The 576,716-nt window shown below is 38.7% G+C and overlaps 4 protein-coding genes and 1 pseudogene across 5 annotated transcripts; 2 read left to right on the top strand and 3 right to left on the bottom strand.

The window, feature by feature from the left end:
- Nucleotides 1-198,100: 198,100 nt before the first annotated feature.
- On the top strand, nt 198,101-222,817 carry ZSWIM2 (zinc finger SWIM-type containing 2). Its single transcript, XM_055398101.2, has 9 exons — nt 198,101-198,306; nt 199,525-199,601; nt 202,671-202,711; nt 208,893-209,103; nt 211,045-211,296; nt 214,179-214,263; nt 214,907-215,019; nt 220,810-220,963; nt 222,008-222,817. Exons 1-9 carry the CDS (start codon nt 198,142-198,144, stop codon nt 222,815-222,817), a joined length of 1,908 nt encoding a protein of 635 aa, XP_055254076.2. The 5' UTR covers nt 198,101-198,141.
- Nucleotides 222,818-251,461: 28,644 nt separating this feature from the next.
- Nucleotides 251,462-332,151, bottom strand: FAM171B (family with sequence similarity 171 member B). The gene is made up of 8 exons (XM_055398310.2): nt 331,832-332,151; nt 277,093-277,326; nt 272,040-272,132; nt 268,631-268,789; nt 265,750-265,920; nt 261,776-261,892; nt 256,248-256,371; nt 251,462-256,009 (listed from the first exon to the last, which is right to left on the bottom strand). Exons 1-8 carry the CDS (start codon nt 332,052-332,054, stop codon nt 254,662-254,664), a joined length of 2,469 nt encoding a protein of 822 aa, XP_055254285.2. The 5' UTR covers nt 332,055-332,151; the 3' UTR covers nt 251,462-254,661.
- Nucleotides 332,152-342,629: 10,478 nt separating this feature from the next.
- On the bottom strand, nt 342,630-451,455 carry ITGAV (integrin subunit alpha V). Of its 2 annotated transcripts, none has more exons than XM_055398928.2 (30): nt 450,977-451,455; nt 438,409-438,539; nt 401,893-401,984; nt 398,154-398,268; nt 393,379-393,440; nt 391,283-391,328; nt 388,187-388,312; nt 387,359-387,403; nt 386,601-386,644; nt 386,455-386,511; nt 383,724-383,776; nt 383,121-383,323; nt 379,449-379,640; nt 376,848-376,893; nt 375,348-375,455; nt 373,657-373,715; nt 371,450-371,604; nt 366,256-366,393; nt 362,215-362,282; nt 361,474-361,621; nt 360,852-360,944; nt 357,319-357,398; nt 356,872-356,952; nt 355,974-356,079; nt 355,306-355,464; nt 354,370-354,483; nt 347,863-347,976; nt 347,654-347,761; nt 346,944-347,066; nt 342,630-346,690 (listed from the first exon to the last, which is right to left on the bottom strand). In XM_055398928.2, exons 1-30 carry the CDS (start codon nt 451,156-451,158, stop codon nt 346,595-346,597), a joined length of 3,144 nt encoding a protein of 1,047 aa, XP_055254903.2. In that variant the 5' UTR covers nt 451,159-451,455; the 3' UTR covers nt 342,630-346,594. The 2 variants fall into 2 exon arrangements, with proteins under 2 accessions (XP_055254903.2, XP_055254904.2); XM_055398929.2 differs by having other exon boundaries at nt 438,409-438,536.
- Nucleotides 431,917-432,120, top strand: LOC148778622 (small integral membrane protein 20 pseudogene; annotated as a pseudogene).
- A 101,182-nt stretch (nt 451,456-552,637) lies between the features above and the next one.
- Nucleotides 552,638-574,258, bottom strand: ZC3H15 (zinc finger CCCH-type containing 15). Its single transcript, XM_055397835.2, has 10 exons — nt 574,059-574,258; nt 565,385-565,486; nt 560,202-560,313; nt 559,187-559,339; nt 558,649-558,740; nt 557,309-557,491; nt 556,000-556,146; nt 555,584-555,685; nt 554,671-554,794; nt 552,638-552,951 (listed from the first exon to the last, which is right to left on the bottom strand). Exons 1-10 carry the CDS (start codon nt 574,131-574,133, stop codon nt 552,761-552,763), a joined length of 1,281 nt encoding a protein of 426 aa, XP_055253810.1. The 5' UTR covers nt 574,134-574,258; the 3' UTR covers nt 552,638-552,760.
- Between the last annotated feature and the right edge of the window lie 2,458 nt (nt 574,259-576,716).

The raw sequence follows: 576,716 nt of genomic DNA, 5'->3' as shown, positions 1-576,716 counted from the left end.
TTGTTTCTCTGTTTAGTGGAATAAGTTTGGTAAATGTCCTTGCTGCTGCTGCTGCTGCTAAGTCACTTCAGTCGTGTCCGACTCTGTGTGACCCCATAGACGGCAGTCCACCAGGCTCCCCCATCCCTGGGATTCTCCAGGCAAGAACACTGGAGTGGGTTGCCATTTCCTTCTCCAATGTGTGAAAGTGAAAAGTGAAAGTGAAGTCGCTCAGTCGTGTCTGACTCGTAGCGACCCCATGGACTGCAGCCTACCAGGCTCCTCTGTCCATGGGATTTTCTAGGCAAGAGTACTGGAGTGGCTTGCCATTGCCTTCTCCGGGTAAATGTCCTTAGAATGTCAGATAATACTTCCGCATGTTAGACCCTATAACTTCCTTTTATTAATCAGCATGAATACCATTTGTCTGGATAAACACTCTGAGTTTTTTTAACCTTCATGAATGACAAGTATAATTGTATTTATTCAAATACACTGGATAAAGTAAAAACAACCTCTATTTATTCTAACACTAATCCCTACAAATGAAATCAGTATGCTTCAACAAGGAAATCAAGTTTGTTCATTCCCTAGTTCCTTCTCCTTTGTCTGATTTTCATGGGCAATCTGTATTTGACAGTAGAACTGAACTCAACATATTTGCTACAGGTTGGTGCTTGGACTAATGGAGTTTTCAGTGGAAATTTCAAAAGGTGGTTGGAACAAGCCTAGGTTCACTAGTAAATTAGGGTGAAAGACAAGTCAGGTGTTGCAATTTAGGGTTAATGGTATCATAAGAAACTCTCAGGGTTGATTAGCAAGGTTGAGTTGTTGCTTTCTTTTTCTACTTTTTCTTTCTTTTTTTTTTTTTCTTCCTTTAAGTAGAGGAATTTCTAGCTAGAGCAGTGGTAAAGAATCTGCCTGTCAATGCAGGAGATGTGGATCCGATCCCTTGTTGGTAAGATCCCCTGAAGGAGGAAATGGCAAACTGCTCCAGTATTTTTGCCTGGAAAATCCATGGACAGAAGAGTCTGGGTGGCTACATCCATGGGATTTAAGAGTAGACACGATTGAGCACCCATGCACACATCTTAAGTAGAATTCCCTAGAAGCAGGGCCTGAGACAGGACTTCAAGTACAAATGAGATATGTTGAAAGTTCTCTTTAGGAAAAGCCTATTATGAGACAGAGGGAGGGCTAGAAAATGAGAAAAAGTCAGCAAGCACATGACCTCAGCTAGAGGCTAGTCTGGACTGTATATTGCACGGATGGAGTTGTCTTACCTTGAAGCAAGATGACTGAGGTTTTGTACCTTGTACGAGTCAGTCATTAGCTGCCCCAGGGATGAGGAGACATGTAACATCAAGTAGTAGCAGGTCAGTGAAGAACAATTCTCCATAGACACTTGCACAGCTGGAGGACGGCTTCCTGATAAAGTAAAAAGGATCTGGGAGGAAGAACAAGAATATCACCTGTATCATTCCTTCCTTTTCCCTTCAATCTCTCTTTACTTTCTTCCTTCCTTCCTCTGTTCCCTTTAAATCTTGCTCTCCTCCACATTGCTGTATTTTCAAAACTTCAGGTCATGCTGGAAATTGTTGTTCTTGTTGTTCAGTCACTAAGTCGTATGTGATTCTTTGTGACACCATGAACTGCAGCACGCCAGGCCTCCCTGTCCCTCAGCATCTCCTGGAGTTTGCCTAAGTTCATGTTCATTGAATTGGTGGTGCTATTCAAACATCTCATCCTCTGTCACCCTCTTGTCTTTCTGCCTTCAGTCTTTCTCAGCATCAGGGTCTTATCAGGGTCTTATTGGAAATATTCACCCATAATTTTTTAAAATTAATTTATTTTAACTGAAAGTGAATTCAGTTCAGTCGCTCAGTCATGTCCAACTCTTTGCGACCCCATGAACCGCAGCACGCCAGGCCTCCCTGTCCATCGCCAACTCCCGGAGTTCACTCAAACTCATGTCCATCGAGTCGGTGATGCCATCCAGCCATCTCATTCTCTGCCGTCCCCTTCTCCTCCTGCCCCCAAGCCCTCCCAGCATTAGAGCAAATTGCTTTACAATATTGTGGTGGTTTTTGCCATACATTGACATGAATCAGCCACAGGTGTACATGTGTCCCCCATCCTGAACCCCTCCCACCACCCTCCCCATCCCATCCCTCTGGGTTGTCCAAGTGTACCAGCTTTGAGTGCCCTGTTTCATGCATCAAACTTGGACTGGTCATCTATTTCGCATATGGTAATATACACGTTTCAATGCTATTCTCTCAAATCATCCTACCCTCACCTTCTCCCACATAGTGCAAGAATCTTCTTTATATCTGCATTTCTTTTGCTGTCTCATGTATAGGGTCATTGTTACCATCTTTCTAAATTCCATATATATGTGTTAGTATACTGTATTGGTGTTTTTCTTTCTGGCTTACTTCACTCTGTATAATAGGTTCCAGTTTCATCCACCTCATTAGAACTGATTCAAATGCATTCTTTTTAATAGCTGAGTGATATTCCACTGTGTATATGTACCATAGATTTCTTATCCTTTTGTCTGCCAATGGGCACCTAGGTTGCTTCCATGTCCTAGCTATTGTAAACAGTGCTGAGATGAACATTAGGGTACATGTGTCTCTTTCAATTCTGGTTTCCTCAGAAAACAGCAATGCGATTGCTGGGTCATATGGCAGGTCTATTCCCAGTTTTTTAAGGAATCTCCACACTGTTCTCCATTGTGGCTGTACTAGTTTGCATTCCCACCAACAGTTTAAGAGTGTTCCCTTTTCTCCACACCCTCTCCAGCATTTATTATTTGTAGACTTTTTGATAGCAGCCATTCTGACAGGTGTGAGATGGTACCTCATTGTGATTTTGATTTGCATTTCTCTGATAATGAGTGATGTTGAGCATCTTTTCATGTGTTTGTTAGCCATCTGTATGTCTTCTTTGGAGAAATGTCTGTTTAGTTCTTTGGCCCATGTTTTGATTGGGTCGTTTATTTTGCTGGTATTGAGCTGCATGAGCTGCTTGTATATTTTTGAGATTAATTTTTTATCAATTGCTTCATTTGCTATTATTTTCTCCCATTCTGAAGGCTGCCTTTTCACCTTGCTTATAGTTTCCTGCATTGTGAAAAAGTTTTTAAATTTAATTAGGTCCCATTTGTTTATTTTTTCTTTTATTTCCATTATTTTGGAAGGTGGGTCATAGAGGATCCTACTGTGATTTATGTCAGAGGGTGTTTTGCCTATGTTTTCCTCTAGGAGTTTTATAGTTTCTGAACTTACATTTAGATCTTTAATCAATTTTGAGTTTATTTTTGTGTATGGTATTAGAAAGTGTTCTAGTGTCATTCTTTTACAGGTGGTTGATCAGTTTTCCCAGCACCACTTGTAAAAGAGATTGTCTTTTCTCCATTGAGTATTCTTGCCTCCTTTGTCAAAGATAAGTTGTCCATATGTGTGTGGATTTATCTCTGGACTTTTTATTTTGTTTCTTTGATTTATATTTCTGTCTTTGTGCCAGTACCATACTGTCTTGATGACTGTAGCTTTGTAGTATACTCTGAAGTCAGGCAGGTTGATTCCTCCAGTTCCATTCCTCTTTCTCAAGATTGCTTTGGCTATTTTAGGTTTTTGTACATCCATACAAATTGTGAAATTATTTGTTCTCGTTCTGTGAAAAATACCTTGATAGGGTTTGCATTGAATCTGTAGATTGCTTTAGGGTGGTATACTCATTTTCACTATATTGATTCTTCCAATCCATGAACATGGTATATTTCTCCATATATTTGTGTCATCTTTGATTACTTTCATCAGTGTTTTATAGTTTTCTATATATAGGTCTTTTGTTTCTTTAGGTAGATTTATTCCTAAATATTTTATTCTTTTCATTGCAATGGTGAATGGAATTGTTTCCTTAATTTTTCTTTCTGTTTTCTCATTGTTAGTGTATAGGAATGCAAGGGATTTCTGTATATTAATTTTATATCCTGCAACTTTCCTATATTCATTGATTAGCTCTAGTAATTTTCTGGTTCACCCATAATTTTTAAGCAATGGAAAATGTAGTGAGTTTCTGTTTAAAGCTGATTAACATGATTTCTGACATCTGAAAAGAACAATAGACTGGTTCCAAATAGGAAAAGGAGTACGTCAAGGTTGTATATTGTCACCCTGCTTATTTAACTTATATGCAGAGTACATCATGAGGAACGCTGGGCTGGAAGAAGCACAAGCTGGAATCAAGATTGCTGGGAGAAATATCAATAACCTCAGATATGCAGATGACACCACCCTTATGGCAGAAAGTGAAGAGGAACTCAAAAGCCTCTTGATGAAAGTGAAAGAGGAGAGTGAAAAGGTTGGCTTGAAGCTCAACATTCAGAAAACAAAGATCATGGCATCTGGTCCCATCACTTCATGGGAAATAGATGGAAAAACAGTGGAAACAGTGTCAGACTTTATTTTTTGGGCTCCAAAATCACTGCAGATGCTGATTGTAGCCATGAAATTAAAAGACGCTTACTCCTTTGAAGGAAAGTTATGACCAACATAGATAGCATATTAAAGAGCAGAGACATTACTTTCCCAACCAAGGTCCATCTGGTCAAGGCTGTGCTTTTTCCAGTGATCATGTATGGATGTGAGAGTTGGACTGTGAAGAAAGCTGAGCACCAAAGAATTGATGCTTTTGAACTGTGGTGTTGGAGACTCTTGAGAGTCCCTTAGACTACGTGGAGATCCAACCAGTCCATCCTAAAGGAGATCAGTCCTGGGTGTTCTTTGGAAGGACTGATATTGAAGCTGAAACTCCAGTACTCTGGCCACCTGATGTGGAGAGCTGATTCATTTGAAAAGACCCTGGTGCTGGGAAAGATTGAGGGCAGGAGGAGAAGGGGACAACAGAAGTGAGATGGTTGGATGGCATCACCGATTCAATGGACATGGGTTTGGGTGGACTCCAGGTATTGGTGATGGACAGGGAGGCCTGGAATGCTTCAGTTCATGGGGTTGCAAAGAGTGGGACAGAACTAAGCTACTGAACTGAATTGAATGGTCCATTGTGTATGTATACCACATCTTCTTTATCTATCTTTCCATTGATAGGTATTTAGGTTATTTCCATGTCTTTACTATTGTGAATAGTGTTGCAATATGAACATAAGTGTGCATATATATTTTCTAATTAGTGTTTTGTTTTTCAGGATAAATACCCAGGAGTAAAATTGCTGGGTCATATTTTTAGCTTTCTGAGGAATAATCATTCTGTTTTCCGTAGTTCTGCACCAATTTACATCCCCACCAACACTGCACAAGGAAACCCTTTTCTCAACATTCATTATGCATTTTTTAAAAATTAGAATCAGATCTAAGTAAGATAAGCATAAACCTCTGAAAAATAGCCTGTTCCATCTGAATTCTGTCCAATCAATTTGCTAGACTCTAGGGATCAATGAAATGCTATCTCAAATCTGTTCCTTTCACTGAAACCACAGTACAAAATTGACAGACCATTGATGATATAATTGCCTGAGAGTAGTGGTGTGTGTTTGTGAAAGTTGCTCAATCATGTCTGACTCTGCAACCCCATGGACTGTAGCCTGCCTGGCTCCTTTGTCCATGGGGGTTTCCCAGGCAAGAATACCAGATTGGGTTGCCATTTCCTTTTCCAGGGGCTCTTCCCAACTCAGGGATTGAACCCAGGTCTCCCACATTGCAGGCAGACTCTTTACAATCTGAGTCATCAGGAAAGCCCAAGAATACTGGAGTGAGTATCCTATCCCTTTTCCAGCGGATCTTGCCAACCCAGGAATTGAACCAGGGTCTTCTGCATTGCAGGTAGATTATTTACCAGCTGAGATACCAGAGAAGCCTCAGAGTTGTTGTAGTGAATTGTAAATATTCTACTAAAAGGCATATATATCTAAGTTGACTATAGGATATCACCAAATTCCAAGCACATTTTTTAGCTATCCAAAAAATTGAGCCTAAGAATCTTTAAATTTGGTGGACAATAAACTCAAAATATAATTAACCTTTCAGTTCAGTTCAGTTCAGTTCAGTCGCTCAGTCGTGTCTGACTCTTTGCGACCCCACGAATCACAGCATGCCAGGCCTCCCTGTCCATCACCAACTCCCGGAGTTCACTTGAACTCATGTCCATCGAGTTGGTGATGCCATCCAGCCATCTCATTCTCTGTCATCCCCTTCTCCTCCCACCCCCAATCCCTCCCAGTTTACAATAAAAAAACAAGTTGTAAATCAAGGACATCTGGAAGATCTATAACAAATCATTAAATCTTCTTTCATCTTTTGTTTACTCATTTGTAAATTGTTTAACAAAATGACCTCAAGATTGCCTTCCAGAATTGAAATTCTGTGATTAAATGGCTAATTCTAATTTGAAATAGTGTACAGAGTAATACTCAAGGTTATGACATCATTCTTTGGCTGCATGATACTTTGGTTGTTTCCATTCTGAAATAAAAGAATAGTGTAAAACAAATGGTTCCTTCTAATGGGGCTGAGAAATCTCATGAAAAAGAAAAATTCTGTAATCACTACATCAAATTTTCACAATACATAATGTATGGGAAAAGTTATTTAGAGATTCTCTTAACTGGTCACTTATTTCCTTTTACTGATGTAAAAAATAATTCATAATTATAATTCTATGTAGCTCACACTTCTTAACCAAAATTGCATATATTTTCTTCACATAAAAATTCTTGGATTTTTTTAGCCACATTTTACATTTGTATTCGGGAATAAAGGACCAAGATCAGCTAGTGTGTTGGTAGTGAAATCAAGACTGGAAACTAGGATTCCGGATTCCTATGCTCTTCACACTGTAGCACACACCCTTTCATCATGAGCCATAGTTTGGCCTCATGTGCTACATAGATTTCACTGGCATCAAGCCATTAATCCAAATATTATTATGTTGAAATTCAATCAGAAAAGTTAAAAGTTTTACAAATATTTTTATTGCTCTTAAGTCTACTATATTGTCACAAGTGAACTCTAAATTCATGCTGCATTATCACCCATGGAGCTGGATGGGAAAATATCGTCAAGTAGTCTCAAGTTCTGAGATACTTTGCATTCATCTTTGCCATCTTGCTTACCTTTGATAATCACTGGACTCCCTTCAATCTTAATCTTCCCATCACCCATTTGATTAAAAGTGAAAATAAGAATCATGAAGATGGTCAATTCTTACTAAAAGGCATAAGCCCAAATGACATTTCTCATTAATGCTAAGATCATCAAATTATACCAGGGCCACTGTACTTTTAACTTTTCCATTTTGCCTTATATACACCAGGATCAAATTCAATACTGTAAAAAATTATTTTCTTGTTAAAAAGATTTATCTTTCACTTAATTATCTGATAAATATTGTTAAATTAAACAAGGAGGTCATTACAAGGAGGCAGTTCTAATTAACTTTAATGGCCAAATAAGCAAAATAAAGTCTTAATCCTGTAAATGCCTCCAGGTTAAGAAATCAAAACCTAAGGACAACCAATCACAAAGAGCCAATTAAGGTTTTCCAACTAAGACAAACACTTAAGCCATAACTTAATTGAAGCTTAAAATAATTTCATTGCTTTGCTTCTATTTTTTTTCTACAGAAGTCCCTCCCCGAGCTACTATGGGTATAACCTTCCTAACCACTTTGAGTTCAATGTTGCCCACTTTGCCCTAAATAAACTCTTAAAATTTTCAATATGCCTCAGTTCACCTTTTAACAGTTTGAACATTCGTGCTACAATCATATACTCAGTAGGTACATAGTAAGTCAGGACAATGAACAGGAGTGGGAGAAAATGGATCTGTGTAACAATTTTTAATATCTACAGTGAATCATCATTCTTATAATTCATCTCTTCATCAACCACATTCTAGTTCCTGGAACATGCTCTGTAGCTTTGTATCTAGGTTCCCCTTCTCGTAAAACATATAAATTAGCAAAAGTTTCATTGCCTCTGGGTGGTTTTGATTGAGTCCCATGTCTATCCTCAACCTATCGCTATAGGAAAATGCAATGCGGTGATTTTGAGGGGTTGGATCTTATGCCTCACTCCTGACCATGCTGGAGTCCCACCAGTCTTAAGGACTGAAGACAGAGATTCCCAGATAAGAATCGGTACTGTTGCCAACAACTACATTGTCTTATTTCCAGTATGTGCCTCCAATACTGGTTCACACATCTTACTAGGCACTTGATAAAATGAAGGCTCCTAAGATGCATCAAGAAATATATCCAGGGAATATTTTTTTTAACTAAGCACATCCTATGTGAGACATGTTGGGAAAAAATCACACATTAAAATGTGAAAGGAAATTTTGGTCAGTATTAATAAATTTTCAAGAATAAGACTCACTGAAATTAGAACACTTAGATACAACAATGTCAAAAGAGGAATGACTACAGTTCAGTTGACTGTCCCAGGGCTTTAGCAGAGTTCTGCCCAACTCCAGCTGATATCACAGTTTCAGAGGTGCTTTGAATGGCAGAGCCTGGATTTATGTGGTACATAACATATATAGATAATGACCTTGCTCAAAGAGATCTCATAAATATGAGTTTAACTTCATTAACAGTAGTTTTCCAACTTATTTTTTCATCTTTCAAGGACCCGCTTGAGAGATAAATTCATTTACACAGCTTGCATGAATTCATGCGTACAGACAGCTCAACACCAACTGCTTTGAACATTGGTTCTCAACCTAGTATATATAGTTACCCCACACTGAATAGAAGGTGGGTGGTGCCTACTGACATCAGAGTAGAGGCAAAGGATGGTGCCAAATATCCTAAAATGCACAAGACAACACCCCACAATAAAGACTTATCCAGCCATAAAGCCAAAAATGTCATTAGTGCACAGGCTGAGAAACTCTGCTTTAGAGATAAAATTTCTTACAGCTTTTGCTTCCACAGATTGCTATTTCTGGAAAACAGTGGATACAAATAAATCTGTATCATGATAATGGATATAGACTCATAGAGTCCTTTGAGCCAACCACCTAATACAAAGATGAGAACAATAAAGGACAGAAAAGGACCTAACAGAACTAGAAGACATGAAAAACAGGTGGCAAGAATACACAGAAGAACTATACAAAAAAGATCTTCACAACCCAGATAATCATGACGGTGTGATCACTCTAGATCACTAGAGCCAGACATCGTGGAATGTGAAGTCAAGTAGGCCTTAGGAAGCATCACTACAAACAAAGGTAGTGGAGGTGATAGAATCCAAGTTGAGCTATTTCAAATCCTGAAAGATGATGCTGTGAAAGCACTGCACTCAATATGCCAGCAAACCTGGAAAGTTCAGCAGTGGCCACAGGACTGGAAAAGATCAGTTTTCATTACAATCCCAAAGGCAATGCCAAAGAAAGGCAATGCCAAAGAATGCTCAAACTACTGCACAATTGCACTCATCTGACAGACTAGTAAAGTAGTGCTCAAAATTCTCCAAGCTAGGCTTCAACAGTATGTGAAACATGAATTTCCAGATGTTCAAGCTGGATTTAGAAAAAGCAGAGGAACCAGAGATCGAATTGCCAACATCTGTTGAATCATAGAAAAAGCAAGAGAGTTCCAGAAAAATATCTACTTTTGCTTTATTTACTATGCCAAAGCCTTTGACTGTGTGGATCACAACATATTGTGGAAAATTTTTAAAGAGATAGGAATACCAGACCACCTGACCGGCCTCCTAAGGAATCTGTATGCAGGTTAAGAAGCAACAGTTGGAACTAGACATGGAGCAAAAGACTGGTTCCAAATAGGGAAAGGAGTACATCAAGGCTATATATTGTCACCCTGCTTATTTAACTTATATGCAGAGTACATCATGTGAAATGCTGGACTGGATGAAGCACAAGCTGGAATCAAGATTGCTGGGAGAAATATCAATAGCCTCAGATATGCAGATGACACCACCCTTATGGCAGAAAGTGAAGAAATAAAGAGTCTGTTGATGAAAGTGCAATAGGAGAGTGAAAAAGTTGGCTTAAAACTCAACATTCAGAAAACTAAGATTATGGCATCTGGTCCCATCACTTCATAGCGAATAAATGGGGAAACAATGGAAACAGTGAGAGACTTTATTTTGGGGGGCTCCAAAATCACTGTGGAAGGTGACTGAAGCCATAAAATTAAAAGACGCTTACTCCTTGGAAGAAAAGCCATGACCAACATACACAGCATATTAAAAAGCAAGGACATTACTTTATCAACAAAGCTCCATTTGGTCAAAGCTATGGTTTTTCCCATAGTCATGTATGGATGTGAGAGTTGGACTATAAGTAAAGCTGAGTGCCACAGAATTGATGTTTTTGAACTGTGGTGTTGGAGAAGACTCTTGAGAGTCCCTTGGACTGCAAGGAGATCCAACCAGTCCATCCCAAAGGAAATCAGTCCTGAATATTCTTTGGAAGGACTGATGCTGAAGCTTAAACTCCAATACTTTGACTACCTGATGCAAAGAACCAACTCATTTGAAAAGATCATGATGCTGGGAAAGATTGAACGTTGGAGGAGAAGAGGACGTCAAAGGATAAGATGGTTGAATGGCATCACTGACTCAATGGATGAGTTTTAATAGGCTTCAGAAGTTGATGATGGACATGGAAGCCCGGTGTGCTGCCATCCATGGGGTCGCAAAAAGTTGAACATGACTGAGCAACTGAACAGAATTGAACTGAATCTAATACATTCTTTAATTGTTACAATATTGAGAACTCTATTTTATATGGAAATGTGTAAAAAAAAAAACTATGTGATGGAATATTATATAGTCATTAAATGTGATACTTTGGGCTTCCCAGGTGATGCAAGAGTAAAGAATCCACCTGCCAATGCAGGAGACACATGAGATAAGGTTTTCATCCCTGGGTTGGGAAGAGTCCCTGAAATAGAAAATGGCAACCCACTCCAATATTCTTGTCTGGAAAATTCCATGGATAGAGGAACCTGGTGGGCTCCAATGCATGAAGTCACAAAGAGTCAGACATGACTGAGCAACTGAGCATGCACACACAAACATAATACTTTAGGAGGACTTTAAGTGGCACGTAAAAATGCCCATCACCTGATAGTTAAAAAGAATCAGTATTTTTTATAGTACATTACAACCTTACTATATATGTTTAGTAATATGGGAATGTTTATGGGTAATGTATGCATATATGTATATGCATAGACATACAGATAAAAATATATGTTGAAAGTCTATTTATGATGTAATTTACAGGTAATTTTAATTTACTTCTTTATGCTTTTCAGATTTTTTTAAATAACTATAATACCAGGATTTTATGAAAGGAAAAATATTACTTAAAATTTTAAAAGAAACAGTTTAATGTATGCTTCTTAAATGTTTTCTGTAGAGGGATGTTTGGCAATTGTTAACACAGAAATGGCATCAGTCATGGTGAAAACAAGTCAAAGTAAAATTTTTAAAATATTTTGAAGTGAATTATTTTACTTGCAAAAAAAGCCAGCATTAGCATTGAAACTGAAGAACACAAAATGCATAAATTTATGAAGAAAAAAATGAGACACTTCTGCTTTCTCCATTCCCCATCATTCTTGGAACAGCTAAATAAGGGAAATAAGATTATGAGACAGTATTTGAGAAAATAAACCAACAAAGAATGTTGAATATATGTAAAGTTTCTGACTTTTAGGGCATCAACATTCAACTTCTCACATAATTAGAAGTTATTTTCATACTATGCTACATATAGCATGACATAGAAAAGAGGGTTATTTAATACACCACACACTCACACACAAAGACTTTATTTGTTCATACAAGTGGAATTATGAAGATGCTTGATGAGACTTTAACTTCCAAGAATCATAGTCTTCAGAAAGGAGTGATTTATCTAATTCAATCGACATATGCTGAGTTCTACTTTGCTTTACTCTTAGACACATATTTCTTCATTAACACTTTCATAAAATGTAGATTTCTAAGCCTCCTCAGAAACTCAGGTTTAGAAGGCCTGGACCTGAGGCTTAGGAACCTGCATGGTCAACAAATGCACGCAGATGGTTCAGAACCCAGGGAACACACCTCCTAGCCCCGGCTCTTCGCAGAGTTGTCTTCTTGATTCTCTTTCCTCCCTCTGCCCTCCCCAATTCTGAGATCCATTAGGCACTTCCCAACAATATTCCTCCTCCTCTAACATAAGAACTTAAGCTAGAGCTGTGTGGACCTTCTCTTTTGCCAGGTACAGTAGCTGGATATGGGACAGGATGAGAAGGGAGGGAAAACCTCCTAACCAATGGTAGAGAAGAGAGGGAGACAAAAGTACTCTGTGTTCTGTCTTGGAGTGTTAAATCTTTATCCAGAGAAAGATCAATCTAATCTATTGCTAGCAAATATTTTCTATCTAAACATGCTGAAAGAATCACTGACTTCTAGGCTGAGATTATTAGGAAACCTTTCTTCTGAAATTTTAAACATTATAGGTATCAGGCTTTGGGAAGTGATGGACATCCCCAAAACATGTCCATCTGAAAATAATTCGTTTTCTTTTTAAAACAAACTATAGGAAATAAAGGTTGACAAAATTCCCATATTTATCTTGATTTTATCGTCTTTCTCTCTCCCTGAACCAAAAAGATTCTCAACTCGTGAAGTTAAGCCCCAGAAGAAGCAGGTGGAATGATATAGAGTGACTTGTAAGATTTACATAGTGAGCAAAAGACAGTATGTGTTATAGACTGGAGATTTATGCACCCTAAAATTCATATGTTGAAATCCTAACCTAATGGTATTAGGTGATGGTATTAGGATTTGAGCCTTGGGAAAATGGTAGGATATAAGCATGAAACCCTCATGAATAGGATTAATTCCTTTATAAAAGAGAACCCAGAGAGCTCCCTTGCCCCTCCTGACATGTGAAAGTGAAAGTGAAGTCGCTCAGTCGTGTCCGACTCTTTGCGACCCCGTGGATTGAAGCCCACCAGGCTCCTCTGTCCATAGGATTCTCCAGGCAAGAATACTGGAGTGGGTTGCCATTTCCTTCTCCAGGGGATCTTTCCGACCTAGGGATCGAACCCAGGTCTCCAGCATTGCAGGCAGATGCTTTAACCTCTAAGCCACCAAGGAAGCAGACAGCTCTCCATGAGCCAGGAAGTGGGCCCTCATCAGAACCCAACCATACTGGCAAACCTGATCTTAGACTTCCAGCCTCCAGAACAATAATAAATAGATTCCTGTTGTTTATAAGCCATCCTTCTATGGTATTCTGTTATAGCATCCAAAACCACCTAAGACATCAAAAGAAGGTATGGTTCAACCAGTTTGAGAAACACTCCTTGAAAGAAAGCAAACTGGACTGAAAAATGGAAGTAATTAGTTAAGTGATTGATCAAAGGCACCAAAACTTTCATTCAGAAGATCCCAAAGTTAAAAAACAGATTCAACTCAAAGTATATTCATTTCCCCACTTCATATCCTCATGTAAATTTGCTTCAGCCTTTTTATTGTTTCGTGTGAACAGAAGTGTAATTGCCTTTGTAACTGGAATAGTTTTGCATTCCTTTTAAGACTAAACAGAATAGTGAATAACTGGAAACTTCTTGAGTACACAACAAGAAAATACAAAATAAACACAAATATTTAAAAAGCAAAACAAACATAAGCAATCCCTGACTCCTATTCACTTCCTAAAATGGATCAGAATATTTATGCCAAGACTTCAAAATTCCCCTCTCCGAAAAAAACACTCAGAGCCCCAAACTGTCTAAAACCAGGAGCTGTCCTTGATGGCAAAACAGATACCTTGAGAATCAGGCCTTGTATGTCCCCCAAAACAGCAAACATCCTGAGTTAGAGACACTGATCTCATACTTTTGACAAGAGAAAAATAGTACACCAATTTTAATTTGTAGTTATACTGGAAAACATTAAGGATAGGGTTTGGGTTGAGAATGAAAATAACATTTAGAGTTGCTTAATTGCCTCTCCCCGCTTCATGTATCACAGCCTTGTCCATGGCAAAGGGACTTGCATAAGCCAATGAAGCTGTGAGCCATGCCATGCAGGCCCACCCAAGATGGATGGGTCATAGTGAAGAGTTCTGAAAAAATGTGGTCCACAGGAGGACGGAATGCAAACCAGTATTCTTGCTTCAAAAACCCCATGGACAATATGAAAAGGCAAAAAGATATGATGTCAGATGATGAGCACCCCAAGTCAAAAAGTGTCCAATACGCTATTGGGAAAGAGTGGAGGGCAATTAATAATAACTCCAGAAAGAATGAAGCAGCTGGGAAAGCAGAAACAATAGTCACTTATGGATCTGTCTGGTGGTGAAATTAAAAGACACTTACTCCTTATAAGGAAAGCTATGACAAACATAGACAGCATATTAAAAAGCAAAGATGTCACTTTGCTGACAAAAGTCCCTATAGTCAAACCTATGTTTTTTTCCTTGGGCTCCAAAATCACTTTGGATGGTGACTGCAGCCAAGAAATTAAAAGACACTTGCTCCTTTGAAAAATTGCAATGACAAACCTAGACAGTGTATTAAAAAGCAGAGACATTGCTTTGCCTGCCAAGGTCTGTATAGTCAAAGTTATGTTTTTTCCAGCAGTCAGCATCACCGACTCAAGGGCTTCCCTGATGATTCACTTGGTAAAGAATCCACCTGCAATGTGGAAGACTTGGGTTCCATCCCTGGGTTGGGAAAATCCCCTGGAGAAGGGAAGTGAACATCACTCAGCCATGTCCAGCTCTTGCAACCCTACAGACCATACAGTCCATGGAATTCTCTAGGCCAGAATACTGGAGTGGGTACCCAGGTCTCCCACATTGCACGTGGGTTCTTTACCAGCTGAGCCACCAGGGAAGCCCAAGAATACTGGAGTGGGTAGTCTATCCCTTCTCCAGGGCATCTTCCCAACCCAGGAATAGAACTGGGGTCTCCTACAAGTGGATTCTTTACTAACAGAGCTATCAGGGAAGCCTGGAGAAGGGAAAGGCTACCCACTCCAGTATTCTGACCTGGAGAATTCTATGGACTGCATAGTCCTTGGGGTCACAAAGAGTCAGCTTTCACTTCCACTTTAAACAACTCAATGGACATGAGTTTGAGCAAACTCTGGGAGATGATGAAGGACAGGAAAGCCTGGCTTGTTGCAGTCCATGGAGTCTGAAAGAGTCGGACACAACTTGGCAACTGAGCTATAATAACAATCGCCTCCCATTTAAATATACTGCATTATTAAGAGTTTTCCAGAGAAACACAACTAGTCTGATATGTACGTAACATAAAGAGAGAGATTTATCTTTAGGCATAGGCTCACATAATTGTAGAGGATGGAGAGTCCAACATCTGCAGCACAGGCTGTCAGACTGGGGACCCAGAAAAAAGCTGATGTTGTGGCTAAGACTGAAGAGTGTGGAGGCAGAATTTCCTCTTCCTCAAGACACCATCTTTCCTCTCTTAAGGCCTTAAGCTAATTGGATGAGGCCCACCCATATAATTGGGGGTAATCTTTTTTACTCGAAGTCTATTAAATAAATGTTAATCTCATCTGAAAAATACCTTCACAGTAGCATCTAAAGTGCTGCATGATCAGGTATCTAGGTACCTTGGCCTAGCCAAGTTTACACACAAAATCAACTATTGTGTATACTTATAATTTATTTAGTCACTAAGTCGTGTCTGACTCTTACAACCCCACAGACTATAGATAACCAAGCTCATCTGTTCATGGGATTTCCCAGGCAAGAATACCGGAGTGAGTTGCCATCTCTTCCTCCAGGTGATCTTCCCAACCCGGGGAGGAGCGTTCATCTGCTGTGCTTCCTGCATTGGTAGGTGGATCTTTACCACTGAGCCACTAGGCACTTTTTGTGATCCTAAGAATTTGACTAAAATCAGAGAAAAATAATATTTTTAATGTTCATTTAAAGTGTTTAATAAAAAAACTATGCAAAGGTGGGCACAATAAAGTACAGAAATGGTATGGACCTGACAAAAGCAGAAAATATTAAGAAGAGGTGGCAAGAATACACAGAAGAACTGTACAAAAAAGATCTTCATGACCCAGATAATCATGATGGTGTGAGCACTCATCTAGAGCCAGACATCCTGGAATGCAAAGTCAAATGGGCCTTAGGAAGCATCACTACAAACAAAGCTAGTGGAGGTGATGGAATTCCAGTTGAGCTATTTCAAATTCTAAAAGATGATGCTGTTAAAGGGCTGCACTCAATATACCAGCAAATTTGGAAAACTCAACAGAGTCCACAGGACTGGAAAAGGTCAGTTTCATTCCAATCCCAAAGAAAGGGAATGCCAAAGAATGCTCAAACTACTGCACAATTGCACTCCTCTCACACATGAGTAAAGTAATACTCAAAATTCTTCAAGCCAGACTTCAACAGTATGTGAACCGTGAACTTCCAGATGTTCAAGCTGGTTTTAGAAAAGGCAGAGGCACCAGAGATCAAATTGCCAACATCTGTTGGATCATATAAAAATCAAGAGAGTGTTTTGCCTATGTTTTCCTCTAGGAGTTTTATAGTTTCTGGTCTTACATTTAGATTTTTAATTGTTTGGACTCTGTGGGAGAAGGTGAGAGTGGAATGATTGGAGAGAATAGCATTGAAACATGTAAATTACCATATGTGAAATAGATCACCAGTCCAGGTTCGATGCATGAGACAGGGTGCTCAGGGCTGGTGCACTGGGATGGCCCTGAGGGATGGGATGGGGAGGGAGGTGGGAGGGGTTCAGGATGGGGGACACATGTACACCCATGGCTGATTTACATCAATATATGGCAAAAACCACCACAATATTGTAAAGTAATTAGCCTCCAATTAAAATAAATAAATAATTTTTTTAAAAGCAATAGAGTTCCTGAAAAATATCTATTTCTGCTTTATTGACTATGCCAAAGCCTTTGACTGTGTGAATCACAACAAACTGTGAAAAATTCTGAAAGAGATGGGAATAGCAGACCACCTGACCTGCCTCCTGAGAAATCTGTATTCAGGTCAAGAAGCAACAGTTAGAATTGGACATGAAACAACAGACTGGTCCCCAATAGGGAAAGGAGTATGCTAAGGATGTATATTTTCACCCTGCTTATTTAACTTATATGCAAAGTACATCATTCAAAATGCCAGGCTGGATGAAGCACAAGCTGGAATCAAGATTGGAGGGAGAAATATCAATACTAACCTCAGATATGCAGATTACACCACCCTTATGGCAGAAAGTGAAGAACTAAAGAGCCTCTTGATGAAAGTGAAAGAGGAGAGTGAAAAAGTTGGCTTAAAGCTCAACATTCAGAAAGCTAAGATCGTGGCATCTGGTTCCATCACTTCATGGCAAATCAATGGGGAAACAATGGAAACAGTGAGAGACTTTATTTTCTTGGGCTCCAAAATCACTGCAGGTGGTGACTGCAGCCATGAAATTAAAAGATGCTTACTTCTTGGAAGAAAAGCTGTAACCAACCTAGACAGCATATTAAAAAGTAGGGACATTACTTTGCCAACAAATGTCTGTATAGTCAAAGTTATGGTTTTTCCAGTAGTCATGTATGCATGTGAGAGTTGGACTCTACAGAAGGCTGAGCACCAAAGAATTGATGCTTAGTTGTGACCTTGGCTTCACAGGCATTTACTGCAGATACTGAGGCCTGGGTCTCACCCCTAGAGCTTCTGATTTAATTGGTCTGGTATGCACACTGGGGATCAGCATTTTTTAAAGTTCCACACATGAAGTTAGTGTGCAGCCAGAATTTAGAACTGCTGCATGCATGATAGTTAATCCAGCCTAGGTATGCATACGGAGAAGGCAATGGCAAGCCACTCCAGTACTATTGCCTAGAAAATCCCATGGATGGAGGAGTCTGGTAGGCTGCAGTCCGTGGGGTCGCTAAGGGTCGGACACAACTAAGCGACTTCACTTTCACTTTTCACTTTCACACATTGGAGAAGGAAATGGCAACCCACTCCAGTGTTCTTGCCTGGAGAATCCCAGGGACGGGGGAGCCTGGTGGGCTTCCATCTATGGGGTCGCACAGAGTCGGACACGACTGAAGTGACTTAGCAGCAGCAGCAGGTATGCATAACCCATTATTAATACAAGTTTATAGCAGTATCTTAGCAAAGAAAAGAGAATAGAAATCTTACTTTGTTTATCAATATAAATGTATCTAGTAACAACAGAGGATGAGCAGGTGTTGTTGGAATGCAACTGACCGAATATCTTGATGAGTACCTAGTGGAGCTGCAGCTGGAATCTAGACAATTCACATTTTCTACAAACTGCCTTGATCCAAGACCCCTTTGAGTTGGATCATAAGCATAGGAGGTCACAATGCAGGAAGTTACTGATTCACTCTGACCCTCTCAACTGCCCAGCCTCATACTATTTCCTGGGAATCTGAGGGAGGTTGAGGAAGGGTTGAGGAATAGTGAGGCAAAGCTTTGTGGAGTCCAGGACAGGACCTGGGTTGGAGGAATCCATGGAAGGAGCCAGGCTCTGCTTGGCAAGGTAAGACTCTAGGGGAGGTGAGGGCATTGGAACTGGTGCCTGAAGAAAGGGTTGTCTTTAGGGAAAGAAAACATTTTGCTCAAAGTTCAAAAATGGGAAAGGTCTTGTGTGTCTTGGCAAGTAATTTCATGGCTGGAACATGAGGGTCACTTGGAGGAAGTGTGCAGGTCCTGAATCACACGCTGAAGAGCTGAAACTCTCCTGAGGGCAATAAGGAGCCACAGAGGGTTGTGAGGAGATGGTACGGCTGGATCTGAGCATCAGAACCAGTGCATAGTGCTACACTATGGAAGGGAGGGAAACAGGGAACAGGGAAGAATTTCCTCTTCCATTTGTGCTTTGGTGTAACTTAAAGAGCATCAGATTTTTATATGCTTGGAAGATTTAATAGAGTTCATGATTTTGTAGTTGTGCGTGTTTTGTGTATTTTGTCACTCAGTCTTGTCTGACTCTTTGCGACCCCATGGACTGTGACCCGCCAGGCTCCTCTCTCCACAGGATTCTCTAGGCAAGAATACTGGGTTGGGTTGCCATTTCCATCTCCAGGGGAGCTTCCCCACCCAGGGATTGAACCCAGGTCTCCTGCATTGCAGGCGGATGCTTTACCATCTGAGCTGTGTTGTGTGTGTGTGTGGTGTGTGTTGTGTCAAACTGTTAGCTGTGTTTTTTTTTGTTTGTTTCTGTGTGTGTGTTTTGTGTCAAACTGTTAGTCTTTAAGCACTTATTCTTAATGGCACTTAATCTTGTTAAGCTTTTATTCCACTTCTGAGGCCCTTTTGCAATTTATACTTTTCAAAAACAATGATGTCTTCCATCTCAACTTTCATATGTATTGACATAAATCTCCTGGTATCCGACAGCTTGAACCCTACTGTTCTATTCTTTGCAACATGAAATAGGGTATGTCAAACCCATTTCCCCTGTGCCAGCCAGCTCCCTTTAAGGCTGTGCCAACAAGGAGAGTTTCCTGGAGGGAAACTAGAAAGCTGGAGGAGACAATGGGAAAATGTCCCTATTTTTCTTTTTCTTCTTGCTCCTATCAGTACCACTATAGCAGTAGGTTTTGTGTGTGTGTGTGTGTGTTTTAAGCCATAGCAATAACAGTTGGTTCCAGTTTGCATTTTCCCAAATCTCCCAAACCAGTCTTGGTGTACCCCTTGAGACGTACCAACACTGGCCTACTAGCACCCCAGCTCAGATTTCTGGATCTTCCATGATGGGCTTTTCTTCTTCAAGCTTCTGCATTTTACCAACATCAGATTTTCCCTTTGTCCCTCCACCCTCAGGGTGGTAATTGTTTCCTGTGTTTAATACCTCTATGATACTTCAATTACCTGTTTTTGATTCCAGGACTCCAATGTCTGATTTACAGTTCTTTATATTAAATGCTCTCTGTTAGAATAACAGTGGTTTTGTCTCCTGACTGGAGGACTTCTCAAATTTATTATAATTCTTTTCATTTCTTCAATATCTATAACTATATAACCATTGTGTTTCAGAGGCATTGTTCCTTTCATTTTTCTTCATTTTGATTGTTATTTATTTTTAATGTGATAGCTTATTTTATTTTTGCTTTCAAATTGTGGTGCTGGAGAAGACTCTTGAGAAACCCTTAGACTGCAAGGAGATCAGACCAGGCAGTCCTAAAGAAAATCAATCCTGAATATTCATTGGAAGGACTATTGCTAAAGCTGAAGCTCTAATACTTTGGCCACCTGATGCAAAGAGCTGACTCATTGGAAAAGACCCTGATACTGAGAAAGATTGAAAGGAAAAGAAGAAGAGGGTGGCAGAGGATGAGAGAGTTAGGCAGCATTACTGACTCAGTGGACATGATCGTGAGCAAACTCTGGGAGATAATGGAGGACAGAGGAGCCTAGAGTGCTGTAGTCCATGCAGTCACAAAGAGGCAGACACTACTTAGCAATTGAACAACAACAAATATTTTTATTTTATGTATATAATTTTACATGAATATCTGAAATAATATACTGCATGTGAAGCTTTGGAGTACCATCTCTTCATTTTCATTTTACTTGCCATTACTCCCTGCCCCTCTTACACTCTTTCACACACGGCAGCCTTTCCCTATCCCCAACTTCACATGGGCTTCACATGGTCCTTCACAAGGGCAAGGACCCAAATTAACAATCTCGTGTGATTCTGTAATGTTTACCATGTCCATATAATTATACATAAATATTTAGCTAGCTGTTTAACTCAATTTTTAAAATCACTATATATGATTAGTTAGTTACAACTTTACTTTTAAAACATTCCTTATTCAATGGAAACTAACTTGTTTCTATTTTTTTTCCACTACCCCTCTTATTCTCCTTGTTGATTTCCTCATACTGAAATGCCCTTACTGGCCTCAATAATTATTCATTATACATTTGCAGGTACAGTTCAAGTTAGGTTCAGTTCAGTCGCTCAGCCATATGCGACCCCATGGACTGCAGCACACCAGGTTTCCCTGTCTATCATCAGCTCCCAGAACGTGCTAAAACTCATGTCCATCGAGTCAGTGATGCCATCCAACCATCTCACCCTCTGTCATTCCCTTCTCCTCCTGCCTTCAATCTTTCCCAATCTTTTCTAATGACTCACCTCTTCACATCAGGTGGCCAAAGTTGGAGCTTCAGCTTCAGTATCAGTCCTTCCAATGAATATTCAGGACTGATTTCCTTTGGGATGGACTGGTTTGATCTCTTTGCAGTCCTAGGAACTCTCAAGAGTGTTCTCCAACACCACAGTTCAAAAACATCAATTCTTCAGTGCTCAGCTTTCTTTATAGTCCAACTCTGACATCCATCCATGACAACTGGAAAAAGCATAGTTTTGACTATATGGACATTTGTTGGCAAAGTAATGTCTCTGCTTTTTAATGTGCTGTCTAGGTTGGTCATGGCTTTTCTTCCAAGGAGTAAGCATCTTTTAATTTCATGGCTTCAGTCACCATCTGCAGTGATTTTGGAGCCCCAAAAAATAAAGTCTCTCACTGTCTCCATTGTTTTCCCATCTATTTGCCAGGAAGTGATGGGACCAGATGCCATGATTTTGGTGTTTGAATGTTGAATTTTAAGCCAGCTTTTTCACTCTCCTCTTTCATCAAGAGGCTCTAGTTCTTCTTCACTTTCTGCCATAAGGATGGTGTCATCTGCATATCTGAGGTGATTGACATTTCTCCCTGCAATCTTGATTCCAGCTTGTGCTTCATCCAGCCCGGCATTTCTCATGATGTACTCTGCATACCAGTTAAATAAGCAGGGTGACAATATACATCCTTGATGTACTCCTTTCCCAATTTGGAACCAGTCCATTGTTCCATGTCCAGTTCTAACTATTGTTTCTTGACCTGAATACAGATTTCTCAGGAGGCAGGTAATGTGGTCTGGTATTCCCATCTATTTAAGAATTTTCCACAGTTTGTTTTGACCCACACAGTCAAAGGCTTTAGCATAGTCAATGAAACAGAAGTAGATGTTTTTCTGGAACTCTCTTGCTTTTTTTATGATCCAGCAGATGTTGGCAATTTGATCTCTGGTTCCTCTGCCTCTTCTAAAAGTTTTCGGTTCACATACTGTTGAAGCCTAGCTTAGAGAATTTTGAGCATTACTTTGCTAGCATAGCATCATTACCAACAAAGCTAGTGGAGGTGATGGAATTCCAGTTGAGCTATTTCAAATCCTTAGCATCACTACCAACAAAGCTAGTGGAGGTGATGGAATTCCAGTTGAGCTATTTCAAATCCTAAAAGATGATGCTGTGAAAGTGTTGCACTCGATATGCCAGCAAATTTGGAAAACTCAGCCGTGGCCACAGAACTGGGAAATGTCCATTTTCATTCCAATCCCAAAGAAAGGAAAGCCAAAAAATGTTCAAACTGCCCCACAATTGTGCTCATCTCACACTGCTGGAGCTATTTATAAATACCGTATTAAAACTTTCTGCCTCTGTACACATAATGGCACTTGATCAACAGTTTTTCTTTCTTTGTGTGTGTACCACAATTCACACATAGTAGTGTTTGAAACTATGTTGACATTATAAATAAAGCTCCAGATTTTTCTCGGGTTATAAATAGTTTAAATACTGTTGAAATTCTTTATTTCTTGAGAGTTAATAGAACCATTTGGTCCTTATTCCATTTCCAGTGGTAAATTAAGCAATCTTTGAATCTTGTTGGCATTAATTGATTTATTCAAGATTTTCACTTTATTCCTTTGTTAGTTTATATCTTGCTAGCAAACAATTAATTTCATGCTTTTCAAATTAGTTCCCATGGATTTACATATTTTACCATCTCAAGATCCCTTTAATAACTGTGGCTATGTACCTCTTCTTTTTCTTTCTTTGCAAAATTCCAAGAGATTTGTCTACTATATTAATATCTTCCAAGTACAAATTTCTGAATTGATTTATTCTTTCTACTTTATTATCCTTGTCTTTTGTTTCATTGAGTTCTACTTTTACCTTCATTGATGGCTTCCTTCTATTGTTCTTTGGATGTGTGTGTGTGTGTGCTTCTAACGGCAGTGAGTTTCTTTGTTCTGCCTCAGTAGGAAGCTTTGTTTTTCTTCCTTGTTTGCTAAATCATTTATAATTTCTCAGTTAATTTACTTTCTTATCAAAGGATTGATTAACAAAGTAGTTATTAATTTTCAGATAGTTAATATTTCAATGATGCTTTATCTATTTCTAACTTTATGTGAATATGATCAGAAAATTGCTTAGTAAAACTTTCCATACTTTCAAATGTAATTTTGTAGACAATATATGATTAATTTTAACCAATTGACAGAAAAATGAAAAAAGTCATAATATCTAGGGATATAGGGATCTTATATAATCACTAAGTCAAATTTTAAAGATTTAATTAATTTCCTTTCTAATTTGTGTTTTATCAGTTCTGTTCAGTTCAGTTCAGTCACTCAGTCATGTCCGACTCTTTGTGACCCCATGAATCACAGGATGCCAGGCCTCCCTGCCCATCACCAACTCCCGGAGTTCACTCAAACTCATGTTCATTGAGTCGGTGATGCCATCCAGCCATCTCATTCTCTGTCGTCCCTTTCTCCTCCCGCCCCCAATCCCTCCCAGCATCAGAGTCTTTTCCAGTGAGTCAACTTGTCGCATGAGGTGGCCAAAGTATTGCAGTTTCAGCTTTAGCATCGATCCTTCCAATGAACACCCAGGATTGATCTCCCCCAGAATGGACTGTTTGGATCTCCTGCAGTCCAAGGGACTCTCAAGAGTCTTCTCCAACACCGCAGTTCAAAAGCATCAATTCTTCGGCCATCAGCTTTCTTCACAGTCCAACTCTCACATCCATACATGACCACGGGAAAAACCATAGCCTTGACTAGACAGACCTTTGTTGGCAAAGTAATGTCTCTGTTTTTTAATATGCTATCCAGGTTGGTCATAACTTTCCTTCCAAGGAGTAAGCGTCTTTTAATTTCATGGCTGCAATCAGCATCTGCAGTGATTTTGGAGCCCAAAAAAATAAAGTCTGACACTGTTTCCACTGTTTCTCCATCTATTTCCCATGAAGTGATGGGACCAGATGCCATGATCTTTGTTTTCTGAATGTTGAGCTTCAAGCCAACCTTTTCACTCTTCTCTTTCACTTTCATCAAGAGGCTTTTTAGTTTCTCTTCACTTTCTGCCATAAGGGTGGTGTCATCTGCATATCTGAGGTGATTGATATTTCTCCCAGCAATCTTGATTCCAGCTTGTGTTTCTTCCAGCCCAGCGTTCCTCATGATGTACTCTGCATATAAGTTAAATAAGCTGGGTGACAATATACAACCTTGACGTACTCCTTTTCCTATTTAGTCAGGTCTAATTATCAAAAAGACTGATATAAAATTCTTCTAATATAATTATGTTTTCTAAACTTATCCTCGTATCCCTAAATATATTTATTTTTATCTTTAGCTACTATTTAGGGGTTTTCTAGCTTTATTATTACATTTATCACAAACTACATCTTTCATTATGATATAATGTCCATCTTTACCCTATTTTTACTGTTATAAATAAATTGTACCCTTTCTTATATCCATCAAGTCGTTCTTAATTTACTTGTCTTATGTATGTCTATCATCTCTTTGCCCTTCCCCTTACCACTTTTTTTCTTTGAAATGTCATATGTCAGTTTTGTTTTTTTGAGCCAGTCTATGTTCCAGTGAGTGAACTCAATTCATTCATATATAGCGTGCTGCTGCTGCTGCTGCTGCTAAGTCGCTTCAGTCGTGTCCAACTCTGTACGACTCCATGGACGGCAGCCCACCAGGCTCCACTGTCCCTGGAATTCTCCAGGCAAGAACACTGGAGTGGGTTGCCATTTCCTTCTCCAGTGCATGAAAGTGAGTAGTGAAAGTAAAGTTGCTCAGCCGTTTCCGACTCTTCGCAACCCCATGGTCTGCAGCCTACCAGGCTCCTCCGTCCTTGGGATTTTCCAGGCAAAAGTAGCAGAGTCGGGTGCCATTGCCTTCTCCCATATATAGCATGCTGCTAAGTCACTTCAGTCATGTCCGACTCTGTGTGACCCCATAGACGGAAGCCCACCAGGCTTCCCCGTCCCTGGGATTCTCCAGGCAAGAACACTGGAGTGGGTTGCCATTTCCTTCTCCAATGTGTGAAAGTGAAAAGTGAAAGTGAAGTCTCTCAGTCGTGTCCGACCCATAGCGACCCCAGGGACTGCAGCCCACCAGGCTCCTCCATCCATGGGATTTTCTAGGCAAGAGTACTGGAGTGGCTTGCCATTGTATTTTTATTCCTTCCATCAAACTTTATTTCCTGTTTTTTACTGTGTTCGTGCTTTCCTTTTCCTTAATTTTTCTGATTTATCTATTTCATTTTGTACTTATCTACTTATTTCATTTTGTTTTGTTCTTTTTAAATGCCATTTAAATAGATTACTATACTTTTATCAGTTCCTCTCATTTCTTTCTTCTAGCAACATAATTAGAAGCATATTTTTGTACTACTGCTTGAAAACGAGAAAAACACCTATTTTCTCCACTAACAAACTCCTTTTTCTCTACAACTTCCAACTTGCTACACCCCAATGATATGAAACTCTTAGAAAACCTTTTTTAAACCTTTTCATTACTATTGTTTCTGTAATAGTATAGTATTCCTTGCAACTGTCCCCTCCATTTTAAGGATCTTTATTTGACTGTATATTGTGTGTGTTATGTCTGACTCTTTGCTGCCCCATGGACTGTAGCTGGCCAGTCTCCTCTGTCCATGGAATTCTCCACGCAAGAATACTGGAGTGGGTTGCCATTCCTTCTCCAAGGGATCTTCCCAACCCAGGGATTTAACCCAGGTCTCCTGCACTGCAGACAGATTCTTTACCATCTGAGCCACCAGGGAAGCCCTGACCTTATATCATTCATTCCCAATACATAACATTCAGTGTAACTTTATGCATATATATACTTTCAAGTTCACTGTCTAATACTTGTTTCCTCTGTTTATCCCCTTCAACCATGATAAGAAGATGTTTTGATACGTTTTTTAATTAAAGCTATTTTCTTGGCAGGTTGCTTCACATGATTTATATGGATGATGCACAGTCTGAATATTTTTATAGTCTCAAATTATTTTTTTCCCAGTTTTATTGAGATATCGATGACATACAATACCATATAAGTTTAAAGCATTAAGTACAATTACTCAACATATATGTATTGCAAAATGATTGCCACAGTAAGTTGACATGCATCACCTCATATAGTTATACCCCAAAAAATTTCTTTGTGATGTGGACTTTTAGAATTTATTCTCTAAGCAACTTTCAAATATAGTATACAGCAGTGTTAACTACTGTCATCCTATTGTACATTGCATCCTCAGTACTTATACCTGTAGGTTTGTATTTTTTGACCACTTTCATGAACTATTTTCCCCACCCCGCACCTCCTGCCTCTGGCAATCACAAATCTGATCACTTTTTCTCTAAGTCTGTTTTTTTAAGATTCTATAATATTGTTATTTATAGTAAGAAATCAAGATTTCTGGGAGAAATATCAATAACCTCAGATATGCAGATGACACCACCCTTATGGCAGAAAGTGAAGAGAAACTAAAAAGCCTCTTGATGAAAGTGAAAGAGGAGAGTGAAAAGGTTGGCTTGAAGCTCAACATTCAGAAAACAAAGATCGTGGCATCTGGTCCCATCACTTCATGGGAAATAGATGGAGAAACAGTGGAAACAGTGTCAGACTTTATTTTTTGGGGGCTCCAAAATCACTACGGATGCTGATTGCAGCCATGAAATTAAAAGACACTTACTCCTTGGAAGGAAAGTTATGACCAACCTAGATAGTATATTAAAAAGCAGAGACATAACTTTGCCAACCAAGGTCTGTCTCGTCAAGGCTATGGTTTTTCCAGTGGTCATGTATGGAGGTGAGATTTGGACTGTGAAGAAAGCTGATCGCCGAAGAATTGATGCTTTTGAACTGTGGTGTTGGAGAAGACTCTTGAGAGTCCCTTGGACTGCAAGGAGATCCACCAGTCCATTCTGGGGGAGATCAATCCTGAGTGTTCATTGGAAGGACTGATGCTAAAGCCGAAACTGCAATACTTTGGCCACCTCATGCGACGAGTTGACTCACTGGAAAAGACTCTGATGCTGGGAGGGATTGGGGACAGGAGGAGAAGAGGATGACAGAGAATGAGATGGCTGGATGGCATCACCGACTTGATGGACATGAGTTTGAGTGAACTCTGGGAGTTGCTGATGGACAGGGAGGCCTGGCGTGCTGTGATTCATGGGGTCACAAAGAGTCGGACATGACTGAACGACTGAACTGAACTGAACTGATAGTAAGAAATAAATATTTGGTATTTGGTCTTAACCTTGTTTCTGGCATCAAGTTCTTAAAATACTTGGCATTTCCTAAGTGATGAGAGCAACAAAGATGTCTTTTGTTATGTGAATGAGGTGGCTGTGGATGGGGAAGGGTGGAGTAGTCTTGAAGAAGTGAGCCCTTAACCTCTGGGAACTAATGCTACCTCCAGAATCCAGTTGAATTCTCAGATACCCTAATGGTATGAAAGAATTCCTTGTTAGTAGTGTGGGAAACCACACACACACACACACACACTTTGGAATTGGGTCTAAGACCCCAACAGAAATTCCATGTACAAGCAATATTATACAGCATTTGTTTTTCTCTGTCCAATTTATTTCACTTGGCCTAAAGCCCTTGACTTCCATCCATGTTGTTAAAAATGGCAAGATTTTCTTTTTTTACGACTGAACAGTATTACGTTGTATGTATATGTATATGTCATTTTACTGAATTCGCTGATTAGATCTAACAAGTTTTGCTCTGGGATCCATGTTGGTCTTTGCCCAAGCCTTAGGCTGGCTCTGCCTTTCAGACCTCTCCCATGGCCCAAAGCTCACATGCAGTCCAGCTGCTAGCCATCTCCAGATGTTCTGAGAAGCAGATATGTTAACCTTCAGGGTAGAAGAAACATGAGAAACACTCATATGGAGTCACTATTTCTACTCACTGAATCTCTTTTTAAATTGCTTTTGTTAGGTTAACTAATGATTCATCTATTTTTTTGTTTTTCAAATAAACAGCTCTTGATTATATTTATTATTTGTCTTTGTTCCTTCTAATTTCTCCATTTATCTTTAATGGTTTTCTCTTTCTGTTCTTGGTTTTTTTTTTTTGTCTTTTAAAATACTCTTCATTTGAATGATTCATTTTCATTTTTTCTTGTTTATGATGCAATTGTGATGCTATGATTTGGAGAGAGAGACAAACTTTAATCTAACTAGCTTAATTTAGTTGATAATAAAACATGATTTTTCTTAATTCTTAAGTTTTAGATATTTTTGTCACTTTAGTAGAATGCTTTTATTATCTATTTTCTGGACTTTCTCTAAGCCTAGTATTAATTTTAATGTTTCTGTAATGAGGTCAACAAATTGTGCTTTACTGTTACTAATTTACCCATTCTGTTAAGATTTGTATCGTGGAGAGAGACGCCCGGCTCCGGCGGCGCAGACACGAGAGAGAGACGCCCGGCTCCAGCGGCGCAGACGCGAGAGACGCCGGGCTCTGGCGCAACCGACCACGTGCAGAATCGTGACTGACAGGAGCTACCCCGCGCCCAAGGTTACGGCGGTGGCGGAGAGGAGCTGTACCACGTCCAGGAGGCGGTGGCTGCTTGGGCACCGGAGGGCCGAGAGGAGCTGCTCCACATTCAAAGCAGGAGGGGCAGCCTTGAGGAGATACCCCTCGTCCAAGGTAAGGTACAGCAGCTGCGCCTTGCTGGAGCAGCTGTGAAGAGATACTCCACAACCAAGTGGAATATAAGAATCCAGTGTTCTGGGGAGGAAGGAACAAGATGGTGGAGGGATGAGACGGCGAGACCACTCTCTCCCCCACAAATTCATCAAAAGAACATTTGAGCGCGGAGTAAAGGTCACAAAACAACTTCTGAATACTGGCAGAGGACATCAGGCTCCCAGAAAAGCAGCCTATTGTCTTCTAAAGGAGAGAGAAGAAATCCAGCTCCACCCACCAGAACACCGAAACATGCTTCCCTAACCAGGGAACCCGGACAAGTCACCCGTCCAACCCCACACACAGCGAAGAAACTACATAATAAAGAGAACTCCACAAACTGCAAGAAGAGGGAAAGGCCACCCCAAGCAAAGCAATATAAGCAAGATGAAGAGGCAGAGAAATACCCAGCAAGTAAAGGAACAAGATAATTGCCCACCAACACAAACAAAAGAAGATATAGGGAATTTACCTGATAAAGAATTTCAAATTTTGATGGTGAAAATGATTCAAAATCTTGAAAGCAAAATGGAGTTACAGATAAATAACCTGGAGAAAGGATTGAGAAGATGGAAGAAAGATTTAATAAGGACTTAGAAGAAATAAAAAAGAGTCAATATACAATGAATAATGCAATAGATGAGATCAGAAACACTCTGGAGGGAACAAACAGTAGAATAACAGAGGCAGAAGACAGGATAAGCGAACTAGAAGATAGAATTGTAGAAATAAATGAAACAGAGAGGAAAAAACAAAAAAGGAATTAAAAGAAATGAGGACAATATTAGAGACCTCTGGGACAATGAAACGCTCCAACATTCGAATCATAGGAGTCCCAGAAGATGAAGACAAAAAGAAAGACCATGAGAGAATACTTGAGGAGATAATAGTTGAAAACTTCCCTAAAATAGGGAAAGAAATAATCACCCAAGTCCAAGAAACCCGGAGAGTCCCCAACAGGATAAACCCAAGGCGAAATACTCCAAGACACATATTAATCAAATTAACAAAGATCAAACACAAAGAACAAATATTAAAAGCAGCAAGGGAAAAGCAGCAAATAACACATAAGGGGATTCCCATAAGGATAACAGCTGATCTTTCAACAGAAACTCTTCAGGCCAGAAGGGAGTGGCAAGACATACTTAAAGTGATGAAAGAAAATACCCTACAGCCCAGATTATTATACCCAGCAAGGATCTCATTCAAATATGAAGGAGAAATCAAAAGCTTTACAGACAAGCAAAAGCTGAGGGAATTCAGCATCACCAAACCAGCTCTCCAACAAATGCTAAAGGATCTTCTATAGACAGGAAACACAGAAAGAGTGTATAAACTTGATCCCAAAGCAACAAAGAAAGTGGCTACGGGATCATACTTATCAATAATTACCTTAAACGTAAATGAGTTGAAATTTTCAAAAAGGCTAGGAAACAATTCTCATAGCCATCAATAGTTCAGTGTTGAGTTCATGAATAGTTTTTAAAGTTTGGGACAAACTGTAGTATTTGCTATTTGAAGTACTATTTGTAATTGGCATATTTCGATGTAACATTGGCCTTCATTTCCAACTTAAAACGCCTAAAAATGCCTAACAGGTTTTTAGATTTGTGAATTTTAGTTGAAATGTATTTTCGATGTTACTAAACCTGCAGAAATATTTAAATATTTCAGAGAACTTATTCACTGTACATTTAATTTATTTTATTTATAAAAGTTATGAACTGTAGAAAGTTTAACTTGTTGGGTCAAATGCTTGTTGCTTCAAATGCTTGTTGCATTTGAAGTGCTAGTTACAAGAAAATCAAATACCTTCTAATGTATAAATGCTATTAAGTTTTTAAAGGACTCTGGAGTATAAGTAAGTTTGTTTAAAGAAATTTAGTCTGTTCAACTTGAATCAGCTCTGTCAAACATTAATTAAAATCCTCATTAAAAAAAATAAAATAAAATAAATCACACAAAAAAATAAATTAAAAAAAAATATGAACGGGAAAAAAAAAAGATGGCAAAGGACTCTTGCAGATGTGATTAAGGTTACTAATAAACTGAGTGTGAATTAATCAAAAGGGAGATTATCCGAGTGCATCTGACCTAATCACAGACTTCTTCAGTTTGGATCTAGAAGTCAGAGACAGAAGTCAGGGGATTTGAAGTAGGAGAAACCTTTGGAGGAGGCCACATGGTTAGGAACTGTGAGTGGCCTCTAGCAACAGCAGTGGATCCTGGCCAACAGCAAATGACAAATGAGGACCTCTACCCTACAACTTCAAGGAACTAATATCTGCCAACATCAGCATGAACTTGAAAGAGACCCTCAAGCTCCAAAAAGTAACATAACCCTACCAGCGCTGTGATTTCAACCCTCCCAGAGCTTGCAGATCCTGAACACAGTGCCCATATTAATGACCTGCAGAGAGCAGCAGTGGAGACACAGACGTTGAGAATAGACTTGTGGACACGGCTGTGGTGGGGAGAAGGAGAGGGTGGGAGGTGTGGAGAAAGTGCATGGAAACATGGATTTCCACATGTAAAATAGATAGCCAGTGGGAATTTGCTGTACGACTCAGAGAACTGAAACTAGAGCTCTGTCACAACCTAGAAGGCTGTGATGGGGAGGCAGGTGAAAGGGATGTTCAAGTGGGAGGGGACATGGGTAAACCTATGGTTAATTCATGTTGATGTTTGGTAGAAACCAGTGCGATACTTCAAAGCAGTTATCTTTCAATTAAAAATAAATAAATCAAACAAGAAAAAATAAATAAATAAAAATAAATAAATACATGAATACACCTAAAAAAAAAAAATAGAAATAATTCAGTAAGTCATGTTGTACAGCAGGCTCTTATTAGTTATCTATTTTATATATAATACTGTTTATAGTTAGTCTCAATCTCCCAGTTTATCCCTCTTACTTTACACCCTGGGACGCGAGAGACGCGGACGCCGGCCCCGGCGGCGCAGACGCAACGCGACAGACGCCGCCCGGAGCAACGAACGACGCAAAGAGGTGCGGCCGTGAGGAGCTACCCGATGCCTGAGGACAGGGCCGGCGGCCGAGAGGAGCTACCCCACGTCCAACAGGCGGTGGCTGCGCGGGCGCAGGAGGGCCGAGAGGAGCTACTCCGCGTTCAAGGTTAGGAGGGGCGGCCTTGAGGAGATACCCTTCACCCAAGGTAAGGTACAGCGGCTGCACTTTGCTGGAGCAGCTGTGAAGAGATTTTCCACGACCAAGGTAAGAGAAACCCAAATAAGGCGGTAGGTATTGCTAGGGGGCACCAGAGGGCAGACAAACTGAAATCATAATCACAGGAAACTAGCCGATCTGATCACATGGACCACAGCCGAATGTGGTCCACTGGAGAAGGGAATGGCAAACCACTTCAGTATACTTGCCTTGAGAACCCCATGAACAGTATCAAAGGGCAATATGATAGGATACTGAATGAGGAATTCCCCAGGTCGGTAGGTGCCCAGTATGCTAAAGTTATGACCAACCTTGATAGTATATTAAAAAGCAGAGACATTACTTTGCCAACCAAGGTCCGTCTAGTCAAGGCAATGGTTTTTTCCGTGGTCATGTATGGATGTGAGAGTTGGACTGTGAAGAAGGCTGATCACCGAAGAATCGATGCTTTTGAACTGTGGTGTTGGAGAAGACTCTTGAGAGTCCCTTATACTGCAAGGAGATCCAACAAGTCCATTCTAAAGGAGATCAATCCTGGATGTACATTGGAGGGACTGATGGTAAAGCTGAAACTGCAATACTTTGGCCACTTCATGCGACAAGTTGACTCACTGGAAAAGACTCTGATGCTGGGAAAGGTTGGGGGCGGGAGGAGAAGGGGACGACGGAGAATGAGATGGCTGGATGGCATCACCGTCTCTGTGGACATGAGTTTGAGTGTACTCCGGGAGTTGGTGATGGACAGGGAGGCCTGGCGTGCTGTGATTCATGGGGTCGCGGAGAGTCGGACACGACTGAGCGACTGAGCTGAGCTGAGCTGAACCATAAGTTTGTTTCCTACATCTGTGATTCTACTTCTGTTTTGTAAATAAGTTCATTTGCATCTTTTTTTTAAGATGCCCCATGTAAGTGATAAATATGTTATATGTCTTTCTCTGTCTGCCTTACTTCACTCAGTATGACAATCTCTAGAACAGGGCACTCTACTCAATAGTCTGTAATGGTCAATACGGGAAAAAGAACCTAAAAAAAAAAAAGAGAGAGGGAATATGTATATATATAACTGATTCACTTTGCTGTACACCTGAAACTGACACAACATTGTAAATCAGACACCAATAAAAAAGATTAAGTAAAAAAAAAAATAAAATTAAATTAAAAAAAAAAAAAAGATTTGTATCGTGGCCCCAATTTGATCAAATATTGGTATATCCTATGGATATTAGAGGAATCCTGCATCAGGCAGAAATGGGTTGTCACTAATACCCTGCCTTGCTCTGTTATTGCCTTGGAGCAGTCTGGGGACAGCTTGGTCTCAGATTCACAAGAGTGGTAGCTCACAAGTGTCAGTCAGTTATGCTACCATGGAAGTTTCTCACATAGGAGATCTTAACGGCACGTCTCCATGACCACCATACACATCCAAAGCTTAACTGAAATATAAATTTTCACACCACACCTTTGGACATTTTGAGATGCAAAATATCTCTGTTGCTGCTGCTAAGTCACTATCGTTGTGCTCAACTCTGTGCGACCCCATAGACGGCAGTCCACCAGGCTCCTCCGTCCACAGGACTCTCTAGGCAAGAATACTGGAGTGGGTTACCATTTCCTTCTCCAAAAATGTCTCTTCATAAGGGTAAAAATATCAGCAATAATAAAGTTTATTTGGTTCATTCCCTGCAAAGATTTTGTACCCACCCTTTACAGATATAGGTGATTTTTTTTATTAAGTTGACATGAACTTGTGAGATTATGCTTCTGCTGAACCTTATAAACTCTTTGTTAAAGCCTTTCTTGAGCATAAGCAAATTTGAGGTAGAACATTACCTGACCTTCAAGTGTACAGGAGCAGTTAAAGAAGATCTGATTGCTAAAGAAGACACACAGGACACCAAATGGCAATGCTTTCAAATCTACAAGAAAGAACACAATATCACAGCAGCATAAAGCAAGGATATGCACCATAGCCAAAGGCTACCTCAGAACAGGGTATCCAGGCAGGGGCTCCAATTGTTCTTCCTCTGAAAGGCCACAGCAGATGTCTTTTTACTCTCACAGCAGGTAACAGCAGTAATACATGCGGAACACTCCCAAACTAGGGGGCCCAGTGGGTGACTCATCCCAGGTTCCGTATATTCTGCTGACCATGTAAGCACATACTTGCTGTACAACCAGCCATAATAGCACACACTTGTAGTGATCTCACTAAGACCAGATACAAACCACCAGTCTCAATGTTATTAATAAATAATGCTGATATACTGGTACAATTCTTCTCAGACCCATGGTTACAAAGCAACATTCAAATAAATATTTTTTTTAATCTACAATCATTTAAGATAGTGTTTTGGAAAAGCATTTAACTATTTGGGGGAAAGGCTCACAATATGAAAATACATAAGAAAATTCCTGTAGCTATAGTTTTTAAATGACATTATTGAGTCAGGAATAGTTGAAAAGTTGAGGAAAGGATTGCTTCCCGTCATATACACCAAAAAAAAAATTAAGAACTAAGATGATCTGGCCCTTGCTTCCACAGATATGCCTTGGCGTGTAGCCTATTCTATTTTTCACTACCTGCTAGTCCACCAATATGGCCTATAGGGGTATGGAAGAAATACACACTGACAAAAGTGAGAATGAACAGTTTCTGTTCTCCTAGGAAAAGACTGACTGTCCTTTGGTCATAGAAACAAGCAAGCATTGATCCAAGTGATTAATAACAACTTCACACCAGTGCACATGCCTCTATGCTTTGTTCAGAGAGACTGTGTTCTACAAGCACAGCTCCCTCGAGATCAGCAAGGAATAAAATCAGCTTTCTGTTTAAGATCCTAAGCAGCAGCCTCTTCCTTCAACAGGTGGCTCCTATTACACATATTAGAACACGGGAGTGGGGTGGCAAGGGGAGAATGAGAGGAAGGAAGAAAATAGGACTTTAAATAAATAAGTACTGTGAAGTCTCAGGAAATTAATTACCTTATGGGAGAAAATGACTTTCTAGAACCAAGATTATGAATTCTGAATTCTAAAAGTAAACAGACTAAATAGGAAATGGGATGAAGACGGTGTAAAACTATAGTACTGACGTATGCAGATTCCATGATGTAAACATGGAACCAGCTCACAAAACCATGCAAGTAAGCAAAGAAACTGAAAAAGAGTGTTGGAAGCTAAATCTTACAATCACTCTTTTCTGGAAGAATTAAAAGAAATGGAGAAAAGGGAAGCAATAATTTTTAAAATGAGAGAAGAACATGTCTACTCCTTCCAAAAATCCCATTAAAGAGACATAAAGGATTTTTTTTTTACATCATCACCTTATAAAGACAAACAGAACAAGGCAAGTAACAGCAAATAAGAAATCCAGCAAGATTTTAAAGGTGAATATCACATGGATAAGGATAAACGACAAGAAAAAAATAAAGCTGAATCTACAGGAGGAAAGCTACCCCAAAGTAACACAATTTGTGTTTGAGTTTTAACACTAAGTATATATTCATAATTTTAAATTTTCAAAAAATTATTTTAAAAGCACATGAATAAGTTTATTTATATACAGAGTAAAATTAGCTAACAATATGCCTATGTCATCAATGGTTTTACTTGCACAGCACAATAGGAACTATTCCATTTTATATATCTTAAATACAGTATTATATGTTCAATAAGCAATGAAAGAAATTGTATCATTCCTCAGCATGAAGAGTTATGATACACAGCTGTAACATGAACCAATCCCAAACAGAAGTTGGTCTCATTTTCTTAGTTTCCCTTCTTAACTCACACACATTAGTGTACTGAAGTGTTTAACTTTTTATTGCATACATTTCCTTATTAAAAATCATAAAGATTAACACCAGCTCATCTTAGCCACTTGTATAGTAGTTAGAAAAAGCGTTCCTTAAGAAATACCTAAAATTTTGTACAAAGATTTATATGCAATTTTCTTTGCAATGTTAAAAATGATAATAAAAAGTGGGGAAAATATTCATTTAGAAAGGCACTGGTCAATTATTATAATTTTTTGGAGAATATTATGTAGCTATTTAAAGTGATATCATGAAAAATGACATGGAAAATGTTCATGATGTATGATTACAAAATAATATTACAATAATTTAGTTTTATTTAATGCACATATTGTATATTTATGTGTGTTACTGAATATACATATATACATGTATTTATATGTATAGGTATTCAATTAGAGAAATAGAAAGAGAAGAAAGTTGAAGAGAGAGACAGAAGAACTAAGAGCATGTGTATAATGTTTAACATTGCAGGTGAAGAAGTGGTAAAAACTACAGCAAAATCAATAAATTAGCACTTTAAGGAAAAAATACTCTGTTGAGAGTATTTAAGAAATTCTTTGACCTATGAAAATACTGATTTCACCTTTCTCTTTATTCTTTAAGTCACTGAAGCTTAAAGAAAACACTAAAGGGAAGAAGCCATTTCTTCCCACAGTTCAGTTCAGTTCAGTCACTCAGTGGTGTCTGACTCTTTGCAACCCCATGGACTGCAGTACGCCAGGCTTCCCTGTCCATCACCAACACCCAGAGCTTATTCAAACTCATGTCCATTGAGTTGGTAATGCCATCCAACCATCTCATCGTCTGTCATCCCCTTCTCTTCCCACCTTCAATCATTCCCAGCATCAGGGTCTTTTCAAATGGGTCAGTTCTTTGCATCGGGTGGCCAAATTCTTTCCTACACAGTTTATATTTCATGAATCCTCATTTCAATTTATCTACTTCAGTTCAGTTTCTAAAATTCTTTGTCCCCTTGCATAATATTCACCTGTCAAAGCTTCATGATGCTTTCACCATGCCTGTAACCAAACTTGATGTCAATAAATGACTAAACCATGTGGTATCAATAAAACTGCCTTATGATCAACACCCCCTTGAGCCCTAAGCCCAGTCTGGTGATCCTGTTATATTTGTTGCATTTGTTTAGCCAGCATGACCCCTGTCTCTACACTATGATCATTTCAACCTTCTCACTCTCCTCAAACTACCAACCTCATCACTTCTTCCTTCTCAGAAATTAGCCTCATCAGATAGCAATCCCCTCACCTTCTGGCCACCAAATCTGTAAGCACACCTGTACCTACATCATCCTTCCCTCCATTCTCGATTCACAAGAGAGGAATTGTCCTATCCAAATTCAATATCTGCCTGATGCTCCGTCTTCCTTCCCCTCCCACCATCCATCAGACTCTGATAAATTAATTTTCCCTCTCATATTATTTAAGAATAAACTACCTCACCTAGCCCGACACTCCTTTCCAGACACCACTTCCTTTTCTTTTCAGGGTCAGAGAGTGTTTTTAACTTGGAGTATCTTAGCAGATCTTAGTAAACTCTCTTAACAACTCATTGCCAGATTGGCAACCTGGAACTTATAAAAAATTATAATTATTTTTCAAAAGTGTTAAAACCATGATTCTCACACCAATATAAAATAAATATGTGTCAATGTTTATTTAACTCATAAACTAAGTGAAAGGATAAGACAGAAATCCAAATCCCCACAAATTTATAGGGAGTGGAGGATTGATGACATGCATCTTGAAATGGGTTGAAAAGTGAGTTTTTTGACAATAGGGGAGAGGAAAAGCTTGGCTCTTTACTAGACCGAATTTACTTGCATGTTTGTAACCAATAAATATTTGCATTACTGTCAGTGTTCTACAAGTAAACTTTTATTGCTAAGAGAGCTGTAAAATAGGCTAGTCAATTACAAAAGTGCATATCCCTATCAGTTCAGTTCAGTTCAGTTCAGTTCGGTCGCTCAGTCGTGTCCGACTCTCCGCGACCCCATGAATCACAGCACGCCAGGCCTCCCTGTCCATCACCAACTCCCGGAGTACACTCAAATCCATGTCCACAGAGTCGGCGATGGCATCCAGCCATCTCATTCTCCGTCGTCCCCTTCTCCTCCCGCCCCCAAGCCTTCCCAGCATCAGAGTCTTTTCCAGTGAGTCAACTCGTCGCATGAGGTAGCCAAAGTATTGCAGTTTCAGCTTTAGCATCAGTCCCTCCAATGAACACCCAGGATTGATCTCCTTTAGAATGGACTTGATGGATCTCCTTGCAGTATAAGGGACTCTCAAGAGTCTTCTCCAACACCACAGTTCAAAAGCATCGATTCTTCGGCGATCAGCTTTCTTCATATAGGATCAGGTAATTTCCAGAGCTCAAGCATTCCTGTGAAAGATATTCAGTAACCTTTTTTGCTAATTGCAAAGTCTTAAATTTTTCCTTATGTAAATATTGGGTAATTAGAAATCATATAAATAATAATTGGAAAATCTAGGATTTAAACCCCAGCCTGAAAATCTTCTGCTATTACCTTCTATCTTTCTTTCTTTCTCCTTTTCAAATTTCTTTAATGGGTTATGCTCAGATGATCTCTCCATGAATTATCCATCTCTGACTGAATCCTCAAACTTAACCTGATTTCTGCCTTCACTATTCTTCTGAAAATACCCTCATTTGGGTCATGAATAAACTCTGTATCCTAAAAGCCAGTCAGCATTCACTTGGTCATTATTGAATATTAAAGACCTGAGATGATATTAAGCATGCCCTATTTATGAAAGACTTTTTAAATTTCCCTTTCATCTTAACACCCTCTCCTAGTTTTAGTCCACCTTACCCCACTTCTCTCCAGGCTCCATTCCCTGATATCTTCTATTCACTGTTTAAATAAATGAAACTCTTCAAGGAGCTGTCCTTCCTTTTAAAAGCTATATTTTCTGTGGAGGCTGTTTCATTTTTCCAATAATCATATATTCCATAATATATCCAAAATTTGCCTCTGGCATTCCAGTTTCATGTATCCAATTTTTAAATAGGTATACCCAGTGGATGTTACGGAGAAGGCAATGGCACCCCACTCCAGCACTCTTGCCTGGAAAATCCCATGGACAGAGGAGCCTGTTAGGCTTCAGTCCATGGGGTTCGCTAGGAGTCGAACACGGCTGAGCGACTTCACTTTCACTTTTCACTTTTCTGCATTGGAGAAGGAAATGGCAACGCACTTCAGTGTTCTTGCCTGGAACGGGCAAGAATCCCGGGGACGGCGGAGCCTGGTGGGCTGCCGTCTATGGGGTCGCACAGTCAGACACGACTGAAGCGACTTAGCAGCAGCAGCAGTGGATGTTAATTCAACAAACATCTATTGAAAATTTGCTATAATATGCCATAGACTTTAATCCATGATTGGGCACTATACAGTCATAGGCTTTCTCACAGGTTTTTCACTTTTAATAACTGAAATTATCTCAAGTCTGTGTTTCCTCCAGCTTCCCCTCACTGTAAATGGAATCTCTCTTATCCAAATAGCTTCTCAAAGCTGAAAACTCAGTCATTTTTGACCTGTCTCTCTCCCTGTACTTCTACATCATAACAAGTCCTATTCATTTATAGGATTTTATTCTACCTCATAATTTTGTCTCTCTTTTTTTCCCTTGAAGCTTGATTTGTTGAACAGCCATACACTTGTACACAAGTTTTCCAGTTGGATTTGGCGCCACTCATAATCAATTTACTTTTATTTAAGATACCAGAAATTATCCTCATTATATTTTCCCCAAATGTTAATATTAAATGAAGATAAACTTCTACTTCAGTCACACATATGACTATGTATGTAAATTTCTATGCATTTCTTGTATATGTAGAAAAGGATCTTCAGGCCTTATTGGCTAGAGAGTAAAAACATAAGACCACATTCCACTAAAATTCAAACTATAACAACTTCTGGTACTCACAATCTAAATGCAAAAATTAATTCTTTATAATAGCTCCTAAATGTTTCTAGAGGTTTTGAATATCCATTCCCCTTGTACTTAAGAATAGAAACCAAAGGATTAATCTTCCAAATATACAAGCAGCTCATGCAGCTTATTATCAGAAAAACACACAACCCAATCAAAAAATGGTTGGAACACCTAAACAGACATTTTCCAAGGAGACATACAGATGGCCAACAATGCAGGAAAAGATGTTCAACATCCCTCAGTATTAGAGAAAAGCAAATCAAAACTACAGTGAGATATCACTTCACACTAGTCAGAATGGCCATCATCAAAAAAACCTACAAACAATAGATGCTAGAGAGGAAGTGGAGAAAGGGGAACCCTCTTGCACTGTTTCAGTTCAGTTCAGTTCAGTCGCTCAGTCGTGTCCGACTCTTTGCGACCCCATAAATCACAGCACACCAGGCCTCTCTGTCCATCATCAACTCCCAGAGTTCACTCAAACTCACATCCATCGAGTCGGTGATGCCATCCAGCCATTTCATTCTCTGTTGTCCCGTCTCCTCCCACCCCCAATCCCTCCCAGCATCAGAGTCTTTTCCAGTGAGTCAACTCTTCACATGAGGTGGCCAAAGTATTGGAGTTTCAGCTTTAGCATCAGTCCTTCCAATGAACACCCAGGACTGATCTTTAAAATGGACTGGCTGGATCTCCTTGCAGTCCAAGGGACTCTCAAGAGTCTTCTCCAACACCACAGTTCAAAAGCATCAATTCTTCAGCGATCAGCTTTCTTCGCAGACCAACTCTCACATCCATACATGACCACGGGAAAAAACATAGCCTTGACTAGACGGACCTTGGTTGGCAAAGTAATGTCTCTGCTTTTTAATACACTATCTAAGTTGGTCATAACTTTCCTTCCAAGGAGTAAGCATCTTTTAATTTCATGGCTGCAATCAGCATCCGTAGTGATTTTGGAACCCCCCAAAAATAAAGTCTGACACTGTTTCCACTGTTTCCCCATCTATTTCCCATGAAGTGATGGGACCAGATGCCATGATCTTTGTTTTCTGAATGTTGAGCTTCAAGCCAACATTTTCACTCTCCTCTTTCACTTTCATCAAGTGGCTTTTTATTTCCTCTTCACTTTCTGACATAAGGGTGGTGTCATCTGCATATCTGAAGTTATTGATATTTCTCCCAGCAATCTTGATTCCAGCTTGTGCTTCTTCCAGCCCAGCATTCTTCATGATGTACTCTGCATAAAGTTAAATAAGCAGGGTGACAATATACAACCTTGACGTACTCCTTTTCTTATCTGGAACCAGTCTGTTGATCCATGTCCAGTTCGAACTGTTGCTTCCTGACCTGCATACAGGTTTCTCAAGAGGCAGGTCAGGTGGTCTGGTATTCCCATCTCTTTCAGAATGTTCCACAGTTTATTGTGATCCACACAGTCAAAGGCTTTGGCATAGTCAATGAAGCAGATGTTTTTCTGGAACTCTCTTGCTTTCTCCATGATCCAGAGGATGTTGGCAATTTTATCTCTGGTGCCTCTGCCTTTTCTAAAACCTGCTTGAACATCTGGGAGTTCACGGTTCACATATTGCTGAAGCCTGGCTTGGAGAATTTTGAGCATGACTTTACTAGCATGTGAGATGAGTGCAATTGTGCGGTAGCTTGAGCATTCTTTGGCATTCCCTTTCTTTGGGATTGGAATGAAGACTGACATTTTCAAGTCCTGTGGCCACTGCTGAGTTTTCCAAATTTGCTGGCATATTGAGTGCAGCACTTTCACAGCATCATCTTTCAGGATTTGAAATAGCTCAACTGGAATTCCATCACCTCCACTAGCTTTGTTCGTAGTGATGCTTCCTAAGGCCCACTTGACTTCTCATTCCAAGATGTCTGGCTCTAGGTGAGTGATCACACCATTGTGATTATCTTGGTCGTGAAGATCTTTTTTGTACAGTTCTTCTGTGTATTCTTGCCACCTGCACTGTTTGCTGCTGCTGCTGCTGCTAAGTCACTTCAGTATGTCCGACTCTGTGTGACCCCAGAGACAGAAGCCCACCAGGCTCCCCCATCCCTGGGATTTTCCAGGCAAGAACACTGGAGTGGGTTGCCATTTCCTTCTCTAATGCATGAAAGTGAAAAGGGAAAGTGAAGTCTCTCAGTCGTGTTCAACCCTTGGGGGAATATTAATTGATACAGCCATTATGGAGAACAGCATGGAGATTTCTTTAAAAGCTAGGAATAAAACTACCATATGAGCCAGCAATCCCACTACTGAGGATGTGAAAACCATAATTCAAAAAGACACGTGTACCCCAAAATTCATAGCAGAACTATTTACAAAAGTCAGGACATGGAAGCAACCTAGATGTCCATCGACAGGTGAAAGCATAAATCAGATGTGGTACATATATATACAATGGAATATGACTCAGCCATAAAAAGGAATGAATTTGAGTCTGTTATAGTGAGGTGGATGAACCTAGAGCCAGTTATACAGAGTGAAGTAAGTCAGAAAGGGAAAAACATATCACACTTATGGATGGAATCTAGAAAAATGGTACAATGAACCTATTTGCAGGGCAGGAATAGAAATGCGGATGTAGAGAATGGACATGTGGCACAGCAGAGGAAGTAGAGGATGGGACAGGTTGAGAGTGTAGCATTGGCATATGGCTTTGAGTGTAAAATAGATAGCTAGTGGGAGACAAATGTGTATTATAGCACAGGGAACTCAGCTCAGTGTTCTATGATGAAGCCCAGAGAGGTCACGGGGGACTGGAGGGAGGCTCAAGAGGGGATATATGTATATTTAAAACTGATTCACATTGTTGTACCAACACAGTATTGTAAAGCAATTAGCCTCCAATTAAAAAGCAAAAAAGAATAGGAGCCATTCTAACACATTTGCTCCAGTCTTTCTTAAGACATGACATGAACCATTGCCTCTTGGTTTCAACAGCTATGAGACTACCGATCCCCCTTAGGATGCTGCTGCTCCCACAGTGCTATTCTCCTGGATATCACTCTGCCATTGCACTGTTGGTTGGTAGGGAGAAGGGAATACTCTCCTTTTATTGCTTAATCCCTTATTATGCAGCAGCAGCTCAGAAACTAAACTGCACCTTTAACAAGATCATACTGAATTTTCTGTTATAAAAGAAGCCAGTCAATGTGAAGAATAACTTACATTGCTACCCTATATGGTTATTCTTAGAGCTTACAGGTTACATTATGTCCTTGGATTTCTTCAGACATTCCTTGTCTACTTTTCAGTCTATTTCTAATAGGGTTGAACCCTACATTATACCATACACAAAATTTATTTGATATGGTACACATCTAATATAAAAGATAAAACTATGAAGATTTTTAAAGAAAATACATAGACTCATTTTTGCAAACTTGTAATACTGAAAAACTTCTTAAAGAGAACATAAGCAAAATTTTTGGGAAAAAAAGATAAATTGGTTCTTATAAAAATAAAAAATTTCCATTCATAAGAAAATAACACTGTTAAGAAAATTTAAAAGCCAGTCACAGACTGGAAGAAAACATGTGTAGTATAGATATCTGGCAAAGGAATTTATTCAAAACATATCTGGAATTCCTATAAATTAATAATAAAAAGTCAAATAATTTTAAGGGGGCTATTTTTAAATGGAAAAATTCTTAAAAGACATTTCATAAAAGAAGATACATGAAAAACCAATAAGCACATAAAAAATTTGTACAATATCATTAGTTATTCAGTTCAGTTCAGTTCAGTCGCTCAGTCGTGTCCGACTCTTTGTGACCCCATGAATCACAGCACGCCAGGTCTCCCTGTCCATCACCAACTCCCGGAGTTCACTCAAATTCATGTCCACTGAGTCGGTGATGCCATCCAGCCATCTCATTCTCTGTCGTCCCCGTTTCCTCCCACCCCCAATCCTTCCTAGCATCAGACTCTTTTCCAGTGAGTCAACTCATCCCATGAGGTGGCCAAAGTATTGGAGTTTCAGCTTTAGCATCAGTCCTTCCAATGAACACCCAGGATTGATCTCCAGAGAATGGACTGGTTGGATCTCCTTGCAGTCCAAGGGACTCTCAAGAGTCTTCTCCAGCACCACAGTTCAAAAGCATCAATTCTTCGGCCATTAGCTTTCTTCACAGTCCAACTCTCACATCCAAACATGACCACGGGAAAAACCATAGTCTTGACTAGACGGACCTTTGTTGGCAATGTCTCTGCTTTCTAATATGCTATCTAGGTTGGTCATAACTTTCCTTCCAAGGAGTAAGTGTCTTTTAATTTCCTGGCTGCAATAGAGAAATGTAAATTAAACTCACAATGAGCTAACAGTTCACATCTTAAAGTATAGCTAAAATGAAAAAGGCTAAAATTCAACTTTTGGCAAGAATGTGGAATAGCTGCAGCTCTCATACATTGCTGAGTGATAGTGTGAAATTATCAATCATTTCAGGAAAACAGAAATATGTTATAAAGTGAAATGTACAACTACTCAAATTATCTAGCAATTTCACTCCTAGATAGTTACCCAAAATAAATGAAACATACTCTAATAATAATACTGGTGCAAAATGTTTATAGTATTTTTATTCATTATAGCCCCAAATCAGAACCATCCAAAATGTTCAACAGATGAATGGATTAAATAAATTCTGGTGGATTCATAATATTGAAGTACTACTCAGAAATAAAAAGGAACACACTATCATTTGACAATAATGTAGATGAATCTCAAAAAATGTTGTGCTGAGTGAAAGAAGGCAATAACAGGAACATATATTGTATTGTTATTATCTCAAAGTGGGAGGAAAACAGAAGAGTGATTGCCTGGGTAGGGGATGGAGGCGGATTGACTGTAAGGAGGCATGAAGATACTTTCTAGAGTGATAAAAATGTTCTCCATCTTGACCAGGATGATGGCTACAGAGATTTAGACATTTGTCAAAACCCATCAAACTATACCCTTAAAATCTATGTATTTCATTATATAAAATATACCCTAAAGTTATTTTCTTTTTGTAGGGTTGGGGAAGGATTATACAGAGAAGTTGCTCTAATGAACAAATGGTAAATAAAACAGATAAAGTCCCTACTTTCAGATAGCAAGCTCAATATCAATTAGAGTAGGCACAGTATAAATCTCCCCATACCACAAGTTCCAGACACAACAACCTAACTCTTAGAGAAAATAAAATAACCCTATAGTTTAAGTTCTCTCTCCCCATTCTTTATAGTCCCAATTCAAAATGAGCCATGTTACAAGATGTTTAAGAGTGGCAAGATCTGCCTTCAGAAAAAAACCGGAAGTCATTATGTACTGCTTCGCTCTCTTGTCCAATAGGAAATGCACATCTGAACGTGAAAATCCAACATCAGTACATGTAGATTATTTGGTTTTAAATAATACTATAAGTCAGGGCATCAGTCGCCCTATACACATTGAGAAATGAGTATGCAAGTGCAATGCAAATTTATTTTTAGAGTCTCTCTTAAAGCATGAATTCAAGTTTGTTAGACATTCCCAGAGACTTCTGTCTCAACTTCTCTTCATTGTTAGCCACAGGTTGCCTTAGTTATTAAGATATTTCAAGTGACAATAGTACTTTTAAGTCTGAGCATATTTAGAAACGGTTGCTAGCCAGCAGTCAGTGTCTGAGTCCAAACTTGAGGACTTACCTAAATCAAACTATTTGTCCCACCTCTAAAGCAAGGATACCTCTAACAGTTAAGTACTAAATGGTCCACCTAGAATATAAAAACTGCTTGGGAATACTGTGGCATTAAATCTCATCTCTGCATGGAGGGACAGCTTGTCACCAGCTGCTCTGAGCAATACCATAATCCTTAGTCTTCTGTATTTGATTTCATGCCCAGTTTTCTGTTTCTGTATTAAAGCATTGACCAGTAGAATGGTTGTCCATCTTCAACACATTAGCAATAGCATGGCTTTAGCAATGCACTGTAAAGACTTTGTCTAAGCAATTTACCTAAGCAGATTAGTGGAGCAGTATAACCTGTTTACTCCTATTGCATAATAGTTGTTTTATAAAGAACCTCACTTATTGTAGCTAGGACCAGTTTTAGCCTATCCCTCAGACTGAACAAAAACAACATTCACATCTCCATACACATACAAAAAAAAAAAAATTAAAGCAGTACAAAGAAAGGAAATATTATTACAAAGAAGTAACAACTCTAATGAATTATGACACTGGCTAAAGTATATACTCAACAAATTCTATTGTCATCAAAAATCTTAGTTTTCCAGAATGAAATATATATGTATTCGTGTTACTTCAAACATTCCCACAAGCAATGGTTGTATATTTCCCATACTTAGTTTAACTGAAGGGGCCAATGAGAGCTGTCAAGAAGTAAACTTTACCTGAAAGGTAAAGTCAAGCTTTCACAGTCTTCATAGTTTGCGGTTTTTGACAAAGCAGTTGTTTGAGGGTTTTCTGTTTGTTTGGTTTTTTGTTTGTTTGTTTTTGCCTTGTTTTTTTTTTTAACTTCACCCCATCAATGTTTGTCAGAAAAAAAATGGGGGAAATGAAGAACACATTTTGAGTTAGTGCACACTCTTAGAGAAAAAATAAATAAATGAGATTCCCTTGAAGAACATTTGGTTCTCTGTTGAGGAGTTTTCTATTTAATAGAAACTTCACTTTTACTTTTAACATCACAACTTTACATCAGCTGACAAAACACAGAAAAAAAAAAAAGAAAAGAAATCTTTGTTTTATTTCTTCTGGCTTTTTGCTACTTATCAAACAATGATCACTCTCAGTTATCAAGAGGTTGAAGAACAATATTTTCTCATTTTAAATATTTCCTTTGGGAGACAGCATGGTGTATCGGAAAGAGTGGGGTTTTGAAATGAGGACTGACTTTTCCCTTAACCAACTCTATGTCTTTGTCCTATTCCATCACTCTTCTGGGCTTCAGACCTCTTGTTTGTTAAATAAAGATAATGCATACCTGACAGTTGCTGTGATAAGGAGATTCAAATGGATATTTGTTCTGTCTCAGATGCTAGTTCAGGTCAGTTCAGGTCATTTCAGTTCAGTCGCTCAGTCGTGTCTGACTCTTTGCGACCCCATGAATCACAGCACGCCAAGCCTCCCTGTCCATCACCAACTCCCGGAGTTCATTTAAACTCATGTCCATTGAGTCGGTGATGCCATCCAGCCATCTCATTCTCTGTCGTCCCCTTCTCCTCCCACCCCCAATCGTTCCCAGCATCAGAGTCTTTTCCAGTTAGTCAACTCTTCGCATGAGGTGGCCAAAGTATTGGAGTTTCAGCTTTAGCATCAGTCCTTCCAATGAACACCCAGGATCGATCTCCTTCAGAATGGACTGGTTGGATCTCCTTGCAGATGGTAGTTAGCTTCCTGATAAGGAAATTTTATTCATGGCTTTCCTGTGATTTCATTTTTTAATCTATAAATTTGTAGAATTTTTAAACCTTCAGCTCTAAAACCTTCAAATTATTATGAAGATGATCAATCTATATTTTCATTAGCATCTTTTCTGGTGGTTCAGAGGTTAAAGCGTCTGCCTCCAATGCGGGAGACCTGGGCTCGATCCCTGGGTCGGGAAGATCCCCTGGAGAAGGAAATGGTAACCCACTCCAGTATTCTTGCCTGGAGAATCCCATGGATGGAGAAGCCTGGTAGGCTACAGTCCACGGGGTCGCAGAGAGTCGGACACGACTGAGCGACTGAACTGAACGGAAGGGAATGAAAGATTACATTGAAGACTCACCCACATAGCTAACTAGTTGACAGAATTATTCATCCTAACTCTGAATTAAACAATATTTTATTTGCAAGTTTCATGCACTTTAGAATGAAATCTTAAGCTATAAAATTCTAGAGATGAGCTTAAAAAAAAAAAAGAATAAAAACTATTCTTGAAAGATTTATTGAGATCAGACAAGACCAAGAAAAGCCAAGCTTATTCCTTAAATGATTTTTTCTTGCCTTGTAATAATTATTTAAATTAAACGCTGGAAAGGTATGAAACTGTTCAGCTCCCCTGAATGACTTCTCTAGGTTAGATTGCAAGGATATAGTTTGCTGAGCAAATACTAATTGCATCTCATGAACACTTTATACAGTAAATTGTATTGAGTAAAGTAATGAAAATAAGGAAGTAGTCTACAAATAAATCAGATTCCACAATATTTGATGAAACACTCTTCTCAAAGAAATTATGTTGTTTATTTACACATAGTATTACGGGCTTCCCTTGTGGTTCAGTGGTAAAGAATCTACCTGCAATGCAAGAGACATACAGGTTCAACCCCTGAGTTGGGAAGGTCCCCTGGAGAAAGAAATGACTACCCACTCCAGTAATCTTGCCTGGGAAATCCCATAGACAGAGGAGTTTGGTGGGCTATAGTCCATGGGATCACAAAGAATCAGACATGACTGAGTGACTAAAAGACGACAAATGATTATTACGGTCCACTTTAACCAAAGTCTTACAGCTACATGCATCTAAATCAGGACACTTTAGCCCACCTCTGCTTGTCTTTTTGGACTTCCTTGATGACATGGTGGTAAAGAATCTGCCTGCCAATCCAGGAGACTCAGGTTTGATCCCTTGGTCAGGAAGATCCTCTGAAGAAGGAAATAGCAACCCACTCCAGTATACTTGCCTGGAAAATTCCACGGACCAAGTAATATGGCAGGTTACAGTCCATGAGGTCACAAAGAGTCAGACACAACTTATCAACTAAACAACAACTGAGTTTCGATCTGGGAAAGAAACAAAGAGAAAGAAAGTGTGACTATGCTTCTTCATTCCGCACATGCGTGTATATACTCAGGAGGAGTATGTAGAAGGTTTAAAGTCAATGTTCAACAGTGATATTTGAAAAAGCATATCTAATATTAAATTTGAAAAGGTTTTTAATATTAAAAATTTTAGTGATAATATTTAATTTTCTTTTGAGATTGCAAATGACATTAAAGGAACAGAGTGTGGGGTTTTAGTGTGAGAATATTGAACTAATTGAATAGTTGAATCATTATTTCTTTTTTCTAATAAATAGCTCAGGAACATAATACATGAAGAGACAAAGGACCACATTTTAGTGTTCTAAAAGAGAAAAGCCCTCTTCACAAATACTCAGCACACATAATTTATGGCATGTGCCTAGTCGCTCAGTCTTGTCCAGCTCTTTGCAACCCCATGGTCTGTAGCCCCCACCAGGCTCCTCTGTCCATGGGGGTTCTCTAGGCAAGAATACTGCAATGGGTTGCCATGTCCTCTTCCAGGGGATCTTCTCAAATCCAGGGATCAAACCTAGGTCTCCTGCATTGCAGGTTGATTCTTTATCATCTGAGCCATCAGGGAAGCCCAAGAATACTGGAGTGGGTAGCCGATTCCTTCTCCAGGGGAACTTCCCAGCCCAAGAATTGAACCAGGGTCTCCTGCATTGCAGGCAGATTCTTCACCAACTGAGCTACCCATGAAGCCCCAATTTATGACATAAGACATTATTATTCAGCATAGAATATACCTAGTCCCTTTAAAAACAAGCATAAATATATTTTCTGTTGATTAGACACAATACACACTTAAAATTATTAGTAGTACAGCATTGACAATAAACCCGGGCATATGGCATTTAATCACATCATTCTGTTTACTTTGGAACATCAGCTTACAAAATGTTTGGCAGAATATGCAAAAATTGCTATGAAAAATTATATAATTTTTTTAAAAAAACTAAATATTTGAGTATCTGGTACACAGGGTAATTGGAATAATTATCATCAGTCCTATAAAATGAACTGTATCTATATTGACTTTGTCAACTCTGTATAGATTATGAGACAATTTACCCCAGGCCTCAGACTGTTTTATGCCATAATAATGGCAAAGACTAATTCCCAAGTTCCAGGCTCCATTATGGAAATGTCACCTCAAGCTAGTTTGGTTAATGATTTCAATTAGGTTTATTACAAAATAAAGATAAATCCACATTGATTTGGATTTATCTAGGGTGAACTAGATACCCCAAGTATGTTTTTATTCTTTAGAAGCAGGTTGAATGCATTTAAAAATCTATTATATTGTATTATGCTTGCCTGGCCTTTGGTTGGTAAAGAGCATCAGTTGAGTAATATCTGGGAGGATTTATGTGTGAAAAACAAAACTTTAAACTGTCTTTGTTTTAGCTTATTAATTAAAATTTAAAATCTTCAACCCAAGTGTCTTCTAATCCTTCATGTCAGTGCAAAATAAAAATATTACATCTATTTAAAATAAGAATGACAAGTTTTACTTGCTCATCTTAAAGTTAAATAAAACTGATCTTCATCAGTTCAAACTCCCAATAAGTCAGACTTAAATGCTATTATGGATTTAACTGTGTCCCCCTCCAAGATTTTTCTGTTGAACTTCAAGTCTCCTGAACCTCAGAATTCAGCTTTATCTGTATATAAGGTCATTGCAGATGTAATTAGTTAAGATGAGGTCATACTTGAGTAGCATGGATCCCTAATCTTACTAGTGTTCTTATTAAAAGGAGAACTGCAGACACAGCTTTGCACACAAAGTGATCACCATGTGAAAATGAAGGCAGAAATTATGGGAACACCAAGGGACACCAGAGATTGTGTCCCTGGCAAACAACCAGAGCTAAAGAGACAGAGGTATGGAACAATTTCCTCCCTCACAACACTTCAAAGGAACTAACTCTGTTGACTTCTTAATCTTGGACTTCAGGCTCCTGATCTGTGAGAAAATAAATTTCTGTTGTTTAAGTCACCAGTCCAAAGTACTTTATTACAATAACCCTAACAGACTAATCCAAATGCTTAACCTGTAAATCACTTTTAAGTATGTAAGCAAATTTGTAAATCCAGTAATCAAACATGAGTGCAAATAGCTTTCTTTTCCTTAGGGCAAATAAAATGCTCTTATACATTTCCAATTAAAATCTTAGCAAAGCTAATATATCTATGTTTCTTATCTGTCATATTCTTTTAAATGTTTTCTATACGTTAATCAATGTATGTTCTCATTATCATAAATAATTTTAAAATTAGATACCAAAATATTAATTTTATGAGATTATTTTACTGCATCAAAAATTTACCTATTTTTTCCTAAGTTTCAGTGTTTAGCTTATCTAGCCAAAGCAAGCATATCTATCATCACAAATGAGTCAAGTTTATCATGACCTTTTTATAAAATTGAACTGTCTGATTTGAATTCATGAGGTCATGTAACCCTCTGACACAGGATTGTGAATAAATGTTTTACTGCTCTTTGCATTCTGAATCTTTATTTATTACTCAGTCACAATTCTATTCTTCAGCCTTTTCCCACTATTCTAGAATCACTTTAATGGCAGAGGAGTCCTATTTGCTAAAGCAGTGTTTGGCAAGGATCAACTTATTATCAGGCAGGTTTGAGAGGATACCTTCACTCAAACTTTGATGAGGATACCTTCACTCTACCTGTCTCAGTCCTGGACAGTTGAACAGCTACTTAGTCTGTCAACTAAATCCTAACCATTGAATGAAGCTGACTCTACCAAGTAATTGTATAAAGTCACAGGAGTGACTAAAGCTCAAATTCTCCCTTCTCAAAGATCCTAAGTCATGCTTGGGTCCCTTTTCAATTCTAAATGTAAAGCAATAATAATTAGAATACAGAGACAATATCTATGACAGAATGACCAAGGGGAAGAGGAAGATGAGCTGATATATAAAAGATACATGAGGAACCAATTCTGCAGGGACTTGTAAGCCAGTGAGAGATGGACAGAGGCATGAAATAGTCTGACTGAAAGTTTTAAAAGATCATCTGCCTTATTGCTCTGGAAAGTCACAGTCAGACAGTGAGTCTTCCTTCACCTTTTCTCAATCCTAGTTTCCAACTAATGAGATTTCTTTCCAGTAAAGAGAGAAGCTGGAAAATGTGGATTTAATTACTCAATTTATTAACCTCATTCTCACGAAAGTCAGAGAGAAAGTAGGGAGTACCCAGAGTTCCCTAGAGCACTTCAGTTTTAACGCTACCTGTTCAGACTCCCACGATGCTTGTGGCTACATTCACTCTTAGATAGAAACCAAATCCTTCTTTCTTCTTACTTTGCAGCTCTGCATCAAATAGGTCTCTTCATCTTCTCAGTATCTAATTTACTTGCACATTGTTGTTGTTTAGTCGCCAAGTCCTGGCCAACACTTTTGCGACCCCATGGACTGTATCCTGCGAGGTTCCTCTGTCCATGGGATTTCCTGGGCAAGAATACTGGAGTGGGTTTCCATTGCCTTCTCCAGAGGATCTTCCCAACAGATGGATTGAACCCCCTGTCTCCTGCATGTGTCTCCTGAATTGCAAGCCATTTTAAGACTGGATTTACTTGCATAGTTTTTTCTAAATGTGCTGATTCTACTACTTTGATTTCATCTGCCTAATTTTAATGCATTCGTTTTCCTACCTATACTGCTGCTGCTGCTGCTAAGTCACTTCAGTCAGTGTCCGACTCTGTGTGACCCCATAGACGGAAGCCCACCAGGCTCCCCCGTCCCTGGGATTCTCCAGGCAAGAACACTGGAGCGGGTTGCCATTTCCTTCTCCAATGTGTCAAAGTGAAAAGTGAAAGTGAGTCGCTCAGTCGTGTCCGACCCTTAGCGACCCCACGGACTGCAGCCTACCAGGCTCCTCCATCCATGGGATTTTCCAGGCACGAGTACTGGAGTGGCTTGCCATTGCCTTCTCCGATATATGACATTCAGTGCAGTGCAGTGCAATTCAGTTCAGTTGCTCAGTCGTGTCCGACTCTTTACGACCCCATGAATCACAGCACGCCAGGCCTCCCTGTCCATCACCAACTCCTGGAGTTCACTCAAACTCATGTCCATCGAGTCAGTGATGCCATCCAGCCATCTCATTCTCTGTCGTCCCCTTCTCCTCACACCCCCAATCCCTCCCAGCATCAGAGTCTTTTCCAATGAGTCAACTCTTCACATGAGGTGGCCAAAGTATTGGAGTTTCAGCTTTAGCATCAGTCCTTCCAATGAACACCCAGGATTGATCTCCTTTAGGATGGACTGGTTGGATCTCCCTGCAGTCCAAGGGACTCTCAACAGTCTTCTCCAGCACCACAGTTCAAAAAGTACCTATCAATACTACTGTGGCAAGCTGATATATCCACACTTTCCAAGAAATCTTGTAACAAATAAATAGCTCCTTTCAACCTTATGCTGTGCTTTGTCGTCAGTCATGTCGGACTCTTTGCAACCCTTTGGACTGTAGACCACAGGGCTCTGTCTGTGGAATTTTCCAGGCAAGAATATTGGAGTGGTTTGCCATTTCCTTTTCCAAGGGATCTTCCCAACCCAGGAATCGAACCCGTGTCTCCTGTGTCTCCTGCACTGCAGGCAGATTCTTTACCTGCTGAACCATCAGGGAAGCTCTTTCAACCTTATACTGGCAAACAAATAGAAATATTTGAATTAAATTATTGCTTCAAAATTAATTAAGATGATCACAGACATAAAGCAACATTTTGTAAAATGGATTTGTTTGTACTGTTTAAAGAAGAGGACTGTTATCCATGACTATTGCCCGAGAAGTTTATTTCTGGTAATGAACATGGGAAAATATACATCATAATATAGATTTTCAAAATTATGAACATAACTGTATGTGCCAGACCCTGCCCCAGCTGTGTATGACCCTGCGACGTAAGGAAGAAAATAGAAGGGCAAAGACAAAATCAAAACGCATAAAACTAGGAGATGTGTGCAGCTAGTTTATTTTGAAGACAGGTAAGGCAGAGGCAAACAGGAAGAGCCAAACTGAGAATGGTGTACTGGGCTGATCACCGCCGCTAGCAGGTAGCGGCCTCAGGACCACGTTTTCCGAGGAGCATTTAGAAGAGCCCAGAGAAACTTCCACACTAAAACAGAAAGGGAAACGCATTCTGCGAGCAATTCCCAGCCGGTATTGGTTGGCGCCTTGCTGTACTGCGCGACCACACATGTGCAGTATTGCACGCACACACGCAAGCGCACACCCGCACCAAACGCAGGCGTCCTTAAAGGTGCCTACCCGTGTGGCAAAAAGGGCACCCGGTTTGGCAGGCCACAACCTGAGAGGCGCCGTGGGACAGAAAGTAAAGGATTTAAAGAACAGAAGGTGAGCGCTTCACTGGTGGCTCAGCGGTAAACAATCACCCTAACAACGCAGGAAACCTTGATTCAGTCCCTGGGTCAGAAAGCTTCTCTGAAGAAGGAAATGGCAACTGGCTCCAGTATTTTTGTCTGGGAAATCCCACGGAAAGAAGAGTTTGGCGGGCTACAGTGAATGGAGTCACAAAAGAGTCAGACACAACTTAACTAAAAAGCAACTGCAGAATGAACTGCGGGATCCTGCAAGGGGCTAACTGTCCAAGTTGAGGCTAGAGTCAGATCGGAGGCTGGAAGGGACACAGGAAGAGCTAGAAGTGTCTGAGGTACTCTTTCATTTAACAATCACGTATTTGAAGTGCTCCCCAATGCCTGTGCTACTGGTTTAACTGACCCCTCACTGACCTCTCACCCTAACAATTATCTGCCTTAAGGTTAACTTGTTTCAATTGACATCTTAGAAACATTTATTCAGTAACAGTTTTCAGCATGGACAAGGAAATTGAAGAGATTAGGGCTTATGCTAAAGTAGTGGAAGAAAAGAGTACAGATCAGAAAGCTTCTTTAGGATAACTTTGATAAACTGGAGAACATAAGAAAGAAACAGCATATCCGTGGACAGTGTTTCTTAATTACTTTTTACTATAACCCACTTGAGGAAATAGATTCCATGCCAGGAAGACCCTTCAACCCTTCCTCCTGCTTTCCCTTACACAAACATATATTTTAGTGATGCAAAATTTTTACAAGATAATAGATATCTTGACTATGTGAAATGCTAATTTTTAATATATTTTATTGTTTCTATTTTTAAATATTGGCAGCAGAATTTGATATTATCACAGTAAATAATTGATTTAGAGTTACTCCTATTTTTCTAGCTTGGCAACAGAGAAAAATTGATGGATAGATCATCAAGGTGAGGAATATAGGAAAAGGAAAGAGGAGAAAGTTGTGAAAAGTTCAGCTTATATTCAGGATATGTTAAGGACTTTCACACATAATACTTCATTTAATCTCTATAACCACCTTTATAAATAGGAAGTCATTGTTTCAACTTTAAAGATGAAGATATTAAGGCTCAAAAATATGGTACTTTTCAAAATTGTACAGGCAGATAATGGAGAAAGATTTTGAAACTTTAAAATTACATATTTTACATTACATTAATTAATATGAACCTTGCTTTACATGGCCTTCACTGGTGCCTCAGATGGTAAAGAATCTGCCTGCAATGGAGGAGACCCAGGTTCTATCCATGGATGGGGAAGATGCCCTGGAGAAAGGAATGGCTACCCACTCCAGTATTCTTGCCTGGAGAATTCCATGGACAGAGGAGCCTGGTGGGCTACATTCCATGGGGTCACCAAGAGTCTGAAGTGAATGAACAACTCACACTTTGACTTTAACCTTGTTTTACATATGAAAAGCTAAAAATGCAGATAAATAGTGCTATTAAATTTCTGGCTGACCCTGTATTCTGGGAATTCCATTTTGTTAATTTATTTTTATGAAACAGATTATTTTCTATTCTTTATTCATGTAACAATCACTCTTCATAAGGGAAAAAAACAAGCCAAATTATAGTTCTGTTTGTTCAGTGGATGAGGGGGGAATAAGAGGTCTGAATTTTTTTTTCCTCTGCATTATTCATTTTTGTAGAATTTTAAACTGAAAGAGACTATAGAAATCATCTACTGGAGACATCCAATTCCTTTCCTTAAGACATGAAAAAACTGATCTCATCTACTTATTGGCAGAACTGGGTGTGTAGGAAACTTGTAAATCATGTGTTCTGCTTTGTAAAATTTGTAAGTATTATTCAACTTCCCTCTCTGCTCCCCTCTGCAAGCATTCTGATTGTTCTTTCCACAAAAATAATTTCCCAAGTGTTCAGATAACAAAATAGAACACAAAGAAAGATTCAGGCACAAGGAGGAGGAAAGGGTGGAGTTGTTAACATCCTCCTTCTTTCTCCAGTAGGTTAAAAGCAGACTGAACATGTGTGGGAGCCACACTATTTTATCTCCAGGTCCTACAGAAATTAAAAAGAATATTTCTGTCTTTTCACATTGGTGGTTGACAGCTGACCTCAAAGATTTTTTCCCTTCACTTTTCTGTTTTTCTTTTTCCTTCCCAATCTATTAAATAGCCTTACACATACCACTACATCTTCATACTTTGCCTCCATTGGAATGGCACTTATGGACAGAGGACCTACCCTTTCTTTACATGTGTCCTAAAAGGATGAAAAGCTCTAAGGAGAGAGTCACATAGAGGGATTCAGCATAGGCCCTACAGAATTGTTTGTGCTTTAAATCCCAAAGATGAGCAACTCTTTTTCAGTTTGTGCTGTAAGTGGAGCTAAATTATTTGGGGCATAAAAATTGTCCTAATAGGCCAATATGCCCTAGGCATTTAGTAAAAGTTTGTATATGTAAGATGTGTTAAAACAATTGGAGAATTCTGATATTGGTGCTCACCTAATTCAGCTGGTTGATAGTGATTAATCATGGTTCTCTAGAGAAATAGCATCAGTAGGATGGAGAGAAAGAGAACGTGATTGAACAAGAGAGAGACTGATTGATTTTAAGGAATTGGCTCACATAATTATGAATTGTGAAAGCTGTCAAGTCCTAAACCTATAAGTCAGGCCAGCAGACTGGAAACTCGGGTAAGAGTTGACGTTGTAATCTTGAATCTGAATTTCACAGTTCAGCAGACTGGAAACTTAAGTAGGGTTTCTATGTCGGTGTCTGGAGAAGAATTCCTTCTTCTTCAAGAAACTTCTGTCTTGGCTCTTAAGATATCAACTAATTGAAAGAGGCCCAACCCACATCTACTTTACTCAAAGACTATTGATTTAAATGTTAATCACATCTGAAAAATACCTTCATAGCAACATCTAGACTGGTGTTTGACCAAGCAAGTAAGTACCATGTCTTAGCTAGGTTAACACATAAGATTATTCATCATACCAGCTAAGCATAACTTTGCTTTTCACAGGAAAACTAATTATTTAAAATTGTAATATAATGGAGTTACATGAGTTTTTAAAAATATCAAACATGGAGTAACATACACAACCGTGTTAACTGTTTTAATTGATCTGAATGGCTAGTTTTGGCAGTATGTACCTAATTTTTAACAATAATCACTTAATTTTATTTAAAACAAAAGAATGATCTGTAGAAGTTTTTGGTTTGGAATTTGGTGCATATGGGTGTGTGTGTGAAAGATAGAGAGAGAATACTATTACCTGACAAAAGCTAAAATTTTATCTGACAAAAAGCTAAAAATTATTCTGCACTAGCAGTCAATTCATCATTTATATATCTTGAAACTCTCTAAGTCAAATGTATATAGAGAAGCCAAAAAATATAAAGATTTAAACCCAGTATCTATATATTCCCTTTGTCATATGCTTTAAGTCACACTAAATAAACTAATTCTGGAAGAGAAAATAAAACTGTACCATAAGACTGTATATTAGCATTTGGTTGTCTAGGAAACAAGCAACAGCATTTTTCACCTAAATATATTTTGCAAAACCTTTTCCCCTTTCCCAGAGGAGAGAAGTAGGTATTTTAAAAAAATAACATTTTGTGACTAATCTCCGTGACATTTTCATAGTTACACTAGTTTGTGTGAGGAATACTGTGACTCGTTTCTTTTTAATATTTAACGATAGCAGTGGTCTCCCTCCCGCTCAACTTTGACCTCTCTAACTTGTACATTCCCTCTGTGAGGCTCAGCCCAGGTTCACATGTAGAGTCAGGAGAAATTTGAGACTTTTTGCAGGTCAGCACTATAACTAATAGAGCTGTTCATCATTCAGCACAGAATATATAGAAAGTGGCTATACTTCTTTTTGTTCATCAACTTTTACTTTTCCCCCCTTTTATATGAAACGTTTCAAACATTTAGAAATAGTTTGGTTTGTACCCAACACCTAGATTTTACAAATGTTAATTTTTTAACAGTTTCAGAAACTTTAGCAAAGAAATGAAAACTGGCAACTACAGAGAAAGCTTCTTTCACCCCTTCCTGAGTTTTTTCACCTGAAGTATTCTTCCCCTTCTACTTGCTTTCCTCCCTTTCCAGAGATAATCAGCATATGAATAGATTGGGCAGCCTTCCTATCATGGTTTTTTTAACTTTTCCCACATATGAATAGAGCCATTAAAATTATAGGTATTATTTCACACTATTATTTTACTGTATTTTCAACTTTGCATAATGTATATTTGCAGCTAGGTTTATAATTTAACCATATGCTTCCAAAATGTATCCAAATTGAGCCATATTTTAACTGTTACGATACTATACTATTAAAAGATACCACTCTTGAAGTCTTTTATAGGAATAGGGCTTCCCTGGTGGCTCAGTTGATAAAGAGTCTACCTGCAACATGAGAAACCTAGGTTTGATCCCTGGATCCAGAAGATCCACTGGAGAAGTGGATGACTACCCACTTCAATATTCCTTCCTGGAGGGTTCCATGGACAGAGGACCCTGGCGAGCTGCAGTCCATGGGGTCACAAAGAGTCGATGATTCCTCCTTGAAAGAAAATATGTGACAAACCTAGACAGCATATTAAAAAGCAGAGACATTTCTTTGCCAACAAAAGTTCATCTAGTCCAAGTTATGATTTTTCCAGTAGTCATGTATGGATGTGAGAGTTCTACTATAAAGAAGGCTGAGGGTCGAAGAATTGATGCTTTTGAACTGTAGTGTTGGAGAAGATTCTTGAGAGTCCCTTGGCCTGTAAGGAGATCAAATCAGTCAATCCTAAAGGAAATCAGTCCTGAATATTCATTGGAAGGACTAACGCTGAAGCTCCAATACTTTGGCCACCTGATGAGAAGAGCTGACTCATTGGAAAAGACCCTGATGCTGGGAAAGATAGGGGGCAGGAGGAGAAGGAAGTGACAGAGACAAGATGGTTGGATGGCATCATTGACTTAATGGACATGAGTTTGAGCAAACTCCAGGAGATGGTGAAGGACAGGGAAACCCAACGTGTTGCAGTCCATGGCGTCACAAGGAGTTGGACACAGCTGAACAACTGAACAACAACAGTATGCATAAGCCTTTTTCAGGGATCTTTATTCCTTTCCATTGATTGTTTTGTCTAGCCCCATGAATAGTGAAATAAAACCAACACAACATTGTAAAGCAATTATCCTCCAATTAAAAATTGTCCTCCAATTAAAAATACTCTGCCATCTTGTCCTGGTCACAATTAAAAATTTAAAAGCATTTAATAGTAAAATAGAGTAATACTTATAATTTTATGATTAGTCTTCATATCTGCAAAGAATTTCCTCTTGTTTCTTTTTCCTTTTTTTTTTTTTATTTTTGCATCTTGTTCTGTGTTCCCTGTCCTACTTTTTAAAATGCACAGTTTGATGTTTCCTTTAGTGGTTCTGAGTAAGAATCTTCTTACTCCTCATTTTTCTGAGTGATTTTATCTTGTTCCTACTCTTCAACATGTTTTTGGTCCTGGGTACTAGAAATTGATTCTAAGCCTCACAGTTAAGGAAAAAACACTTATGCAGCTCGAATCTAAGTGCACAAATTTTCTAGCTATTTATACCCACCCATGAAAGATTGCCAAAAGGCAATTTTCCTGCAAAACCAATACTATCACACCCACTCCTCACTTACTATAAAAGGAAATCTAGGAAAATGGAAGGTGAATTTTTGTGGGATGCCCAATTCATGAAGGATGTTTTTATTTCTCCTTATGTGGAAGAAATGTGTTGTTCTCTCTTTCTGAAACCAAGAATGGGAGAAACAAAGAAGATTACTAAGACAATCTGGGGTTATCCAAACCACTAATTTTCCTCAGTCAGGTAATCATAAGTATCTCTATATAATTTTATCCAAATCAATCATTTGGCAAGAGAGCCTGGAGTTGCTTATATATGGAAACAGGGACAGGAAAAATACTAAGAGATGTCAATCAAGCAGATAACACTTCTACTATTTGGCTTCATAGAGAGTGAGTGAGATTCTCAGAATTTTCTTAAGCCCTTAGCTGCCTTATCGGTATATATGAACTATATGTGAACTTTATGAACTATAAGCAAGAGCTAAACAGTGGGACAAAAGAGAACCAAAGCCAGATTCCCACATCTGACTCTTGGGAGAGCCAATTAATGGTTCATTTATGGTTGCAACTACAGAAACTAGAAGGTCATCAGTCTCAGCCAAGATGTACAAATGAGGACCTCCAGAATCCAATCAGGGCAATTATTAAAAATTAAATCATAATATCCCAGTGAACTGTTGCTTCTCTATAAACCAATAAACCTAAATCATATTTTGGGAAGGTATAGAATTACACATTCTATTTTTGTTTCTACTCGAGTTCCAGTAGAAATATATGTCCCATGTAAGAAGTCAGTGTCAAAGTCTGGCATTGGGTTGGGTTTTCAGTTTCTCTAGGGTAACTCGGTTTTTCTTCTTACCCATAATTCAAAACTTAAAAAAAAAAAAAAAGTGGTATTCCTTACTATTTCCTTAGACTGGTAACAAAGCTTAGAGAGACTCTTTTCACATAAAGTACACCTTAACAGATTCTCTTTGTTGAAGCTCTATCCCCACATTCCCACTTAGACACTAAAATTCTAGTCTTTTAGGCCCACATACTGTTTCAAACTTACTACCATATATATTCCCATGACTTCACCTCCTTCATATGGCACAGATTTTAAATTTCTCCTCATTTCTACAACTTGAGTAATCTCTTTCTGTGAATTAGTTATACATTGATAAAAGTTTGTTTTTTTAGTAGTGTCAGATCAAAATTCTAAATATCCAAGTATGACTTTTATCAGTTAATTCCATGTATTCTCCTTATATAGTATAAAACCAATATACTTAAATGCCTTAATATCCACATATTTAACTTTTATTGATAATCTGAAATGACATTTTAAATGTCAGGTTCTGCTATGGTCTGAATATTTGTGTCCCTCCATTCATATGCTGAAATTCCGATACTCAATGTGATGATAGTAAGAGGTGGGTTTAGGGGAGATACTTAGGTGCTGAGGATAGAGCCCTCGTTAATGGAATTAGTGTTTTTATTAAAGAAACCCCATCTCTTTTAAAGAGATCTCTTGCTCCCTTCCACCATGGGGGACACAATGAGAAGTCTGTGACCCTGAAGAGGCCCTCACCTGACCATACTGGTACCCTGATCTTTGAGTTCAGCCTTCAGAACTGTAAGATATAAATTTCTATTGTTTATAAGCCTTCAGTCTATGGCATTTTGTTATAGCAGCCCAAACTAGCCAAGACAGCCTCTGTAGTCAATCTTATTAAATGTCTACGATGCAAAATCCCATTTTGGTGTTAAATGAATTTGTTAAAATTTTCTTAAATATCACTTGTAATCTTGTAACACACACATGCATGCACACGCATGCACACACACACACATGCTAAATTATAATTGCAGGTACACCTTGGTTTTCTCCATGATTGGATTTCTATTCTCTTGCTTTCACTGACTTTCTGAAAATATCAATAGTAGCTAAAGCCATGATCTGAATAAGCAGGTTTCAACTGTTATTTCATCACTGGACTGGTCCCAAACTGAGTTTGGCAAGGGTCATTCTGAAATCAACACAGAAAGTCACAGAAGAACAAATTGAGGTCATCTGACTCATTCCACTTGTGACTTAAAGTGCATTTGAAACTACATCTCCAGAGGGGAAACTTAGTTATAAAGTACTGCAAATCAACTAATGTCACTTGCTTCAGTTTCTTTTAAGATGTGAATCAGAAAGGAGACAAGGTTGAGAAAGAAGAGAAAGAGAAATGAATACTTTTAAATAGAACATTTCCAAATTGCTGAAAATAATTGTTTTATATCATAAGTTTGGAAATAATTTAATGTGCTGTACAGTAGGTCCTTGTTGGTGATCCATTTTAAATATAGCAGAGTGTACATGTCCATCTCAAACTCCCTAACATGGAACTTTACTCACCGCTATGTGGCAGCCTGAAGGGGAATTTAGGAGGGGATGGACAGATGTATATGTATGGCAGAGTGCCTTTGCTGTTTACCTGAAACTATCACATTTTTAATTGGCTATACTCAATACAAAATAAATTTTCTTTAGAAAAGAAATAGTTTCAAAGGAGAGGATCATATGATCCATCAACCTTACTCAGCCATCTGTTAAAAATATTTTAAATCATACTTCTAAAATAAAAAGCAATATTTTATTTATTAAAATCCTTTTTTGATGTTCCATTTCTGACTTCAAAATGCTTCATGACTCCAGAAGTCTAAAACTAAAGTATTAAAGACTCAAATTTATCTATCCTTCCTTCTCTAGATAAAACCTCACGTTCTTAAGTTTTAGACAATTGTGCTATTGGAAAACAGGTTTCAGATATATCTATATTATCAAAACTATTATTGTGAAAAGTAAAATATTTAATTAATCTCTGATATAACTTGTCTGTTAACATCATATATTTCAAAAAATATGGTTAACAGGTATTATCAAATATTTCTACTTCAGATTCAGGAGACTGTTGATATCCGTTCTTTGCTTCATATGAGTTACTTGGGAGCATAGAAGACAACCCAGAGAGAAACAGAGAATGTTCTCTATGTTTGCTGCACACAAAACCACTAGTATTAAGGAGGAGAGATAAGCTTTAGTTATTGAATTTGCTGCCACTAAAAACATTAGTAGGACAATCCATTCTATTTGTCCATTCTAGTCTTTACTTAAGCTCTTTTCCTCATGCTTCTGCTTCTCATCTTTAACCCTGTTGTCTCTTATATATATGATGAGTATTTCATTTCCTTCCTTTTTATCCTCTATATCTCTTCCTATTCAATCAAGTATTTTGAAGGCTAAAGATCAATGCATCATGGTGTTACACAACAATCTCTTTCCAACAGACTCCTCTTCTTTTAAGAAAAACACTTCCATTGAATGACTGATAGTGGATATGCAAATGCCACTCCAGCTATGATTGGGGTGAAACTGAATAAATTATTGCTTACTTACAATGTTATGTGCATTACTTTTTAATGAAACTAAATTTTATAGGTTCCTAAAAATAAGGTATTTCGAGAGTGATCAAACTATTTAACAATTTTGTAATGTATTCCCCTGAGAAGATCATAGGTGTGTATTAATAGCACGTTCATCTTAGCTTCACTATGATATTCTCTGAAAAGACATTTTACATGTTTTTTACTGATGGACTAATAAGTAACAATATGTAACGTTGAGAGAAGAGATCAACCAGGTATGGGAATTGACATGCTTTCCTAGAGAAGTGCCACCAATGACAATTAGGCCATTTATTAAGTATTCACCGTATTTGATGCTCTCAGATAAACACATCACACACATTACTGCATTTCATCATTCCAACCAGTCTTGTAATTCTGAGTGTTTTTAATAAAATTTAGTAGATGAGGAAACAGAGCCATAGATCAGCTAGGTAATATTTCCATGATCATATTAGCAATAAATGAGGAATCAAACACAGGTCTGTCTGTCTCCAAATAACAGTCATTGTCATGACTACCAGGCAAACGCCTATCAACTATGGGGACCTAAATCCAGTATATAAAAGGAGAAGGAAAAAGAAGATATAGGAATCTACATCATGGAATACTTGAAAAATAAGTCAAAAGTCCCAAGAATTCTGTAAAAATAATATCATTAAATTCCTGGCCAATGGCTAAAATAATTTGTACATAAAAGTAAAACATGAATAAAAATTAGAATTGTTCATGGAAATGTACAGCTTTTATTTATGTTTTTAGGACCAACAAATGATCATATTTCTTTTCTAATTTAAAAGCAACATTTACTCTCATATTAAAGAAGAAAGGTTTACTGAGTGTTCAGGACTTTAAACTCTTGTAAGTAACAGGTTCCTGTTCATTCCTTGCACAAGATTTTAAAATTAGTTAAGAGTTTTATATGTAACTGTTAAATCTTTAATTGTAAAGTACATAGAACTGCTGATCAAAGGTTACAGTTAATTTTATATCGTTCTATATTTTAATGTGCTTTTTAAGAAAAGTAATAAAGCAGAAACTTTACTAAAACATAGTTGCAAAATGGGTGGGTGTTACTAACATATCTAAAGAGGACTGATTTATTATCACGTAAAATACACAAACTAGTGAAAAGGAACATTTCCTATATATATTTATTTAACCAGAACCTAACAGAGTCCTTATTTGTATTTTATTGAGATTGAAAGCATCCAGGGAACCTCAGAGTAACAATAGAAAGAATGGGACTCTTCCTTTAAAGATAATTTTCTCCCACCAGGAAATTAATGTTTCTTCTGGCACCAAGTAAAGTACACAGAGGAATGTAGCCTCACACGTATACCTCTTCAAAGTTAATCAGAAACCAGGGTTACCCAAGGTTCAGACTAAAGGCCCAGCGGGGGGTGAGGGGGGCGGAATTTTTACCCCTAGATATTATTTGAGCATTTAAGCCAATTTAGAAGTATTTGTGAGAACATTTGTTCTAGTAGGGTTTTATGAAAGAATTAAATGCAATAAACTGTAACACCTTTATATGACTAAAGGAAAGGAAAGAACTCGTATCTGCCTTGAAAGGTGATCCAGGTTATATTTTGTATATTCAAAGCTATAGTATATGGAGGGATATGTTTGACCCACAGTCCATCAAAATATATATAATAAAGAATCATCTAAAACTGCTAATCTAGGCAAACATAGTTTTATTCAGAGGAATGATCAATAAACTTAGAATCAGAATCAGTGAGTGAGTACGGGGTCAGTCCACCAGGGCTTCCCTGGTGGCTTAGATGTCTGGTAAAGAATCTGCCGGCAATGCAGGAGACCCAGGTCTGATCCCTAGGTTGGGAAGATCCCCTAAAGAAGGAAATGGCTATCCACTCCAGTATTCTTGCCTGGAGAATGCCATGGACAAAGGAGCCCACTTTAGAGTCCGTGCGGTGCAAGAGTCGGACAATACTGAGACACTAATATATACTTGGGGTCAGTCAGTGGTCAACTTATAAATGTTCTGTAACATTTGTGGTCCTATTTGTTTAGTTGTAAAAGTTGAGATAATCATAATATCTAGCTTTCAAGATTACTGTGAGAACAGAATGAAATTAAAAATTACTTGTGAGAGGTTTCCATGTATTTTCTACCTCAATGCAAATGTAAAATAGCATTATCAGTCATATCTGTAAGTCAGAAAGGGCCACAGCTAAAATTTAGCCACAAGGACACATGGAATCTAAGAAGATATGCATTACAGGAGACAAGAGCCCCTGGCTTCTCATAATAAATGTCTCCTTGCTCTGAAATCCTGCATAAGTAACTCTAGGCTAAACTAGCCCATGTGGGTAGCAAAATGAGACTGGCACTAGAGAGACATCTAGTGTCTGAATTCACAGAAGAGTAGATTTGGAGGTTGAAATAATTTTGTTAAAGAAAAAGATACTCTGTGTCTAAATAAAACCATACAAAAATTAAATCAACATTTTAACAATGTTTCTATATCACTTCAAATCCTCGACGTGTAAAAAAAATTTATTTGAATTTTCAGTTTATACCCAGACATTTTTAAGGAAAACTGGGAATCAGGGAATGTAACTAGGAATTCCCTTTTTAAGACAATTACCACCTCCCAGAGTAGACTTTGGTGCAAAAAGAGGAGCATATAAGTCTTTACAAAAGGATAAATGAAAAGCAGAGGGGGATTTGTTACACAGAAATCCGTGAAGGAAAAACAATTAGGTGCTATTTCTATGGAGAAGGTGGAAGAGGCTGTGGCAGAACACCAGAAAAGAAGATTCTGCATCATTGGTAGGGTGCTCAGCCGCTCAGTCCTGTCTGACTCTGTGACCCCATGGACTGTAGCCTGCCAGGCTCCTCTGTCCCTGGATTTCTCCAGGCTAGAACACTGGAGTGGGTAGCCATTCCCTTCTCCAAGGGATCTTCCCAACCTGCGGAGTGAACCTGGGTCTCCTGCATTGCAGGCAGATTCTTAACTGCTGAGCCACCGGAGAAGCCCTTATTAGTAGTAACGCACCCTGTTAAAAATTCAGTTTGTTGATTAGTATTTGATTACTTCCACGTGTATTGTAATACATCAAGAGTAATTCAGCTTACAGATTTTAATAACTGGACATTAACAAAAGCATTGCTGCACTTCAAATAATTAATAGATACTTATTAAATGATTATGATGAGAGAGAAATCATCTACATAATTGGAATGCATCAATTAACAAAACAGATAAAGATCCTTGGACCAGGGGTTTACATTCTAGATAAGAAAGATAGTAATAAACAGAATAAATAAGCAAAATATATGGCATATTAAAAGGAATTTTTAAAATAACATAAAAATATGGAGGAAAAAAACTAGAAGACATGGGGGGTGTGTGACACAAGAGAAAAGGAATGCAATTTTTACTAAAATAACAATATAGCTAATCTCTCCCACCACAAAGTAAAAAAATGAGGAGAAGGGCATGGCACCCCACTCCAATACTCTTGCCTGGAGAATCCCATGGATGGAAGGACCTGGTGGGCTACAGTCCATGGGGTCGCGAAGAGTTGGACACTACTGAGCGACTTCTCTTTCACTTTTCACTTTCATGCATTGGAGAAGGAAAGGGCAACCCACTCCAGTATTCTTGCCTGGAAAATCCCAGGGACAGCGGTGCCTGATGGGCTGCCATCTATGGGGTCACACAGAGTCGGACACGACTGAAACAGCTTAGCAGCAGAAGCAGTAACCTGGGTCATCTTTAAGGCAAATGTTCTTTCTTGCTCCTCCTGCTGAAAACAAAATTTGTTAGTCACAGTTTCATGTTAGCTAACTCAAATTATTGTTTAGAATAAGTTAAGAAGTCAAAGCAATCATATTTATGTGTAATTTCTTATCGTTTTCCATATCTTAAATGTCTCATGTAACATTCTTCTCACATTCCTCTAATTGCTATTGTTTCAGTTTATATATTAATCAATGTTCCCTGCCGATTCCATAAATGATTTTAGATGGTTATAATAACCTCAGATATACAGATGACACCATGCTTATGGCAGAAACTGAAGAGGAACTAGAAAAACCTCTTGATGAAAGTGAAAGAGGAGACTGAAAAAGTTGGCTTAAAGCTCAACAGTCAGAAAACTAAGATCATGGCATCTGGTCCCATCACTTCTTGGGAAATAGATGGGGAAACAGTGTCAGACTTTATTTTGGGGGGCTCCAAAATCACTGCAGATGCTGATTGCAGCCATGAAATTAAAAGACGCTTACTCCTTGGAAGGAAAGTTATGACCAGCCTAGATAGTATATTAAAAAGCAGAGACATTACTTTGCAAACAAAGGTCCGTCTAGTCAAGGCAATGGTTTTTCCCGTGGTCATGTATGGATGTGAGAGTTGGACTGTGAAGAAAGCTGATCACCAAAGAATTGATGCTTTTGAACTGTAGTGTTGGAGAAGACTCTTGAGATTCCCTTGGACTGCAAGGAGATCCAACCAGTCCATTCTAAAGGAGATCAGTCCTGGGTGTTCATTGGAAGGACTGATGCTAAAGCTGAAACTCCAATACTTTGGCCACCTCATGCAAAGAGTTGACTCACTGGAAAAGAGTCTGATGCTGGGGGGGATTGGGGGTGGGAGGAGAAGGGGACGACGGAGAATGAGATGGCTGGATGGCATCACCGACTCGATGGAGGTGAGTTTGAGTGAACTCCAGGAGTTGGTGATGGACAGGGAGGCCTGGGTGCTGTGATTCATGGGGTCACGGAGAGCCGGACACGACTGAGCGACTGAACTGAACTGACTGAATAACAAAATGCAGAACTTCTTCCTTTTATTTACATATTTAGAATCTATAGATATATATCCCTAAATATATGAATAAAATATAATATTAATTAGCTTTTTCTCCCCTAAATTCTGAGAATCACTAAACTCTAGTAATGTCAAGCAGAAATGTCTCCAACATTGAGGAGAATTTTTTAAGGAAATGCCTTGGTAAAAATGGAATGCAGATCAGTTTTGGTGTTTAGAAACATTAAATGAAAACACATCATTTTTCTTTAAATATGTGAAAGTGTTAGTCATTCAGTGATGTCCAACTCTTTTCGACTCCGTGGACTTGTAGCCCTTTCAGGCTCCTCTGTCCATGGAATTCTCCAGGCAAGAATACTGGAGTAGGTAGCCATTCCCTTCTCCAGGGTATCTTCCCAACACAGGGATCAAATCCGGGTCTCCTGCATTGGAGACACATATTTTTACCATCTGAATCTCCAAGGAAATCCAGGTGTATATTTATTGAGGTATCAGTTCAATTCAGTTGCTCAATTGTGTCCAACTCTTTGCGACCCCATGGACTGTAGCAAGCCAGGCTTCCCTGTCCATCACCAACTCCTGGAGCCTATTTAAACTCATGTCCATTGAGTCGGTGATGCCATCCAACAATCTCGTCCTCTGTCATCCCCTCCTCCTCCCACCTTCAATCTTTCCCAGCACCAGTGTCTTCAGATGAGTCAGTTCTTCTCATCAAGTGACCAAAGTATTGGAGTTTCAGTTTCAGCCTCAGTCCTTCCATTGAATATTCAGGATTGATTTCCTTTAGGATGGACTGGTTGGATCTCTTTGCAGTCCAAGGGACTCTCAAGCGTCTTCTCCAACACCACAGTTCAAAAGCATCAGTTCTTCAGCACTCAGCTTTCTTTATAGTCCAACTTTCACATCCATACACGACTACTGGAAAAACCATAGCTTTGACTAGAGGGACCTTTGTTGGCAAACTAATGTCTCTGCTTTTTAGTATTCTGTCTAGGTTGGTCATCGCTTTTCTTCCAAGAAGTAAGTACCTTTTAATTTCATGTTTGTAGTCACCATCTGCAGTGATTTTGGAACCTAAAAGAATAAAGTCTCTCACTGTTTCCATTGTTTCCCCATCTATTTGCAGGAAGTGATGGGACCTGATGCCATGATCTTAGTTTTCTGAATGTTGAGCTTCAAGCCAAATTTTTCATCTCTTCTTTCACTTTCATCAAGAGGCTCTTTAGTTCTTCTTCACTTTCTGCCATAAGGGTGGTATCATCTGCCTGTCTGAGGTTATTGACGTTTTCTCCCTGTAATCTTGATTCCAGCTTGTGCTTCTTCCAGCCTGGCATTTCTCATGATGTTCTCTGCATGTAAGTTAAATAAGCAGGGTGACAATATACAGCCTTGATGTACTCCTTTTCCTATTTGGAACCAGTCTGTTGTTCCATGTCCAGTTCTAACTGTTGCTTTCTGACCTGCATATAGGTTTCTCAAGAGGCAGGTCATGTGGTCTGGTATTCCCATCTCTTTCAGAATTTTCCACAGTTTATTGTGATCCACCCAGTTAAAGGCTTTGGGTAGTGAATAAAACAGAAGGTGTAGTTGATGTAAAATACATGTTTCAAGAGTACAACACAGTGATTCACATTTTTAAGGTTATGTTCCATTTATAGTTATTATAAAATATTGGCTATTTGCCCTGGGTTGTGTAATACGTCCCTATAGCTTATTTGTTTTATACACAATCATTTATGCATCTTAACCGCTACCGCTATTTTGTGCATTCCACCCTCTCCTTACCCCATTGGTATCCACTCGTTTGTTCTCTAGATCTGTGAGTCTGCTTCTTTTTTGTTATATTTACTAAATTGTTTTATTTTTTAGAGTCCACATAAAAATGCTATCATACAATATTTATCTTTCTCTGCCTGACATTTCACTTAGCTTAATACCCTCCAAGTCTATCCATGTTGTTGCAAATTCCATTCTTTTTTATGGCTATTATTCTACTCTGTGTGTGTTTGTATGTGTATTATATATATACAACATATATGTATTTATGTTCATCTTTTGATAGACGCATGGGTTGCTTCCATACTTTGGCAATTGTAAATAATGGGGTGCACCATTCTTTCCAAATTAGTGTTTTTGGAAAATATGTTACTGTTATTAGCATCCAACTGCAAAGAGTCAGACATGACTGAGCGACTGAATTGAACTTAACTGAACTCAATGGATGAGATTTTTTCTTTAAAGAACATATATACATTATTATTATACATATATATTTTATATATGAATAATATATATATACATATATATATACATGTATAATATATATACATATATATTTTTATATTATACATATTAAAATAGTCAAATATATTTTAGGATTTTTATGCTGGAGATTTCTCCCTGAAATTTTTCTAAATAGTGACATAATCTCTCTTTTTTGTTTACTTTGTTCCCATTATTAAAGAGATTTTCCTTCTTCATATTGATATTTATCCTACATCATCTTTTTGGAAATGTTTATAATACTCTTTAATAGCTCTTATTAACTCTAAAAAGCTAGCAACACATCTAACTACATTTTGTTATGTAATTTGATGTGATTTTTTTTTTAATTTAGCACTAAACTTGTACCATCACAATTCTATGGTAATTTCCAGGTTTAAATTCCAATAGTTAAATTTTCTATACCAAAAATTTTTTATGGCTAAAATCTGTCAAAAATGTGTTTTTTTTATTATGTTAAAGCTTACTAGTATTACTCTTACAGACATTAGAGTGTTTTCTTTCCAAGATATCTATGTGTATAGTCTCTACGTAACCCCCCCAAAAAAACTTTGCTTTGCACAGAAGTTCATATAGCAACATATTTTTATTTTCTATTATTGATGAGGTCATATTTCTTGATGCAAAAATCTTTGCATACAGTTATGTATTGCTTGCTTCCCTCTAGTTTCTGGTCATATAATGATTATATTTAAGATCCAAAATCCCAGTGAGAAGTACCTAACTGTGTGATGAGAGAATCAACTCCTTGCTTACTTTTCATTTTGTCATTAGTGTCATTATCATCAAATATTTCAAAATATTTTCAATCACTAGAGAAACTTTCCTATAATTTCAAATTCTTTAGCAAATACTTCACATACACAGAACAGAAATTGTTGGAACAGAAAGAGTATATGAAAGTCTTTTTTATTCAGATTATTTATTTTCATTACTTATTCTAAAAGATGAGGTTGATCTCAAATGTCACTTTATCTTAATTCCTATTGAGTTGGAATGTCACGATAGAAATTCATATCCTGTTTAAAATGTGAGTATCCCTGAAATATTGATCTTTCTAAGATATTATTATTATGAGACACTTTGTTATGATTTTACTCAGTTTGCTCTATAAGACTCCAAGATGTTATAGAAAATGATTCAGTTCTCGTGTGTCATCCACATAATATCCAACTGTAACATTGCAGTGTGCGATTTTATAAAGGTAATGGTCCTGAAATATAACATTGCAGAACTGAATCCAACAGGGTGTCAGATGCTTTAGAACCAACCCTGTCTTCAAAACAGAGTCTGTCCAAATCCTTATATGAATTTTTCTCTGGCTTGTCCTATCTATTGGGAATCCCACAGAGCGGTACAGAGACTTTCTTAGGGCAAACTAAAGGACAGAAAGCATCTCCCCACAATCATGGAAGCTGGTAATACAAATGTGCCCCTCACTTTGCAGTATAATTCAACCTTACGCCTATGAAAGTCGCTCAGCCATGTCCAGCTCTTTGCAACCCTATGGGTTATACAGTCCATGGAATTCTCCAAGCCAGAATACTGGAGTGAGTAATCTTTCTCCAGGGGATCTTCCTAATCCAGGGATAGAACCCAGGTCTCCCACATTGCAGGCAGATTCTTTACCAGCTGAGCCACCAGGAAGCCCAAGAAAACTGGAGTGAGTAGCTTATCCCTTCTCCAGCAGATCTTCCTGACTCAGGAACTGAACTGGGATCTCCTGCATTGCACGCAGATTCTTTACCAGCTGCACTACAAGGGAAGCCCTATGCAAGGAACCCTTAAATGATCAGAAAGCTATGGATCATCTAGAATTGAAATTTCACCTGAAGACATATATTATTCACATAAAAGACCATTAATAATAGATGTATTATCAATAACTCACTACATAGTTGGAAACTTTCAGATTTGGCCAAGTTGGGAGATTCCAAAAACTGAAAATATTTTATTAATACATTTTCTGCTTTCAAGTCTGTGATAAAATTACATAACAGATTGGGAGTTTGGGATTGACATGTATATCTGATATATTTAAAATAGATAACCAGTGAGATCCTACTGTATAGCACAGGAAACTCTGCTCAATATTCTCAAATATTCTACATGGGAAAAGAATTTGAAAAAGAATAAATACATGTATATGTATAAATGAATCACTTTGCTGTACACCTGAAATTAATACAACATCGTTAATCAACTATATCCTGATATAAAATAAAAGTTTTTAATTACATAATAGATACACAGGGCACACATTCCGTCTAACTACTCATATATCATTTAGGAACAATAATCACAGCCATCAGTGAGTAGCATGAACCAGTCAGGATGTAAAGCCTTTTAAATGAACTCATCTAATTCTCATAATAACCCTTTGAGGTAGATACAATTCCTTCTATAACAGATGAGGAAGTTAAGACTTTGAGCATTTCAACAAGTTTTCAATAAGTAACACTGGCTGGAATTTATTCTAAGTCTATTGTCTCCAAAGCCTACACCATTAAATGTTATGCTTTACCGGAGTCTGGAAATGAACTCAACTTCCCTGGTGGCTCAGAGGTTAAAGCATCTGCCCACAATGTGGAAGACCTGGGTTCAATCCCTGGGTCAGGAAGCTCCCCTGGAGAAGGAAATGGCAACCCACTCCAGTATTCTTGCCTGAAGAATCCCATGGATGGAGGAGCCTGGTGGGCTACAGCCCATGGGGTCACAAAGAGTCGGACTCGACTGAGCGACTTCACTGAGTATTTAAAACTGAATATCGAAAATTGATACATGAAATTTAACCTTGATCCTATGTCTATAAGAAGTAACAAAAATTGGAAAACAAGTTACAGTACAAACTGGAAAGATTGTGGCTAGGTTAAGAATTCATGGGATTCAGGAGCACATATTTATAGTCGATTGAACAAAGTTGTGCAGCAAAAGCAAGTTTACAGCCTCATACTTCAGGGACAAAGTGGCTCAGTGGAAAAAGCGTCACACTGAGAGTCAGACAAGTCTTCTCTCAGCTCCACCACTTAGCAGCTGTAAGATCTTCGTCACTGTTGTAAGCTCTGCTTGCATCCTTTGGGGAATAATAAAACCTATTTCCTATTTTGTGTTGAGGATTAAACGGCACAATGCATATTCAGTTACTGACTTTCAGAAAGTGCTATGAGTGTTCTTTCTAAAAATGACTTTCAAAAATAAATGATGGGAAAATTTTTCTTCTAAAAATTAAACACTGAAAATATTGAACTTTGTAAAACATACATTTTTAGGACATACTTTTTTTAACTTTCTTATATTTATATGGACTAAAATTTGGTTAGTGAAATTTTTCTTATAACATGTAATTTTAATAACATGGCTACAACATTAACAGGCTACCTACATTAGCAAACTGTAAGGACAAGTATAGCTTAATGAGTGTGTTTGGACATGAAAGTGGAAGTGAAGTCATGTCCAACTCTTTGCAACCCCATGGACTGTAGCTCACCAGGCTGCTCTGTCCATGGGATTTTCCAGGCAAGATTACTGAAGTGGGTTGCCCTTTCCTTCTCCAGAGGATATTTTCACTTGTATAGACAGCCATTATAGTAAAAGCTCCTGAAATATTATTCGCTTGAATGGCTATGTTTTTAGAGCAGTTTTGTTTCAAATACCTTACCTTTAGAAAGTTATTTTATGAAAAATTTTGATCAGCTGAAAAATGTTTTCTGGACCACAAGTTTTTCATCAATTCTGCTGTTCAAATTAGAATCTTAATTATAAATTTAAAGCATCCCCACTAATACTTTAATCCACTCACCACAATTTTACAAAGAATGAAACATAGACCTGAGATTATGTGACTTGCTCAAGGCTTATATGTTTCTAATTCTTGATCCAGGGACATTTTCATCAAATAAGTTCCCTCCCAAGAAGATGTCTTTTTCTTAAAGCTTTTCACTTTGAAATAATTACATAGTTATAGAAATTAGAAAAAAATAATGCAGAGTCTTTTATACCCTTCACCCAGGTTTGCCCAATAGTTCATCATATAAAACTATAGAATAATATGAAAATCAGGAAACTGACATTGCTTTAATACTGTTAGCTAGACTATAAATGCTATCTAATTTCACCATTTTTACATGCATTCATTTCCATATGTGTGTGTGTGTGTTTCTATGGAATTTTATCCTACCTTAAAGATGCTTTTATGCTAATGCAGTCAGTGATAAGAAGCATTAATAGCTGAATGACAAACAATGCCAGAATGACCGGGTTGCTTGCTTTTTTGGGTTTTCATGTCTCATAAATCAAGTTCTTTGGATTTGACAAAATATCTTTTCTCTCCTGATTGGAAACACCTGAGCAAATAACAAAACTAAAAATTTTGAATGTCAAGTTTTCATTCCATGAATAAAGAAATTAAACCAAATGATCTGAGGTTAATAGTAGAAAATTAGTCACATTATTTGAGGCTATCATCTATTTTTTGCAGAGGACAGCAATTAGATGATGACATCATCACACATGTTTATGCCTCCAGAAAGAGGCCTGTGCTTCAGGCTTTTGAGGAAAATATACTGCAACAGCATCTTATGACCCAAGATCAGCATCTACTTTGCACAGCATGAGAAAACAGGTGGGTCATAGGTGGACATGCATGTTATATTTACTACACTTGCCAGTTGGCCTTGTGTTTTCTTTATTTCTGCAGATGTGTCATAAGAAGACTGAGTCAGTCAATGTTTGGTTCTTTCCATAAATATCCTAGCTGAATTTATGAAGGCACATGTAGGTACTAAAATGCTCATTGACTCTGACTAACAGACACGCAAACAATTAAAAGCTTACTGGGAGAAATATACTTTTATAAATTTGATCAGATATTTAAGATGCTTTATTATTTGATCATTATTTGCAGAAAGTGTTTCTTAGATTTTCCTTTTCTAGACACATCATCTAGATCCTAGATGAATTAAAAGGTATTTTCTGTGCTGACTGCTATAATGAATTATCATCCAAATTGATGATTTTAAATGTATATTATGCATATAAATATATCCATATTTCATTCATGTATTTTAATGTAAACATAAGTCATCATTATTTTATGTCATTTTCTCAAGATTTAAGAATGACTTAACCACAATGAATAGATTCTAGAAAATTGTGACATTAAACCACAATGTATTAATCTAAAAACACTTTTGAGACTTGATTTCTTTGAAATCTAATTTGAAGGTAGCTAATAAGGGAGATCGATCCTGGGTGTTCATTGGAAGCACTGATGCTAAAGATGAAATTGCAATACTTTGGCCACCTCATGTGAAGAGTTGACTCACTGGAAAAGTCTCTGATGCTGGGAAAGGTTGGGAGCAGGAGAAGAAGGGGACGACCGAGAATGAGATGGCTGAATGGCATCACTAACTCTGTGGACATGAGTTTGAGTGAACTCCGGGAGATGGTGATGGACAGGGAGGCCTGGCGTGCTGTAATTCATGGGGTCGCGGAGAGTCGGACACGACTGAGCGACTGAACTGAACTGAATTGAATAAAACAGTTATACCACTAGCCTCTTAAAATATAACTTTTTACTGTGTTGTTATACTTACAAGGAGTAAGTGTAACGGACACTACTGAATGACTTACACACACTTTAATGAGTAACAAGTTTTATTAATATCTCAGTTCAATTCATTGGATCAGTCGTGTCTGACTCTTTGCGACCCCATGGACTGCAGTATGCCAGGCCTCCCTGTCCATCACCATCTCCCGGAGTTTACACAAGCTCATGGCCATTGAGTCGGTGATGCTATCTAACCATCTCATCCTCTGTCATCCCCTTCTCCTCCCACCCTCAATCTTTCCGAGCATCAGGATCTTTTCAAATGAGTCAGCTCTTCGCATCAGGTGGCCAAAGTATTGGAGTTTCAGCTTCAACATCAGTCCTTCCAATGAACATTCAGGACTGATTTCCTTTAGGACGTATTGGCTGGATCTCCTTTCTGGCCACGGAATGCTCAAAATCACAGTTCAAAAGCATCAGTTCTTCGGCACTCAGCTTTCTTTATAGTCCAAATCTCACATACATACATAACTACTGGAAAAACCATAGCCTTGCCTAGACGGACATTTGTTAGCAAAGTAATATCTCTGCTTTTTAATATGCTATCTAGGTTGGTCATAACTTTTCTTCCAAGGAGTAAGCATCTTTTTATTTCATGGCTACAGTCACCACCTGCAGTGATTTTGGAACCCCATAAAGTCTGTCACTGTTTCCACTGTTTCTCCATCTATTTCCCATGAAGTGATGGGACCGGGTGCCATGATCCTTGTTTTGTGAATGTTGAGCTTTAAGCCAACTTTTTCACTCTCCTCTTTCACTATCATCAAGAGGCTCTTTAGTTCTTCTTCACTTTCTGCCATAAGGGTGGTGTCACCTGTGTATCTGAGGTTATTGACATTTCTTCTAGCAGTCTTGATTCCAGCTTGTGCTTCATCCAGTCTAGAGCTAGTTTCTCATGATGTACTCTGAATATAAGTTAAATAAGCACGGTGATCTAACTGATAATAAATTAAAGAAATACACACAAAAAACTTTAGAGAAATCCATGACCTTCCACGAAGGGAAAATCTAATAAATATCTTTTTTCAGATAATTAATTTTAATTAATCAGCAATAAATTCAAGAAGTAAATCAAGAACATAATATGCTACTCAGTGAGAAAATGGCTATACCAAAAAGGGTGTTTTCATCCACAGTTTACAACTTAGAATAAAAAGCTACTGCTAATTCTTATGTTTTTTCCAGTTCAGTTCAGTCGCTCAGTCGTGTCCGACTCTCCACAACCCCATGAATCACAGCACGCCAGGCCTCCCTGTCCATCACCAACTCCCAGAGTTCACTCCAACTCATGTCCACAGAGTCGGTGATGCCATCCAGCCATCTCATTCTCTGTCGTCCCCTTCTCCTCCAGCCCGCAACCGTTCCCAGCATCAGTCTTCCAGTGAGTCAACTCATCGCATGAGGTGGCCAAAGTATTGCAGCTTCAGCTTTAGCATCAGTCCTTCCAATGAACACCCAGGATTGATCTCCCCCAGAATGGACTGGTTGGATCTCCTTGCAGTCCAAGGGACTCTCAAGAGTCTTCTCCAGCACCACAATTCAAAAGCATCAATTCTTCGGCGATCAGCTTTCTTCATAGTCCAACTCTCACATCCATACATGACCACGGGAAAAACCATAGCCTTGACTAGACGGACCTTTGTTGGCAAAGTAATGACTCTGCTTTTTAATATACTATCAAGATTGGTCATAACTTTCCTTCCAAGGAGTAAGCGTCTTTTAATTTCATGGCTGCAATCAGCATCTGCAGTGATTTTGGAGCCCCAAAAAATAAAGTCTGACACTGTTTCCACTGTTTTTCCATCTATTTCCCATGAAGTGATGGGACCAGATGCCATGATCTTTGTTTTCTGAATGTTGAGCTTCAAGCCAACCTTTTCACTCTCCTCTTTCACTTTCATCAAGAGGCTTTTGAGTTCCTCTTCACTTTCTGCCATAAGGGTAGTGTCATCTGCATATCTGAGGTTATTGATATTTCTCCCAGCAATCTTGATTCCAGCTTGTGTTTCTTCCAGCCCAGCGTTCCTCATGATGTACTCTGCATATAAGTTAAATAAGCAAGGTGACAATATACAGCCTTAACGTACTCCTTTTCCTATTTGGAACCAGTCTGTTGTTCCATGTCCAGTTCTGACTGTTGCATCCTAAGCTGCATACAGGTTTCTCAAGAGGCAGGTCAGGTGGTCTGGGATTCCCATCTCTTTCAGAATGTTCCACAGTTTATTGTGATCCACACAGTCAAAGGCTTTGGCATAGTCAATGAAGCAGAAATAGATGTTTTTCTGGAACTCTCTTGCTTTCTCCATGATCCAGCGGATGTTGGCAATTTGATCTCTGGTGCCTCTGCCTTTTCTAAAACCTGCTTGAACATCTGGGAGTTCGTGGTTCACATATTGCCGAAGCCTGGCTTGGAGAATTTTGAGCATGACTTTACTAGCGTGTGAGATGAGTGCAATTGTGCGGTAGCTTGAGCATTCTTTGGCATTGCCTTTCTTTGGGATTGGAATGAAGACTGACCTTTTCCAGTCCTGTGGCCACTGCTGAGTTTTCCAGATTTGCTGGCATATTGAGTGCAGCAGTTTCAGAGCATCATCTTCCAAGATTTGAAATAGCTCAACTGGAATTCCATCACCTCCACTAGCTTTGTTCGTAGTGATGCTTTCTAAGGCCCACTTGACTTCACATTCCAAGATGTCTGGCTCTAGGTCAGTGATCACGTTATCGTGACTATCCTGGTCTTGAAGATCTTTTTTGTACAGTTCTTCTGTGTATTCTTGCCACCTCTTCTTAATAGCTTCTGCTTCTGTTAGGTCCATACCATCGAGCCCATCTTTGCATGAAATGTTCCCTTGGAATCTCTAGTTTTCTTGAAGAGGTCTCTTGTTTTTCCTATTCTGTTGTTTTCCTCTATTTCTTTGCATTGATCACTGAGGAAGGCTTTCTTATCTCTCCTTGCTATTCTTTGGAACTCTGCATTCAGATGCTTATATCTTTCCTTTTCTCCTTTGCTTTTTGCTTCTCTTCTTTTCACAGCTATTTGTAAGGCCTCCTCAGACATCCATTTTGCTTTTGTTGCATTTCTTTTCCATGGGGATGGTCTTGGTCCCTGTCTCCTGTACAATGTCACGTACCTCCGTCCAGAGTTCATCAGGCACTCTATCAGATCTAGTCCCTTAAACCTATTTCTTAATTTCCATTTATTTTTCCACACTTTCATTAGTTTAACAAATATTTACTGTACACCTACTGTGAACCAGGCTTTGGGCTGATTCAGAGGGTACAATGGTAAACAAGAAGAGTTCGCTCAAGAAACTAATTGAGAGAAAGAAGAAAGCAAGGACTCACAGTATAGAGTTTGACTGTGTTAAAATAAACATTTATTTTCAGTTCATAATATTTTTTCTCAGGTATATGAGACTATTAAAAGCCCCCAATCTTTCAAATTTCTTGTAACTCCTACACTCTTGAGTACAGTGCTTTTAACAAGTTTTTATTTTTCTACAATTTTGCAGTGACTATGAAACTTGCCATCAATTTTTTCTATTTTATATGTGATCATCAAATATAATTAGTTAATATATAAGAATTCAAAATACTTTTACACTTATGTGCCAAAAATGGCACAGAGAAACCTGGCGTGCTGCAGTCCATGGGGTCGAGAAGAGTCAGACACGACTTGGTGACTGAACAACAACAAAAAAAAATAGATTTCAATTTAAGTATATACTTTCTTATTTATGATACTTTGGACTCCATCTTGTTCTTGTGCTATGCTATGCTATGCTATGCTTAGTCACTCATTCCTATCAGACTCTATGCGACCCCATGGACTGTAGCCTGCAAGAATACTGGAGTGGGTTTCCATACCCTCCTCCAGCGGATCTTTCCAACCCAGGGATCAAACCCAGGTCTCTCACATGGCAGGCAGATTCTGCTTAAAGACATATGTTGCTTGACTGGCTTCTTTTTTGTGTCTTCTCTTAACTGCAACCAATGAATGGAATAACTCTTAAGTATAATGTGGGACTGTTATGATGTCCTGTAATTTCACATAACACCAATCAACAGAATTCCATCCTTATATTGCTGCCAAGATGTTATTAAAGATAGGTGGGAGTCATTAAAGAAAATCTACTTTAAAATATAATTTATGATAATATCTAAGTTCATTTGAAAAACATATTCATAACAAGGAGAGGGGCATTATGATAAATATAAATATTTATATTAAATTTGGGGTTAAAAAACAAGATATAATAGCAATATCTGAAGAGAAAAACAATTATTTTAAGGCCATTAAAACTTATCTGGAAAGGTTATGATGTTTTAATATGCTCAGTGTGTTTTTCTCTGATATGGGGACCAAGTCCCTAGAATGGCTTTAGCATAGTATATAAAACCTGTAAATATTTATTGAATGAACAGATAAATCATTAAAACACTACATTTTTATGTTACTCATCCACTAATTAAAATTTTCTTTGGATAGTTTAAGCTTTGCTTCCATCTTTTGAGGTGCTTGTTTATTACTCTCTTTAAATACCATTGCCAAAAAAAGATCTTTTAGAACCAGGTCTTGTAGCTATTAGATTATTTTTGTTTAAAATTACTAGTATCTGAGTTTTCTTAAGGACTATGATGTTAACATTATTCTGTTCTGAAGAATTAGTGTCATTAATTGTGACTTACCAGTAACCTTTCAACTTGAAACTTTGTAAATAAGATATTTTTGGTAATTTTTATCTCTTGTTAGAATGGGCATTTTCCTCATGACTTTTCTTCTACTTCCTCAGGATAATGAGCATGAACATTGATATTTTTCTTAAACTTTTAAAGTTGCTCTTCTTCAAAAGAAAACTTTAAATCCTAACCTAAATTTTCCAAATTAAGAAAATTAGAGTATTTAGTCACAATATTTTAAAAATTCACACATTCAACGTTAGAGTGGTAGGGAATGGGAGAGATAGAGGATCTGGACTCCTCAGTCAAAGTATTAAAGGACTATAAGTTATCTGAACAGTCACACAGTATGAAAAATTAACTTGGAAAATTCAGTGATTGAGGTCATAATGCAAGATTTGATACCTTTTTAATGAAATCAAATGTTTCTTAAACATTTTCTTTCCTTTATATACTTTTTACTCCCAGTACCAAATGCTACTCTTCTATCCGTTTACTCTGTCCCTATGATTAACTTCCCTCTTCTCCATCTTCACAAAACCTAAACTGTCCATTAATAGTAGAAACCGTGTAAAATAATTTACGCCCACTTAACTATCTCATTCAATTGAAGTATTCTGATCCACCCGGTATTCTTTAAATAGATGGGTAAATATTACTACAATTGAACTGAAATTTCCTAACTGGAGATTCCCCAGTTAATCTACCAAGAAGTGAGAGCACTATTTCCATCTATGCCTAGCTGTTTCTGTGATACAAATTAAATTTGTTATGCTGGAGAAGCCATGAAAAAATGGTTTTATTCATGTAAAGAAAATAGAAGAATTAGAGTTCAGTGAAGTCAGGGAAGGTTTTCCTAGGCATGATACCAAGTCAGAAACCATAAAGATAAACTAAAATAGGTGAGATGTTACAAACATTTAAAATTTCAGAACAGAAAATATTAATTAATTAGGTCCAAAAGGAAGTATCCACTGCTTAGTCATATTATATTGATGAGTATAGAAATGCTGTAAATTTTTTGAAGTATTGTTTGGTTATGTTGATGTAGTTATAGATTTAGGTATATATTCAGAAATGTTCACACACACATGCTCAGTAATGTCCAAATTTTTGCCAGGACTCTCTGTCCATGGAATTCTCCAGGCAGGAATCCTGGAATGGGTTATCATTCCCTTCTCCAGGGGATCTTCCTGACCCAGGGATCGAACCTGTGTCTCATGTTGCTGTTGTTTATTCTCTAAGTTGTGTCCAACTCTTTGCAACCCCATGGACTGCAGCTTCCTTGTTCTTCACTATCTCCCAGAATTTGCTCATACTCATGCTCATTGAATTGGTGATGTCATCCAACCATCTCATTCTCTGTCAGCCCCTCTTCTTCTTGCCGTTAATCTTTCCCAGCATCAGTCTTTTCCAATGAATCAGTCATTTGCATCAGGTAGCCAAAATATTGGAGTGTCAACTTTATCATCAGTCTGTCCAATGAATATTCAGGGTTGATTTCATTTAGGATTGACTGGTTTTATCTCCTTGCAGTCCACAGGACTCTCAAGAGTCTTCTCCAACACCACAGTTCAAAGCATCAATTCTTTGGCACACACCCTTCTTTATGGTCCAGCTCTCACATCCATACATGACTACTGGAAAAACCATAGCTTTGACTATACTGACCTTTGTTGGCAAAGTAATGTCTCTGCTTTTCAATATGCTGTCTAGGTTTTTCATAGCTTCTCTTCCAAGGAGCAAGTTTCTTTTAATTTCATGGCTGCAGTCAATGTCTGCAGTGATTTTGGAGATCAAGAATATAAAGTCTGTCATTACTTCCACTGTTTCCCCATCTTTTGGCCATGAAGTGATGGGACTGGATGTTATGATCTTCAGTCTTTCAATGGTGAGTTTTAAGCCAGCTTTTTCACTCTCCTCTTTCATCTTTATCAAGAGGCTCTTTAATTCTTCTTCAGTTTCTGCCATTAGGGTGGTATCTGCATATCTGGGGTTGTGGTATTTCTCTGTGCAGTCTTGATTCCACCTTGTGATTCATGCTGCCCAGCATTTTGCATGATGTACTTTGCATAGAAGTTAAATAAGCAGGGTGACAATACACAGCCTTGACATTTGGAACCAGTCCATTGTTCCATGTCTGGTTCTGTTGCTTCTTGACCTGCATGCAGGTTTCTCAGGGGGCAGGTAAGATTGTCTAGTATTCCCATCATTTTAAGAATTTTCCACAGTTTACTGTGACACATACAGTCAAAGTCTTTAGCATAGTCAATGATGCAGAAGTAGATGTTTCTCTGGAATTTCCTGGCATCTTCCCTTGTCTCCTGAGTCTCCTGCATTGGCAAGTGTGTTCTTTACCACTGCACTACCTGGGAAGCACAGATTCAGAAATAGATATTAATAATAATGATATAGATATAAGCATAGATGTAAAATAGGCTTACTATGTGACCCAAAATTCTATTTCCAGGAATTTATCTTAAGGACATAATAAGAGTAGTCATGGGAAATAGATGGGAAAACAGTGGAAACAGTGTCAGACTTCATTTTTGGGGGCTCCAAAATCACTGCGGTTGCTGATTGCAGCCATGAAATTAAAAGATGCTTACTCCTTGGAAGGAAAGTTATGACCAACCTAGATAGTATATTACAAAGAAGAGACATTACTTTACCAACAAAGGTCTGTCTAGTCAAGGCTATGGTTTTTCCCATGGTCATGTATGGATGTGAGAGTTGGACTGTGAAGAAAGCTGATCGCCGAAGAACTGTGCTGGAGAAGACTCTTGAGAGTCCCTTGGACTGCAAGGAGATCCAACCAGTCCATTCTGGGGGAGATCAATCCTGGGTGTTCATTGGAAGGACTGATGCTAAAGCTGAAACTCCAATACTTTGGCCACCTCATGCGATGAGTTGACTCCCTGGAAAAGATTCTGATGCTGGGAAGGATTGGGGGGCAGGAGGAGAAGGCGACGACAGAGAATGAGATGGCTGGATGGCATCACCGACTCTATGGACATGAGTTGGAGTGAACTCTGGGAGTTGGTGATGGACAGGGAGGCCTGGCATGCTGATTCATGGGGTCGCAAAGAGTTGGAATGACTGAAAGACTGAACTGAACTGAAGCAAAATTTATGGATTTTCCTCTATACCAGGAAAATTAAATTAACCTGAACATCCAAAAAGGGAGGATAAGTTAGATAAACACTTAAAATTTATTCACATTGAAAAATAACATAAGTATTAAAAATGTTGATGTATTACAGCATCTGTATTATGTGATTTCATTTATTTAATTGTAAAATTTACATTGTTGTTGTTCAGTCTCTCAGCCATGTCTGACTCTTTGTGATCCCATGGACTACAATACACCAGGCACCCCTGTCCTTCACCGTCTACAGAGCCTGCCCAAACTCATGTCCATTGAGTTGGTAATGCCATCCAACTACCTTGTTCTCTGTTGTTCCCTTCCCCTCCTGCCTTCAATCTTTCCCAGCATCAGGGTCTTTTCCAATGAGTCATCCCTTCCCATCAGGTGATCAAAGTATTGGAGCTTCAGCATCAGTCCTTCCAGTGAATATTCAGGATTGATTCCATTTATGATTGAATAGTATGATCTCCTTGCAATACATTCAAAAGTCTTCTCCAACACCACAGTTCAAAGCATCAGTTCTTTGGCATACATCCTTCTTTATGGTCCAACTCTCACATCTGTACTTGACTACTGCAAAAACCATAGCTTTGACTATACTGACCTTTGTCGGCAAAATAATGTCTCTGATTTTTAATATGCTCTCTAGTTTGGTCATAGCTTTTCTTCCAAGAAGCAAGCCTCTTTTAATTTCATGGCTGCAGTCACCATCTGCAGTGATTTTAGAGCCCAAGAATATAAAGTCTGTCACTGTTTTCATTGTTTCCCCATCTATTTGCCATGAAGTGATGGGACTGTATGCCATGATCTTCCTTTTTTAATGTTGAGTCTTAAGTCAGCCTTTTCACTTTCCTCTTTTACCTTCATAAGAGGCACTTTAGTTCCTTTTACTTTCTGCCATAAGAGTTGTGTCATCGCATATCTGAGGTTATTGATATTTAACCACACAAGAAACTGAGCCAGAATTGCCTGTGTGTGCCTGTGATCTCTGTTCATTTCTGAGGCAAACCATTCACAGTAATCCAAGTCTATGCCCCAGCCACTAATGCCAAAGAAGCTGAAGTTGAATGGTTATATGGAGACTTACAAGACCTTCTAGAACTAACATCAATTTAAAAAAAAAAAAATGTCCTTTTCATCATAGGAGACTGGAATGTAAAAGTAGAAAGTCAAGAGACAGCTGGAGTAACAGACAAATTTGGCCTTGGAATACAAAATGAAGCAGGGCAAAGGCTAACAGTATTGCCAGGAGAATGCACCGGTTATAGCAAACACCCTTTTCCGACAACACAAGAGAAGACTCTACACATGGACATCACTGATTTCAGTCAACACTGAAATCAGATTGATTATGTTCTTTGCAGCCAAAGATGGAGAAGCTCTATACAGTCAGCAAAAACAAGATCAGGAGCTGACTGTGGCTCAGATCATGAACTCCTTATTGCAAAATTCAGACTTAAACTGAAGAAAGTAGGAAACACCAGTAAACCATTTATGTATGACCTAAATCAAATCCCTTACAATTATACAGTGGAAGTGACAAATAGATTCAAGGGATTCGATCTGATAGAGTTCTTGAAGAACTATGGATAGATATTCATAATATTGTACAAGAGGTGGTGATTAAAACCATCCCCAAGAAAAAGAAATGCAAGAAGACAAAATGGTTGTCTGAGAACGCATTAAAAATAGCTGAGAAATGAAGAGAAGTGAAAAGCAAAGGAGAAGAGCAAAGATATACCCATCTGAATGCAGAGTTCCACAGAATAGCAAGGAGAGATAAGAAATCCTTCCTAAGCAAACAATGCAAAGAAATAGAGGAAAACAACAGAACAGAAAAGACTAGAGATCTCCTCAAGAAAATTACAGACAACAAGGAAACATTTCATGCCAAGATGGGCACAATAAAAGACAGAAATTGTATGGACCTAACAGAAGCAGAAGATATTAAGAAGAGGTGGCAAGAATGCACAGAATAACTATACAAAAAAAGATCTTAATGACATATATAAGCACAAATGGTGTGATCACTCGCCTAGAGCTAGACATCTTGGAGTGCAAAGTCAAGTGGGTCTTAGGAAGCATCACTATGAACAAAGCTATTTGGAAGTGATAGAATTTCCAGCTGAGCTATTTCAAACCCTAAAAGATGATGCCATGAAAGTGCTGCACTCAATATCCCAGCAAATTTGGAAAACTCAACAGTGGCCACAGGACTGGAGTTTTCATTCCAATCCCAAAGAAAGGCAATGCCAAAGGATGTTCAAACTACCACACAATTAGACTCATCTCACACGCTAGCAAAGTAATGCTCAAAATTCCCCAAACTAGTCTTCAATGGTACATGAACTGAGAATGTCGAGATGTTCAAGTTGGATTTAGAAAAAGTAGAGGAACCAGAGATCAAATTGCCAAAATCTGTTGGATCATAGAAAAAGCAAGAGAATTCCAGAAAAGCATCTACTTCTGCTTCATTGACTACTCTGAAGACTGACTATGTGGATCACAACAAACTGTGGAAAATTCCTAAAGAGATGGGAATACCAGATCACCTGACCTGCCTCCTAAGAAACCTGTATGCCGGTCAACAAGCAGCAGTTAGAAATGGACATTGAACAATGGACTTGTTCCAAATTGGCAAAGGAGTAGTGAAGGCTGTATGTTGTCACCCTGCTTATTTAACTTATCTGCAGAATACATCATGCGAACTACAGGGCTGGATGAAGCACAAGCTGGAATCAAGATTACAGGGAAAATTTACATAGATATAGGTAAATTCTATCATGTCAGTTTCCTTTTTCAAAAGACTTGTTAATAAGGGTACACATGTTTGATAGAAATATTTAGAAATAATGAAAATCAGGATACAAATGACAGTTATACATTAATTTAGAGTTGAACAGTTGTTTTACTTATGCTTTTCTGAATATTTGATATCTTCAGAGAAAAAATAAAGTTCACATTGGGAAAAAAATCAAATAAATGCAAACAAAGTCAGTGCTTTGGAAAACAAATATCTTTACATTGGATTATATATCTACATTCTTTTCCTTTCTAGTATTTTGTTATTCTAACATAACTAAAATATTTTACCACTTATTAATTAAGAATTTTGTGTAATACATCTTCATTTTAAGATTAGTGTTACAAGTGTGAAAAGGGAAAGTTTTAGTGGCTCAATTCAGTTCAGTTCAGTTCAGTCGCTCTGTCGTGTCTGACTCTTTGCGACCCCATGAATCACAGCACACCAGGCCTCCCTGTCCATCACCAACTCCCAGAGTTCACTCAAATTCATGTGCATTGAGTTGGTGATGCCATCCAGCCATCTCATCCTCTGTTGTTCCCTTCTTCTCCTGCCCCCAATCCCTCCCAGAATCAGAGTTTTTTCAAATGAGTCATCTCTTCACATCAGGTGGCCAAAGTATTGGAGTTTCAGCTTCAGCATCAGTCCTTCCAATGAACACCCAGGATTGATCTCCTTTAGGATGGACTGGTTGGATCTCCTTGCAGTCCAAGGGACTCTCAAGAGTCTTCTCCAACACCACAGTTCGAAAGCATCAATTCTTCAGCGCTCAGCTTTCTTCACAGTCCAACTTTCACATCCATACATGACCAGTTGAAAAATCACAGCCTTGACTAGACAGACCTTTGTTGGCAAAGTAATGTCTCTGCTTTTTAATATGCTATCTAGGTTGGTCATAACTTTTCTTCCAAGGAGTAAGCGTCTTTTAATATCATGGCTGCAATCAGCATCTGCAGTGATTTTGGAGCCCCAAAAAATAAAGTCTGACACTGTTTCCACTGTTTCCCCATCTATTTGCCATGAAGTGATGGGACCAGATGCCATGATCTTAGTTTTCTGAATGTTGAGCTTTAAGCCAACTTTTTCACTCTCCTCTTCACTTTCTGCCATAAGGGTGGTGTCATCTGCATATCTGAAGTGATTGATATTTCTCCCAGCAATCTTGGTTCTAGCTTGTGCTTCTTCCAGCCCAGCATTTCTCATGTGTATTCTGCATATAATTTAAATAAGCAGGGTGATCATGTCCAGCTGTTTGCAACCCCATTGAATGTAGCCCACCAGGTCTGTTCATGGGATTTTCCAGGCAGGAATACTGGAGTAGGTTGCCATTCTCTTCTTCAGAGGATCTTCCTGACCCAGGGATCGTACCTGGGTCACCAGCATTGCCAGCAGATTATTTTCTATCTGAGCCACAAGGGAAAATCTGCATATTAAAAGATAAACTTATGCAAATAATTTTTTGTTTTGATACTAATTTCTTATTAAGGCAAGTTCTTGAAATAATATCCTATAAAACGTATCTCTTTTTTCTCCCCCTTCTTTTTTCTTCTTTCTTTTTCCCCAAGTTTTGTCTCTTTTGTCTTTGTCCCACATTTTTACCGTAATTTCATTAAGTCCTTAATGAATGTCTAAGTTATGGTGTACAGAGAAGCCTGAACTTGTATGATTTTTATACTAGCAAATTGAAGATAATAAATGCTTATGCATCCCTATGGTATATGAAAATATATTAATATTTAATAACATTTTAATTTCCTTTATAAATATTCAAATTAGTATATACTTTTTATCATTATAATGCATTTGTCAAATGCAGTTGAGTGCTTTCCCTAAAGCACTTTACATCAGTAATTAAATATACTCACAAGCATGGTATAGTTCTTATTTAATACAGTTTTTTTTAATGAAAAATTATAATATTAACTAGTTCTTATAAGCATGCGAAGAGTTGACTCACTGGAAAAGACTCTGATGCTGGGAGGGATTGGGGGCGGGAGGAGAAGGGGACGACAGAGAATGAGATGGCTGGATGGCATCACCGACTTGATGGACGTGAGTTTGAGTGAACTCCAGGAGTTGGTGATGGACAGGAGGCCTGGTGGTGTGCTATTCATGGGGTCGTTAAGAGTTGGACATGACTGAGTGACTGAACTGAACTGATAATAATAGCTAGATATTCTCTTATACCAAATGATTTGCCTCCATCCTGACATTTAATCTTCCCAACCTCATCTTAAAAAAACTGAATCTCAGGTGAGTTTTATAATTTGCTCAGTTTGGATAACTGAAAAATAAAAAGGTCCTATGTGAGGTTTATAGCAGATTGTGGGATTATTTTTGCAAGAAATATCATAGCCCAAATTTTTTAAATAAAAATTGTCAGAATTCCTTCCAAGACTCTACTCGGAAATAAAAGGAAATGTTAACTGCTCAAATTTTCAAACTTTAAGCAAAGTAATGTACAGATGGCAGGCCATTCTAAGTAAATTCTGGTATTAATAGTTATGAATAAAACCTTGACAGAGTAATCTTCACTCACAAAACAAATATTGGAAAGTTTATGTCAACTTAACCCACATCTTAGAATAGGAACGGTAAGTCTGGGATGACTTCCTTTTATCTTACCAACAGAACTGCCAAGACTGGCAAGGTTAGTGATGAAAGGGTGTGGAACTACCTGGAAATGTAAAGAGGAGTCAGGCATGCACGTGAGCTGTTGTGTTTCATAACAGTGTCCATTTCATGTATTTTCTTTTTTTGGAAACTTCCTGAGGAGGATACAACCCAGAGGGATAGGCCAACCGCCTGAGATAGGGAAAGAGGCACAGAAAGATTTCACACACCCAAAATCTCCTGTGGACACAAATCTGTAAATTAGAGTCCTATTCACATTGGTAGTGTTCTCTTCTATAATGAAATATTCTCATGGAAGAATAATTCTACCAGTTATTGCCATCTTAACTTCAATGAATGACTGAGATAAACAAATCTTATAAATAAGAGTACTGATGAAACAGGGAATAAAACAGTTATAACTGAAAACAGGTGATAGGAGATTTTTTGGTGATTAAATTAGTAAATTTTAAAGAACTAAAGGACTTGGTCATTGGGGGAGGAGGAAAGATTTGGAATAAAAAGATAAAATTGTTTAGTTCTTTGGCCCATTTTTTGATTGGGTCACTTAGTTTTCTGGAATTGAGCTGCAGGAGCTGCTTGTGTATTTTGGAGATTAATCCTTTATCAGTTGCTTCATTTGCTATTATTTTCTCCCATTCTGCAGGCTGTCTTTACATCTTGCTTAGAGTTTCTTTTGCTGTGCAGAAGCTTTTGATTTTAATTAGGTCCCACTTGTTTATTTTTGCTTTTATTTCCAATATTCTGGGAGGTGGGTCTTGGAGGATCCTGCTGTGTTTTATGTCAGAGAGTGTTTTGCCTACTTTCTCCTCTAGGAGTTTTATAGTATCTGGTCTTACATTTAGCTCTCTAATCCATTTTGAGTTTATTTTGGTGTATGGTGTTAGGAAGTGCTCTAATTTCATTCTTTTACAAGTGGTTGACCAGTTTTCCCAGCACCACTTGTTAAAGAGACTGTCTTTTGTCCATTTTATATTCTTGCCTCCTTTGTCCAAGATAAGGTGTCCACAGGTGCGTGGGTTTATCTCAGACATTTCTCCAAAGAAGACATAAAGATGGCTAACAAACACATGAAAAAATGCTCAACATCCCTCATAATCAGAGAAATGCAAATCAAAACCACAATGAGATACCATTTCACACCAGTCAGATTGGCTGCTATCCAAAAGTCTACATGCAATAAATGCTGGAGAGGGTGTGGAGAAAAGGGAACCCTCTTACACTGTTGGTGGGAATGCAAACTAGTACAACCACTATGGAGAACAGTGTGGAGATTCCTCAAAAATCTGGAAATAGAACTGCCATATGATCCAGCAATCGCACTCCTGGGCATACACACCGAGGAAACCAGAATTGAAAGAGACACATGTACTCCAATGTTCATCGCAACACTGTTTATAATAGCCAGGACATGGAAGCAACCTAGATGTCCATCTGCAGATGAATGGATAAGAAAACTTTGGTACATATACACAATGGAGTATTTTTCAGCCATCAAAAAGAATGCATTTGAATCAGTGTTAATGAGGTAGATGAAACCGGAGCCAATTATACAGAGTGAAGTAAGCCAGAAAGAAAAACATCAATACAGTATACTAACGCATATATATGGAATTTAGAAAGATGGTAACCTTAACCCTGTATACGAGACTGCAAAAGAGACATAGGCATATAGAACAGTCTTTGGGACTCTGTGGGAGAGGGTGAAGGTGGGATGATTGGGGAGAACGGCATTGTAGCATGTATATTATCATAAGTGACCAGTTCAGGTTCGACGCATGATACAGGATGCTTGGGGCTGGTGCACGGGGATGACCTGGAGGGAGGATATGGGGAGGAGGAAGGTGGGAGGGGGGTTCGGGAGGGAGAGCACATGTGCACCCGGGGCGGATTCATGTCAATGTATGGCAAAACCAACCAATATATTAATGTAAGGTAATTTGCCTCCAATAAAATAAATTTTAAAAAAAAAGATAAAATTGATAAGGCAAGTCTAGTTGATAAATGGGGTCGTACCAAAGTCAAATTTTTCCAACATACAGTCTTGCCTGGAACCCTGGTGGCAGCCCTCCCCTTTTACCACCATCTCAAAAATCCTCCAGTTCTCTACTCCAGCTGTTAAATCTCAAAGAATTTTTTCAAGTATATCTCTTCCTCCTTTACATAATAGCTGTTGATTTTCATCATTGGTGGCAGTACCGTTTAATATTCTTGAATTGTTGCTTTGTCCACAAGTGGGCGTGAAGGCACTGAAACCTAGGGTGGGAAAATTAGTATCCTAGTAACAGTAAGGGAGGCGCACTCACTCTCTGAGAGCCATAGGGTCCAACCACAGGGCCTACGAGCAAAGGCCCTGAAGAGAAGCTAAGCAGAGGCCAAGCCTGCTCTCCTATTGGTTATTAATCCTAGTGGGATGCACAGGAAAAAACTTCCCAAGTCAGTGAAAAGGAAATAGCCTAGGCATCAAAGGAAATCAATGAGGTTCACAGTGAGAATGATCCAGGGACAGAGCTTTTGAGATAGGCTGGAAATAGTGATGATGCGGTAGAAAGGGACCAGCTTTGTCTGGCTGCTTAGTTACTGTTACATCAGTTTTGCTTTGCTTCCTCCACTATACTGCCAGAGAACATTCCATGTGAGTCTCTGAAAAACCCTGCTATACTTTCCCTAACAGAGAGGAAGCAGAAGCTGAGCAACAAATCAGAAATCACTAACACAGGTCATAAACCCAGGAAGGAACAAACCAGGAGTAGCATCAGCACCAAAATTTTTCTGACTTAGCTTTTGTGTTTAGAAATTTCTGTATTTTTTAAATCACTTTTTCTACCAGAGCCATAAGATTGACCTTTTAATAACCATAGAACTGCCCTAAATTCATTCCCATATCCCTTGCCTTCTCTGAGCTCCCCACCTGCCCTCCTCCCTACCTAGTAAGATTTTCCACTACCTAATTGGATAAAAATTTCTCCTATAAGCTATATAGGCATTAAAGTTGGGACCATGGAACTAATTAAAAGACTCAGGCAAAATTAATAGGAAAATCTCAAGGAGGAATCAGTTAATCCAATCCCTTTGTCTTACACAGGAAGACCTTAAGGGAAATGAAGATCATTAGACTTTAAATCTCTTGGATCCTGCCTTTAAAAAAAAAATGCTTATCACTGATGCTTTTTTAAAATCTTAGTTATCAAAAAAAATTTTTACTTAAATTATATAAGTATGTAAAACAAATGGGTTGAGGACATTTGCTTTAAAAATAGTGATAGAATCAACGATAGACTTGGTAGGAATGGTAATTGTTTACCACCCTGTAAGAAAAGGCCAGACACACACATACCATTTGTTTGGCTCCCTTTGGATCTAACTCTTGAATAAGGAGTGCACTGAGAAAAAGAGTAGAATTACTTCAGATTAAATCCTTTGGCCTAGTGAGATGCATACTGTGTAGATGCAGCATCAAAATATTCTACAAATGGGGTAATTCCTACTTGAACAAGTTTGAAAGCTTAAGTCTGTATACAACCTGCCTTTTGAGAAAAGGGGAAGAAGAAAAGTATATATCAGCCCACTTATCACATAGTCTTTCTTGTGATTTTTTTCCCATTAGTTCACCATTGCACCTTTTCCTTCTGAGGTGGCTAAAGTCAGCGATGAGTTTCAGCCCTGTATTGCTGAGGAGCACTCTTCTTAGGGCTGCATTTATCACACCCTTCCTCAAAGGACCTACCAAATATTGGTGCCTTACCAGCAGATCCGCATGGACAAAAACAATGGTCATACTGTTCAGGGTTGCCATTACCTTTACTTACTAATATTCATATAGAAAGTCACACCTCAAAATATGTACATATATATGGCAACAACTGTATCATACAGACACTCACTGAAGAGCAGTCTGCAAGAGACACTAATGTGCCCTGGGGATGGAGGATGATGGCTAACCAGGAAGGAACCAGAACTAGAGCATAAATAAACCCCTCCTGATTCAGACTACCTCTCCTAAGGCTAGTCACAGATGCCTGTACTAAGAGAAACAAATGCTGCTCGCATTAATAGAATACTACTAAAAACTAAAAAAAAGTAAAAGGGGAAAAAATATCTGTTAGGAAAACCAATGATTTCTTTGATCTTTTTTGTGAATGATTTCTAGGATTGAATTATTAAACTAGGTAGACTGATTTAAAAGTTTTCAGGATAATTCCCAACACTGAGTAGTCCTACACAAGAGTTTTTAGCTATGCTGTTTTCCTGGTTTTCTCAGTCTTAATTCCAGAGTGGACAGAATGACTTATGTCAAAGAATGAAAAATCACTTTTGAAATTTTACAAAATATTCCAACAAATCACTTCACTCACTTAAAATTGTAGCTGCTTCCAAATACAAATGCCACATTTGTTTTAACAATCCAGGATATCTGAAGAATAGTAAAGATTTGCTCAGCACTTCTTTCACTGTAGGAAACTGTAAATTCCACAGACATGCCATACAATGCAGCTCTTATTTAGAAAAGGAAGAGAAAGCGAAGGCACGAGACAATATATTATTTATTTTTAGTGTTTTTTACAGTCGAACTATTTGACTTAGGCTGCAAGAAGCAGAGCGAGATAACCCCATATGAAGCACCTCTTAAACTTCAAACCCCTGTTAAGGGTTTGAAGACAGATGTAGGATGTCTGCTGGCCTTGATAAGAAACTGTAAAAGAAAGGACAGACCCTTAGGAAGTGGAAAGAAACACAAAAGTCTATTCAGTACTCAACTTAGTAAAATTATGATAAAGAACAGTTGCACTATTTGTCTAAGGAGAGGGCTGTAATTCTTAAATGCAAAGCATACATCTTTTTTACAGCAGTGATCTAAACTTTAATAGGAGGATGAGTAGATACGCTTCTTTTTAAAATTGTTCTGAAGTCAGAAAAGTTATAAACCTTACTGCTCTTGATATTACTACTTAATCATTGAAAGAAAAATTCATGTGTGGGACAAACTATAAAAAATTTCATTTGAAGCTTTCTTTTATTAAAAGGAAGCATTTTTAAAAATAAACTTCTCACCAGGGATAATGCCAAGTATGTGCTTCAAAGCCTGTTTCTGTTTGATGGGAGCTAGAGGCAACTCATAATCTAACTGTCAAGGGTCCTTGGAATTCACTCCCAACCCACTCATTAATCACTAGAAATATGTATTGGACGACTACTATCTACCCACTGTGATTGTTTTATAAAGAGGGATTTTAAAAAAAAATGTCTGTCTCACACAGTGCTGGATGTCTGAGGCATTCCCTGTCAACCTTGCTGTAGCTCTGAATTCTGACCACACTTCACTCTTCATTGATAATAGGCAAGTGAGGAAGAAGGCAGTGAAATACAGTTACTCAGAGAGCCTCTGTAAATTGTTTAAAGCTACAGCAGTCTTCTTTCATATTTATTACTTAAGGCAACAGTCCAAAATAAAGTCAGGATTTTGCTGTTCCCTCTATGCTTGTCTACTTACATAGACCACAAATAATTCACAGTTGTAAAAATTAGTTAAACTACACAACCTGTGGGATTTTCTATTTTACTTTATTATATTAGTAAATTGTACAAATTTTTTTCTTTTCATTATAATTCATTTGCTTGCATTGCTTTCACATTTTGATTACTTCTATGAGCTTTGTATGGAGAAGGCAATGGCAAGCCACTCCAGTACTCTTGCCTGGAAAGTCCCATGAAAAGAGGAGCCTGGTAGGCTGCAGTCCATGGGGTCGCTACAAGTCAGACATGACTGAGCGACTTCACTATCACTTTTCACTTTCACACATTGGAGAAGGAAATGGCAACCCACTCCAGTGTTCTTGCCTGGGAGAATCCCAGGGACGGGGGAGCCTGGTGGGCTTCTGTCTATGGGGTCACACAGAGTCAGACACGACTGAAGTGACTTAGCAACAGCAGCATGAGTTTTGTAAATGTCAACATTTTTATGAACACCAGATTTATGTACCTTTACTGAGAAACCTGTATGCAGGTCAGGAAGCAACAGTCAGAACTGTACATGGAACAACAGACTGGTTCCAAATAGGAAAAGGAGTGCGTCAAGGCTGTATATTGTCACCTTGCTTATTTAACTTATATGCAGAGTACATATGAGGAGCGCTGGGCTGGAAGAAGCACAAGCTGGAATCAAGATTGCTGGGAGAAATATCAATAATCTCAGATATGCAGATGACACTACCCTTATGGCAGAAAGTGAAGAGGAACTCAAAAGTCTCTTGATGAGAGTAAAAGAGGAGAGTGAAAAGGTTGGCTTGAAGCTCAACATTCAGAAAACAAAGATCATGGCATCTGGTCCCATCACTTCATGGGAAATAGATGGAAAAACAGTGGAAACAGTGTCAGACTTTATTTTTTGGGGCTCCAAAATCACTGCGGATGCTGACTGCAGCCATGAAATTAAAAGACGCTTACTCCTTGGAAGGAAAGTTATGACCAACCTAGATAGTATATTAAAAAGCAGAGACATTACTTTGCCAACCAAGGTCCGTCTAGTCAAGGCTATGGTTTTTCCCGTGGTCATGTATGGATGTGAGAGTTGGACTGTGAAGAAAGCTGAGCGCCTAAGAATTGATGCTTTTGAACTGTGGTGTTGGAGAGGACTCTTGAGAGTCCCTTGTACCGCACGGAGATCCAACCAGTCCATTCTGAGGGAGATCGATACTGGGTGTTCATTGGAAGGGTTGATGCTAAAGCTGAAACTGCAATACTTTGGCCACCTCATGCGACGAGTTGACTCTCTGGAAAAGACTCTGATGCTGGGAAAGGTTGGGGGCGGGAGGAGAAGGGGACGACCGAGAATGAGATGGCTGGATGGCATCACCGACTCTGTGGACATGAGTTTGAGTGAACTCCGGGAGTTGGTGATGAACAGGGAGGCCTGGCGTGCTGTGATTCATGGGGTCGCAGAGAGTTGGACACGACTGAGCGACTGAAATGAACTGAACTGAACTGAACTGCCTTAATGAGCAAAATAAATGTAAAAAATGTCAGTAAATATTGGTAGATAGATCTAAATTTTTAAATTATAATCTTAAAAATATAATTTAAAATATAACTTTTAAATTATATTAACCTTTAAAAGGAAATTTCCTTACAAAGCTTAAGGTACTTGACCATCTAGAATTTGAACTAATTTTTTTGGCTTAACTTAAATATTAAATCAGTTTCTCTAAATAAAAAATGGTATAAAATCATGTTCCAATTTAGAAATCTTAAAACATTGACTTAGGAATTGTTATTAATCATTAACATGAAAATACCTTTTAATATTAACCACTCTAATCAAAAGTATTTAGTTTAAAAGTTTTTAAATATTTATTTATTTATTTGGCTGTTTAGGTCTTAGTTGCCTCATGAGAACTCTTAGTTGCCGCCTGTCGGATCTAGTTACTCTCTGACCATGGATCAAACCATGGCCCCTGCATTGGGAGCATGGAGTCTTAACCACTGGACCACCAGGGAAGTCCTTAAAAGTTTAACAGTAGCATCAAGTGAAAATTAGAGTAGACTGGGTGCTACAATGTATTTTTGCTTTATTTTAAAAAACTACATACTTAATAGAAATATAGAAATGATAGACTTTCCTATCTACAGACATTTGACACCAACAAATGTTTAAATATTTTTACTCACAGTTTTAGTTTCCTGACCTGCTAATGAGTGGGGTTGGATCCCCATGCAGCTGGATACAGGGCCCAGCGGAACTCAGGGCTGATGCTGACCCACAGGTATGGGGGTAATCCCCCAGCACTAAAAGGCTACAGGGAGAACTCCAAAACGGTGCTTCCTAGGGCAGTGCCCTCATGGTATCTCCCCCAAATGCATCGACAATCCCAGCTGCCTCCTACCTCTTCAAGAGGCTCTTCAAGTTCAGCAAGTGGGTCTGACTCAGGGTCCTTTGAAACTACTGCCTCTCAGTGCATGCCCTTTAAGAGTTCAATCTGTTTCCTATAGCCCTCTGGCTAACCCTCTGAGTCAAATGTCTTGGGGCTTATCTTCCCAGTGCAGGACCTTCAGGCTAGGAACTTAATATTGGGTTTGGACTCCTTGCTCCTTGCAAAGAAACGCTGCAATAGTGATTTTCTTCCTTTTGTGGATCACATATGGATTTGGGGTCTTGCCTATACCACACCTCCACCCCCCAAACCCATCTCATTGTGATTCCTTCATTAGCTCTTCAGTTGTGTAAAATCTTTTCTGCTAGTTTTCAATTCATTCTCATAGATGAGAGTTGCTCTGTAAATAGTTATAATTTTGGTGTGTCTCTGGAGAGGAGGTGAGCTCAATGTCTTCCTACTCCACCATCTTCTTGGGTTCATTTTTTAAAACTATCATAATAGAAATATATTGGTATGTAATATATGAAAAATCATTAAATTGTGCACTGGAAAGGATGAATTATATGGAAAATAAATCATTTATGTCAATAAAGTTGCTACCAGAAAAAAACTGTTCACTAGGGATCTCACTTTCCCTGTTCTTCTGTAATATGGAGAGTATTTCTTAACAAAGCACAGCTGAAAGGGGAGGAAAACACTAAGCCTCAGAGAGACCATAGCTATTATCGTTCTGCCCTGGAATTCTTCCTTCAATAGGCACAAGAGGTTTTCTGAACATGTGCAGCTGAATCTACTATAAACAAAATATCTTAAAATAGTAGAATATGTTCACTTGAAAAGAAAAAAAAATTTCTCTAAGTTAAAATCTTTTGAAGCATTTATGTCATGTAAGAGTTGCCAATGGGTCTAGAGCTTAAGAAAAAATATAATAAGATTAAAAGAAATTGTGAATTCAAAAATAAGAGCCAGAATAGAGCATAAAATTTAATTCAAAGAATTTATTCAGTAGTTCTTAGGACTTAAACCACCTTCGGGTGTGTTAACCCTAAGTTGTCAAAAATGCACTAAGTGGCAGACTTGTAAGCTAATACAAAATGAGCCTCTTTGCTATCTGTGAAAGAAGGTTACTCTTCACTTTTTAATATATTAATTGTGGCCTTTCTATCATCTACTTATATATGCAAATCATCTGTTTCTATTAATAGAAATATAATCTACTAAATTCTCTGATTCCATAGCCCAAAATCTATTCCTTTTTATGATTTTCTTCTTAAATTATATAATGTTCTGTTTAGATCCTAACGGTGCACGCTTATACACAGACATATACAGAGACACACCCGCATGTTCACATAGTCTCAATATTAAGAGAAAGATTACTGAAGCCTTTGAATTATTACAAATCATACTTTAAATACTCCCACTGGACAAAGCATTCAGCAGAATACTTTCTGGTACTCTACCATAAAGGCAAGAATTTACTCCGATTCTTGGGCAGTTAGACAGAGGCCAATATCTGGCTAGATGGTAAAGAATTGGTGAGATGATTGAAAAATTGAAAGGAAGGAGGCTTGGAGAGAAGTGTGTGAGTAGAATACTTGGAAAATGCCCAGATCATGAAAATATTTTTACCTCATTCTAACATCAGTCACCATAAACGGAGCCTTAATAACCCAGATATATAAGCTGAGTGTGAATGTGAGTCATTCTCTTTCCATGGTTAACCAATGTTATTAATGTCCAATTTACCAGCTGCTGCTGCTGCTGCTGCTAAGTCACTTCAGTCGTGTCCGACTCTGTGTGACCCCATAGACGGAAGCCCACCAGGCTCCCCCGTCCCTGGGATTCTCCAGGCAAGAACACTGGAGTGGGTTGCCATTTCCTTCTCCAATGTGTGAAAGTGAAAGTGAAGTCGCTCAGTCGTGTCCGACCCTTAGCGACCCCAGAGACTGCAGTCTACCAGGCTCCTCCATCCATGGGATTTTCTAGGCATGAGTACTGGAGTGGCTTGCCATTGCCTTCTCCGTCCCGAACCACAGGAGTGGCCAAACATGATGTCTTAAGGAAACTAGCAGCTATCTGGTAATTGTTCAATTAAACTGTGACTTTTTCATTGCCAAGGAAGCAACCCATAAAATACTGCCTTCAATTAAAGTACTAGCTTCACGTTTTAAATTAGCAAGCTGATGTCCACAGGAAATAATCCTATAGAATAGCCAAATGCTTTTGTGGAAACTTAGCTGCATTACCAATTTGCAGACTAGACTTTTGCAAGTTTGGTATGCCAACTTACAGGATGGTTATTTGCTCTAAATCAATGACTGATACATATGGTTCTGTTTTTCAAAAATGTGCAAGTCTTAGTTTGAAGGGGAAACAGGGCAGACAAGGCTCCTGTAATTCTACCTAGTATTCTTCATGACAGTTGTTTGCTTTTGAGCCCAGAAATTTGCTTTTCTATAAGTTTTAGTACCCAAGGAAGATATGTGTATACTAATGAACACAATAATGGTTTCTCTGAGTGAGAAAGAGAGGCTGTATCCTGATTATTTTTGTTTTATCCTGTCTCTAGGCAAAGAGTTTAAAATCACAGCTATGCTACTGTTTGATGTTGACTATCAAGAATAAACAGGATTTCTGCTCTATAGTCGGGACTGGGAAGAATTACGACAGAACTCGAGGAGACTGTTGTACAGTAATGATAATCAGTGAGTGTGCTTCAAGAATATATAGAAAAGACCACTGAGTCCTATAAAAAATGAAGGATTGGATCATATCACTAAGGAAAAGCTACCAAGAAAACCAGGATTCTGTCCAAATGGAAGAGAAACATGGAATAGGTAGAGGAGAAGCAAAATGAAATTTACCTTATCTATCTGTGAAAATGAGAACTCTAGCCTATATGTTTATTCTCCCACTTTTTGAATATGTATTATCAAATGTACGTATGTGCATGTGTGTAAGTGCACACTCATTTCATTTTCCTTTCCTCTTATAGTATTAAATAGAATATTGGCAGCGGCCAAATTTGACACTTATAGAACAGGTTGCAAAATACTGATCTCTTCCTTTGGTTCTGTGAGTGATGTTTTATCCTTTAAAAAAAGTCCTTTTTTAAGGACTGTTTCCGCTACTTAGAACCAAAGAAACTCAAAGAGTGATTATGTATTAATAGACATATACATTATACATACACTATGTGTATATATATATATATAAAGTTCACCCATGATTTTATGGCCAATAAAATGAAAAGACAGTGTACTGAAAAGACAATCCAGAAAATCTGTAAATCCAATCATTGTTCAATATCTTGCATATCAGAATTACTTAAATCTAGCAAGTTATTTTCTAACCAAATTTCATCAACTCCAAATCAAACTACTTCCAGCCTGAGGAATAAGTGTAAGACACTGTTCATAACAAATGTTGTACTGAGTGCCTCCTGTGTATCAGGCTCTGATACATTCCATTTAACACTCATGAGTTATGTTTTGTAATTATACCAATATTGACAAATAGGAAATTGACATTAACAACTTTCCATAATCACATAGTAAGTAGCAACGTTATATTCTCAACTATTATATTGTCTCCTTAAAAATCAATGCATTCAAGGAGTCTGTAAAGAGGCCTTAGGAATATTGCCTTTTGGGGTAAAGGGAATAAAATACTCTGTAGGGACAACACTGTAAAACACAAACAATACTAAGCTATATTAAACTAGATTCCAAAATGGGCTTCCCCAGAGGCTCAGCAGTAAAGAATCTACCTGTGATGCAGAAGGTACAAGGTATGTGGATTTAGTCCCTCGGTTGGGAAGTTCCCCTGGAGGAGGGCATGGCAACCCACTCCAGTATTCTTACCTGGAGAATTCCATGGACAGAGGAGCCTGGCGGGCTACAGTCCAATGAGTTGCAGAGTCGGACTGACTGAAATGACTGAGCACACATATTCCAAAAAAATTGTAGAAGAAAGTTTGGGGTTTTTGTTTTAAGGTGGGAGAAGCTTCAAACACTTGCACACAAAAAGATCAAAGATTTCAGATGCAGAAGTGACCAGGAGGCAAACAAAGGAGCATGGATAATGATCAGCCCTTCCACAATCCCTACATCTTACCCAAAGAGAATCAACAGATTCCCTACATCTTAGGACAGAGAGGTAGGACAGTGGCTTCATGACTGAAACATACAAGGAAAGAGGGGAATCTCCTAATAGATCCCTCAGCGTGGTTTGTTCTGCCCACTTCATTCCAATAAGTAGAAACAGTAAATAGAATCAGACAAAGCAGTCAGCCTAAGCAAAATTAGAAGTAAACACATGAAGGTTTCCCTGGTGGCTCCGTGGTGAAGAATCTGCCTGCCAGTGCAGGAGACATGGAAGATCCAGGAAGATCCCACGTGCCGTGGAGCAACTAAGCCCATGCACCGCCACTATTGAACCTGCGCTCTGAAGCCCAGAAGCCACAACTACTGAGCAACATCCTGCAACTACTGAAGCCCACCTGCCCTAAAGACCCTGCTCTGCAACAAGAGATGCTGTCACAATGAGAAGCCTTTGCACCACAGCTAGAGAGTAGCCCCCACTTGCTACAACTAGATAGAAGATTGCACAGCAGTGAAGACCCAGCACAGCCATAAATAAATAAATAATTTTTTAAAAGGAAACATATGCACCTACAGATCAGAATCCACTAACCAACTGAGATCAAAGCCAAGGAAAGAGAAGTATTCCCCCAAAATGTGGCCACTGTAGCAAAGATATGCAAAATACTACTGTGAAGATGTGAGTTATACCCTCAGAAATGAAATTGCTTCCATTAAAAATAAGGTATAAGTATACCTGAGTCCCTTTGTTGTCCACCTCAAACTATCACAACATTGATAATCAGCTATACGCTAATATAAAATAAAAAGTTAAAAAAAGAAAATGAAACTCTGACAAAAGATAAAAATTTTTAAAAAATGAAAGAGTACTGTGAACTACCTTTTTTTTTTTTTTTTGAAGGGGAACTGTCCCAAAGTTTTGTATTGTAACATTTGTTAAAGCCAGTACTTTGGATGGTATTACTCATGTTATCTATAGAATGCTAATTAAGTTTCAAAAAAGAAATCAATTTAATGTAGCTTATACATCGTTATTCTCATGTTGTATTTTATTTTGAAAATTAAGATGTATATAATTTACAAAAAAACTATAAAACCTACCTATAAAAAACAAACTGTGATAATTTCTATTAACCAAATTGGTTTTCAGTTGCAATAAAGTAGATTACAAATGAAAAAAAAAAAAAATAAGGTATCACCTGAATAACTTAAGTATTGAAAAATAATTACATAAGAAAGCAAATTTACGACCATACCATCCTGAATGTGTGTGATCTTGTCTGATCTCGAAAGCTAAGCAGAATCAGGAATGGTTAGTATTTGGATGGGGTAAACATATAGTCTTAAATTCTGATATTAGGACAGAAGAAAGACTGAAAATTAATTTAGATAGAACTTTAAAAGTAGAAAAAGAAAAAATATAAAAAACTATAAAGATGATTCAATACAAGGAAAGAGCAGAAATTAATAATACAGAAAACAAAGTTCAATGTAATAGTAAATAAAGAGAAAATCTTATTCTTTGAAAAAATCTAATGAAATTGACAATACACCAACATAACTGATTAAGATAAAAAGCAAAAATCTACAGTGTGGCAGAATTTTTAAGACGAATAAAAGAATACTATTAAAAGCTTTTGACAATATTGGAAAATAAAACTGAAATGAAACTGACCATTTCCTAGAAAAAACATTACTTAAAATGACATCATACATAAAAACTCCTCAAAATCAATAAGGAAGAGAAAACAAACTCAAGAGAAAAATGAGCAAGAAACAAAACAGACATTTCATTGAAAAGGAAACTCAAATGCTTTAAAAAAAAAAAAAACCTATAAAAAGATAATCTCATTAGTAATTTTTAACATATAAGTTAAAATCACAATAAGAAATCATTTTACTCCCACTAGATTGTCATTAAAGTCATAAATCTCCATATGTGAAGCTACAAAATCTCATACACTACTGTTCAGCTGATTTGGTACAAATTCTTTGGAAATTATCTAGTATATCAGAAGGTGAGCAGAATCTACAACTCAGCAAATCCACTACTCGGTTTGATCTCTATTCAGGAAAACTCCAGTGGGCAACTGACTATCCTATACTAAAGCAAATCTTAGAGCATCACATTTTTTAAGTGTAGGAGACAGGTTAATAAAAATAACAGAATGTAAAGTCAAGAAATATGCCTATATGCATTTGGAAATTTAGTGTATAAAAGGGATATCTCAAACAAGTTGGGGAACATATATAATTTATAAACCAGCAGGTTTAGGACAACCAAGTAGTTACCTTGAAAAAAATAAAGCTGGATTCATACCTCATATCCTACACCTTGATAAGTTCAAAGTAGATATGATTTTTTAATTTTTTATTTATTTTAGAATGTTTACTTTTTAATTGTAGTTGATTTACAATGTTGTGATACTTTCAGGTGTACAGAAAAGATATTCCATTATATATATTTATGTATGTATTCTTTTTCACATTTTTTACATTTTAGGTTATATCTGTTGTTGTTGTTTAGTTGCTAAGTTATGTCCAACTCTTGTGACCCCATGGACTGTAGCCCATCAGGTTCCTCTGTCCATGGGATTTTCCAGGCAAGAATACTGCAGTGAGTTGCCATTTCCTCCTCCAGGGGAACTTCCTGACCCAGATATTGAACCCTAATCTCCTGCATTGGCAGATTCTTTACCACTGAACCACCTGGAAGCTCTTTTAGGTTATTATAAGATATTGAATACAGTTTCCTGTGCTATACAGTAGGACCTTGTTGTTTGTCTATTTTATATATGAGTAAGTGAAATCACTCAGTCATGTCTGACTCTGTGCGACCCCATGGATGCGACCCCATGGATTGTAGCCCACCAGGCTCCTCCGTCCATGGGATTTTCCAGGCAAGAATACTGGAGTGGGTTGCCATTTCCTTCTCCAGGAGATCTTCCCGACCCAGGGATCGAACCCAGGTCTCCCACACTGTAGGCAGATGCTTTACTGTCTGAGCCACCAGGGAAGTCCATTTTATATAATGTACTGTGTATATGTTAATCCCTAACTCCTAATTTATCCCTCCACCTATCCTTTTCTCCTTTGTAAGCACATGTCTGTGAGTTTATTTGTATTTTGTAGATAAGATTATTTATATCAACTTTTTAGATTCCACTTATAAGTGATATCATATTATATTTCTTTCTCTGCTTAACCTCACCTAGTAGGCTCATTTCTAGATCTGTCCATATTGCTGCAAAGGAAAATAATTCATTCTTTTTATGTTGTTGTTGTTCAGTCACTAAGTCATATCCGACTCTTTGTGACACAGACTGCGGCACACCAGTCTCCTTTTTAACCACTTTCTCCAGGAGTTTATTCAAACTCATGTCCATTGAGTCGGTGATGCTATCTAACCATCATCCGCTGCCACCCCCTTCTCTTTTTGCCTTCAATCTTTCCCAGCATCAAGTTCTTTTCCAATGAGTCAGTGCTTTGCATCAGGTGGCCAAAGTATTTGGAGCTTCAGCTTCAGCATCAGTACTTCCAATGAATATTCAGGGTTGATTTCCTTTAGGACTGACTGGTTTGATCTTGCTGTCTCAAGAGTCTTCGCCAACACCACAATTCAAAAACATCAATTCTCTGGCACTCAGCCTTCTTTAGAGTCCAACTTTCACATGACTATTGGAAAAACTATAGCTTTGACTATACGGACCTTTGTTGGCAAAGTGATGTCTCTGCTTTTTAATATGCTGTTTAGGTTTGTCAAAGCTTTCCTTCCAAGGAGTAAGCATCTTTTAATTTCATGGCTGCAGTCACCATCTGCAGTGATTTTGGAGCCCAGAAAATCTGTCACTGCTTCCACTTTTTCCCCATCTATTTGCCATGAAATGATGAGACTGGATGCCATGATTTTAGTTTTTTGAATGTTGAATTTCAAGCCAGCTCTTTTACTCTCCTTTTTCACTTTCATCAAAAGGCTCTTTAGTTCCTCTTTGTTTTCTGCCATAAGGGCAGTATCATCTGCATATCTGCAGTTGTTGATATTTCTCCCAGCAATCTAGATTCCAGCTGATAATTCATCCAGCTCAACATTTCACAGGATGTACTCTGCATAAAAGTTAAATAAGCAGGGTGACAATATACAGCCTTGTCATATTCTTTCCCCAACTTTGAACCAGTCAGTTGTTTCGTGTACAATTCTAAGTGTTGCTCCTTGACCCATAAAGAGGTTTCTCAGGAGACAGGTAAGGTAATCTAGTACTCCCATCTCTTTCAGAATTTTGCAGAGTTTGTTGTGATCCACACAGTCAAAGGTTTTAGTGTAGTCAATGAAGTAGAAGCAGATGCTTTTCTGTAACTTACTTGCTTTCTCCATGATCCACAAATGTCAATTTGATCTCTGATTCCTCTGCTTCTTTGAAACCAAGTATGTACATCTGGAAGTTCTCGGTTCACATACTGTTGAAGCCTAGCTTGAAGGATTTTGAGCATAATCTTGCTAACATGTGAAATGAGCACAATTGTTCTATAGTTTGAACATTCTTTGGCATTGCCCTTCTTTGGGATTGGAATGAAAACTGACCTTTTCCAATCATGTGGCCACTGCTGAGTTGATTAATATTCTATTATATATATTCAAATTGATAAATTCAAAATGAATACATGATTTAAACAGGGAAGTGAAACTATAAAATTACAAGAAGAATCCACTTGATGATTGATTATTTTAAACTCAGAAAGCCCTTTCAAACTATGATACAAAACTATGACACATTTTGATTCTCTGTCAAAATCAAGGAGATCTGACTTTAAAAATATATATATAGCAAAATGTACCATGGGGACAGTCAAAAAACAAGGGACTGTGGAAAGAATTTGCAATTTGCATGTCATTAAAATAAAAAAAGCTCCTAATATTCAATAAGACAAAAACTGATATATTTTTTCAATGCAAAAACAAGCAAAAGCTGTGAATATACAGTTCGTCCAAAAAAAATGAAACATAAAAAGTAGGAAAAGATATCCATTTCAGTTCATGATAAGATATATGCTAATTAGCTACAACCATTGACCTTGGAGAAGACTCTTGAGAGTCCCTTGGACTGCAATGAAATCTAACCAGTCAATCCTAAAGAATATCAACCCTGAATTGGCAGGACTGATGCTGAAGCTGAAGCTCCAATATTTGGCCACCTGATGCAAAGAACTGACTCACTGGAAAAGACCCTGATGCTGGGAAAGATTGAGGGCAGGAGGAGAAGGGGACGATGGAGGATGAGATGGTTAGGTGTAGCCCATTGACTCAATGGATATGAGTTTGCGCAAACTCCAGGAAATAGTGAGGGACAGGGAAGCCTGGTGTGCTGCAGTCCATGGGGTCACAAAGAGTCAGACACAACTGAGTGAATGAACAGCAAGAACCTTCTTTATCTATCAGGTTGATAAAGATTGAAATTGATACTATTTGTCCTTTTATCTTGTCTGCTGGCATCCCCACACTACAGTAAAATCCTTCTAAAATATAGCTTCCTCTCAGGTGGTTCTGGGAGTATATTGCTTCTTTATCACTACATCATGAAAAGCTGCATTACCTTATAAAATCTGGCACTACATTGTCAGAGAACCAATGAAATTAGATCAAAATGTAGAAAACCTCTTTTGCAATCTAAGGAGAGAAAAGCCTCCTAAAGGTCAATAAGATAATAATAAAGCCACATGCCTTGCAATATATGTGGCATGCATTTTAATGCTGAATCTTTTCAATATTAAGGCGGGATTCTTTATTAAGGAAGACACAGTCTAGTGGACAGTCTAATGCAGAATGTTTCATTGTTTTGGGAAAAAGCAATGTAACTGGACAGAGACTGGCAAGTCATTCACAAACAAGCAATGAGGCAATATTTGGTGTTCATTTAAGATGAAAACTTCATTGAAAAACAATGAAGAAAAAAATTGGAAAAAAAATCCTTAAAAATGAAAAACAAAAGAAGACCTTTTAGAAGAACAGTAGTATTCTTGTAGCTTTTTTAGAAGATAAATGTGTTCAGAACAGCCAAACATAGCCATTCTTTTCCTCGCAGTCCTAACGCATAAAGCCACTGCTGCGTTGAGTTCAGCATCGTGCATCAATATCCTTTGCTCTTCATCAAACAAGCTACATTAAAGAATATCTGGAATGAGTATGCAATTTTATGCTCTGTAGAAAGAAGAGATTCCTCCATGCTCATCATATTATGATGTGGTATTTTTGCCTACATAAATAATGCATTATTGAACAGAAACCATTGCACCTCTACTATGTCAGCTCTGACACCAACAACATGTATTGTTAACTCAGAGTCATATATCAAAGAGTGTAGAAGAAATATATTACAGCTGGATCAGCCACCGTCCTCTTCTCTGTTTAAGAAAAAATAGTGATCAGGAGCATTTCTTCATTATTTAGGATAGAAGCTGCCCCTCCCACTCAGGGCAGAGCAACACTGGATTCTTTAATTGCCTTTTCATTCAGATCTGTTCTGGCTAAAACTTTTCCAGCTCCATTCACCTTTTCAAGAATATGACTCCAAGATGAAAGAAATGATGTCTGACTGAATACCCAGAATAAAATCTTGAAATCTGCTTACACAAACTAAAGCTGTCTAGTGTCAGGAAAACACATTTTTATCCAATTAAACATGAAACCATCAGATAGGAAGTGTCAAGCAAATACACCAAAGCCTAAGAATGATTAGTTCATCACTCTGGTAACCAGTTATTACAATATCTCTAATTCTAAAAACATGCTGAGAACTGCAGAGTAAATTCTTACGAAGACCACAAAATCTCATGTGAAAGACCAAGTAAATATTGTCACATGTTGCACAGGCAAGTTAAGGCAGGAAATTTTGTTTTGGTTCACTTCTATTTTCATTTTAGACCCAGAAAAAGTTAATCCTTATTCAAACTTCAACTTCTTTTCCTGCCTTCAGTCATCCTCCCTATGGCCCGCTATACAAAATTATTCTAACCGTTGGTAAGCTGTTATCTAACAGCATTGCATTATTAGACAGAAATTTATCATTGCTTTTACTACTTCCAGAAACTCTCTAATTTTATTTACATAAGCATATGGGATGTGATAGCGGTAGGAAAATAGTGATGTTCCATGTCCCTAATATGGAGAGAGATTTAAGGACAACTAGGATGCCGCCCCGGCAGCGCGGACGCGAGAAACGCTGGCCCGGGTGCAACCGACCACGCAAAGAGGCGTGGCCATGAGGAGCTACCCCACGCCTGAGGCCAGAGCTGGCGGCCGAGAGGAGCTACCCCACGTCCAATAGGCGGTGGCTGCGCGGGCGCAGGAGGGCTGAGAGGACCTACTCCACGTTAAAGGTCAGGGGGGCAGCCTTGAGGAGATAGCCCTCATGAAAGGTAAGGTGCAGTGGCTGCGCTTTCTTGGAGCAGTTGTAAAGAGATACTCCACGCCCAAGGTAAGAGAAACCCAAATAAGACGGTAGGTATTGCAAGGGGGCATCAGAGGGCAGACACACTGAAATCATAATCACAGGAAACTAGTTGATCTGATCACAAGGACCACAGCCAAATGTGGTCCACTGGAGAAGGAAATGGCAAACCACTTCAGTATACTTGCCTTGAGAACCCCATGAACAGTATTAAAGGGAAAAATGATAGGATACTGAATGAGGAATTCCCCAGGTCGGTAGGTGCCCAGTATGCTACTGGAGATCAGTGGAGAAGTAACCCTAGAAGGAATGAAGGGATGGAGCAAAAGCAAAACCAGTACCCAGTTGTGGATGTGACCGGTGATAGAAGCAAGTTCCGGTGCTGTAAAGAGCAATATTGCATAGGAACCAGGAATGTTAGGTCCATGAATCAAGGCAAATTAGAAGTGGTCAAACAGGAGATGGCAAGAGTGAACAAAGACATTCTAGGAATCAGTGAATTAAAATGGACTGGAATGGGTGAATTTAACTCAGATGACCATTATATCTACTACTGTGGGCAGGAATCCCTTAGAAGAAATGGAGTAGCCATCATGGTCAACAAAAGAGTCCAAAATGCAGTACTTGGATGCAATCTTAAAAATAACAGAATGATTTCTGTTGGTTTTCAAGGCAAACCATTCAATATTACAGTAATCCAGGCCTATGCCCCAACCAGTAATGCTGAAGAAGCCGAAGCTGAACGGTTCTATGAAGACCTACAAGACCTTTTAGAACTAACACCCAAAAAAGATTTCCTTTGCATTATAGGGGACTGGAATGCAAAAGTAGGCAGTCAAGAAACACCTGGAGTAACAGGCAAATTTGGCCTTGGAGCACGAAATGAAGCAGGGCAAAGGCTAATAGAATTTTGTCAAGAGAACGCACTGGTCATAGCAAACACCCTCTTCCAACAACACAAGGGAAGACTCTACACATGGACATCACCAGATGTTCAACACCGAAATCAGATTGATTATATTCTTTGCAACCAAAGATGGAGAAGCTGTATACAGTTAGCGAAAACAAGACCAGGAGCTGACTGTGGCTCAGATCATGAACTCCTTATTGCCAAATTCAGACTTAAATTGAAGAAAGTAGGGAAAACCACTAGACCATTCAGATATGACCTCAATCAAATCCCTTATGATTATACAGTGGAAGTGAGAAATAGATTTAAGGGACTAGATCTGATTGATAGAGTGCCTGATGAACTCTGGACAGAGGTTCGTGACATTGTACAGGAGACAGGGACCAAGACCATCCCCATGGAAAAGAAATGCAAAAAAGCGAAATGGCTGTCTGAGGAGGCCTTACAAATAGCTGTGAAAAGAAGAGAAGCGAAAAGCAAAGGAGAAAAGGAAAGATATAAGCATCTGAATGCAGAGTTCCAAAGAATAGCAAGGAGAGATAAGAAAGACTTCCTCGGTGATCAATGCAAAGAAATAGAGGAAAACAACAGAATAGGAAAAACAAGAGAGCTCTTCAGGAAATTAGAGATTCCAAGGGAACATTTCATGCAAAGATGGGCTCGATAAAGGACAGAAATGGTATGGACCTAACAGAAGCAGAAGATATTAAGAAGAGGTGGCAAGAATACACAGAAGAACTGTACAAAAAAGATCTTCACTACAAAGAGAGTCATGATAACGTGATCACTGACCTAGAGCCAGACATCTTGGAATGTGAAGTCAAGTGGGCCTTAGAAAGCATCACTACGAACAAAGCTAGTGGAGGTGATGGAATTCCAGTTGAGCTATTTCAGATGTTGAAAGATGATGCTGTGAAAGTGCTGCACTCATATGCCAGCAAATTTGGAAAACTAAGCAGTGGCCACAGGACTGCAAAAGGTCAGTCTTCATTCCAATCCCAAAGAAAGGCAATGCCAAAGAATGCTCAAGCTACCACACAATTGCACTCATCTCACACGCTAGTAAAGTCATGCTCAAAATTCTCAAAGCCAGGCTTCGGCAATATGTGAACCGCAAACTCCCAGATGTTCAAGCAGGTTTTAGAAAAGGCAGAGGCACCAGAGATCAAATTGCCAACATCCGCTGGATCATGGAGAAAGCAAGAGAGTTCCAGAAAAACATCTATTTCTGCTTCATTGACTATGCCAAAGCCTTTGACTGTGTGGATCACAATAAACTGTGGAACATTCTGAAAGAGATGGGAATCCCAGACCACCTGACCTGCCTCTTGAGAAACCTGTATGCAGATCAGGAAGCAACAGTCAGACCTGTACATGGAACAACAGACTGGTTCCAAATAGGAAAAGGAGTACGTTAAGGCTGTATATTGTCACCTTGCTTATTTAACTTATATTCAGAGTACATCATGAGGAACGCTGGGCTGGAAGAAGCACAAGCTGGAATCAAGATTGCTGGGAGAAATATCAATAACCTCAGATATGCAGATGACACTACCCTTATGGCAGAAAGTGAAGAGGAACTCAAAAGCCTCTTGATGAAAGTGAAAGAGGAGAGTGAAAAGGTTGGCTTGAAGCTCAACATTCAGAAAACAAAGATCATGGCATCTGGTCCCATCACTTCATGGGAAATAGATGGAAAAACAGTGGAAACAGTGTCAGACTTTATTTTTTGGGACTCCAAAATCACTGTGGATGCTGATTGCAGTCATGAAATTAAAAGACGCTTACTCCTTGGAAGGAAAGTGATGACCAACCTAGATAGTATATTAAAAAGCAGAGACATTACTTTGCCAACCAAGGTCCCTCTAGTCAAGGCTATGGTTTTTCCAGCGGTCATGTATGGATGTGAGAGTTGGACTGTGAAGAAAGCTGAGCGCCAAAGAATTGATGCTTTTGAACTGTGGTGCTGGAGAAGACTCTTGAGAGTCCCTTGGACTGCAAGGAGATCCAACCAGTCCATTCTGGGGGAGATCAATCCTGGGTGTTCATTGGAAGGACTGATGCTAAAGCTGAAACTGCAATACTTTGGCCACCTCATGCGACGAGTTGACTCACTGGAAAAGACTCTGATGCTGGGAAAGGTTGGGGGCATGAGGAGAAGGGGACGACCGAGAATGAGATGGCTGGATGGCATCACCGACTTGATACACATGAGTTTGAGTGAACTCCGGGAGTTGGTGATAGACAGGGAGGCCTGGCATGCTGTGATACATGGGGTCGCAGAGAGTCGGTCATGACTGAGTAACTGAACTGAACTGAACTGAGGACTTACCAAGGGATGTCAAAAGATACAGAGTGACTTCTGTATATGTTGCCCTTGAAAGGAAGGTAGTAGCAAAGCAATAAACCTTGTGAATTCTCAATTCTATTTTCTATTCAAATAAGGCAATACTTTGTTCCCAAATTTAACATATTCCTTTAAAAGTACCTTACTTACTTCATTATGATAAGTAAAGTATATTAACTTTGAAAACTGAATAAAAAGTATTTTTAGCATTTAAAAAATATTATAATTAACTATAAAAACGTCTTTCAGATTTTGTCATTATTAAAATCAAATCAGATAAGAATATGGATATGAAATGGAAAACCCATTCAAGTAATGTTTTAACCAAAAAACTGCATTCATAATAAATAAAACAAAAAATATTATTTATGCAGGAAAAATATTTCTGGATGGAAAAATGGAAATCTATTGTCTACTTAGACAATATTGTCTAAGTAGCTGCTATTGTCTACTTAGCTGCCAATTTCTTCCTAGAAATGCATAACACTCAACCAAACAACAAATCTTTAAAGTTGTAAAATGGGGTGTGTGTCTGGTGTGCATGTTTTAAAAATATATCCTATTTGTACACAAATAATATTTAATGTAAAAGAGACCTCTTCTATCATCAGATAAGGACAAATATGATTTACCTTTATAAATTTCTAAAAGAATTTTAATAAATTCATAATAGAATCAGGACTGAAACTTCATAACTTTTAAAATCTAAAATCATGTTGACCTTTCAACAGAATCTAATCTCAGATGATTCAATTTATTTAATCCTTGCCAAGATATAACACTCTCTTGGAGAAAATTGTTTTCAAGTGAAAGGAACAACCTTCTAAAGTTATAAAGCAACAAAGTAATTTATATATATTTATTTCTGAGATGCTAAATTAAATTAGTTTTCCTCATATGATACCTACGTTATAATGATTCTGAAAAGATTTCATGAATAAAAATAAATTCCTCAGTCAAAACATATATAAATCAAAAGACAGACTGTCATTCTGAAAACAAACTTATCTTCACTTAAAATGTGAATTAAACATTTTAATTAATTTGCTAATGAGCATAAAAAAATTAACCACTCACAAAAATATAGGTACCCAAATTCTATAAAGAGGTTTAACTCATGGCTATAAATTTTTATCCTTTAGTATAAAAGTAAATGGATATTTTCCATGTGGGTTAAATATGCAATGTGATTTATTTTTACCAATTTATGGATCAATTCATAAACTAATAGGCTCAAAAAAATGAATCAATAGGCAAGAAAAATGGTTATTAAGTTTACATATTAAGTAATTTTAGCACTTTTATTATCAATCCAATTTTTTTAAAACCTCTACATATACATATGTGGTATTATACTTTACTTTATCATCAACTTAAAATCCATTCATTTTAAAGCGTGCTCAGAAATTTTGTTTTTAACATGGGAACTGCTAGATCATGTTCCTAATATGAAGAGGCAATTCAGAAGGAAGGGCGAGGTTGACGATAAAAGAATGAATAACAGGAAGTAAGAGGAGACTATTCAAATTAGCTCCTAAAAACTTTTGAAATATAGAAATTCCTTTGGTGTATTAAACTTTTATTTATTTACTCAGTTTATAAAGAAACTGATATTGGATTGGATTTTGTTTGGGGAACACAATTATATCCAAGGAACTATTTTAGAAAGCAGTGAGATATAAATGAATAAGTTCTTGTATCAAGAAGCTTACATTCAGTAAAGTGGTGGAGTCACTATGGAAAACAGTATGGAGGTTTCTCAACAAATTAAAAATAGAAGTACTACAAATGATTCAGCAATTCCACTTCTGGGTATTGGTCCAAAGAAAACAAAAACACCAACTTGAAAGGACATATGCACCCCATGTTTATTGCAGCATTATTTTCAGTAGCCAAGGTGCAAAAACAACCTAACCATCCATTGATGGATAAATGGATAAAGAAAGTGTGGTGTGTGTGTATCTATCTATCTATCTGTATATATATATAAATCTTTTAATGCTCATTAGCAAATTCATTAAAAGCTTTAATATATGTATGTATGTATATTGATCAAATACATACCATGAACTTCCAAATGTTCAAGCTGGATTTAGAAAAGGCAGAGGAACCAGAGATCAAATTGCCAACATCTGCTAGAGTATCGAAAAAGCAAGAGAGTTCCAGAAAAACATCTGCTTTATTGACTATGCCAAAGTCTTTGACTGTGTGGATCACCAAAAAATGAGGGAAATTCTTCAAGAGATGGGAATACCAGACCACCTGACCTGCCTCTTGAGAAATCTGCATGCAGGTCAGGAAGTAACAATCAGAACTGGACATGGAACAACTGGTTCCAAATAGGAAAAGGCATATATCAAGGCTGTATATTGTCACCTGCTTATTTAACTTATATGCAGAGTACATCATGAGAAATGCTGGGCTGGAGGAGGCACAAGCTAGAATCAAGATTGCCGGGAGAAATACCAATAACCTCAGATATGCAGATAACACCACTCTTATGGCAGAAAGAGAAGAATTAAAGAGCCTCTTGATGAAAGTGAAAGAGGAAAGTCGAAAAGTTGGCTTAACACTCAACTTAGCTTCAGAAAGCTAAGATCATGGCATCTGGTCCCATCACTTCATGGCAAATAGATAGGAAAATAGTGGAAACAGTGACAGACTTTTTTTTGGGGGGGGGCTCCAAAACCACTGCGGATGGTGACTGCAGCCATGAAATTAAAAGATGCTTACTTGGAGAAGGAAATGGCAACCCACTCCAGTACTCTTGCCTGGAAAATTCCATGGACTGAGGAACTCGGTAGGCTATAGTCCATGGGGTCACAAAGAGTTGGACATGACTGATCAACTTCACTCACTCCTTGGGAGAAAAGTTATGACCAACCTAGACAGCATATTAAAAAGCAGAGACATTACTTTGCCAACAAAGGTCCGTCTAGTCAAGTCTATGGCTTTTCCAGTAGTCATGTATGGATGTGAGAGTTGGACTATAAAGAAAGCTGAGTACCGAAGAATTGATGCTTTTGAACTGTGGTGTTGGAGAAGACTCTTGAGAGTCCCTTGGACTGCAAGGAGATCCAACCAGTCCATCCTAAAGGAGATCAGTCCTGAATATCCATTGTAAGGACTGATGCTGAAGCTGAAACTCCAATACTTTGGCCACCTGATGCGAAGAACTGACTCATTGCAAAAGACCCTGATGTTGGGAAAGATTGAGGGCAGGAGGAGAAGGGGACGACAGAGGATGAGATGGTTGGATGGCATCACTGACTCAATGGACATGAGTTTGGGTAAACTCCAGAAGTTGGTGATAGACAGGGAGGCCCGGCATGCTGCCGTCCATGGGATCACAAAGAGTTGGACACGACTGAGCAACTAAACTGAACATACACATACATATAAATATACACATATAATGGATTATTATTCTCCCACTAAAGAAAGAAAATCTTGCCATCTGTGACAGCATGGATGTAACTTGAGGGAATTATGCTAAATGAAATTAATTAGGAAGACAAATACCAGTGCCTTATTATCTCACTTATAAGTGAATTCTTTAAAAAAAAAAAAGTGAGCTCATGATACAGAGAACAAATATGGTGGTTGCTAGAGCTTAGGTGTGGATGGTGAGTGAAATGGGTGAAGGGTATCAAAAGGTACAAAGTTCTAGTTATAAAATAAATAACTACTACAGTGTACAGCATGGTGACTATAGTTAATAATATTGTATTGCACATTATTGAAATAATATTAAAATTTGCTTAGAAGGTAAATCTTAAAAATTCTCATCAAAGGAAAAAATTTGTAAATATGTGTGGTGACTTACTTATTGTGGTGATCATTTTACAATATGCACAAATATGGAACCATTATGTTATATACCTGAAACTAATATATCATTATATAATCTATCAAATTATGTCTCAAGAAACCTTGTTAAAGGGTGACATGGTCTTCAAGTATTAATATTCCTATAGTAAATAAGATACCATGATGAAAAATTTATGCTTATATTCAAGACAAATAGATAATTACTGATTATAATTTCTGTTAAAAAGTAATCTGAAATATGTAAAATAAAATGCAAAAAAGAAAACAAGAAGACATCTCTAGGACTAAAGTAACACAGATACAGGATTGGCCAAAACATTTGTTGAGGTTTTTCAATAAGATGTTATGGAAAACCCAAACAAACTCTTTGGCCAACTCAATAATTCTACTGCTCAAAAATCAGGAAGTGGCAGCTCAGAGTTAAGGTCTCCTAGGAAGAGAAGTACAAAACGTGTCCTCTGAAAAATATCAACAAACTCACTGAAGGTAGGGGCTTGAGTGTGGCTTCCCTGCCCATTAATAAAAGAGGGCTGGGGGGAGAAAAATGAGTAAATTATTGTTCTGCTGCTTGGGGCTGATGAGGGGACAAAGACTTAATGCCAACAGAAATGAACTGAAGTCAGCCAGTTGCTCTGCATGTAGATCAGTCATGTCTCCAACATCACTCAGGAGCAAGAGCCCAGAATGCCTTGATGTAATCCGAGTCTGAATTGAAAGCCTGAGAGATGAGTGGAAATAATCATACCAGTTAGTAAGGGGTGGGGAAAGGGGAAAGGGGAAAAATAAGAGGGTAGAGGGAGATAGAATTACTAAAAGTAAATTAGCACACAGGATGAGCTTACAATCTTATGTTCTAAGAGACATTTAGAATAAGTTAATGTTCCTTGTTTCTTGTTTTCTTTCACAATAGCCCTTGTGAACAGTGTGAGGTGATATCTTGTGGTTTGGGTTTGCATTTTACTGACGACTTTGAGCATCTTTTCATATACCTGTTCATATGTCATTTGTTGTCTTCTTTGGTGGTCCAGTGATCAAGACTTCACCTTCTGTTGCAGGGGGTGCAGGTTTCATTCTGGTCGAGGAGCTAAGATCCCACATGCCTCTGGCCAAGAAACCAAAACATAAAACAGAAACAATACTGTAACCAATTTAATAAAGACTTTTAGAAAAACGGTCCACATCAAAAAACCTTTAGAAATGACTATGCAATCCTTAACCCATTTTTTAATCACCTTGTTAAGGTTTTGTATTTTGACTTTTGGGTCTTTTTGCTGTTGATCCCTCTCTATTTTGGAGATGAATCCCTTATCAGATATATTGTTTGCAAATGTTTTCTACACTGTGTTTTAGCACTCCCATGTTCATCACAGCCCTATTCACACTAACCAAGATGTGGAAACAATCTAAATGTCCATCCACCTATTAATGGATAAAAAAAATATGATATTTAATACAGTGGAAATTCTGCAATATGGTAAGCCCTGAGGAAACTCAGGCTATGAAAATGTAGGATACTGGCCCCAGATAGCTGAGGAGCATATTAAAGGAATAATTTCAGTGAGTCCAGACTTTTGCATCTTCCCATACATAGAAAAGCGACAAATTCCTTAACTTGACATATCTGGTTTTCTTTAAATAACAGTAATCTTTTGATGTTCTGGCTATTGCCCTTTGTTGCAAATCTCCTATAAACCCTAGCTCCCCACTCACCTCCTCAGAGTAGTTCCCTCAGGGCTACTTGAAGTGCTGTCTCTCTAACTTAAAGTCCTAAAACTTCCTGCCAAATAAAACAACTCTCAGTTTTTAGGTTGTGAATAACTTTTTTGGGTGACATGACATAAAATAAAATCTATTAATTGAACAAACAAAAAATTTACCTCGGAATTTGCCAGGTTCGGTTTGTATCTGCAGTTACTTTCTGCAGGATTTGGTCCTGGAACTTGATAACTCCTGTACCAGTAAAAACCCAACATAGCTACAGAGCATATAGAAGCTTTCTACCAGCCTGCCTATCTGACTCCTGCCCCGCATTCCACACCAGAAAACATTCTACTCTCCAACAGTTGTAAACAGTTCTAAGGATTGTTCCCAATGCCAGGCTCTCTCCGCATTCCTCAGCTTCACATGTCCTGCATCTGCTAGATTCCTTCCTTATCTGCTCCACCTGACAAGCTACTGCTCACCCTTCAGATTCCGCTACAATGCTGGGACTTGTCCCATGGCTCACTAAGCAACAGAGGCTGCTTCTTCTGGATACTGTGCAGTTCCTATTGTGTCTTTGTTGTTCAGTTGCTCAGTCGTATCCAGCTCTTTGCAACACCATGGACTGCAGCACGCCAGTCTTCCCTGTCCTTCACCATCTCCCGGAGTTTGCTCAAACTCATGTCCATTGAGTCAGTGATACAACAATAATTGTATCATTATTTTACTGAATTACAATAATCTTTTTTCTTTCTTTTTTTTTTTTTTTTGCCTCTCTGTCTCTCCCACTACACTATAAGCTCCTGGAGGGCAGGGAATTTGCTTTTGTGTTCCCATGACCTAAATGAATGTTTTGCCCATCACTGGCTTACAAAAATATCCATTGCCCCTGGGATCAGAAAAGGCCAGGCAGCTCTTAATGGGAAAATATCAGTCTCGTGTATCTATTCTCTTACTTTGCCGCATCATTTTGTACCTGAAGGTGCTCTCAAAATTTTGCCAGTATTCTTTATTACTGAGATAACAAAGCCTAGTGTTCAAGCACACTGGCTGTGATGTTCAAGCGCTCAGATTTCCTATCATAATGCCAGTATTTATAAGTTATAAAATCTCAAGTAAGGTACCTAATGTTCTGTTCTGTTCAGTCGCTCAGTCGTGTCCGACTCTTCGCAACCCCGTGGACTGTAGCCTACCAGGCTTCTCCATCCATGGGATTCTCTAGGCAAGAATACTGGAGTGGGTTACCATTTCCTTCTCCAGGGGATCTTCCCAACCCAGCGATCGAACCTGAGTCTCCCGAATTGGAGGCAGACGCATTAACCTCCGAGCCACCAGGGAAGCATAGCTAAGAGTTATTGAACATTTACTATGTTCCAGGTCTCCTTCATATAATAAATAACCCATTTAATCCTCCCCAAAAATATCTGAGGTGTTATCACCTTGCTTTACAGGCGAGGAAACTAAAGCACAGAGAGGTTAGGTAACTTGACCAAGGTCACACAGCTTATAAATTGCAGAGTGAGAATTCAAACAGCCTGCCTCCAGAGCTCATCAGTTAAATATGAATTTATACTGCCTCTCTACCCTAATATTGCCATATTTGAGGATTAAAGGAAATAGTACAGGTACATAGTTGAAAGTGAAACTGAGACCGGCAGATGGCAGCTGTGCTTATTGTCATAGTAACGATTCAGGCTTGCCTCTTAGCTCCAATACTAGGCACTGATAATTTTGCATTTTATTGAATGCCAAAAATGGACAATTTGGAAATTGCTTATGATACACTCACTTAGCCCTAAAAGTTTAGTAGTCATGCATGCACAGTGTTAAAACCATGTCCAATTAATACCATTCAATTAAACCTTAACAATTTAAATGAAAACCATAAATAAAAATATAGATTAGTTCTGTGTTAGCAAATGTTTTCCCTTTTCTATAATGTAACAAGGTAAAAAAGTATTCTCTGGTAGTAACAATTTGAATTTTGAAGTTACAGAAGTGCTGCAATTGACAAGGCAGTTTTGAAAAGCATACCTTCCCTTCTAAAATTCTTATTATAAAGTCTTTCCAAAGTTGATTTCAGCCATGGGTCGGAATTAGAAGGTTCATGTTATTCAAGGTTAGAGGTGAGTTAATTTCACTAAGATGGCGCATTGAAAAAACAACCATGGCTGGAAGCATAGCAGGAGAAGGAGCATTCTTCAGCTACATTACCAAATTCTCTGGAGAAATCAAGCAACTTCATCTAAGATAATTGCAGTGCTGGAGTCTCTGCCCAGACAAGTTTTATTCCCACACTCACAGGGTGTGCCCTCTTGGAACAGAATATATGTAAGCAAATGGCAGAAATAGCACCAGAAAAAAAATTTTCTATGATAGGAAGTAAGATATGGAAGATGGATGGGTAACTACAATCTCAAATTTAAACTCCTGACTCTATTAAGTAACTGCAACCAGACTATTACCACTCTTTCAGGGATTAAAAACAAAACATTTCAAAATATTTTATGTAATAGAAGATACCCAAAGTAGTAAGTTATTGTATGAGCAGTATATAAATTCTCCTATGGAAACAGGTTAATTATAGATTAAAAGAATAACTACTAGAAGAGCTGCATAAGGTTTCAAGTTTTAGACTAACATCATTAAAAAACAGGATGGGACTTTAGACAATTCCATGTCACTTATCAGAATATAAGGATTACAAGTGCCAACTTGGCTATAAAGCTTAATTAAAAATTATATGAAATGGAGATATGCAGTTTATGAGGTAGTAAGGCAGGAAATTTTGTTTGGAAAATGCAGTGAAGCAGAAACCACTTGGATTCTTATTCCAACTGTGTCACTTTCTTAAGCTAAAAATATATTTTTTTCTCTCCATATTTTTGCCATTTAAAAGGAACTAAATACTATTGTCCTATGATTTTAATGCAAAATTGACATACAATAAACAAATTACAATGTGATAGCAGATATTTGTTTTGAAGGCCCAGTTAAATAATTTCATGGATTTTTATGGGTGGTGATAGATGGTCTAAGCACTCCAATAATCTCTTATGCTTATTCTTATACAATGTTCACCATTTTATTCCACATTGCTTAGAGAAGAAAAGTGAAAATGTCAAAAATATTCAGTTTGAAAATCACAAATATTATATAGATTTCAGACTATTCTTTTGAATTTCAGAGGTTTACTATCAAGGAAAAAAATTGTTTATTTTCTAAACTGAATTCTCCTATTCTTGGTTGGTGATGGTGATCACCAATGGTGATCAATCCATTTAATCAAAAAAGGTAGAAACACAAAGGAGTCATCAACTCCTCCCTCTCCATCATACTTCCCACCAAGCAGTCATCAGTTTATCGTTTTATATCCTAATTCCCAAATAGGTTACTCTCTAATTCTCATGATTTCCACTGCCTTGGTTAATGTCTTTGGTGGTGGTTCAGTTGCTAAGTCGTGTCCAACTCTTGCGACCCCACAGGCTGTAGCCTGCCAGGCTCCTCTGTCCATGGGATTCTCCAGGCAAGAACACTGGAGTGGGTTACCATTTCCTTATCCAGGGGATCTTCCCCACCCAGGAATTGAACCCGGGTCTCCTGTGTTGCAGACAGATTCTTTACCGACTACAATATGAGGAAAGCCCAGATTAATGTCTTTATCATATCTCAACTGTATTACAGCAGCAGCCCCACAAGTAAATATTTTTTCCTCTGAATAGGTCCACCTTACACAGCTACCACAGCAATTCATCTAAAACACAAGTCTGACCCACTCACATTCCTGACTAAACTTATGTGAATAGCTTCCCATTGCTGACAGGATAAATTACAACCTCTCTAATTTCCCACTAGAGTCGTCCATGATGTAATCCCAGACTGACTCTCCATGATGGCAGAAACTGTTTATATCTTGCTCTCCATGGTATCCCCAGCAGTTTCTGATGAATAACCGACATCACTCAATAACAAACTAAATAAAAAATTTCAGTTAAATACTTTGTTGACTAAATAGATACATAAATGAATGACCATTGTCTCATTCAGTTCAGTTCAGTTCAGTTCAGTTCAGTCGCTCAGTCATGTCCTACTCTTTGCGACCCCATGAATCACAGCACGCCAGGCCTCCCTGTCCATCACCAACTCCCGGAGTTCACTCAAACTCATGTCTATCAAGTCGGTGATGCCATCCAGCCATCTCATTCTCTGTCATCCCCTTCTCCTCCCGCTCCCAACCCTTCCCAGCATCAGAGTCTTTTCCAGTGAGTCAACTCGTCGCATGAGGTGGCCAAAGTATTGGAGTTTCAGCTTTCACATCAGTCCTTCCATTGAACACCCAGGACTGATCTCCAGAGAATGGACTGGTTGGATCTTCTTGCAGTCCAAGGGACTCTCAAGAGTCTTCTCCAGCACCACAGTTCAACTTTTCTGACACTCATTTAGCAGTTTGTTCTCTAGCAAAGTCAAAGGGCATCTAATTCCCCTGGCCAATCCAAGCTGTTCTTTCTTTTTTTTTTAATTTATTTATTTATTTTACTTTACAATATTGTATTGATTTTGCCATACACTGACATGGATCAGCCACAGGTGTACATGTGTTCCCCATCCTGAACCCCCCTCCCACCTCCTTCCCCATCCCATCCCTCAGGGTCATACCAGTGCACCAGCCGTGAGCACCCTGTCTCATGCATCAAACCTTGACTGGCAATTCATTTCACATATGATAATTTACATGTTTCAGTGCCATTCTCCCAAACCATCCCAACCTCGCCCTCTCCCACAGAGTCTTTTCCTCTCTTCTTTGGTGACCTCCTATTCTTCCTAAGCAGCTGGAACCCTGGTTTTTCCTAGAATCTTTCCCCAGTCCTCCTCCCTTCATCTGGGCTCCCAAAACACCCTGTGAGAAATCTTTATCCTTGACCTGAAGATGACATGAAATTGTAAATAGGACCTGAAGATGACATGAAATTGTAAATAGTGTACCTATTCCCAGCACTTGTCTCATGCCAAGTGCACAGAAGGTGCCCAATAGTTGTTAGGTAATGAATGAGTAATTATAATCCAAGTGTCACATATATAACACTTATTCAATGCTAGAAATCAGCTAAAATTCACAAAATTTCTTTCTTCACAAAATCACAACTTTCTAATACAAAGCACAGTTAAATCCATGAATTCTGATTTAACAGCTTCAAAAAATAGGTCTCTAGGCTTTAATTAGGAGAAGACAATGGCAAGCCACTCCAGTACTCTTGCCTAGAAAATCCCATGGATGGAGAAGCCTGGTAGGCTGCAGTCCGTGGGGTCGCTAAGGGTCAGATACAACTGAGCGACTTCACTTTCACTTTTCACTTTCACACATTGGAGAAGGAAATGGCAACCCACTACAGTGTTCTTGCCTGGAGAATCCCAGGGACGGGGGACCCTGGTGGGCTTCTGTCTATGGGGTCACACAGAGTCGGACACGACTGAAGTGACGCAGCAGCAGCAGGCTTTAATTAATCACAACCAACTGTGAAGTAAAGGTCTACTATTTCTGTTTTGGTCAGTATTCCTTGAATAATCTATCTACGAGGTTAATATCATTTAAAAGGACATGATCATTTTAAAAGGTCTATAAAATAAAGACTATGCATTAAATTACTGTTGTTATTCAATATTTAATATCTTTCATGTATCAAATATATGGATGTGATCTTTACTTGGCTGCTGTGCTAAAAATCTTCAAGTTGCTAACCATTGTTTAACTTAGACACAAATTAAGATTTACATAGAATAATATTGATCTGAGTTTGAAATCATTCTGAAGTCTCTTAATTTTACAGTAAGCTGATAATACTTAAAATGTCTGTATACATACATACTTACAAACACACTATAGTGATAGGCATAGCAATGACAGAACTTACAGAGTATTTTTATATGTGAAAGAATGTATAATTTTTCTAGTAAATCTAAACATGAATTTCTTTCATAAGTAGTTACAAAATATAATATTAGTAAGGGAATTTTACTATAAACTTAATAGACATTTTTGTAATAGAAAATTTAAAAACATAAGTGAATTTTGATATTTTTAACATGCATAATAACAGAAAGACTAAAAAATCATTGCATTGTTCAACCAGCTGAATCCATTTATCCATTACTTTTCACAAATATATTTGAGCACATATCACATACCACTCAGTGGGAGTCAACACTGGAAACAGAAAAAATACAAAACATATCTTTTGAATTTATTTATACTCGCAAGCACTGCAGATGGTGATTGCGGCCATGAAATTAAAAGATGCTTATTCCTTGGAAGGAGAGTTATAACCAACCTAGATAGCATGTTAAAAAGCAGAGATATTACTTTGCCAACAAAGGTCCGTCTAGTCAAGGCTATGGTTTTTCCAGTGGTCATGTATGGATGTGAGAGTTGGACTGTGAAGAAAGCTGATCGCCGAAGAATTGATGCTTTTGAACTGTGGTGCTAGAGAAGACTCTTGAGAGTCCCTTGGACTGCAAGGAGATCCAACCAGTCCATTCTAAAGGAGACCAGTCCTGGGTGTTCATTGGAAGGACTGATGCTGAAGCTGAAACTCCAACACTGTGGCCACCTGATGCGAAGAGCTGACTCACTGGAAAAGACTCTGATGCTGGGAGGGATTGGGGGCAGGAGGAGAAGGGGATGACAGAGGATGAGATGGCTGGATGGCATCACCAACTCGATGGACATGAGTTTGAGTGAACTCCGGGAGTTGGTGGTGGACAGGGAGGCCTGGCGTGCTGCAATCCATGGGGTCACAAAGAGTCAGACATGACTGAGCGACTGAACTGAACTGAACTGAATACTCTCAACAAAGTTAATAATTTATGGGGGTATTATTTGTGGTCTGATCATATAAGAAATTAACAAAGTAAAAGTTTGAAATTTATGTGGCAACAAATTTTAAATCACAAGTCATTTATGAGCTTTAGTCCAGTGAATATCTAGAAGCAATATAGGAAATAGTTTGAAGGTGGCAAGGTCAGCAGACTATGATACTAGTTCAAGAATAAAGCAATGAGGGCATGTAGCTGTAGAATTAAATATTACACAAGGGAAGAAAAGCTTTTTATCATTGTATATTATTGAATAAGAACAAAAATATTTTTGTTCTTCATTGAAGATATTTTCCCTGGAAGGATTTTTTGTAAACACAATACTTTGATTTTACCTGTATCATAAAACTTACCATGTTGTATTTTAATTATATATTTATGTGTCTATCTCCTTAGCTAGATCACAAGTCCCTTGAGAGCATGAACTGAGTCAAATCATCTTGGAATCCCCAGTGCTTAGTGTGAGACTGCAAGAGAGTAGAAATTCACTGTAAACATGTTATTATGGTATTTTTTAAATTAATTTACAAGATGAGAACCCAAAGGAGAAATACTATTTGCTCTCAATATCATAAATAGTTGTGCTTTTCTAGAGAAATTGAGTTATTTCTATCTTAAAGAAATAAAAATTTCTGTTTCCTTCTTTCTCATTGACTGTTAGAAAATGAAAAAGCAATTTATAATCTCCAATAACAACTGTATAAAATGCCAGGGCATTTATTTTCTACAAAATTTTCAATTCATTTTTCCATCTTATTTTTACTTCCTCATTACTCCTTGCTTCATCTATTCTACTAACTTCAAATGATTTTCTCTTCTATTATTTATATTTATGTAAATCAGCTTGAATTTCTCTTAAATAAACTGGGTTAAAATGATTAAGCAAAGGCAGGTGTTCAAATATGCCTCTTTGACAATTGAAAAATGGGATAAGTTGTTGAATTCAAATTAAATTGAACTTACACTTTTCTTTGTAAAATTTTCTTGCCTTGCATGAGGTAAATTTTCTTTTTTTTTTTAATTTATTTTATTGGAGGCAAATTACCTTACATTAATATATTGGTTGGTTTTGCCATACATTGACATGAATCCGCCCCGGGTGTACATGTGTTCCCTTTCTTGAACCCCCCTCCCACCTCCCTCCTCCCCATATCCTCCCTCCATGTCATCCCCGTTCATCAGCCCCAAGCATCCTGCATCATGCGTCGAACCTGGACTGGTCACTTATGATAATATACATGCTACAATGCCGTTCTCCCCAATCATCCCACCTTCACCCTCTCCCACAGAGTCCCAAAGACTGTTCTATATACCTATGTCTCTTTTGCAGTCTCATATACAGGGTTAAGGTTACCATCTTTCTAAATTCTTTATATATGCGTTAGTATACTGTATTGGTGTATTTCTTTCTGGCTTACTTCACTCTGTATAATTGGCTCCAACTTCATCCACCTCATTAAAACTGATTCAAATGCATTCTTTTTGATGGCTGAGTAATACTCCATTGTGTATATGTACCAAAGCTTTCTTATCCATTCATCTGCAGATGGACATCTAGGTTGCTTACACGTCCTGGCTATTATAAACAGTGTTGCAATGAACATTGGAGTACATGTGTCTCTTTCAATTCTGGTTTCCTCGGTGTGTATGCCCAGGAGTGCGATTGCTGGATCATATGGCAGTTCTATTTTCAGATTTTTGAGGAATCTCCACACTGTTCTCCATAGTGGCTGTACTAGTTTGCATTCCCACCAACAGTGTAAGAGGGTTCCCATCTCTCCACACCCTCTCCAGCATTTATTGCATGTAGACTTTTGGATAGCAGCCATTCTGACTGGTGTGAAATGGTATCTCATTGTGGTTTTGATTTGCATTTCTCTGATTATGAGGATGTTGAGCATTTTTTCATGTGTTTGTTAGCCATCTTTATGTCTTCTTTGGAGAAATGTCTGATTAGTTCTTTGGCCCATTTTTTGATTGGGTCACTTAGTTTTCTGGAATTGAGCTGCAGGAGCTGCTTGTACATTTTTTAGATTAATCCTTTATCAGTTGCTTCATTTGCTATTATTTTCTCCCATTCTGAAGGCTGTCTTTTCACCTTGCTTAGAGTTTCCTTTGCTGTGCAGAAGCTTTTGATTTTAATTAGGTCCCATTTGTTTATTTTTGCTTTTATTTCCAATATTCTGGGAGGTGGGTCTTGGAGGATCCTGCTGTGATTTATGTCGGAGAGTGTTTTGCCTACATTCTCCTCTAGGAGTTTGATAGAATCTGGTCTTACATTTAGCTCTCTAATCCATTTTGAGTTTATTTTGGTGTATGGTGTTAGGAAGTGTTCTAGTTTCATTCTTTTACAAGTGGCTGACCAGTTTTCCCAGCACCACTTGTTAAAGAGACTGCCTTTTGTTCATTTTATATTCTTTCCTCCTTTGTCCAAGATAAGGTGTCCATAGGTGCGTGGGTTTATCTCTGGGCTTTCTATTCTGTTCCATTGATCTATATTTCTGTCTTTATGCCAGTACCATACTGTCTTGATGACTGTGGCTTTGTAGTAGAGCCTGAAGTCTGGCAGGTTAATTCCTCCAGTTCCATTCTTCTTCTTCAAGATTGCTTTGGGTAAATTTTCATATATTCTTTAACCTCAAAGTTTGTTATTTACAAGTTTAATAACAAAAATTATAGACATAACAAAGACTAAGCACTATAGCTACTCTCTGTGTATAGGTATTCTGTTCTACATTTATAACATAGTAATGAAATCTTCTCCAGAAGATAATTTTAGTACATCAGTAGCTCACTAAGTGACATGAGGCTTTAGAATTGTGCTATTAAGATAAAAGTGTAGCTTGTATTTTTCCATGTAAAATAAGTGTGATCTAACTGCTCTGAGGTTATATGTTTAAAGTCATTCCTTTTGAGTTTTTATTACAAACGATCCTTAGTATTCACACTCTCATCAATTTAAGCCACATGAGGGGAAAGAAAAAAAAAACTGTGGGAAACTAGGAGTAGTGGGTGGAGTGGGGAAGCACTGTGTTTCTTCAGGATTCCCAGAAGTTTGCACTGAGTTAGCTGACACATGTCATAGCTAAGGCATTACAAACAATAATAAGTGCTTCTTTTGAAGATCATAGTTCCTACTGCAAAACTAAAGTTTAAAGATGAAACATAAGCAGCAAAATTTTCAGATGGATTTACAAGAAATGACTTGTAGCTAAGGCTTGCGTTTTTACTGAATTGTTTTTCCACATATTCCAACAAACAAAATTTCTAGGCCATTTAATGTCTGTATTTTAATCAAAAAATAAGAAAGGATTAACATATTAAGCCACATAATTTACTTCATATTAGTTAACATCTTGCTCTCCGCGTGTTTCCCAGATGCTCCGTTGACTCAGATGGTCCGGGAGACCCGTGTTAGGTGCCTGGTGCAGAAGATCACCTAGAGAAAGGAGTGGCAACACTCTCCTGTATTCTTGCCTGGAAAACCCCATGGACAGAGGAGTCTGGTGGGCTATGCCCTTGGGATCACAGAGTCAGACCCAACTGAGCGACCGACACACTATATTTTACTCTCCATGTGTTAACCTCTTGAGAATTTCTGAGTGGGGGGAAATCTATAGCTGATACTAAGCCTGATTCACGGGGTCGCAAAGAGTCGGACACAACTGAGCGACTGAACTGAACTGAACTGAACAGACATTCTAGGAAAGAAAGTTCAGATTTTCCTCAATATTATTTTTCACTTTTGCAATATATTTCATTATTGTATTGCATCACTATGAATAAGACACAGCTTTGTTTACAATTTCTTAAATGTTGCAAACATGATGACTAACTTAGGCATATTAGTCAAATAGTATGCAAATCGCATTCAGACCTTTTCAGACTGTTTGCAAAATGATCTTTTATAGATTCTAATATTTTTTATGAATTAGCTTTTATAATTCAGATACAATGTCATATAAGTTCAAAATCAGACCTAATAAAGGAGTTCCTAGATGGATTAGGGAAAAGAAAAATCATTTTATCATAACTCAAGGGGATACTTTTCATACAACTGTTCTTGGAAAAATTTGAAAACATGTAACATTTAGCAGAGTTCTTACTCCCTCTGGTGACAGATAAATGAAATGTAAATGCTACATAAGAGTCTCAACAGGAATTTTTTTTTAAGTATAGTTGATTCACAGTGTTGTGTTAATTTCAGATATAGAGCAAAGTGATTCAGTTATACATGTATATACATGCATGTGTGTGAGTTCAGTTGTGTGCAACTCTGCAACGCCTGCCAGGCTCCTCTATCCATAAGATTTCCTAGGCAAGAATACTGGAGTGGGTTGCAATACCCTCCTCCAAGGGATCTTCCCAACCCAGGGATCAAACCTACTTCTCTTGTGTCTCCTGCATTGGCAGGTAGGTTCTTTACCAGCTGAACCACCAAGGAAGCCCTATACATATGTGTGTGTGTGTGTGTGTACATATATATGTACATATATACTTGTATATATATATAAATATATATATATATTCTCTTTTCAGATTCTTTTCCATTATAGGTTATTAAGATATCAAATGTAGTTCTCTGTGCTATACAGTAGGTCCTTATTGTCAACAAGGATTTTAAAGAAATTTCCCAAACCTAGCTAGATTATGACTATTTCTTATAACTCATGTAATATCAATACCTACACATCTAAAAAGAATTCATTGAAAGAGAAATTCATTGTAACAATAAAAATATTAAAAATTTACTTTTGTGTTTTCTCTTTTTCCTTTCAAGATGCATATTTTTAAATATCTAAATTTCTTGATATAAGGGTGCAAGATAAAAAGAAGGCAACCCAATTCTTCAGGTGGATTTAACTAGAAATGACTTGTAGCCAAGGCCCACAGTTTTAGTGAGTCATTTCCACAGATATATGTACTTTGATATTACCAAAGAAAGGGGGCAGGAGAAAAGATCATTGTCACAAAAACATCAAAGGGCCCAGACTCACAGAGGTGTTCCACTATACAGAGACCTGCAGCTTCAACCTGCTTCCTTTCAGGTCCTTAAAGGCCAACTGAGACAAACCAGCTAAAACCATCTAAGTTAAAATTTAAGGAAGTTGACATATGGACACTACTATGGAGAAAGCAAGGGAGCTCCAGAAAAAAAAAACTGAAAAATTCATAAAGAGATGGGAGTACCAGACCTCCTTACCTGTCTCCTGAAAACCTGTGGGTCAAGAAGCAACAGTCAGACACAGACATGGAACAATGGCCTGGTTCAAAATTGGGAAAGGAATACGACAAGGCTGTATATTGTCACCCTGTATATTTAACTTTTATGCAGAGTATATCATGGGCTTCACAGGTGGCGCTAGTGGTAAAGAACCCATCTGCCAATGCAGGAGACATAAGAGATGCAGATTCGATCCGTGGGTCAGGAAGATCCCCTGGAGGAGGACATGGCAACCCACTCCAGTATTCTTGCCTTGAGAATCCCATTGACAGAGGAGTCTACTGGGCTACAGTCCACAGGGTTGCAAAGAACTGGACACAACCAAAGCTACTAACACACACACACACGCATACACACGCACATCATGTGAAATGCCAAGCTGGATGAATCACAAACTGGAATCCAAACTGCCGGGGGAACTACCAACAATCTTAGATACCACTCTAAAGGCAGAAAGTAAAGAGGAACTAGACCCTTGACACGGAGAAGGCAATGGCACCCCACTCCAGTACTCTTGCCTGGAAAATCCCGTGGGCGGAGCAGCCTGGTGGGCTGCAGTCCATGGGGTCACTACAAGTCGAACACAACTGACTGACTTCACTTTCCCTTTTCCCTTTCATGCATTGGAGAAGGAAATGGCAACCCACTCCGGTGTTCTTGCCTGGAGAGTCCCAGGGATGGGGGAGCCTGGTGGGCTGTCGTCTATGGGGTCGCACAGAGTCGGACACGACTGAAGTGATTTAGCAGCAGCAGCAGACCCTTGACAAGAGTGAAAGAAGAGAGTGAAAAGACTGGCTTAAAACTCAACATCAGAAAAACAAAAGTCATGGCATCTGGTCCCATCACTTCATGGCAAGCAGAAGGGAAAAATGTGGAAGCAGTGACAGATTTTATTTTCTTGGGCTCCAGATCACTGTTTGTGACAGTGATAGCAGTCACAAAATTGAAAGACGCTTGCTCCTTGGAAGCAAAGCTATGACAAACCAAGACAGCATGCTAAAAATCAGAGACATCACTTTGCCGACAAAGGTTGTATAGTCAAAGCTATGGTTTTTCCAGTAGTCATGTATGGTTGTGAGAGTTGGACTCTAAGGAAGGCTGAGCGCTGAAGAATAGATGCTTTCAAATCGTGGTGTTGGAGAAAACTCTTGAGGGTCTCTTTGACTACAAGGGGATCAAACCAGTCAATCCTAATGGAAATCAATCCTGAATATTCGTTGGCAGAACTGATGCTGAAGCTCCAATACTTTGGCCCCCTGATGTGAAAAGCTGACTCATTGGAAAAACTCTGATGCTGGGAAAGATTGAGGGCAGAAGGAGAAGGGAGCAGCAGTGCCTGATATGGTTAGATACATCACTGACTCAATGCACATGAATTTGAGCAAACTCCAGGAAATAATGGAGGGCAGAGGAGCCTGGTGTGCTACAGTTCATGGGGTTGCAAAGAGTCAGACATGACATAGCAACTGAACAACTACAATGTATACAGAATAGAAAACTAGTTAGGACCTACTGTATGGCACAGAGAATTTTACTCAATACAGTTCTACGTAATAGCCTATATGGGTAAAAACTCTAAAAAAGACTGGGTAGATGGGTAGATAGATAGACATAGGTATGTAACAGATTCACTTTGCTATACACTTGAAGTAACACATTGTGGATCAACTATACCCTAATAAAAATTAATTTAAAAAATGTTTAATGTAAGGAGGTTGAAGATTATCTAGATACACTCTTCCCTGTCCAACAGCACTGCTCCTAAGCCTCAGCACTGAGTCTTTATTTCGCTTCTTCCTAAGAAACCAAAGTTTTCTATGGGGCTAGGACCAAAGTATGTTTAAACCTTCCCTGAATCAGTGTCCCACACTTGATACTTATCACATCATTCCTCACACATGTCAGAAGCCCATAAGGTACTCGATCCATTTCTTTTGTGTTTAATTCTCAGTATTCCACCACCTCAGAGGTGAATATGTAAGTACACAGACACACATATACATTAAATGAAGCTAAAATGTTTACCTCATATCCTATATTTACATTTAACTGGGAATTCCTGGAGATATAATCCTTTAATCCAAAATAATATGGTATTTGAGGCACCATTGTAAAAATAAAAGCATGGAGCAAGTATCTGCTTTATTGGGCATTTATATATATTTTTTTTTTAATTTAACCTTCATGACATCCCTGTAATTCAAGCTTAATTATCTTAATCATCTTATAGATGAAAAAACTAAGATTTAAGTAATTAATACAATTGGTTGATGGTGGATCCAAGTTTCACATCCAGGTTTATCTAGCTCCAAACTCTTTGTTGCTTACATTTAACAAATAAGGACATGGTTTGACCCAGAGGATTTTTTCAGGTTATTTTCAGATCTCAAATAAACTTTGCTGTCTTCTCTGTGTTTAGTGATCATCTGGTTGAATTGCAGATCAGGCTCAGTACATCAAATATGGAAAAAATCTCAAAACTAAGCATGAATGTGAGATCACTAAACTAATTTTCAGGCTTCCCTTGTAGCTCAGTTGGTAAAAAATCTCCCTGTAGTGCAGGAAACCCGAGTTCAATTCCAGGGTTGGAAAGATCCCATGGAGAAGGAAATGGCAACCCACTCTAGTATTCTTGCCATGGACAGAGAAGCCTAGCAGGCTATAGTCCAGGCAGTTGCAAGAGTTGGACACGACTTAGCAGCTAAACCACCACCAAACTAATTTTCACTTGAGTCCCAGGATTTTCATTATTATTATTTATAGTCCTCTATTGAGTATTTTATTATATTGTGAAATTCTGTAGAGTTCTAGCCAAGCTTTTTATACATCATTAAAAGTATTTGAACATTCCCTTGAATTTGACCAATTATTTATTATGATGATGAAAACCTATATTATTTTATGTTACATTATATTAAAATCTATTATGGTCCCTGTCCTTACGGTTTCTTGGGAAATGCACATGAAGGAGAAAAAATACTTTCAAAGGAATGCATAAGAGCTATGATAGAGGTAAAAGAATAAGGAAGAATGAAACAGAGAGGCCACTAGTCCCAGACAGAGTGAGAGAAAAGCTTCCAGGGTAAATGTCAAGCTGAGCCAGTGAAAGAGAAGCAGCAGTGTTCCCAGCAGAGGGAACAGCACTGGAAACTGGATAAATATGTGAGATTTATAAGAAATAAGATTTTGTAAAATGTATGATATGAGGCAGCAGAGAAAGGTGAAGGACAAATTTGGGAGGGCCTTGAAATTCTGAAATGTGGAATATAGTCTAACAGTAAAACTGATGAACTGGTAGGCATTTAGGCATCTCACACTACACAATTGCTTGGAAAGAGGCCGGATTTGAGTCTGTTTCAGCAACCAAGAAAAACGTACATGCTTACTCAGTCTAAGGTTATAACAGTAGCAATACCAAGAAACAGAACAAATTTTAAAATACGTAAGCCACAGGATTGGGGGATTTTGATATAAGAATGGAGAAAAACAAGGATTCCCGGGAGATGTTTGTATTTCTGCCAATTAAATGAAAGTACCATTTGTGAGATACAAAACTATAAACAAGAAAGTTTAGGTGAAGGGGAGAAAATGAGAACGTTCACTATTTCAGGAGAAATGAAGTTAGTTTGAATTCATAATTCCATATAGTTTGTAGTTTGAGAAAAGTGAGGCATATTTTAAGTATTGTGGAGAAAGGGAGCATAAAATAACTGGTGAAATGAGGCTCATCTGGCATCACTGAGATCCCAGGTGCAACTGAAAAGAAAGACCCTGTCCTGTGACAGGACTTCATTCTTCTCCACCAGTGCTCAGCCGTCCACCTACACGTCCAGGCAGGAGACCATCAGGGTGATCCAGGATTGACAGCCTGCTGGGGAATGAAACAAAGACAGAGGAGCAAAAAGGAGAGAAATGTGGATTGGCAACAGCTGAGGGATCAGTGTTTCACAAACAGGTATAGTGTGCAACAAAATGGAAGAGTTAAAACTGTGGTTCTCAATCTTGGAGGTATATCAGTGTAATCTGAGGAGCTTTAAGATATACTGCTTTTTCTATTACACCTCCAGAAAGTCCAGAAATTCTGATTGAATTAATCTCAGATGTGGCCTCACCTGGGCATCAGGATCTTTCAGGTTTCTCTAATATATAATCTGGGCTGAGAATGAGTGAGCTATAAATACATGAGGTTGAGACCTGGTTGTTTGATTTTAGCATTTTAAAAGGGAAGTAATTGAGTGATTGAAAAGGTCCTGGATGTGGTTGAGGGAATGGCTGGTTGCAGTGCTGTGGAAGTAAAGGTCACTGAAGATGTGGAAATCAAGGACCTGAACAAGTGCCAGATGGGTCATCCACATATACTCTAATGTTAGCCAACGAGATGGCAAAACTTGGAGCAGAGAAAGTTGTGAGTCAAATTTAAGATAATCTTAGATTTAAAAGACAAGAATTAACCAGGCACTGATGATTCAGTTTACAAATTATACAATATAACTCTTGAAATAAACCTAAAAATTATCTTATATGTATTTTTAAAGGTATATTTCACATTTTCATGTATAAAATGTAAAATAATATAATCTATAAGAGTAAACCAGTGGTGTTAATAAAACAGATTCAGATGGCTTCATTGACCTTTCCAGGGGAGAAAAATATGTTAGTTTTCAGTGACCTGTAAAACATAGTATGTAGAAAAAAGCAGACTTCAGTACAGGCAAGTATTCTTTTATGGGTGTGAATTTTAACATGACTAAATGAATTCTACCCTTTTTTCAGTACATATATTCACCAGGTAAGAAACTGACTATTCCTCTACACATGGACATCACCAGATGGTCAATACCAAAATCAGATTGATTATATTCTTTGCAGCCGAAGATGGAGAATCTCTATACTGTCAGCAAAAAGAAGACCAGGAGCTGACTCGGGCTCAGATCATGAAATCCTTATTGCCACATTCAGACCTAAATTGAAGAAAGTACGGAAAACCACTAGACCATTCAGGTATGACCTAAATCAAATCCCTGATGATTATAGAGTGGAAGTGAGAAATGCATTCAAGGGATTAGATCTGATAGAGTACCTGATGAACTATGGATGGAAGTTCATGACATTGTACTGGAGACAGGGATCAAGATCATACTCAAGAAAATGAAATGTAAAAATCAAAATGGTTGACTTAACACTCAGCATTCAGAAAACTAAGATCATGGCATCTGGTCCCATCACTTCATGGCAAACAGATGGGGAAACAGTGGAAACAGTGGCAGACTTTAATTTGGGGGGCTCCAAAACCACTGCCGATGGTGATTGCAGCCATGAAATTAAAAGACACTTACTCCTTCGAAGAAAAATTATGACCAACCTAGACAGCATATTAAAAAGTAGTGACATTACTTTGCCAACAAAGGTCCATCTAGTCAAAGCTATGGTTTTTCCAGTGGTCATGTGTGAATGTGAGAGTTGGACTACAAAGAAAGCTGAGCACCAACCTGGAGAAGACTCTTGAGAGTTTTGGGACTGCAAGGAGATCCAACCAGTCCATTCTAAAGGAAATAGGTCCTGAATATTCATTGGACGGACTGATGTTGAAGCTGACACTCCAATACTTTGGCCACAGGATATGAAGAATGGACTCATTTGAAAAGACCCTGATGCTGGGAAAGATTGAATGTGCGAGGAGAAGGGGAGAGCAGAGGATGAGATGGCTGAATGGCATCACCGACTCAATGGACACGAGTTTAAGTAAACTCCGGGAGTTGGCAATGGACCTAGTGTGCTGCAGTCCATGGGGTCACAAACAGTAGGACACGACTGAGCAACTGAAATGAACTGAACTGATTCCTCTTCTCTAATGTTTACCTACTCAAGCCACTTGTCAGGGTTAGAAGAAGGGAAGGTAGAAAATTTCCAACAATTTTACCTGGTTCAAAAATACATTCTTCTAGTTTCCACTAGTTTGTCGAAAGGAGAAAAATTATTTAACACTAGATATTATTTTACAATAGCAACTGCTCATAGTTAGATTGTGTATTCGTCACTCAGCCATGTCTGACTCTTTGCGATCCTATGGAGTGTAGATACTGGCAGGCTCCTCTGTCCATGGAATTCTCCAGGCAAGAATACTGTAGGGGTTTGCCATTTCCTTCTCCAAAGGATTGTCCTTACCTGGGGATCGAACCAGGATTTCCTGCATTGCGGGCACATTCTTTACCAATTGAGCCACCAGGGAAGCCTGTAGTTACAGCATAACTATGTGGCTCTTTGCATTTTCCTGGTGGCTCAGACAGTAAAGAATCTGACTGCAGTGTAGGCTGGGTTTGATCCCTGGGTCAGAAAATCCTCTGGAGAAGGGAATGGCTTCTCACTCCAGTATCCTTGCCTGGAGAATCCCATGGACAGAAGATCCTGGTGGGCAACAGTCCATAGAGTTGCAAAAAGTTGTACAGAACTGAGCGACTAACACACACACGCGCGCGCGCGCACGCGCGCACTCACACATAATGTGGCTCTTTGTAGGACGATTCCATTCAGTAAGACAACCATAATGAGCTCCTTCATTGTGCATTTAAGTAAATTACTTTGGTTGTAGCTTACGACTGATTTATTTTACACCAAAATATTTATGTAGCTGACAATTACGGAGTTTTTCTCTTTAAATTTTAAAGTCATGTTGCTTTGGAGTTATAGTAGATGTGTCATATCTGTTTTCTAAACTACATGCTACATTTGTTTTCCAACATAATATGAATATTTTTTTTCCTTTTATTTATTATTTTTTGGTAGTTTTGTCAATCCTGACACATCTATATAGCCACTGATAGCCCATGGACTTGACTAGCCAGGAACACATCTTTGACAATATTTGGAGAATCTGATTTCCCAAGTATGTTCTCACTAAGTAAATACAGTTGTTGTTGAACTATGTAAATACAAATCTTTCCCTACAGTGGTCAAATACAATTTTTGTCTTTATATGCACCACAATTTGGAATATCATTTGAAGAAGTTCCAAAATAGACCAGATAGTAATAGGAATAATTTTTTTTTTTAATAGAAAGAAAAGCAATTTTGAAAGTTGTGAGTACAGCAGCAATAGGACTTGAAAGAAAAATGCTGGCATTGGCCCACCTAAGCAATGCTGAGTAGAATTCATTTCTATTGTAGAAATTCTGTTAAACCCTCAGATCAAATTTGTCACTCATAATGCTCCCATGTTCACCAAGCACATTTCTGATTATTTGTAAAACAGAACACTCTGGCTAAAGACAGGAGGGCTGGACTATGTTGTCTGTTGTATTTCTTATTGTCAAATAATACACTGGCTTTCTGATTTATATACTTCGGTTTCTTGTGAGTTTAGTCAGTGTGAGTCATCCAACACGTCTGACTAATTATAGGGTATTGACAAGATTGAGTCTCTGAATCTGTTATGCTGAACCAGGTGAAATCACCAGTGTCTACTTTGTGTAACCTTTTGGCCTCTTGAAATTTGACCAACTGGCTTTCCCAATCTCAATACTTCCAAATCTCTACAATGGACTTCTTTGTTTATAAGAGATTAAATACAATACAAATAACAGGCTCAAGTGTCTCATTGTGATCAATTTATGAAGAATATAATTGAATGTTTACATCAAGACTTTCTCTTTCCATGATTCAATTACACAGAAAAAAAAAACAAATTATTGTAACTACATATTGATTTTTTATTGTAGCAATGCTTTTACAGTAAATGAATACTGTGTTTTCTGAAAATAAAAGCAATTCAATAATGATGAGGAAAAGTAGAGATGATATAGCATATTTAAAGCAATTTTTTAAGATATTTTAATGGTATCACAGCATATATCTTGTCTACAAGATGGCAGAGTAGAACAGGAGAATGTTGGATCCCACAAAAAAAATATCCCCCGTGTCCAAGGGCAACGAAGCCCCAGCAAGAAAGTAGGAGGGACAAAATCACGTTCAGAATCAAACCCCATACCCACCAGAGATGCTCCAAGTGTCAAACAAAATCTTGTGCACACCATGAGGCCCCACAGAGACTGAGCCAGACCTGGCTTTGAGTGTCTGAGTGTCTCATGCAGAGGCACAGATCATCAGTGGCCTGCTGCAGGGGCAGGGGCTATGGGTGCAGCAATCCTGGGTATGGTATAAGCCCTCCTGAAGGAACTCACCATTAACCCCACCATAGAGCCGCCAGAACTTACACAGGACTGGGGAAACAGATTCTTGGAGGGTACAAACAAAACCTTGTGCACACCAGGACCCAGGAGAAAGGAGCAGTGACCCAACAAGAGACTGACCTAGACTTGCCCATGAGTGTCCAAGAGTCTCTGGCAGAGGCGTGGGTTGGCGGTGGGCCTGCAGGGTTGGGGGCACTGAGTATGTCAGTACATGCACAGAACCCTTTGAAGGAGGTTGCCATTATCTTCATCACCTCCACCATAGTTTGCCCTCAGGTCAAACAACAGGAAGGGAACACAGCCCCGCCCATCAACAGAAAATTGGATTAAAGATTTACTGAGCATGGCTCTGCCCATCAGAAAAAGACCCAGTTTCCTCTCAGTCAGTCACACCTATCAGGAAGCTTCCATAAATCTCTTATCCTTATCCATCAGAGGGCAGACAAAATGAAAAACACAATCACAGAAAATTAATCAAACTTATCACATGGACCACAGCATTATCTAACTCAATGAAACTATGAGCCATGCTGTATAGGGCCACCTAAGATGGATGGGTCATAGTGGAGAGTTCTGACAAAGCGTGGACCACTGGAGAAGGGAATGGCAAACACTTCAACATTCTTGCCTTGAGAGCCCCATGAACAGTATGAAGAGGGGAAAAGATAGGACACTGAAAGATGAACTCCCCAGGTAGGTAGGTGCCCAATATGCCACTGGAGAATGGTAGAGAAATAACTCCAGAAAGAATGAAGAGACAGAGCCAAAACAAAAACAGCACCTAGTTGTGGATGTGACTGGTGAAGGAAATAAAGCACAATGCTGTAAAGAACAATATTGCATAAGAACCTGGAATGTTAGGTTCATGAATCAAGGTAAATTGAAAGTGGTCAAATGGGAGATGGCAAGAGTGAATATCGACATTCCAGGAATCAGTGAACTAAATGGACTGGAACAGGTGAATTTAACTCAGATGACCATTATAGCTACCACTGCGAGCAAGAATCCTTTGGAAGACATGGAGTATCCCTCATAGTCAACAAAAGAGTCCAAAATTCAGTACGTGGATGTAATCTCAAAAATGATAGTATGATCTCTGTTCTTTTCCAAGACAACGCATGCAGTATCATAGTAATCCAAGTCTATGCCCCAACAAGTAATGCTGTAGAAGCTTAAGTTGAATGGTTCTATGATGACCTTCAAGACCTTCTAGAACTAACACCCAAAAAAGATGACAAATTTGGCATTGGAGGACAAAATGAAGCAGGGCAAAGGCTAACATATTTTTGCCAAGAGAATGGACTGGTCATGGCAAACACCCTCTTCCAACAATACAAGAGAAGACTCTACACATGGACATCATCAGATGGTCAATACCGAAATCAGACTGATTATATTCTTTGCAGCCAAAGATGGAGAAGCTCTATACAGTCAGCAAAAAGAAGACCAGGAGCTGACTCTGGCTCAGAACATGAATTCCTTATTGCCAAATTCAGACTTAAATTGAAGAAAGTGGGAAAATCACTAGACCATTCAGGTATGACCTTAATCAAATCGCTTACAATTCTACAGTGGAAATAACAAACAGATTCAAGGGATTTGATCTGATAGACAGAGTACCTGAGGAACTAAGGACAGAGATTCATGACATTGTACAGGAGGCAGTGATCAAGACCATCCCCAAGAAAAAGAAACATAAAAAGGCAAAATGATTGTCTGAGGAGGCCTTACAAATAGCTGAGAAAAGAAGAGAAGCTAAAAACAAAGGAGAAAAGGCAAGATATACCCATTTGAATGAAGAGTTCAAAGACTAACAAGAAAGATAAGAAAGCCTTCCTCGGTGATCAATGCAAAGAAATAGAGGAAAACAATAGAATGGGAAAGACCAGAGATCTCTTCAAGAAACTTAGAGATACCAAGGGAACATTTCATGCAAAGATGGGCACAATAAAGGACAGAAATGGTATGGACCTGACAGAAGCAGAAGATATCAAGAAGAGGTGGCAACAATACACAAAAGAGCTGTACAAAAAAGATCTCCATGACCCAGATAATCATGATGGTGTGGTCACTCACCTACTGCCAGACGTCCTGGAATGTGAAGTCAAGTGGGCCTTAGAAGCATCACTACAAGCAAAGCTAGTGGAAGTGATGCAATTTCAGTAGAGCTCTTTCAAAACCTGAGAGATGATGGTGTGAAAGTGCTGCACTCAATATGTCAGCAAATTTGGAAAACTCATCAGTGGCCACAGAGCTTTAAAAGGTCAGTTTTCATTCCAATCCCAAAGAAAGGCAATGCCAAAGAATGCTCAAACTACTGAACAATTGCACTCCTCTCGCACGCTAGCAAAGTAATACTAAAATTTCTCCAGGCCTGGCTTCAACAGTACATGAACCACAAAATTCCAGATGTTCAAGCTGGTTTTAGAAAAGGTAGAGGAACCAGAGATCAAATTGCCAACATCCACTAGATCATCAAAAAAGCAAGAGAGTTCCAGAAAAACATCTATTTCTGCTTTATTGACTACACCAAAGCCTTTGACTGTGTGGATCACAAACTGTGGAAAATTCTTCAAGAGGTGGGAATACCAGACCACCTGACCTGCCTCTTGAGAAATCTGTATGCAGGTCAGGAAGAAACAGTTATAACTGGACATGAAACAACAGACTGGTTCCAAATAGGGGAAGGAGTAAGTCAAACCTGTATACTATCACCCTGTTTATTTATGAGAAATGCTGGGCTGGATGAAGCACAAGCTGGAATGAAGATTGCCAGAAGAAATATCAATAACCTCAGGTAAGCAGATGACTCCACCATTATGGAAGAAAGCAAAAAGGAATTAAAGAGCCTCCTGATGAAAGTGAAAGAGGAGAGTGAAAAAGTTGGCTTAAAACTCAACATTCAGAAAACTAAGATCATGACATCCAGTTCCATCACTTTATGGCAAATAGATGGGGAAACAGTGAGAGACTTTATTTTTCTGGGCTCCAAAATCACTGCAGATGGTGACTGCAGCCATGAAATTAAAAAACACTTGTTCCTTAGAAAAAAATTATGACCAACATAAACAGCATATTAAAAAACAGAGACACTATTTTGCCAACAAATGTCCTTCTAGTCAAAGCTATGGTTTTTCCAGTAGTCATGTAAGAATGTGAGAATTGAACTACAAGGAAAGCTGAGTGTTGAAGAATTGATGCTTTTGAACTGTGGTGTTGGAGAAGACTCTTGAGAGTTCCTTGGACTGCAAGGAGATCCAACCAGTCCATCTAAAGGAAATCAGTCCATAATATTCATTGGAAGGACTGATGTTGAAGCTGAAACTCCAGTACTTTGGCCGCCTGATGGGAAGAACTGACTCATTTGAAAGACCCTGATGCTGGGAAAGATTGAAGGGGGAAGGATAAGGGGACGACAGAGGATGAGATGGTTGGATGGCATCACCGACTCAATGGACATGAGTTTGAGTAAACTCTGGGAGTTGGTGATGGACAGGGAGGCCTGGCGTGCTGCAGTCCATGGGGTTGCAAACAATCAGACATGACTGAGCTACTGAACTGAACTGAATGGCATATATCCAGGAAGAAATTAACCCTGCATTGTACAGCATCCATCCTCCATTTGTTGGGAAGCAGGGGAATGGGGAATCAATACAGGGACCAAAAGGAGAATGAATCAAAAGATACTTGTTAATATCAGAGCAAGTACAGGATCCTCAATGCTGTGCTGTGCTCAGAAGGTCCATCAACAATCTCTTTGTATTCTCTACCATCATCTTCAGCCTCTATCCTCTCCACTCACAAACAAACCTGAACATAAAGTTTGGAATCTTCTCCACTCTCTAGTTAGCTCTATGGATAAGGAAATTGAGAAAAGTGGAAACTTACTCAGGGTATAATTACTATCAGTTCAGTTCAGTTCAGTTCAGTTGCTCAAGCGTGTCCGACTCTTTGCAACCCCATGAATCACAGCATGCCAGGCCTCCCTGTCCATCACCAACTCCCGGAGTTCACTCAAACTCATGTCCATCAAGTCAGTGATGCCATCCAGCCATCTCATTCTCTGTCGTCCCCTTCTCCTCCTGCCCCCAATCCTTCCCAGCATCAGAGTCTTTTCCAGTGAGTCAACTTGTCGCATGAGGTAGCCAAAGTACAGCTTTATAAAATGTAAAACAAGAAAGAGCAGAGGCTAGGTCAGTGCCTTTTTTATTCATAATATGATTATATATTTTTGGTTATTTATTTTAATTGGAGGACAGTTACTTTACAATATTTTGATGGTTTTTGCCCTACATCAACATGAATAGGCCATTGGTATACATTTGTCCCCTATTTCCTAAATCTTCCTCCCACTTCCCCCTCCACCCTATTGTTCTGGGTTGTCCCAGAGCACTGGCTTTAGGCTAGTGCCTTTAAAAGTGCAAGAAGGTTTGCCACTTAATTGTGACCAAACAGGGTGTGAAAGTAAAGAATGCTCAAAGCTGCTTGGTAGTCAAGGGAGGATTAAAGGCATGGCTGGCACGGAGCGGGTGAGCTGAAAATTCCCTTGAGGCTCCAGTGTAAAGGGAAAAGCCATAGGTTTTGGTGCCAGATAATCCTGAGTTCATGACCAGTTCATTATTAGCTTTATGGTTTCTACATAATCCTCAATTGCCAATTTGTGAAATGCTGATAGCAATTTCTATGAGGGAGTTAATGAAGATTAAACAAATGACTAAAAATAGTTACTGGCAGAGTAGGTACTTAATAAACAATGGTTATTATTAAATATTGTTAGAAAAATTTTTGTAGGCCATACATACTTTAAAAGAAAGTGAAAGAGAAATATCGTATGACATTCCTTATATGTGGACTCTAAAAAGAAATGATCCAAGTGACTTACTTACAAAACAGAAAAAGACTCACAGACTTAGTAAATGAACTTATAGTTGCCAGGGAGAAGGGATAGTTAGGGAGATTGGGAAGGCAATGTGCACACTGCTATATTCCAAATGGGTAGTCAAGAAGGACCTATTGTATAGCACATAAAACTACTTATTGTTACGTGGCAGCCTGGATGGGAGGGTGTCTTAGAGAAGAATGGATGTATATATGTATGGTTGAGTACCTTCACTGTTTACCTGAAACTGCATTGTCAATCAGCTATACCCCCAACACAAAGTAAAAAGTTTAAAGTTTGAGAAAAAAAGAGAGTTGAAAGGATAAAGTGCCAGATTCCTACTGTTTGTTGCAGTTGGTAATCATTTATTTAGCTTTTTCATCTATACCAAAAAGAGCTTTAAAATATTTCACTTAATAACTTTATAGCTATGATTTACTGCCAAAATCATCCAAACTAATAGGAACTTCATTTTTAATTATCTGAGGACTATATTGTTTTCTCACATACCTGCATTTCTATCACTACTTAAGAGTTTCGAAGAACACTCATTTGGGATCAATCTAGACATACTAAATATGTGTTCAATATAGGACATGAGTTTAGAAAAATAGTCTTTAGATCAATTACTTTCCTGTCAGAGAAATATATATCTAGCATTTTATATTTTCTAAAAATTAATTTTATTCAATATCTCCAACCCCTGGGATTTAGAGTCATGCCAAAGGTTGCATAGCATCAGATTATTTCATCATGGAATTGTGAAATGAAAATCTGTTCTGCCAAAGGCTCTTAGTAGACAGTAAATAGTGAAATTCATACTCTCTTACTAATGTATGTCTTTAGAAGCTTGTTTTTAAGACAGGAGTACAGAAGGTCACTATGTGATTAAACTTGACACCTTCTAATTCACAGTTAAACTTTAAGTTCCATTTTCTTTTTTATTTTTTAAATTTATTTTCATTGAGATATAATTTTTTAATATTTTAATTTTATTGGAGTATAGTTGATTTACAGTATTGTATGAGTTTCAGATGTACAGCAAAATGATTCAGTTATCCATATATATATACACACATATTCATTCTCTTTTAGATTATTTTCTCATGTAAGTTATCACAGAATATTCAGTAGAGTTCTCTGGGCTACATAGTAGGTTCTTGTTAGTTATCTATCTTATATATAGCAGTGAGTGTATGTTCCTCCCAAGCTCCAGATTTATCCCTCCCCTCTGCCACAATACATTTCCCCTTTGATAACCATAAGTTTGTTTTGATATCGGTCTCTTTTTTGTGAATAAGTTCATTTGTATCTTTTTTAATTAGATTCCACATATAAGTGATATCATGTGGTATTTGTCTTTCTCTGTCAGACTTATTCACTTAATATGATAATCTCTAGATCCATCCAAGTTGCTGCAAATGACATTTTATTTTTATTGAGATATAATTGACATATAACATTGTGTAAGTTTACAGTATACAAAATGCTGATTTGATCCATTTATATATTGCAATATGATTGCTACTACAGCATAAATTAACACCTTTATCACATTAGATAATTAGTTTCTTTTTCATGGTTCAGTTCAGTTCAGTTCAGTCACTCAGTCGTGTCCGACTCTTTGCGACCCCATAAATCACAGCACGCCAGGTCTTCCTGTCCATCACCAACTCCCAGAGTTCACCCAAACTCATATGCATCCAGTCAGTGATGCCATCCAGCAATCTCATTCTCTGTCGTCCCCTTCTCCTTCTGCCCCCAATCCATCCCAGCATCAGAGCCTTTTCGAATGAGTCAAATCTTCACATGAGGTGGCCAAAGTATTAGAGTTTCAGCTTTAGCATCAGTCCTTCCAATGAACACCCAGGACTGATCTCCTTTACGATGGACTGGTTGGATCTCCTTGCAGTCCAAGGGACTCTCAAGAGCCTTCTCCAACACCACAGTTCAAAAGCATCAATTCTTCGGCGATCAGCTTTCTTCACAGTCCAACTCTCACATGACCACTGGAAAAGCCATAGCCTTGACTAGACGGACCTTGGTTGGTAAAGTAATGTCTCTGCTTTTTAATATGCTATCTAGGTTGGTCATAACTTTCCTTCCAAGGAGTAAGCGTCTTTCAAGTTCATGGCTGCAATCACCATCTGCAGTGATTTTGAAGTCCCAAAGAATAAAGTCTGACACTGATTCCACTGTTTCCCCATCTATTTCCCATGAAGTGATGGGACCAGATGCCATGATCTTAGTTTTCTGAATGTTGGGCTTTAAGCCAACTTTTTCACTCTCCTCTTTCACTTTCATCAAGAGGCCTTCGAGTTCCTCTTCACTTTCTGCCATAAGGGTGGTGTTATCTGCATATCTGAGATTATTGATATTTCTCCCGGCAATCTTGATTCCAGCTTGTGCTTCTTCCAGCCCAGCGTTCTTCAAGATGTACTCTGCATATAAGTTAAATAAGCAGGGTGACAATATACAGCCTTGATGTATTCCTTTCCCTATTTGGAGCCAGTCTGTTGTTCCATGTCCACCTCCAATTGTTGCTTCCTGACCTGCATATAGGTTTCTCAAGAGGCAGGTCAGGTGGTCTGGTATTCCCATCTCTTTCAGAATTTTCCACAGTTTATTGTGATCCACACAGTCAAAGGCTTTGGCATAGTCAATTTTTCATGGTGGGAATACTTAAATTCTAGTCTCCCAGTAACTTTGAAGTTTATGACATAATATTGTTGTCTATAATCACTGTTCTGTACAGTAGCTCAGCTTATTTATCTATGAGTTGCAAGTTTGTACCCCTAAATAACATATCCCCAAGCCACCACCCCACAACCCCTGGTAACCGCTGTTCCACTCTGTTTTGGCTTTTGAGGATTCCACATGTAAGTAATATCATACAATATTTGTCCTTCTCTGTTTAATTTATTTTACTTAGCATAATACCCTCAAGGTCTATCCATGTTATTGAAAATTTCAGGGTTTCCTTCTTTCTTATGATGGAATAATATTCCATTGCATTTATATATATGTCACATCTTTTATTCATTCATCTGTTGCCAAGGACTTAGATTGTTTTCATATTTGTCCACTGTGAAAAATGCTTTTCACATACCTGTTGGCTATTTGAGTTGTATGGGTTCTTTATTTATTTTAGATATTAACCACTTTTCTGATATAAGGTTTGCAAGCATTTTCTCCCATTCCATACATTGCACTTTTATTTTGTTGATTGTTTCTTTTGCTGTGTTTTTTATTTGACATAGTCCCTCTTGTTGATTTCTGTTTTTGTTGCTGCTTGAGTTTTTGGTGTCATATCAAAAATAATAATAATAATAATTGCTCAGACGGGTGTCAAGGAGCTTCTTTCATATGTTTACTCATAGGACTATTACAGTACACAGTTTTGCAATATGTTTTTGTAGGTCTTATGTTTAAGTCCTCAATCCATTTCAAGTTAATTTTTGTGAGCAGAGTAACATATGGGTCAAATTTCATATTTCTGGATGTAGTTATCTAGTTTTCCAAGGACCATTTGTTGAAGAGACTATTCTTTGCCCATTTAGTATTCTTGGATCCCTTATCAAATATTAGTTGAGCATATATATGAGGGTTTATTTCTGGGTTCTCTTTTCTGTTCCATTGGCCTATGTGTCTATTTGTATGCCAGTATCATGCTATTTTGATTACTATAGCTTTGTAGTATAGCTTGAAATAAAAAAGTATGGTGCATCTGACTTTGTTATACTTACTAATGATTTATTTGGCTATTCAGACTATTTTGTGCTTCCATATAAAGTTTACAATTGTTTTCTCTATTTCTGTGAAAAATTCATTTGAATCTTGATAGAGATTGCATGAAGTCTATAGCTAGCTTTGGGTATTATAGATATTTTTATAATATTAATTCTTCCAATCAAGGAACATGGAATATCTTTTAATTTGTGTCTTCAATTTCTTTCATCAAGGCCTTTTAGTTTTCATTGTACAAATCTCTTACTTCCTTGGTTAAATTTATCTCTAAGTATTTTAATGCTTTTTTGTTTTTATTGAAATTAGATATAATTGACACAAAGCATTGTATTAGTTTTAGATGTACAGCTTAGTGATTTGATATATTCAGTTCAGTTCAGTTCAGTCGCTCAGTCGTGTCCGACTCTCCGCGACCCCATGAATCACAGCACACCAGGCCTCCCTGTCCATCACCAACTCCCGGAGTTCACTCAAACTCATGTCCACAGAGTCGGTGATGCCATCCAGCCATCCCATTCTCCGTCGTCCCCTTCTCCTCCCGCCCCCAACCTTTCCCAGCATCAGGGTCTTTTCCAGTGTGTCAACTCGCCGCATGAGGTGGCCAAAGTATTGCAGTTTCAGCTTTAGCATCAGTCCCTCCAATGAACATCCAGGATTGATCTCCTTTAGAATGGACTGGTTGGATCTCCTTGCAGTATAAGGGACTCTCAAGAGTCTTCTCCAACACCACAGTTCAAAAGCATCAATTCTTCGGCGATCAGCTTTCTTCACAGTCCAACTCTCACACAGAATGATTATCACAATAAGTTTTCAAGCTTGCTATATTTGTTTTATGCATGTATTTATTTTATGGTTATGGGTTTATGTGAGTATAAACCACACATCATTATATTTTTTCTTTTTTTTTCTTTTATTTATTTATTTATTTTAATTGAAGACTAATTACTTTACAATATTGTTTTGGTTTTGCCATACATTGACATGAATCCTCCTAGTCTCCTGGCAACTTTCAAATATATAACACATTATTGTTAACTACAGCCACCAGGTTGTACTTTATACCCAGGACTTATTAATCTTCTAACTGGAAGTTTGTAACTTTTGACCACACTCACCTATTTTACGCATTCCTCGTGATCTACTTCTGGCAATCATCTTCCATGTCTTGACTCTTGTAAATAATGCTTCAGTGAAAATGAGGGGTGCAAATATTTAAAGCTAAATGATAAGTTATCTGGTTTTCTTTGGGATAAGTACCCAAAGAAGTAGAATTGCTTGATCATATAGTAGCTCTAGTTTTAATTTTTTGAGGAACCATTGTACTTTCTCCATAGTTCAGTTCAGTTCTGTCGCTCAGTCGTGTCCGACTCTTTGCAACCCCATGAATCACAGCACGCCAGGCCTCCCAATCACCAACTCGTGGAGTTCTCTCAAACTCATGTCCGTCGAGTCGGTGATGCCATCTGCACCAATTTCCAAGTCCACCGGCAGTGTAAAAGTTTTCCCTTTTCTCCACATCCTCACAAACACTTATTTCTTGTCTTTTTTTAATAATAGCCATTTCAACACACGTCGTGATATCTCATTGTGGTTTTCACTGTCCCTGGATGTCTAGTGGTTAGAAATCCGCACTGTCATTGTGGCTTTCATTTGCATTTACCTGGTGGTTAGTGATGTAAAACACCTTTTCATCAACCTGTCCGCCATTTGTATGTCTTTGTTGGAAAAAGGTCTATTTAGATTCTCTACCGATTCTTTAGTTGGATTATTTGGTTTTTTGCTATCAAGTTGTATGAGTACTTTATATATTTTTATATTAACCGTGAATAGTTATATGATTTGCAGCTAGTTTCTCTCATTCAGTCAGTTGCCTTTTTTTAACGGTTTCTTTCACTGCATAAAAGCTTTTCAACTTGATGTAGTCCCACTTGCTGATTTTTACCATTGTTGCTTTTGCTTTTGGTGTCAAATCCCAAAAATCATTTTTGCACTTACATAAAGGAGCTTCGGAGAAGGCAATGGCAAGCCACTCCAGTACTCTTGCCTAGAAAATCGCATGGACAGAGGGGCGTGGTGGGCTGCAGTCCATGGGGTCGCTACTAGTCGGACACGACTGAGCGACTTCACTTTCACTTTTCACTTTCACACGTTGGAGAGGGAAATGGCAACCCACTCCAGTGTTCTTGCCTGGAGAATCCCAGGGGCGGCGGAGCCTGGTCGGCTGCCGTCTATAGGGTCGCATAGAGTCGGACACGACTGAAGCGACGCAAAAGCAGCAGCAGCACCAAAGGAGCTTACTATATATTTTTATTTTTAATTAAATTTCTATTGAAGTATAGTTAATTTGCAATTTTGTGTTAGTTTATACTGTACAGCAAAGTGAATCAGTTGTACATATATCCACTCTTTTTAGATTCTGTTCCCATAATGGTCATTCGGTTCAGTTCAGTCGCTCAGTCATATCCAACTTTATGCGACCCCATGAATCACAGCCCGCCAGGCCTCCCTGTCCATCACCAACTCCCGGAGTTCACTCAAACTCACCTCCATCGAGTCGGTGATGCCATCCAGCCACCTCATTCTCTGTCGTCCCCTTCTTTTCCTGGCCCCCCTTCTCTTTCTTCCCGCAATCACAGAGTACTAAATAGAGTTCCCTGTGCAATAAAGTAGGTTCTTGTTAGTTATCTTTCTTATATACATTATTATGTATATGTCAATCCCAATCTTCCAGTTTATCCTTTCCCCCTTGGAAACCATAAGTTTGTTTTCTACATTGGTGACTCAATTTTTGTTTTGTAAATATACAGGTTCATTTGTACCATTTTTTAGATTCCACGTATAAGCAATATTATACAATATTTCTCCTTCTCTGTCTGACTTACGTCACTCAGTATGACACTCTCTAGGTGCATTCATGTTGCTGCAAATGGCATTATTTCATTCTCTTTAATGACTGGGTAATAGTCCATTGTATATATGTACTATATCTTCAAGCATTCCTCTGTCGATGGACATTTAGGTTGCTTCCCTGTCTTGGCTGTTGTAAACAGTGCTACAGTAAACATTTGGATGCAGGTATCCTTCTGGATTATGCCTTTTTTCTCCAGATATATGCCCAGGAGTGGGATTGCTGGATCATATGTACCTCTATCATTAGTTTTTTAAGAATTCTCCATACTATTCTCCATAGTGGCTATACCAATTTACATTATCACCAGCAGTTTAAGAGATGTCCTTTTCTCCACACCATCTCCCATTTATTGTTTGTAGTTTTTTTTGGTGATGGCCATTCTAACCAGTGTGAAGTAATACCTCACTGTAGTTTTAATGTTCACTTTTCTAGTTATTAGTGATGTTGAGCATCGTTTCATGCGCCTCTTGGCCACGAAGACTAAAGTTTTAGGCCATGGCCTAAAACTCTGTATTAGGAGTTTTATGGTTTCAGGTCTTCTGTGTAAGTATTTAATATACTTAAGCTGATTTGCATGTATGATGTGAAAGTTGTCCTGCTTCATTCCTTTCCACATGATGGTCCGGTTTTCCCAGCACCAGTCTTTATTGAAGAGACTTTCCTTTCCTCGTTGTATATTCTCTGCTGTGTGTATTATTTGACCATGAATGTGTATTTATTCCAACCTCTCTATTCTGTTCCACTGATCAATGTGTCTGTTTTTATACCAATACCATAGTATTTTGAAAATTATATAGCTTGGTAATACCGTATGATCAGGAAACATGATGCCTCTAGCTTTTTTCCTCTGTTTTGAAGCTTGATTTGCTATTTGGGGGTCATGGTTCCATACAAGTTTTAGGATTCTTTGTTCTATTTCTGTGAAAAATGCCACTGGAATTTTTATAGGGACTGTACTGAATCTGCAGATTACTTTGGATGGATTGGCTATTTAACAGTATCAATTCTTCCAATCCATGAGCACAGGATATCTCTCCATTCGTGTCTTCTTCACTTTCTTTCATCAGTGTCTTACATTTTTCAATGTATAGGCTTTTCACTTCCTTGATTAAATGTATTCCTAAGTGTTTTTTTCTTTATGGTGCAATTGTAAATGAGATTGTTTTCTTAATTTCTCTTTCTGATAGTTCATTTTTAGTATATGGAATTACAGCAAATTTTTGTACCTTGATTTTTGTATCCTGCAACTTTAATGAATACATTTGTTAGTTCTAACAGTTTTGGGGGGTTGAGTGTTTAGAGTTCTCTGTATATTATATCATGTCATCTGAAAATAGTGATAGTTTTACAGTTTACTTCTTCCTTTTCACTTTGGATGCTTCCTTTGTGGCTTTCTTGCTCTCAGGATGCCCAATACTGTGTTGAATAAAAGGAGCAAGAGTGGGCACCCTTGTCTTGTTCTCAATCTTAGAGGAAAAGCTTTCAGCTTTTCACCCTTTAGTGTCATGTTAGCTGTGGGCTTCTTGTGTACTGCCGATATTATGTTGAGATATATTCCCTCCATACCCACTTTGTTGGGAATTTTTATCATAAGTGTATGTTGAATTTTTTCAAATGCTTTTTCTGCAACTATTGAGATTATCATATGATATTTATCCCTTATTTTGTTAATTGGTGTATAGCATTGATTAATTTGTGGACATTGAACAAAACTCACATCCTTAGACTAAATCCTAGTTGATCATGGTGTAGGATTCTGCAATGAGAAAGCAGTTATTTTGAGTTCCTGCCTAGTCACTTTCCAGTATGGCAGTCCTGCTCACACCTAGAGTCTGGACATTTAGAAAAGGACTCAACTTTAGGATTCCTACCACAAATTCTCATTTTGCTTTTCTCAGGGCAGCTTTTAAAATAACCACTTAAAGTTATTGAGAACTGAGAAAAGTTAGTGACGGCTACCCCAACCACCTTATAAGTAACAGGTACTAGCTACCCTGCTCTGTCTTCTGCTTGCTCATGATCTGTGATGGAGCACTGCCCTTCCCCCAGTTCATTGCATCCACCCCTTTTCTGGGATCTGTAAGGGACCAATAGTATGACGTGAATTCCTTTGTGTGAGCGCAATGAAACTGCAACTACAACAAGGAGTTTGGTGTCGAATTCTTGGTTGTTGTTGCTGTTGTTCAGCCGCTGTTCAGATGCTGTTGTATCTGGCTCTTTGCAGACCCGTGGACAGAGGCTCCTCTGTCCTCCACTGTCTCCCAGAATTTGCTCAAATTCATGCCCACTGAGTTGGTGATGCTATCTGACCATCTCATCCTCTGCTTGCCCTTCTTTTTTTACCTTCAATCTTTCACAACATCAGGCTCTTTTCCAAAACGTCAGCTCTTCACATTAGGTGGCCAAAGTATTGTTGCTTCAGCTTCAGCTTTAAAAGTGAATCAGCTTCCAAGTGAAACTTTAGGATTCATCTTTAAAGTGAATTTAAGTAAATTCACTTTTAAATTTACTTCTAAAGTAGCAATTCAGCTTTAGGGTGAATCTTTAGGATTTTCTATATTTAATATTATAGAAATATTAAATAAATAACAATTTTATTTCTTCCTTTATGATTTGGATCCTTTATACTTCTTAATATTAGCTAATTACTCTAGCAAGGACTTCCAGTATTATATTAAGAGTGGTGAAAGTGAGCACCCTTTTCTTGTTTCTGAACTTAGAAGTAAAGCTTTCAATTTTTCACCCTTGAGTATAACATTAGCTGTGGGTTTGTCCTATATTGTTTTTATTACATTGAGGTATGTTCCTTCTATGCTTAATTTGTTGAGGGTTTTTAGTCCTCAAAGAATGTTTGAAAGAATTTTGTCAAAATCTTTTTCTGCATTTATTGAGAGGATCATATAAAATTCATCTTCTATTCTATTCATGTGGTATATCACATTTATTGATTTGCACATGTTGAATCATTCTTGCATGGCAGGGGTAAATCCCAAATGATCAATGTACATAATTCTTTTAATATGCTTTGAATTCAGTTTCTAATATTTTGTTGAGAGTTTTTATATTGATATTCTTTGGGGATATTGGCCTGTGGTTTTCTTATTGTGTCTTTATTTGGCTTTGGTATCAGGGTGACACTGGCCTTGTCAAATGAGTTTGAAAGTATTGTGTCCTCTTCAGTTTTTAGGAAGAGTTTGGGAAGAATTGGCATTGATTATTCCTTAAATGTTTGGTAGAATTCACCTGTGAAGCCATTTGGTACCAGGGTTTACTGTGTTGGGAGGTGTTTCATTATTCTTTTAATCTAAACTTAATCTACCTTTACTTGCTATTTATCTGTTCAGATATTCTATTTCTTCCTTGTTCAGTCTTTGGTATCTTGTATGCATCTAGGAATTTATCCGTTTCTTCTCAATTTTACAATTTGTTCATGTGTAATTGTTCAAAGTAGCCTCATGTTAGTGCCAGCCTTTGCTGCCTGGAAAATTCCATGGACAGCCTGATGGGCTACAGTCTTTGGGGTTGCAAAGAGTTGGATATGACTGAATGACTTTCACTTCTACAGTTTATACCAGGAATTGTCAAACTTTTTGTAAAAGGCCAAAAACTTTCCTAGTAACTTTGGACACACAGTCAGACCCACTCTTTATCCAGTGCTAAAACACTAAAGTTTTTTTCCAGCTTCATGCCATCTTTATTCTGAAATAAGTAGAAGAATATGAAATGTAAGAATTGAAGAAATAACAATCTTGTTTAACCCCCTCATTTTAGAGGAGAAAGTTTATTCCTAGAGAAGTTCTTATTTACCTCAAGGCATGCCTCATAATGGTTGAAGCCACACTGGAACTTCCTAGAACCTGTGTGTGATCCTGAGTACAGCCACAGGAGCCCTGAAACATGAATGTTCTGGATGGTGAAGGAGTCTATTAGAAAATGAGATTTTTAGACAGGTCTAAATTGTTAGGAAGCTCCTCCTTAAACTGAGCTAACATCTACCTCCAGTTTGAACTTTCTATTCTTTTAAATTTATTCCAAATCTAATGCAAGTCAGAATGAAGAACATGATAAAATCAAATGTAAGTAATACATAGAATGAGATTTCAGCAACGCTTTATGCAGGGAAGACCTTCAGCCTGAGGGTGGAAACAAAGACAGGTCATTGTGGGGAGATGATTAATGGCTATGGCAAGATTAATGGTTACCAATGTATTCAAGAATCTTGACTACTGACATCCAATAGAACTTTCTTCAGTGATGGAAATATTCTGTCTGCAGTATCCAATATGATACCAGCCATATGAATCTACTGTGTACTCAAATGATGTGAATATGACAAAATTAAGACTCAGAGCTTTGCCACTCGAAATATGGTATGGAAACAGCAGCAGCATCACCTGGGAACTCATTAAAAATGCAGACTTTCAGCCCCACCCCAAATCTACTGAATCAGAATCTGTACTTTTTACAGTGTAGTGACATAGACTATACATATTTGAACTATGTTTAACACACCATCCTATTACAGAATTAGAGTTTCCTAAGTCTGACTATAAATTTACCTTTTATGAGCATGTTGTATACTTTCATATATTTTCATTACACTGGTTAGAATCTTATCATTTCAGCTTGAAGAACTCCTTTCAATAATTCTTGCAAGGCAGATCTGGGGAACGAACTCCTTCAGTTTTTCTTTTCTTCTTCTCTGGAGAAATTCTTATTTCTCCTTGATATCTGGAGAAAAAAATTTGCCAGATTGATATTCTTGGCTGACAATTTTTCTTTTAACACTATGAGTATGCCATTCTACTCTCCTAGCATATAGAGTTTCTGCTGAGAAATCCTGTATGCTAGATTTCTCAGCATATAGAATCCTATATACAGATTCTTATCTGCTTCTTTCCCAATATTCTTCCTCCTTCCAGTCACGGAGGTTCTACTTCAGTACGAGTGCTTCTGATTACTGGGCTACACAGATTCCAGGGGTTCTCAACAACATTCTCATATGGGGCCAGCAGACACTCTCCAGAAAAGGTGAGGCTGAGCTCCTTGCCTGGGCTTGAGCAAATCAGGCTCCAATCAGGTCACTGGTTGGGATTACTACTTGGGCACTGCAGGTATGAACTCAATTTCTACCAAGATTCCGGTGCCGGTAATAGCAAGCCCCTCCCCCTTCTCCATCACAGTCAGATTACCTGTGCTTGAGCCCCTGCAGATTCCACCACAATTCCTAAGGGGTGAGATCAGAGTAGGGGTTCCCACGAAAACAAAAAGACCCATGATGCTGGAAGGAGGTAGCTAGTTGTTCCGCCGGGCTCTCTTTCACCACTGGAGGAACAGAGGCTCAAGAAGCCCTCTCCCAGCACCGTACTGGCCTGGAGAAGGGGCAGTGTGGTCACCTTGTAGGTGTTTCTCTTACCCTCTAATGCCCTCTGTCTTCATCTCTGTGGTCCGGGGGTTGCTTCAGCCTCACCACTGTGTTCTAGGATTCTTTTTGTGGTGCCTGGCTCTTGAATAATTGTTAGTTGTTCCTCTTGTGAGGGGAGTAAAGTCAGAAACAACCTATGTCATCATCTTGTGAAGTCACTCTCCCAAAATTTGACTTATCTTTCTAAAATTAGAATTCTATTAGGTTAAGTCATACCCACTATAGTAGTTTCATAAATATCATTGATATTGCTGTAACTTCTTGCATTATTCTTAGAGCTATATTCTATTCTTCCTGGAAAAAGACCTTGGAAATTCAATAGCATCATTGCACATATAATTTTTCATCTAATTATCAAGGCTCTTCTTAACTGGGAAGAGGGCCAGAGGATAAGGAGGGCAAGGAGGGTGAGGAAGAGGGCAAAGAGGGTGGTGCTGGAGTAGACTTAGAAGAAGCTGCTAGTAGACTTAGCAATAATAAAACATAATGTCTTGCATCCAAGAGGACACAGAGTAATATTCCTAGGGATCATGACAACTACTCTGTAACAAATTATTCTTTGAACTTGAAAGATTAACTTTGTCCTAAGGACCAAGTCCTTCTTTATGTATGTCAAAATATCTACTCCATAATTCAAAAAAGAATTAGTGGAAAGTATAACTGAGAGTGTCTCAAAATGTGTTTTAAATAAAAATATAAGGTTTTTTTTATTACAATAGCCAGTACTATAATGTAGCATCAGGAAAACTTTAAATTTAAAAATTAATATTGTAGCAATGTAGACTTCTTTAAACTGATAACTAAGTTTGAGATTCTTCTCTGATATAAAACTACTGGTATATAACATTTGTCACTAGGTTTCTAAAAGCAAAGGAAACATTTTGAAACTGTCTGACAACTACAAACTGCATCTGTGTAGTACCCAGAAGAGGCGAGGAGGAACATGCAGGGTGAACAGATTAGGTTAACCAGTTTACCTCAAGGGATTATTTTTGAAGTTTCTCAGGATGAAGGTGGAGTAAGAAATAGTGTACCACTGACTCGGCACCAACAGACCTAAGAGCTCTGAGGATAAGCACTCCACCCACACACAGCTGCATGGCCCAATTTAAGCATGTGATTTTGAGAGGAAAACGTTGGGAAAAAAACAGTCAGAGATTGCACAATTCAGGAGATTTTTGCCAAAGTGCTCCCCAGCTTGCCTGAGACACCCTGGATCTGGCTCTCAGACATGCTGAAAGGGCTTTCCTTGATCTCTGCAAAGCCAGAAGCAAGGCTGCTATAGCAGCCAACTGATTCTCTCGGGTGAGTTAGACCCAAGTCCAACAGCCTTGGAACATCTGGGCTACAGCAGAGAGAGATCCTTCCCTTTGTTCTTGTGGCCAACATCAGCACAGTGCAAAACCAAACTAACTAAATAATACTCTGTCTGCCTTTCTATATTTCCATGTGTGATTGTCCTAAGTAAAAATAGGGCAGAGTTTGTTTTTTAATCAAGTTGTAGTAGTAGACTTCCTATTATAATGTGTTTTTTAAGAAACATTAAATATACTTATTCGGTGGTAAACTAGTTAAAAATTGCCATAAATAAGTAAAATGGAATTCTTCAATGGTAAAACCTGATAAGATCAACAGTAAGTTAGAGGTAGAAACAGAATTCTTAAAAGCATTATTATTCCTGTGAAGATAAAAATAACCCTTTATTCTATGTTATATTCTCTATTTCAAAAGATACTTGGGAGACCTGGGTTTGATCCCTGGGTTGGGAAGATCCCCTGGAGAAGGGCATGACAACCCACTCTAGTATTCTTGCCTGCAGAATCCTCATGGACAGAGGAGCCTGGTGGGCTATAGTCCACGGGGTTGCAAAGAGTTGGACACAACTGAGCGACTATGCACACACACAGAAGATACTTAATAGCTTCAATATATTTGATTTTTAAAAATCTGGTTGTCAAGTCCTCTCCTCTAAACTAAGAAAGTGGGTGTAAGGAGAGAAAAGAAATCAAAAAAAAAGAAAGAAAAAGAAAATGAAGAAAGAAGGTGTAAAACAATAAAAAGATTCCCCTTCTTTAGTATCAGAGGGCTTACAACTCTGCTCAGTGTTATGTGGCTGCCTGGATGGGAGCGGTTTTGGGGGAGAACGGATACATGTATTTATGTGTCCCTTCGCTGTTCACCCAAAATTATCACAACATTGTTAATCAGCTATACCCCAATACAAAATACAAAGTTCAAAAGAAAAAAAATATATCAAAGGGCTTGCAGTAAAGCTCCTGGGGATGATGGCAAGCAGTTTGATAAAGTATGGTGTGCTTTAGGACTTTTGTATTTTTTTCTTCATAAGCAATAGAAAACACAACGTATGGCTATCAGAATTGTCCTAGGGTCCTAAGAGAAAAAGTTCACAACCAACATCAGTTCAGTTCAGTTCAGTTCAGTCGCTCAGTCGTGTCCGACTCTGTTTTTCCAAAACAAATAGGTATCCAGATATCACATGTGGGCATTCCCTAGTGGTCCGGGGGTTAGGCCTCAGCGCTTTCACTGCTGAGGGCCTGAGTTCAACTCTTGGTCAGGGAACTAAGATCCCACAAGTCATATCGCATAGCCAAAAACAAATAAATAAATAAACTGTCTTTTAAAAAAAGAAGATGTCACATATGGCCGTAGTGTGGTTTATAAAACAAAAATGCACTTTCAGACACTGACTTTCTTGTACTATTTTTACTTATTAACCCTGTTATTATGTTACATGTGTGTTCTCTCTATAATTTTGGCAGGGAACCAGCATAATTCTTTTCTAACTGATACCTGGATGATAGATATTTTAAGCTTCTTCAGCTGTCTACAACCTCTGTCTACTTGAATTCAAACTGTATAGAACCTCAACACTTCCTATTTAGCACAATTAACTTTCCCCTGGAAACAGTTAACTTCCTATTTTAACATTTAATTACTTTATGCTCAGGACATGTGCATTACAATAGGTTCACTAAGTCCATTAGTTGATCCACATGACATGGGCCTTTCTGATCATGGCTATAAAAAAATACAAGACATAGGGAGATAGTGTCTCTAAGGTAACAGAAGATTTGAAGGAGTCCAATAAAGAAAGATATTCAGCATTCTATACAATTGTTCACTAATAAATAAACTGTGAATTGTTCAATCAATGAAACTTTATGCAACCACTGAAAATGAAGATTATAAAATATACAAAAACCATGAAAATGTATATTCTATGTATTAATTTTTAAGAAAAAGTTATATTCAAAATTATGTGCTTGCACTTAGTGGCTTCAGTCACATCCAACTCTTTGTGACCCCATGGGCTGCAGCCCACCAGGCTCTTCTGTCCATGGGATTCTCTAGGCAAGAATATTGGAGTGAGATGCCCTCTTCAGAGGATCTTCTCCACCCAGGGATTGAACCCACATCTCCTGCATCTCCTGCATTACAGGTGGATTCTTTACCACTGAGCCACTGGGGGTACGTTGTGTATATATGCGTGTATACACATTTGACCACAGGCTTGTATACAAATTTGACCACAGTCTTGAAAATATATTGAAAAATATACCTGGAGAGAAAATGAATCAAAATGTTCACAATTTCTATGTCAGAATTGAAGATTATGTACTATTACTTTTGTTCTCTCTAGAAGCTTTTATAATTCATTTTTTAAAATATTTACTTATTTTTATTTTGGGCTTCTTTGGGTCTTCATTGCTGTGTGCAGGCTATCTCTAGTTATGGTGAGCAGGGGCTACTATTTGTTGGTGGCATCTTATTGAGGTGGCTTCTCTGGTTGCAAAGCACAGGCTCAGTAGCCACAGTGCATGGACTTAGTTGATCCACACCATGTGGAATTTTCCTGGACCAGGGATGGAACCCCTGTCCCCTGCATTGGCAGGCAGACTCTTTACCACTGGACCATCAGGGAAGTCTGATCATTCATTTTGCTTTTAACCTTTTTGGTAAGAGAAAAAAAGATGTGGAAGTCATTGTGGAAAACTAAGAATTTTTTTTTTAACAAATCCAGTGTGGCTCATACAATAGGTTTTACCACATTGGTTCTTTAGAATATATCCACCATAATTCAAGTAATTTTAAAAACAAATGTATACCCCCAATTAAAATATAGAAAATAAAATTCCTGAATGAAATGAGTTCTTTAGTTTCTAAAAGGCACAAATTATTTATTTATGACAAAAGTTTAGCCACAAAATGGAAATCCCCTTTTCTTTTGAAGTAAGAGCATGTAATTGGAATTTTTTAACATACAATGCAAATGGGAACAATTTTTAAATTATTAAGAAATGCTTAATTGTTTGTTTGAGAATTGTGTTATTTCCTGACAAGGCTCTTCAATTTAACTATTATTTTCCTATTTTTAAAAAGTAGGAGTTATTAGTCCAAACTGTAGAAAATAAAATGGCTACTTTTTATAGAGTTTTTAATGTTTAAGGGTTTCTAAGCATTTTATGCTGAAGGCTAATCATATATCTCCAGTTCTATCTGTAATATTATTGGCATAATATTCTCCTACAGGGCTTCACCAGCTTTTAACCTCCCTGACACTTTTCCTGCATTTGTGCTCCATGTAACACAAGCAAGCACACAGCTTCCTGTGTGATGGTGATAGCACATGCTTGGCTTTGCTGCTGGCTGCTGGAGTGAAAGGGAAGACAGTGCCCTTTAACCTGTGCGAAGTAGAATGAAGCTTATCAGTTCCTCCCCAGATATCATTAAAGGAAATGGGCTATGAAGGTTGCCTCTGTTAGGAAACACATATTTTAGAAAACTGTCGCTGCTAATCTTTTTTTGTTTTGGCACTAGAAAATTACTCCTACAAACTTCAGTCCCTCCAGACAATGAAATTATACCAGGATAAACTGAAAAAAAGTAACAAGAAAAGCATAACAGGCAATAAATTATTCTCTTGCAATCATTATGGCAAATGCTCTTTACTAAAAGAATTAAGTCACTGACTATTAGAAATTGAGTCTGAAATCCATTGTGTTTAAAAGTTAAGAACTAAGGCAAATTTTTATAAACTTGTTTATAAAATACAATTATATAATTTTACTTGTATTCAAGTTGCAATTGTTCTATTCCCAACTATGTTTATTTAGGCTCTTAGGATATTCTGTTAGGCAGAGTATTGATGGTTGAACATTCAAGTCTCCTTGCCCTCTCCCCAATTTCTATCTTCACATACACAAGAAAATTTTTAGTCCTAATAAACAAAGTCAACAAAGTTGTAGGATAGAAAAATCAACACACAAAAATCAGTTGTGTTTCTATATACTAACAGCAAGCAGTCTTAAAGGGAATTAAGAAAACAATCCTTTTTCTAATATTATCAAAAAAGAATAAAATATTTAGGAATAAACTTAACTAAGGAGATAAAAAAAACTTGTATACTGAAAGCTACAACACATTGCTGAAAGAAATTAGACACAAATAAATAGAAAAAGATTCCTTATTCATGGATCAGATGACATACCTTGCTAAAATTTCCATACTACCCAAAATTATCTATAGAATCAATCCAATACCTATCAAAATCCCAATGCTATGTTTACAGAAATACACAAAAGCAATCCCTAAATTCATAAAGGACCCCAAATAACCAGAATAATCTTGAGAAAGAACAAATCTGGATGCTTCCAACTTCAAGATTTCAAAACATATTACAAAGCTACAGTAATCAAAATAGCATGGTACTGGTATAAATACAGACATATAGATCAACAGAAAAGAATAGCGAGCCCAGAAATAAACCCATGCATATACATTCAACTAATCTTCAACAAAAGTGCCATGAGTACACACTGGGGAAAAAATAGTTTTCAACAAATGGTGTTGGGAAAATTAGATCTCTACATGTGAAAGAATAAAATTAGACCCTTATCACACATGATATTCAAACATCAACTCAAAGTAAATTAAAGACTTAAACATTATACCTAAAACTGTAAAACTTCTAGAAGAATACATCGGGAAAAGTCTGTGACATTGGTCTTGTCAATGATTTCTTGAATATGACACCAAAAGCACAGGCAACAAAACCAAAAGTATACAAGTGGGACTACATCAAACTAAAAAGCTTCTTCACAACAAAGGAAACAAGGAGCAGTATGAAAACACAACCTATGAAATGGGAGAAAATATTTGCAAACCATGTATCTTATAAAGGGTTGGTTGCTAAGCTATGTAAGGAACTCCTGCAGCTCAATAGCAAAATATAAAATCAGAAACCTGATTTTAAAAATGGGCAAAAGATTTGAATAGCTATTTCTCCAAAGCAGACACTCAAATGGTCAACAAGTATGTGAAACAGTGTTCAATATCACTTATTATCGGGGAAATTAAAATCAAAACCACAATGAGAAATCACCTCACATCTGACAGAATGGCTATTATCAAAAAAAAAGTAAAGAAACCCAGAAAATTAAAAATGTTGATGAGAATATGGGGAGATTGAACGACTTGTGCACTGTTGTTAGAAATATAAAATGGAAGACAGTTTGAAAGTTCCTCAAAAAATTAAAAGTAGAATTACCGTATTCTCCAGCAATCCTACTTCTGTGTACAGTATTTATTCCAAAGATTTGAAATGTGGATCTCAAAAAGGCATCTGTACCTCTCTATTCATTGTAGCATTGCTCGTAATACCTAATGTAGAAACAACCTGAGGGTCCATTGGTAGATTAATAGAGAAAATGTCATATATAGATACAGTAGAAAATTATTCAGCCATAAAGTGTTTCCCTAGCAGTCTGGTGGTTGAGAGTCCATCTCCCAATGCAGGGATCATGGGTTCAATCCCTGCTCCAGGAAGATCCCACATGCTGTGGAGAAACTAAATCTGTGTGCCACGACTGCTGAGCCCACGCACTGCAACTCCTGAAGCTCCCATGCCCTAGAGCCTGTGCTCTGCAACAAGAGAAGCCACCACAGTGAGAAGAACATGTACACAACTAAAGAGTAACCCCCCCACTCTCCACAGTAAGAGAAGACATGCATGCAGGAATGAAGACCTAGCACCGCCAAAAACAAATAAATCTTCTTTTTAAATTAGAAAAAATTATTCAGCCATAAACAAAGAAGGCAATCCTGTCATATGCTACAGCACAGATTAACTTTGAAGACTTGATGCTTGGTGAAACAAGCCAGTCACAGAAGAATAAATAACGTACAGTTCAACTTACATGAGATATCCAAGTAGTCACACTCCTCAAAGCACAATAGAATGGTGATTTCCAGAAGCTGGGGAGAGGGAGAAATGTGCAGCTACTGTTTGATGGGTATAGTTTCAATTTTAGAAGATCAAATGGTTTTAGAGATTTTCTGTGAAATATTGTGCTTATAGTTAGCATTGCTGTTCTCGTTGTCGTTTTTTAGTTGGTTGGTCATGTCCAACTCTTTGCGACCCATAGACTGTACCCTGCCAGGCTCCTTTGTCCATGGGATTTTCCAGGCAAGAATACTGGAGTGGGTTGCCATTTCCTTCTCCAGGGGAAGAGAAGGGATTCCTGACCTAGGGATAAAACCCACATCTCTGAGTCACCTGCATTGCAGGCAGATTCTTTACCACTGAGCCACCTGGGAAGTTTGTTTAATACATACAAGCCTTATTTTCCTCATCTAAAAAAATGGGAACAAAAAAGTACCTCTCTAATAAAAATATGGTGACATCAGAGATGTAGAGTTCTTAGAATAATACTTGTAGTTGTAAGTTCCCTTATTATTATCTCTGCTTCTTTCATTGTCTACACTAAATCACTGAGGTTCAACATAGCTGTTGCCAAATTCTAAAGTCATAACCACCTAGTCCTTCTCCCCCACTGATTCATCATCCTATTTGAGCACTAAACATCACAACACAATAATTTGACTAATATTGGGTCAGCTGTCCTCTATTGCTTAAATAATTTGAGGCACACAGGGTATCCCTGTCTAAGAGATATAAGCCTGCTGAGTTCACATGATAGTGGAACGTGTCTTAGATACTGTGTCCCGAGTCTGGAAACTACACACTCTAGGTAAGTTATTAGTCACTATTAAAGTCATTTTCTGTTGCTCTTTCCAACAAATTAGTGGCATATATCGGACCAGAGGGCTTCCCTTGTAGCTCAGTCAGTAAAGAATCTGCCTGCAGTGCAGGAGACCCGGGTTTGATCCCTGGGTTGGGAAGATCCCCTGGAGAAGTAAATGGCAACCCACTCCAGTATCCTTGCCTGGAAAGTCTCATGGACAGAAGAGCCCGGGGGGCTGCAGTCCATGGGGTCGCAAAGAGTCAGGCACCACTGGGCAACTAGCACTTACTTAATTACTTACTTACTTACTTACTTATAGGGCCAGATCCATAGTGGACTGATTTTTACTTGAGGTTTTTTTCTCTACTCCATACCTCTAAATAGATATTTTTATACTGAGTAAGTAATTTCATCTCTCTGATCACTTAGTTTCTCAACTATATAATGTGATTTTTTTTTTTTTTTTTTTTGGCTGCATCACATTGCTTGCAGAGTCCTAATTCCCTAATTTCCCTAAGTCCCAGACCAGGGGCTGAACCTGCACCATGGCAGTAAAAGCACCAAAGCTTAACCACTGGATCACAAGGGAATTACCATATATAGTAATTTATATAGATCACAGTTTTTCAAACTATCTCCATGCAGTTATGGCAGATGGCAGCTCACAGGCACAGCACTCTTGCCCAGATGAGATAGACAATAGGTCATTCCTGGCACTTTCTCTGTAACTTTAGCCGTTTTCCTACAACTCAAAATTGTATGCAAATCAGTCAGTAAATCAGGGCACTTAACCTAACTAGATAATCTCTAAAACCTCTTGCATTCTGAGTTCTAATTTTAAGACAGTTAAAGACAAATTCAAAGTTGTTTGAGGTAATCCAGGTAGCATAAATTTACTACAATTCTCCAGCCATCTAGTAGCCTTTTTATATTAAATTAACAAAGATTGGGTAAGAATTCTCAAGAATGAGTGTTTTATATGTACTGGAAAAAAGGAAAGTGGTCATCCCTTAGACTGCTGAATGGCTAATAAAATCACAGAATTATTCCTGTCTATTAACACTTGCAGGATTATGTTATGAAATATTGAGAAAGATATATGGAGTTTACTATTCAATCCCAAACATAGCTTACTTTATTATTCTTAGCACTATTGCAAGAAATAAATCATGGAATGTTTCATATACAAAAAGATAATTCATTTCTAGTATCTTTCAAGTATATTTTTGGTTCATCATTAAATAAATGCGATTCCTTCAGTCAAATACCTTAACCATCTTTGTAAAACAGTTTGACAGAAAATAGACAACTCTAAAACTATCTTCTTTGTAAATTATTAGGATGTTTGATTAACAAAAAACATTTCTTAGTTTTATATTATCTTATTCCAATATTTCTACAGTGCTAAGCTCTCTGAAGCTATTCCCAGTGAGTGCACCCTACATTAATGACAGAGAGAACAATTCTTTAAGCACAGGATTTCCAGTTCAGTGTCTGCAAAATTGCAAGGGTCTTGGTTTGGAATAACTTTGAGCCAAATATTTAATAGTAAGTAATAATAGTTTATATATGACAGTCCCCAGACAAAAATGTGGGTCTACCTACAAAAATACTTTTTATTCATTTTCTATTTTGTCTTAAAGACATTAACTTATATTCCTTCAATTTTCCAAAGCAAATGATATGTTCTATTCTTTATTTTGGGCTTCCCTCGTGACTCAATGGTAAAGAATACACCTGCCAATGCACATCCCTGGAAAGATCCCGTGGAGAAGGAAATGGCAACCCACTACAGTATTCTTGCCTGGGAAATCCCATGGACTGGTTAAAGGCCATGGGGTCACAATGAGTCAGACATGACCCAGTGACTGAGCACACATGCACTTTTTAAGATTATATATGCCTAATTTAAGATAACAAAATGTACCAGTTAGGCAACCTTATATTAATAATTATGAGACTATAATGATGGATTGCATGGCCAGTGCATTCCTATCAAGACTCATTATATTTTCTGAATCTCTTCTCTTTCTAGAGAATAATCTGAAAATCATGTTTAAATTTTACCTTAGAAGAGAATTGCAATATTGGAATCAGTGAACAATATAGCTTTCACAATTCTGCAACCATTCCAGAAAATATTGGAGCAAGCCTAGTAAGATCTCATGACAAATCATAATGGTGTAGAATTGTAATTGTTTAAGTGAACCGAGAGGTTGGAATTCTCCAGGAAAATCTTTAGGTGCCAGACCATTTTATGTATAGCATGAAGTTACTGTAGAAAATAGTAGTGGATATTTCAAACTATAGTAATCAGAATTCTGAAACTGTAAGCCTTAAATTCACCCAAAGCTGGTTTCTAAACTAGATGATACTTTCTCAGCAAGGAATGTCATTGACTGCAAATAACATAATTGCTGTTGTCATTGTTGAGTTGCTAAGTCATATCTGACTCTTTGCAACCCCAAGGACTGCAGCATACCAGGTTTCTCTGTCCTTCACCATCTCCCAGATTTTGCTCAAACTCATGTCCATTGAGACAGTGAGTTTCATCCAACCATCTCATCCTCTGTCGTCCCCTTCTCCTCCTGTCTTCAGTCTTTCTCAGCATCAGGGTCTTTTCCAATGAGTTGGCTGTTCCCATTAAGGGCTGAAGTATTGGAGCCTCAGCTTCAGCATCAGTCCTTCCAATGAATACTCAGGACTGATTTCCTTTAGGATGGACTGGTTGGATCTCCTTGCAGTCCAAGGGACTCTCAAGAGTCTTCTCCAACACCACAGTCCTAAAATATCAAGTCTTTGGTGCTCAGCCTTCTTTTTGGTCCAACTCTCACATCCATATGTGGCTACTGGAAAAAACATAGCTTTGACTACAGGCATCTTTGTCAGCAAAGCAATGTCTCTGCTTTTTTATGCTGTCTAGGTTTGTCATTGTTTTTCCAAGAAGCAACTGTCCTTTAATATCACAGTTTCAATCACTGTCTATAGTGATTCTGGACTCCAAGAAAATAAAATCTACCACTGTTTCCATTTTCTCCCCATCTATTTGCCACGAAGTGATGGGAACAGATGCCATGATCTTGGTTTTTTAAATGTTGAGTTTTAAGCCAGCTTTTTCACTGTACTCTTTTATTTTCAAGAGCTCTTTAGTTTTCTTCACTTTCTGCCATTAGAGTGGTATCATCTGCATATCTGAGGTTGTTGATATTTTTCTCAGCAGTCTTGATTCCAGCTTGTGATTCACTCATCCAGCCCAGCATTTTGCATGGTATACTCTGTATGTAACTTAAATAAGTAGGGTGACAATATACAGCCTTGATGTACTCCTTTCCCAATTTTGAATTAGTTTGTTGCTCCATATTCAGTTCTAATTGTTGCTTCTTGACCTACATACAAGTTTCTCAGGAGGCAGGTAAGGTGGTCTGGTATTCTCATTCCTTTAAGAATTTTCCAAAGTTTGTTGTAATCCACACAGGCAACGGCTTTGGCATAGTCAATGAAGCAGAAGTAGATTTTTTTTTCTGTAATTCTGTTGCTCTTCTATGATCCAACAGATGTTGGTAATTTAATCTCTGGTTCCTCTCTTTTCTAAATCCAGCTTGTACATCTGGAAATTCTTGGTTCACATACTACTGAAGCCTAGTTGAAGGGATTTTGAGCATTACCTTACTAGCATGTGAAATGAGGGCAACTGTATAGTAGTTTGAACAATCTTTGGCATTACCCTTCTTTGAGATTGGAATGCAAACTGACGTTTTCCAGTCTTAATGGCTTGAATAGCAAACAGATTATTATCTCACATAATAAGAAATCTGAAGGTGGGCAATTTTAAGGTTTGTTGACAAACTAATGATGATGAAGTCTGGAATTTTGTCTCTGCAGTTCTTTTGGCCTTTCCTTCCTGCTTGCAAGATAGCTGCCATAGTTCCAGACATAATTTTTCTAAAGCAAGATTATGGAAGGGAGCAACCAGTGGGACTGGAGTATGATAAATCTGTATTCCTCCCTCCTTTTTAAGAGAGGGAAAAATCTTTCCTAAATGCTCTCTAACAGATGTTTCCTTTCTTCTCATTTGTCTAAACAATTTCATATGCCCATTCCTGGGTGCAAAGAATTGTGGGAAGGGAACTTCTTGGCTAAGGTAAATATGTTTGCCATGATTGGCTCACACCACTTTTGTGCCTGGACAGGTAAATTTGAGATTCCATTAGTATTTAAAGAGGGTGAGTCTCAGGGGGAAAAAAGAATAAACTACTGACCCATGCAATAGCATGGATGAATCTCAAACACATTATGCTAAGTGAAAGAAGCCAGAATCAAAAGACTACATACTGTGTGATTCAATTTATGACATTCCAAAAGAAGCAAAACCATGTTTGATAGAAATCAGATCAGTGACTTCCAGAAGTGGGAAAGGGAATTTACTACAAAGAAGCACAGAGGTTTTTCAGACAATAGAAATCTTTTCTATCTTGATTGCCATGATAAATTATTATTTAAATTTGTCAATTTTCATAAAACTATATGCCTAAACACAGTTACTTTTACTCTCATGTATGGATGTGAGAGTTGGACTGTGAAGAAAGCTGATCGCCAAAGAATTGATGCTTTTGAACTGTGGTGTTGGAGAAGACTCTTGAGAGTCCCTTGGACTGCAAGGAGATCCCACCAGTCCATTCTAAAGGAGATCAGTCCTGGGTGTTCATTGGAAGGACTGATGTTAAAGCTGAAACTGCAATACTTTGGCCACCTCATGCGAAGAGTTGACTCACTGGAAAAGAGTCTGATGCTAGGAAGAATTCGGGGTGGGAGAAGATGGGGATGGCAGAGAATGAGATGGCTGGATGGCATCACCGACTCGATGGACATTAGTTTGAGTGAACTCCGGGAGTTGGTGACGGACAGGGAGGCCTGGCGTGCTGTGATTCAAGGGGTCGCAAAGAGTCAGACACGACTGAGGGACTGAACTGAACTGAACTGGAACAAAAGTTAGAGGTTTCTCCTACAAAGGTAATTAACAGAGTATATTACAACTCCTGCTATTACTATTTTTCTCCCGAGACCCTTAGCATATTTTGAAATCTCACATGGAGATCTAGAATTAAATCAATATTTTAAAGACCCTGCCCCAAAACTAGCACACACCTGAAAAATAATTTCAATAGAGACTACTTAAGGAAAAGTTAAAAATTCAGGTATGTCACAAACCTCCTGCCATAATTTTTAGCAGTTGTTTTGGCCAAAATATCTTTCCCAAGGTCAGCAACAACATGTGGAGCCAAACTTAGCCAGAATATACTCCTCTGGCTGCTCTCTTTGTACACAGAAACTTGTGTGCCTTTAGAGGATAGGTAATTAATATAAACATGTAATCAGATATACATAATAGCATGCTGCTGCTAAGTCACTTCAGTCGTGTCCGACTGAAGCCCACCAGGCTCCCCCGTCCCTGGGATTCTCCAGGCAAGAACACTGGAGTGGGTTGCCATTTCCTTCTCCAACATAATAGCATAGTTCAGTGTTAAAAAAAATTTAGAAAATGATCTTACAAAATTTCTTTGCAAAGAAATTTCTGACATAGAAAACCTTTTTTCAGCCTCTTTCTTCTTCAATTATACCATTAATATCAAGGTGAAGGAAGTAAAATATAAAATTGTTAAATATTTTCTTACAATAGTTCAGTCCCAGTACTTAATCTTGTTAAAAGAGACAGTTTAGCTTCTCACATTTGGTTCATATGATGCCTCTAAATTAACAACCAAATTATACTGGATAAAATTCTAGATGTATTTCTATTGAGTATTAAACTTTGGTCTAATGTTTAAATAAAAACAGTGTAGTAACAATGATAATTGAGAAGGACAGTCACTAACACTAGGCAACAGGCCTAAAAGACTTATAAATGACTTTCTCTGCAGCATGAGTCCTCTTGATTTGGTTCATATGGTAGTATTTCTTATGAAGTTACTAACATGCTAAGTATACACAATAGCAAGTTTGAATAAAATCTGAGAAATTCAATTATTTCTAAAATTTTTAAAATCCAGCTATTTAAAAATCACATAAGCCAATCAAATATTTGAATATTCTTCACTTTATCCAAATGTTTTGATAATTTAGAGGAAAATTAAGAATGAAAAACTGTGGAAGCAAACTGAGCAAAGTAAAATTTTTATTTTGAAAAATTTTGTGAAATAGTTGATAGGCATTTGAATGAATATTTGTGTCATTTGAAACAATGGATGTTCTCTAATATCTGCTCTAAAATGCGAATGGTGATTTGCTACTATCTTACACCAATTATCTTAATGTGGTTAACTTAAGCGGTCACTTAGGGATCAAAAGTAGTCTGTTGAATTAGCTTTAAAATGTGCGGCAGCTCCCCCCAGATTTCTCAAGCTTGTTAGTTGAAGATTCAAGCATAACACCCTCATAAACAGAGCAGTTCTGCTGAGTAACCAGAGTTAACCTCTCAAAGCAAAGCATTTCTATTAAAATAACTTGTTTGGCACATCATTAGGTCTGTACTATTATTAGTTCCAGGCAAACAGATGTCTTTCTGGATGAAATCCAAGCCAGGCATCTTACTTTTTCCAGTTTAGTAAGTTTTTAGCATGAGAAAGAGATAAAATCTTGCAATTCCATTTGCTTTGAATTGTAATCTACTCCTTTACAGTAAATATTACAATTTGATTCTTTACAGAAGCAAGAGAGTAAACTCCATGCTTTCTGAAAACATAGATATACCGGCTAATGATGTAAAAAATTAGTTCAAGAACAAACTATTTATAATCCTTTTGAGATTATCAGTATCCATTTTAATGAAAAATATGTGTAATTATTATGTCTAAAATATACATAGTAATATCAGAAAGTAAAATACCCCTCAGGAGGACCACTATTTGTGAAGGACTTTAAAATGTACTAAATTCCTACACTGCAATTTTTAATATAGAAGCATAAATCCCCTTTTCTCTTTTCCCATGTAAATAAAGGCACATTTTATCAATGTTTTCCATAGTAAAAGTAGTTTTTTTTTTTTATTTACTCTATTTGTTTGTACATCTAAAACTTAAAAGAAGTGTTACAAAGTCAACTACTTTTCCCATGATACATTCTGACCTTATTTCATTTAGTAGTAGAGTCCCCCTGAACATGCCATTACCCAGCTAGATGCCATATTTCCCAGTTTCAGCAAAAAGATTCATCTCCTTCAGAATTTAAAGGCACTGAATACCAAGCAAGCTTGGATTCTTGAGGGTCTCTCACTAAGCGGAGAAAATCTGTCCAGAAATAAATGCAGCACAAAAGAAAAAAAGCCGAGAGAAGAAAGAGGGAGGTCTTGCTGATATTGTTTAAGTTTCTGCCTCCAGCTGTGCTAAAGCTACATGCATCCTGGGCTTACGACTTTTCTGAGCCAATAATTTCCCACTTTTGTTAAAACTAAGTAAAGTTGGACTTCTATTATTTGCAATTAAATAACTCAGCTAAAATAGCTGCTAATTATAGTCATTTAAATTGACAGAAAATTTCAGGACTTTTAATCTAAAGTAGTTCTTAACTTCAAAGTCATCCCCATGTTCCCAAGAATATCATCTGGAGATTCTTATTTTACGTGATCATTCTAGCTTATTAAAAGCTAAATCAGAGCCAGCAGGAAAGGGGACTGGAGCCTACAACACCAAGAACTGGATTTGGCCCTAAGCCTGCAGACAAGCCCAGTCTGGCTGACCTGTGATCTCAGCATCACGAGACCTGTGCCACAAGAGATCTCTGATCTGTATCCCCGTGGCTAATCAGGACAAATACCTGACAGTTGAATTGCTGAAGTTTAGAACGAAAGAAAAGAAAGTGAAGGCAGACGCGAGAGACGCCCAGCTCTGGCGGCGCAGATGCGAGAGAGACGCCCGGCTCCGGCGCAACCTACCACGTGCAGAATCGTGGCTGAGAGGAGCTACCCTGCGCCCAGGGTTAGGGCGGTGGCCGAGAGGAGCTGTACCACGTCCAGGAGGCGGTGGCTGCCTGGGCACCGGAGGGCTGAGAGGAGCTGCTCCACATTCAAAGCAGGAGGTGCTGCCTTGAGGAGATACCCCTCGTCCAGGGTAAGGTACAGCGGCTGCGCCTTGCTGGAGCAGCTAAGAAGAGATACTCCACGACCAAGTGGAATATAAGAATCCAGTGTTTTGGGGAGGAAGGAACAAGATGGCGGAGGGATAAGACGGCGAGACCACTGTCTCCCCCACAAATTCATCAAAAGAACATTTGAACGCGGAGTAAAGTCCACAAAACAACTTCTGAATACTGGCAGAGGACATCAGGCTCCCAGAAAAGCAGCCCATTGTTTTCTAAAGGAGAGAGAAGAAATCCAGCTCCACCCACCAGAACACCGACATATGCTTCCCTAGCCAGGGAACCCGGACAAGTCACCCGTCCAACCCCACACACAGCGAAGAAACTACATAATAAAGAGAACTCCACAAACTGCAAGAAGAGGGAAAGGCCACCCCAAGCAAAGCAATATAAGCAAGATGAAGAGGCAGAGAAATACCCAGCAAGTAAAGGAACAAGATAATTGCCCACCAACACAAACAAAAGAAGAAGATATAGGGAATTTACCTGATAAAGAATTTCAAATTTTGATGGTGAAAATGATTCAAAATCTTGAAAGCAAAATGGAGTTACAGATAAATAACCTGGAGAAAAGGATTGAGAAGATGGAAGAAAGATTTAATAAGGACTTAGAAGAAATAAAAAAGAGTCAATATACAATGAATAATGCAATAGATGAGATCAGAAACACTCTCGAGGGAACAAACAATAGAATAACAGAGGCAGAAGACAGGATAAGCGAACTAGAAGATAGAATTGTAGAAATAAATGAAACAGAGAGGAAAAAAGAAAAACGAATTAAAAGAAATGAGGACAATATTAGAGACCTCTGGGACAATGTTAAACGCTCCAACATTCGAATCATAGGAGTCCCAGAAGAAGAAGACAAAAAGAAAGACCATGAGAGAATACTTAAGGAGATAATAGTTGAAAACTTCCCTAAAATGGGGAAAGAAATAATCACCCAAGTCCAAGAAACCCAGAGAGTCCCCAACAGGATAAACCCAAGGCGAAATACTCCAAGACACATATTAATCAAATTAACAAAGATCAAACACAAAGAACAAATATTAAAAGCAGCAAGGGAAAAGCAGCAAATAACACATAAGGGGATTCCCATAAGGATAACAGCTGATCTTTCAACAGAAACTCTTCAGGCCAGAAGGGAGTGGCAAGACGTACTTAAAGTGATGAAAGAAAATACCCTACAGCCCAGATTACTATACCCAGCAAGGATCTCATTCAAATATGAAGGAGAAATCAAAAGCTTTACAGACAAGCAAAAGCTGAGGGAATTCAGCATCACCAAACCAGCTCTCCAACAAATGCTAAAGGATCTTCTCTAGACAGGAAACACAGAAAGAGTGTATAAACTTGAACCCAAAGCAATAAAGAAAATGGCTACGGGATCGTACTTATCAATAATTACCTTAAACGTAAATGGGTTGAAATTTTCAAAAAGGCTAGGAAACAATTCTCATAGCCATCAATAGTTCAGTGTTGAGTTCATGAATAGTTTTTAAAGTTTGGGACAAACTGTAGTATTTGCTATTTGAAGTACTATTTGTAATTGGCATATTACGATGTAACATTGGTCTTCATTTCCAACTTAAAACGCCTAAAAATGCCTAACAGGTTTTTAGATTTGTGAATTTTAGTTGAAATGTATTTTATGATGTTACTAAACCTGCAGAAATATTGAAATATTTCAGAGAACTTATTCACTGTACATTTAATTTATTTTATTTATAAAAGTTATGAACTGTAAAAAATAAATAAATAAATAAAAATAAAAGCTAAATCCATGACATTTTTAATTCCATGACACCAAATCTGATTAGCAGTTTTAGGCTATTACTTATCTGCCATAATCCGAACATAAAATATTCCTTAATACATGATTCCATAAACAAATGCTTCAATTATGATATATTAGAAGGCAATTTAATGACATTATCACTTGAATTATACCTTTTTCTCTTATTCTGTGGCAACACCATCCTTTATTTCAGGTAATATAAGATTTATTTACAATAGAACTTTCAAAATGGATTATATAAGCATAAGTATATAACTGGAAACTATTTTTGTTCCATTCTATATGGAGTGAACAAATAGTACATAAATTCAAATAGGCATTATTGCAGATTGGCAATTCAAATTAGTTCCACTAAGTTAAGACTCAGAAGTCTTGCTTGCGTGTGCATGCATGCTTAGTTGCTTCTGCTGCTGCTGCTGCTGCTAAGTCACTTCAGTCGTGTCCGACTCTGTGTGACCCCATAGACGGAAGCCCACCAGGCTCCCCTGTCCCTGGGATTCTCCAGGCAAGAACACTGGAGTGGGTTGCCATTTCCTTCTCCAATGTGTGAAAGTGGAAAGTGAAAAGTGAAAGTGAAGTCGCTCAGTCGTGTCTGACCCTTAGCGACCCCACGGACTGCAGCCTACCAGGCTCCTCCATCCATGGGATTTTCTAGGCAATAGTACTGGAGTGGCTTGCCATTGCCTTCTCCGCTTAGTTGCTTCAGTCGTGTCCAATTCTTTACAACCCTATGTCTTGGGTACCTTCAGTCACTGCCAACTCACTCAGCAGAAAATACTTCAGCACCCTAGGCCAAGCAGGGGTCTAAGTATTGAGAATACTGTATTGAAGAAAATGGTCAAGGTCTTATTCCATAAGAGGTGACTTTTCTTGGAGCTATTGAATCTCCTCATACCACCGGATGGGAGGGATCCACCCAATCACAGTCATTTTTTGTCTTGAATACCTTTCTAAAGGTCATGAATCCTGAGGAAAAGCTAAAGTCACAGATCGTTGACCTCACTGGACAGCTGACATCACCTAAAACTTCCACCTACATCTACTTAGAACCTTCAAACCTGGAGGTATTCATCTCATTCTATGGCTATGAATAAGCCCAGCACAAAAGTCAACCCCTTTACTAACCTTTCCTTTCGTGTGATCTCATTCCTGCACCACTCAGTGCTTCTTCAACACTCACTGCCAGTGCTCTTCTCTTCCCCAACATTTTCCTCTGTATGTGCCGGAGTTCTTTTTCGTTATTTTGCTGTTTTTTAATTGGGGCTTCCCTGGTGGCTCAGATGGTAAAGAATCTGCCTGCAGTGCAGGAGACCCAGGTTTGATTCTTGGGTCAGGAAGATCCCCTGGAGTAGGAAATGGAAACCCACTCCAGTATTTCTGCCTGGAGAATTCCATGGACAGAGGAGCCTGGCAGGCTACAGTCCATGGGGTCACAAAGTTCTTTTTATAAAGTTCTTTTTCATCATTTTGTTGTTTTTTAATTAGTTTTTATAGCCATGAATAAACATCACTTATGTAGAAGGCAATGTTAAATATGTACTTAAAGCCTATTTTGTTGTTTTTATAAACAGTGAGCAAAATTGTTTACATAAGGACATGGAATGAGACAGATGGGAATGAAAATTTTGGTATTAGCAATATAACTCAACTTTTGAACTGCTTTCAAGTTATTTGCCAAATATCACAGTGGTTTATCATCAAAAAGTATATTTAAGTGATCTATTAGCTCCTTCAATTGTTTTGAAAGTGAAAATTAGAAATGCCTTAATGTTCAAAAAGCTTTGTTTCTGAGTCCTTAGGGACATTCATTTTCTTACCATCAGTACAAATTTTCCTTTTATTTGGTGTCACAGTGATTTTCACACCCTGGGGTGATTAACACCAGATTGGATCTAAGATATGATTTTGTTTTCTAAAGTGAGAGATGTAAAAGGAGATGAAAAAGAAAGCAAAGCATGATGCCTTAATTCAAGTTCTCAGGCTTATTAATATTAAGAAAGAGTGGATATGTGAGTTGAGGATAAGGACATTGAATCTCTTAAAGTTATTCTAAGCCCATGTACTTTGTAAAGTCTTTGCGGAGTTCAAGAAGTACACGTATCTCAATTCAAAGATTGCTGGTCACTGTCCCATTAAATCCCACTCTTCGGTCAGCTGGCTTTAACAACATTGAGTGCCATGCTCTCTTTCTCCCTTTCTTGGAATATCCATATTACATCAGAGTGTAGTCTACAGCACATGCTCAGTGTCTGCACTTTGTCACCCTTTACGTACTCCTCAGTAACACTGTAAACAGTATGATTGCCTCGAAATGGCAAAACCAACTAGAATCTTTCCTGCCGAAGAAGGATTCTCTTTCTGGAGTCTCAGATTTTAATGAATGCCACTGTAAAGCCCTCTAAATTAGAAAATTCCCATTGGTCTTTCTCAATTTCTCAATCTTCTGCTTCCATATGTGACCACGCTTTATTGATCAAATTTCTTACACATGTATCGTCTCTATTCATGTCTATTAATTTATCCTTTAACAACTATTTATTACACACCTATTATGTTGCAGATATTGTTGTAATCATAATTAACAGAAGGAAAAGACAGACATGTTCCTTGTACTTCTAGACATGTATATTGTGTCTATATATATATATCCACATATATGTGTGTATATATACCCTCCTTTTTAGAGTTGTAGCTCTACAATTAAATAAAATAAATTTTATTTAACTTAAGTTTCTAAAAGGTTGTTTTGCCTTTAGAGGTATCAATTTCTCTAATATTCCTTCCCTGCAGTATGGAATAATTTAATATCCTAAAATTTCTATAGTTTATATTGTTTGAAATAGGCTTTTATTATGTAATTTGATTAATACTGTAAGTAAATTAACACTGAAAATAAGCCTTTTACTATGAAAGATTAGCATGAAGAAGTGGAAATTCCTGTGAATTCTGAGGAAAATTTTCAAAGAAAAATTACAAGATTATAATCCAAAATTAATTAATAAGATTTATGATATTTATTAAAATCAGAATACATTGCCACAGGAACTCCCTGCCCTCTGTTGCTGAAAACTCATTACAGTATTGACCACATTAAATACAAGTCCTCAAAATGGTGCACTTTAATGTTTTTTTATGTACTGGATTTAAAAAATAATTCAGCATGTCACTTTTTTCCTTAAAAATGTAGCAACAGCTGTATTAAGCAAAATGACAAAGTTATTTCATGCTAAGGAAAACAGAACTCAATATGAAATAATTTTCACAAATATAAAACTCTTTCTGTCCTTTGAAGATATGACCTAAGGCATGTCTTCACTATTTAATGTCAGATGAAGCTGACATTCAGATGAATTAAGGTCAGGTTGACATAAAGCCAAAATCAGAGATGCTACATTGAGTAGTCATGGGGAAAAATATAAGCTGAAAATATCTAAGTGATGAACTAACCAACTTGTCCTCTTAATAAGAAAGTAAACCAGTCAGCATGATACTAAGCTATTCAATTATTGCTCATATTCTTTAAATCGTATTTATAAATTAAATAACAGAAGAGGGAAATGCTATATTTTGGATCTTAGCTATTGGCCAAATAGCGAAGCTGTTAAAGGAAAAATTACTAACTGAAGACCCAAAATACTGATGCAGGAAATGTACTCATTACTGTCATTCCTATGTGTGACTGCTTTCTTTTTCCATTCCCTTGATGTAGACTACCACCCCAACAGGTGACATTAATTCAAACTGGTGAAACAAAAATAGACATTTGGGTAGACAATAATTATTATACATACAAACTGACTATTAAATATACATTTCATATCATCATTCTTGTAAGGATAAAAAAAAATGTGGCTTATGAACAAGCAAAGATTTAATCATTGTTCACCCAGAAACATTCAGATTCATGGTGCTAAAGTGACACCTAGTGGAATAAAAATAGGAGTCCAGGGCTGCCAAGAAACCTGTTTTTAAGTTTTTCACACTTTATGCAGCAAATAGCACACACACACACACAAACATCCAATACACATATAAATATATGCCAAAAGACAATATGGCCTTTGGAGCCAATTCAGTAAGAAATTACTTGACAGGGATTACTTGACAGATGCTATTGGATCTCAAATAATAATACCTCACCAAATCCTTAGAAGAAATGGAGTATCCCTCATAATCAACAAGAGTCTGAAATGCAGTACTTGGGTGTAATCTCAAAAACAGAATGATCTTGGTTCATTTCCAATGCAAACCATTCAATATCATAGTAATCCAAGTCTCTGCCCCAACCACAAATGACAAAGAGCTGAATGGTTCTATGAAGACCTACAAGACACTCTAGAACTAATACCCAAAAAGATCTCCTTTTCATCATAGGGGAATGAAATGCAAAAGTAGAAAGTCAAGAGATATCTGGAGTAATAGGCAAGTTTGGTCTTGGAGTACAAAATGAAGCAGGGCAAAGGCTAACATATTTTTGCCAAGAGAATGCACTGGTCATAGCAAACAGCTTCTTCCAAATAACATAAGAGAAGACTCTACACATGGACATCACCAGATGGTCAATACCGAAATCAAATTGATCATATTCTTTGCAGCCAAAGATGTAGTCAGCACAAACAAAACTGGGACGTGACTATGGCTCAGATCATGAACTTCTTATTGCAAAATTCAGACTTAAATTGAATAAAGTAGGGGAAACCACTAGGCCATTCAGGTATGACCTAAGTCAAATCCCTTATGATTATACAGTGGACATGACATACAGATTCAAGGGATTAGACCTGGCAGATAGAATCCCTGAAGAACTACGGACAGAGGTTCATAACATTGTACAGGAGGTAGTGATCAAAACCACCCCCAAGAAAAAAAATGCAAAAAGGCAAAATGGTTGTCTGAGGAGGCCTTACAAATAGCTGAGAATGGAAGACAAGCAAAAAACAAAGGAGAGGGGAGTTTGGGGGAGAATGGATGCATGTATATGTATGACTCAGTCCCTTTGCTGTCGACCTATCACAACATTGTTAATTGGATGTAATCCAATAAAAAGTTAAAAAAATACAGAGCAAAAAAAGAGAAAAGAAACTAGTTTCTTGTTCAAAGAAAGGAACTAATTGTCAAATTTGCACCTGTATTCTTCTGTATGCCACATTTTTCTTCATATATAACCATAAAAATTATTTTACAAGAATTTTCTTGGATATAATTAGATTTAAAAAGTTTAATGTTATCTTTTGTGAAATGGAAGCATATTCTCCAAACTTTACTTACTAGTTGTCATTTAAATGATACTTTAAGTTGGGTCTGTAACTCAAACAACATATATGTATGCTATTTTGAATTATAAACACTGAAAATATACACACAATGGAACTAATTAAAAATACACTTTGTGAACATGATCATCTATTTAAAAATGACTTCATTACAAATGATTAAAGAATAATTAGGGAACTTTCATTTCTATTAGTGGTGGGCTAGGTTATATGGACAAATTCCCCTAAAAAGAGACAAATCAAAAACCCTAAATCATTGGCCTTTTAAAAAGTTATCATAAAAGCATCAAGTAACTGACAAAAAAGTAAGGAATTGTCAGTCCAAATACTTGAAAAGAGGGACTTAAGAATCTAGGAGTAAAGCAGAACACAGGGATAATTCACAATAGATAATCAAACTGGATACTCTCTCTAAAAAAAAAAAAAAAACAAAGGAGAAAAGGAAAGATAAACCCATCTAAATGCAGAGTTACAAAGACTAGCAAGGACAGATAAAAAAAGCCTTCCTAAGTGATCAATGAAAATAAATAGAGGAAAACAGTAGAATGGGAAAGACTCTTCAAGAAAATTAGAGGTGCCAAGGGAACATTTCATGCAAATATAGGCACAATAAAGGACAGAAACCGTATGGACCTAATAGAAGCAGAAGATATTAAGAAAAGGTGGCAAGAATACACAGAAGAACTACACAAAAACGATCTTCATGACCCAGATAATCACGATGGTGTGATCACTCAGACATCCTGGAATGCAAAGTCAAGTGGGCCTTAGGAAGCATCACTTCAAACAAAGCTAATGGAGGTGATGTAGTTCCAGTCAAGCTATTTTATATCCTAAAAGATGATGCTATAATCATGCTGCACTCAATATGCCAGCAAATCTGGAAAACTCAGCAGTGGCCACAGGACTGGAAAAGGTCAGTTTTCATTCCAATCCCAAAGAAAGACAATGCCAAAGAATGTGCAAACTACCACACAATTGCACTAATTTTACATGCTAGCAAGGCAATGCTCAAAATCCTTCAAGCTAGGCTTCAACAGTATGTGAACTGAGAACTTCCAGATGTACAAGCGGGATTTAGAAAAGACAGAGGAACCAGAGATCAAATTGCCAACATCCATCGTAGTATAGAAAAGGCAAGAGACTTACAGAACACATCTACTTCTGTTTCATTGACTGTGCTAAAGCCTTTGACTATGTGGATCAGAACAAACTGTGGAAAATCCTTAGAAAGATAGGAATACCCGACCACCTTACCTGCCTCCTGCAAAACCTGTATGCAGGTCAAGAGGCAACAGTTTAGAGCCAGACATGGATCCATGGAATGGTTCAAAATTGGGAAAGGAGTACATCACTCCTTTGTGTATTGTCAACCTGTTTATTTAATTTATATGCAGAGTACATAATGCAAAATGCTGGGCTGGATCAAGCTCAAGCAGGGATCAAGATTGCAGGGAGAAATATCAACAACTTCAGATATGCAGATGACACCACTCTGTGGCAGAAAACAAAGAGGAACTAAAGAGCCTGTTGATGAAGGTGAGCGAGGAGAGTGAAAAAGCTGCCTTAAAACTCAACATTCAAAAAATGAAAATCATGGCATCCAGTTCCATCACTTTATGGCAAATAGATGGGGAAAAAATGGAAATGGTGAGAGATTTTATTTTCTTGGACTCCAAAATCACCGCGGATGGTGACTGCAGCCATGAAACTAAAAGATTCTTGCTCTTGGAAGTAATGCAATGAAAAACCTAAACAGCATGTTAAAAAGCAGAGACATCACTTTATCAAAGCAATGGTTTTTCCAGTAGTTGTGTACAGATGTGAGAGTTGGACCATAAAGATTGAGCGCCAAGGAATTGATGCTTTCAAACTGTGATGCCAGAGAAGGCTCTAGAGAGTCCCTTGGAAGGCAAAGAGATCAAACCAGTCAATCCTAAAGGAAACCAACTCTGAAACCTAGACAGTGTATTAAAAAGCAGAGCCATCACTTTGCCAACAAAGGTCCATATAGTCAAAGTAATGGCCTTTCCAGTAGTCATGTATGGATGTGAGAGTTGGGCCATACAGAAGGCTGAGCACTTTTATCTATGCTTTTGAACTGTGGTGCTGGAGAAGACTCCTGAAATGCTGAGTAAGCAGGTGGAATTTGCTGACTGTAATGAGTACTTCAAGTGATCTCGCCAAGCTCTATCATCATCAATGGGGAGGCACTGTTGTCTATGTTTAGGTCTTTCATTTGGGGGAAGATTTTCAAGACTCTTCCTTCCTTCTTCTTGGAATGTAAATGTCCAACAACAGTGATTGAGTTGGGGTTAGAGTAAGGGGCTGAAATTCAGCCTCTAATACATATATGTTTACTTAATACCTCTATTTTCAGTAAGATACTACAAATTTGATTATTCTCGGGTTCTCTCGATGCAGAACCCTTCTGTTTTTATGTCCAGCAGAGAATAAATCTCTGCCGATTTACCTGAGTGGAGGAAGTAGTCTAATTATTCAGTATGAAGAGGGGGACCTAGGGATATCACTTCTTCCTAAGCAGCTTTTAACCAATTTTCTGTATTTTAAAATATCATTTCATGGTACCTTCCAACTGCCAGAGGTACTTGATCTCATTTATCCTTAGGCTTTTTTGGAATTCTTCAAGGTAAACTAGACCGGTTCTCACTTTTTGCAACAAAGGTTCAATATACATCTGTCATCAGTTTGTTATGATACCTACCATTTTCCAAAATTATGTTGCTCTTGTGTTCACTGTCATCCTTTTGTACTTGTGGGTTCATTCCTTTTAAAACATTCGTATGCTATAGCTTCACTGGAGTTTTGGAAGGTAGCTTAATTAGAGTCATATGTTTCATTTACCAAGCAGCCACCTTACCTTCTCTTCAACTAATCATTTTTTTAGCCACTTGGGGCACTGAGAAGGAAAGTCAAAATATACTCAGATATCAGTTTATAAATATTTCAGTGAAGCCAAACTAAAGATGGTATCTACAGAATCCAGCTGTCCACGTCCACACCTGTTAATAAATCATTTTGGAGACATCAAAAGCTCATGACTGGTTCCTCAGGTTTGTGCCTCCAGAAACTTAATTTTATTGGTGGCTCAGAATTGCTCAATCCTTTGGCAACTAGCTAATACTAACCCAAAAATTTCACAAAGGACTTCTGTATTTAAAAGGATTATGGGAACACGGGAAGATGGCGGAGGAATAGGACGAGGCGACCACTTTCTGCCCCACAAAATCAGCAAAAGAACATTTGAACACTGAGTAAATCCCACAAAACAACTTCTGAATACCAGCAGAGGACATCAGGCACCCAGAAAAGCAGCCCATAGTCTTCGAAAGGAGGTAGGAAATAGTATAAAAGATAAAAAGAGAGACAAAAGAAGGAGGGACAGAGCTCCGTCCTGGGAAGGGAAGCTTGAAAAAAAAAAGAGAGAGAAGTTTCCAAACACCTGGAAACACTGGTGAGTGGAACCTCAGAGGGCCACATAACTGGGAGACAAAAGACATAAATAATTAAAACCCACAGACTAAGTGTCCAGAGGAAACTGTCAGCGGAGAAGCGGCGCACACGCCTTCACCCCCCACTAGCAGGCAGGGGCTGGGCAGGGAGGCGCGGGGTGGCAGTGCTTAGAGGGAGAACCAGGCTTGAATGCCTCAGAGCAAACTGAGGGTGCGAACTTAAGATAGCGAAGTAGACGCTGCAGCTAAAAGGAGAAAAGGCTGCAAAAAGCCTGCGAAAAACCCCAACCCAAGACTCCGCCAGCCCCGCTCACAGAACAAAGCACTGAGCAGAGAGAGCCAGCAGAGGGCGGCCCATCCCCCAGCCCCCACTGGGACAGGCAGGGAGGGCAGTCAGCACCGGAAGGGGCAGCTGCATCCTCAGAGAGGTTTCCCATACCAAGCTGCAGGCAGTCTTCCTTGCTAACCAAGACTTCTTGGGTTCAGGCTGGTCGATATCCGCCTGAGAAAGTGCGCCAGTTGTACACCCAGAAAACCGAGCGGCAGGGACCAGGGAGGCGATAAGTCGCAGCAACCACACTCGCCAAACTCCTGGTCACCTGAGCAGCTCAGACTGGGAAAGGTACAAAACGCAGGCCCAGCCAAGTCTGCACCTTTGTGGAGTACCCGAGGACCTGAACCTAAGCCGCTCAGACCTGGGAAGTACATGCAACCCAGCGCCAGCCGCGGACAGCTCCCGGCAGAGCAACCTAGAGCCTAAGCAGCATAAACAGGGAAAGCACACATGCCTCGAGCGGGAGCATTCCCAGTGTAGCCGAGACACTGCGAGCACTCCCCACAGACACCAGGGTTATTTGTTAGCTGCGTTCCTCCCTCCCCACAGCAGAACTGAACAGATGAGCCAGGAAAAAATAAAAAATAAAGTGTCCACCACCGCATCCTGGTGTCAGGACAGGAATTAGACACTGAGGAGACCAGAAAACAGAAGAAATTTTTCAACAGAAAGAACTGCCTTGGAAGTAACAGAGGGAGAAGCCTTGAGCCTACTGCAAGAATAAAACTGAAAACCAGAGGCAGAGGCTTAAGGCCAAATCCTGAGAACACCAGAGATCTCCTGTTCCAGAGAACATGAATTGATAGGTACTCATCAAATGCCTCCATACATACACTGAAACCAGGCACCACCCAAGGGTCAACAAGTTTCAGTGAAAGACATACTACGCAAACTATCCAGCAACACAGGAGAATAGCACTGAGCTTCAACATACAGGCTGCCCAAAGCCACTCCAAACCCATTGACATCTCAAACTTATTACTGGACACTTCATTGCACTCCAGAAAGAAGAAATCCAGCTCCACCCACCAGAACATCGACACAAGCTTCCCTAACCAGGGAACCTTGACAAGTCACCCATCCAACCCCACACACAAAGAGGTAACTACATAATAAAGAGAACTTCACAAACTACCAGAAGACAGAAAGGCCATCCCAAACACAGCATTATAAGCAAGATGAAGAGGCAGAGAAATACTCAGCAAGTAAAAGAACAGGATAAATGTCCACCAATACAAACAAAAGAGGAAGATATAGGGAACCTACCTGATAAAGAATTTCGAATTTTAATTGTGAAAATTATTCAAAATCTGGAAAGCAAAATGGAGTTACAGATAAATAAACTGGAGAAAAATATTGAGAAGATGAAAGAAATGTTTAACAAGGAATTAGAGGAAATAAAAAGAGTCAATATATAACGAATAATGCAATAGATGAGATCTGAAACACTCTCGAGGGAACAAACAGTAGAATAAAGGAAGCAGAAGACAGGATAAGCGAGCTAGAAGATAGAATTGTAGAAATAAATGAAACAGAGATAAAAAAAAAAGAATTTAAAGAAATGAGGACAATATTAGAGACATATGGGACAATATTAAATGCCCCAACATTCAAATCATAGGAGTCCCAGAAGAAGAAGACAAAAAGAAAGACCATGAGAGAATACTTGAGGAGATAATAGTTGAAAATTTCCCTAAAATGGGGAAAGAAATAATCTCCCAAGTCCAAGAAACACAGAAAGTCCCTAACAGGATAAACCCAAGGTGAAATACTCCAAGACACATATTAATCAAATTAACAAAGACCAAACACAAAGAACAAATATTAAAAGCAGCAAGGGAAAAACAACAAATAACACACAAGGGGATCCCCATAAGGATAACAGCTGATCTTTCAGCAGAAACTCTTCAGGCCAGGAGGAAGTGGCAAGACATACTTAAAGTGATGAAAGAAAGTAACGTACAGCCCAGATTACTATACCCAGCAAGGATCTCATTCAAATATGAAGGAGAAATCAAAAGCTTTACAGACAAGCAAAAGTTGAGAGATTTCAGCATCACCCATCCAGCTCTCCAACAAATACTAAAGGATCTTCTCTAGACAGGAAACACAGAAAGGGTATATAAACTTGAACCCAAAACAATAAAGAAAATGGCAATGGGATCATACTTATCAATAATCACCTTAACGTAAATGGGTTGAATGCCCCAACCAAAAGACAAAGGCTGGCTGAATGGATTCAAAAACAAGACCCCCATATATGTTGTCTACAAGAGACCCACCTCAAATCGAGGGACACATACAGACTGAAAGTGAAGGGCTGGAAAAGATATTCCATGCAAATAGAGACCAAAAGAAAGCAGGAGTAGCAATACTCATATCAGATAAAATAGACTTTAAAACAAAGGCTGTGAAAAGAGACAAAGAAGGAAACTACATAATGATCCAAGGCTCAATCCAAGAAGATATAACAATTATAAATATTTATGCACCCAACATAGGAGCACCGCAATATGTAAGACAATTACTAACAAGTATGAAAGGGGAAATTAACAATAACACAATAATAGTGGAAGACGTTAATACCCCACTCACATCTATGGATAGATCAACTAAACAGAAAATTAACAAGGAAACACAAACTTTAAATGATACAATAGACCAGTTAGACCTAATAGATCTCTATAGGACATTTCACCCCAAAACAATGAGTTTCACCTTTTTCTCAAGTGCACATGGAACCTTTTCCAGGATAGATCACATCCTGGGCCGTAAATCTAGCCTTGGTAAATTCAAACAAATTGAAATCATTCCAAGCATCTTTTCTGACCACAATACAGTAAGATTAGATCTCAATTACAGGAGAAAAGCTATTAAAAATGCCAACATATGGAGGCTGAAGAACACGCTGCTGAATAATGAACAAATCATAGAAGAAATCAAAAGAGAAATCAAAATATGCATAGAAATGAATGAAAATGAAAACACAACAACCCAAAACCTCTGGGACACTGTAAAAGTAGTGCTAAGGGGAAGGTTCATAGCAATACAGGCATACCTCAAGAAACAAGAAAAAAATCAACTAAATAACCTGACTCTACATCTAAAGAAACTAGAAAAGGAAGAAATGAAGAACCCCAGGGTCAGTAGAAGGAAAGAAATCGTAAAAATTAGGGCAGAGATAAATGCAAAAGAAACAAAAGAGACCATAGCAAAAATCAACAAAGCCAAAAGCTGGTTCTTTGAGAAGGTAAATAAAATTGACAAACCACTAGCCAGAGTCATCAAGAAACAAAGGGAGAAGAACCAAATCAATAAAATTAGAAATGAAAATGGAGAGATCACAACCGACAACACAGAAATACAAAGGATTATTAGAGAATACTATCAGCAATTATATGGCAATAAAATGAATAACCTGGAAGAAATGGACAAATTCCTAGAAAAGTACACCTTGCCAAAACTGAACCAGGAAGAAATAGAAAATCTGAACAGACCCATCACAAGCATGGAACTAGAGGATGTAATCAGAAATCTTCCAGCAAACAAAAGCCCAGGTCCAGACAGCTTCACAGCTGAATTCTACCAAAAATTTAGAGAAGAGCTAACACCTATTCTACTCAAACTATTCCAGAAAATTGCTGAGGAAGGGAAACTTCCAAACTCATTCTATGAGGCCACCATCACCCTAATCCCAAAACCTGGTAAAGATCCCACAAAAAAAGAAAACTACAGGCCAATATCACTGATGAACATAGATGCAAAAATCATTAACAAAATTCTAGCAATCAGAAACCAACAACACATTAAGAAGGTCATACATCAAGACCAAGTGGGCTTTATCCCAGAAATGCAAGGATTCTTCAATATACGCAAATCAATCAATGTAATACACCACATTAACAAACCGAAAAATAAAAATCATATGATTATCTCAATAGATGCAGAGAAAGCCTTCGACAAAATTCAACATCCATTTATGATAAAAACCCTCCAGAAAGTGGGAATAGAAGGGACATATCTCAACATAATACAAGCTATATATGACAAACCCACAGCAAACATTATCCTCAATGGTGAAAAACTGAAAGCATTTCCCCTAAAGTCAGGAACAAGACAAGGGTGCCCACTCTCACCATTACTATTCAACATAGTTCTGGAAGTTTTGGCTACAGCAATCAGAGAAGAAAAAGACATAAAAGGAAAACAAATTGGAAAAGAAGAAGTAAAACTTTCACTATTCTCTGATGACATGATCCTCTACACAGAAAACCCTAAAGACTCTACCAGAAAACTACTAGAGCTAATCAATGAATACAGTAAAGTTGCAGGATATAAAATCAACACACAGAAATCCCTTGCATTCCTATATACTAATAATGAGAAAATAGAAAGAGAAATTAAGGAAACTATTCCATTCACTGTTGCAATGAAAAGAATTAAATACTTAGGAATATATCTACCTAAGGAAACAAAAGACTTGTACATAGAAAACTATAAAACACTAGTGAAAGTAATCAAAGAGGACACTAATAGATGGAGAAATATACCGTGTTCGTGGATTGGAAGAATAAATATTGTAAAAATGAGTATACTACCCAAAGTAATTTATACATTCAATGCAATCCATATCAAGCTACCAACGATATTTTTCAGAGAACTAGAACAAATAATCTCACAATTTGTATGGAAATACAAAAAAACCTCGAATAGCCAAAGCAATCTTGAAGAAGAAGAATGGAACTGGAGGAATTAACCTGACGGACTTCAGGCTCTACTACAAAGCCACAGTAATCAAGACAGTATGGTACTGGCATAAGACAGAAATATAGATCAATGGAACAAAATAGAAAGCCCAGAGATAAACCCACGCACCTATGGACACCTTATCTTGGACAAAGGAGGCAAGAATATAAAATGAACAAAAGACAGTCTCTTTAACAAGCGGTGCTGGGAAAACTGGTCAGCCACTTGTAAAAGAATGAAACTAGAACACTTCCTAACACCATACACCAAAATAAACTCAAAATGGATTAGAGAGCTAAATGTAAGACCAGATTCTATCAAACTCCTAGAGGAGAATGTAGGCAAAACACTCTCCGACATAAATCACAGCAGGATCCTCCAAGACCCACCTCCCAGAATATTGGAAATAAAAGCAAAAAGAAACAAATGGGACCTAATTAAAATCAAAAGCTTCTGCACAGCAAAGGAAACTCTAAGCAAGGTGAAAAGACAGCCTTCAGAATGGGAGAAAATAATAGCAAATGAAGCAACTGATAAAGGATTAATCTCCAAAATGTACAAGTAGCTCCTGCAGCTCAATTCCAGAAAACTAAGTGACCCAATCAAAAAATGGGCCAAAGAACTAATCAGACATTTCTCCAAAGAAGACATAAAGATGGCTAACAAACACATGAAAAAATGCTCAACATCCCTCATAATCAGAGAATGCAAATCAAAACCACAATGAGATACCATTTCACACCAGTCAGAATGGCTGCTATCCAAAAGTCTACATGCAATAAATGCTGGAGAGGGTGTGGAGAGAAAGGAACCCTCTTACACTGTTGGTGGGAATGCAAACTAGTACAGCCACTATGGAGAACAGTGTGGAGATTCCTCAAAAAACTGGAAATAGAACTGCCATATGATCCAGCAGTCGCACTCCTGGGCATACACACTGAGGAAACCAGAATTGAAAGAGACACATGTACTCCAATGTTCATTGCAGCACTGTTTATAATAGCCAGGACATGGAAGCAACCTAGATGTCCATCTGCAGATGAATGGATAAGAAAGCTTTGGTACATATACACAATGGAGTATTTTTCAGCCATCAAAAAGAATGCATTTGAATCAGTTTTAATGAGGTGGATGAAATTGGAGCCAATTATACAGAGTGAAGTAAGCCAGAAAGAAAAACATCAATACAGTATACTAACGCATATATATGGAATTTAGAAAGATGGTAACCTTAACTCTGTATACGAGACTGCAAAAGAGTCATAGGTTTATAGAATAGTCTTTGGGACTCTGTGGGAGAGGGTGAAGGTGGGATGATTTGGGAGAATGGCATTGTAGCATGTATATTATCATATGTGAAATGAATCACCAGTCCAGGTTCGACGCATGGTACAGGATGCTTGGGGCTGGTGCACGAGGATGACCTGGAAGGAGGATATGGGGAAGAGGGAGGTGGGAGGGGGGTTCAAGAAAGGGAACACATGTACACCCGGGGTGGATTCGTGTCAGTGTATGGCAAAATCAACCAATATATTAATGTAAGGTAATTTGCCTCCAATAAAATTAAAAAAATAAAAATAAAGGATTATAATTTATTGACTTACAGTAAGAAATATATACTATCGAATGAATAAAATATTCAAGTTTTATGAATTGCAATTCTGTGCTCAAAGTAGAAAGCCAAATAGTATTCAGTTCAGTTCAGTTCAGTCGCTCAGTCGTGTCTGACTCTTTACAACCCCATGAACCGCAGCATGCCAGGCTTCCCTGTCCATCACCAACTCCCGGATTTTACCCAGATCCATGTCCATTGAGTTGGTGATACCATCCAACCATCTCATCTGTCATCCCCTTCTCCTCCTGCCCTCAATCTTTCCCGGCATCAGAGTCCTTTCCAATGAGTCAGCTCTTCTCATCAGGTGGCCAAAATATTGGAGTTTCAGCTTCAGCATCAGCCTTCCAATGAATATTCAGGACTGATTTCCTTTAGGATGGACTGGTTGGATCTCCTTGCAGTCCAAGGGACTCTCAAGAGTCCTCCAGTACCACAGTTTAAAAGGATCAATTCTTCGGCGCTCAGTTTTCTTTATAGTCCAACTCACATCCATACATGACCACTGGAAAAACCATATCCTTGACTAGACGGACCTTTGTTTGAAAAGTAATGTCTCTGCTTTTTAATACGCTATCTAGGTTGGACATAACTTTCCTTCCAAGGAGTAAGCATCTTATAATTTCAAGGCTGCAATCACCATCTGCAGTGATTTTGGAGCCCAGAAAAATAAAGTCAGCCACTGTTTCCACTGCTTCCCCATCTATTTCCCATGAAGTGATGGGACCAGATGTCATGATCTTAGTTTTCTGAATGTTGAGCTTTAAGCCAACTTTTCACTCTCCTCTTTCACTTTCATCAAGAGGCTCTTTAGTTCTTCTTCACTTTCTGACATAAGGGTGGTGTCATCTAAATATCTGTGGTTATTGATATTTCTCCCAGCAATCTTGATTCCAGCTTGTGCTTCTTCCACCCCAGCGTTTCTCATGATGTACTCTGCATATAAGTTAAATAAGCAGGGTGACAATACACAGCCTTGATGTACTCCTTTTTCTATTTGGAACCAGTCTGTTGTTCCATGTCCAGTTCTAGCTGTTGTTTCCTGACCTGCATACAGGTTTCTCAAGAGTATTAAAATAATATAATTGCTTTAAAACAATGAAAGCTTAAGTAATAATGGCATGTTGCTGTATTAGTTTGATGTACTCTTATTAAGTCAATTTGCCAATCAAATCATTGTCAAAATCCTGTTATAAATAATTCAATATCAAACATTTTCATGACAATTAAGTCTTATTTCTGTGGGGTGAGAGAATACTGTATTAAGATGTGTCCAAACTAATGTATCCAACTTTTTAATATGCATATTCATCAAACATCTCACAAGCACTGCACTCTTAACCTGTAATTGACATGTTTAATTTGGGACTCAAGATCTTTCTGCCCAACTCTATTCTTTCTTCTGTGTTACCTGTCACAAGGGTTTGAGATTCATCTTTGACTCTTCCCTCTTCCTAGTATCCATTTATCTCTAGTATCTAAGGCTTCTATGCCTGAGATCCATTCTTTCTTCTACATCCCCACAAACTCAAAGCTATTCAGTCAGTTCAGTTCAGTTCAGTCGCTCAGTCGTGTCCGACTCTCCGCAACCCCATGAATCACAGCAAGCCAGGCCTCCCTGTCCATCACCAACTCCCCGAGGTCACTCAAACTCATGTCCACAGAGTTGGTGATGCCATCCAGACATCTCATTCTCTGTCGTCCCGTTCTCCTCCCGCCCCCAACCTTTCTCAGCATCAGAGTCTTTTCCAGTGAGTCAACTCGTCGCATGAGGTGGCCAAAGTATTGCAGTTTCAGCTTTAGCATTGAAGCTATTAAAGAGCCTCATTTTCGCTATTAAAAAAGTTACTTCATTTGTAACAAAAGAGCAGAGACTCACTCAAGCTAATTCAAGCAAGAGAGTTTGTTGTCCCAAGTAACTGGTGAATTACACAATAACCTGGGGTATAAAAGGACAGGTGTTGATTAATAAACATTTAAGCATAAAATTAAGCAATAATAATAATACATAAATACAAATTTAAGAAACCCTGCTTTCTCTGGTATATATCTTCTAGTGCCTTATTCATTAATTATGCATGAGAGAGAAGCTTTCTAAATCCTATGTGTCTTTACATTACTTTGATAATGTAGCTAGATATACAGTTCTAGTGTTGGTGACATTCCCTTCAGAACTTCTGTCTTTTAGCATCACCTGATGTAAATGAAAATTTTGATGCTTATCTAATGTTTGCCTCTTTGAACCTATTTTTTCCATTATGTGAACAGATTTTTCTCATTCTCTCCAATGTTCTGAAATTTATTAACCACATATCTAGGTCATTCACTCATCTGACTCAGCACTTGATAAGCTCTTTCCACTTGAAGGTAAATTGTCCCCCTTTGTTTTAGGAAATATCTTTTATTATATTTACTGTATCTTTGATAATTTCCTCACTTTCATTTTTCTCTTTGGAAGAATCTCTCCTTGAAATCTCAGTAGCCTGAATTTATCTACCTTAATCTTCTTTCTTTTTAATGTTTATCAGTTGCTTCCTTTCTTCTTTATATTCTGGATCATTGACTTCATCTTTCAAAAATTCTATTGAATTTTTTTAATTTGACAGTCATTTTTAAAACAAAAGCTCTTTCTTATTCTCTGATTCCTCCTTTTGACTGACTAAACCATTTTAATCTCTTTCCTCTTATCCATTTTGGTAACTGTCCAGTTTGGTAATATCCCTTTTTTGTATTTCTGAGATTTTTTTTTCCTTTTCACCTCTAACATGACTAGTGTCTGCCAAGACTTGAAAGGCAGGCGTGAAGTTTTTGAGGCCACACAACCCAACTAGCAGTCACAACTCAAAAGTCCTTTAGTTTTTCTGTAGCAATAACAATGGGGGTACTAATATCTAATCCCTAGCTTCTAGAAATGGGAGGGCTTTCCACTGGAAAAATCTCATGGACTAAACAGCTTTCCTGAGTGTCTCACTTTAGTGTGGGATCAAACTTTGATTCTGTAGCCTTTCTCAGTATTCTGTAAGCTAACTTAGATACTATGATAAAATTATTTATGCTTAGAATCAGTGATTCTGTAGTCCAACAAAATGGTGGCCGATAACAAGGAGAAAACTGTTCTAGGTTCATACCTTCACTTATCCCCCCTTCCTCAGTCAGCACTTTTCATCAATATATGTCCTAGTAGTTTTTTGAAATTTGCCAATTCATTTTCTATTGCTGTGTAAAAAAAATTACCACAAACTCAGTGGCTTAAAACAACACCCATTTGTTAGTTTACAGGTCTCTAAATCAGAAGTCAGGGCAGTACAGACTAGGTTCTCTGCTCAGGATATTACAAGGCCAAAATCAAGGTATCATCTAGGCTGTGGTCTTATCTGGAAGCTCTGGGGAAGAATCTGATTTCAACCTCATTAAGGTTGTTGGCAAAATCCAGTTTCTTGTTGCTATAGAACTGAGGTCCCCATTTCTTTTCTGGCTATCAGTCAGAGGCTGCTGTTTTTTTCAAGAGCTGTCTCCACCCCAGCCTTATCACATGGGCCCCTCCATCTTCAAGATCAGCAACAGAATCATCTTTCAATTCTAGCCTCTCCTTCTACCACTAAACAAAGAAAACTGCTTTTAAAGGACTTGTGTGATTAGATTCAGTTGAGTTCAGTCGCTCAGGCGTGTCCGACTCTTTGCGACCCCATGAATCACAGCACGCCAGGCCTCCCTGTCCATCACCAACTCCCAGAGTTCACTCAAACTCATGTCCATCGAGCTGGTGATGCCATCCAGCCATCTCATTCTCTGTCATCCCCTTCTCCTCCCGCCTCCAATCCTTCCCAGCATCAGAGTCTTTTCCAGTGAGTCAACTTTTCACAGGAGGTGGCCAAAGTACTGGAGCTTCAGCTTTAGCATCAGTGATTAGATTAGAATAACCCAAATTATCTCTTTTTATTAACTTAATCTACTGATTAGTAACCTTAATTACACATGCACAATCTCTTTTGCCATATAATAAGACATATTCACAAGAGAGGGAATTATGCAAGGGCAAAGGTCATTGGGGTCATTCTTAGAATTCTGCCTGTCTCATCCCTCTCTTGTTGTTGTTGATGAGTCGTTAAGTCATGTCTGCTTCTTTGTGACTCGATGGACTGCAACAACCCACGCTTCCCTGTCCTTCACCATCTCCCAGTGTCCATTGAGTTGAACTCATGTCCACTGAGTCAGTGATGCCATCCAACCATCTCATCCTCTGTCATCACCTTTTCATCCTGCCCTCTATCTTTTCCAGTATCAGGGTCTTTTCCAGTGAGTCTACTCTTCACATCAGGTGGCCAAAGTATTGGAGCTTCAGCTTCAGCATCAGTCCTAACAGTGACTATTCAGAGTTGATTTCCTTTAGGATTGACTTGGATCTCTTTTCTGTCCAAGGGACCCTCAAGAGTCTTCTCCAGCACCAGAATTTGAAATCAATTCTTCAGCACCCAGCCTTCTTTATGGTCCAACTCTCACATCCATTCACGACTACCAGGAAAACCATAGCTTTGACTATACGGACATTTTGTCAGCAAACTGATATCTTTGCTTTTTAATATGCTGTCTAGGTTGGTCATAACTTGTCTTCCAAGTAGCAAGCATCTTTTAATTTCATGGCTGCAGTCACCATCCACAGTGATTCTGGAGCCCAAGAAAATAAATTTTCTCTGTTTCCATTGTTTCCCCATCTATTTGCCATGAAGTGATGGAACCGGATCCATGATCTTAGATTTTGAATGTTGAGTTTTAAGCCAGTTTTTTCACTCTCCTCTTTCACCTTCATCAAGAGGTTTTTAGCTCCTCTTTGCTTTCTGCTATTAGAGTGGTATAATCTGTATATATGAGGTTGTTGGTGTTTCTTCCAGCAGCTTGATTCCAGCTTCTGCTTCATCCAGCCCAACATTTTGCATCATGTACTCTGCATATAAGTTAAATAAGTAGGGTGACAATATACATCCTTGATGTACTCCTTTCCCAATTTTGAACCAGCCTGTTGTTCCATATCTGTTCATCCCTCTCTGGTTTGCTTTAATGTCAGAAATGGAAACCTTTTTAATTTTTTTTAATAATATTTTCAAACTGAAAAGGATTTGACATTATCTTAAACTAAAAGTATCAATCCCACTCATAGTTGGTTGCAAATTTATATTAGAGTTGGATGTGCAAAATAACAAGGTATGTTTTCTCTATAAATGATCCAATCATCTTTGCTAGCCACTATTCCCCTAGTCACTGGGTTGGGGTTGGAGAAGGGAGCAGGACATAGTAAACTCATTTTGTCTCTTTTAATAAAGTTTTTAGATAAATGGTATCTATCACCAAATAAAAACTGCACTGGCAGAGTAAACAGGCAAAGAAGTCTATTCAAAACAGACAAGGGAGTGAATCTGACCTCAACTGTACTGCAACAAAGGTGGGACTTTGGTGAGATAGAAGGAAAGTACCAGAGGTACTTCAGATGAGATTGGTTAATGTGATTAGGCTCTTTATGATTCAAAGTTCAGCTCCACATTTCCTCAAAAACTGGTAGATAAGAGCAATATCTTTCTTGATTTTATTTCAAAGGAATGGCTAACAGATTCTTGAGAAAGATATTCAGTCAGTTCAGTTCAGTTCAGTCACTCAGGCGTGTCCGATTCTCTGCGACCCCATGAGTCACAGCACGCCAGGCCTCCCTGTCTATCACCAACTCCCAGAGTTCACTCAAACTCACGTCCGTCGAGTCGGTGATGCCATCCAGCCATCTCATTCTCTGTTGTCCCCGTCTCCTCCTGCCCCCAATCCTTCCCAGGATCAGAGTCTTTTCCAGTGAGTCAACTCTTCGCATCAGGTGGCCAAAGTATTGGAGTCTCAGCTTCAGCATCAGTCCTTCCAATGAACACCCAGGATTGATCTCCTTTAGAATGGACTGGTTGGATTTCCCTGCAGTCTAAGGGACTCTCAAGAGTCTTCTCCAACACCACAGTTCAAAAGCATCAATCCTTTGGCGATCAGCTTTCTTCACAGTCCAACTCTCACATCCATACATGACCACTGGAAAAACCATAGCCTTGACTAGATGGACCTTTGTTGGCAAAGTAATACCTCTGCTTTTTAATATGCTATCTAGATTGGTCATAACTTTCCTTCCAAGGAGTAAGCGTCTTTTATTTTCATGACTGCAATCACCACTGCAGTGATTTTGGAGCCCCCCAAAATAAAGTGAGCCACTGTTTCCACTGTTTCCCCGTCTATTTCCCATGAAATGATGGGACCAGATGCCATGATCTTAGTTTTCTGAATGTTGAGCTTTAAGCCAACTTTTTCACTCTCCTCTTTCACTTTCATCAAGAGGCTTTTGAGTTCCTCTTCACTTTCTGCCATAAGGGTGGTGTCTTCTGCATACCTGAGGTGATTGATATTTCTCCTGGCAATCTTCATTCCACTTGTGCTTCTTCCAGCCCAGCATTCCTCATGATGTACTCTGCATATAAGTTAAATAAGCAGGGTGACAATATACAGCCTTGACGTACTCCTTTTCCTATTTGGAACCAGTCTGTTGTTCCATGTCCAGTTCTAACTGTTGCTTCCTGACCTGCATATGGAAAGGTATTACTAGGTTGTAAAACTGTGAGAAAATCTGTATCTCAAAAGGCAGTGAAAAAATTTACAACTGAACGTTTTCTAAAGTAAATGTTCTAAGAAAAGGGAGGTCAGGGACCTAAAGTCTAGAAGAAATCTGACTTATGTTTAGTCAAGCTAAGAGGAATGTTAAAGTACCTTGGTCACTATTAATGGTAAAATGCTTAGCAATTCAGTTTTCTACCCATCTCCTATTTCTCTCCACAAATTATATGAGTGTTTGAGGAAAGTGTAGCATATATGACTTTGTGTCTGATGACAAAAGATGGAGACCTTGAACCCATACAGTGTCTCCTGGACTCTTGCTGGTCATTTCTGCAGTGTGGCCACTGTTGATCACCTGTTGGGAACCACTGAGTTGTGCTGGACCTATTGATTTAGTAGAAGGTATCATGTTATGCTTCCTACAAGAGTTCTTGGTTCTGTTTCCTTCCAACGTTGAGGTCATTGATTTCTGCATTCATTGTCTTTATTTTGTGCCCATTCTCTAGAGGTAAACACAGATTCCTATGTTCATTGTATGTCTTTACCCCTTTGAGAATCAGGGCATTACATCCAGTTCATTTACCTGTCTTCCACTGGCACCTCTGCATATTGCTTATCATGTGTTAGGGCCCTAAGCCAGAAGCCTAAGTTTCCTACTAGCCTGTACCTCCCTAACATTATTCCAGAAGCAAGCATACTACACACACACACACACACACACACACGCACACACACACACACACAAAAAAAAAACCAGGTGTTCTTAGTCTTCATAAACCCAGCTCATTGTTTCAATCCATCCCTCCACCCACTCCACCTACTTACCCCAAGGTACACACCCACCCTGTTGAGACTGGTAGCTGACTTTCCACTGACTTCTGTTACTCTTCTTCCTATCCACTCAGGGCATTCTCTTTCATACAGTTCCCAGGCCCAATACTCTAGGCCCAGTTTTTTATATCTTAATCTGAAGTTATAATAATTTTTTAATTCCTATCTTTTATAATCAAATTGTATTGCTAAAGAGCCTAAAACTTAGTTCATGTAATTCAAATGATTTATCAGTGACTTTCTAGCACAACCACTTCCCTCTTTCCTGGGCAATATGCTTCAAAATGTAATTTGGAGGGGAACAATCCCTTTATTTAATATTTGCAAAATATTACCCCTGTAAAATACTCTTAAGAGATGAAGCAAACATATGGGATAGTAACCTGGCTATAAAAACGTTTTTGACGTCTTAACTGACAGATACAAAGACAAATGTCTTACAGCTAGACTAAAGTTCTGTTTAGCAATCTGTGCTTTCCCTTTTAATTTCAATAAAAGTGTGAATACTGTTACTGTCATCATCTCCCCCAACAGAATTTATGAACCTATATTCAGTTGACATGACAGTTGTGTCTTAAGCACATGATATTTTGAGAATGGTGTTTATCACTTACACATGTAACAAGTATTATTATCTAATTATGATAATAAAACAATTTTACTTATTTACAAAATAATTTTAACAATTATTTGCTATTTGTTTAAGTTTCTTTGGAGTAATTCTTAAATAGCTATATACATAATATATATGTAATCTATAACATATATATATGTTATAATATCTATAACATATGTTATAATATCTATAACATATATAACATATGTTATAATGCCTATAACATATAATATATATGTTATAATATCTATAAATATATAACATATAATATATATGTAATCTGTAACTCTAACCCTAACCAGACTGGATGGAAACATCTATGTACATGGAGAGGAGAGAAAAGGTGATTGAATAAAGTGCCTTCACTCTGAAACCTTACTCATCATAAAGTGCAGATTGTCTTTTGAGTCCTTTTAATCATAAGTATTAATAAATTATGAATTCAATTTATGATTTCTTTTGGTTTGGATATGAGATTTTTTTCTTAATGTATTAATATAATACTTTAACATCTAGCACCATTAAATTGATGGTAAAGTTGGGAGTATGGTAGCATGTATGCTAGTTGTTGTTAGTCAGAATAGGAGAGTAGAGATAAAATTAAGTTAAAATCTTAGACCTAGGATTGGATGCTGTTTATTCAGTTGTATCACATGTGAAAGCTGCCATTTCTATCATCTTCTTTCACATCAGGGCCTTTGTTCTCCTTCTGCTTTTGACATACCAAGTTGTGAGCTCCTTCCATGATAAAACAGGACAAATATCCCTCATCTTTATGTTACTGGGCCACAACTGGTCATTTCCTGATTTCACTTTTAAAGACAGATTCCAGTAATATGGCTTCTTTACTTGGCTCATACTTTACTATTGCTGTCCTCCTGAACGTAGTAACAAAGCTCATAGACAATTTTGAACTATCCGGTGAACATTACTTGCCTTATTCCTTAAATAGGTATTTGTAAGTTAAGAGGACATAGAGGCAATGGATTATGCACCCTCCCCCCAACACCCATCCCTACCCAAACATGCAATATAAACATGCTGAGCAAAACACCAACACATACATCCCTACTTAAAGAGTCTAGCTTCCAGTTTAGAATGCTGTGTTCCACATCATTGATATTCCCCCAGCGATTAATTCTGATTATGCACCTAGTGAGCAATCGGGAAATGTTTGTGGAACGTCTTTCGGATAAAAACGATGAATCTGTATGCTGCTTCTGCTAAGTCACTTCAGTCGTGTCCGACTCTGTGTGACCCCATAGATGGAAGCCCACCAGGCTCCCCCGTCCCTGGGATTCTCCAGGCAAGAACACTGGAGTGGGTTGCCATTTCCTTCTCCAATGTGTGAAAGTGAAAAGTGAAAGTGAAGTCGCTCAGTCGTGCTTAGCGACCCCACGGACTGAAGCCTACCGGGCTCCTCCATCCATGGGATTTTCTAGGCAATAGTACTGGAGTGGCTTGCCATTGCTATAGGAGACAGCAAAAGAGACACAGATGTATAGAACAGTCTTTTGGATTCTGGGAGAGGGCGAGGGCGGGATGACTTGGGAGAATGGCATTGAAACATGTATATTATCATATGTGAAACGAATCGCCAGTCCAGGTTGGATGCACGATACAGGATGCTTGGGGCTGGTGCACTGGGATGACCCAGAGGGATGGATGGGGAGGGAGGTGGAAGGGGGGTTCAGGATGGAGAACCATGGAGAACAACCATGGCTGATTCATGTCAATGTATGGCATACCAATACAATATTGTAAAATAATTAGCCTCCAATTAAAATAAATAAATTTAAAAAACGATGAATGATTACAGGATAATTTTAGCATCCAGAGCCCTAACTGTAACCGGGTTGTGCGGCTGTCCTAACGGTGAATTCAGGAGCCCCGCCTGTGAGGAACCAGCAGAAGGAATGCGAGAGATTAGACAGCGATGTCTTCGACCGCCAGCGTTGGGTATTAGCAACACTCCGCGGTCAAGATAGTTGCTTCTGGAAGGAGCGGAGGCGGGTGTGATCTCGCAAAGAGACACCTCAGCGCAAGGCACGCCGGGATACCGGGGAGCCCAAACAACGTCCCCACGCAACCGACGGGCACGCGGTTGTCATGGAGACCGGCTGACGACTCCGACAGCCTGGCTGAACTGCTGCCTTCGCCCCAATCCGGGCAAGATGCTTCGCGCGGGCTGTAAAGCCTCTGAGAGGCGCAGACACTTGATCGACCGCCTCAGCTGGCAACAAGACCAAGCGCTGAGCAGCAGCATCTACCTCCTTCGAGAGATGGGCCCCACCGCCTTTCTGCTGAGAGAGGAGGAACCGGAAAACAGGGATTTCCGAGTAACTACCGCCCCCAACTCGCCTCCGCTTGCAGCCGGGCGGACCCGCCCAGTCCCCCCAGACCCACCTTGCATGTAGCTGCTCGCTGCCGAACCTCACCCGCTAGACTTTAAAGACGTGCGCATTGCCGAGCAAAATAGTGTTTGTTAGAAAAGTTCCGTTATTGGAGGTTAAGGCTCCAAATCGTATCCAGCTCTTCCAAGATGATGGCCCTTGATCTTCGGGCTTGAAAACACAACAGGTTTTATTTGAGTGTATGGTTTGCTTTTACGTAAATTCTCGGATCTATTAGCAGTCTCTAGCCCTGTAACGCAGACGAAATGAAAATCGTCCACTCTGTTTACAAACCGTATATATTTGCTGGATAAATAAAATTGGGCTTTCTTTACTTTTTTGTCTCTCGGAAGCTATACGAGACACTTTTAAAGTGTGGCTTAAATGGCGATTCTTTGAAAAGGTCTTAATGAATAAAAATTCTTTTTAATATTGCTGGAAACTACAGATATTTAATTTTCACATATCCTGCTCTCATCAGTCAAAAATCACCCACCGCCCTACCTCCCAGAAGTTGACCTGGAATCTTTTAATTTACTGTTATTAAATTTATTTTAATTTATTATTTTATTTTAAATTAATTTAAATTTATTTTAATAATAAATTTAATTATTGAGTTAATGTCATGCATTTTAAGTACTGAGTACAGATTACTAACCTATGCTTATCTCAGACGTCCTTTTCCCACTTTACAACACTTAGGGCATTTAATAAATAGTTTAAGCCAGTATAGACTTAGTAAGTAAAATTAAATACACTCACTAATTGAAATATATGCACCAAACAAAAACCCGGGAAGTACTCCATTACTAAAAGTCTTCAGCGACATTGCAAAGTAGAATTTCCTTTCAGTTAAAATTTTATAGATTTTTCTTTCAAGCTATTAAAATTAGATTTCTTTTCACTTGCCTAAACATAGGACTCTTAAAAACAATCTTAGCTGGCAATACAATTTGTTGAGCAAGGCGAAGAATATGGAAGTGGAAAATTAGACTAGTGTCAAGAATTAAGATGTCCCAAGTAGACTGTATTTAGCCTTTTGGAGTCACCTAAACTATGAGCTGAAATCTCTGTTAATCCAGTTATTAACTTAATTTTACTCTATAATCTAAAAATTGACTTGAGGGTGTTTTTCTTTTTTAAGTATGCATTTTTCTTTTGAAGGTTTCTTTAGGAAATCCTCATGTTTGTAGTTGTTCCACATTTTTGAAAGGAGGGGAACTTTGTAAGCACATATGCTGGTAAGTGATGTTGTAATGAAAATCTTCCACAAAGAAATCTTGGTTTATTACATATTTTGCCTTTTTCATGGTTTGAGTTCGTAAAATTAAAGAAATTTGGTGTTGAGAAAATATAAATGTAAAATGATCATAGCTTGTCAATATAGTCAATATAGTTTGGGGTATTTTATTTCAACCCAAAAATTAAGTAAGATTTAAATTGAGAAAATACTACCACTTCTACATGTTTGTAATGTTATTGTTTTTAATAAGAAAAAAATCAATGTTTAGATTTTTATTATGTTCAGTTCAGTTCAGTTCAGTCGCTCAGTCGTGTCCGACTCTCCCCATGAATCACAGCACGCCAGGGCTCCCTGTCCATCACCAACTCCCGGAGTACACTCAAACTCATGTCCACAGAGTCGTACAAAGGTGAAATCTAACAATAAAACAATCTCCTTGACTGACGGCAGTGATGATAATTACATAGCTCATTATGATTTTTAAAAACGTTATTACATCCTTTTCAGTAAGCATTTGACTATGAATTTTCAAAACTGACGTAGGACTCTACTTTATTTATGTCAAATCTAGAATTTTTCCTGTAGAGTCAGAATCTGTTTGTAGGGTATTCCAGAAATGAAAAACAAAAAAAAATTCCCTCCATCCATGGACCTTTCAAAGCTTGCAATTTGGTTTTATTATTTTACATAAAATAAGTGTTTTCCATTTTTATTTTATGCCAGTTTTCTTAGGGCAAGGGTGTTCTGTTCTGATTTTTATGTAACATTTTTTGCAGTATATTAACCATAAATTTAGTGGAAATATAATCCAAGTATTTAATATACTAATGTATATTTAATATATTTAAGTAAGAATTTAAAATATGCTTCCCACTTTATTAAGAGTCATATTCCATTTTAGTTGATAATATTTGAAAGTATTTTTTGTCATACGTTAAAGTGATATGTATAGGAAAACAGGAATTATCTAGAAAATTCCTCCGTTTCCAGGAGTAGGAAGCTTCTGTGTTAGTCGCTCAGTTGTATCTGATTTGTGACTCCATGCACTGTAGCCCACCAGGCTCCTCTGTCCATGAGATTCTCCAGTCAAGAATACTGGAGTGGGTAGCCATTTCCTACTCCATGATAAAGGACAGAAATGGTATGGACCTAATAGAAGCAGAAGATATTAAGAAGAGGTGGCAAGAATACACAGAAGAACTGTACAAAAAAGATCTTCATGACCAAGATAATCACGATGGTGTTATCACTGACCTAGAGCCAGACATCTTGGAATGTGAAGTCAAGTGGGCCTTAGGAAGCATCACTACGATCAAAGCTAGTGGAGGTGATGGAATTCCAGTTGAGCTATTTCAAATCCTGAAAGATGATGCTGTGAAAGTGCTGCACTCAATATGCCAGCAAATTTGGAAAACTCAGCAGTGGCCACAGGACTGGAAAAGGTCCGTCTTCATTCCAATCCCAAAGAAAGGGAATGCCAAAGAATGTTCAAACTACTGCACAATTGCACTCATCTCACACACTAGTAAAGTCATGCTCAAAATACTCCAAGCCAGGCTTCAGCAATATGTGAACCGTGAACTTCCAGATGTTCAAGCAGGTTTTAGAAAAGGCAGAGGCACCAGAGATCAAATTGCCAACATCCACTGGATCATAGAGAAAGCAAGAGAGTTCCAGAAAAACATCTATTTCTGCTTCATTGACTATGCCAAAGCCTTTGACTGTGTGGATCACAATAAACTGTGGAAAATTCTTCAAGAGATGGGAATACCAGACCACCTGACCTGCCTCTTGAGAAACCTGTATGCAGGTCAGGAAGCAACAGTTAGAACTGGACATGGAACAACAGACTGGTTCCAAATAGGAAAAGGAGTACATCAGGGTTGTATATTGTCACCCTGCTTATTTAACTTATATGCAGAGTACATCATGAGGAACTCTGGGCTGGAAGAAGCACAAGTTGGAATTAAGATTGCTGGGAGAAATATCAATAACCTCAGATATGCAGATGAGACCACCCTTATGGCAGAAAGTGAAGAGGAACTAAAAAGCCTCTTGATGAAAGTGAAAGAGGAGAGTGAAAAAGCTGGCTTAAAGCTCAACATTCAGAAAACAAAGATCATGGCATCTGGTCCCATCACTTCATGGGAAATAGATGGGGAAACAGTGGAAACAGTGTCAGATATTATTTTCTGGGGCTCCATAATCACTGCAGATGCTGATTGCAGCCATGAAATTAAAAGACGCTACTCCTTGGAAGGAAAGTTATGACCAACCTAGATAGTACATTAAAAAGCAGAGACATTACTTTGCCAACCAAGATCTGTCTAGTCAAGGCTATGGTTTTTCCAGTGGTCATGCATGGATGTGAGAGCTGGACTGTGAAGAAAGCTGATTGCCGAAGAATGGATGCTTTTGAACCATGGTGCTGGAGAAGACTCTTGAGAGTCCCTTGGACTGCAAGGAGATCCAGCGAGTCCATTCTAAAGGAGATCAGTCCTGGGAGTTCATTGGAAGGACTGATGCTAAAACTGAAACTCCAATACTTTGGCCACCTCATGCGAAGTGTTGACTCACTGGGAAAGACTCTGATGCTGGGAGGGATTGGGGGCGGGAGGAGAAGGGGACGACAGAGAATGAGATGGCTGAATGGCATCACCGACTCGATGGACACGAGTTTGAGTGAACTCTGGGAGTTGGTGATAGACAGGGAGGCCTGGCGTGCTGTGACTCATGGGGTCGCAAAGAGTCGGACATGACTGAGTGACTGAACTGAACCTTTCTTTGTTAACTACTCTATGTCATAAAGAGATATATGGACTCTCTCTGACAAATCTCTTTATTGCAAATGCCTTTTGTTTCCATGGATCATATGTTTTTCACATACTTATTTTAAAACATAAATTTAATGTCTTGTAACAGAAAATGATGAGAATTTTAGATTTATACCTAATGTGTTCAGCAATGTAAATTCTGTAATGCCATTCCTATTCTAAAATTAATAATACATTTTGAGGTTATGTCAAAAATAAATGTTTCATTTTGGTTTTCTACTTTTGGATATTAGGGTCCTGTTGAAAAAATTCAGGCTCCCAAGGAATCATGAATGTAAGTTGTGTTTGTTTGTGTGTTTTTACTAATTTAAAGTTAACAAATTAAAAAATTTTTTATTTAGACAGATTGTAAATTTAGGCAGTTATTTTTCTAGGTGATCTGGCAGCTGTCTGTAATGAAGTTTATTACATTTAAGACAATTGGAACATTTTTCTATATCTATATAACAAAAATGTAACTTTATGTGACATTTCAAATTAAAAAGCACTTAATAATAAATGAGATGAAGTAATTGCCAGATTTTCAGTAGACTTTCCTTACGTATTCTAAGCAAGGATTCACAGCAGATTCTATATCTAATTTTATTTTAATTGTGAGAAAAATAACAAATTGTTCAGATCTCAGAAATAGTTGACATGATACATAATTTCTTTTAAAAATATTTACTGACAAGTTCTTTTGCAAAAATATGTTTTTTTAGAGTAAAATAATTCTAATGACAGTAAACTCAGTAAATTGAGTTTAAAGTCAGGCATATGAAAATTTTTATAATTCTCAACTTAAAAATAAATTCTAGAGTCCTCAAAAATAAAAGAGAAAGAAAAATAATTCAATTACAGGTTAATTAGATTTGTACATTTTATAATAAAGATGCTGTCATTATCAAAGTGTTTCCTGCAAAGATTTATTTAACCTATACTAGATTCATCCAAGAACTACAAAGACATTTTAAAATTTATTAATAAATGTCTATAATATTCATAAAAATTAAAGTAATAGTTTTTTTTCCAATTCAGGGTATAGATTCTATTTAGGCAAGTTCATTACCCTCAAACTATTTTATAAGTACAATAACAGTAGACATTTATAAGTTCTAATAGACAATAAATTAATATTAGTGTTTCACAGGCATTTTTCCTTTATATTCTTCTCTCCACATACACATTCCCTGGTGGCTCAGCAGTAAAAGAAACTGCGAGCAATTTAGGAGACCACCTGCCAAGCAGGAGACATAGATTTGATCCATGGGCCCGGAAATTGCATTTCCTGGAGAAGGCAAGGGCAACCTACTCCAGTATTCTTGGTTGGAAATCCCATGGACAGAGGAGCCTGGCGAACTACAGTCCATGGAGCCGCAAAAGAGTTGGACACAACTTAGCAACCAAACCACCGCCACCACATAGTTTCTTAGAAATGTCTCACATTGCCTGACCCCCTTGTTGGCTCTGTAACAGTGATTTCTGCATCTTACCAGGAGACCCGTGTTTTCCCTGCCTTCTGAGCAGCGCAGTTTTGGGGGTCCCACGGGCATTCTGAGTACTAAATTCCCCCATACGTGCCCCCCTGTTGTATCCCCCAACCCACATATTGACTTTCCCTTTTCTGTAGTCTCAAAGCTAGACGCTTTGGCATCCTTGGTTTTTCATTCCTCATCCTCTTCTCTTGTACAAATCCTGTTCGTGTTACATCGTCCCTGCTTCTCAACTCTGCTGTCACCTCTCTCTCCTCATTCTCACTTTCGGTCAGACTTCATCAACCTTTAGTACTATTCTCAGTAGACTCATTGTTTCCAGCACCTGCACTTTGTCGCTGGCTCCTTCACATTGTAGACAAAAGGTTCTTTCTGAAATGTCGCTTACTCTTCACTTCATCCTCTCCCAGTCATTCATACACAATGATTAGACTGTATGAGTTCTTGCATATTGTTTTCTTCTCTATTTCTCTGTTCTAGCTACTTGAAGTTAAATGTTCACATCCTCTACACTATTTTCCATATCATGTCACAAGCTTCTTCTGTACTACACTGCCCATTAGAAATATAATGTGAAGCACATGTATAATTTTCTAGTAACCATATTATAAAAAGTAAAAAGAAATAGGAAAATTAATCTTAATAATATATTTTATTTTAACCCAATACATAAAAATATCATGTCAGCATGTAGTCAATATAAAAATTATGAGATAGTGTGATGTTTTTCCCTTTGTCTTCAAAATCTAACGTGTGTATCTTTTACATGTACAGTACATCTCAACTGTGACACTGTATTTTCATTAGAAATGCTTAATCTGCAGTTAGACATCATAAAATATTCAGTTGAAAAATAGATTCAGATAACACATAAATTATGATAAACATACTTCTAAATTTCAAAAAACTATAGATTATTAGTCTTCCATTTAAATTTAAATAAAACAACATTTAAAATTTTTCAGTCACGCTATCCACATTTCAAGTGCTCAGTAACCAGTAACTATTGTATTGGACAGTACAACTCTACCCAATTATATTCAACAAATATTTATTGTACTGCATTTTAGTTGAGAGCTCTGATAGGTTATTTTTTAATAAATTGAATCATATGAATTGACAATATATTTTCATCTATGAAAATAGTAATTTCATATGGATAAATTTAATATTTTGTATCATATTATCCTTTGTGTTCTTGAAGGCAGAAATCATGTCTTATTCTTTTTATTAAGTATCCCTGTAGTAGGAAAGTTTATAAATGCTTAAATTTGATCCTATATAAGAATTTTGAAAAATTATATTTCCTACTGAAAATATTTTATATAATATTTAAAAGATGTTTTAGTTACTCACATTGAGAAAATCCTTTGTGTACAAATATTCAAAGAAAGTTTGTTTCAATAATGTTGAAATTTATCATTTAAATGAAAGCTAGAACAAACACACATGAAGATTAAAGTAATCCAAAGAAAGCTATAAACAGCTATTCATTAGTATTATATAAAGTATATAAATGTAGAGAAGAAGGTTACTAATAATGAAGCAGAAACATTTTGAACATCATTCATAGATTCTTTTCTAAAACAAATCTGGAAACAATTATTTGTACCCTAGTGTTGTATACCAGAAACCTGAGACTTGCTTTTATTTTTGAAGACCTACAAAGATGGTTGGAGAAGGAAATGGCCACCCACTCCAATATCTTTGCCTAAAAAATCCCATGGACAGAGGAGCCTGGTTGGTAACATAGAGTTGGACATGACTTGTGGACTGAGCACAAAGATGGTTACATAGGAATTTTATATCAGTTTTTGAACACTGAATATTTTCCCATCACCCCACAAATATTTCCCAGCAAAACCTAGCTTTATTGCCTGATGAGTTTTTTCTAAATACAATGCCTAGTAGATCCCATCTATTCCTTTTTTCAGTTAAATATTTATGGATAAAATAAAAACCACACTTAACAAAAAATTTTTTAACTCCAACCACAAAGATATAATAAATATTTATTTTCCCTTTTCTTTTTTGACTTTGTATTTATACAGAGAATAAATGTAAATGTGGGAATTCTACGTTCTGCTTTTATCACACACTGTTACTTTATAAACACTTTCAATGCTATATAGTCTCTCTAAGTTGTCAGTGAATGCTAAATGAATTATGATATACTCAGAGTATTATATGTCATAATTTAACACTCTACTGTTGTTTGGCATTTAATTTATTCTAAATACCTGTTATATTCTTTTTTATCATGACTCATTTTTATTGATTTTTTTATTAATTTTTATTGGAGTATAGTGTTTCCTGTTATGTTCCTTGTATATGAAACATTTTCTTCTCTCAGTTATTTCTTTAGCCTAAAGTCTCATTAATTGGATCTTGGAGTAAAAGTACTATTGTTTTTATTTAGATATAATTGACATAAAACATTATATAAATTTCAGGTGTACAACAATGATTCACTGTATATGTATATTGCAAATTTCAGGTGTACAACAATGATTCACTGTATATGTATATTGCAAAATGATCACAAAACCACACAATTATAACTTTTTTCTTGTGATGAAAATTTTTAAGATTTTTCTCTTAGCAACTTTCAAATATGCAACACAGTACTATTAACTGTAGTCACCATGCTGTGCATTATGTTCCCATGACTAATGTATTTTATGAATGGAAGTTTGCACATTTTGACCACCTTCAGTCATTTCTCTTACCTCCCAGCCACCCCCCTACACACCTTCAGGCAACCATCAATCTGTTCTCCATATCTGTGAGTTTGAGGGTTTTTTCCCTTTTTAAGTATTAATATTTTATGTCTGTCACCCGAAAGTTTTGCTTAATAGCAATACTTTTGCTGATTTATGATTTCAGCAGTATATCAGTTTTCTGCTAGTTTTGCTTTTTGGATTCATGTTTTAGTCATATTTAACATATTACATATATTTAACAGCATATTTTAAGTCTCCAAAGTAAATAAAGGTACATGGAAATTTTGGAAAAACTGAGATATTTCTATAATACTAGGAAAAAAGGCTAAGTCACACAAAGTAGGAAAAGATACAAAGTTCATAGTAATCTATTCATTCCCAGTAAATTAAGAAAATTGTTTTCATTATTTCATACATCTGACATACCTTTAGAATCTAAAATGCCCTGAAATAATATAGGGCAAATGAAACATAGCCCTTTATTCATTTATTACCTTTATTTAGGTTTTATTCTATATCTGTGACTCGTTTTGATTTTAACCCACTTTTCTTTGATGTTAATGAAATTGAACATCTATTGATTTATTTGTACTACATGTGTAAATTGAACTTTGGTTATTTATTTATTGGAGTAAAACAAGCTCTTCCTAAATATAGGGTTTGCCCCTATTTGCAAATGTTTTCCTAATGACATAATTCTTTTTTATATGGTTTTATTAAGTTTTGTTATATATATGTGGGTTTTTGTGTGTTACTAAATCTTACTACTTTTATTTTTGTGTATATTGTTTTGATACTTTAAAAGTTGTCCTTCCATAGTGTTTTAGAGATTTTTTTTCTGCTAACGTTTTCATTTAATTTTTATTTTTCCTTATGGCATCCATGTGTAGTTGTATTGGTATAAATTGGAGATTGGTATTTTTTTAATTAGTCTAATTTTCTCCATATTTCTACCTAGTTATCTCAGTAACAGCTAATAAATAGTGCTTCTTTTCAACCTTGTTTCATAATTTTTATTCTTTAGTGAGTTTTGTATATACTTTACTGTATTTATACTAGATTGTGATATCTGATAAGGTTAACTGTCTTACTCTTCTTTATTAAAGAGGATTCTTTCATAGTCTCTTACATTAATTTTTCCAAATTAATTTCAGAAGAGTTTGTTTCTTCCTTTTATTCTCTGATTCATGTTATACCACAGAGAATATTTTGTAGCCAGCTTGTCTTACGAAATTTTATGATTCAATATTTCTGCTACTGGGGAAAAATCTTTTGTTCTTCATTTTCCTCCTCATTTTTTTAGGGAGCAGATGTTCTGTCTCTGTGACAAATAGCCCTCATCCTCCAAAGTAATGGTTAATTAAAGTATAATACCCTCCCATATTCCACCTGCCACCCCACCTTAGACAAGGAACAGAGATCTCTATAGTCAAATGTAACTGTGATGTTTTCAGTATTTTTAGTTTGTAAGTGGTAAGTTTTTTAGGGGAAAATGAAGCTTTTCATTATCTTGCAAGTGATTTTTAATCTATATGTATTAAAGAATGTATAAAATGACTAGAGCTCAGGGGGCCAATAACAGCTGGCATTTTAATTATGGCATTTTAAGGAGAGAGGAAGAGAAAAGAACATGGGAATGGGCCAGAGAAAAAAGGAATCTAGGATGCGTAGATAATATAGCTCCTCATAGGTGGTCCTGAGGGATACTAACCAAATCTGTGAAGGACATGGCTACCGAGATGCTCTTGTAGGGGCGTAAAACTGAGAAAGAAAAACAGGCCCAGTGGAGCCTTGCTCTCTCATTATCTGTTTACTGATTTACTCATCTAACAAATATTAATTACACTGACTACTCAAACATCTCTTCCCCTTTCTGAATTTGCACCCATTTCTTTTAATACTCTGTATGTTGATTAAGTATTTGTTTTTGAATAAGAGATAAAAATATAAGAGATGATCACAGCACCAATCCAAGGATAAACACTGTCATATAATTAATCTGAAATGTTTATAAGGTATTGGTGGTGCCAACTCTTTACAGTAACAAGAAAATAAGCGATAACTTCCATTCTTTTTGTAAATAACTCTTTTCTGACCTTTTGGCTCTGAAAGGAATACAAAAAATAGTAAATGTCAGTGTAATAATTCAGCCAAGTCTGTCTTTCTGATATTTGGAATAAAAAATGCTAATTTTCAGCCTAAGTTGTTTCTGTATCTCCAGTTTGCCATCAAATTTTAATATTTTGGAATTTATCACTAGCTGCTTTGCAGTTAGGTCTTGTGGAAAGAGAAATCAATGATTTGCTTCAGGGAATACATCAAGTTCAAACTCCCCAACGAGAAATGAACAATGAAAATGCACAGATTGAAGAAGATGGTTACATTAAACAGAAGGAGATCAGTTCAGATGATATCTGCTCTATTTGTCAAGAAGTACTTTTGGAGAAAAAGCTTCCTGTCACCTTTTGCAGGTGACATGAGTTTTCCTTAGATTCCTCAAACTTATGAAAAAATTCTAATTTAATGTGTCTATAATATATTGTTATGAAACAGGTTGATAGAAAAATAGTATATATTTAAGCAATCATATTTAATTGGCCTTCTATTTCCTAAAATATATGTTTTAAAGAGGTCCTGTTCTTACTGTAAATATTTCTGGCTACATTTAAAAGGTGAAAATTTAAAAATAAATTCTACTTTATTTCCCTTTTCCTTTAAGTTATTGAAGTAGATAATTTTCATGTTTTTGTTTTATACACATGAACAAATGCCATGGCTTATAATGCAGGAGATGTGAGATGCAGGTTTGATTCCTGGGACACAAAGATCCCCTGGAGGAACACGTAGCCACCCACTCCAGTCTTCTTGCCTGGAGAATCCCATGGACAGAGGACCCTGGTGGGCTGCAGTCCATGGGGTCGCAAAGATTCAGACACTACTGAAATGGCTTAGCCATGAACAAATGCCATTGCTTAGAGTGGTTACAAAGAGTTTTCTGAAAGTAATGATTATTTTACTTTAAAATGATAAAAAAAAAATTCTCTTCAGCTTTTCTAAATTTTATCTTTAAACCTAAATAATTCAAAATTCCACTTATACATAAATGTTTATTAAGAGTTTTGTACTCCACTATTCTTAAAGGCACTATAAAGTTGGACTTGGAAAATTTGAGCAACCACTTGGTATTTAACTTTTTAACTCTTTTTTCCTTGGTTATTTAGCAAAATTTTCATCCACATTGTATTTTTTCACATAGCTGCTTCCTTTGCATATTTTGAAATTATTAACTATTTCCCAAAATATTATTTCTCTCAGCAGATATTAACTGGGTACTATTCAGTTCATGGATGGAGGAGCCTGGTAGGCTGCAGTCCATGGGGTCGCTAGGAGTCAGACATGACTGAGCGACTTCACTTTCACTTTCACACATTGGAGAAGGAAATGGCAACCCACTCCAGTGTTCTTGCCTGGAGAATCCCAGGGACTGGGGAGCCTGGTGGGCTTCTGTGTATGGGGTCACACAGAGTCGGACACGACTGAAGTGACTTAGCAGCAGCAGCAGCAGCATTCAGTTCAGTTCAGTTCAGTTCAGTCGTTCAGTTGTGTCCGGCTCTTTGTGACCCCATGAATCACAGCACGCCAGGCCTCCCTGTCCATCACCAACTCCCAGAGTTCACTCAAACTCATGTCCATCGAGTCAGTGATGCCATCCGGCCATCTCATTCTCTGTCGTCCCCTTCTCCCGCCCCTAATCCTTCCCAGCATCAGAGTATTTTCCAGTGAGTCAACTCGTCGCATGAGGTGGCCAAAGTATTTATGTTAGTGTAATTTCTAGAAAAATAAGGTGACACCTCTGCTCTCAGTAACATTTTTTATTTAAAAATAATAATTATAATTTTCCTCTTTGCTAAGACTGTATTCATTCTCAATTTAAAAATGAAAAACATTATGATGCAAAATCTTTTACTGCCAATTTCATTGAAATGGGGAACATTTTGTCTGGAATTCTGATATTTAAATATGGTAGATTAGACTAGACTAGATAGATAAGATAGTGTTTATGTGTGTGTGTGCTCACTTCCTCAGTTGTGTCCAGTTCCTCTTCAGACTCTTCGGACTATAGCTCGCCAGACTCCTCTGTCCATGGGATTTTTCAGGCAAGAATGATGCAGTGGGTTGCTATTTCCTCCTCCAAGGGATCTTACATACCCAGAGATCAAACCCGTGTCTCATGTCTCCTGAATTGCAGGTGGATTTTTACCACTGAGCCATCAGGGAAGCCTTGTTTATGTCTGTAATCAAGCTATAAATGATCAGTTCCGAATCTATTTTTATGGTAAATAAAAATGGTAGCACAGAAAACTCAAACTTTGCTGCATACAAATGGTAAACATGGATTTTATTTCTAACAGGTTTGGCTGTGGCAATAGTGTTCATATAAAATGTATGAAGATCTTAGCTAATTATCAGGATGTGACATTGAACTCTCCCATGTTGAAATGTCCTCTGTGTAGGAAAGACTTTGGACCATTAAATCTTATTTTAGAGGAATTCAAAAACTCTAACAAACTTGTGACTGCAGCTGAGAAAGAACGATTAGACAAGCATCTTGGAATTCCTTGTAATAACTGTCAACAATTTCCACTTGAGGGGAAGTGTTACAAGTAAGTATCAGTAAAATTATAAGCTTGTATTTTTTTTTTAATTTAGAAAACTTTGAACATTAGAGTACTAGTCATTTAAACTTCTTTGCCTCTTTTATTTTGTTTTTGTTTTGTTTTTTTCTTTGGGGGGTTGGGTTTTGTTTTTTTGTGTTTTGTTTGTTTGGGGGGTTGGATTTTGTTTGTTGTTTGGGGGGATTGGGTTTTTTTGTTTGGGGGGTTGGGTTTTGTTTTGTTGTGTTTTTGTTTGGCTTGTTTGTTTGTTTGGGGGATTGGGTTTTGTTTTGTTTTTGTGTTTGCCCTATATAGGATTAGGCTGCTTATTTAGGATTTTTGGACTAGTGATCTGTGTCAGCCCTGTACCTCAGGAGTTTCAGTTGTTTTATTTCCTTTACTCACACAGAGTATTAACTTTGCATTCTGGTCTAGATTGTGAGTCGGAACTAGCATTCTTTCTTGGAAGCTCTGAACACAGGATTTATAATTTGGCTTAAATCAGTTTGCAAACTCAGAGCCCTGCTAGAGAGACCTCTCATCCCATGTAATTTTCTTTGAACCACCTATGAAGTCATTGCCAAAATCTTCTAGGACTGAGCCAGAGGGATATTGACTAGATCAACTAAAGTTAACTTTTAAAAGTTAACTGCATGTGAAGAAGAAAATATCTTGTTTCAACCTTTGTTAAAAATTTTCTAAAATGCAGTCAGTCTTCCTGGAATTACATTATGATGAGTCCAAAACCCTCTCATAAATCTATAGACCTGTTTTTATCACCCCAACAGTGAATGATACCTCCCTCTTGGAACTGTTCTAATACTTTGTTTTCTCAATGTGTCACATGAAAACAAATCTGTCAGAGTACTGTTCTCAAAAGTCTTATTGGAAAACAGTTAGCCTGAGAAAGCTCCAAAGGAGCCTTTTCACTTGAGGAAGAAGGGCAGAATTTTTATAAGGTTTAGCAGGAAGTGTTCGGACAGTTTCTGGAATGTTTGTTAAAGAAAATTCTAAAAAATGGAAAGACTTGATATTTGGCACTAGCAGTCATTGTTTTGGCAATCTGAATTTTTTCAGGAGGGGTGAATAAGAAAAATAAGGGACTAAGATAACACATGGAAAAGTAAATTGGGAGAAATAGCTCGAGTGGGGAATAAGGACAGGCGAACGTCACAGTGTAAAATTTTCAGTCTTTATAGTGATGTGTTCCTCAAATGGTTAATGTGTGAGTGGCTTTGGTAAATCATCTTGTTTTTGTTAATGACAGTGTTCTTCTCTGTCCCTCTGACTGCATTTTCTGTCCGCATGGGTGATTCTCCCTCCTGCCCCTCAATCCAGGCATCCTCCACTGCTCTGCTCCCTGCCTGCATTCCACACTCTCAGAATAACTTCTATATGCATTTGGTTTGCAGTTATTCACATCCATATCAATTTTATTTTACAAATTAAAGAATGCACTATTCCACTCCCTCAAATACTAAGATTTCGGCCTTTAGCCTGAAAGAACTAGTTCCAGTAGTTGAGTAATGGTTTGAATAAGAGGCAAGATAAACTAGAAAGCTTTTCAGTTCTTTCTTCATTAAAGTTCATAATCTAGCTATTAATACTTATTATCTTTTAATTTCAAAAATATCATATATATATCAATACAGAGATGCTTAACTTTTTCTAGCCCAGCATAATCTGATGTATTGAATGAATTACACTATTGCTCAGATGTTATTAAGAATCTTTCTTGTGTATATAAATAATACTAATGAATAAATTAATACTTTCTGTTTCTAAGATGTCTGAAGGATATATTTTCCTAAATTTCTCTTGGAAATAATCTTCTCATTCTTTAATAACTTGAGTAAGAAAATAGTATTATTATATTGCTTGAAATGTTATTTTTTGGTGAATATTGCTGCAAGTAAATTAGAATTCTCTGCTTGTGCCAAAATTTTATGTAAGTAACATATGTTTAGATTGAATTTGGCAGGAAATGAAAATTTTTATCATATCAATAGTTTTTATTGCAAATTTTTTTATACATATAGGTTTTTCCATTTTGTGAGGGAAGAGAGGGAATATAGTACAATTCTGTTTTCAAGAACCTTTCTACTAAGTATAACTCTAGCATTCATGAAATCTTAGGAAAACACTGGGTAATCAAATGATAGAATATCTAATAGGCTGTTGGACCTAAGGAACTTAGAGAAAAAGATAGATTCAGGATAAGGTATTCCAGGAAGACATCATGGTGGGGGTATGTGGTAGGCAAAATAATACCCTCCCCAATATATCCACATCTTCATGCCCAGAACCTGTATGTTAGATTCATGTTGTAGGAGAATTAGGGTTTGGTGAAATTCAGACTGCTAATCATCTGACCTTGAAACAAAGAGATGATCCTGCACTGCCTGGGCTCAGTGTATAATCACAAGAGTTCTTAAAAGTGGAAGAGGGTGGCAAAGAAGACAATCAAAAGGGATACGTGACTATGGAAGGAAGGTACAGAGAGATACTGCATTGCTTGCTTTGAGGAGAAAAGGTACCCAAAGTAAGCTAAGGAAGATGGGCAGCCTCTAGAAGAAAGGACAGAAAAGCAGATCTCCCCTATAGCCTCCAAAAAGGAATGCAATTTTTGTGGACTCCTTGATTTGAAACCCATTGAGACCCATGTCCAACTTCCAGCCTACAAAATTGTAAGATAATAAAGTGTTGTTTAAGCTGCTAAATTTGTAATTTGTTATAGTAGCAACGGGAAAGTAATACAGGTGAGACTTAAAATGGGCCTTGTCATTATCTGCATAGTTCCCAGGAAATCTTGACCAGAATTTTTCACCAAAAGCCATCAAAATAACTGGATTATTTTTTTTCTTGTATGTTTTGGTGTTTTGCATTTTTAGGTGTACCAAATGTATAGAATATCACTTATGCCAGGATTGTTTTGATAGCTGCTGCCATCTTTCTCACTCATTTATATTTCGTGAGGTACAGTATCCTTCTTGAATTTCATATAGCATTTGTTCCATTGTAAATCTAAGTAAAATCTAAGAATAGATAACACTCTGGAATAGAGCTGACTGTGTCTGAATAAAAACCAAAGACCATGATTTTTTGGATAACATTTTTATAAGGTTTTCCAGGCAATTGGTTCTTACATCAGTAATTTATAAAATTCAACACAATAACAAATATGTGATGATATCATATATAAATCTTAAGGACAGAAATTAATGGCCATCAAGCTTGAAAATTCATTTTGAAAAAAGATCTCAACACACCAAGTGACTTATTACTAACGATTTATGGTTTTAAAATTTCTTACATCACTTGAATTTAACAAGTAAATAAGTGTCTCCTGGTGCTGAACTTACTACACAAGATAAAACATCCACAATTACCATTATTGATTAATAAGTTAAAATTTTACCTTTAAAAGTAATAATAGAGTAGCTGTGAAGCTATATGAGTGACTAATAATTTTCAATTTCTTTAATGTGTTAAAAAGCTATATTTTAAAATGATAAGTCTTTACATTATTATTTTACTGATATGCATCCTACTGATTTTAATGCACAAGGTAAAAGTTTCCACAAATTACCAAGTAACATTCACTTTTTACATATTACAGAAGAGAAATCAAAAATGGAGATTGCTGGGGAAAAGGGCAGATAAAACTGCAAAATATTTCGATATTAAAAATGAGATAGAGGAAAAGATGCCACATTTTCAAGAAAAGCAAGAGTAAGATTCTCAGTGAAATTTCTATTTGGGGAAATATTTAAATAATTTTTCAGTTTGGATAAATTTTACTCATTTCTTTTTTCAATAAATATGTATTGATCAAATACAATTATGTACTGGATGATATAATGTTCAAGTGAAGAGCAAAGCTCTGGAGTCAGAATGCTTAAATCCAGTTCTAGTACAGCTACACCTTGGCTATGCAACTTTTGGGCTAGTTATTTCACTTCTCCCTGCAACATTTTTCTTTATCTTTAAAATGGAGACAGTTATAAAACCAGTCTTATAGAAATTTTGTGCATGTGAAATTAATACACACAGTAAATATTCAAATAATGCTGTCTACTATTATATTTGCCTTGATTCATGGACCTAACATTCCAGGTTCCTATGCAATACTGCTCTTTACAGCACCGGATCTTGCTTCTATCACTGGTCACATCCACAACTGGGTATTGGTTTTGCTTTTGCTCCATCCCTTTATTCCTTCTATAGTTATTTCTCCACTGAGCTCCAGTAGCATACTGGGCACCTACTGACCTGGGGAATTCCTCATTCAGTATCCTATCATTTTGCCCTTTGTTACTGTTCATGGGGTTCTCAAGGCAAGTATACTGAAGTGGTTTGCCATTCCCTTCTCCAGTGGACCACATTCGGCTGTGGTCCATGTGATCAGATTGGCTAGTTTCCTGTGATTATGATATCAGTCTGTCCGCCCTCTGGTGCCCCCTAGCAATACCTACCGTCTTATTTGGGTTTCTCTTACCTGGAATGTTAGGTCCATGAATCAAGGAAAATTGGAAGTGGTCAAACAGGAGATGGCAAGAGTGAACGTTGACATTCTAGGAATCAGTGAATTAAAATGGACTGGAATGGGTGAATTTAACTCAGACGACCATTATATCTACTACTGTGGGCAGGAATCCCTTAGAAGAAATGGAGTAGCCATCATGGTCAACAAAAGAGTCCGAAATGCAGTACTTGGATGCAATCTTAAAAATGACAGGATGATTTCTGTTCGTTTCCAAGGCAAACCATTCAATATTACAGTAATCCAGGCCTATGCCCCAACCAGTAATGCTGAAGAAGCCGAAGTTAATCAGTTCTATGAAGACCTACAAGACCTTTTAGAACTAACACCCAAAAAAGATGTCCTTTTCATTATAGGGGACTGGAATGCAAAAGTAGGAAGTCAAGAAATACCTGGAGTAACTGGCAAATTTGGCCTTGGAGCACGGAATGAAGCAGGGCAAAGGCTAATAGAGTTTTGTCAAGAGAATGCACTGGTCATAGCAAACACCCTCTTCCAACAACACAAGAGAAGACTCTACACATGGACATCACCAGATGGTCAACACCGAAATCAGATTGATTGTATTCTTTGCAACCAAAGATGGAGAAGCTGTATACAGTTAGCGAAAACAAGACCAGGAGCTGACTGTGGCTCAGATCATGAACTCCTTATTGCGAAGTTCAGAATTAAATTGAAGAAAGTAGGGAAAACCACTAGACCATTCAGATATGACCTCAATCAAATCCCTTATGATTATACAGTGGAAGTGAGAAATAGATTTAAGGGACTAGATCTGATTGATAGAGTGCCTGATGAACTCTGGACGGAGGTTCGTGACACTGTACAGGAGACAGGGACCAAGACCATCCCCATGGAAAAGAAATGCAAAAGAGCGAAATGGCTGTCTGAGGAGGCCTTACAAATAGCTGTGAAAAGAAGAGAGGCGAAAAGCAAAGGAGAAAAGGAAAGATATAAGCATCTGAATGCAGAGTTCCAAAGAATAGCAAGGAGAGATAAGAAAGACTTCCTCAGTGATCAATGCAAAGAAATAGAGGAAAACAACAGAATAGGAAAAACAAGAGAGCTCTTCAAGAAAACTAGAGATTCCAAGGGAACATTTCATGCAAAGATGGGCTCGATAAAGGACAGAAATGGTATGGACCTAACAGAAGCAGAAGATATTAAGAAGAGGTGGCAGGAATACACAGAAGAACTGTACAAAAAAGATCTTCAGGACCAAGATAGTCACGATAACATGATCACTGACCTAGAGCCAGACATCTTGGAATGTGAAGTCAAGTGGGCCTTAGAAAGCATCACCACGAACAAAGCTAGTGGAGGTGATGGAATTCCAGTTGAGCTATTTCAAGTCTTGAAAGATGATGCTGTGAAAGTGCTGCACTCAATATGCCAGCAAATTTGGAAAACTCAGCAGTGGCCACAGGACTGGAAGAGGTCAGTCTTCATTCCAATCCCAAAGAAAGGCAATGCCAAAGAATGCTCAAACTACCGCACAATTGCACTCATCTCACACGCTAGTAAAGTCATGCTCAAAATTCTCCAAGCCAGGCTTCAGCAGTATGTGAACCGTGAACTCCCAGATGTTCAAGCAGGTTTTAGAAAAGGCAGAGGCACCAGAGATCAAATTGCCAACATCCGCTGGATCATGGAGAAAGCAAGAGAGTTTCAGAAAAACATCTATTTCTGCTTTATTGACTATGCCAAAGCCTTTGACTGTGTCGATCACAATAAACTGTGGAACATTCTGAAAGAGATGGGAATCCCAGACCACCTGACCTGCCTCTTGAGAAACCTGTATGCAGGTCAGGAAGCAACTGTTAGAACTGGACATGGAACAACAGACTGGTTCCAAATAGGAAAAGGTGTACGTCAAGGTTGTATATTGTCACCTTGCTTATTTAACTTCTATGCAGAGTACATCATGAGGAACGCTGGGCTGGAAGAAGCACAAGCTGGAATCAAGATTGCCGGGAGAAATATCAATAACCTCAGATATGCAGATGACACTACCCTTATGGCAGAAAGTGAAGAGGAACTCAAAAGCCTCTTGATGAAAGTGAAAGAGGAGAGTGAAAAGGTTGGCTTGAAGCTCAACATTCAGAAAACAAAGATCATGGCATCTGGTCCCATCACTTCATGGGAAATAGATGGAAAAACAGTGGAAACAGTGTCAGACTTTGTTTTTTTGGGCTCCAAAATCACTGCAGATGCTGATTGCAGCCATGAAATTAAAAGACGCTTGCTCCTTGGAAGGAAAGTTATGACCAACCTTGATAGTATATTAAAAAGCAGAGACATTACTTTGCCAACCAAGGTCCGTCTAGTCAAGGCAATGGTTTTTCCCGTGGTCATGTATGGATGTGAGAGTTGGACTGTGAAGAAGGCTGACCGCCGAAGAATCGATGCTTTTGAACTGTGGTGTTGGAGAAGATTCTTGAGAGTCCCTTATACTGCAAGGAGATCCAACCAGTCCATTCTAGAGGAGATCAATCCTGGATGTTCATTGGAGGGACTGATGCTAAAGCTGAAACTGCAATACTTTGGCCACCTCATGCGACGAGTTGACTCACTGGAAAAGACTCTGATGCTGGAAAGGTTGGGGGCGGGAGGAGAAGGGGACGATGGAGAATGAGATGGCTGGATGGCCTCACCGACTCTGTGGACATGAGTTTGAGTGTACTCCGGGAGTTGGTGATGGACAGGGAGGCCTGGCGTGCTGTGATTCATGGGGTCGTGGAGAGTCGGACACGACTGAGCGACTGAACTGAACTATTATTAATATTAATTCTACCAAAGATTATATTAGGGATTTAGTAGTTATAGTAGTTTCCTTAGTAAAGATCATCAAAATAAATATAAAATTAAAACTGATAGGAGTTAATATAAAGAAAAAATACAGTTAGCTATGAGATTTGCTTTGAAGTAATCAGCCACTGGAACTTCCCAGGTGGCTCAGTGGTAGAGAACTCTCCTGTCAATACAGGAGATGTGGCTTCAATCCCTGGGTCTCAAAGATCCCCTGGAGAAGGAAATGGCAACCCACTCCAGTGTTCTTGCTGGGAAATCCAATGAACAGAGGAGCGTGGCCGGCTACAGTCTATGGGGTTGCAAAGTCATCCTTAGCAAGTCTTTCTTTTCTCATTGCCCCTCTACTCCACCCCCATGGAAGAGTGTTGAAGGGATTGGTTGTATTTAAAAACTCTGACTCAGCCTCTTTACTAGAGGACAGTTTTTGTCATACTTCTTATTAATGAAAGAAAATTAAACCTACTGTATATACTTACTATATTAGGTACACTATAAAACATTAACAAAGTTCATTTTAAAAGAATGGGATAAAATTGAAATAATTTTTAAAAGACATTTTCAATGAATTAACCAAACAAAAATTGTGCTTGTTCACTATATATGTAATATATATATATATATATTTAAAATTTTATTCTATGTATATATATTTCTATCCTACATATATATATATAGTATATCTGTATCTAGATAGACAGATGATTGATAGATTTCTGTCCAACCCAATAGATATCTAGCCCATGCCCTGTGGGTGTTCCACACACTTCAGAGACCATAGCTCTTGTGGACCATAAAATGCTTTGTAGGTGTGAAGTGAGCCTATACAAAACTCTCCATCTCCATTTTCCTTGGCCCTGGCTGGGTATCACACCTCAACCTATTAGAATGACAAATTGTATAACTAATGGTTTAAGAGATATTGTGGAGGTAGGCAAGAGAACATTAGGGATAGAAGGACATTCTAGGCAGAGAAAATGGAATAAATAAAAGAGTTGCAAGATAAAAAACTGATTCAGTTCAGTTCAGTTCAGTTCAGTCGCTCAGTCGTGTCCGACTCTCCGCAACCCCATGAATCACAGCACGCCAGGCCTCCCTGTCCATCACCAACTCCCGGAGTTCACTCAAACTCATGTCCACAGAGTCGGTGATGCCATCCAGCCATCTCATTCTCCGTCGTCCCCTTCTCCTCCTGCCCCCAACCTTTCCCAGCATCAGAGTCTTTTCCAGTGAGTCAACTTGCCGCATGAGGTGGCCAAAGTATTGCAGTTTCAGCTTTAGCATCAGTCCCTCCAATGAACATCCAAAAAACTGATTAACAACCTGAAATAATAGAAACACAGATTTTTTTTTTAGTTGATAATTAAGTGACCTTGGTAAAGGCAATTTTTGTTGTTTATCTGCAGAGTTAAAGAGAAGTGTATCTATAGAGTAATGAAAAGTATAAAGTTTTCTAAGAATATATTTTAACTTTATTCTGAATAACCTTTGAATAACAAGAATGCATCTAACCTTTAAACCAAGCTTTTGTTTTTAAATATTTATCTGTTTATCAGCTGCTAGTGGCATCAAATTTACATTGCATAATCTAAGTTATGTTTGTTGGTACTTTTGGTACAAAAATGGGGTTGGTATCTTTACATTTACATGGTCTAACAGTACTGAAGTAGTAAGCATATGACCCATGTGAAATGTTTCTTCATAGATTATGACCTACCAATTTATCATAGTAGCCCGGAATATTTAATATGGCCTACCATCCACCTTTCTTCCTACCAGATGACAAAGTGAATTGGGTTGTATTTCTCTAAACACCAGCCTTTGTGTTAGCTCAGCTCATATATATGAAAGTATATAGTTTTCATCAAAATTCAGTTCTGGTTTCATTGATGTGAAAATGCTCAACTCAAAAAATTTCAAGTTAGTATTTTTGTTTGAAATGACTAAATTTTGTTCTTTATGAAGTTGATGTTGAAGTTGGATCCATCTTGTTCAAGATCAAGACAATAGATGTTTAAACTTTATAATGCGTGAGACTTATTGTGTTCAGTTCTAAAAAGTATTGGGTTCATTTGCATGATTTATATGGAGGTTAGTACCTGTACTATTGATTGCTTCCTGATCTATAATCATATATGACCATTCATATCTCTTTGCTTATTCTCACTTAGTCAAATTTATACACCAAAACACGTGGTAAAGTCACTGCCTCTGTTTATGATCACAAAGAATAGTAAGCTGCTTGCTCCAGGATACCAGTGTCGACTTTGTTTGAAGGCATTCCGTCGTGGTCAACATACGAGACTGCTACCGTGTACTCACAAGGTAGAAGTCACAGCATTGTAGTTTGACTTTCCCTGTAGGGCCAGTTTTCACAAATGGAATGGCAATTTAAGCCTCTCCTTTTACTGTTTTAGTTGGATTATGAGCAGAGATGTTCGGATTTAACAGTGTGTGTAAAAAGCTAGAGCAGAGACTATTGAGAAGGTGGCTCTGCCCCCCAAGGATGGATTCCTATTAACTAGGATTCGTTTTTGTATATACTACTGCTGCTGCTACTAGTGCTGCTGCTGTTAAGTCGCTTCAGTCGTGTCCGACTCTGTGCGACCCCATAGACGGCAGCCGACCAGGCTCCCCCATCCCTGGGATTCTCCAGGCAAGAACACCGGAATGGGTTGCCATTTCCTTCTCCAATGTATGAAAGTGAATAGTGAAAGTGAAGTCGCTCAGTCATGTCTGACTCTTAGCGACCCCATGGACTGCAGCCTACCAGGCTCCTCCATCCATGGGATTTAAAATGACACTTCAGGTTAAATACTTTTGTCTACTTTGGTTACTGATAAAAAGAAAAAGCTTATAGAATATACTATCTTATGATTCTTCAGATGAAAAAGAAATACTTAATTCGACATAGTTTACTATTATTTCAAATGGACTCACTGGAATCGAAGTCTTGTTACTGAATCACTACGTGGTGGTAACTAGGTTTTTTCTGAGATAAAGTTGTTTTAATAAATAAACTTTTATGATTTATGATATTATGTCTTACTATCATCATATAAGTTTTCAACACAAGTTGGCTATGAGATTTTTATTATTTAATAATACTTATTCATTAGAAAGTAACAGTGAAATGGTATCCATAGTGGGCTTTTCATTTTAATGTGGAAAATACCAATCAGTCTATAACCAACCATATTTTTAAGACAACTTCTTCAAAATATTTCCATAAAACATGATAAATTGTATTACCTTCCAATTTTATGAAAGTTTTAAAAGTAACACGGTAATGATATGGGAAAATTTATATGAATACTATACGTTATAAATAAGATATTGTATCTCTCATTAGCATAAATTTTTTTTAAGTTTCATAGGAAATGTATTGACAGTTGGTTACTCCACAAGTGCAATTCCTGCCCTATTGATGGACAAGTTATATATAACCCTTTAATCTGGAAAGACAGGGCAGTGAATGGACATGTACATCATTCTGTTTCAAACACAGACATCACTCATCTGCCAAAACAGGAAGAACTGGAACTTTTTATTCCTGGTACTGGATTAGTCTTAAAACAAAACAAACCTGAAATTTTACCTACCTTACCTCAACGTAATTCTGAAAAATTGAATATACCTCAGAGTCCAAATGATGCTTATCAGAATATAGCAATAGACAATCTATATTCTATCAAACTAGATGATTCAAATTCAAGAAAATCAATCTATGAATGGAAAATTAACCAACATTTTCCCAGCTATCTCCAAGATTTACCCACTGGATCCTTTGGAAAAACATCATCTCAAATATTTTTTCCTTCTATTGATCATAAGAATATAATACATCCAACTGAAATGAAAAACCCATGTATAAATAAAAAACACCACACTAGTCAAAGCCAGAAGATGAACAAAAGTTGTAAAGGAACTAACCACAATTCAAAGAAGATTCTTGGTAATAAAGTAAGAGAGGACAACATGAAATCAAATACTTTGCTTCCAGATTTAAGTCTTATTGTCAACTGGGGTACAACAAAACTTAGTTTGTCTAAGAGGTATAATAATTGTATGGGGAAAATTAGACCAAAATGTAGTCATTTATCCAGAAGGCCTATATCTCACCCTTTAAATACAAAAAGTCCTGAGCTGTCTTTAATATTGGAAGGTGTTCATTTATAAAAATTAATTTCTTAAAATCAGAAAATATTTGAATACCAAATGTAAAATTTTTGTAGAACATAATAAATGAAATATACTCTTGACAAATATATATAAAATTCTCTGCTATTATTTTGCCTACTTGTCTATGAATAATGACCTATATATATATACAAAATTCTCTGTTTTTATTTTGCCTGTTGTCTATAAATAACAACCTAAGGAAATGACCTCATTTCTTATAAGACTTAAAGCATTGATAAGTATACTTCAGGGTCTTATGAATTATTAATAATTTTTTGAAATTTTATATATGACTTTACATTGATTATTTTTAATTAAGGAAATAGATTTTCCTTACACTGAGTTAGTGTTTTCAAACATTTCATTTGATGACATGTAACATACAGGTATTCTTTCCAGTTATTTTTTACATTTTCTGGACTAATGATCACCACAACCCTATAGGAAAATCCAGATGGTGGTTTTCTTTATTTATTTTTAATTGAAGGATAATTGCTTTATAATATTGCGTTGGTTTCTGCCAAACATCAACATGAATCAGCATTAGGTATATATGAGTCAGCCTCCCTCTTGAACCTCCCTCCCACTTCCCAATCCATCCCACCCCTCTGTTGTCACAGAGCCCCAGGCTGAGTTCCCAGAGTCATACTGCAAATTCCCCCTGGCTATCTATTTTACAGATGGTAATGTATGTTTCCATGCTACTCTCTTTGCTCATCCCACCCTCTCCTCCCCACCCTGAGTCCATAAGTCTGTTCTCTATGTCTGCCCTAAAAATTGGTTCATCAGTACCGTCTTTCTCAGTTCAGTTCTGTTCAGTCACTCAGTCATGTCTGACTCTTTGCAACCCCATGGACTCCAGCATGTCAGGCCTCCCTGTTCATCAGAAACTCCGAGTCTGCTTAAACTCATATCCATCGAGTCGGTGTGCCATCCAACCATCTCATTCTCTGTTGTCCCCTTCTCCTCCTGCCTTCAGTCTTTCCCAGCATGAGGGTCTTTTTTAGTGAGTCAGTTCTTCACATCAGGTGGTCAAAGTATTGGAGTTTCAGCTTCAGCATCAGTCCTTCCAATGAATATTCAGGATTGATTTATTTTAGGACTGACTGGTTTGATCTCCTTGAAGCCCAAGAGACTCTCAAGAGCCTTCTCCACACCACAGTTCATTCTACATTCCATATATATGCATTAGTACACAATGTTTGTTTTCCTACTTCTGACTTCACTTTGTATAATAGGCCAGGTATAATTATTCATCCACCTCATTAACACTGACTCAAATGCATTTCTTTTGTGGCTGAGTACGATGAACAGTATGAAAAGGCAAAAAAATAGGACACTGAAAGAAGAATGCCCCCAGGTCAGTAGGTGCCCAATATGCTACTAGAGATCAGTGGAGAAATAACTCCAGAAAGAATGAAGGGATGGAGCCAAAGCAAAAACAACACCCAGTTGTGGATGTAACTGGTGATAGAAGCAAGGTCTGATGTTGTAAAAAGCTATATTGCATAGGAACCTGGAATGTTAGGTCCATGAATCAAAGCAAAGTGGAAGTGGTCAAACGAGATGGCAAGAGTGAATGTCAACATTTTAGGAATCAGCAAAATAAAATGGACTGGAATGGGTGAATTTAACTCAGATGACCATTATACCTACTACTGTGGGCAGGAATCCCTTAGAAGAAATGGAGTAGCCATTATAGTCAACAAAAGAGTCCTAAATGCAGTACTCGGATGCAGTCTCAAAAACGATAGAATGATCTCTGTTCGTTTCCAAGGCAAACCATTCAATATCACAGCAATCCAAGTCTATGCCACGACCAGTAATGCTGAAGAAGCTGAAGTTGAAAGGTTCTATGAAGACCTACAAGACCTTTTAGAACTAACACTCCAAAAAGATGTCTTTTTCATGATAGGGGACTGGAATGCAAAAGTAGGAAGTCAAGAAACTCCTGGGGTAACAGGCAAATTTGGCCTTGGAGTACGGAATGAAGCAGGGCAAAGGCTGCAAAACATTCCAGTTTTGCCAAGAGAACACACTGGTCATGGCAAACACCCTCTTCCAACAACACAAGAGAAGACTCTAGACATGGACATCACCAGATGACCAACACCGAAATCAGATTGATTATATTCTTTGCAGCCAAAGATGGAGAAGCTCTACACAGTCAGCAAAACAAGACCAGGAACTGTCTGTGGCTCAGATCATGAACTCTTTATTGCCAAATTTACACTTAAATTGAAGAAAGTTAGGGAAACCAAAAGACCATTCTGGAATGACCTAAATCAAATCCCTTACAGTTACACAGTGGAAGTGAGAAATAGATTTAAGGGACTAGATCTGATAGACAGTGCCTAATGAACTAATGAGCTACTCCAGTACTATTGCCTAGAAAATCCCATGGATGGAGGAGCCTGGTAGGCTGCAGTCCATGGGGTCGCTAAGGGTCAGACACGACTGAGCGACTTCACTTTCACTTTTCACTTTCACACATTGGAGAAGGAAATGGCAACCCACTCCAGTGTTCTTGCCTGGAGAATCCCAGGGATGGGGGAGCCTGGTGGGCTTCCGTCTATGGGGTCACACAGAGTCGGACACGACTGAAGTGACTTAGCAGCAGTAGCAGCAGCAATGAACTATGGACGGAGGTTCATGACATTGTAAAGAAGACAGGGATCAAGACCATCCCCAAGGAAAAGAAATACAAAAAAGCAAAATGGCTGTCTAAGGAGGCTTTACAAATATCTGTGAAAAGAAGAGAAGTGAAAAGCAAAAGAAAAAAGGAAAGATATACCCATCTGAAGGCAGAGTTCCAAAGAATAACAAGGAGAGATAAGAAAGCCTTCCTCAGGGATCAATGCAAAGAAATAAAGGAAAGCAATAGAATGGGAAAGACTAGAGATCTCTTCAAGAAAATTAGAGACACCAAGGGAACATTTCATGCAAAGATGGGCTCGATAAAGGACAGAAATGGTATGGACCTAACAGAAGCAGAAGATATTAAGAAGAGGTGGCAAGAATACACAGAAGAATTGTACGAAAAAGATCTTCATGACCCAGATAACCACGATGGTGTGATCACTCACCTGGAGCCAGACATCCTGGAATGTGAAGTCAAGTGGGCCTTAGGAAGCATCACTATGAACAAAGCTAGTGGAAGTGACGGAATTCCAGTTAAGCTATTTCAAATCCTGAAAGATGATGCTGTGAAAGTGCTGCCAGCAAATCTGGAAAATTCAGCAGTGGCCACAGGACTGGAAAAGATCAGTTTTCATTCCAATCCCAAAGAAACACAATGCCAAAAAATTCTCAAACTACCACACAATTGCACTCATCTCACACTCTAGAAAAGTAATGCTCAAAATTCTCCAAGCCAGGCTTCAGCAATACATGAACCGTGAACTTCCAGATGTTCAAGCTGGTTTTAGAAAAGGGAGAGGAACCAGAGATCAAATTGCTAACGTCCACTGGATCATCAAAAAAGCAAGAGAGTTCCAGAAAAACATCTATTTCTGCTTCATTGACTATGCCAAAGCCTTTGACTGTGTGGATCACAATAAACTGTGGAAAATTCGGAAAGAGATGGGAATACCAGACCACCTGACCTGCCTCTTGAGAAACCTGTATGCAGGTCAGGAAGCAACAGTTAGAACTGGACATGGACCAATAGACTGGTTCCAAATAGGAAAAGGAGTACATCAGGGTTGTATATTGTCACCCTGCTTATTTAACTTACATGCAGAGTACATCATGAGATGTACTTCCAGCTAGGCTGGAAGAAGCACAAGCTGGAATCAAGATTGCTGGGAGAAATATCAATAATCTCAGATAGGGAGATGACACCACCCTTATGGCAGAAAGTGAAGAAAAACCAAAGAGCCTCTTGATAAAAGTGAAAGAGGAGAGTGAAAAAGTTGGCTTAAAGCTCAACATTCAGAAAACTACGATCATGGCATCTGGTCCCATCACTTCATGGCAAATAGATGGGGAAACAGTGGAAAGAGTAGCTGACTTGTTTTTGGGCTCCAAAATCACCGCAGATGGTGACTGTAGCCATGAAATTAAAAAACGCTTACTCCTTGGAAGAAAAACTATGACCAACCTAGACAGCATATTAAAAAGCAGAGACATTACTTTGCCAACAAAGGTCCATCTAATCAAGGCTATGGTTTTTCCAGTAGTTATGTATGGATGTGAGAGTTGGACTATAAAGAAATCTGAGCACCGAAAAACTGATGTTTTTGAACTGTGGTGTTGGAGAAGACTCTTGTGAGTAGTCCCTTGGACTCCAAGGAGATCCAACCAGTCCATCCTAAAGGAAGTCAGTCTGGGTGTTCATTGGAAGGACTGATGTTGAAGCTGAACCTCCAATACTTTGGCCACCTCATGCGAAGAACTGACTCATTTGTAAAGACCCTGATGCTGGGAAAGATTGAGGGCAGGAGGAGATGGGGACGACAGAGGATGAGATGGTTGGATGGCATCACCGACTCAATGGACATGAGTTTGGGTGGACTCTGGGAGTTGGTGATGGACTGGGAGGCCTGGTGTGCTGTGGTTCATGGGGTCACAAAGAGTCGGACATGACTGAGGGACTGAACTGAACTGAATATTCCACTGTATATGTGTACCACAGCTTTTTTATTCATTTATCTGTCAATGGATATCTAGGTTGTTTCCATGTCTTAGCTGTTTTAAATAGTGCTGCAACGAACATTGGGGCTATATGCAACTTTTTCAGTTATGTTTTTTTCTCCGGGTATATGAGAAAACCATAATTGTTGGATCACATGGTAGTTTTATTACTGTTTTTTGTTTTTTTTTTAAGGAATCTCCATGCTGTCTGCAATAGTGGCTGTATCAGTTTACATTCCCAGCAACAGTGCAGAGGGTTCCTTTACTCCACATCCTCTCCAGAATCTATTATTTAAAAGGTTTTTGATGATTGCCATTCTAACTGGTGTGAATGAGATCCCACTGTAGTTTTGATTTGCATTTTGCTAATAATGAATGATGCTGAGCATCTTTTCATGTATTTATTAGCCATCTGTGTGTCTTCTTTGGAGAAACATTTGTTTAGGTCTTTTGCCCACTTTTTGATTGAGTTGTTTATTTTTCTGGTATTAAGTTGCTTGTATCTTTTGGAAATTAATCCTTTGTCAGTTGTTTCATTGCTATTATTTACCAGATGGTGGTTTTCTTTTCTACTTTATGTCCTTAAGGGAGTTTTCTTGTACAGAAAATGAAATAAAATAATTATTATATAATTATATTCTTATAATGCTATAAACTATGCCACATTTACAGTGTTTTTACTTGAGTTTTTTTCATCAAGAAATATATAAGTATTACAAAATTCCCTCTTTTATTGTAGTAACAGTTCAATTCAGTTGCTCAGTCATGTCCAACTCTTTGTGATCCCATGGACTCCAGCACACCAGGCCTCCCTGTCCATCACCAACTCCTGAAGCATGCTCAAATTCTTGTCCACTGAGTCTGTGATACCATCCAACCATCTCATCCTCTGTTGTCCCCTTCTCTTCCTGCCTTCAATCTTTCCCAGCATCAGGGTCTTTTCAAATGAGCTATCTCTTAACATCAGGTGGCCAAAGTATTGGAGCTTCAGCTTCAATATCAGTCCTTCCAATGAACACCCAGGACTGATCTCCTTTGGGATAGAATGGGTGGATCTCCTTGTGGTCCAAGGGACTCTCAAGAGTCTTCTCCAACACCACAGTTCAAAAGCATCAATTATTTGGCACTCAGCTTTCTTCACAGTCCAACTCTCATATCCATACATGACCACTGGAAAAACCATAGCCTTGACTAGATGGACCTTTGTTGGCAAAGTAATGTCTCTGCTCTTCAATATACTATCTAGGTTGGTCATAACTTTTCTTCCAAGGAGCAAGCGCCTTTTAATTTCATGGCTGTAATCACCATCTGCAGTGATTTGAGAGCCCAAGAAAATAATGTTTCTCATTGTTTTCATTGTTTCCCCATCTATTCCCCATGAAGTGATGGGACCAGATGCCGTTATCTTAGTTTTTTGAATGTTGAGCGTTAAGCCAACTTTTTCACTCTCCTCTTTCACTTTCATAAAGAGGCTCTTTAGTTCTTTTTCTCTTTATGCCATATGGGTGGTGACATCTGCATATCTGAGGTTATTGTATTTCTCCCAGCAATCTTCATTCCAGCTTGAGCTTCATCTATATACATATATATGAGCTTATATATATACAAGCTTGAGCTTTGTATATATATATATATATATATATATATGAATATATATATAATGGATTTGAGTTTGTTGAATCATCCTTGTGACACTGGAATAAATCCAACTTGATCATGGTGTATGATCCCATTGTTAAATTAGGTTTACTAATATTTTGTTGAAGATTTTTTCATCCATATTCATCAGAGCTATTTGCCTGTAATTTTCTTTAATGTCGTGTCTTTGTATGGTACCAGGGTAATGGTGGCCTCATAGAATGAATCTGGGAGTGTTCTTCCCCTACAGATTTTTTGGAATAGTTTGAAAAGATAGATAAAAGTTGTTTTTCATATGTTTGGTAATATCCACTGTGAAGCTGTCCAGACCTGAACTTTTGTTTTCTGGGAGTTGTTATTACAAATTCAATTCCTCTTCTAGTGATTGGTCTGTTTAACTTGTCTATTTCCTCTAGACTCAGTCTTAGAAGGCTATCTTTTCCTAGAAATTTGTTCATTTCTTCTCCTTGTTCAGTCTCTAAGTCATGTCCAACTCTTTCCAACCCCATGAAGTGCAACGTGTCAGGCTTGTCTCTCCATCACTATCTCTCTGAGTTTACTCCAACTCATGTCCATTGAATCTATTAATACCCCGAATGAACTTTTTAGCCAACCCAATAAATAAGCTCTCCTGCCCAATCTTATTTTCTAGTCCCCTTAATTAACCACTCTTAGAATTCAGACCCACAGGTTCTCCTCCAGCACCTGTCAATACACAATGGCTAAGTCTCATTTTCTCTTTAGAACATTAGGCATTATTAACCCCAGAGTAGCACAGAGATGTCAGAAGAGCCTAGAGGTTCAAAATGTCCAGGGTTATTTACCCAGATATTCTCTTTGCAAATGTCAAGATCCCATTTTATCCCAACCAGGCCCTGATCTTGCCTTAACTAACCTCCCTTGATTGGGCATTTAATCTTATCTGGAGCTCTACACTCCATTAACTACTAGTCATCAGTTTCTTCTGCCTTCCTGTTGCTGGAGACTGTTTACGTAAGCTTTCAGAAGGTCTATAGACTTTCATGCTTGGTGATCAATTTCCCACACCTTTCCATGATCTTTTTCTGGGGCAGTAATGGGCTTAACAATAGCCATTCATTCCCATTATTTTTAAAGTTTGTTTCCAAGTTCTTCTCAGAGGTCTGATACTTTCCACTAGCTAAAGCATACGCCCCTCCTGCAGTGCTATCCTTCACCATTCACCAGTGGAGTGAGGTTTAATAATTGGACATCCACTTTATGTCCAGGCACATCTGTGTTCCCCTTACCAGTGACAGGGTCCTCATGGCCAGTTGGACTGAAAGTGATCCTACTCCCAATTAACATCTTATCTCAGTTTTCGGATACCTCTCATTACCAACTGACATAAGTTATTTCTTCCAAAAACAAGGCTTTCATTAAATTGGGGGCTTCCCATTTGATGCTAGTGGTAAAGAATCTGCCTGCCAATGCAATAGACGCATGATCCATCCCTGGGTCGGGAAAATCTCCTGAAGTAGGGAATGGCAACCCACTCTGGTATTCTTTTTTTTTTTTTTGGTTACCTTTTTTTTTTTTTTTTTGTAATTAATTTATTTTTTATTGGAGGCAAATTATTTTACAATATTATATTGGTTGGTTTTGCCATACATTGACATGAATTCGCCCCGGGTTTACATAAGTTCCCCCTCCTGAACCCCCCTCCCACCTCCCTCCTCCCTTAATCCTCCCTCTGGGTCATCCCCGCATGCCAGCCCCGAGCATCCTATAACATGCATTGACCCTGAACTAGTGATTCATTTCACATATGACAACATACGTGTTTCAATGACATTCTCCCAAATCATCCCACCCTCACCCTCTCCCACAGAGTCCCAAAGACTGATCTATACATCTGTGTCTCTTTTGCTGTCTCGTATACAGGGTTATCATTTGCATCTTTCTTAATTCCATATATATGCGATAGTATGCTGTATTGGTGTTTTTCTTTCTGGCTTACTTCACTCTGTATAATAGGCTCCAGTTTCATCCACCTCATTAGCACTGATTCAAATGTATTCTTTTTAATGGCTGAATAATACTCCATTGTGTATATATACCAAAGCTTTCTTATCCATTCGTCTGCAGATGGACATCTAGGTTGCTTCCATGTCCTGGCTATTATAAACAGTGCTGCGATGAACATTGGAGTACATGTGTCTCTTTCAATTCTGGTTTCCTCGGTGTGTATGCCCAGGAGTGCGATTGCTGGATCATATGGCAGTTCTATTTCCAGATTTTTGAGGAATCTCCACACTGTTCTCCATAGTGGCTGTACTAGTTTGCATTCCCACCAACAGTGTAAGAGGGTTCCTTTCTCTCCACATCCTCTCCAGCATTTATTGCATGTAGACTTTTGGATAGCAGCCATTCTGACAGGTGTGAAATGGTATCTCATTGTGGTTTTGATTTGCATCTCTCTGATTATGAGGGATGTTGAGCATTTTTTCATGTGTTTGTTAGCCATCTGTATGTCTTCTTTGGAGAAATGTCTGTTTAGTTCTTTGGCCCATTTTTTGATTGGGTCATTTATTTTTCTGGAATTGAGCTGCAGGAGCTGCTTGTATATTTTGGAGATTAATCCTTTATCAGTTGCTTCATTTGCTATTATTTTCTCCCATTCTGCAGGCTGTCTTTTCACCTTGCTTATAGTTTCCTTTGCTGTGCAGAAGCTTTTGATTTTAATTAGGTCCCATTTGTTTATTTTTGCTTTTATTTCCAATATTGTGGGAGGTGGGTCATGGAGGATCCTGCTGTGATTTATGTCGGAGAGTGTTTTGCCTATGTTCTCCTCTAGGAGTTTTATAGTTTCTGGTCTTACATTTAGCTCTCTAATCCATTTTGAGTTTATTTCTGTGTATGACTCTTTGAAACCCCATGGACTATAGCAATACCACCAGAGTGTGGTATTCTTACATGGAAAATTCCATGGACAGAGGTGCCTGGCATGCTATAGTCCATGGGGTTTCAAAGAGTCAGATGTAAATGAGCACCTGAGCACACAAATAGAATTTGATGTATAAACACCTATGAAAAGAAGGTGCCCCGATTCTGTTTTCATTTAAAATACTTATGTTTTGTTCATCATCTTTCCTCACTCTAGTCCCTTCCCTGGAGAAAGAAAACCAAGTTTGTTAGAGAGAGAAATGGAACTGTAAAGCCTTGGTCCTCCTCCGGTTACAGTCAATTTGGGGGTGTTGCAATCACAGGAAGGGTGTGATCTTAGTCTAGGTAGCAGTCACCAGCTAAGGCTGGCTCTGGAGAAGCTGACAGCTGCAGGCTGTCTTCTAAGTGCAATCCCAGCAGCCCCAGCAACACGTCTTTCTGTAAAGGCCCATTCATAGGCGATGCATCCCCTGTTTGCCATGAGCAAAGTGCTTATTGGTAAGGGGAAGGAGAAGAAGAAGTCTAAAATAATTCTTTTCATGGTGGATATTGCTCAAGCTAATCAGTAGCTGGTTCCTTGCTGGGCGTCTGGGAAACTGCATTCCCCAGTGAACCAGTGAAGTTGCTCAGTCGTGTCTGACTCTTTGCGATCCCATGGACTATAGCCTACCAGGCATCCATGGAATTTTCCAGGCACAAGTACTGGAGTGGGTTGCCATTTCTTTCTCCAGGGGATCTTCCTGACCCAGGGATCGAACCCGGGTCTCCTGCACTGCAGGCAGATACTTTGCCATCTGAGCCACCAGGGAAGCCCCTGCCCCCTTGTAATAAAGCTCTGTGGCCAGCTCAGGATGGACGGAATATGGGAAAAATTGAAGTATATCACTGCCAGACAGAGACAGTGAAAAGCTCCCTCCCCACCCAGTCTCTCTGCCCCAGCTACAGTATTTGGGAAGCCACATACTGCAGCTGGCACAGTGACACCGTGGGTCCTCCAGCAGCCTGCGGCCTTGAGGTAAGCACTTAAAGTGTGGAGCTCAGAAGATGTATGGTGTGAGATTTTAAATGTAGGGGTTATAGGCACATAGACGAAAATTGACTGAGGAGTGAATCCAGAGTAAATAAGAGAGTTTTGGACTGAGCTCTGGAAAGCTCCACCATTTACAACTCAGAAGACTCTGGAAAAAGAGGTTGAGGAAGAGTGAGAAGCGCTCTAAGTTGGGTTCTAATATAACTATTCTACTATTTTCATAGCACTTTTGAGAATTATCTGAAATTATTTAATCCCTCCTCCCTTAAAATGTAAAGTACTTGGGAGCAAGGATCTTGTTGTTTTGTTCACTGTTAACATGCTCAACATACAGTGCTTGACATACACGGATATTCTGTAATATTTGTTGGACTATTGAACTATAAAGGAAAATGACCAGATAGGGAGTGGAGGGGAAAGCAAAAAAATATGTTATTAGGAAACCAAAGAAAGTAAGTGTAGTCAACTAGCAGGGACTGGTCAAGTAAGAACAGGACTGAGGGAGGCAATTTTGCGTTAGCCGTAAGAGGGCAATCCTGATGATGGCTAGGAGTCTTTTAGTGGAGTTGTGGGAGCAAAGTCCAGATGGTGTTGGGGTGTAGAAAGAATGGTGAGTGAAGACATAGAAACAGGATGTATACATAGCTCTCATTATGAGAAGTTTATAAAAAACATAAAAGTAGCTGGAAGAAGGTGTTTGTTTCAGGGATTTTTTTAGAGCTAAGACCCAAACATGTTTAAGTGTCATTGAGATACAGCTGGTGACGATTGATTGTAACAGGGATCTTGGTCACAGATGATGGAACAGCCTATGGCAGGAGGCAGGTACATAGCCACTGAACAGAGGGACGAAAGGGAGTGGGGGTATTATAGATGTAGGCAGGTGTGAATACTTGCTGGCAGGAGATAGTGAAATTGTAGTCTAGATCAACAGAGAGTGAATAAAAAAAGGTTTGCAGTCACTGAAGATTAAAGAACCTTTTCTCTTCCTCAGAGAAATAGAAATGGAGCTGACTTCTGACACGTGACAGAAATTCAGGCAATTTTAAGGTCCTTTTAAGTTTGTTGACTTTGAATGTATAGACTGTTACCAATCTGACTTGTCTGGATGATTTTTAGCTGCACAAAGCAGTCTATGTGCAAGCTGAAGCTGAAGAGCTGGATTCATTCATGGTTGCAGTTTTGGTAGGCAGTTAGAATTAAAGGAAAATGGACAAGAAAGTTTGGGGCCTTAACAAAGAAATTATTGAAGAGAGACTCAAAATCTAAACTGGATTAGAAGAGAACAGAGGAGAATGCTGACCTGTAGGTAAAATAAATGAGTAAATGAATCAGTAGACAAAGAGTGGTCAAAGAAAAGTACTTAGGCAGGCAAACTGCAAAAATAGGAAGTTTGAATCCGAGATCATGCCTGAAGAAGAGATTTCAGAGGTGGGGCAGGATTGAGTGAGGTCCCAGGTGTGGCCATGCCTTGGTGGAGGTGGTGGAGAGAGGGCTGCGAGGGTGAAAACACAAGGAAACTCAGCAGCAATGGCAATAACTGGGTCTGTCTGCTGGCAGCAAATCTGAGGCCCAGTCGTGTTGCCAAGTGTTATGGCAGAAAAGCATACAGTGAGGCAGAAAGAGCTAAAGTCAACAGGAGGCTGGTGGTCAGCAGGGCTGTTCAAGGGTAACAAAAGGAGCCAGGACTGAGAGGGGATCACAGTGGTGGACTTGGGTGAAAACAGACTGGAGGCCAGCGATTGACTCAAACCCTTTTCTGTGGTCTCCTAATTTCTCTCAGCCTTTCATCCCGGACGCAGAGCTTAGGAGCTGAAAGAATTTTTGGAGATCCTGCTTTCTTTATGAGGAAAATGACATTCAATGGACTTTCATGTTTCACCCAAGATAAGGAGTCAAAGCTACGTTCAAAAAAATCCACATTTTTTTTGCTCCTAGTTTGATTTTCTCTCTTTCTACCTCTCTTTCCTTCTCCCTCTTTCAGTCCCTCTCAGCATTTAATTGAGGGAATGTTGTATTATCCCATTTTAAACTAATCTTTCTTATCATGGCTAGAAAATGTTTTTTGAAGCTTGTAAAGGCAAAATTTTAACAGTGGGATGTAGTTAACTTTTATAGAGTCAATATTATACTGAATAAATACCTTAATGAGTATTATCATGATTAATAACTGCATACATAAACCATGTTGCTTGTACATATGGTAATAAATATTTTATTCAGATTAGCCATTATAATGAAATATTTAGTGACACATGATTGCAGGAACATTTCCAAAAGCAATTAGAGGATTCAAAACTGATGGAACTGCTTTTTTCAAAGTGATAACTCCTATGAAACAAATTCTACTTTTAATGTGCTCTTTGAAGAGAATGACCAGTTTCTTTCAAGTTAAAATGTCATTATTACTGGGTGAGTGACTGATCTCTCTGAAGTAGAGGAAGCATCTTTCAAGCTAGAATAGAAAACATTGATTCATACAGAAAAACAATTTAGCATACCACAGAGGTTTAAATCACTGGAAAGGCTCTAGTGTTTAAAAGTTGGATTTCAATTTCTAAATAAATTGCACTGTTTTGCAGCCATCTGTTTCACAATTAAAATACATTTTTGAGAAGTATGTTCAAACATTAAAATCCTGAGAATGAGAAATAGAAGACGTAATACTAAAGATCAAATTGTGCTTCAAATGCATCTTTAATAAAGTAATATACTAGTATATCATTCTTATAGTATAAAGAAGCAAGATAAAGAAAATACAAATATTTGTAAGTAGTTGCTCTCATTTGAAAAAATGCCAACCACGAACCAGAGGTATGTTTCAATGATACTTCAATAATATCTGAATAAAATAATTAAGGTATACTAACAAAAATTCCTCTCACCAAAAAAACCACCAGGTGAGTTATAAATTTAAAAGAAACATGTTCAAGCTAGAAATAATATCCTTTTATATTTTATAAAACCGCCAGAATATAATGTTAATTTTCCAAAAATCCACATGCCTGTCATTGATTAATTAAAATAAAAAATTTACTAATTTTTCTCATGAAAAATTAATAATTGTTAAGTGCTAAAATTCTGACTATACCTTGCAGAAGAAAAATAGAGTAAGAATCTAATAAGCTTTCAAATGCAAAATTTCATAAAAATCACTTTTGAACAGATGAAAATTATTAAAATGATTTTTCACTGTTCTGTCATGAAGTCATATCTGACTCTTTGCAACCCCATGAACTGCAGCACACCATGCTTCCCTGTCCTTCACTATCTCGTGGGGTTTTTCACAAACTCATGTCCACTGAGTTGGTGATGCTGTCCAACCATCTCATCCTCTGTTGCCCCCTTCTCCTCTTGCCCTCAATCTTTGCAGCATCAAGGTTTTTTCCAATGAGTAAGCTCTTCGAATCAGGTGGCGAAAGGATTGGAGCTTCAGCATCAGTCCTTCCAATGAATATTCAGGGTTGATTTCCTTTAAGATTGACTGATTTCATCTCCTTACTGTCCATGGGACTCTCAAGAGTCTTCTTTAGCACCATAATTCAAAAGCGTCAGTCCTTCGGTGCTGAGCATTCTTTAGGGTCCAATTTTCACATCCATACATGATTACTGGAAAAACCATAGTTTTGACCATAGGGACCTTTGCTGGCAAAATGTCTGCTTTTTAATACATTGTCTAGGTTTGTCATAGCTTTTTTCCCAAGGAGTAAGCATCTTTTAATTTTGTGGCCATAGTCACCATGTGCAGTGGCTTTGGAGCCCCCAAAAATAAAATATGTCACTGTTTCTACTTTTTCCTCATCTAATTGCATGAAGTGATGAGACTGGATGCCATGATCTTAGTTTTTTGAATGTTGAATTTTAAGCTAGCTTTTTCACTCTTGCCTTTTTCCCTCAACAAGAGGCTCTTTAGTTCCTCTTCACTTTCTCAAGTGGTATCATTTGCATATCTGAGATTGTTTATTTCTCCCAGCAATCTAAATTCCAGCTTGTGAGTCATCCAGCCTAGCATTTCCCATGATGTACTCTGCATGTAAGTTAATTAAGTAGGATAACAATGCATCCTTGATGTACTCTTTTCCCAATTTTGATCAGTCTGTTGTCCCATGTCTGGTTCTAACTATTGCTTCTTGACCTGCATGCAAGTTTCTCAAGAGACAGGTAACATGGTCTGGTATTCCCATCTCTTTAAGAATTTTCCATAGTTTGTTGTGATCCACACAGTCATATGCTGTAGTGTAGGTCAATGAAGCAGAAGTAGATTTTTTTTTTTAATTCCCTTGCTTTTTCTATAATCCAACAGAATTTGGGAATTTGATCTCTGGTTCCTCTGTCATTTCTAAATCCAGCTGGTATATCTCGAAGTTCTCAGTTCACAGACTGCTGAAGCCTAGCTTGAAGGATTTCGAATAATTGGATTCTGAGTATTTCTCTTTATAGTACTAACTATATAGTTACTGTAAATAAAATAATAAAACCATTATACATGTAACATGGATTTTGAAAATAAAATATAACAACAGCACTAATTTGTACACTTTTATGAGAAAACTTTCCAAATGCACAATTTAAAGAATCTCAGTTCCTAATTTTTCTATATGCTGTATATGCACCAAAGAATAGTGCATTTAAAAAAGGACTGTGATCTTGATAATTCTCAAGTGTATTATTTTTGAACTTCAATTGATTGTTTTGGCAGCCAGAAGTTTTCAAATGTTTTACTTTTTTGGAGTATAGTTGATTGATTTAATACAATATTACCAATATATTAGTTTCATGTGTATAACATGTGTATAACTGAGTGATTCAATATTTTTACAGATTATAAACCTTCTAAAGGTTACTATAAAATATTGACTCTATTCCCTGTGATATCCTTGTATCTTGTTTATTTTATGTATAGTAATTTGTATTTCTTAATCCCCTGCCTTTACCATGCCTGTCCACCTCTTCCCCTCCTTGCTGGTAACTACTAGCTTATTCTCTCTGTGAGTTTGTTCCTGTTTCATTATTTTCATTCATTTGTTTTGTCTTTTAGATTCCACATGTAAGTGATAACATACAGTACTTTTTTTTTGTCTTTCTCTGTCTGACTTATTTCACTAAGCATGATAATCTCCAGGTCCAATCATGTTGCAGATGGCAAAATGTTATTCTTTTTTATAGCTGAGTTGTATTCCATTGTATGCATGTGTATGTACAAGTGTGTGTGTGTGCACGTGTGCACATGTGTTTTTATCTGTATCCATGTGTCTATTGATGGACACTGAGGTTGTTTCCATATTTTAGCTTGGCTATTATAAATAATGATGCTATGAACACTGGGATATATCTTTTCAAACTAGTGTTTTCATTTTTATGTTTTTATACACCAGGAGAAAAATGTATGCGTTATATTGTGGTTCTATTTTTATGTTTTTTGAGGAATCTCCATAATGTTTTCCATAGTGGCTACACCAATTTGCATTCCCACTAACAAAGTACTAGGTTTCCCTTTGCTCCACATCCTTGCCAGCATTCATTATTTGCATTCTTCTTAATGACAGCCATTCTAACAACTGTGAATTGATATCTCATTGGGGTTTGATTTGCATTTCCCTGATCAGCAGTGTTGAGCATCTTTTCATGTGCTGATTATCCATCTACATATCTTCTTTGGAAGAATGTCTAATTAGGTCTTCTGCCTATTTTTTAATTTTTTTGGTATTGAGTTGTGTAAACTGTTAATATATCATGGATATTAACCCTATATCATCATATAATTTTCAAATCTTTTCTCCCATTCAAAAGTTTATCTCTTCCTTTTGTCAGTGATTTCCTATGCCAAGCAAGCTGTTAATTTTTATTGAAATATAGTTGATTTACAATGTGTTTCAGATTTAAAGTTATACAAATATACGTAAATATATATACTTTTTTTTCTTTATCTTCCAATCTAACAGTGTAGGAGGTTCCCTTTTCTCCATACCCTGTCTAGCACTTACAGTTTGTAGACACTTTGATGATGGCCATTCAGAACAGTGAGGTGATACTCATTTTAGTTTTGGTTTGTATTTCTCTAACAATTAGTGATGTTGAGATTTGAGCATCTTTTCATGTGTTTTTGGCCATTTGTATGTCTTTGGAGAAATGTCTGTTTAGATGTTCTGCCCATTTCTTGATTGGTCTGTTTTTGATATAGAGCTGCATAAGCTGTTTGTAAATTTTGGAGATTACTCCTTTGTCAGTCCCTTCATTTGCAAATATTTTCTCCCATTCTGTGAGTTGTCTTTTCTTTGTTTATGGTTTCCTTTAGTGTGCAAAAGCTCTTAAATTTAATTAGATCTCATTTGTCTATTTTTCTTTTTATTTTCATTAGTGGGTGGATTGAAGAAAATCTTGCTGCAGTTTATCTTGGAATGTTCTATCTATGTCTTCCTCTAATAATTTTTATTGTATCAACCTTATATTTCACTCTCCTCTTTCACTTTCATCAAGAGGCTTTTGAGTTCCTCTTAGGTGTCATCTGTATATCTGAGGTTATTGATATTTCTCCCGGCACTCTTGATTCCAGCTTGTGCTTCTTCCAGCCCAGCGTTCCTCATGATGTACTCTGCATAGAAGTTAAATAAGCAGGGTGACAATATACAACCTTGACGTACTCCTTTTCCTGTTTGGAACCAGTCTGTTGTTCCATGTCCAGTTCTGACTGTTGCTTCCTGACCTGCATACAGGTTTCTCAAGAGGCAGGTCAGGTGGTCTGGTATTCCCATCTCTTGAAGAATTTTCCACAGTTTATTGTGATCCACACAGTCAAAGGCTTTAGCATAGTCCATGAAGCAGAAATAGATGTTTTTCTGGAACTCTCTTGCTTTCTCCATGATCCAGCGGATGTTGACAATTTGATCTCTGGTGCCTCTACCTTTTCTAAAACCTGCTTGAACATCTGGAAGTTCATGGTTCACGTATTGCTGAAGCCTGGCTTGGAGAATTTTGAGCATGACTTTACTAGCGGGTGAGATGAGTGCAATTGTGCAGTAGTTTGAACATTCTTTGGCATTCTCTTTCTTTGGGATTGGAATGAAGACGGACCTTTTCCAGTCCTGTGGCCACTGCTGAGGTTTCCAAATTTGCTGGCATATTGAGTGCAGCACTTTCACAGCATCATCTTTCAAGATTTGAAATAGCTCAACTGGAATTCCATCACCTCCACTAGCTTTGTTCATAGTGATGCTTCCTAAGGCCCACTTGACTTCATATTCCAAGATGTCTGGCTCTAGGTCATTGATCACGTTATCATGATTATCTTAGTCATGAAGATCTTTTTTTGTACAGTTCTTCTGTGTACTTCATGGGAAATAGATGGGAAAACAGTGGAAACAGTGGCTGACTTTATTTTGGGGGGCTCCAAAATCACTGTGGATGCTGATTGCAGCCATGAAATTAAGACACTTACTCCTTAGAAGGAAAGTTATGATCAACCTAGATAGTATATTGAAGAGCAGAGACATTACTTTGCCAACAAAGGTCCGTCTAGTCAAGGCTATGGTTTTTCCAGTGGTCATGTATGGATGTGAGAGTTGGACTGTGAAGAAAGCTGATCGCCAAAGAATGGATGCTTTTGAACTGTGGTGTTGGAGAAGACTCTTGAGAGTCCCATGGACTGCAAGGAGATCCAATGAGTCCATTCTAAAGGAGATCAATCCTGGGTGTTCATTGGAAGGACTGATGCTGAAGCTGAAACTCCAATACTTTCACCACCTGATGGGAAGAACTGACGCATTTGAAAAAACCCTGATGCTGGGAAAGATTGAAGGCAGAAGGATAAGGTGACGACAGAGGATGAGTGCTGCATTCCATGGGGTCGCAGAGTCAGATAAGACTGAGCAACTGAAATGACTGACTGAGGTGACCATAAATGTGTGGGTGTATCTCTGGACTTCCTATCCTGTTCCATTAATCTAAATGTCTGCTTTTGTGTAAGTACCATAGTGTTTTATACTCTTTTGAGAACTGTAGCTTTATAGTATAGTCTGAAGTCAGGGAGCCTGGTTCCTCCAGCTCCATTTTTCTTTCTCAAGATTGCTTTGGCTATTTGTGGTCTTTTGGTTTCCATACAAATTGTAAACTTTTTGTTCTCATCCTGTGAAAAATAATCTTGGTAATTTGATAGAGATTGCATTGAATATGTAGGTAGCCTTGGGTAGGATAGTCATTTTGATAATATTAATTTTTCCTGTCCAAAAACATATCTTTCCATCTGTTTGTGTCATCTTTGATTTCTTTCATCAGTGTCTTATGTTCTGTATCAGGCCTTTTGCCTCCATAGGTAGGTTTATTCCTAGGTATTTTATTATTTTTGGTATGATGAAAAATGGAATTGCTTCCTTAATTTTTCTTTCTGATCTTTCATTGTTAGTGTATAGGAATGCAAGAGATTTCTGGGTATTAATTTTGTGTCCTGCAACTTTACTGAATTCATTGAGCTCTAGTAGTTTTCTGGTAGCATATCTGGGATTTTCTATGTACAGTATCATGTCATCCGCAAATAGTAACAGTGTTAAAACTTCTTCCTTCCCAATTTATAGTCTATGTCTTTTTCTTCTCTAATTACTATGGCTAGGACTTCCAAAATAATATTGAATAAAAGTGGTGAAAGTGGACATCCTCATCTTGTTTCCCACTTTCAGCTTTCCACCTTTGAGAATAATGTTAGTGTAGACTTGGCATTTATGGCATTTATTATTGTTGAGGTAGGTCCCCTCTATGCTCGCTTTCTAGGGAGTTTTTGTTAAAACAAACAAACAAAAAAGAAGAATGTTAAACTTTATCAAAAGATTTTTCTGCATCTATTGAGATTATCATAGAGGTTTTATTCTTCTGTTGGTTAATGTGGGGTGTCACACTGATTTGTGAATATTGAAGAATCCTTGAATCCCTGGGATAAATCCCATTTGATCATGGTGTATAATCCTTTTAATGTACTTTTAGATTTGATTTGCTACTATCTTGTTGAGGGATTTTGCTTCTATTTTCATCAGTGATATTGACCTCTTTCTTTCTGTGGTAGCTTTGGTCAGAGTGATGGTGGCCTCATGGAATGAGTCTGGGAGTGTTCCTTCCTTTGCAGTTTTTGGTAAGCGTTTCAGAAGGATAGATGTTGACTCTTCTCTGAGTACAGTTTGAGAGAATTCACCTGTGAAGTCATCTGGTCCTGGACATTTGTTGAGAGTTTTTTAATCACAGATCCAATTTCAGTTCTTGTGATTAGTCTGTTCATATTTTCTGTTTCTGCATGGTTCAGTCTTGGAAGGTTGTTACTTTCTAAGAATAGTTCCATTTCTTTTAGGTTGTTCATTTTACTGGCATATAGTGGCTTAAAGTCCTGTCTTGTGTGCTCAGTTATGTCAGACTCTTCGTGGCGCAATGGATGGTAGCCCACGAAGCTCCTCTGTCCATGGTATTTTCCATGCATGAATACTGCAGTAGGTTGCCATTTCCTACCCTGGGGAATCTTCCTGACTCAGGGATCAAATCCATGTCTATGGTAGTTCTAAGGATTCTTTGTATTTTTATGGTGTCAGTTGTAACTTCTTCTTCGTCATTTCTAATTTTATTGACTTGAGCCCCCTCCCTTTTTTCTTGATGAGTCTGGCTGAAGGTTTATCAATTTTGTTTCTTTTCCAAGAACCAGCTTTTAGTTTCATTCATCTTCTCTATTGTTATCTCTGTTTCTATTTCATTTGTTTCTGCTGTAATCTTTATGATTTCTTTCCTTCTACCACCTTTGGGGTTTTGTTTGTTCTTTCTCTAGTTATTTTAGGTATAATGTTACATTGTTTGAGATTTTTCTGGTTTCCTGAGGTAAGCATGTATTGCTATAAATCTCCCTCTTAAAATTGCTTTCCCTGCATCTCATAGGTTTTGGATCATTGTGCTTTCATTGTCATTTGTCTCTAAGTACTTTTTCTTCTTTGATTTCTCCAGTGATCCATGGTCATTTAGTAACATATTGTTTAGCCTCCACATGCTTGTGCTTTTTTACCTTTTTTTCTTTCTTGTGACTGTTTTCTAATCTGATAGCATTGTAGTTGGGAAGATACTTGATATGATTTCAGTTTTCTTAAATTTACCATGGCTTATTTTGTGACCCAGTATGTGATCAGTTTTGGAGAATGTTCCATGTGCACTTGAGAAGAATGTGTATTTTGTTTTTGGATGGAATGTTCTATAAATATTGATTAAGTTCATATTATCTAATGTGTCATTTAAGGCCTGTGTTTCTTTATTGGTTTCCCGTCTGAATATTCTGTCCATTAATGTAAATGGGGTGTTATTGTTATTGTGTAACTGTTATTGTATACTGTTACTGTGTAACCATCAATTTCTCTTTTAATGGCTATTAGGATTTGCCTTTGGAGAAGGAAATGGCAACCCACTCCAGTGTTCTTGCCTGGAGAATCCCAGGGACGGGGGAGCCTGGTGGGCTGCTGTCTTTGGGGTCGCACAGAGTCAGACACGACTGGAGCGACTTTGCAGCAGCAGCAGCAGGATTTGCCTTATACATTGAAGTGTTTCTGTGTTTGGTGCATATATATTTACAGTTGTATACCTTCTTCTTGGATTGATTCCTTGGTCATTATGTAGTGTCCTTTGTTTCTTGTAACAGTATTTTAAAATCTATTTTCTCTGATATAAGAATTGCTATTCCAGCTTTCTTTTGGTTTCCATTTACATGGAAAATATTTTTCCACCCCTTCTCTTTCAGTCTGTATGTGTCCATAGATCTGGGTCTCTTATAGACAACATATATACATGTTTTGGTTATGTATCCATTCAGCAAGTCTGTGTCTTTTGGTTGAAGGATTTAATTCATTTCTATTAAGGTAATTATTGCTATGTATGTTCTTACTGACATTTTGTTAATTGTTTCGGATTTGGTTATGCAGGTCTTATTTCTTCCCTTCCTTTTTTGTTTTCTTCTTTTGTGATTCGATGTCTATCTTTATTGTTGTATTTGGATTGGTTTATCTTGTTAGTGTATCTATTGTAGCTTTTTGGTTTGCAGTTCCCATGAGGTTTTGATGTAGCAGTCCATATATACACACACACATAATATTCTTTCCAGTTGCTGGTCCCTTAATTTCAAATGCATTTCCAATATCCTGCATGTGTACTTTCCTCTTCTCATGATTGCTGGTTTTGATATCATGTTTGTGTGTGGATGATTTTCTTTTTTCCAGTAGTGGCCTTTTTTCTGTCTAGAGAAGTTCATTTAGCATGTGCTATAAAGCTGGCTCAGTGGTGCTGAATTGTCTTAGCTTCTGCTTGTTTATAAAGCTTTTGATTTCTCCACTGACTGTGACTGTGAGCCTTGCCGTGTAGAGTATTCTTGGTTATAGTTTTTTTTTTTTTTTCCTTTAATCACTTTAAATATATCAAGGCATTTCCTTCTGTCCCAAAGAGTTTCTGCTGGAAAATCAGCTTGGTAACCTTATGGGAATTCCCTTGTATGTTTTTGGTTGCTTTTCCCTTGTTGCTTTTAATATTTTATCTTCAGTTTTTGTAAATATGATTAACATGTGGCTCTTGCTCCTTGGATTTATCTAGTGTGGGATTCTCTCTGCTTCCTGGACTTGAGTAAGTGTTACTTTTCCAACTAAGTGAAATTTTCAGCTATTGTCTCGTCAGATATTTTGTCAGGCCCTTTCTCTCTCTCTTCTCTTTCTGAAACCCCTATAAAGTAAATGAGTGTGTGTTTAATGTTCCAGAGGTCTCTTACACTATCCTCATTTCTCTTCTTTTCTCTGTTCTGTGGTACTGATTTCCACCAATTTGTCTTCCAGCTCCCTTACTTGTTCTTCTGTCTCATTTATTCTGTATTGATTCCTTCTGGTTTATTTTTTATTTCAGTTATTGTATTGTTCATCTCTGTTTGTTTCTTCTTTAAAGTTTCTAGCTCTTTATTAAACATTTCTTATATGCCCTCTGTCTGTGACTCTATTCTTGCCCAAGATCATGGATCACCTTTGCTATCATTACTCTGAATTATTTTTCAAGTAGATTGCCTATCTCCACTTTACTTATTTGTTCTTCTGGGGTTTTATCTTGTTCCTTTATCTGGAACATATTTCTCTGCTGTCTCATTTGTCTAACTTTCTGTGGTTGTGATCTCTGTTCCCCAGGCTGCGGAATTATAATTCTTGGTTGGTGAAATTGGTCCAGGGGCTTGCACAGGCTCCCTGCTGGGAGAGACTGGTGCTTACCCACTGGTGGGTATTGGTGGGTCTTGTCCCTCCAGTGGGCAGCCATGTCAAGGGGTGTGTTTTTAGGCAGATGTTGGCTCAGGATGACTTCAGCCAGCCTGTCTACTGACAGGTGGGGCTAGTTTCTATCTTTCTGGTAGTTTGTCCTGAGGTGTACTAGAGATGTACTGGAGCCATTTGAATGCAGAGTTCCAAAAAATAGCAAGGAGAGATAAGAAAGCTTTCCTAAGCGATCAGTGCAAAGAAATAGAGGAAAACAATAAAATGGGAAAGACTAGAGATCTCTTAAAGAAAATTAGAGATACCAAGGGAACATTTCATGCAAAGATGGGCTCGATAAAGGACGGAAATGGTATGGACCTAACAGAAGCAGTAGAGATTAAGAAGAGGTGGCAAGAATATACAGAAGAACTATACAAAAAATATCTTCATGACCCAGATAACCACGATGGTGTGATCACTCACCTAGAGCCTGACATCCTGGAATCCGAAGTCAAGTGGGCCTTAGGAAGCATCATTCTGAACAAAGCTAGTGGAGGTGGTGGAATTCCAGTTGAGCTATTTCAAATCCTAAAAGATGATGCTATGAAAGTGCTTCACTCAATATGCCAGCAAATTTGGAAAACTCAACAGTGGCCACAGGACTGGAAAAGGTCTGTTTTCATTCCAATCCCAAAGAATGGCAATGCCAAAGAATATTCAAACTACCACACAGTTGCACTCATCTCACACACTAGTAAAGTAATGCTCAAAATGCTCCAAGCCAGACTTCAGCAATACGTGAACCATGAACTTCCAGAAGTTCAAGCTGGTTTTAGAAAAGGTAGAGGCACCAGAGATCAAATTGCCAACATCCACTGGGTAATCAAAAAAGCAAGAGAGTTCCAGAAAAACATCTACTTCTGCTTTATTGACTATGCCAAAGCCTTTGACTGTGTGGATCACAACAAACTGTGGAAAATTCTTCAAGAGATGGGAATACCAGACCATCTGACACGGCTCCTGAGAAATCAGTATGCAGTTCAAGAAGGAACAGTTAGAACCAGACATGGAACAAGACTTGTTCCAAATCAGGAAAGGAGTCCGTCAAGGCTGTATATTGTCACCCTGCTTATTTAACTTATATGCAGAATACATCATGAGAAATGCTGGGCTGGATGAAGCACAGGCTGGAATGAAGATTGCCGGGAGAAATAGCAATAACCTAAAATGTGCAGATCTGCTGCTAAGTCACTTCAGTCCATCTCCGACTCTGTGCGACCCCATGGACAGCAAGCAGCCCACCAGGCTCCTCTGTCCATGGGGTTCTTCAAGTAAGAACACCAGAATGGGTTGCCATTTCCTTCTCCCACCCTTATGGCAGAAAGTGAAGAAGAACTAAAAAGCCTCTTGATGAAAGTGAAAGAGAAGAGTGAAAAAGTTGACGTAAAGCTCAACATTCATAAAACTAAGATCACAGCATCTGTTCCCATCACCTCATGGCAAATAGATGGGGAAACAGTGGAAACAGGGGCTGACTTTATTTTTTGGGGGGCTGCAAAATCACTGTGGATGGTGGCTGCAGCCATAAATTAAAAGATGCTTGCTTACTCTTTGGAAGGAAAATTACAACCAATCTAGACAGCATATTAAAAAGTAGAGACATTACTTTGTCAATAACGGTCCATCTAGTCAAGGCTATGGTTTTTCCAGTAGTCATGTATGGATGTGAGAGTTGGAGTATAAAGAAAGCTGAGCACCGAAGAATTGATGCTTTTGAACTGTGATGTTGGAGAAGACTCTTGAGAGTCCCTTGGACTGCAAGAAGATCCAACCATTCCATCCTAAAGGTGATTGGTCCTGAGTGTTCACTGGAAGGACTGATGTTGAAGCTGAAACTCCAATACTTTGGCCACCTGATGCGAAGGGCTGACTCATTTGAAAAGACCCTGATGCTGGGAAAGATTGAAGGCAGAAGGATAAGGTGACGACAGAGGATGAGATGATTGGATGGCATCACTGACTCAACGGACATGAGTTTGGGTAAACTCCGGGAGTTGGTGATAGACAGGGAGGCCTGGTGTGCTACAGTCCATGGGGTGGCAAAGAGTTGGACAGGACTGAGCAACTGAGCTGAACTGACTGAAGTTAGAAATCAGGGTTTCAAGGTAGTATTTATTTCAAAATACTGGATATTAGAGATAAATTTAAACTGAATAAATTCACTTTAAAATATTTTCTACATAAAACAAATCTTTATTTTTCAGACTGAAATATGGGGATATATAAATAAAAATTATTTTGATATGTAAAGCACATTGTTTAATAGCTACAACTCTACCTTCCATTACAGTATTTAGGAAATGTTCTTAACTAAGATGTTCAAGATGTTCTTAACTAAGAGTCCAGAGACTCCTGGGAATGCAATTATCTGGTTTGTTTTGAATCAGACTGTCTGGAGTTAGTCTAGTGTTTTAATAAGGTCTACAGGGATTAGAACTAGTAAATATATGAATTATGAAACTTCTAGTCAACCAGAAGAACAAGAAGGAAAAAAAAAAAAGACTAAATCATGTGGGAAATTTGAATATTTACAACCATAGCAAATGTAGGTTTGAAAAACAGGAAGTATAAGGTACAATCAAGAGAGGTTTTGCCACCAGATTTAAAAAATACCATTTACTTCTCAACATGTAAACTTTCCCAACAGAAATAGACAGATAGTCATCTACTATAGCAAAGTGGAGAAAAATTGTATTGCAATGTTTTGACAAACACCACAGATAATTTTAAAATGTGACCTTTAAGCTTAGCTATCTTAGAGAGAAAACAGTTACTTTTCCCCTAAGAAACTTTCCATATGTATCTAATGATGTTTCTCCATCACTTATAATTGGTTTTATTAATACTAACTTTTTGGTACTTAACATTATAAATTGTGATTGTCTAGAAATCAGTTTTTCTCTAGTCAAACTGAAAACGCTTTTATCAAAAAAAGTAAACTCACTGGACAGAGTCCAGTTCCAGGTCCAGAGTTCCATATTAAATAGAGGCTCAAAATAAAGGGAAAAAGAAAACAAGTCAAAGGAAAAATATTGATAGAGAAAACATATCAAAACCAAAGACAAAAGAAATTAACCCCACAATTGATTTAGAGAGTTTACTGTTGGAATTAAGCTGTCTCACTGCATATTAGGATAAAGAAATCCATCTATAAAAAGAAAGCTAAAAGGTGATTTTATGGTCTAGATAAAGCAGCACTGCCATATACTTTAACATTTTTCCAGCATGTAGCTAAAGGATCCCTGATTAGCTGTCAAATACCTCCTAACACCATCCCTTTCCTTTTCTATAGTTCCTACACATTAATTTCCCTTGAGAATGTGATGAACAACTCGTGGACTTCAATCTTTTTGGCAGCTAAATTTCTCATTATGATTTATGAAATCTTATTTTCTATTACAACCAATTTCATATGAGTTTGGGTCTTGCATGACTCCTCCAGGGGCTGCATCATTTCTGTTAAGACTCTATACTCTCCTAGATGGAGTCCAGGACCTGACAAAGGTGGCTATGGCCTGGCTTGCCCTTGGGAGGGATCCAAACTGAAGTGTCTATTTCAACTCCAGTGTTGAAAGGATTATAATCTCCATTGTATTTATGAGTGTATTCAGAGCACAATTCCCACTAGAACTGACCAAAGTTATTTCTGGTACCATATTTATATAACTTGTACAAAATGCCTAAAAACATGGAAGTCAGGTTTTGCTGTTATTCGGTAACTCAGTCGTGTCCAAATTTTTGCGACCCCGTGGACTGCAGCATGCCAGGTTTCCCTGTCCACCATCTCCCGGAGTTTGCTCAGACTCATTGAGTCGATGATGCCACGTAACTATCTCATCCTCTGTCGTCCCCTTCTCCTCCTGCCTTCAATCTTTCCCAGCATCAGGGTCTTTTCTAATGAGTCAGCTCTTCACATCGGGTGGCCAATGTATTGAAGCATCATCAGTCCTTCCAATGAATATTCAGGGTTGATTTCCTTTAGGATTGATTCCTTGACTGACTTCCTTTAGGTCTGACCTCTTTGCTGTCCAAGGGACTCTCAAGAGTCTTCTCCAGCACCACAACTCAAAAGTGTCGATTCATCAGCACTCAGCCTTCTTATGATCCAACTCTCGTATCCATACATGACTACTGGAAAAACCATAGCTTTGACTAGAGGGACTTTTTTGGCCAAGTAAGGTCTCCGCTTTTTAATATGCTGTCCAAGTTGGTCATAGCTTTTCTTCCAAGGTGCAAGTGTCTTTTAATTTCATGGCTGCAGTCACCATCTGCAGTGATTTTGGAGCCCAAAGAAACAAAATCTGTGACTGGTTCCACTTTTCTCCCCATCTATTTGCCACGAAGTGATGGAACTGGATGCCATGATTTTAGTTTTTTGAATGTTGAGTTTTAAGCCAGCTTTTTAACTCTTTCACCCTCACCAAGAGGCTCTTTAGTTCCTCTTTACTTTCCGCCACATGTGAGGTTGTTGATATTTCTCCCTGTAATCTTGATTCCAGCTTGAGCTTCATCCAGCCCGGCATTTCACATGATGTACTCTGCATTTAAGTAAGAGGGTGACGATATACAGCCTTGATGTACACTTTCCCCAGTGTTGAACCAGTCCATTGTTCCATGTCTGGTTCTAACTGGTGCTTCTTGACTTAAATATAGATTTCCCAGGAGGCAGGTAAGGTGGTCTGATATTCACATCTCTTTAAGAATTTTCTAGTTTGTTGTGATCCACATAGTCAAAGGTTTTAGCCTAGTCAATGAAGCTGAAGTAGACGCTTTTCTGGAACTCTTGTTTTTTTTCTATAATCTGGAAAAACCCAAATGAACTTTTTGGCCAACCCAATACATGAACCTAAGCACTGTTCAATTAACTGAGCAAACAGCCTTAGTGTTATCATTAGTCTTAGCTTTAAAGCTAAAAGAATTTTATTTTTACAGGGGATATGGGAGGGTGTCCAACTCTACTCTATTGTTTGTTACTTAGAATATAAAAACTGCAACTCCCAAAATATCTGTCATATTGTCTGGGCTTCCCTGGGTGGCTCAGATGGTAAAGAATCTGCCTGCAGTACAGGAGACTAGGGTTCGATCCGTGGGTCAGGAAGATCCCCTGGAGAAAGGAATGGCTACCCACTCCCATCTGGTCCCATCAATTCATGGGAAATAGATGGAAAAACAGTGGAAACAGTGTCAGACTTTATTTTTGGGGGCCCCAAAATCACTGTAGATGCTGATTGCAGCCATGAAATTAAAAGACGCTTACTCCTTGGAAGGAAAGTTATGACCAACCTTGATAATATATTGAAAAGCAGAGACATTACTTTGCCAACAAAGCTCCGTCTAGTCAAGGCTATGGTTTTTCCCATGGTCATGTATGGATGTGAGAGCTGGACTGTGAAGAAAGCTGATTGCCGAAGAATTGATGCTTTTGAACTGTGGTGTTGGAGAAGACTCTTGAGAGTCCCTTGTACCGCAAGGAGATCCAACCAGTCCATTCTAAGGGAGATCAGTCCTTAGAAGGACTGATGCTAAAGCTGAAACTCCAATACTTTGGCCACCTCATGCGACGAGTTGACTCACTGGAAAAGACTCTGATGCTGGGAAGTGTTGGGGGTGGGAGGAGAAGGGGACGACCGAGAATTAGATGGCTGGATGGCAACACTGACTCTGTGGACATGAGTTTGAGTGAACTCCGGGAGTTGGTGATGGACAGGGAGGCCTGGCATGCTGTGATTCATGGGGTCGTGGAGAGTCGGAAACGACTGAGCGACTGAACTGACTGACTGACCCACTCCAGTACTCTTGCCTGCAGAATCCCATAAAAAGAGGAGTCTGGCAGGCTGCAGCTCATGGGATTACAGAGTCGGACATGACTGAGAGACTAACACTTTCATTTTCATTATCTTGAAAAGTCTTCTCATTGAATGGAAAAATGATTTGTCTATATTCAGCTTTAATAGTCAAAATGTGAACTTTGGAGAACATGAAATACAAAAAGAAATCAAGTTCATTATATAAACATAGGGTATTCAAATATTTATTTTACTATAGGGAGTGTAATCAAGAAAATAATTGAATATTCATCCTCCAGATTAAATAACAATTTAGGAAGGAATGTTTCATAGTTTACCCAAAATAAAACAGTGCATCAGGTACATTTCTAGATTTTATTATTTTTAATGAACTGTTTAACATTTTTACAAATCTTCAGATTTTTAACAGTTTCCAGCAGTAAATATAGTAGTGATGGCATAAATACACTGAAATGTGAGATTCCTCTGAAGAGAGAATACAAAAGATAGAAACACCTGCAAACAGAGAGCAAAATGTCAACTCTAGTTTTGAGATGGAAATTAACATAGTTAAATTCTTTACAACTCTAGTACATGAAGAAAGGAGTAACTCATTCCCTATAAATGAATATGTAAGTTTGAGCTTCACCTTCCTGGAAGTTTTGAGGGACATCATTTGACCCAAAGATCCCCAAAACTTTATACTATGTATTGATACCAGAGGACTCAAACATACAGAAAGTGATCTGAAAATGATTGCCAAAGCAAAGAAGTGCTTTTATTCCTCAACATTTGTGACCTTCGTGGGATACTGTGTATTATAAAAGGGTGTAATCCCTATACAATTGCATAAATGTCATACAAATGGATTTTACAAATTCAAGATCATATGTATTCAAAAATACATATAGCTGTGCTTTAGTAAATTAATCAGTTCCTTGAGGGATAATTTTGCTTTTAAGTTATATCCAAAGTATATACAAAGGATCCACAAATGTTAACAATTTGTGACTAAAATTCTCAAGGTTTTCATTTGCAAAAATCTGTGGTGGTTTTCAATTTAAAAATTTTAAGAAAGTTGTGAATATTGCCGGTTTATTATCACTTGGTTTAAGAAAAAGTAGATGGCTTCAGCTCTTTAACAGGAAATTTGTGAACCACTCACAAATGAGAAGTTACACATTTTGGATCATTAGAAAAAGATAAATTACCTATACTTCCCAATTGAGAACAGAATGTGCAGTGTATAAAAAAATAAGATTTTATTCTGAAACCAATAAAAGTATTTCTAGAAAAGCCCTTGGGGATACATCTTCTCGTCTCCTTTACACAAGAATGAGCAAGTGGCATACCTTAATGGCATACCCTTATATCAAAGTGTGTATTCCATTACCAAGATGAGAGAGTGAACATTTTTAAGGGTGGGAAAAATATACACTTAAAATGTCAAAGTTCAGTATATTACTATATAGTTTCTAACTTCATTCCAACATAATGTTATCAATATAAACTAAATTGAAAAAAGAAATACACAGTGATGTTACTGGCATGCAAAATTCATTGTTCCAACGTGAAACACTAAGTCTATATTTTTAATAAAAACTGCACATCTGTTTAATTTGGCTAACAGAAAGAAAATGCACATTTAAGAAAGATGTTATCATATCCTTCTAATAAAGCAAGTCTATATCAAAGGCACTTCAGCAGAGCACTAACTCCTTAACCTTTTCCAAATCATTTTCATTTATGTCACCTTTAATACATCTTTCTGTGTAAAACCAGTAAGAAACTGCATCTAATTTTGGAACTTATCACCCCTCCCTCAAAAAAGTAAATGTAGGTATTAACCATAACATTTCTCTCTTCTATGGATTGGGGTAGAACATTGCAAACTTTTACCTAGATCTTTAAATTCTTTGGGTTAATACAGAAAGGAATGTTATCTGACAGATTATATGCTTCAGAAATGGTTACAGGAAAAACCTGGCTGAAGTCTACTGTCTTGGGCGGAAAAGCTGTTGTCTTTTGTTGTATATCTATCTACAGTTTGACTGAAGCTAATGTGGTTAATTTTAGTTCTTACAACTTGTTTATGTGCCTTGGGTCTCTATGTTGCTCCCATCTTAATTAGCAGTGAATGAGAAATAAAGCAATTTAGTTTCATTTCCCTCACCCCTAAGGAAAAGGGTAAGCTGCTTCAGACATTTGCCCTCATGGAAATTTTAAGAAAAATGAGATGAGTTGATTTTAATTAACAAAGTTTCATTTTTAGGACATGAATGATAATTCAGAGTTGAAAGCACTTAAAATTAAAATAGCTGTTGAATGTGTTCACACTAATTCTCTGCTATGATGAAAAGAATATATTACTTCCAAACCTGGAAAAATGTTATATAACTTAAAAGCATTTAAGTGATTTAAGAAAAATCTTTTAATTTTCCTGTGAAATTGAAACTGTTGTTTCCAAACATTTTTTAGAATGTCAGCAACAAAAAAATCTGGATGTATACCTGGAATCCTGAAGGTATTCTTGAATCTCAAGAGAAATGGCACGTTTTTTCTGCTTGACATTTCAGAAAAAATTGAAATGTTTATTTCCTTTAGCTCCACACATTTTAAGTTTGGATGTTTACAAGAAACTTTCAACTCATTGATTTTTAAAAATCAAGTTTAATAGTTTAAGTGACTTTTTTTGAATAGAAATATCTTAAAACTGATTTCAGTCTATATGTATCAGTGAGCCTTAAAGATTGGGGAGGGGGAGGAATGACTTTTTTTTTAAAGACTGGTAAAAAAAATTTCTTGACAGCTAAGCTCACTTCCCTTTTGGTGATGGGGAAGGGGGTAAGAAATTTTTAAATAAAAATTCAGTATCAGAACATTCATTTCTCAGATTTCTAGATAAACTAACACCATTTTATTCTGTGAAGTTTTATCCAAAAACAGCCAAAGAGCTGGCATTTTCCTCTCTAACAATCAAGCAGCTTCTTGCCCATCTTAGGTGAGTATGGAATTTACTTTTGGGTTGATACAATATACATGCTGTTTAAGAATGAAAGAAAATGTGGTTTGGCCTTTGAACTCTAGAATAACATCAATCCAGAACATTTATCCAGTTATTTTCAAGTATATGCAGTGGAGAATATAATAGTAACATTTCACAAGAGTAATACAGTTTCATTTCTAAATGTTTCACAGGGGTAGTCAAAGCAGAAGCAATATTTTTGAAAGCAACTTTAGGAGTATACTTTTCACTGTTATTCTTCAGAGTCAGGGCTCAACTTGATAACTGAGCAAGAATTTCAGATACTATTTTACATTTTGAACCCTCAGATACTTCAAATTCATCACCCAAAAATAAATAAAAAGCATAGGCCAGAAAAAAGCATTTCTTGGTATCTTTCTCACTACTGAATTACCATTTTACTATTTACTCTGCCTGAGACATGTCCAGGGACCATGAGATTGCTCAGTCTCAGCTTCTTCAGAAGTTCACACAGCAATTTACAATAAAAAGCAAGAATAAACAACACGAGAACAGACACACAACCACTCTTGGTGTTAATTTATGGGAATCAGAGGGCGTTCCTCTCGCTTCTTCCAGATGTTAGTTTTGCTGTCTCTCTTGGCTAGTGGTGGTGGTCTGCCCCTTTTTCTAGTGGGGGATATATTGGCTTCAAAATCTTCAGCGGTGCTTTTTCTTCCCGGGGACTCTTCCCCAGGGTGCTCCATGATAGCTCCACTCCCTCCATCTAGGATGTGCCTTAAAGCTGGGTCCTCTGGAGAGCAGACAGTGGTTCCACTCTCACTACTGCTCAGGTCTAAGTCTTCTAAGTAAAGGATCTTAGGCTGATGCATGCTTTTGATGAACGTTTTCTCCCTCTCCAGTTTTCTACTTGAGTGGTGCTCATTCATGTCCACCCCAGAGTCCAGACTCGTGTCATTGCTCTGGGCCCTCTTGCCCTTTTTCAGGTCTATGAAGGAGTGCCTCACCTGTGCGACCGGCTTCCCATCAAGAGACACAAACCAGGCTCTGGGGTGGGGGGAGGGCTTCCCTTTGGACAGCTCCAGGAGGGTCTGTTCGGAAATCCCTTGAAGCTCCGATGAAAAGGGAGTCATTACAACAGCTTCATTTAGTGTTCCAGGAACAGAAACAGATTCCAGGAGGCTGTTTGAATACCGGCTCCAATCTGAAGTTTGGGATGGCAAACTCTGTTGACCTTCCAGTGGGATATTCTCTTCCCTGACATCTGGGGGCTGGGCATGAGAATGCATTGGCATTTTCGGTAATGTCTGTGTAAAGTTCTCTCTATTTACTGGCTCCATCAGTTGGCCATAGACTAACTGTCCCTTTCTTGGAAGAGTAGCCGACTTAGCAGGATGCAACTGCTCTGGAGTGGGGAAGAGGTCAGATGTTTGTAGGATGGCTATGGGCTGGCTGTAGATGTGCATGATCTGTTCTGGAATGTGGGAATGCCCATATGCCTCTTCATTACCTGTGAGATACCTCTTTTCCTCTTGCGTATCACCGAGAGACGAAGACATATTGTTGTTAACATGTTTAAGTTGTTTGGACCCTACATTGGGCTCCAAAGACTGTGTTGGGTTTCTGGAGTAATTATTTTGATTGACTGATAGAAACGAAACATCTTCGTTGTAGATTTTTAAATTGTCCCGAGTTTTCACCATGGAAACTCTTTCTTCTGCTTCCACCTTGGATGATTCCTTTTTCTGAGGGCTGTATGAGGAGCTTTTGGCATTGAATAACTGTGATTTGTCCTCAGTCTTTAATGCAACTTTGACTGAACTGATGTGATTTATGTGAGTTGTTGAAGTTGTCTGGTCTCTCTTGAGGACCTCAAGCTTAGTGGTATTTCTTTCTCTTTTCTGTGGAGTACCACACTTATCCCTAGAGTAGAAGAGAAGGCAAAAAAAAAAATGTTTCGAACTTATCTAGAAGGTTTCATTAAAAAAAAAAATCTCATGTTTATTATATATATATATATAATGATACTGTTAGAATATTTGTTTTTAATCTATATTTTAAACATCAAACCATTGCTTTCTACAAACTTTGTAATACACAGAACTTACATGACACTAAAATCAGACAGTTTTGTGTTCACACACATTACTATTGTTCTTACCTGCAATAACAAAGAAGTACAGCAAAAAATCCAATGACAATGACTATTGTTCCTCCTAATATGGCTGTAAGAAATACTGTGTGGTAGGCAGTTATGTCCTTTGAATCTCCATTTATACCTGACCCTAAATAGTTCAAAATAAACAAAGAGAAAATATATTACTTTAGGTCAGACTTTCACCTGTGTCCTATCCCGGGTGAGGCAGATTAAAGATGTGTACACAGGTCTATTAATTTGTTCCCCTCCCACGGCAGGCTTCTCTGTGGATGGAAAATATTTTCCCTACCCCTGTTAGGCTTAATTAGTTGACTTGCTGTGCCCAGTGAAATATGAGCACCTTAAATGAGACTGTATACATTGCCTGTCCTCTGCTAAGGTCTTCTAAGTGAAAAGTATCCTAAAGTTTTGCTATTCTTTTAACCTAGGTTCTAGAATGAGAAAAAATCTTAAAGCTGAACCAAGTCAAGCCCAACAGGGTCAAAATGAAAGCAACAGATAGAGAGCAGGCTTACTTGTTACTGACGGCTGGATGCTACAGGAGATGGGACCAAGGTGCTAAAGTACTGCTGTGACAACACTTAAAATATGTGACACTGGCTTCCAAGTCAAGCAGCAAGGAAACTGTTGTAGGAGGTAGTAAAAATAGTGACTGAAGTTATGCGATAGCAAAATGTTTGCTGGAACAAAAATATTTCTCATGAGAGCTTTGTGCAAAGAGATTTTTGAGATAGAATACAGTGAGCGCTGATATTAGCTGCATTCAATTTAAAAAGAAAATTTAAAGATAAATTTAAAAAGAATTTGCCAAAGTAAACAGGGATGAAAAGACCAATGAGAATGCAAAAACCGGGGGGCCTGAAGAATTAAAAGTTGTGACTCCTTCAGACGGGGCTCTAGAATAACAGGGCGCCATGATCCCCATAAGCTAAGCCCAGCAGAAGCACGGTGACCCATTATTCTTCTTTATGAGAACACATATATACAATGTTGTGGTAATTACTTTGTTGTTTTTGTACAGTTGCTAAGTCATGTCTAACTCTTTTGCAACCCCATGGACTGTAGCCCGCCAGGCTCCTCTGTCCATGGGATATTCCAGGAAAGAACACTTGAGCGAGTTGCCATTTCCTTCTCCAGAGGATCTTCCTAACCCCGGGATCAAACCTGCATCTCCTCCATTGCCAAGCAGATTGTTTGCCACGGAGCCACCAAGGAAGCCCCTGGAATTAGCTTAACTGCAGCAAAAGCAGACTAAGCAGGGGGATGATCAGTGGAGGTTCTGAATATCCTACAGGAAAGTAGATGCAACTTACTTGAGGTAATGTTTAAATATCACTAGGACTTAATTTTGCTCAGAAATGTATACAAGTCTACTGATTAGTATCAACTGGATTCTAATGTGTATTTGGGGTGATGAGACACCTGATTTTCCACTCATCTCAACCATAAGAAAAAGTCCAGCATGAGGCTTTCAACTTCACCAAGGACGCTGGAAAGACTAAGGAGGCATAAAGACTTAGGCCCTTTAACTTTTACATCATCTAAGTTGACCAAAGTATAGTGACATTAAAGGATTTGGAGAAGCAGTGTTTTGCTTATGCATTCAAACTTGGAAGCCAGAGTGCCTGAACTGAAGTCCTGGCTTCACCCTTTCTGGGTGGTGTTGGGCAAGCTTCATTCACTTATGTCTCTGCACAGCTGTCACACTTGTTACAATGATTAAACAAATTATTGAGAACAGCGTTGAGCACACAATGAGCACTCAGTAAGTGTTGGCTATATTATACCACTGTTGTTAAATGAAATGTCAAGACTATAAAAGAACGGGCACTCCAATACTGAATACTCTTTTAACTGGTAACTGATAATAAAATGTTTATCATATTGAGTAGGCAACCAAGCACAGCATTGCACAATATGAAATTTCTTCAAAGAAAAAAAAATAAGAGTAACAACCCTATCTGTAGATTACTATTTACGATTCAGAGCTGCAACAGAGTAAATAGTTAGATTATAACTGCATGAGATTCAAGTTCTTCTCCAAAGAATATCAGAACATATGTTTTCACAATTGAGTAATGTAAGCAATTTTCACTCCACAGAATTCCAGCAGAACTCACCTTTGGAATTAAGAAGCTGACATTGTTACATCTGTCCCAAATCTTAAGTGTATAACAACAGCAGAAAAGCATACAACTGCATGTGTGTGTGTGAGTCTGTATGCGCATGCCCAAGAGAGGTTAGACAGTTAGAAAATTACAATAAGTTTTCATCTTGATATTTGAAAATTAATGGTACTTATTTAGTTCTATACTCAGCTACCTACTTACCTATAATAATGTGAGAAACTAATTGATTTTAATTTTTTGCACTTAATATTTTTTTAAGAAATTCTAGAAATTGGTTTAAGATTTATTTTAAAAACATATTTGGTAATATTATTAACCAAATTATAGCTTCAGCACACCAGACACTAACTAGCTCATCACAGAACCAGTTTGATTTTACAGTAACATTTGCATCCTAAATTGTTTAGGGACATGAGTGATCCTCATATCCAACTCCTGCAATTTAGAAAAAGGAAAACTAATACTCCCATGGGTAAGTACCTATTTCAAGCTCACCCTGTTAATTACTGTCAGAGCCAGAACTACAATCAAATTAAAGTTATCCATAGTTCTCATATGGACCTTTCAAAAGCATAACTAGAAATTATCTAATAATCCTACATTTTGGTTAGTACTCCGATTCACACAAAATTGTTCCCAACATAAAAGCTAAAACAAAACTTCTATTTTAGAAAATTATTTCAGCTTTTATAATTCAGTCATCTTGCATAAATGGTACGTTTTTAGTGGAAAGCACATTTCTCTGTAAAACTCAAGTGCTCCTGAGGTCATTTTTATCAGAAATGAAATAATTTGGATTTAGTTAAGTTGAAGTATTAAATATTAATGTTACTCTGGGTATGGGAAAAAGCAACAAGAGGAAATATTTTCCTGGACCAGGAGGCTAGTAAGACAGTAGTCCAGAGACTTTTGCTGCTTGCAAGGCCTGGTCCAATTTTAGTACACTGAGTGGTCCATCACTTCCCTAGACCTGGGAATGAGCCTTCCCAGCACCGCGGGACACAATGGCCATGAAATGGTGTCACATAGTCAGATATGTGGCTATGAAGGGACCCTGCTGACTGGAAGTTGGTACTTGCCAGCTGCCTCTACAAAGATTACATCATGACCATTGCAAGCTGCTGACCTTCAACACCTCCTGAAAGAAGTTCAGGGTGAAAATCAGGAATGAGGCACTCTGTGCTCTGAAAAAAAAAAAAAAACTGGCAGAACAGGCCTTCAGATAGTTAGATCTTTTCAGAAAAAGGTTTTATGAGTTCCAATTCTTGCATCTTCTCATACCTAGAAAAACACTGACGTCATTAATGGTGACATCTGCTTTGGCTATTAAGAAAGTTTTTTATTTTTTTACAATTAAAAGTCAAAATAGAGTAGCTATGGTTCAGACATCCTGGGAAATAACTATTTCCCAGATATCCTGAAAAATGATATTATGGGTGTGATTTCAGATTAGACGCTGTGACCTAATGTAGAACTTAATGCTCCTGTAATGCATTTTTACTTCTGTACTTTGCTTGCTGCTCGTAAAACCAAAGTTACTCCATTTTAAGATAAGGTTGTTTTTAAGTAAAGATTCCTAAAATTGTTTAAAAAATAAATAAATAAAATAAAATGGAAACTTGAAAAAATAAAAATAAAACAATGTTAAAAGTTTAAAAAAAAGAAGTATTAAATATTAATTGTTCTTTTTCATCAATATTTTATAGTTGCAAATTTAGAATAGGATAAGATCAGACAGCTGGCAAGACTGCATGATATTTTGCCCCATAAACAACAAAAGCAATCACCCTCTGGTTTCTGAATAAATAAACCCATAAGCACTACACTGAAACAAAAACAGAACATTCCTCATGATTATAATGGTTAATAGCTCATATTTCTTCTACTGGAATACTCTATTTTAGCTTCACTTTTGAAACAAAGTCTTGTTACCTTGCATGGTTTAAAAATCGAAGGCTGTCAAATGTAAAATGAAAATAAACTACATAAAAAGTTTCAAAAAACTCAAAGCTTTCAAATAGGCAGCCATAACAAAGTTAGCTGATACACTGCTACTGAGAAATGGATGTAAAATGTTATCCGTATTCTGGATCAGGGCATGCACCAGGACTATTCCTGAATAGCATGAAATAGCCAGGCTGCAGCTGCCTTTCAGCTGGAAGCCAAGACACTAGCTAAACCAAAAGAATTACTTCTGACAAAATTAAATAAGACGAAGGAGGGACATATGCATTCAGCTTTTACACTTTCCCTAAACTTTACAAAAATCACACTGAAAGTTTTGCTCTGTCTTGTTTTTATAAATATACATGTCCACGGGTTGAAGGAGAATGGGATCAAAGACAGGAGCAACAAGATGCTGACAGCTGGAAAGTTGACTTAGTGGAGCAGGCAGCAGGGAAAACCAAGAAGCAACTCAACTTATACCAGTGAACACCCAGGAGGCCTAACGAGTGGTTGCTGGCCCACAATGCAGCCAGTCTACACGACAGCAGGTTAGAGTGTTTCTTTTGTTACGATGGTTTAATGGATGAGATATGCAATGTTTGAGAATTTTGAGGTATTTACATAACTCAAGATGTAGGATTTCTATGTACAAAGTATACAGATAAATTGATACCATGTTAATTTGATACCAGTTAAATCCAGGAAGAATGAAACACTTATTTCTCCTAGGATATGAGTAAGGCCATTCCTAGCACACAGCTCTTGGTTTCTGCCCACCTTCTGTTCACATGTCAGGCCAGTCTTCATTTGGGCCATCACCTGTCTTATCCTATGAACACTGGGGACACTATCATGCAACAGTCCCTCCTCCCCACCAAGGAAAATGCTCATGATCTAAGTCTGAAAATTCTTCATCCCTAGAAAGATCAGGAACAGTGCGAGGAAAAGACTGCAAAGGGTTAGGATCAGCTATCTTGAAGTAGCAGTCTTCCAAAGACAGTGGAGCAGGTCTGCTAATGGGTCCTCTAGGATTCCTGCCTTTTACAGTCTGCGTTTTCAGCCTTCTCTAGGATCCTGCAAACTCCTAACATCCTAATATATGTTTCTAATTATCCAAAATCTGTTCCTGTTGTTTGTAACCAAAAGCTCTTAACTGATCTGGGTAGAATTCATTCATAAAAATCAAACTAAGAAAATTATTGATTTGAATAAACTTTGTACTTCAGATTCATCCAGTATTACAGTTGTAAAGGACCCTAGAGTTCATGGAACTTAATCTTTCGCTATATATCTGGAAAAAATAAAATAAAGCTGAGATCAAGAGACTAGAAGCTTTTTCCAGTGTAATACAGTAAGTAGCAATGCTTAGAATAAAATGGGAAACTAATATCAGTTTCAGCATGACTATTTGGATATTTTTAAGTTTTTTTTTTTTTTTTTTCATTTTTACCATACCTCTAGTTCCTGGAAGTGGAGCTGCTAACCAGTAGCCCAAATGTGGTGCATCATATGTCCAAATTAAATGACTGTTATATTCCTTGACCATTCCCTGGCCATGATTTACCCACGCACCTAAAAAGGAAGGCAAATAAAAAGTACTAATCAGTTAGCTTATATACCTTGAATGCTAATAGGAGTTTGCTGATAGTCATGTACAGAATACTTTGTAGGATATTTTCAAAGATGAAAACTATGACAATATATTTTCATGGGATAATATATATCATAATATATATTATATTAAATAGAATGATTTGTTATGACCTAAGGATATAAAATCAAATAAACTTTATATCATATATAAAATCAATATAAATTTTATATAAATATAAAAAGGGTATCTACTTAGGGAAGTCATACTCTCCAAATAATGTCTAAACTCTGTATACTCTGTATATTGAGATATGTCTTAGTAAGAATATAATTAAATCCAAATTTATCAACAGATGGTTGTTACCTGTTCTGGGGTTCTGATTAAATGCTTATAGTGTATGTTTTATGACCTTACTAATATTTTCATTAAATGCTGTTTTGTTCTAGTACTGCTGACATGGTTCTTTTAGAACTAAATGTCTTAAAACTTAAATAAGTGCTATTCTGATTCAATTAAATATCAACCACAGAAAAAAGAATTCAGTAAAACCAGTATCTTTTATGAAGTCCAGCATTACAAAGCTTGTTTATAAGTTTGGTCTATGTTTGTATTTGTTTTACTGATTCATTGTCATGATGTATATGGACAAACTTGAAATTATGGAAGTGAGTCAACCTGCTTTTCGAATAGTCACATTAAACTTAAGCAGTATATGTGATGAATCGATTAAAAAATTCTGCCACTGGAAGGTACATGGAAAACACAGGCTTTTTTCAGGAGAAACAATCAGAAAGCAGAACTCAAAGCAGATATTCTTCTTTAAAGTGTCTTGAAACAATTCTCTCATTCAACAAGTCAGGGGATTGAGGCCAGAATAAGTCAAGTGACTTGTTCAACATCATACTGCTGGTAAATGAACCAGAATCCAGGTCTTACAGCTTTTAATCCAATGTTTTACAGTACTATACCACTGTGACACTGCGACTTACAATAAGAAATTTATATATAGTCTTAAATCCCCAGTCCTGGCATAAAGCTCCTAAAACCTTGTAATTCCCTATGCGATAAGATCCATAAAGGTGGAAAGAGGGTCTTTTCTTGTTGACAACAAGCCAATTTCAACCATGTCTCAGTTTATGTTAATGAGGTGAAATTTGGAAAGTCCCAGTGGATGGGAGCTGGTTGCCAGGGGAACCAACTGCATCCCCACCCCCAACACACCCCTGTAGAGAAGGGAGAGGGGCTGGAGCTTGAATTCAATTGTCAGTGTTCAAAGATTTAATCAAGCATGCCTACATAATGTGGCCTCCACAAAAGCCCCTGAACAGCAGGGTTCAGAGAGCAGAGCTGGTGAACACCTGGAGGTGCTAGGAAGGTGATGCATCCAGAGGAGAAAGCACTGAATCTCCAAACCCCTTGCCCTGTGCTTCTCTTTCATCTGGCTGTTACCAAACTGTATCCTTCTATAGAAAACCGATAACCTAGTTAGTAAACTGTCTTCCTGTGAGCTGTTCTAGCAAGTTGCCAAACTTGAGGAGAGGGTCACGGAAGCCTCCAATTTATACTCAATCACGGCAGGAGCATGGCTGATAAGCTGGACTTGCAGTTGGCCTCTTGAGTTGCAGGTTGTGGGATCAAGCCTTTAACCTGTGGGATCTGACACTAACTCCAGGTAGATAGGGTCTCAAACAGTTCACTTCAGTCGCTCAGTCGTGTCCAACACTTTGCGACCCCATGGACCACAGCACACCAGGCCTCCCTGTCCATCACCAACTCCTGGAGTTTACCCAAACTCATGTCCATTGAGTCTGTGATGCCATCCAACTATCTCATCCTCTGTCGTCCCCTTCTCTTCCCATCTTCAATCCTTTCCAGCATCAGGGTCTTTTCAAATGAGTCATTTCTTCACATCAGGTGGCCAAAGTACTGGAGTTTCAGCTTTAGCTTCAGTCCTTCCAATGAATATTCAGGACTGATTTCCTTTAGGATGGACTGGTTGGATCTCCCTGCAGTCTAAGGGACTCTCAAGAGTCTTCTCCAACACCACAGTTCAAAAGCATCAATTCTTTGGCGCTCAGCTTTCTTTATAGTCCAACTCTCACATCCATACATGACTACTGGAAAAACCATAGCTCTGACTAGAAGGACCACTGAAGGAAATTTTAGGACACGTAGCTCATGTTGGAGGGTACAAGAAAAATACCCTCACATATGGTGACCAGAAGTGAAACTTTTGAGTGCAGAATAGAATTGAAAGAAGAGTTTGTCCCTTACAACTACCTTTGTTACTTACATAATTTCCAGTCTTTTTAAAATAATATATCTGTTTTTATCTTCTGTAGTGAACGTGTTTGTGCCTCACTACCTACCTTTTCAGTTACAATGAAACCTCAATTCCAACTCTCTTTGAGAATACACTGCTCTCTCTTCTTAGTCTGCATGATTAGTTTAGGGCTCCAATTCCAGCTCCAACACATGACTTAAGCCTAAATAAATCTATGAAATCTATTTGCAAGCCACAGACATTTGTTCTGAGATGGGCATGCAAACCTCCTAGAAATGCAGTGAACCCAAGGGCTTGTATACTAGCTACTAGGAAAAGAATGTCTCTAACTTTTGGACTTTAACCTGGGTAGTATAAAGTGAAAGTACCTACAGCCTTTCTGCCACTCCTAAGGCAAGTCCCATTTCAGAAAGGTTATTAACACAAGAAAAAGATGAGAGAGGAATCAAGTCCTACAAATCAGTCTAGTCTGTTCATCGTGACTTAATCCAACACAGTTCTACCCCTGGGCTTTTCAGTTGTGGGGGATTGATCATCTTTTTTTGTTTGTTTTTTGATAAGGACTCCCACCTTATTTACATGGAAAAACAAAACCAAGAGAAGCAGAAGAGAAAAATGCATCCAGTTGCTATTTAGGAAGCTAATCTCAGGAAACAAAATTGGTACCAAAGTGTTTTTTTGGAAAATAATCACTCTTTCTACCTTCATATATATATATACATATATATACATATATATATATATATATATACACACACATATAAACACACACACATATAGAGAATACAATGTTATTTTCATGAAATTTGCATACATTTATTAATTGCTTTAGCCAAGCTTTTAGATATAACTTTATATTGCCTATGAATCCACCTGCAATGCAGGAGACCCCAGTTTGCTTCATGGGTTGGGAAGATACCCTGGAGAAGGGATAGGCTCAGTATTCTTGGGCTTCACTGGTGGCTCAGATAGTAAAGAATCCACCTGCAATATGGCAGACCTGGGTATGATCCCTGGTGTGGGGACCATCCCCTGGCAGAGGGCATGGCAACCCACTCCAATATTCCTGCCAGGAGAATCCCCATGGACAGAGGAGCCTGGCATGCTACAGTCCGTGGGGTCACAAAGAATTAGACACAACTGAGCGACTAAGCATTAGCACTATCATAACAAAAACCCATAAGAGCCTCAAAATATAACACATGGGAATGTGAGTAAATAATGCTATTTTAAAATAATAGTGATATTATTTTCCCTACAATTTTATTATACTAATCAAAGTGGGGCCACTTTTGGTCACTGATAAAGTGCTTAAAATTATAATATTACTGATTTAGTGCTCTACTAAAGATAAAACAGTCATATATAAATACTAATGTTCAAATAATAAGGTATATTAAAATTTAATATTCTATGTAAAATAGAAATTTGTCAATTGTACCTTAATAAAGCAGAAAATTTTTAATAATGATAGAAACCTATTTCTAAGATAAACATGCAAATATTCAAAAAATTCAAAATATTCAGAACTTTTCCCCATAGTTCACATACCTGCGTTCATATCAAACGTCCAGGCAGGTACATGATCCCCTGCACTTACATCATTTGTATGTAGAAGAGGAAGAGAAATTTGAATGGAGCCATCCACCTTTAATTCTTTTCCTCCAGAATATATTTTCACACATATTGCAGCAAGAGGAGTTAATTCAGTGCTTTCAAAACCTAAAAATAGAAGACAGTTCATTAAAATCATATGTAAAGCACAAACTGTAGTTATATATTAACAACAAACTAATAGTGGCCTAAAATATCTAATTCCTCTATTTCAACCAGAGTTATCCAGTGTAATACCAAATGGATACTAGATTCTATTTGAAGATTTTTAAACTATAAAATATATCATAAGTAAATGCTATACTTATATAACACTGAGACATCATGTTATGAGCCTAGTGATCTAACTCTCTCAGACTCCTCTGATTTAATGTCACTAGAATCTAAAAGTCAGTATTGTTTTGTTTTTACCTTTCTATTTTACATTGGAGTATAGTTGGTTAAAAATGCTGTTAGTTTTAGGAGTATAGCAAAGTGATTCAGTTATACATACACATGTATCTACTCGTTTTCTAATTCTTTTCCCATTTAGGTTGTTATCTAATACTGAGCAGGGATCCCTGTGCTATCCAGTAGGGCCTTTGTTGGTTATCCATTTCAATAATTTGATGTTTTTAAAAACCTACAAAACCATCAGGAAGGCTGCCTCTCTGAGAAGGAGACATTTGAGCAGTGGCCAAATGACAGGTGCCATCCATGCAGAGACCTCAGAGAAGAGCCTTCCCAACAGAAGAAACCAGGGCAAACCCCCCAAATCAAGAGTGATCTTGGCATGTGTAAGAAGGAAGATGAGAGAGCAGAGGGAGATGGAAACAGCATGAGGCCACAGAAAGGAATTCTAATTATTGCTGCCACCGAATCTGGTAATATACTTTCAGTTATCAGACAGGGCAACCACTGGCTTCTTGGAGATTTTCTGTTAAATATAAGAGATTTAACCTTTGTAAACATCCTAAAATTCTATCCATAAGATAAGCAAAGTAGTGCCATACATATTCTGTAGACTAGTTGCACTGGTGAGTAATGTACTGTAAAAAGTACTATGGAATCTGTAAGTAATTATAATCTCATATCAAACTATAATACCAGCTGGCTTTCTTAAGTCTACCCCTCGGTTCTGTGCAGTCAGTGGCTTCACATACTGAATGCATCTGAAACTGATGAGGTCAACACCCCACCATTTGGGACAAGGCCAACTAGAAGAAAAGGAAAAAAGAGTCTGAAAGACAATGAGGAGACTTTAAAAAGCATTTTCATAGTCACAGAACTCCAGAACTGTGCAATCAGTATATTAGCCATGAGCAACATGTGGCAATTTCAATTTAAATGAAATCACCAATTTAGTTCCTCAGTGCACTGGTTATATTTCAAGAGCTCAACTGCCACGTGTGGCTAACTGCTAACATATTGGGCAGGACAGAACATTCTCATTTGACACCATGGCTCTAGGACTTTTAAAATGTTAGCAGCATCAGGACAATTGAAACGCCAAACAATCTCAAAAGCAGGTGGTAGGGAAATGAAGAAGTGCAGAACATGTTATAACTTCTTCCCACTGAATCTAATGAGTCTTGTTCATAAAAACCCTCCAGGGCACTATGAGCTTCATTTGTGATAGTGTGTATTGGTTACCATGCTTGTAATGTTTTTATTTTGAGCATCCTATAACTTATACCTGGAAAACTTTGGCAGGTGTCTTAGATTGGCTTCCTCAAGAAGCAGACCCTGAAATAACACTCTGGAAGGAAGGAAGCACCCACCACTGAGGGAATGGAGGAGAAATACAGAAGAAGGAAGGAAGCCAATGCAGGATGTGTTGATGAAGAGGTATGTACACTTTACATACTCTTTTCTGTCACTGGTTGAGAGCCTGCCTCTTGTGAGGGCCAAGTCTGCTTCCTGGGCCAGGGAATGCCCTTATGCAGAGTCTCAGACACATGCAGGAGGAAATATTTAGGCTTGTAATAGGAGAGAGGGTCATCTGCCTGGGGTATCAATAACATCAGCTACAGCAGGTAAAAAAAAATGCCTATCTAACCATAACACCTATTTGCTTATTACTCTAATTTCTGACTAGTTCCCAAATGATATGGACCAAATATTTGACTCATGTGAAACCATAAAAATTACAGATTGTCTGAGGTGATTTTAAAAACAGTGGAGTTTCTTACTGGCAACAAGTGGTAGAAATGGGAACAAGTGTGGACGAGGAAAGATACAGCTTTTACAGGGTCATTCATAAGTTAATTGTTAAATAAAATGTAAAATCCCATCACCTCCTTAACTTAGGTCATGACAGCCTTATATATTACTACCGTTGAATCTGAAAAATATATTTTTTCAATGTTTACCCTTTTACTCAAAGTATTTCAAATATTTCAAAATTTCCAATTGCTCACTCCAATCTACAAATTTTTTTGTTTCCAACAATCACTGACACTTCTGATCAATTTAAGAATGATTGGTCAAATCATACGTCTAAACTTCTTAATCAAATTTCCACTTTTAAATGCATTTTTTAATTTTCAAAATTTTAGAGTAAACATTACTATTTTTTATAGTTTGTTTACCTCCTTTGAATAAAAATAACCTGTAAATTAAATTCCCCATTAACATGTAATTTATGCATAAGGTTCTGATATAATCTCTTTCATAATGTACTAGAATAAAAGGACTGCCTATAAACACTTTAATAACTGTGTTTATGCTTCAAAAGTGATGTCTCCTCCAGAGTGTAAATTAATATCAAACATCTAAATAAATAGAATTTGAATATGTACTGTTTTTATAAAGAGATTATATAAAAATTAGGAAATACCTGACTTATTGAGAGTAATGCCAGTTGTATACAGAAAATTATCCACTTTCAAAAACTGTTGGAGAACTGTAAGGTAGCCTGTAACATTGCTAATATGATGGTTGTTCGGTAGTTTAATTAAGGCTTTTGAAAACTGAACACTTGGTTGAGATTTGGCATCTGGAAAAAGGAAACCTCATTAGCAAATAAACAAAACAAATGCACAGTAAGCACAGCACTATTGGTCAAGACATGTTACTCTAAGTGAACCAGTTATTTCTAAAACATTACTAACATCTTATTATAATGATTATTTTATATTCATATCTGAATAAACAAGAAATGACCCTTTCTTTAACTCAAAGTCCTACACTCAATATGCCAGCAAATATGGAAAATTCAGCAGTGGCCATAGGACTGAAAAAGGTCAGCTTTCATTCCAATCCCAAAGAAAGGCAATGCCAAAGAATGCTCAAACTAACACACAATTGCACTCATCTCACACGCTAGCAAAGTAATGCTTAAAATTCTCCAGGCCAGGCTTCAACAGTACATGAACCATGAACTTCCAGATGTTCAACCTAGTTTTAGAAAAGGCAGAGGAACCAGAGATCAAATTGCCAACATCTGCTGGATCATCAAAAAAGCAAGAGAGTTCCAGAAAAACATCTACTTCTGCTTTACTGACTACGCCAAAGCCTTTGACTATGTGGTTCACAAACTGTGGAAAATTCTGAAAGATATGGGAATACCAGATCACCTGACCTGCCCCCTGAGAAATATGTATGCAGGCCAGGAAGCAATAGTTAGAACTGGACATGGAACAACAAACTGGTTGCAAATCAGGAAAGGAGAACGTCAAGGCTATATATTGTCACCCTGCTTATTTAACTTATATGCATAGTACATCATGAGAAATGCTGGGCTGGAGGAAGCACATGCTGGAATCAAGATTGCTGGGAGAAATATCAATAACCTCAGATATGCAGATGACATTACCCTTATGGCAGAAAGTGAAGAAGAACTAAAGAGCCTCTTGATGAAAGTGAAAGAGGAGAGTGAAAAAGTTGGCTTAACACTCAACCTTCAGAAAACTAAGATCACGGCATCTGGTTCCATCACTTCATGGCAAATAAATAGGGAAACAGTGGAAACAGTGACAGACTTTATTTTTGGGGGCTCCAAAATCACTGAAGATGGTTACTGAAGCCATGAAATTAAGACCCTTGCTCCCTGGAAGAAAAGTTATGACCAACCTAGACAGCATATTAAAAAGCAGAGACATTACTTTGCCAACAAACGTCCTACCAGTCAAAACTACGGTTTTTCCAGTAGTCATGTATGGATGTGAGAGTTGGACTATAAAGAAAGCTAAGCACTGAAGAATTGATGCTTTGAAACTGTGGTGTTGGAGAAGACTCTTGAGAGTCCCTTGGGCTGCAAGGAGATCAAACTAGTCGATCCTAAAGGAAATCAGTCCTGAATATTCATTGGAAGGACTCATGCTGAAGCTGAAACTTCAATACTTTGGCCACCTGATGAGAAGAACTGACTCATTGAAAAGACCCTGATGTTGGGAAAGATTGAAGGTGGGAGGAGAAGGGGGTGACAGAGGATGAGATGGTTGGATGGCATTACCAACTTGATAGACATGAGTTTAAGTGAGCTTGGGGCGTTGGTGATGGACAGGGAAGCCTGGTGTGCTGCAGTCCATGAGCAAAGAGTCAGACACGACTGAGCAACTGCACTGAACTGAACTTAGATCACACAAGGCACCATTAGCCTAGAGCCTGCTTGAGCTTGATTCATCTGCCCAGAATTTCTTCACCTTTGAGTTTCACTCTGGGGAACCACCCATTGACCCATGTGGCACATTTGGGGTTTCATTTCTGCAACAGGAGTAAAGGTACTGGTGCATGCTAGAATGGGCTGAAAGCAATCAACAGCATCTCATTATCCTTTTGATCATAGTGATTTGTTGAGTGATGGAACCTATGCCAACCACAGTTAATGAGATGCAATATGAATTTTGGGCTTCCCAGGCAGCAATAGTAGTAAAGAATCCAGCTGCCAATGCAGAAGATGCAAGAGAATGGGTTCGATCCTTGGGTTGGGAAGATCCCCTGGAGTAGGAAATGGCAACTCACTCCAGTATTCTTGCCAGGAGAATCCCATGGACAGAGGAGCCTGGTGGGCTACAGTCTATGGGATCACAAAGAGTAGGACACAACTAAGCGTCTGAGCACAGACAATGTGAATTTTGCTTTTACTTCTAGGGGCAAAGACACGCTATTCCCTACTAGATTTAATGTGAGCGCGTATGTCCAGGAGTTGCAAAAGCCATCTTGTGACCAGAAATGAGAACTCATTTGAAAATAGACACAATAAGGGGTGGAAAGTTGAAAAATGGAAAGAGCCTGAAGAGGCCAGTAAGGAGTAGGACTATGTCAGATAATGGCCTTTCTCTGCACACACGCAGGTCCTATTTACTTCTTACCCTTCACACACAGCTCTGCATCCATCCTGCTGCGCACCAGCAAAATCAGTGCAAGAGTGAGAGATTCTACTACTTCGCTCAGTAAATTACTCCAAGATTAATCAAGCCCCAGTTTTTTCCAATAATAGTATTAGGTTTTCTTTAATACATTAGGACTAAATAAGATACCTTCTAAAAATGAACTATTTCAAAAACTGTTTTTTACCATGACTCTTGTCTTGGACTCTAAGGTTTTCTGCCTTTACCAGTCTTTTATACTTTGGTTCTAAACACTGAGTTCCCAAAAGAAATAAGTGAATTATTGTCATTTACAGAGGTTTTACATAATAGGCAGTAAGAGTTACAAAATGCTGGGATTTCCCCTAAGGACTAGTTAAGGGAGGTGAGGACATAGGTGAGGATGAAAGCCATCATCTTCGAGGTTGCTAAGCAGAGTTGGAAAACACAGTTTGAATCACACCCCAAATCATGTCTGCTCAGTAGATACTGAATTTCCCAGCTTCAGACCTTTCCCTCGCAGGCAGCAAGATTAATGTCAGAGTCAGGAATGAAAGTGACCTGCCAACGAGAATACCCCAAAGGTCTGAGTACTTTCCCCAATTTCACCAACTTCCAAAGCCCAGCAAGAGAGCTGATCTGGGAAGAAGTTCAGAGACTCTTTCTAGTATTTCTGAAAGTCAAGTGTTCTATTGAGGATGGCTAAAATGATAAGAGAGAGTGATTCCCACTACACACAAAGAAATATGTATGCTATAGTTTGATAGTGAAATAAGAATCAGTTCAGATCAACTGATAGTCAATGACAGTCACCCCAGATCAATTTAGATTCCCCACCGTATAATCAGCATTGATCCACTGGTGAAGCAGTACAGGTATACAATACAGTCACTTTCAAGTGTTTACTTACTAGTTAAGAAGAAATAGAGTACTTACCAGCTAATTTTCCAGTAATTAAAATAGTGTCTTCAAATAGCCATATATTTGCTTGGTTTTGTGGGAACAATGAAAGTGTAACTGATGAATATACTGTGAAATATAGCACAATTAGAATACTTTATTAGATGGAGCAAAAACTGAGACAAAGACAGTTCTGCTCCAGCAGGCCCTAAAAAGGTAGGAAAAACAAACTGTCTGATGGGAAAAGCAATTCAAAACAAAGGAAGAATGAATATAAAATATAGAGGGGAAAAAAGGAACATAATAAAGTGAGAAGATTGGGCATCACTACTAATTTTTTTAAAATTTCACACACTACTTTGTACCAAGATGACTAATGATGCTCTCTAACCCTGTATATATGTATATGTGTGTGTGGTCAAGCTAAATGCTTAAACAACCCTCTGCTCTTTTCTCTATACAATCATTACTTATTTCCTTCTTATAATTTTTAAAACCTTTTTTCTTGCCTCCATGATTTTAGGTTCTTTAAGGGGAGTACATCCACTCTTTTTTAACTTCCCACACAAAGGTTGAATGCTCTTCTTCACAGCGTGGTTCACCAAACAGACTGGGCTGGCCAAGGATGAAACAGTTGAACATACACATGATCCACAGGCAACCTTTAGTAGTAGGCAGGATGAGGCCAAACTGTCTGTAAGAGTAGGCATCTGAAATGACTGGTGGGATGAATAAGTGCAGATCCGTGAAAGATAACAATTCTCTCCAGATGAGGAGCAAGAGGCAGGGATAAAAGACCATCATTTTATAAGCAAGAACAAGTCAGATAAGCTTACCAATCCTGCAAAAGAAAAATGTTTTGAGGCATTACCTAAAGCACAAGTTCTCATTGATCTCTCTCCTCCATGCAATGTATTTAAATATCAACAGAAACTATACAATACCCTAAATCACTTAAGATAAAATACACTTGCCTGGGAATACTTTTAATTAGGGCTTACTGTTAAAGGAAATATGAAAAAGAGGATAAAATATAAAGCTATACAAAAATTATGGGTGGATGTAAAACAAATTTTTTTCTTAAACAGAAAAGGAAGACTACCAATGAAAGTAATTTTAATTAAGAAATTATTAATATTTAGACAGATTGTTGGAGTCCCAAGACTGGAGAGGAGGTGGTAGGATAATAGCTTGGACCTTGAGATGACTGGATCCCACACATGGATGCTTTCTGAGTTCCAGGTGTTGAAAGGGGCTACCCTGACAGCTTTTTCTATTAAGCCTAAGGAGAATCTTTCTGAATCTCATGAAAACTTGCATTCAGATTTCCTTCAATTTACAAAAATGTTTCTGATTTTAAAAGGGATGTGTATCTTCTCTGGAAAAGTTGAGAAATACAGAAAAGGAAGAAAATGATGGTCATCACAGTACCATCACAGAGACCACCACTATTAGTATTTCACTGTAGCTCTTCCTGGGTTTTTCCTGTGGTTTAAAAAGGAGGGAGAATGATATCATATATAGAGTATTTTCACCCTGCGTTTTCACTTAAGATAATGTTGTAAGCATTTCTGTCCCTCAGTAGAAACTTTTCATAACATTTTCAAGGTCACATTTCTTAAAGTAACAAGATTCACTTAAACTGTATAATACTGTAGATTGTTTCCATTTTCCCTATTACAGAATATTCACCTCATTATACTAGTGCACAAATCTCTGTCCACTTTATTTGTATGTTCATTTTTAGAAAAGATTCCCAGCAAAGATGAAGATTTCAAAGACTCTGACACATGTATGTCAAAACTGTCATCCAGATAATACTGCCAACTTCTCCTCCCACCAGCAGTGTTTGAGGAGGCCCATCCTGTCAATACTGAGTATGTTCACTCTTCAAAAACTTTCCTGAGGTGAAAAATCTAAGAAATGCATGTTTTGGGGGTGTACTTAGATTATTAGAAAGGTAAATATTTTATCACATTCTCTAACTTGTATTTCCTGTTTGAAAACTGCTAAGTCATGATTCTGTCCATTTATATTATTTAGGCAGGGCCCTGGTGTCTTTTACTGACATGAATGACTTCTTAGCACATAAAAGATATCATTCCTTATTACTTCACATATTTTTCCTACTTTTTAAAATTATGGTGAAATTTACCTTTAATGACATCATTCATTGCTTTTCAGATTGAAAAGACCATCCTAAAAAGATAGTTTATTATATTAAATATAATTTTCCACATTTGAACTCTTTGAGCAATATATTTTGAAATATGGATTCAAATTAATTTACTGCAAATGGTTAGCAAAATATTCCAGTATTACTCATTGAATATTCAGCTTTTTTCTCAATGATTTATAATGATTCCTTACCATAGATTATTTTTTATACCTACTAGTATCTGATTTGCATTATAGTACAAATCATAGTAAAATATCACAGTCAATCTGTAGCTATATATTTCAGTTGTCTGGAATTTCAAACTGCCTCTAGTAAATCTCTTAAAATTTCAGGTATTTTTACACATTTATTCTTCAAGAATTTTTTTTGCTGTTTTTGCTAATGCATTAAATCTATAATTAATATGGGAAGAATTAAAATCTTTACAATATTCAGGTTAAGAAAAATATTTTTCCAGTTATCCGGTGTTTTAGTTGATTTTTTTTTTTTTAGTCCTATCAGTAACATTTGGTAGTTTTATTTTCCTCCCCACAGTTACTTCACTTTTTTTTGTAGGTTTCACTTCTCATATTGTTCTGAGAAGCATTTATTTTTATTTTTCCTAATTGGTTATCACCTCTGCTATGGAAGAACATCTAATGATTTTTACCAGTGCTAACTTACAGTTTTCCAGGGATATGACCATAACCACAAATAATGGCTTTGATTCTTCCTAATAGCTCTCCTCTTTTTTATCTGTTAATATCTTTTTGTTCTAATGAGAACTTCTACTACAATTTAAAATAATATAGATATCTGTACTTAGTTTCTTATTTTAGTAGGATCACCTCTAATATTTTACACTTGTTCTAATTGTTGTTCAGTCGCTCAGTCGTGTCTGACTCTTTGAGACCCCATGGACTGCAGCATACCAGGCTTCCCTGTCCTTCATCATCTCCCAGAGCTTGCTCAAACTCATGTCCATGGAGTCGGTGATGCCATCCAACCGTCTTACCCTCTGTTGTCTTCTTCTCCTCCTGCCTTCAATCTTCCGGGTCTTTTCTAATGAGTTGGCTCTTTGCATCAGGTGGCCAAAGTACTGGAGCTTCAGTTTCAGCATCAGTCCTTCCAATGAAAATTCAGGATTGATTTCCTTTAGGATTGACTGGTTTGATCTCCGTGCTGTCCAAGGGACTTTGAAGAGTCTTATCCAGCACCGCAGTTCAAAAGAATCAATTCTTCAGCACTCAGCCTTCTTCATGGTCCAACTCTCACATCCATACATGACTATGGAAAAACCATTGCTGTCTCTGCTTTTTAACATGCTAGCTAGGTTTTTCATAGCTTTTCTTCCAAGGAGCAAGCGTCTTTTAATTTCATGGCTGTAGTCACCATCTGCAGTGATTTCGGAGCCCAAGAAAATAAAATCTGTCTGTTTCCATTGTTTCCCCATCTATTTGCCATGAAATGATGGGACCGGATGCCATGATCTTCATTTTTTTTAATGTTCCCTGGTGGTTCATACAGTAAAGAATCTGTCACACATTTGATCCCTGGGTTGGGAAGATCTCCTGGAGCAGGGAGTGGTAACCTACTCCAGTATTCTTGCCTGGAGAATTCCATGGACAGAGGAGCCCGGTGGCCTAAGTCCATGGGTTGCAAAGAGTTGGACACAACTGATCAGCTAACATTCGACTTTTACTCTCCTCTTTCACCTTCATCAAGAGGCTCTTTAGTTCCTCTTCACTTTCTGCCATAACAGTGGTGTCATCTGCACATCTGAGGTTATTGATAGTTCTCCTGGCAATCTTGATTTGCTTGTTCTAACAGTATGAAATATAAAATTAATAAAGTCTGACATCTGTATAGTCCTGCAAAGAAGAAAAATCCTACTTGGTCTGGACAGTATGCTATATTTAAATAATGGTGAAATTCTTTTTCACTATTCTGCTTAGGATTTTTGCATTTCAAGCTATGGGCAAGATTGATCTATAGGGGGGTGTGTAAATGAAAAAGAGTATGCTCACAAAAGGGCATTTAATTTTGCATTACCTTTGTTAGGTCTCAGGATCAAGGCTGTACTGATTGATTTGGTAGAATGACCTGTGGTACTTTTCCTTATAGTCTTAGAAGTTATTTTTATCTAGAACATTTTACCCATGTTAATTTACCTCATCTAAAAGCAATAATCATTTACATTATCACAAAATTGTTCATTTTATTGGATTTTTAATATATTTGCTATCAAACTCGTTATCAATAATTTTTATGATTTTTAAAGCTTTTATGTCAACTATTTTTTTTGTCAACTATTTCTTTATATTTTTCTAACATATGCCAATATACTTCTATCTTTATCATTTCCTTTTCCCAATAGTTGGTTTCTTCTTTCATTGTTTTTCTCCCTTTTGTTGAATGAATAGCTGTGCCTAATTTCTATCTTTAAAAAAATTAAATCATTTGAGAACATGAATTTATCTCAACCATATCCCTATACAGATTTTCTAGTCATTATTTTCTAGAATTTTACTCATGTGAATCTTATTAAATTATCTAATTTTTCATTTTATTTCTCAATCTAATTTTAAATAGTTCAGTAATTCCAATGTTTCCAATATGAAACTACAATATCTAAAATTAAACAAGAACAATAAAATATAGAGTTTTTGAAAAGACCAATTGCCTAATGGATCATCCCCGCCAAAAACCTGCAGACAAGTTTTGTACCAGACCAGAGCTGTTTCTCAGGATTCCTTCAGGCCTCTGTAGAAGGAAAAAAGCCTTCATATTTTCTTCAAACTGGCACGTCTTTCTAATCTTATACTGGCTTCACAAAGACAGTCATATTTTCAGTTTACCAGAACAAGCAATTCTCAAAGAGTGAAAAATCATTTACATTTAGTGAAAGCAAAACACTATGTGAGTGCTTACTTGGCATTCTTCTGGTCTTCCAAGGTAGAGGTGTCAACACGTAGCCATCTTTGTAAGCAATAATGGTTAAGCTGAGTCCTAACTTGTAGGGCACTCTTATCAACACTGCTCCATTGTTTCTAGTTACTGTGGAATTTGTCTTCGTGTAGTTGACAAACACTTCTACAACTGCATGACTCAGGTACTGACGACTGATGATGTCGTTCACTTGGACTTTCAGCATAAACACAGACACTAGGAAAGAAAACCACAGCACGTTAAACCCTAGGAAGCATATGTCACTGTACTGTAAAACATCATTTAAAACACCTGAACCATACAGAACTGTTGGAAAACTTAGAGGATACATACATATGTATGGATAGAAAGGTGTGAAACATTCCAACAAGTTCATTCTTCCAAAAACTGAATAAATAGAATATTATTAATAAGGTATAATATTATCACTATTTTCTCTGCTAATTAAAAGGAAAAGAAGGGAGAATAGTGAACACTGGAAAGTGAGAATAGTAAATAATGCAAAGACAGCTTCTGGCTTTAGGAAAATTTTTACTTTATATGACTAATTTCTAATATTATCAAGTTACACAGATTCAATACTAATAAAATACAGTCAAAGGTCTTAGAATAAAATGCTATTCACCAAACCCATTAGTGCATGGATAGCTCTTTTATTTTGCTCCGTTATCTGGAAAGCAGAGGATGTGTTTTAGTTCCAAATTACAAAATATCAAAACAAAATCTCAGATGGATCTAGAGAATATTGTGCTTAGTGAAATAAGTCAGGGAAAGATAAATAATATGATATCACTTATACATAAAATCTAAAAAATAATACAAATGAATGTACACTCAAAACAAGCAAACTCATAGACATAGAAAATAAATTTAAGATAACCAAAGGTGAGAGGGAAGCTGGGGGGACAAGTTAGAGGTATGGGATTAACAAACTACTATTTATCGGATAAGCAACAGGAATGTGTTGTATTGCACAAGGAATTATAGCCATTATATTGTAATAACCTATAATGGGATATAATCTACAAAAATACTCAATCACTATGCTGTATTGCTGAAATTAATACTGTAGATCAACTATGTGTGTGTGCTAAGTTGCTTCAGTCATGTCCAACTGTTTGCGACCCTATGGACTGTGGCCCATCAGGCTCCTCTGTCCATAGGATTCTCCAGGCAAGAAGACTGGAGTGAGTTGCCACGCCCTCCTCCAGTAGGTATTCCTGACCCAAGGATCTAATCCGCATCTCTTAAGTCTCCTGCACTGGCAGGTACATTTACCCCTGCTGCTGCTGCTGCTAAGTCGCTTCAGTCGTGTCCGACTCTGTGTGACCCCATAGACGGCAGCCGACCAGGCTCCGCCGCCCCTGGGATTCTCCAGGCAAGAACACTGGAGTGGGTTGCCATTTCCTTCTCCAATGTGTGAAAGTGAAAAGTGAAAGTGAAGTCGCTCAGTCGTGTCCGACTAGCACCGACCCCATGGACTGCAGCCCACCAGGCTCCTCTGTCCATGCGATTTTCTAGGCAAGAGTACTGGAGTGGCTTGCCATTGCCTTCTCCGACATTTACCCCTAGCTCCACCTTAATTTTTACTAAAATATAAAATATATTGTCAATTAAATATATAGACGATAAATTCAAGAAAAAAGAACTAAGGCTGGCTTCTACTTACAGATTTTGACAATGTGTTGGTGGATTTACCATTGATAATATCTGGCTACAGAAGAACTTTTACCACCATGGAAATGCCTTTTCAAAGCCAGCATCACAACACCTTTGCTAAAAATGTCTTTCTTCTCTTCCACTATAAATGGGCTCTGAGGTCAGTCAAGGTCCATTTTTGCCGTTCCCTAGACGTGTGACTTGCCTGGAAAATCCCATGGACGGAGGAGCCTGGTAGGCTGTAGTCCATGGGGTCGCTACGAGTCAGACATGACTGAGCGACTTCACCTTCACTTTTCACTTTCACACACTGGAGAAGGAAATGGCAACCCACTCCAGTGTTCTTGCCTGGAGAATCCCAGGAACGGGGGAGCCTGGTGGGCTGCTGTCTATGGGGTCACACAGAGTCGGACACGACTGAAGTGACTTAGCAGCAGCAGCAGCAGCAGACGTGTGACTTTATAAGTTACTCACCTCTCAGTCCATTTGCTCATCTGTAAAATCAGGATAGCAGCCACTAATTTGAGCTAATAAAGTGAAATAATGCAAATAATGTGCTCCGTATAGTGTTTAATTGTCAAATAAAATTATAATATTGTTATTTATAATAAAAATTATTACTTCACAATTGGAGACCACTTCACAAACATGAGTACATCACTAAGAAACATCTCATAAGGATCAACTATGTTGCTATGCATTTGTATAAACCTATATTTAAGAATTTTTAGCAAGAACATTATGTCAGGTAAAAAAATCCTAGTCAGTACTGACTGAATTTAGTATTGCTACAAAACTGTTATCACACCTTATCTACTCTTTGTTAAAATAATCGAGACTTTAAATTGCTTTTGGACCATAACAAAGGCATTTAGATCAAAATAGAATCGGCAAAAATATAATCATTAAATTCTTGTATAACACTAATTAAAAATAAAAAAGTAATCACACACACATGCTGGTGCCAGACCATGACTTCAAATTCAAATGGGAAATATAACTCTTGGCAAAACAATAAAAGGTTGTAATAAACACGGCTTGATGAGCTTCTAAACCCAATGTCCTTGTGTAGGTCCACCTAGTTCAATAAACTGTGTGTAGAGGACAAGTAGCTGCTGCTCAATCTAAAGTAAATGCCCCAGCCACCTGCCTCTAAACCTCTAGACAAAATTTACTGAGCCACTGGCATAAAACACCTAACTAACGCAAACTCCAGGAGACAGAGGAGGACAGAGGAGCCTGGCAGGCTCCAGTCCATGGGTTCACAAAGAGTCGGACACAACTTAGTGACTGAACAACAGCAACAACGCAGACCAGACTGTCAGGCCCTTGAAATGTTGATTAAAGATACACAGAGGCTAACAGCTGCTGGAGCTGAATCATCTCTGGGAGTCTGTAAGCGCCCACCCTCTGTGCTTCCCTCTCCTTTCAGAAGAAGGGTTGTACAGTCCCTCCTGATGATCTGTGAGCTGTATCAAACTCCCCCGAATCTTGTAGCATGAGTTGGATTCTGTTGCTTATTTCCAAAGCAAGCACCTTAAATGACATAGGACACAACTGTAAGTACAGAATATTTTATTCCTCAGATGGTAAAGAATATGCCTGCATGCAAGAGACCTGGGTTCAATCCCTGGGTTGGGAAGATCCCCAGGAAAAGGGAATGGCTCAAACATTCTTACCTGGAGAATTCCATGGACAGAGGAGCATGGCAGACCACAGTCCTTGGGGTCACAAAGAGTCGGACACGACTGAGCAACTAACCCTTGTACTTTTTTCACTTCTCACCCTATCTTTCATAAGAGTAAGAGAAGGAAGGAAGGATAATGTACCAAAAACAGATAAACCATATAAGAGGAATACTGCACACTATTCTGGTTTTTCCAGTGGTCATGTATGGATGTGAGAGTTGGACTGTGAAGAAAGCTGAGCGCTGAAGAATTGATGCCTTTGAACTGTGGTGTTGGAGAAGACTCCTGAGAGTCCCTTGGACTGCAAGGAGATCCAACCAGTCCATTCTGAAGGAGATCAGTCCTGGGTGTTCATTGGAAGGACTGTTGCTAAAGCTGAAGCTCCAATACTTTGGCCACCTTCATGTGAAGAACTGACTCATTTGAAAAGACCCTGATGCTGGGAAAGATTGAAGGCAGGAGAAGGGGACGACAGAGGATGAGATGGTTGAATGCCATCACCGACTCGATGGACAAGGGTTTGGGTGGACTCCGGGAGTTGGTGATAGACAGGGAGGCCTGGCGTGCTGCAGTCCATGGGGTCGCAAAGAGTCAGACACGACTGAGCAACTGAACTGAACTGAACTAGAAGATAAAGAAACTAATCATTTTAAAAGCTTTTAAAATTTGGTGATGGGCCTTATTCAAAGCAAATGTACTACAATGGTTCCTTCAACAGCATTTTCAGGAATGGGACTCGATAGGGAATTTTTATTAATTTGTTTGCTCCACAGATTAGTTTCAGAAATTCTCAGAGCCTTTGGATTTATACACAAAGTCCAAGTGTAGCAAGATTCTAAGCTAAATTAATAAAAAAACTCTGCATATTCCATCTGTTCCATCTTTGTAGGAGTACAGTTGCCAAAATAAGACACCCAAAAACTTCCTGGCATTCTGAAACTGGGTTTGATTCACAAAATGTCTTCCAATCCAGAATGGATGATTTTATTTTTTTCACATGTACTAATAATGTTAATATAATAAATCTGATGAGAAAATGAGTATCAAATTCAGAAAAAAAACAACTTGCAAAGGTCAAATCTTCACTATCAAAAATCACAGCCTCTCTCTCTGAGGAGATCTCCTATATCTATACCTTAGGTTGCCTGACAGACTTAGGATATAATGTATACCTGACCAAAACTGTCCTTTCTAGCTCAAATGGGAAAAAATTAGTATTTGTGTAACACCCCACACACACACACACACCCCTCTTCCCCCAGGCCCAGTACTAGAAACTTTATATACGTTGTCCAATTTCATCCTAATACAAATCTGTAAGACTTCCCCCATTTTAAGGCAAGATAATTGAGGCAAACATTGAGCAGCTAAGAGAGCACAGGAAGGATTAACAGGTTCATTTTACTCCAAGTTCCATGTGTTTTACTGTACTTTCTCACCGAAAAGCCTCAGGAATTTGGTTTCCACCATATTTACTAGTTTCTGTGTTCTTGCCTGGAGAATCCCAGGGACGGGGGAGCCTGGTGGGCTGCCGTCTATGGGGTCGCACAGAGTCGGACATGACTGAAGCGACTTAGCAGCAGCAGCTTTCAGAGTCCCCTGGACATCAAAGAGATCAAGCCAGTCAATCCTAAAGGAAATCAACCCTGAATACTCACTGGAAGGACTGATGCGCAAACTAAAGCTTCAATATTTTGGCCACCTGATGGGAAGAGCCGACTCACTGGAAAAGACATTGATGCTCTGTGAGAAAGATTGAAGGTAGAAGGAGAAGAGGGTGACAGAGGATGAGATGGTTGAATGGCATCACCAATTCAATAGACATGAACTTGGCCAAACTTGGGCAAAGACTAGGAGGCCTGGAGTGCTGTAGTGCATGGGGTTACAAAGAGTCGGACATGACTTGGCAACTGAACAACAACAAAATATTCACTAGCTTATTTCCTCCCAACCAGAGAAGCAAGTCCTCATTTGCTGACCCTCTGAGCCGCCCACCCCTCCCTTCAGCTTGGTTTTTCTGGCCCCAGCATAAGCAGCAGCAAAAAACAGCATTTAAAAAAAAAAAAGCCTAAAAACAAAATCTTGGCTGAAAGCCATTATAGAAACTAAAGAGGCACAAACAACTCTTTTTCCTCCAAATAAAAAGTTATAAAGAATTGTCTGCCGTGACTTAAACAGGATGCTTCTGACTTCTGTGATGTCAACAGTTTGATCAGGCAAATGGCACTAGCAGCCAGAAGTAATATATAGCCATAATAATCCCCCTCACTAGCTTTCTTCTCCAACAAAAATACTTTGGCATTTAGATTGGGCAGATCGTGTGGTTAAATATATGATTTTCCACCAGAGGTGCTTTTGTCTCCATGATCTACCTACTGTTCTCCATTGTATTTTTCAGCTCTCCATGCCCATGTTATTTTCTCTGTCACTTAATTATAGTCATTATGTCTTGCCCACACAAATCTTCTTTTCAGTATGTCAGCACTGGTTTAAAAATGGTTCAATATCAAATGATTTCAACTGCACCCTTAGAAAACATATAATCTAAACATTGAAAGAAACAAGTAAAAATAAAATATACATGCATGAGCAAGACCCTGAGGTTGCTGGCAAAGATTTAACCATTTAGCACATGATTAGAATCATTAAGTAATGAGAATCACTAAAATTCAAGACTGCTAAATAGGTATAAAGAAATGTTCTTGAAAAAGCCTATTAGAATCAACACTGTATTATGGTCTTGCTATACGGTATAGATAGGTAAAACTCAAAATCCAGAAAGGGCTAAAACAAAAGGTACTGCTAGCCATTTATCTGGCAACATATGGAGTAGGGTGGGCTGAGAAATGACAACCCCACTTCTTTCCAAGAGAATCTGACATCTTATTATGTTGTTACTATTATGTAGGTTACAAATGTATATATGGAGAAGCTTTATTTTCAGATTTCTCCAGTATAAAAACTAGCCTGCTGCTGCTGCTGCTGCTAAGTCACTTCAGTCGTGTCCGACTCTGTGTGACCCCAGAGACGGCAGCCCACCAGGCTCCCCCGTCCCTGGGATTCTCCAAGCAAAAACACTGGAGTGGGTTGCCATTTCTACTTCTTTTCAACTATGTATAAAGTAACTACAATAATTTCATTTAATATACAATTTTTTTCTCTTTAGGAATATAATGTTAAAAATACACTAGGTATATAAAGTTTTTGTAAACAGATCACAGATGAAATTTAATATTTTAACAATGAAGACTTTTAAACTTTGAGGTTTATGCATTCTAAATGAGAACTATTGAAAAATAAAAAACACAAAATATAGTGAAATAACTTGTTGGGAACAATTAGAAATGTTTACCTACATTCATTCAGTTAACAAATGTTTACTGATTGGCTGCTTTTGGCCAGATCTGCACCAGGAGATAATAGGGCTGCAAACGTTAATAAGGTACATCCTAACCTTGAGGAAGATTCTGAGGAAAGACATGAGAAACAGTACTGCAGAATTATCTGAAATTACTGTAGAAGAAGTTTTAAAAAGGAAATGAACCAGAGACAAGAGAAGAACTGTCTATAGTACCTAATACAATCTTCTATGAAATTATGTAGAATTTTAGAATCAACATGTGTAACTATTCCTATAAGTATCAATCTCAAAGTGAGAGGCTTGTACTCCCATGTTCAATGCAGCATTATTCCCAACAGCCAAGACACAGAAAAAACATAAATGTCCATCAACAGATGAATAAAGGAAATTGGTATATACATACAATGGAATATTATTCAGTCTTAAAATATAAAAAAAAGAAATCTTGTCATTTGCAACAAGATGGATAGAGCTAGAAGACACTATGTTAAGTGATAGAGACAATCAGAAGTGACCAAGCACCAGGGTAAAGAAATTATCTATCTTCCTTTTTCTTTTCTTCATTTCCTTTCTTTATCCTACTTTTCTCATCTTTCCGCTCTTCCTTCCTCTCCCTGTTCCATTCACCTAGAAGCTATGTGCTAATTACCCTTAGTAAACCCTGGCAAAACACAAGGCTGAGTTTGAAACAGCGTTGACTGTCAAGAAGCTTGTTCTCACAGAGAAGATCAATACACAGAGCATGAAAACATACACCACAATATATCATGTGCCATCAGATGAGTCAGTACAGGAGAGGAGAGCCCACCTAACTGGGATAAGTGCAAATTTATTTTGAGCTTGATCCCATAGTTGCTGGTAACAAGTATTTCACATTATTACAACCACAAAAACAATATTAAGAGTCCATTCTTTTTGGAAATTAATGTTTCCTTCTTAGAAAATTTAACTTGGAAATTTTTACTAAAAAAACCCATAAGTAGCAAAATTTGCTAAATAAATATAATGCAACTAGATTAAATCTAATTTACTTTCACTATTACAAAATAATACCAACATGTAGGTTTACAATTCTTTCTCCCAGGGTGCCAGCCCAATTTCCCTACTTAATTGGAAGGAGGACTGAAAGTTTAGGAAAGAACAAGGACAACCAAGGAGTTTATGAAAGAAAGGACCATATTATTCCACATTCTATAAAGCAGAATGGAAAGGACTTCAACAGTCTAATCTTTACAGCATTTCAACATGGACACACAGCCTCCTTCTTTTAAAGGAACAAAAGGGAGCCGAAGTAAAGAAAGAGTTCAACAAATTAGAAAAGCCTTCTTTTCATTGCTTAAACACCATATTGGATCCAAAATTCTTACAGGCTTAGAGTTTAAGAGAAAAAAAAAAAGATCTGTGCCTGTTTGAAGCAAAAACAAATTTACTGCACTAATACTTATTACAGAGAAAATGTCAAATCGAAGAAGAAATTATGGAGATGGAATAAGGAAATGATCTCCAAACGTGAAAAATGCTATGAAGCAAGTAAAATGCATGTTGTCTTCATTAGGACCAGAAACTTGAGTGTGATTTACCAAAACTAATGAGAGGAGTAACATAAAAGAGTCCTTATAACTTAAGAACAAGCACATTGCAGAGGACTCAATAGGGAACCAGCGAGAAAGTGAGCCATTTGTAGTTGGACTCAGTTCCTTCTTGCCTACGCAAAGGGCCCTTTACCTCAGTGGAAATAACTCGGTCTGATAAATAAACAAATCAAACTCCACAGGCATTTCTCACTCTTTCTTTTTTTGCAATTTTTCATCCTGCCTCAGAATCACAATTATTCACTCACTCACACATTCACCCAACACGCATGAATTGGGTACACTATATATGAAGGCATTAAGTATGGAGTGACAGAAGAACCAATAGCCCAGTGGCATCACAGATGAGAAGACTGAAAGAAAAAAAAAAAAAAGGTGAGATCTATTTTCCTGTGAAAAATCAGGAAAAAAAAAAAAAAAGTTAAGGATTGAGGAAAGAAAAAAATGAGGTTTAAAAAGAATATGTTAAGTCTCTGCCAAAACCAGAAATGACTAAGCTAAGAAAACATGAGATGCAGATATTCCTCCCTAGAGGAAAGATGGGAATTTAGTGACCCACCCCACAAACATGCACTGAGCGACATCACCCCCTTCCCTCCCCACTCCATCCTCACTCCTCTGATCCACTTGGGCTCCAGCACTTTCTTGAGCCAGGCAAGTTCCCACCTCTGGGTCTTTGCACAGGCTGTCCCTTCTGCCTAGAATTCTCTCCCTACCTCCCACCCTACTCCCATAAATGAACAGCTTCCTCTCTTACCTCCTTAAAGTCTTTGTCAAAATTACACTTCTCATGACTCCATACCCTCCCAGTCCTTCTTACTCTATGTTTCAGGAGTCCCAAGACCACTTCCAGTTCAGTGACTTACCAGAAGGACTCACACCACTTAATAGGTGGTCATACTCAAAACTAAGATTTGTAACAATCGAGGATAAAAAGTAAAAACAACAGGAAAAGTAAACGCCTCAGCCAAGCCCAGAGAGGTCAGGCATGGACTTTCCAGTCCTTCTCCTGCTCAGTTTACACAAGACACAACTCTTCTCTAGCTGTGAACTGTAGGTACACATGTTGGAATCTTAGGGTCAGAGCCTGCCATGGGGACACTGGTCATGAGCCACATTCCTGTTACATAACTAGCCATGGATGCTGAAACACAGAACCCGAGCAAAGATACGAGGTGTATATTGTAAACCTGCTAAATAATCCTAAGAAGTCTTGACAAGCTGGAATAGTACACCCCATTGCTTTGTGCATATAAAACATCATCCTTCGTAACAGAAAGAACATTCCAAGAGCCTAATCTCAGGAGCTGGCCAAGGAACTGCCATGGTTCCAGGCTCTGCTGGAGACATGCAAGGACTGAGCAACTATACCTGCTGTGTTATCACTTTTCTTACATCCTAATTTTTCCATACTACCATCTTTACATACTCTTTAATTTACTCATCATGTTCATTTTCTGTTTCCCCTATTAGCTCTATGAGATATTGAGATTTTTCATTTTATTGATTGCTGTATCCTAAACTATCAATCCTTATTTTCGAATTAACGAATTCCTTACTCTGAAATCACGAAGAAAGACTACAGGCTCAAAACCACTTCTGTAAGTGTGCTGTGCTGAGTCACTCAGTTGTGTACAACTCTACAACCCCATGGACTTCAGCCTGCCAGGCTCCTCTGTCCATGGGGATTCTCCAGCTAAGAATACTACAGTGGGTTACCACGCACTCCTCCAAGGGATCTTCCCAACCCAGGGATTGAAGCCAGGTCTCCTGCATTGCAGGCAGATTCTTTACTGTCTGAGCCACCAGGGAAGCAATAACTGCAAAGGAGGATGCAAACATGTGAAATGAGGTAGATAAGCCTTGCGTTGGCATCTGGGACAAGGAGATAATGTGTAAGCAACCACTTCTGTGCACAGAATATTCGTAAGTTATATACTTTAAGCAGAGTACAAATTCTTTGATTCCTTACCAGTTCTTCCTTCAATAATTTCTTCAACAGATATGTTCATTCTTGTGATGTTGAGAAAGAACTTCTAAAAACAAGATTAGAGCAACCACTGTGGCTTTTCCTTAGAAAAGCAATTAAATGAAGATTAAGTTCTACCAATTATTACCCAATTCTAAATAATTAATTGGAAAAAATCTCTTTAGCATATCATCAAGGAACCAAAATTGAAGTTGACAATAAAAATGGAAACAAGTAATAACGAGTGAAAACAAGAGACTGCTATAAGTGGGGGGGGAACCCCATCTGGGAAAATAATTAAAGAATTTTAAAATAAAAAGTTGTTACAAATCTCTTTCACACAGATTTAGGCTTCTTAATAAACTGCTATTCCATTAGGAGTCGGTTGAGTAGTACATGTTTTTCCCCTAGGTATTTCAGATGTATTAATGGTATATAGGAGAGAAGACCTTTAGAGAACCGACAATCGCTGCATGCTCCCAACCACGAAGGTAACAGTGGAAAGCATGGTAGATAGGTTAGCTGGGGTGCAATACCTGCATGAGGAAGAATTAGGTATGAGCTACTTGAACACAGGCTACTCCAGCCTCCTTTGAAACTTAATGAGTCAATGTCCTTCAGTTCAGTTGCTCAGTTGTGTCCGACTCTTTGGGACCCCATGGACGCCAGGCTTCCCTTTCCCTCACCAACTCCCAGAGCTTACTCAAATTCATGTGCATGGAGTGATGCATCCAACCAACTCATCCTCTGTCATCCCCTTCTTCTGCCTTCAATCTTTCCCAGCATCAGGGTCTTTTCCAGTGAGTCGACTTTTTGCATCAGGTGGCCAAAGCACTGGAGTTTCAGTTTCAGCATCAGTCCTTTCAATGGATATTCAGGACTGATTTCCTTTAGGATTGACTGGTTGGATCTCCTTGCAGTCCAAGGGACTCTCAATAGTCTATTCCAACACCACAGTTCAAAAGCATCAATTCTTCGGCGATCAGCTTTCTTCACAGTCCAACTCTCACATCCATACATGACCACGGGAAAAACCATAGCCTTGACTAGACGGACCTTTATTGGCAAAGTAATGTCTCTGCTTTTTAATATATTATCAAGGTTGGTCATAATTTTCCTTCCAAGGAGTAAGCGTCTTTTAATTAGTTATACAATTAATATCCTAAAAAGGATTTAGTTTACTAAACTGTCTTCCCTAAATGATCGCCCCAAAATATTCCCCACCAAGCCTCCAGTAAGGATGTAACACTCCAAGAGCAAATAACTGTAAAGTGTGATCACTATTTTGAGCTGCACAACTCTAAGCCAGGGCACCTGGTACAAGAGAGAACTCATCCCTGGAGCCCACATTAGCACATTTCTCCATAATGAGCTAGGGTCACAGTCCATACCAACTGGAATGGCCAGCAGCTTCCACCGCTTGCCTAGTGAACAGCCCAGCACTGCCTGAAGACCACCACCTACGACACGCTACAAAACCACCTCCTACTCTTTCTTTTGAAGCATGGTGGTTTTCTTTACCACTGTTTGTGAAATGCGTTCCAATTTCAAAAACATCAAAGAATATGGTACTATGAAGTACTTATTAGTGCAGTGCCTTGAATTCAGTGAAGTGCTTTTTTTTTTTTAAGTAACCATTTTTAGTGGTCCTACATCTCAATGATACAAAGACTATAATTAGTCTTCTCTATTACAATGTATGCATAGGCTTAGCAACTGGATATCGAAAACTAACAAAACAATCAACAAACCCTTAACAGACAAATCCTCTGTCATGCCCAAAACAGAAAAATATCAAAGCCAGAGATCTGGGGCCACAGTTCCTAAACTATGCTTGAAGCCACCAAAGGTTATACAACAAACTCACAGGGGTGCCAGAAGATATTTTAAACTTTCGTGAAAGCAAACCAACTCCAGAGAGTTCATAATTCAACATTCTATACTCAAAGCAATGACATGAGATCTTTGTGTAGCTGAATATTCAGTGATTGTTCTGCTAAAAAGTAAACACTGCATGAAAACCAATGTTGAACAGGAAATAAGGATGGCCGTATTTAGTTTCACTCCAAGGTCTGAGAAGTTGTACAGTGTTTAACAGACAAATACACCCCACTAAGTAAATAGCAAATATGTATTATTTTTTTCAAATGACTACTAATTTGTTAGAAGTTGCTGTGTGGCCATAAGAAAAATTACTGAGCTACTAAAGCTAGCGTGAAACAAGAAAGTTTCAGAGTCTGGGTCTGAGCAGTCATTTTATGCTACACACTTTTATTAAGCACCTACTATATGCATGATCTGTACTAGTCAAGTCATGTCCTACTCATTGGACTCCATGGACTGTAGCCCATCAGATTCCTCTGTCTGTCGGATTTTTCAGGCAAGAATACTGGAGTGGGTGACCGTTTCCTTCTCCAGGGGATGTTCCTGACCTAGGGATCGAAGCTATGTCTCCTGAGGCTCCTGCATCTCAGGTAATTCTTCATCACTGAATCAGCTGCCTTCAAATATGTACATGACAGAGTCAAATAAAAAGAGTAATAGTACCAAAAAAGCACACAAAGATATTTAAGAGTAAGAGAATTGTATGATTACATTATGCTGGTTAACAGTGTTAAACAAGAAATGAGTCACATGTGAACTCATAGCGTCTATCTTTCTAAAAGTGCCAGTTCACTTTGTGTTAGTAAGAACATTTCAGGAAACAAACTGTTCTTTCGGGAAAAAAACACATTTAGAATTATAAACACATGTATTTACTCAATTATTTTCTGAATGTGTGATTGACTAAAAAATACAAGATATATTAAATGAAAGTCTTACAAAATCTCAAAATTATCAACTTGCAAATGATGTGTTTACTACTGTTACCTTTTCTAGTAAGCACAACTCTCTTGGCCTAGGACAATAGTTCTCAACCCTGTGTAGATATCAAAATTGCCCAGAAACCTTTACTATATTCCCAGGCCCCACCTCACTCCAATTAAGTCAGCATCACTGCAGATGGGGTCCAGGGAATCAAGTTTTCAAGAGGTCCCAGATGATTCTAATGTACAGCCATGGTTGAGAACCACTGACATAAAAAATAGGATACTCATAGGGAATAGGGACATGACCTAAAGTCATCCTCTTCAATTGTTTGGTTTCTTTTACTATAAAAAAATATAAACTTATCTTTGAAATGAGATTTATTTATTCCAAGGCTTGCACAAGTACCCCAGAGAATCAGAGATGTAGGATACTGACATTAAGAAAGATAACCTTGGTAGCTGTCTACTAATAGTTATTGTTAGCTGTTTTTTTTTTTCTTTTTAATCTGATATTTGCTATTTTCTAATCATTTATTTCTGTGTCCCTCTCACATTAAAAACACTTGGTTAACTCAGATATGGCTCCACACAATGTCTTTTAAATGTTCTATATAGATAATTTGGAAAATATGGAAAAATAAAATTTCCTAACCCAATTTCTCAGAAATAACTTGGATTCCATCCAGTACTTTTAAAAGCATACAAAAAAACAGACTTACAAAATTAAAAGCATATTGTATACATGTATATAATTGTGTATATGTTTATGTAAGCATAAGGTAAGGTGTGAAAGAAACTGACCAAACTGTTAATATTGACTGTATTATTTGGGCAACGGGAAGATACCATTTGACTTGCTAAAATGTGATATGACTTACTACAGTGAGCATGCATTAGAGGTAGGAAGAATAAAAATAAAAAATAAAAAATGTTATACATTGTGTTTTTTGTTAAGATTATACTGTGAACATGTATCCATGCTATTAAGTATTTTTCAAAATTACCATATTTCATCAGTGAAGAATATTCTATGGGTTGTTTATTCACCTAATACTTTTCTCATTAGTGTATGTTTTGTCATTTCTGACTTTTCACATTTGCAAACAATGCTTCAATTAAAATCCATGTACAAATATTTTCATCTGAATCTTTAATTATTTTGGGGAGAGGAAAAATAATAGGCCCAAAGGTATAAACTCTTTAAAGCTTCCTTTTTTAAAAAAAAAAGATTCTTGATATGTAATTATTAAATTGCCCTCCAGAATGTGATATGAATTTGGAGACAAAAGAGTATTCATACTTCATTTTGTTGTAGTCACTATATCAATATGCCTGCTTCTGTCTCCCCAGGGAGTTATCATGAAAAATACTAAAGTTTTGAAATTATTTATTCTACTTTTTTTCCCTACTTTCCTTTTTACTTTACCTTTTATTCATTTCATGTTTTTATTTTTCTTTTCATACCCTCCTGAGAGGCTGAGAGGAGGCTTCTTATGAATAAAATTAAGTAAGAAACAGCCTGACAAAGAGCCAACATGCACTGCCTATTTTGTTATTTGGGGATGGCACTGGTGAACTTATAGATTTAATTCACAGTATAATGAGGCAGAAAGAACTTAAAACATCTATTTTCCCTTTTTCAGAAGACTCTCTTCTTGTTCTCTCCTTGTTCTTTCTACGTGCAAAGTATGTTTAAATAAACAAAAAGAAAATAGAACTTATTTAGAACTTGCCAGATACATGCTTCAGAGTGGCTTTTTTTTTCCAAAATTTATTTATTTATTTATTTATTTTTTGCATTTCAATAGTTTAATATGATCAGAACTAATTAACAGTATAACAATATTTTACAACTGAAATAATTAAAATAAACTATAAAATTACTACATAAAACAGGTCTGATCTAGCTTATTTACTTTCTATAATCTCTTCAGTGCTGCAAAACCATTTCTTTCTTTTTTTTTCATGTTTTAATAAACACTTCGTCTTTTTGTATTGCTTTCTTTTTCATCACAATAATAGAAATATAACACCATATATCACTGTAAAACACATTTCCACATAAATGCTGATAAGCACAAAATATTTTTCATCATTTACATTTTAACTGTAATAATATATGGCAGAATTAAAGCTGCATCCATCATGTGTCTAACTAACCTTGCTGTAATGAATTTTTAAATGTAATGGTTTCTGTCGCAAAATCGTACATAATGTCTAGTGACACAGTACGCTGGTGGATGGGTGGTTTTGGAAAATGGAAATGCAATTTCATTTTTAATTAGATTTATAAACTTCACCACCTCCACCTCCAGCCAGCTTCCCAACCCTCCCTCCCACCACCATTATTTATTTATTTATTTATTTTAAATGAGGCTTCTAATTAATGTTTGACAGAGCTGATTCAAGTTGAACAGACTAAATTTCTTTAAACAAACTTACTTATACTCCAGAGTCCTTTAAAAACTTAATAGCATTTATACATTGAAGGTATTTGATTTTCTTGTGACTAGCACTTCAAATGCAACAAGCATTTGAAGCAACAAGCATTTGACCCAACAAGTAAAACTTTCTACAGTTCATAACTTTTATAAATAAAATAAATTAAATGTACAGTGAATAAGTTCTCTGAAATATTTCAATATTTCTGCAGGTTTAGTAACATCATAAAATACATTTCAACTAAAATTCACAAATCTAAAAACCTGTTAGGCATTTTTAGGCGTTTTAAGTTGGAAATGAAGACCAATGTTACATCGTAATATGCCAATTACAAATAGTACTTCAAATAGCAAATACTACAGTTTGTCCCAAACTTTAAAAACTATTCATGAACTCAACACTGAACTATTGATGGCTATGAGAATTGTTTCCTAGCCTTTTTGAAAATTTCAACCCATTTACGTTTAAGGTAATTATTGATAAGTACGATCCCGTAGCCATTTTCTTTATTACTTTGGGTTCAAGTTTATACACTCTTTCTGTGTTTCCTGCCTATAGAAGAGCCTTTAGCATTTGTTGGAGAGCTGGTTTGGTGATGCTGAATTCTCTCAGCTTTTGCTTGTCTGTAAAGCTTTTGATTTCTCCTTCATATTTGAATGAGATCCTTGCTGGGTATAGTAATCTGGGATGTAGGTATTTTCTTTCATCACTTTAAGTATGTCTTGCCACTCCCTTCTGGCCTGAAGAGTTTCTGTTGAAAAATCAACTGTTATCCTTATGGGAATCCCCTTATGTGTTATTTGCTGCTTTTCCCTTGCTGCTTTTAATATTTGTTCTTTGTTTGATCTTTGTTAATTTGATTAATATGTGTCTTGGAGTATTTCACCTTGGGTTTATCCTGATGGGAACTCTCTGGGTTACTTGGACTTGGGTGATTATTTCTTTCCCCATTTTAGGGAAGTTTTCAACTATTATCTCCTCAAGTATTCTCTCATGGTCTTTCTTTTTGTCTTCTTCTTCTGGGACTCCTATGATTCGAATGTTGAAGCGTTTAACATTGTCCCAGAGGTCTCTAATTTTGTCCTCATTTCTTTTAATTCGTTTTTCTTTTTTCCTCTCTGTTTCATTTATTTCTACAATTCTATCTTCTAGTTCGCTTATCCTGTCTTCTGCCTCTGTTATTCTACTGTTTGTTCCCTCCAGAGTGTTATTCATTGTATATTGACTCTTTTTTATTTCTTCTAAGTCCTTATTAAATCTTTCCTCCATCTTCTCAATCCTTTTCTCCAGGTTATTTATCTGTAACTCCATTTTGCTTTCAAGATTTTGAATCATTTTCACCATCAAAATTTGAAATTCTTTATCAGGTAAATTCCCTATATCTTCTTCTTTTGTTTGTGTTGGTGGGCAATTATCTTGTTCCTTTACTTGCTGGGTATTTCTCTGCCTCTTCATCTTGCTTATATTGCTTTGCTTGGGGTGGCCTTTCCCTCTTCTTGCAGTTTGTGGAGTTCTCTTTATTATGTAGTTTCTTCGCTGTGTGTGGGGTTGGACAGGTGACTTGTCCGGGTTCCCTGGTTAGGGAAGCATGTGTCAGTGTTCTGGTGGGTGGAGCTGGATTTCTTCTCTCTCCTTTAGAAGACAATGGGCTGCTTTTCTGGGAGCCTGATGTCCTCTGCCAGTATTCAGAAGTTGTTTTGTGGACTTTACTCCGCGTTCAAATGTTCTTTTGATGAATTTGTGGGGGAGAAAGTGGTCTCGCCGTCTTATCCCTCCACCATCTTGTTCCTTCCTCCCCAGAACACTGGATTTTTATATTCCACTTGGTCGTGGAGTATCTCTTCACAGCTGCTCCAGCAAGGTGCAGCCGCTGTACCTTACCTTGGATGAGGGGTATCTCCTCAAGGCCACCCCTCCTGCTTTGAATGTGGATCAGCTCCTCTCGGCCCTCCGGTGCCCAAGAAGCCACCGCCTCCTGGACGTGGTACAGCTCCTCGCGGCCACTGCCCTAACCCTGGGCACGGGGTAGCTCCTCTCAGCCACGATTCTGCACGTGGTCGGTTGCGCCAGAGTCGGGCGTCTCTCGCGTCTGCCCAGAGTGGCTTTTTAAAGGGTCTGAAACCTCCTGTCAGCATTTCATTTAAGCAGATGAGACCCACCCTGCGGGGAGAGTGGTTAGATTTAAACAGACTGAGTCCCAGCATTTTTTCCAGTGCTCCTCTAACAACTTAGTAAAATGAAGCAACTTCCCTGTAAATAGACATATAAAAGGAATAGTGACCAGTAAATAGAAATTCAGGTGTTAGAAGAACGAGTACCTAAACCATGACCACAGAAAGACCACTACAATCTGAAGGGAATGCAGTTTACAGTATAGCAGAGAGGCAATATATGGGTATGGAAATTTTAAGCAAAATGAATCATTCACTAATTTTTTCAGTGAAAAAAATAACATGAAATCAAAAGATCTTAAAAGACAAAGCAGTATGAATTTTGTATTAAAGAAAGGTCCATAGGTAGCATCACAGCATTTTTAATAAGTCAGATGAAACTCACTTGAGTAAACATTTATGGAATACAGACTAGGCATCAGGTAAAGGGCCAGGTCCAGAGGGGCACATATCATAACTTGTATTTATTCACCACGATCTCTGTATCAGAAATTATGCTCTTCTAAATTTTTATGTTATTCTATTTAATAGTACCTAGTTTCAGGCCTGAAATAGTTCAAAATCTAGCAAGAAAGGCTGCCGGGAGCCAGCGAGGGAAATCCTACCCATGGCAAAGGTCAATTGGGGAAGAGGCCTGACGGGCAAAGGCTAATCAGGACTCGAGGAGCCCCCTGGACTTACCTGAGCATCTACCCCAAAGAAAACCGGAATCTGACTGCTTTACTATCTTTTGCCTCTTACCAAGTCCTCTAATACTTACGGGGGTTTCCCCCCAACCACCTTTCTCTGAAAACATTAATTCAGAGCTGTAGTTTAAAAGTTCTCCTCGGCTTAATAGGAGTGTTCCAATCCAAGCCCCTCTGATAGCTTTCTAACTTGCATGACAAGTTTGTCCGGGCTCCTAAAATACAGGAATCTGTTGAAGAAGTTAAAATCACTAGAATAGTACTAGAAAAGATTTCATTGTTGAATCAATGCTTGCTGCAGTTTCCTCTATCTATTGTATCCTTGGAAATATATTAATCCTTTGACTTAACCACATCAGATCTTAAGTTAATAAGTTCCTTTCTTGCAGCTCACTACACCGGTGCCTTATAGGAATGTAACTTTGTTATGTGTCTAGCACCTAACTTTAGGAAAGGTCACCTTAAAAGAAAAGTCTTTTACTTGCTAACTAACCTATTGTTAGGAGAGAGGGCCATAAACTGTTAGCAGGCCCCCTGGCCAGAAGATGATGTAAACCACCTAAAAACTTTTATCAGGAGATATACAAAAATAAGCCCTGATCCTGATAAGGGTCAAGACTGCTGACCCCACGTGATTTTGGTGTGAATCTCTACCTCCCTTTCTTTGTTTCTTATGCGCATAACTTAGGGTATAAAAGCAGCACTGGAAAATAAAGTTTGGGGCCTTGCTCACTGAAGCTTGGTCTCCCCATGTCGTTCTTTCTCTTTTTCCATCCTTTTCTCTATTCTCCTTTTTCTGGTTGAGATTCTTGGAGCTGGGCCCTCTGAGTTTACTTATCTGCCTGGGCTTCTAAGACCCACTCGAGGGGGTGCCCTGGTGTGGTGCCTCCAGTGATTCGAGAGGGCACCTGCGGCCTACGTAAACAGAGCAAACCCCGTGCTGGGGTTTTATTGGTTTCCAGCGTAAACCAAGGAATCATCAGCCCCTGTCTCTCTCTCTTTCTCTCTCTCTCTCTCTGACGCCGACGCCGTTCATCCCGAGGATACCCTGGGTCATATCGAGGCTGGTCCCCGATAAAAGGCATACAGAAATGATATGAACAAAGTATTACAGGTATCCAAAAAAGCGAAATATGAATTCTAAGTGAGAGAATGTGAGACATTTTCAAGTAGCAATTAACTGAGACTAAATTTAAAAGTAATCTTCCGGTTGTGAGAGCTGACCAGAAAGAAAGCAGAATGCCAAAGAATTGATGCCTTGGAATTGTAGTGCTGGAGAAGACTCCTGAGAGTCCCCTGGACAACGAGGAGATCAAACCAGTCAATCTTACGGGAAATCAACCCTGAAAACTCATTGGAAGGACTGATGCTGAAGCTGAAGCTCCAGTATTTTGGTCACTTGATGTGAACAGCTGACTCAATGGAAAAGTCCCCGATGCTTGGAAAGATTGAGGGCAGAAGAAGAGAGTGTCAGAGGATAAGATGGCTAGATGGCATCATCAATGCAATGGACATGAACTTGGGTGAACTCTGCAAGATGGTGAGGGACAGGGAGGCCTGGCGTGCTGCAGTCCATGGGGTTGCAAAGAGTCAGACACAAATGGGCAACTGAACAACAAACTTAAAAGAGTAAGATAAATTTTAAAATACAGACTTGAGGTAAGGACACAGCAAGAAGAAGGACTGGCATGAGAATGGGCACCAAAGTTAGGGGACAAAATAAAATAAATGAAGTATTCAGGAAACGACAGTCAGTGGCAGCAAGAAAATTTAAAAGTCCACGTACAACGGGAGAGGACAGGATTTCACTCCACTGTCTATGTGATGAAAGGTTGAGCAGTGTATAAAAAGACTTCTCTGGCAGCGGAAGAAAAAAATGGACTTGGATAGTGAGAAATGGATAAATCTATTGAAATAACTTAGGATCAAGTGAAGAAAGTCAAAGTTAGAGCAGATGCAGAGCAAAGGAGGAGTGGAAGCAAAAACATTAAGGATTCGGCCACTGACAATACTGAGAGTGAGGTAAACCTAAAACTACGTGAGATTTTTGAACTTCAACAACTAGGAGAACAGAAATAAGATTCTGTTATTTACTGAGTACATAATCATTGCTGATGAAAATGGCAGGCACTGATGGTCAACCGAACAGAACAAGATACTCGCTACTCTGTGGACAGAAAAGTCTAGCGGGAAGACACAGACAAACCCAACCAGTAGTGCTTCAAGACATCAAATGACATGGAACCCAGAGCAGGGACACCAAGCCAGATCTGGAGGAGCCAGAACAGTCCCTGATAAAGGTAACAGGAAAGCTGACACTAGAAAGCTCTTCTACCTTAATGAGAAGAAGCTCTCCCGACAGTGATCTAGACAAAAGAGTGAAGCAAAATGCTGAGGCAGTAGAAGGCAGGAGACAGGAAAGCCTGCCTTGAGCTCAGAACATCAGGGAGAAGACTGAAGAGCAAGAAGCATCTGAGCAGAAGCACCCAACATAGTAGATTCAGCTACTATCCTTCTGGAAAGAAATGTGAATGAACTTTCATAGGTTGTCCAGCCTAGTGATTCTATGATATAACTCCATGGAAAAGGTCTGCCCTCTTCATGCCAGTGATACTTCAATCCCTTCAAGAATCTGGTAAGTCCATGGTCTCTCTTCATCTCCACCTCACAAAAAAGAACATGCACAATTTTGCATGTAATTTCACTGGACTCAAACATTCCCATAAACTAGGGTTTCTAAATTGCTGAGGATATCAGCATATTCCCTGCTTCACATTTTTTAAAAACAAGATTATTTTAACTATCATGCGACGAGTTGACTCACTGGAAAAGAGTCTGATGCTAGGAAAGGTTGGGGGCGGGAGAAGGTGATGACAGAGAATGAGATGGCTGGATGGCATCACCGACTCTGTGGACATGAGTTTGAGTGAACTCCGGGAGTTGGTGATGGACAGGGAGGCCTGGCGTGCTGTGATTCATGGGGTCGCGGAGAGTCGGACACGACTGAGCGACTGAACTGAACTGAACTGATATTAATTAATTTCAAAAATGTGTCTTCATTTTACACATAAACACAGGTCATTTTCCAAGAGGCAGATACAGTCTATTTTAAGAGACAAACAGCCACAGTTCCAATTCCAGCTCTGTCTCTTACTATTTATGTGACTGTGGCAAGTTACATAGCTAACCTGTGCCTGAATTTCATCTATGAAATGAGGATAACAGGACCCAGATAATAGCTATATATCATAAAGTTACTGGGGGATTAAATGAAATAATAAATAATACTTAGAACAGCTCCTGGCCCTGAGTATTACTAGTATTTGGTACTATTATTCCATATTTGTAAATATTTCCTTAGCTTCTGAACATAAGTCTCCTCTGATAGTTTTGAAGAATCACTCTCACTTTACCAAGATCTTCCTCAGAAAAACGAGCACATATTTTATATACATTTCAGTTTGTGTAATTTGGCCTTTCTAGAACTTTTTTCTTCACTTTAATATTTGTATAAGAAGGCTGTTGGGACTTCCCCAGTATCTCAGTGATTCCACCACAGGGGGCATGGGTTTTATTCCTGGTAAGGGAACTAAGATCTTGTCACTAAGTGTGACATCAGCCATTATATGGAAGATTCCACAGCATCAGCTGGACTTGTATACAATTCCTTTCCCAATCTCAAGCAATACCAAAATTGGTGCAAAGGCAAATTTACTACAAAACCAGATAAGTTGCTTTTTTCTACCTTCAAATCTGAATACAAGTTTCTCTGAAGAAGTTATATAATAATCCAATTTCTGAAGCAGTCAACTCTGAAAATAAATTATTCATGCAAGAATAAAAGTTCCCACACTCCTAAAAAAGACTCTTCTGTAACCATGGCAATAGGTAGGCACAAGAACAGGCTTTAAACATGCTTAATTAATATATGACAGCTCTATATCGCCTTTAAACCAGAGAATTGGTTTGAAACTTCTTTAACCAATGATTGACAAGTTGCCACAGTGAAGGCACCTCTATAAGGCAACCAATCAGTGACCAACACTCCTGAGCATCAGCCAATAAGAAGCAGAGATACTCATGGACGGTGCCTCTGCCCTGCCATCCAGACAGCAAAATCTTTACCTGAGAAGCCAGTTTCCACTGCCAACGTCATCCCACTACGACTCCTGGAAGTCCGCCAATCCCAGAACTCAACAATTCTCAAACACCTTCACGTAAGGCCAGTTTCCTGCTCTGCTGAGAAAAACTGCCTGACCATACAGCTTTCTCCATCAAGTATGCAACAAATACAGCATTTTGCTTTTGCTTCAGATACCAACTGGTAGTTTTGTCCTCTGACATAAAGCATGCTATTTCAGGCCTAAGCAGACACTGAAAACAATACTTTCCACATTAAAAAATAATTTTGCTAACACCCTTCCAAGCCTAGTATCGCATCCTTCACACCAATACTAGGTCCAACATGAATCATTTCTTATGAATTGCTTTCATTTTGAATGCTTTGAAAGCAGCGAAAGTGAAAGTGAAGTCACTCAGTAGTGTCCAACTCTTTGTGACCCCATGGACTGTAGCCTACCAGGCTCCTCTTTCCATAGGATTTTCCAGGCAAGAGTACTGGAGTGGGTTGCCATTTCCTTTCATAAATAAAGAGAATTATTATTTCATAAATAAAGAGTTCTCTTTATTTATATTAAATAAATATGATATAAATACAAATAACTGTATATACTGAATATAAGGTATAGGTTCTTTTAAAATCGTCGTATTTCTCAAAGTTTCTGAACTGAAAAAGCACTAGATAAAATCTAACGGCCCAGTGAGGCTTTTTTATATGATGGGCTATTATGTAGCAATTAAACTGAAGTAATGACATGTTAATCTATCAACAATGAAAGTTCCCCAAACAGGATACTGAGTGAAAAATAAACTGCTAAAGGATATGTATAATATGAATATATATATATATATATTCAGTTCAGTCACTCAGTCATGTCCGACTCTTTGCGACCCCATGGACTGCAGCACACCAGGCCTCCCTGTTCATCACCAACTCCTGGAGTTTACCCAAACTCAAGTCCATTGATGGAGAAGAAAATGGCAAACCACTCCAGTACTCTTGCCTGGAGAATCCCAGGGACGGGGAAGCCTGGTGAACTGCCGTCTACGGGGATGCACAGAGTTGGACACGACTGAAATGACTTAGCAGCAGCAGCAGCAGAGCACTAGCTTTCTTCACAGAGATGTTTCCTAAGGCCCACCTGACTTGTCATTCCAGGATGTCTGGCTCGAGGTGAGTGATCACACCATCATGATTATCTGGGTTGTGAAGATCATTTTTGTACAGTTCTTCTGTAAGTATTCTTGCCACCTCTTCTTAATATCTTCTGCTTCTGTTAGATCCATACCATTTCTGTCCTTTATCGAGCCCATCTTTTCATGAAATGTTCCCTCGGCATCTCTAATTTTCTTGAAGAGATCTCTAGTCTTTCCCATTCTATTGCTTTCCTCTATTTCTTTGCACTGATCACTGAGGAAGGCTTTCTTATCTCTCTGTGCTATTCTTTGGAACTCTGCATTCTAATGGGTATATCTTTCCTTTTCGCTTCTCTTCTTTTCACGGCTATTTGACGGCTATTTGTAAGGCCTCCTCAAACTGTCATTTTGCTTTTTTGCATTTCTTTTTTTTTTTATTTAATTGGAGGCTAATTACTTTACAATCTTGTAGTGCTTTCTGCCATACATTGACATGTCTTGATCACTGTCTCCTGTACAATGTCACAAACCTCCGTCCACAGTTCATCAGGCACTCTGTCTATCAGATCTAGTCCCTTAAATCTATTTCTCACTTCCACTGTATAATCGTGAGGGATGTGATTTAGGCCATGCCTGAATGGTCTAGTGGTTTTCCCTATTTTCTTCAATTTAAGTCTGAATTTGGCAATAAGGAGTTTATGATCTGAGCCACAGTCAGCTCCCGGTCTTGTTTTTGCTAACTGTATACAGCTTCTCCATCTTCGGCTGCGAAGAATATAATCAATCTGATTCCAGTGTTGGCCATATGGTGATGTCCATTTGTAGAGTCTTCTCTTGTGTTGTTGGAAGAGGGTGTTTGCCATGACCAGTGGGTTCTCTTAGCAAAACTCTTCTTAGACTTTGCCCTGCTTCATTCTGTACTCCCAGGCCAAATTTGCCTGTTACTCCAGGTGTTTCTTGACTTCCTACTTTTGCATTCCAGTCCCCTATAATGAAAAGGACATCTTTTTTGGGTGTTAGTTCTAGAAGGCCTTGTAGGTCTTCACAGAACCTTTCAACTTCAGCCTCTTCAGCATTACTGGTCAGGGCATAGACATGGATTACCGTGATATTGATTGGCTTGCCTTGGAAACGAACAGAGATCATTCTGTCGTTTTAAGTCAAGTGGGTCTTAGAGAGCATCACTACAAACAAAGCTAGTGGAGGTGATGGAATTCCAATTGAGCTATTTCAAATCCTGAAAGATGATGCTGTGAAAGTGCTGCACTCAATATGCCAGCAGATTTGGAAAACTCAGCAGTGGCCACAGGACTGGAAAAGGTCAGTCTTCATTCCAATCTCAAAGAAAGGCAATGCCAAAGAATGCTCAAACTACCGCACAATTGCACTCATCTCACACGCTAGTAAAGTTATGCTCAAAATTCTCCAAGCCAGGCTTCAGCAATATGTGAACCGTGAACTCCCAGATGTTCAAGCAGGTTTTAGAAAAGGCAGAGGCACCAGAGATCAAATTGCCAACATCCGCTGGATCATGGAGAAAGCAAGAGAGTTCCAGAAAAACGTCTATTTCTGCTTCATTGACTATGCCAAAGCCTTTGATTGTGTGGATCACAATAAACTGTGGAAAATTCTGAAAGAGATGGGAATACCAGACCACCTGATCTGCCTCTTGAGAAACCTGTATGCAGGTCAGGAAGCAACAGTCAGAACTGGACATGGAACAACAGACTCGTTCCAAATAGGAAAAGGAGTACGTCAAGATTGTATACTGTCACCCTGCTTATTTAACTTCTATGAAGAGTACATCATGAGGAACGCTGGGCTGGAAGAAGCACAAGCTGAAATCAAGATTGCCGGGAGAAATATCAATAACCTCAGATATGCAAATAACACCACCCTTATGGCAGAAAGTGAAGAGGAACTCAAAAGCCTCTTGATGAAAGTGAAAGAGGAGAGTGAAAATGTTGGCTTAAACCTCAGCATTCAGAAAACTAAGATCATGGCATCTGGTCCCATCACTTCATGGGAAATAGATGGGGAAACAGTGTCAGACTTTATTTTTGGGGGCTCCAAAATGACTGCGGATGCTGATTGCAGCCATTAAATTTACTCCTTGGAAGGAAAGTTATGACCAACCTAGATAGCATATTAAAAAGCAGAGACATTACTTTGCCAACCAAGGTCCGTCTAGTCAAGGCTATGGTTTTTCCAGTGGTCATGTATGGATGTGAGAGTTGGACTGTGAAGAAAGCTGATTGCCGAAGAATTGATGCTTTTGAACTGTGGTGCTGGAGAAGACTCTTGAGAGTCCCTTGGACTGCAAGGAGATCCAACCAGTCCATTCTAAAGGAGATCAATCCTGGGTGTTCATTGGAAGGACTGATGCTAAAGCTGAAACTGCAATACTTTGGCCACCTCATGCGACGAGTTGACTCACTGGAAAAGACTCTGATGCTGGGAGTGATTGGGGGCGGGAGGAGACGGGGACGACAGAGAATGAGATGGCTGGATGGCATCACCGATTAGATGGAGGTGAGTTTGACTGAACTCGGGGAGTTGGTGATGGACAGGGAGGCCTGGCGTGCTGTGATTTATGGGATCGCAAAGAGTTGGACACGACTGAGCGACTGAACTGAACTGCATTTTGGACTCTTGTTGACTATGATGGCTACTCCATTTCTTCTAGGGGATTCTTGCCCACAGTAATAGATATAATGGTCATCTGAGTTAAATTCACCCTTTCCAGTTCCTTTTGGTGTGCTGATTCCTAGAATGTCAATGCTTACTCTTGCCATCTCCTGTTTGACCACTTCTACTTTGCCTTGATTCATGGACCTAACATTCCAGGTTCCTATGCAATATAGCTGTTTACAGCATTGGACCTTGCTTCCATCACCAGTTACATCCACAACTGTGTGTTGTTTTTGCTTTGGATCCATCTCTTCATTCTTTCTGGAGTTATTTCTCCACTGATCTCCAGTAGCATATTGGGCACTTACCAACATGGGGAGTTCATCTTTCAGTGTTCTATCTTTTTGCCTTTTCATACTGTTAATGGGGTTCTCAAGGCAAGAATACTGAAGTGGTTTGCCATTCCCTTCTCCAGTGGACCACATTTTGTCAGAACTCCCCACCATGACTCATCCATCTTGGGTGGCCCTACACAGCATGGCTCATCGTTTCATTGAGTTAGACAAGGCTGTGGTCCATGTGATTAGATTGGTTAGTTTTCTGTGATTGTGGTTTTCAGACTGTCATCCCTCTGATGGAGAAGGAAGAGGCTTATGGAAGTTTCCTGATGGGAGATACTGACTGAGGGGTAAATTGGGTCTTCCTCTGACGGGCAGGGCCATGCTCAATAAATCTTTAATCCAATTTTCTATTGATGGGTGGAGCTGTGTTCCCTCCCTGCTATTTACCCAGGGCCAAACTATGGTGGAGGTAATGAAGATAACGGTGGCCTCCTTCAAAAGATCCCATGCATGTGCTGCTACACTCAGTGCCCGCAACCCTGCAGCAGGCCACCACCAATCCACGCATCCACTGGAGACACCCGGACACCCACAGGCAAGTCTGGGACAGTCTCTTGTGGGTTCACTGCTCTTTTCTCCTGGGTCCTGGTGCACAAGGTTCTCTTGTGCCCTCCGAGAGTCTATTTCCCAGTCTCGTGTAAGTTCTGGCAGCTCTATGGTGGTGTTAATGATGACCTCCTCCAGGAGGGCTTATGCCATACCCAAGTCTGCTGCACCAATAGCCCCTGTTCCTGCGGCAGACCACCACCAACCCATACCTATATATATATAGATTTTTTAATCAGAAGGATTAACACCAATTTCAGGACAGTGATTAATTCAAAGTAGAGAGTGGAGCTTGAGTCTAAGTTTAATTTTTGCTTCTTGAAAAAAAGAAATCTGAAGCAAATAGCAAAAAGCTAATATTTGACTAATTTCACTGATGAAACTAGGTAGACATACAGACTACATTTCTATATGTTTGGAATCTTTCATAATAATATGAAGTTTTTGAAATAAAAATAGAAGTGGGAAAATGTATTCCTACAATGAGTAGGTAAGTGAATATAAAAACACAAACCAAAATCTTAGTTTCTATTTCCTCCTTCTAACAGCTAACCTTCTAATGAGAGACAATTAAAAAAAAAATTTTTCCTTATTCCTTTCCAGCCACTCCCTTTAATATAGGCTCTAAAACTGTGGTAACAATAAAGCAGGTAGTTAAGCCATAAGCAGTTGGGAAATCAGTCCCTTAAAAATTGAAAGTCTGTTTCTCCTTCCCTCAGGTTCCCATAGCACTTTAAAACTCTAATGGGACAATTATGGCATCTTATATTAAATTATATTTACATCTGTTTATGCCGTCTTAATCTATTTAAGTATCCTGAGAGCAAAAAACTCGCTCTTCGAAGTTCCTTCAAAACGTCAGGCTTTGTAAACACTCACCTGCAGCTGCTACACTGAATTTGAGTGTCACTCTCTATATCCATTGCTCTATTTGCCTGCATCATTTTCCATCTTAGAATTTCAGTAGATCACATTCAATTTTTAATTGTTGGCTTTAATAGACTAAGAAACTACCACCTTTTTAAAAATAGAACTAAATTTTTAAAATTTATTTATTTTTAATTGAAAGATTGAAAAGATAGCTGTACAGTATCGTGTTGGTTTCAGCCAAACATCAACATGAATCAGCCATAGGAAGCTACCACCTTTAAACTGTTTCCAGTTTGTTCTCTTAAGACAAAACCTGAGAGGACAGCATAAGCTACTTTATGCTAAGAATTGAACAAGATCAAATCATAATTTAGCCAGCCACCAATTTAGACACAGCCAACTTATGAGCCTCTGCCCAACCTGTCAATCAATTCCACCTAACCAATCAAGAAGCAAACATATATCCACTGAACCAACCATCCAGGAAGTTATTACTGTGAACCCAACACAAGTCCAGGGTTGATAATTGCCTCCTGCCAATTGCCAGGCTCTGTAAGTACAGAGCAAAAGAAGAAAAAAAAAAAAAATCACTGACACGGCTGAATCCTTTGTTTCTATGTACATTCAAAGTGGACTAGAAATAATTCCTAAACTATGACCTCTCATTTATTTTTGTCCTACTAGCTTTATAAACCTTCATCTTGTTTATTACTTTTATTTGAACACAACTATATCATCATGACTAGGAATTTTCAGTAAACTCCTGATGAGTCTTGTTTGGCCTTTACAATTCATGACTTCCTCTTGCTTCCTACTTATAGAAAGAAGAATGGCAAATCATTTCTGAATACTTTTAATGTGCAGTTTATAATAATTCTATTTCATTCTTCCGTCTCATCTTTTAATGAAAACACTTTAGAATTTGTTTTACTTGTGAATATTGTTAACATTAGAAAATTTTAAACTAGTCAGCTGCAACTGCCCTACCAATTTCACAGAACACAACCTCTTAGATCTAATCAATATGTTAATCAATCAGCTGCCTCCATTAGGATGTTAATGCCCTTCTCTGCTGTGGTAGGAACCACAATACTAGAGAGAAACATAATTTACTACTCCTCTGGGATATACTGTATTCAAAAATAAATAAGATTTCATCTGCTTTGCAGAATTCTTTTCTAACAAGAATGCTTCCAGATACATCATTTTCATGGACAAATCCTTCTCCCCAGCACAATCCAAGGCTAGCAAAAGGACAGGAAGTGAACTGCAAAATATTCCTGTTTGTTCCACAAAGAAACACTATCTTTTCAATACATAGTTTTCCAGGACCACAGCCAGTATTCATTGGCTATTTGTATGCTGAGAGTATTCTAGATTGTGTTAAGATTTTCTGGACAGAAAAGAAAAAGAATAATAAAAACTATTGTTTGAATTCAGAACCAAGTTGTATTTTAAGCAAAACAAAAGGAATCAATAGTGAAAGCACAAAGCTCACAGATGAATTTTTGGCTTTCAAATATATTTTGCAAGCTTGCTTGAGGTAACGTTCCAAAGACAATGTCGTTTCTAGGTTGTTTGAAAAGAAAAACAGAAACTTTATTCCACAATATGCTTTAAGACTTCTTAGTAATGAAACATTCTCTTTAGAATCAACTTATAGGAAACATATTAAAGCAATGAAAAGAAATCCAGCCTCATTTACTAGAAAGTGGTAAAAATCAACGTTATCATTTCTACTTATTCAAAATACTTCATTTACTAAAAATCATCTCTAGTAACAGCAGTAAGAAGCACAAGCTAGAAACAAGATTGCTGGGAGAAATATCAATAACCTCAGATATGCAGATGACACCACCCTGATGGCAGAGAGTGAAGAGGAACTAAAGAGCCTCTTGATGAAAAAGGAAAGTGAAAAGGTTGGCTTGAAGCTCAACATTCAGAAAACAAAGATCATGGCATCTGGTCCCATCACTTCATGGGAAATAGGTGGGGAAACAGTGGCAGACTTTGTTTTTTTGGGTTCCAAAATCATTGTGGATGCTGATTGCAGCCATGAAATTAAAAGACGCTTACTCCTTGGAAGGAAAGTTATGACCAACCTAGATAGCATATTAAAAAGCAGAGACATTACTTTGCCAACCAAGGTCCGCCTAGAAAAGGCTATGGTTTTTCCTGTGGTCATGTATGGATGTGAGAGTTGGACTGTGAAGAAAACTGAGCACCAAAGAAGTGATGTTTTTGAACTGTGGTGCTGGAGAAGACTCTTGAGAGTCCCTTGGACTGCAAGGAAATCCATCCAGTCCATTCTAAAGGAGATCAATCCTGGGTGTTCATTGGAAGGACTGATGCTGAAGCTGAAACTGCAATACTTTGGCCACCTCATGCGACGAGTTTCACTGGAAAAGACTCTGATGCTGGCAAAGATTGGGGGTGGGAGGAGAAGGGGACGACAGAGGATGAGATGGCTGGATGGCATCACTGACTTGATGGACATGAGTTTGAGTGAACTCCAGGAGTTGGTGATGGACAGGGAGGCCTGGCGTGCTGTGATTCATGGGGTCGCAAAGAGTCGGACACGTCTGAGCGACTGAACTGAACTGAACTGACTGAACAGCAGTAATAGATAGGTACCTGTTAAGTTCTAGATGTTTCACAACAACTCTAATAGTTGACATTGTTGCAACATTAAGTCTCAGTATCTTATCTCAGAGGAAGTTTAGTTTGCCCAAGAGCATGCCTGAGAAGGGGCAGAGCAGATTTTGAATTCTAGCTGCCCAAGTTCCAAAGCCCACGAAACAGCCACCAAACTACAAAGCCCGAGAACAATTCCTCTTCTGATAAAGACACAGGAGCAATGAGCGCACAGAACCCAATGCAACCACACCCGAGTCCTGCTTGCCTTTACCACCCCATCCCACCACCCTCTCGCCTCACTCTCCTCAGAGGCAGCCACACCACATGGGCCTTCTTCTGTGGCTCAAATTCTCCAAGGCCTCTCCACGTCAACATTACAAGCAAGAACCATAATTCAGCTAGTCAGGCAGGTTTTAAAAGTGCCATGAAGTCTTTCATGACTGCCCTAATTTATTATGAGTTTTGTGACAAAGAACTTTCATTTGATAATTACTGAGGACTGATTAATTAAATGTACTTGTTTGTAATGTAGATTTTGAAATTTGTTTATGTAAGTCAGAGGCTCTAGAAAAGTATTTGGAGGAGAAAAAAAAGATTTCAGTTTGGAACCCTGAGGACATCTAAATTGGTACTGTGAAGTGAGGTGGGGGGAAGTGAGTGAGAAAAAGGAGGGAGAGGGAGTGAGAGGCATGAGGCTTTCACCACGGCCAAAAAGTGATAAAGCTGAGTGTTAATGAGAGACAAAAAATACGGTAGAAATCAAAGGGAACAAAAATATAGAAAAGGGAAAATATTGTCTCTGACAAAGTAGTCCAGGTGTAAGAACTGACTGACACTTGTCAATGTTAGAGCATCATACAATAGTCATCATCTTCAAATTCATTTAACATCATCAGTATTTACTCCAAACTCATAAATATAAGAATATTTTAATTAACATGAATTTAGGCACACCTACCATGTTTCTAGCACTGTGCAGGCATGAAGAGTAAATGAATAACGTGCCTAACAAAAGACCCTTGGTTCCTTAGACATCTGTCGTAATATACAGCATCACAGCATGTTAGGAGTCAACATGCCGTGCTTTTATTGAGCACTTACTGGGTGTCAGGCATTCTGGAAGGTAAAAATGGATTAAAAAGGATATCTATGCTCTAAAGGAATTCAGAAGAGACACACACACCAGAAGCAATTAGGGACTAATTCAAAACACCATGTTATCAAGTACCAAATCACCAAAGAGGGATCACAAGTGATGCAGCAAGAGAAACATAATTGGGAACTGAAAAACCTTCATGAAAAGAGTAAAGTTGGTTTCTGATGGAGTTAGGGATAAAACAGAGTTAGGGCAATGCCAACAGGGAGGGGCTTCCCAGGTGGCGCTAGTAGTAAAGAACCTGCCTGCCAATGCAGGAGACATATGAGACGCGGGTTCGATCCCTGGGTCAGGAAATCCCCTGGAGAAGGAAATGGCAACACACTCCAGTATTCTTGCCTGGGAAATCCCATGGACAGAGGAGCCTGGTGGGCTACAGTCTAGAGGGTCACGAAGAGTCAGGCATGACTGAGTACACACAATGGGGGAGAAGGGAAGAGTCAATGAATTTAAAATCTGCGTGGAGTTAGGATTTACCACTGGAAATAACATATTAATCTAGTTATAACGTTTTGGATTAAAGTTATAGAAATCAACCAGAATTTCCTGAGGCAAATGGGAAATTTATCAATTGATGGATCCAAGGAAGATTACAAGCAAACCACAGGGATGGCAATTATCCAGTTGATCTGGAGAATGACTGTAACCAGGAGCTCCATCTCTGTATATCGGCTTCATTCTTTCCATCCACAGGCTGACTAGCTTTCTCCACACGGTGGGGAACATGACTGATGACAACTCTCAGGTTTTACATCTTATCATTTCCACCATCAGATGTGGATGGATGAGGGCAGCATAAGCAGAAGAAAGGGGAAGAGAGGTACCAGACAGACATGGTTCTATACAAGTCCACCATCAAAGACACACTTAAAAACCTGACTAGTGGAAATTGATCTTAGACTGGTAGGAAATGACCAAAAGACAAAACAAATTGAAAGCCTGGCAGAACCTCCCATTTTGGAGCATGCTGCTGCTGCTGCTCCTGCTAAGTCACTTCAGTCGTGTCCAACTCTGTGCGACCCCACAGACGGCAGCCCACCAGGCTCCCCTGTCCCTGGGATTCTCCAGGCAAGAACACTGGAGTGGGTTGCCATTTCATTCTCCAATGCGTGAAAGTGAAAGTGCTCAGTCGCATCCGACTTGTAGCAACCCCATGGACTGCAGCCCACCAGGCTCCTCCATCCATGGGATTTTCCAGGCAAGAGTACTGGAGTGGCTTGCCATTGCCTTCTCTGATTTTGGAGCATAAGGAAGCTAAAATGCTACCTTTATGCAGTCCATGGGATAGCAAAGAGTAGGACATGACTTAGCAACTGAACAACAATACAAAACTCAGTCTTATCACAACCTAGTGGATTTTTTTTCTGGCAGTTGGTGATGGACAGGGAGGCCTGGTGTGCTGTGGTTCATGGGGTCGCAAAGAGCTAGACACGACTAAGTGACTGAACTGAACTGAAAGTGGATTTCTAACATGTAATTTGTACAAATATTAACAAACCAATCAAAGTGAAACCTACATTGCACAATCTGTAAGATTCATTTATTCATTCATCCTTTACTTGAAGCTCTATACCTTTCCTTCGATCATTTTTATACAGTTCAATTTAAAGTTTTTAATAACTGTTTTACCACTTCAAAAAGTTACCGTTTCAAAAAAATGTATTACCTGCCCACTGAATGTTTCCCCAGATCTTAAAAGAGGCATGCTAAAGCTTTTAGACTAAGTTTCAACTGGTTCTGCTATACCTTGTGTGTGTGTGTGTAGATAGATAATAAAAGAGATAAAGTAAAATTTTAGTAACTGTCGCATCTTGGAGGATACATGGATACCTGTGACAATAATTCAATTTTTTGGTATACAGTACCTTAAAGTAGTCGGACACGACTGAGCGACTGAACTGACTGACTGACTGACTGACCTTAAAGTATTCATCATAAAAATTTGAAGAGAAGTAGAAGCTTGACAGATGGCTTCACATTTTAAATGAAAACATAATGGAAGCTTAAAAATGAAAATGGTGTTTCAGGAAGATGCACAGAGTAAGGGTATGGTTTGAATGAGAAGCAGGAAAAAATTAGGGAGACCTAGGAGATTACTGTCAGAGTCCAAGCAGATGGAGAGGGGGATGGGCTAGATGAGCGAGTGGCCGAGAGAATGAAACAGAAGGAATGAACCGGAAGACACTGTGATGAATACTTAACAGAAACCAGTGAGTGCTAGGTGAGTGTGGGGGAGAGGACAGACTCGATGACTGCTGGTTCCCCAGGTCAAATAACTAGAGAAGGGAGAGAAACAGATCTAAAGCAGGGAGCAGATCTGCTGGGTTAAGACGATGCCTTTCACTAAATAGGTTAATATATTGCCTCTTCCGTGTAAATCATGTAAATACAGTTCACATGCTGAATGGTGGTGTATGTGGTATCATCTCCTCCTGAGTCTCTGAAAGCCCAAAAGACAGCACAGCACACCATCACCCTCAGAGCAAGAGCAGCAGACACACTGGGCGAGGGCCCGAGGGAGAACAGCCTGAGTGAGCCCATATGCTCCCCCTGGCCAGCCACCTGTTCCAGAGTTTCAGCTCCCCTAGCCTGGGAGATGTACAAAATTTAAGGGATTTTTTAAAAATGCAAAAACTACATGATAGGGTGCTTTAAAGTGATAAGAACAGACCTGAACTTGATCCAGAAAAATCCATCAAAGCATATAGCTTCAAGTAAATGTGAGAGGGCTTCCTAGGAACCTGCCAGCTAATGCAGGAGACAGAAGAAATGTGGGTTCGATCACTGGGTCGGGAATATCCCCTGGAGGAAGGCATAGCAACCCACTCCAGTAATCTTGTCTGGAGAATCCTCTAGACAGAGGAGGCCCATGAGCGGGCTACAGTCCATAGTGGGGCAAAGAGTTGGACACAAGTGAAGTGACTTACACACGAGTGCGAGAACTTTTCTCAGGCTTACATAGTGTCAGTTAAATGGCCTCTTGCTATGAATACACCTCTAGAGTATCTTAATGGAGAAAAAGTTCATGAATACATAAAATTCCTATCTGTTAGTTTTCTTAAACTTTCTCATTTAGCAGAAAACCAGGCAATTGCTATGTGCAATTACATTTCTTTAAAGTTAAATTCAGATGGTACAACCACAATCATTCAGTTCAGTCGCTGAATCATGTCCGACTCTTTGCGACCCCATGAATCACAGCACGCCAGGCCTCCCTGTCCATCACCAACTCCCGGAGTTCACTCAAACTCATGTCCATCGAGTCGATGATGCCATCCAGCCATCTCATTCTCTGTCGTCCCCGTCTCCACCCACCGCCAATCCCTCCCAGCATCAGATTCTTTTCCAGTGAGTCAACTCGTCGCATGAGGTGGCCAGAGTATTGCAGCTTCAGCTTTAGCATCAGTCCCTCCAATGAACACCCAGGACTGATATCCTTCAGAATGGACTGGTTGGATCTCCTTGCAGTCCAAGGGACTCTCAAGAGTCTTCTCCAGCACCACAGTTCAAAAGCATCAATTCTTTGGCGATCAGCTTTCTTCACAGTCCAACTCTCACATCCATACATGACCACGGGAAAAACCATAGCCTTGACTAGATGGACCTTTGTTGGCAAAGTAATGTCTCTGCTTTTTAATATGCTATCTAGGTTGGTCATAACTTTCCTTCCAAAGAGTAAGTGTCTTTAAATTTCATGGCTGCAATCAGCATCCGCAGTGATTTTGGAGCCCAAGAAAACAAAGTCTGACACTGTTTCCACTGTTTCCCCATCTATTTCCCATGAAGTGATGGGACCAGATGCCATGATCTTCGTTTTCTGAATGTTGAGCTTCAAGCCAAACTTTCACTCTCCTCTTCACTTTCTGCCATAAGGGTGGTGTCATCTGCTTATCTGAGGTTATTGATATTTCTCCCGGCAATCTTGATTCCAGCTTGTGCTTCATCCAGCCCAGCGTTCCTCATGATGTACTCTGCATAGAAGTTAAATAAGCAGGGTGACAAGATACAGCCTTGACGTACTCATTTTCCTATTTGGAACCAGTCTGTTGTTCATGTCCAGTTCTAACTGTTGCTTCCTGATCTGCATACAGGTTTCTCAAGAGGCAGGTCAGGTGGTCTGGAATTGCCATCTCTTCCAGAATTTTCCACAGTTTATTGTGATCCACACAGTCAAAGGCTTCGGCATAGTCAATGAAGCAGAAATAGATGTTTTTCTGGAACTCTCTTGCTTTCTCCATGATCCAGCGGATGTTGGCAAGTTGATCTCTGGTGCCTCTGCCTTTTCTAAAACCAGCTTGAACATCTGGAAGTTCACGGTTCACATATTGCTGAAGCCTGGCTTGGAGAATTTTGAGCATGACTTTACTAGCGTGTGGGATGAGTGCAATTGTGTGGTAGTTTGAGCATTCTTTGGCATTGCCTTTCTTTGGGATTGGAATGAAGACTGACCTTTTCCAGTCCAGTGGCCACTGCTGTGGGCAGGAATCCCTTAGAAGAAATGGAGTAGCCATCATGGTCAACAAAAGAGTCCAAAATGCAGTAGTTGGATGCAATCTTAAAAACGACAGAATGATTTCTGTTCGTTTCCAAGGCAAGCCATTCAGTATTACAGAAATCCAAGCCTATGCCCCAACCAGTAACGCTGAAGAAGCCGAAGTTGAACGGTTCTATGAAGACCTACAAGACCTTACAGAACTAACACCCCAAAAAGATGTCCTTTTCATTATAGGGGACTGGAATGCAAAAGTAGGAAGTCAAGAAACACCTGGAATAACAGGCAAATTTGGCCTTGGAGCATGGAATGAAGCAGGGCAAAGGCTAATAGAGTTTTGTCAAGAGAATGCACTGGTCATAGCAAACACCCTCTTCCAACAACACAAGAGAAGACTCTACACATGGACATCACCAGATGGTCAACACTGAAATCAGACTGATTATATTCTTTGCAGCTGAAGATGGAGAAGCTGTATACAGTTAGCAAAAACAAGACCAGGAGCTGACTGTGGCTCAGATCATGAACTCCTTATTGACAAATTCAGACTGAAATTGAAGAAAGTAGGGAAAACCACTAGACCATTCATATATGACCTAAATCAAATCCCTTATGATTATACAGTGGAAGTGAGAAGTAGATTTAAGGGACTAGATCTGATAGAGTGCCTGATGAACTCTGGATGGAGGTTCGTGACATTGTACAGGAGACAGGGACCAAGACCATCCCCGTGGAAAAGAAATGCAAAAAAGCAAAATGGCTGTCTGAGGATGCCTTACAAATAGCTGTGAAAAGAAGAGAAGTGAAAAGCAAAGGAGAAAAGGAAAGATATAAGCATCTGAATGCAGAGTTCCAAAGAATAGCAAGGAGAGATAAGAAAGCCTTCCTCAGCGATGAATGGAAAGAAATAGAGGAAAACAACAGAATAGGAAAAACAAGAGATCTCTTCAAGAAAATTAGAGATTCCAAGGGAACATTTCATGCAAAGATGGGCTCGATAAAGGACAGAAATGGTATGGACCTAACAGAAGCAGAAGATACTAAGAAGAGATGGCAAGAATATACAGAAGAACTGTACAAAAAAGATCTTCATGACCAAGATAATCACGATGGTGTGATCACTCAGCTGGAGCCAGATATCTTGGAATGTGAAGTCAAGTGGGCCTTAGAGAGCATCACTACGAACAAAGCTAGTGGAGGTGATGGAATTTCAGTTGAGCTATTTCAAATCCTGAAAGATGATGCTGTGAAAGTGCTGCACTCAATATGCCAGCAAATTTGGAAACCACAATCATTAACAAATGTTAACTCACTCACTGCCTTGTGGTGGGGTGTGGAAACGAGATTTGGGGTCACTGAAGAGGAAAGGAGAGAAGGCAGGTTGTTTCCGAGACAGACTGGGGAAATGGCCAACAGCTGGCCCAGATGAGGGAGGGAGGGTACAAGAGACGTCAAGACATAACTCTCAGCATTGTGTTCATGTTAAAAAAAAACAGCACAAACTGGTCAAGGTGGCGGTATCTCACTGATAACTGCAGGGGAAAGTATTTCAGCTATACATCAGTGCAGAGGCAAGATGAAGTCTCTGCTAGGTCACAGCAGATCTAAACTGATAGAAATGGGGCTTCTGCTTGAGTCTTGAATTCGCTTCCTTTACTCAGAAAGAAGCCTGCACGTCGGTCTGGTCTTCAGGAAACGTGAGCGCAGTGGGGGAGCTGCGATCCTTGTCTTCATAACAGTACGGAGTGGTGAGCCGCTAGGACTACGAAATAAAGAGGAATTAAAGGAAAGACAGAGAACCCTAGAGAATATAAGATATTAAAAGGAACAGAATTATTGTACTGTTAATCACAAAGAAATGAAAAAGATAGACCTACATCAAAAATAAATTATTTCGGGTTTCCCTAGTGGCTCAGTGGTAAAGAACCTGCCTGCCAATGCAGGAGGCATGAGTATTGATCCCTGACATGGGAGGATCCCACATATGTGGAACTAAGCCCGTGCGCCACAACTACTGAGTCTGTCCTCTAGAGCCAAGGAACTGCAACTCCTGAGCCCACGTGCCGCAGATACTGAAGCCTGTGTGCCCTGGAGCCCGTGCTCTGCAGCAAGAGAAGCGACAGCAACGAGAAGCCTTTGCACCGCAACTAGAGAAAAGCCCGTGCAGCAACAAAGAGCCAGCACAGCTACAAATTAATAAATAAAATTACTTTAAAAAAATACTTCTTTCTACTTCTATCACTTTGGATTCACTTTAAGTGTGCTTGCTTCCAGGAAACAGGCCAAATCATTTCCCCCAAACCTGCATTCCCACAGTCTTCTATATATTCCTCTACTACAGCATTTATCACACTCTTAGCATTTGTGGTCTATGTCCCCACCAAGTGTTCTCTGCAATCAGAGAGTTTTGTTTAAAAAAGGAAAAAAAAAAAAAATGAATGAAATCAGTTACTGTAGGAATCTTGTATGTTATCTGTAGCACCATATATAAACTAACATATGTTGAGTTAAATCCAAATAAATATCAGTTCTTCTTTCAATATATCTTTTTCAAAGCCAACATTGCTCTTGATCCGAAACCTGTATACTTTGGCCACTTCATTCTGCAAGACTACAGCCTCTTTCCTATATAATGTTCTTGTCATATATATACTCTCTAGAGAAGCCCACTCAAGCTAGGGAATGAAAGAAGATACTCAACTGCACAAATATTTATCCACATGCAGTTATTATTTTTTTTCACTCAACGACTATTTATACAAGATATGACCCCAACCAAAACAATTATTGCAGCTGGCCTCACCTAGCTTCCAATATAGAGGTGAAGACAAATATGGAATTATGGAACAAGATGCCTAGCTAGGAATTAAGGTGCCTAGTTACAGCTCAACCACAGACCCTGAGCAATTACAAAATGCTTATGAGAGCACAGAATAGCAGAGGAACCTAGTTCAGACTGGAAAGCCAAAGACAATCCAGCGAAGTAGCACTTAAGCTAATACTGGAAGTTTGGATGAAATTAGCCAGGGGAGGGAGGGACGGGGGGAGAATGCGTGAGCATGTTGGAGCAGGGAAATACTGCAAGCAGGAAACAACCTGCAAAGGTCCTGAGGAACAAAACCTGTCACACTCAAGGCACAGAGAGCTGGAGAGCAGTGATGAAGTGGGAGAGAAGCTGGAGCTGAGACTGGGTAGGAAAGCACCTGTCCTTGCCACTTCCTTCTTCTCCTGGCCCATCACCAAACCCATCAAGTCTGTTTCCTAAATATTTCTCTTATTGAAAGGTAAAAACTGCGAGTTAACAACGTGAGTTCTGGAAGGTAGTGTATAGCATTGGGACTGCAGTTTAAACAAACAAACAAAAAGCCAGGAGAGGATTTTTTTTATCCTGGAAGGTGTGGTAAGAAATGAAGAATCCAGACTTAGACTCTTACACACAGGTCACTGGTTTGCAATGTCTTGGGAAGCCCGATCAGGTTTGTACTTAAAAGGAAAATAACCACTATTGTCAGGGTGTGGGTGGATGGTCTCCATCATTGCTCTGGGGCATGGATTTCACAGCACCAAGAATGGACACAGGGAGGGCAGTCGATCTGCGACCCTAACTAGAGCATTAAGAGTAACCTGGGCTGAGGGAAGGGCAGTGAAGATGAAGAGAAGTTAACAGATGAGAAATATTTAGGAAACAGCCTTGATGGGTTTGGGGATGGGCCAGGAGAAGAAGGAAGTGGCAAGGACAGCATCCTCAATTCTCCTTATTGGTCACAGGGGCACTTTAGTAACAGTAGAGTTTTTAGTTAACAACAAGGATGACTGGTGAAGGTAGTTGAAAGGTAAAAACTGCCAGTTAACAACGTAAGTTCTGGAAAGTAGTGTATAGCATGGGGACTGCAGTTTAAAAAAAAATAATAAAAAGCCAGGAGAGGATTTTTTTTATCCTGGAAGGTGTGTTAAGAAATGAAGAATCCAGACTTACGCATGGTTCAACAGAAAAACTTGAAATCTATCCAGATAAAGATGTCAAAATAATCAGTGGATATATTCAGAAGTACACTCTGGGGAGTCTTAGCCTATAGATGGTATTTAAAGCAACTGAAGTAGGTGAGATCACCTTGTGAGAAGGGAGAGTGAGAAGAGAGAATGCTAAATGAAAAAAAATCTTTTGCTACTTTTATGTTTTGGAACATAAAGACATTTTAATTATCTACATGTTACAGTATCAAATATTTTATGGCTGTAATGATACTTAAGTATAACTTGAAAATATCATGTAATTACTGCACAGCAAATTATTCAAAAGTTACAAACTTCAGACTTCACTACAGACAAAGAACACTGACGGCAAAGAAAGGGGATTAAATCTGGGTCACCGTGGTTTCCTCTTTGTCAGATCTCTAAGCTGCTGGATCCATAAAGGGTCCCACACAGAGACCCTGCATAGAGCTCGTCTGTGAGCCAGTCCTTACAGACAGGATACACAATGGCCACAAAAAACCCCAGATTTGTCAGCGGAGCTTACATTGTTTTTACCTTCCTGCCTGTGCACTCACACTGTTTTCTGAAGCTTTAGCTTTCCAAGTCTCAACACATGCTATTATTTATCTTTGGAACATCAGAATGTGTTGAAACATAAATTTTTCCATTTGGACTTTCAAATGAAAGCAAAAATTTGCAATATTAAGCCACTTCTCAAAACAAGGAGTCACTCTGGTATTCACTCTGTAGCATCTAGCTTTTCCAATGCAGTCAGTTATTAGTGAAACCAGGAGAGGCGTAAATCAAAAACAGTAAGGAAAACATGAGTCTCAATAAGCTTAGAGATGGCATTAATTCTGAAAGCCTAGACCAGCACTGGTGATAAAAAGAGCAAGTTCAGACCACAGACTTAAATCACAGTAGGCTGAAATTACTATTTTGACCCAGAACCTGTTTAAAAACCAAAGATTAATAGTTATTTCAGCAGGTGGGAAACAGCTTAGGTTTTTATCAATGCCTTCTCTGTAAACTAATAACAACCAGGGCAGGCCCTCATCTGCTAAAACTGATTGAAGTTTATAATCAGGCCTGAGGGATTGGATGACCCTCAAAGTCATCAGAGCCCTTGTTAAGACTATTAACTTAATCTTTGTGACCCTATCCTTCAGTGCAAGAGCCAAGAGCCAAAATGCAGAGAGTTTCTGGGTTGACTGCCAAAAAATTCTGAACAGAGGGCTTTTTTCAGGTATAAGATATCCCACCAGGTTATTAATATAATGAAACCCGAATGCAAAACAATTCAAAGTCATGTGGTTTATCAAAAGATAAACCTGGGACTTCCCTGGCGGTACAGTGGATAAGAATCCGCCTGCCAGTGTAGGGGACATGGGTTCGATCCCAGATCCGGGAAGATTTCACAGGCTGCAGAGCAACTGAGCCCATGTACCACAACTACTGAAGCCCCCGGCCTAGAACCTGTGCTGTGCAACAAGGGAAGCCGCTCTTTGATAAGCCCGCGCACCACAGCTAGAGAGTAGCTCCCACTGGCTGCAATGAGACAAAGCCTGAGCACAGCAGTGAAGACTCAGTGTAACCAAAAATAAATTAATTACATTTTTTAAAAAAGATAACTGTTGCATTTTGGTAGCCATTCTACAAACAGAATGGAAAAGCCAAAGGTTGAAAGAATCAGCCAAGGTACATGCATTCCAAGCAGTCAGTTCCTTTAAGGGTTAAGGCCTTCTGGCAGGATTGGTTATGGCACTGAAACGCTAGTTTTACCCATCACTGACACACAATAACAGGAACTTTACATATTAAAAAAGAAACAGAAAAATGTTATCTGAATCTGAATGTTATCTTTGTTCTTATTGAGTCCACTTACAAAGGCCTAATTAACCATGGCAGGTTTTCTTAACCTTTTGGGGGTCAAGGATTCCTTTGAAAATCTTACAGCTGATCTCAACACGAGGTAACTGCTCACTGTGTAATTAATTGCAGAGTGCTCATTACACCCTGCACTGGTTCCCCAGAACCTCTGCCATATAAGCAGAAGGGACAGTGAGTCCCTTTACACAAATCAGAGGAGAAGATTCACCAAGCTTTACTGATTCATACAACTTCTTTCCTATCTGAAATACCATGACACAGAAGCAATTTAAAAATACATTTTTTTTACTCTTCTGGTTCACAGAATTTAATTCGTTGGTAGGGAAAGAGCTCACTTATCTTAGTCATATTTACTGTGAAGAAAATCAAATTATCCTTAAGTAACAGTTTTATCAGGCTTTGTATCTGCCAGGTGGTACCACAATTTCTTTTAAGATGTGGATACGGGACCTGGAGATTATCATATGAACTGAAGTAAATCAGAGAAAAAGAAATATCATGGGATCACTTATAAGTGGAATCTGAAAAGAATGATACAAACGAACCTATTTATAAAACAGAAAGAGATTCACAGATACAGAAAAAAAACTTACAGTTAAAAAGGGGAAAGACAGTGAGAAAATAGGAATTTGGGAGTAACATATACATACTACTGTATATAAAACAGATAAACAACAAGCACCTACTGCATAGCACAGAAACTAAATCAACATCTTGTTAATGGAAAAAAATCTGAAAAAGAACATATAATATATGTGTGTGTGTGTGTGTATATACGGCCTTCCCTGGTGGCTCAGATGGTAAAGAAGCCACCTACAATGAAGAAGCTGCAGGACATGCGATTTGCCCTGGGTCAGGAAGATCCCCTGGAGGAGGAAATGGCAACCTACTCCAGTATTCTTGCCTGGAGAATCCCATGGTCAGAGGAGACTGGCAGGCTACAGTGCATAGGGTTGGAAAGAGTCAGACACATGACTGAAGTGACTTAGCACACACACATATAAATATATATATATGGATATTTGTATGTATGTGCAAGTTAGGTTCTCAGTCATGTCCGACTATTTGCAACTCCATGGACTGTAGTCAGCCAGACTCCTCTCTGTCCATGGAATTCTCCAGGCAAGAATACTGTTGTGAGTAGCCACACCCTTTTCCAAGGGATCTTCCAGACCAAGGAATCGAACCTGGGTCTCCCACATTGCAGATTCTTTATTGTCTGAGCCATGTGTGTGTGTGTGTGTACAGATATATGTACATATATATAAAACTGAATCACTTTGCTATACACTAAAAACTAACACAATATTATAAAGCAGCTATACGTCAATAAAAATTTAAAAATAAATAAAAACAAATAGTACTTCAGATACAGAGAACAAACTAATGGTTATAGGGGCAGAGGGAAGACAGGGGTACGAATTTAAGAGGCAAAAGCTACTGTGTATTAGATAAATAACCTACAAAGATGTACAGCACAGAGAATATAATAACTATAAATGGAGTATATAACCTTTAAGAATTGTGCATCACTATAGTTGTATACCTGAAACATATAACATTGAAAATCAATGATATTTCAATTAAAAAATAACTGTCTTTTTAAAAAAGATTTAAAAATTACCAGATTTAAAAAAACAAAATGTGTTCCAGCTTATGTCATATACTTTCAAACACAGTCAAAGCAAAGCACTTAGGAGAAGGTCATTTCTACCTCATCCCAGTTCTAAGAGCCAACGATTCCAAGAAGTCTTAAATTTTAACTATATACAGCCATATTTTGACAGCTTGAACCTAGCGTTAGTCACTCAGTCATGTCTGACTCTCTGCGACCCCATGGATTGTAGCCCACCCGGCTCCTCTGTTCATGGAATTCTCTAGGCAAGAATACTGGAGTGGGTAGCCATTCCCTTCTCCAGGGGATCTTCCTGATCCATGGATCAAACCTGGGTCTCCCACACTGCAGGCAGATTAATTTCTATCATTTCCAAAAATACTGCTGGTGGCGGGCAGGGTGGGGAGACAGGCAAGGGTGGAATGGGTCACAAAATCCAGGACCTTCGTAGCTTCAATTCCTGGTTACAGCTGACCCATTAGAAAAAACAAAGCATCCATCTCCCGCTCTGTTTCTGTTGTATCGTATTTCTGTTACGAAAAAGAAGAGGAAGAGGTTCAGTTCAGTTCAGTTCAGTCGCTCAGTCGTGTCCGACTCTTTGCGACCCCATGAATCACAGCACGCCAGGCCTCCCTGTCCATCACCAACTCCCGGAGCTCACTCAAACACATGTCCATAGAGTCGGTGATGCCATCCAGCCTAAACTGTGGAACATTCTGAAAGAGATGGGAATCCCAGACCACCTGACCTGCCTCTTGAGAAACCTGTACACAGAATCAGGAAGCAACAGTTAGAACTGGACATGGAAAAACAGACTGGTTCCAAATAGGAAAAGGAGTACGTCAAGGTTGTATATTGTCACCCTGCTTATTTAACTTATGTGCAGAGTACATTATGAGGTACACTGGGCTGGAAGAAGCACAAGCTGGAATCAAGATTGCCGGGAAGAGGTAGGTATGAATAAAACCATGGACACCGGCATTAAGACAATGGATATGAAATTCTACAACATCCCTGGAGCATTTACCACTGTGGTAACCCAAAGGCCTCACAGTATAAGCCTTAGGCTGAGGCTGTGTATTTCAACCAGCTTCCAACTAGTCAAGTGGTCTATGAAAGCCCAACTAGTATTTAGGTCCACAGATAAGAACTGCCATTGGCTTAGCTATATGAGTGTTCTAAATTTTAGCACAGCTAATGAGTGAATTAAAAGTATATAGTTTATAAATGCTATTTCTCTACTGAACAGAAACAGAAGTAAACTAGGTACAGTAACTGATGATAAGCAGCAAATGTTTAATTTTAAATTAGCCCCTCAAGCGTTATGATATAGAAACCTAGTTGAGAAAAAAAAAAAAAAAGCACAGTAAATAGCAATTGAAATCTCGGTCACATATAAATAAAATTAATTTAAAATCTCAGTTTCCATGCAAGACAGAGAAGCTTAACATGGAGAGATTAACAGGCATTATCAACTCAAGGTTCAGAGAAGCCCAAGACACTGCAGAGACACCCCACAGTAGCAGTTCAGTAGGTCACTGAGGCAGATCTGAAACAAGCATTGCTATTTCCTTGAAACTCTCTGGGCTTCCTTGGTGGCTCAGCTGGTAAAGAATCTGCCTGCAGTGAGGGAGACCTTGGTTCAATCCCTGGGTTAGGAAGATGCCCTGGAGAAGAGAACGGCTACCCATTCCCATATTCTTGCCTAGAGAATTCCATGGACAGAGGAGCCTGGCAGGCTACCATCTATGTGATCACAAAGAATCAGGATACGACTGAGCGACTTTCACTTCACTTCACTGACACCCTCTACCCTATAAGAAACGGCACCCAAAAATCACTTCTCATTTCAGGTCCCAATGAACTGGCCTTTAAACTCACAGACATCATCAACAAGTATTTAAGAATGCTGCCTAGTCCTTATAATCCAGTCATAAAAAAGCAAGAGGCACAGAATCTGGTGTGTCTTGGACACAGTGTGCTTACACAAAAGGGCAATTACAGAGACATCCCCAAACAGAATCTTCAAAGCAAACAGAAGCTATTTTCTTAAGGTTATTATATACTTCACTACAATGCACACAGCTTTCATAGTTTTAGAATTTTCCAGGTAACTACTCCAAAGCATACTTTTTTTACCAACAGCAGATGGAAAATCTTGTATCTATTTCCTAGCGAAGGCAACTTGACTAGGAAAAAGAAATTAGGACACATTACACTAAACCAAGTCAATGAATGACAATACTGCCACTAACCTATTCAAACAGACCATGGAAAGAGACTCAAGTTTAATATTTACATACTTAGGTGGAAGAGTTTTGTTTCCAAAAAATATTTCGCAGTTCTGTTTGGGCACATTAAGAACAATGAAAAACCATCACTGAAACAAACTGGACTGAAATTCAACACAATGGCATGAGTTTTTCTATCTGTAATAAACACCAAGAAATAGCTCCCTTTGGTGATTAAAATCCTGGAAAGAAATAATAATTACTCCACCTGGGATTATGGCCTTCAAAGCATGAGTACTTTAGATAAAACAATCAATGTCTAGTCCTACTTCTACTGATTTTCAAATTCCCTGAACAGAAAAAAAGAAAAAAAAAAACCGAAACAAATGCCTTCATGGATGCTGCTGCTAAGTTGCTTCAGTCGTGTCCGATGCTGTGCGACCCCACAGACAGCAGCCCACCAGGCTCCGCCATCCCTGGGATTCTTCAGGCAAGAACACTGGAGTGGATTGCCATTTCCTTCTCCAATGCATGAAAGTAGAAAGGGAAAGTGAAGTCCCTCAGTCGTGTCCGACTCCTCGAGACCCCATGGACGGCAGTCTACCAGGTTCCTCCATCCATGGGATTCTCCAGGCAAGAGTACTGGAGTGGGGTGTCATCGTCTTCTCCACCTTCATGGATGGGAGATTTCAAACAGGTTTGCTTAAATCAAGAAGTTTAAATCAAGTTTTTTGAACATAATAAAAAGTATACAGTAACATTCTATACTGAATTTCACTATTTTTAAATTTTATTAAGTTAAATAGGTCCCAGCTATATAGAATATTAAAAAGGCTTTAACTCTAAAAGTATAAGAATGTAGCAGCTTCATTTACAATGGCTAAAACTGAAATAACCCAAACATCCTTCAATAGAAGTGATAAACTGCAGTAATTCATACAATGGAATACTACTCAGCAGTATAAAGGAATAAACTACTGAACAAGCAACAACATGGAGGAAACCATTGGAAATTAGACTTAGCTAAAGAAGCTAGACAAAGAAATACATGCTATATGCTTCTATTTTATGAAGGTCTAGAAAACACAAAATTAATGACAAAAACAATCAAAACAGCTATCAACGGGTCAGGGTCAAAGACTGCCTGAGAAGGGGGCATGAGGGAACTTTCTAAGGTGATATGAATGTTTTCTGTCTTGACAAGGGTAATGCTTACAGGGGTGTATCCGTTTGTCAAGAGACTACAGTTTATGTTACTACCAGAATCTGAAGTATGGATATCCATTAAGTAGCTCCTATAGTTTTTTTTTTTTTTCATTTTATGACTTTTGATATTTTTAAACTAATATTTACAAAATGTATATAATCATAAGCTAACTTGAAAATGACTTGAATTTTTTGCAAGACAAAACTGGAGTGATAATAAAATTTAAATGTCAGTTTAACAATATATATATACATAAAATGTGGCAACTCTAAATCAAACACCACTTTCCCCACCTAATACACTAGCTTATTGTTTAAACAGTGTACAGTTTAGGTACATCCATTTTAATATAAGTACATTTTACCTCTCCACTTGCCCCAAATCCCTCATAGTAGAAATGGATGGAACTGTGATGGAAACAGGGACAGCACAATTTGATTGCTGTTGAGAGTCCCTTGGACTGCAAGGAGATCCAACCAGTCCTTTCTAAAGGAGATCAGTCCTGGGTGTTCATTGGAAGGACTGATGCTAAAGCTGAAACTCCAATACTTTGGCCACCTCATGCGAAGAGTTGACTCACTGGAAAAGACTCTGATGCTGGGAGGGATTGGGGGTAGGAGGGGAAGGGGACGACAGAGAATAAGATGGTTGGATGGCATCACCGACTCCATGGACATGAGTTTGAGTGAACTCAGGGAGTTGGTGATGGACAGGGAGGCCTGACGTGCTGTGATTCATGGGGTCACAAAGAGTCAGACACGACTGAGCAACTGAACTGAACTGAAAGCTGGGTGATGAATATGGCTTTATGAATACTATCCTGTTTACTGTCATGTATTTGACATTTTCCAAGCTAAAAGGTTTAAAACTGCTTATCAGTGAAATGGTATGGACTTAACAGAAGATACTAAGAAGAGGTGGCAAGAATACACAGACGAACTATACAAAAACGATCTTAATGACACAGACAACCATGATGGTGTGATCACTGACCTATAGCCAGATATCCTGGAGTGCAAAGTGAAGTGGGCCTTAGGAAGCATCACTATGAACAAAGCTAGTGGAGGTGATAGGCCTTTCCTGGTGGCTCAGAGGTTAAAGAGTCTGCCTGCAGGCTCAGAGGTTAAAGAGTCTGCCTGCAATGCAGGAGACCTGGGTTCAATCCCTGGGTCAGGAAGATCCCGTGGAGAAGGAAATGGCAACCCACTCCAGTATTCTTGCCTGGAGAATCTCATGGATGGAGGAGCCTGGTGGGCTACAGTCCACGGGGTCACAAAGGGTTGGACACGACTGAGAGACTTCACTTCACAGTGGAGGTGATGGAATTCCAGCTGAGTTATTTCAAGTCCTAAAAGATGATGCTGTTAAAGTGCTGAACTCAAAAGGCCAGCAAATTTGGAAATCTCAGCAGTGGCTACAGGACTGGAAAAGGTCAGTTTTCATTCCAATCCCAAAGAAAGGTCATGCCAAAGAATGTTCAAACTACTGCACAACTGCACTCATCTAACACACTAGCAAAGTAATGCTCAAAATTCTCCAAGCAAGGTTTCAACAGTGTGTGAATTGAGAACTTCAGATGCTCAAGCTGGATTTAGAAAAGGCAGAGGAACCAAAGAGCAAATTGCCAACATCTGGTGGATCACAGAAAAAGCAAGAGAGTTCCGGAAAAACATCTACTTCTGCTTCATTGATTACGCTAAAGCCTTTGACTGTGTGGATCACAACAAACTGTGGAAAATTCTTCAAGAGATGGGAATACCAGACCACCTGACCTGCCTCCTGAGAAATCTGTATGCAGGTCAAGAAGCAATAGAACTGGACATAGAACTAGACTGGTTCCAAATCGGGAAAGGAGTACATCAAGACTGTATAATTGTCACCCTGCTTATTTAACTTATATGCAGAGTACATCATGAGAAATGTTGGGCTGGATGAAGTACTAGCTGGAACCAAGACTGCCAGGAGAAATATCAATAACCTCAGATATGCAGATGACACCACTCTTATGGCAGAAAGTGAAGAGGAACTAAAGAGCTTCTCAATGAAAGTGAAAGTGAAGAGTGAAAAAGCTGGCTTAAAACTAAACAATGAAAAAACGAAGATCATGGCATCTGGTTCCATCACTTCATGGCAAATAGATGGAAAAACAACTGAAAAAGTGACAGACTTTATTTTCTTGGGCTTCAAAACTACTGCAGATGGTGACTGCAGCCATGAAATTAAAAGACGCTTGCTCCTTGGAAGAAAAGCTATGACAAACCTAGACAGCATATTAAAAAGCAGAGACATTACTTTGCCAACAAAGGACCGTATAGTCAAAACTATGGTTTTTCTAGTAATCATGTACGTATATGAGAGTAGGGCCATAAAGAAAGCTGAGCACCAACAAATTGATACTTTTGAACCATGACATTGGAGAAGACTCTTGAGAGTCCCTTGGACTGCAAGGAGATCAAACCAGTCAATCCTAAAGAAATCAGTCCTGAATATTCATTGGAAGGACTGATGCTGAAGCTCCAATACTTTGGCCACCTGATGCAAAGAGGTGACTCATTAGAAAAGACTCTGATGCTGGGAAAGATTGAAGGCGAGAGGAGAAGGGGATGACAGAGGGTGAGATGGTTGGATGGCATCACTGACTCAGTGGACATGAGTCTGAGCAGGCTCTGGGAGCTGGTGATGGACGGGGAAGTCTAGTGTGCTGCAGTCCATGTGCAGTCCAGAGCGGACACAACTGAGCGACTGAACTGAATCAGTGAAACACACAATCACTGATATAAATAGTATATCAGTATTAGCACACATTTATACTGTGAAAACATACCCCTCAATGAGCTTTCACTGTGTGCAGAAGACTTTGATAAAAATCTGTGGAGGTTCCCTGTGTCTGCACTTTATGTGGAGAATCTGAAATGGAGCTCGTCATTTTCTCCAGCTCTGCTCACCCCAACCCCCAGTATGCCTCCCATCTAATAGGCCAGCAGACTGGATATAATATTATTGTTTCAGTTACTACGAACCCTCAAATTAATTCTTCCCTCATCCCTCAAATATTTATTTCTAACAATTACTGGTGCAGATGTAGAAATCAGAGCTGCTGTAGACACTACAGAAAACAGATCTCAAATTTCGTCTTTTTTCTTGCTACTCTGAGGATGATGTTTTCGAAGTTAATGAGATAACAAAGATTTGTTTTTATACCTTGATTTTATAAATCTCATATTCAACTTCTTTTAACATCACTTTCTTATTTCTCAGCTATATAAAGAGACAAAAAATTTGAAAATAATAAAATCTGAAGTAAAAGTCAACAGTCAGTTTTCCTGTATGGACTTATGAAGCTCAATCATATACGAGTCACTAACATTGTTTTATTTTTCTAAATTTTGCCTCAGAAGGGCAAATGTCTGAAAATGTCTGAGAAATCAGAAGCACCATACAGAGGCAAAGAAAGAACTATCAGGCTCAGTCAGATATTTAAAGGTATATAATACTCTCCTAGGTCATAAGAGAATTATAAGTGTGCCTGGGTAAAGAATCTTCTTGACAGAACCTAAAAAGTGGACTTAAGTATTGTTCTAGAAGTTGTCTGCAGTCAACTTAAGATAAACAGTGAAATTAGACAAAATTAAAAGTCCAGGAATCAAGATTGCTGGGAGAAATATCAATAACCTCAGATAAGCAGATGACACCATCCTTATGGCAAAAAGTGAAGAGGAACTCAAAAGCCTCTTGATGAAAGTGAAAGAGGAGAGTGAAAAGGTTGGCTTGAAGCTCAACATTCAGAAAACAAAGATCATGGCATCTGGTCCCATCACTTCGTGGGCAATAGATGGGGTAACAGTGGAAACAGTGTCAGACTTTATTTTTTTGGGCTCCAAAATCACTGCGGATGCTGATTGCAGCCATGAAATTAAAAGATGCTTACTCCTTGGAAGGAAAGTTATGACCAACCTAGATAGTATATTAAAAAGCAGAGACATTACTTTGCCAAGGCTAGTCAAGGCTATGGTTTTCCAGTGGTCATGTATGGATGTGAGAGTTGGACTGTGAAGAAAGCTGATTGCCAAAGAATTGATGCTTTTGAACTGTGGTGCTGGAGAAGACTCTTGAGAGTCCCTTGGACTGCAAGGAGATCCAACCAGTCCATTCTAAAGGAGATCAATCCTGGGTGTTCATTGGAAGGACTGATGCTAAAGCTGAAACTCCAATACTTTGGGCAACTCATGCGACGAGGTGACTCACTGGAAAAGAGTCTGATGCTGGGAAGGATTGAGGGTAGGAAGAGAAGGGGACGACAGAGAATGAGATGGCTGGATAGCATCACCAACTTGATGGACATGAGTTTGAGTGAGCTCCGGGATTTGGTGATGGACAGGGAGGGCTGGTGTGCTGTGATTCATGGGGTCGCAAAGAGTCGGACATGACTGAACTGAACTGAAAAGTCCAGGATAAATGCACTTTATAACCTCCTCCTATAAATATTTCTACCTACCAAATATTTTTATATGCCCCTGCTAAATTTCAGTGAAGAATTTCACAAGATGTAAAATAACATAAACTCAAAGTAAAAGAGATGCCCAATGCCAGCATTTTAGTTTATTCAGTCAAAAAACTTAGTGTGGCCTATAAGTCACATATGCTCTTCTAGGTGCTAGAAAGATATGTAATAATTCTATGTAATAATGAACAAAGCAAAGTTCATGCCCTCAGAGAGCTTACATTCTAGTAAGAGGAGACAGGTTTACAAGAAGGGCTGAGGATATTAAATGCCATGGAAGAGAATCAGTAGGAAAAGGGCATGCAGACTGCTATTTAATATAGCGGTCAGATGGAGAAGGCAATGGAAACCCACTCCAGGACTCTTGCCTGGAGAATCCCATGGACGGCGGAGCCTGGTGGGCTGCTGTCTATGGGGTCGCACAGAGTCAGACACGACTGAAGTAACTTAGCAGCAACATAGTGGTCAGAAAAGCTTCTCTGTTCTAGTGATATCTGAGCAAATCTGATGAATGTGAAGGTCCAGAATTCCAGGCAGAGAAAATGAAAAGTGCAAAGGTCCCACACCAGAGCCCACTTGCCAGCTGAAGGAACAGAGAGACCGTGTGGCCCCAGCACTCAGGGTGAGAGCCAAGGGACACAGGAATGAGGCAGGCATAGAGGATCTAGGCCATTTTCAGACTCTGGGCATCTAGCGTGAGAGCCATGGGAAGCCACTGTGGGACTGTGAGCTGACACGATCCTATTGAATATTTTTTAAAAGATTACTAACTGTGTGAGGAGACCAGAGAGTAGAGAAACAGAGACTGAAGCAGGAGACCAGTTCAATCCAGATCACAATGTGCTCAGAGGAATACTGTAACTTCTTTGTGTACAGGTTGTGTTTCATTACGCAACCCAGTGTGTGCGTTATTCGCTCAGTCGTGTCCGACTCTTTGTGACCCCACGGACTGTAGCCCGCCAGGCTTCTCTGTCCCTGAGATTCTCCAGGCAAGAATGCTGCAGTGGATTGCCGTTCCCTTCTCCAGAGATGCAACCCAATAGCTCTAACTAAAACAGCAATCAACTGAATTGCTCTCCTGGTTGCCACTGCCTTGGAGAGGTAGAGTTTTTGAGGAAAATGCAAGAGTCATATTACTTCTCAGGCTCTAGTCTGATCTGTTGGCTAGTGGTTCCTTTATCTCCATTAGTCTAATAGGTAAATACGCTCCAAAACTGCATTCCCCTCCAAATAATCCTTTTCAAAAATATTCTATCCCAAATATCAGAAAGCAAATATTTTCACATGCATGCAGGATACAGAAGTTTCTCATATTATTTCACCAACAGCAGTAGTCAAAACCCATGTAACTAATATTTCTGAAAGATGATAAATCCAAATAAAAATATACTGCAAACCATAATTCATCTCTACTCTCAGACTTCTGTAATTTATGAAATTATGAAGACAGGCTCTCAATCACTCTCCTATCTCTCGTTTCCTTAAATTCAGCAAACATTGTGTCTAACAGCTGCCTCATTGAAACCCTGTGGTTAGCAATGTCAGTTATAAAAAGCCAGGAAGGAAAACCACCACACTCCGCACACCTTTCAAGACTTTCAGCCCTCAAGTGTTATTAATTGGTTTAAAACGGTGTCAGAAACACATGCTTTCCTGAACACTTTGGTGATTTCATCCTTTGCTCAGAGCACTCTGATAAATTAAATCATCCTGGCTGTGTCAGGAATAGCAGCTGGTGTTGTCAGAGTACTTGTTTGGAGGATGAACAAGCAGTAAAAAATAAGATACTGAATCCTACTCTTCAAAAATCTCATTTTCAGCATCTTGTACGATGTTACTAGGCAGGATTTTAAAGTAAAGATAAATGTTACAATTCACTTTGGTTTTGCGGAAACCTAAGTCCACTTGCCAAAAAGAAAAAAAAAAACTGATGGCTTTTTTAATTTCCAAATAGCGGGCAGCTTCTACAGTAGGGAAGGGAACTGGGGTGGGGGGTGGGAAGAAGCTATTAAAATGGACAATCCCGCTTTTTGCTTACCGGTGGAGCCTTAATGGAGGGGAACCAGGCAGGAACGGAGGGACTGTTACAGCTACAGATACTCAAAGGGACTTCCTCACCCTCACTGTATAGTACGGAGAATCTGTTTCATTACCTCCTACTAACAAGTAAGGAGATTCCCCTCTCTGGGGGCAGGCTTTGCTATACCAACATCCACTACAGACTTGATCTCAACCACCCCCTCTCTCCTTTTCCCTTTCCTTCAATCAGAAACTCCTATTTCATTTTTGGTTTGTTTCATTTTTATTAAACGGAAGACGTTCTTGCAAACTGCCTTAAAACCATTCCCAGCATAACAAGAGATAGAAATAAATAATAAAATAAATCAAGATTTTTCTCTAGAGCCAAATTTAAATACACAGGCGGAGCCAGATGATGAAAAGGGGTGTGTGGGTGTCTCTCGCAAAATTTTTCAGTCTCCAGGAGAGAAAACGTTACAGAACAGAAGGCTAAAGAGATGTGAGAACCGTGTGTGTGTGTGTGTGTGTGTGTGTGTGTAAATCATCCCCAGCCTAAAAGGATTTGAGAACTGTGTGTGTGTGTGCGTGTACACACAATCATCCCTAGGGCAGAGGGAAAATTCAGAAAGGGAGGAGAAGAAAACGATCAATCGAGGCAGTCTCTCAATCCCATCCCTCCCGACCCCTCCCCACCCCACTGCAGTACTCTGCGTTAGCCAGAAAGCTCATCACCCAAAGGGCAGATTCCCGAAACCAAAGCAAAGCCCCAGTCCTGGGCAGGCAGGCTGGGGAGGTGGGGGGTGGGTGGAGACAGGCGATGGAAAACCATCTGGCTAGGGATTGCGCGAGGCGGCCAGCGAAATCAGAAGAGTCGCCGGCGGAGATGGAAAGGCAGGGCCGGGCTCCCGGGACCTACCTGGAGCTGCGGCTGTAGAGGATGCCCCGGGCTCCTCCGGCCTCGCTTCCTCAGCTTCCTCCCGCTGCCTTTGCTGCTGCTGCTGCTGCTGCTGCTGGATGAGGCTGAGGTCGGAGCGGCTGAGCTCGGCTCTGGCGGCCGCGGGGACCAGCCTCGCCTTCAGCAGCAGCGCGGCCAGGCCGAGGAGCAGGGTGCAAGGGACGCGCCGGCTGAGCCTCGCCATGGCCGAGAGCCAGAGGGCCGCGGCGGCATATTGCGGGGCTGCGGGCTCCGGCTGCGGCCGCCCGCTCGCGCCCCCTCGCGCAGTCTGCCTCGCACTGGCTCCGCAGGAGGAGGCCGCGGAGGCGGCGGGGACGCCGCGGGAGGAGGAGGGGGACGTTAGCATCCTCGCGCACGTGATGCGGGAGGCGGGACGAAGCCGGCGCCAGGACCGCGTCTCCGCGGTCAGCCCGGGGCTGGGCTGCTCCGAGGGCGCCGCGGGGTGCTGGGGCGCCGTGCGACTGGTGGGCTCCCAGGGGAAACGAAAAAGGAGCGCCTTTCAGGGGGCTGGCAGACCAGGTCCTCCAGCCCCTACCGAGACACTGAGAAATTTTGCAGAAAGTGGAATAAAATTCCCTCCACCTGACCGCAAAGTAGAAGAGCAGGTGACGTTAACATATTCATTACCCTCCTATCACACGCAAGGCCGCACCAACGAATGCAAAAGCCAGAATCTCTTAACCATATGGGGTTTGGGGCACCACGGCCAGCTCGAAATTAAACTACAGTTCTCCAGCTTTTGATTAAACTTCCTTTTTCTTCCCAACTGGAATTTTCTTTCTGTATTATAAAATGTCCTTATTTACATTTTATCTAATTATAGTCTACGGATTTCATTTGCTCAAAAAATATTTTTCTAAATGCCTATGAGGTGCGTTCCAATATTTTGATCAGGATTTGAATAAGCAAGATAGAATCCCTGCATTCTAGGAGCTCACTATTAGGGCAGAGGAACATAAAAGCAAATTATAACCCAAGGTGATGAAGAAACACTGAAACACGCAGAAATTACATCAAATTGGTATATGGAAGGGGGCTATGAAACACTAGGAGAGGTGGGGTTTAAAGAGGATTACGAGTTCCACACATAGGTGGGTGCAACCAGGTCATCTAAAAAGTGGAGTGTGTGTGTGTGTGTGTGTGTGCGCGCGCGCGCGCGCATGCGCGTGCGTGTGCACATACATCTAGAGGTAATAGTGAAGTGTGCTTGGAAAATTGTGAACAATGATTGTCATAGAGTGAATGTTTTAGCTTTGTTAGGTAGGTAGAATAGGGAAAAGGAGTCCAAAATGGCGGTGGCCAAAAGACAAGGAAGGGAAAAGCCCACGAAAATAGAACAAAGGAAGGTCGGAGGACCTAAGTGAGAACCTCAGGTAAAACAAACACCACTCCTGGCTGGTCCAATTTACATAGGGTAGGCCCAGGGAAAAAACATATAAAAAGAGGAGCCAAAGCTAGCTCTCTCTCTCTCCTGCGCGCTGGGGCACTCTTTCTGCGCGTCTTTGGGTCAATGTGCTCTCACGCCTTGAAGATGGATTTTCCTGCATTCTTCTAAATAAAACAGAGCTGTAACACTGAGCTGGAACACTGATTTGTCTAAGAGCTATAACACGGTCCGATCAAAACCTGAGAGCTATAACACGGTCTGTCCAAGACCCGAGAGCTGTGACACACCAAGGGGGCTTTAATGTCCGTCACTCCAAATCTTTGTTCAGTTCAGTTGAGTTGCTCAGTCGTGTCCGACTCTGCGAGACCCCATGAATTGCAGAACGCCAGGCCTCCCTGTTCATCACCAACTCCCGGAGTTCACTCAAACTCATGTCTATCGAGTCGGTGATGCCATCCAGCCAGCTCATTCTCTGTCGTCCCCTTCTCCTCCCACCCCCAATCCCTCCCAGCATCAGAGCCTTTTCCAGTGAGTCAACTCGTCGCATGAGGTGGCCAAAATATTGCAGTTTCAGCTTTAGCATCAGTCCTTCCAATGACGAGACAAAAAACGAGGTGTATACACTCGCCAGACAGATTGAAAAGGACGGTAGAGATCAGGTCATTAAAAAAAAAATAGCCAACATTTCTATAGTACATATTGTGGCGGCACTGTTCACGCACTTTATACACATTAACTCCTGTTACACTAACCTGAAAGAAGGCTAAGTACGATGATTTGATGCTTTTGAACTGCTTTTGAAGAACTCTTGAGAGTTCTTTGGACAGCAAAGAAATCAAACCAGTCAATCCTAAAGGAAATCAACCATGGGTTCACTGGAAGGACTGATGCTGAATTTGAAGCTCCAATACCTTGGCCACCTGATGCAAAGAGTAGACTCATTGGAAAGACTGTGATGCTGGGAAAAATTGAGGGCAAGTGGAGAAGGGGGCAACAGAGGATGAGATGGCTGAATGGCCATCACTAACTCAATGGAGGTGAGCTTGAGCAAATTCAAATTGATAATGAAGCCTAGTGTGTGCAGTTTATGGGGTCACAGAGTCAGACATGACTTAGTGACTAAACAACATTAACTTTGGATGTTATATAGGAAACTTAAATTTACACTGCAAGTGATTATGAAATAGTGAAAGAAATTAATCAGGGAAGGGACTTGCTGCCAATCTGTTTCAAAGAATCACTATGCTATCAGTATGGAAGATGGATTTCAGATGGGTAACTGGTAGAGAGGGGGCCGGTATAGTGGTGTTTGAGAAAGCCAGTGAGAAAATACCAGGCTAATGAGACTGGGAAGAAGAGGAAAGGTGTAGAAAAGAGGGGGAGATTCAGTAGGTAGGGCTAGAATCAGCAGACATGGTTGACTGGTATGTAGAAGTGAGGAGAAAGGTATGTGCAGCTCAGTTCAGTCGCTCAGTCATGTCCAACTCTTGGTGACCCCATGAATCACAGCACGCCAGGCCTCCCTGTCCATCACCAACTCCCGGAGTTCACTCAAACTCATGTCCATCGAGTCGGTGATGCTATCCAGCCATCTCATCTCTGTTGTCCCCGTCTCCTCCTGCCCCCAATCACTCCCAGCATCAGAGTCTTTTCCAGTGAGTCAACTCGTCACATGAGGTGGCCAAAGTATTGGCGCTTCAGCTTTAGCATCACTCCCTCCAATGAGAACCCAGGACTGATCTCCTTCAGAATGGACTGGTTGGATCTCCTTGCAGTCCAAGGGACTCTCAAGAGTCTTCTCCAACACCACAGTTCAAAAGCATCGATTCTTCGGCGAACAGCTTTCTTCACAGTCCAACTCTCACATCCATACATGACCATGGGAAAAACCATAGCCTTGACTAGACGGACCTTTCTTGGCAAAGTAATATCTCTGCTTTTTAATATGCTATCTAGGTTGGTCATAACTGTCCTTCCAAGGAGTAAGCGTCTTTTAATTTCATGGCTGCAGTCAGCATTCACAGTGATTTTGGAGCCCAGAAAAATAATATCTGACACTGTTTCTACTGTTTGCCCATCTATTTCCCATGAAGTGATGGGACCAGATGCCATATCTTTGTTTTCTGAATGTTGAGCTTTAAGCCAGCTTTTTCACTCTCCTCTTTCACTTTCATCAAGAGGCTTTTGAGTTCCTCTTCACTTTCTGCCATAAGGGTGGTGTCATCTGCATATCTGAGGTTATTGATATTTCTCCCGGCAATCTTGATTCCAGCTTGTGCTTCCTCCAGCCCAGCGATTCTCATGATGTACTCTGCGTATAAGTTAAATAAACAGGGTGAAAACATACAGCCTTGACGTACTCCTTTTCCTATTTGGAACCAGTCTGTTGGTCCATGTCCAGTTCTAATTGTTGCTTCCTGACCTGCATACAGGTTTCCCAAGAGGCAGGTCAGGTGGTCTGGGATTCCCATCTCTTTCAGATTTTTCCACAGTTTATTGTGATCCCCACAGTCAAAGGCTTTGGTATAGTCAGTAAAGAAGAAATAGATGTTTTTCTGGAACTCTTTTGCTTTTTCCATGATCCAGTGGATGTTGGCAATTTGATCTCTGGTTCCTCTGCCTTTTCTAAAACCTGCTTGAACATCTGGAAGTTCACAGTTCACATATTGCTGAGGCCTGGCTTGGAGAATTTTGAGCATGACTTTACTAGCGTGCGAGATGAGTGCAATTGTGCAGTAGTTTGAGCATTCTTTGTCATTACCTGTCTTTGGGATTGGAATGAAAACTGACCTTTTCCAGTCCTGTGGCCACTGTTGAGTTTTCCAAATTTGCTGGCATATTGAGTGCAGCACTTTCACAGCATCATCTTTCAGGATTTGAAATAGCTCAACTGGAATTCCATCACCTCCACTAGCTTTGTTCGTAGTGATGTTTTCTAAGGCCCACTTGACTTCACATTCCAGGATGTCTGGCTCTAGGTGAGTGATCACACCATCGTGGTTATCTGGGTCATGAAGATCTTTTTTATACAGTTCTCCTGTGTATTTTTGCCACCTCTTCTTAATATCTTCTGCTTCTGTTAGGTCTGTACTATTTCCATGCTTTATTGAGCCCATCTTTGCATGAAATGTTCCCTTGGTATCTCTAATTTTCTTGAAGAGATCTCTAGTCTTTCCCATTCTGTTGTTTTCCTCTATTTCTTTGCATTGATGGCTGAGGAAGGCTTTCTTATCTCTCCTTGCTATTCTTTGGAATTCTGCATTCAGATGCTTATATCTTTCCTTTTCTCCTTTGCTTTTCGCCACTCTTCTTTTCACAGCTATTTGTAAGGCCTCCTCAGACAGCCATTTTGCAGTCCAAGGTAAAAGAAACCCAAGTAAGATGGTAGGTGTTGCGAGAGGGCATCTGAGGGCAGACACACTGAAACCATAATCACAGATAACCAGCCAATCTGATCACACGGCCACAGCCTTGTCTAACTCGATGAAACTAAGCCATGCCATGTGAGGCCACCCAAGATGGTGGGTCACGGTGGATAGGTCTGACACAATGTGGTCCACTGGAGAAGGGAATGGCAAACCACTTCAGTATTCTTGCCTTGAGAACCCCATGAACAGTATGAAAAGGTACAATGATAGGATACTGAAAGAGGAACTCCCCAGATACAGTAGGTGCCCAATATGCTACTGGAGATCAGTGGAGAAGTAACTCCAGAAAGAATGAAGAGATGGAACCAAAGCAAAAACAATACCCAGTTGTGGATGTGACTGGTAATAAAAGCAAGGTCCAATGCTGTAAACAGAAATATTGTATAGGAACCTGGAATGTCAGGTCCATGAATCAAGGCAAATTGGAAGTGGTCAAACAGGAGATGGCAAGAGTGAACATCAACATTCTAGGAATCAGTCAGCTAAAATTGACTGGAATTGGTGAATTTAACTCTAATGACGATTATATCTACTACTCTGGGCAAGAATCCCTGAGAAGAACTGGACGAGCCATCATGGTAAACAAGAGTCCGATATGCAGTATTTGGATGCAATCTCAAAAACGACAGAATGATCTCTGTTCATTTCCAAGGCAAACCATTCAACATCATGGTAATCCAGGCCTATGCCCCAACCAGCAACGCTGAAGAAGCTGAACAGTTCTATGAAGATCTACAGTTAGAACTGGACATGGAACAACTGACTGGTTCCAAATAGGGAAAGAAGTACGTCAACGTTGCATATTGTCACCCTGTTTATTTAACTTATATGCAGAGTACATCATGAGGAACGCTGGACTGGAAGAGGCAGAAGCTGGAATCAAGATTGCTGGGAGAAATATCAATAACCTCAGATATGCAGATGACACCACCCTTATGGCAGAAAGTGAAGAGGAACTCAAAAGCCTCTTGATGAAAGTGAAAGAGGAGAGTGAAAAGGTTGGCTTGAAGCTCAACATTCAGAAAACGAAGATCATGGCATCTGGTCCCATCACTTCACGGGAAATAGATGGGGAAACTGGAAACAGTGTCAGACTTTATTTTGGGGGGGCTCCAAAATCACTGAGGATGCTGATTGCAGCCATGAAATTAAAAGACACTTACTCCTTGGAAGGAAAGTTATGACCAACCTAGATAGTATATTATAAAGCAGAGACATTACTTTGCCAACAAAGGTCCGTCTAGTCAAGGCTATGGTTTTTCCAGTGGTCACGTATGGATGTGAGAGTTGGACTGTGAAGAAAGCTGATCACTGAAGAACTGATGCTTTTGAACTGTGGTGTTGGAGAAGACTCTTGAAGAGTCCCTTGGACTGCAAGGAGATCCAACCAGTCCATTCTAAAGGAGATCAATCCTGGGTGCTCATTGGAAGGACTGATGCTAAAAAGCTGAAACTCCAATACTTTGGCCACCTCATGCGACGAGTTGACTCACTGGAAAAGACTTTGATGCTGGGAGGGATTGGGGGTGGGAAGAGAAGGGGACAACAGAGAATGAGATGGCTGGAAGGCATCACCGACTCGATGGACATGAGTTTGAGTGACCCCCGGGAGTGGTTATGGACAGGGAGGCCTGGCGCACTGTGATTCATGGGTTCGCAAAGAGTTGGACACGACTGAGTGACTGAACTGAACTGAACTGATGAAGACCTGCAAGACCTTTGAGAACTAACACCCGAAAAAGATGTCCTTTTCATTATAGGGGACTGGAATGCAAAAGTAGGAAGGCAAGAAACACCTGGAAAGAAAGTGAAGTCGCTCAGTCGTGTCCAACTCTTTGCCACCCCATGGACTGTAGCCTACCAGGCTCCTCCCTCCATGGGATTCTCCAGGCAAGCGTACTGGAGTGGGTTGACCATTTCCTTCTCCAGGGGATCTTCCCAGCCCAGGGATCGAACCCAGGTCTCCCACATTCCAGGCAGACGCTTTAACCTCTGAGCCACCAGGGAAGCCAGGAACAGGAAAATTTGGCCTTGGAGTATGGAATGAAGCAGGTCTAAGGCTAAATAAAGTTTTGCCAAGAGAACGCACTGGTTATGGCAAACACCCTCTTCCAACAACACAAGATTCTACACATGGACATCACCAGATGGTCAACACCGAAATCAGACTGATTATATTCTTTGCAGCCAAAGATGGAGAAGCTCTATACAGTCAGCAAAAACAAGAATGGGAGCTGACTGTGGCTCAGATCATGAACTCCTTATTGCCAAATTCAGACTGAAATTGAAGTAGGGAAAACCACTAGACCATTCGGGTATGACCTAAATCAAATCCCTTATGATTATACAGTGGAAGTAAGAAACAGATTTAAGGGACTAGATCTGATAGAGAGCCTGATGAACTACAGACGGAGGTTCGTGACATTGTACAGGAGACAGGGACCAAGACCATCCCCATGGAAAAGAAAGGTATGTGCAGTAAAATTCAAATTGCCAAACTGAGATTTTGGCTGCTTAAGACATTTTCAAGATTAGCTGGTACTACAGAATCAGTGATAAACCATGGCTTGGTCAGCTGTAGTCTCTGTATTTGGAATACCTCTGGGACATCTCATCATATAATGTAAATACGATCTATGACATCACTTTCTTAATCCTCATACTAGATTCAGCTCATCTGGCTGACTGGACAGTCCCTTTCAACACCTACCACTCTTTTGTGTCCCTCCGAACTTTCCCAACATGCTAGTAAAGAACAAATTTCTCACTAGTGGAAAATTTTCCTTTGGTCAAAGATATGAAACTAATTCCATAAAAAATAATAGACATTCAACACATGTTATCGTATATTCTTAGAGTAGTCCTACAAATTAGCTCTCATTTTCCTTTTCTTTTGGAAAATACTGATGCTGGGAAGGATTGAGGGCAAGGAGAGAAGGGGGTGACCAAGGATTAAATGGTTGGATGGTATCACTGACTTGATGGACTCAAGTTTGAGCAAACTCCAGGAAATCGTGGAGGACAGAGGAGCCTGGCATGCTGCAGCCCATGAGGTTGCAGAGTCGGACATAACTTAGTGATGAACAACAATATCCTGTCTAGTAAATGGAAACACTGAACATCAGAGCGGCAACTGTCTTGCCCAAGGATATGCTAATATGTGCCTTTACATTTCCACACTGTTTGAAACTTGAAATGAGCTTACACTGTTTCTTAGTGATTTTTAGACAAAAATAAACTCGATGGCCTACATAATTTTTGGAAGAGAAATGCCAAAATGAGGGCCATCACACTGAACACTATTCCATCATGGCTTTGCCTCACCTGTATGAGCAGGAGCTTTTTGGGGGTGAGGTGAGGCTTGAATGCAGTCTTTAATTAGTTTCATCAAGCTGTTTGTGTTGCATTTTCTTCCAATTTACCTCTGCTCTTGGAGAGAAAAAAAAGGGAAAATGGAAATGGCTCCAGAATCCTGACTAGCAGATCAGAAGGGAAGGAATGTTGCCAGAATTTTCTGTCATCCTGCCTTATGGTGGCCAAGTCCTTTAATATATTAGAAACTGACCTTCCAGAGGCAAAGTTGCTGATTTCACAGCCACCAGTGTAGGAGGATGAGTGTGAAACCCTTCAATACTACAGACTATTTGAAGAAATAAGATTAATCAAGATGGTTTTTAAATGACTTTTAAATGCTCCATTACGCTTAGTTTATGCTTTATTTTTCTGCAATATACAAAAGCCATATTATTTGATGCAATCAAGGCTAGTAGTTTGTGAATCAAAAGTGTAGGTCAAGAGACAAAATCAATATATTTTAAATATATTTGAAAATAAGCAGATATATATGCACTTACCAACCTTTTGATGTAGGGTAATTTTAACTAAACCCCAAGGGTTTAAAGTAGGTAAATCACAATTACAATGCATGCCTATTATTTTAAGTTTTCGGTTAAGTGGAAGTTCTTAAAAACTCTTGTCAAGCAATTTGAATGCCAAATCTATTTGTAATTTCTCTCCAATTTTACAATTTCCTCACCCACTTTTTATTCATAGAAAAATATACTTCATTTAAATTTATATTTCATTCATTCCTTGTAACACATAGAACTGCCAAAAAAAAAATTGTGTAAACAAACATAACTGACTTAAGGCACAGATACAGGCCACCTGAGGGGGACAAAACCAAGTAGATGTTGATGGAGGGCTGTCCTGCTAACTGCATGTACTTTACCTGTCAGCCAGTATATTTTACAAAGGAGTGGAAGATGCTAGTTAATCTAGGAAATTATTTTCAATTCTTAATCCATGATACAGTTCATGTTTATGGTGTCATTCAGTCGCTAAGTCATGTCCGACTCTGCGACCCATAGACTGCAGCACACCAGGATCCTCTATCTTCTTCTCGGAGTTTGCTCAGATTCATGTCCATTGAGTTAGTGATGCTATCTAACCATCTCATCCTCTGCCACCCCCTTCTCCCTTTGCCTTCAATCTTTCCCAGCATCAGGGTCTTTTCCAGAGTTGGCTCTTTGCATCAGGTGGCCAAAGTATTGGAGCTTCAGCAATAGTCATTGCAATGAATATTCAGGGTTGATATCCTTCAGGATTGACTGGTTTGATCTTCTTGCAGTCCAAGGGACTCTCAAGAGAGCAGAGTATAATACCATACATATACTATATAATAATTCTTCCATGCTTAAGATCTCCTGGTACTTCACTATTGCTCTTAACAAAACATCCAAAATCTCCAACAACTTGACAAAGCCCTTTACAACATATCCTTTGACTATGCAGGCTCATCTTTTGATATTTCCTATATAACAGAGATGGGGCTTCTTGGGAGGAGAGAAGGGAAGGGAAGGGTGTATTTTATTCCCTTGAGCTAGAACTGAATTATCTGGGTTGCAGATACTGATTTCCTCTGCCTGGACCTCTACTCCCTCCTGTCTTTAACTGACAAGCCCCACAGACACTGAAGGTTAGCTTATATATTACTTTCTTGAGGTTGCTTTGCCTGATATTCTTAGCTTTGATTAGGAACCCCTGCTATGAACTTTCACAACACCTCTTCTTTCCCCTTAGGACTCTTATTATATAAAATGGATATTTTCTTGCCTGTAGCAATGGCAAGCCACTCCAGTACTCTTGCCTAGAAAATCCCATGGATGGAGGAGGCTGGTAGGCTGCAGTCCGTGGGGTCGCTAAGGGTCGGACACGACTGAGCGACTTCACTTTCACTTTTCACTTTCACACATTGGAGAAGGAAATGGCAACCCACTCCAGTGTTCTTGCCTGGAGAATCCCAGGGAGGTGGGAGCCTGGTGGGCTTCCGTCTATGGGGTCACACAGAGTCGGACACGACTGAAGTGACTTAGCAGCAGCAGCAGCAGCATCCTCACTAGTGTAGGTTCCACAAAGACCAGGGCCATCATGTTCACAGCAGTATATCTAGTTCCTGCGACAAGGTCCAACACTGATTATTTGATTAACTTGGCTGATTAAATCAACAAATCAAAATTTTTCTTACTTGAGCATATATGTTTATCACATAAAGTTGGTAGGCAGGTAGATTTCAATTATTTTTGCGTTTTTATTGGAATATAGTTACTTCACAACGTTGTGTTAGTTTCTGCTGTACAGCAAAGTGAATCAGCTATATGTTTACATATACCCCTCTTTTTTTGGATTTCCTTCCCATTTACGTCACCACAGAGCACTGAGTTCTCTAAGCTATACAGTGGGCTCTCATTAGTGATCTATTTTATACACAGTGTCGACAGTGTATATATGTCAACCTCCACCTCCCAACCAACACTCCTAAGAACTGGGACTTTTAAAGAGATGTGCCACTTCTTTGAGGTCATCCTTTTAGTGCATTGTTGCTGGCTCCTGTGATTAAAAAAACAACATCATAGAAGGAAAATAGAACATCCATGCACAAAAGTGGCACCACATGCTCAAGTTTATTGAACAGACACAAGTTACACATTGGGAACTAAGAAGAAGAACACTGTACCAGTTTTCACTAACTCAAATCAAGTTAGCAAATCATAAATTTTAGAACACACTCATTTTATGCCTCACCCAATGTGGGTGATCACAAGAGAGCTAAAGAAAGAAAATGACTTTCTATGTTACCTAGGTAGGAAATTAAGTGATATACACAACTTCCAAGTAACTTTAAGATACTGCAAAGTGTTTCAGATACTGAAACAGTGTTTCAGTGTTTAAGATACTGCAAAGGGAACAGTTCATGTCCAGCCTGGAATAGTGTAGAATGAATTAAGGGTAGAAGGACCTATCAGGGGCAAATAACTTCATTCATATGTCCATCTCAGAATCCCTCCTTCCTGCTAACAAAAATACTAATACACTCTTCTAGATTAGGTTTACTAAATTACAATTTGAAATATCTAGGTTTGGTTACATGGTTATATTGCACTTGAGAAGAATGACAGCAAAAAAAATCAAAAATTCAGTATCTCTGTCAATAAATTCATTATGTATGAGAAATTACAATGAAATACAAGCATACATGCATGCTACATGATACGTTCATTGTCCAAACTAGCCTACCAACAAGTTAAAAGAAATACTCTCTACAACACTGAGCATGACATCATTTCATTCTCTATTTTTGATCTTGTATTCAATTTTCAAATTTTGTATTTTTCTTATTAATCAAACTATCACATATATAAGCTATCCAAGAGCACTAACACAGTGGTACTGAGATAAGCAACAGTTGTACACAAATATTCCAAGAATGGCTTATTCTCTGCAAGCTCAACACTACACTCTGTATCACAGGAACATCTATCAATTTACAGACTGTATGCCTTATTAAAAACCCACTGATCTCATTATACACTATACTTTTGCCACATAAATCTCTCGCAGGGTTATGATTCACTATCAGAAATCTTTCACATCCTCTTAAAAAAGTCAGTATAGCCTCTAACACTTGAATTTTCTCTTTATATAAAGTATTAATGAGAATTTACTATGAATAATTAGTTTCAAAACAGGTAGAATTGTGGCACTAATATTTTGATTAACTGTTTTACAACTCAGTATTAAGAACTTAATCAGAATTACAATAATCACGAATTACAACAGAAAGGTAAAGGGAAGAAAAGGAAAGAGCATCCCTCACACAAATGTTTCTCAAAATATTAAGTCTGAAATAAATGCCTACATAAGAAATCAACAACATAATCAATTTCTTACCAATATCAAATGTTTTATGATATTCCCAATTCCAACGATATGTGATTTTTTAAACTGAATCAGATTATAAGAATTTTACAGTCAAAACAGCTGTAAGTTCTCAATAAATCACAAATACAGCAGTGATTATTTTTTGACATTTTAACCAAAACATTCACATTACTTTAATTCTGACATTTTGCCAAATATTTTCTTCAAAGACTAGGTTTTTAGTCTTCAAAGACTAGACTACCATATTTTTGCAGAGATAACACTTTCTTTTTTTTCTTAAAGAAAATACTATTGCTTTAAACTACAGTTCATAAGAGCAATTAAAACAATATGTTAATCTTCATGACAAGACCCTTCAGTCTCCTCCAGTCTAATGCTCTCCCAACCGAGCTATCTTAGCTCCTCCTTCAATCTTTCATAAAAGATTACATCTTGAGAGAAGAGGCCATAAAAGGAACAGATTGTGCAAGAGCAAATAGTAACATTTAACTTTTTGAAAGAGTGACTTTCTATCCAACAGATATTTTCAGGAATGACTGCTATTAGATGGGAAAACAGGTGAGGTAAATGCTGTTCTAGACCAACTTAGCAACTGTCTGGTGGCAGCCCTATGATAAAAAATTTTTTACTTAAAAAACTTTAAATTTATTGGTAACAAAAATACATATTGTATATGACTACCTACGATCTTTTAAGCTACTAGTAAAATCTATATTACAACACCGATTAATTTTGAAAATCACTAAAGCTAAATATAGGGTCTTGTTAATGTTCTAACTTGTACAACTCACCTACATATGCCTCTATTTTATGAATGTATTCTAGTTTAGCCACTTGTGTAGGGAGTTATAACACAAGCCATGGCAAGAAAATTTCAATTATCTTTAAAACATGGAAAAATATTCAATTATCTAAGGGAAATATTTATCATTGCCTAATGAAGGCAGTAGTTAAAAAGCTATTGAATTCTCAATTTCTAATGCACAACATGATGTAATTACACAAAAATAGGTATAATTTACAGTTATCCCCAGGCCTGGAGGAACTGTGAATAATTCACATAATCTTCTAGAAGATTCATCACCCTACAGACTTAAAAAACTACAACTCGCCTTATTTAAAATCCTAGAAAAGTAGTTTATATTAATAAAACTAAGAAAATTTTAAAATTTTAAATTCAATAACTTGAATTGCCTATAAAATAACCTCTAAGAAGTTATTATGATAGCTGAGACTGGTTTTACATGTTATACCTGGTTTCAACCGAGGTAATATCCAAGCGAGTGGCATCACGCTACTCGCAGAAGTAAACCAGTGAGCTACCTTAAGAATTTCAATTCCATGCCTTTCTCGTGGGATTCAGAGGTGGAGTGCACGTGCTTATAAACTGCAAAGTTTCCTCATTGATCGTGACACATTCTCAATAACAGTTTTGAAAATATAAGGAAAAATACATATATAGGAGGAAAATAAATTAATCCCAACTAAAAACTCTTGCTCTAATCTAAGAACAAACTATCCAATAAGCAACTCTATCAAAGAACTACATAGCCTTTTAATTTAAATGCTTTTTTTTTTTTTTTGGTATTATCTACACCCAGACTAATGCAACAGAATATACTGTGGAAACAATTTCCAATTCCATATTGCTTCAAGCATCACGATGCTTAGCAGAAATTAAACAATTACACAAAAGAGGCAATTTTGATTATAAAACTAATTTTTAGTATAAGTTGACTTAAAGGATTTGAAATATAACTTGTGTGTGTATTAGTCGCTCAGTCAAGTCCAACTCTTTGTGATGCCATGGACCGTAGCCTGCCAGGCTCCTCTATCCATGGAACTTTCCAGGCAAGAGAACTCCAATACTGGAGTGGGTTGCCATGCCCTCCTCCAAGGAATCTTCTTGACCCAGGGATGGTACCCGCATCTCCTGCATTGCAGGTAGATTCTTTACTGCTGAGCTACCAGGAAAAACTAATTTTTTAGTATAAGTTGACTTAAAGGATTTGAAATAGAATTTAAACTTATACAAAATAAAATGTAATCAAATGGACCGTGGATAAAAATATAAATAAAAGTTTAATAGCATGTACTCAATTTTCACATTAAAACAAAAATCTGTACCTTTGCAGTTACAAGAAAGAGTTTGGATGGGATCATTCTTTTTTCTTTTTTTAAAGTCCTACCATATAGGTAATATTAAAATCCAAGTTTATACAGCTATGAAGTTAGCTTGAAAACTCAAGTGTAGTGTAATGTGTATTAACATTATGTATCTGCACAAAAGATGTGGATCCTAAGGTCCAAATTTGGGTTGCTTTAAAACAACAAAAACAACGACAAACAAAATCCAACATACAAAATTAGAAACAGTAATTGTAGGAGGTACTATTTTAGATAAAGTGGTAACTCAGGCACTATCTTATGTACACTGAAGAAGACCTATCACTTGAAATGTTATTATTTAAATACCTAAAAACACAAGTCAGTAGGTGTATTAAATGTATGTCTGAACTTAATCATAATGAAAAGGATGACAAATATTGCTCTCACTTTGTGGTTAATACCAATGGGCACCATCAGCAGTACAGTCTTAGAATTTTATTCCTCAGGAAGGAAATTAAAATCTAAATTGAAGTTGGAACTTCCAATGGATCAGGATGTAGCGTTACTTAAAAAATACAGTTAAGTTTCTGAGTTTCCTTCACCATTTTCATGAGGCTGAAGCTGTTCCCTTTCTTGTTCTTCTTGAGGTGGCCGTACACGCTTAAAAAACCCCATCTGTCAGTTGAAAGAAAAAAAAAACTAACATCACTGCTACATCAATTAAAAATACAGAAAGTATTCTGAGTGACCATAATATGGCCAAGGAAATTTTAAATGGTACTTAGTTCAACTTTTCTTCCTTCAAATGATAAGGCATGCTCATCACACATCATTAAAGGTCCAACTCCTCTGTCCCGTCCTTTTTTCCTCTCTCCCTTCTTTGCTTCTGCTTCCCCTCCCTCCCTCTCTTCCTAAGTCCATCACTTACCCTGTACATTACGAAAACTAAAACAGCCAGTAACAACAATCCTGCTAGAACCGCTAAAATGATCACCCACACAGGCACAGGCATGGGTGCTGGCTGAATGCCCCAGGTGACATTTGTGGTAACCTATTGGGGAGAAAAAAGTTCTTGAGTCTTAAAAATAGTTCACTGAGCTATTCAACAAATATCTGAATATATACTGTATTTTAAGTTAATGTTATTGACATTATTTTCTAGTATATGCTAAGTTATCATTACACATCTGGCATCAATAGCATATACACACATGAAACTCTCAACTTTAGGCTAACTTCTGAATGTCTCTGAAATGATTTTTCAAATAAATCTGACCACCCACTTTATGATGCATTGGTTTTATTTTAATTCTCAAATTAAAGAGCTATAAAATGCCCTCACTTACTGCAGTTAATTTCCAACTTCGTAACTTTGTGGGAAGAGATTCCCCAAATTTTCCCACGTGAAATTCAGTATATGCTAAGTATATTACACACAATATGATGCTAAAGTAAAAGGTCTACCTTTAATAATTCTGGGATGGGGGAGTAAAATAGTATTAAACTTAGGTTATAATCCATTCAAATAACTCAATTACTTTAAATTATGAAAATAGTTAACTGCTAATGTTTAAAACAAAAACAACTACAGTATTTAACTGACTGCACTTATTTCATTTCCCAAAATCAATGACTTACCAATGTGGAGTTGAAGATGTCCTCAATTGGAAGGTTTTTATAAGGAAACTCTATGACATTAAATGAAGCAGACGACTTCAAAGAATATGAATGATTCTGGTTTTCCTTCTATATGGGAATAACAATAAGATGATTTTCTAGATGTCAGGCCTTTTTTATTTCTTTGAAAAAGTGGATAAATTTGCTGAATGCCGCCTCTCCCCACTTACATTCATAAAGGTCTCTGTCCACAGTAGGGACCTTACATACAGGATTGCACTCTTTCCTCTGTCTAGTCGCCCCACCTGGCAGACAATCTTCAAGCATTCAGCAATTCCACAACCCTGCCAAAAAAATTACTTACTTAAAAGAAAAGATCATTCTATCATCTCTTTAACATATGAAAGTTAGACATTTGACTTGTTTTATATGAAAGCTAAAGAGATCTAGATTCTTTTGCCTTATAGCAATAACGTTTAAAATGAGCAGGCAAACAGCTGAACCTATGAATGTTTCCTGTGATGAAGGGATTGGTTTCACTGTGATTTGTTACAGTAGGATAAAGTTTATAATATTAAATATTTACTTTTATAGCTAGAATTTAACATTCTTTAGGCAAATCCAGAGCATGGTGATTTAGGTGAGACATGAAAATCAGATCACAATATGCCTGTGGAAAAGAAAGAGAAACGGGATGAATCTTCAATAGTTATTCCACGTCAGACATGTGGAAATCAAGTGGCATGTTGATGGTCTTTGCCACATTTGGTGTTTTTAACAGTAACTTGAAGGCAGACAGAAGTAACAAATATTCACCACCTTTTATATGCTGGTCAACCTGCATTAGACATAAACTATAATGTCATATGCACACACCTCACAACAGTGCTGTCCAGTAACTGACACCTCCAGTTGATGACTAGAAACAGAAGCAAACTCCTCTGACCTGATGATAAAAGGCATCCATGAAAAGCGCACAGCTAATACCAGCTAATACTTACTGGTGAAAGAATGGATGCTTTTCCCATAAGATTAGGAACTGTATGACAACATCCATTCATGATACTTCTACTCTACACTGTTCAGAAGCTTCTCACCAGTGCAATTAAGCAAGAAAAAAAAATGAAATAAAAGGTATCCAGATCAGAAAGAAAAAAGTAAAACGATCTCTACTCAGATGATAGAATACTTACAAAAAACTTTAAAGAATCCAAAATAAAACTGCTAAAGCTAATAAACAAGTACAGAAAAGGTACAGAACACAAGATCAGTATATAAATGTAAATTATTTTTATATAAACTGGCAATGAAAAACAAGAAAATGAAAATTTTTTAAAAATTCTATTTTAAACAGAACTCAGAATAAAATATATAGAAGTTACTTAACCAAGGAAGTGTAAGACTTGTACACTGAAAACTACAAAATATTTTTGAAATAAAGAAAATAGCTCATAGTCAAGAACTGAAAGACTTAACATCAAAACAGCAATACTCTCAAAGTGATAGAGTTAATAAAATTGCTATTAAAAGTTCAACATGCGTTTTTGTAGAAATGGACAAGCTGGTCCTAAAATTCACATGGAATTGCCAGGAACCCCAACTAGCCAGGGCTTTCCTTGTAGCTCAGTCAGTAAAGAATCTGCCTGCAATGCAGGAGACCTGGGTTCGATTCCTGGGTTGGGAAGATTCCCTGGAGAAAGAAATGGCAACCCACTCCAGTATTCTTGCCTGGAGAATCCCATGGACAGAGAAGTCTGGCAGGCTACAGTCCACGGGGTTGCAAGAGTTGGACACAACTTAGCGACTAAACCACTACCAACAACAACCAGCCAAAACACTCTTGAAAAGCAGAAACACTGGGCAGGGGGTGCTCACATCCCTCAACTTCAACACTTACTGCAGAAAAACAATAATCAAAATAATTTGATACTGGCATTAGGATACATGCATAGATCAATGGGACAAAAGAGTCAAGAAATAAACCCATATATTCACAGTCAATTCATTTTCCACAAGGGAGTCAGGACCATTTAAAGGGAAGAGCTGGGTCTTTCCAACAAATGATGTTGCAAGAACTGGAAAACCACATGCAAAAGAATGAATCTGGGCTTCTGTTTCACATCATATACAAAAATTAACTCTGTATGGATCAGAGATATAAAAGTAAGAGCTAAGATTATAAAACTCAGAAAACCAGAAACCTTAGGTGTAAATCTCCAGGACTCTGGGATAGACAATGGTTTTTAAATATGACAGTAAAAATATAAGCAACACAAAAAAAAATATACTTGAGAAATCTGGACTTGTTCAAATTTAAAAACTTTTTGCATCAAAGGATACTATCAAGAAAGTAAAAAGACAACTTACAGAGAGAGAAACCATGTACAGGGTAGCATCTAGAACACTTCAGGACTCAACAACAAAAAGCAAACAACCCAATTTAAACATGGGCAAGTGGTTTGAATAGAGATTCCTCGAAAGAAGATACAGAAATGAAAACATGCTCAGCACCATTAGGCATTAGATGTCAAGGCTGTATATTGTCACCTTGCTTATTTAACTTCTATGCAGAGTACATCATGAGGAACGCTGGGCTGGAAGAAGCACAAGCTGGAATCAAGATTGCCGGGAGAAATATCAATAACCTCAGATATGCAGATGACACCACCCTTATGGCAGAAAGTGAAGAGGAACTCAAAAGCCTCTTGATGAAAGTGAAAGAGGAGAGTGAAAAGGTTGGCTTGAAGCTCAACATTCAGAAAACGAAGATCATGGCATCTGGTCCCATCACTTCATGGGAAATAGATGGAAAAACAGTGGAAACAGTGTCAGACTTTATTTTTTGGGGCTCCAAAATCACTGCAGATGCTGATTGCAGCCAGGAAATTAAAAGACACTTACTCCTTGGAAGGAAAGTTATGACCAACCTAGATAGTATATTAAAAAGCAGAGACATTACTTTGCCAACAAAGGTCCATCTAGTCAAGTCTATGGTTTTTCCCGTGGTCATGTATGGATGTGAGAGTTGGACTGTGAAGAAAGCTGATCGCCGAAGAATTGATGCTTTTGAACTGTGGTGTTGGAGAAGACTCTTGAGAGTCCCTTGTACTGCAAGGAGATCTAACCAGTCCATTCTAAAGATCAATCCTGGGTGTTCATTGGAAGGACTGATGCTAAAGCTGAAACTGCAATACTTTAGCCACCTCATGCGACGAGTTGACTCACTGGAAAAGACTCTGATGCTAGGAAAGGTTGGGGGAGGGAGGAGAAGGGGACGACAGAGAATGAGATGGCTGAATGGCATCACCGACTCTGTGGACATGAGTTTGAGTGTACTCCGGGAGTTGGTGATGGACAGGGAGGCCTGGCGTGCTGTGATTCATGGGGTCGCGGAGAGTCGGACACGACTGAGCGACTGAACTGAACTGAACTGAGGTCCTGCTGCTGCTGCTAACTCGCTACAGTCGTCTCCGACTCTGTGTGACCCCATAGACAGCAGCCCACCAGGCTTTGCCATCCCTGGGATTCTCCAGGCAAGAACACTGGAGTGGGTTGCCATTTCCTTCTCCAATGTGTGAAAGTGAAAAGTGAAAGTGAAGTCGCTCAGTCTTGTCCAACTAGTAGTGACCCCATGGACTGTAGCCCAACCAGGCTCCTCTGTCCATGGGAAATATCTAGGCAACAGTACTGGAGTGGCTTGCCATTGCCTTCTACTTCACTCCAATAAGGAGGACTACAAAAAAAATTTATTTGAAGGCAAATAGCAAGTGAAGGCAAGAATGTGGAGAAATTGGGACCCTCTTATACTGCTGGTTGGGAATGTAAAATGGTACAACCACTTTGGAAAACAGTTTTGCAGTTCTTCAAAAGTTAAATCAAGTTTGGCCGTATGACCATATGACGCAGCAATTGGACCCCTATATTTATTCTCAAAAAAATTTAAATACATGTTCACACACACATGTTTACAGTGGCACTATTCAAAATAGGCAAAAAGTGGAAACAACACAAACATTCATCAACTGATGAATGCATAAACGAAATGTGGTATTATCCACAGAATGGAATATCATCCAGCCACAAAACGACTGAAGTACTAATGCATGCTTCATGATGAACCTCAAAAACACTATGCCAAGTCAAAGAAGCGAAACACAAAAGGCCACTTTTTATATGATTTTGTTGATAGGAAATGTTCAAAACAGATGAATCCTTAGAGCCAGAAAGTAGACTAGTGGTCTCCAGAGACAGGTGGTAGGCGAGAAGGCAGTGGCTGCTTAGCGCACAGTGTTTCTTTCTGAAGTGATGAAAATGTTTTGGAGTTAGATAATGTACAATGTTGTGAATATATTAGAGATTACTAAATCGTGTATTTTAAAATGGGTAAAACGGCAAATTTTATGTAAGTTTTATCTCAAATATTTTAAAAATGTGATTCTGTACAAGGATAGAAAGAACAGGATCAAAAATGGGATGGATGTAGAAGGTAACTTCGAATTCACATGGGTTGGTCAGGGAAGTCCAATCTGCCACTTAAGAACAGCAGAAGGAGATGGGGGAGTAAGCCTCAGAGATAGCTGGGCAAAGAGCATTTTAGGGGGAGAGCAAATTTCCAAATTAGGAGGTAGAAAAGGCTTGGGCTGTCTGTTCAATGAAAAGCAAGGTGACCAAAATGGGAAGAGCAGAGTAAGGAGAGGAAATGCGGGCAGCAAGGCAGAAGCGCCCAGATCCTGTTTGCCTCGAAGGTTTTTTAGGCTCTGGTTTTCTCCTGAGTTAGATGGGAAGACACCGGAGTGACACAGTAGTAGCGTTCGTTGCTCAGTCATGCCTGACTCTGCGATCCCACAGACTGTAGCCCACCAGGCTCCTCTGTCCATGGCATTCTCCAGGCAAGAATACTGGAGTGGGTTGCCATGCCCTTCTCCAGGGGATCTTCCCGACCCAGAGATCGAACCTGGGTCTTCTGCATTGCAGGGAGATTTTTTACTGTCTGAGCTATAGGGAAGTCCTTGGGAGTGACATGACTTGACCAGTCTTTAAAAAAAGTCACTATGGCTTATGTGTGGCAAATACACTGTCATGCGGATAAGGACAGAAACATGCAGTCTAACTGGAGGTTTGGCAATAGTTCAAGTGCAAGAGAAAGGTGGCCTGGGTTAGACTGTGGCGGTGATACAGATGGCAACAAGGGGTCGCTTTCTGTGTGCTGCGAAGTAGATAATGACAGAATTTGCTGCTATGTCAGATATGAAGTTTGAGAGAAAGAAAAGAGTCAAGCACAATGCCCATGTTTTGGACAGAGAAACGAGTTGGTATTTACTAAAATGTGGGACACCACAGAAAGATTAGCGTTGTGAAAACTCAAGGGTATGTTCTTAGCATTAAGTGTAAGATCCCTATTTAAGAGGAGTTCCAGTAGATAGCTGGATAATAAAAGTCTGGAGTTCAATGCAGAGGATTGGGTTGGAAATATAAATCAAAGTCATCTACACAGAAACAGTACTTAATAGCCCTGAGAATGATTAAGGTCATTCACATGGAACTTGGGATACAACCTCTACAGTGACAGAAATCATCAGTGTGGATACACCTGCATTTCCCTAAGTGGTAGCCACTAGCCACACATGGCCAACGAATCCCTGAAATGTGGCTGGTATTTACAAAACTGGACCACATATATCTAATGAATGACTGGAAGTGGAGCAACAAGAAATCTGAGCCCTAAAAATCCTCTCCGGAGCTTAAAAGCCGAGAAATGGAGATTAAGCAGCAGAGAGTATTGGTAGGAGGAAAATCAAGAGAGTAGTGTTCTAGAAGCAAGATAGGAATGTTTCATTAAGGAGGAAGTGCTGAACTGTGCCCAAAAGTCACTGAGAAGTTAAACTGAAAGAGAGCTAAGAAGAATCACAGAATTCGGAGATATGAAAGTAACTGGTGATTCCTGCTGCTGCTGCTGCGTCACTTCAGTCGTGTCCGACTCTGTGTGACCCCATAGACAGAAGCCCACCGGGGTCCCCCATCCCTGGGATTCTCCAGGTAAGAACACTGGAGTGGGTTGCCATTTCCTTCTCCAATGTGTGAAAGTGAAAAGTGAAAGTGAAGTCGCTCAGTCGTGTCCGACCCTTAGCGACCCCACAGACTCCAGCCTACCAGGCTCCTCCATCCATGGGATTTTCTAGGCAAGAGCACTGGAGTGGCTTGCCATTGCCTTCTCCGCTGGTGATTCCTAGTGAACATAAACACTACACCAGGTGCTCTGCTAGCTATGGTTTGTAGATATTAAATTTTAATATGTTTTAACATGTTAAATTTTAAGAACTGGAGTGACAAACCTCTCTATAATATTATAGTCATTAGACGGGCTGACTCAACAAAAGATGATCATAATGTTAATTATTGTCAGGTTTTTTCTTGAGGCCTTCCGGGTTTTTTCTACAGTGCTGCACATAAGTTGCAAAAATTAGAGTGAGACCAAGAAAGAGGTCAGTTAAATGAGCGCAGTTAGAAAAATAAGTTAGAATATGAAACATATTTATTAGCAATCTAAAAAGATAGATGCTTTGAATAAAATGTGGTGTTAATCCAGTTAGGAAGAGGAAAGTAAAAGGAGTGAATGGTATTAAAATATATATTCTTTCCAGCACAGCTGTTGTTATTTTTGAAATGTTCTTTGGCATCAGTTCTATAATCACATATTTTAAAACATTTAAAGTGCTTGTTGTTGGAATGGCACTTACCAAAGTGTGAACATCTCCTTCATTGAGGGTGAGATCCCGCTTCGTGATGAGATGGTTCCGGTCGCCTTGCCCACCAATTGTATCATTTTTTTCACTTGTTTGTGAATTTGAGATCTAGGATTACATGAATAAACTGGTGGTAAATAACAATGGAAAATATTTTGCATAAACATTTTGGCATAAACTGTTACACGTGATTAAAATACAGCCACTAGAAATTTGGTATGATAGAAAATTCACCACTTACTATATGGCTAAAACTAAGCACAGAAAATAAAGATGAGTCCTTAATATGTGGGAAAAAATTACCTCTGCCTAGCCATCATTTTCTCCCCTTGCATAGTGAGAGGAGAAATTGATAAAATATACAAAACAGTCTGAAATTTCACAGTGTACATCTGTGCTGTGTGTCAAGAGTATACATTTTTTGTTTTGTTTTTTTAACCCTCCTTTTTCCAAACTGCAACAGCTTCTTATCCAAAGACACATGCTAGGATGGAGAGGACTATATCTAAAAGTAAAAAGAATTCCATAAAATGATATTTTCTAGGTCAAGTCAAAAAACCCAAGAGTAAAATGTTATATCATACCCCAAAGACAAAAATTTGTACATCCAAACACCCCTGATATAATATCACATGTGGATAAAGCCACTATGTGCTGAAACCAAAGTCAAACTGGATCACTCAAGAATATCTCCAGAGGCTCACTAAATACTACATAAATAAATGGCTCAGCAGAACGTCATAGAATTCATCCTTAATCATTACATAAATAAACAATCTAATCCATAGCATACTGGTTATGAACTAAAATATTTTGCAGAATGGATTTATTACTAAAACAATAGCTTTATTTTACGCACTTCTTTTATAGATTTAGAAAGAAAAGCAATAAAACATCAGCATAATAAACAGCTGCTACGAAGCATATTACCTTAATTCTCAAAGGGTTAATCTCCATATCTGAAGTGCAGTTCATTGGCCCATCAATATCATATTGAAGGATGTACAACAAGGTGTTATTGTTATATTTGTAAGGCCACTGAAGATGTAGCATTGCCTTGCTGAATGAACTCGGACCATTGTTTCTCAGCTAATGAGGAAAAGAAAATGTAAATACTTTGGGCAAAAATCTATAATTCTTCCCCTACGTCATCTTTAGGAATCCTGAAGCAACAGCATTTGAAAAAGAGCAGAGTTTCCATAGTGACTCTAATATTACATCATGATCATTAGTACGCAAAAGAATCAAACATCTGCTTCCAAATAGGGCAGTATGTGTTAGAAAATATTCTTCCTACAGAAGAAATTTACTCAACGACCTATTCCTTTTATCCAAGTACAACTAATCGGTTTTGAACAACAGTTTGTATAAAGAGCTTTCTTTTACCACTTGAAGTTACTTGTCTAATGGAAATGAGCTTAAGAATGGGGAAAAAATTCTAAGAAATCTCTGGTACAAAATTAAACTATGCAGAGTTTACATAAAAGTTACATAGATTTGTTTTCTTTTTGTTTTTTGGACTTGTTTTTTAAAAGCAGTCTATCTGTTCCTTCCTCTGTTGTCTCTCTGCCAGATATCAATTAAATCCAACTGCAAACCTCATAGATGTGCTGAACAACAGGCCCAACATCTTCTTCAGTCTCAGGGTTCTCTTTGTACTTCCAATTTGGAATCGGAAGAAAGATATGATCAGGACTTGAGACTCTAAACAATGACCAAAGAAAACCTACCATGAATATCAAAATGATATGGTCAGTTCATTTTCAAAAGTACCTAGTATCCAAATGAATAAAATCAGAATTTTAAAAAAAAACACCAGACAAAAAAAATTATACTGGCATGTGTACATGCACAGCTGGACATACAAACACTTCTTCACTGAATCCAGTGTGACAGATGAATTGGTAATAGGCAAACATTTCTGTATAAGAGTTCAATAAATTAATTTTAAGCGGCTTTAGCCATGTCTGGTTTATTACCAGAGAATTAGCAAATAAATATTTAGGTCTTTGGAATCCACCCAGAGCCTTCTTATTCCTACAGAAGCTATAGTTCTAGTAAAATCACTATGAAACATGGAACATATACTATCCAAAAGAAGTTAGGGGGCCTAAGACTTGGACATATGTTATGTACTGTGCTTAGTCGCTCAGTCGTGTCTGACCCACTGCAGCCCGCCAGGCTCCTCTGTCCATGGGGATTCTCCAGGCAAGAACACTAGAGTGGGTTGCCATGGCCTCCTCCAGGGATCCTTCTCAACCCCAGTCTCCCGTATTGCAGACGGATTCTTTACCATCTGAGCCACCAGGGAAGCCGTGGACATATCTATACCTATGGCTGATTCATGTTGATATTTGGCAGAAAACCACAAACTCTGTAATTATCCTTCAATTAAAAAATAAATAAATTTTTTTTAAATGTTAAAAAAAAAGTCACTACTTTTTAAAGTAGTTTAAATCATGAGAATAAGATACTCAACTGGGTAATCATACTGACCCTCTTATCTCAACAGCAGCTAAAACAGCAAGGTCAACTTTGTAAGATACAACCGGGCTTACTTTATCAAAAAGATTGGAGCTGAAAAAGAAAAAAATAAATTTAGGACTGAATTTGATGAGCATAATTATCATCCTACAGAAGCAAATGCAGTGAAACTAAAAGTGAACAAATGAAAAGCAATAAAGAAATGACAAACTGCACAAAATAATTATTTTCATTAGCATTTAATTCTAAGATGATTTTTATTTAACTTTTATTTTTGTCTTAAAACTCAAAAAATAATAAAATTATTCTTATGTAAATATTGGTCTTAAAATTTGATAACTAAGTACTAAAATTTTAGTCTATCCTATTCCATAATACTTAAGTATACTGCAAAATATATTTATAACAAATAGTATTTCCTCAAAAGTTATTATAGACAGAAAAAAGTTGTCTTCACACCTTTGAATCTGTAAATCAAATTTCACAGACGTATCCATCTCTGATTGCTGGTGCACACTGAAACGAAGACCAGCTAAGAGCTAGAGGAGGAGGAAAAGAAGGTGAATGCTAGTCAGAAACAGTCAAATAAGTGAAACTTCAAATCCAATGTCCAAAGAAAAAAGAATGGTCTAAAACAGTCTTTTTCTGAACTTAAAACTGAAAGTTCTCTAGCAAAAATAACTAAGCCTGCTGCTGCTGCTGTTCAGTCACGTCAGTCGTGTCCGACTCTTTGTGACCCCATGGACAGTAGCATGCCACGGTCCTCTGTCCGTGGAATTCTCCAGGCAAGAACACTGGAGTGAGTTGCCATGCCCTCCTCCATAGGATCTTCTTGACCCATGGATTGAACCCGCGTCTGTGTCTCCTGCATTAGGCAGATTCTTTACCAGTGAGCCACCAGGGAAGCCCTAACTAAGTCTGATCTTCTATCAGATCCCTTTAAATTAAGATACTCAGGCCAATCCATAATGGAGCCTGTTTAACAACAATGATTAATCACATCTCCTTATAATATTAACTAATTATCTCCTTATAACATTAACTAATATTAACTTTCCAAAAAAATGCAAGAGGAACCACTGATCCAATCTAAGTACAGTAGTTATGCACAAGATTCAGTGATAGGAAGCTAATACCTGAACTTGTGTTGATGGAGCAGGAAGAAATAGATGGTTTACAAGACTGAGAGAGCCTGACTAAAAAAGAGAGAAGTAGGGCCAGAAGCAGAATTTCTCTACATCACCCACAAGCCCATCAGTAACAAACATCTTAACTTCTGCAGGCAGAAAATTGTTATTTTAAAGAAAACAATCGAGCTACAAAGTTAGAGAAAGCAGGCTTCTTGGAAGTCATATAAAAGATATCTAAAAATGGCCCTTCTAGGGGACTTCATCAAACCACCTCTCACTTTACAAAGCCTGGAGCCAGCCGTAAGAATTAACCTGGAATTATCTTTCCTGAATACACAGTGAATAAGAAAGTTAGAGAAAATGAGTGTATGAGAAAATAAAAGGCACGTTCACTTCTTAATAAAACACTGCATTAAATACAAGTGAAAAATGTAACTCTGAGGACTCTGTTCAAGCTGTCTTCCCCAAGAGACCATACATCTAGAAATAATTATGACTTTTAAGGGAAAAATATATTTAAAGAAATATGGAATATTTTTTATTGAAATATATTAATATTTGACACACAACACTGTGTAAAGTTAAGGTATACAACATGTTGATTTCATATGTTACATGATTACCATTGCAGCAATAACTGTAACTCTGTCACATTACAAAATTATAACTTCTTTTTTGGTGGTTGGAATAATTAAGATCTAATCTCTCACAAGTTTGACACCATACTCTTGTCTATAATCATTACATGGCACATTAGATCTCTAGGACTTATTTACTAGTCACTGAAAGTCTGTACCCTTAAATAACATCTAATAGGACTCTGTCTATAAGGGTAGATATGGAATTTGTAGTCCCATATTATTACAGATAATGCCAGGCTGGATGAAGCTCAAATTGGAATCAAGATCGCATCCAGTCCCATCACTTCATGGAAAACAGATGAGAAAAAAATGGAAACAGTAACAGACTTTATTTCCTTGAGTGCCAAAATCAATTCAGACAATAACTGCAACCATGAAATTAAGACACTTGCTTCTTGGAAGAAAAGGTATGACAAACCTAGACAGCATGTTAAAAAAGCAGAGACATCACTTTGCCGAAAAAGGTCCCTATTGTCAAAGCTATAGTTTTTCCAGGAGTCATGTACGGATGTGAGAAGTGGGCCATGAAGGCTGCTGAGCACCAAGGAATTGCTACTTTTGAACTGTGGTGCTGGAGAAGACTCAAGAGTCCCTTGGACAGCAAGAAGACCAAACCAGTCAATCCTAAAGGAAATCAACCCTGAATATTCATTGAAAGGACTGATGCTGAAGCTGAAGTGAAGCTCTAACACTTTGGCCACCTGATGCGAAGGGCCAACTCACTGGAAAAGACCCTGATGCTGGGAAAGGCTGAAGGCAGCAGGAAAACGGATGATAGAGGACGAGATGGTTGGATGGCATCAGTGACTCAATGGACATGAGTTTGAGTAAACTCCAGGAGATAGCAAAGGACAGGGAAGCCTAGCATGCTGCAGTCCATGGGGTAGCAAAGAGTCAGATACGACTGAGCGACTGAATAACAATTATCACAGATCTTCAAATTACCAATATCTTTGTTATTATTAATAAATTAAATTCTATTGAAAAGGCAACAAGGAATAAACTGCTGCTTTTTTTCCTCTTGATACTAGCAATTCAAAAAGGTATATTTTGTCTCCGTTTTTAGAAGATTTGGGAAGCAGTGCACTGAGTGCTTCTTCTCAAGCTTCTGGGCTCCCTTCTCCGCCACCTAAAGAGGAGTCTGAGCCAACCAATGTGCAGTCTGATCCTAATGGGATGACTTTACAGGTTTCATGTTAATAAAGTGTGAAGTGAAAGTGTTAGTCATTCAGTGTCTGACTCTTTGCAAACCTATGGACTGTAGTTCGCCAGGCTCCTCTGTCCATGGAATTCTGCAAGCAAGAATACTGGAGTGGGTAGCCATTCCCTTCTCCAGGGGATCTTCCCAACCCAGGGATGGGACTTGGGCCTACCTACTTGCAGGCAGATTCTTTATAGTCTGAGCCACCAGGGAAGCCCCAGTTAATGAGATCACTCTAACTCACCTAAGAATAACAGTCTCAGTATTTGTTACAGTAGCTTCGAGAATGCATTAAAGCATCAGTTTAAAATATCAAAGTTACAATCTCAGTCCTTAGCTTAAATCATGTTCTCATCCATTCACCAAACTGAAGGCAAAGAGCAGCTTACTGAATACAGGTAATAGCACAACTCACTACTTTAGTATCTTAATCAAAACTAAGCTCTAATAATGATTCCATTCTAAATCAAAACCAACTGAAATACTATTTTGAAGTTTTTATTTAAACAAAAAAACAAAACAATTACTATGGGACTTCCCTGGTGGTCCAGTGGCTGAGAATCTGCCTTGTAATGCAGGGGATACCGGCTCAACCCCAGGTCCCGGAAGATCCCATATGCTACAGGGTAGCTAGACCTATGTACCACAACTGCTGAGCCTGTGCTCCAGAGCCCGCGTGCTGCAGCTACTGCAGCCTGCATTCTGTGACAGGAGAAGCCACCACAGCGAGCAGTCCGAGCACCTCAACAAAGAGTGGCCTCTGCTCACCCCAACTGGAGAGGGCCCACGTGCAGCAACAGGACCCACCATAATCAAAACATAAATAAAACAGTCACACAAATGACTGCGGACAAACCCACAGAAGAGACCCACCATAATCAAAACATACTTTCAGGGATCATTTCTATAGTTCGAACCATAAATAAAAAACAATCAAACAAATGACTGTGGGAACCCACAGAAAACTATGCGACTCTCTCTGAAAGAAAAAAAGAGACCCATTTAATTAAAATGTCTTACTTGAGTTCCAGCCTTCATTGGGTTTCCAAGGTCACAAACCACCTGGCGGGTTTGGTTCTCTGTCTTAAATGCACAGGAAAGTCTTGCTAAGGCCTTTGATAGACGAAGAAAGAGGATTGAAGGGAAAACAAATTAACCACTAAAAAAAAAAAAGCAGAAGCCATACTAAAATTGTAAAGTTTCTAGACAATATCATACAGTTCGATGTTTGGGTTTCTTGCTTTACAAAGCAAATAGATCTAGTTGAGTAATGAGGGATTTGGGGGAACCAGAACTGTGTTCAGTTGCCACATATAAATGCAAAAGTGTTTCTGAACGATCCCTAGAGGACTTAGACACATAACCATATTATTTCTGACAAATTATTTGATGGCCAGGCTTAGACACTTTATCCATCTGACCTTGGGTCAGGCACTTAGATAGCAATTTTTTAAAAGTCGTATCAATGCATTATGCAAAGTACTAGGCTTGAAAAGAATTATGTAAGACAGGCACTCTATTGTCTAGCAATTTAGCCTTAGGTAGAACAGCAAAACTGTAGTATAATAAATAGGGTAGCTGCTCATTAATGTTAATGTGAACCATGAGTGCATTTCGATTTTTAAAGAGGCAGCTGGCTTACTTCACTGTTGCGGACGACCCCGATGAAATCAGCCTGCAGTGGGATGGAAACGATGAGCTCGGCTTCATAGGCACCTTCTCCCTGATTCTGAGCCTTAACAATCAAGGTCAGAGGATTGTCGTCCCCAATATAGATCTTCTTTTGATCACTACAAGTTAATATAAATCTAGTCAATGAAGAAAGACTGCGCAGCAAGAGCATCACTGTTCAAAGCACTGACAACATGTCCAACAGCGTCTCAGGATATTTTGAGACCACTGCACAGATCAACACCGAACTGGAAATAGCACACTGGGTGCAAACTCAACATTTCTCCCAATGAAAGAAAACACCAATGCCTTTCTCTAATCACTATCACTCAAATCTATTATGGAAATAATTTTATATCCCTTTGTACTTATTAATTTCCTGATTTTTTCTAAAAGTTGAACTAATCCCCTGGTCATGATACTTACAATATTTGCTATAATTTATACATCATATAAAATGGTAATACGTCTTTAAGAGAATACAATGCTACTTTGTGACACTACTCCATACTGATGAAAACAGATCTGTTAACCTAGGCAGCTGGTGAAACATACAGCCTATTTTTCTAAAGCTCAATATTCACTCCTTTACTGAAAACCATGCATTATCCTCCAATATAACTAATTCTCATTGCTATTACTTTAATAGAAAAATGTGCTCTTTCATTTCAATTTCTTATTATACACTCTTATTATTTGGAGCAAAACTTACCTATCTACAGAAACCTCCAGTTTGGGTTTACAGACATTGTCTTCACCACAGTCAAGTAGAATATGAGCCTAGAAAAAAGTTTTTTACTTTTTTCTACATGAATAAATACCAATACAGGTCACACACACAGTGTATACTAATATATATGGATGTATATGAATATACATGTATATATTTATAAACACTCAACTTATATATATCCTGAATGCAAAAGGGATCATGGCTGCCTATTTTTAAACAGGTTAGCTAGTAAGAATGAAAAGGAAGGAAAAGATTCATAGGGTATAACACAATTAGTTGGAACCTTTGAGGGCTATCTCGAATTAAGCTGTTATGACTTTGGAATGAAGTGTAGAATAGAAAGTAATATTGAAATTGGAGTTCAGCTTTAACCTGCTACTGCTAAGTTGTGTGATCTTGGGCCAAAGAAGCTCCTTTACAGAATTTCTCATTACAGACTATGCCTCTGGAGAGCACAGAATACAGAGTAAAAGAATAAGGCACTGTGGATACATAGCAGCAATTCAGACGGACAGACCAAACGGAACAGAAACGGGATGAAAGGAGTTCCGCATTGGCATGGCCATCTGCAAAGAGATAAAGAAAAAGGAATCAGAAGCATTAAGTTAGCAGATCCAAGACAGGTACAATAAGCAAAGACCTCAACACTTTCTCCCTCTAGATATCACCGTATGACATGTCAGCCGGAACACTGTGGAAAACCCAGCAGAAAGACACAGTGGAGGAAGCAGAAGAAGAAGTTGGGCAGGATGTGAAATAAGAAACATAAAAATTAATAAAAGAGGAAAGAAAAAACAATTATGCCATTCTTGGTTTGTCTATTGTTAACATCCAAAGGGCTTCAGGTCTTAAGGCAAACAGAAACGAAAAAGATTTAAAGGGGAAAAATAGTGACAGGCTTTCTTGAACACAACAACAAAACTGTATGCTTTCAAGTTACAGGGATATATGGCTTCCCAGAGTAAAATTATATGATAGAGATCTTAATTGGCAACGTAACTGGGATGAAACCCAACCATACAAGTTAACTAATTCACTGACCTAGATGTAAAGAGCTGCTATGTGTTTCAAGAAGTTGTGGGGAAAAGGCCTGGATCATTAGAAAAATTTGAGGTAACTGCACAAGTCATACCAAAGACAATCAACTGCTAACTTAGTTCATGAACTAAGAGTGGAGTTAATGATATGTGATATGGTGTGTATTAAAAGTTCCAGCTAAAATGATGAGTATCTGAAGTTTGAAATGAGAATTATTATGAAATATTAATAAACTACGATAAAGGGATATTTGACCAACTACCACTCTACACTGAAGAAAAAGGATTAAGCTGGTATTGGTGCAACTACAGCATTAAAATACACTATCAGGAAAGAATAGCTTCAGAAATGGAAAAAGAACACTATCTTCCATTCACAGAGAACTAAATCTCTACAGTTACATGCTTAGTATCTTACACAGAGTAAGAACTTAATACACATTTGAATGAACAACCAGGAGGTGGTGGGGAGGGGAGGGGATTGGGTTAAAAAGCACTTTTTCTGCACAAAGCACTAAATCTGTAACTCCAAAGGATAAGGGTACAGAAAGGAAAACTCAAGAGCTCCTTTGTCCAATAGAGAAGCCACAGCAAGCTGCACGTGGCTTTTGAGCACCTGAAATGTACCTAGTATGATTGCCTGGAAAATCCCATGGATGGAGGAGCCTGGTAGGCTGCAGTCCATGGGGTTGTAAAGAGTCTCGGACACGACTGAGCAACTTCACTTTCACTTTTCACTTTCATGCACTGGAGAAGGAAATGGCAACGCACTCCAGTGTTCTTACCGGGAGACTCCCAGGGATGGCGGAGCCTGGTGGGCTGCCGTCTATGGGGTCACACAGAGTCAGACACAACTGAAGCGACTTAGCAGCAGCAGCAGCAGCAACATGAGAGGGGGCAGGGTGTGTGTGTGAGTTTTACATTTCATTTAATATTAATTAATTTAAATTTAAAAACTGATACTTAATTCTGTCACTGGAAAACTTTTAGTATAACTTTTAGAATAACTTGGCTATATGACTATTTTTCAGTTGCAAATTCTATGACTTCTAAATGCAGAACAAATATTTCTGACGAAGCTTTAGCATCCAAATTGAGATGTGCTATAGTATAATACACTCTGGATTTTGAAGACAGTAAAAAACAATATAAAGAATTTCATGGAAAAGTTTATTTGGAAATATGGTTTTTAAAGAGGTAATTAAGTTAAAATGACATCGTTAGGGTGGACCCTAATCCAATATGATGGCTGTGGTGGTGAAGTCGCTAAGTCGTGTCCAACTCTTCCAGCCGCATGGACTGTAGCCTGCCAGGCTCCTCTGTCCATGGCATTCTCCAGGCAAGAATACTGCAGTGGATAGTCATTTCCTTCTCCAGGGGATCTTCCCGACCCAGGATCGACCCCGGGTCTCCTGCGTTGCAAGCAGATTCTTTACCGACTGAGCTATGAAGGAAGCCCCTAATCCAATATGACTGGTACTGTATAAGGAGATTAGAGCACTGACACAGAGGGGGCCACGTAAAGACGCAGGCAGAAAGTGAGCACGACAAGCCAGCGGGAAAAGCTTCCGAGGAAACCAGTTCTGCCCCCACTCTGATCTCCGACAGAATAAATTCCTGTTATTTCACCACCCATTCTGCGGCGCTTTGTAGTAGCAATCCTAGCAAACTAATACAGATATATTATTAAAATTACAGTCACCAGCTTTCTATTTTTTTAATGTTACTGATGAGTAAATTTAAACTACGAATGTGCCTCACATTATATTTCTATTAGAAAGCAATACTTTAAAGAGAATGTACAGTAAAAAAAAGTGAGCAATATGACCAGCGAAATAAAGGGCCATTTTAGAGAGAAGTAAATAAGCATGTTGGGATAGGTAATTAACACAGAAATGAGAGTTCATAATAAAACTAAGAATACAGAAGAAAGATGCCTAAGAGTAGGTAATGTCCTTGCTGAAACAAAAGTAGAACACGAAGGAAACAAAGATTCAGATAATGCAGAAGGGGAGGTGTAGAAAGGGAAGACAGTCAAACAGTAAAGCTATTATTTCCCTCAAAGCAGTTTCCAAAGTTAGCCAATTTAATAAGCTGCCTTTAAATTGGTATTAAAAGAGATTGGTGATCCCAGTAAACTAATGTTAACACTAATAGTTTCAAAAAAAATCCAGAATTATAAACAGAAAACAATCATTAACTCCTATATCAAAATGCATAATGTAAAAGTAACAATTAACTTTTTTTAAAAACTGTAAAACTGAACAACAGACTATAAGAGGCTCATATGTTCATTTTAAATTAATCAAAGTAAGCCTGTGCATCCCCGAAAAATATAAATTGTAAAAAATATGAACTAAGAACAATGTTTGTAAGTTCTATAGTAATGGGTAGTGGAAAGCAACACCTATGCTACTTACATGCAAAATAAATATGATAGTTATATAAAATAAATTATAATATTAAAACTATAAAATATAGCTAGCATATATGAAATATATTCCTTATAAAACTCTTTTTATTTTATCAAAAGAATGATTTATATACTATATATGCATATGTGTGTATATAAACTAGTTTTTAAAATATAAATATTTTTAAATTAAATTAAAATATAAAGATAACATAAACCTGTTTAGCAAAATATTAAAATACTATGTATTACTTGGCATTTTGTTGTTTTCCTTGAATTACTTTCTTGTTTCGTGTATTCAAAATGCAATCTTGTCTCCCTCTGCATATAAGTTGAGTGGCTTTGACTGTCTCTTCCCCTCTGACTTCTCTGACTACAAATGCAACATTATAGAAGCAATCCTTGCATGGCTGAGCCCCTTTGCTGTGCACCTGAAACCATCTCAATATTGTTAATCTGCTACACTCCAATGCAAAAAGACTAAAAATATAAAACAAAAGCAATCCTTTATGCTATGTAAAAAATGAATTATAAGATTTTTTTAAAAGATAAAATAATAAAGTACAGTACCTGTCGACTAACATTGGCAGGAGTAAATTGGTTAAGAATAGGTTGCAACCCTGTTGCATCAGCAGCTGTTCGATAATCCAACCAATACTCCATAAAAATAGTAATTGGAGTGAGTTTGTCTCTAAATTCAGATTCATCCTAAAAATGGGAAAGCTTTGAATTAATTACAACATCAACCTAAATAAGACATCAAGCTATCTGTAAAAATCAGTAAGTGCACAATACAAAGCCAGCTGTACTCACCCCTTGATCCAATTCTACCAAAACTCTCTGTAAAACTACACTTACATAAGAATAGGATATCCATAAAGGAGACTATCATTATCCATTGAGAATCCTTAAGGAACTTTGTTTTGTAATGTAATATTTGATTCACACAAAAATATATGAGCCCTGTTAATAAAATAAGCACTCCAACACAAACCCAATATAAATAATAACCAGGACATCCCCTGTATTGCTTAAGCTACCTACACACTCTTTTCATCCCTTTGTCTTCCTTCCAGAGGTAATCATTCCATTAGCTTGCTCATAGTAGTTTTACTCTAGTGCATATGTCTCTAAAACAGCATATCTTTCAGATTGCTTTTCCTGTTTATTTTAAAATGAGATGATACATCTCCTCCAGTTATTTGCTTCAACACTTTTTTTAGAAGATTCATTCGCATGATCGCATGTAGCAAGGTTAATTTTTATTGCTGAGTAACTGGAGTGGGTAGCCTTTCCCTTCTCAAGGGGATCTTCCCAACCCAGGAATTGAACCAGGGTCTCCTGCATTGCAGGCAGATTCTTTACCAACTGAGCTATCAGGGAAGCCCATGTTGAGTAATACTTAAATCCGCAGTTTATCAATTCTTTTTTGGATTTCTTTGGGTTTTTGGTTTATTTTTGCTATTACGAAAAAAAATAATGTATCATTCTACACAGTGGAAAAGAGATTTGTCAACTCTCTAAGATAATAACATATTATCTTCCAAAATCTTCACAGCATTTACACTGCCATCAGCAACACATAAGAATTCTCATTAATTCACATCTGGACCAAGCAATAGGTACTGGTAGACTTTGTCTGAGTGTAAAATGGTACTTCTTCATAGTTGAAGCTTGAGGTATTTGTCTTGTTTATAAATATCATGAACAGTTATTTAATCAAAAACCTTTCTTGCACTTCAAGTAAGATGGCCATGTTTTCAGTCTATTCATGGGTGAAGTTACACTTCTACACTCTAGAATACATGCAAGTTGGTCTGTTTTTCAATCTTCTTTATAAACAGCTTGGATTGAGTTTGCTTATGTTTGGTTAGTAATTGTACGTCTATGTCTTTGTGTAAGACTCATGAATTCTTCTTGTTTATCTAGGCCAATCTAGGTATCAATTACACTGGCTTCAGAGAATAAACTGGAAATACATCTTGTTTTTCTATTCTTTCTAAGAGCCTGATATTGGAATGTCTCATTCCTGACAGCTTAGACAATATTGCCTATAAAATTATTTAGGTCTTGTGATCTGTTTGTGTAAAGACTCTTAAACTGCCAGTTTAATTTTCAGAAAGGTTTATATGGTTAAGTGGATTGTTTGTTTACTATTTCAAGTAACAGTTGTGTTATGTTTTTCTAAGAACGTTTTTGTTTTCTTGGTACAAGGTTGTTCATAATATTTTATTATTTTAATTCCTCCATTATCTATGTGCCTGCAAGCAAAGTTGCTTCAGTCATGTCTGACTCTTTGCGACCCCATAGACTGTACCCCCACCAGCCTCCTCTGTCCATGGGATTTCCCAGGCAAGAATACCAGAGTGGGTAGCCATTCTCTTCTCCTGGACATCTTCCCAACCCAAGGATCGAACCCAGGGTCTCCCGCACTCCAGGCAGATTCTTTACTGCTGAGTCACCAGGAATGTCCTTTTTTAAATTTGCGGAGTTTTTTATGGTTTATTTTGCCTTCATTTTTTCCCTCAAGCTTTCATTTAAATTAAATAACATTTAAGGCTATATACATTTACCTCTACATTATGCTTTTGGGATATCCTACACATTTTGATATTTTGATATTTTCATTATAATTCACTTCTAAGTAAATTCCCAGTATGATTTTCTTTTTATCCATAAGTTGCTTAAAATCACAATTCCTAATTCTCAATTTAAATTTGTTCAGTTCAGTTCAGTTCAGTCGCTCAGTCGTGTCCGACTCTCCGCGACCCCATGAATCACAGCACGCCAGGCCTCCCTGTCCATCACCAACTCCCGAAGTTCACTCAAACTCATGTCCACAGAGTCGGTGATGCCATCCAGCCATCTCATTCTCTGTTGTCCCCTTCTCCTCCCGCCCCCAACCTTTCCCAGCATCAGTCTTTTCCAGTGAGTCAACTTGTCGCATGAGGTGGCCAAAGTATTGCAGTTTCAGCTGTAGCATCAGTCCCTCTAATGAACACCCAGGATTGATCTCCTTTAGAATGGACTGGTTGGATCTCCTTGCAGTATAAGGGACTCTCAAGAGTGTTCTCCAACACCACAGTTCAAAAGCATCAATTCTTCGGCGATCAGCTTTCTTCACAGTCCAACTCTCACATCCATACATGACCACGGGAAAAACCATTGCCTTGACTAGACGGACCTTGGTTGGCAAAGTAATGTCTCTGCTTTTTAATATATTATCAAGGTTGGTCATAAATTTCCTTCCAAGGAGCAAGCGTCTTTTAATTTCATGGCTGCAATCAGCATCTGCAGTGATTTTGGAGCCCCAAAAAATAAAGTCTGACACTGTTTCCACTGTTTTTCCATCTATTTCCCATGAAGTGATGGGACCAGATGCCATGATCTTTGTTTTCTGAATGTTGAGCTTCAAGCCAACCTTTTCACTCTCCTCTTTCACTTTCATCAAGAGGCTTTTGAGTTCCTCTTCACTTTCTGCCATAAGGGTAGTGTCATCTGCATATCTGAGGTGATTGATATTTCTCCCAGCAATCTTGATTCCAGCTTGTGCTTCTTCCAGCCCAGCGTTCCTCATGATGTACTCTGCATAGAAGTTAAATAAGCAAGGTGACAATATACAACCTTGACGTACACCTTTTCCTATTTGGAACCAGTCTGTTGTTCCATGTACAGTTCTAACTGTTGCTTCCTGACCTGCATACAGGTTTCTCAAGAGGCAGGTCAGGTGGTCTGGTGTTCCCATCTCTTTCAGAATGTTCCACAGTTTATTGTGATCCACACAGTCAAAGGCTTTGGCACAGTCCATGAAGCAGAAATAGATGTTTTTCTGAAACTCTCTTGCTTTCTCCATGATCCAGCGGATGTTGGCAATTTGATCTCTGGTGCCTCTGCCTTTTCTAAAACCTGCTTGAACATCTGGGAGTTCACGGTTCACATACTGCTGAAGCCTGGCTTGGAGAATTTTGAGCATGACTTTACTAGCATGTGAGATGAATGCAATTGTGCGGTAGTTTGAGCATTCTTTGGCACTGCCTTTCTTTGGGATTGGAATGAAGACTGACCTCTTCCAGTCCTGTGGCCACTGCTGAGTTTTCCAAATCTGCTGGCATATTGAGTGCAGCACTTTCACAGCATCATCTTTCAAGACTTGAAATAGCTCAACTGGAATTCCATCACCTCCACTAGCTTTGTTCGTAGTGATGCTTTCTAAGGCCCACTTGACTTCACATTCCAAGATGTCTGGCTCTAGGTCAGTGATCACGTTATCGTGACTATCTTGGTCATGAAGATCTTTTTTGTACAGTTCTTCTGTGTATTCCTGCCACCTCGTCTTAATATCTTCTGCTTCTGTTAGGTCCATACCATTTCTGTCCTTTATCGAGCCCATCTTTGCATGAAATGTTCCCTTGGAATCTCTAGTTTTCTTGAAGAGGTCTCTTGTTTTTCCTATTCTGTTGTTTTCCTCTATTTCTTTGCATTGATCACTGAGGAAGGCTTTCTTATCTCTCCTTGCTATTCTTTGGAACTCTGCATTCAGATGCTTATATCTTTCCTTTTCTCCTTTGCTTTTCGCTTCTCTTCTTTTCACAGCTATTTGTAAGGCCTCCTCAGACAGCCATTTCGCTCTTTTGCATTTCTTTTCCATGGGGATGGTCTTGGTCCCTGTCTCCTGTACAATGTCACGAACCTCTGTCCAGAGTTCATCAGGCACTCTATCAATCAGATCTAGTCCCTTAAATCTATTTCTCACTTCCACTGTATAATCATAAGGGATTTGATTGAGGTCATATCTGAATGGTCTAGTGGTTTTCCCTACTTTCTTCAATTTAAGTCTGAACTTGGCAATAAGGAGTTCATGATCTGAGCCACAGTCAGCTCTTGGTCTTGTTTTCGCTAACTGTATACAGCTTCTCCATCTTTGGTTGCAAAGAATATAATCAATCTGATTTCGGTGTTGACCATCTGGTGATGTCCATGTGTAGAGTCTTCTCTTGTGTTGTTGGAAGAGGGTGTTTGCTATGACCAGTGCATTCTCTTGACAAAACTCTATTAGCCTTTGCCCTGCTTCATTCCGTGCTCCAAGGCCAAATTTGCCTGTTACTCCAGGTGTTTCTTGACTTCCTACTTTTGCATTCCAGTCCCCTATAATGAAAAGGACATCTTTTTTGGGTGTTAGTTCTAAAAGGTCTTGTAGGTCTTCATAGAACCGATTAACTTCGGCTTCTTCAGCATTACTGGTTGGGGCATAGGCCTGGATTACTGTAATATTGAATGGGAACACTTTAGCCCTGTGGAAAAATCTAGACCTAACACAGGAGGTTCAGGTCAGACCCCTGGCTTGCAGCAGGCCCCAGGTGAGTCTGAACCCCCATACTGGTGTCGGCAAGCATTGCTCCCCCTCTGCCCAGGTTCCATCCCTCCCTCCCTAGCTACCCTGACCTACACCCTTGCTTACAGCTCACAAGCCAGGTTTAGCCAATGGAGTTTTTTAATTGATTAATTGGGGAGGGGTGGATTTTTTTTACGGTCTTGAGAGTCCAGTTATACGTTTGTCATAATTTAATAAGGTCACGTGTGATATCCAGTCTGACAAGAGTAGATGTCCATTACTCAAGTCTGACTCTTTAAAAAGCCCAATTTCCTCAACTGCATTTTTCTGTTTTCTTGTTTATTCACCATCAAACAAATTTTACAGAAAGGAAAAATCATTCAGATGAAAAAATAATACATAGAAAGATAGGAACATAAAAGTATGTCTTACCCGCAGATATGCGATCAGCTCCTCACACTGCATCTGTCCCCCCCTTGAGATGGTCATGTTCTTGGAGTGACCCGGGGACCTGTTATGGAGAAAGAGTGCTCGTCGAATTGCTCCTTTCTGCTTGAGTTTATCCAAAAGAAGCTCCACCTGGAAGTCTATACAAACCAAAGGATTTATAACCAACATAATCTTTATGGACACCTACCTGTCCTAAATATCTCAAGTTTTCATGTAAAGAGAGATACACAGACGTTTCTTAAGAAGTAACTTGCTTCTAATTCATTCTTAAAAAGTCTATACGGTATAGTGAGACCACAACGTATTAATTCTGAATAAATATTTAATAATTAATCTGACCATTCCCAACTTAATATCATCTAATAATTCAGACACTTCAGTTCTGTCGCTCAGTCGTGTCCGACTCTTTGCGACCCTATGAATCGCAGCACATCAGGCCTCCCTGTCCATCACCAACTCCCAGAGTCTACTCAAATTCATGTCCATCGAGTCGGTGATGCCATCCAGCCATCTCATCCTCTGTCGTCCCCTTCTCCTCCTGCCCCCAATCCCTCCCAGCATCAGCGTCTTTTCCAATGAGTCAACTCTTCGCATGAGGTGGCCAAATTATTGGAGTTCCAGCTTTAGCATCAGTCCTTCCAATGAACACCCAGGACTGATCTCCTTTAGAATGAACTGGTTGGATCTCCTAATTCAGACACTAGATAATGATAAAACAACTAGATAAAACTCTAGATAATGATAAAACAACTAGCAAACAGAAGGGAATTTTTTTTTCTTTTAACTTAAGCTGAGAGGAGGAAGTTCAGAAATGAACTATGTGAATAATTAAGACTTCCACCACTAATGCAGGTAGCAGCACTCCTGCTGATTGTGAGTAAGAAATGTTTACTAATCCGCACCCATACATTCACTACCGTGATGAATGAGCAGTCTGTATCAATTGCAACTCCTACTTCTAATGAAGCTACCGTATCAAACTATCAGGTAAAAATGTCTTTCGTGAAGCAAATGACCAAACAAAGCTGACTAGGTCAGGAATCACCTTAAAAATAATGTGCAGCCAAGAATCAAAGCGTCTGCCTCCAATGCGGGAGACCCGGGTTCGATCCCTGGGTCGGGAAGATCCCCTGGAGAAGGAAACGGTAACCCACTCCAGTATTCTTGCCTGGAGAATCCCATGGATGGAGAAGCCTGGTAGGCTACAGTCCACGGGGTCGCATAGAGTCGGACACGACTGAGCGACGGAAGGGAAAGGGGAAAGGGAAGAATCAAACACAATTGCTAGATTACTAACTTTTAAGATTCAGTTCTTCTTAAATAGTTTCTTCAAAGGAGATAAGAATGCAGATCTTTAAAACCACAAGTCTCCTTTCAAGTTCCTCTAAATGCTGAACTCCGAGTGAAAACCCAGGATTATTTTGCTTCCAGTTCTGTCCCATCCACTCTTTGAGAGACAGCAAGTGCCTGCCTCTAGCCTCTTGAAACTGCCATTTCCTCTGCAAAATGCTTGTCTAGGTATCCCTTAGCTCCTCCATTTCCTTCAGGTCTTTATTGAAAAATTACCTTCCTTGCTACCCTATGTGAACTTCAGACACAAACACACCTCCCAACAGACTCAGTCCTCTATTAAGAGCTTCACTGTTATTTCTTAGCATTTACACTGACAAATTTCCACAGCAATTACTGAACTCTCCTACCTTGCTTTCAGAATCACAAAAACAATTTTTTTGGAAAAAAAGAGTGAAGTTAGTATTTTCTGTGTGGGTTAAATTTAGTGGTCAAAACTTTTTCTCCTTCTCTCTCTTTCTAGATCACCTCTACTCCTGAAATTACCAGGGTTTCTCCAACACATAAAATATAAACTTCTCAGTAGGTAAGTGACTTTATAAACAATGATATTCATTTTTCCTCAAGTTCATTTGTCTCACATTGGTAACTTAAACTTTCTCAAGGCCGTATTTATCACTAATTTTTCAGAAGGCCAATAAATAAATGTATTATCTCTGAACTGGCTTAAGAGCTGCCAAACAAAATAATCATGTTGTGATTTCAAATGTCTTTAACATAAACATTCAAATAAAGAAAACAATAACAACTATCTGAATAGTTATTCAAATATCCTCAAACGTTTTTTAAGTGCAGCGTATGCAGCACCATTATATATCATTTTTCCATGGAACACTTACCAAGTTTCATAGGAAGTGCTCCTTTGCCATCTGCCTTTAAGCAGAACCTGACATTAAAACTGTAAAAAAATAAAAAGTACATACAAATCCCATAATCGAGCTTAAACATTTTTTAATATCACCCAAATCTCACATTTCTTCTTTTTTAAATTCACATTTCTAATAGTTTACGTTGTGAAGCCTTGTATCTTTCTTTACATCTTAATATTATTTTTAATAGATTATACATCTTAATATTATTTTTATATATTAAACTATACAGAATATTCTAACTCATTCTTCAGTAACTTAGGCACATTTTCTTTCACAATACTTTAATGAGACAAAAAAGAAAAAAAAAATTCCTAACCTCCTCTCAAGTTTCTAGAATCTCTTTGATAAATCTAAATGAGGAAAATGATAGTCCAGATTTAAAATAAATATCTCACTTATTTTAAAGCCCTGCAAAGCTCCCTTTAATTAGTGAGCTCCTCTAGGACAGTCTTTTTCAGTTTATTACTAGATCATGACATCAGTTTACTGGGTTGTGGCCAGTGTCTTAAAAAAACCAAATATATGTGTAAAATTGACTTAAGTATCAAGGATAAGATTTCATGAAACTTAAGTTTTCAAAAAACGTATGTGTACTGGATTATGATGTAAAATGTATTTCATCCTATAATCAAAAACATGTGAAAGCTACTGCTCTAGTTAATGTATTCAAAGCCTTCACACTGTTACCAGAATAAGCAAAAGCCTTGAAAATGTCACTGCCAATCAATGAAAATGAAGACCAAATATTATTGAACTTTTAATGCACTCTGATGAAAAAAATAAAATTTTTATTGTATACATATTTGTTTAATATATATATTATAAACAAAATTTTGAAAAATGACTTTAATAACAACAATAAATACTTCAAAAACAAAAATCAGGAAAAATATCTTTCCATTATCATTTGAAGTAAAATTTTCCCAGCTTCCAATCATTCTATCCTTCATATATAAGTTCTCTTTGATTTTTCTGTGTAAGTAAGAAAAACGAACACTGTTTCCCAAAGTTGGGTACTTACAGTCAGTTTATATGGATCAGGACTTTTCATTATTAATTTTATATTTATGTTGACATGTATGAGAAAGACGTTTCTCCATTTCATTTTAATATGTTTTAAGTAAAATATGAGTCAGTTTAAAGGGAAATACAAATAGAATTTAAAAATAGCAAAAAAAAAAAAATCACATGATATAGTGAAAAGTAATAAAAAACAGAGACTTGAGAAATAGAGAAGAATTTCAGACATTAAGCTTACAGAAAAAGTTACATTTTTCCTCAGAAATTAGTAAAAGAACAAACAGAAGATCAATACCTACAAGCAAAATAATTCTTTTCATACAATTAGTCACAGATACTAAATCTGAAAAACATCATTAGTTTTTAAAAATCAAAATCAAAATGTTCACTGGCTTTTTTATTTTTGATATATTCATTTTTCAAAAATTAGTTTTATACTAGCTTATAGACTATTTCTAGAGGCTTATATGTACCCTCTTTGGAACAATATTTGTAAGTTCAATCTATGACAAGAAAATAGAGTATATCCATAGAAACTGTTTTAGTAATATTTCGGCCCACTCCCCCATTTTCAATTAAGTTTATAATGATTGAACCAGTAATTATAATAATAGCTATTATTAAACAAACACCCTTACCAGGAAACTTTGAGATCTGTTCCAGGTAAAGGGCAGGTCTTATTTTCTTGATTTAAAATGCTAGGGTACACTTCAAGGCCAGCATTTACAGTGATAACTGGTCTAGCCCTGGTTTAAAAAAAAAGAAAAAAAGTTACTTAAAATGTTACATTGATCTAAGTACTTTAGGTTCACATTCATGGTGTATACAGTGCAATGTTCACTAAAGCAGTGTTTGTAACAGCAAAAAGAATAGAAACAATCTAAACTTAGAAAGACCAAATATCCCAGTTTGCCCCAAACTGTCTTGATTTTATCAGTGAAAGTTCCATGACCTGGTAAAGCCCCCTCAATTCCAGGCAAAGCAGGACCACTGGTCACAACCTACCTGAACACAGCCCATTAAAGCAGGATGGTTAAACAAGTCAGGGGATAGCTGCCTAATGCAGCTGCAATACAAGAGGGAGAGGAGTGCTGGAAAGCCATCTGCACTAACAGGGGGTGATATTAGCCAGGAGAGAATTTTAGTATGACAGGAAAAAAACCCACCATGTAAAAAGCATGCATGCACATACACACACACACAATTTTGCAATGCACAGAATGTTTCTGGTAGGATATACTAATGAACTAGTAACTGGTGTGAGAGGAAATATATATTTTTTATTGTATGCCCTTTTTATATTGCTTGACATTTTACCACATGCCTGTATTACTGTGTTAATAGCAATCTTTAAAACTAAACAATAAATTAAAATAAATATAGTTTTCCAAAGTTCAGATGTACATGTTTATGCTCTGTAAAAAAATATAGCAGGCTCAGGTCAGTGTGCTTGTTCCAGTCATGACAAATCCTAGAATCTGTATGGTTGCAAGCTGCTCTGAGAGGCACAATCAAGTTGACCTACACTACACAAGAGTGTTAGTTTCCCTGCCATGTATAAGCATGGTCCATAGAAGTGTAAACATCTTAATCTGCTTGCGATGCCATGTGATACGGTAAGGCGTGAGGAACTGATGAAACACAGAGAATTACTGGAAATACGTATGAAGCTGGGAACTAGAGATATGTAGACTTACACATATTACTGTGACCAAAACATTTATTTTGGGAGTCATTACATACTTCCCCGGTGGTCTCAGAATACTGTGGCACAAATACCAAGCTAATTTCTTGTATCTTAGAGGAAAATGTAACTTTATACCTTTAAATGTAACTCATATACTTTTATTAAATTCATAAAATCTAAAACATAGGAAAACATCTTTGAACAAATTTAAAGAACAAAGATGGAAAATTCTGAATGTTTTTCTAATAAAAAAAAAAAAAATCTACTGCTTTCTCTGTTCTGGGGATCTCCTTGTATCACTACTCCTTGCCTGAAGGGAATCTTGAATAGAAAGGACAAATTTTATCGTTACTTCAAGAAAATTAAAATGAAATTTAAGCACTGGTACTCAACTATACAATTTTCATATAATGCATATTACTCCTGTATTATCAGACATGGAAAGTCTTACCTGTATAACACAGCTCTATCTACACCAAAAGCTCCTACGATTAAGTCTTAAAAGAGAACAGAAAAACTATGTTAATAATAATAGTTTTTTAAAATTCACATACCATTCTATAAAGCTCTCCATGTACATAATAAAGATTAGATTTAGACGTAGACTCAAAGTTCTTCATCATCAGTGATTTTAAGACATCTAAAAGACTAAAATTTATATGAAAACTTTACACTATTATCAATGACAAACACATTCAGAACACTAATTTTTTCATCCATCCAAGTAGATAAGAATTTTCTGAATGGATACTGAGTAAAAGTCAGGACCAATGAAGAAGGATATACCACCCAAACACACATTCCCAAAGGTAAAAGCTTTATAGATGCCTGTGGATTTTTTAAATTTAGTTTTTTTAAATTTCTTTTTAATTGAAGGATAACTATAACGTTGTGTTGGTTTCTGCCATACTTCAACATGAATCAGCCATAGGGATACATATGCCTGTGGACTTTTAAATTTCTCTTTTTTTGAAACAAAAAAATTTTTGAATTTCGTTTTTTGAAACAAAAAAATATTTTTCTGTTTTTGAAACAAAATAAAACCAAAATACAAACACAGCTGACTCTTGAATATGGGTTTGAACTGTGCAAATCTACTTATACATGGGTTTTTTTTTTTTCACAGAAAGTACTACAGCACTACACAACCCGAGGTTGGTTCATAACCAGAACTGTTGATGCCGAGGTCGAGTGCAGTTAGTCACGTATGAACTTTTGACTGTGCAGAGGGTCAGCACCCTTAATACACTGTCCAAGGGTCAACTGTACCTAGAATCCTTGGAATGACAGCAGACAGCATCCAAATCAACAAGAACAGAACGCGTTAGTCTTCACACGTAGCTAGTGCCACTGGTTCACAATCACGAAAGATGAAATCAGAACTCTATCTCACAGTATATGTGTGCATGTGTACTAAGGCACTTCAGTTATGTCCGACTTTGTGATCCCACAGACTGTGGCCCAATAGGCTTACCCAAGCTTAATTTGACAAAGCTCTTTCTAAGCAGAAAAATACATGAGAAACCATAAAGACAGGTACAATGGATCACAAAAAAATCAAACACTTTTTTATGCCCCAAAAGAAAACATGACAGGAAACAGAGCTGTCTGCGCTTTGTATCCCCTCAGTTATGACAACCTGCCTTGAACAATGGCAGGGGCTTGAACAGCAGTTGAAATATTGAATTAAACTGATTTATAACATATAATCAAGAGAGCAGTAATTAATATTAGGTTAGTGCAAAAGTAATTGTGGTTTTACAATGCTGACCTTGGCCGTTTGATACTGAAATACATCCTTAAATAAATGGGGTTATGTTATATATCATTTCAATGTGCATTTCTCACTTTATGTTTTTTTGCTAATCACTTAATACTTGCTGTATATTTTATATTTATTTCAGACTATGGAAATAATGTTAGACAAAATTGAGTGACTTTCTTATTCAAGTTCAAAGTGGGTCAGAGACAGCAGCGGAAACAACTCACAACATCAACAATGCATTTGGCCAAGGAACTGCTGATGAACATACAGACCACTGGTTCAAGAAGTTTTGCAAATGAGATGAGAGCCTTGAAGACGAGGAGCGTAGTGGCCAGCCAACAGAACTTGACAACAACTAACTGAAAGGATCATCAAAGCTGATCCTTTTACAACTATACAAGAAGTTGAAGAACTCAATGTTGACCATTCTATACTTGTCTGGCATTTGAAGCAAATTGGAAAGGTGAAAAAGCTAGATAAGTAGGTGCCCCGTGAGCTGACAGAAAATCAAACTAATAGTCCTTTTGAAATGTCATCTTCTCTTACTCTATGCAACAACAATGAACCATTTCCCAATCATATTGTGACCTGTGATGAAAAGTGGATTTTATACAAAACCGGTGACAACCAGCTCAGTGGTTAGACTGAGAAGAAACTCCAAATCACTTTCCAAAGCCAAATTTGCATCAAAAAAGGTCATGGTCACTATTTGGTGGCCTGCTGCTGGTCTGATCCACTACAGCTTTCTAAATCCCAATGAAACCATTACATCTGAGAAGTATGCTCAGCAAATCGATGAGATGTATGGAGAACTACGTCACTTGCAGCAGGCATTGCTCAACAGAAAGGGCCCAGTTCTTCTTCACAACAACCCCTGACTGTATGCTGCACAATCAATGCTTCTAAAGTTGAACAAATTGGGCTACAAGTTTTCCCTCATCTTCCATATTCACCTGACCGCTCACCAACTACCACTTCTTCAAGCATCTTGACTACTTAATGCAGTGAAAATGCTTCCACAACCAGCAGGAAGCAGAAAATGCTTTCCAAGAGATTCATCAAATCCTGAGGCACAGATTTTTACACTACAGGATTAAACTAACTTATTTCTCACTGACAAAAATGTGTTTATTGTAATGGTTCCTATTTTGATTAACAAAAATGTGTTTGAGTCTTGTTATAATGATTTAAAGTCCACGGTCTGAAACTGCAATTACACTTGCACCAACCTAATACTACTGGCTGTTAGGGCTGAAAAATCTAAGATGCTCTATTTCTAGGAAGCACCTGGATATCCATTCTTGTCTATATCCGTGGCTCCTTTCATGGAATAGCCGAAGCTTGGTGGCATGCTCCGAGCTGCCCACTTCCCTTCAAGGATCTGAGATGGTACTGCATTCAAGCCTGTGGGTCTTCCATTGAAAATATAAACAATTCCTTTTTTATCTTCACCCCCATATGGAGCAGCAATTGCAATATCTGAGGGGGAAAAGGAAGAGGGGGAGAGTGAGGAGGGGGGAAAGGGTGGGGGGAAGGTGAAGAAGAAATGAGAGTGGGAGGGAGGAGGAAACAGATGGAGAAAATAAGTCAGAGTATTCATCTTCATTTCTGTGGAGAAGATCCTAACATCTTTAGAATCCATGTATTGATACCATGATAAATATCAAAGTTCAGTAGGGTACTCTTAACTCAAAAGCAAAAACCAAATTCAAGGAGATTCAAGCAAACAGTATGGAAATGACATTAGCTTGGAGCCATATATTCTGGGTCTGACCTTGGACAAATCACTTAACCTTTCTTGACCTCAAATGACTCATCCTTAAAACAGAGAGGAGGGGGACATGTCAAAATATTCATCTAAGGTTCATTCTAGCTCTCAAAATTCTAGTTAATTTAATGGGGCATCATTTGGGGGTTGTTTTTTTTGAGAAGTCAATCTGGTTCAGAGACATGAACGCTATGATTTCATCTTATCTTAATCAATTTATACCGAAATTTTTAAAAAGAAAAAAAAAACAACCAAATGGTCACTATAACCTTTCCTAACTCCAGAATATATTATGCTTATTATGTCCACTTCCCTCTATCTTTGCTGACCCCACGCTGGACAAGCCATTCTCATCCTTTGCCTGGACCCCTAAAGGAGTCTAAGTGCTTCCCACTTTCACTCTGGTCCCTATAATCCATTCTCCTCAAGACTGCCAAATGTTAATATCATGTCACCTTCCTTCTTAAAAGTCCTTCAATTATTTCCCAAAGCATTCAAATGCCACCTAGTTTGTCCATTCATCACCCCACCTCTAACCCAACCCCAAATCTTCCTACCAATCCTGGCCGTTTCTGTTTCTTAAACTCACCAGGTTAGCCCTCATCTCTGGATTTATACTTGCTGTGCCCTCTGCCTTATAGGCTCTTGCTCCAGAGCTTTTCAAGCTCTGCTCCTACTGTCTGTCCAAACTGTCAGAGTTCTCCCCAGCCTGTCTGTGCAGTAACACCCTCTCCTTCCTCTATCTAGGCACTCTCTATCACACCACCTTGCCTTTTGTCTGTCTAAACCCACAGCCTTTATCACTACCTGAATTTCCCCTTCATGGGTTTACACTATTGCTCCTCTACAAAACATAAATTTCCTAAGAACAAAGATGTGTTCACCTTGCTTACAACAGCCCCTAAATACCAGCCATTTCAAACTGCCTCAATTTTTTAAATATACTAAAGTGGTTTCACCCCCTCAATGTAACATCCCGAGACATCAAAGACACCTCGTCACTCATTTTTTAAAACGGTTATACCCAGGAATATCTCAAACACTGTGATGACTACTTTCTAGTGTTTACTTGTTCACATTAAACTTGCTCCTATCGATGCTAAATTCCTTAAGGACACGGATGAGCTCTAGTTCATCCTCTCATTTTCAGCACTTAGAACAGTGCTTAGCCTGCAGTAAGCACCAACTAAGAACTTGTTATCCTTAAATAAAAAGTAGTATTTAAATTATGTAAGAGTTCTTCTTAATCCTTCTTTAAGTTTTAAAGATAAATGTAACTTCTAAATCGACATATGCACTAAGAAAGTTTTTATTAAAATACAATTTTCCAACAGAAGATGGATCTACTGTTGAGAGATTGTTTTAAAAAATTCTCCTTACCTTTCCTAAACCTTTTGTTATTTTGTATATTCTAATCATATCTTCTCTTGGCTGGTATCTGTCTAGTCTGGAGAGCCCTCCTTTTTCATGTAATCAATCTATTCCTGTGATCATTTTAGTTTCTTTTTCTGTGCTTTCCCCCTCTGCCTTTCTGGAGAAGTATTGACAAAAACTCCACGTAATTGTGGAACATAATTTTATTATTTTGTTTTCAGTATCCCTCTTGATCATACCTAGGGTCTTCCCAGTGGGTGTTAAGTGGAAAGGGAAGAAAATAGGAGCAAAGACATAAAAAAGAGTCAATGTCATCAGGTCTTGATAAGGAAAAGATCTAGGTTATAATTAATACACACATACACACACAGACTACATGGGACAATAAGACCTCAGGAGACACTTTGGGAGTAAAAAAAAAAAAATCATCCTAAATGGTATCTAGCTCTAAAAGTAAAATCTCTTTGTAAAACTGTTATAAAACTTTGATATTTGTTAGCTATCACTGCTTATCATTTTTGTGTTCACAGTACATTTTAATAGGAATAGGGAAAGCAGGATGAGATGCTATCTGGATTATGATATTAAAGAAACGTTCTTTGAAGTGGCTGGAATATTCTTAAAACAATGTGAAGAAAAACATGTCCAGGCTTTCCCAAAATGCCTGGAGACAGGCCCATCCACAGCAAAGAACCTGTTCAATTTACTCAAGGTAGAACTTCGAATCTGGCTGTTTTCCAGGTAGTTTTTTGGTATCAAAAAGTAATGATTTGATCTGTTCTACAGTATTCTTCTCAAGTTCTATATTGAATTTTATACCAGAATTCCATTCATGTTCTCTTGGTGGTAAAAAATAACCTTTAAGACTATTTTAGGAAGCAAAATGTCCCCATGAGTAGTTTTTCCACTAACAATGAAAACTTCCAGGGTGAGAGATGACTCTTTCAGCACGTGACATAACACTACCCACGTGGCAGGAATGGAGGCCAAACAAACATTTTCCTTTTCAACTATTAATTGGGAGATTTGAGAGTCATCTGTCTTTTTGAGGTTTTCATCTTAATTTATAACTTTCTTGTCATGTTTGGGTCGGGGGGGATATCCCTATATACTGCTGATTATACAAACAAACCCATAGTTCAACTCTCCATTTTGTGACCTCTAGGAAGATTGCTAGTATCATTCCTTTTTTAAAAAATCTTGGTAATTTGTAATCTACGTTTCACTCTATAGCAGAAGCCAACTCTGATTCTTAAAGATATCTACAGCTATTAATTAAATCATTAAGAGGGACTGTTATAAAAGTGAACGTACACCTTTTTATTTGTCCCTGTGAAGGGAGATACAACCTCCCTCAGAATATTCTGGATAGCCACAACAAAATTATGGCTTTAAAAATATTAGTATCAAATCATATTTTGGAAGGAGGCATTAGGGTCAGCACTGCCTTGACAATAGGCCTGGGAGCATTTTTTACACTTGTATCCGAATGGACAGCAGAGGGCACTGCTGCTAAGCAGGAAATAGATGCAAAAAATCACCAGCTCACACTGGGCTCCCTGGGAATGCAACTGCCTTTCAAAAATTAACAACTCTGACACTCTAATTTGAGCTGCATGTATAATAAAGAGTCAGTTTTTTAAAATTCCCCTCTGATTTTTAAGAGAAATGAACAATCTGCCACTGAACCTAGTGTGTCACTCAAATCCTTCCTTCCAGGAAGGAGGTTTGCTCATGTGAGCTTCTATAAATAGGGTATAGGACTTTTTCAGGTGGCCACAGAAAATCAGGGACCTTCGGCTCCTTACATTCCTTACCATTGAAGCCATCCTGGTCTAGATCTCCCAAAGGGGCTATGGCGCTGCCGAACCTCGCAAAGACCTCAAAACCATTCAGCTTGATGGTCTGGAAGTCTCCCGAAGCTTTCTGCAGAGACACCGAGACCTGCCCCACCTCCTGGAGTTTGCCATCAGAACCACGATCCATGAAGAGAGGTGCGCCAATAAACACATCTGCGTAACTAAAAGAACAGAATCGATTTCACGAAGAGCAAGATCAAATTCCATGTGACTTAATAATCATTTTCTTAGTTGAAACTCAAGTTTTCCTCTTTGTATCTCTCTTAAGGTCACATCTGAAATGACCATTTCTAATTCAAACCTTCCTTCAGGTCTTTTAAGAAACTATGAGTAATTTATAAGATTATTTTATTCCTTCATACTATAAAAGATATTGAAAGGAATTATTAACAACATAAAGGTTTTCTAGTATTCGTGATTAAGGTTGCATCAGATTGGTTCCTTAAATAGGAAGATTAGCGGGAAGGAGACAGAGAAACAGAAAGAAAAATGTTTAGTTTTAGTAAAGCATTCATAAACATGAGAGGAAAACAGTTTCTGGAAACATTTTTTAAAACTTACTCATCCCCATTAATGTCAGTGGCAGCGACAGAAAATCCAAAATATGCAGCCATCTGGATAATGAGATGAAAATGAAATGTTTACATTCCATAAAACTAACTTAGAAAATTAATATTTGTTGTGTATTTACCAAATAGAAAGGATTACTTTTTTCTCTGCATATAGTGCTTCAATCTAAGTTTCTTCTTTTGTTTATTCTACCAAAACAATGACCATCAGCTAATGAGGCTTGTATACTTTCCTAGATTTACTGGCAAGACAGCAATGTGTCTTGCAAGACATTTCAGTGTCTTCAGCACAGGCCATTCACAAGTTCAAGTACAATCAAGGCTCTTCCTGAAGCCCCACCTCCTATCTCCTGTCCTCTCTACTTACCCAAAGACACCAGACACACTACCAGAAAGACAGACATTTCAACTGAACACAAGAAGTTATAAATGATGCCGACGCAGTAAAAATACTAATTTTTAGTAGGTCATAAATGGTTCTTCCTATGTGAAACCACTATAACTCTAAAGAAATTACTGTTTGGAAAGATACAGAATGGAGTTCCTTTTTGTTTCACATCTCAAACAATCATGAGCCAGTGGTTTTGCTTTTAAATTGCACGTAGTACATATGTGCTTGGGTTTATCATGGGCTTGTTTTGCAGAGAAGGAATGTCCTCTCATCACCACAGGAGACTGCTGGCCATCACAGACAGAGCAGTCTGGCTGGAAATACATGTGAAAAAAAAAGTTCTAGAGAGATTCCAACACACAAAACAAAACTAGGAGTGGTGACAGACTAAAGATGAACTAAAGTGAAAGATGAGTCAACAAACCAAAAAAAGTAAAGTTAGTAAATCTTCCAAAATTCGATTAGCTGAGCTCAGGAGGGAATAATATGGGAGTTTCCCAGGTTAATCTATTTTGAATTTATACACTGTAACTGAGAAAATGAAAGACAAAGTCTGTGTTGAATCACAAGGTCAGAACATGTCTAATAAAGTGCACTGTATTAGGGGTACCGTGATAAAGTTGACTCACTGGAAAAGACTCTGATGCTGGGAAAGGTTGGGGGCGGGAGGAGAAGGGAACGACGGAGAATGAGATGGCTGGATGGCATCACCGACTCTGTGGACATGAGTTTGAGTGTATTCCAGGAGTTGGTGATGGACAGGGAGGCCTGGCGTGCTGTGCTTCATGGGGTCGCGGAGAGTCGGACACGACTGAGCGACTGAACTGAACTGATAAAGTGCTGGCTGGAATTTAACAGAATACTACTCTTGGATTGTGGTCTCTCAGGTTACTGGGCCTGAAACTGCAAAGAAAGGATACTACTGACTGAGAAAAGTCTTGTCCTATGTTATTATCACTGAAGTGTTTCCCTTGGATTTTCACCACATCCCCATAAGGAAGCTACCAGGATCCCAATTTTTATACATAAGCCATCAGATTGACAATGGTAAACACCGTATCTATCCAATGCAGTAAGACTGAGTAGTGAGAGCCCAGGTCAGTCCTAATGCAAACCCTGCTTTCCTCCACAAAAGAGCTGAGGACAAAGAGAGAGCATCAAGAACCAAGTGCAAGACCCAGAGACACACATAGGCATCAGACAGCAGAAGCTGCTAGAGGACAAGAAGTCACAACAGCACAAAGGGATAGCCACCCCTGCCACAGCCGTAACAGCTGACAACTGCACGTCAACCCTGACGGCCACACAAATGGGAAGTTATTGGGGACCTCGAGTCTAGTTTCCCAGCCTATCAATCCTCTCGCAAAGCCAAACAGTTTCAACTGAACAAGAAGTGGGCTTAAATCCTAGATGTGCAAACTAGGAGATGCTTTTTTCTACTACTGATTAAGTTTTCCTTTATCCTTACAGGCACACCTCGGAGATGCTGCAAGTTCAGTTCCAGACCAGACCACCGCAACAGATTGAACAGCCCAATAAGGTGAGTCACACAAATTTTTTGGTTTCCCGTACATATAACATTTATACTTTACTATAGTCTATAAGTGAAAAATATCATTATGTCAGAAAAACAATGTATATATCTTCATTTTAAAATACTTTATCACTAAAAAATACTATCATCTGACAACTCAGGGTTGCCACAAACTTTCAATTTGTAAAAAAAACAAGCAGAATCTATGAAATGTATTAATGATGAAATGCAGTAAAACATGGTACACCTATACTAACTTACCATTTCATTCTTTGAGACATACAATAATACAGGATATTGTAAAATGTCTATAATTACAGAGAATGTCTAGTACTTAAAAGTACTAATTGGTAACTGAAGAATGTACAAATGACATTTACTTGTAATATCTATAGTAAACACATCTTGGCCATGCTTTGTTTTACATCTAATAAAATTAAAAGGTCATTCTTTAGATAGATCATTCTTTAAAAGAGAATTTAATGTTATTAGCAAATAAAAAGGAAATTTTTTAGTTTTGTATGTGTTCAATTTGATTTTGCATTTCCTTTTTTAAAAAACTATTATAAAAAATACAAAAGGCTTTGCTTAAATAAATTACTCTGGTTAAAACAAAGGTGAAATATTTAAAGCCTATTTTATGTTTATAATATCCACTATTAAACCAATAGTTACTATATATTGAATATTAAACCATCAGAATATTACCAAGAAAAGTTGTTAAAGATAGCAGGAAGTGTTGGTGTCAAAATGTTAAGTGAAAAAAAAAAAAAAACCCACAACACTTCAAAAGCATACCTGTTCACCAGTAAAATTGTGTAAGGAGGACATGTTTTTCCCATCATAAATATAAACCTGTGCAAGAAAAACAAAAGCATATGAAATAAAGTAAAATATGAAATAACCCAGAGATTTTTTTAGAAAACACCTTTTAAGTTTCCTACCATTCCCAAAGTCCTCGCTGCTCTTGGAACTCCTGAAACGAAGTCTGAAAAGAAAAAAATTACTTAAGACCAATACTGGCAACTCCAACAGTAAGTGGCTATGTCAGACAGCTTTAAGTTTTGTTATTTCAGTATACAGTAAGTATGAGATCTTAAAAACTTGGGACTCCATAATAAATGACCCAAGCATTGATTTTAACCACAAAATCAAATCTTTACAAAATATGGAAAGATTCTTGAAGACTTCAAATAAATGCATGTGTGCCCTCAAGGTATTTATAATCTTGTGAAAGAGAGCAGACAAGATAAAAGGGCTTAAAGATGAAGAAGAACTGTACATACAGTAGTAAAAAGTAATCCAGAGCCAAGTGAAACAGGGCTGAGGCTGCAATGGTACACAAACGAGATCAAATCAGGCCAAGTCTAGGCTCCCAAGACGGAGCTCTGAAGACGGGCTATAGACAGAGCTCAGAAAGTTACAGATGTTGTGTCCAAAGAAAGTAACTATTAAACTGTGCCTCCCCAAGAAAACTGAATCCACCGAACATAAGAAGGAAAGAGCTGAAGAAACAGCTGGAAGTGAGAGCAGACAGAGGTCGCTGAAGCTCTCAGCTCCCTTGGCTGGTTAGAAGAATTTTACCATGGACCAAGCTCAGTTTCAAAACTTTTTAATAGCTGAAATTTTTCAGTGCCACCTGTTTCAAATGCTTAGTCTAAATTTTTTAAAGAGGATTAAATCTAGTTCAAGCACATCGTACCATCTATGCCATCACCGTTGAAATCTCCGACGGCCACTGAGTAACCTAAAGAGGAACCAAAGGTAAAACACCATCAGGGCAGAACTGATTATCTTCAACTTATTTGCATACTAAGCTTTCCTGGAAAATACCTTCAACTAATTCCTTTTATTATGTAATATTTTGTCCTCTAGGAGAAATGGGTTCACATGTGTATGATAAATGAATCTTGAAGAAAATAATGGCTCTAAATACTCAAATAGTATATCTCTGTTAGAAATATAAGACTGTTTTATCAACTTTACAAAGGAGTCAGTTAAAAACAGGGCATTTGCAATTCGTCATAAAGGAGTAACAAACAACAGATTTTCTCAATCAGCAAAATACTATTTGTCATGTATACTTGGTTTAATGAATAAGAGAAACTTAGAACAAAAGTTAATAAATCCTAAACCAAAACTGTAGTTTAACATAGTGAATAGAAATTCAAGAATCAGACTGCCTGCGTTGGAATCTGAGAAAAGCAAAATTATAAGTGAAGGACTTTAGGCAAAGACTTCAGACTTTATTTTGCCTCTCTGTGCCCCAGTATCTTTATCTATAAAATGGGAGTAATAACAGTACACTGATTATTATCACTGTGTAAATAATCATGCTGTTAAATTTCAGCTACTGAAATACAACATAATCTAGTACTCAATAACAATTTGAAATTATATGTTCCTTATATTTTAAGAAAATCTGAATCTATTTCACATAAAATATTTTTCTACTGAAAGCAGCATATGCAAATACAGGACAAATCTACCGCAACACCAGAAAGTGAATCCATATTTCGATTTGACCTACCCAAATAACTGTCATCAAAAATAGCTTGTGCAGTCCGAGTTGCTAACTGGTTATTATACTTGATGCTGTAAACTTTGGGGTCATATTTAGATACAATTTCTGCTACCTGATCAGAAATGAGTTGACCTGAAAGAAATACATAAAATAAATTAATTTAAAATGAGCTGCCCTGAAAAAAATATATAAAATAATTGACAATTTTCTAGCAGAACCTTATGATGCAGATGATGGATAGTACCTGCATGAAAGAAAATAGATTAGCTATAAATCTTTCTGCGTATTAGCCGTAAATAACTCTTCATGATCCTAAATCTAAAATTTGATCATTTTTAAGTCACAGTTATTTCTATTCAAGGTTAGTACTTAAAGTCAGTCTCTGCTAAAAAGCAAACATTTATAAATGCAGAATTTAATTCACTAAAACGTCAATGTTAAAAAATGGAATCATAAAATCAAGGATTGTTTCCCAACCAAATTTCAAATTAAAACTTGAAAAATCTACTGAAATTATTTTTACTTTCATAATAACTGGTTAAACTGATTTTTCTTAATGAGCTATTTGGACACCTTTATGAAGCAGCCTGAATGAGTGACTGCATTTTCTTCACAACCTTAAGTTATCAAGCACACAAGAAAGCCAGACACCTACATAAAAATCAGACTGCCTCCTTGTCCCCAAGAAAGGCTGTTTGATTTATCAAATGCCATCTCTGTAACATATGGAAAACAATCTCTTCATTTCCGCTATTTCAGAAAGAAAATGATAGCAGCTAAAGATTATCAGTCTAGTTCTAATTTTTCCAGTCACATAAGCTGAGTTTGTAGGGCAAAACACTTTCTGTCTGGGTCACTAATTTATTATCTTTGCCTACGTGTGTGTGTGCTTAGTTGTGTCTGATTCTTTGCAACCCCATGGACTGCAGTCCACCAGACTCCTCTGTCCAGGGGGTTTTCCAGGCAAGAACACTGGGGTGGGTTGCCATTTCCTTCTCCAGGGAATATTCTCAACCCAGGGATCAAACCCACATCTCCTGCATTGCAGGCAGACTCTTGAGCAATTTCTTGAGCAACTGGGGAATCCCATCGTCTTGCCTAAATGGTATCTAACACATAGGAGGGGTTCCTTAAATATTTGTTGAATCAAAGAACACAGGAAAATTTATCACGTCTTTGGAATAAAACATCATTATCATTTTCTCTATTCTTACAGAGACAATTCTGAGATCTATGGGAAAATTCATCCTAACATCTTATGTATTCCCAGTGAAACATGCTGATTTTAATCTTATTAAATCAAAATATTCTCTGCCCAGTCACTGAGTTTTTAGTAACATATTATATACCATTTATAATAAATCAATAGTATCTGTATCTGTGCTAATTTATAATAACTGGAATGCCTTTATTGTGCAATACTCAAAGTATTAAAAGAACAAGTAATTTAAATATGTTCACAATTGTGTCTCTTAAAAAGGCAGAGTTAAAGAGTCCTGACCAAGAATCACAAAATCCATCTTTGGTTCCCACACATGCCCATGAGACATTTCCCTCTCTTCCACTGAATGATATACCTAGCAGCAGAGGAAAATAAACCATATTTCATTGCTAGCTGAGAAGGTGATGGCACCCCACTCCAGTACTCTTGCCTGGAGAATCCCATGGACGGAGGATCCTGGTAGGCTGCAGTCCATGGGGTCGCGAAGAGTCAGACACGACTGAGCAACTTCACTTTCACTTTTCACTTTCATGCATTGGTGAAGGAAATGGCAACCCACTCCAGTGTTCTTGCCTGGAGAATCCCAGGGACAGGGGAGCCTGGTGGGCTGCCATCTATGGGGTCACACAGAGTCGGACACAACTGAAGCGACTTAGCAGCAGCAGCAGCAGAAAGCATTAATATCTATTTTATTACATATAATTAGAACTGCTATTTTCATTTTTATTGTAAGGCTGCAAAACTCAAGTATAATTTTCCTACATCATTTCATCTTCCAATAGAGGTATAATTCACAGAAATTCAAAATTTTCAGTTTTAGTTAATATGTCTCATACTGATCCTCTTCGCCTGATTTTTCTTTATCTCCTTTGCCATCCCTTCCAATTTCTCACTTATTCCCACTTTTCATTCCTTATTTTCCTTCCACTTTGTTTTTCTTCAACAAAGCTCTTTCTTTAGTTCCCTTTCTATAAAGCAAAAGCACAGGTTTTCCTGCAAGGAAACAAGTAAGAAAGCATAGTGCAGAATACAGAAGTAAAATTCAGAATCAGAAAGTACTTGCAAATCAGTATAGTCACAGATTTTCCAGTTCTTCCAAATATTGACCATGCTTGAATAACAGAATACCAATAAACAAAAAAGCCTTGATTTGGTAAATGGTACTTTTTAACAGAAAATAAACATATGAATATATTGACTAAATAATTATGTTTCTAATGATAAATGAAACATAAATCAAATAAGCAGATACAGTTACCAATTTTCAAAGTATAAGGAAATAATGATCTGTTATACATTTGTTCAAATGGTAATTTTATTAATCCCCTGGAAATGACTAAAGAATGCAGATTTTTACTTCAATCATTGATGCTAATTTAATATATTCTTTTGAAACTTAATAAGAGCCTCTATTTTTACAACTTACCAAATACAAAGAAATCATTCTTCATGTCAGTGATTAATGAGAAAATAACCACATCAATATTCTAATGAGAAAATTAATTTTAAAACCATGAGCTTTTGGAAGGTCACAATTTACCTACAGCTCCTCATACTTCCTAATGATTAATTATATCATTTCCTCTAAAGTACAGAGATGAAGTATATAAGCAATAAAAATTAATTACTTTAAATTACTTTATAATTTACTTTTAAAATATTTATTTATTTTCTACTAGAAATGCCTATGTTATATACCTTATTATATATGATGTTACAGTCCCTTTAAAAAAAATTATATGTAGATAGTGGTTATACATTTAAATTTAATTTTTTCATTTCTTTCTTTTAAATAATTTGAAAAGTCTCAAAGGTACATGATAAGCCAGATGAGTCTGAAATATAGTCATTATTGGGTAATTTTGAAAAGATTAACCTACCTTGCCAATAAAAACTACCAGGACCACCAAGAAGGACTCTGTCAGCCTAGATTAAACCAAACAAAAAGATACATATTTTAAAACAGATAGCTTTAAAATCTGAGAGCAATGTAATAAACATAAAAGCTACATATTCATGTATATATGACATACATATGCATATACATTAAAGCAAACAAAATCAGAAATCTTAAACCCAGCTGATTCTATAACTTTCACTGTACCTTCTCTAAAACACAATACAATAAATATCAAAAAGGAAGCCTATATTCATTTAATATATGAAAATATACATACAGATTCTATAGATCTTGGCTGCTTCACACACTTGGTATGAAGTACTGTCAGCAAAGTATTATTAGTTACAGTAAGAAAAAAAGTCACTCCTTAATTTTGTTTATTACATTTGTGACTACACTGGCAAATTTCCTTTCTAATAATCATTAAATTTTTTTCAAGCTAAAGCAAAATTTTTAGTGTTGTGTAGATATAAACAGGAGTGAGGTCTGAGGGTACATTTTTCAGGGTATGTTATGCATACAAACTACACTTGACTAGCATTTCTTGTATCTGTAACAAACTAAAAGTTCCTAATTCAAGGTAGTTAGTGTTTTGAGCATATTTTTAAAATTTCTCGGTGGAGCAAGGAGAAAAATTTTCTCTCTCCAAATACACATACAGCCTTTGAAGCTTTCAACAATCTCCTGCCTTGGCTATGTAAAAGATATTTCTAAGTTGTCTGCTTTAAAATGACACCACTTTTCAGAAATGAGTTGAAGAGAGCAGTTAATTTAGCGATGACTATTCATGGTATTGGAGAAGGCAATGGCACCCCACGCCAGTACTCTAGCCAGGAAAATCCCATGGACAGAGGAGCCTGGTGGGCTGCAGTCCATGGGGTCGCACAGAGTCGGACACGACTGAAGCGACTTAGCAGCAGCAGCAGCATTCATGGTATGGGAGTACTTCTGCGGTTACAGTTGTATTGGTGTGAGTACAGAAAATATGAACACTTCTTGTTTTAATACAACATCTATTTGAAAATACATCATACAAGTTGAAACCTTTTATGTGTTAATATACTTTACCTCTCTTTGTTCTGCTTCCTTAAATTTTAAATTATGAGTAATTGTGAATAAATTTTGAATTATGAATTTCAAATTGAGTGAATTAAAATTAACTGCTTGATAAGGAAAGTTAACTAAAATTATTAGTACCTAATATTTTAGATTAAAAATATAAATTTACAAAAATAAGAAAATGCTTTATTAGCTTCTCTGAACCATGATTATAGTTTCGGGGCTTTTAGTAAATTTAAGGCACTTTTCTTGCATTTTCTAAGTCATATTAAGTTTTCTAAGAAAGCTCTACTTTTAATCAAGCAATGTGTTTTTGAGACTTCTCTATGAGTAATTAATTTTCTCAATTTGTTATTCAAAATGTTCATATATCACACAAAAAACCGCACAAAGACAAAAGTAAATTATATAAAGTATTTAAGAAAAATTCCCTTTGAAAATATACATGGAATTCTTATTTTTTAAAAAATGATGAAAAATTATCAACTCTAGAGAGCATATCAGCTTAGTTAAAAATACATAAAGCCCTATATATGAGATTTCTTACAGTAATTAAACTGCTTCATCTTTATTTATTGCTCATAGGCACATAATAGATGGCAAACATGCATGTTTTTCTACTTTTATGTAATTAAACCCTGATTTTTAAAAAGCTCCCATTGATAGCTTTTATGAAAACTCAATTTCAGGCAAAAATAGAAAGCTTTAACGTAACAGTCTGTAAATCTATGCAACTGGAAATTTTAATATTAAGTCATAATAGCTGTCTATCTTCTGCTAAGGAGATTTTCTACTATTTTCCATTCCCATTTTGATGAATATTTCAAATAAGCAATGTTTCCTAGGGAGAGAACAGTATCAAGCAAAGGATATCAAATGCATGGGTAATTTTCATTAGATGTTTCCATAAAACAGATAATAGTTACAGAGAATATGCAGTATTATCCAGTAATTTTTAACCACGGTTTAGGTAACAAGGTAGATCTGAATCTCATTCAGTCTTAAATGAGAACTTACTTTAGTAAAATCAATGCTGAATCCTCCTTGACAAAATCCCTGTCCATCAGCATCAATATTTTCTAAAATAAAAAGATTGGAAATATACACAACCCAAAAACAAACAAATAACACAAAACAAAACATGAGAAAAATCTGATATCACTTAATGTACTGCTCTCTGAAGGTGTTCATTCATTCAGGCTCTTAATGGGTTATTAACACATTCTTAAAAAGTTAGTATGCATGTTTATCAACACCCATTCATCAGAAATGGCCACACAGAGAGATGAAAGTAACCAGAGCAGTCAGCAAGGGGCAGAAAGATCAACTAAGATAGTGGATTTCAAACTTTATTTTTAACTACAGAAAGATTATAGTTTATATCATAGCTCACACAACCCAACAAACATGCATTATATTTCATTCCATCTTTTAAAAAACTGGTTATGACCCATTCTTTGGTATCATTTAACAATGATGAGTCATGATCTTTGAGTTAAAAACACCAATCTGAAATTTCTAATTCTTACTATTATTCCCCTACAGTTGCTAGGTCTTTACTAAGCTATTATGAAGACTAATAAGCAGATACCTGCATTCCAATACATTTATAGCCAACAATAACAATAAATCTGAAAAAAACGTAGTTCAGAATTTTGGGAGATGGCCTAGTTGAATGTTCTGCAGAGAGCAAAATATACCCTTAAAACACATTTAGAAAGCCAACTTTTTAAAACATGATACTTTTAAGTATTTTCCAAATGATGACAGACTCAACTGTTTACTCTTTTACAGTTACCCCTTTTCCTATAGCTCTCACGAAAGGGGACAATTAGCCAATTAATTTAAATTGGCTCTAATCTATAGAGGTAACAGTGAGCAAGTCTTTTCCTTGTTTTATTTTGAGGATAATAAGAGCAATGAAAAACAGCTACTCATTAGTCATCAAGGAATTATTGTAGTCAATGCCACAATATCTAAATAATTATAATATTCCTGTATTTGCCACCCAAATATAGTAACCAAAAATATCTACTTTCAGTCAAAAGGACAACTTGCAAGAATTTTTGTCAAATACTCCCATCAAAAATTTTGAACCCATTTTTAAATCCTGGGAACTGCCCTAAGATTACACACTTAATATTTAAATTTAGAAATTTTTTTAGAAAATAGCCTCAAGAGTATAATGCTCCCCCAATGTAAATTTTTCTAACCAAGAGGGAATGGGAAAATGTAGGGCTGGGGTTTCCAGCGTCTAGTGAATCATAGTAAGGAATTCTGCTCTGACCTCAAGTCAGCCTTTTATTTCCTTTATTCAAGTTGCTTCTGGGGAACTCTTTTAAGCTATTTATAAAGACATCCTTTTTTGATTATCTTACTGTACAGTTATCTACTTTATTTAGTTTCCCAGAACATCCAACTAGAAAACATTACTGTCCTTTAAAAAATTTAACAGGTACATATTAAATAGTGCAAATGTAAAGAATTTTCTGTTGACTATAATCTATTTCAGGGAAGGCTTTTGTTTTTATTTGTATGAACAGTTAATATTTTTCCTAATTATTAAGCCTGACAATATTATAAATAATGTTACCAATCATGATAGTAAGAGCAGCTAATGTTTATTAAGCCCTTACTGGGTATCCAGTACTGTATTAAAGCACTTAAATTCTTTTCAAATTTACACAGCAAAATTTTATGAGAATATGTGTAGCCCTATTCTATGAGAGATACTATTATTAGTCACAACTTAGATGTAAGGAAACTAAGGCTCACAGAAATTAAGGAATTTAACCATGGTAAACCTGCTAGTAAATAAAAGAGAGTGGATCTGAGGTAAAGAGTGTCTACACCGTAGGCTGCAGTATCTCAAACCACCAGTGTATTTGTAATCCCCCAAGCAACCATCAAGAGAAAGAAAAATAAAACTAGAAATGATACCGGAGAAAAACCTATGTGCAAATAATATTATCATCAGAAAGTAGACAGAAAGAACAAAGCCTCAGTTTGAGCATGAAGCTGAAAGACTATTTAAATCATATGATTTGTGGTTCAGGCATTTTAAGAACAGAAAGACATTCAGTCTTTTGTGCAATGCCCCAGAATGGTCATAGATATAATAATGAAAAGCCAAAAGCAAACATAATCAGTAATAAGGTAAATTTTTACAGAGAGTAAAGTTCCATAAATTCACACAGGTCACAATAAAAACGAAAGCAAACAAACAAACAACAACAAAACCCACGAACTACCTCCACACCAAAACAAGCAGTTATCAAGAAGCTGGCAGTGTAGCCCTACAAAACTGGCAGTCCCATGTAAAATCAGTCACGGGGCTAGGTTACATAATTTACTGAAGTATGAAGAAGCCATAAACTACAAAACTTGCCTCTGAAGTCTTTTGTCTAAATCAGTGTTTTATCAACGATCAATTACCCACGAATGTAGATAAGCAGGTTGTCGGCAGATAAGAATACAACCCAAGTTCTCAGATTCCCACTCTTGAGTGTGTTCCTCTGGGTAGTTTGCCTCTTGTACTGTAGGCCTCCATGTGGCTTAATATTTCAAGATTGAGCCCAAAAGTACATACAATGATCAAGATACTGAAAGCCAGACTTATTAGGAAGAAGGCATTCACTTTGATTTTCTTTTCTTTTTTGAGATTTTTCTCTGCTTTTTCTCATGCTTGAGGTATTATTATCGGTAAAAGGCCAGGTAATAAACGTTTCAGGCTTGGGGGCGAGACAACCTCTGTGGCAAGAATTCAACTCTCCCTTTGTAGGTATTAATAGCATGTGAACAAATGGGTGTGGTTATGTTCCAGTCAAACTTTATTTACAAATACAGGCTCACAAGTCATAGTTAGCTGACCAGATTTGGATGTGAAATACATTGGAAAATAAGTTTAAAATGTCTGTGCTTAAACCAAATAAATGAAGGCATTATGCAGCAGCTACATCATGCAAACAGTCTTAATCCTTTAAATACATGTCAAGAAAACAACTGGTCATTAGCAAAGAGGCAAAATGACGAAAAATACTAGCCAAACATCACAGTATATCCTCAAGGGATCATCATCATTAGAATGCTTGTTTTCAGAAGGTTTCTTGTCCTCTTACAACAGGGATTAATCCAAACCTGCACTTGTGGAAGCAGAATGTACTCTCCATAGAGACGCTGTGCTTAGTACAAAGGCAATCGGAATGGAAAACGTTTCCTATTGCTAATAATACAGGGAAAATGTTCCTGTGGAATCAGACAGACCTGGCTTTATACCCTCATTAGATCACTCAGCACCATAACATGCAGGAGAAAACTATGACTTCAATCGTCTAGATCTCGTTTCCCACAGGTATCGGAGGAGAATAAGGATTATTTTACAGGTGTGCCCACCACACAAACAGTAAGCTACAAGTACGGCACACAATGGTCAGTTCATCCTTGAGAGCTACAAAATTATCTGTTCATAACAGGAATACTTTTGCAATACAAAAATTAAAAACACAAATTCAGTCCTCACATATTCCACACGCCACCAGAGAGCAGTATCGTGACCAAAAGGCCCACAAGAGATGGCGACACAGATGGTGTCAGGAACTGAGGACAAAGCTGCCCATCCCCTCCACCGTGTGCACCGTGCGCCTCCTGCCCTCCCATGATGAACAGTGCGGTTCTGGGGACTTGTCATTCTTTTCATGTTCACCTCCCACTTACAAAAGTAGGACCAAGGCAGAAGGCCAAGAAAACAAGCATTTAGTAATATGATTTGCAATTTCTCAGAGGATGAACTGCTTAGAATTTTGAACACTAAGTTGATCCTTTGACCTGATGTCAGAAGTCGCCTGACAAGGAAAAAAGAGTCTATCAGTAAGAATCTTACATGGTGTGCTTTTGTTATTAATTCTCTCTACTACACTACCTAGTCACCGGTGAAACAGAAAGAGTAAAGGCCTAAAAAGTGCTCCCGGTATAAACACCATACTGCATTTCAATAAGATATTTTTATGTCTCTGATATGAAGATCTGGGGTGGTGGCCAACTCAATGCTGGTGGAGAAGGAAAAGCATTGCAGTCTCCAAGAAGGAAAAAACATACAGCGTTTGGAAAGCATAATTAAAATTATAAATGCTCAAAGTCATCTTTAGTCACAATATAAATTTCACTGGAAATTTCAAATAATATTAGAGAACAGGGTGAGATCTTTTAGATCATCAAGAGGAGTGAGTCTAGTTAACAGACAGACAAAGAGACTATGATTAAAGCAAGGAAATTCAGACTCTGACACTTGAGCCTAATGTTCTATCTTCCTATAAAATATCTGTCTTCTTGAGATATATATATATATATATTTTTTACTTTTAACACCGTTATTAATATAAAGCTGAAAGTTCTCAAACTTTGGTTTCCATCAGGATTACCTCGTAGAGTTTGTTAAAAATGCAGGTAGCCAGGCCTGATCTAGACCTGCTGAATCAGAATTGTTAGCTGTGGGGTCTGCATCTCTGATAGAGAAGTTCAAGGGAGCACCTTTTGACTAACAATGACAAAAATGCAGGTTTCCAAAATCAAATGTTAATTGTTACTGATCAAGGAAAAGGAAAACAACATTTCTTAGGAAGAAAAGACAAGACTGTATATTTGACATTTCTTTATATTAATAAAACTGCTTTCATTTTGCCCTCTCAAACATCATGGTATGTCTACAAATTTTCACACACACATACACACACATTTTTAACAGCCTAGGCTTCCCAATCCTCTCGGTAAAATCTAGTACAACTTCCAACACATACTTGATCTGCATGGAGCATACTCAACAGTCTTTGTTCCGTCCTGAAGAAAGCATGTTCCCACAGGCTCTCTTTCCTGCTTCATTTCAGTCCTCCAGTGATACAGTGGGGCACAGGCCTGAAATCAAAGCAGGGAGTCCGTGCATAAACATTTTCTGAAAAAAATTAGTGTTTCAGACAATATATAACATCCTTTTGTAAGCATTAACAAAAATTAATCAAACCTATACTCTTAAATTCTTTATCATGGAATTTATCAAGGCTATGGTTTTTCCTGTGGTCAGGTATGGATGTGAGACTTGAACTGTGAAGAAAGCTGATCGCCGAAGAATTGATACTTTTGAACTGTGGTGCTGGAGAAGACTCTTGAGAGTCCCTTGGACTGCAAGGAGATCCAACCAATCCATTCTAAAGGAGATCAATCCTGGGTGTTCATTGGAAGGACTGATGCTAAAGCTGAAACTCTAATACTTTTGCCACCTCATGCAACGAGTTGACTTACTGGAAAAGACTCTGATGCTGGGAGGGATTGGGGGCGGGAGGAGAAGGGGACAACAGAGAATGAGATGGCTGGATGGCATCACCGACTCGATGGACATGAGTTTGAGTGAACTCCGGGAGTTGGTGATAGACAGGGAGGCCTGGCGTGCTGTGATTCATGGGGTCGCAGAGTCAGACACGACTGAGCGACTGAACTGAACTGAACTGATACTCTTAAATTCCTTATCATAGTAGTAGATAAAAATTTTTATAAGTACTCTTCTCACATGCTTCTAAAGGCCATGTATGTAGTCTAGGTTTTTTGGGTTTTTTTTCCAAAATAGTTAGCAAAATCATTATTTCATTCAGTACCTTTTTGATTTTAGGTACTAAACTGAAGGTCACAGACCAAATCAATACTTTAACTAAATAATATATCTCTAAGCCATAAAACAAATAATTTATAAAATAAAAAGGGAGTAAAAGAATTTGCAGCACTTATTTTATTTACTTTTCAAATAAACTATGACCTTTTTGCTTTCAGGGCTATAGATTTCAACACTACATATAAGTGGTAGAATGCATGTTTTAGTAGCATAGTAATCTACCAAAGTATAGCATTTCAATTTGCTGGGGAAAAAAAAAGAAATCAATGAATTTTCTATAATATCCTTTGAAGCAAAACATTTTAAAACAAACAGCGTAAACAATACTGGGCTATATTTACCCTAAAAACTGAAAGTAAGCAATTGCTACTACTTCTCTACATGTACCTGATTTCCAGTGTGGAGTATTTGCCACTTCTGTGTATTTTTGCTTCCCTCGACCTCTTTCTGCCTAGAATGCCACTACTCTCAACTCCTCCCCTCACCTCTAACTGCAATTTGACATATTCTTAAGCTCCATTGAAATATTACTTCCTAAATAAACCCTTCCTTGATGCCCCACAATCCAATGGGAAAGAAAGAAAATAATAAACGCTATACAGCTAATTAAAATATGGAAGGGCTTTCTGAGGAAATGAAAGTAGAGCTGAAATCAGACTGACAAGGAGCCAGCTCAAGTGAAAAGCAGTAAGTTACACGTAAGATAAGCAGAGGGACAAACACTAAGGAACTACCTGAAACGACCTGGTATGGAAGGAATCAAACAATTAGTCTACTGCACATGGAGGATGGAGTGAGATAACGGCAAAGAGACAGCAGCCAGTGACTGGACCATGAGTGAGTGAAGTCACTCAGTCGTGTCCAACCCTTTGCGACCCCATGGACTATAGTCTACCAGGCTCCTCCGTCCATGGGATTCTCCAGGCAAGAATACTGGAGTGGGTTGCCATTTCCTTCTCCAGAAGATGCCGATAAAAGCCAGGATGAACAGGAGATTTTTTTTCTGAGAATGATGAAAAGCTGCTTAATTGTTTGAATCAGGAAGGTGAAATGCTCTGGTTCACTCTGGTCCCTCTATAAAGAACACACTGTAGCTGGGGCAAGAGAGGAAGCAAAGAAGTGAGAAATTGCTACCACACTAGCCCAGGAGAGTAATGACCGTGGCTTGGCACAGGAGAGAAACAGTGGAGATAACCATTTATTGAGGGATGGAATACTGGAAACTGAAGGCAGAACTGACTGGGGTTGCTGGGGAATGGGGTAGAGTCATGCTTTTAAGCTGAGGATGTTTTATATGGAAATAGTTACTTTCCTGGTTTTTTCTTTATGATGGAGGGTTCTGTTTTGGTTCACTTATTTTGAGTAATAATGAGATATCCAAAAGGAAATGCCAAATTGGCAGTTTGGAAATACAACTTAAAAGATACAAGAACAATTAAGAGCTGGAGATGTAGATTTGGGGATTATGATATACAGATCATATTCATAGTTGCAGGACAGGTTAGGAGCTGCTAGATAAAAGGTACAGTTCAAGAAAACAGGAGCCCAGACCAAAGCTCAGACACCCCAACATTTAGAAAATGAGCAGAAGTAGAGCTATTAATGGAGAACGAAATGGCAACCCACTCCAGTGTTCTTGCCTGGAGAATCCCAGGGACAGGGGAGCCTGGTGGTCTTCCGTCTATGGGGTCACACAGAGTCGGACACGACTGAAGTGACTTAGCAGCAGCAGCAGCAGAGCTATTAAAGGTGATGGCAAAGGAGCAAGTGGTAAGGGGGAAAACTGGAAGAGTACAGTCCTAGGAGCCAAGGAAAAAGAAGTATTTCAAAAAGTATGGCTCAAGTGACCTTGCTGAATGGTGTTGAGGGGGCAAAAAAAATATTCTTGACCTGAAAGTCAAAAGTGACCTTGCCCATGCCTACCTGAGCCAGACAGGAAGGGCTGGGAAGAGGAAGGCAAGTGAGACAGTGGAGACAGTTACTACAGAAAACATTTCAACAAGTCTTCGAAAAGATGAGCAAAGGAAGGAGACTACAGCAAAGAGGAAGATGAGGCAAAGGTAAGGGTGTTTTATTCATAAGGAAAGGAGGTACTAGGGCATTTGAGTTATCAAAGCCACACTATTCCTAAACCTTGCTGGAGAGAAACAAATTCCCAGGGAACTACCAAGTGGGGCAGAAAAAATGTCCAATGTAGGAATGATGGTGAAAGTAGCAAAAGTCTATGAAGGGTGAAAGAGAAGGTATCCTTAGAAGGGGTTCAGTTCAGTTCAGTTCAGTCGCTCAGTCGTGTCCGACTCTTTGTGAGCCCATGAACTGCAGCACGCCAGGCCTCCCTGTCCATCACCAACTCCTGGAGTCCACCCAAATCCATGTCCATTGAGTCAGTGATGCCATCCAACCATCTCATCCTCTGTCGTCCCCTTCTCCTCCTGCCCCCAATCCCTCCCAGCATCAGGGTCTTTTCCAATGAGTCAGCTCTTTGCATCAGGTGGCCAAAGTATTGGGGTTTCGGCTTCAACATTAGTCCTTCTAATGAACACCCAGGACTGATCTGCTTTAGGATGGATTGGTTGGATCTCCTTACAGTCCAAGTGACTCTCAAGAGTCTTCTCCAACACCACAGTTCAAAAGCATCAATTCTTCAGTGCTCAGCTTTCTTTATAGCCCAACTCTCACATCCATACATGACCACTGGAAAAACCACAGCCTTGACTAGACGGACCTCTGTGGACAAAGTAATTAGAGCTATGTTATCGGAATAGACTCTGTCCCTGAGCACACTGAATTTTACTATCAGCTTTCAAACAGGAAACTTCCTGTGTTTTCACATAAATTGACTAAATTTAACCTGTGAGTAAATATGCAGAACTTACCAAAATTTTATCCTGTTTTGACCTCACAGATGCTCCAAACCACTGATGAGACTTAAACTCCAATGGATCATCCTTGGCATAATCTCTGTTGCCTAAAATAAAATAAAATTTAAAACATTTTTAAAATGCATGAGGGGTGAGAATCAAAATATGCTTTCTTTGTATAACAGAGTTTATTTCAACTCAGTGAGGTTTACAAATAGTATGCCTCTGATTAATCAACTTTGGCTACTTATTTCACACACTTTAAAACATTATATACTTTATACTTTCAACTAATCAGAAAAATAAAATGTAAGATGACCTGGAAGTGTCTCAGATTTGTTACTAGCCCTATCAATTATCATAATATAGATGTGTAAAAGCCACAATAAGTGAAATTTTCTGGTTACTAAATTATAAGATAATTAACTATTAAATACTTTCTGTATTCCCCAAAGTTCTTTCTGTAGTATAAAGATATTTCTGAAAATAGAAAGCTATGAAACACCTTTTCAGAACACCAGCAGTTAAAGAGTAAAGTAAAAGACTAAGATCTTGCAAATGACATTATACCATGAGTCAGAATTCAGGAGACATTATTTGGCTGGTACGAAAAAGAATTCAATTTGGCACACTACACGCAAACATTTATTTTTCAGCCTACATTATTGAAAAAATGATTTCCAGTATACCAAGTTCTCATAAAGCACGATAGATTTTAAAAGAAAAAGATGAAAATCTTTTCCACGAGAAAGTTCTGGATTGGCTCAATGAAAAAAAAATTACAGAAATAAATGGATAAAGTATTAGGAGAGACTATTCTTAAAGACTTAAAATCTACTTCCTTCTAAGTTAGTGCTTATGGTTATTCAATTCCATTCTGAGGACTTTTAAGATCAACTGAAGAATTATAAGTAATTAATGATCATTTCAATAATGCCAGACACTCCATAGGTAAGATGAAGGACATATTAGCTATACAATTCTTTGAACTTTTTTGTTCTTTTGCAAAAAACATAAATAATTTGTGGTCTCCAAAGACCACAAGGGGATCAACCAGTCCATTCTAAAGGAGATCAGTCCTGGGTGTTCACTGGAAGGACTGATGCTGAAGCTGAAACTCCAATACTTTGGCCACCTCATGCAACGAGCTAACTCACTGGAAAAGACCTTGGTGCTGGGAGGGATTGGGGGCAGGAGGAGAAGGGGAAAACAGAGGATGAGATGGCTGGATGGCATCACCGACTCGATGGACATGAGTTTGAGTAAACTCCAGGAATTGGTGACGGACAGGGAGGCCTGGCGTTCTGCGACTCATGGGATTGCAAAGAGTTGGACACAACTGAGCGACTGAACTGAAATGAACTGAACTGAACTGAAAGTCCTCTATCTGTAGTCTAAACACCACTCATTTTTGTCAGTGGCCACAAAGCAGCTTTTATTAGTAAAGGGAGGGAGGAAGGATGAATGAACTAACTAATATATGCCTTTTACCAAGTAAATCAAGGTTTCCCAACAGTGGTTGGTTTGCCTTTGATGCCGATGTTCACACGCCGACCTCACTGGGAACAAGACACATCAGTGACCTAAAGGTCCCCCAGCAGTCCATGAGCTCCCTTACATTTCCCATCCGCCCAGTCATGTTAGAGCCACACAACTCAGGTTAATCAATAAGTTAAGTCCAGAAGTGGCACGTGTTCCTTCCAGTTCAAGTCAGTTAAGAGTGGATGTGAGTTCAGTAGTCATCAAGTAAAGGCAAATCAAAACTACAATAAGGCGTCATCTCACACCAGAAGGCTATTATCAGATGTGGAGAAAAGGGAACCCTGATACACTGTTGGCTGGCAATGTAAATCGGTGCAGCCATTATGAAAAATGGTATGGAGGCTACATAAGAAATTAAAGATAGGACATTTATTGTATGATCCAGCAATTCCACTCTAGGCATATACCTGAAGGAAATATACCACTATCTTAAAGCAATGCCTGTACTCCCTTGTTCACTGAAGTATCATTAACAACAGTCAAGACATAGAAGCAACTTAAATGTGTATGGTCGAATGAATTTTTAAAAAAAAGAAAATACAGTCTACAGTTAAAATGGAATATTATTCAACCTTAAGAAAAAAAATCCTGCCATGTCCACCAATATGGTTGGATCTAGAAGGCATTATGTTAAGGGAAATAAGCCAGACACAGAAAAACAAATGCTTCATTATATCACTTATATGTGAAATCTCAAATTGTCATTTCATTTTAAAAAACAAAGCAAAACAAAAACAGTGGATATAAATTCTCCATGTTTTCTTTCTCCCATCTATGAAACTGAAAAGACTTGATGGTGTGGAATTCCTTAATGAAAGAAGCCATAGTTCAAGTTTCTAAACCATCAAAAACAGCCAAATGATCAATACAAGATGATGACATGAGCAAGAAATTTTCCTTTTTTAAGTGAGTAAGATCTGGGTACTTGTTTGAAGGAAAAAAAAACATGTTGTTACTGCAGTACAGCCTAGCACAGTTTCAGCAACATATATTCTAAAAACAAAACGCTAAAAATGGCCTGACCTACAACTGCAAAGAGGTTTTGCCCTTGGAAGAATTGGATTCAATTAATATTTTCTAGGATTTTAGCCATAAAATATATGATTACAAGTTATGTAATAGGATTTTTAAATATTCCACTGCAAGTTGAGTTCTCTCACTGGCTTTCTATTCTATTCTTTTCTACAAAGGAAATAAAGGCATCACCCCTCCCCTTACATTAATGAGAAATACAGTATGAACCTGAAACAGCTGGTGCTTAGAAGGATACACTTCCAGTCACTAACACTTGACACCATAAGAATCATGATAAACTCAGGTAAGCTTAGCCTGAGGGAACTGACTATGAACTTATGCATCTGAACAGAAAGCACAGCACGGTCACAACTGCTGCCTTCTACTTCTGCTTTTATTTAAAACAGCCTTTTCAGCAAGACCCTAAACATATCCAAGCAGAAGCAAAACTTTTCTGTATTTCTGTATTTTGTTCTTTCGTGAATCAAAGTACCACATTAGAGAGCTTCAACTCAAATTAATTCAAATTATGGCTCTATATAGTTCCTAATAAAACTTCAATTATAAAAAAATGCAGACCCAACATCACTATATTCTTGCAAATACAAGTATTCCTACCTAAAGACATCTGGTATAGCTTCCTCAAAAATGTCAATGTCATAAAAGACAAAAGAAAAACAGTAAGATTCAAGATTAAAAGAGAGCAATTAGACTTGGCAACCTAATGCAAGATGTGATCCTTGACTGACTCTTTCGTCTGAAGAAATTTTTCAAGTTACATAGGACTTTATTAGATAACCGTATTGTAATAATGACACATTTCTAGTCTGTGATGATGACAGTGCTTTGGTTATATAAGGTAAGGTCTTGGTTATGGGGAACTATCTGCTATGGGAAGTATTCTGGGGTAAAGTTTCACAATGTCTGCAAGAATGCTTGAATCTAGGTGAAGGGGATACTGTTCATTATATTACAGTTTCAAATTTTCTGTAAGTTTAAAATTTTGCAAAATAAAAGTACAGCAGTCAGCAAGTACAAATTGTATGTACTATAGGCCAACAACAGAATATTTTTTATTTCTCTTTTTTTGCACTCTTTATCATATTTACTCTAGGTTTCCCAGGTGGCGCTAATGGTGAGGAATCCACATGCCAGTACAGGAGATGCAGGTTCTATCTCTGGGTCACGAATGTCCCCTAGAGGAGGAAATGGCAACCCACTCCAGTGTTCTTGCCTGGAAAACTCCATGGACAGAGGAGCCTGGCAGGCTACAGTCCATGGACTCACAAAGAACTGGACATGACCAAGCATGCACACACACACACACATATACACACACTCTTACTCTAATAACACCATTAAAAGTATTATAAAACAAATGAAAAAAATAAACATGAAATAAAACCATATGCAAAGACAAATCTAAAGACCACAATCCTACCATGAAGAAACAAAACAGCCTCTGCTCATATTTTGGTATCTAGGAATACATGTATATTCTTTTATGTAAAATAGATATTTTAAGCCAGTATTAAAAAAACATGCAGAGAACAAGATGGCAGAGGAGTAGATGGACGTGGAGCACATCTCTCTCCACGGATACATCATACATCAGGAATACACCTTCAGACACAGAAATGCATGCAGAACACCAGCTGAGAGCGGACAGGAGTACCTGACCAGCAGAAAAGAATAGACAGAACCACGCAAAACTCGGTAGGATGAAGGAAGTAAGGGGAAAAGCAGGAGTGTTAGTAGGACTGGCCCTGCCCTCGGCGGGTGGGGGAACTGAAGCAGGGGTCTGATCCCCACATCAGGGCAACTGAGTCAGAGGAGAAACATTTAAGGCTGAGAGTGAAACAGCTGATCTGTGGCAACCTAAATGGAATGAGAATCAGACAGTCCTTGCCACAGCCATTCTGGCAGCTGGAGTTTAGGGATTGCAGAGCAATCCCAGGGTAAGGGCTGTCATTGACTGCAGAGAGATGGATTGAGGGGATGTGAGGGAGGAGACTGTGGTGGGAAATGCCTGTGGAAGAAAGCCAGGCAGCGGTGGAAGCAAGGTAATACTGCTGAGTCACACGTGTCACACGTACGGGGTGGAGCCATCACCATAGCCTCTCTCTCCCCACACACCAGCATCACAGCTGAACAATACAGAGACTGACCCATCAAATGCCTGATGCACTGAACTACAGAGCAGGACCCCACCCATGGGTGCCCCTTTTAAGTGCCTGACCCGCAGATCTAAAGAGTAGGACCTCAGTCGGGGGGCGGGGGGGCCCCTACTATGTGCCTGACGCGGCAAACAACAGAAGCCCCCAGGCAAGGGAGCCCTCTAAGTGCCTGACCGGGCAGAGCAAGGGAAAAAGACTGGCCCAAGAGGCCTTCTGATTGCCAGCTACAAGAGGCTTGAAAAAAAGGCTCTGATAGGGCCATAACTCCTGCGGTGGAGGCAGTCCCTGTCCCTGCACACTTGGCACCACGAGGGTCCCTGCAAGCCAAGCAGCTATGCCACCTTCTCGCTTAACTCTCACTGGGGCAGAGCTGACACAGGAAAAAAGTCTTGAATCTATGCTCACAGGGTCACTTTGGTAGTGTCCGACTCTTTGTGACCCTGTGGACTGCAGCGTGCCAGGCTTCTCTGTCAGGGGGGTTCTCCAGGCAAGAATACTGGAGCGTAGTGGCCAATACTGATTGCCATACCCTTCTAGAGCACTATATTTCCTACTGCCCTAGCCACCAACTCTCCTGAGTACCTGGTGATGACAGAACCCCTGCAACCCAAGCAGCTGCACCACCTCCACACCTGGCCCTCACTGGGGCAAACCCAAGCCCTCGAGGGCAGCCCCAGGAGCAAATCCCAGTGGATGACCCACATGCAGAGGTGGAAATAAAACCACAATTGAAAACCAGGGGCAGTGTGACTGAGGAAGAAGACCCAAAACCTTCCCACCAGGTGTACAAGCTGCAGATTAAATCCACTCAAATCAACTAGGCAGGCTCTGTGTCTACGCAATATATAAAAGGTCATTGAGAGCTCCCACAAAAGAAAACGCACTAGTTCTGATAGCTGCAGACATTGGGGGCAAGAACACAGAGGACGAGGACCAGATTAGAATCCGAGCTGCCCTCACAGCAGGTCCAGAGATCAGCACAGTGTTGGCGGGCATTCTGGGGAGGTGAGGGGGACTGCAACTCCCATCGAGGGAAAGGACTCTGACAGCAGTGACTCAAGAGGAACATTTATTATTCTTATGTTTCGACTTTTTCTGTAGACTGTTTGGATATTTTTTTTTCCTTTATTTCCCTCCCTCTGTTGTACTTGTCAACTTTATTGGCGCTATGAAATTAAGATTTTGAGCTTTTTTTCCCCTCAGTCACATTTTTTATTGCTGTGATAAGCCTCTGCCTCGGAGTTGGGCTTTTGCAGTTCTAGGGGGGTTTCCCTTTTTTCTTTTTTCTCTTTTTAATTTTAATTTTTTAAACCTATTATTACTTTTTCTAAATTTATTCTCTTGTTTGCTTTTTCCTACTCTTCTTTTCCCCTTGCACTTAACCTTTAATGTATATAAATCTTCTTTATATAGCTCTATTTAACTTTGCATATCTATTCTTTCCTTTCCTCTCAACATATTTGTTATTTTCATTGCTTTGTTTCCCAATTGTCACCTCACTTTAGTTTTGTTATCCAGTTTATGCTTTTCAGTTAATTTTGTCCTGGTAGATAAATTTTTTGTTCACCAGGCCAATCTATTGTACTTTATTTTTGTTGGACTGTTATAATTTTGCTTATGGGTGGATATGTATACATGTATATTCAGTCACACTTTTTATTATTGTTATAAACCTCTGCCTCTATGTTGGGCTTTTGCAGTTCTGTGGCGTTTTCCTCTTTTTTTCCTTTCTTCTTCAGTTTTTTTTCTTTTCTCTTTTTTATAATTTTAATTTTTTTAAACCTATTTTCTTCTTTCTACATGTATTTCTTTGTTTGCCTATCTACTGTTCTCTTCCCCTTGCAGTTAATCTTTATATAAATCTTCTTCATCTACCTCTATTTAACTTCTCTTTAGGCTCCTCTCAACATATTTGTTAGTTTTGCTTCCATTGCTTTATTCCCTACTTGGCACCTTACTTTAGTTTTCCACTTTGTGCTTTAGTTAGTTTTGTTCTTAACTGGTAAACACAATTTTTTATTTCCTTTGATTACCGGAGCAATCAATTGTACTTTTTGTTGGCCTGTTTTGACGTTGCTCATGGGTATATATGTATATGCGTATATCTCATTATTTTAATTATTATTTGCCTGATTTTGTAACTGCCATTTGTCTGGGTACATCTTTGGTTTCTTGTTTGGGGTATTTGTTTTAATCTCACTCAATGATGTAACAAACCACTTGTGGAATCTTTGTTCCTGACCAGAGATCAAGCCCTGAGCTTTTGGAGTGGGAGCACTGACTCCAAGACCCTAGACTACCAGAGAACTAACCCTAGGGAGTATCAAATAGTGAGAACTCACACAAAGGAAACCACTGGAATACAACACCCGGCATCATCCACCCACCAGTAGGACCCTGTGCAGGACACCTCATATAAACAACAAACAAAGCAATAATACAAACCCAATCATCAGCAGACAGGATTACCACCTCACTCAGTCTTGCCCATCAGAGGAAAAACAAACAAAAATTCAGCACAAGTCTTACCCTATACAAAGCTTACACAAACCACGGGACCAAACTTAGGAGGGCAGAAACCAAAAGGAAGAAAGAATTCAACCTTGAAGCCTGGGAAAAGGAGACCTAAAAAATAAGTTTAAAAAAATAATGAAAAGGTAGAGAAATACTACACAAATGAAGGAATAAACTAGACACACAGAAGTCCAAATAAATGAAGAGAAAATAGGCAAACTCCCTGAAAAAGAATTCAGGATAATGATAGTAAAGATGATCAAAAACCTTGAAATCAAAATGGAGAAAATGCAAGAATCAATTAACAAAGACCTAGAATTATTAAAAAGTAAACATACAGACACAACACAATTACTGAAATTAAAAATACTCTAGAAGGAATCAATAGCAGAATATCTTAAGCAGAAGAATGAATAAGTGAGCTGGAAGTTAAAATGGTAGAAATAACTTCTGAAGAGCAGAATAAAGTAAAAAGAATGAAAAGAACTCAGGATAGTCTCAGAGACCTCTGGGACAATATCAAATGCACCAACATTCGAATTGTAGGGGTCCCAGAAGAAGAAGAGAAAAAGAAAAGGTATGAGAAAATTTTTGAAGAGTTGAAAATTTCCCCAACATGGAAAAGGAAATAGTCAATCAAGTCCAAGAGGCGCAAATAGTCCCATACAGCATAAACCCGAGGAGAAACATACCAAGACACATACTAATCAAACTAACAAAGACTAAACACAGAGAAAGACTATTAAAAGCAGCAAGGGAAAAGCAACGAGTAACATACAAGGGAAACCGCATATGCTTAACAGCTGATCTTTCAGCACAAACTCTGCAGGCCAAAAGGGAATGGCAGGATATACTTAAAGTACTGAAAGGGAAAAATCTGCAACCAAGATCACTCTACCAGGCAAGGATCTCATTCAAAATTGATGGAGAAATCAAAAGCTTTTCAGACAAGCAAAAGTTAAAGAGAGTTCAGTATTACAAAACCAGTTTTACAACAAATGTTAAAGGGAGTTATATAGTCAAGAGATACAAGAGAAGAAAAAAAATGTACAAAACCAACCCCAAATAATTAAGAAAATGACACTAGGAACATATATATCAATGCTAAGCTGCTAAGTCACTTCAGTCGTGTCCGACTCTGTGTGACCCCATAGACGGAAGCCCACCAGGCTCCCCTGTCCCTGGGATTCTCCAGGCAAGGACACTGGAGTGGGTTGCCATTTCCCTCTCCAAAGTGTGAAAGTGAAAAGTGAAAGTGAAGTCGCTCAGTCATGTCCGACCCCTAGCAACCCCATGGACTGCAGCCCACCAGGCTCCTCCATCCATGGGATTTTCCAGGCAAGAGTACTGGAGTGGCTTGCCATTGCCTTCTCCAATATTAAAGTAATTATATATCAATAATTACTTTAAATGTAAATGGATTAAACGTTCCAATCAAAAGACACAGATTGGCTGAATGGATATAAAAACAAGACCCACATATATGCTGTCTACAAGAAACCAACTTCAGACCTAAAGGCACACAGAGACTGAAAGTGAGAGGATGGGAAAATGTGTTCCATGCAAATGGGAAGCAAAAGAAAGCTGGAGTAGCAATCCTCATATCAGACAAAATAAACCTTAAAATAAAGAAGATTACAAGAGATAAGGAAGGACACTACATAATGATTAAGGGATCAATCCAAGAGGAAGACATAACAATTGTAAATATCTATGCACTCAACATTGGAGCACCTCAATACATAAGACAAACATAATAAATACATGAGACATAAAAGGAGAAACTGACAGTAACACAATACTAGTAGGAGACTTTAACACCCCACTCTCACAATGGACAGATCATCAAAACAGAAAATTAATGAGGAAACACAAGTCTTAAATGATACATTAGAAGAGCTGGATCTCATTGACATCTTCAGGACATTCCATCCAAATGCAGAAGAATACACCTTCTTCTCAAGTGCACGTGGAACATTCTCCAGGATAGACCACATCTTGGGCCACAAATCAAACCTTAGTAAACTTAAGAAAACTGAGATCATATCAAGCATCTTCTTTGATCACAACACTATGAGACTAGGTATCAATTACAAGAAAAAAACTGCAAGAAACACAAACACATGCAGATTAAAAAACATGCTTCTAAATAACCAACAGGTTACTGAAGACATCAAAGGGGAAATCAAAAAATTTCTAGAAACAAATGACAATGAAAACACAACAACTGAAAACTTATGGGATGCAGCAAAAGCAGTTCTAAGTAAACAGTTTACAGCAATACAATCCTACCTAAGAAACAAAAACATCAAATAGACAACCTAACTTTACACCTAAAACAACTATTGAAAAGAAGAACAAAACCCCCCCAAAATTTGTAGAAGGAAAGAAATCATAAAGATCCGATCAGAAATAAATGAAAAAGAAATGAAAGAATAGTAAAGATTAATAAAACTAAAAGCTGGTTCTTTGAGAAGACAAACAAAATTGACAAACCTTTAGCCAGACTCATCAAGAAAAAAAGTGAGAAGAATCAAATCAACAAAATTAGAAATGAAAAAGAAGAGGTTACAACAGACAATGCAGAAATATAAAGGATTATAAGAGCCTATTATTAACAACTATATGGCAATAAAATGGATAACCTGGAAGAAATAGATTATTAGAAAAGCTCAATCTTTCATGACTGAACCAGGAAGAAATAGAAATTATGAACAACCCAATTACAAGCACTGAAATTGAAGCTGTGATCAAAAATCTCCCCCAAACAAAAGCCAGATGGCTTCATAGGAGAATTCTGCCAAACACTTAGAGAAAAGCTAATGCCTATCCTTCTAAAACTCTTTCAAAAAATTGCAGAGGAAGGAACACTTCCAAACTCATTCTACAAGGCCACCATCATCCTGATACCAAAGCCAGACAAAGACAAAATGAAAAGAAGAAAACTACACGCCAATATCGCTGATGAACATGCATGCAAAAATCCTCAACAAAATTTTAGCAAACAGAATTCAGCAACACGTCAAAAAGCTCATACACCATGATCAAGTTGGGTTTATTCCTGGGATACAAGGATTCTTCAATATACACAAGTCAATCAAGGTGACACACCATATTAACAAACTGAAAGATAAAAACCATATGATAATCTCAATAGATGAGGGAAAAGCCTTTGACAAAATTCAGCACCCATTTATGATCAAAACTCTTCAAAAAATGGGCATAGAAGGAACCTACCTCAACATAATAAAGGCCATATATGATAAGCCCACAGCAAACATTATTTTCAATGGTGAGAAAATGAAAGCATTTCCCTTAAGAACAGGAATAAGACAGGGGTGTACACTTTCACCACTATTATTCAACATGGTTCTGGAAGTCCTAGCTTCAGCAATCAGAGAAGAAAGAGAAATTAAAAAATCTGGATTGGAAAAGAAGTAAAGCTCTCACTGTTTGTAGATGACATGATACCGTACATAGAAAACCCTAAAGATACTATCAGAAAATTACTAGAGCTAATCAGTGAATTTAGCAAAGTTGCAGGATATAAAATCAATACACAGAAATCTCTTGCATTTCTATATACTAACAATGAAAAATCAGAAAGAGAAATTAAGGAATCAATCCCATTCACCACTGCAACAAAAACAATTCAATATCTAGGAATAAACTTACCTAAGGAGACAAAAGAACTGTACACAGAAAATTATAAGACACTAAAGAAAGAAATCAAAGACAACATAAACAGATGGAGAGATACTGCATGTTCCTGGGTAGGAAGAATCAATATTGTGAAAATGACTATACTACCAAATGCAATCTACAGATTCAGTGTGACCCCTATCAAATTACCAATGGCATTTTTCACAGAACTAGAACAAAAAAATTCACAATTCATATGGAAACACAAAAGACCCTGAATAGCCAAAGCAGTCATGAGAAAGAAGAATGGAGCAGGAGGAATCAACCTTCGGGATTTCAGATTGTACTACAAAGCTACAGTCATCAAGACGGTATGGTACCAGCACAAAAACGGAAATATAGACCAGGTATGGTACCAGCACAAAAACAGAAATATAGACCAATGGAACAAGATAGAAAGCCCAGAAATAAACCCATGCACCTATGGGTACCTTATTTTTGACAAAGGAGGCAAGAATATACAAGGGGGCAAAGACAGCCTCTTCAATAAATGGTGCTGGGAAAACTAGACAGCTACAGGTAAAAGAATGAAATTAGAACACTTCCTAACACCATACACAAAGATAAGCTCTAAATGGATTAAAGACCTAAATGTAAGATGAGAAACTCTTAGAGGAAAACACAGAACACTCGATGACATAAATCAAAGCAAGATTCTCTATGCCCCACCTCCTAGAGTAATGGAAATAAAACAAAAGTAAACAAGTGGGATCTGATTAAACTTAAAAGCTTTTGCACAACAAAGGAAACTATAAGCAAGGTGAAAAGACAACCCTCGGAATAGGAGAAAATAATAGCAAATGAAACAACTGACAAAGGATTAACTTCCAAAATATACAAGCAACTCATACAACTCAACACCAGAAAAACAAACAACCTAATCAAAAAGTGGGAAAAAGACCTCAACAGACATTTCTCCAAAGAATTCATACAGATGGCTAACAAACACATGAAAAGATGCTCAACATTGCTCATTATTAGAAAAATGCAAATCAAAACTACAATGAGATATCACCTCACACCAGTCAGAATGGCCATCATCAAAAAGTCTACAAACAATAAATGCTGGAGAGGGTGTGGAGAAAAGGAAACACTCTTGCACTGTTAGTGGGAATGTAAACTGAAAGAGCCACTATGGAAGATGGTATGGAGACTCCTTAAAAAACTAGGAATAAAACCACCATTCAGCTCAGTTCAGTTCAGTCGCTCAGTCATGTCCAAATCTCTGAGACCCCATGAATCACAAGCACGCCAGGCCTCCCTGTCCATCACCAAATCCTGGAGTTCACTCAAACTCATGTCCACAGAGTCGGTGATGCCATCCAGCCATCTCATTCTCTGTCGTCCCCTTCTCCTCCCACCCCCAATCCCTCCCAGCATCAGACTCTTTTCCAGTGAGTCAACTCCTCGCATGAGGTGGCAAAAGTATTGCAGTTTCAGCTTTAGCATCAGTCCTTCCAATGAACACCCAGGATTGATCTCCTCTAGAATGGACTGGTTGGATCTCCTTGCAGTCCAAGGGACTCTCAAGAGTCTTCTCCAGCACCATAGTTCAAAAGCATCAATTCTTCGGCCATCAGCTTTCTTCACAAAACCACCATATGACCCAGCAATCCCACTACTAGGCATATACCCTGAGGAAATGAAAATTGAAAAAGACACATGTATCCCATTGTTCAGTCCAGCACTATTTACAACAACTAGAACATGGAAGCAACCTAGATGTCCATCAACAGATGAGTGGATAAAGAAGTCGTGGTATGTATACACAATGGAATATTACTCAGCCACAAAAGGGAACACATTTGAGTCAGTTCTGATGAGGTGGATGAACCTAGAATCTATTATACAGAGTGAAGTCAGTCAGAAAGAGAAAGAAAAACATCGTATTCTAACGCACATATACAGAATCTAGAGAAGTGGTACTGAAGAATTTACAGGGCAGCAAAGGAGAAACAGAGAATAGACTTATGGACATGGGGAGAGGGGAGGAGAGGGTGAGATGTATGGAAAGAGTAACACGGAAACTTACATTCCCATATGTAAAATAGATAGCCAACAGGAACTTGTTATACGGCTCAGGAAACCCACAGGGCTCTGTATCGACCTAGAGGGGTGGGATGGGGAGGGAGATGGGAGGGAAGTTCAAAAGGGAGGGGATACTGATGCTGAAGCTGAAGCTCCAATACTTTGGCCACCTCATGTGACGAGTTGACTCACTGAAAAAGACTCTGATGCTAGGAGGGATTGGGGGTGGGAGGAGACGGGGACGACAGAGAATGAGATGGCTGGATGGCATCACCGACTCGATGGACATGAGCTTGAGTGAACTCCGGGAGTTGGTGATGGACAGGGAGGCCTGGCGTGCTGTGATTCATGGGGTCGCAAAGAGTTGGACACGACTGAGCAACTGAACTGAACTGAACTGATGGCTGATTCATGCTGAGGTTCGACAGAAAACAACAAAATTCTGTAAAGCAATTATCCTTCAATAAAAAAATAAAAGGTTAAAAAAACATTCTATTATTCTATATAAATGTATATACTTTTTTCCATGTCACATGTCAATAAAAGTAGACTTATAGCACCATTTTCATTGCTGTGTACTACATCATACAGCTGCACAGCAGTTTAAGCCACCCCTTACATCTCCTTAAGTTTAATGTTCAGTAACATCTGTATTTTTATTTAAGAGACTTACATATTCCCTCAAAGTCACATCCACTTCCTCTTGAATTTCAAGAAGCTCAGCATAAGCAAACGGAGCATGAGCTCATTCCTAAGTGAAGATCATTCCTAAATGAAGATTCCTAATCCTTCTGGAAAATGGAATGTAATATAGAATATTATTCTAACGGATAAAGTTTTATTAAGTTTCCCAGATAAACTTATTCTTATATGTAGGAGTTCCCTTACTCCGAGCCTCTCATCCCTTATACAAACCCCACTCATTCCCACCTGTAGGCCTTTTTACCCAAGGCCCTCTGACCTGGAATACCTTATTCCTTCCATGTTTGATCCAAACCCTAACTGAAAATTCAGTCGCAACCATCCATGACTCTAACACATGATGAAATGGTAGTCTTCCCTGAAGGAAGTATCTGACACACAGAGACCAATCATGGGAACAAGTAACTACAGTGGAGTGATGGCAAGGGAGTGTCAACAGCACTGGGAAAGGGTGGCAGCGTACAGGGGAGGGGTATGCTTTCTGGGTCAAGAGAAAACCCTGTGCAAAGAAATAGAGCAATGGGTATTCTTGGATTCTTAGAGACTCGTGAGTTGTTCACTGTGACTAGAGAAAAGGGTTTCTAGGTGGTCAAGAGCTTTCACACAATGCTCAGAATGGGCTGCATGGTATTTTTCAATTGCCCTCTGTGCTGAGCAATTTTTCTTCAATTATACTCCTGAAAGATGGAAGAGAAGTTTTCTCTGTAAAATGATACCAATTCTCTTCCTACTACTTTGAAAAACTGCCTCCATATATATATTTTCCCCTAAACAAATGGACATTTCTCTAAATTTGTTAAGTGGTAGCACAGGACACTGCAATGCACTGTTAAGTAATATGTGTTTCTCATTGCTACTATGTTCTGTGTCCTATTTAAAAAAAAAAAACTCTTATAGCACCCTTGCCATTATGATTATGGATATCTGCTTTTGTGGACACCAGGTTAAGCTTAAGCTAAAAAATGTCCAAGAAAATAAGTATTACATATATTTCAATTTTATTTTTATCATCAAGTATTATAGTACACAAAAATCCACAGTTCTTTCCAATATGGCAAGCAATTTGCCCACAGGATTTTAAAAAAATAAGAAACACCAGTCAAAGGGAAAAAAGCATCAGGCAATACGGCTTTATTATTATTATTATTAAAAAGCACATTTGAAAAGCCTGGCGCTTATTTCAAACTTAGATATGCCCCAAGACAATAATTACATCTTAAGGCATCAAGTTACTAACTGTATTTTCAATTACATTACCACACAAAAGAAGTCAAATATATTTGGCTATAATGTATCGGCATGCATTAACATCTAAAACTTAAGTCACAGTTTTCCAAAAAATATGTATTAATATCACCCATTGCTTTGAATGCCTTCAGCTTCAACAGGTTCACAACCTCAAATTACCATTTCTTTAAGAAGTTTGCTCAATGGGAAGTTCTTTACCAATCAGAACTATTTTTTTTTTTTTTTTTTCAGAAACCAGGTCTTAAAACACCTAATTCAATCTCAGGCAGAAGTTTAACTCAGATAAAGTGTGAACAGAATTGAGTGGGGAGAAAGAAAAGGAAAGCCTGCTCTCCAAACACACTGACAAGAAGTTCATTCATGACCTGGCTGAAATTGGCAGCTAATCCCGGGCACATGAGAGAAGTAAATATTTTGAGTAATGGCCCTGAGTCACCATTTCGAGTGATGCCGGAACTCCCCAGGCTTCTTGGACCATGCCACCAACCTTGAAAGGGAAATCTAATACAGACAAACTGCAGAAATTCCAGTGCTGGAGGGAATGCTACCTCAGGCAACAGTCAAGAAAGAACAACGATTTCTGTCCACAGTTCTGTAAAACCCCTTGGAATATTAGCTCTGATCTCCCAAGCAAATTAAAAGGAAAAAGAAAATCTCATGCAATAGCAAAAGTGAGAATAAACTGCCCCATATTATGTAAATTAAGACTCAATACTGTCACTTTCAAAAATGCAAAGGAAAATGTTGCCAGAGAGTCCGGAAGTTAATTAGCAAGTACATCACCTGAGACTTGAAAATTTACTGTCTATTTTGGTTGGCTTTTGAACTTGTCATTGCACTTTTTCAGACTTCCATGATTGAGGACTTCAGCACAGAAGCATACTGAACAACACAAACTGTCATAGCTTTAGAGTTTGCCTGCTGATTATAGTAACCAACACTTTTTTTTTCCCTCATTTCCTCCAAGTGTTTGAAAAGACACTGTTCAACTTTCAGGAGAATCAGAATTATTTTTAAGACAAAGTCACCTTATCACCCTGAAACTACATTTTGTTTCTTCTTTTCATGCCTAAAGAATATCCTTGGGAACAATAAGATTATGTCACCTTTTCTGAAAAGGCCAAAGGCAAGAAGAATGTCAAAGCATTAGAAAAGCAAACCAATGAAGTCCTATTTCGAAGTTATCTGTGTATTCAGTCATTTAGTTTGTTACTTTACAAATAATGTAATGATGTGGGTCCTCAGAGAGCTTACATTTTGCCCTTAAAAAGTGGCTATTAAAAAAATATAACGTACAGTATGGTGACTTTATTACAGTTAATAGTAACATACTGCATATTTGAAAGTTGCTAAAAGGGTAAATTTCAAAAGTTCTTACTACAAGAAAAAAATATTTTGAAACTGTATATGATAATGGATGTTAATTAGACTTATTATGGTCAACATGTAGTAATATACACAAATATCAAATCATTATATTGTACACCTGAAACTAATATGTCAATTATACCTCAATTAAAAACAATAATGCCACTTCATATTCACCGTTTAATGAGACAGACAATTTGGAGTCTTCCTTAAGTAGCTTTTCACCTCAAACATCACTTTTGTTCAGTCATGTTTCCTGTAACAAATCTGTCTCAAAGAAAAATCTCCCAATATGGCTTGCTTATTTATGTGAAAATTAACAGGATAGAGAAAGAAATCTCTTTGATCATTCAGTTAAATAAATAAATCATGGGCAATTCCTATGTCTAAATGCATGGAGTATAACAGTTAAATGAGACAGATAAGATCCCTGCTTTCAAGGGAGAGAAATAATAACCAATTACATAAGATATTTTCAGACAAATACTATAAAAGAAATATGAAAGAAAATGAAGTAATCAGACAGCTGCTGACTGACTGTATAAGGAAGATAATACTATTGAGAAATAATGTATTTTATTGATTCAAAGTTGCAAATATTCAGATATCAACATCTTTGAAATATGAATGTGTATTACAGTCAATGGCAACATAATCATAATTAGCAGCATTTTTTAGTAGTACCTAATGAGCACATTTTAATATCAATGGGGGTGCAAATGGGCAGTGACTGATAATGAACATGAGGTTTCTTTATAGAGGGTGATAGAAATGCTCTGGAATTCAATTTTAATAATATCTGCAAAACGCTATAAATATGTAAAATTATATCTCAATATTGTTCCTAAAAAATGACAAACTTCTCAGGCAGAAAAGCAGCTGCCGCACAACAGAAATGTATATGCGTAATACTTTTCAAAATCAACAAAAAAACAGACATATCAGTAGGGAAACAGACCAAGAATACGAATAGACAATACAAAACAAAAACACAGAAGGAGCTAATAAACATAGCTTAACCTAATATGAAATTAAAAGACGCTTACTCCTTGGAAGGAAAGTTATGACCAACCTAGATAGCATATTAAAAAGCAGAGACATTACTTTGCCAACAAAGGTTCGTCTAGTCAAGGCTATGGTTTTTCCAGTGGTCACGTATGGATGTGAGAGTTGGACTGTGAAGAAAGCTGAGCACCAAAGAATTGATGCTTTTGAACTGTGGTGTTGGAGAAGACTCGTCCCTTGGACTGCAAGGAGATCCAACCAGTCCATTCTAAAGGAGATCAGTCCTGGGTGTTCATTGGAAGGACTGATGCTAAAGCTGAAACTGCAATACTTTTGCCACCTCATGCGAAGAGTTGACTCACTGGAAAAGACTCTGATGTTGGGAGGGATTGGGGGCAGGAGGAGAAGGGGACAACAGAGAATGAGATGGCTGGATGGCATGACCGACTCGATGGACATGAGTTTGAGTGAACTCCGGGAGTTGGTGATGAACAGGGAGGCCTGGCGTGCTGTAATTCATGGGGTCGCAAAGAGTCGGACACAACTGAGCAACTGAACTGAACTGAACTGAATATGACTTAACCTTGCTAGAAATCAGAAATGCAAATTGTTGTTGTTCAGTCGCCAAGTCATGTCCGACTCTTTGCCACCCCATGAACTGCAGGATGTCAGGCTTCCCCGTCCCTCACCATCTCCTGGAGTTTGCCCAAGTTCATGTCCATTGACTCAGTGATGCCATCCAACCATCTCAATCTCTGTCACCCTCTTCTCCTTCTGCTTTCAATCTTAACCAGCATCAGAGTCATTTCCAATGAGTCAGCTGTTCACATCAGTGGCCAAAGTACTGGAGCTTCAGCATCATTCCTTCCAAAGAGTATTCAAGGTTGATTTAAGATTGACTGGTCTGATCTCCTTGCTTTTCAAGGGACTCTCAAGAGTCTTCTTCAGCACCACAATTTGAAAGTATCGATTCTTCGGCACTCTGCCTTATTTATTGTCCAGGTCTCACATCCGTACATGACTACTGGAAAGATCATAGCCTTGACTATATGGACCGTTGTCAGCAAAGTGATACCTTTGCTTTTTAACACACTGTCTATGTTTGTCATAGCTTTCCTGCCAAGAAGCAACTGTTTTCTAATTTCATGGCTGCAGTCACCGTCCACAGTGATTTTAGAGCCCAAGAAGAGGAAATCTGTCACTGTTTCCACCTTTTCCGCTTCTATTTGCCATGAAGTGATGGGACCAGATGCCATGATCTTAGTTTTTTTAACATTGAGTTTTAAGCTGGCTTTTTCACTCTCCTCCTTCATCAAGAGTCTCTTTAATTCCTCTTTGCTTTCTCCCATACTACTTTAGAGTAGTATCATCCGCATATCTGAGGTGGCTGATATTTCTCCTGGCAATCTTGATTCCAGCTTGTAACTTATCCAGCCCGGCATTTCTCACGTTGTGTTCTGTGTATAAGTTAAATAAACAGGGGGACAATAAACAGTCTTGTACTCCTTTCTCAATACTGAACCAATCAGTTGTTCCATACAGGGTTCTAACTTTCAGTTCTTGACCTGCATACAGGTTTCTCAGGAGACAGGTAAGATGGTCTGGTATTCCCATCTCTGTAAGAGTTTTCCACAGTTTTCTATGATCCACACAGTCAAAGGCTTTAGCACAGTCAATGGAACAGAGGTAGATGTTTTTCTGGAATTGCTTTGCTTTCTCTATGATCCAGCGAATGTTGGCAATTTGATCTCTGCTTCCCCTGCCTTTTAAACCCAGCTTAAACATCTGGACATTTTCAGTTCATGCACATGTTGAAGCCTAGCTTGGAGGGTTTTGAACAAAGCCTTACTAGCATGGGAGATGAGTGCAATTGTCTGGTAGTTTGAACATTCTTTAGTACTGCCCTTCTTAGGAACTGGGATGAAGACTGGCCTTTGTTGACATATTGAGTGCAGTACTTTAACAGCATCATCTTTCAGGATTTTAAATAGCTCTGCTGGAATTCCATCACCTCCACTAGCTCTATTGACAAAAGTGCTTCCTAACGCCCACTTGACTTTATACTCCAGAAAGTCTGGCTCTGGGTGAATGACCACACCATCGTGGTTATCCAGGTCATTAAGATCTTTTTTGTACAGTCCTTCTGTGTATTCTTTCCATCTCTTCTTGATCTCTTCTGCTCCTATAAGGTCTTTATCATTTCTGTGCTTTATTGTACCCATCTTTGGATGAAATGTTCCTTTGATATTTCAAATTTTCTTGAAGAGATCTCTAGTCTTACCCTTTCTGTTGTTTTCCTCTATTTCTTTGCACTGTTCTTTGAAGAAGGCCTTCTTATCTCTCCTTGCTGTCCTCTGGAACTCTGAATTTAGTTCGGTGTGTGCTGTGCTAAGCTGCTTCAGTCATGTCCAACTCTTTGTGACCCTATGGATATGGAGCCTGCCAGGCTCCTCTGTCCATGAGATTCTCCAGGCAAGAATACTAGTGGGCTGCAATGCCCTTCTCCAGGAGATTTCCCCAACCCAGGGATTGAACCCGAGTAGTCTCCTTTATTGGCAGGTGAGTTCTTTACCACTATCGCCACCTGGGAAGTTGAGTGTGCCTTTCCCTTTCTCCCTTGCTTTTCACTTCTCTTCTTTCCTCAGCTATTTGTAAAGCTTTGCCTTCCTGCGTTTCTTTTTCTTTGGGATGATTTTGTTTGCTGCCATCTCACTAGAAAAGTGAGAGAAAAGCCTTACCCTCACTAGAAGCTAACTTCACTTAACCTCTTTTCATGAGAAAGATTTAACCTCCCTAGAAATAAGAAATGCAAATTAAAACAATTTGCTTAATCTGCCAGACTAAGAAAGATTATATCAAGTTTGGTTTAGAGATAAGTTTTATGAATGTTTTCCTACTTCATAAATGTGTATCAAGTATCTGTTAAAGGTAGCTTCCCTGGTCGCTCCCTGGTAAAGAACCCATCTGCCAAGCAGGAAACGTGGATTCAATCTCTGGTTCAGGAAGGTCCTCCTGCAGAAGGAAATGGCAACCCACTCCAGTTTTCTTGCTTAGGAAATCCCATGGACAGAGGAGCCTGGTAGGCTACAGTCCATGGAGTCACAAAAGAGTTGGACACGACTTAACAACTAAATAACAACAACGTGTTAAAAACACACATCCCTCTTATTTCCAAATTTCATTTTTAGAAATTAACCCTAAATAAATAATTTAAAAGAACAAAAACATAATAAACATGTTCAAAGCATTGTTATAATAGTTTAAAAAAAAGCTAAGAAATCTATCTACAACACAATAGGAGATAAATTGAGTAAGCTATAATTTTACATATTTATATGTACACAGTTGTGCACACACACACACACAGTATATATACAAAGGCCACAAGGTACATACACAAGCATGTTATACACACACAACCAAACATATCCTATAGCTACTGATTTCCTCAGTGGTAGGATTTGGGAGATTTGCTTTTCTTTTTGCCCTTTGGAGTTTTCTCATTTTTTTTCAATCAATGAATATGTATTGTTTGCATGTTTCAAAAAGTGAAAAAAAAGTAGTGTGGGTATGTATTCAAAAACCTTCACATACAAAAGCTCTGTTAGGAGCTTATATATCCCCTTTTAATTAACTTAAGGTTTACATTTTTGTCTTCCACACATAGAGTTTTAGCTCGTGAAATTCAAAAACATTTAAGTTGAACAAGCTCTCCTAGCAATTTTTATAAGCATTATTCTTCATATAGTCAGTAAACATTATATTTCCTAGTACTCAAACTACTGGAGTAGAATGCTGTGAAAAATAATTCATTAAAAAAAAAACTGAAACTCTAGATTATTACTGATGACCAAAATGGAGGTTAATAAACTTCTTTGACTAAGAAAACACAGTTTCTTAATATAAGAAACTCTGGAAGACAATATGCAATGGTTATACTTTAGTATTAATGAAAGAATGATTTGCTTTATAAACTTTAAAGTGTCTTTAAATGTTTCTAAAAGCGTAATTGTACTGACTTTAAAATGACAACAGATAAAGATCTCTAAATCCAGTGTTTGGGGCCAAAGACTACTGAAAAACTAATCAATTGTGAATGTAAAAATAAAGCATGGTCTACGAACATGAGCAAGTATTACTAATTTACACAGAGCTATCCAAGAATATCTTTTATATATATCAGGTACAGTTGTTTTTCAAAAGCAAACAAGAAGTGTCAGAAAAGTAGAGCCAGAAGAAAATATGATAAAGCTCATTTCACTGGGGATTGGTATTTATTTACTGACTGATTTATTACCATCATGGGGAACAGAGAATCAAAATGTCCCTCTCCTTCCATGAGTAATTCTGATGCTTCTGATGGAGCCAGCACAAAGAATACAGGCCCTTTGAAAACACCCAGTGCTCGATCAATGCTGGTTTGTTTCCTCCTAGAGATGAGAAGGAAATGATCCTGAAAGTGTCTAACATTTTAAAACAAAAACTCTTTACCAAAGATTAAAAAAACAAAAGTCACCGTTAAGTCTTAAAATAATGGGGACGAGTCAGGTCCAAACGGGCTGGGAAGAGGATGGTCTTTAAAGGACTGTATGTACTCAGCTTCAGCAAAATATTTAAAGTGTTAAAACACCAACTAACTGCATGAATGTTAGTCAACTAGTAAAAAAACAATTGGATTAACTGATTTCTAGGTTGTCTGCCAGTTCTTCAATTGTGTAATTCTCTACTGGGGAACAATAGAGTATATCAGGAGAAACAGGTTCATTAAAAAACAACGTATGTGAATAAACACATATGTTTAGTGAATAGACACACTAAACAAAAAGTGAAAAAACACACATGCATGTAATTCTTCAGTATAAACTTATTTTGTATTAACAAGGGAAGGGATTCTATTTTCTCCGTGTTTTTTAACTTTCTCATTTGCAGGACTATTGCACCTGGACAGGTATCTTGACACCACTCTGAAAGACAGAAAATCCACTAGGAGGACAAAGGCAAACAGGCCAGTTTTGAGTCAGCCTGATTGTTTTAACTGCAGTGAGTTGGCAACTGTATGACACAGAGGCCAGAGAGGAGCTCAGTTTTCTATTTTCTATTAAATACGAAGCATAGTAGCTTTCAGAAAATACTCCACAGCATTTTTCTTGACTGGAAAATTGGCATAGCCAGAGTTTGCCCTCAGTCTACACAGCCAAGTCCTTCTGGGAACAGGTGCTAAGTGTTCCAGAAAGTCATTTGGGTGGAGGGCAATGACCTTATGACCTTCTTTAGGACAGACATTGTTGGTGAGAGGTGCCACCAATTCACTGAATGTGGGACATAAGTGTAGGTGCTTCTCCTTCTGTAAGAGATGTATTTAACAAATCATGCAGGCAAGTCCACATTTCTAAACAAAGAGACATCGATGGTGCTACATGTTCTCCTCTGTCAGGGCTCATCATCTGTTTAACTTTTGAGAAAAGATTTACTATTATGAAAACTGGGCAATGGTCAATCTGTCAGTAACATCTGCTTCCTGAAAAAGCAAAGCATGTTGCAAGGAGATTTTCCTAGATGTTATCATAAGAGGTTACAACACAGACTAAGATATAATCCAGTTAAGGATATCCACAGTATCTTTATTTTATTCCTTTTCCATAATCATTCACTTCCCCACAGCTGCAGTATGAGCATGATGTCAACTATCCTTTCTTCATTTGTATACTGCTTCATCATTTATGAAGAATGATAAAGACATTCTTCACAGACATTATCTCATTTGATCCACATACAAGTTTGAGGCGTAGGGCTTAGGCTTCTTTGACAAATGGGAAAATTTGAGGCTGGCAAACTTGAATCACTTGCCCAAGGTCACATCTAGTGAGTGTCAGGACATGAATTTGAGCTTTCACCTTCTAGTTTGCATTCCCCATAACAACAGAGCCAAAGCAAAAAGAAGAAGAGAGAAAACAAGGCCAACTTCTACAATCATGGTTCTGCCCTTAAAGTAGCTTATAGTATGGGTGTGCATGCGTGCTCAGTCGTTTCAGCCGTGTCCACCTCATTGCAACCCTATGGACTATAGCCCGCCAGGCTCCTCAGCCCATGGGACTCTACAGCAAGAATACTGGAGTGGGTTTCTATGTCTTGCCATGTCTGCATCTTCCCGACTCAGAGATCAAATCTGTCTCCTGCATTCCAGGCGGACTGCTTACCACTGAGCCACCAGGGAAGCCCCTAACCAATATCAAACAAAATATTTAAAAGGGCACTGTGACAACAGAATAATCCCCGCTACCCCACCAAAGACGTTCAAATCCTAATCCCTGGAAACTTCACACCAGGTGAAATGTCACACCTGGATATACGACATTACACAGCAAAAGGAACCTAGCAGGTGTGATTCAGTTAAGGGCCTTGCAATGGAAAGTTACTCAGGATTATCTCAGTAGGCCTGATGTAGTCACAGCAGGGAGGCCGAAGAGTCAGTATCAGTGATGTGGCCTGAGAAAGACCCAACCAGTTGATCCTGGCTTTTAAAACAGAGGAAGGGGCTACAAGCCAGGGAAGATGCGTGGCCTCTTCAAGTTAGAAAAGGCCCGAAAATGGCTTCTTCCTTGGAGCCCCCAAGAGGAATGTAGCACGGCAGACACCTTGATTTTGACCCAATGAGACATTTGACCTTCAAAACTGAAGATAATAAATTTGTGTTGTTTTTAAGCCTCCAAATGTATTTATAGTAACTTGCGATGAAAAGAATAAGAAACTAATCAGGCATGAAGACAAAACTGAGATAACAGACTAACCCTATCTTGCTACATAGATATTCTTGATAATGTTTTGCATACCAACATAATACAATTTTAGAATGTTTTTATTTCTTAAAATACACAGATCGTTAGTCCTTACACTAAAGTAGACGTGCTTAAGTTCCACTTTTCCACACCTGTATGCCGTGTGCTGTCGCGTCCAACTCTTTGCAACCCCATGGACTGTAGCCCACCAGGATCCTCTGTCCATGGGATTCTCCAGGCAAGAATACATGTGGGTTGGTCTACATTCAGATAAACTGTGTTTTCTACATAGCAATCATTTTGTTTTTTCAGAAGTAGGGGAATAAGAGATAACAAACTACTGTGTATAAATAAACAAGCTCCAAGGATATATTGTAGGGCACAGAAAATACAGGCATTACTTTATAAATATAAATGGAGTATAATCTTTAAAAATTGTGAATCACTGTGTTGTACACCTGAAATGTATAAAATACTGTAATTCAATTATATCTCAAAAATTTTTTTAAAAATCATGTTAGTAGAAAACAAACAAATCATACCCCAAAATGACCTTTTAAATTTCAGTAATTCAACCCATGTCTCAAAGTTCAGATTATCTTATCAATTTAGGGAAAAATAAGTTTTCAACCATTATGCAAACCTTGGTTAAAACCTACAAACTTTGTTGAGTCACTAGATGAAGGGGTTTAAAAGTCTAAGTGGGTAACTACCATTTCAAAGTAGTTGAAATCACTGAACAGATATGTAACATAAGACACGAGGTTTTCCTTTTTACATATTAGTTGTGGTTTTATTTACATATTACATCAAGGGAATCAGCAGGAAAAAGAAAAATAAAGAAGACAAATAAAACAAAAGGACACAACTAGAAACATAATAAAGTTTATGTTTAGAAGTTAACAAAAGAAAACAAAGAAGACAAGCAAAAGTCAAAAGCTTAAGAGAAAACTCGAAGAGAGCATGTTTAGGAACTACGTTTCATAAATCCATGAAATAAGAAAGCTTAGACTGAGGCTTTCTTTTGTTCCTGCAGGATCAGTAATGTACAAAGATCATTCAAAAATCAAAGCAGTAAATAAAGCTTACCATCTCAGACTGAATTTTCTACTAAATTAAAACTTTCATTCACAGAACCCTACATTTTCCTTGTTTAAAAGACACGCCTACAATATTTTGGAGCTATCCATATGATAATATTCATTATTTCATGTAACTTGTATAATTCTACCAAAATAATGACTAAGAAAATTAATAGAATGGGTACTGAAAATGTTACTTTCTCTGTAAAGTTCACATCAAATCTACTTAGCATGGCAAAGAACCAAGAGCTCTACCCACTGAGTTCTAGATCCTTTTATTTTTCATACAATGCTCTATGTGTGTTAGGCTTGATGGTGAATTTACTTGGTTAGACTGCTGGCTTAAAGTATCTTTCTAAAGATACTTTAGGTACATTAGTATCATCTAAAGATACTTTAGATACATTTAGATCCTCCCTCTGTTTACTTCCAGTTTAATTTCTCAACATGCCCTCAACACACTCACCTTATGCATATAAATCTTATAGATAAATGTACACATGCAGGTCACATAGAATTATTTGACTTTCCTTCAAAAATACTTTTACTAATTTATGCATATTTTGTTTCCTCTGCCCTGGAACTCTCTCTTGCCTCTGCTGAATTCTACCTTAAGATGCTAAGTCACTTCAGTCGTGTCCGACCCCTAGCAACCCCATGGACTGCAGCCCACCAGGCTCCCCCGTCCCTGGGATTCTCCAGGCAAGAACACTGGAGTGGGTTGCCATTTCCCTCTCCAATGTGTGAAAGTGAAAAGTGAAAGTGAAGTCGCTCAGTCGTGTCCGACCCCTAGCAACCCCATGGACTGCAGCCCACCAGGCTCCTCCATCCATGGGATTTTCCAGGCAAGAGTACTGGAGTGGCTTGCCATTGCCTTCTCCGTATCTTTTATTAGCTACCTAAAATACCAGCAACTGATCTGGGAAGCCTTTCTCCAAGGCCTCAAGCAGAGTTAAGACTTTCTGGGTCTGCCTCCTTTATTTCAGTATAAATCTACTTGTGTCTACTGCTGAGACATAAAGTGACATAAATTTAGACTGGTCTTCCAACCATAATTTTTAAAATCTTTCTTCCTCTTCCACTACGGAAAATCATGCCCTGGGATAAGAAAAAAAGCACACTACAAGTATTCATCTTTCCTCTTTAAGAGCTAAGAAACTGTTACGTTATTCTAATACCAAACTCCAGATTTTCTTAGCTACTGCTACATGTCCTAATGCATGTGACAAGTCACACTAAAATGGCCTACAAATGGTTTAATATCTAGGTATATCTTTGGTAAACAGAAAATAAAATTGGTTCATGAATTATTGATCAGTAACAAACAGACAATGAACTTGAGCAAACTCCGGAGATAGTGGAGGACAGGGAAGCCTGGCATACTACAGCCAGTGGGGTTACAAAGAGCTGGACACAACTTAGCAACTGAACAACAACCACAGATACACACTGGATTTGTAAAGGATGTTTTCTTACCATGACCTTGTTTTCCAACCCAAAAGAGAAAAAGGTACTCTCCTACTGCTATTCTTTTTCTCTGTTTGAAGAACTCTAAGTTTTAGTTCTCTAAACAAGCTCATAATCTATTGTTTCTTAGCTGTGCCGGGTAAGACAGACTTTCTGACAATAGGCATAGGCATATAGCTTCAGTTCAGTTCAGTCGCTCAGTCGTGTCCAACTCTTTGCGACCCCATGAATCGCAGCACGCCAGGCCTCCCTGTCCATCACCAGCTCCCTTAGACTCAGTCAGATACTACCATAAAAGCTTTGAATCTCTAGCAAGTGATGCAAAAAGCCAGAGATGGGTAAGAAATTATTCTCATGGTGCTGTCCCATAGCCAGTAACAGCAATTCCAAACCCTACACTACTAGTTCCTCTGTTAGCTTCTCTTACCCATTATTCAGAAAACTATCGAGTTACCAATATTCTGCCAATGAATTCCTATTCAGCAAAGTTTAGCCAAAGTCAATTTTTATTGCTTTACATGAAGAATGCAACACCTGCAGGCAATAAATGCACACACACAGCCGACCATATGCCAAGCTCTTCTCTATTCACTAGCACGCCAACAGTGAGCACAAACAAGTTTGTCTGGAGAATTTACAGTCTAGTCTGGAAAACAAACACATGGTAAGACAACCAGAAAAAAAAAAAAAGAAGAAAAGAAGTTTAAATTTTAGCTAAATAAAGAAAACGAGCTGTACTTACTGCATTGACAGCCTGCACAGCAGAAGCCAATCTAAAAGGAAGACAAAGGGAATGGGAAAGGACATTGATAATACACTATTTAACACCAAGTATTTGTAGTATCTCCAAAAAGCACCTTACTGTAAAAAACTTTATTGTGATTCTGGAACTAGCTGATGTTTGAAAGAACTAGCTGAAAGAAGGGATAAAGTCACTATTCTGTTTTTAAAGAGAAACAGCCCAAGAAATAAATGAGCCTAAAGTATGTACTTCATACGGTTACAAACTTCAAATGTTGATACAACTATCAGGAGGGATTCTCAGGACTCAATTTAATGGTCAGACTCACAAAACTACCAGAGGCCACACTCAGCACCAGTCTATTTCGAGGCTTTAGAATTGAACCGGACATACCTCCCCGAAGAGAGTCCTCACATGAACTTTGCTGTACAGCAGGACATACAGCTGTCCAGCGCACTTCTCTTTGCCTCACCAGGAGACAGCTCAGACATGAACGAGATCTGGTGGATAAAGCAGCCACCAGTGTGTCAGGCCTCATGCCCCGTGGGAATGGTACCTCCTATAAAAACCCCACAGTCAGCGCTTTCAGAGTTCCCACAAAGGACATGCCATTTATGAGAGTCAGTGCACTCAGGGAAGGCTAAAGCTACGGCTTTCCCACCAGGTACTAATAGTCTATAGTTTCTCCTAAACTAAATTCAATTTACCAACCAGGGGCCATTCTCAGCAAAGTGACGATGTCTACTTACTTAGCCACTCAGGACCCAATAAAACAGAACAAGAAACTTAAGAGGAACTTGGGTTGGCATGCAGAATAGGAAAGGGTTTTAATAACCATTTTCCAAAAGCTGACTACTGATAATTTTACTTAGTTCTAATATCCCTACATGTATTATTCAGTTAGGCTGCATTATGCTAAAGTAACAAGCATCCCCAATATCTATTAATCAAAAATAACAAAAAATTATCCTATATACATACATTGTGGGTCAGTAAGAGCCACACATCATCCTCACTCAGGAACCTACACTGAGGGAGCCTCTATCATTTAAACTATCACCACTCACTGCGGCATCTGGCAAGAGGAGGAGCAGAACAATGTCCCAACTCCTTAACCCTTCCACCTATACTGCTGCTCATGTTTCACTGGCTAGCAAAAGTCACAAGGGCTCACCTAATTCAGGGGCAGTCCTAGAAGTTTTAGAAATATGATACTAATCACTAGTTGTAATATCTGCTATATACCATCTAAGAGCTAATGTAAATAAAATAATTTTATAAAGTCAACATCATAGTAATTTTATAAATTCAACCATTCAACATAACAGCAATCCAAGTCTATGCCCCAATCACTGATGTTGAAGAAGCTGAAGTTGACCAGTTCTATGATGGTCCTACAAGACTTTCTAGAACTAAATACCAAAGGGAAAAAAAAGATGTCCTTTTCATCACAGGGGATTGAAGTACAAAAGTAGAAGTCAAGAGATACCTGGAGTAATAGGCAAATTTGGCCTCTGAGGACAAAATGAAGCAGCCTTGAACAGAGTTTTGTCAAGAGAACACACTGGTCATAGCAAACACCCTTTCCCAATAATACACATGGACTCTACACATGGACATCACCAGATGGTCAATACAGAAACCAGGTTGATTATATTCTTTGTAGCTAAAGATGAAGAAGCTCTATACAGTCTGTAAAAACAAGACCGGGAGCTGACTGTAGTTCAGATCATGAGTTCCTTATTGCAAAATTCAGGCTTAAACTACACGAAGTAGGGAAAACCACTAGGCCACTCAGTTCAGTTCAGTTCAGTCGCTCAGTCGTGTTCGACTCTTTGCGACCCCATGAATCACAGCACGCCAGGCCTCCCTGTCCATCACCAACTCCTGGAGTTCACTCAAACTCATGTCCATCGAGTCGGTGATGCCATCCAGCCATCTCATTCTCTGTCGTCCCCTTCTCCTCCTGCCCCCAATCCCTCCCAGTATCAGTCTTTTCCAGTGAGTCATGACCTAAATCAAAAATCCCTTAAGATTAAACAGTAGAGGTGATGAACAGATTCAAGGGATTAGGTCTGGTAGACGGAGTGCTTGAAGAACTATGGACAGAGGTTTCTAACACTGTACAAGAGGCAGTGACCAAAACATCCCAAAGAAAAAGAAATGCAAGAAGGCAAAATGGTTCCAAATTGGGAAAGGAGTACAATAAGGCTATATACTGTCACCTTGCTTATCTAACTTTTATGCAGAGTACATAATGCGAAATGCCGGGCTGGATGAAGCACAAGCTGGAAGCCAGACTGCTGGGAAAAATATCAACAAACTCAGATATGCAGATGATACCACGCTAATGGCAGAAAGTGAAGAGGAACTAAAGAGGGTGAAAGAGGAGAGTGAAAAGCTGGCTTAAAACTCAACATTCAAAAAACTAAGATAATGGCATCCAGTCCCATCACCTCATGGCATATAGAAGGGGAAAAAGTAGAAGCAGTGGCTGACTTTATTTTCCTGGGTTCCAAAATCACTGTGGATGGTAACTGCAGCCATGAAATTTTAAAAAAGCTTGCTCCTTGAAAGGAAAGCTATGATAAACATCGACAGCATATTAAACAGCAGAGACTGTTTGCCAACAAAGGTCTATATAGAAAACCAGGTCGCCCCCAGCTACAGCCATGTCCCAGAATCTGCACACTGTTCTCATTTTCGGGGGCTTCATCTCCCTGATTAGTGCCGCCTTCTGCCTCATCTACTTCCAGATCCTAATGAGACTGTAGGATTAACAGAAGCAACAAGCCATAAATCGAGCTGGCATTGTTCAAGAAGACATGCAGCCACCATGGCTGAGAGTGTGGTTGGATACATTTGGTAGGAAATGAGAAGACTATCACCACCTTTAATCATGAAAGGAGAAAAAGACCTCATGCTTTCAGTTCTACAGCAAGTATAATCAATCACCTGGCTAGAGAATGATGGCTGGAGAAGAAAACTCGAGAAAGCCGTAAGAAGAGTACTTGTGTACAAGGATTAAATTCCCTTCTTAAGTTCCAAAGAATCCTGGAAGAAATCACACCATTAGGAAGGTTTTCATGATTCGGTTTCCTTTCTAAAAATGAAGCTCTCTCACCCAGCTGGGATTGGAGGCAATCAATTTCCCACTCAATCTGTACCTTTTACCCACCTGGGATGTGATATGAATATAAGCAACCAACAGAAAGGGGAAGATTCTAGTCTGTTTTGCAATCTTCCGCATGGGAAGTTTCAGGGGGGAACCACCATAATGAGCAGCCTCACAGGTATCTTTGAAAATGTTACTAAAGTTGATAAAACTCTTTGAGGACAAGGTACATTGTACTCTTTAAAAATAAACAGTTCAACTCAACTATCTCATTAGAAAGGTTGCTCTATGTTGAAAAATATACTTGAAGCAAAACTAAATGGATAAGCATGCCTATCAGAAATCACCGTTGAATTAACTGTGTATATTAGAATGATTTCTTTTCACTTCAAGAAAAAAATGGTCTGTATAGTCAAAGCTATGTTTTTTTCAGTAGTCATGTGTAGGTATGAGAGCTGGACCATAAAGAAGGCTAAGCACCGAAGAACTGATGCTTTCAAAATATGGTACTGGAGAAGACTCTCGAGAGGCCCTCGGACTGCAAGGAGATCAAGTCAGTCAATCCGAAAGGAAACTGACCCTGAATATTCACTGGAATGATTAAAGCTAAAGCTGAAGTTTCAATTATTTGGCCATCTGATGCTAAGAGCCAACTCAGTGGGAAAGACTCTGATGCTAGGAAAGATTAAAGGCAAAAGGAGAAGGAGGCAGCAGAAGAGATGATTGGATACTGCCACCAACTGAATGGACATGAATTTGAGCAAACTCCAAGAGATAGTGGAGGACAGGGAAGCCTGGCATACTACAGTCCATGGGGTCGCAAAGAGTTGGACACAACTTAGTGACTAAACAACAATAAATTTTATTTCCCAAATATTCAAAAAATGAGGATGGAGCCCTTTAAAGCACTGAACTCTCCTCTGGACTCAGAAACACAATAAAGCAGAGAAAATAAATTAAATAAGCAAAACTTTTCATGATCACCCCTGGAATGTAGTACAGCTGTGGAAAGGTAGGCAGTTTCCCCAAAGTAACAGTGGGAACCCCTGGAAAAGGGAATGGCAGCCCACTCCAATATTCTTGCCTGGGGAAGCCCATGAACAGAGGAGCCTGGCGGGCCACAGTCCATGGCGTCACACAGAGTCGGACGTGACCGCGCAACTAAACAACACTGGAAACAACGGCAGAGCCTGGATTTGAACGCAGGTCTGTGTGACTCCATGGCCTGTCTCCTTTTCATGACATGACGATGTACAGATAGAGAGTGAAGAAAGAAGAGCCAAAGGGCAAACTCCACAAGAGCACCAAGAAGGTTAGGAGGCACGGAACTGCATTCAATGTCCTATGACAAAACATAATAGAAAAGAACATGAGAAAGAATACATATATAACTGAGTCACTTTGCAGCATAGAAGAAATTAAGACACTATAAATCAACTATACTTCAATAATTTTTTTTTTAAAGGTTAGGAGGAATAAGAGGACAAGATGGTTTCAGACAGGCAGAAAGTGGCAACTTTAAATAAGACAGTGGTGGATGCGGGATCAAGTGTCCACTGAGGCAGAGCTGCCACCAGCGATTTGAGTTTGGGCAACGCTGGGTTGGGTTCAGGGAGCCGCCAGATTGAAGGAGCTGAGCATGGCAGGTGATAAAGGGAGGCAGAGTGTTCAATATCCTGCTTGTGAAGAAAAGGAGAGAGGAAAATGGCTAAGAGAAGATACGAGCTCAAGGGAAAGCTGTTTCGATTTAACTTTTCAGGTAGGAAAAAGTAAAGCATGTTTGAAAGTTGTATTCTTTTTAAAAAAATAAAAATAAAAAAAGGAGTATAGGGGAAGGGCAGGATCATAGAGACAAATGAAAGTAAGCAGGGTCCCTGAGAAGGGAGCGGTAATAACAATATAAAGCAACTTGAAGGGGAGGACAGGGGACAAGACTGATGGATGGCATCACCGACTCAACGGACATGAGTTTGAGCAAACTCCAGGAGATGGGGAAGGACAGGGAAGCTTGGCATGCTGCGGTACACCAAGTCGCAGAGCTGGAAATGACTGAGCAACAGAACAGATCCCAAGTGAGTGAACGTAGTGTGCCTGGCCCTGCACTAAGCAGGTCACTTGTTTTAACATTCCATTTAACTCCATAGGAATCAACTCATTCCTTTTAACACATTCCTGCACTGTGTCACAGAGAAGGCAATGGCAAGCCACTCCAGTACTCTTGCCTAGAAAATCCCATGGATGGAGGAGCCTGGTAGGCTGCAGTCCGTGGGGTCGCTAAGGGTCGGACACGACTAAGCGACTTCACTTTCACTTTTCACTTTCACACATTGGAGAGGGAAATGGCAACCCACTCCAGTGTTCTTGCCTGGAGAATCCCAGGGACAGGGGAGCCTGGTGGGCTTCCGTCTATGGGGTCACACAGAGTCGGACATGACTGAAGTGACTTAACAGCAGTAGCAGCAGCACTGTGTCAGGGAGAGGGTGGCAACCTGTTAGTAACCTGTGAAAAGTTCAGTTCAGTTCAGTCGCTCAGTCGTGTCCAACTCTTTGCGACCCCATGAATCACAGCACGCCAGGCCTCCCTGTCCATCACCAACTTCCGGAGTTCACTCAAACTCATGTCCATCGAGTCGGTGATGCCATCCAGCCATCTCATTCTCTGTCGTCCCCTTCTCCTCCCGCCCCCATTCCCTCCCAGCATCAGAGTCTTTTCCAGTGAATCAACTCTTTGCATGAGGTGGCCAAAGTATTGCAGTTTCAGTTTTAGCATCAGTCCTTCCAATGAACACCCAGGATTGATCTCCTTTAGAATGGACTGGTTGGATCTCCTTGCAGTCCAAGGGACTCTCAAACAGCAGTAAATGACAGGGCTGGGTTAAGCCCCAGGTGGTTTCCTTCCAGAAACCACATTTATCCCCTCAGCTACTATCTCCCCTGACTCAAGACTGAGGATGAGGGAAACAGAAATGCCACTATCTCTCTTGAGATAATGGAAAAGGCAAAAGACATCAAAGGTGCACAGATGTTGATGTATTTGGGCTAGGATGGAACAGAGGTGTGAGGAAAGTTCAGGAGGATGCTGTAAGCTGTAAGCATTTCTTCCACAGTCAAGATACAGTCTGATGGTGCTAGTTCCAGATAGATATGCATGTTTACAACTAGATGACTGAAAACCATATTGTCCTGTTTTCTTAAATTCAAACACTATTTGGATAAAAACTGTAATGGAAAAAATACAATTTGTATATTCTTAAGAGAAGTCTAAGAGGCTGTACAAAATGATTAGAGAACTATCATAAACAAGGACAAAAAAAATAGAACAAAAAGTCCATACATGTCAATGTACAACTGAAGGACTTTAGCGATTTCCTCACTATAGGAAAAGCTCTTATGACTCATTCATTCATCTATTTAATTTAGTGGGTACCACTTGTGCTAGGCACTGTTTTAGGCCCTGGGATTGCAGTGGTGAATAAAACAGATAAAAACAATATCCTATATGAAAGAAAGGATAGCTAAAACAAATTAACCAAAAATAAATAACTTCTACAGCAATGTGAGTACTAAGGAAAAAATAAAGCAGGGAAGATGATGGAAGCACACAGTGGGAAGGCGGGAATTGGAATTTTAAATAAGAAGGTCAGTGCATAACTGAGAAAATGACATTTGAGGAATTCCCAGAGGAGGTGATGGAGGGGCACCCAATGTACATCTGGGGAATCAATGTTTCAGGCAGTGGAAACAGTCCAGGCAAAGATGAAGTGAGAATATGCCTACTGTTTACAAACCTCTGCAAAGGGACCCAGTGAGGCTGGAAGAGCATGAAGGTAAAGACAGAAACGGTGGGCTGGAATACTCAAGAGTCCTCTCAGCAACTGTGAGACAGATGAAGTGGAATCTGTCCACTCAGTGGAATCTGAAAGGGAATGTTATGATCTGAATATTATTTTAAAAGAATCACTCTGGCTGCTCTAGAGAACAAACAGCAAGGGTACCAGGCGGAAGAAGCGTGGAGAATTGCAGAGGGTGGTGCTGGCTCTTTTCCATCTGCCCCGCCAGGCCTCCTCTCCACCGTTCCCCACCCCACTGTGTGCCCAGAATGCCTAGGATGCTGACAGGGGGAACCCGTGGACTACCCTGCCTGCTGGCACAACATATGGACTGTATATACAGAAAACTGAATAATCGCCATGATTGGCAAGTTCAGTTCAGTTCAGTTCAGTCGTGTCCGACTCTCCGCAACCCCATGAATCACAGCACGCCAGGCCTCCCTGTCCATCACCAACTCCCGGAGTTCACTCAAACTCAGGTCCACATAGTCGGTGATGCCATCCAGCCATCTCATTCTCTGTCGTCCCCGTCTCCTCCCGCCACCAATCCTTTCCAGCATCAGAGTCTTTTCCAGTGAGTCAACTCGTCGCATGAGGTGGCCAATGTACTGGAGTTTCAGCCTTAGCATGATTGGCAAAGAATGAGGTAAATCTATACAAGAGATTCTATTGGGAGGCAGAGGGGGTTGACTCAGGTGCCTCGGTAATATATAGAACACTCCTATTTCGTGAGTTGCTTTTTTTTTTAAAGGATATATAGATATGTAGGAATAGGAAAATTCTAAGAAGAATTTTAGAATTATTCTAAAATTCTAAAATTTAAGAAGCCCTAGTGGGCTTCCATCTATGGGGTCACACAAAGTCGGACACGACTGAAGTGCCTTAGCAGCAGCAGCAGCAGCAAGAAGATGAAAGAAATTGTTTAAAGTGGTAGCCTCTAAGCAGGCCGATGTGAGCAAATCCATTTTTCACTGTCTACTCTTTTAAACTGTTTGAAATTTTTTCAATAAACAAATTTCAATAAAGACCAGTTAATAAATTACCTTGCACTACACAAAACCTATGGTATTGAATACAGAGATATATCTGAACAGTTCAACAGTTTTATTCATTAATATGCATATTTTGTTAGAAGCCATAAAAGCCCTGACCAATAATACCCTTAATCAGATATATTTCTCTATTTGTGGTAAAACTGAACTTTTAACATACTCCTAGAGTTTTCCAAATACCATATATATGGGGGAAAAAACAAGGTTTAATGAAGATGGTTTCAAATGGAAAAAAGCAAACGTGACCTGATTCCTATAAAGAACTGGCTTAATGACATTCATTTTGGCACTGATCATGATATCAAACGGAACAGTCCATATCATGATTTCTGTTTTACTGATAGTATAATTCCCAGAATGAATATTTTAGAACTATGCAATAAATAACAATATGGAAAAAAATATTAATTTTCTTCAGAGACTTATCTTAAAATATTCTGTCAAAGCCAGCAAATCAACACTGTTTAAAGAATTATGCAAACTACTGTACCTGAAGAATGTCAAACTATTTCTTTAAGGATTCTCTAAGCTTTCACAAATGTAGATAAATATACCAACACCAATATATATAGGCTTATGCATATTTTATTTTACCTATACAAGTGAAAAACTTTAATTATTTATTTCTCATCTTACCCTATTTTTCTCCTTACCACCACAGTGGAATTGTCCCTGTAGAGAAAACTTTGTTATCAGAATCATATTATTTCCCCAACAAATTCTAGAAAAGAATTATTTTTTAAGTCAACCAAATCTACTTGAATACAAAAGGTTCCTCAACTGGTTTTTGATAAAATATTTTGCACCTCTTCTGAGAAAGTTTTTTGTCCTCTCTCTGTTGGCAAAAAATTTTATTAGATTTCCTCAGACTTCTGCAGGTTAACATTATCAGTTAAAGTTGGAGACATCTAAAGCAATAGAAACACAATGGATTAAGGCTTTTACACACCACAAAACTGTACCAAAAAAAAAATCACATAAGTCATTTGTCTTTTACTCTCTGGGGATCTGAAGTACTCATATATGTCATTAAATTGTTACATTTAAGCTAATGCAAGTACTTTCAAAGATTAAATGCTTTAAAATATGTCAAATGGAGGGAGGTAAAGATGGGGGAAAATACAAGCAACAGAAATTAAGAAAAGGGGCCACTGTATAAATGTTTACCTGTGGCATCAAACTCAATTGGCTGGCACCTGCGGTGAGAAGACCAGTCACACTTGAGGACTTGCCCTCCTTCCACAATCCCAGGCTGGGTGGTGTTTGCTTTGGGCGCTCCCACCAGGAGAAACATCCTGCTGCAGTGAAATGGGAAGACAAAGACTTTAAGTGACACAAAGCATAAACCGTCTCTCGTGATTCAGGAAAAGCAATCATTCTCCTCATTTTATCCACAAATATTTTTTAAAAACCACTCACTGAGAGCATAATCCATCTTCCTTATTCACCCGGTGCTCTTCTACATACATATATTCAGTATGGTTTATTCAATCTACTAACAGATTATAGGGCACCTGCAGCGTTGTTGTCACTGTTGCTCAGTCACTAAGTCGTGTCGGACTCTGCTGCAACGCCATGGACTGCAACACGCCAGGCCTCCCTGTCCCTCACCATCTCTCAGATCTTGCTCAAACTCATGCCCACTGAGTCGGTGATGCCATCCAACCATCTTATCCTCTGCTGCCCCTTCTCCTCCCGCCCTCAATCTTTCCCAGCATCACGGTCTTTTCCATGAGTCAACTCTGCAACAGGTGGCCAAAGGACTGGAGCTTCAGCTTCAGAGCTTCCAACGAATATTCAGGGTTGGTTTCCTTTAGGACTGACGTGTTTGATCTCTTTGCTGTCCAAGAGACTCTCAAGAGTCTTCTCCTGCACAATTCAAAAGCATCCATTCTTTGGTGCTCAGCGTTCTTCATGGTCCAGCTCTCACATCTGTACATTACTACTGGAAAAACCACAGCTTTGACTATAGGACCTTTGTCAGCAACTAAAAACTTATGGCAGTCAAACTGTCACTTTAGATAGGAACAGTTTATCATGTCAATTATAGCTCAATAAATTTGTTAAAAATATATACTGGCTGAAGACAGGGACATTTTGTTTTAATTTGTGGGTTTTTTTTTTTTAACGATTTACTTTACACATTCTATATCCTGAATGTTCAAAAAAAATAAATGATTCTAATGTATGGTAATTCTAAATATTATCATTTTTCCACTGGGAAAACTTATCTTGTCTTAAAACTACATACTTCAATTTTTTTCTTATATCAACTAACAAATTTCTCTTTTCACTGGATTAATCTAATCAACCTCGGGTCAAAGAACAAAACCACTATTCAATTTCTTAAAAGGGTGAAATTAGCAAAAGACAAAAATAATCAGGAATCAGATTTTTAAGTAAAAGAGGTCTTTTCTTTAGCTGTTTCTATTCATTCAGAAAAAGATATAGATTGAGTGTCTCCACTACTAAGGCACAGATCTGGGCACTAGAGAAACCAGGGTGAATAAAACCATCTTGTTTCCTGCTCTCAGTGAAGCTTACATTCCCTCGGGGGAAAATCAAGAAACTAGCAAAGAAAATTAGTCACTATTACAAGTGCTAGGAAAGAAACCAACAATTGGCTGAGAGACATTATTTGGGTATGGGGAGAGGACAGCTTCTTTAGATAAAGGAAAGTTATCTCTAAGGAATACAGGGGAAAGATTTTCTTCAGATAAAGGTATATCTAAGGAAGTTATCTTTACAGAACCAGGAGAAAAGATTTCTTGCAGGTAAAGTCACAAATGGATTTACCTCTAAGTACACTGACGAATATACAGAAGAACTGTACAAAAAAGATCTTCACAACCAAGATAATCACGATCCTGTGATCATTCACCTGGAGCCAGACATCTTGGAATGTGAAGTCAAGTGGGCCTTAGAAAGCATCACTACGAACAAACCTAGTGGAGGTGATGGAATTCCAGTTGAGCTATTTAAAATCCTGAAAGATGATGCTGTGAAAGTGCTGCACTCAATATGCCAGCAAATTTGGAAAACTCAGCAGTGGCCACAGGACAGGAAAAGGTCAGTCTTCATTCCAATTCCAAAGACAGGCAATGACAAAGAACGCTCAAACTACCGCACAATTGCACTCATCTCACACGCTAGTAAAGTCATTCTCAAAATTCTCCAAGCCAGGCTTCAGCAATACATGAACCGTGAATTTCCAGATGTTCAAGCTGGTTTTAGAAAAGGCAGAGGAACCAGAGATCAAATTGGCAACATCCACTGGATCATGGAGAAAGCAAGAGAGTTCCAGAAAAACATCTATTTCTGCTTCATTGACTATGCCAAAGCCTTTGACTGTGTGGATCACAATAAACTGTGGAAAATTCTTCAAGAGATGGGAATACTAGACCACCTGACCTGCCTCTTGAGAAACTTATATGCAGGTCAGGAAGCAACAGTTAGAACTGGACATGGAACAACAGACTGGTTCCAAATAGGAAAAGGAGAACATCAAGGCTATATATTGTCACCCTGCTTATTTAACTTATATGCAGAGTACATCATGAGGAACGCTGGGCTGGAAGAAGCACAAGCTGGAATCAAGATTTCTAGGAGAAATATCAATAACCTCAGATATGCAGATGACACCACCCTTATGGCAGAAAGTGAAGAGGAACTAAAAAGCCTCTTGATGAAAGTGAAAGAGGAGAGTGAAAAAGTTGGCTTGAAGCTCAACATTCAGAAAACTAAGATCATGGCATCTGGTCCCATCACTTCATGGAAAATAGATGGAGAAACAGTGGAAACAGTGTCAGACTTTATTTTTGGGGGGTCCAAAATCACTGCGGATGCTGACTGCAGCCATGAAATTAAAAGATGCTTATTCCTTGGAAGGAAAGTTATGACCAACCTAGATAACATATTAAAAATCAGAGACATTACTTTGCCAACAAAGGTCCGTCTAGTCAAGGCTATGGCTTTTCCAGTGGTCATGTATGGATGTGAGAGTTGGACTGTGAAGAAAGTTGATCACCGAGGAATTGATGCTTTTGAACTGTGGTGTTGGAGAAGACTCTTGAGAGTCCCTTGGACTGCAAGGAGATCCAACCAGTCCATCCTAAAGGAGATCAGTCCTGGGTGTTCATTGGAAGGACCGATGCTAAAGCTGAAACTGCAATACTTTTGCCACCTCATGCGACGAGTTGACTCACTGGAAAAGACTCTGATGTTGGGAGGGACTGGGGGCAGGAAGAGAAGGGGACGACAGAGAATGAGATGGCTGGATGGCATCACTGACTCGATGGACATGAGTTTGAGTGAACTCCGGGAGTTGCTGATGGATGGGAGGCCTGGCGTGCTGTGATTCATGGGGTCACAAAGAGTCAGACACAACTGAGCAACTGAGCTAAACTGAACAGTGAAGTGTACATGATTAGAAGGAAGTTGCCAGAGAGTGCCTTGTGTATTGGGAGTTAAGGGAATAAGGGAGTGGGATGCAGAGGTTGAACAAGTCAGTCAATCCTAAAGGAAATCAACCCTGAATATTCATTGGATGGACTGATGCTGAAGCGGAAGCTCCAATACTTTGCCCATCTGATGAGTGGCTCTACTGAACAGCCAACTCAGTAGAAAAGACCCTGATGCTGGGAAAGATTGAAGGCAAAAAGAGAGGGGACGGCATAAGAAGAGATGGTTCGATAGCAATACCGACTCAAGGGACATGAATTTGAGGAAACTCTAGGAGACGGTGGAGGACAGAGTAGCCTGGAGTGCTGCAGCCCATGGGGCCACCAAGAGTCAGACCTGACTTTGTGACAACAATGGAGAGGTGGAAGGGAACATCCCAGGCAGAGGTACAGAGGCAAGGCAGTAAAGAGCTTACAACAAAGAGGAGCAGCTGAAGGAGAGCAAGCTGAGAATGGCACAAAATCAAACTAGGGCGCTTGGCCAAGGCTAAATCATGCAGGGTCCTTCAGCCAGAGTAAAACTTTCGGATCTTCTGTGAAGATCCATGTGAGGCTTCTGAATTTTTTTTAAAGCAAGAGAAAGACATCATCTAATAAAGAAAATGAAATTTGGTGCCTTAGGGGAAACAAAGGGGGAGGGGGGCAAAAATGGAACAAGGAAAGTGAAAGACTTGCAGCAGCAGAGGGAGGAGGTGACAGTAACTGCGACTGGTAGGGCAGATGGGGGAAGAGACGGACGGGCAGATTTGGAAAACATCTGCAGCAGCATGGACAGGGAGAGCTGGTGGCCTGACGAAGGTAGAAAGGGAAGATGAGATGAGAGAATAATACCTCGGTTTCCTTCTGAAGCAGAGGAGTGACAGAACCACACACTGTGCCAGAAAAGCAGAGAGTAGGGATGCAACAGGCAGGCTGAGTGTTTCACAGGAAAACCAAGAACTCAGTTCCCAACACGTCAGCCTGCAACACCTGTGAGACACCTACCTGGTGATCAGTGGCTCTAAGGGGCGTTCTGGCCTAGAGAGAACACGGTGAGAAAGTCAGCTAGGAATGCAGAGTTTCGCCCTGAGGGGAGAGGACCAGAGAGAGGAAGCAACAACATTTAGGAGTCAGAGAAAGAGGACAGCGGAAAAGAGGCTGAGCGGAAACCAAATGAACTGTAGAAGAAAGCAGGACGGGGTCAAGCACAGAAGGCCCTCGATAAATGCTACCACCACTATCATTTCATGTCCCTGTTAAACACTAAGCCACTTCACTCTTCCAGCAAAGAAAATACTCACAATTGCTTTTCACTTTTTTCTGAAGTTATGAACAAACCTACATCTTAAATATGGAATGCTCTGATTTCTTTTTTTTTTTTTTTGAGCTAAAAGATATTTTATTGTAAGTTAATCATGGCATCAAAGGAAAAGTGATAAAACTGATTTTGGGGAAGTACTGGAATGCTTTGATTTTAACTTTTATTTATCAATTTCATTTCTTCTGGATGGTATCTGCCAAATCCTATTTAGACCAGTCAAGAGCTGGCTGCGTGAATTACTTGAATCTTGCTTTCAGATACTTATCTTAAAACTCCACACTCAAAAGACAAAATTCCCAACCAAGCCACACCCTGCTGAATAAAGTTTTATGCAGTCATATTTGGCATCAGTAAAACACCAATGTTGGCTCTTTCTCCTCATAGCCAGCTAAGTTTTCATTCAGCAAGCAAAAAAAAAAAAGAAGCTGAGTAAGAGAGCCCTTAACCCCCATGAATAAGAGAGCAGCTCACTTATCATCCTACCCTCCTTTTCTATAGCAGAGCTGGTTAACAGTTAAATTACAACACACACATCCATACACATATATATATATGAAATCTGCCTTTCAACAGGTCAAAAATTTGGCTACAAAATTATAAAACTGCCCCTCCTCATCTGAATTAAATGATTCTTGAGTATAAGATAGGAAAAAAAAAAGTATTTCTGAGAAGTATACTTTTCAAATATATACCTAAAAAGTCATAGGATCATTCCTGCAGTAGCCCTAATAAGGGTAATACGAGCACAGATGTGGTTTATGATTTTTGTGTTGTGGATAAAGGATAGACTCCAGGACATCAGGACAGAAGAGCTGGTTCTCAGAATCTATCTAAAAACCCACAAGCAAACTCATTTCTGAACTGTCCTCACACAGCACACTACAGAATCTTTAATAATTTTGTTGTCAAAGCACTTCTTCCTACCTTACAATAAACTACTTCCATGAATGAAGGATACCCTAATTCATCTTTGTACTGCCAAGTGCTTTAAATAAGCTTTTCAAATTGACAACTGAGTGGCAAGTACATATGATAGTTGTAAGTCTCAGTTTTAACAGCCATACATAAAAAGCCACCTCCACTATCACCAACCCCTGCAGAATGCAGAAATCCTCCTTCAATAAACATCTGTAAAATATTCTTTCTGTAACATATCGCTTCTTAATCTTGGATTTCAGATACTTTCTTTACTTGGCACGAGAGACAGAGAGGGCTGGGAAGTTGGTAGGGGACACGGGCTTCAGTAAAGACAGCAAAAAGGGCTCCGTAGGAGAGTTCTGAATGGAAACTGCACTCACTCTACTGGTAGCTCAGAGCTCGAGTTCCTTGGATAAGACCAGGAACAAGGCTGCTGCTTTTCATCAGACATTTGCACATTATGGGCATGAAGTGACGGTAATTAGATGTGCTAACCAGGGTGTTCATCAGGTTTTCCTAAGCATACCTTCATGTGCAGTCTTGCACATTGGTGAAATGCCACAGAAATGGTAGAATAATATAAAAGGAATGTGTGCGCATTCTCAGCTTCTAAGTGCTAGATTAATGGGAGGAATGGGAGGGGAAAAAAGCTGAGAAATAAAGTTCTTTGTGCAAAGTGTCAACATGATATTTAAGTTGCTTTTAAGAGTGTTAGAGAAAGTTCTAAAAGAGAAAAATGAAGAGATTAAAAACAGTAAAACTGCCTTAGACAAATGTTAAGTCCTAAAAGGAAGAGAAAAAAATTAAGCATTTGTAGGAAATAAAGAGTACAGGATGGCAAAAGATACAATATGAGAAAACTAAGACTATAAGAGCAACACAGATCAGAGAGGAAAAGCCCGTTAATGTGTTGGGAGGACAATTTTATGTCATGTGTCTTTCTGCCACAGTAACAAAACACAGCCTATTAATAAAACACCTTATAAATAATTAAACCATTTTTACTTAAGTTCATCTAGAAATATCTTAATGAATGTCTACAACAGCTTAATTAAAGTAAAAGAAGTGACAGACCAGGAAAAAAAAAAAATGTGATATAAGCAGCACTGTCTAATGGACAGTTTGGGACTAAAGGTTCCAATATAAATCATTCAAGAGAGTCACTGTAAATCTCTCAGCCTCAGTTTCCACTTCCATTGTATGGAAATAATAATGCCCACTACAATTACTTAAAAGAGAAATTTTCTGAATGTGAATAGTACAGATACAAGCAAACTTAGAAAATGTGACAGCATAAAAATACAAGATCATGACATCAGAACTAAAAACCACTATTAATAAAATTATTCCCTAAGAAAACAAGAAATAAAAGTCAAAATCTCTCTTTAAAAGAGCTTTTCTTTCCTCAATTTTCTCAAAGGGTCATTAATTAACCCAAAGGCAAGCTCTCAGGAGAGCGGTAAAAAAGAATGTAGAAAATAGTTGGCTTGCAACATTTCCCGACAATGGTGGAGAGTTGGGGAAGATACACAGAGTTAGTAGAGGCTGACAGAGATTTCTCTGATAAGCAGCAAAAATCTGAGGTTGAGCAACTTAGTTTCACGTGCTTGCAACTGCCTGATAGCCTCCATCTCCCACCAGAAAGTTTGCCGCAAAACAGTATCAGAATCCCCATTTTCACTTAATGACTTGAGTTCTTTTCATTAAATGGCTTTAAAATTAAGGTTTACATATATGAGCAGGCTATTAATATCATGCCAAGAAATTCTAAAATATAAAAAGTACAATGTGTGTTGGGGGAAGCAGGTGAAGAGAGGACGGGCCAGCAGATAGGGAGAAGGGAGAAACAAAGGGAGGACAGAATGAAGGAGAGGAGAGGAGGAAGCCAAAAGAGGGGGAGGAAAAGGAAATTAAAAAGGGATGTGAGGGAGGGAGGGAGAGGAAGGGGAAGAGGATGTGAGAGAGAGACAGAGGATCTGAGGAGACAGGCAGGAGGATGCCCTGTGGGTGCACTTCTAACCCAAAGTGTACTGGAAGGGCAGCTGCTTCAGGGAATATGACCTTGACCACCAAGGAGAGACAACCGGCCAAACAATGGCAAGAACACTTTTCAAACCCTCCAAATAAGTTATTTGGCTGCTTTCAGCTTCGACTTCTCCATGATAAAGCATGTTGAATATATTTTGGCTGACTCTGGCTGACCACTGAGGTTTCACCAAAAGGAACTTCCAAAAAATTATTTATACAGAAATGTGTACAATATTGTCTGAATGTTATTTCAGAGCTATAATTCCTTCTCATCAAAAAAAAAAACAAAAACAAAAACCAGCTACATCAACATTTATATGATGTAAAACAGATGCATTAACTATAAATTCTAGGTATTTGCTCTTTTCCTCCATAATATCTATCCTATACACCTTGGGCCTTAATCAGGAGAAATCAACATAGGACTTGCTTTCTAAATAAAACTGACAGAATCTATGCATGTATACTATTTTTGATAAGAAAAAAGAACCAATATAGCCAGAGCCACACCATGTGCAGTTCATGAAAATAACCTGTGCTATTTGGTAAAGGGTTGTGAAGTAAAGTGAAGTCGCTCAGTCGTGTCCGACTCCTAGTGACCCCATGGGCTGTAGCCTACACCAGGCTCCTTCGTCCATGGGATTTTCCAGCAAAAGTACTGGAGTGGGGTGCCATTTCCTTCTCCAAAAAGGTTGTGAAGATGGTTACAAAGATGCAAGGAGAAATAGGATGTAAGCTTTTAAACGCAGATACAGACTGGGACAGACTGAAAGGGGCCTTCATCCAAGTTAAGCAGTTTGGACTTCATCTCTGGTCATGAGAACATTGTTGAGGAAATTTAAACAGCAGAATACCAGAATCAAAAGACGCTTCAGAAAGAGAAAACTATTAGAAACATGTAAGATGTTTTGCAGGTCTAAGAGCTAAATGAGGAGCAAAAGGGTGATGACCTGAGTACCACAGACCATGCTTGTGACAGCTCGTCAAAGCACAAGTGGAAAGCAGTGATGGGTGCAAGCAACATTAGCAAGGAAGAACTTCTAGGACCTTCTGCCTGGTGACTAATCACTGACTAATATTAGGGGTGTGCAGTAGGAGAGATACAGAAAAATAGAAAATGAGAGGGAGGAATATGAAATTATTTCCAGAGCAACAGAGAGAATGAAGGTAGCATTAATAGAAACAGAGGTGCAACTGACATCACTTAGTGAAAAAGCTCCTTTTCTTTTTTGTCAAATTGAGGTAAGGCAGCCTAGTCAAGGAGAAACGATCCAGAGGCTGTTGAACATAAAGTTTGAGCTTTGAGATGGAAGATGCAGACAGGGAAGCAGAATGGTTTTAAAAGCTCTCCAGCTGTTGCAAACAGGAAGTCAGGACTGAAAACCATTTTGCAGGATGGTCTATGACCAGGGCACATCCACCCAAACCTTGTCTTTGGGGTCACAGGACAAGACGTAACTGTAAATAAAGCTCCAATCATGTTTAATGGGGGGAAAGTAAGCCTTATAATCTAGTGTTGCTCACTATAGCATTATTTCAAAATGTATGTAAAATGATAATTGTATAACATACCTTAAGAATAAGAAAACTTTTTATTATTTTCTTCTTAAAATTTGAACACAAAAATGAAATGGAATTTGAATTTCATTTCTCCTGCCTTTTGTTCCCATCTTTTCCACTTTAGCCCACATCATCCCACTCAAACAACTTAAAGCTGCAAACGTGTCTGGCCTCAGTTCCCTCATCTGTAAGAATGAGTTTATCTGCTTCCCTTCTTCCCCCAGGGGTCTGTGGTATAGAGCAAAATGAGAAATCACAGCAGAAGTGCTTTGTAAATTATAAAATAGGTCAACCAATGTAAAATACCATTATTGTAACTAAGCCTAGGGTGTAATTTTTAACTCCTTCAATTACTCTCCATAAGAAAAACATGCCTTTGCTTCCTGGCCTGTGTACACTATTTAAACTTTATATAAGTTTGGCAATTATAGTCACCATAAATTAATGCATACAGAAAAAAAAATAGGGAGTGCCAATATTTTATTTTTCATAATTACTTTTCCTTTTCTTCTGAATCATAGCTAATTTACAATGTTGTGTTAGTTTCGGTGTACAGCAAAGTGATTCAGTTTTATATATATATGTGTGTGTGCATGTATTCTTTCCCAGTATAGCTTATTACAACTTATTACAAGACATTGAATATAGTTTCCTGTTCTATATAGTAAATCCTTGTTGTTTTATTTTATATACAGTAATTTGCATCTGCTAATCTCAAATTCCTAGTTTATCCTTCTCCCCTACAATCTTTCCCCTTTGGTAATCATAAGTTTGTTTTCTATATTTTTCATAATTCTCAAATCACAATTTTTCTGACTTTTCACTTTAAACCTAAGACATTTCTGGAGAAATTTTACTGAAGTCACTTTAGTATTTTTGCTTAGTATGAACACTGATTCATTAGTTTTCATTAGGGTAGGGATATAATTTGGTAATAATTTTCTGTAACAAGAAAAATGAGACATAAAACAGTCCTATAGCTTGCCAAAGGTATTTAGACACCTTCACAAACCAGAAGCAGCAGGAGGAGACCTCATTGCTTCCTCATTAATCCAGGCACTCTTCCTTCAGAAGAAAGGAATTTTTAATTAGCACCTTTTTTAACGTGAATTTTATTTCCCTTTAGATGTTTATTATCACACCAAATGACAACACAACAATAAATGCAGCTGCTGATACTGTAAATGGCATTCTCATGCACCTGGGATTCCAATGCTTATTAAACTTTAAAAGTACCTTTCTACACAATTAAGCATGTTGTTGCTGTTGTTTACTCATCTCAGTCATGTCTGACTCTGCAATCCCATGGACTGTAGCCTAACTAGGTTCCTCTGTCCATGGGATTGTCCAGGCAAGAATACTGGAGTGGGTTGCCATTCCCTTCTCCAGGAGATCTTTCCAACCAGGCATGGAACCCACATCTCCTGCACTGGCAGTAGATTCTTTACCACTGAGCCACCAGGGAAGCATAAGGTTCCATAAATCTTTTTTAAATCTGAAAAGTTCAGAAGTAGACACCTTTGTTTATATATATTTTGGGGTTTTTTAATCTCAAAGATGATTTTATATTTTTTTTCAATTAGGCTATTTCTAGAGCTCACTAGTCTATTAGTAACAAAGTTCGTGAAGAAAGTTTCAAAATGTTACAGGAAACCAAACCAACTTCAATTTTACCTTACCATTAAAGGCCCAAGTGGGAGATCACGTGAACCTGTGAACTCACAGTATATTCAACAACTACAATGACTAGTCACAAATTAGACACCCAGTCTCGCAACCAAAAAATGGGAAATATGTCATGCCAACAGTCAACGTTACTGCATTTTCCATGGTAGAAACACTTAAAGTTTATTATTTCATCACACACCTTTACACCACTAAACTCAGAAGGTTGACAGAGAGTTAAGAGCAATATTTGCAAAACACTCCATCAACGTGAAAGTATTTAAATGCTAATTCTTGTTGCTGTAACTCTTGACAAAAGACAACATGTATTTTCAAAATTATTAGAATTATTAAGAGCACTCTGAAAGCAACTAACATCCTCTGCAATATAAAGGCACACACTTAAAACTATCTGGAGACAAAAAGAAATTTAAATAACAAAAAAGGCTGAAAATATGATTACATCAAATGAGAAGGCAGTAAATGCTTCCTGAAGTTAATGATTATTTTCATCACTTTGGAAAACCTGTGCTCAGGTCTCATAAAAAGCAATGACGCTGGAGAAAACAAAATTGAGTTCACTACGAAGAACGAGGTCTAGTTTCCACCAACTGCTTCCAACAGATTTACTGCAGCAAAGGTTGTCACCAAAATGAATGATAATCAGCAACTCTCAGAATAAATCCTGATGAATATTACTAAGAGTCAAGGAAAAATACTTAATCATCCTCAAATTAGGTATGTATGAATAGGAAAAAATGGTTCTAAAAAGCACTGACCATTAACATTAGTCTCCTTTCCCTCCCCAAAAAGCAATACTTTAAAATACAGAAAAAAGCAAAAATATGTTCCTACGATTTGTAAGAGCTAAGAACAGTTCTCCCTGTTGGAAACAAGATTTAAACATCAAAAGACAGCCAGTGAACACTGATTAAATTAGTATTTCTAACGCTAAAAAAGGTGGTGGGTGGTGAGAATGATGTCAGCGTTTGGTGACGTGAGAGACAACTTTTAATCCAATAATGACAATAACTCTGTTCCAAATCCTGTGCAACACGAAACGTTGGCAATTTGAAACGTAACTTAAACGATCTGTAGTGAGTGAAAACTCAGCAAACACCCTTGTTCTTTCTGAACAATGACCCAAATAATGGATCTCTGTAAAAAGAACAGATGACACATTCAATTCATCTGTTCAGCCTCCAACGTGCACAGGTTTGACAGTCTCAGAGATAAGGCACAATGAATTTCCTGCGACAGAATGGTCATTTTAGTCATCAGAATGTCTGGAAAAGGAGCAGACGAGGAGGAACAGAATCAGACTGAGAGGCGTAAAGAATGAGGGCGGGCTTTGGGGAGAGCGAAAAACACGAGTGTTTAAGTCTGTGAAGCAAAAAAAGACGACTACAGGAAAGGCTAACTTTAACCGGTATTGGAGAGAAAGAAGCCCGGAGATGAAACTGACCAAGTCCAGGGCGCCCGCAGAGGTTGCGCGGTGTTCCGCCGGACTAGCCTTTGTTGATTTCCCTCTTTCCCCTAATTTCAAGCACAGGTCCGCTCAAAGCGCTCCCTGTGAGGAAGGGAGGAGGGGGAACTGGGTGATGAGCAGTACGGGGGGTTCACCTCCCCCAAGTATTTCATCCACCCAGAATCTAACTCGCCCAGTGAGGGGGTGGGAAGGTTAGAAGGAACGGACAGAAAGACGCCGGGATCTTTTGCAGAGGTCGCTCCCTATGGGAAATCGCAGGGTGGGTGCGCCTGATGGCCGAGGGGGCCAACTCCCCTTCCAAGTGTGGCCACTTACGAAGACGCGCTGGGCACGAAGAAGTCCACCGCGAAGCCGAAGTAACTTCCCTCTGGGCCGGAGTACTCCGCAGGACTCTCCACATCTAGATTGAAGGCGCCGCAAAGAGGCAACAGGATTCCGGGGAGAAGGAGCAGGAGGCGGCGGGGGCGAAGGCGCAGTCGCCGCGGCAGAGAAGCCATCGTGGAAGTGCGCGCGGGGCGCCGAGCCCGGAGCCCCGGCCACCCAGCCCGGAGCCGCGGCCACCCCGCCCGGAGCGCACGGAGCCCGTGGCCCGCCGCCTGCGCGCGCCGAAACTTGCCGGCTGCTCGCTCCCCCGCGAGTCCCGGGCAGCGCCGGGGCAGGAAAGAGGGCCGAGCTGCGGAGCGGCCGCCCGGGAAGTGCGCGCGGGGCGCGTGGGGCGGGGACACAGCGCGGCAGCCCCCGCCTCCCTCCCGCTCGGCCGCTCGGCGTCGCGCCTCGGGCTCCGGACTGCCGGGACGGCCGCCGCACCCCCCGGCCCGGGTCCTGCCTCGGCCAGTGGGAGGAGGCAGAGCGGGAGGAGGAGCCGCCCTGGAGGCTGAGCCAGCTCGCAGGAGGAAGTGGGGGAGGAGAGTCAGCCTCGGACTGGGGCGAGCCGAGCACACTTCCGTGCGCGCTGGCTACTACCTCCTGTCCCAAGAACGGGGATCGAGGCCCCAGACCCTCAGAGCCCGGGTCAGCGGCAGCGCTCCTAGCCTAGGGCCTCAGACCCAGAACCGGGGTGGGGACGTGGGGGGTGAACGATGGTCGACGGAGGAGATGCTCGAGCTTCCCAACCCGCCCGCGCCCTACGGAGTGCCAAGGGCAGCAGGATTCCGCCGGCAACTCTTGTGCGATTTTTATTTAAAAATGAGCAACTCTTTGTCCATTTCTCATGTTTCTGGTACTTTAAAGCCCTCAGGCACTCACAGACGAAGCTCTGTAATTAATGGTCGTTTTCCTCCCCAACTCTAGCCCACACACAAACCCTGAACTTAATTATAAACTTTCAGAATGCTAGCACAGCCTCTTCCAGGCGAGTCGTATTAAAGCTGATCTTCAGCCGACCACGAAAGGATGGGCAGGGCAAAGAACCGTAATAATCGTTTTAAACTACGTCAGATTAGTCAAAACCTTATTCCTAGTTTATTGGTGTAGGATTACGAAGGTGTGATCACTCACACCCAACTAGAGCCAGACATCCTGGAATGTGAAATCAGGTGGGCCTTAGGAAGCATCACTAGGAACAAAGCTAGTGGAGGTGATGGGATTCCAGTTGAGCTATTTCAAATCCTGAAAGATGATGCTGTGAAAGTGCTGCACTCAGTATGCCAGCAAATTTGGAAAACTCAGCAGTGGCCACACAACTGGAAAAGGTCAGTTTTCCTTCCAATCCCAAAGACAGGCAATGACAAGAAATGCTCAAACTACCGCACAGTTGCACTCATCTCACACGCTAGTAAAGTCATTCTCAAAATTCTCCAAGCCAGGCTTCAGCAATACGTGCACTGTGAACTTCCAGATGTTCAAGCTGGTTTTAGAAAAGGCAGAGGAACCAGAGATCAAATTGGCAACATCCACTGGATCATGGAAAAAGCAAGAGAGTTCCAGAAAAACATCTATTTCTGCTTTATTGACTATGCCAAATCCTTTGTCTGTGTGGATCACAATAAACTGTGGAAAATTCTTCAAGAGATGGGAATACTAGACCACCTGACCTGCCTCTTGAGAGACCTATATGCAGGTCAGGAAGCAACAGTTAGAACTGGACATGGAACAACAGACTGGTTCCAAATAGGAAAAGGAGTACAAAAAGGCTGTATATTGTCACCCTGGTTATTTAACTTGCATGCAGAGTACATCATGAGAAACATTGGGCTGGAGGAAGCACAAGCTGGAATCAAAATTGCTGGGAGAAATATCAGTAACCTCAGCTATACAGATGACACCACCCTTATGGCAGAAAGTGAAGAAGAACTAAAGAGCCTTTTGATGAAAGTGAAAAAGAAGAGTGAAAAAGTTGGCTTAAAGCTCAACATTCAGAAAACTAATCATGGCATCTGGTCCCATCACTTAATGGCGAATAAATGGGGAAACAGTGGCTGACTTTATTTTTCTGGGCTCCAAAAATCACTGTGGATGGTGATTGCAGCCATGAAATTAAAAGACGCTTGCTCCTTGGAAGGAAAGTTATGACCAACCTAGATAGCATATTAAAAAGCAGAGACATTACTTTGCCAACAAAGGTCTGTCTAGTCAAGGCTGTGGTTTTTCCAGTATTGATGTGTGGATATGAGAGTTGAACTATAAAGAAAGCTGATCGCCGAAGAATTGATGTTTTTGAACTGTGGTATTGGAGAAGACTCTTGAGAGTCCCTTGGACTGCAAGGAGATCCAACCAGTCCATCCTAAAGGAGATCAGTCTTGGGTGTTCATTGGAGGGACTGATGTTGAAGCTGAAACTCCAATACTTTGGCCACATGATGCAGAGCTGACTCATTTGAAAAGACCCTGATGTTGGGAAAGATTGAGGGCAGGAGGAGAAGGGGACAACAGAGGATTAGATGGTTGGGTGGCATCACGGACAGAATGGACATGGGTTTGGGTGGACTCCGGGAGTTGGTGATGGACAGGGAGGTCTGGTGTGCTGCGGTTCACGGGGTCACCAAGAGTCAGACATGACTGAAAGACTGAACTGAGCTGAAGGATTTTAGACTTGGAAGAAGGAATATGCACTTGAGGTCTCTTGGAGCTAGCTTGCTATTGGTGGTTTCCACCCCGCCCAGGCCCTGGAGCAGGATTGAGAACTGAACGTTGACCTTTTCTTTTATATTCACAAGTCCTAGTACCTTGCCAGACAATTAGTAAGCCATCAATAAAATGTTGAAGGAATGAATGAGATGAGATGAAATGATGAGTAAACTTTGCCCAGAGACATGACTTCCTCATATTGTGTATCATGTGCTAAAGAATTTGGTGAACAAGACAAGAGTATAAATGCATTGTTTGGATTTTAAAAACAGTTTAAAAAGTACTAAAACAGTAATTTTGAATTTGAACCTAAAAGCTCTTAATCCTGTGCAGGGATATGTATATAAACTGAAATATCTAATATGAATGTATAGTACTTAATTGCATCATATACTTTGATTTTTAAATGTGACTAATAGTTATGCAACACAACCTCAGGTGTGTTTTATAAAGTATGGTCCAACACTTGCCTAAAGGAAATAGTCACATAGTAATTTCCTTTAGGCAAGTGTTGGACCATACTTTATAAAACACGCCTGAGGTTGTGTTGCATACTTGTACATAAATATAAATGTACCTTTCTCCTTGCCATGTTCTTTGGTACACAGAACAGGTCATGGGTATGTACACACAAACCCAAAGGGTCATCTATGCTGTAAAAGCCTGAGAATCAGTTCCCTTGGAAATCCACCGAGATAGGGAGAGAAACTGAAGCTTGAGTGCATGAAGGCCACATTTCTGTGAGGAGACAAAAAGGGTAAGCCAGTACCTTAACCCCCAGGGTTGTGAATGCAGGCATGTTTGTTACAGAGTAGTCAGGCTTGAGCAGTCATCTATCCAGCACCTTGCAAATTGAGGAAGTTTATTATGTGAATGAAGCAACTAAGTCGCTTCAGTCACGTCTTACACTTTTCCACCCCATGGACTGTAGCCCACCAGGCTCCTCTGTCCATGCGATTCTCCAGGCAAGAATACTGGAGTGGGTTGCCATGCTCTCTGCCAGGGGATCTTCCCGACCCAGGGATCGAACCTGTGTCTCCTAACGTCTATCTGCATTGGCAGGGGGATTCCTGACCACTGGCACCACCTGAGAAGTGTGACACAAATCCAGCCCACGCTTATTCAGAATCCACAATGGGCCAGGCACTGTGTGCATAGGAAAGGGCAAGAGCAGATTTTATGCTGCAGAGAAAACATGTTCTATCCCCCATTCCCACGGCATTCTTTAAAACTGAGTTATAACCATTTTCTAACTTAAGAGAACTGATATCAACATTAAGTATAATCACTTTTTAAATCAAGAAAATTAAATGGTAAAAAGATTTTTACTTTGAATTTACCCCATACTGCTTTGTCCTATGCTTAAAATCCTGAGTCCACTGATTTCTGTAAATTCAAATGCCTGAGGTTAACTCCTGTCTTCGCCAAATACTAGTTAGTTGTGTGATGCTGGGCAAATCACTCCAATCATTATGTGCCTCAGTTTTCTTTTCAAAGAAACCTCAGTTTTGTTACCACAAAATAAGAGGAATTTCAAATTTTTATCTTTCAACCAACATCAAGGAGGATTCAGTTCATAATCCACAGAAACCCTTTCGAAATCCTCCTTTTCCGCCCTCCATTTCTCCCGAGCCCTTAATCCACTAAACCCAACGCTATGCTTTCCAGCTATTTATCAGGGAGATCAACTTGGCCTTGGCCTTTCCGGCTTCACTCCCTTCTGGGTGAAGGCATTCTTTTTATATTTGTTTTTATTGAGATAACATTGGCTTATTACATTACACAAGTTTCATGGGTACAACATTATATTTCTACTTCCATATATCCTACAGAATTGCCTTTTCCTATCTGTATCACAAACGATCCCCAGCTAGCACTTTGGTGCGTGGAGAGAAGAGAAGGAAGGCAAAAAAGTTGTCTTTCTGGACTCTCTTTCCTAATTCGCTCCCTCAGGGTTAGGGTTGTCCAGGTCTCCGTCTTTGACTCGCTGCCTTTCTCATTCTACACACTGCTAACGTTATCTTACTCATTGTCATGATCTTACCACTCCGCACCTCACAAGGTAGCTTTAGCTATATTAACTCAATTAAATCACGTACTCATAGTGTCCCCACAGTGCCAGCTTTGTTCGCAGGGTCTCTGTCTTCCTAGAAAACATTCGATCTCCTCATCAACCAACATACATTCTTCTGCAACTTAAACCTACACAATGTCCTCTCCCCGGCTGTTTCCTACTCTTCTTTCAAGATGTGTATCAGTCATCACCATGTTCCCAGGAAGCCTTCTATTAGGAACCATGACTCTTGTTTTTGCATCCTCTGAGCTCAATACTGAGCACAAAAATGGAATTTACTCCATTGTGCAGAGATTTACTAATAACATTTTTACTAAGTATATTCAGTATGTGCTAGCCACTGTGCTAGAGTCCTATCAGGTAGGTTCTATTAGTATGCCCAACTGAAAGGCAAAGAAACTGATTCTTAGATCGAATTTTTCCAGGGTCACAAAGGTAGTGTGTTGAGACAGATTTTGAATGCATGACTGTCCAACTGCAAGCTCACACCCACTCTCACTAGTTACCTCTTACAGGATAAAGATACATAACGTAACAATACACAGCTAAATTAAACAAGTAATATAGTCAAAGTGATTTGAAAATTTACTTAAATTACCTTTACCCTTAATCCCTCTGAATTTTTTACCAATAAAATATTTTAATCAAACTTTAATATTGCTTGTATTCATCACTAAATTGGTAAAGTATGTCTCAGAAAAAGGGCTTGCCTGGCTCAGATGGTATAGAATTTGCCTGCAATGCACATCAGGGTTCTATCCCTGGGTTGGGAAGATCCACTGGAGAAGAGAATGGCTACCCACTCCAGTATTCTTATTTGGAGAATTCCACGGACAGAGAAGACTGGTGGGCTACAGTCACAAAGAGTCAGATGCAACTGAAGTGATTTGGCATGCACACACACATTCCATCTTCTAATCTCTTCATGTCCTCCGACCTCCTTGTCCTTGTGGATGAGGAAAGGCATTGGCAATGATCTCTAGGTCCTCCCCCGCTGAGAACCTGGGGCCTCAGGGACCTCCCTAGAGTAACTAGGGTTGTTGTTTCGAGTTTTCATGGAACAATGTCACCTGGCCTCTTTCAAATCTTTTGCCCCCACACTAGGCAGAATAATGATGTCTGCTAAGGAGAAAGGCAATGGCAAGCCACTCCAGTACTCTTGCCTAGAAAATCCCATGGATGGAGGAGCCTGGTAGGCTGCAGTCTGTGGGGTCACTAAGTGTCGGACACGACTGAGCAACTTCACTTTCACACATTGGAGAAGGAAATGGCAACCCACTCCAGTGTTCTTGCCTGGAGAATCCCAGGGACGGGGGAGCCTGGTGGGCTTCCGTCTATGGGGTCACACAGAGTCAGACACGACTGAAGTGACTTAGCAGTAGCAGCAAGGAGAAATTGGCTCACATCCATGAATATCAAGGGAGGGAAATGTTTCTCATCCTCATCTATAAGTAACACATTTATATTTTCATAACAGTAGCAAATCAATTATTTGCAGCATTTAGAAGCTTTTTCCATGTACTAGGATAAGTTAATTACAAACTTGTTTCAGATAAATATTGGGGAAATGTGTAAATATCTTCATTCCTTTGTTTAAAGAACAAGACAGATAACTAATATTTTGAGGTTTCAAAAACAAAATTGCAACTCTTCTCTAAACTCTTTTTTTTTGAAAGGATTTAACTTAAATGGACTATTGCTGAATAAAACTATCCAGGAAACTTCTTTGGATTTTTCCCCCTTAGGACTGAGTATGTTGGTAAGCCAAATAAGTTATGTACTGTTTTTTATCTCTGGCTTGATTAATAGGTAACATTTCACTATCTGAATATTTCTTTTCTCTCCACCATGCATTTAATTTATTCATCTCACTTATACAATCTGGTTATTAAATTTTCCTCTTTTCTCTTTAATATCATGGGACTTAAAGGTCAAACTGAAAAGACCATATTGATTACTTTTGTATAAAAACCTAAAGAATGTACACACATGAATACTGAAATAGAATATAACTGAAACAGAGCAGGACTCAGTGATCCATAACCAACACCCTCACCTCTCCACCATGTCTTCTGTTTGCCTTTTGCCTGTGGAAAACTTTAAGTCAAAAAATAAGCTTAATCAGAGAAGTGAGAAATGCTGAAATAAAGGAAAACAGTCAAAGGAGACTAAATAATAATAACGTAGTCATTAAGCACAGTCAAGGACCCTTGGTTCTTTCTCAAGGGCTATAGATAATATCCTGGGCCATATCCTGTGAGCTGTCTTTACAGATACCATAACACCAGGTGACGTTAACTACATGATGACCAGACTGCACCCAGATATGAGCTGTCACAATTTCAAGAACAGACCACAAAGAAATGGGAACAAATGGACCCTGGAACTGAAGATTAACTGTATCTAAAACAACCAAGATGATGCTGATCAGACCAGTGATGATGAATTTGAAGATGACTATCAGAGCTGACTGTGCGAAGAACTGACTCATTTGAAAAGACCCTGATGCTGGGAAAGATTGAAAGCAGGAGGAGAAGGGGATGACAGAGGATGAGATGGTTGGATGGCATCACTGACTCTGTGGACATGAGTTTGAGTAAACTCTGGGAGTTGGCGATGGACAGGGAGAACTGGCTGCAGTCCGTCGGGTCAAAAAGAGCTGGACACAATTGAGTGACTTAACTGAACTGAACTGATGACCTTAAATTGAGAACATGAAAATGATAACTCAATAAATAGTCTTTCATAAATGAATGAGTGAATAATGTACTTTTCAAGAAGTAGATACGTTCAAGAATGTCTTAATAGGTTCATTTTATAACTAGCAAAGAAATGGGATTAAGTTACTAACTTCATCTAGAAAAGTGCCTGTTTTTCATTCCTTGTTGCAATTTGGGATTAGGATTTGGAGTTTATGAAGGAGATAAAAATTAATCATGAACAGAAATAGCCTGTGCACTCGGAGTTCTCTACATCTCACTGTAAAAAGAACCACTTTACTTTCACAATAAGCATTCTTTACTCCAAGGACATGCCTGGTTTTCAGAATTTCCCTTCAAATGATCAACATGTTGTTAAAATGTAAAAGGAAAATCACATGTATTATTCCATTTAAAATAATTAAATATTATAGACTCCTCTTATATTATAACTACTTAAGGTGACTGAATTTGTTTTGTAGGCTTAAAGTGTTGATGTGTACTCTGATGTGCACTAAGAAATATTAATAGATCATGTTAATAGATCACATTTCCCAATATTAATAGATCAATATAAAAAAAATCCATGCTTGGAAGAGGATAATACTATCTAAGTTACTCTTTAATCCCTGGAAAGTCAAATTAGAGGTTTAGATATAGAGAGCAAAATGTTTGTAATATATTCAGAATTAGCAAACAAATCTTTAAAAAATAATACACAAACAGAAATTTTAAAATATCACTATTCTTTCAGTGTCATGAGTTATAAAGGGACTTATGTGGTACAACTTTAAATGTCTTTGGCATTTGATAGATGATTATTAATGTTTTCCTCCTGCTAATCATTTAGAATAAATGTAGCTTTACTTTTATTGGAGGCTATAAATCAAAACCTCTAATTCTTTCTTTCTTTTTTTGGTCACACCACACAGCTTGTGGGATCTTGGTTCCCAGTTGTTGTTCAGTTGCTCAGTCATGTCCAACTCTTTGCAAACCCATAAACTTCAGAATACCAGGCTTCCCTGTCCATCACCATCTCCCAGAGTTTGCCCAAACTCAGGTCCATTGACTCAGTGATACCTTCCAACCATCTCGTCCTTTGTCATCCCCTTCTCCTCCTGCCCTCAATCTTTCCCAGCATCAGGGTCTTTTCCAGTGAGTCAGCTCTTTGCATCAGGTGGCCAGAGTATTGGAGCTTCAGCTTTAGCATCAGTCCTTCCAATGAATATTCAGGATTGATTTCCTTTAGGATGGACTGGCTTGATCTCTGTGCAGTCCAAGGGACTCTTAAGAGTCTTCTCTAACATCACAACTCAAAAGCATCAGATTTCTTTATAGTCCAACTCTCACATCCATACGTGACTACTGGAAAACCATAGCTCTGATTAGACAGACCTTTGCTGGCAAAGTAATGCCTTTGCTTTTTAATACGCTGTCTAGGCTTGGCATGGCTTTTCTTTTCAGTTCAGTTCAGTTCAGTCGCTCAGTCGTGTCCGACTCTCCGCGACCCCATGAATCACAGGACGCCAGGCCTCCCTGTCCGTCACCAACTCCCGGAGTTCACTCAAACTCATGTCCACAGAGTCGGTGATGCCATCCAGCCATCTCATTCTCCGTCGTCCCCTTCTCCTCCCGCCCCCAACCTTTCCCAGCATCAGAGTCTTTTCCAGTGAGTCAACTCGTCGCATGAGGTGGCCAAAGTATTGCAGTTTCAGCTTTAGCATCAGTCCCTCCAATGAACATCCAGGATTGATCTCCTCTAGAATGGACTGGTTGGATCTCCTTGCAGTATAAGGGACTCTCAAGAGTCTTCTCCAACACCACAGTTCAAAAGCATCGATTCTTCGGCGGTCAGCCTTCTTCACAGTCCAACTCTCACATCCATACATGACCACGGGAAAAACCATTGCCTTGACTAGACGGACCTTGGTTGGCAAAGTAATGTCTCTGCTTTTTAATATACTATCAAGGTTGGTCATAACTTTCCTTCCAAGGAGCAAGCGTCTTTTAATTTCATGGCTACAATCAGCATCTGCAGTGATTTTGGACTTTTCTTTTAAGGAATCTTAATTTTAAGTGTCTTAATTTCATGGCTGCAGTCACTGTCCACAGTGATTTTGGAGCCCAAGCAAATAAAGTCTATCATTGTTTCCATTTTTCCCCCATCTATTTCCCATGAAGTGATGGGACCGGATTTCATGATCTTCGTTTTTTGAATGCTGAGTTTTAAGCTATCTTTTTCACTCGCCTCTTTCACCTTCATCAAGAGGGATCAAATCCAAACCCACCAGGAAATTCCCAAAACCTCTAATTCTTTTTTCCTTCAGCTTTATGATAAATTTAAATACTCATAATCAGATGATCTTTAAAAAATAAAGTCTACAAAGTCATGCATATTTTTATTTTTTCCTTGGGAAAAATGGCAAGAAAATGTCATTAATGACAAAACACAGCATTTGTATAATACACATGAATGTATAGGTCCTGAAAATTTTCCTTAGATACGTGATTAAATGTTTGAGCACCAAACATTTGTATACTTATTCTATTTTGATAGAAATTGTTCTCAATATATTGAATACTCTTCTTACTTTTTAAAGTAGCTAAAACAAAAGCATTGACAGTTTTCTTGATGATACAATGTTATTATTATTTATATAAAGGAAAGTCAGTTCACTCTTTAGTGCCTAATAGAGTTTTATATGCCCTGTGGAAACTCATTCAACTATTGGTATTAAATGAACCAGGTATGAATTGACTTCTGTGGCTTCCCTGGTAGCTCAGCGGTTAAAGCGTCTGCCTCCAATGCGGGAGACCTGGGTTCAATCCCTGGGTCGGGAAGAGCCCCTGGGGAAGGAAATGGTAACCCACTCCAGTATTCTTGCCTGGAGAATCCCAGGGACGGAGAAGCTTGGTAGGCTACAGTCCACAGGGTCGCAAACAGTTGGATAGGACTGAGCGACTTCACTCACTAAGCAATACTCTTAGATGGGTTAGTTTGTTCCTTTTAAATGAGTCATTATAGTGTTTTTTCCTTCTAAACTCTCTACTTTTACTTCTTCTTAAAACTTGAAAATTAATTAAAGGTTTCCACCTGTCAATCATTATGGCAGGGGATTTTCATGATATGTTAAATATCTGGATTTAATAGGAAATTATTACATTCAGAAAGGAGTTAGATGCAGAGCTCTTAATCACGTAATTGTATTAGGTTTAGCTCAGATAAATATAAAAGAATTAAATGAAAGGTTTGGTACATATTCAGCATTTTTGTGAAGCAGAACAGCATTTCCATAGTTTTTTTTTCAAGTTTTGAAAAAGTAAATTAACAGTATTATGTAATTATTAGTAGTAAATTAATAATATGACAGAGATAGTTAAAATAATGCTACTCTTTAGGCAGAAATAAGATCCTCTAAGAAACTGAATTAACTTTTTTATTCTATTTCAAGTTAGTTGTTCTATTTCAGTTCAGAATATCCTTATTATTAAGTAAACAACATTTTTGAACAGTGATTGTAATAAAATGCTTTCATTAGAGAATAAATATTTTCATACATGTAAAATGTCTAGGATAAATACATGGAAGAAAGCAAGGACAACCTAACAATTACATCTGACCCAAAATGCAATAGTGAATGACATTCATAAAAAGAATTTAAGCTAAGGCTGAATGATCATTTGATAGGGATATAATAGACCTTTCTATAAGTATGGAAATACTCTGTATCTATACTGTCTCTAATACTTATATTAGCTACATGTGGCTATTGAACACTTGAAATATGGCTAGTATCACTGAGAAGGTAAATTTCAAATTGTATTTAATTTTAATAGCCACATGTGACTAGTGACTCTCAAACTGGATGATATAGTTATAGATGGTATTCATGGGGGTGAATGAATTAATTTTGATGGATTCTAAACTCCCTTCCACCTTTATATCACCATAGCTGCAAAAATGTGCAATTAAACTTTATTTCTTCTCCATTTTCTTCTCTATTCAGCACCAAACTATCCCTGTTTCTAATATCTAAAATTAACCAAGGCATTAATTTAATCATCACAGAACTACAATGTGCCAAATGCAGTGAGGGAAAAAAAACACAAGAGAATCTGCTCTGATATTAATTTGGAGGGGGGGGGCATTAATATTTTTAACCTTCTTGATTTTCCTCTTACTACCCTATTTGTTTAACCTATATGCTGAGCACATCATGAGAAATACCAGGCTGGATAAGTTATGAGCCAGAATCAAGATAGGTGAGAAATCTCAGCAACCTCAGAAATGCAGATGATACCACTCATGGCAGAAAGCGAAGAGGAGCTAAAGATCCTCTTGATGAGGGTGAAGGAGGAGAGTGAAAGAGCCAAGTTAAGACTAAATATTAAAAGAAACTAAGATCATGGCATTCAGCCCCATTCAGTTCAATTCAGTTCAGTTCAGTCGCTCAGTCGTATGGCAAATAGAAGGGGAAAAGGTGGAAGTAGAGACAGATTTCTTCTTCCTGGGCTCCAAAATTACTGTGGGCGGTGACTGCAGGCATGAAATCAGAAGACGATTGCTCCTTGGCAGGAAAACAATTGCAAACTTAGACAGTGTGCTGAAAAGCAGAGACATTACTCTGCCGACAAAGGTCCATATCAAGGCTATGATTTTCCTGGTGGTTATGTACAGCTGTGAGAGCTGGACCATAAAGAAGGCAGAACACCAAAGAATTGATGCCTTTGAACTGTGGTGCTGGAGAAGACTCCTGAAAGTCCCTTGGACAGTCCCCCAAGGAGATGAAACCAGTCAATCTTAAAGGAGATCAACTCTGAATATTCACTGGAAGGACTGATGCTGAAGCTAAAGCTCCAATACTTTGGTCATCTGATGTTAACAGACGACTCACTAGAAAAGTCCCTGATGCTGGTAAAGATTGAGGGTAGAAGGAAAAGAGAGAGTCAGAGGATGAGATGGCTGGACACCACCACTGATGCAATGAACATGAACTTGGGCAAACTTCGGGACAGGGAGGCCTGGTGTGCTACAGTCCATGCGGTCGCAGAGAGTCAGACACACCTGGACGACTGAACAACAAGAACCTTCACTAACCCTTCTTTTCTGGACACCTCTCAAATATGATGTCCAGGTAGCAGGCTGCAGACACCATACCTAAATGCTGGAACTCCCAGATTCACCAGAGAATTCTCTGCGTGGATGGAGCAAAGTCACAGGAATTGATGGGGTCGTGCAGGAGCAATAAGGGTTCTGATCAGATTCAAGTTGATTTTAGAGTGATATTATTTGCACATGTGAGACGTGAGCTATAAGGAATTCCTACTATTGCCAGCCTCCTTCCCAGTGTTTCCCAGGATTCTCAAAGCAGCTTCAGCCTATATGGAGTTGTTAGTCTCACTTGTACTCCTGCATCTGGCCTGGTCACTCATCCCTGCAGATAAACTATCTCAACCCAGAGATGGAACATGCTCCCTTTCACATCGATCCCACAAAGCAACCTAAATGCAAGGTAGCAGGATTCTGTAAAAAGTTGGAGGGTAATAGAGGAATGGGCTGTGTTGCAGTTAAGTATTAAATAGCCCTGTTCCTTAAAGCCTTCAGCATTCCTGCTGGGGGAATTTCTCCCAACTCGTGTCCCCTTCTCCAGTTCCTGACCTCCCATCATGTGAGCACCCACCGCTACCAAGGCCGCTTCTGTCTCTTTTCCTCATTCCCATCCCCTCTTTCTTCACTCTGGGCCACGGCCATGTCTAAATTGCTCTCAATTTTTCCTTCAGAATAATTCAGACTTCTCTGCTTTACCCTAATTTTTCAGATGTCAGGGACCTACATTGCCAGATTCAAAATTTCAAATAAAAAAACTAAGTATAAAAAAACTTATTACCCTAAAAAAAGGATTCTACTTCCAGATTTTGAAGCAAAATTTCCTCTTTTTTGTGTGACTACATAACTGTATATTATTATAGTTTCAAAGAAGACTTGGCCAGGGTCCTAAAATTAATAAAAGACATTATGGGGACTAGAAGGCGAAACTCTTGAAGAGCGTTTATCTTTTCATTAAATTATAGCCATAAACAATGAGTTAAATAAGATTTTGCAAACAAGTATGAAACTCTCACAACCACTTACAATACTGTCTCCAAGGAAAAAAAGGTCACGAGCACTAGAAAATGGCATAACAGACATTGGGCGGGGGCGGGAAATCATATAAAAATGAAAGCTGTATAGACTTAAAAAGTAACTAAAAATAGCTTGATCCATATACCACACCCGCTGCCCTCCCCTCTCCCTCTTCCTCTTCCAGCGCTGCTTCCTTCTTTTAGTTGTCTCCTCTCCCCTGTTTCTGGAGAAGGCAATGGCAACCCACTCCAGTGTTCTTGCCTGGAGAATCCCAGGGACAGAGGAGCCTGGTGGGCTGCCGTCTATGGGATCGCACAGAGTCGGACACGACTGAAGCGGCTTAAGATGCATGCATGCATCTCCCCCGTTTCAGGTTTCCCAGTTGACTAGAGAAGATAGCCACCTGTAACCTCAGGCTCTGTGCCACGATTTAGCAATCCCATTCTAGCTAAAAGCCCCGTAGAGCAACTCCAGTCAATGATGCGTTTGAGTTGGCTCTGTTTGTAATAATTGCTCGCCCCTGAGCCGATCGCTGTGTTCAGAGGAGTGAGGTATTAGGACTGGCCGTGCCTGCGTCAGGTTATCACTTCCGGAGCGAGAATGTGGCGCGACGCTGCTGTAGATCGGAGGTGCTTACTGCTTTCGGACGCAGGAACGGTAGTTGCACAAAGAAAGGGATGCAGCCAAGCGTGCAAATACAATGTGTGTGGTTTGTTGCCCGTAAATCTTCGTATTTATTACATCAAAGGGGAAAATACCCCCGCATGGGCCTCCGAGTTTTACTTTTATTATTAATCAGCTATCTCAGTTATAAAATTTAAATATCCTCCCAGTTTTTATTACTGTTATAAAAACCTGATTTTGTTAGTTTTAAACTACGTGCGAAAATTGTTTTCTCATTGGTGTAACATTTTTGTGGTGGTCAAAAGGCAATGTTGGTTTAAAACTTTTTCTGGTATAATAAATGATAAATTTGTTTTTAGACACTGTGAAAACTATGTCAATCTAACAAGCCAATTCCACAGTTAATCTGAGTTGTGTGGCTGTGATAGTCTGAATAGTGTGTCTTGGCGTCACCACAGTTTGGTTGCTACCATATTTACAGACTATTTTAGCCTTGACAGAAAAACTTATTATTTTTATAGGAATTTTATTGGCTAGAAAGCATAATTTGTGTTATTTTCTACTCATGTTGCCTTGGTATATAGAAATTAAAAACATGATACTGGTATCACGAATTTTTACTAAATGTTCTTCATTCAATAGAGTGAAATACAAGCTTTTGCTGGGTTAATTCACGGAGATTTGTGAACTAATTCAATAGTTCACAAAATCTATAATATAATCTGAAATATATCCTAGCCAATCCTGATAAATATAGATGTGTTAAGTTTCAAGTTATAATTTATAAATAAAAATATTCTTACTATAATTAGATAAATACTATATACTTTACCTTATTCCAATATGTATAATTTATGTTCTAGGCAAACATACATATGTGTGTGTGATTTCCTAAGAGTGGTGGTGAAGTCTCTTTTTCCCAAGAGAAATGGGGAAAAAAAATCAAAATTTGGTGAGAGTCAGGAGAGTCCTCAAACTTAAGAATTATCAATGCCAACTTTCTGTAGGTATCTATGAATTTTTTTTCCTTACTCTATTTCAGTGATTTAAGTTTCACAAACAGCTTCTATAAAAGGGAAACTTCTGAATATAAGTTATATTACTATATAAGAAGTTGGGGTTTTCGCAGGTAATTTCACATCTACTGGGGCTTCCCAGGTGCCGCGAATGGTAAAGTACCCACCTGCCAATGCAGGAGACTTAAAAGACATGGGTTCGATCCCTGGGTCAAGAAGATCCCCTGGAGGAGGGCATGGCAATCCACTCCCATATTCTTGCCTGGAGAATCCCATGAACAGAGGAGCCCAGAAGGCTACGGTCCATGGATCTCACAGAGTCAGACATGACTGAAGAGAGTTCAGTTCAGTTCAGTAGCTCAGTCGAGTCTGACTCTCTGCGACCCCATTAGCACGTGGCAAAAAAAATACAGGTTGGACTCACCAAAAGATGCACGGAGATGGCACTTGTTGAAAGCTTTGTGGGTTTCCATTACCTTCTGAGAACAAAAGGGACAAGAAGACTGAGTTTGACAACATCTGCCACTGAGAAGCAGCAATCTCAGAAACTAAAATATCAGTGATATGATAATCTTTCTCTTCACTTAAATTATATTTCTTTCATGCTTTAACTCCTTGGTTTTCAAATATTTCCTGGTAGTGGAACCCATTGTTCCAAAGACACATTAGCAGAAATCACAAATACAAGATGGATAAAAGCAGGACCCAGACACTCAGAACATCACCATCCAGCACAGCGTAATAAAGCTACGGCTTTAAAGATAAACCTGTTAAAGTCAAGACACACCTATCAAGGGTTGTACTGTCAGCTACTTCTCTCTAGCAGATTCACATTTCCTCTTTCTAGATCTTCAGGATACTCACCTGCAGTTGGTCTTGTTCTTCATTCAAATAAACCTTCCTGAGCATCTGCCTTCCCTATTTTCCTGCCTCTTCCTTTAACAATGCTCAAAGAGACTTGCATACTCTTTTTCTCTTTCTGCCTCAGTTTTGCAGCCTTTAAAAAAATACCTACCCTCTTATTTCAAGACTTTTAGTTCAGTTCAGTTCAGTCGCTCAGTCGTGCCCGATTCTTTGCGACCCCATGAATCACAGCACGCCAGGCCTCCCTGTTCATCACCAACTCCCGGAGTTCACTCAAACTCATGTCCATCGAGTCGGTGATGCCATCCAGCCATCTCATTCTCTGCCGTCCCCGTCTCCTCCTGCCCCCAATCCCTCCCAGCATCAGACTCTTCTCCAGTGAGTCAACTCGTCGCATGAGGTGGCCAAAGTATTGGCGTTTCAGCTTTAGCATCAGTCCTTCCAATGAACACCCAGGATTGATCTCTTTTAGAATGGACTGGTTGGATCTCCTTGCAGTCCAAGGGACTCTCAGGAGTCTTTTCCAGCACCACAGTTCAAAAACATCAATTCTTCGGCGATCAGCTTTCTTCACAGTCCAACTCTCACATCCATCCATGACCATGGGAAAAACCATTGCCTTGACTAGATGGACCTTGGTTGGCAAAATAATGTCTCTGCTTTTTAATATACTATCAAGGTTGGTCATAACTTTCCTTCCAAGGAGTAAGCGTCTTTTAATTTCATGGTTGCAATCAGCATCCGCAGTGATTTTGGAGCCCCCAAAAATAAAGTCTGACACTGTTTCCACTGTGTCAAGATTTTAGCCCATATCAATTTTATCAGGCAAATGGTGAAGCACAAACATAAACTTTTTAATTTCTATTTTATGTTCTATATATATATATTTCGTCTACCTTTTTATGCAAACATTAAAAAAAGCTTCTGTCTGTACCTGGTCATTGCACGTGGCAATGCAAATGTACGTTGCACAAATGCAGGAGCACCATTTGCAGGGGTGATGCACAATTACGTGGCCACCTCCCTCAGGTCTGCTCTGTGCTGAGGGAACTCTTACTAGGATATTCTCCCAAAGGACGGTCTGAAGTTCACCTCCATCTGGGGTCTTCATGTGAAAAGTGTGATCAGAATCTCAAGCCAGGCACAAAATCAAAATTTCTGGAGAGGGGACTTTGGATGTGCCTTTTTAATGATTTCCTTTGGGAGTTTTAGTTACCTGTTAATAAATAACAATCCTCCCCAAACATAGTGGCTTAAACCAGTGATTTTTTTTTTTCTTTTTTGGCCACACCAAGCAGCATGGGGATCTTAGTTCCCCAATCAGGGATCTAACCCATGCCTCCTGCAGTGGAAGCAAAGAGTCTTAACCATTGGACTGCTAGGGAAATCCCAGCAATGATTTATTACTCCACATGATTCCATGTGGGTCGACTGGCAGTTTCTCCTGGGCTCACTCTTGCAACATCAAGCTAGACTGGAAGGTCCAAAATGGCCTCACTCACATGTTTGTCAGTTGGTGCTGGCTGTCAGTGGGGTGCCTCAGTTCTCTCTTTTTGTGGTTTCTCATCCTTCACTTGCCTCCTGATACCAGGGGTGGCTTCCTTGCAAATGGCGTTCTCAAGGCAATGCTCCAAGAGGGCAAAGGTGGAAACCGAAAGCTCTCGGGAGACCTGGACTTTACTGACACGTCATTTCTGCCATATTCTATTAGTCAAAGCAAGTTACAAGGTCGGACCAGGTTCAAAGTATGGAAAACTGATTCCGTTTCTTGACTGAAAGAGATACAGAGCATTTACAGCTATATTTCCCAACATACTATAAAGTGTAGAATACTTTCAGCCTTCATCATCATGTCTGTGGAAACTGAAACTCTGAAACACGGTATTTGTGAGTGTCTTTTAATGTTTATTTGTTTGTGCTGGGTCTTCACTGCCCTGCAGGCTTTTCTCTAGTTGCAGCAAGCAGGTGCTACTCTCTACTTGTGATGCATGAGCTTCTCATTCTGGTGGCTTCTCTGGTTGCAGGACACACGCTCTAGGCTGCATGGGCTTCGGTCGTTGCAACACGTAGGCTCGGTAGTTGTGGTTCCTGGGCTCTACAGCAGAGACTCAGTGGTTACGGTGCAGGGGTTTAGTTGCCCCAAGACATGTGGCATCTTCCCGGATCACAGACCAAACCCATGTTGGATGGAACCCGTGTCTTCTGCATTGGCAGGCAGATTCTTTATCACTGAGCCACCAGAGAAGCCCTCGTAAGCTTTCCTTTTAAATGGAAGTTTCTGCCTTCATTTGCTAGAAAAAAGTTGATTTTCTTTCAGGTCCTGAGACTAAGGTTGTCAAAAAAATGTTGTATCTACACTCACATTTCAACCTACTCAAAATCAACTTTGGAATTATTTTTTAAAAATAATTAATATAACAAGATTGCATATTTTCACAGCTATTTTGTCCAGACTTTTTGATCAATTATTTTCCAAATTAGAAACAAAAAGGTCAGAATTGGGTAATGTAAATTTAGTTTCTTCTTCTTCCAAAGTTAATCTTCAGTGTTTTTGGTAACAAGTAGACAATTAAAAATGACAAAATTATAGGACAGAATACAGAAGGGTTGATGGCAATCTGAGAAATTAGGTATAGGGTGTAAGATTAAAGGACCATTCCAGAAGGAAACACTGAGTTGTCAGCTTTGCATTTAGTTGAAAGCCTGTTGTGAGTCAGTGACAGAGGCAACATAGCCATCCAATCCACACCCACATCTCTGTTCAAGAATGTGCTACTTTACTTGCAAACTACAGGCAGTATTGAGAAAACGGATCTAAAATGTATTCTTGGAAAGTGTTCTCTGTGGGGGCTTAAGTAGCAGTAATTCTTAAGAAAAAGTACTGACCTCTTAGTGCTATGGCAGAACAAACCATGGAAGTGTCTTTTAATCAAATGATGGAAAACATACTGTTACAAACCCTTGAATTTGTCAGCTGCAAAGTGTTCTACATATTGTGCCATATTTAACATTTGCTTTGGGAAGTTTTTTCTTCTGGTTTAGACTGGAGGAAAAGTTTGCCAAGGTTTATGTCTCCCTGAATCAGCAAGTAAATTTCCCATTACTCTTCCAGTTTGGTGAGTCATCAGCCCGGCTTAGGGCAGTCACAGTCCTGGCTGTCTGGGCGGGATGAGAAACAACATTACAGTCAATCAGTCTAGACAGTCACTTGGCCATTTATGGTATCATTTCCCCTTTACTACTGAGAACCTAGAGAGCAAAGAGACACTCCTGGGAATATGTGTAGGGTTACCAGATTTAGCAAATAAGAATACAGGATGCTCGGTTAAATTTAGATTTCAAGATAAACAATGAATACTTTTTTTAGTATATGTATGATCCATGAAATATTCGTAACCTACTTTCACTTGAAAAAAAAAGACAGTGCTTATCTGAAATTCACATTTAACTAGGCATCGTATATTTTATCTGGCAAACCTACAAACATGGATCTCACTACATATCATCTGCAGAATGTCAGAGAGATGAAAGTCTATTTCTTGAGTTTTTGAGAAGAAAAGTCAAGTTATTTTTCTTTCATCTTTTATTAATCATGTAATTACTACCTAACATCATATAAAGAAAAAAATGATCAAATACAATAATTCCTTTGAGCAGTAATCCTCAGACTTTAATGTATGTATAGGCCATGTGGGGATCTTGGCAAAATTCAGATTCTAACTCTAGCCTGAGGTGGGCCTGACATTCTGCATTTCTAACAAGCTCCTAGATGACAGCAGTGCTGTTGGCCCCTGGACCACATTTTTCAGTGACAAAGTTTTCAGGGTTTCTCAAACTTTGCTCCACATTAGAATCACGTGAAGAGTTTTCAAAATTCTTGATGCCCAAACTGTGTCCCATTCAAATTAGATGTGAATTGCAGGGAGGTGAGAGACAGGAGGCAGTATTTTTTTAAAGCTCAGTTGCTTCCAATGTGCAGCCAGTGTTGAGAACTGCTGTCTTTGGTGAGTTCACTTTGATGCTGGTTAAGGTTTATTATCACCTACCTGGCAGACTACATTCCACCAGGTCATAAAGAGTCGGACACGACTAAATACACACACGCACACATGCACGCACGCTCCTGGGAGGCAAAGCTTTTTAAAAAGGAAATTGACATGGTGCTTTAGTACACGTTAATTGTAATCTTGAGAGACTGATGTATGAAGGATTATCACCATGATCTTTTCAATCACCTCGGTCTTTTCAATGTATCTACTTTCAATTACGTTTTCTAAGCAATTGAGGAAAGCAATAGATTTATTATTTTAACTGGTAGATCACTAAATACTTTCCAAATTTGGAAATTTTATATCTGTAACACACATTTTTTCCATGGGTCCAAAATAATTTATTTCTCTTAATGTTTCTAATGGAAACCAAACAGCCACCACCTCAGAGTCGGTCTGGCTTGGAAAAGACTGGAATTTATAGTCTGTTACTCTTTGTGAGGCTTGGCTAGAGTCAAGGAATGTGACTTAAGGAAGAAAATAAAACCTTAAGTTCTTGCTGTTTTTCACACAAAGACATGTCAACAAAAATAAAAGCATGCCTTCAAAGTCACAGATAAGAATATTGCTTTTTAAAAAATTTTTATGTATATATATTATTTATTCATTTATTTTAATGGGAGGCTAGTTAGTTTACAGTATTGTGGTGGTTTTTGCCATACATTCACATGAATCAGTCGGGAACCACCAATAAAAAAAGTATTGCATGTATTAATATATAACACGTTTACACAAAACAGACACGTGCTGGCATAAAGTTACCTGTGGAGTACATCTATTAAAGCCTTGCTTTTTAACCAAACATCTTTCTCTTTTTTCTTCTAATTGTGTCACTTTAGTGTCATCAATTTTCATGCCACCTTTCTTAAATCACGATCTTTTCTGCAGTATTGTTTAGCTGGAAGAATGCTTCTCGGTTTTCTTGTACCTTACACTGAAGTTTTACCCACAGATTTCTTTTCCCTTTTAAAACTTTATCTTGTTGTTTTGTTTGTTTGCTTGCTTGTTTGTTTTGTTTTCTTTTGGGATAGTGGGTAGTGGGTTTTTGTTTTTTTTTTTTTTTTTGGTCCACTTGATTCATCATGCATTATTTTCTATTGTTCATGCTTAGCCTACACCCTCCATCCCTGCTCTGCTCAATTCTCTACCTTGAGCATTCTAGAATTTGTGACCAGACCTTTACTTGATCTGTATCCCTCATCAACACTAGCAATCATCACCATGTCCTGGGAAACAACCTTAGGAATCACACACATGCCTGTGTTCCTGGGTGGGCCATCAGCATGTTGAAAGGCTGCCAAGATGAAATGTTGGCTCAGAAGAGGTAAAACAAAGCCATTAGGGTAGGTGGCAAATTGTCGTGCAAACATTTAACTGTGCGTTCTCCATGTGCCCTTTTGGGGAACTTCCACCTAGGGGAAAGAAAAGTAGAAAGTGACTCAGGCAGCAGATGTCTCCCATGAGAGGAGGAAATTAACCTGATCTGGCCTGCAAAAAAAGTCGCTACCTAAAAATGTTTTTGTTCTAAACTATGGTAGTTTATTTACTCTACCTGCCATGAAAAGTTTAAACACATTTTCTTACAGAGCCCGCAGTTTAGCAGTGTAGTGCTTAATATTTATTAAGCACTCACTATATGTATTTATGTGCATTAGACCTTTACGTCTTTGTAACCATCCAACAAGTACTATCACTACTCCAGTTTTAAAGATGAAGAAGCTACAGCTTAGAGAACAATGACCTGGCCATCGTCACACGGATAATTGGTAGTAAAGCCAGGATATAAATCCAAACAAAATAAGCTAAAGGCATAACCCTGCATATACCTTTGCTACCATGCATCTGAATACATCTGGGGCCTCCACTATATGATATTATTTCTGAAAGTTCTTGCAGGGAATAACAAGATCCTAAAGGACCTGTTATTGGCACCCCACTCCAGTGTTCATGCCTGGAGAATCCCAGGGACAGGGGAGCCTGGTGGGCTACTGTCTATGGGGTCACACAGAGTCGGACACGACTGAAGAGACTTAGCAGCAGCAGCAGCAAAGGACCCTTTCTTTCTTTATTTGCTTATTTCATTGACTATGCTAAAGCCTTTCAATGTGTGTATCACAACAAACTTGGAAAATTCTTACAGAGATGGGAATACCAGATCACCTTACCTGCCTCCTGAGAATCCTGTATGCAGATCAAGAAGCAACAGCCAGAAATAAACATGGAACAATGGACTGGTTCCAAACTGGGAAAGGAGTACAACAAGGCTGTATATTGTCACCCTGTTTAACTTCTATGCAGAGTACATCATGTGAAATGCTGGGCTGGATGAATCACAAGATGGAGTCAAGACTGCTGGGAGAAATATCAACAGCCTCAGATACACAGATGATACCACTCGACAGAAAGTGAAGAGGAACTAAAGAACCTCTTGATGAGGGTGAAAGAGGAGAGTGAAAAAGCTAGCTTAAAACTCAACATTCAAAAAACAAAAATCATGGCATCTGGTCCCATCACTTCATGGAAAATAGATGGGGAAAAAATGGAAATAGTGGCAAATTTTATTTTCTTGGGCTCAAAATTACTGTGGACGGTGACTGCAACCATGAAATTAAAAGACACTTGCTCCTTGGAGGAAAGCTATGACAAACTTAGACAGCATATTAAAAAGCAAAAGCATCACTTTGCTTACAAATGTCCATCTAGTCAAAGCTATGGTTTTTTCAGTAGTTATGTATGGATGTAAGAGTTGGACCATAAAGAAGGCTGAGCACCAAAGAATTGATGTTTTGGAATTGTGATGCTGGAAAAGACATTTGAGAGTCCCTTGGACTGCAAGGACATCAAGCCAGTCAATCCTAAAAGAAATCAATCCTGAATATTCATTGGAAGGATTGAAGCTAAAGCTGAAGCTCCAATATTTTGGCCACCTGTTGCGAAAATCCAACTCACTGGAAAAGACTCTGATGCTGGGAGGGATTGGGGGCAGGAGGAGAAGAGGATGACAGAAAATGAGATGGCTGGATGGCTTCACTGACTCGATGGACATGAGTTTGAGTGAACTCTGGGAGATGGTGAAGGACAGGGAAACCTGGTGTGCTGCGGTCCGTGGGGTTGCAAAGAGTTGGCCATGACTGAGAGAGTGACCAGCAACTGATGCTGGGAATTATAGAAGACAAAAGGAGAAGAGGGCAGCAGAGGATGAGATGGTTAAACAGTGTCACCCACTCAGTGGACATGAATTTGAGCAAACTTCGGTACACAGTAAAGGACAGGGAAGCCTGGAGTACTGCAGTCCATGGGACCACAAAGAATCGGACATGACTTGGTGACTGAACAACAAAAGGACCCTCATTTTAAGTATTAATGGTAGTAAGTAAATGCATTCATTGTAGTAGTTTTCTCCCAACTGAGCCAATGGTTAAAGAGGTTATTTGAAGTGTTATCTAAGTGAATCACAGTAAAAATTTTACCCCTTCTCCAGTTTCTTTCAGTCTTTCTGATTATAACAAAGGTTAAGCTTTAGATTGGTGCTAACTTGTATTCATTTTTCTTTTTAACAAAGAAGGGCAGGCCTTGGGCTGCCTTGATGTACCATGAAGGCTAAAGTGTAGAATACTTTAAATGAGGCAACAAGAAAAAAAAAAAGACTCTGCAGTCTTGTTTCTATTAGCTGCATGAAAATGTCTGAATTAAGGAAGAAATGAAAAGTCTAGCTCTAAATAAAACAGAAAACCGCTTTTGAATTTCCCTGGGTTTCAGATTCTACAGTTCTAGACTGTAGAAAACTTAATTATTCCTCATTCCCTGCTATGAGGCTCTTTTCCACTGTATAAAGAGCTCTTGATTAACTTTCAGAAGCTGCGGTTTGTGTCCAAGCTCTGTCACTAAACTTATGCAGATCCTTGAAGTCAGTTTCTCCATTAAGAAATAAAAGATCAAATTAAACTGTTTCTTCTAGCTCTTTTAGTCTAAATTTCTACAATGTATCTGAAATGGTCTGCACATTTATTTACCTTTCTTCCAAAGGGCTCATCTAGGAGAGCTTTGTATAGGCCTGTACAACTCACATGCTTTTTTGAGAGAATATAAGCCCTGTTAACCCTTTACCTTGTAAAGCTTCTGTTTTTGTTATCAAGGGTTATAGAATTAAATTGAAGGCTATTTTGGGGTTGGGGGAGGGAACTATTACAGGTCAGCTGCCTGTTACAACTTGATATTATTCTGGGAGGAAAGTGAGGCTTCCACTTCCTTTACACCATTCAAAAAAACTAGCCTGAGTTCCAAGAATGCCCAGGCCATTTACCAGACACTGTGCTTTTCCTTGTACGTGTCTATTTTTACACTGGGCACAAAGTACAATTAATTACCACCGGTCACTGGAATAGAATGTAATTATGGCCTGAAAGGATGACCAAACTGCATTCTCTTGTTGGCTGACTAACTGCGGAAACTCTTCCAGAACTGTTTATCTGTGTGATCAGCTTAGCACTGTTACTGAGCATGTCTTGTAGTAAACAGACAGCCCAGCTTAAGTCAGTGCCCTTAAACCTTGCAGGTTCCGGTTGCCTGACAAAAACTAAAATCAAATCACACACTGAAAACACAAAAAGCGGAAAACACAAGACCAGTCCTTGTGAGCTGTGTAAGATCACTTAAATCCCCAGTTGCATAATTCATATTTTATAAACACCTTTTGTAGGAGAGGAGAGACAATCTGCCCTGTAATCAGGATTAGTTAGAAAGACAGATATAGCATGTTCATTTCATTACCATTCACCACCTGGCACCAACCATGTAATTCTTACAGTCTGTTCTTCTTTGTGTTCACTAACATTTTAAGCACTTTATGCATGAAATGGCTTTCATGAGCCATAACAAAAAGTGGGGAAAAAACAATATGAGTACAGCTGCATTGAGATCCTGTGAATTCAGACATAAATACCTACAAAGTAATGCTAATCTATGAGAAAGGCAAAATAATGAATTTATCACTAATAATAACCTTTATAGGTCCTTGTACTGGAAACTGTATTACTGGAAAACAATGAAGTATTTGTTAAATGTCCAATCCAACAAACCTCCTAAGAAAAGCTTGATATGAAAATATCTAGCTCCATGACCTGGATATGGCACAGAGTAACAGTGTTTCTGTCATCTGGTTATTGACAGTCCCCTGGAACAATAAACCTGAGCAAACTCTCAGTTGCATTGTTGTTTATGGTAATCCTCTGTAAACCACCTGTTTGTCAGGATTGGTGGAATAGTTAGGGAGAAGAAGAGAGCCAGCTACAGCAGAATCTGAATAATGTAAGCATTTACTGACTGACTGCTGTCAGGGATTGATGACTAACCTGTTAATACCTCATGGGGACAAACGTTTGATCGAGGCACCGCAGGTCACCATGTCACCTTGGTGAGTGTCCCCAGCAGATGCACCAGCTGCTCTGGCTGTCAGGCTTGGTTCCCAGCAAACTGAAGAGACCTGGGGCTTAGGGTCTACCGATATATCTCTCCCTGAAGGTGGCAGACTGCGAGTAAGGAAAGCGAACCCCACGAGAAGGAGGAGAATTAGTAAGAAGCCAGCAAGACTTGGTGGCAAACTAGGACAGGTTCTCAGTCTAGGGTCAAGGGTCAACTATCAGGCGCTAAATCCGGATATTGCAAACTTAGTCTGGGGAAAACCAGTTACAGAAAGTCCAAGTCAAAGTCATATTTTGAGGGAATGAAGTGTTCAAAGTACAGAGCGTAAATGACGATCAGATAGGATACAGAGTCCAAATACTCTAGAAATTTCATCTGTAAAACAAGGCAAAGCAGACTGTGAATAAAGGACAGCAAAGCAGAGGGTAAAAAGAGGAAAGTAGTTTGAGCAACCAGAACAAATAGAGTATGGATCTCCCCCGCCAATAGGAAACCACTGACACCCTCCCCAAAAGAGGAATCATGCCTGGAGTTAAAGGTCTGAGAGTCTGGAAAATTCAAATACCTGAGACACTCAAGCAAAATTCATCCAAGTAAGTAAAACATACTACAAGAGTTCTCAGGGAGATTACCTCATGTTATACCTGAAAGGCCCATGTTGGACACAGGAGTAGGCTGGGCCTGGCACCCTGGCTATAGGAAATGCAGCAGACAAAGACACAGCATCTAAAGGAAATGAAAATCTGGGCAGATAGTGCAACTGAAGTGTCATCAGAAGAAATCGGCAAACAGGTAAGATCTAGTCTCCAAGCAAGAGTCTGGTATCGGGAATGCCAGAGCAGGAGTCTTGAAATGCACACAGGTGGAAGATCATGGAAAGATGCACTAAGCGGCTCTTGGAAGAGAACGGTGTTGCCTTTATTAGGTTACCCAAGTTCTCGTCCCCCAGTGTGTGGAGAGGGCACCTCTCAGTGCACTGCATTTATTCAGACCCAATTTAAATTCCTTCATGAAACAGCCTGGTATGACACAACTGAAAACATGAAAACTTTGAGTTTCAATCATATTTGAATAATAGAAAAAATAGTCTAAGTATGGATTAGAAAAGCAAGTAAATGAAAGAAAAAGTTGTGAATACCTGAAAATCGGGCCCTGTATGTTTAAACCATGCTGCCCCTGTGTGATGACATATAATTCTGGCACTAACAACGATAACCACAATGAGTTTTCGGTAACTTAAAAATGCTTTTGGGCAACTTGCTTTCCCTCTTCCACAGTACCTCACTGTTCCTCCCCATCCTGGGTCTGGAGAACAGCTCAGGCAAGGAAGGCTGGCCAGAAGGGTGGTTCTGCCATCAAGGAGGTAGAGACCAAAGAATACACCACGGACATACAGCAGCACACACATGAAGTGAGCTAAGAAGCCTGGCCCTCAGGAACTCAAAGAAATCTGGAAATCTGCCATGAAGGAGATGGGAACTCTAGATGTGCATTTTCATACCAGGCTCAACAAAGCTGTCTGAGCCAAAGGAATAGGAATGTCCCATAACATTTCCATGTGTGGTTGTCCAGGAAGTGTAATGAGGATGAAGATTTGCCAAACAAGCAACCTGGATATGTTGGTTACCTCTGTCCCCATCATCATGATCAAAATCTACAGCTAGTGTGGATGAGGACTAACAGCCAACGATAAAATAAAGTTATAAAACTTCCAAAAAAAAAGGAGCTTTTGCTGTCTTAAGTGGATACAGGAGATTCTTTACAGAATTACAGGTTTTACCAGTCATAAATTGGATTCATTTGCTAGTACCAAATAACTGAAATACTAGTGCTCAAGCAAGAGAGAAGTTTGTATTTTTCTCACAGAAAATAAGTCCAGAGCTGGGAAGGCAGAACCAGTCATTTCAGGCACTCCCATCTCTATTTATCGTCTTCAAAGTTGGCTAAAACAGTTGCCAATGCTTTGGCTCTGGTGTCCACATCCCAGGCAGGAAGCAAAAGCAAAGAACAGCAAAAAGGTGCATGCTAATGACATGTCCTCTTTTGAAGGGGTGTTGCTAGGAGTGTAACAGATGTGTAAAACAACAGTGACTTAAACAAGAGCCAAGTGTTCTTTCTTAGGGAGCTTCACAACCTAAGTTCGTGATGGCAGTGCTGCTCCAAAGCACCCTCAAAAATTCAGTCTCCTTTTTTCTTTTTGGCTGTCTCTTAGCGACTTCCATTCCAAGGGTCAAAATAGCTGCTCTAGCTTACACCACCACGTGGTGCTGTGATTCATAACAAAAAGTATACATATTTGGTCTTCATCCTGGTTTCTGGCACAGAGCCCCTAAACCTTTGGAATTTCCTAAGTGATCAGAGAGATAAAGGTATCTTTTGTTATTCATAGCAAACACCTTTCAACCACATCTGTTTCTGTTAACAAGGTGACTTCAGAAAGCTCCTAAAGATGCAGGCTGGTTGCCAGGGTAACCAACCCTGCCTAGGTGCTGGGACAGAGGTATTTTCCAGAGAAGGCATGGAAGCTCTGTCCCTCTTCCCCTATATCTGCTCTGTGTATCTCTTCCATCTGGCTGTTCCTAAGATGTTTGCTTTTATAATAAACTGGTAATCCAGTCGTACACTGTTTGACTTCTGTGAATCACTCTAGAAATTAACTGAACCCATGAAGTGAGCTGTGGAACATGTCATTTATAGCCTCTGTCAGAGCACAGATGGTGACAAAATGGGCTTCTGACTGGCAGCAGGGGCGGTGGAGGGGCGGGGAGTGGGTGAGCAGTTTGGTGGGACTGAACCTTTAACCTGTGGGATGTGACAGTATGTCCAGGTAGACAGTGTCAGAATTGAGTTACATTTAGGACATGCAGCTGGTAATTGTTACTGAAATGTAAGTCCACCTGCGCACGACACAGTGAGGCCAGTGATACCAAAACATTGGAGTTTAGAACAGAGAAAGGTTTACTGAGGGCCAACCTTTACAAAGAAAGGTTTACAAGGAGCTGGGTGGCTCCTCCCTTAAAAACCCCAAACTCCCGGCAAGCTCTCAGCAAAGCCCTTTCCTAGGAAATGTGAGTGAGGAGCATGGTTAGTTGTTGTAAGCTTCAAAGTGTCAGGTCCTTTGTTCTTGAGGTCAGGTCATGGTCAGGTAATGATGTTCCTGTAAATCTCCACCAAATAGATGTTATTTTGTTCTGATAAGAAAGGGCAAGTTCCCCAGACTCTGCCCAACTATCATCACTGAAGGAGTCAGGTGCCCAGGACCCAACTGGCCCGCCACCAGCTCCTCAGGCCACCCAAACACTGGGGGCAGGTTCCACAGACTGCGACCCAGGTGGACTGCTGCTGTCATGAAGTCGCAGAGACAGGGATGGGGGAGAGGTTCACCTCTGCCTCAAGGCCTGGGCCCGTCCAGTGGGTGGCCTTGGCGAGGGCGGTGGAGCCCTGCAGGACACAGACCCCAACCTGTTCCCTGGGATCCAAGGCTAGGCGAGCTGGAGGGTCCTGGCGAGAAGGCCAGGATCTCCCTCTTACCTCATTCTCTGCTTGGCAATCACCACTCTTCTGAGAGTTGGCTGAATGAGCCACAAATGGTGTCTCCTTGACACTTGCTTATTTGGGGAAGGGGCCCACTCTGGTGCCAACCAGTGGTTGAGCAGGATCACCAACCGTTGCTCATTGAGAGTTGCTTGCTTGGGGGAGAGCCCGTCGCAGTGCTGACCAATGGCTGAGCAGGACCACTAATGGTCCCATGGTAACAGTTGCCTAGTAACAGTGTGGCGGGTGATGGTGCACAGCAACGGCAGTGTGCTAAGGGCCACACATGGCAGTACTCTATTACAGTATCACGGAACTGTTTAGCATGTGAAAAACCCACACATCTGGTGTTACAAGCGTTAAGTGTTCTGAGTATTGAGAATAGGGAGTGTGTTTTTTCAAAAATGTTACGTAATGTATCAGTAATCTGGTGAAGAGAGAAAGGGATATGAAAGACAGAGAGGCAAACAGCCCACACTGCTGCCTTTCCTTTAAAAATTTTTTTTGGTCAGGCAGCAGGAGGCATTCGGGATTTTTGTCCCTGGATCAGGGATCCAACCTGTGACCCCTTCAGTGGAAGTGCAGAGTCTTAACTACTGGATCGCCAAGGAAGTCCCCCAACATTTGCTGCCGTTTCAGGAAGTTTTCTGGATGCTTTCTTGTAACGTTTCTGCTTATATCTCATTGGCCATATCTAGCTTCAAGGGAGGTTGAAAAATACAGTATTTTCAAGTAGGCACATTAATAAATCAAATAAGTCAAAATTCTAGTACTAAAGAAGAGACTGGCAGACGTTGGTTGGGCAGTTGACAGCCTTTACCACATCTCTGCAGTGATTTTAAAGCATCACCGTGTGACTTTACAATAGAACAAGCCTTGGGGAATGAGACAAAGACATCAAGATATGCATTTTGATTGGGACCAAGGTAGGAGACTCAAAGCTTGGGAAAGAGTAGGGAAAAGCAGGCACTATGAGTGTGCTTTTGGGAGAGTGTGGATATTCATTGCAAAGGACAGAAATGCTTTGAGAAGTTGAGAATAAGAAAGAAAATGATGGCGGGGAGTGTCTCAACTGAAGCTGAGGACTAAGGGCCTGAACAATGTCCTCCAAACTTGTATCTTTTTTCTTTCTCGTCTGCTTGTCCTCCTTCACTGACCACTTCTCGCGTCCTCGGCTCCCATAGATGTGGCCATCTGTCTCTTTTGAAGCCCTTGCCTCAGTTGTAAGCTAATACCTATTTGTGGAGTACAGAGATTGATACTGTAGCTCCATTAGGGCAGGCACACTAACTCTTTTTTTTGGCAGGCTTTGTATCCCCATGCGCAGAGTGGTGCACAGTAAACAAGCAATAAACATTTGCCAAGCTGAAATAAATATGTCAGGTCACGGTGATAGGTAAAGAAAGCTGATCCAGTACATAACAAGATAAGGTTCCTAGAAAGGTATCTTTCAAAGATAAAAGATGCATGAATTTGTGAGGCATCACGTCTTTCCAGAATAGTCTATGAACAATTACAAATTGGAAGACATCAGTTTCCTTATAACTATACATTACTATTCTGTTCTTTTCCACCAAGATAGATTTTTACTCATATACTTTTACTTTATCTTTGCTTAACTGAATCATCTCATCTCTGCCTTACCCTGAGCTCCTTTTCCCGCATTTCCTTCCGGTTCTGTGACATGCATAAATTATCAATATCTGAATGGAGGCCAGAAAGGCATTGCCAAGAATCACAAGAGAATGTAATATTCCTTCTCATTTTATACTTACTGGCTGTGTGACCTTGGGAAATTTATTCAACTGATCTATGCCTCCATTTCCCAACCAGTAAAGTGGAAATAATAAACTGACAGGTCAGGGTTGTTGAAATGATTATGTGATATAATCTAAGTAAAACTTTTATCAGTAATGTCTTCTGATGTGCATTCAACATATGTAACAATTACTGCTTGTCCACGGAACAGCATGTTAGAATGTGATGCTCACACTTTTCGTGGGGAGGCAAGACCCTTTCTCAACGATGGGTGCACTAGAGAACCGCTGAGAGGAAGGACCCTAGCAGATGTGGCAGAGAGAGAAGAGAGGCGGGAGGAAGCAAGGAGAGGGTTCTCCAAGGTCCCAAGCCAGGGAAGGGCAGTCCCATGAGGCGGGGTGGTGGGAGAGGGTAATGGAATCCCACCCATACTTGCTTGTGGGGAACTTCCAAGGTCAAGTGGGTGGTCAAGAAAATCTGACTTCAAAATTTCCTCTCATGGGGTGCAACAACCTTGGCTGCAGCTATGTGAGTCATGCGTTCTGGAGAAAAAACAGCACTGACTCAATGGATTTGAGACAAAGGGAGTTTCCTTAAGGACTAGCTCCTGAATCAGCCACTGTTTGCCTAAGATAAAATAAACCACACTTGCCAGTTGCATCAGGTAAAACCAAAACACACAAAACTCTCAAAGACTAACTCACTAAGGAATTTACTGGCTTGCATAACTGAAAACTTTGGGGGTAGGAAGCTCTTGGCTTTTGTCCATTCAAGTGTGACATGCTCATGCTTCAGTTTAAGTTTCCTCTTGGTGACAAGAGAGCTGCAGCTGCCCCGGTCTCACAACACTACTAGTTAGAGTTCAGCAGGAAGGAAGTCCACCACCTCGATGTGGCTTCAGCAAAAGTCCCAGAGTCTCATTAGCATGACCAACCTGCTTGTGAATTAGTAACTTGGCTCAGGCCAAGTCCGGGTCATGTAACACCCTCCAGAGTGAGCTCCATAGGAACGACAGGGACTAAGAGGGGAGGAGTGGTTAATCCCCAAACATACATTGTGGGCTGTTACGCAGAAGTAGGGTAAATAGATGCGGATAGCCAGGATAAAAATGGTTACTACACTACCCCTTATTTTATCTTGCCAGGTGTTGTAGGCACTGTTGAAATGCTATTGTATTATACACAGTGGGAACCCTGAGAAACATACCCTCGCTTTGGGATTAGATATGAAACTCCCTTAGAGGTTAAAGGGCACCAGTAATTGTTCCACACTCCAGTTTAGAAAAGCTTAGCAGGCAGGGGAGCACGGGAAGATGGCGGAGGAATAGGATGGGGCGACCACTTTCTCCCCCACAAAATCAACAAAAGAACATTTGAACGCTGAGTAAATCCCACAAAACAATTTCTGAATACCAGCAGAGGACATCAGGCACTCAGAAAAGCAGCCCATAGTAGTTGAAAGGAGATAGGAAATAGATAAAAAGATAAAAAGAGAGACAAAAGAGCGAGGGACGGAGCTCCATCCCGGGAAGGGAGGCTTAAAAAAAAAAAAAGAGAGAAGTTTCCAAACACCTGGAAACACTGGCGAGTGGAACCTCAGAGGGCCGCATAACTGGGAGACAAAAGACATAAATAATTAAAACTCACAGACTAAGTGCCCAGAGGAAACTCTCAGCGGAGAAGCGGCGCAGACGCCGGCGCCCCTCACTAGCAGGCGGGGCTGGGCAGGGAGGCGCCAGCAGCAGCGCTTAGAGGGAGAACCGGGCTTGAACGTCCCAGGGCAAACTGAGGGATCGAACTTAAGATACCAAAAGGCGAAAAGGCTAGGAAAAGCCTGCTAAAAGCCCCAACCCAGGACTCTGCCAGCCCCGGCCACAGAACGGGGTGCTGAGCGGAGTGAGCCGGCAGCGGGCGGCCCATCCCCCAGCCCCCACCGACGCCGGAGGGAAGGGCGGCCAGCGCTGGGGCGGGGGCAGCTGTGGCCCCAGAGAGGCTTCCCGTGCCAAGCTGCAGGCAGGCTTCCTTGCTGGCCAGGACTTCTTGGGTTTGGGCCGGTCGAGAGCCACCTGAGAAAGTGTGCTGCTTGTACTCCCACAAAACCGAGCAGCAGGGACTGGGAAGGTGATAAGTCGCAGCGACTGCACTCGCCAAACGCCTGGTCACCTGAACTGCTAGGACCGGGGGAGGCACAAAACACAGGCCCAGCCAAGTCTGTGCCTTTGTCGAGTACCCGAGGACCTGAACCTGAGCCGCTCAGACCTGGGAAGTGCATGCAACCCAGTGCCAGCCGCGGACAGCTCCCAGCAGAGCAAACTAAAGCCTAAGTAGCATAAACGGGGAAAGCACACATGCCTCGAGCGGGAGCAATCCCAGTGTAGCCAGACACTGCGAGCACTCCCCACAGACGCCAGGGATATTTGTTAGCTGTTCCTCCCTCCCCATAGCAGGACTGAATAGGTGAGCCAGGAAAAAAAAAAAAGAAAGTGTCCAGCACCACATCCTGGTGTCAGGACGGGAATTAGACACTGAAGAGACCAGATAACAGAAGAGCTTTTTCAACAGAAGGAACTGCCTTGGAAGTAACAGAGGGAGAAGCCTTGAGCCTACTGCAAGAATAAGACTGAAAACCAGAGGCAGAGGCTTAAGGCCAAATCTTGAGAACACCAGAGATCTCCTGTTCCAGAGAATATTAATTGATAGGTACTCATCAAATGCCTCCATACATACACTGAAACCAGGCACCACCCAAGGGTCAACAAGTTTCAGTGAAAGACATACTACGCAAACTATCCAGCAACACAGGAGAATAGCACTGAGCTTCAATATACAGGCTGCCCAAAGCCACTCCAAACCCACTGACATCTCATAACTCATTACTGAACACTTCATTGCACTCCAGAGAGAAGAAATCCAGCTTCACCCACCAGAACATCGACGCAAGCTTCCCTAACCAGGGAACCTTGACAAGTCACCCATCCAACCCCACACACAACGAGGTAACTACATAATAAAGAGAACTCCACAAACTGCCAGAAGACGGAAAGACCACCCCGAACACAGCAATATAAGCAAGATGAAGAGGCAGAGAAATACCCAGCAAGTAAAGGAACAGGATAAATGCCCACCAACACAAACAAAAAAGGAAGATATAGGGAACCTACCTGATAAAGAATTTCGAATTTTAATTGTGAAAATGATTCAAAATCTGGAAAGCAAAATGGAGTTACAGGTAAATAAACTGGAGAAAAGGATTGAGAATATGCAAGAAATGTTCAATAAGGAATTAGAGGAAATAAAAAAGAGTCAATATACAATGAATAATGCAATAGATGAGAGCAGAAACACTCTGGAGGGAACAAACAGTAGAATAACGGAGGCAGAAGACAGGATAAGCAAGCTAGAAGATAGAACTGTAGAAATAAATGAAACAGAGATGGAAAAAGAAAAAAGAATTTAAAAAAATGAGGACAATATTAGCGACATATGGGACAATATTAAACGCCCAAACATTCAAATCATAGGAGTCCCAGAAGAAGAAGACAAAAAGAAAGACCATGAGAGAATACTTGAGGAGATAATAGTTGAAAATTTCCCTAAAATGGGGAAGGAAATAATCACTCAAGTCCAAGAAACACAGAGAGTCCCTAACAGGATAAATCCAAGGCGAAATACTCCAAAGCACATATTAATAAAATTAACAAAGATCAAACACAAAGAACAAATATTAAAAGCTGCAAGGGAAAAACAACAAATAACACACAAGGGGATCCCCATAAGGATAACAGCTGATCTTTCAGCAGAAACTCTTCAGGCCAGGAAGGAATGGCAAGACATACTTAAAGTGATGAAAGAAAATAACCTACAGCCCAGATTACTGTACCCAGCAAGGATCTCATTCAAATATGAAAGAGAAATCAAAAGCTTTACAGACAAGCAAAAGCTGAGAGAATTCAGCATCACCAAATCAGCTCTCCAACAAATACTAACGGATCTTCTCTAGACAGGAAACACAGAAAGGGTGTATAAACTCGAACCCAAAACAATAAAGAAAATGGCAATGGGATCATACTTATCAATAATCACCTTAAACGTAAATGGGTTGAATGCTCCAACCAAAAGACAAAGGCTGGCTGAATGGATACAAAAACAAGACCCCCATATATGTTGTCTACAAGAGACACACCTCAAATTGAGGGACACATACAGACTGAAAGTGAAGGGCTGGAAAAAGATATTCCATGCAAATAGAGACCAAAAGAAAGCAGGAGTAGCAATACTCATATCAGATAAAATAGACTTTAAATCAAAGGCTGTGAAAAGAGACAAAGAAGGAAACTACATAATGATCAAAGGATCAATCCAAGAAGAAGATATAACAATTATAAATATTTATGCACCCAACATAGGAGCAATGCAATATGTAAAACAATTACTAACAAGTATGAAAGGGGAAATTAACAATAACAAAATAATAGTGGGAGACTTTAACACCCCACTTACATCTATGGATAGATCAACTAAACAGAAAATTAACAAGGAAACACAATCTTTAAATGATACAATAGACCAGTTAGACCTAATAGATATCTATAGGACATTTCACCCCAAAACAATGAATTTCACCTTTTTCTCAAGCGCACACGGAACCTTTTCCAGGATAGATCACATCCTGGGCCATAAATCTAGCCTTGGTAAATTCAAACAAATTGAAATCATTCCAAGCATCTTTTCTGACCACGATGCAGTAAGATTAGATCTCAATTACAGGAGAAAAACTATTTAAAAAGCCAACATATGGAGGCTGAACAACACGCTGCTGAATATTGAACAAATCATAGAAGAAATCAAAAGAGAAATCAAAATATGCATAAAAATGAATGAAAATGAAAACAAAACAACCCAAAACCTCTGGGACACTGTAAAAGCAGTGCTAAGGGGGAAGTTCATAGCAATACAGGCACATATCAAGAAACAAGAAAAAAGTCAACTAAATAACCTAACTCTACATCTAAAGAAACTAGAAAAGGAAGAAATGAAGAACTCCAGGGTTAGTAGAAGGAAAGAAATCGTAAAAATTAGGGCAGAGATAAATGCAAAAGAAACAAAAGAGACCATAGCAAAAATCAACAAAGTCAAAAGCTGGTTCTTTGAGAAGGTAAATAAAATTGACAAACCACTAGCCAGACTCATCAAGAAACAAAGGGAGAAGAACCAAATCAATAAAATTAGAAATGAAAATGGAGAGATCACAACTGACAACACAGAAATACAAAGGATTATTAGAGAATGCTATCAGCAATTATATGGCAATAAAATGAATAACTTGGAAGAAATGGACAAATTCCTAGAAAAGTACACCTTGCCAAAACTGAACCAGGAAGAAACAGAAAATCTGAATAGACCCATCACAAGCACGGAAGTAGAGGAAGTAATCAGAAATCTTCCAGCAAACAAAAGCCCAGGTCCAGATGGCTTCACAGCTGAATTCTACCAAAAATTTAGAGAAGAGCTAACACCTATTCTACTCAAACACTTCCAGAAATTTGCTGAGGAAGGGAAACTTCCAAACTCATTCTATGAGGCCACCATCACCCTAATCCCAAAACCTGGTAAAGATCCCACAAAAAAAGAAAAATACATGCCAATATCACTGATGAACAGAGATGCAAAAATCCTTAACAAAATTCTAGCAATCAGAATCCAACAACACATTAAGAAGATCATAAATCATGACCAAGTGGGCTTTATCCCAGGAATGCAAGGATTCTTCAATATCCGCAAATCAATCAATGTAATACACCACATTAACAAACTGAAAAATAAAAATCATATGATTATCTCAATAGATGCAGAGAAAGCCTTCGACAAAATACAACATCCATTTATGATAAAAACTCTCCAGAAAATGGGAATAGAAGGGACATATCTCAACATAATAAAAGCTATATATGACAAACCCACAGCAAACATTGTCTTCAATGGTGAAAAACTGAAAGCATTTCCCCTAAAGGCAGGAACAGACAAGGGTGCCCAGTCTCACCACTACTATTCAACATAGTTCTGGAAGTTTTGGCCACAGCAATCAGAGCAGAAAAAGACATAAAAGGAATACAAATTGGAAAAGAAGAAGTAAAACTTTCACTGTTCGCTGATGACATGATCCTCTACACAGAAAACCCTAGAGACTCTACCAGAAAACTACTAGAGCTAATCAATGATTACAGTAACGTTGCAGGATATAAAATCAACACACAGAAATCCCTTGCATTCCTATCCACTAATAATGAGAAAATAGAAAGAGAAATTAAGGAAACTATTCCATTCACTGTTGCAACGAAAAGAATTAAATACTTAGGAATATATCTACCTAAGGAAACAAAAGACTTGTACATAGAAAACTATAAAACACTAGTGAAAGTAATCAAAGAGGACACTAATGGATGGAGAAATATACCGTGTTCATGGATTGGAAGAATAAATATTGTGAAAATGAGTATATTACCCAAAGTAATTTATACATTCAATGCAATCCCTATCAAGCTACCAACGATATTTTTCACAGAACTAGAACAAATAATCTCACAATTTGTACGGAAATACAAAAAACCTCGAATAGCCAAAGCAATCTTGAAGAAGAAGAATGGAACTGGAGGAATTAACCTGCCAGATTTCAGGCTCTACTACAAAGCCACAGTCATCAAGACAGTATGGTACTAGCATAAAGACAGAAATATAGATCAATGGAACAAAATAGAAAGCCCAGAGATAAATCCACGCACCTATGGACAACTTAGCTTCGACAAAGGAGGCAAGAATATAAAATGGAGAAAAGACAGTCTCTTTAACAAGTGGTGCTGGGAAAACTGGTCAGCCACTTGTAAAAGAATGAAACTAGAACACTTCCTAACACCATACACCAAAATAAACTCAAAATGGTTTAGAGAGCTAAACGTAAGACCAGATTCTATCAAACTCCTAGAGGAGAACGTAGGCAAAACACTCTCCGACATAAATCACAGTAGGATCCTCCAAGACCCACCTCCCAGAATATTGGAAATAAAAGCAAAAAGAAACAAATGGGACCTAATTAAAATCAAAAGTTTCTGCACAGCAAAGGAAACTCTAAGCAAGGTGAAAAGACAGCTTGCAGAATGGGAGAAAATAATAGCAAATGAAGCAACTGATAAAGGATTAATCTCCAAAATATACAAGCAGCTCTTGCAGCTCAATTCCAGAAAAATAAGTGACCCAATCAAAAAATGGGCCAAAGAACTAAACAGACATTTCTCCAAAGAAGACATAAAGATGGCAAACAAACATATGAAAAAATGCTCAACATCCCTCATAATCAGAGAATGCAAATCAAAACCACAATGAGATACCATTTCACACCAGTCAGAATGGCTGCTATCCAAAAATCTACCTGCAATAAATGCTGGAGAGGGTGTGGAGAAAAGGGAACCCTCTTACACTGTTGGTGGGAATGCAAACTAGTACAGCCACTATGGAGAACAGTGTGGAGATTCCTCAAAAATCTGGAAATAGAACTGCCATATGATCCAGCAATCGCACTCACACCGAGGAAACCAGAATTGAAAGAGACACATGTACTCCAATGTTCATCGCAGCACTGTTTATAATAGCCAGGACATGGAAGCAACCTAGATGTCCATCTGCAGATGAATGGATAAGAAAGCTTTGGTACCTATACACAATGGAGTATTTTTCAGCCATCAAAAAGAATGCATTTGAATCAGTTTTAATGAGGTGGATGAAATTGGAGCCAATTATACAGAGTGAAGTAAGCCAGAAAGAAAAACATCAGTACAGTATACTAACGCATATATATGGAATTTAGAAAGATGGTAACCTGAACCCTGTATAGAAGACTGCAAAAGAGACATAGGTATATAGAACAGTCTTTGGGACTCTGTGGGAGAGGGTGAAGGTGGGATGACTGGGGAGAACGGCATTGTAGCATGTATATTATCATAAGTGACCAGTCCAGGTTCGATGCATGATACAGGCTAATTGGGGCTGGTGCACGGGGATGACCTGGAGGGAGGATATGGGGAAGAGGGAGGTGGGAGGGGGGTTCAAGAAAGGGAACACATGTACACCCGGGGCGGATTCATGTCAATGTATGGCAAAACCAACCAATATATTAATGTAAGGTAATTTGCCTCCAATAAAATAAATTTTAAAAAAAAGGAAAAAAAATAAAATAAAAAAAAAATAAAACCTGAAAAAAAAAAAAAAGAAAAGCTTAGCAGTATTGGGTGATCCTACACACTGGATATAATTCAGATTGTTTTTTAGTGGCGGATGTTGTTCATCATCACTGAGTCTGTTTCCCTGTAACCCAGCAAGCTGCTAGAAGGCCGGGGTCTAGCTGGGTGCCCCTCATAATGTAAGTGTCAATAAATGACTTATTCACTGATTCATTCACTCAAGGGCTCTGTTTCCAGTCAGCTCTGACACAGTCAGAAGCATTTGAGCTTCCACCGACTTCAAAACAGGAATTATAGTCCTTTTTGGCAAGCGTGAAATCATTGTAACTCGTGTTTTTTAGAAACACATTTGAACAACATCCTGCTGACTGGAAAGATGTATATAGTCCCTCCACAGAACAATTGCTCATTCACCACTCACATGTTACATAGAAATAAAATGTCAAGTAATTAGTCTTAATCATTTACCAATCTGTTTTTAGCAGATGCTGTGTGCTGTGCTTAGTCGCTCAGTCATGTCCGACTCTTTTTGAGCCCATGGACTCTTTTGAGCCGTCAGGCTCCTCTGTCTCTGGGGATTCTCTAAGCAAGAATACTGGAGTGGGTACCCTATCCTTTCTCCAGGGGATCTTCTTGATCCGGTAATCGAACCCCCGTCCCCTGCATTGTGGATGGATTCTTTACCAGCTGAGCTACCAGGGAAGCCCTTTTAGCAGATAGCCCCATGCTATTATCCTTTTGAGCACAGACAGTTTTTCCAGGGCAGGACAGAAATTTTTTTTCCCTTGGAACTAAGGCATCATTTTGTCAATCTAAAGGCTGAGAAGTATCCATTTAAATCTGAGGCACTGAACCTGAGCTCTGATCCTCAAGGAGGTGTGTGTGTGTGTGTGTGTGTGTGTGTATTTAAGAGACAGATAGAGATGGTGAGACACTGGAGTTCAGGGTGATATAAGTAAGTGATAGGAAGCAAAGTCAGAGTTCAAACAAGAATGAATCTAAGAGGAACAAGCAGAGCTGAATTCTCTGACTAGGCAAGAACAACAGGAAATAATAATAAGCACCAGTACAGCACTGACTATGAGGTAAGGACTTTCTAAGTACTTTATACAGGAATGTGAGTTCTCCTTTACTCTAGACTAGGCTACTGAATTCATGGAATTAGGGACTGTGTTATTTTATGGAGAGGCCTTCTTTGCTCAATAGATGTTGTGAATACTAATGACACCGTATTGACCAAAACAAAGCCAGTGGTACAAAGTGTGGAGGGTCGGAGGCAGACACAGAGACATTCCGTGAGTAGTTAAGTGAAACTGTGACTCTTTCTAAAGGGTGTCCAAGGCCTTGACTATGGTTTAGGATGGGCTGTTGAAAGATGTTGGCTTCCTAGGTGGCACAGTAAAGAGTCCACCTGCCAATGCAAGAGACGTGGTTTGAGCCCTGAGTTGGGAAGATCCCCTGGAGGAGAGAATGGCAACTCACTACAGTATTCTTGCCTGGAAAATTCCATGGACAGAGGAGCTTGGTGGGCTACAGTCCACGGGGTCACAAAGAGTCAGACATGACTGAGCATGAACACACACACACACACACAAATTTTAAGGATGTTAGGGCTTATCAGTTTCTACCCAGTTTGCGTTCACATTGCAAAGATAACTTAAACCTTGCTTTTCATTAAAGCAGCCATCAAAATACAATGAAATGGACTGTCGTCTTTTTGTGAGACCTGCACACGGAAGGGTGACAAATTTTCGGAGACAAGTTCCTCAGACTGAAAAGTGAAGTTTCACAGTGATGGGAAAGCAAAATGATTTACATTCCAAGCTATCTCTCTACCTCTTTGCCATCACCATGAAACAAATATACTCAGACTAGCTACTGGCTCCAAGAGCAGAATGAAGAATATGTGAAGCAGAACCACCCCTGGAAACCCAAAGACATTCACGTACGGATGTGAGAGCTGGACCATAAAGGACTGAGTCCTGGAGAATTGATGCTTTCAAACTGTGGTGTTGGAGATGACTTTTGGAAGTCCCCTGAACAGCAAGGAGATCAAATCAGTCAATCCTAAAGGAAATTAATCTTGAATATTCATTGGAAGGACTGGTGTCACAAAGTTCTCCAGAACTTTGGCCACGTGATGCAAAAAACCAACTCATTGGAAAAGATCCTGATGCTGGGAAAGATCGAAGGTAGAAGGAGATGGTTGGATGGCATCACCTACTCAGTGGAAGTAAGTTTGAGCAAACTCCTGGAGATGAAGAAGGACAGGGAAGCCTGACATGCTGCAGTCCATAGGGTCACAAAGAGTTGGACATGACTGAGTGACTGAACAAAACAAGAAGTCTAATTACTGGATTGATTAAATTTTTGGCTGACTTGAATCAGAGAGAACTTTTCTTTGACAATTCAAAATGGTGAATGTAAATTAAGTAGTATTAAAATACTTCCCAGTTTATTTGTATAGAATTGTCACATTCAATACAGCAGACAGGGATATTCTCTATTTTATGGGCTTAGAGTGTACTGTCATTTAAAAATAAATATAACCAAATAAAGTGCTAATAAAATAAAAGTATATTCCTGAATTTAAAAAAAAAAGGCAATAGAATGACTGTGGCACTATAAAAATCAGTCAGGTGTGTTGTTCTCTTTGCCTTACCTTGCTTGCCCTCCCTACCCCATTCTACTCAGGCACCCCAGGGTATTCTGGACTTTCAGGTGGAGGCAGTCACATCCCTGCTTGCAGTAAGGCCAAGCAGAGTTTGTTAAAGGGTATTAGACTTGTGTGTCAGTGTCTTCCTGGAGCTTCATACTGGTAGCGTCATAGGAGGCAATCGTCCTCAATAACCGGGTGCTGTGTATGCCAACTTCTTCCCCCAGCACATTGATCTTGAGTAGTGCTAACTCAGCATATCCCAAGAGACCGTCTAGTCTGTCAGGTCTGCAGTTAATCAGCAAGGGATTCTTCAATCCCAGGCGAATGCCTTCATGCCACACAGTCTCTCATATTTTCTTAGCTAAGCAAAGTATCTGAGTAGTAAACTGTACTTCTAAAAACCCAATACATGAATGTGTTGAGGAATGGGAGTGAGGGAGAAGAAGAGATATCTCCAGACAAGAGAGTTTATCTACATTTTATGATGGAAAAACAGGGCAGAAAAATGTGGCACGACTGGAGGATGCCCTTTGCTACTTGCAGAAAGACATCTAGATTCTGGGAAAGCAATTTGGGGTTTCTTTATTGATGCAATGGTTTGATCACACAATAACACATACTCTTCACTTGCAGACCACCAAACCAATGACAACCTAACTGTGACAAAGAGAAACTCAGTTATTGACTTTGGTAGGGGTAGGAAAGTGAAGTGTGAATTGGGGAGGTTTAGGCAGTACAGCAATATGAAAAGGGTCATTAATATTTTTCAGTTTATAAATAGTTGGATTCTAAAGGGAAACTGTGTTTGAATTCCAGCTTTACCACTACTAGCTATGTGAGCTTGCATGAACTTTTAAAGCTCTTTAGATCCAGTTTCTTTGTCTGTAAATGGGAGGTAATATTAGTACCTGCTTCCTAGAGCTATTGGGATGATAACTGAGCTAATACAAGGAAAAGGATTGGAACAGTGTCCTAATCATTGTAAAATTCATCATATATTGCCCCAGCTTTATCATTATTATTACTTTCACATACCTCTCTAAATTTCTTTATATTAAATCATATCTCTTCTATTCTTTGTTCTATAAATCTGGTTAATCTGTATGGGTGTTAGTGAAGACAGACTCTTCTTTTAGATTTCACAGTTTCATCAAAGCCAGTCCTCAGGTTTTCCTGTGGAGGGACTTCAACAAGACAAATACCCCAGGTCTCTGCCTTGTCACTCACTTCTCACCTTGGAGGGTTTGGGAGAAGAACCTGGGTTGTGTGATCAGTGGATCTGTCATCCTGATCTGGTTCTCCACCAACAGCGTCAGGCCTGGCCTAGCGGAGAAGACTTGACTTTGTCTAGCTCTTCCACAACAGGTAGATGATAAGTATACTATTTTAGAGCTATGATATCAGTTATTTGGTCCTATTTTCCAATCTAGTTTTTATCAGTAATAAAGCTTATAGTTCTCCACCATACTAGTGGGATGCCTTTTCTCAGTTAGCTTTGACACAGAGGGAGAATATTTTATTTATTGGGCCCCCAAATTCTCAAAACCTACTGTATGTAAGGTTATTGCAGTTTACTGTGTGTGTGTGTGTGTGTGTTAGTTGCTCAGTTGTGTCTGACCCTTTGCAACCCCATGGACTGTAGCCTGCCAGGCTCCTCTATCCATGGAATTCTCCAGGCAAGACTATTGGACTGGGTAGCCATTCCCTTCTGCAGGGGACCTTCCCGACTCAGGGATCAAACCCCGAGGTCTTCTGCATTGCAGGCAGATTCTTTACCATCTGAACCACCAGGGAAACCCACAGCTTACTGTATGTGTTATATTAATAACCAAGAAACTTCTTTTCCTCAGGGAACTTGAAATCTAGTGAACTGAAAGATAATTTTTCATAAATAACTATATCACAGAACGAATCATTAAAGTAAGCAAATTTTATGGGTAATTCAAAGGAGAGAGAAATCACTTCCCTCTGGAGGCATCAAGAAAAAACTCATGGAAGAGACAGTGTCTAATGTACTTATTACTTTGACAGATTGAATGGGGGTGGTGTAGAGCATTTAAAACACACAGCAATGCCATAAAGGGGTTTCCCTGGTGGCTCAGTGGTAAAAGTCATCCTGTCAATGTAGGAGACACAGGTGAGGGAGTGAGCGGGTGAGGAAGATCCCCTGAAGAAAGAAATGGCAACCCACTCCAGTATTCTTGCCTGGGAAATCCCATGGAGAGGGGAGCCTGGTGGGCTACAGTCCATGGGGAAGCAAAAGAGTTGGACACGACTTAGTGACTAAACAAAAACAGCAACAACAACATCAAGAAGGCAGAAAAGTGTGAGTATGTGTGTCAGGAGGTGGGTGGCAGCAAGGAGACCTCTATAGAGAATCAACAAGTAATTCATTCTGGCTGAAATTTAGAGTAATAAGTAAGGAGGTTGGGGAAGAGGCTGGATGTGCTTGGACCATACTGTGGTAACACATGGAAAAATTTTGAACAAGACACTCACTTTAGAATTGGCTTTAATGAAGATGAATCCAGCAATGATACATAAGGCAGTTTCAATTCAGAGATTAGGGAATGGGAATAATGGAGATGGAACTGAGATTTAATTCCCTATTTGTGTGACTCTAAGCCTTGACTTATCAGAAGAAAGCATATGAAAAAGATCTGTGTTAGAGGGATAAGGCAATGAGCACAGACTTAGATACTGAGCTTGAGATGCCAATGGGACACTCAAGGGAATACCTCCAGTCACGTCTGGCTCCACTCTATCCTTCAGTTAGTAGGGAAACAGACTACATCTCCAATTCTGCAATGACTTTGTTGCTATTTTGAATGTACTACACCAAATGTACAGTTTTTTAGCCCTGTAACCCTAGGGCTTTTACCTTAATCTTTCTCAGACTTAGTTTCCTAATGTGTCAAAAGAAAAACCTACCTCATAGACTTCTGAAATTAGATAACATATGCACCTACCTTGCACAGGTCCTGACATGTACTAGGTGCTAAGAAATGATAGCTATCACCATCATCATCACCATTACAGAGTCAGGTTCAAATACTGGCTCAGTCATTTACTAGCTACGTGATTGTTAAATCTTTTAAAATCTTGCTTGCTCATCTTTAAAGGGGAATAATGAGAATAACTACAACTATAGTTGTAAAGATTTATGAGATGATTTATGTATAGAGGATAGAAATTGTAGTTCCCAAACAGAGCTGTTGTGAAGATTCAATAAGTTCTTGAATGTATTCAGCATGAAGCCAAGGTTCTAAATGTTAGGTATTATTATTGTAATTACATTGCTACCACTACTATATTGCATTCAGTAGATATTTGGTTGTTAACCTCTCTATTAATTGTGGGTTCTTTAAAGAATTTTCTCAATACTCTTTCACTTAGAAAATAGATAGACAGGACTTCCCTGGTGGTCCAGTGGTTAAGAATCCACCTGCCAATGCAGTGGACACAGGTTCAATCCCTGGTCTGAGAAGATTCCACATGCCATGGAGTAACAAAACCCATGTGCCACAGCTACCGAGCCAACACTCTGGAGCCCATACTCCACAAGAGAAGCCTGTGCACCCCAACAGAGCAGCCCCTCGCTTGCTGCAACTAGGAAAGTCTAAGCACAGCAACAGAGACACAGCACAGTCCTAAATAAATAAATACATTTTTTAAAGGAAAGAAAATAGATGTTTTACAATGTAAATTGAAGATATTGAGAGGGCAGTTTGTGTATTAAAAACTTAGGGTTTGGGGCCTTATGGTATGGATTTTAGAATACTATATACATAGAGTAAGGAGGGCTGATGAAACTTACTGGGTGTTTGTTTATTGTAGATGGGAGGAGGAAGAAAGGCCAGGAAGGGACACATAAGTGATGAGTGATCCAGAAGCAGAGTGATACTTGTCAGAGTCCCAAGAATGAGAAAGTTACAGGAAGGACAGAGATGTCCAATGTTGCTAAATAACACATAAAAACTCAAGGACAGTTGTCCGTTCCGTTCCATCGCTCAGTTGTGTCAGACTCTTTGTGACGCCGTGGACTGTAGCCTACCAGGCTTCTCCGTCCATGGGATTCTCCAGGCAAGAATACTGGAGTGGGTTACCGTTTCCTTCCCCAGGGGATCTTCCCGACCCAGGGATCGAACCCGGGTCTCCCACATTGGAGGCAGACCCTTTAACCTCTGAGCCACCAGGGAACCCCAAGGACAGTTGTAGGCTTTACCAATTATGGGGTAATTGGTGATTTTGAGAGGACAGTTTCAGAAAGAGAATCAAGGGGGAATTCAGTTTCTGAGGAACCGACTAAGAGGAAAATTGAACACTACAATTGTAGCTTGCTTTTAAAAGATATTTTCCAAAGAATAGACAAGAAAACAAGGCAGTAACTGAGGCAGTGGTAACGTCAAAGGAAGGATCATTATAAGGAGAGAGAATCTTCCAGATAAGGAAGGCAAATGAAACACCATCAAGAGAAGTCCTTTGTGGAATAAGAATATCTTAGTAAAAATCTCAGAGCAAATAGGGAAGAACAAGAATAGAGGCTAGGTCGAACTTTATAAAAGCAGACACATTGGTCTCTCTTGGAGGTCAGAGTAAGATAAAAGGAGTGGACAGATTAAAATTACCAAGAGATACTGAGGTGTAACAAGTGAATTGCATGAGGTCTCGATCAGATATCTTGGCTCTTACTGGTAAATAACAAAGTGACTACTATACTCTGAGATTTCTGGGAGTGGGTGGGAACTGAGAGATAAGGAGAACCATATGGAAAGGCTGCTGTTCAGCATTGACTGTAGCTGAATTCAATAATTTCTGGAGCAATAATGAGAGCTTAGCTGAAATTAGACAATTAGTTTAGTGACACTGGCTTAATGATATCGTGTAGACCCAGTCCATCGACTTTCCCCAGAAATGATCAATGGTAAGTGAAGAAGAGCAGGAAGCATATTTTGGGTTATAGTAAGCTTGATGATTTTGAAGCAGAAATGAGGGAGAAAAAAAAAATGGTAAGGGATAACATGTGGTGAAAAATTACTAACATGGCTTGGTATATTACTTATATAACACATGAACCCAGAACAGCGAGAATATATTGAAGAAAAGAGAAAGTTTAAGACATACATTGATACCATTAGGATCAAAAAATAAGTTAAGTGATGATAAAGAAATGGAAGGGTTTGAAGTTGAGATTAGAATGTGGATTTTCAGGGGTTAAGATCTCAGAAATGGAGCAACACTGATGAAGTCTAGAGAGGCCTTGTCAGGGGTTCACTTAGTGGAGAGAAACTCAACTTCCAAAGTCCAGAAAGCTGTGAGAAAGGCGGTATAGGAATATGACCCAGTGGGTAAGTCAGAGTGGCCTGGGCTCCAAGCCCCAGTTCTATCACTCTTTACTTGCCTGACCCTGTGACAGTTCCTAAATGTTTCCACATCTCTTTTCTCATCTGCAAAAGGGAGGTCATATTAGTTCCCAAAGCGACTGAACTGAACTGAATGGGATACTATAAGTAAAGTATGTCATGTTTGACGCCTGCAAAGGGCTCATAACGTATTTTAAAATAATATTTAGTGTTAGCTTTCAGTATTTTCATGAATCTTACCTTAGTGACTATCCTTGGGAGGATGCCAGGGCTTAAAGTGGAGAGGAAGACAGTGGATTGAATACTGAAGTCAATGAAAAAGATACCCGGTTTAAAAGGTTAGTGGATGACTGGGTAAGAACTGTTAGAAAGGCTAGCTAAAATTGCCTTTAATACTGACTACCTCAAAACAACAAATCCTCAGGTAGAACTGCTCCTAAGTTCACTGCCATTGGTTTAACAATATCCTGAAAGATGCAGATGCTTTCTCTATTTGTTGACTTGTCCCCTTGTGTGATTTCCCATCATCATGTCCACAGTAGAATGGCTGCAGCTGCAGGTACTGTGAGACACTGAGTTTGAGGGACCCTTAGGGGATCTCTCTACACTGTGAGGGCACTAGCCCCTGTTGACTGCAGTGTAGGGGCTGAGACAACAGAAAAACACCATCTAACGTTTTGCTACACAAACGATACGGCAGTGATCACTCTAGTGCTATATCATGCATATGTGAAATATTTTCCAGGATGAAGAGAAAGATGTCAGATTGCTTCCACAGAGGGCTCATTTTAAGTATCTCAGAACCTTACCATTCTGCCATTACCACTTTATACTTTCATTAACAGTACAGAAGAAAATAATTATTTCCCTACTTCTTATCCAAAATTTGCTAAGATTAAACTTTTAAATATTTCCTAACCTGTCAGATGAAAACTGTATCTCCTTGCTTTTTCAGTGTGCATTTTCCTGGTTACAAATGAAGTCGACTAGTTTCTCAAATTCTGTGGGTTACTTACACTTAATTTTCTATGAGTTTCCTGTTCATAAATTTTCTTGGTTTTCTATTGAGTTGTTCATGTTTTCTTACCTTGTTGAAATTCCTCATATAATCTTGATGTTATTTAGTAATTCTTTGATTGCTATTTATGACTATCTTTTGTCTTTTAGCTTTGTTGAAAGTTTCTGTCATAGGAAACAACTTTTAATTTGCACGGTTTTTTATACTGTTCAGTTTTGTAGGTTGTTCTGGCAGTAAGGTAGTTTCTGACAGTAACCAGGCAGTTACTTACTCTCCAGGGTCAGCCCTGCCCAAAGTCAATTACAGGAAGCCCTCTACACAATGTAACATAAAGGATAGGGAGAGATGGGACTTCCCTGGTGGTCCAGTGTTTAAGAACTGCTTCCGCAGCAGGGCGTGAATTTTTCATCCTTGGTCAGGGGAACTAAGATTCCGCACATCACATGGTGCAGTCAAAAAAAAAAAAAAAATGTTTAAAGGAAAAGGAAAGACTCAACTGCTCAAATATATTTCAATCCATGAGTCTGATGCCATGTCTGAAATTCCCCATATGAGTCATTCCCAACGGACTTTCTGGGAACTTGGATTTTAAATGTGTAAAGGATGTTATTACCTCACTGAGAAGGGACATTGGTTTATTAACAATAATTGTGGTCTCTGATTAAATGTTTTGCCATTTATTTTTATCAGAAGGAATGAGATGTACAAGGAAAGTAAAGAATGTTTGAAACAGTGCATGGCCCATGTTCTTGAGTAGTTTTTATGGAGGGCTTTGAGTAGCAAGGAGGTTCAAGGTAACTTTTCTCTTTGTCAGGAAGAAAGAGAGGAGAAAGACAAAATGTGAACACTCTAAAAACAAACTTTGATTTTTTTTTCTCCCCTGAGGCTAGAGTCCTCCAACATTTGAGTTACTTTCTAGGTCAATATCAAAATGTCATAACTTTCTACTGAAAGTAGATGTGACTTTGATTATTCCCTTAATTAAAGGAAACTTAAATATGGAGTTCTACAGCTATGATTCAATAGACCCTTTCAAACGTTCCTCACAGGAGTCTCACAATAAAGTCATTTGAGATGGAAAATGAGGGAATTAAAAAAGAAAAGTGGTATAAAATGCTTTTCTTCTGTCATGTGTTAAGCTGGGGGAATTTTTTCTGTCCTTGTAAGTGGTTTTTTGTCTGTGAGGAAAAAACTACTTAAAGAAAGCAGATGTTGGTGAGTCACATTTAAGCTCTTATAGTTTGAAACACATTTTTTTATTTGTATATGAAGCTGTGGTCTGGAAGGTAACTGGCTAAAGTCCTTGACTAAAACCCTACATGTTGAATTTTCCTGTGTCGTCAAAACCAAAGAAGCTGGACTTTGGTCCAGGACTGGACTAAAGACCAGGATTGGTCTTTACCAATCCTCTATGTTCTTTAATGGGCTTCATGCCTGTTTTGCCTTTGCCCCAATTGTGCAGCCACAGAATGATATAGTCCCAGTCCCTTTTCTCCTCTGGTTACTTCTCTAAGTCACAGGCTAGGCATGAACAGTGAAAGAGTTAGGAAGGAGAAGAAAACTTTCAAAGTGTGAGAATGGGAGCACTATTCTTTCATTGTTTAATAAACATTCACAAATTGCTAACTACAAGTAGACAGACTCACCAAATTATTATGGCTGAAGACAAGTTTCTTTATAAAAGAATTCAAGACCTAACTGAGAAGTCAAAAAGCAAAAAACTCCTAGGAAGAACCGACATCTGAGCTGAGATGCTGAGCTGAGATCTGAAGGAAGAAGAGAGGTTGCAAACTGAAAGAGTGGGTAGGTTGACTGTGGGAAGAGCACTCCAGGCAGGACAGTTAGCATGCCCATGGTTCTTCAGCAGGGGTCCACAGTGTGTCCAGGAAAACTGGAGGCAAGGGGGTGCACCCTTAAGGTGGTTAAGAGAAAACAGTCAGGATTTCGTATTGATCTGGGTAATGGAGCTAGTTCTCCCTCAGATTCCTTGCTACTTTCTTCCTCTTCTTTCTCTGTTAGCAGATAACACTCGAGCTAGGCATTGTTTTTAGCACTTTACACATATTAACTCAACTCTAACTCAACAATAACCCAATGAGTATATGGTACGATAGATGAACACTTGATCCTACCTGAAAAATCTCTGCTTTGACTTTTTCTGTCCCTCCTGTACTGAACCATCTTTAAGAAAGCAGACATTTTTTTGGGTAGGGACAATCCTAGGGTTATTTGAGAAAGAAAAACCAAAACCAAAAAAAAAAAAAGGATGGGAGTATTCAAATGTGGTCTCATCATGCTCAATCCCAAACTATGGGATTTAGGAAGAAAACTACAGAAAATTATAACCCATTCATGTCTAATTTTTAAATATTGAGATATATAATACTTACCGAGTGCATACTGCATCAAGTACTATTGTGAACATTTTATACAATGGCTTATTTAATCTTCACACCTAACCCTATTATGATGCTCATTTTATAAATAACAACCCCAAGGGAAATGTCCAAGGATGTACAGCTATATAATAGTAGTGAAGGGAGGGAGGTGCTTGTCCTATGCAGTGTGTCTTCAGAGGCCACACTCTTAAGCCCTAGGCATCACTTGCTCATTTGTATGACTGCCCAATGCCTTGCTACCTCCTAAAACAGTTCTCCTCTTTCTTCTCTAGTAGAGTCTCTTGAGATACATTAGGAAAGAAAGGTCCTCGTGATAAACATCATATAGTCACCAAATTAACAGGAAATCCAGAGAAACTCTTGTGGAACTCTGTAAGGATAAGTACATGAAAAGGCACTGCCTTTTCTTAAACAAATGGGAATATGGAAGTAATTTTGTGGCCAATGAACATGAAATACTTCAGAAATGCAGCAAGCTGACATGTAACTCTAGATTTCTGAAACTGGTGTAAAAACTGCCCTATGGCTGCTTTTGAGCAGGGATTATAGTCAATCCTACACCACTAAAATAATTACAGTAGAAAAAGAAAGACCATTTTCAACAAAGTAGCAGAATTTCTCTGATTTGCATTAAGAATTTGTCATTTTCTTGGCATATATTTCTCCTTTCATCATGGAACTGTATGAGAGATCATGAGTTTCAAGTCTGCCTCACTTTCATTTAGGTTCAAACAAATTCCAGAGTGTTGTTTTGGATGAAGGGGTTTCCCTAGAGTTAACTGGAGTTTCCTGCACTTCTGTTGAGACCTAAAAAAGCAGGATTTCAGTTCCTCACTCAGCACTCATCACTTTAATCATTGCACTGTATACATCCTCAGCTTTCTTGGTACTTTGTTCCCCCACCTGACCCTCTTAGATAATAAAGCAGTTCTATTGTGCTTTCCTGGAGAAGGCAATGGCACCCCACTCCAGTACTCTTGCCTGGAAAATCCCATGGACGGAGGAGCCTGCTGGGCTGCAGTCCATGGGGTCGCACAGAGTCGGACACGACTGAGCAACTTCACTTTCACTTTTCACTTTCATGCATTGGAGAAGGAAATGGCAACCCACTCCAGTGTTCTTGCCTGGAGAATCCCAGGGACAGGGGAGGCTGGTGGGCTGCTGTCTATGGGGTCACACAGAGTCGGACACGACTGGAGCGATTTAGCAGCAGCAGCAGCAGCATTGTGCTTTCCAAGTGTCCTTCCCCTCTCCCCCCATCCTTTACCCTTCTCTCCTCTTTTTTCAGTGCTTAGAATTGTCCACCCAGACACTCAACCACACCCTATGAGTATATGGGCCCAGACGCAGGTAAGCTGGGAGACAGGGTGGTGGAAGCATGTAAAAGATCTCTAAATGGTCCTAGTTTCTCTGCAAATGGGAAACAGACTGTACTCATTTTACAGCCGAGGAATCCAAAGCACAGAGTAAGCAGTTTGTTCAAGACAAGCTAGTTGCCAAGTGCTTGAACCATGATTTAAATGTGAGCAGTTTCTAACTCCAGAGTCTATACTCTTTGCCTTTATGCACTTTTGCCAGACTTCTCTCTATTTAAATTGAATTCTGTACTTCTCCTGCCTGTCCTTGGGAAACTGAACAAGCTGAAGACTAATAACCATGATGATTATACTTCCTTCAGATTCATGACATGGCATAGCCTTGAAAGCCTACACTCTAAGTCAGTCCATTTATTAATTATTTCACAACTCATTTCAGACTTTTGTTGCCACTTCTCCAATGACTTCTCATTTCACTGAGAAAATGGAAGCAGTCAGAGGAGAACTTCTGCATACTCCTAACACCACAACTACTGACTTTGTTGCATCAGGCCCCATGTACCCTGCCTGACCTTTCACCATGGATGAATGTCTATCTGCTATCTCAATCCAGTAGCTCCACTGGATCTCATTCCCTCACCTTCTCCAGGATCTCTCTTTTTCAAATATATCCTCTCTTCTGTATCATCAATTTTTCTACCCTCGTAAATTATTTCCCATCAGTATACAGATAATCTGTAATGTTGTCATTCAGTTGCTTAGTCGTGTCTGACTCTTTGCAACTCCATGGACTGCAGCATGCCTGGTATCCCTGTTCTTATCTATCTCTCAGAATTTGCTCAAACTCATGTCCAATGAATCGGTGAGGCCATCCAATCATCTCATCCTCTGTCATCTCCTTTTCTTGCCTTCAATCTTTTCCAGCATCAGGGTCTTTTCCAATGAGTCAGCTCTTCACATCAGATGGCCAAAGTATTGGAGCTTCAGCAACAGTCCTTCCAATGAATACTCAGGGTTGATTTCCTTTAGGATTGAATGGTTTGATCTTGCTGTCCAAGGGACTCTCAAGAGTCTTTTCTAGCATCACATTTCAAAAGAATCAGTTCTTCAGAACTCAGCCTTCCTTATGGTCCAACTTTCACATCCATATATGATTGCCAGAAGAAAAAAAAAACTTTGACTATATGGATCTTTGTTGGGAAAGTAATGCCTCTGCTTTTTAATATGCTGTTTCAGTTTGTCATAGCTTTCCTTCCAAGGAGCAAGCATCTTTTAATTTCATGGCTGCAGTCACCATTTGCAGAGATTTTGGAGCCCAAGAAAATAAAATCTGTCACTGTTTCCATTTTTTCCTCATTTATTTGCCATGAATGATGGGACTGGATGCCATGATCTTAGTTTTTTGAATGTTGAGTTTTTAACCTTCATCAAGAGGCTGTTTAGTTCCTCTTCACTTTCTGCTACAAGGGTGGTGTCATCTGCATATCTGAGATTTTATATTTCTCCTGGCAATCTTGATTGCAGCTTGAACTTCATCCAGCCTGGCATTTCAAATGATATACTCTGCATATAAGTTAAATAAGTAGGGTGACAATATACAGCCTTGACATACTCCTTTCTTAATTTAGAACCAGTCCATAGTTCTATGTCCAATTCTAACTGTTGCTTCTTTACCTGCATACAGGCTTCTCAGGAGGCAGGTCAGGTAATATTCCTATTTTAAAAACAAAAACATGTGTCTGTTTTCTGATCTGGCATGTAAGGAGCTTGGCAACTGTTATTTTGTCCTAACAGCAAATAAAAAACTGAACAAAATTAAAAATCAACATCTTTTCTAAGATCTAGCAGAGAAGTGAGGTCATAGGCAAACTGCTGCCTCCAAAATTGGAGAGACAAGTAAATACAGAGAATCAGAACTTGTTGGAGCAAAGACCTTCATGAGAACCAGTGCAAGGGTAGGAAAACCTGAACTGTAATTGACAAATTGCTGGAGGCTCAATGTGGACAAGCCTGAGCAATAAAAACTCTAGAGGGATCCGGTGATCAGGAGGTCCCCACAGTTTTGTGAGTTTTATCTCCAGGAGCTTGACGTAGTTCTTACAGTGAATATCAGAGGAAAATTTGCTTGGGTTGATGGCAGGGGGAGGAGAAAAGAAACAACTTTGAAATATGTAGGAGCATTTTTTTTCTTAACACGTCTTGCCCATAAGAAAACCTATTTTACAGAGCTTAAATATTGAGATTTTATCAGAAGGGAAATACCCAAGTTTAGCCCACTCTAGCTTTCCACATTAGAGAAAGGAAATACCCAACCCTCATTCCTTTTAGCTTTCCATGTTGGGGAAGAGAAATAGGCAACTCCAGCCTTCTCTATCCATTCTGTCCCACCTGGGGGGCAAACACCAAGATGCACTTGGGAAGTTCACAGTTCAGAGGCACAGGCTCCCTAAAAGACTGAGGCCTAAGAACCGTTTCCCTTCTCTCACACCTTATTACCACATTACCAAAAGTCTTTACCACAGTGCCTTTTAACCAATATATTATACCTGGTTGTCAAGCAAAAAATTAAAAAGCATACCAAAAGGCAAAACATGCAGTTTGAAAAGGCAGTAAACACTAGAACAGGGCTTCCCTGATAGTTCAGTTGGTAAACAATCTGCCTGCAATGCAGGAGACCCTGGTTAGATTCCTGAATTGGGAAGCTGGATAAGGGATAGGCTATCCACTCCAGTGTTCTTGGGCTTCTCTTGTGGCTCAAATGGTAAAGAATCCTCCTGCAATGTGGGAGACCTGGGTTCAATCCCTGGGTTGGGAAGATCCACTGGAGAAGGGAAAGGCTACCTATTCCAGTATTCTGACCTAGAGAATTCCCGTGGACTGTATAGTCCATGGAGTTGCAAAGAACTGGACACAACTGAGTGACTTTCACTTTCACTTTCAAGCACTATAACTAGATTCAGATACTGCAGGGATGTTGGAATAATCAGACCAGATGCTAAGGACTCCCTAACAGATAAGTAGGCAGTGTGCAAGAACAGATGGGCAGTGCGGGCAGAGAGATGGAAATTCTAAGAAAGAATAAAATGGAAATACTAGAGATCAAAAAGTTGTAACTGGAATGAGGAAGGCATTTGATGGGCTTGTTGGTAGGCTGGATACAGTTCAGAAAAGAATATTTGAACTAGAATGTATCTTATTAGAAGCCTCCAAAACTGAAAAGGAAACAGAAAAAAAGACTTCAAAAACAAACAAAACAAAGTAAACAAAAAACAACCCAGAACAGAATATCCAAGACCTGTGGTACAATGATAAAAGGTGTAACATATACATAATGGGAATACCAGGAGGAGACGAGAGAATTAAAGGAAGGGACATCGCTACAGATCCCATGAATATTTAAAGATAATCACAATCTTCACAAAAATTAACTCAAAATGTATCATATCAAAATGTAAACTGAAAAATTATAAAACTCCTAGAAGATACTATAACAGGAAACCTAGATGACCTCTGATATGGCAGTTGCTTTTTAGATATAACATCAAAGGCATGATCCATGAAAGAAAGAACTATAAGGTAGAGTTCATTAAAATTAAGAACTTCTGTTCTGCAAAAGACAGTGTTACAAGACTGAGAAGATAAGCCTCAGAGTGGGAGGAAATATTTCCAAAAGACATATCTAAAGGACAGTTTTCCAAAACACACACAACTCTCAAAACTCAAAAATAAGAAAATCAACTACATTTAAAAATGAGCCAAAGACCTGAACACTCTATCAAAGAATACATACACACAGCAAATAAGCATACAAAAAGATGCTCGGCATCATATGTCATTAAAGAATTGCAAATTAAAATAACAATGAAATACGACTATATCTACTCACTTTGTCCAAAATCCAAAACACTAATAACACCAAATGCTAGTGAGGATGTGGAGCAATAGGAAGTGTCATTGCTGGTGGGAATGCAATAGAGTACAGCCATTTTGGCAAACAATTTAGCAATTTCTGTCAAAACTAAACATATCTCACCATAAGATTCAGTAATTGTGTTCCTTGGCATTTACTCAAATGAGTTGAAAAGTTGTGTCCACATAAAAACTTCCACATAAAGATGTTTCTAGCAGCTTGTTTCATAGTTGTCAAAACATGGAAGCAACCAAGATGTCCTTCAGTAAGTTCATGGATAAATAAACTGTGGTGCATTCAGACAGCGGAATATTATTCCGTGCTAAAAAGAGATGAATTATCAAGTCACGAAAAGACACGGAGGAATCTTAAATGCATATTACTTATAAGTGAAGGAAGCCAATCCCCAAATGCTACATATTATACTATTCTAACTATATTCCATTCTGAAATAGGCAGAACTGTGGACCATATAAAAAGTTCAGTTTTTGGAGGGTAGGGTAGCAGTGGGGATATGAATAGGCAGAGCTCTGAGGATTTTTAGAAAATTTGATTCTGGAAAAGGCAAAACTATAGAGAAATTAATAAGATCAGTGGTACTAGGGTTGGGAGACAGGGTGGTGAATAGGTGGAGCACAGGGTTTTTAGGGCCGTGAAACTGCTAGGTATGATACTATAGTGGTGGATGCATATTGTACCTTTGTCAAAATCCATAGAATGTACCATACCAAGAGTGAACCCTAATGTCAATTATGGGCTTCGGGTGATACTGATGTATTGATATAGGTTCATTGCTTGTAACAAATGCACCTTTCAAGTGTGGGATTTTGAGGGTGGGGGGAGGCAACATGTGTGCTCAGTAGGTATGTGTGAAATCTCCCTACTCCTGCTCAATTTTGCTCTGAACTATAATTTCTTTAAAAAGAAAATCAATTTGAAAACAAAACAAAAACCAAAAAACTTTCCTGGACCTCACATTGCCTTCCAGCTGCCACCTTACTTCTCTGCTCCCTTTGAGAGAACTCCTCCAAAGGGTTGCCTGTGCTCACTAGCTGCCTCTATTTCCCCTCTTCCTATCTCTCTTGGATCTATTCCCACCAAGCTTTTGTCCTCACCATTCCAATGAAATGTGATCAATTCTCAGTCCTCGTGTTACCTGAAATACGAGCTGTTGGCACAGTGATCATTTCATCTTTTTCAATAGACTTACTTGGTTCCTGGGGTGCTAATTTTTAACATTCCTCTCCTCTTTTGTGGGCCACTCCTAAATCTCCTTTGCTAGTTTCTGCTCATGTCTCCATGTGTGTGCTAAATTGCTTCAGTCGTGTCTGACTCTTTGTGACCCCAAGGTCTGTAACCCACCAGGCTCCTCTGTCCATGGTATTCTCCGGGCAAGAATACTTGAGTGGGTTGCCGTGCCCTCCTCCAGGGTATCTTCCTGACCCACGGATCAAACCTTCCTCTCTTATGTCTCCTGCATTGGCAGGTGGGTTCTTCACCACTAGTGCCACCTGGGAAATCTCTCCCATTTAGCTCATGTCTCTAAAAACTAATTATTAGAGTTCACTGAGCTCAGTCTTTGGTCTTCTCTGTATCTACACCCACTTTCTTGGTGATCTCATCCAGACTCATGGCTTTAAATATTATTGATAACTGAGGATGCCTCAAAGCAAAAAATCATGCGGTTGTAATGGGGATTAAATAAACTAATGTGCATAGGCTCTTAAAACTGTCAGAACACAGTAAGTACTTTAAACACTCAGCTATAAACATGCTGATTGTCTGCTAGGCATCGCAAACATTACATGTTCAAAACCAAATTCCCAATTTTTCTCCCCGCTCCTGTAAACTTACCTAACATCCTTCATTGTTTGCTTCCCATCATATTCCTCATTGAGTCTATGAGAAAATACTGAAGGTTCTATCTTCAAAATACATTCAGAATCCAAACTTTCACCGTATTCCCTGTATTCTCGACCAAGATACAATCATCTACCTGCTCTGTTGAAAATTTACTGATCCATCTCCCTGCCTTTCTCTTGTTTCCATTTGGTCTAGTTCAACACAGCAACCAGAGTGAAGCTTTTAAAATCTAAGTCAGATTGTGTCACTCTTTCATCCTAAATCCTCCAGTGGTTATGCATCTTACTCAGAGCAAAAGTCAATATATCTGTCGATGGCCGGGGAGGCCCTAGATTAACTCCTTCCTCTGTTATTTTTGCATTTGATTTCCTGCTGCCAGGAGTGTCCTTCTGCCAGGTAATCTGCTCAGTGTCTCTGTCTCTTGCTTTTTCCACTGTCTCCCTCAAAGCATTCCCCTCTCTCTCCCTCATCAACAAGGCTGCTAGGGGAGGATGCAACCTGTACATTATGTAAACACTTCAAAACCAGATTCTTGAATACATCCTTTGAGCATCTAGATCAAGCCTAGCCTAATGATAGCCCTCCTCCAGAGCTGTTATTTGAGGGAGACATGCCCTTTGAAGTTTATTACAATATGTGGCAAACAACTTGGAAGATGTACATATAAAAATCATCATTAGTATATTTTATTATAATTTATTGTTCATATTTTAGTGCGATATAATGAATATTAGCAGAAAGAAAATTTTAATTTATCTAAATAAAGATATGTATTCTGAATCTTTTCTTCTGGAATTATATTGTACAACATGAAGAGAAAAGAGAAACAGAGGGAAGGAGCTGACAGTTATAAACTGTCAGGCTTTGTGTTAAGTGCTTCACGTGCATTTTCTTCTTCAAAAACTCAGCATCCCCAGGACAAATCTTTTTCTCCACATTTAATAGATGAGGAAGATTAGAGGTCAAGATTATCAAGCTATTAAGGGGAATAGTTAGGATTTGTGACAAGGGCTATTTTACTCCAAAATCTGTTCTCTTGCCATTTTCACCATGCTGGGTTTGGTCTTTAAATCTTTCTCCAGTAAATAAGTCCTGTTTATTGAGTCAGTGAGGCAAGCCAGAAACCAAGTGAAAAAAAGAATTCTTTTCAGTCTGCAAATGTCAAGAGTGATAATATGTAGCTGTGTTCTTACCACTGAGCTTAAAATCTTGCAACTCAGGCTTTTGTAGAAATATGAGGAAGAAAAGAAACTTCTCATCGACACTTCTATTGAGTTAGAGAATGACAAAATGTTACTGCACATAGTGACAACATCCCACTTATCTCCTGGAACCCATTTGATGATGGAGAAGGATATGAATCAACTATAAATAGAATATATTAGCTCATCGGTTCTTACAAGATGCAGTGAAATTTAGTATCTAGGGCAAGGGCTGATTTAAGGGTGCCTCTGAATCTGCTTTTTAGTGAGCAAATTTTTTTTTGGCTAGTATATATCTAAGAAATTATGATTATTTACTTTTACACTGTGATTTAAATTATATTAATTAGAATCATTTAAAGAAAGATAATCTGATATTTGTCTCAAGAGAGATTAACTTTAAACTACAGTAAAAAATCTAGTTAATCCATTCACATCAGCATGATTTATTAAGTGCCTATTTGCTTTGAAGTGTCCCGGATACAATGTACAAAGAGCATGGTGTACTCACACTAGTGTACAGCCTCTAGAAACCTCGAGGGATCCTTTTTTTCTTCTTTTGTGAGTTCCCAAGCAATGCAAAAGCTATTTGGGATGAGCTATATCCTGGGCACGAAACAGTCATTTAAATGCCTGGCCAGCTTCCCTCCTTCACAGAACAAGGAGAACTCAAATACGGGCAGGGTATTCGTTCTCAATCTTTTTTCATAACCAACCTCCATTTAATTCTTTAAATGTTTTCTATATTAATCTCACACATTATTTTTATTCTTTGAATCTGTGCCAGAATATATTATATATTCCCAGTATTGAGATACTGAATACAAAAATTCTCCAACATTTCTTGGGAACAAAAGTCAACATTTTGGGTTTTTGTCAGGGACAGGTGAGCTACCAAGGTTTATGGTTGATATTCTAGCTGCATTAATTTGATATCCACTTTCCTTTTGGATTCAATGTCCAATTCATTTGTTGTTAAAGATGTCTTCATCCCCATGAGCATTTTATACTGTGCCAATTAAAACAATATTTTAATCTATGTAAATTTGTCTCTGCTCTCTCAACAATTTGCAATAGCAGCCAATCCCACTTTGGGGCCACCAGTGTGTTATCATGCTTTCCTTTCTTATAAAAAGGAAGCTGTTCATGGTGTTGTATCGTATAGTCAGAAGATTCCAAGGAAAAATTTACCCAAGTCCAAATCAGCCACACCTTTCAATGCATATATACATTCAGTTCAGTTCAGTTCAATCGCTCAGTCGTGTCCGACTCTTTGCGACCCCATGAATCACAGCACGCCAGGCCTCCCTGTCCATCACCAAATCCTGGAGTTCACTCAAACTCATGTCCATCGAGTTGGTGATGCCATCCAGCCATCTCATTCTCTGTCGTCCCCTTCTCCCCCCGCCCCCAATCCCTCCCAGTATCAGACTCTTTTCCAGTGAGTCAACTCGTCACATGAGGTGGCCAAAGTATTGCAGTTTCAGCTTTAGCATCAGTCCTTCCAATGAACACCCAGGATTGATCTCCTTTAGGATGGACTGGTTGGATCTCCTTGCAGTACAAGAGACTCTCAAGAGTCTTCTCCAGCACCACAGTTCAAAAGCATCGATTCTTCGGCGATCAGCTTTCTTCACAGTCCAACTATCACATCCATACATGACCACTGGAAAAACCATAGCCTTGACTAGACGGACCTTTGTTGGCAAAGTAATGTCTCTGCTTTTTAATATGCTATCTAGGTTGGTCATGACTTTCCTTCCAAGGAGTAAGCGTCTTTTAATTTCCTGGCTGCAATCAGCATTCGCAGTGATTTTGGAGCCCCCCCCAAAAAAAGTCTGACACTGTTTCCACTGTTTCCCCATCTATTTCCCATGAAGTGATGGGACCAGATGCCATGATCTTTGTTTTCTGAATGTTGAGCTTCAAGCCAACCTTTTCACTCTCCTCTTTCACTTTAGTGTCTATAAATGGATGGAAAAAACACTTGGCAAAAAGTCTCCAATTCAGCTGGGGGAGGAAGAGGGATAACACAACGGCTATGAATTTTTACTCCTGAGGCCAAGAGGGCCTTTGTGCCTGCACTTCTGTACTCTTCAACCTGCTTTGGGTCAGATTTAAGAAACCCTTACTAGTGCTGGCAGCCGTGCTGTGCTCACATGGTTTCTGGAGACTGAGTGAGGCCTCTGGTGCTATGAATGTGATCGGACACGAGGCAGTTTCCAGGTACCCCACAAAGAAGGGGATAGTGACTTCTAGGTAATTTCCATTTCTGTCTGTCTTCTTTGTCCAGTTTTGGGATGCACAGCGTTTGTCCATTTGTGGTCTGTGCATAAGTATGAGGGCCAAGGATGAAATTGTGTTAAGAGGAGAGAAACATTTCTTCTTTTTATGTTCAAACATGGGACTCCAAAACGTATGAATAGTAAGTTTCCAATCTACAGGAAAAATTAAAGTCCGACATGTCATTCTGCTATTTTTCGGAAAGAAAAAACTAAGAAAATGGTTGAAAGACTTAGACAGTTGATAGAAATTATTAGATTGGTGCAAAAGTAATTACAGATTTGCATTGTTGAACTTTGCCATTTGATATTGCAATACTTTCTTAAATGTGGTTATGTTATACATCATTTTAATGCACATTTCTTGCAGTATTTTTTTTGCTAATGAATTATTATTTGCTGTCTATTCTATATGTCTTTTAGAGTATGGAGATGATGTTACGCAAAAAGCAAATTGGAGCAATTTTATTATTGAAGTTTAAAATGGGTCATAAAGCAGCGGAAACAATCACAACATCAACAATGCATTTGGCCAAGGAACTGCTGATGAACATACAGGCCAGTGGTGGTTCAAGAAATTTTGCAAAGGAGACAAGAACCTTCAAGATGAGGAGCATAGTGGCCAGCCATTGGAAGTTGACAATGACCAATTGAGAGCAATTATCAAAGTGGATCCTCTTACAACTACACAAGAAGATGCCAAAGAACTCAATGTTGACCAGTCTACAGTCGTTTGGCATTTGAAGCAAATTGGAAAGGTGAAAAAGCTTGATAAGTGGGTGTCTCATGACATAACCACAAATCAAAAAAATCATCGTTTTGAAGTGTTATCTTCTCTTAGTCTATGCAACAAAAACGAACCATTTCTCAATTGGATTGTGATGTGAGATGGAAAGTGGACTGTATACGACAACCAGCGATGATCAGCTTAGAAGTTGGACTGAGAAGACGGTCAAAAGCACTTTCCAAAGTCAAACTTGTACCAAAAAAAAGCATCATGGTCACTATTCAGTGGTTTGTTGACAGTCTGATCCACTACAGCTTTCTGAATCCTGGCGAAACCATTATATTTGAGAAGTATGCTCAGCAAATGGAAGAGATGCACTGAAAACTGCAATGACTGCAGCCGGCATTGGTCAACAGAAAGGGCTCAATTCTCCCCCAACAACCCCCAACTGCACCTCGCACAACCAACACTTGAAAAGTTGAGCAAATTGGGCTACAAAGTATTGCTTCATCTGCTAGAATGGGCTTCCCAGGTGGCACCAGTTGTAAAGAGTCCACCTGTCAATGCAGGAGATGCAAGAGATGTGAATTTGATTCCTGAGTCAGGAAGATCCCCTGGAGTAGGAAATGGCAACCTGCTCCAGTATTCTTGCCTGGAAAATCCCATGGACAGAGGAAACTGTGGGCTACAGTCTATAGGGTCACAAAGAGTTGGACACGACTGAGCACACATGTACATGCCTGAAATGCTTTCAACCATGAAATCAGAAATTTCCCATGATACCTCTTTTAATGTTCCAATTGCACTGAACTATGATCCACGCTTGCTCACATTTCTGTACCTCTGAACTTTGAGATTAAGTTAAAGTATTATTGTAAGAAGACATCTGTGGGATTACTTCTTGGTCCTCTCTGTTGAGCTAAGTGCGTCCCTCATGTGCTTTCAATAGAGTACATAAATTTCTGTATTTTAATGTATTAAAATCATCCATTTATTTTCCCATTTTCCTCATTAGATGGGGGCCTCATGAAGACAGGTGGGTTTTGTTTTGTTTCCACCTCTGATATCCCCAACACCTATTGTAATGCTTGTACATAGTAATTGTGTGTTTGTTGAATAAATGAAAAAGTCGAGATGCTTAACAAAGGCACAGCTAGAGGTATTTGACTACATTTTCCCCTCCATGTTTGAAGGAACTAAAGTCATTGCCAAAAAGGTACAGTAGCCAAGTGGTCTCTGCTTTTTTTTTAATATACTATCTAGGTTGGTCATAAATTTCCTTCCAAGGAGCAAGTGTCTTTTAACTTCATGGCTGCAATCAGCATCCACAGTGATTTTGGAGCCCCCCAAAAAAAAGTCTGACACTGTTTCCACTGTTTTTCCATCTATTTCCCATGAAGTGATGGGACCAGATGCCATGATCGTAGTTTTCTGAATGTTGAGGTTCAAGCCAACATTTTCACTCTCCTCTTTCACTTTCATCAAGAGGCTTTTGAGTTCCTCTTCACTTTCTGCCATAAGGGTGGTGTCATCTGCATATCTGAGGTTATTGCTATTTCTCCCAGCAATCTTGATTCCAGCTTGTGCTTCTTCCAGCCCAGCGTTCCTCATGATGTACTCTGCATATAAGTTAAATAAGCAGGGTGACAATATACAGCCTTGACGTACTCCTTTTCCTATTTGGAACCAGTCTGTTGTTCCATGTCCAGTTCTAACTGTGGCTTCCTGACCTGCATACAGGTTTCTCAAGAGGCAGGTCAGGTGGTCTAGTATTCCCATCTCTTTCAGAATGTTCCACAGTTTATTGTGATCTACACAATCAAAGGCTTTGGCATAGTCAATGAAGCAGAAATAGATGTTTTTCTGGAACTCTCTTGCTTTCTCCATGATCCAGCGGATGTTGGCTGTTTGATATCTGGTGCCTCTGCCTTTTCTAAAACCTGCTTGAACATCTGGGAGTTCACGGTTCACATATTGCTGAAGCCTGGCTTGGAGAATTTTGAGCATGACTTTACTAGTGTGTGAGATGAGTGCAATTGTGCAGTAGTTTGAGCATTCTTTGGCATTGCCTTTCTTTGGGGTTGCAATGAAGACTGACTTTTTCCAGTCCTGTGGCCACTGCTGAGTTTTCCAAATTTGCTGGCATATTGAGTGCAGCACTTTCACGCATCATCTTTCAGGATTTGAAATAGCTCAACTGGAATTCCATCACCTCCACTAGCTTTGTTCGTAGTGATGCTTTCTAAGGCCCACTTGATTTCACATTCCAAGATGTCTGGCTCTAGGTCAGTGATCACGTTATCGTGACTATCTTATTAAAAAGCAGAGACATTACTTTGCCAACCAACGTCCGTCTAGTCAAGGCCATGGTTTTTCCAGTGGTCATGTATGGATGTGAGAGTTGGACTGTGAAGAAGGCTGATCGCCGAAGAATTGATGCTTTTGAACTGTGGTGCTGGAGAAGACTCTTGAGAGTCCCTTGGACTGCAAGGAGATCCAACCAGTCCATTCTAAAGGAGATCAACCCTGGGTGTTCATTGGAAGGACTGATGCTAAAGCTGAAACTGCAATACTTTGGCCACCTCATGTGACGAGTTGACTCACTGGAAAAGACTCTGATGCTGGGAAAGGTTGGGGGCGGGAGGAGAAGGGGACGACAGAGAATGAGATGGCTGGATGGCATCACCGACTCTGTGGACATGAGTTTGAGTGAACTCCGGGAGTTGATGATGGACAGGGAGGCCTGGCGTGCTGTGATTCATGGGGTCGCAGAGAGTCAGACACAACTGAACGAATGAACTGAACTGAACTGAACTGAACCAAGTGGTCAGTTTCTATACTGATGTCTTCTCTTCTAGTGATTTTAAATGAATTACTCTATAGCAACAAGGTGTTTATGTGAAGCAAGCACAACAGCTTCATATAGTAAATGCTATATATAATGAGAGCATATTATTCTAATTAAAAAGTTATAGTTATAAGAACTGTTATGAGGGAAATGTCACATGGAGAAGGAAGGAATGAATAGATCTAGCAATGGAAAAAATAGATTTATTAAATGGCCAAGCTTTTACTTTAGGAGTTCACTGGTATCACTGCATGATCATTTGGGTCCCAGGGTTCAGTATTCATTCTGAATGGCTCTACTGTGCCTTGGCCAATTAATTCATCTTGAAAATCCATTGCCCAGTAGTGAGTAGTCGAATAGACTCGGACATTCTTCTAATTAAATCACAATAATGTCAATTGGTGATCACAATAGCCCCACAGTATATTAGCTAAGGTTAAGAACAAAGAACTATTCATAAAATTATACCCTTAAAACTGACTGAGATTTCATTCTACTTCTGACACTTACAGGCTATTTGACCTTGGGGCATTTTCTTAACCTTTCTAGAACTCAATTACCTTTTATAGAACATGGGGATAATAGTACCTGGCTCACATAGTTGTTATGAAGAATACATGAGATGACCAATCAAGATGGTGTGGTGCAGAAATAAAGACAGGTTATATAGGCAAAAGAATCACAATAGACAGTCCAGAAATAAACCCTTGCATATACGGCCAAACAATCTGCACAAGATTACACAAAAGGAAAAGAATAGTCTCTTTATAAATAGTGTTGGGAAAACTGGATATCCACATGCCAAAAGTGAATTTGGAAACTTACTATATACCATATTAAAAATAAACTCAAAATGGATGAAAGACCTATACCATAGTCTCAAAACTGCAACTCCTAGGAAAAAGGGAAGGGAAAAGCTTTAGGATTTAGACTTGGTAGTAATTTTTCAGATAAACATCAAAAGCCCAGACAACAAAAGCAAAAATAGACAAAACAGACTATATCAAACTTAAAAATTCTGCACATCAAAGGAAACAATCAACAGAGTGAAAAGGCAACCTACAAAATGGGAGAAAATATTTGCAAATCCCAAGTCTGAAAAAAGGCTAATATCCAGAATATATAAGGAACTTCTGTAACTAAACAACAAAAAACAGATAATTTGACTAAACAGTGGGCAAAGAACTTGAAAATACAATTCTCCATAGAAGATATACAGATGATCATAAGAGAAATATAAATCAAAACCGTGATATCACCTCAAACTCATTAGCATGATCAGTATGTAAAGAACAGAATATAACAAACATAGAATTGCTATATGATTAAGCAATGCTCTATTGACTATGTCAAAGCCTTTGACTGTGTGGATCACAACAAACTGTGGAAAATTCTTCAAGAGATGGGAATACCAGACCATCTGACCTGCCTCCTGGGAAATCTGTATGCAGGTCAAGAAGCAACAGTAAGAACTGGACATGGAACAACAGACTGATTCCAAATTGGAAAGGAGTATGTCAAGGCTGTGTATTGTCACTCTGCTTATTTAACTTTGATGCAAAGTACATCATGTGAAATGCCAGGCTGGATGAAGCACAAGCTGGAATCAAGATTGCCAGGTGAAATATCATAACCTCAGATACACAGATGACACCATCCTTATGGCAGAAAGTGAAGAGGAACCAAAGAACCTCTTGATGAAAGTGAAAGAGGAGAGTGAAAAATTTGGCTTAAAACTCAACATTCAGAAAACTGAGATCATGGCATCTGGTTCCATCATTTCATGGCAAATAGTTGGGGAAACAACGGAAACAGTGAGACTTTATTTTCTTGGGCTCCAAAATCACTGCAGATGATGACTGCAGTCATGAAATTAAAAGACGCTTACTCCTTGGAAGAAAATTTATGACCAACCTAGACAGGGTATTAAAAAATAAAGACGTTGCTTTGCCAACAAAGGTCCGTCCAGTCAAAACTATGGTTTTTCCAGTGGTCATGTATGGATGTGAGAGTTGGATTTTCTATAAAGAAAGCTGATGCTGAAGAATGCATGCTTTTGAACTGTGTTGTTGAAGAAGACTCGAGAGACCCTTGGACAGCAAGGAGATCCAACCAGTCAATCCTAAAGGAAATCAGTCCTGAATATTCACTGGAAGTACTGATGTTGAAGCTGAAACTCCAATACTTTGGCCACCGGATGTGAAGAACTGACTCATTTGAAAACATCCTGATGCTGGGAAAGGTTGAAGGCAGGAGAAGGGGACGACAGAGGATGAGATGGTTGAATGGAATCACCAACTCAATGGACATGAGTTTGAGTAAACTCCGGGAGTTGGTATGGACAGGGAAGCCTGGAGTGCTTCAGTCCATGGGGTCGCAAAGAGTCGAACACAACTGAGTGACTGAACTGACTGACTGAACTGACAAGCAATGCCACTTCTGGGTATATATTCAAGAAATTCTCTGCCATTCTACAACATTAGTGGACCTGGAGAACTTTATGCTAAGCAAAATCATCACACATACACATCCTGAATTAATCCACTTATATTATCTGTTGCAAAGTAATGTGAACGTACTAAACACTACGGAACACTTAAAAATGGTAAATATAATGTATGTATTTTGTGGATTACTTTTATTAATTTATTTTTTGACACACACACACAAAGAAAGAATCTGAAAGTCAAGGGTCTCTGTAATTATATTCCCTTCCTACTATAATTATAAACATACTACATAAATACAAGAAACACTGTTAACAGGTATATAGTTTTAAAATCTTTTTTTTTTTTTTTTTTAAGGAATATAGAGATACAGCCACTCCATAAGCCCATGTGTACTTTTAAACAGAGTTCTCAGGACTTCCTTGTTGGCCCAGTGGCTAAGACTCTGCGCTCCCAATGCAGGGGGTCCAAGTTCGATCCCTGGTTGGGGAACTTGATCCCACATGCCGAAACTAAAGATCCCATGTACTGCAACTAAGACCCAACTCAGCCAAATAAATAAATATTAAAAATAAATAAATAAATAAAGAGTTCTCTTATTTGTTAATACTCAACAGAATACCATGGTTATCTTTTCATGCTAGTACATGGAAAAATCTACTTCATTCTTTTAAACAACTGCATAGTATTTTATATAAAAATGTACCATATTTGGCCAACGTAGTACTATAGGTCTCAGTTGCTTCATAGTCCAAAAGAATGAGCCCTTTAATTGTAAAAATTTTAATAATTAACAATATTCATTACCTAAAAGTCCAGCACTAGGATGTGCATTATAATGAGTGATAAGAGTTTCTTTCCTCAAGTAAACAATACTCTATTATGGAAGCAAAGATACACACATGAGTGGACAAGGTATAAAGACATATATATTAATCACTACATGGATTTTATACTCTCAGTTGGGAGGAATAAAAAGTGGCTTCTTTCTACATTTATTCCTTTGTTTGCTTTTCCTACTGTTCTTTTACTCTTACAGTTAGTCTTTAATATATATAAAACTTCTTTATCTACCTATATTTATCTTTGCATATCTATTCTTTCTTTCCTTTCCTCTCAACATATTTGTTAATTTTATTTTCATTGCTTTATTCCCCAATTGGCATTTTGGTTTAGTTTTTTATCCAGTTTGTGCTTTAGTTAGTTTTGTTCTTCACTGGTAAACATAATTTTTTATTTCCTTTGTTCACCGGAGCAATCTAGTGTACTTCATTTTTGTGATAAAAAATCTCCTCAAAAATAAAAGCCCAGGGCCAGGTAGCTTCACAGGAGAATTCTATCAAACATTTTAGAGAAGAGCCATGCCTATGATTCTAAAACTCTTTCAAAAATTGGCAGAGGAAGGAACTCTTCCAAACTCATTCTACGAGGCCACCATCACCCTGATACCAAAACCAGACAAAGACAACACACGAAGAGAAAAGTACAGGCCAACATCACTGATGAACATGCATGCAAAAATCCTCAACAAAATTTAGCAAACAGAATTCAGCAACACATCAAAAAGCTCATACACTGTGATCAAGTTGGGTTTATTCCTGGGATACAAGGATTCTTCAATATACACAAGTCAATCAAGGTGACATACCATATTAACAAACTGAAAGACAAAAACCATATGATAATCTCAATAGATGCAGAAAAAGCCTTTGACAAAATTCAGCACCCATTTATCATCAAAAAAAAAAAAACTCTTCAAAAAATGTGCACAGAAAGAACCTACCTCAACACAGTAAAGGCCATATATGATAAGCCTACAGCACACATTCTCAATGGTGAGAAAATGAAAGCATGCCCCCTAAGATCAGGAATAAGACAATGGTGACCACTTTCACCACTATTATTCAACATGGTTCTGGAAGTCCTAGCTTCAGCAATCAGAGAAGAAAGAAATAAAAAAGTCCAGATTGGAAAAGAAGTAAAGCTCTCACTGTTTGTAGATGACATGATACTGTACATAGAAAAACCTAAAGATAGTATCAGAAATTTAATAAATCAGTGAATTTAGCAAAGTTTCAGGATACAAAATCAATACACAGAAATCACTTACATTTCTATATACTAACAATGAAAAACCAGAAAGAGCAATTAAGGAATCAATCCCACTCACCATTGCAACAAAGTTAATTAAATATCTAGGAATAACCTTACCTAATACTTTGGCCACCTCATGGGACGAGTTGACTCACTGGAAAAGACTCTGATGCTGGGAGGGATTGGAGGCGGGAGGAGAAGGGGACGACAGAGAATGAGATGGCTGGATGGCATCACTGACTCAATGGACATGAGTTTGAGTGAACTCCAGGAGTTGGTGATGGACAAGGAGGCCTGGAGTGCTGTGATTCATGGGGTTGCAAAGAGTCGGACATGACTGAGCGACTGAACTGAACGGAACTGAAGGAGACAAAAGAACTGTACACAGAAAATTATAAGACACTAATGAACGAAATAAAACAGATGGAGAGATATTCCGTGTTCCTGGATAGGAAGAATCAATATTGTGAAATGAAAAAATTGGTATTGTGAAAATACCAAATGCAATCTACAAATTCATTGCAATCCTTATCAAATTACCAATGGCATGTTTCACAGAAGTAGAACAAAAAAATTCACAATTCATATGGAAACACAAAAGACCCCGAATAGCCAAAGCAGTCTTGAGAAAGAAGAATGGAGCTGGAGGAATCAACCTTTGGGATTTCAGATTATACTACAAAGCTACAGTTATCAAGACAGTATGATACTGGCACAAAAACAGAAATATAGACCAATGGAACAAAATAAAGACCAGAAATAAGCCCATGCACCTGTGGGTACATTATTTTTAACAAAGGGGGTAAGAATATACAATGGAGCAAAGACAGTGTCTTCAACAAATGGTGCTGGAAAACTGGACAGTTACGTGTAAAATAATGAAATTAGAACACTTCCTAATACCATACACAAAGATAAACTCAAAATGGACTAAAGACCTAAATGTAAGACCAGAAACTATAAAACCGTTAGAGGAAAACATAGGCAGAATACTCGATGACATAAATCAAAGCAGGATCCTCTATGACCCACCTCCTAGAGTAATGGAAATAAAAACAAAAGTAAACAAGTGGGATCTGATTAAACTTAAAAGCTTTTGCACAGCAAAGAAAACTATAAGCAAGGTGAAAAGACAACCCTCAGAATGGGAGAAAATAATAGCAAATGAAACAACTGACAAAGGATTAATTTCCAAAATATAAAAGCAGCTCATACAACTCAATACCAGGAAAACAAACAACCCAATCAAAAAGTGGGAAAAAGACCTAAACAGACATTTCCCCAAAGAAATCATACAGATGGCTAACAAACACATGAAAAGATGCTCAACATTGCTCATTACTAGAGAAATGCAAATCAAAACCACAATGAGATATCACCTCACTCTGGTCAGAATGGCCATCATCAAAAAGTCTACAAACAATAAATGCTGGAGGGGGTGTGGAGAAGTGGGAATGCTCTTGCGCTGTTGGTGGGAATGTAAACTGATACAGCCACTATGAAAGACGGTATGGCGATTCCTTAAAAAGCTAGGAATAAAACCACCATATGACCCAGCAACCCCACTTCTAGGCATATACCCTGCGGAAATAAAAATTGAAAAAAAAATATGTATCCCATTGTTTGAAGCATGGCAATCCACTCCAGTACTCTTGCCTGGAAATTCCCATGGACGGAGGAGCCTGGTAGGCTGCAGTCCATGGGGTTGTGAAGAGTTGGACACGATTGAGCGACTTCGCTTTCACTTTTACTTTTCACTTTCATGCATTGGAGAAGGAAATGGCAACCCACTCCAGTGTTCTTGCCTGGAGAATCCCAGGGACGGCGGAGCCTTCCTGGTGGGCTGCCGCCTATGGGGTTGCACAGAGTTGGACACGACTGAAGCGACTTAGCAGCAGCAGCAGCATCCCATTGTTCACTCCAGCACTATTTACAATAGCTAGAACATGGAAGCAACCTAGATGTCCATCAACAGATGAATGGATAAAGAAGTTATGGTGCATATACACAAATGTAATATTACTCAGTCATAAAAAGGAGCACATCTGAGTCAGTTCTGTTGAGGTGGGTGAACCTAGAACCTATTATGCAGAGTGAAATGAGTCAGAAAGAGAAAGATAAATATCATACTCTAACGTCCATACATAGAATCTAGAAAAATAGTTCTGAAGAATTTATTTACATGGCAGCAATGGTGAAACAGACATAGAAAATCGACTTATGGACATGGGGAGAGGGGAGGAGAGGGTGAGATTATTGGAGGAGTAACATGGAAACTTACATTACCATATATAAAATAGATAGCCAATGGGAATTTTCTGTAGGGCTCAGGAAACTCAAACAGGGCTCTGTATCAACCTAGAGGGGTGGGATGGGGAGGGAGATGGGAGGGAAGTTCATAAAGGAGGGGATATATGTATACCTGTGGCTGATTCATGTTGATGTTTGACAGAAAACAGCAAAATTCTGTAAAGCAATTATCCTTCAATAAAAAAAAAAATGTTAAAAAAAAGTGGTTTCAAGAGAATGCACTTTTGGAATATTCAAGGATAGGAAGGATTAAGGAATTTGGAGATAGAGAGGTTAGAGAAGAGGAAGAGAGTATTTCACAGAGTAGAAACAGGTAGAGAAGATATACAAAATTATAGTATGTAATAATAGCTACCAATTCCTCAGTGTATATGTGCCAAGTACTTGGCAGTAGGTACTATCTATGTACTAAGCTACATTCTAACATATAATACCCCTTTCAGCTTCATAAGTGAGGAATAAACATTTTAATTCTGTTCTACTAATGAGATAACTCAGGATCAGAAAAGTTAAGTATGAACATTGTGAGTTGCTTGACTGAGGAAATAATAACAATGCAACATGGATGGACCTTGAGGGCATTATGGTAAGTGGAATAAGTCAGACAGAGAAAGACAAATATTTGTATGATCTCACTTATACACAGACTCTAAAAATAAATAGTGGAATCTAAAAATAAATAAAAATCCCAAACTCACAGAAAAAGAGATTAAATTTGTGGTTACCAGAGTGGGAGGTGGAAAAATTGGATAGAGGTAGTCAAAAGGTACAAACTTCCAGTTACAAGATGGATATGTACTGGGGATGTAATGTAATGTATGACACAATGACTGCAGTTAACACTGATATATGGTATGTTTGAAAGTTGTTAAGAGAGTAGATCTTAAAGATTTCTCATCACGATGAAAAAATATTTCCCTCACTTTTTTTTATATCAATGAGACAACGGATGTTAACTAACATTGTAATCATTTCACAACGTATGTAAGTCATTATGTTCTACATCTTAAACATATATAGTGCTGTGTGTCAATTATACCTCAATAAAACTGTAACAGAAATAATGTAGGAGAGAGAAACTGAAATTGGACTAAAGATGACTTTGAAGATCATGCCTGAACATTTAGATTCTATTTGGTAGGTAATTTATAATTTAGAGCCACTAAAGAATTATGTTTTTTTGGGCTCCAAAATCACTGCAGATGCTGATTGCAGCCATGAAGTTAAAAGACGCTTGCTCCTTGGAAGGAAGGTTATGACCAACCTTGATAGTATATTAAAAAGCAGAGACATTACTTTGCCAGCCAAGGTCCGTCTAGTCAAGGCAATGGTTTTTCCCATGGTCATGGATGGATGTGAGAGTTGGACTGTGAAGAAAGCTGATCGCCGAAGAATCGATGCTTTTGAACTGTGGTGTTGGAGAAGACTCTTGAGAGTCCCTTATACTGCAAGGAGATCCAACCAGTACATCCTAAAGGAGATCAATCCTGGATGTTCATTGGAGGGACTGATGCTAAAGCTGAAACTGCAATACTTTGGCCACCTCATGCGACGAGTTGACTCACTGGAAAAGAGTCTGATGCTGGGAAAGGTTGGGGGCGGGAGGAGAAGGGGACGACGGAGAACGAGATGGCTGAATGGCATCACCGACTCATGTGGACATGAGTTTGAGTGTACTCCGGGAGTTGGTGATGGACAGGGAGGCCTGGCGTGCTGTGATTCATGGGGTCGCGGAGAGTCGGACACGACTGAGCGACTGAACTGAACTGAACTGAACTGAACTGACTGAAAGAATTATGAAGATGGAAGACATGACTAAAAACAATGTTTTAAGAAGATAAGTCTGGGGGCTAGCAAAACTCATATCAGACAAATTAGACTTCAAAACAAATGCTATAACAAAAGACAAAGAAGGGCACTATATAATGATAAAGGAAGATCAGGACAGGAAGATAATATTACATTTAACATATATACACAGGAGCACCTAAATACTTGAAACAAATAGTAACAGACATAAAGGGAAAAATTGATAATAATACAGTAATAGTTGGAGACTTTAATACTCCTCTGATAGCAATCACAGATCATACAGACAGAAAATAAGGCAAGTGTCCTTAAAGGACACAATAGACCTGTTGGACTTAATTGAAGTCTACAGGCCATGACATTCAAAAACACATTCTTTTCATGTGAACATGGAACGTTCTTCAGGGTAGGTCATATACTAGATAACAAAAGTCTCAACAAACATAAGAGGATAGAAATTATATGAAGTATTTTTTTTAACTACATCAGTATGAACTAGAAATCAACTACAGAAAGGAAAACAGGAAAGGAATAAACATGTAGAGACTAAACAGTGTGCTACTAAAATCTAGTGGATCAACAATGAAATCAAAGAGAGAATCAGAAAATATTTTGAGACAAATGAAATTGAAAACATAACTTTCCAAAATATATGGGATGCAGTAAAAGCACATTTAAGAGGGAATTTCACAGTGATAAAGTCTTTCCTCAAGAAACAAGAAAAATCTCAACCTAACTTATCCAATTAAAAGTTGATATTTTTAACAGTTAATCTTTCAGCAGAAACTCTGCAGGCCAGAAGGGAATGGCAGGATATATTTAAAATACTGAAAGGGAAAAATGTACAACCAACGTTACTCTACCTGGCAAGGATCTCATTCAAAATTGATGGAGAAATAAAAACCTTCACAGGCAAGCAAAACTTAAGAGAATTCAGTACCACCAAACCAGCTTTACAACAAGTGTTCAATTCAGTTCAGTTCAGTTCAGTCGCTCAGTCGTATCCGACTCTTTGCGACCCCATGCCAGGCCTCCCTGTCCATCACCAACTCCCGGAGTACACTCAAACTCATGTCCACAGAGTCGGTGATGCCATCCAGCCATCTCATTCTCGGTCGTCCCCTTCTCCTCCCGCTCCCAACTTTTCCTAGCATCAGAGTCTTTTCCAGTGAGTCAACTCGTCGCATGAGGTGGCCAAAGTATTGCAGTTTAAAGGGACTTATATAGTCAGGAAATACAAGAGAAGAAAAAGATCTACAATAACAAACCATAAACAATTAAGAAAATGGCAATAGGAACATATATCAATAATTACTTTAAATATAAATGGATGAAATGCTCCAACCAGAAGAAACAAGAGTGGCTGAATGGATGCAAAAACAAGACCCATATATATGCTGCCTACAAGAAACCTGACACATATAGACTGAAAGTGAGAGTATGGAAAAATTGGAAGCAAAAGGCAAAGGAGAAAAGGAAAGATATACCCATTTGAATCCAGACTTCCAAAGAATAGCAAGGATAGATAAGAAAGCCTTCCTCTGTGATCAATGCAAAGAAATAGAGGAAAACGATAGAATGGGAAAGACTAGATATCTCTTCAAGAAAATTAGAAATATCAAGGGAACATTTCATGCAAAGATGGGCACAATGAAGGACAGAAACTGTACGGACCTAATGGAAACAGAAGATATTAAGAAGAGGTGGCAAGAATACACAGGAGAACTGTACAAAAAAGATCTTCATGACCCAGATAACCATGATAGTGTGATCACTCACCTAGCCAGACATCCTGGAATGTGAAGTCAAGTGGGCCTTAGGAAGCATCACTACAAAGTTAGTGGAGGGGATGGACTTCCATTTGAGCTATTTCAAGTCCTGAACGATGATGCTGTGAAAGTGCTACACTCAATATGTCAGCAAATTTGGAAAACTCAGCAGTGGCCCCAGGACTGGAAAAGGTCAGTTTGATTCCTATCCCAAAGAAAGGCACTGTCAAAGAATGTTCAAACTACCGACAACTGCATTCATTTCACAGGCTGGCAAAGTAATGCTCAAAATTCTCTAAGCTAGGCTTAAATAGTAGTTGAACGAAGAGCTTCCAGATGTTCAAGCTGGATTTAGAAAAGGCAGAGGAGCCAGAGATCAAATTGCCAACATCTGTTGAATCATAGAAAAAGCAAGAGAATTCCAGAAAAACATCTACTTCTGCTTCATTGATTACGTTAAAGCCTTTGACTGTGTGGATCACAGCAAACTGTGGAAAATTCTTCAAGAGATAGGAATACCAGACCACCTGACCTGTCTCCTGAGAAATCTGTAAGAGAAATCTGTAAGAAGCAACACTTAGAACTGGACATGGAACTATGGACTTGTTTCAAATTGGGAAAGGAGTACATCAAGGCTGTGTATTGTTACCCTGTTTATTTAACTTCTTTGCAGAGTATATAATGTGAAATGCTGGACTGGATGAAGCACAAGCTGGAACCAAGGTTGCTGGGAGAAATAGCAATAACCTCTGATATGCAGATGACACCACCCTTATGGCAGAAACTGAAGAGGAACTAAAGAGCCTCTTGATGAGGGTAAAAGAAGAGAGTGGAAAATCTGGCTTGAAACTCAGCGTTCAAAAAACTAAGATCATGGAATCCAGTCCCATAACTTCATGGCAAATAGATGGGGAAACTATGGAAACAGTGAGAGTCTTTATTTTTTGGGGCTCGAAAATCACTGCAGATGGTGACTGCAGCCATGAAATTAAAAGACACTTGCTCCTTGGAAGAAAAGCTATAACCAACCTAGACAGCATAATAAAAAGCAGAGACATTACTTTGCCAACAAATGTCCAAATAGTCAAAAGTATGGTTTTTCCAGTTGTCATGTATGGATGTGAGAGTTGGACTATAAAGAAGGCTGAGCACAGAATTGATATTCTTGAACTGTGGTGTTGGAGAAGACTCTTGAGAGTCCTTTGAACAGCAAAGAGATCAAACCAGTCAATCCTAAACGAAATCAATCCTGAGATTCATTGAAAGGACTGATGCTGAAGATGAAAGCTCCAATACTTTGGCTACCTGATATGAAAAGCTGACTCATTAGAAAAGACCCTGATGCTCACAAAGACTGAAGGCAAGATGAGAAGGGGATGACAGAGGATGAGATGGTTGGATGGCATCGCTGACTTGATGGACATGGGTTTGAGCAAGCTCTGGGAGTTGGTGAAGGACAGGGAAGCCTCGTGTGCTGCAGTCCATGGGGTCACAGAGAGTCAGACACGACTGAGTGGCTGAACAACAACAATCACTAGCAGTGAAACTGACTCTGTACACAGAAGTCTAGGGCCAGACAGTTTCAAAGGGGAATTCTATCAAACATGTAAGGAATGTGTCCATATGAGTGTGTGTCCTTCTCACACTATTCCTAAAGATTCAAAGAGAAAGAACTCATTCTCTGAGGCCACTACTATCCCGATACCAAAACCAAGGACACTACAAAAAAGAAAATTACTGGCCAATATCTTTGATAAGTATAGAGGCAAAAATCGTTTACAAAATATTGGCAACAATACATAAAAAGGATCATATACTATGATCAAGTTGGAGTCATTCCTGGGTCACAAGGATGGTTCAATATATGTAAATCAATCAATGTGATACACCACATTAACAAAAGGAAAGAAAAAATTACTTGGTCACCTCAACAGACAGAAAAAGCATTTGACAATATTCAACATCCGGTAATGATAAAAATTCTCAGCAAAGTGGGTACAGAGGGAACATATCTCAACATAACAAAGGTCATTTATGACAAACCCACAACAAAAATAATAGTGAAAATCTGAAAGCCTTCCATATAAATTCAGGAACAAAACAACAATGGCCACTTTTGTTGCTTCTATATAACAGTATTGGAAGTCCTAGCCACAGTAATAAGTCAAGAAAAAGAAATAAAAAGTATCCAAATTGGAAGGGAAGAGATACAACTGTCACTATTTGCAGATGACATAATACTCTATATATAGAGAAGCTTAAAGTCTCCAGAACTAATGAATTCAGCAAGGTTGTGGGGCACAAGATTAATATACAGAAATCTGGTGTGTTTCTATATACTAATAATGAAAAGTCAGAATAAAATAATTTTAAAAATAAACCTACATAAAAATGGTCAATTAATCTATATCAAAGGAGGCAAGACTATAAAATGGAGAAAAGATAGTCTCTTCAACAAGTGGTACTAGAAAAACTAGAAAGCCAAATGTAAGACAATGAGAACATTCTCTCACAGCACATAAAAAATAAACTAAAAATTGTTTGAAGACCTAAATATAAGATCTGAATGCATAAAACTCCTAGATGAGAACACAAGTAGAACTCTTTTTAACATAAATCACAGCAATAGTTTCTGAGATCAGGCTCCCAAAGCAAAACAAATACAAGCAAAAATAAACATACAGGACCTAATTAAAATTAAAAGCTTTTGCACAGCAAAGGAAAACCATCAACAAAACGAAAAGACAATTTACAGAATGGGAGAAAATATTCACAAACAATGTGATCAACAAGGGGTTAATGTTCAAAATAGACAAACAATTCAAACACTTTAATATCAAAAAAACTAAACAATCAAAATATAGGCAGAAGATCTGGACATTTTCCCAAAGACACACAGATGGCTAACAGGCCTAAGAGAAAGTGCTCAAAATCATCAATTATTAGAGAAATGAAAAGCAGTGTGGTCCACAAATAAATGTTGGAAAGGATGTGGTGAAAAGGGAACACTCATATAATTCTGTGGTGATTTAGTTGCTAAGTTGTGTCCAGCTCTTGCGACCGCATGGACTGTAACCTGCCAGGCTCCTCTGTCCGTGGGTTTCTCCAGGCAAGAATACTGGGGTGGGTTGCCATTTCCTTCTCCAGGGGATCTTACCAATCCAGGGATCAAACCCAGGTCTCCTGCTTTGCAGGCAGATTCTTTACCAACTGAGCTATGAGGAAAGCTCAACTTGTTGAGGGGAATGTAAATTGGTGCAGCCACCTTGGAAAACAGTATGCGGACTCCTTAAAAAAAACAAAAGTGGAACTACTGTATGATCCAACAATTCCACTCCTGGGTATGTATCTGGAGAAAACAAAAACACTAATTGGAAAAGATGCTTACATCCTAACGCTCATAGCAGCACCATGTGTGCAGCCATGACATGGAAGCAAGCCCCATGCCCATCAACAGGTGACTAGATTACAAAAATGTGGTACATATGTGCAATGGAATATTACTCAGCCATTAAAAGAATGAAATACTGCCATTGCAGCAATGTGAATAGATCTAGAGAACATTCAGTTCACTGAAATAAACTGGATAAAGAAAAATATTTTATGATATCATTCATATATAGAATCTAAAAAATAATACAAGTGGATTATATGCAAAACAGAAACAGACTCACAGACACAGAAAACAAAGAACTATACATCAATTCAAAAAAGAAGATAAGTCTGGTAGTGCAGTAGATGGATTAACTACAGGAAAGAAGGAAATAGATTAACCACAGTACAGTGATTAAAACTGTCCCAGGTTTGCAAGGGACAGTCTGAGTGTGTAACAGCTGTCTTAGTTTAAGTATTACAAAAGCCTTCTTCACTCTCCAAAATGTCCCTTTTGGTTATGCGGATAGGGGAGAGGGGAGGGACAAATTAAGGTGATGGCATTATCTGATACAAACTACTACACATAAAAGGATAAGCAAGAAGGATATGTTGTGTAGCACAGGAGTTATACCCATTATTTTGTAATAACCTGTAATACAGCATAATCTGCAAAAACAAAAAAAAAAAATCAAATCACTATGGTATATACTTGAAACTAATGCAATATTTTAAGTTAACTATACATCAATTTTTTAAAAAAGAAGATAAATCTGGCAGTGCTATAAACTAATGGATTAGTTACAGGAAGGAAGGAAATAGACTAACAGTGATCATATACCTAGATTTGCAAGGGATAGTCTGTGTAACAGTTGTCCTACTGTATGTACTAAGAGCCTTCTTTACTTTCCATAAAGTCCCTTTTACATTCAAAAGTGTCCTGGTTTGGAAGAGAAGTAACCATGCGACCAAATATGAAGGGAAATGAGAACCTGAGTAATGTAGGATAGTAGCAGGGTGAATAGAAGGGAGGATGGATCTGAGAGAAATCTTGGCATGGTAGAATAATATGTACTTTTTTGATTCAAGTGGCTGGACAAAAAAGGAAAAGAACCCTCAATAATGGGTTAAAAAAGAAAGTAAAGAAAAAAGAAAAAGAAAAGATTTAGGAGAGAAAATGATGACTTTAGTTTGGAATCTGATGTACTGGCAGGATATGCTGAGCTGTGTGGCAGTTTATGGGAAATGTGAGGCTGGAGATATAGCTGCACATATGGAAATAACTGAAATCATAAAGTGAATGACACTGCCAAGGAATAGAGAGTAATCAAAGGTGGCAAAGAGGCCTGGAGGATGTCAAGGAGTACCTCTACAACTCTCATCTTGTAAATACTAAATGAGGTTAACAGTTCTGTAATTCTTGGTCATCTTGAACTCAGTCAAAATTACCAATTGCAGATGCAGAATGCTGGAGTTTGAAAGTAGCTGATCAGGAAACCAAAGGGCAACTTCACAAACTGTTTCCTGCTTGTTATCATTTCATTTGAAAAGTTTTATCAACTTTTTCCTTTTGACTATATATTTTGGCCGTGCTATGTGGCTTGTGGGGGCTTCCCCGGTGGCTCAGAGGTTAAAGCGTCTGCCTCCAATGTGGGAGACCCAGGTTCGATCCCTGGGTCGGGAAGATTCCCCTGGAGAAGGAAACGGTAACCCACTCCAGTATTCTTGCCTGGAGAATCCCATGGACGGAGAAGCCTGGGAGGCTACAGTCCACGGGGTCGCATAGAGTCGGACACGACTGAGCGACGGAACGGACAGATGTGGCTTGTGGGATCTTAGTTTCCCAACCAGGGATTGAACCCGGTCCCCCTCCAATGGAAGTGCAGAGTCTTAAGCACTGGTCCACAAGGGATATCCCTAAAATTTTTCTTTTGAATATGAATTTTCTGAGTGTTATGTTATAAATGTACTTCTAGCTCAGGACTAGAGTGATTGATACAAGATAAACACAGCAGTGACACTGGCCACTCAAGTATCTACATTCTGTCACTCATTTTCTCAGCATATGTGTATGAATAATGTTATCTTTTCCTAACTAACTTGCTGTAGATTGCCAAGCTGAGGTCTCTCCCACCATTATCAGTGAAAAGATCAAGACTAAAGAACAAAATTAAGCTCTGTATTATTAGTGCGTTCAGAACTATATGGTATATTGACAAATTGCTTAGTGTTCATATATGAAAGCCCAGGATTTACTGTTTCACTTACAGGGAGATATAAATTTTACCTAGGAAAGACCAGGTACACTTCAAAATTACTATATGGAGTTGATAAACATATATATAAGGACATTTGAGTTTAATTTTAAGGTCACTTTGACAGTGAGGAAAAAAAAGTGCATTTAAAACTTTTACATTTTGTAAGGCAAATTCATATTTTTTTGCTCTTAAAACAAAGTCATATGAAAATATTTTAAGTACAAAATTCTATTTAACTGTTCGGAAAGTTGAAATTATACCACAGGAGTACTGGCCTGCTTTTTAAGCTTATCTCCTTTAAAAGAAACTTCAATGTTTCAGTATCAAGAATATACATAATCTACAAGTCTAAGTGAAAACGGTGGCTTTGCAATTATTTAACTATCTTTTCCTTCATTTTAAGAATTCATTTTTTGGAGGAAAAACAGTTTTAAAGTAGGCCACGTATTTCTTCGTATATCTAAAAATAAATGGTACATTGCACTGGAATCATATTAACTTTATGAAGGAGAAAATAGAGCAGGATAATTAATATTTTCAAGCAATTTCAATACATTTCAAGCCTTAAACTACTGTCAAAATGACAAAGTGCAGCAATTCTACTATGATTCTCTGAAAAGTAGACAATGTGTTTTTAATACCTGCTTGGAAGAGAATCGTGTGTTTCCACTTAAAAATTCAGATTCCTTGCCAATACTGTGAAATGAATTCAAGCAGTATGGGAATCTGCAACATGCAGTTTGCTACTCATCAGTGCAACCAATTTTTCCAGGTTTGCACTGGGCCTCAGTGTAAAACTGCTAATTTTTAATACAACCACCATGGGAAACTTGTTCCTGATGGTAAAGCACATTCAGTAATAAGCTGTAAACAGTCACTAAATGACTGGCTAGAATTTCTCTAAACAATACCCTGTTTGACATTATTAATGGTTTTATCTTTGCTTTTTAGAAAATGAACTGCAATATTCATGTCATTAGAAAAATTCTGCAAACCATTTTTGGCAAGTAATATGTTTAGTAAGTAATCTATGCAGATGCTGAACATCCTAGGATGATCATACAGCTAAATAATTATGTCAATGAAATGTTCAGAGGATAAGGCAAAATAAACTGTTATTTTCTATGTTCTCTGAATTTCCAAGCTCATGTTTTAAAGTTGAGATCTTGAACAGGTTATTATCACTTCAAGTGTTTTCCTCAATTTAGGGTGCTATTAACTTTAGTTTGCCTTATCAACATACGGGCAAGTAAATGAACCAAGAAAACCAAAGTGGTCAAATGTGTCCAAAGAATTCTTTTGTATACCAAAAGATCCAATTTAAGGCAACAGTTTTTAAACATAAGGAAATGAAAAGGACAAAGATATATTTGTATTTTCTCTGAGAAGGTCATCCACTAAACATTTTAGCTTCTATAAAGTTCTACAGTTACTGTGGGTTTTACATAAAAATATTTGGGAAAGAGAAAGCAGTAATTTCGAGAGATCTTCCTTGTTTCATAAAATCACTTTAAATATAGGTATATCTCAAAAGTGAACTCAAGAACTACGTAAAAGAGCATTTTCTCAGCCACTCAGTAGACTTCTGAAGTTCTTTCCCTTGAAGTTTGTGACACCCATTTATATTACACCTGAGCTATTCTGACATTCAAAAAATAATTTTCATGAGATTTTAATACTTTATACTATATTCTCATACAGAGAATATGTACTGCAATGCTTAATCATTACAAAAAAACAATTTTAAGGGAAATCACATTTTTTTGAATATGAACATTCTTAGTATTAGCAAAGCTATTTCTGTCAAATAGATTTTTATGGGTAGTACTGACTAAAAAACATAAGCTATTCAAGGTAAACATAGGAAATATGGGGAAGAATTAATTAGGGATTTGGTACTTTGTGAACCCCCATTCTTACCAATTGTGTAGAGAAAGTCAAGTTTCATTCAAAAATTTCCTGTATTAAAGAAAAAGTGGGGGAGGCTGAAACAAGATGGCGGAGGAATAGGATGGCGAGACCACTTTCTCCCCCACAAATTCATCAAAAGAACATTTGAACACTGAGTAAAGACCACAACTTCTGAATGCTGGCAGAGGACATCAGGCACCCAGAAAGCAACCCATTGTCTTCAAAAGAAGGTAGGAAAAAACATAAAAGATAAAAAGAGAGACAAAAGAAGCAGGGACGGAGTCCATCCCGGGAAGGGAGGCATAAGAAAAGAGAGAAGTTTCTGAAACCAGGAAACACTCTCACAGGAGACTCTGTGGCGAGCCTTGGAACCTCAGAAGATAAAACAACCGGGAGAAAAAGAAATAAATAATTAAACCTCACAGCTTACGAGTCCAAGGGTAACTCCCAGCGGAGAAGCAGAGCAGATGCCCGCATCTGCCATTAACAAGCGGGGCCTGGGCAGGGAGGAGCCAGCTGAACTGCTTAGAGAGAGGACCGGGCCTGAATGCCTGAGGGCAGTCTGGGGGAGCTGACTGGAGATAGCAGAGCAGACTGTGGGGTAGCTACCCCGCGAAAAGGTGAAAAGCCCTAAATTAAGACTCCGCCAGCCCCGCTCACAGAACAAAGACTGAGCAGAGCTAGCTGGCTGCGGATGGCCCATCCCCCGCCGAGACAGGCAGGGGAGGGCAGTCAAAGCCAGAAGGGGGCAATCGCAGTCCTAGAGAGACATCCGATATCAATCTGCAGGCAGGCTTCAGTGTTAACCAAGACTTTTTGGGTTTCTGGCTGTTAACATCAGCCTGAGAAGGTGCACCGGTTGTATACACAGAAAACTGAGTGGGAGGGACCAGGGAGGTGATAAGTCGCAGCAACTGCGCTCGCCAAACACCTGGTCACTTGAGCTGCTCGGTCCGGGGAAGGCACAAAACGCAGGCCCAACCAAGTCTGCGCCTTTGTGGAGTACCCAAATACCTGAACCTGAGTGGCTTAGACCTGGGACGTGCATGCAACCCAGCGCTGGCCTCAGACAGTTATCGGCAGAGCAACTTAGAGCCTGTGCAGTGTAGACTGGGACAGCACACACGCTGTGAGCGGGGGCAAACCCAGTGTGGCTGGGACACTGAGAGCACTCCCCACAGATGCCAGAGATATTTCTCTGCAGTGTTCCTCCCTTCCCAGAACAGGACTGAACAAGTGACCTTTAAAAAGTGTCCACCACCGCCCCCTAGTGTCAGGGTGGAAATTAGACACTGAAGAGACCAGCAAACAGAAGTTAAAACAGAGGGAACCACCTTGGAAGTGACAGATAGAGAAGTCTAGAGACTACTCCAAGAATAAGACCAAAACCAGAGGCAAGAGGCTTAAGCCCGAATCCTGAGAACACCAGAGAACTCCTAACTCCAGGGAACATTAATCGATAGGAGCTCATCAAAAGCCTCCATACCTACACTAAAACCAAGCACCACCCAAGGGTCAACAAGTTCCAGAGCAAGACATACCACGCAAATTCCCCAGCAACACAGGAAAATATCCCTGAGCTTCAATATACAGGCTGTCCAAAGTCACTCCAAACCCACTGACATCTCATAACTCATTACTGGTCACTTCATTGCACTCCAGAGAGAAGAACTCCAGCTCTACCCATCAGAACACTGACACAAGCTTCCCTAACCAGGGAACCTTGACAAGCCACCCGTCCAACCTCACCCATAACAAGGAAACGCCACAATAAAGAGACTCCGCAAACTGCAAGAAGACGGAAAGGCCACCCCAAACACAGCAATATAAGCAAGATGAAGAGGCAGAGAAATACCCAGCAAATAAAGGAGCAGGATAAAAGCCCACCAACCTAAACAAAAGAGGAAGAGATAGGGAATCTACCTGATAAAGAATTCCAAATAATGATAGTGAATTTGATCCAAAATCTTGAAAGCAAATTGGACTTACAGATAAATAATCTGGAAACGAGGATTGATAAGATGCAAGAAAGGTTTAATAAGGATCTAGAAGAAATAAAAAAGAGTCAATATACAATGAATAATGCAATAGACGAGATCAAAAACACTCTGGAGGGAACCAACAGTAGAATAACGGAGGCAGAAGATAGAATAAGTGAGTTAGAAGATAGAATGGTAGTAATAAATGAAGGAGAGAGGAAAAAAGTAAAAAGAATTACAAGAAATGAGGACAATCTCAGAGACCTCTGCGACAATTTTAAACGCTTCAAAATCCGAATCATAGGAGTCCCAGAAGAAGACGACAAGAAGAAAGACCATGAGAAAATACTTGGGGAGATAATAGTTGAAAATTTCCCTAAAATGGGGAAGGAAATAATCACCCAAGTCCAAGAATCCCAGAGAGTCCCAAACAGGATAAATCCAAGGCGAAATACCCCAAGACACATATTAATCAAATTAACAAAGATCAAACACAAAGAACAAATACTAAAAGCAGCAAGGGAAAAGCAACAAATAACACACAAGGGGATCCCCATAAGGATAACAGCTGACCTTTCAATAGAAACTCTTCAGGCCAGGGGGGAATGGCAGGGCATACTTAAAGTGATGAAAGAAAATAACCTACAGCCCAGATTACTGTACCCAGCAAGGATCTCATTCAAGTATGAAGGTGAAATCAAAAGCTTTACAGACAGGCAAAAGCTGAGAGAATTCAGCATTACCAAACCAGCTCTCCAACAAATGCTAAAGGACATTCTCTAGACAGGAAACACACAATGAGTGTATAAACTCAAACCAAAAACAATAAAGAAAATGGCAACAGGATCATACCTATCAATAATTACCTTAAACGTAAATGGGTTGAACGCCTCAACCAAAAGACAAAGACTGGCTGAATGGATACAAAAACAAGACCCCCATATATGTTGTCTACAAGAGACCCACCTCAAAACGAGGGACACATACAGACTGAAAGTAAAGGGCTGGAAAAAGATATTCCACACAAATAGAGATCAAAAGAAAGCAGGAGTAGCAACACTCATATCAGATAAAATAGACTTTAAGACAAAGGCTGTGAAAAGAGACAATGAAGGACACTACATAATGATCAAAGGATCAATCCAAGAAGACGATATAACAATTATAAATATATATGCACCCAACATAGGAGCACCACAATATGTGAGACTAATACTAACAAGTATGAAAGGGGAAATCAACAATAATGCAATAATAGTGGGAGACTTTAATACCCCACTCTCACCTATGGATAGATCAACTAAAAAGAAAATTAACAAGGAAACACAAACGTTAAATGATACAATAGACCAGTTGGACCTAATAGATATCTATAGGACATTTCACCCCAAAATAATGAATTTCACCTTCTTCTCAAGTGCACACGGAACCTTCTCCAGGATAGATCACATCCTGGGCCATAAATCTAGCCTTGGTAAATTCAAAAAAATTGAAATCATTCCAAGCATCTTTTCTGATCACAGTGCAGTAAGATCGGATCTCAATTACAGGAGAAAAACTATTAAAAATTCCAACATATGGAGACTGAACAACACGCTGCTGAATAACAAACAAATCATAGAAGAAATCAAAAGAGAAATCAAAATATGCATAGAAATGAATGAAAATGAAAACACAACAACCCAAAACCTCTGGGACACTGTAAAAGCAGTGCTAAGGGGAAGGTTCATAGCAATACAGGCACACCTCAAGAAACAAGAAAAAAGCCAACTAAATAACGTAACTCTACACCTAAAGCAACTAGAAAAAGAAGAAATGAAGAACCCTAGGGTCAGTAGAAGGAAAGAGATCTTAAAAATTAGGGCAGAAATAAATACAAAAGAAACAAAAGAGACCATAGCAAAAATCAACAAAGCCAAAGCTGGTTCTTTGAGAGGGTAAATAAAATTGACAAACCACTAGCCAGACTCATCAAGAAACAAAGGGAGAAAAACCAAATCAATAAAATTAGAAATGAAAAGGGAGAGATCACAACAGACAATACAGAAATACAAAGGATCATAAGAGACTATTATCAGCAATTATATGCCAATAAAATGGACAACTTGCAAGAAATGGACAAATTCTTAGAAAAGTATAACTTTCCAAAACTGAACCAGGAATATATAGAAAATCTTAACAGACCCATCACAAGCATGGAAATTGAAACTGTAATCAGAAATCTTCCAGCAAACAAAAGCCCAGGTCCAGACGGCTTCACAGTTGAATTCCACCAAAAATTTAGAGAAGAGCTAACACCTATCCTACTCAAACTCTTCTAGAAAATTGCTGAGGAAGGGAAACTTCCTAACTCATTTAACTCATCACTCTAATACCAAAACCTGACAAAGATGCCACAAAAAAAGAGAACTACAGGCCAATATCACTGGTGAACATAAATGCAAAAATCCTTAACAAAATTCTAGCAATCAGAATCCAACAATACATTAAAAAGATCATACATCATGACCAAGTGGGCTTTATCCCAGGTTGCAAGGATTCTTCAATATCTGCAAATCAATCAATGTAATACACCACATTAACAAATTGAAAAATAAAAACCATATGATTATTTCAATAGATGCAGAGAAAGCCTTTGACAAAATTCAACATCCATTTATGATAAAAACCCTCCAGAAGGCGGGAACAGAAGGAACATTCCTCAACATAATAAAAGCTATATGTGACAAATCCACAACAAACATTATCCTCAATGGTGAAAAATTGAAAGCATTTCCCCTAAAGTTAGGAACAAGACAAGGGTGCCCATTTTCACCACTACTATTCAACATAGTTTTGGAAGTTTTGGCCACAGCAATTAGAGCAGAAAAAGACATAAAAGGAATTCAAATAGGAAAAGAAGTAAAACCCTCACTGTTTGCAGATGACATGATCCTCTACACAGAAAACCCTAAAGACTCTACCAGAAAATTACTAGAGCTAATCAATGAATTTAGTCAAGTTGTAGGACATAAAATCAACACACAGAAATCCCTTGCATTCCTATACACTAATAATGAGAAAATAGAGAGATTAAGGAAACAATTCCATTCACCGTTGCAACGAAAAGAATAAAATACTTAGGAATATATCTACCTAAAGAAACAAAAGACCTATATATAGAAAACTATAAAACCTTGGTGAAAGAAATCAGAGATGACACTAATAGATGGAGAAACATACCATGTTCATGGATTGGAAGAATAAATATTGTGAAAATGAATATATTACCTAAAGCAATTTATAAGTTCAATGCAATCCCTATCAAGCTACCAACGGTGTTTTTCACAGAGCTAGAACAAATAATTTCACAATTTGTATGGAAATACAAAAATGTTGCATAGCCAAAGCAATCTTGAACTGGGGGAATCAACCTGCCGGACTTCAGGCTCTACTACAAAGCCACAGTCATCAAGACAGTATGGTATTGGCATAAAGACAGAAATATAGATCAATGGAACAAAATAGAAAGCCCAGAGATAAATCCATGCACCTATGGACACCTTATCTTTGACAAAGGAGGCAAGAATATTCAATGGAGAAAAGACAATCTCTTTAACAAGTGGTGCTGGGAAAACTGGTCAACCACTTGTAAAAGATGAAACTAGAACACTTTCTAACACCATACACAAAAATAAACTCAAAATGGATTAAAGATCTAAATGTAAGACCAGAAACTATAAAACTCCTCGAGGAGAACATAGGCAAAACACTCTCTGACATAAATCACAGCAGGATCCTCCATGACCCACCTCCCAGAATATTGGAAATAAAAGCAAAAATAAACAAATGGGGCCTAATTAAACTTAAAAGCTTTTGCACAATGAAGGAAACTATAAGCAAGGTGAAAAGACAGCCTTCAGAATGGGAGAAAATAATAGCAAATGAGGCAACTGACAAAGAATTATTCTCAAAAATATACAAGCAACTCGTGCAGCTCAATTCCAGAAAAATAAGTGACCCAATCAAAAAATGGGCCAAAAACAGACATTTCTCCAAAGAAGACATACAGATGGCTAACAAACACATGAAAAGATGCTCAACATCACTCATTATCAGAGAAATGCAAATCAAAACCACAGTGAGGTACCATCTCACACTGGTCAGAAAGGCTGCTATCAAAAAGTCTATAAACAATAAATGCTGGAGAGGGTGTGGAGAAAAGGGAACCCTCTTACATTGTTGGTGGGAATGCAAACTAGTACAGCCAATATGGAGAACAGTGTGGAGATTCCTTAAAAAACTGGAAATAGGACTGCCATCAGTTCAGTTCAGTTCAGTTGCTCAGTAGTGTCCGACTCTCCGCGACCCCGTGAATCACAGCACGCCAGGCCTCCCTGTCCAACACCAACTCCCGGAGTTCACTCAAACTCATGTCCACAGAGTCGGTGATGCCATCCAGCCATCTCATTCTCCGTCGTCCCCTTCTCCTCCCGCCCCCAACCTTTCCCAGCATCAGAGTCTTTTCCAGTGAGTCAACTCGTTGCATGAGGTGGCCAAAGTATTGCAGATTCAGCTTTAGCAATCGCACTCCTGGGCATACACACTGAGGAAACCAGAATTGAAAGAGACACGTGTACCCCAATGTTCATCGCAGCACTGTTTATAATAGCCAGGACATGGAAGCAACCTAGATGTCCATAGGCTGATGAATGGATAAGAAAGCTTTGGTACATATACACTGGAATATTACTCAGACATTAAAAAGAATACATTTGAATCAGTTCTAATGAGGTGGATGAAACTGGAGCCTATTATACAGAGTGAAGTAAGTCAGAAAGAAAAATACCAATACAGTATTAACACATATATATGGAATTTAGAAAGACGGTAACGATGATTCTGTATGTGAGACAGCAAAAGAAACACAGATGTAAAGAACAGACGTTTGGACTCTGTGGGAGAAGGTGAGGGTGGGATGATTTGAGAGAATAGCATTGAAACATGTGTATTATTATATGTGAAACAGATCCCCAGTCCAGGTTCAATGCATGAGACAGGGTGCTTGGGGCTGCTGCACTGGGATGACCCAGAGGGATGGGATGGGGAGGGAGGTGGGAGAGGGGTTCAGGATGGGGAACACATGTACACCCAGGGCGGATTCATTTCAATATATGGCAAAAACTACCACAATATTGTAAAGTCATTAGCCTCCAACTAAGTTAAAAAAAATAATAAAAAATTGTTTTCAAGATATAGATATTAGACAATAGGGAATGATTTCTGAGAGATGAGAAAAGAAAGTGACCCCTATGACTTTTCCAAGCTTACTGCGTGGAGTTTCTAGTTATAGGATAGGAAGAGGAAACCCAGAATGATTTGGAGTCTAGGGAAGCCCAGGCAGCTAGAATTTGCAAGGCAAAGTGCCAGACATGAGAGTCACACACCACACCAAGGGTCCCTTCTTGGGTCCTCAACTGAGTACTAATAACCAGCCCATGCATATTAGGAAACTACCTAAGGCTGGAGGAAAAAACAAACAAACAAACAAACAAACACCTGACAGTTTTAGATAGAATTAATACTTGAAGCTCACATAGGCTACAACAAACAGTTCCTGTTCTCAACTATCAGACAGGAAAATCTCATAAATTCATGGGGCATCTGGCACAATACTCAGAAAGGCTTTGCCTCACTTGTGGAAAATTAGACCTGGACTAAATTCTAAAGGAGATCAGTCCTGGGTGTTCATTGGAAGCACTGATGCTAAAACTGAAACTCCAATACTTTGGCCACCTCATGCAAAGAGTTGACTAGCTGGAAAAGACTCTGATGCTGGGAGGGATTGGGGGCAGGAGGAGAAGGGGATGACAGAGAATGAGATGGCTGGATGGCATCACGAGTTGACTCGATGGACATGAGTTTGAGTGAACTCTGGGAGATGGTGATGGACAGTGAGGCCTGGCGTGCTGTGATTCATGGGGTTGCAGAGTCGGACAGGACTGAGCGACTGAACTGAACTGAAATCTTCCCAAGTAACTTAAAGTGAAAGTGAAGTCACTCAGTCGTGTCCAACTCTTCATGACCCCATGGACTGCAGCCTACCAGGCTCCTCCGTCCACTAGATTTTCCAGGCAAGAGTACTGGAGTGGGTTGCCATTGCCTTCTCCTAGTAACTTGCTGCTGCTAAGTCACTTCAGTCGTGTCCGACTCTGTGTGACCCCATAGACGGCAGCCCACCAGGCTCCCCCGTCCCTGGGATTCTCCAGGCAAGAACACTGGAGTGGGTTGCCTTTAAGTGCATACAAAACAAAGCTTAGGAATATTTAGAGAAATACAAAAATATCTGCACTCAACAAATTCAAAATGTCTATCCAACCAAAAATTATCAGAGAAAAAAAGCAGGAAAATACAACCCATAACGAGGAGAAAATTCAGTCAATCAAAACTAACAAAGATTATGACTAGTAAGTGAGTGGAAAAAAGGGAAATTATATGAAATATTCAATCTCCCCAAAAGGTAGTAAAAATTAAAAAGGGACACAAAGAAATAGAAAATTCTAAGACAGTAGACCTAACCCACTCTTGTGAACCCTATTATTATATGTAAATGGTCTAAGCACTCCAGTGAAAAGGTAGAGAGATAATACTGGATGAAAAAGCAAGACCCAACTATATGGTGCCTAAAAGAAACCCTTGAAACAAAGACACAAATAGGTTAAGTGGAAAGGAGGAAAAGATATGTCAAAAGGATACAGAATGACTGAAAAACACTACTGATCAACATGACCTAATAAACATGCAAAGAACAAACAGCAGAAATGTACATGGGACATTCACCAAGATGAACTATACTCTAGGCCATAAAACAAGTCCCAATAATTTTAATTAAAAAGAATCCAAGTCATACAAACTATGTTCTCTGACAATAGAATTAAGAGTCAATAACATGGTCAAAGGGCAATTATAAAGTATTTTGATCTGAATTAAAAAGGAAAACTTATGGGATATATCATATTAAAACATGAAAATGAAGAGTGAAAGTTGCTCAGTTGTGTAGGAGTCTTTGCAACCCCACGGACTATACAAACCATGGAATTTTCCAGATCAGAATACTGGAGTGGGTAGCCTTTCCCTTCTCCAGGGGATTTTCCCAACCCAGGGATTGAACCCAGGTCTCCTGCACTGTAGGTGGATTCCTTACCAGCTGAGCTATAAGGGAAGCAAAACGTGAGATGAGATGTAGCTAAAACAGTAATTAGAGGGAAATTTATAGTACTCAATGACTAGATTTAAAAAATATAAAATCTGCGAGTTCCCTTGTAGCCTAGTGGTTTGGACTCCAGGTTTCCAATGCAGTGGCCATGGTTCAATCCTTGGTCAGGGAACTGAGATCCTGCAAAACATGTGGTGCAGTCAAATAAAAAAGAAAAATATCAAATTAATAACAGATGCCATGTTAAGAAACAGATAGCAAATTAAACCTGAAGCAAGCAGAAGAAAACAATAATAAAGATCAGAGTAAAAAAAATCAATGAAACAGAAAATAGAATTACACAGAAAAAAAAAAAAAAGAAATCAAAAGCTGTTTCTCTCAGACAATCAAGTTGGTAAGTCTCTAGCAAGACTTATCAGGGAAAAGAGAAGACACAAACTGTTAACATTAGGAATGAGAGCTAATACTGCTTCACATTCTGCAGTAGTATACTAAAAGGATAATAGAGAAAACTATGAAAAACTATGCTGCTGCTAAGTCACTTCAGTCGTGTCCGACTCTGTGTGAGCTCATAGACGGAAGCCCACCAGGCTCCCCCATCCCGGGGATTCTCCAGGCAAGAACACTGGAGTGGGTTGCCATTTCCTTCTCTAACGTGTGAAAGTGAAAAGTGAAGTTGCTCAGTTGTGTCCGAGCCTTAGCGACCCCACGGACTGCATCCTACCAGGCTCCTCCATCCATGGGATTTTCTAGGCAAGAGTACTGGAGTGGCTTGCCATTGCCTTCTCCGATGAAAAACTATGCTAATACACTGAAAACATGATATGGCAAATTCCTCAAAGCATACAAACTAACAAAGCTCATACAAGAAGAAATAATTGGAATTTGTAATAAAAAGATCTTTCCTGAATAAAGATAACTATAGGTTCAGATGGTTTCCCTGGTGAATTTCAAGGAAGATATAATGTTGAACAACTATCTTCCAGAAAGTTGAAGAGAAAGAAATACATCCCAACACCAACACATCCCAACACATACCCTGATCCAAAACTCAAAGGCATTAGAAGAAAACTACAGACCAAACTCATCAATTATAAACACAGACATAAATATTTTAAATAAAATTTTATTATATTTTGGAGTCAAGTAGGGTTTATTATAGAAATTCAAAGTTGGTTTCACCATGTTGGTGGTTGGTGGTTTATTAGCTAAGTCATATCCAATTCTTGCAACCTCATGTCAGGCTCCTCTGTCCATGAGATTTTCCAGGCAAGAATACTGAAGTGGTTGCCATTTACTTCTCCAGGGGATCTTCCTGATCCAGGGATTGAACCCAAGTGTCTTGAAAAGGAGGCAGTTTCTTTACAGACTGAGCCACCATATTTGAAAAATTTAAAAGCCATATGGTCATTTTACAATAGATACAGAGAAATACTTGACACAACCAACATTCAATCTTGATTAAAACAAAACAAACACCACTCACTCCCTAGAAGGGAACTTGATCAATCTTTTACAAGTATTATATGAAAAACCTACACATAGCCAGACATCCTGGAATGTGAAGTCAAGTGGGCCTTAGGAAGCATCACTATGAACAAAGCTAGTGGAGGTGATGGAATTCCAGTGGAGCTATTTCAAATCCTGAAAGATGATGCTGTGAAAGTGCTGCACTCAATATGCCAGCAAATCTGGAAAACTCAGCAGTGGCCACAGGACTGGAAAAAGTGTTTTCATTCCAATCCCAAAGAAAGGCAATGACAAAGAATGCTCAAACTACCATGCAATGGCACTCATCTCACACGCTAGTAAAGTAATGCTCAAAATTCTCCAAGCCAGGCTGCAGCAATACATGAACTGTGAACTTCCAGTTGTTCAAGCTGGTTTTAGAAAAGGCAGAGGCACCAGAGATCAAATTGCCAACATCCGCTGGATCATGGAGAAAGCAAGAGAGTTCCAGAATGACATCTATTTCTGTTTATTGACTATGCCAAAGCCTTTGACTGTGTGGGTCACAATAAACTGTGGAAAATTCTTCAAGAGATGGGAATACCAGACCACCTGACCTGCTTCTTGAGAAACATACATGCAGGTCCGTTCCGTTCCGTTCAGTCGTGTCCGACTCTATGCGACCCCGTGGACTGTAGCCTACCAGGCTTCTCTGTCCATGGGATTCTCCAGGCAAGAATACTGGAGTGGGTTACCGTTTCCTTCTCCAGGGGATCTTCCCGACCCAGGGATCGAACCTGGGTCTCCCACATTGGAGGCAGACGCTTTAACCTCTGAGCCACCAGGGAAGCCCTATATGCAGGTCAGGAAGCAACAATTAGAACTGGACATGGAACAACAGAATAGTTTCAAATAGGAAAAGGAGTACATCAAGGCTGTATATTGTCACCCTGCTTATTTAACTTATATGCAGAGTACATCATGAGGAACGCTCGCCTGGGGGAAGCACAAGCTGGAATCAAGATTGCCAGGAGAAATATCAATAACCTCAGATATGCAGATGACACCACCCTTATGAAAGAAAGTGAAGAAGAACTAAAGAGCCTTTTGATGAAAGTGAAAGAGGAGAGTGAAAAAGTTGGCTTAAAGCTCAACATTCAGAAAACTAAGATCACGGCACCTGGTCCCATCACTTAATGGCGAATAAATGGGGAAACAGTGGCTGACTTTATTTTTCTGGGCTCCAAAAATCACTGTAGATGGTGATTGCAGCCATGAAATTAAAAGACACTTGCTCCTTGGAAGGAAAGTTATGACCAACCTAGATAGCATATTAAAAAGCAGAGACATTACTTTGCCAACAAAGGTCTGTCTAGTCAAGGCTGTGGTTTTTCCAGTATTCATGTGTGGATGTGAGAGTTGGACTATAAAGAAAGCTGATCGCCGAAGAATTGATGTTTTTGAACTGTGGTATTGGAGAAGACTCTTGAGAGTCCCTTGGACTGCAAGGAGATGCAACCAGTCCATCCTAAAGATGAGTCCTGGGTGTTCGTTGGAAGGACTGATGTTAAAGTTGAAACTCCAATACTTTGGCCACCTCAAGCGAAGAGTTGACTCATTGGAAAAGACTCTGATGCTGGGAGGGATTGGGGGCAGGAGGAGAAGGGCACAACAGAGGATGAGACGGTTGGATGGCATCACCGACTCAATGGACATGAGTTTGGGTAAACTCTGGGAGTTGGTGATGGACAGGGAAGCCTGGTGTGCTGCAATTCATGGGGTTGCAAAGAGTCGGATACGACTGAGCGACTGAACTGAACTGACTGGACATCATTACTTAATGGTGAAAGAATGAATGCTTTTATCTAATATTATGAAAAGGCAAGAATGTTTGCTCTTACCATTTTTATTTAATACCTTAATTAAAGGTCCTAGCCAGGACAATAAGAAAGCATTTCTTCAGTTTCAATTTTTTAAAAATAGAAACAGATGGTAAGTCAGGCTTTGTGAGGACATTTGGTCTTTATGGCAACTACCCAACCTGCTACTGTAGCATGAAAGCAGGAGAGATAATCCATATATAAATATGTTTGAATAAAACCTTATTTATAAGAATAGGTTTGCTGACTCATGAAATAGTGGGAAAAAAAAACACCAAAAACAAAATGTATCCAGATTGAAAAGGAAGAAAACTATCTTTATTCACAGATGGTTATCAAATGATCGTCTATGTAGAAGACTGTTAAATCTATTAAAAAAAGAATGAATTTAGCAAGGCTGCAGAATACAATCAAAATGAAAAAATTATATTTCTATATAGTAGGGATGAGCAATTGTAAATTGAAATTTTATCATTTACAACAGCATTAAGAAATATGAAACACTTTAGTATGACAAATACTTAAATACCACAAAAGATGTCTGAGACTTGTATAATGAAAACTACAAACCTGCTGAAATTCAAAAAGACTTAAATAAATTGAGAGATACACCATATTCATGAATCACATTCTTTTCAAATATGATCTATGGTGTTTTTTTTGTCTGTGCTGCACTGCTTGTGGACCTCAGTTCTCCAACCAGAGATTGCAGGTAGGCCATGGTAGTGAAAGCCTGGAATACTAACTACTAGGCCATCGGAGAACTCCCTGATCTATGGATTTAATGCAAGTCCAGTCAAAATTCCAGCATCATTTTGGGCAAAAATCAACAGTCTCATTCTAAAATGCACATGAAAATAACTTTGTAAAAGATGAACAAAGTTGGAGAACCTATTCTACCTAATTTCAGGCTTTACTAGTATAAAGCTACAGACATCAAGAAAGTATGGTACTGATAGCGAGAGAGAGAGATAATAACCCTTGCAATAAGTGGTGCTAGAATGATTACATTGTTCACCAAACGCAAAAAAAAAAAAAAATCTTTTATTCATACTTTGGACTACATAAAAACATTAACCCAAAATGAATGAGATCTAAATTAAAACTGATCACATCAAGTGTTAGTAAGTATGTGGAACAAGCAGAACTCAAACTGCCATGGGAATGTAAAATGATGCAATCACTTTGAAAACATTGTGGAAATTCCTTAAGAAATTAAACACATGAACCAAACATTCCACATGCATTTACCTAAAAGAAATGAATTATATGTTCATATAGAGACTTGTATGTTAAAGTTCATATTAACTTTTTAAAATGATAGTTCCAAACTGGGAATAATCTCAAATTCCATCAACATGTAAATGGATAAATAGTGTTATATACATACAAAAGAATACCACTGACAGAATGCACTGCTAGTATCTGAGATATGGACAAATTTCCAAATAATCATGCTGCAAGAAAGCAAAGAGAAAAAAATAGAGTACTATTGCATATTGTATGATTCCATTCATATAAAATCTTAAAAAATGTAAATTAACTTAGTTATGAGTATTTGCTTGGGGAGGGAAAAATCACGAAAGGGCATGAGGAATCTTTCAGTGGAGATGAACATGCATATTGTATCTTGTGATTATGGCTTCACAGGTATATACATCTGTCAAACATTAAATTTTACACTTTAAACACGTAAAAATTTATTTATTAGTTATGCCTTCTCAATTAAGCCGTTTAAATAATTCAGTAAAGATCTATGAAAAACCATTTAGTTTTATCTGAGTGGAGGAATTAATAGAGGTGCTTCTATCAATTTATCTCTTTGAAGTTTGTCTGATTTTACATCTTTAAATTTAACTTACTAAATAAGCTCATTTAGATAGTTCATTTAAAATGCTGGCAAAATTCTCCCACAAGAAAGCCATTGCACAACAAATTAATTGTTCTAGTGTCCAAAATACAGTTCTAGTTCTCACAGAAGGGCTTATTCTCAGTTCTACAGGCAGTTATGAGGAATCATATTGATGTATGCATTTAAATCAAATATAAAAATATAAGTGCTGGAATAAACTTGTTAGTAGCCTAAGTTTGTTGACAAAAACCTCTGACATCCTATTGGTCCACTTTACTTCTGATAAGACAACTCATCTGTGTTCATACTTCTGTCATTTCTAATATTTTTTTTAAATAAATAAGGGTATCAACTTTCATCCTTCATAGTTTTGATTTTTATAAATATCATCAATCAGAAACTACTTCTATAGTAAACCTACAAATTAAGTAATCTTTTTAGTTACTTCCAATGTTGAATGATTAATAATTTACAATAATTCTTTGCTGCCAGAAATCTTCCTGGGAAGAAGAGGAGTGAGGTGGGTATCAAAGGATGAATGGGGTCTCCTGTATATAAGCCATTTCATACATCAAATGGTTCTTGAAGGCTATGTATTAGATAGTCGAGAATTTACCCTTCCCACTATACGACTGGTCTGGAGAAAAAGTTAAAAAGACCAATCAAGTAATTTAAAAATTGTAAGAATTAGTTCAAAGTAGATATAATTCTTTTTAGTCCTAGTTTTAAATTGAAGATATACAAGTTGAAGCTATTAATGACCGACCCAAGCACCCACCATAGAGCTGAAAGGTAAGTTTGGAGTAGAAAAGAAGCTAATATTTACTTTTCCTTTATGATTGGTGTTCTCTTTAGACTTCCCTGGTGGGTCAGATGGTAAAGCATCTGCCTACAATGCAGGAGACCTGGGTTCAATCCCTGGGTCGGGAAGATCTCCTGGAGAAGGAAATGGCAATCCACTCCAGTATTTTTACCTGCTACAGTCTATGGGGTTGCAAAGAGTTGGATATGACTGAGCAACTTCGCTTTTCTTTCTTATGATGGGTAACCAGTGCAAGAGGTGTAGGGATAGCATTATCAGGCAAAAAAGGTCCACAGAGTGAACAATGTGGTCAATCAGCTGATTTACAGTTGAATGAGTGAGAGCTGGTTTACTTACGATTATCCACACTAATTTACTTGCTTCTCAATCACGTTAATTTGAAAAGTTATCAAAAGGATTTAGTTACTAGTCTTAACTTTCATTATCTATACAATATTGAGTAAAAATTCAAGGATGAATATTCCTATTAATGCAGTGGATTCTACTTCCCCCACATTTCTTACCTGAAATATATACAATATGAGCTTCCCCAGTGGCTCAGTTGGTAAAGAACCTACCTACTAATGCAGGAGATGCAAGAGATGCAGGTTTGATCCCCAGGTCGGGCCTATCCCATGGAGAAGGAAATGGCAACCCCTTCAGTATTCTTGCCTGGAAAATTCCACGCATGCACACACACATACAATATATGCAATAATGCACAATCATGAGGTGATCCACACAATTAGTGTATTATACACCTTTCAGTTACACATTCTTTGATACATTTCTATACATGCTGTAAAGTTGTAAACAGATTACTCAAAATAATTAACTACCAAATAAACATAGTAACAGCATCACAAAATTCTTAAAATATGTAAAAGTAGTACTGATCTTTGTCACTGAAATACACAGTTCCCTAAAAATTAGGTAAGATTAAGTGCAGTTTTAAGGATTCATAGGTGAAAAGAGACACAACTGCACATGAAAAATTGAAACTGGTATATATATGCTCCTTTGAAAACATTCGCATACCCTTTTCTCAAGATTAAGTGTCAAAAAAAGTGGTCAGGTATTAACTGTCTTCTGAATTATAGCATAAAGGTAACTAGACAGGGCTAACAAAATTAAGTCCTAGTGCCTAAGTCCCTAAGTACCATTTAATTTTACATACATTTGTTTCAAAACCAATATATGTCTCTGGGGACCAAGTATAAAATAACCACCTTTGCCTGAAAAATGCCCATCACCATACTTTCACGAAAGACATTTTTATTTAAAAAAATCTAAATACTCAATGAAATGTAAACACAAAATGACTGAAAAGTTTGCCTACAGTCTGATAGAAAAGCCATTTCTATTTACAGTTATGTACTTGCTATTTCAGTTTCATACTCCATAGCCTTACACAGCTGTGAATTTCCTCTTCTAAAATGTATACTCAAATCAGGCACAAAGTCTTAAGCTACAGTGCCTACAAGAAGTATCTTATTTGTGAAAAAGCACAAAAACCTATTATTTGAATGAATAAATTGCCTAGAAAGCAAAGAACAGTGAAAGAGTAAACATACATTAAAATGGAGGGGCAGTATTTGGAAATGCATTTTGTACTAATGCCATTCAGGTTTGTGTATGTGCATGTATGCTCGGCTGTATTCAGATTTATTTCTAAAGATACTATGAAATTTTGTGAAGTGAAGTGGCTCAGTCACGTCTGACTCTCTGTGACCCCATGCATTGTAGCCTACCAGGCTCCTCTGTCCATGGAATTTTCCAGGCAAGAATACTGGAGTGGGTTGCCATTTCCTTTTCCAGGGGATCTTCCCAACCCAGGGATTGAACCCAGGTCTTCCACATTGCAGGCAGATGCTTTACCGTCTGAGCCACCAGGGAAGCCAAGAAATTTTGTGGATGGTACTAAATTCTAAAGTTATCATTGCAGTTTTTATTAATTGAGAAGCAAGGTATTATCCTCGTTCAGAAAATACTGCTATTACCAATGGGATATGCATCTGAAAAAAAAGACAAAAACCCAAAACACAAGATTTTGGTAGTCCACCTACTACCTCTCACATGGTATTCCTTTTAGTAATACATTCATTGCTACATGTACCTAAGTTCATACAGTATAAACAGTGTGTACTTTAACATTAACAGTATATGTATATGTATCAGAATCAGTACACATATCTGCATAGATATAAGATAGATATCTGTATGTGTATCAGAATCCCAGATCTCCACTTTAATATATAAAGACCAGTCTGTAGCCTGTGATCCTGAAAGCTTTTTATACAAAGTCCACTACACAGAATATGAATAGAACTCATTCATTACTATTAATTATCTGTAATAACTTCTGTCACAAACTCCCTTTTGTGCACTCTGTGTGTTAAAACCAGAGGATGGATGCAATGCTTTATGATCTGCTACGTGTAAATGTGATGCTGTAGATTCCTTTTTATCCAGTGTTCTTGCCTGGAGAATCCCAGGGACAGGGGAGCCTGGTGGGCTTCTGTCTGTGGTGTCGCACAGAGTCGGACACGACTGGAGTGACTTAGCAGCAGCAGCAGCAAACCACTTAATGGTCAGAATGGCCTAACTCAAAAAAATATAACAATTATACAATTTTGCATCAGTCGACCCATGGTAGGCCTATAGTATTATATAAATTATCTGTGCAAAAAGAAGTTAATATTATAATTAGTTTGCATTAGAAAGATTTTGGCAAACATGGGATCATGATAGTAACAATTATTGAGTACAGGATAAAAAATGTTGACCGACGAAACCCCCTCGATGTTAAAAGAAAAAGGTCTTATGTTTGGGAAAATGATCTCATTGACAAACTAGAGGGAAATAAGGGTAAAGCCACAGTTCAGCCCACTTTTCTGGTGGATTTCTTTACACTCTTTTAAACAAGGTTATCAAACTTCATCACATACTACTATAACACAATGGATCTCCACAATGATGCTTAAGTAGTATTTGGTACAACTGCTTTACCTGCACTGCTAGCACATACGCATGTAGGTGATACTTAACTAGGTTGATGATCTATCAATTCAGTAATTACCCTTTCATATAACACCATCTATAGTCTCTTTTTGAGGCTAAGTATTTGTTACTAAACTCATAGTAGTGCTATCAGCACTCAGTCCTGTAATCAATCGGTTTTAAGAGAATCCTTTAAGTATCTCTTTTGTGATAATTAATTCTAATAGATATTTAGTAAAAATTCTCAAGCTAGAAATAGTCAGAAGACTTTCATAGAAAAACATTAAAAAAAGGTCTGTATTTGGAATTTATTGTATCACTGTTTTTATTTACAACTTTATTGGCAAAAAAGAAAAGGGAGTAGTTTCAAACAGTTTAACACAGGGCATTGCAGTTGATCCTGTCAGATTAACGAAGTTTCATTTTAAATGTCCATCTAATTGTCCAAAGATATACAATACTGAATCTGCATATGCAGTTTCCTTGATGAAGTACAGGCTCATATCTTAGGCAGTCTTTTAAACATATAAATACAAAGGAAATAGAATCACTCATTAAAAATTGCATTAAATGAAGGGTAATTTAAATTTATGTTGTCCTTGTAACAACACATGCCCAATGAAAATCAAAAGCTGGAAAAGCAGTTTACACTTCCTACTTGAGTGGACAATTACAACAATCAATCATTTTCTGCAATGACCATTTATCTTTAATTTATCATGAACTACTCTGAACTTACTATGAGATGTAGCCAAAGTCAGAAAACAAGATGTAGGGAGAATATTCCTTTTTTGGAGGAAGTAAGCCCTCGAGAATCAGCATGGGAAACAAACATCCTGTTGAAGAGTTTTAGGTGGAAAAAAATTAATGTAGTCAATTTCAACTCCTGCTGAGCTGGCTCAATATTTTCATTGACTTGTTTGGTGTCATTCTTCTAAATCAAGTGTGTTTAATTCTTCTTCTAGTTCATCCAAATCTTCCCCAGTAAACAGATTTTCATCAACAGGAACAGCATCGATGGCTCCATTTTCCTGTCCTTCCCCTTCAGTGTCCTCTTCCAAATCACTTCTCTCACCGTTTTCAGCCCTACCTCCGGAAGCTTCACTTAATTTGTTTTCTAAAAATAAAAATTAAAATCAATAAGGCCTAGAAAAAGAAAACACTAGTCCATTAGGAATAGTTACAGGCTGATAAACTTTCCCTTCTTCCATGAAAGCCTTCCTTAAGATTACTCTAATAAGACTGATTTTTCTTTTTTTGAGCTTATCTGTATCACTTTTCTAAACCTACTATAAAATATGTCTTTCACTGAAGACATCTGATTGTTCAATGGTTCATACCTCTGAGGGCAACATTTATCTTATACAACTCTGCATTCTCTACATGACCCAACAATTAGGTTTTTAAAGTCAACTTCCATGTATTTTGATAAATGATCATGTGATCTAAAAAATGTTTATGATCCAAGCAGCTACTGTCACACGAGTTGTAATGGTGTAAATACAGGAACATTTCACCTTGTCATCAAATTATGGAAAAAAAAAAACCCTGGGGCTGTGGAGCTACTTCTTTCAGGATATAGTTATTATGACTGACAAAACAAAAATGCTTCCCTTTCTTGTTCAATGACACCAATAATGAACAGAAGAGAATTTTCAATAGCTTAAAGTTATTTCATACATTTCTGATGACAAATTCTTAGGAACTAAAACCTCTGAGGTACTTGCAATTGTGCCTATTACCACCAAAGCCCTACTTCTAACGGAGCAAATTAGTTTGCAATTGGCATTAATAGTCTGACAGCATTCTCAAATCTCAGGAAGGCAGACCAGTTTTTCCAGTTATAACTTGTATTCCTTCACTGTAAAAATAAGGTTTAGTTTTTTTTTCCCCTCTCAACTTTTGTCTACCCTTTTCTTTCACAGCAACTGTGCCAAACTTTATTTTTTTTTTAATTCTCACTCAAGTCACAATTAGGTATAAATTGTATTAGCAATCTTTTATTTCCAAATATACGTAAGCCAGCCTCCCTTCCATTCTTATTCTTAATTGAACTACTTACAGTTCCAGATCTTGTTTCCATATCTAGCACTGTTTCATCTTCAATTTTTCTGTCTTTTTCAGATCCTTTTTCTCTGGCCAACAGATAATGTTTAGATTTCCCTTATTCTAAAAGACCCTTCTCTCATGACCATGTCTCCCTCTAAAAGTTCTTAAAAGTGAGTGATTTATATTCACTTTTTCTCCTCATTCCTCACACCATTGTAGTCCCAATGAATACTGTGTACTCTATTCTTACAATTCTTTCCCTAGTCATAGTTAATTATTTCTAATTCTCATCCAACTTAATCTTCCTGAAATTCTGTTCTTCTCAGTAACTTTCCCAAGCTTTTTCCTTCCTACTACTCTAAAATATTAATGTTTTCAGCAGTCTGTTCTAGAACATTCTTATCCTATGTATGTACCTGGGTGAAATAATTCACTGTTAGCTATGAATGCAGATGACTTTCAAACTTTTTCCTCCTGGGAATGTCTACACAGTATCCTAGACAACGCCACTTTTGATAACCAAAATATCTCATACTCGTGTGCTCCCAAACTGAACTCATTAGCTAAACGTCCAAACTCATTTTCATTCAAGTTTCAGTTAATGGCTTCAATATCCAACCAGCCATCCATTTCCACAGCCTCCACTATTCACTACCCTTATATTTAGCCAAACCATACATATGTTACCGGTCCGGTACCTGCAGCCATGTAAGTTTGCCAAGACTGGTCTAACCTCCTTTAGACAGTTTCTTAGTTTGTAGAATTACATGAAAATTAGCATACTTACCATCCTTTTCTGAAGTATATGTGCTGAATCTTTCAAGACTGGCTACAGTAATACCTGTCTCATCTACATCTCTTGGGATGTACAGGCTTAAATCTATGTCATTTACGCTCACTGAATCATCAACCTTTAAAAACACATAGAAAAGGAGTGTTACTAATAAAAATAGTTTTCATAAATTACTTGCCCTTTACCTCTGACATTTATCTTAATGACAGAAAATTAATAGTTCTAAATGAAAACAGATGACTATTGCCAAAATTTACTTCTTTTATACACTTTTTGAGAAAGGAATGGAAATGTCATACTTGATGCTTCTTCCTGGCATCATAGTTTTACAAAAACAATATATTTTAATCTTTTAACTCAAAGGCAGAGGTCAGAATTTTATGATAATCATATGAAAAATCAAAAGCTATTTGCTATTTTATTAACCAATACAGTTAATAGTTAAAATATTATTATCAATAATACTAAGTTTATCTATCACCAATAATTCTGCTGCTGTCTTCTGCTCCCTTCTCTGTACTTTTTAGTGTCTCTGTCTCATTAATTTTTTACTATAAAGTACTGAACAAAAACCTTTTTTTGAGAGGGAGAGTAAAACATTTTACAGCTAATATAGTCAAGCATTTAACACTATATTAGGCACTGTCCCAAGCTGTATAAAGAAGTATAAAGAAATATGAACTTACTAACTCATTTAATTCTCAGAAGTACTTTGTGACCGGGAGGATTATCATTATGGCAGCATTACGGATGAGAGTGGAGGCCTAAAGTGTAGCTAATTTCCAAGGGTACAGTAGGGATCGAAACAAGGCCTCCAAGTTAGTACTCTTAACTATACTGCTCTGCTGTCACTCTCTATTGTTTCTCTCAATCAACATGAGAAGATGAAGTGCCAAAGCGTCCTTACCTCATCACCACCTGTTCCCTGGGTGTAACGGGTATCATCTGCTTCCTCATCATCATCGTCAACCAGTTCAGGACGAAATTCAAACACCTCACGACCACTGATCTATTCAAATACACACATATATCAACTCAGGATAAACTTCAAACATTTCTTAGTCATTGATTTTATTTTTAAAAAGCCTTTATTTTTTTGGCGGTCCCACACAGCATGTGGGATTTTAGTTCCTCCATCAGGGATTGAACCCATGCCCCTGGCAGTGGAAGTGTGGAGTCTTCACTGCTGGACTGTCAGGGAAATCTCTGCTGGTCACTGACTTTAGATATGTACATAATTAAATAGAGATAAAATCTTCCATAATATAGAAATTATAAAATGAAAGAAAGAATAGAAAACCTATGCAGGAGTTTGGGACATACCACTAATGCTTTCCCAGCTTTGAAGTCTGCTTTCCTTCTTTCTATATCTTGCTCAAGTTTATCAATCTTTTCTTGTCTTTTTCTTTTCTTCCATGCAAGAAAAGATTCTAGAGTGATTTTGGTAACATTTGGACCTAGGGCAGAACGCTGCAAAGATAAAAAAGTTAATTTTCTTCCCCTAAAGTTATCTATAATAATATCTAATCATTTTCTCTTAGTTCAATTAAGTCCTTGCTTTGACTATTATGAAGACATTACATCTGGAGTTAACTGTTTTATCTTTACTTTACATGGCAAGGAGGAAAATGATTGTCCACAGATATAAACATTTCTAAACATTATAAAATACATTATTCTGAGCTAGATGTCTTTTCAAAATCAAAGGTGAGTAAAACTTGTCATGAGAAAATAGTCTTACAGTCAATTTCTGAAAACAAGCAATATGAAAAGCAGCAATACATCCAAGTTTCATTCGTGATTCTCAAAAGATGAGGTTTTAGCTAATATGTAGCAGAACTAGGACACAGATAATTCCAAATATATCTGACTCCAAGTCTACATTTTTTATCACAACATACTGCCTCTTGTGCAAGACACCAAATGATACATCCTTTCAAGAACAAATGTATATAACTTCAAAGTCAGACATTTATGAAACATATTTAGACCAGCCATAGCAAGGCAAAATAGATACTGTTTGAAGCATACAACGCTGAATCTAATATTTCCAATAATCTCAACATTTTCATATCACTGCCAGGAGCTTTATCTGTTGACTCAGTAAATCTATCTGCTAGCTCAAAGGATAAAATTCTTGTGCTGAACCAGAGATGAACAGATTAAGAGTCCTTGAGTCCAAGAGTGATGAAACATACTTGAAAAGCTGTAGTGGAGCTGTCTCCTTTCACATGTTAAAATAACCAATAAATAACTAGGTAAAATGGTGAAAAAACAAAGACATCAAGGAAAACAACTAAAACTTCAAGTTCAATGATTCTGAATACTGACTAAGCATTTTCATGAATTGATGTACCAGTATAAGAATCTTATGAAAACAAATTATTTGATAAGCCAGTGGCTAGCACTTAAAAAAATTGTTTCACAATCCTAAAATTAATATCATGATTATGGCTAGGTTTATATTTTTGACATGTAAGAGTTATCAAATAAAAAGTAAGAAAGCTTTGAGAAAAATTCGGATTATTTTTTCCCTTTAGTAACAACATGCTATTGTTGCCCCCAAGTGGTAAATATTAGAATTTCACAATACTGCTTTAGAGTTTTATGGTAGGAAAAAGATACCAGTTACCTCTCTTTCAATTAGATCTTCTAATGAAATTTCATCTTCTTTCTCTTCTTTCTTTTTATCTTTTTTCAAGACAAATCCAGGAGGAAGTGCATGACGATACATGCAAATATCACCCCCTCCAGGACATACCCAAAACCAGCCGTATTTGTTGTTTTCAATAGCTTCAAGGAAATGCTTGCACACCTAGAGAAACAGTATTATTAATACACAAGTAGTGGCTCAGTGTGGTCCGTTTCCAAGGTAAATGCTTAGGTGTATGGAACAGGTACATTCAGTTCACATCTTTTTTAAGCTAACCACTTAGGTACAGAATACCTTGTGTACAGAAATGGAAATATACATTAATCTTAAAATATCTAATACAATGGTAACTTTCCTTTAGAGAGGATTTGTATAAAATATTTATTTTTGACATTGCTCTAAACTGACTTTACAAAAGGGTTTGCTGCCATTTAGTCTTTGTAAATGGAATCCAAAGAGTAGTTTTTAAATATGAGAAATTAAAAATCGTTACAAGAAAACAAAACCAATAACTTTGTTTTGGTTTGATCTTTTCTAAAAACTAACCACATGCAGTAAAGATACAAATATCATTTCAATTATCTGAAATTATAGTCAATTTTATATAAGAAAGGAGCAAGGCATGAATGGGTGCAAGATGCAAGTGCACTGAAGCTTTAGGTAACACACTCTACAAATAAGAAAGAAGAATCAACTAATAAGCAATATTCTTTTCCTAAAAGGCTACAAGAGAGAAGTAAAAACAATATTCAGAATTTTTCAACACAGAAAGGTTTTTCACTTGTAAATATACTACAGAATGAGCATGTGGACATGAAGGTAGCATCTGAGAAATAAGGCCCTGATCTGTAAAAGTACATTTCCTGGAATAATACTAGAACCATTATGTACCAAAACCCCATTTTGCAATTCATATGTAATAACATTTTTACCTTTATGATTAAGTGTCTCCCTACCATTAAAAGAGAATAAGTTATGAATTAGACAGGGTAGTTTAACAGTTCTCCCTCAATTTGTTTTGTACAAAAAGTTAAGAATTCTTATATGAAAACATGTATTCATCCATGTTTGAGAAAGTAAACCATCTCAGAAAATAGCATTTGAAGAACTTTAGTCACATGATTTTCAAGTCACTTTTGACCAAGAATTATGTATAAGTGACACTTGTATATTCCAAACACAGAGCCTGATCACCTTATCTTTATGAAAAGATACAGTAACTTAAATAATAATCTAGTAGAAAACAGCAGAAATATCTTGCCACGTAACTCTCCCTAATGATAAATACCAAATCAACTCAATTCAAGAAAAGGACATACTATTTGAGTTTTTGGTTTTTTCTTTTCCGCCTCACCGTGCTTCTTGTTCACAACTTCTTCCAGTTTTTTCTCATCCCAATTATCCATAGTATCTAAATAGAGAGACATATGGAGACTAAATACTGTAATCTTGCTTACTGTCCCTAAAATACATTGCATATATCCTTACACAAGAAAGCCATATTATAAAACTCATGACCTAACAACCTAACACATTTCCTTTAAAACACCAAAGGTAAGAATGAACAGTGTTGTGAGATTTTCACCAAATCTAAGTAATTCAGGCAGATGAGAAGGTAGTACTAGAAGAAAGAGTGAGAGACAAATACAAAACAAACCACTAGTTTTTAAATATCTTCATTTACTTAATCAAAGGCCAAAATATGATAAATTCAGATTTTACAAAAAACAACAAACTATTCTTCAGGACAAACACAGTCCTACTAAGACTGAAATGGTCTTCAAGCCACTAAATATTTTAGTAACTACAAATCAAAAATATATTTACTTTTAAGAACATATCTTTAAAAAAAAATACCTTTTTCAAGTTCTTCATCTCTTGCATCAATGTAAACGCTTCGCTTTTCACATTTTCTCTCCAGAGTCAAGTCATGAGAGAACTTACACTTATCTCCTTTAGTACACTGTCCTTGCTTGAAGAATGCACATACTACGGATTTGGGATCTGCACCTAAGTCAAACAGCACATGGCATTTACATTAAAAACTGCCAGATAACAAAGTACAGCTTCTTTCTAAGATATAATTACTTTTGGTTAATTTGTTATTTTCTTTTTACTGGTGTGAAAGGAAATACCACACATATAGGTAAATATTAAGACATTTTTTTGAGGTTCCTTCCATAGCATATTATATCTGTATTTGTTTCCTTTATTCTTACCAAAAAAGAGAGCAAGGGGGTAGGAAACCAAGTAAGCACATGTTATTCTATAGTTACTTGTCTAATTGGAGTCAATGAGATAAGAGGCAAAAGGGAAATATAAATGTACTTGCAGTGCCAAGAGTTTGGGATTTGCAGTTTTTATAACCACAGGTTTGTTCTGTCTACTACCAAAGATCAGAGATTATTAATCAACTAGTTCAGTTCAGTTCAGTCGATCAGTCGTGTCCGACTCTTCGCGACTCCATGAATCACAGCACGCCAGGCCTCCCTGTCCATCATCAACTCCCAGAGTTCACTCAAACTCATGTCCATCGAGTCGGTGATGCCATCCAGCCATCTCATTCTCTGTCGTCCCCGTCTCCTCCCGCCCCCAATCCCTCCCAGCATCAGTCTTTTCCAGTGAGTCAACTCGTCGCATGACTAGTAGACTGCCAAAATCCTTAATTTTCCCTTATGTGGGGTGGGGGGCTAATGGCTGGACTTAATAGTTGTAGGACACAGCTATGCACATATAAAAAGGAATAATAAGAAGTGACATAGATAATTTTGACAGAGTATTATTTTCACAGCATATACAACTGAAGAAAACATTTAAGAGTTTTCAAACATGAATTACATTGGTAAAAACACTTCTGAAATTTAAAGTTTACCTTTACTTATTTTTTGAGCAGCAACTACAGGTTTGAACAACTCATTTAGCTCTTGCAATTCTTTCTTCTTGTCATCTTTCTTCAACTTCTTTTCAGCTTCACTTTGTGCTACCTATAATATTACCAGATATGCTATATAAATTTGATGTCATACAATAAAACTGTTTTCACTACACAGTAATATCTATATCACTGACATAACAAAGACAATCACATATTACATGTATATTGTTCTTACTTCTTAATATCAATGTTACAATGGCCTTCCAGTATACATTAAATGGTGTGTCAAACTAGTAAATGAAATTGCTAAATCTTGTAGGGCAACTGACTCTTATAAAAACCTACACATGGTACCATGCCGAGTTAAGAGCATATTTAAAAGCTTACAGTGACAGCATTTGTTAAGCATATGCTACAGGCCCAGCATTTTTAGCAAATGGTTCTCACCTGGGAATTTCTTCCTGTGACAACCTACTCCCCAGAAATAAGTAGGTGCATTTTGAAGATCAGAGATATAAACATCCTAAAATGCACAGTCTCACACAATAAAGAACTGCACAAACCCAAGTGTCTATAAGTACCCTTGGGAAAAACACTGGGCTAGGTCAATGTGGGAGACCAAACAAAACGAAACAAACATGACAAATGACATAGTTCCAGGCACATAATTTACATACCTAATATGATTAGAGGTTTCATCCAAACATTTATATGTCAGGTCCTATGTTAGATGACAGGGAATACAAAGATGAAAAGACAAAGATGCTTATTTAAAGAAGCTCAGAATCTAGTGGGAAGACAGACATGTCAGCAACTATAATATAATACACGGTGCTCTGGAAACAAAGAATGCTTATATGCCTAAGAAAATTAGACTGAACTAATACTTTATGGATGAATTCTTTTATCAAGAAATGCAGAAACAGAAGCTCCAACCAATGCAAAGATGAATCAGGTGTGATAGACATCAATGAAAAATACTGACTGTATCAACATGTGGACAGGGGAGATTCAAGAGTTTAAAGTGAGCCAGTGACACAATCAGACTGCATTTCATAAAGATCACAATAACAACTTTATGAAGAGCGGACTGAAAGGAGTCCAAGAATGAAGGCAAGGAAAATTAGGGGGCCAATGCAATTGCTGTAGCCAAGAAAGCATAGGAGCTTAAAACAGGCATTAGTAGCAAGGATGGAGAAAAGGTGGAAGAAAGCTGTTAAGGGGGTAAAACTGTTAGGACTAAGTGACTGACTGGACAGGAAGTATCAGGGAGAGGGAGGAGTCTAGGATTATCATTTGTATGGTTAGTGATGCTAAACAAGACTGGGAATACAGGAGGAACAGGTTTCATGGCAGGAGCTGGAGATGAGCTCAGTTTTAGACATATTTGGTATGAGGTGCTGACAGGGCAGAAAGGTGGAATTATTTAGAAGGCAGCTGGACACGGATCTTGATTCCTGGACAGAAGTCTGCTTTGAGATAAAGATTTTAGAAATAACTGCTTACAGATAATGAACTTTGGGTGTGTATGAGATTATGCCTGGATACCATAAAAAAGTATAAGAGCAGAGAACAGTACCCTGAATAATATCAATATTAAACAAGCCAAAAGAACCTAAAAAGCCCGTTAAATGAAATCAAAGAAATAAGTAGAAATCCAGGACAAAAAAGTATTAAAGGGAAAGGAAATTTTAGGAAAGAACTGGTCAAGTATTATAAAAGGGTTAAAGACATTCAAAATCCTGACTTTGATGATGTGGTCAGATGTGTTTAAACAGAATAATGAGAAAAGTTTCCTAAAAATAAAAATTTAAGTCACTTTATTTTTAATAAAAGTATTCTTTGTATCAGACGTTTGTGGGGACCAGAACCATTTTTGTAAGTATTTATGTTAGAGATCAAACTACTGTTAAAAAAAAGTATGGTTTGTACCCCTACTTGACAAACATACCTTGTGACATGGAAGAGCAGGTTCAAATTTAAAACACTCAGGTTTCATGGAGTTCCACATGGAGCATGGCAGTAAAGCAAGAATCAATCCCTGGCTCCTCCTCTTTCTACCCTGAGTTTCACCCCACCACATGTGTGCGGGGAGACAGAAGGTGCAGAGGACATGGCTTGGATCCAGACTCTGTCCATACTCCCAGCACATACCCTCGCTTTGACTATTAGGCCACACAGGCAGTAAAGTATATCCTAAGATGGACTCAGGGTAAGTGACTTTGAGGTCCTGAGCTGGAAGAAATGTGTCTAGAGAAGACACAAAGTAGGGTCATCTTCTGCAGCACAGGGTTTAGTGGGTGTTGTGGGGGGGGAAGGATCTTTTGCCTGGCTCAATGAAACTAAGCCATGCGTGTGGGGCCACCCAAGACGGACGGGTCATGGTGGAGAGGTCTGACAGCATGTGGTCCACTGGAGAAGGGAATGGCAAACCACTTCAGTATACTTGCCTTGAGAACCCCATGAACAGTATCAAAAGGCAAAATGATAGGATACTGAATGAGGAATTCCCCAAGTCAGTAGGTGCCCAGTATGCTACTGGAGATCAGTGGAGAAATAATCCAGAAAGAATGAAGGGATGGAGCCAAAGCAAAACAAATACCCAGTTGTGGATAAGCTGCTGCTGCTGCTGCTAAGTCACTTCAGTCGTGTCTGACTCTGTGTGACCCCATAGACGGAAGCCAACCAGGCTCCCCCGTCCCTGTGATTTTCCAGGCAAGAACACTGGAGTGGGTTGCCATTTCCTTCTCCAATGTGTGAAAGTGAAAAGTGAAAGTGAAGTCGCTCAGTCATGTCCAACCCTTAGCGACCCCAGGGACTGCAGCCTACCAGGCTCCTCCATCCATGGGATTTTCTAGGCAAGAGTACTGGAGTGGCTTCCCGTTGTGGATAAGGACTGATGCTAAAACTGAAACTCCAATACTTTGACCACCTCAAGCGACGAGTTGACTCACTGGAAAAGACTCTGATGCTGGGAGGGATTGGGGGCGGGAGGAGAAGGGGACGACAGAGAATGAGATGGCTGGATGGCATCACCGACTCGATGGACATGAGTCTGAGTGAACTCCGGGAGTTGGTGATGGACAGGGAGGCCTGGCGTGCCGTGATTCATGGGGTCACGGAGAGTTGGACACGACTGAGTGACTGAACTGAACAGTAAGACTGTTGCTCATTTCCAGTGTTAGGTATGGTGGTTAGATACCTCAAGTTCATAGATAAAAGGCCAGTTACCCAAGAGATTATCAAAAATGTATTACTGAAAGTACTCTCAAGTCCACAAGACATTTTATGGCTTTCTCAGGTTGATGAAATTTTAAATTAACAGTCAATATACTTTCCACTGGAAGAAAAAACAGGAAGAGGAAACATGTTTGAGATGAATCCTTACATTATACCAGAAGATTTACATTATCTTCTCATTTAACTATCACAGAATCCCTACAAGGGTAATTGCCCTTTCGGTGTACTACAAATTGAAGACCAGGGCCATTAAATAATTTAAGATCATAAAACAAATAAGATAGAGGGATGCACACTCAAGCAGATCTGATTCCAAAGCCTGAGCATACATTTTTATTAGACCAGGCTACTAAGTCAGCAGTGTAGAAGATCAAGCTTTTGGCTCGAGTCAAACTGTGTATAAGAGAAAGAAAAGTGCTCAAAGTACTAATCTGTAGACAGAATCAGTGATAGAAGTTAACTATCTTATGAATATATATTCTGGTGTTTTAAGATGGAAAAAAAAGTGTTTCCAAATTAAGGAAAAGGAGATAGGATGGCGAAAAAGTGCTTTTTAAAATAAATGTCTGTATCTATAAAATCCTAAACTCAAAGCGAAAGATCTACATTTAAAAAAAGAAACGAGAATACAGAGATTTGAAGAAAATGTGTCTAAAGTTTTTTGAATGAGTTGCCAATTGATAAAAATAATTCCAAAATTCATCTGTAAAAATAAATGCCTAATGTGCTGTGATTCATGGGGTCGCAAAGAGTTGGACACGACTGAGCGACTGAACTGAACTGAACTGAAGAACAGCCAAGAAAAACAGAAAAGGAGTAACATCTTAAAGGAAAGGACTTGCCTTAATCAGCTACCAGAATATGTTACTAGGCCACTATAATCAAAATTGATGTGGTACTGGTTTAGGGAAAGATAGAAAAGAGAATCTAGAAATAGATCTGAATATATATGAGACTTTAATATATGTCAATAGGGATGTTTCAATTCAGTGAGATAAACAATTCTAGCTATTTATTTGAAAGGAAATATCATGCAAAATAAATTTATATGATACATTATAGACTATAAATAGTCAGAAAAATAATCTAGGAAAAACACATAATCTAGCGACAGGGGAGACCTTTTCAACCATATAAAAGAAAAGCTAGACATATCTGACAGTACAAAAACTAAAAACTGTTGCACAGCAAAATGTAACAGAAACATCACAAATTATCTATAATGTAGACTGTGGTACATCAAAATGTAACAGAAACATCACAGATTATCTATATCTCTTCTCACAAGTTGACAATAAAAAGACAAAAACCAAAGGATTTGAATAAAACACAGAAGTACAGACTCAAACAGTGAAAAAGATTAAGAAAATTTCAAACTCACTAGAAATAAGGAAAAGAAAAATGAGGTGTCACTTTATACTCAATCAGATTGGAAAACATTAAAAAGAGCTTTAGTACCTATAACTCATGCACTACAAATGAAAATGTGAAGTATTATAATCTCTATGGAGAATAATCAGGCAAACTTCTTAAAATTAGAAGTCCATTTCCCTTTATTTAGAAACTGTCACCAGATAATTTATGCTACATAAATAAAAACCACAAATGCACCTAAAAACACCTGTACAAGAGAATTTCTTGTAGAACTGTTCTTAAAGTCAGAAAGCTGGAAACAAAGTCGTTACTTATAAAGAGTGAAAATATGGATCTAGTATATCCACATCATAGAACAGTATGCAGCCATTAGAATAAACTAGAGCTATGTCAAAATGGCTTCAAAGAGTATCTAGAAGGTATTGCTGAGTAACCAAGAGAAGATGTAGGTAAGTTTACAGAGTAGGATTCTGTTTTGAAACACAATTATAGCACCAAACATTTTTATCTGCAACAATGTTGTATTACATCCATATGAAGAAAATGCAGAAATTTAAGTTACTTACCTGACGTGGATTCTGTTGACCAAATTTAACTTGATGAGTGACAGCCTTGATAAACTTCTGTTGCTTTGCTCCTTTCTTATTCTTCAGACCAAAAGTTTTGTCCTAAATGAGAAACAGTACTGAAATATGTTAGCAATTTATATTAACGATACATTAGGATTCAATACACACTCACAACTATCATCATTAAACTTGTTGGTCTATGATGCTTTATCTGAATTGTTTTAGAATATCAGTATTACAGGATGTGCAGAGATGTTAGAGCAGGATAATTAGTTCAACAATCAAGTAAGTTTAGGAAAATTCTTTTTCAACAGGGTTTCTAATTCTTAAGCACAGGATATCTGAAAACCTTTACCCAGAGGGGAGGCAGCCATCCTAAATCTTCTAAATCTTACTTTACCTCAGAAAGCATTTTTCTCAGCAAAGAATGAGGAATTATGAACTGGGAATACTGTATCTGCATAAGCAGATACATTAAGTTCTGAATTGGTTTCTTGGGTAATAGAACTATCCTCTCTGAACACCTAAAGAACTCAAATTTAAAATGCATGCATTACTAGCTGTTGCGAGAATGGAAATATTAAAATTGAAGTATTCCTAACTAAAAAGCAACACTTTAAACTTGGAATATTATCAAATAGTACTTTGGGAAAGATATTACTATAATAGCTTCTCTCACTTGTGGAATGTACATTATGTGCACTAAATGATAGTCTTTGACTACTTATGCTGCAGTAGGATGAAGAGTGTCCCCCTCAGATTCATGAGTGAATGAATCAGACCTCAGACCGTGACTTTATTTGGAAAAAGGTCTTTGTAGCTATAATAAATTAAGAGGAAGACACACTTGATTACACATCCAATGACTAGTATCTTTATAAGAGATGAAAGGGTAAACAGGTTTAGAGAGAAGGCAATGTGCAGAAAGAGGCAGAGGGATTACAGTGATACAGCTTCTAGGCCAAGGAATGCCAAAGACAGCTGGAAGCCACCAGAAACTAGAAAAAGGAAAGGGGAGATTCTTCCCTAGAGTCTTCAGAGGGAGCACTGTCCTGCTTGCACCAGATTTCAGATTTTTAGCCTCCGTACCTGTGAGAAAATAAATTTATGTTTTTTCAAGTCACCCAATTTGTGATAATTTGTATGAGAACCCTAGGAAAGTAACATAAGAGGCTAAACTGAGTGAGCTTCACCCCAAGGTGAAAAGCCTATCAGGAAACCACCAAACACTGGTATCCAAAAGTCTTTTTTCCTGTCTTTTTGCTTTCTCTTGAGAAGAGAACAAGCCTAGCTAGAGGACTGGAAAAGAGAACAGGTAGGAGAAGGTGTCTTTTAGTTTACTGCATAGACACCTCAGTGGCTCTTTTCAGGCTCACATTTTAATCATGCCTCCCACACCCTTTGTGCCTAGTTACAGAAGCAGAGAGGCCTCCTGATTTATAACCTCTACCCTCTTTCTTGCAGGGGTAATAAAACTATCAGCTACTTCTGTTCTTTAAACCCTCAATTTTCAGTCACTTGCCTTCTGCATTACCTAGTACCTGCCATGGTTGACTTTCTGCAAAATTTTCCAGAGCAAATCCACTTACTTCTCAATGGCACACTCCTAGGTGGGCACTCAGGCCCAACTGCTCTGTTCTACAAGATCAGTTAACCAATTCATCCTCTACCCACTATCAGTTTTTGTATGCTGAGGTTCAAAATTATAGATGTCTCCTAATTTCAAGTCGGAGTTTGGATTTCTTTTATACTCTTGTTTATAAGTGAGTTTCCAAAAGGAAGAAAGAGGCAAAAAGGTCTTAAATTCACCTGAGATCTTTTGAGAGGCATTCAATCTGAAATAAATTAAGTGGCTAGTTTAAAGCCTTTAGACATTATTTCTAAGGGAAAGGACAAGGTAGTGAGAAAAAAGTTATTATAGGTAGAGAATACTTACATACCTATGCTAACAAATTGGAAGTGGAAAAAATTAATAAAATATATCTTTCAATGCTCTCAAGATCACAAAGTTCAAGAGGATTTTAGTTCTAAAAGATTATTTCTCATTGGGAAACAGCTCTTTGTTCATCTCATCTATATCTATCCATACAGCAAAGCTTCAGTTTCCCTACTTAAATGCCTATGCTTTAATATTGCATTATATAACAAAATTCTACATGAATTTCCTACAGTCTATGTATATAAAAAAAGGTAGTAGGTGGCATATACAAGCTGATATTCTCTGTATTTTTTAAAAAAATATGGTTGGCTTCCCTTGTTTTTATAGAGTTTAATACACAATCCAATTAGAAGAATAAAATGGTTAACAGTAAAGTGACATATGGAGAGATGACTGCATACAGCAACCAGGTGTGAAATGCCATAAAGTACTTTCCTTTTACAAAAAAATGAGGTCTCATGAGGGGATGGAAAACCTCAGATTGAAGTATTACTAGCATGAAAGTGCAACACCATCTACATATGCCTCGCCAGAGAAGAGCCTATCTGGGGTTCAGTTCATGCTTTCTGTATTAATACAGAGGAGAAGCAAACTAAGAATTAAGCAAGGCCAGATAGAAAGATAGATACTGATATATGATGATTTAGGAAAGAAAAAAGTCGTCTAAGGGGTGCTGGTCAGATAGAAAGTAAGTACTCATGACAAAAGCTGGAAGAGGTGTATAGGCTCCAGATCCCAGAAGAAAAAGTTTTTCAGGTTTAATTACACTGCTTTAGCACACAATTAACCAGTCTAAAGAGATAATGAATGAGTTGTATTTTGAAAGTCTCTAATTAGAACTTGGAAATTATTGTTTTTTTCCAGAGATAAAGGACACTTATTTACATCTAGCATTCACTAAACATAAACTCCTGAATATATCTGTTGAATCCTCTTAAAGATCATATTATCTCATTCTGCAAATGTGACTATTCAAACTCAATTCTTTTGAAGTAACACTGCTAATAAGGGGCAGGTTGTAGAGTGTAATGATTTATAGGGTATAAGCTCTGGAGTTAGAGTGCTTAAGCTCCAGTACCAAACAGAACTGGACAAATAACCTTCATTGACAGTTTCCTTATTTGTAAAATGGGTCTCAACTTACTAGCATCTCAGGACTGCAGTGCAAGTCAAAAGACTTATTACAAGGAGGTGGAGCACAGTAGTTAACAGGAAGGACTTGGGAACCAAAATCCTAACTCTGCCACTTGCTGCATTAATAACAACCTTGGGCAAGTTATTTAACCTGTTTCTCTTTCTTCAAATGCAAAAAGGTAAATAATACTTACTTCAGTGAGGGAATTAAAGGAGCTGTGTAAAACTGATCACTTGTAGATGGCTTGCTTCTCTTCCTCTCTTTCCACCAAACACTGAGATCTGTGTCTGGTTCAGGTATTATTTGAGTCTAAGCAAAGTTCTTGTTCTTCCCACCATGAAAAACTACTTCCCAGAGAAACCAGTTAAGTTACAGGGTCGGTTGGTACACAAAGTTTTCTGAATACTACACTGTGGACCTGATACACCAATAGTACCTCTTAAAAACTGGATAGTTTGCAATTTGGAATACTTAAAGCCTCCCTCTCTCTTCTTAAATATAGGAGAGACCCTTAGCTCAAGATTAACCTGGATTTAAGGGTCAAGGGATAGCAGATGGGAAGATGAGAGGTTACACTCAACCCTAGGGAAATAGTGGTTCTCATTAGACTAATAAGGTCCCAAAGGTAAGGTGATAAGGAAGGAACAATGTGTGTTTCAGGCATGGAAAATAAAATACAAAGGAGTTTAGAGATCAGGCAGTAACTCTAAAAGGATGACTCCCAGAGGCTTCAAAAGCCTTAACATTTAGTGAACTCCAAACCTGACTTAAAACTGACACTTTTGCCCCCTTCTTCTTACCCTTAAGTAATCCTACTTCTTTTACAGACCAGCCTCTACATCTTAAATTAAGATATTGGCAAAAAGGAAGAGGGTGTGAGGGCAGGTCAATAATAAACAGTCCTCAAAGATAACTGGAGTCCTCTCTTTTGTTCACCAGTGTGAACAAAGGCCAGCACTGCTCTACCTAATTAGTTTCATCCCAACATGCACTCTTAGTATTTCTGTCCATCTATGCAATGGATATTTTGCTTCTCGTTAATCCAGCTTCAAGTAATAACCAGTTGACCTTAGCTGAAGTTTTTCACTGGCAACAAGAAATCACTTCTTTCTCCATCCTTTACACATCTGGATGCTGTCCCTCTAAGTCTCAATTACTACTTCTTTGCTGCTACAAGGCCTTAGCTGGACATCCTTTATTTGCTTGCCGGAGATCCAGCCAGTCCATTCTAAAGGAGATCAGTCCTGGGTGTTCATTGGAAGGACTGAAGATAAAGCTGAAACTCCAATACTTTGGCCACCTCATGCAATGAGCTGACTCACTGGAAAAGACTCTGATGCTGGGAGGGATTGGGGGCGGGAGGAGAAGGGGACGACAGAGAATGAGATGGCTGGATGGCATCACCGACTCGATGGACATGAATTTGAATGAACTCTGGGAGTTGGTGATGGACAGGGAGGCCTGGCGTGCCGTGATTCATGGGGTCGCAAAGAGTCGGACACGACTGAGTGACTGAACTGAACCCAGATTATCTACCCCTTTCCATTAACAAACCTTCCATTTCCCAAAGCTGATTTCAGTTTATTAAATTTTGGCCAAAGAAAGCAAATAGTATATGCCATTTGAGACAACTGTATGAATGCTTAACAGAACCATAACCCTTTCTGATATACTCATTTCATAAAGAAAGCCAAAGTAACTCAGTCCTGTCTGACTCTGTGACCCCATGGACTGTTAGCCAACCAGGGTCCTCTGTCCAAGGAATTCTCCAGGCCAGAATACTGGAGCGGGTAGCCGCTTGCTTCTTCAGCGGATCTTCCCAACCCAGGGATCAAACCGAGGTTTCCCACATTGCAAGCAGATTCTTTACTGTCTGAGCCACCAGGGAAGCAAATACTTATAAATGCAAATGAATTCATGAAATTTTGGGGAGCTTAAACAGGGAAAGAAAAAAAAAATGCAGGCACTATAAGTTAATTATTTTAAGTGACAGAAAGTAAGCACTGTATAGACAGTGCAGGTCAGTCTGATTAATTTCCCTAACTAGTTCTTTTTATAGTAATGAATTAACAACAGCTGTTATTAATTGAACATATGTCAGGTACTTCTAAGACGGTGACAGTGGAAGCAACAGAGGTACAGAAGAAGGGACAGGTGGGTAGTGCAACCACTTACTTTAAAATCTCTTCAAAAGTGCTGCTTAAAAGCATATGTTCTACTTAACCTTCAATTTTTGGTAAATTTAGAACTTCTGATCATATGCCTATAAATTTTCCAAAATTAAGCAGGCTCTGAAATGTTATTAACCTTTCAAATGTCAAATATAGACAATACCTTTTCCACAAAAATTATGGCAATAAAAATCAATTATCAGTATGAACCAGGTTTCAACTGCCACATGTTCATTGTAAGTTTGTTGCAAACTACACTTTTCTGTCATTAAAAACAGAACTATTATATGACTCAGCAATTCCTCTCCTGGGTATACACCTAGGAAAAAACCAAATCAAATCACTAATTTGAAAAGATACATGCAACTGCAGTGTTCACAGCAGCACTGTTTACAATTGCCAAGGTGTGGAAGCAGCCTACATGTCCATCACAGATGAATAGATAAGGAAGATGTGGTATATATACTGTGGAATACACCTCAGCCATAAAAAAGAATAAACTGTTGCCATTTGTAGCAACATGGGTGGACCAGAAGGATATCACACTAAGTGAAATAAGACAGAGAAAGACAAATCACTTATGTGTAGACTCTGAAAATAATAATAAAAAAAAAAGGTTATAAAAAAAAGCAGACTAGCGGTTGTGGGGGGACAATATAGGGGTTGAGGAGTGTGAGGTACAAAATATTGCATGAGATCAGCTCAAGGATGTACTGTACAACATGGGGAATATAGTCAATATTTTGCGATAACTGTCAATGGAAAGTAACCTTTAGAAGTTGTATAGAAATATTAAATTTAAAATGGGTAGAATTAAAATATATTTTACTTCATCTTAACTTTTAAAGGTTTTGATAATAAAAAGCCTTCTATTAACAGTATTCAAATTATGCAAATTGTAGAAAAAATGAAAAGCAGTGCTTTTCTGGATGCAATGAAATATACTGTTCCCTAACCAGGCTGAATAACATAGTATTCTCTACAAATCTAGTTTCGCAAAAAAGTAATAAAACTTAAACCTACAGTTTACAATACTGTGGTTCCTCTCTGGTGGTAGTAAACATCTAAGCAGCACACTGCTGCTGCTGCTAAGTCACTTCAGTCGTGTCCGACTCTGTGTTACCCCATAGACGGAAGCCCACCAGGCTCCCCTGTCCCTGGGATTCTCCATGCAAGAACACTGGAGTGGGTTGCCATTTCCTTCTCCAATGTGTGAAAGCGAAGTCGCTCAGTCGTGTCCGACCCTTAGCGACCCCAGGGACTGCAGCCTAACAGGCTCCTTCATCCATGGGATTTTCTAGGCAAGAGTACTGGAGTGGCTTGCCATTGCCTTCTCCACTACCATTTAAAAAAAAATCACTCATCATATATTAAATGTGGGCAGAAAGGCTTAATCCCACTATTCTAATATTTTTGGCTAAAGCATACAGCTGTCTATTTTCCATTTTTTTTTTGGTCATGTGAAGACTTCTTTGGTGAAGTCTTTGTTAATGAAACTAAAGTCCTCTTCTCTTTACCTTAAAAATAACCTTGTTACAAGATGAATAAATCCATAGCTATCATTTTTAGTTATGGGAATACTATAATTTTCAAATACAACTGCTTAAAACAAAATTAAATATTTATTTAAAAATAAAAGCTCTACACAGATGAAACTCAAATGCATAAAGTATACTTAAACTGCCATGCAATATTTAATTTCATGTCTATATTTCACTTTGCATCACGGTTGAATGTGTTAATTCAACCTCAGTAAAGGAAGCTAACAACTGAAATGCCATGTCTAAAATGCCCTTGGTTTATTTACATAGCACCAAATGCCATCAGGTAACCATCCCCAGAGATTTACCAAGTGTCAAGAATCCAGATTGTTCAAAAAGGTACAGAAGACACAGATGTGAAGGTGACAATGACTGTTTTCAAATCGCTAGCTTTGCTACCTCATGACAGTTCTTAAACAGCATAAAGACACAGATGTGAAGGTGACAATGATTGTTTTCAAATCTCTAGTTATGCTTCTTCATGATAGTTCTTCCAATCAACACACTAAAACTTTTGTGAAATTCTGACAAACACAAGTTCTGATTAGGTTTATACAATGAAACCCTGAGGGCTTTCACTGCTATTATTTTTCAAGGCTATAAATACTTAAATTAAAAGAATCATTTACAAATAAATAGCTCATTTCAAAACACCCAACATGTTTTTCCCGTTCTAATGAAAAGTTAACTATTCCAGAAACGGCTCTCCATTAATTATTCAGATATTTCTCATGTAGGAAAATGGTCATGGCTTTTCCAACTACTTCTAACGCACAGGAGGAACTATTTAAATTATAAGAGTGATTAATTGCAGGAATTCGGGAAAGAAATACCTTGTTGTTTAGTAGCTAAGTCGCGTCGGACTCTTGCGACCCCATGGACTGTAGCCCGCCAGCCCTCTGCCCATGTGATTTCCCAGGCAAGAATACTGGAGTGGGTTGCCATTTCCTTCTCCAGAGGATCTTCCCGAGGCAGGGATTGAACCTGCGTCTTCTGCATTGGCAGGCGGGTTCTTTACCAGTCAGTCACCAGAGAAGTCCATACGATACGTTTATGTTATCTCAAATACGGTTCACTCTCTTAAAGAAATTCACTGATACAGTCGTTGGACTACAAATATAAAACATTTAAGAACGTCAATAGCGTCCCTCTGCCAATAAAAGGCAATAAAATCAGTGAACTAAATGAATTTACATAAACATATAATATATATATATATAACAAATTCAGATACAACACAACACAGCTCGTGACAAGAAACCTCATCTCCCTTAAAACGTCTTTCGATTTAATTTAATCCAGAACCTACATGACAAGCGTCATGTACAAGACGGTGTGATACGATATGAAAGAAATCTCCTCTCTTCATGTGACCTGAAACAGTTTAGAGGTGGCTTGAAAAACGTCACGAAGTAATCTGTTGGCTTGAAGGAAGTAACCACTACTCCTAGGTGACGGGTAAAGAAACACGAAACACAAAGGCTCGTAATAAGTCGACCTTCCAGAGTGTGGTCCCAGACAGTTCAGCGTATTTTTCTTTTTTAACACAAGCCTAGAAACGTCTTCAATTTCGGTGACTAGAGGGCACAACCCTGTGAGGGCACTGGGGTGGGGGTGGGGGTCGTCTCGCACGGGAGTCGGTGAAGGCGGCTGTGTGGGGCGGAGAAGTAAAGGCTGAGTGCGGGGGCGCCCGCGGCGTCACTATAGCGATGAGAGGCAGTGAGCGTCAGCAGCAGGCTGGAGAAGGGGCTGTGGGCACACAGAGCCAAAGCAAGGGGCACGTGTGCCCGGAAGACGCGAACAGGAGGAGTCGGGGAGCGGGGAACCGGGAGGCGGCTTTCCTGAGAACTCGCGGCGTGAGTGGGGGAGGGGACTAGGTACTCACTTCGATAATCTTCTCCTTCTTTTTCTGCTCCGCCTTTTTGCTGCCCCCGGCCTGAGCCTGTTTCTTGGGGGGCATTGCGGAGACAGGTCGCGCCGGCCAGACTTAAGCACAGCTGGACTCCCTCAGGGACTCTAGCCCCGCGGTAGAAGAGGAAGACGCGCGCCGCCGTTGCCGCCGCACCGCCGTAAAGCTACTCGCTCACGCGCCGCCGGAATGCGGCCTTTGCGACAGGTTGGTGCTGCAGAGCACTGTGGGTAGTGAGGAGCGGAACCCGGAAGCGAATCTGCGCCTGCGCTCATGCAGCGGCGAGACAGGAGGGGGCGGAGACGAGACGTGGGAAAATGACCGCGCGTTACACGTGATGTCGCTCAGCCGCTTGGCCTTTGCTAGATTGCCGCAGGCTCGGTGATAGTTGGGGGGAACAGACTGGAACTCACTGCGTTTGTGTTGTCCCTATACAGTCTGGTTCGCTGACGATGTGCGACTTTTGCCCATCTTCGTCTCGGGTGGAGGCTCTTCTTGCCGGCTGGATTAGCGGTATTATCTCCATTCTTTTAATTTCATGGCTACAGTCACCATCTGCAGTGATTTTGGAGCCCCCCCAAATAAAGTCTGACACTGTTTCCCTATTTGCCATAAAGTGATGGGACCTGGATACCCATTAAATGCTTGGTAATCCAGAACAGTGACAGACTTTATTTTTTGGGGGGGGGGCTCCAAAATCACTGCAGATCGTGACTACAGCCATGAAATTAAAAGACGTTTTCTCCTTGGAAGAAAAGTTATGACAAACCTAGACAGTATATTAAAAAGCAAAGATGCTACTTTGCCAACACAGGTCCATCTAGTCGAGGCTATAGTTTTTCCAGTAGTCAGGTATGGATGAGCTGGACTATGAAAAAAACTGAACACTGAAGCATTGATGCTTTTGAACTGTGGTGTTGAAGAAGACTCTTGAGAGTCCCTTGGACTGCAAGGTAATCCAACCAGTCCATTCTAAAGGAGATCAGTCCTGGGTGTTCATTGGAAGGACTGATGCTGAAGCTGAAACTCCAATACTTTGGTCACCTGATGGGAAGAACTGACTCATTGGAAAAGACCCTGACGCTGGGAAAGATTGAAGGCAAGAGGAGAAGGGATCGACAGAGGATGAGATGGTTGGATGGCATCACCGACTCGATGGACATGAATTTGAGCAAGCTCCAGGAGTTGGTGAAAGACCTGGAAGCCTGGTGTGCTCAGTCCATGGGGTCGCAAAGAGTTGTATACGACTGAGTGACTGAACTGAATTCAGAAACTAGTTGGCATAGCATACACACTATTTCATTTGGTTATCACAGTGATATTGAGATAGGAGTTGCTACTGTTAGCATTTTAAAGTGAAGCGCAGAAAAGAAGAAACATATTCAGGATTCTGATAAAGGCCAAGCTAGAAATTCCAACTTTTGCAGTTAAACTTCAAATGGGGGCTGGAGGAGGCAGGCCACAAACTTTAAAAGAATGCCATAGCTGGAGGACTTGTGCCAGAAACTGATTAGAACCCAATAGGTCCAAGATGGTGGCTAACTCAATGGTAACAAATCAGCTTGCTAAAGCCATCAAAGACCAAAAGGGGGTGTTGGCCCAATTCCAGGAAATCCCTGCTCCTTCCCACAAATGGGCTTCCCTAGTGGCTCAAATGGTAAAGATTAGTCTACCAGCAATGCTGAAGACCTGGGTTCAATCCCTGGATCTGGAAGATCCCCTGGAGAAGGAAATGGCAACCCACTCCAGTATTGCCTGGGAAATTCCATGGACTGAGGAGCCTAGCGGGTTACAGTCCATGGGGCCACAAAGAGTCCCACGTGGCTGAGCAACTAACGCTTTTCCCCCAAATAGTGGAGTAATCCTCCCACTCATTTGCCTATGAAATTACCCAGCCCATAAAAAACTAACCATGCCATATTTCGGAGCCACTCTTTCTGATATGGCCCACTGCTGCACTCCTGTGGAATGTATTTCTCTCTAGGTAAAGCCACTTTTTACCTGTCACTTTGTCTCTCACTGAACTCTTTCTGGAATGAGACATCTGAGCTTCATTACATTCTGAAACCAGGTGAGTGATTTCAACTAAAAGACCATGGGTTCAAGTCCCAATCTCAGTTATACAGCTTCCACGTCAAAGTCTAAAAACGTATCACTGATAATACAAAAGTAGATGAATAAATGGGGCCTATTAATATTTATACAAATAAAAATTGTTGCTGTTTAGTCGCTAAGTCCTGTCCTACTCTTTGCAACACCATGGACTGTAGGCTGCCAGGCTCCTCTGTCCATGGGATTTTTCCAGGCAAGAATACTGGAATGGGTTGCCATTTCCTTTCCAGGGGATCTTCCTGACCCGGTGATGCTGAGCAGGGCCCTATGGGACTCCTGGGCATGAAGGCCTTTTTGTCTGCCATTCCTTGTAGGCAAGACTCCAGCCTCTATGACTGTCTCCAAGTGCCAAAGGGTGCAAGAAGTGACAGTCACTCAATCACATCTTTTGACTCTTTGTGACCCTATGGACTGTAGTCTGCCAGGCTCCTGTGTCCATGGGATTGCCCAGGCAAGAATACTGGAGTGGGTTGCCATACTCTTCTGCAAGGAATCTTCCTGACCCAGGGATCAAACCTGGGT

This window comes from Moschus berezovskii, chromosome 2 (assembly GCF_049115385.1).
Source record: "Moschus berezovskii isolate FMDL1 chromosome 2, NW_MosBer_1.0, whole genome shotgun sequence".
Taxonomy (NCBI): Eukaryota; Metazoa; Chordata; class Mammalia; order Artiodactyla; family Moschidae; genus Moschus; species Moschus berezovskii.
The sequence above is the reverse complement of the archived record's forward strand: the minus strand, read 5'-3'. Positions and strand labels throughout refer to the sequence as shown.

What these genes read in the sequence shown, in the direction of transcription:
- ZSWIM2 (XM_055398101.2), top strand. Translation starts at nt 198,142, where the DNA reads ATGCTTCGCGCGGGCTGTAAAGCCTCTGAGAGGCGCAGACACTTGATC. An exon ending in CTTCCTGTCACCTTTTGCAG is followed by an intron (nt 209,104 to 211,044) that starts GTGACATGAGTT and finishes TATTTCTAACAG; the next exon opens with GTTTGGCTGTGGCAATAGTG. An exon ending in CATTTTCAAGAAAAGCAAGA is followed by an intron (nt 215,020 to 220,809) that starts GTAAGATTCTCA and finishes ATTCTCACTTAG; the next exon opens with TCAAATTTATACACCAAAAC.
- FAM171B (XM_055398310.2), bottom strand. Translation starts at nt 332,054, where the DNA reads ATGGCGAGGCTCAGCCGGCGCGTCCCTTGCACCCTGCTCCTCGGCCTG. An exon ending in GACGTTTGATATGAACGCAG is followed by an intron (nt 261,893 to 265,749) that starts GTATGTGAACTA and finishes CTTCCTTTTTAG; the next exon opens with GTGCGTGGGTAAATCATGGC. An exon ending in TCCACTTCCAGGAACTAGAG is followed by an intron (nt 256,372 to 261,775) that starts GTATGGTAAAAA and finishes TGAACTATTTAG; the next exon opens with GGTCAGGTATAAATGGAGAT.
- ITGAV (XM_055398928.2), bottom strand. Translation starts at nt 451,158, where the DNA reads ATGGCTTCTCTGCCGCGGCGACTGCGCCTTCGCCCCCGCCGCCTCCTG. An exon ending in CAACGGTGATGGCATAGATG is followed by an intron (nt 386,645 to 387,358) that starts GTACGATGTGCT and finishes TTTTCTTTTCAG; the next exon opens with ACTTCGTTTCAGGAGTTCCA. An exon ending in GCTGCTGTTGAGATAAGAGG is followed by an intron (nt 356,080 to 356,871) that starts GTCAGTATGATT and finishes GTCATTGTTTAG; the next exon opens with AGTCTCAAGTCCTGATCATA.
- ZC3H15 (XM_055397835.2), bottom strand. Translation starts at nt 574,133, where the DNA reads ATGCCCCCCAAGAAACAGGCTCAGGCCGGGGGCAGCAAAAAGGCGGAG. An exon ending in AGATGAAGAACTTGAAAAAG is followed by an intron (nt 558,741 to 559,186) that starts GTATTTTTTTTT and finishes CTCTCTATTTAG; the next exon opens with ATACTATGGATAATTGGGAT. An exon ending in AAAAACCAAAAACTCAAATA is followed by an intron (nt 557,492 to 558,648) that starts GTATGTCCTTTT and finishes CTGTTTCTCTAG; the next exon opens with GTGTGCAAGCATTTCCTTGA.